At 49.8% G+C, this 505,637-nt stretch overlaps 175 protein-coding genes, 3 non-coding genes and 1 pseudogene across 179 annotated transcripts; 93 read left to right on the top strand and 86 right to left on the bottom strand.

Moving 5' to 3' along the window:
• Positions 1-820: 820 nt before the first annotated feature.
• Positions 821-2,068, top strand: BU24DRAFT_474276 (lytic polysaccharide monooxygenase; the record flags this gene model as incomplete). The annotated part of the gene is made up of 3 exons (XM_033532835.1): positions 821-943; positions 1,024-1,437; positions 1,497-2,068. The coding sequence occupies 3 exons, from the start codon at positions 821-823 to the stop codon at positions 1,656-1,658; spliced, it is 699 nt and encodes a 232-aa protein (XP_033377681.1). The 3' UTR covers positions 1,659-2,068.
• A 1,541-nt stretch (positions 2,069-3,609) lies between these two features.
• Positions 3,610-5,317, bottom strand: BU24DRAFT_428882 (WD40 repeat-like protein). Its single transcript, XM_033529588.1, has 2 exons — positions 4,931-5,317; positions 3,610-4,848 (listed from the first exon to the last, which is right to left on the bottom strand). Exons 1-2 carry the CDS (start codon positions 5,281-5,283, stop codon positions 3,930-3,932), a joined length of 1,272 nt encoding a protein of 423 aa, XP_033377680.1. The 5' UTR covers positions 5,284-5,317; the 3' UTR covers positions 3,610-3,929.
• Positions 5,318-9,185: 3,868 nt separating this feature from the next.
• BU24DRAFT_468309 (uncharacterized protein) lies at positions 9,186-10,534 on the top strand (the record flags this gene model as incomplete). The annotated part of the gene is made up of 5 exons (XM_033532512.1): positions 9,186-9,341; positions 9,399-9,435; positions 9,536-9,600; positions 9,655-10,028; positions 10,090-10,534. 5 exons carry the CDS (start codon positions 9,186-9,188, stop codon positions 10,532-10,534), a joined length of 1,077 nt encoding a protein of 358 aa, XP_033377679.1.
• A 758-nt stretch (positions 10,535-11,292) lies between these two features.
• On the bottom strand, positions 11,293-13,263 carry BU24DRAFT_474275 (GMC oxidoreductase; the record flags this gene model as incomplete). The annotated part of the gene is made up of 1 exon (XM_033532834.1): positions 11,293-13,263. One exon carries the CDS (start codon positions 13,261-13,263, stop codon positions 11,293-11,295), a length of 1,971 nt encoding a protein of 656 aa, XP_033377678.1.
• A 1,965-nt stretch (positions 13,264-15,228) lies between these two features.
• Positions 15,229-16,694, top strand: BU24DRAFT_87793 (uncharacterized protein; the record flags this gene model as incomplete). The annotated part of the gene is made up of 3 exons (XM_033534735.1): positions 15,229-15,386; positions 15,440-15,927; positions 16,004-16,694. Coding segments are annotated over 3 exons (1,334 nt in total), but the record flags the coding sequence as incomplete, so codon positions are not given.
• Positions 16,695-18,114: 1,420 nt separating this feature from the next.
• BU24DRAFT_326090 (uncharacterized protein) lies at positions 18,115-19,863 on the bottom strand (the record flags this gene model as incomplete). The annotated part of the gene is made up of 2 exons (XM_033522981.1): positions 18,115-19,303; positions 19,367-19,863. Coding segments are annotated over 2 exons (1,686 nt in total), but the record flags the coding sequence as incomplete, so codon positions are not given.
• Positions 19,864-22,789: 2,926 nt separating this feature from the next.
• Positions 22,790-25,367, top strand: BU24DRAFT_497491 (cytochrome P450). Its single transcript, XM_033534271.1, has 5 exons — positions 22,790-23,061; positions 23,293-23,395; positions 23,458-23,539; positions 23,592-23,766; positions 23,820-25,367. The coding sequence occupies exons 1-5, from the start codon at positions 22,948-22,950 to the stop codon at positions 24,999-25,001; spliced, it is 1,656 nt and encodes a 551-aa protein (XP_033377675.1). The 5' UTR covers positions 22,790-22,947; the 3' UTR covers positions 25,002-25,367.
• Positions 25,368-28,418: 3,051 nt separating this feature from the next.
• On the bottom strand, positions 28,419-29,679 carry BU24DRAFT_358821 (uncharacterized protein; the record flags this gene model as incomplete). The annotated part of the gene is made up of 2 exons (XM_033524010.1): positions 28,419-28,748; positions 29,638-29,679. 2 exons carry the CDS (start codon positions 29,677-29,679, stop codon positions 28,419-28,421), a joined length of 372 nt encoding a protein of 123 aa, XP_033377674.1.
• A 2,550-nt stretch (positions 29,680-32,229) lies between these two features.
• Positions 32,230-35,921, bottom strand: BU24DRAFT_415252 (kinesin family protein-like protein; the record flags this gene model as incomplete). Its single annotated transcript, XM_033526277.1, has 3 exons — positions 32,230-33,675; positions 33,726-35,426; positions 35,484-35,921. The coding sequence occupies 3 exons, from the start codon at positions 35,919-35,921 to the stop codon at positions 32,230-32,232; spliced, it is 3,585 nt and encodes a 1,194-aa protein (XP_033377673.1).
• A 64-nt stretch (positions 35,922-35,985) lies between these two features.
• On the top strand, positions 35,986-38,065 carry BU24DRAFT_437451 (uncharacterized protein; the record flags this gene model as incomplete). Its single annotated transcript, XM_033530208.1, has 3 exons — positions 35,986-36,006; positions 36,430-36,460; positions 36,540-38,065. 3 exons carry the CDS (start codon positions 35,986-35,988, stop codon positions 38,063-38,065), a joined length of 1,578 nt encoding a protein of 525 aa, XP_033377672.1.
• Positions 38,066-38,503: 438 nt separating this feature from the next.
• BU24DRAFT_428869 (isoleucyl-tRNA synthetase) lies at positions 38,504-41,893 on the top strand. Its single transcript, XM_033529587.1, has one exon. It carries the CDS (start codon positions 38,641-38,643, stop codon positions 41,797-41,799), a length of 3,159 nt encoding a protein of 1,052 aa, XP_033377671.1. The 5' UTR covers positions 38,504-38,640; the 3' UTR covers positions 41,800-41,893.
• A 528-nt stretch (positions 41,894-42,421) lies between these two features.
• Positions 42,422-43,355, top strand: BU24DRAFT_428868 (uncharacterized protein). The gene has a single exon (XM_033529586.1). The coding sequence runs from the start codon at positions 42,580-42,582 to the stop codon at positions 43,114-43,116; it is 537 nt and encodes a 178-aa protein (XP_033377670.1). The 5' UTR covers positions 42,422-42,579; the 3' UTR covers positions 43,117-43,355.
• A 713-nt stretch (positions 43,356-44,068) lies between these two features.
• On the bottom strand, positions 44,069-46,686 carry BU24DRAFT_428867 (uncharacterized protein). The gene is made up of 4 exons (XM_033529585.1): positions 46,407-46,686; positions 44,775-46,315; positions 44,505-44,722; positions 44,069-44,448 (listed from the first exon to the last, which is right to left on the bottom strand). The coding sequence occupies exons 1-4, from the start codon at positions 46,448-46,450 to the stop codon at positions 44,437-44,439; spliced, it is 1,815 nt and encodes a 604-aa protein (XP_033377669.1). The 5' UTR covers positions 46,451-46,686; the 3' UTR covers positions 44,069-44,436.
• Positions 46,687-46,925: 239 nt separating this feature from the next.
• BU24DRAFT_428866 (uncharacterized protein) lies at positions 46,926-48,477 on the bottom strand. Its single transcript, XM_033529584.1, has 2 exons — positions 47,898-48,477; positions 46,926-47,786 (listed from the first exon to the last, which is right to left on the bottom strand). Exons 1-2 carry the CDS (start codon positions 48,181-48,183, stop codon positions 47,365-47,367), a joined length of 708 nt encoding a protein of 235 aa, XP_033377668.1. The 5' UTR covers positions 48,184-48,477; the 3' UTR covers positions 46,926-47,364.
• Positions 48,478-48,974: 497 nt separating this feature from the next.
• Positions 48,975-50,719, top strand: BU24DRAFT_428864 (UPF0103-domain-containing protein). The gene is made up of 4 exons (XM_033529583.1): positions 48,975-49,483; positions 49,549-49,617; positions 49,676-49,900; positions 49,966-50,719. The coding sequence occupies exons 1-4, from the start codon at positions 49,299-49,301 to the stop codon at positions 50,474-50,476; spliced, it is 990 nt and encodes a 329-aa protein (XP_033377667.1). The 5' UTR covers positions 48,975-49,298; the 3' UTR covers positions 50,477-50,719.
• BU24DRAFT_428863 (uncharacterized protein) lies at positions 50,612-51,851 on the bottom strand. The gene has a single exon (XM_033529582.1). The coding sequence runs from the start codon at positions 51,402-51,404 to the stop codon at positions 50,745-50,747; it is 660 nt and encodes a 219-aa protein (XP_033377666.1). The 5' UTR covers positions 51,405-51,851; the 3' UTR covers positions 50,612-50,744.
• Positions 51,852-51,916: 65 nt separating this feature from the next.
• Positions 51,917-52,021, top strand: BU24DRAFT_t89. The gene has a single exon. It is a non-coding gene; the product is annotated as a tRNA-Val (tRNA).
• A 496-nt stretch (positions 52,022-52,517) lies between these two features.
• Positions 52,518-55,918, top strand: BU24DRAFT_428862 (P-loop containing nucleoside triphosphate hydrolase protein). The gene has a single exon (XM_033529581.1). It carries the CDS (start codon positions 52,569-52,571, stop codon positions 55,611-55,613), a length of 3,045 nt encoding a protein of 1,014 aa, XP_033377665.1. The 5' UTR covers positions 52,518-52,568; the 3' UTR covers positions 55,614-55,918.
• A 1,145-nt stretch (positions 55,919-57,063) lies between these two features.
• Positions 57,064-58,005, top strand: BU24DRAFT_468295 (uncharacterized protein; the record flags this gene model as incomplete). The annotated part of the gene is made up of 4 exons (XM_033532511.1): positions 57,064-57,463; positions 57,516-57,681; positions 57,737-57,862; positions 57,918-58,005. The coding sequence occupies 4 exons, from the start codon at positions 57,064-57,066 to the stop codon at positions 58,003-58,005; spliced, it is 780 nt and encodes a 259-aa protein (XP_033377664.1).
• A 605-nt stretch (positions 58,006-58,610) lies between these two features.
• On the bottom strand, positions 58,611-59,402 carry BU24DRAFT_474229 (uncharacterized protein). Its single transcript, XM_033532833.1, has 2 exons — positions 59,156-59,402; positions 58,611-59,040 (listed from the first exon to the last, which is right to left on the bottom strand). The coding sequence occupies exons 1-2, from the start codon at positions 59,237-59,239 to the stop codon at positions 58,654-58,656; spliced, it is 471 nt and encodes a 156-aa protein (XP_033377663.1). The 5' UTR covers positions 59,240-59,402; the 3' UTR covers positions 58,611-58,653.
• A 194-nt stretch (positions 59,403-59,596) lies between these two features.
• On the bottom strand, positions 59,597-61,698 carry BU24DRAFT_497482 (PIG-U-domain-containing protein). The gene is made up of 5 exons (XM_033534270.1): positions 61,313-61,698; positions 61,164-61,228; positions 60,897-61,099; positions 60,230-60,849; positions 59,597-60,183 (listed from the first exon to the last, which is right to left on the bottom strand). The coding sequence occupies exons 1-5, from the start codon at positions 61,446-61,448 to the stop codon at positions 59,945-59,947; spliced, it is 1,263 nt and encodes a 420-aa protein (XP_033377662.1). The 5' UTR covers positions 61,449-61,698; the 3' UTR covers positions 59,597-59,944.
• A 171-nt stretch (positions 61,699-61,869) lies between these two features.
• On the top strand, positions 61,870-64,524 carry BU24DRAFT_380797 (uncharacterized protein). Its single transcript, XM_033524726.1, has 3 exons — positions 61,870-61,964; positions 62,032-62,130; positions 62,205-64,524. Exons 1-3 carry the CDS (start codon positions 61,943-61,945, stop codon positions 64,145-64,147), a joined length of 2,064 nt encoding a protein of 687 aa, XP_033377661.1. The 5' UTR covers positions 61,870-61,942; the 3' UTR covers positions 64,148-64,524.
• A 459-nt stretch (positions 64,525-64,983) lies between these two features.
• BU24DRAFT_87216 (uncharacterized protein) lies at positions 64,984-66,447 on the top strand. The gene is made up of 3 exons (XM_033534732.1): positions 64,984-65,006; positions 65,056-65,270; positions 65,322-66,447. The coding sequence occupies exon 3, from the start codon at positions 65,427-65,429 to the stop codon at positions 66,312-66,314; it is 888 nt and encodes a 295-aa protein (XP_033377660.1). The 5' UTR covers positions 64,984-65,006; positions 65,056-65,270; positions 65,322-65,426; the 3' UTR covers positions 66,315-66,447.
• A 676-nt stretch (positions 66,448-67,123) lies between these two features.
• BU24DRAFT_428857 (uncharacterized protein) lies at positions 67,124-68,316 on the top strand. Its single transcript, XM_033529580.1, has 2 exons — positions 67,124-67,231; positions 67,296-68,316. Exons 1-2 carry the CDS (start codon positions 67,152-67,154, stop codon positions 68,245-68,247), a joined length of 1,032 nt encoding a protein of 343 aa, XP_033377659.1. The 5' UTR covers positions 67,124-67,151; the 3' UTR covers positions 68,248-68,316.
• Positions 68,317-69,633: 1,317 nt separating this feature from the next.
• On the top strand, positions 69,634-70,840 carry BU24DRAFT_87264 (uncharacterized protein). Its single transcript, XM_033534733.1, has 2 exons — positions 69,634-69,728; positions 69,801-70,840. The coding sequence occupies exon 2, from the start codon at positions 69,937-69,939 to the stop codon at positions 70,669-70,671; it is 735 nt and encodes a 244-aa protein (XP_033377658.1). The 5' UTR covers positions 69,634-69,728; positions 69,801-69,936; the 3' UTR covers positions 70,672-70,840.
• A 1,116-nt stretch (positions 70,841-71,956) lies between these two features.
• BU24DRAFT_415237 (glycoside hydrolase family 28 protein) lies at positions 71,957-73,215 on the top strand (the record flags this gene model as incomplete). Its single annotated transcript, XM_033526276.1, has 2 exons — positions 71,957-72,471; positions 72,525-73,215. 2 exons carry the CDS (start codon positions 71,957-71,959, stop codon positions 73,213-73,215), a joined length of 1,206 nt encoding a protein of 401 aa, XP_033377657.1.
• Positions 73,200-73,729, bottom strand: BU24DRAFT_428854 (uncharacterized protein). Its single transcript, XM_033529579.1, has one exon. It carries the CDS (start codon positions 73,386-73,388, stop codon positions 73,218-73,220), a length of 171 nt encoding a protein of 56 aa, XP_033377656.1. The 5' UTR covers positions 73,389-73,729; the 3' UTR covers positions 73,200-73,217.
• Positions 73,730-74,721: 992 nt separating this feature from the next.
• Positions 74,722-76,196, top strand: BU24DRAFT_468287 (uncharacterized protein; the record flags this gene model as incomplete). Its single annotated transcript, XM_033532510.1, has 3 exons — positions 74,722-74,917; positions 74,977-75,809; positions 75,864-76,196. The coding sequence occupies 3 exons, from the start codon at positions 74,722-74,724 to the stop codon at positions 76,194-76,196; spliced, it is 1,362 nt and encodes a 453-aa protein (XP_033377655.1).
• Positions 76,197-77,022: 826 nt separating this feature from the next.
• BU24DRAFT_87114 (uncharacterized protein) lies at positions 77,023-78,482 on the top strand. The gene is made up of 3 exons (XM_033534731.1): positions 77,023-77,747; positions 77,801-78,059; positions 78,116-78,482. Exons 1-3 carry the CDS (start codon positions 77,115-77,117, stop codon positions 78,307-78,309), a joined length of 1,086 nt encoding a protein of 361 aa, XP_033377654.1. The 5' UTR covers positions 77,023-77,114; the 3' UTR covers positions 78,310-78,482.
• Positions 78,483-80,944: 2,462 nt separating this feature from the next.
• Positions 80,945-82,747, bottom strand: BU24DRAFT_497475 (aromatic compound dioxygenase). Its single transcript, XM_033534268.1, has 4 exons — positions 82,330-82,747; positions 81,924-82,237; positions 81,469-81,868; positions 80,945-81,417 (listed from the first exon to the last, which is right to left on the bottom strand). The coding sequence occupies exons 1-4, from the start codon at positions 82,565-82,567 to the stop codon at positions 81,341-81,343; spliced, it is 1,029 nt and encodes a 342-aa protein (XP_033377653.1). The 5' UTR covers positions 82,568-82,747; the 3' UTR covers positions 80,945-81,340.
• A 258-nt stretch (positions 82,748-83,005) lies between these two features.
• On the bottom strand, positions 83,006-83,576 carry BU24DRAFT_428851 (uncharacterized protein; the record flags this gene model as incomplete). The annotated part of the gene is made up of 1 exon (XM_033529578.1): positions 83,006-83,576. A coding segment is annotated over exon 1 (278 nt), but the record flags the coding sequence as incomplete, so codon positions are not given.
• A 159-nt stretch (positions 83,577-83,735) lies between these two features.
• On the top strand, positions 83,736-85,274 carry BU24DRAFT_428850 (DUF1769-domain-containing protein). The gene is made up of 3 exons (XM_033529577.1): positions 83,736-84,072; positions 84,127-84,730; positions 84,836-85,274. Exons 1-3 carry the CDS (start codon positions 83,916-83,918, stop codon positions 85,011-85,013), a joined length of 939 nt encoding a protein of 312 aa, XP_033377651.1. The 5' UTR covers positions 83,736-83,915; the 3' UTR covers positions 85,014-85,274.
• Positions 84,821-86,691, bottom strand: BU24DRAFT_86970 (Isocitrate/isopropylmalate dehydrogenase). The gene is made up of 3 exons (XM_033534730.1): positions 86,502-86,691; positions 86,203-86,413; positions 84,821-86,109 (listed from the first exon to the last, which is right to left on the bottom strand). Exons 1-3 carry the CDS (start codon positions 86,524-86,526, stop codon positions 85,272-85,274), a joined length of 1,074 nt encoding a protein of 357 aa, XP_033377650.1. The 5' UTR covers positions 86,527-86,691; the 3' UTR covers positions 84,821-85,271.
• A 240-nt stretch (positions 86,692-86,931) lies between these two features.
• Positions 86,932-88,914, bottom strand: BU24DRAFT_86943 (uncharacterized protein). Its single transcript, XM_033534729.1, has 2 exons — positions 87,294-88,914; positions 86,932-87,215 (listed from the first exon to the last, which is right to left on the bottom strand). The coding sequence occupies exons 1-2, from the start codon at positions 88,660-88,662 to the stop codon at positions 87,094-87,096; spliced, it is 1,491 nt and encodes a 496-aa protein (XP_033377649.1). The 5' UTR covers positions 88,663-88,914; the 3' UTR covers positions 86,932-87,093.
• A 3,023-nt stretch (positions 88,915-91,937) lies between these two features.
• Positions 91,938-92,976, top strand: BU24DRAFT_415230 (uncharacterized protein; the record flags this gene model as incomplete). The annotated part of the gene is made up of 3 exons (XM_033526275.1): positions 91,938-92,069; positions 92,120-92,132; positions 92,186-92,976. The coding sequence occupies 3 exons, from the start codon at positions 91,938-91,940 to the stop codon at positions 92,974-92,976; spliced, it is 936 nt and encodes a 311-aa protein (XP_033377648.1).
• An 848-nt stretch (positions 92,977-93,824) lies between these two features.
• BU24DRAFT_358980 (uncharacterized protein) lies at positions 93,825-94,375 on the top strand (the record flags this gene model as incomplete). The annotated part of the gene is made up of 3 exons (XM_033524017.1): positions 93,825-93,888; positions 93,973-94,266; positions 94,323-94,375. 3 exons carry the CDS (start codon positions 93,825-93,827, stop codon positions 94,373-94,375), a joined length of 411 nt encoding a protein of 136 aa, XP_033377647.1.
• Positions 94,376-94,981: 606 nt separating this feature from the next.
• Positions 94,982-96,000, bottom strand: BU24DRAFT_402102 (glycoside hydrolase family 43 protein; the record flags this gene model as incomplete). The annotated part of the gene is made up of 2 exons (XM_033525514.1): positions 94,982-95,683; positions 95,740-96,000. 2 exons carry the CDS (start codon positions 95,998-96,000, stop codon positions 94,982-94,984), a joined length of 963 nt encoding a protein of 320 aa, XP_033377646.1.
• Positions 96,001-96,796: 796 nt separating this feature from the next.
• On the bottom strand, positions 96,797-97,547 carry BU24DRAFT_455821 (uncharacterized protein). The gene is made up of 2 exons (XM_033531396.1): positions 97,116-97,547; positions 96,797-97,064 (listed from the first exon to the last, which is right to left on the bottom strand). Exons 1-2 carry the CDS (start codon positions 97,500-97,502, stop codon positions 96,864-96,866), a joined length of 588 nt encoding a protein of 195 aa, XP_033377645.1. The 5' UTR covers positions 97,503-97,547; the 3' UTR covers positions 96,797-96,863.
• A 505-nt stretch (positions 97,548-98,052) lies between these two features.
• BU24DRAFT_380773 (alpha/beta-hydrolase) lies at positions 98,053-99,233 on the bottom strand. Its single transcript, XM_033524725.1, has 3 exons — positions 98,997-99,233; positions 98,465-98,932; positions 98,053-98,405 (listed from the first exon to the last, which is right to left on the bottom strand). The coding sequence occupies exons 1-3, from the start codon at positions 99,124-99,126 to the stop codon at positions 98,194-98,196; spliced, it is 810 nt and encodes a 269-aa protein (XP_033377644.1). The 5' UTR covers positions 99,127-99,233; the 3' UTR covers positions 98,053-98,193.
• Positions 99,234-100,219: 986 nt separating this feature from the next.
• On the bottom strand, positions 100,220-101,621 carry BU24DRAFT_468277 (S-adenosyl-L-methionine-dependent methyltransferase; the record flags this gene model as incomplete). Its single annotated transcript, XM_033532509.1, has 5 exons — positions 100,220-100,533; positions 100,592-101,040; positions 101,089-101,212; positions 101,276-101,402; positions 101,457-101,621. The coding sequence occupies 5 exons, from the start codon at positions 101,619-101,621 to the stop codon at positions 100,220-100,222; spliced, it is 1,179 nt and encodes a 392-aa protein (XP_033377643.1).
• A 1,919-nt stretch (positions 101,622-103,540) lies between these two features.
• Positions 103,541-105,089, bottom strand: BU24DRAFT_86859 (uncharacterized protein). Its single transcript, XM_033534727.1, has one exon. The coding sequence runs from the start codon at positions 104,639-104,641 to the stop codon at positions 103,745-103,747; it is 897 nt and encodes a 298-aa protein (XP_033377642.1). The 5' UTR covers positions 104,642-105,089; the 3' UTR covers positions 103,541-103,744.
• Positions 105,090-105,537: 448 nt separating this feature from the next.
• Positions 105,538-107,061, top strand: BU24DRAFT_445166 (uncharacterized protein; the record flags this gene model as incomplete). Its single annotated transcript, XM_033530680.1, has 2 exons — positions 105,538-105,717; positions 105,772-107,061. 2 exons carry the CDS (start codon positions 105,538-105,540, stop codon positions 106,888-106,890), a joined length of 1,299 nt encoding a protein of 432 aa, XP_033377641.1. The 3' UTR covers positions 106,891-107,061.
• BU24DRAFT_86868 (uncharacterized protein) lies at positions 106,990-107,385 on the top strand. Its single transcript, XM_033534728.1, has one exon. The coding sequence runs from the start codon at positions 107,088-107,090 to the stop codon at positions 107,319-107,321; it is 234 nt and encodes a 77-aa protein (XP_033377640.1). The 5' UTR covers positions 106,990-107,087; the 3' UTR covers positions 107,322-107,385.
• Positions 107,386-108,917: 1,532 nt separating this feature from the next.
• BU24DRAFT_402089 (FACT complex subunit spt16) lies at positions 108,918-112,844 on the bottom strand. Its single transcript, XM_033525513.1, has 6 exons — positions 112,558-112,844; positions 112,411-112,495; positions 112,227-112,348; positions 112,015-112,173; positions 110,542-111,961; positions 108,918-110,495 (listed from the first exon to the last, which is right to left on the bottom strand). Exons 1-6 carry the CDS (start codon positions 112,735-112,737, stop codon positions 109,378-109,380), a joined length of 3,084 nt encoding a protein of 1,027 aa, XP_033377639.1. The 5' UTR covers positions 112,738-112,844; the 3' UTR covers positions 108,918-109,377.
• A 207-nt stretch (positions 112,845-113,051) lies between these two features.
• Positions 113,052-114,723, top strand: BU24DRAFT_402088 (mitochondrial carrier). The gene has a single exon (XM_033525512.1). It carries the CDS (start codon positions 113,361-113,363, stop codon positions 114,567-114,569), a length of 1,209 nt encoding a protein of 402 aa, XP_033377638.1. The 5' UTR covers positions 113,052-113,360; the 3' UTR covers positions 114,570-114,723.
• A 91-nt stretch (positions 114,724-114,814) lies between these two features.
• BU24DRAFT_358997 (uncharacterized protein) lies at positions 114,815-115,819 on the bottom strand (the record flags this gene model as incomplete). Its single annotated transcript, XM_033524019.1, has 2 exons — positions 114,815-114,982; positions 115,019-115,819. The coding sequence occupies 2 exons, from the start codon at positions 115,817-115,819 to the stop codon at positions 114,815-114,817; spliced, it is 969 nt and encodes a 322-aa protein (XP_033377637.1).
• A 990-nt stretch (positions 115,820-116,809) lies between these two features.
• BU24DRAFT_428840 (glycerate dehydrogenase) lies at positions 116,810-118,446 on the top strand. Its single transcript, XM_033529576.1, has one exon. It carries the CDS (start codon positions 116,915-116,917, stop codon positions 118,070-118,072), a length of 1,158 nt encoding a protein of 385 aa, XP_033377636.1. The 5' UTR covers positions 116,810-116,914; the 3' UTR covers positions 118,073-118,446.
• Positions 118,447-120,078: 1,632 nt separating this feature from the next.
• Positions 120,079-122,171, top strand: BU24DRAFT_437428 (multicopper oxidase; the record flags this gene model as incomplete). Its single annotated transcript, XM_033530207.1, has 4 exons — positions 120,079-120,542; positions 120,601-120,797; positions 120,850-121,769; positions 121,821-122,171. 4 exons carry the CDS (start codon positions 120,079-120,081, stop codon positions 122,169-122,171), a joined length of 1,932 nt encoding a protein of 643 aa, XP_033377635.1.
• A 560-nt stretch (positions 122,172-122,731) lies between these two features.
• On the bottom strand, positions 122,732-123,521 carry BU24DRAFT_428838 (altered inheritance of mitochondria protein 31, mitochondrial). Its single transcript, XM_033529575.1, has 2 exons — positions 123,431-123,521; positions 122,732-123,348 (listed from the first exon to the last, which is right to left on the bottom strand). The coding sequence occupies exons 1-2, from the start codon at positions 123,478-123,480 to the stop codon at positions 122,895-122,897; spliced, it is 504 nt and encodes a 167-aa protein (XP_033377634.1). The 5' UTR covers positions 123,481-123,521; the 3' UTR covers positions 122,732-122,894.
• Positions 123,522-123,837: 316 nt separating this feature from the next.
• BU24DRAFT_358974 (DUF1746-domain-containing protein) lies at positions 123,838-124,896 on the top strand (the record flags this gene model as incomplete). The annotated part of the gene is made up of 2 exons (XM_033524016.1): positions 123,838-124,073; positions 124,134-124,896. The coding sequence occupies 2 exons, from the start codon at positions 123,838-123,840 to the stop codon at positions 124,894-124,896; spliced, it is 999 nt and encodes a 332-aa protein (XP_033377633.1).
• Positions 124,897-129,180: 4,284 nt separating this feature from the next.
• Positions 129,181-129,459, bottom strand: BU24DRAFT_428835 (uncharacterized protein). Its single transcript, XM_033529574.1, has one exon. The coding sequence runs from the start codon at positions 129,427-129,429 to the stop codon at positions 129,265-129,267; it is 165 nt and encodes a 54-aa protein (XP_033377632.1). The 5' UTR covers positions 129,430-129,459; the 3' UTR covers positions 129,181-129,264.
• Positions 129,460-134,985: 5,526 nt separating this feature from the next.
• BU24DRAFT_358634 (uncharacterized protein) lies at positions 134,986-136,626 on the bottom strand (the record flags this gene model as incomplete). Its single annotated transcript, XM_033524004.1, has 1 exon — positions 134,986-136,626. The coding sequence occupies one exon, from the start codon at positions 136,624-136,626 to the stop codon at positions 134,986-134,988; it is 1,641 nt and encodes a 546-aa protein (XP_033377631.1).
• A 7,991-nt stretch (positions 136,627-144,617) lies between these two features.
• BU24DRAFT_455809 (uncharacterized protein) lies at positions 144,618-145,806 on the bottom strand (the record flags this gene model as incomplete). Its single annotated transcript, XM_033531395.1, has 5 exons — positions 144,618-145,161; positions 145,214-145,219; positions 145,260-145,319; positions 145,438-145,555; positions 145,717-145,806. 5 exons carry the CDS (start codon positions 145,804-145,806, stop codon positions 144,950-144,952), a joined length of 486 nt encoding a protein of 161 aa, XP_033377630.1. The 3' UTR covers positions 144,618-144,949.
• Positions 145,807-150,958: 5,152 nt separating this feature from the next.
• On the bottom strand, positions 150,959-151,380 carry BU24DRAFT_86641 (uncharacterized protein). Its single transcript, XM_033534726.1, has one exon. The coding sequence runs from the start codon at positions 151,289-151,291 to the stop codon at positions 151,064-151,066; it is 228 nt and encodes a 75-aa protein (XP_033377629.1). The 5' UTR covers positions 151,292-151,380; the 3' UTR covers positions 150,959-151,063.
• Positions 151,381-152,955: 1,575 nt separating this feature from the next.
• Positions 152,956-157,128, bottom strand: BU24DRAFT_455808 (DNA mismatch repair protein Msh6). Its single transcript, XM_033531394.1, has 3 exons — positions 156,566-157,128; positions 153,938-156,514; positions 152,956-153,882 (listed from the first exon to the last, which is right to left on the bottom strand). Exons 1-3 carry the CDS (start codon positions 156,977-156,979, stop codon positions 153,199-153,201), a joined length of 3,675 nt encoding a protein of 1,224 aa, XP_033377628.1. The 5' UTR covers positions 156,980-157,128; the 3' UTR covers positions 152,956-153,198.
• Positions 157,129-158,187: 1,059 nt separating this feature from the next.
• Positions 158,188-159,467, top strand: BU24DRAFT_428827 (3-oxoacyl-reductase). The gene has a single exon (XM_033529573.1). It carries the CDS (start codon positions 158,539-158,541, stop codon positions 159,364-159,366), a length of 828 nt encoding a protein of 275 aa, XP_033377627.1. The 5' UTR covers positions 158,188-158,538; the 3' UTR covers positions 159,367-159,467.
• An 890-nt stretch (positions 159,468-160,357) lies between these two features.
• On the top strand, positions 160,358-161,467 carry BU24DRAFT_437423 (retinol dehydrogenase 12; the record flags this gene model as incomplete). Its single annotated transcript, XM_033530206.1, has 3 exons — positions 160,358-160,962; positions 161,013-161,300; positions 161,356-161,467. The coding sequence occupies 3 exons, from the start codon at positions 160,358-160,360 to the stop codon at positions 161,465-161,467; spliced, it is 1,005 nt and encodes a 334-aa protein (XP_033377626.1).
• Positions 161,468-161,690: 223 nt separating this feature from the next.
• BU24DRAFT_497454 (GMC oxidoreductase) lies at positions 161,691-163,699 on the bottom strand. The gene has a single exon (XM_033534267.1). The coding sequence runs from the start codon at positions 163,610-163,612 to the stop codon at positions 161,756-161,758; it is 1,857 nt and encodes a 618-aa protein (XP_033377625.1). The 5' UTR covers positions 163,613-163,699; the 3' UTR covers positions 161,691-161,755.
• A 335-nt stretch (positions 163,700-164,034) lies between these two features.
• On the bottom strand, positions 164,035-166,116 carry BU24DRAFT_428825 (uncharacterized protein). Its single transcript, XM_033529572.1, has 3 exons — positions 165,847-166,116; positions 164,713-165,762; positions 164,035-164,660 (listed from the first exon to the last, which is right to left on the bottom strand). Exons 1-3 carry the CDS (start codon positions 165,930-165,932, stop codon positions 164,357-164,359), a joined length of 1,440 nt encoding a protein of 479 aa, XP_033377624.1. The 5' UTR covers positions 165,933-166,116; the 3' UTR covers positions 164,035-164,356.
• A 310-nt stretch (positions 166,117-166,426) lies between these two features.
• Positions 166,427-168,236, top strand: BU24DRAFT_445155 (MFS general substrate transporter; the record flags this gene model as incomplete). The annotated part of the gene is made up of 6 exons (XM_033530679.1): positions 166,427-166,798; positions 166,855-167,213; positions 167,264-167,492; positions 167,551-167,646; positions 167,715-167,999; positions 168,071-168,236. The coding sequence occupies exons 1-6, from the start codon at positions 166,650-166,652 to the stop codon at positions 168,234-168,236; spliced, it is 1,284 nt and encodes a 427-aa protein (XP_033377623.1). The 5' UTR covers positions 166,427-166,649.
• Positions 168,237-168,988: 752 nt separating this feature from the next.
• On the top strand, positions 168,989-171,231 carry BU24DRAFT_428823 (amino acid permease). The gene is made up of 4 exons (XM_033529571.1): positions 168,989-169,415; positions 169,482-169,593; positions 169,656-170,755; positions 170,814-171,231. Exons 1-4 carry the CDS (start codon positions 169,262-169,264, stop codon positions 171,047-171,049), a joined length of 1,602 nt encoding a protein of 533 aa, XP_033377622.1. The 5' UTR covers positions 168,989-169,261; the 3' UTR covers positions 171,050-171,231.
• Positions 171,232-171,794: 563 nt separating this feature from the next.
• Positions 171,795-174,933, top strand: BU24DRAFT_468257 (uncharacterized protein; the record flags this gene model as incomplete). Its single annotated transcript, XM_033532508.1, has 9 exons — positions 171,795-171,908; positions 171,969-172,346; positions 172,412-172,454; positions 172,503-172,681; positions 172,748-172,941; positions 173,000-173,380; positions 173,433-173,579; positions 173,628-173,796; positions 173,857-174,933. 9 exons carry the CDS (start codon positions 171,795-171,797, stop codon positions 174,931-174,933), a joined length of 2,682 nt encoding a protein of 893 aa, XP_033377621.1.
• A 363-nt stretch (positions 174,934-175,296) lies between these two features.
• Positions 175,297-176,059, bottom strand: BU24DRAFT_468256 (uncharacterized protein; the record flags this gene model as incomplete). Its single annotated transcript, XM_033532507.1, has 2 exons — positions 175,297-175,743; positions 175,847-176,059. The coding sequence occupies 2 exons, from the start codon at positions 176,057-176,059 to the stop codon at positions 175,297-175,299; spliced, it is 660 nt and encodes a 219-aa protein (XP_033377620.1).
• A 321-nt stretch (positions 176,060-176,380) lies between these two features.
• Positions 176,381-177,914, bottom strand: BU24DRAFT_86518 (phosphoserine phosphatase-like protein). The gene has a single exon (XM_033534725.1). It carries the CDS (start codon positions 177,680-177,682, stop codon positions 176,510-176,512), a length of 1,173 nt encoding a protein of 390 aa, XP_033377619.1. The 5' UTR covers positions 177,683-177,914; the 3' UTR covers positions 176,381-176,509.
• A 954-nt stretch (positions 177,915-178,868) lies between these two features.
• Positions 178,869-179,972, top strand: BU24DRAFT_437418 (NAD(P)-binding protein; the record flags this gene model as incomplete). The annotated part of the gene is made up of 1 exon (XM_033530205.1): positions 178,869-179,972. One exon carries the CDS (start codon positions 178,869-178,871, stop codon positions 179,970-179,972), a length of 1,104 nt encoding a protein of 367 aa, XP_033377618.1.
• Positions 179,973-181,277: 1,305 nt separating this feature from the next.
• Positions 181,278-184,859, top strand: BU24DRAFT_358626 (glycosyltransferase family 1 protein; the record flags this gene model as incomplete). Its single annotated transcript, XM_033524003.1, has 3 exons — positions 181,278-182,245; positions 182,296-182,530; positions 182,580-184,859. The coding sequence occupies 3 exons, from the start codon at positions 181,278-181,280 to the stop codon at positions 184,857-184,859; spliced, it is 3,483 nt and encodes a 1,160-aa protein (XP_033377617.1).
• Positions 184,860-185,824: 965 nt separating this feature from the next.
• Positions 185,825-187,056, top strand: BU24DRAFT_428818 (uncharacterized protein). The gene is made up of 2 exons (XM_033529570.1): positions 185,825-186,734; positions 186,790-187,056. Exons 1-2 carry the CDS (start codon positions 186,067-186,069, stop codon positions 186,878-186,880), a joined length of 759 nt encoding a protein of 252 aa, XP_033377616.1. The 5' UTR covers positions 185,825-186,066; the 3' UTR covers positions 186,881-187,056.
• A 764-nt stretch (positions 187,057-187,820) lies between these two features.
• BU24DRAFT_468251 (uncharacterized protein) lies at positions 187,821-189,134 on the bottom strand (the record flags this gene model as incomplete). Its single annotated transcript, XM_033532506.1, has 1 exon — positions 187,821-189,134. One exon carries the CDS (start codon positions 189,132-189,134, stop codon positions 187,821-187,823), a length of 1,314 nt encoding a protein of 437 aa, XP_033377615.1.
• Positions 189,135-189,517: 383 nt separating this feature from the next.
• Positions 189,518-190,204, bottom strand: BU24DRAFT_474193 (uncharacterized protein; the record flags this gene model as incomplete). The annotated part of the gene is made up of 1 exon (XM_033532832.1): positions 189,518-190,204. One exon carries the CDS (start codon positions 190,202-190,204, stop codon positions 189,668-189,670), a length of 537 nt encoding a protein of 178 aa, XP_033377614.1. The 3' UTR covers positions 189,518-189,667.
• A 788-nt stretch (positions 190,205-190,992) lies between these two features.
• On the top strand, positions 190,993-192,104 carry BU24DRAFT_331860 (norsolorinic acid reductase; the record flags this gene model as incomplete). The annotated part of the gene is made up of 2 exons (XM_033523040.1): positions 190,993-191,409; positions 191,469-192,104. Coding segments are annotated over 2 exons (1,053 nt in total), but the record flags the coding sequence as incomplete, so codon positions are not given.
• A 1,101-nt stretch (positions 192,105-193,205) lies between these two features.
• On the bottom strand, positions 193,206-194,670 carry BU24DRAFT_415196 (DUF124-domain-containing protein; the record flags this gene model as incomplete). The annotated part of the gene is made up of 6 exons (XM_033526274.1): positions 193,206-193,288; positions 193,343-193,481; positions 193,535-193,884; positions 193,937-194,452; positions 194,512-194,547; positions 194,610-194,670. The coding sequence occupies 6 exons, from the start codon at positions 194,668-194,670 to the stop codon at positions 193,206-193,208; spliced, it is 1,185 nt and encodes a 394-aa protein (XP_033377612.1).
• A 1,075-nt stretch (positions 194,671-195,745) lies between these two features.
• Positions 195,746-197,249, bottom strand: BU24DRAFT_86285 (translational initiation factor 2 beta). The gene is made up of 7 exons (XM_033534723.1): positions 197,068-197,249; positions 196,834-197,002; positions 196,741-196,781; positions 196,588-196,681; positions 196,332-196,531; positions 195,994-196,279; positions 195,746-195,932 (listed from the first exon to the last, which is right to left on the bottom strand). The coding sequence occupies exons 1-7, from the start codon at positions 197,077-197,079 to the stop codon at positions 195,784-195,786; spliced, it is 951 nt and encodes a 316-aa protein (XP_033377611.1). The 5' UTR covers positions 197,080-197,249; the 3' UTR covers positions 195,746-195,783.
• A 143-nt stretch (positions 197,250-197,392) lies between these two features.
• On the top strand, positions 197,393-198,074 carry BU24DRAFT_86336 (uncharacterized protein). Its single transcript, XM_033534724.1, has 2 exons — positions 197,393-197,713; positions 197,777-198,074. The coding sequence occupies exons 1-2, from the start codon at positions 197,482-197,484 to the stop codon at positions 197,878-197,880; spliced, it is 336 nt and encodes a 111-aa protein (XP_033377610.1). The 5' UTR covers positions 197,393-197,481; the 3' UTR covers positions 197,881-198,074.
• Positions 198,075-199,067: 993 nt separating this feature from the next.
• BU24DRAFT_86191 (voltage-gated K+ channel beta subunit) lies at positions 199,068-200,880 on the bottom strand. Its single transcript, XM_033534722.1, has 3 exons — positions 200,409-200,880; positions 200,196-200,350; positions 199,068-200,072 (listed from the first exon to the last, which is right to left on the bottom strand). The coding sequence occupies exons 1-3, from the start codon at positions 200,527-200,529 to the stop codon at positions 199,281-199,283; spliced, it is 1,068 nt and encodes a 355-aa protein (XP_033377609.1). The 5' UTR covers positions 200,530-200,880; the 3' UTR covers positions 199,068-199,280.
• A 351-nt stretch (positions 200,881-201,231) lies between these two features.
• On the bottom strand, positions 201,232-202,482 carry BU24DRAFT_415192 (uncharacterized protein; the record flags this gene model as incomplete). Its single annotated transcript, XM_033526273.1, has 1 exon — positions 201,232-202,482. The coding sequence occupies one exon, from the start codon at positions 202,480-202,482 to the stop codon at positions 201,232-201,234; it is 1,251 nt and encodes a 416-aa protein (XP_033377608.1).
• A 1,353-nt stretch (positions 202,483-203,835) lies between these two features.
• On the top strand, positions 203,836-206,985 carry BU24DRAFT_415191 (uncharacterized protein; the record flags this gene model as incomplete). Its single annotated transcript, XM_033526272.1, has 4 exons — positions 203,836-203,958; positions 204,089-204,545; positions 204,602-205,000; positions 205,052-206,985. 4 exons carry the CDS (start codon positions 203,836-203,838, stop codon positions 206,983-206,985), a joined length of 2,913 nt encoding a protein of 970 aa, XP_033377607.1.
• A 657-nt stretch (positions 206,986-207,642) lies between these two features.
• On the bottom strand, positions 207,643-209,012 carry BU24DRAFT_380691 (uncharacterized protein). The gene is made up of 3 exons (XM_033524724.1): positions 208,821-209,012; positions 208,446-208,736; positions 207,643-208,388 (listed from the first exon to the last, which is right to left on the bottom strand). The coding sequence occupies exons 1-3, from the start codon at positions 208,905-208,907 to the stop codon at positions 207,789-207,791; spliced, it is 978 nt and encodes a 325-aa protein (XP_033377606.1). The 5' UTR covers positions 208,908-209,012; the 3' UTR covers positions 207,643-207,788.
• Positions 209,013-210,440: 1,428 nt separating this feature from the next.
• On the top strand, positions 210,441-213,950 carry BU24DRAFT_358842 (ankyrin; the record flags this gene model as incomplete). Its single annotated transcript, XM_033524012.1, has 1 exon — positions 210,441-213,950. One exon carries the CDS (start codon positions 210,441-210,443, stop codon positions 213,948-213,950), a length of 3,510 nt encoding a protein of 1,169 aa, XP_033377605.1.
• Positions 213,951-215,757: 1,807 nt separating this feature from the next.
• Positions 215,758-217,402, bottom strand: BU24DRAFT_358995 (fructosyl amino acid oxidase; the record flags this gene model as incomplete). Its single annotated transcript, XM_033524018.1, has 4 exons — positions 215,758-216,369; positions 216,488-216,760; positions 216,869-217,027; positions 217,118-217,402. The coding sequence occupies 4 exons, from the start codon at positions 217,400-217,402 to the stop codon at positions 215,758-215,760; spliced, it is 1,329 nt and encodes a 442-aa protein (XP_033377604.1).
• A 934-nt stretch (positions 217,403-218,336) lies between these two features.
• On the top strand, positions 218,337-220,579 carry BU24DRAFT_86002 (MFS general substrate transporter). Its single transcript, XM_033534720.1, has 6 exons — positions 218,337-218,777; positions 218,834-218,906; positions 218,957-219,245; positions 219,301-219,957; positions 220,009-220,083; positions 220,138-220,579. The coding sequence occupies exons 1-6, from the start codon at positions 218,523-218,525 to the stop codon at positions 220,301-220,303; spliced, it is 1,515 nt and encodes a 504-aa protein (XP_033377603.1). The 5' UTR covers positions 218,337-218,522; the 3' UTR covers positions 220,304-220,579.
• On the top strand, positions 220,140-220,764 carry BU24DRAFT_86014 (uncharacterized protein). The gene has a single exon (XM_033534721.1). It carries the CDS (start codon positions 220,317-220,319, stop codon positions 220,671-220,673), a length of 357 nt encoding a protein of 118 aa, XP_033377602.1. The 5' UTR covers positions 220,140-220,316; the 3' UTR covers positions 220,674-220,764.
• Positions 220,580-222,536, bottom strand: BU24DRAFT_85992 (uncharacterized protein). The gene has a single exon (XM_033534719.1). It carries the CDS (start codon positions 222,370-222,372, stop codon positions 220,855-220,857), a length of 1,518 nt encoding a protein of 505 aa, XP_033377601.1. The 5' UTR covers positions 222,373-222,536; the 3' UTR covers positions 220,580-220,854.
• Positions 222,537-222,656: 120 nt separating this feature from the next.
• Positions 222,657-223,558, top strand: BU24DRAFT_428807 (peptidyl-prolyl cis-trans isomerase pin4). Its single transcript, XM_033529569.1, has 2 exons — positions 222,657-222,941; positions 223,023-223,558. Exons 1-2 carry the CDS (start codon positions 222,719-222,721, stop codon positions 223,175-223,177), a joined length of 378 nt encoding a protein of 125 aa, XP_033377600.1. The 5' UTR covers positions 222,657-222,718; the 3' UTR covers positions 223,178-223,558.
• A 272-nt stretch (positions 223,559-223,830) lies between these two features.
• Positions 223,831-226,727, top strand: BU24DRAFT_474170 (SPOC domain-like protein; the record flags this gene model as incomplete). The annotated part of the gene is made up of 7 exons (XM_033532831.1): positions 223,831-223,959; positions 224,013-224,067; positions 224,121-224,261; positions 224,305-224,500; positions 224,551-224,611; positions 224,662-225,210; positions 225,279-226,727. 7 exons carry the CDS (start codon positions 223,831-223,833, stop codon positions 226,374-226,376), a joined length of 2,229 nt encoding a protein of 742 aa, XP_033377599.1. The 3' UTR covers positions 226,377-226,727.
• Positions 226,728-227,512: 785 nt separating this feature from the next.
• Positions 227,513-229,621, top strand: BU24DRAFT_445137 (uncharacterized protein). The gene is made up of 3 exons (XM_033530678.1): positions 227,513-228,064; positions 228,116-228,274; positions 228,332-229,621. Exons 1-3 carry the CDS (start codon positions 227,951-227,953, stop codon positions 229,553-229,555), a joined length of 1,497 nt encoding a protein of 498 aa, XP_033377598.1. The 5' UTR covers positions 227,513-227,950; the 3' UTR covers positions 229,556-229,621.
• A 369-nt stretch (positions 229,622-229,990) lies between these two features.
• BU24DRAFT_428805 (uncharacterized protein) lies at positions 229,991-233,151 on the top strand. Its single transcript, XM_033529568.1, has one exon. The coding sequence runs from the start codon at positions 230,112-230,114 to the stop codon at positions 232,929-232,931; it is 2,820 nt and encodes a 939-aa protein (XP_033377597.1). The 5' UTR covers positions 229,991-230,111; the 3' UTR covers positions 232,932-233,151.
• A 1,186-nt stretch (positions 233,152-234,337) lies between these two features.
• On the top strand, positions 234,338-236,749 carry BU24DRAFT_85911 (uncharacterized protein). The gene is made up of 2 exons (XM_033534718.1): positions 234,338-235,223; positions 235,351-236,749. Exons 1-2 carry the CDS (start codon positions 234,572-234,574, stop codon positions 236,670-236,672), a joined length of 1,974 nt encoding a protein of 657 aa, XP_033377596.1. The 5' UTR covers positions 234,338-234,571; the 3' UTR covers positions 236,673-236,749.
• Positions 236,750-242,375: 5,626 nt separating this feature from the next.
• On the top strand, positions 242,376-244,804 carry BU24DRAFT_85869 (ferric reductase). Its single transcript, XM_033534717.1, has 4 exons — positions 242,376-243,379; positions 243,435-243,620; positions 243,677-244,088; positions 244,198-244,804. Exons 1-4 carry the CDS (start codon positions 242,666-242,668, stop codon positions 244,671-244,673), a joined length of 1,788 nt encoding a protein of 595 aa, XP_033377595.1. The 5' UTR covers positions 242,376-242,665; the 3' UTR covers positions 244,674-244,804.
• Positions 244,805-246,333: 1,529 nt separating this feature from the next.
• On the top strand, positions 246,334-246,974 carry BU24DRAFT_85847 (uncharacterized protein). Its single transcript, XM_033534716.1, has one exon. The coding sequence runs from the start codon at positions 246,508-246,510 to the stop codon at positions 246,838-246,840; it is 333 nt and encodes a 110-aa protein (XP_033377594.1). The 5' UTR covers positions 246,334-246,507; the 3' UTR covers positions 246,841-246,974.
• A 1,890-nt stretch (positions 246,975-248,864) lies between these two features.
• BU24DRAFT_428800 (uncharacterized protein) lies at positions 248,865-250,181 on the bottom strand. The gene is made up of 2 exons (XM_033529567.1): positions 249,681-250,181; positions 248,865-249,625 (listed from the first exon to the last, which is right to left on the bottom strand). The coding sequence occupies exons 1-2, from the start codon at positions 249,909-249,911 to the stop codon at positions 249,134-249,136; spliced, it is 723 nt and encodes a 240-aa protein (XP_033377593.1). The 5' UTR covers positions 249,912-250,181; the 3' UTR covers positions 248,865-249,133.
• A 167-nt stretch (positions 250,182-250,348) lies between these two features.
• On the top strand, positions 250,349-250,430 carry BU24DRAFT_t90. The gene has a single exon. It is a non-coding gene; the product is annotated as a tRNA-Arg (tRNA).
• Positions 250,431-250,763: 333 nt separating this feature from the next.
• BU24DRAFT_t88 lies at positions 250,764-250,849 on the bottom strand. The gene has a single exon. It is a non-coding gene; the product is annotated as a tRNA-Pro (tRNA).
• Positions 250,850-251,783: 934 nt separating this feature from the next.
• BU24DRAFT_415177 (uncharacterized protein) lies at positions 251,784-252,771 on the bottom strand (the record flags this gene model as incomplete). The annotated part of the gene is made up of 2 exons (XM_033526271.1): positions 251,784-252,623; positions 252,691-252,771. The coding sequence occupies 2 exons, from the start codon at positions 252,769-252,771 to the stop codon at positions 251,784-251,786; spliced, it is 921 nt and encodes a 306-aa protein (XP_033377592.1).
• A 1,362-nt stretch (positions 252,772-254,133) lies between these two features.
• Positions 254,134-257,119, bottom strand: BU24DRAFT_401985 (uncharacterized protein; the record flags this gene model as incomplete). Its single annotated transcript, XM_033525511.1, has 2 exons — positions 255,048-257,119; positions 254,134-254,958 (listed from the first exon to the last, which is right to left on the bottom strand). Exons 1-2 carry the CDS (start codon positions 256,725-256,727, stop codon positions 254,134-254,136), a joined length of 2,505 nt encoding a protein of 834 aa, XP_033377591.1. The 5' UTR covers positions 256,728-257,119.
• Positions 257,120-259,479: 2,360 nt separating this feature from the next.
• Positions 259,480-259,845, top strand: BU24DRAFT_314058 (uncharacterized protein; the record flags this gene model as incomplete). The annotated part of the gene is made up of 1 exon (XM_033522859.1): positions 259,480-259,845. A coding segment is annotated over one exon (366 nt), but the record flags the coding sequence as incomplete, so codon positions are not given.
• Positions 259,846-260,517: 672 nt separating this feature from the next.
• Positions 260,518-262,361, bottom strand: BU24DRAFT_358758 (polysaccharide lyase family 4 protein; the record flags this gene model as incomplete). Its single annotated transcript, XM_033524007.1, has 3 exons — positions 260,518-261,546; positions 261,616-262,067; positions 262,130-262,361. 3 exons carry the CDS (start codon positions 262,359-262,361, stop codon positions 260,518-260,520), a joined length of 1,713 nt encoding a protein of 570 aa, XP_033377589.1.
• Positions 262,362-263,014: 653 nt separating this feature from the next.
• Positions 263,015-264,679, bottom strand: BU24DRAFT_428796 (uncharacterized protein). The gene has a single exon (XM_033529566.1). The coding sequence runs from the start codon at positions 264,471-264,473 to the stop codon at positions 263,334-263,336; it is 1,140 nt and encodes a 379-aa protein (XP_033377588.1). The 5' UTR covers positions 264,474-264,679; the 3' UTR covers positions 263,015-263,333.
• A 120-nt stretch (positions 264,680-264,799) lies between these two features.
• On the top strand, positions 264,800-268,010 carry BU24DRAFT_455775 (secretory pathway Sec39). Its single transcript, XM_033531393.1, has 2 exons — positions 264,800-267,598; positions 267,650-268,010. The coding sequence occupies exons 1-2, from the start codon at positions 264,811-264,813 to the stop codon at positions 267,673-267,675; spliced, it is 2,814 nt and encodes a 937-aa protein (XP_033377587.1). The 5' UTR covers positions 264,800-264,810; the 3' UTR covers positions 267,676-268,010.
• On the bottom strand, positions 267,931-268,592 carry BU24DRAFT_428794 (uncharacterized protein). The gene is made up of 2 exons (XM_033529565.1): positions 268,447-268,592; positions 267,931-268,394 (listed from the first exon to the last, which is right to left on the bottom strand). The coding sequence occupies exons 1-2, from the start codon at positions 268,582-268,584 to the stop codon at positions 268,230-268,232; spliced, it is 303 nt and encodes a 100-aa protein (XP_033377586.1). The 5' UTR covers positions 268,585-268,592; the 3' UTR covers positions 267,931-268,229.
• A 519-nt stretch (positions 268,593-269,111) lies between these two features.
• On the top strand, positions 269,112-270,364 carry BU24DRAFT_85738 (uncharacterized protein). Its single transcript, XM_033534715.1, has 2 exons — positions 269,112-269,293; positions 269,343-270,364. The coding sequence occupies exons 1-2, from the start codon at positions 269,264-269,266 to the stop codon at positions 270,276-270,278; spliced, it is 966 nt and encodes a 321-aa protein (XP_033377585.1). The 5' UTR covers positions 269,112-269,263; the 3' UTR covers positions 270,279-270,364.
• Positions 270,365-273,488: 3,124 nt separating this feature from the next.
• BU24DRAFT_468223 (uncharacterized protein) lies at positions 273,489-275,824 on the bottom strand (the record flags this gene model as incomplete). Its single annotated transcript, XM_033532505.1, has 4 exons — positions 273,489-273,989; positions 274,075-275,297; positions 275,343-275,740; positions 275,802-275,824. 4 exons carry the CDS (start codon positions 275,822-275,824, stop codon positions 273,489-273,491), a joined length of 2,145 nt encoding a protein of 714 aa, XP_033377584.1.
• Positions 275,825-280,172: 4,348 nt separating this feature from the next.
• BU24DRAFT_437407 (uncharacterized protein) lies at positions 280,173-281,929 on the bottom strand (the record flags this gene model as incomplete). The annotated part of the gene is made up of 2 exons (XM_033530204.1): positions 280,173-281,408; positions 281,531-281,929. The coding sequence occupies 2 exons, from the start codon at positions 281,927-281,929 to the stop codon at positions 280,173-280,175; spliced, it is 1,635 nt and encodes a 544-aa protein (XP_033377583.1).
• Positions 281,930-283,180: 1,251 nt separating this feature from the next.
• BU24DRAFT_85562 (TPR-like protein) lies at positions 283,181-286,465 on the top strand. The gene is made up of 3 exons (XM_033534713.1): positions 283,181-283,843; positions 283,910-284,057; positions 284,123-286,465. Exons 1-3 carry the CDS (start codon positions 283,396-283,398, stop codon positions 286,407-286,409), a joined length of 2,883 nt encoding a protein of 960 aa, XP_033377582.1. The 5' UTR covers positions 283,181-283,395; the 3' UTR covers positions 286,410-286,465.
• BU24DRAFT_85563 (uncharacterized protein) lies at positions 286,466-286,873 on the bottom strand. The gene has a single exon (XM_033534714.1). It carries the CDS (start codon positions 286,729-286,731, stop codon positions 286,522-286,524), a length of 210 nt encoding a protein of 69 aa, XP_033377581.1. The 5' UTR covers positions 286,732-286,873; the 3' UTR covers positions 286,466-286,521.
• Positions 286,874-287,014: 141 nt separating this feature from the next.
• On the bottom strand, positions 287,015-288,231 carry BU24DRAFT_468220 (uncharacterized protein; the record flags this gene model as incomplete). Its single annotated transcript, XM_033532504.1, has 3 exons — positions 287,015-287,597; positions 287,694-287,901; positions 287,967-288,231. The coding sequence occupies 3 exons, from the start codon at positions 288,229-288,231 to the stop codon at positions 287,015-287,017; spliced, it is 1,056 nt and encodes a 351-aa protein (XP_033377580.1).
• Positions 288,232-288,277: 46 nt separating this feature from the next.
• Positions 288,278-290,508, bottom strand: BU24DRAFT_468219 (uncharacterized protein; the record flags this gene model as incomplete). The annotated part of the gene is made up of 3 exons (XM_033532503.1): positions 288,278-289,108; positions 289,185-289,199; positions 290,458-290,508. The coding sequence occupies 3 exons, from the start codon at positions 290,506-290,508 to the stop codon at positions 288,278-288,280; spliced, it is 897 nt and encodes a 298-aa protein (XP_033377579.1).
• Positions 290,509-290,937: 429 nt separating this feature from the next.
• On the top strand, positions 290,938-291,836 carry BU24DRAFT_415167 (uncharacterized protein; the record flags this gene model as incomplete). The annotated part of the gene is made up of 3 exons (XM_033526270.1): positions 290,938-291,109; positions 291,169-291,580; positions 291,638-291,836. 3 exons carry the CDS (start codon positions 290,938-290,940, stop codon positions 291,834-291,836), a joined length of 783 nt encoding a protein of 260 aa, XP_033377578.1.
• A 6,391-nt stretch (positions 291,837-298,227) lies between these two features.
• On the bottom strand, positions 298,228-299,181 carry BU24DRAFT_85529 (uncharacterized protein). Its single transcript, XM_033534712.1, has one exon. It carries the CDS (start codon positions 299,064-299,066, stop codon positions 298,407-298,409), a length of 660 nt encoding a protein of 219 aa, XP_033377577.1. The 5' UTR covers positions 299,067-299,181; the 3' UTR covers positions 298,228-298,406.
• Positions 299,182-301,467: 2,286 nt separating this feature from the next.
• BU24DRAFT_468217 (uncharacterized protein) lies at positions 301,468-301,739 on the bottom strand (the record flags this gene model as incomplete). Its single annotated transcript, XM_033532502.1, has 2 exons — positions 301,468-301,482; positions 301,590-301,739. 2 exons carry the CDS (start codon positions 301,737-301,739, stop codon positions 301,468-301,470), a joined length of 165 nt encoding a protein of 54 aa, XP_033377576.1.
• A 99-nt stretch (positions 301,740-301,838) lies between these two features.
• On the top strand, positions 301,839-302,357 carry BU24DRAFT_85413 (uncharacterized protein). The gene is made up of 2 exons (XM_033534711.1): positions 301,839-301,861; positions 301,921-302,357. The coding sequence occupies exon 2, from the start codon at positions 301,996-301,998 to the stop codon at positions 302,230-302,232; it is 237 nt and encodes a 78-aa protein (XP_033377575.1). The 5' UTR covers positions 301,839-301,861; positions 301,921-301,995; the 3' UTR covers positions 302,233-302,357.
• Positions 302,358-303,182: 825 nt separating this feature from the next.
• On the top strand, positions 303,183-304,649 carry BU24DRAFT_428781 (Arp2/3 complex 16 kDa subunit ARPC5). The gene is made up of 4 exons (XM_033529564.1): positions 303,183-303,502; positions 303,755-303,882; positions 304,047-304,191; positions 304,334-304,649. The coding sequence occupies exons 1-4, from the start codon at positions 303,278-303,280 to the stop codon at positions 304,394-304,396; spliced, it is 561 nt and encodes a 186-aa protein (XP_033377574.1). The 5' UTR covers positions 303,183-303,277; the 3' UTR covers positions 304,397-304,649.
• Positions 304,650-309,341: 4,692 nt separating this feature from the next.
• On the top strand, positions 309,342-310,775 carry BU24DRAFT_428777 (uncharacterized protein). Its single transcript, XM_033529563.1, has one exon. It carries the CDS (start codon positions 309,473-309,475, stop codon positions 310,481-310,483), a length of 1,011 nt encoding a protein of 336 aa, XP_033377573.1. The 5' UTR covers positions 309,342-309,472; the 3' UTR covers positions 310,484-310,775.
• A 692-nt stretch (positions 310,776-311,467) lies between these two features.
• Positions 311,468-313,845, bottom strand: BU24DRAFT_415164 (uncharacterized protein; the record flags this gene model as incomplete). Its single annotated transcript, XM_033526269.1, has 2 exons — positions 311,468-311,683; positions 311,734-313,845. The coding sequence occupies 2 exons, from the start codon at positions 313,843-313,845 to the stop codon at positions 311,468-311,470; spliced, it is 2,328 nt and encodes a 775-aa protein (XP_033377572.1).
• A 1,346-nt stretch (positions 313,846-315,191) lies between these two features.
• Positions 315,192-315,891, bottom strand: BU24DRAFT_428774 (uncharacterized protein). The gene has a single exon (XM_033529562.1). The coding sequence runs from the start codon at positions 315,773-315,775 to the stop codon at positions 315,263-315,265; it is 513 nt and encodes a 170-aa protein (XP_033377571.1). The 5' UTR covers positions 315,776-315,891; the 3' UTR covers positions 315,192-315,262.
• Positions 315,892-316,369: 478 nt separating this feature from the next.
• Positions 316,370-318,832, top strand: BU24DRAFT_428773 (MFS general substrate transporter). The gene is made up of 3 exons (XM_033529561.1): positions 316,370-316,882; positions 316,935-317,190; positions 317,243-318,832. The coding sequence occupies exons 1-3, from the start codon at positions 316,748-316,750 to the stop codon at positions 318,580-318,582; spliced, it is 1,731 nt and encodes a 576-aa protein (XP_033377570.1). The 5' UTR covers positions 316,370-316,747; the 3' UTR covers positions 318,583-318,832.
• A 103-nt stretch (positions 318,833-318,935) lies between these two features.
• BU24DRAFT_468211 (uncharacterized protein) lies at positions 318,936-320,197 on the bottom strand (the record flags this gene model as incomplete). Its single annotated transcript, XM_033532501.1, has 7 exons — positions 318,936-319,065; positions 319,122-319,303; positions 319,369-319,471; positions 319,532-319,690; positions 319,746-319,883; positions 319,939-320,035; positions 320,098-320,197. 7 exons carry the CDS (start codon positions 320,195-320,197, stop codon positions 318,936-318,938), a joined length of 909 nt encoding a protein of 302 aa, XP_033377569.1.
• A 616-nt stretch (positions 320,198-320,813) lies between these two features.
• BU24DRAFT_474144 (amidase) lies at positions 320,814-322,651 on the bottom strand (the record flags this gene model as incomplete). The annotated part of the gene is made up of 4 exons (XM_033532830.1): positions 322,350-322,651; positions 321,435-322,289; positions 321,003-321,369; positions 320,814-320,938 (listed from the first exon to the last, which is right to left on the bottom strand). Exons 1-4 carry the CDS (start codon positions 322,626-322,628, stop codon positions 320,814-320,816), a joined length of 1,626 nt encoding a protein of 541 aa, XP_033377568.1. The 5' UTR covers positions 322,629-322,651.
• Positions 322,652-323,243: 592 nt separating this feature from the next.
• Positions 323,244-324,659, top strand: BU24DRAFT_358846 (uncharacterized protein; the record flags this gene model as incomplete). Its single annotated transcript, XM_033524013.1, has 1 exon — positions 323,244-324,659. The coding sequence occupies one exon, from the start codon at positions 323,244-323,246 to the stop codon at positions 324,657-324,659; it is 1,416 nt and encodes a 471-aa protein (XP_033377567.1).
• Positions 324,660-332,778: 8,119 nt separating this feature from the next.
• Positions 332,779-333,376, top strand: BU24DRAFT_85255 (uncharacterized protein). The gene has a single exon (XM_033534710.1). The coding sequence runs from the start codon at positions 332,883-332,885 to the stop codon at positions 333,186-333,188; it is 306 nt and encodes a 101-aa protein (XP_033377566.1). The 5' UTR covers positions 332,779-332,882; the 3' UTR covers positions 333,189-333,376.
• A 1,845-nt stretch (positions 333,377-335,221) lies between these two features.
• On the top strand, positions 335,222-336,973 carry BU24DRAFT_85252 (cyclin). Its single transcript, XM_033534709.1, has one exon. It carries the CDS (start codon positions 335,674-335,676, stop codon positions 336,766-336,768), a length of 1,095 nt encoding a protein of 364 aa, XP_033377565.1. The 5' UTR covers positions 335,222-335,673; the 3' UTR covers positions 336,769-336,973.
• Positions 336,974-340,439: 3,466 nt separating this feature from the next.
• BU24DRAFT_85234 (uncharacterized protein) lies at positions 340,440-342,721 on the top strand. The gene has a single exon (XM_033534708.1). It carries the CDS (start codon positions 340,619-340,621, stop codon positions 342,686-342,688), a length of 2,070 nt encoding a protein of 689 aa, XP_033377564.1. The 5' UTR covers positions 340,440-340,618; the 3' UTR covers positions 342,689-342,721.
• A 912-nt stretch (positions 342,722-343,633) lies between these two features.
• Positions 343,634-345,547, bottom strand: BU24DRAFT_328778 (uncharacterized protein; the record flags this gene model as incomplete). Its single annotated transcript, XM_033523008.1, has 3 exons — positions 343,634-343,809; positions 343,909-344,463; positions 344,494-345,547. Coding segments are annotated over 3 exons (1,785 nt in total), but the record flags the coding sequence as incomplete, so codon positions are not given.
• Positions 345,548-348,173: 2,626 nt separating this feature from the next.
• Positions 348,174-350,430, top strand: BU24DRAFT_468204 (SET domain-containing protein; the record flags this gene model as incomplete). Its single annotated transcript, XM_033532500.1, has 3 exons — positions 348,174-348,790; positions 349,000-349,983; positions 350,055-350,430. 3 exons carry the CDS (start codon positions 348,174-348,176, stop codon positions 350,428-350,430), a joined length of 1,977 nt encoding a protein of 658 aa, XP_033377562.1.
• A 319-nt stretch (positions 350,431-350,749) lies between these two features.
• On the bottom strand, positions 350,750-361,076 carry BU24DRAFT_497403 (vacuolar protein sorting-associated protein-like protein vps13). Its single transcript, XM_033534266.1, has 2 exons — positions 353,987-361,076; positions 350,750-353,936 (listed from the first exon to the last, which is right to left on the bottom strand). The coding sequence occupies exons 1-2, from the start codon at positions 360,757-360,759 to the stop codon at positions 351,104-351,106; spliced, it is 9,606 nt and encodes a 3,201-aa protein (XP_033377561.1). The 5' UTR covers positions 360,760-361,076; the 3' UTR covers positions 350,750-351,103.
• Positions 361,077-361,325: 249 nt separating this feature from the next.
• Positions 361,326-362,441, top strand: BU24DRAFT_428762 (uncharacterized protein). Its single transcript, XM_033529560.1, has one exon. It carries the CDS (start codon positions 361,661-361,663, stop codon positions 362,252-362,254), a length of 594 nt encoding a protein of 197 aa, XP_033377560.1. The 5' UTR covers positions 361,326-361,660; the 3' UTR covers positions 362,255-362,441.
• A 366-nt stretch (positions 362,442-362,807) lies between these two features.
• On the bottom strand, positions 362,808-364,961 carry BU24DRAFT_428761 (heat shock 70 kDa protein). Its single transcript, XM_033529559.1, has one exon. It carries the CDS (start codon positions 364,896-364,898, stop codon positions 362,949-362,951), a length of 1,950 nt encoding a protein of 649 aa, XP_033377559.1. The 5' UTR covers positions 364,899-364,961; the 3' UTR covers positions 362,808-362,948.
• Positions 364,962-366,819: 1,858 nt separating this feature from the next.
• On the top strand, positions 366,820-368,481 carry BU24DRAFT_85032 (uncharacterized protein). Its single transcript, XM_033534707.1, has 3 exons — positions 366,820-367,407; positions 367,463-367,684; positions 367,734-368,481. The coding sequence occupies exons 1-3, from the start codon at positions 367,039-367,041 to the stop codon at positions 368,220-368,222; spliced, it is 1,080 nt and encodes a 359-aa protein (XP_033377558.1). The 5' UTR covers positions 366,820-367,038; the 3' UTR covers positions 368,223-368,481.
• Positions 368,482-368,997: 516 nt separating this feature from the next.
• Positions 368,998-369,527, bottom strand: BU24DRAFT_428758 (uncharacterized protein). The gene has a single exon (XM_033529558.1). It carries the CDS (start codon positions 369,349-369,351, stop codon positions 369,094-369,096), a length of 258 nt encoding a protein of 85 aa, XP_033377557.1. The 5' UTR covers positions 369,352-369,527; the 3' UTR covers positions 368,998-369,093.
• Positions 369,528-370,039: 512 nt separating this feature from the next.
• On the top strand, positions 370,040-372,476 carry BU24DRAFT_84932 (glycerol kinase). Its single transcript, XM_033534705.1, has 3 exons — positions 370,040-370,543; positions 370,721-371,882; positions 371,955-372,476. Exons 1-3 carry the CDS (start codon positions 370,308-370,310, stop codon positions 372,222-372,224), a joined length of 1,668 nt encoding a protein of 555 aa, XP_033377556.1. The 5' UTR covers positions 370,040-370,307; the 3' UTR covers positions 372,225-372,476.
• A 1,205-nt stretch (positions 372,477-373,681) lies between these two features.
• On the bottom strand, positions 373,682-374,276 carry BU24DRAFT_84981 (uncharacterized protein). Its single transcript, XM_033534706.1, has one exon. It carries the CDS (start codon positions 374,089-374,091, stop codon positions 373,786-373,788), a length of 306 nt encoding a protein of 101 aa, XP_033377555.1. The 5' UTR covers positions 374,092-374,276; the 3' UTR covers positions 373,682-373,785.
• Positions 374,277-379,365: 5,089 nt separating this feature from the next.
• On the top strand, positions 379,366-380,361 carry BU24DRAFT_84889 (uncharacterized protein). The gene has a single exon (XM_033534704.1). The coding sequence runs from the start codon at positions 379,674-379,676 to the stop codon at positions 380,172-380,174; it is 501 nt and encodes a 166-aa protein (XP_033377554.1). The 5' UTR covers positions 379,366-379,673; the 3' UTR covers positions 380,175-380,361.
• Positions 380,362-381,975: 1,614 nt separating this feature from the next.
• BU24DRAFT_428750 (3-ketosteroid reductase-like protein) lies at positions 381,976-383,554 on the top strand. The gene is made up of 2 exons (XM_033529557.1): positions 381,976-382,091; positions 382,151-383,554. Exons 1-2 carry the CDS (start codon positions 382,024-382,026, stop codon positions 383,412-383,414), a joined length of 1,332 nt encoding a protein of 443 aa, XP_033377553.1. The 5' UTR covers positions 381,976-382,023; the 3' UTR covers positions 383,415-383,554.
• Positions 383,555-386,127: 2,573 nt separating this feature from the next.
• Positions 386,128-388,124, top strand: BU24DRAFT_84875 (uncharacterized protein). The gene has a single exon (XM_033534703.1). It carries the CDS (start codon positions 386,230-386,232, stop codon positions 387,904-387,906), a length of 1,677 nt encoding a protein of 558 aa, XP_033377552.1. The 5' UTR covers positions 386,128-386,229; the 3' UTR covers positions 387,907-388,124.
• A 151-nt stretch (positions 388,125-388,275) lies between these two features.
• Positions 388,276-389,939, top strand: BU24DRAFT_401916 (uncharacterized protein). The gene is made up of 3 exons (XM_033525510.1): positions 388,276-388,607; positions 388,747-388,842; positions 388,945-389,939. The coding sequence occupies exons 1-3, from the start codon at positions 388,440-388,442 to the stop codon at positions 389,635-389,637; spliced, it is 957 nt and encodes a 318-aa protein (XP_033377551.1). The 5' UTR covers positions 388,276-388,439; the 3' UTR covers positions 389,638-389,939.
• A 26-nt stretch (positions 389,940-389,965) lies between these two features.
• On the bottom strand, positions 389,966-392,553 carry BU24DRAFT_428747 (phenylalanyl-tRNA synthetase beta chain). The gene is made up of 5 exons (XM_033529556.1): positions 392,018-392,553; positions 391,803-391,959; positions 391,646-391,755; positions 390,558-391,593; positions 389,966-390,441 (listed from the first exon to the last, which is right to left on the bottom strand). The coding sequence occupies exons 1-5, from the start codon at positions 392,330-392,332 to the stop codon at positions 390,320-390,322; spliced, it is 1,740 nt and encodes a 579-aa protein (XP_033377550.1). The 5' UTR covers positions 392,333-392,553; the 3' UTR covers positions 389,966-390,319.
• Positions 392,554-393,085: 532 nt separating this feature from the next.
• BU24DRAFT_358841 (MAP kinase) lies at positions 393,086-394,656 on the bottom strand (the record flags this gene model as incomplete). Its single annotated transcript, XM_033524011.1, has 3 exons — positions 393,086-393,215; positions 393,272-393,933; positions 393,988-394,656. 3 exons carry the CDS (start codon positions 394,654-394,656, stop codon positions 393,086-393,088), a joined length of 1,461 nt encoding a protein of 486 aa, XP_033377549.1.
• A 1,389-nt stretch (positions 394,657-396,045) lies between these two features.
• On the top strand, positions 396,046-397,438 carry BU24DRAFT_455749 (uncharacterized protein; the record flags this gene model as incomplete). The annotated part of the gene is made up of 6 exons (XM_033531392.1): positions 396,046-396,053; positions 396,115-396,138; positions 396,180-396,359; positions 396,488-396,622; positions 396,675-396,931; positions 397,111-397,438. 6 exons carry the CDS (start codon positions 396,046-396,048, stop codon positions 397,215-397,217), a joined length of 711 nt encoding a protein of 236 aa, XP_033377548.1. The 3' UTR covers positions 397,218-397,438.
• A 1,508-nt stretch (positions 397,439-398,946) lies between these two features.
• On the bottom strand, positions 398,947-399,330 carry BU24DRAFT_468193 (uncharacterized protein; the record flags this gene model as incomplete). Its single annotated transcript, XM_033532499.1, has 1 exon — positions 398,947-399,330. One exon carries the CDS (start codon positions 399,328-399,330, stop codon positions 398,947-398,949), a length of 384 nt encoding a protein of 127 aa, XP_033377547.1.
• A 1,011-nt stretch (positions 399,331-400,341) lies between these two features.
• On the bottom strand, positions 400,342-400,770 carry BU24DRAFT_415142 (uncharacterized protein; the record flags this gene model as incomplete). The annotated part of the gene is made up of 1 exon (XM_033526268.1): positions 400,342-400,770. One exon carries the CDS (start codon positions 400,768-400,770, stop codon positions 400,342-400,344), a length of 429 nt encoding a protein of 142 aa, XP_033377546.1.
• An 807-nt stretch (positions 400,771-401,577) lies between these two features.
• BU24DRAFT_474135 (uncharacterized protein) lies at positions 401,578-402,237 on the bottom strand. Its single transcript, XM_033532829.1, has one exon. The coding sequence runs from the start codon at positions 402,133-402,135 to the stop codon at positions 401,725-401,727; it is 411 nt and encodes a 136-aa protein (XP_033377545.1). The 5' UTR covers positions 402,136-402,237; the 3' UTR covers positions 401,578-401,724.
• A 2,157-nt stretch (positions 402,238-404,394) lies between these two features.
• On the top strand, positions 404,395-404,988 carry BU24DRAFT_428745 (uncharacterized protein). The gene has a single exon (XM_033529555.1). The coding sequence runs from the start codon at positions 404,438-404,440 to the stop codon at positions 404,969-404,971; it is 534 nt and encodes a 177-aa protein (XP_033377544.1). The 5' UTR covers positions 404,395-404,437; the 3' UTR covers positions 404,972-404,988.
• An 851-nt stretch (positions 404,989-405,839) lies between these two features.
• Positions 405,840-407,349, top strand: BU24DRAFT_84451 (uncharacterized protein). The gene is made up of 2 exons (XM_033534700.1): positions 405,840-406,351; positions 406,406-407,349. Exons 1-2 carry the CDS (start codon positions 406,114-406,116, stop codon positions 407,278-407,280), a joined length of 1,113 nt encoding a protein of 370 aa, XP_033377543.1. The 5' UTR covers positions 405,840-406,113; the 3' UTR covers positions 407,281-407,349.
• Positions 407,350-407,365: 16 nt separating this feature from the next.
• Positions 407,366-409,200, bottom strand: BU24DRAFT_497391 (amino acid transporter; the record flags this gene model as incomplete). Its single annotated transcript, XM_033534265.1, has 3 exons — positions 407,366-407,772; positions 407,833-408,275; positions 408,358-409,200. 3 exons carry the CDS (start codon positions 409,198-409,200, stop codon positions 407,451-407,453), a joined length of 1,608 nt encoding a protein of 535 aa, XP_033377542.1. The 3' UTR covers positions 407,366-407,450.
• A 129-nt stretch (positions 409,201-409,329) lies between these two features.
• On the top strand, positions 409,330-409,834 carry BU24DRAFT_84480 (uncharacterized protein). Its single transcript, XM_033534702.1, has one exon. It carries the CDS (start codon positions 409,459-409,461, stop codon positions 409,744-409,746), a length of 288 nt encoding a protein of 95 aa, XP_033377541.1. The 5' UTR covers positions 409,330-409,458; the 3' UTR covers positions 409,747-409,834.
• An 86-nt stretch (positions 409,835-409,920) lies between these two features.
• On the top strand, positions 409,921-412,676 carry BU24DRAFT_84455 (protein phosphatase PP2A regulatory subunit A). Its single transcript, XM_033534701.1, has 8 exons — positions 409,921-410,187; positions 410,247-410,398; positions 410,451-410,942; positions 410,995-411,109; positions 411,166-411,310; positions 411,361-411,461; positions 411,513-411,850; positions 411,902-412,676. The coding sequence occupies exons 1-8, from the start codon at positions 410,022-410,024 to the stop codon at positions 412,232-412,234; spliced, it is 1,842 nt and encodes a 613-aa protein (XP_033377540.1). The 5' UTR covers positions 409,921-410,021; the 3' UTR covers positions 412,235-412,676.
• A 126-nt stretch (positions 412,677-412,802) lies between these two features.
• Positions 412,803-413,653, bottom strand: BU24DRAFT_428741 (glutaredoxin). The gene is made up of 2 exons (XM_033529554.1): positions 413,242-413,653; positions 412,803-413,135 (listed from the first exon to the last, which is right to left on the bottom strand). Exons 1-2 carry the CDS (start codon positions 413,390-413,392, stop codon positions 412,975-412,977), a joined length of 312 nt encoding a protein of 103 aa, XP_033377539.1. The 5' UTR covers positions 413,393-413,653; the 3' UTR covers positions 412,803-412,974.
• Positions 413,654-414,366: 713 nt separating this feature from the next.
• BU24DRAFT_428739 (uncharacterized protein) lies at positions 414,367-417,310 on the top strand. Its single transcript, XM_033529553.1, has one exon. It carries the CDS (start codon positions 414,772-414,774, stop codon positions 416,872-416,874), a length of 2,103 nt encoding a protein of 700 aa, XP_033377538.1. The 5' UTR covers positions 414,367-414,771; the 3' UTR covers positions 416,875-417,310.
• BU24DRAFT_428738 (uncharacterized protein) lies at positions 417,228-419,214 on the top strand (the record flags this gene model as incomplete). The annotated part of the gene is made up of 4 exons (XM_033529552.1): positions 417,228-417,247; positions 417,309-417,323; positions 417,509-418,200; positions 418,254-419,214. Coding segments are annotated over exons 3-4 (1,420 nt in total), but the record flags the coding sequence as incomplete, so codon positions are not given.
• A 2,954-nt stretch (positions 419,215-422,168) lies between these two features.
• On the bottom strand, positions 422,169-423,278 carry BU24DRAFT_428734 (uncharacterized protein). The gene has a single exon (XM_033529551.1). It carries the CDS (start codon positions 422,944-422,946, stop codon positions 422,335-422,337), a length of 612 nt encoding a protein of 203 aa, XP_033377536.1. The 5' UTR covers positions 422,947-423,278; the 3' UTR covers positions 422,169-422,334.
• Positions 423,279-425,944: 2,666 nt separating this feature from the next.
• On the top strand, positions 425,945-427,466 carry BU24DRAFT_84435 (uncharacterized protein). Its single transcript, XM_033534699.1, has one exon. It carries the CDS (start codon positions 426,089-426,091, stop codon positions 427,139-427,141), a length of 1,053 nt encoding a protein of 350 aa, XP_033377535.1. The 5' UTR covers positions 425,945-426,088; the 3' UTR covers positions 427,142-427,466.
• Positions 427,467-429,485: 2,019 nt separating this feature from the next.
• Positions 429,486-430,252, bottom strand: BU24DRAFT_428730 (uncharacterized protein). Its single transcript, XM_033529550.1, has one exon. It carries the CDS (start codon positions 429,774-429,776, stop codon positions 429,528-429,530), a length of 249 nt encoding a protein of 82 aa, XP_033377534.1. The 5' UTR covers positions 429,777-430,252; the 3' UTR covers positions 429,486-429,527.
• A 289-nt stretch (positions 430,253-430,541) lies between these two features.
• BU24DRAFT_358738 (uncharacterized protein) lies at positions 430,542-432,596 on the top strand (the record flags this gene model as incomplete). The annotated part of the gene is made up of 4 exons (XM_033524006.1): positions 430,542-430,919; positions 431,010-431,180; positions 431,259-431,602; positions 431,645-432,596. The coding sequence occupies 4 exons, from the start codon at positions 430,542-430,544 to the stop codon at positions 432,594-432,596; spliced, it is 1,845 nt and encodes a 614-aa protein (XP_033377533.1).
• A 676-nt stretch (positions 432,597-433,272) lies between these two features.
• Positions 433,273-435,016, bottom strand: BU24DRAFT_358859 (pisatin demethylase; the record flags this gene model as incomplete). Its single annotated transcript, XM_033524014.1, has 3 exons — positions 433,273-433,386; positions 433,478-434,644; positions 434,711-435,016. The coding sequence occupies 3 exons, from the start codon at positions 435,014-435,016 to the stop codon at positions 433,273-433,275; spliced, it is 1,587 nt and encodes a 528-aa protein (XP_033377532.1).
• A 225-nt stretch (positions 435,017-435,241) lies between these two features.
• BU24DRAFT_84399 (uncharacterized protein) lies at positions 435,242-435,930 on the top strand. The gene has a single exon (XM_033534698.1). It carries the CDS (start codon positions 435,467-435,469, stop codon positions 435,815-435,817), a length of 351 nt encoding a protein of 116 aa, XP_033377531.1. The 5' UTR covers positions 435,242-435,466; the 3' UTR covers positions 435,818-435,930.
• Positions 435,931-436,478: 548 nt separating this feature from the next.
• Positions 436,479-437,886, top strand: BU24DRAFT_455738 (uncharacterized protein). The gene is made up of 3 exons (XM_033531391.1): positions 436,479-436,617; positions 436,675-437,050; positions 437,114-437,886. Exons 1-3 carry the CDS (start codon positions 436,590-436,592, stop codon positions 437,727-437,729), a joined length of 1,020 nt encoding a protein of 339 aa, XP_033377530.1. The 5' UTR covers positions 436,479-436,589; the 3' UTR covers positions 437,730-437,886.
• BU24DRAFT_401881 (glycosyltransferase family 90 protein) lies at positions 437,860-441,424 on the bottom strand (the record flags this gene model as incomplete). The annotated part of the gene is made up of 4 exons (XM_033525509.1): positions 437,860-438,116; positions 438,173-440,160; positions 440,307-440,906; positions 440,954-441,424. 4 exons carry the CDS (start codon positions 441,422-441,424, stop codon positions 438,062-438,064), a joined length of 3,114 nt encoding a protein of 1,037 aa, XP_033377529.1. The 3' UTR covers positions 437,860-438,061.
• A 980-nt stretch (positions 441,425-442,404) lies between these two features.
• Positions 442,405-443,291, bottom strand: BU24DRAFT_401879 (cysteine dioxygenase type I; the record flags this gene model as incomplete). Its single annotated transcript, XM_033525508.1, has 4 exons — positions 442,405-442,651; positions 442,703-442,923; positions 442,981-443,024; positions 443,076-443,291. The coding sequence occupies 4 exons, from the start codon at positions 443,289-443,291 to the stop codon at positions 442,530-442,532; spliced, it is 603 nt and encodes a 200-aa protein (XP_033377528.1). The 3' UTR covers positions 442,405-442,529.
• A 576-nt stretch (positions 443,292-443,867) lies between these two features.
• Positions 443,868-445,533, top strand: BU24DRAFT_474121 (P-loop containing nucleoside triphosphate hydrolase protein; the record flags this gene model as incomplete). Its single annotated transcript, XM_033532828.1, has 10 exons — positions 443,868-443,888; positions 443,945-443,965; positions 444,017-444,059; positions 444,112-444,186; positions 444,235-444,271; positions 444,323-444,393; positions 444,443-444,465; positions 444,522-445,193; positions 445,241-445,361; positions 445,423-445,533. 10 exons carry the CDS (start codon positions 443,868-443,870, stop codon positions 445,440-445,442), a joined length of 1,104 nt encoding a protein of 367 aa, XP_033377527.1. The 3' UTR covers positions 445,443-445,533.
• Positions 445,534-446,571: 1,038 nt separating this feature from the next.
• Positions 446,572-447,617, bottom strand: BU24DRAFT_84344 (uncharacterized protein). The gene has a single exon (XM_033534697.1). It carries the CDS (start codon positions 447,388-447,390, stop codon positions 446,710-446,712), a length of 681 nt encoding a protein of 226 aa, XP_033377526.1. The 5' UTR covers positions 447,391-447,617; the 3' UTR covers positions 446,572-446,709.
• On the top strand, positions 447,587-449,734 carry BU24DRAFT_84188 (CenpB-DNA-bind-domain-containing protein). The gene is made up of 3 exons (XM_033534696.1): positions 447,587-448,257; positions 448,315-448,336; positions 448,403-449,734. The coding sequence occupies exons 1-3, from the start codon at positions 447,783-447,785 to the stop codon at positions 449,598-449,600; spliced, it is 1,695 nt and encodes a 564-aa protein (XP_033377525.1). The 5' UTR covers positions 447,587-447,782; the 3' UTR covers positions 449,601-449,734.
• Positions 449,735-455,396: 5,662 nt separating this feature from the next.
• BU24DRAFT_428716 (uncharacterized protein) lies at positions 455,397-458,867 on the bottom strand. The gene is made up of 3 exons (XM_033529549.1): positions 458,235-458,867; positions 457,300-458,176; positions 455,397-456,116 (listed from the first exon to the last, which is right to left on the bottom strand). Exons 1-3 carry the CDS (start codon positions 458,752-458,754, stop codon positions 455,732-455,734), a joined length of 1,782 nt encoding a protein of 593 aa, XP_033377524.1. The 5' UTR covers positions 458,755-458,867; the 3' UTR covers positions 455,397-455,731.
• Positions 458,838-459,741, top strand: BU24DRAFT_83890 (mediator of RNA polymerase II transcription subunit 10). The gene is made up of 4 exons (XM_033534695.1): positions 458,838-458,844; positions 459,026-459,054; positions 459,107-459,224; positions 459,286-459,741. The coding sequence occupies exons 2-4, from the start codon at positions 459,036-459,038 to the stop codon at positions 459,596-459,598; spliced, it is 450 nt and encodes a 149-aa protein (XP_033377523.1). The 5' UTR covers positions 458,838-458,844; positions 459,026-459,035; the 3' UTR covers positions 459,599-459,741.
• Positions 459,742-462,621: 2,880 nt separating this feature from the next.
• BU24DRAFT_474111 (HCO3 transporter family protein) lies at positions 462,622-464,741 on the bottom strand (the record flags this gene model as incomplete). Its single annotated transcript, XM_033532827.1, has 5 exons — positions 464,432-464,741; positions 464,028-464,383; positions 463,597-463,976; positions 463,172-463,549; positions 462,622-463,110 (listed from the first exon to the last, which is right to left on the bottom strand). Exons 1-5 carry the CDS (start codon positions 464,656-464,658, stop codon positions 462,622-462,624), a joined length of 1,830 nt encoding a protein of 609 aa, XP_033377522.1. The 5' UTR covers positions 464,659-464,741.
• Positions 464,742-465,721: 980 nt separating this feature from the next.
• On the top strand, positions 465,722-469,837 carry BU24DRAFT_380532 (DEAD-domain-containing protein; the record flags this gene model as incomplete). Its single annotated transcript, XM_033524723.1, has 7 exons — positions 465,722-465,917; positions 466,093-466,388; positions 466,431-467,697; positions 468,129-468,458; positions 468,509-468,541; positions 468,590-468,650; positions 468,699-469,837. 7 exons carry the CDS (start codon positions 465,722-465,724, stop codon positions 469,756-469,758), a joined length of 3,243 nt encoding a protein of 1,080 aa, XP_033377521.1. The 3' UTR covers positions 469,759-469,837.
• Positions 469,838-469,960: 123 nt separating this feature from the next.
• BU24DRAFT_455729 (uncharacterized protein) lies at positions 469,961-470,792 on the top strand. The gene is made up of 3 exons (XM_033531390.1): positions 469,961-470,237; positions 470,294-470,449; positions 470,496-470,792. Exons 1-3 carry the CDS (start codon positions 470,070-470,072, stop codon positions 470,568-470,570), a joined length of 399 nt encoding a protein of 132 aa, XP_033377520.1. The 5' UTR covers positions 469,961-470,069; the 3' UTR covers positions 470,571-470,792.
• Positions 470,793-471,005: 213 nt separating this feature from the next.
• Positions 471,006-471,116, bottom strand: BU24DRAFT_t87 (annotated as a pseudogene). Its single transcript has one exon. The product of its transcript is annotated as a tRNA-OTHER (tRNA).
• An 869-nt stretch (positions 471,117-471,985) lies between these two features.
• BU24DRAFT_358898 (uncharacterized protein) lies at positions 471,986-472,462 on the bottom strand (the record flags this gene model as incomplete). Its single annotated transcript, XM_033524015.1, has 2 exons — positions 471,986-472,236; positions 472,288-472,462. The coding sequence occupies 2 exons, from the start codon at positions 472,460-472,462 to the stop codon at positions 471,986-471,988; spliced, it is 426 nt and encodes a 141-aa protein (XP_033377519.1).
• A 124-nt stretch (positions 472,463-472,586) lies between these two features.
• BU24DRAFT_401852 (catechol 1,2-dioxygenase 1) lies at positions 472,587-474,171 on the top strand. The gene is made up of 3 exons (XM_033525507.1): positions 472,587-473,223; positions 473,273-473,782; positions 473,839-474,171. The coding sequence occupies exons 1-3, from the start codon at positions 472,996-472,998 to the stop codon at positions 474,034-474,036; spliced, it is 936 nt and encodes a 311-aa protein (XP_033377518.1). The 5' UTR covers positions 472,587-472,995; the 3' UTR covers positions 474,037-474,171.
• An 820-nt stretch (positions 474,172-474,991) lies between these two features.
• BU24DRAFT_401849 (pyruvate decarboxylase) lies at positions 474,992-477,285 on the top strand (the record flags this gene model as incomplete). The annotated part of the gene is made up of 9 exons (XM_033525506.1): positions 474,992-475,035; positions 475,097-475,127; positions 475,186-475,252; positions 475,302-475,376; positions 475,428-475,448; positions 475,502-475,644; positions 475,691-476,263; positions 476,323-476,842; positions 476,930-477,285. 9 exons carry the CDS (start codon positions 474,992-474,994, stop codon positions 477,283-477,285), a joined length of 1,830 nt encoding a protein of 609 aa, XP_033377517.1.
• A 325-nt stretch (positions 477,286-477,610) lies between these two features.
• BU24DRAFT_83639 (pre-mRNA-processing protein 45) lies at positions 477,611-479,748 on the bottom strand. The gene is made up of 3 exons (XM_033534693.1): positions 479,385-479,748; positions 479,139-479,301; positions 477,611-479,081 (listed from the first exon to the last, which is right to left on the bottom strand). Exons 1-3 carry the CDS (start codon positions 479,592-479,594, stop codon positions 477,748-477,750), a joined length of 1,707 nt encoding a protein of 568 aa, XP_033377516.1. The 5' UTR covers positions 479,595-479,748; the 3' UTR covers positions 477,611-477,747.
• A 2,737-nt stretch (positions 479,749-482,485) lies between these two features.
• BU24DRAFT_358794 (uncharacterized protein) lies at positions 482,486-484,183 on the top strand (the record flags this gene model as incomplete). Its single annotated transcript, XM_033524009.1, has 1 exon — positions 482,486-484,183. A coding segment is annotated over one exon (1,698 nt), but the record flags the coding sequence as incomplete, so codon positions are not given.
• An 858-nt stretch (positions 484,184-485,041) lies between these two features.
• Positions 485,042-485,791, bottom strand: BU24DRAFT_83576 (uncharacterized protein). The gene is made up of 2 exons (XM_033534691.1): positions 485,546-485,791; positions 485,042-485,479 (listed from the first exon to the last, which is right to left on the bottom strand). The coding sequence occupies exons 1-2, from the start codon at positions 485,700-485,702 to the stop codon at positions 485,136-485,138; spliced, it is 501 nt and encodes a 166-aa protein (XP_033377514.1). The 5' UTR covers positions 485,703-485,791; the 3' UTR covers positions 485,042-485,135.
• Positions 485,792-486,355: 564 nt separating this feature from the next.
• BU24DRAFT_428707 (uncharacterized protein) lies at positions 486,356-487,921 on the bottom strand. The gene is made up of 2 exons (XM_033529548.1): positions 487,330-487,921; positions 486,356-487,273 (listed from the first exon to the last, which is right to left on the bottom strand). The coding sequence occupies exons 1-2, from the start codon at positions 487,761-487,763 to the stop codon at positions 486,700-486,702; spliced, it is 1,008 nt and encodes a 335-aa protein (XP_033377513.1). The 5' UTR covers positions 487,764-487,921; the 3' UTR covers positions 486,356-486,699.
• Positions 487,922-488,285: 364 nt separating this feature from the next.
• Positions 488,286-488,687, top strand: BU24DRAFT_325049 (ankyrin; the record flags this gene model as incomplete). The annotated part of the gene is made up of 1 exon (XM_033522969.1): positions 488,286-488,687. A coding segment is annotated over one exon (402 nt), but the record flags the coding sequence as incomplete, so codon positions are not given.
• A 110-nt stretch (positions 488,688-488,797) lies between these two features.
• BU24DRAFT_428706 (uncharacterized protein) lies at positions 488,798-490,596 on the bottom strand. The gene is made up of 4 exons (XM_033529547.1): positions 490,577-490,596; positions 490,418-490,500; positions 490,005-490,078; positions 488,798-489,946 (listed from the first exon to the last, which is right to left on the bottom strand). The coding sequence occupies exons 2-4, from the start codon at positions 490,496-490,498 to the stop codon at positions 488,986-488,988; spliced, it is 1,116 nt and encodes a 371-aa protein (XP_033377511.1). The 5' UTR covers positions 490,499-490,500; positions 490,577-490,596; the 3' UTR covers positions 488,798-488,985.
• A 156-nt stretch (positions 490,597-490,752) lies between these two features.
• BU24DRAFT_428705 (uncharacterized protein) lies at positions 490,753-491,452 on the top strand. Its single transcript, XM_033529546.1, has one exon. It carries the CDS (start codon positions 490,800-490,802, stop codon positions 490,953-490,955), a length of 156 nt encoding a protein of 51 aa, XP_033377510.1. The 5' UTR covers positions 490,753-490,799; the 3' UTR covers positions 490,956-491,452.
• Positions 491,453-495,005: 3,553 nt separating this feature from the next.
• Positions 495,006-498,551, top strand: BU24DRAFT_401833 (uncharacterized protein; the record flags this gene model as incomplete). The annotated part of the gene is made up of 1 exon (XM_033525505.1): positions 495,006-498,551. One exon carries the CDS (start codon positions 495,006-495,008, stop codon positions 498,549-498,551), a length of 3,546 nt encoding a protein of 1,181 aa, XP_033377509.1.
• Positions 498,552-498,636: 85 nt separating this feature from the next.
• On the top strand, positions 498,637-499,379 carry BU24DRAFT_83540 (uncharacterized protein). Its single transcript, XM_033534690.1, has one exon. It carries the CDS (start codon positions 498,722-498,724, stop codon positions 499,241-499,243), a length of 522 nt encoding a protein of 173 aa, XP_033377508.1. The 5' UTR covers positions 498,637-498,721; the 3' UTR covers positions 499,244-499,379.
• Positions 499,380-501,047: 1,668 nt separating this feature from the next.
• Positions 501,048-503,655, bottom strand: BU24DRAFT_83313 (DnaJ-domain-containing protein). Its single transcript, XM_033534688.1, has one exon. The coding sequence runs from the start codon at positions 503,335-503,337 to the stop codon at positions 501,508-501,510; it is 1,830 nt and encodes a 609-aa protein (XP_033377507.1). The 5' UTR covers positions 503,338-503,655; the 3' UTR covers positions 501,048-501,507.
• Between the last annotated feature and the right edge of the window lie 1,982 nt (positions 503,656-505,637).

Raw genomic sequence — 505,637 nt, 5'->3', positions numbered from 1 at the left:
GGTGAGATAAGTGATCTACTTGCGAGGGACGAGTGTGAGGATAGTAAGATGCCTGCGAAGAGGGTGCGCGGTGAAAGGCGCTGCGGGCGATGTAAGGAGACTGGGCATAATACACGCACCTGCACGGCCGATATTGAGTTAGAGACTGATAGCGAGGCTTCTGAAGAATAGATTAGCTTATTAGGATTTTGATTTTACTGTGATAATAGACTGTAATAAGGTTGCGATGTTCATAAGCTTAGGAAAAGGTGCCAGCTCGCTTGGGGTGCCAGCTCGCTTATGAAACACGTTATATATAAAGTATAAGACTATATATCTAGAGGGTATTATAGTCTCTTACAGCTATATAATAAACAAGCCTACATCTAGCATCTCTATTATCCTTGTAACACTTTAGAGGCCTCTGGGGGGCTTCAATATTGCTTAATCTAACTTGATTGCTCCTTTCATTGCCGGGCTAGGATGTCCGTGACGTAAAGGGCTTAGAGAACTTAGGGGCATTTTCGCAAGGTCTTGTTATGCGTGGCACTTTACTAGCTAAGCAACAGTTGGTGGACACAATGCAATTAATCTAATGCCCAGAAGCGAGCAAGGCTGTCGTGTATAGAATGGCAATCTGGATGTTGTATCAACGAACATCCTCAGCATCTACAACGCTTGGGCTCTTGGCCATAGGGCAAGGTTTAGAGTTACGGCAAAGGCTCGTTGTTATATAGCATGGTCAGTTATCACTGCTCTACCGTTCTGAACTTTCAACACTCATTACATTTCACGAATCATTATTGTCAAGACTTCTCTATTATTATTTTCTTGCTGAATTATGAAGTTAACAACCAATCTTACACTTGCTGTCGCAGCATCTACTGCTTCAGCACACACTATCTTTGTCTCCCTCAATGGCGGGAAAGTCGGCGATGGCGTCCGTGTCCCATCATACGATGGAGTATGTAGCCCCTGCCAACAGTCTGCTTGACAGCCTGGACCATTCTGAGTGTGAAATGCCAAATCTCATTCCTGTTTTAGCCTATCACTGAGGTGACCTCAAACGACATCGTCTGCAATGGTGGACCGAATCCCACTAAATCGACCTCAACCGTCATCAATGTCCAAGCGGGCTCAACCGCCAAACTTACATGGCGCCACACTCTCACCTCGGGCCCGAACGATGTCATCGATGCCTCACACAAGGGCCCTGTTATGGCCTACCTCAAGAAGGTTTCTGATGCTACAAAGGACTCAGGCGTTGGTGGTGGCTGGTTCAAGATCGCCGAGGACGGTTTCGACGGATCTAAATGGGGTGTTGATCGGTTGATTGCAAACCAGGGCGAGCAGACCGTTACCATTCCATCTTGCATTGCTCCTGGTCAATACCTCCTCCGTGGAGAACTCATTGCCCTCCATGGCGCACAATCACCTAAAGGTGCACAGTTCTACATGGTGCGTACGAGCCATTTACTTTGAAAATGAACTAAAAGAGCTGATGAAATACGTCATAGGAATGCGCTCAGATCAACATCCAAGGTGGCTCTGCTTCTAAAACACCGTCCAGTGTCAGCCTCCCAGGCGCCTATTCTGCTAGCGATTCTGGTATACTTTTCAACTTGTACTCTGGGAAGACCAGCTACAAGGCTCCTGGCCCAGCTGTCTTCAAGTGCTAATTTATTTGATTATACCTTTGTATGTCAGTATATTAGTGAGCATGACGCTTTGTGGTGGTCACGTAAGAATGCAAGAGCAAGATAGATATCGTTAGCAACGGAAACCTTGGATAAACAACCAAGGCTAATACGGACAGTTGTGACTCACAGAACCAGGAGCGAAATGGGAGATACAGTTAAAGAGTCATTAGACATTTAGGAATGAATCTTTGTTATCTTCATTTGCGACTTATGCATCTACTCACTCGGTTCTGGTTTTTAGCTAAATAACTACCTTCAATGGAATTCACCCCTAAAGGCAATACTGATTCATGTGTTGTTTGCGTGAGCTGAGCATATGTCAATAGAGTTTGGTGTGCAACTTGTCGCAAAGATATTGTTTTCTTAATCGTTTTCTAACTTTGTAAAAGACCAACTACGTTACGGTGTTGCAGCTAATAAGCAATGAACTACTACTAGGGCGTACATAATTAATTACATGGTAGAGCTATACATAAGACGGAAAATACCTGCAAGATCCCAGATAGCAAGAAAAAGCGGAGCGCTAAGGCCTTTCGAAAGCTCTAATAGCTACATTTGAATCAAAAGGTTAAGATTTTGATCCGTTGTAGGCTTTCCTATATTGCCATTTCTTCTTTAGCTTCACAGAAATCCTGTTGTCATTATGAGATTATCAATGTTTTGCTGGGTCTACGGCTCCTACGCTGCCCACCATTCGCTACAGTAAAATACTTCGCATGCAATCCTAGGACATGAATTGGCCGCAGGGCACTCCCTACTGGTAGAAAAATAGACATGCTTAGAGTGATTCATTGGGAAAGCTTAGATAATGGTCAAGTAAGCTGTAGCAAGAGTTCCGTTGTGGGGTGCAGCTGAAATCATAGCAGCAACTACTTCGGATGTGAACACATAGCAGAGATTCTTACTAGATCTCATTTCCGGGTCAAGCATGGCATTATGTCAGGCACAGGGAGTTATACTCAATAAAGCTATTCTAGGACAACTTTCCAAGGATTTGTGTTTCACGCGCATGTTGTACTAGGATTTCTGGGCAATAGAGTATCCCCGTTAATGTCTCTCATGTATTTATAGGGTGACAAGCTGTACTTTAGACTAAACCTGAATCCTACGAACCAGCATGTCTATATATCGCAATTTCTTTCATAACACCAAACTGCTCGAATTTCCATTCAAATCAGCCATCGTATCAATAAGTAGTATCAGATTATTGAGTCTAGTCTAAGGTTGGTAGCATAGGCTAGGTTCTGTCTTTTTCTTGTTCTCTTAGCAGATTGATATATCAGTAAACACACTGTATGCTGTTGCCTAACTTATGCAGTGTATGTATAACGTTTGTGCTGGTGATATGGAGCCCTCATGCTAGGCAGCGCACGGTGCCCAGTGCTTAACCCTCTCTCTCTCTCATGGCTGCGGTCGAAGCACTACCAAGAGCGCATGTTCGCCAGGCTGTCGACCAGATGATCAGCAGCGTTACATTCTTACCTATCAATGCACATTATCACTTCAGGACATTCAAAACGTGCGGGAGAACCTCGAGTATGGCCACGTGCACCTGTCTTTTCGCCGTTCCAAACAACTCACGATCAGTACACACAAAGTACGTTCTTGTTTGTATATGCAAGTCCCTCTAAGACCAACGTATCTCAGTCCGATATAACGGAATTAAGTATTTATGCATCGGATCACCTACCAAGACTATCATGGGGATATTGAGACAGGCAAAGACGTATCACATACGTTGTATCTTGGTGTCAGGACATCATTGTAGGCCGTTCTTTCATATCGGGTGTTTTCCAAATCCTGCTAAGTCAAGAACCTATAGGAATGTCAACCCAATCTACCTAGTTCTAGAGGCGAACAGCATCAACCAGTCACGGCAGTTGTGCTTCATGTACTTTGAACAAATGATGAAAGATTGGGTGACAGGCTATACAGCTGAGCCAACTTGGTCAGACAATGAATTTGAGCAGAAAGCCGTTGGCTGGAACTTCGCGTGCAGTATTGTGCATTTCAAATCTACGCTGCACCTGCTCGGTGAAGTTTTTTGAATAATAACTTCTGTTTCCCCACTATCTCTCAAAATTCAAACATTTACGAATTCTCACGTACTCCATGACCGATCATAGTTGAACACTGCCCAAAAGTTTTCCCAGGGAGTGGACTAATTATTAGGCAATGACACTTGACGCATTTGGTGCAGCAATCGAACATCAACTCTAGCCATCAGTTGTTCTCGATGTACAAGGGGGTTCAGTCCAGACCTGAAAACCCAAGGATCCCATGACCGTGTTGCTGCTGCTTTTTTCCCTTGCCCTTCTTTCTTTTCTTGCGCTTCTTCTTTTCTGGCTCTTCATCACTACTGTCCTTCGTATCTCCGTCACTCGCATCGTCATCACTGTCATGGCCACGCCTAGTCTCATTTTCATCGCTCTTCTCCTCATCATCACTTCCTGCTTCGCCGGCAAGCTTCTCATACCAGACTTTGACCTGTTTTCCACCCCCAGTGATCATTCTGCCCGTCGAATCAAATACCAAGCCAACCACTGCTTCCTTTTCCAACTCATCGTGTTTCAGCTCGGCGATGATTTTATTTGGTCCAAGCTTGATGAATTTCAAGCCCCCATTCCCAAGGCCGACTGCCACAATCTTACCACCGGGCCCAACTCCTGGAGGCACCAAGGCAAGAGTATCTATGCTCTCTCCACCTCCCGGTGAGTTATCCACGGTAATGCGTTCGTCCTGGTCGTCCCAGACACCACGTTCCCAGAGAGTGATCACACCGGTACTGCCTCCGACAAGGACTTTTTCCCCAACACTTGTCCCTCGCTTTGACAGGCCGCTCACCATGACCGAACTCAAAAGCTCCTCCTCCTGATCTTCGCTGCGGACCATGACACCACGACGTAGATCCGTAACGGCCAACGTACTGCCACCTGTGCTGACCCATTGTTTACTAAATCCACTTGTGCTCTGTTCTGTTGGAGGAAGAGGAGTGAGGGAGGAAATGTAATCGTCGTGAGGATGGTGTGTAGCCTGGGGTTTGGGTGCAGCTTTGGGACCTAAAGCTCGAAGATCGTAGATATGTAATGCGGAAGAATCGGTTCCCAGAAGAAGCGACTGCGGCGAAAGCGCGTGGATGAGGGACGGATGATCGACATCGCCGTTGGCTCTAAAGAACGCATGAGTCGAGTCTGCGGAAGACGGTATGCCCGTGTAATATCCACGGGCGCCTTAGGCCTTTGGAGACTCACGGATCGAGCGGAATGGCAATCTTCGCGGTGACCTGCCCTGTGGACACATCGGCGGCTTTGACGATACCGTCTGTGCCTGATGAGTACAATTGTGCACCATCGATGCCGAACGTCAACGTCCGACAGCTTCCCTTGTGGCGTCTGGTCGTCCATGTTGTTTCAATCTGGCCAAAGCCGCTCTCCGAAGCCAAAGTCCCATCCGCATCGCTGCCGTCGTTGCTCGCGCCGGCTGGCAATCGATAAGTACTCACATGTCCGGATGCCAGGCCAACCGATACGACGGGCTCCTCTGGATGGATTGCCTGTGTGAAGAGCTCATGAGCGAGCGGTATGGTACAGACTGTGTCGAACATTGGGCACTGGTGCTTTGTAGTGTGTAAGTACGCTGGCGAAAATGTCGAAATGAACCCTGGATTTTCGATTCCTCTCGAGATAGCTATCCGTCTGTGGTTAGCGTGGAGTGCACGTGGTCCGTTCTCAGTTCAGATTCCAAACCATTAGGCAACGCAACCCCAACCAAACTATTCAATGACTTGTCAATGTCGCGCATTCAGTTTTTATAGGATATCCACAGTTATAAGTAGATCTCGCAGAGATATAGGATACCGGATGCGCCCTCCCCATAGCGAAGTCGCAGGTTCCCGGGTGAACGCCACTTGTCTTTCTTGACAAACGAGAACCAGCCACACGTGCTGGGTCCCGCCGTCCTCTCTCAGTGCACTCCCCCGCCTGATTCGCTGCTAGTCTACTCCGTACACAGTATGTTCCCTTTTTAGGTTTGGTCGTTGCGTCAGTCTCCCAGTTCGGACGCTCTAACATTGCTCTTACATAGCCCATTCTAGCTTTGTTAGTATAATTGCGTCTGGTTGGAGGTCTACTTACACGACTGGGAGCTTCGAAGGTACCACGCCATACTCGGGCCCTTGCGATTCTTCAATATCTCTGCGAATTAGCCAGTGCGTGAGTAGGCCAACTAGTTTTTCCTAGCGTGAATCAGTCGTTCTGCGGATCAATTCAACCTTCCGATTCGACTGGTTCCCTAGGCGTCAGAAGGCGAGCCAATGGAATGGATTCGTGAATATTGTACGAGAGATTTTAATTATAGGCTACATGGAGCGTGACAAGGTGCTATTTTGGTGCTATTTCAGGATGTCAAAGGCAGGGATACTATACCGAGCTCTCCTAGACATGGAAATTGTCTTGATCAGAATCTATGTTCTCCTATGATAAAGCCTGGAAAGGATAACAGTACTAGACGAAGCTTCTATCCGCAAGCTGGAAGCCACTGGGCAGATATATGCAATTCTATTCGGGTTCAAATCGCAAGTTTGTAAAGCTCACCACCTCATACATTACATACAAACACATGTGTATAATTAGCTGGTTATACCGATTGCGTTGTACAAACGCTCAGGCAAGCACAAAGACATATACTGCATTGCAGAAAAATTGAAGCACAATTACATTGATACATATTGCAGACCACACAAACATGTAGATATACAAATACGCAAATCCATGCATACAAACTGAATCCTGAACATATGTATATATATGCTGTACACATGCAATTTCTTCATCTTCTTTTATCTCCCCTATAGCCGACGGCGAGACACATTCTTAAAAAGGCGATCACAGCAGTATGTAATTGCTAGGGACCCCAAGCCTATTGAGACTACGGTGTGTCGATTTGCTGATAATTATTTAGCAGATGTCCAGCTCATCACCCGCTGCTCAATCGTCCGCACTGTTGGAACTGGCTCAGATTTCGCTGCGTACCGCTCGGGCGACCCTAGACCGTTTGGTAAAAGGCTACAAAGACAAGAGTGGGAGTGGCTACGGCCCTGCGATCAGTAATGAAGCAGGTTGTTTGCTCGCGCAGAAAGCTCCAAATACAGGAGTAGGTAATTCTCTCTGCAAATGCAGATTACAGAGCCACACAACGTATCGATGGCTAACGCTAGGCGTGCCTTAGGAAAATGGATACATCCAAATTGCACCAATTGCCCTCGGATCAAGAACAAGAGTAGAAAGAGACTACCGCGAGAATAAAGCCTAAAGCTCAGAATGCACACCAGCTGGTCGTCATCGCTCATAAGAGGTACTAGCTCAATAACCTCTCCCGGACCTGTTGATGGGGTTTCTGCCTACCTACTATTTCCCTCAACCTACCTTACGTGTATTAAGTCTTACTCCACACGGAACGCTGACCTATTTTGACAGCGAACAGGATGTCCAGGCCCTCCTGGAAGGCATGCACGCGAGCCACTTGTGCCACAACCCAACGTGCATTGAAGCGGAACACATAGTGGTAGAGTCTAAGGAGGCAAATGAGGGGAGGAAGGGTTGTCGTTCACTTGGACCGATTGTGATAGGGACGATAGACGGGAGAGACATTCGTCTTGCCCCACAAGGGGACTGTAAGTGTCCGGGGAAGAAGTGTATCCTAATGATCGAGGGACGTGAAGTTACCTTCATGTAACCTCAGTATCTACGTAGTAGTCATCAATGGGTATTCTTTGCTCAATTCTTTTCGCGACTTGTACCCTCTGTACGGAAATGGATTGCAAGTTCCATCCACCGATATGTACTTGTATAGCGCACGAATCCACGTGACATCAAAAACATCTTTCAATCTTGGACGATACCTACGGATTGGATCAATCAGTTGATGATACTCGCTTCGAACTTGCAGCATATGTACAGTATTACACCCCGGGGTGCTGCGCATTACAATCCTCAATTCCTTTACCTCGGCGATCCTGGTAGTCGTGAAACAGAGAAGCGAGCTACGATGACCAATGCGCAATGACATAAGGAATTAATTCTGTGCACTGCACTGCATATTTTGAAAGTATCATCATGAGAGGCTTCGCTATCCTGTAACATGTAGTCGACTGACAGCGAGAGGATTACTACAGCTGGGGCGCAAAGAAGGGGGACTGCATAAGTTACCCTCTACCTACCGATACATCTCGGTCCTCTAGTCCAAGCATCAGTCATTGTTTCTTTGGTTGCATTCTTACCCAACATATTTCGTACCTCCTCATCGTGGCCTCGCAGCACTCGTAGTAAGGTGCTCTAAGGCGTTCTCTCATCGGCATTATCAGGGATCTGGAGGCATACTGCCAGAAATGCCAGGAATGCCGAGAGTATCTAATCACCCCTACCCCGGATTTGGCTAGCTGATATCTCAAGTGGTGGGTGCCCAGTGGTAGACATGTGTCATGATAAGTGGGGCGCCCAGTCTCGGATCTTCGGCGCGCATCCTGGAGTCAATCCTCTCCCCCTCATGATCGACGCACGCGGCTACTGCAGACACGATGAGATACGATACGCAAATAGGGACAAGGGAAATTCAAGGGAAGAGCCTTTACTTATAGGTGTCTCATTAGTTGCTTATGTGTGATCCAGGATCTGCAAGGTTCCTGGCCACTCTCCCCCGTAATAGAGTAATCTACGAGGTCGTACTCGTAGGACTGGCCTGAACTGGACGACGGAGCGGCGGGGAACGGGCCAATACTGGCCGCCAAATGAGACTGTAAAGGCAACCGAGGCTGAGGTACTGGTATCATACTCAAAGGTGCACCTACGAGCAAGTTGCAGGTTTACGGGCACAGGTAGTAAATTTCTACCTTGTACACACAAGTATCCTTGGAAGGATCCACGCGCTCGAGTACCGTGGAGCAACAGAAACCAGGAACCATTCGGGGATCAAATGTGACCCTACCACAGTCCAACACCGCATGCATACAATAGGGTGTAGGCGGAGGTGTACCGGTAGGCGTAGAATGTTCGTCTGGTAGATGCGGGCGTCTTACGAGTATTCGTGCGGCAGGGAAATGATTTAGTACGCAGTAGGCACACTTAATATGAACGAGGCACTCGACGATGCCTCCTAGCGCTTGCGGCTAATCCAGCCCTGCGGTACGCGGGACGTCGCATAGCTCAGTACGATGGCCACCTAGGTGGGGACAGCAATCATCGTCCCAGCTTTGGAACCCTTCACCTGAAAGAGAAGACCCGGGTGAAGCGAAGTAGGGTACCCGAAAAGGACATCGGTGCTGAAGATCTTAGGGTTCTGCCATCTAACTTATCACTACACTGCCCTCGATCCCTCACTTTCCTCAGAAATCGAGTCAGGGGTTCAAAAAGGTATAAGGCATTGGCCTTTTCAGCGACCTTACCCCCAACCCCCGGAGAACGGATCTTGCTGAATTGAGATGACCCCCAACCAGGTGCCTGCACGAACAACATGTCTCTCGATATCTCGTCTCGCGGGGCGCAAGTGATTGCGTGGTCGTACATAACTTTTGCAATCGCTTCCCTGTTTGTTACACTCCGGATACTGGTTCGATGGAAGTTTGTCAGGCTTTTGGGAAGAGAGGATATCTGTGTTCTCGGTTCCCTGGTATGCTTGGGCTCGCAAGATTGTGTGGTGCGTCTGGAAGATACTGATCGAAACAAGGCATTCTCTCTCCTATGCTGCATTTTCATGCATCTTGGTATGCTCCCTTGCTCCCTCTGGATCGCTCTTCTCTCTCCAGCGATCGCGAGTCCGAGCCCTCATCCAATTGTTCCGCCGACTGACCCGATAAATGATAGAAGTAACAAGGGGTGGACTGGGGCAACGTTACGATGGACCAGAAAGATTGATGGAATTCCTGAAGGTAATGATTCCATCCTCAGCATTGCCAACGGTTTCATGATACTAACACCCGCAGTTGTCGTACTTTTCAATACTGTTTTACAATCTCAGTCTGTGTCTCTCGAAATTCGCGATCCTCCTCCTATGTCTTCGAATATTCGCACCCTCATCTTGGAGATATGCATGCTACGCGGTTCTTGCCATCCTCTCAATATACACTGCCTGGATCGTCATTTGCAGCATTATTGCATGTCTGCCAGTGCCACTCTATTGGGACAAGAGCTTGGAAGGATGGTGTTTCCCGAAAGCCGTCGTCTGGTTCACCAATGCTGGACTGAATATTTTTACCGACTTCTTGATCGTCTTGCTGCCGTTGCCTGGTATATACAAACTACAGCTACCAAGGAAACAAAAGATTGGTGTCAGCCTGGTATTCTTGTTGGGCTTCTTGTACGTTGCTCTACAATTCAAAGCAAACTCTTTTATGCTAATATCATTCGAATTGCTGTAGTGTCTGTATAATTTCGATTGTTCGTCTATATGCCCTGCATACAGGTTCTGTAACAACCGAGCCAACCTACGACAATTTTGCGATTGCTATCTGGTCTGTGGTAGAGGTCAACGGAGCAATAGTTGGCGCATGTCTTCCTACATTGAAACCGCTCATATCAAGATGGTTCCCTGGATTGCTGTCTTCAGGCCACTCTAGGCCGCGCACAAACACTCACTCTTACTTCCGACACGGAACTGGTGCCGACGGAACCAGTCGTTCGAATGCTAGTCGAGAACGACCCATCCCCGACTTTTCCAGTGCAACACAAATCCTGGGTGATGACGATGATGGTGTTGTACTAGAAGACATGGAGAGAAAGAATGGAATCCAAGTACGCACAGAATATGAAGTAGTTCATGAGGAATCAGCGCACATGAATGGCAGTAGTAAATACTGCCCGTAAATACACTGTATCCCGGAAAATACAGCTTTAGAGATGACCAAGATACCCAAGCTAAATGCACTCTTTCAAATTTTAGGCACCATGAAATGATATTAAATCCTCGGTTTCAGATTTCTATGTGCTGGTCATGGGTATGTGAAAACACCCATTACTCTAGTAAATACGATTTCCGTAAATCAAAGTAGGTGTAATGATGATCAGAATTACCCAGAACCTGAAAGCTTCCCGAGAGTAGAAGGGAGGGGTTCCTCCCACATCCGCTACAATCCATGGAGGTCATAATGTAGACGTTCTTGGGGGAACTTTGTAGACAATTGTGATGAAAAGAACACAGCATCAAAATCTGTTAGGGGTCTCAGAATAGATACTGTGCGCAACAGAATATAATTTCTAGCAGCGGAGAAAGTGGGAACGCCTGAGACAGGCGGAAAAAGGTCTCGTGACAAATACAATTATGAATGCTAGGCAACATGGTGAGAAATCAATACAACTGTTCTCTTATCGAGGTTTATCTACCTTGGGACATTGAAGAAGGGATGAGCTTGATCCCTTCAAGATTGTGCATAAGCTCACGCCATTAATACTAGATTCATTGCTTAGCAAATAGATATCATTGCGCGAAAAAGACTTGATAGGGCTAATATTACATAGTATCACGGGCACAATGACGTCGCAATATACAGACAATATATGAAAACTAGGTTGAGGTTAAAGTATCTATTTAACTATGACAGTCTTCAATGATGGTAGCCAACGGTTCAAGCGGATGAACGTGTGTTGACTGTACTATTTGTAGCTTCGCGAAGATCCTGAAGGATTATATCAGCTGCCTTCTCAGCCGCCATGTATGTCGATACAGCAGTGAAGGTACCGGGAATCCTGGGGTAGACACTAGCATCAACGACCCTCAAGCCCTGCACACCCCGAACACGAAACTTGGAGTCCAGGACAGCAAGCGGATCGTCATCAGCACCAATGGGGCAAGTAGATGATGCGTGGTGTCCCCACGCAGTGTTCTTGATGTAGTCGTTGATGGCGGCGGCGTCGACAACATCGGCGCCAGGTAATATTTCGTCAATCTCCACGAGTTGGCGATTAAAAGCATCACGGGCCAGAGAGACAGCCTCTGAGAGGGCAACCAAATCGCCTTCATAATCTCCTTTACCAGTGTCGAAATAGTTGTACACAATGTCCGGAACATCAAGCGGATCAGCGGAGCGAAGAGTGACGCTGCCTGCAGTGTTCCGTGGGTGAGCCTTAAGAATGGCCCAAGTAAACCAGTCGTGGTCTTCAGTTGCGTTAACAGCGTATCCAGGGAAGTAGCCCCGGAAGTTCACAGGCCCTCCGAATGTGAAGACGTCGAACTCATTGTTAACCGAGGCACTGCTCTTGAAGAACATGGCTGCTGCAAGTCCAGACGATGAATAGAGGCCGTGATCTCCGAGGACAGGGTTCTTCCATCGGTTGAGACATTCGTCGTTCTCGCTTTCATCGAATGTACATCCGTTAAGGGAGGAAAAGTTGGAAGGAGCTTTTCCCTGTACCGAGATTTCGTAGTGGTCCTGGAGATTTGTTCCAACGCCTGGCAGGTCAGAGATGACAGGGATATTAAATTTCTGGAGCTCCTCGGCGGGACCAACTCCACTCAGCTTCAGAAGCTGAGGGGAGTTGTATGTACCGCCAGCAACAATGACCTCACGTGAGGCAGTGACACTTCCAGGGATACCGGAGCCCGCGTTCTTAGACTTTGGACTAGCTTTATACAGGTACTTCCCATCGAGAAACTCGACTCCAGTGGCACGCGGTGGATGAGAAGTCTCGTCGAAGAGAACTTTAGTCACATAGCAGTCGGTGCGGACGTCGAGGGGGTACTTTTTGCTTCCGTCTGCATTTTTCGCATCGCGAACATCAATCACAAATTCGCGAGAACCAGTGCGATGCGCATCATTGGTGGAGAGAGGAATCTGATAATAAGCAGGCTTAGTATCGCGAGTCTCAGAATCCGCATTAGCATCTCCCGCAACTAAGGTCCCCAAATTGATGACCGAGTTCGTCTCATTGCCGAGTGCGAAGGCTCCACCAGTGAGTACACTGAGAAGTTGCGGATCTTCCAAGACAATGCTCAGTGGAGCTGTCTCGGTCTCCAGCCAGCCATCATAGCCGTGGCCTGGGAGGCCCGGGAGAAGGTGCTGGTTCTTCTCAAGTTTGGTGAAATACTTGCGCATGTTGTCGGCGGACCAAGAAGCATCGCCTGTCAGGGTGGCGATGTATTCAAAATCGGATTGATGAGGGTACACCGCAATGAGAGCATTATGTGCAGTGCAGCCGCCAAGTGTACCAGTACGAGGATACAGTGTTCCCTTCATGACTGAGTCCGCAGGAGGGTTCAGTCCGGTATATTCGCCACCATCTGGAGTGGCGTATGTCGTCTTATAATCAAGAGCCTGCCGCTTATCATCCGCATAGTGGCGGACAAAGAAATTCCAGGCCAGATTTTCGTCTTCAGAGGAGCGTGCTGAGTAGGCTGGGACGGTGTAGTTGAGATTTGCACCTTGATCGTCGCCAGCTTCAATTAAGAGGGTCTTGTGGCCTGCGAGAGCGAGACGGGCTGCAACTGGACCGCCGCCGGCTCCAGAACCGACAATGACATATTCGTAGCCGGTAAGGTCAACAGCCATGACGAATGGGACCGAGACCGCGAGGGTAGTGAGTAAACGTTCGAACAACATGGTTGAAGGCGTGATCGTCAATATCGCAAGTCGGGGGTTTGTAAGTTGCAACCTCTACCGATGGCAGATGAATGAAGGGGCGCAGAGAAGGAAAGAATGTAGTGCGCCTTGGGATGTGAAGTCATTGCAATGGGGAAAAGCTCTTATAGTAGACTTGAATGCATCAACCTGTAGTTCATTTTACTCCCCTTTCTTCCTTCAGCTACAGCAGCTTTCGGTCGCGATCCTTACGCATTGCATTGAGCAATTTCATAGTTTGTTTCTAGCAACGGCGTTGTTCACTTGGTTTGGAGGTGCTGCCCCGAGCCGACCCTGGCCTGTATCTTGCGGATCATAATCGCACATGGTAAGGAGAATCGAAGGGGTTTAAAGGAGGGATAAACGTTTCTGCAAGCAGGCCATTGCTTGTCGAGAGCGGAGTTCGGCGAAATGTGAATTGAACAAACCCCAGTCAGACGGCTCATGATCATTACAGAAGTTATAGGCCGAGGAGACGAGCAAGTCTCATTCATATGCGCTGCACTGCAAGTGCTGTGTGCACAACTTGTGAACCGAGCCATCACCAGACATGTGCCTGGTATTGCTGAACAACGACAATCATCCCTTCACTGCAGTACTGTGTAGTCACTTTGTACGAATGTAAAGGGCCGAGGTAGACGAGCATTCGTCCCCTCCCACGGCCACCCATTGATCCAATCTATCGTCCAGGATGGTTCGCTTGATATGGTATGGTGGCATTTGGAGCATCGGTCGACGATCCGTTTCCCGTTGGGCCCCGTAGACCAAGAGTCCAAGGCCGTTGGAAACTTGCATTGCATACTGTGATCCGAAGAACGACCGCCGAAGATGCGATTCGCGCGTCGTATCTACCCCAGAGCAGATGACAGGCACGTTGCGCTGGCGCCCTTGCTAGTCCAATTTTGTACTTTGTTTCCACAACTTCTGCAGGCATTGCGCAAGCAACTTGAGACTGTTGAATGATTGCAAGGTACTCTAGAATGGCCAGTCTAGATAAATAAAACACTTCCACGAGGCTCACGAGGCTGGCAGGCGACCTACCGATGCTACTGAAGCAATCGGCTTCGTCCTGAACACAATCCACGATATTCTGGGCCCTTAAATGCTCTCTCTGTTTCCGTTTGCAAAACCGCTCAGTTGCCACTCTTGTTCGTTCCAAATAAGATCTATGATCAAATAAATGAAGAACGACAAAGACAAGCTTGATCTTTCGCCACAATGGTGATAAATAGTATTAGTGCTATTCTGGACAACAGGCATCTTTCACCCCTGCCAAGGGCATACATCTCATCACCAATCTTTATAGGAAACTACCTACCGTGCTCTCTATGCAGGGAAGTCAAACTAAGCTTCTGAGCTGCAAATCTGCAGTGTACCTTTTCCCGTCTACTTGCCGGTTAGGTTCGCGCGGGGAAATTCCCAATGCGTATTGACCACCGTTTTCGCTTTGCCTGTTCGAGCTCCGATCTCCAGCTACCAGTCACGGCGTACTAGGCCCTTGCTCGCAGTGGACCATCATGCAGTCGCGGAGAAAGGGCCGCGAATGGGCTGCACTGTCTGGAAACATTCAATCATGCAAGTCGGGCAATTTCAAACGCATGGCAGCAAAACAATTAGGGGTGACATCGGAAGCATCGGTCAGTCACTGGGTGCCTTGCCCTGAATTCACATGGCTATATCAACAGACAGTCGATGCTGCGAAGCGACGATCCCTTTTAGTCAAGTGTCAAGGAGTCTCTTGTCCATAAGATAGGTCATATTTTCGCTGCCATGAATCCGCTCGCACGTAGTGGATCTGCCGTAGCACGATGCATACAGGGCTGATTGCATGGATGCCGCTTTGTTGGGGCATTCTTAAGTGGGCGCAAATGCCCTTTGGTCACTAACTATCGAGCTCCTCGCATATTTGATCTTTCTTGATGCTTTAAGATCGAGCTGGACAATTAACGATGGCTCCCTCAATTCCCAATCGGGGGCCAGAGCTCCTCGCGGTCAACATCACATTTGTGTCAATGGCCACAATGGCCTGTGGCCTGCGCTGCTTTGTGCGGATACATATGGTTAAGGGCTTTGGCTTAGACGACTGGCTCATGGTCGCTGCGACAGTGAGTTCACATGTATTCTTCTCTGCCTTCCTTCTTTTTTAATGAGAGGCCAGTCTTCGTTCATATGCTATATCTCCTTCTCTATTGCCGGCGTCCACAATGGCACCGGGAGACACCACATAGACTTGCCACTCGAAAGCATTCAGAGAGCCACTAACTACTGGTGGTACTGCTACCTCTTCTACTGTCTAACAATGATTGCGTCCAAGTTGTCTATTGGATTCTTCCTTCTGCGGATTGCCATCAAGAAGATACACGCCTGGATTATTTACGGCGCAATGTTCATCTCTGTTGTTGCAGGCGCTGTCTTCTTCTTTGTCACTCTCTTCCAATGCCGCCCTATATCCTACTTCTGGAATAAGGGACAGGACGGTTCGTGCATTAGCATCGAGATCATTATCGCCCTCGCAGAGCTGTACAGCGCGTTCTCTATAATATCCGACTTCACGTTCGCCCTGCTCCCAACTGTCTTGGTGTGGAACTTGCAGTTGAAACGCAGGACTAAGCTTGCTCTCATCCCCTTACTCACTATGGGGTGCATGTAAGTGTACTTGTGCTTTAACCGGCCAACAACACTTTTTCCTCCGAAGGCCACACAACTAACAGAAGCGTTCCAGCGCAAGCTCCGCAGTAGTCGTCCGCACGCCCTATCTCCTCCAGTTTCGCAATCCGGACTTCCTCTGGGCAACCCTCGACATAGCAATATGGTCAACGATTGAACAAGGGCTTGCCGTGACAGCGGGATCTCTCGCCACACTCCGACCCTTATTCCAACTGATACTCGCACGTCTAGGCTTCAAATCAACTAGCAGGTACCCTTCCAGATCCGGCATGATGTCTCCTGGAGCCAGCCAGATATTGGGCGGAGGCGGATCAATAGCTGGAGGAAGGATGAAGAAGGGAAGTAAGGAATTATTGGACGAGTACAATCTGAGTACGTTTGCAGAGGAGGCGAACGGCAAGGAAGATGCGGTTGGCGATTTTGGGGACGACAAAAAGGCATTTGCCGTCAGAGCGGTGAATGGTAGAAATGTCCCGGGCGAAAACATCGATGGGGACATCAAGGACCTGGGGTCGTCAACATGGTTTGGGAGGTCCAAGAGGGGGTCTACGGCTGGAATTGTGGGGTCTGGTAGTGCTTCTAAGAGAGAAAAGAAAGTTGCCATCAGAGACGGGGATGCCGAGAGCCAGAGAAGTTTACAGTCAAGGAGGAGTAGGGAAAGCCTCGATCATGAGATCAGTGATGGAATGGGAATCATGGTCTCGACAAGTGTCTTTGTCACGAGGGAGAAGGTTGGGAAATGAGAGAATGCAATTCATATGCACATACTACTACTATCCTCTATCTGAGAATATCTTCAGCTGCGTTGGTCGAATGATGTCAAGAATAACAGTGATATGAATTCACAGGACCGTGTTCTTTACAATATACTATGTACACACACGCACACTAACATTGCTGTTCCTAACTTGTTATACTTAGATTCTGCTCACAGAAACGCCAAAGCTGATGCATTCACGGTTTACCTATGCAGGTGTGAGTCTAGCTCGTAGTAAAGTTGCAGATACGCAAGGATGCGGCATAAGCTCTGCCATATCCGTGCGTGGATCACCACGCAGAAGATCATGGGCCTATGGGATTCTTGCATGCATTAGGGCTAGAGGAAACGGGGATGGACAATTCTTTAGTCTCATTTCCGGCACTTGCACACATTACTCGTGCAATACCATGGCCATCGAATAAAGTCTACACAGTAGAGGGCCAAAAGGGGGAAGAGGGGAAGGGGTGGGCGAAAGGCGTGACATTTCGTCGACAGATTGTTGACAAATTGTGCGTCTATCAATAGAGAAGGAATCAGAAAACAAATCCCGTCGTTCGGCCTTCATTGTGGCAGTGAACAAAGTCTGTCCTCATAGCTATAGAAGTGCAGATGGTAAATCAAACTATACACATTTGCTGTCATCCAGAAACAGCAATGGCAATACATGGTCACTCCTTCTCCACTTTACTCCGTACTGTTTGCACTTCGAAGCAATCCGATCAACAGAAGCAATATAGTGGAGAACTAGGAACACCAGGTATGAAACAGCGGCTGCCCTGTATCCATCATTGTATGTGGTAGATGTTGGACGATGAAGCTCGCTTTTGGGGGAAAGAACATCTGCTGAGGCCCTCGGCCCCTTTGCTGGATGGGGCCCTCAACGCCTGCAGTGACGCGCCCATCTAGAGAATCCCCCGCAGGAATGGGTACTTGATCTGGAAATTCGTAGACCCAAGAAAGACAGAAAATGGAAACAAGAACGTGAAGGCAAGCTAGGGGGGTATGAGCACTTCAAAACAAAGATACTAAAAGCTACAAAGGAATATTTCCGAGTCGAAGAGGATTTGATGCGTGTCTAGCAGCAAGAGGGAGAGGCGAAAGGAACATGACTTAAGGAAAAAGGAACGGCCCAGAGGAGAATTTGAGGTCTCCATGCGGAACTTGCTCAAATTGTTGTAACGGAGAATGTAGATCGTGCGCGATTAGCGGGCCGAACGCTGTAATCGGCAGTCGCCTGTGCATACTGCTCAATGCGAAACTTTGTGGTTTGGCTGAAATTGTGTACCTGGGCGCAACAGGAAGAATTGCTTCGAACAGGACGATATTGTGCAGGAACAAACAATCAAGCGCCGATGGAGCGGGACGTCAATTGTCCAGAGTGATTAGTATCCGGCCACCTGTGGTTGACGATATTCACGACTGCCAGCGCTCGCTGCGCGGCCATTTGCACTTGGGAGGCTAAGTTGCTTGTTTACCAGCCCGTCTGATGTTGCGATCCTCCTGCTGGGACCACGCTGCAGGCGATTGGTCCTCCAGCCCTCGTACCAGCGCTCACGACTCGCCTCGCGGAGTTCGGACCGCCATTCGCCGAAGACACTCTCCCTCAACCTGACAAAATCGCAATGCTCCGCATTGTAAGGGTCGGCAAATCCCCAGGCAAACTTGCGACCAACGAAGTCCGACTCATAAGGATCAGGGGAGATGATGCTGAGTGGGAGATATGGAGTCTCCGAGTCCTCATTCTGGATAGACGCAGACATGGCCGATGGCTTCCGGGCATGGTTCCGTTTTGCGCTTGGGGGTGACGTTGGTGGAGATCTGGAGGCCGCGGAATGTGAGCCCTCGTCTTCAGAGCCAGCTTCTGAAGATGATTTATCCATGATGTTGTTGATAACGCCTGAAGTTCCTTCGGCATCGGAGGATTCGATGAGCTCGTCCTCGTCACGCTCGTCAAGCAAGTCCTCGTCCTCCGAATCCGAATCAGCGAGGTTGAGCGCCTCCAGAGGGTCAAGCTTCGCACGCTTAATGGTGTCCCAGACCATCTTCTTTAGGTGGCGCATGTGCGCAGCCGTGATCGTGTCAGCTTTGCTGATGACAGGAATCACAGTAGTCTTTCCTTGGAGCTCGCGCAGCACGTTTAGATCCAGATCATCATCCAGGCCGCCAATCACTTGGCCTGTCATCTTCTGGGACGTTCGCTTGCGCGCTGCGATAACGTTGCTCTCCAGACGGGCGGGGTCCAGAACAAGGAAAACGCAATGTATGTGGGTGTCTCGCACGCCGGGTGCGCGCATGACCTTCTGCTCCTCCGTGAAGGTATCTTCAAACTTCGACTCCAGAAAAGAAGTGACTCTGCGTAGCTGGAAATCGATGATGGACTTGTCTAGACCCTCGGAATCCCAGAGGGTAACGCCGACCCTCTCACTATCCACTTCAGTCTCTAGGTATTCGGAGGTAAAGGAACCCTCGGAGGTGATCGCATGTGAGGGAGGGGAGTTCGTCTGAGTGCGTTTCTTTGCGGGTAGGGTCAGGGCGCTGCGGAGAAACTCGATAAACGAAGATTTTCCGCAGCTCTTGGTGCCAATGACGAGGATACTGGAAGGGCATTAGCATCAGAATAAGCAACATCGGCGCTGGAGTTTTGGTCAGAGAGCTTACTTGAACGGCGTCGGATCTTTCCTTCTCCTTACGCGACGGGGACTGTTCACTGTACTCACGGCACTGCTAGCATAGCTATAGCGTCCGCGGTGAGCCATGCTCTCTGTCCGAGGGTAAGGGTCGAAGTCCATGTAGGAGGACGAACTGCCGGGAATCGGGGGCATGGACGTGCCAGTGGTCGGAGCCCTGCTCTGCTCGACGGACGGTCTACTGAAATTTGGATTGTAGTTGCCTGCTTTATTTGAGATGATGGCAACGGAGTCTGGCCGGGCATCCTCCCCACCAAAAGTATTAATTTGGGGGAGTGGGGAGTGGGAAGGAAGCTGAGGTGGCTGCTTGGGAAGCATTGCGGCCTCCCTCTGCCTGCGCAGTGCCTCTTCCTGCGCGAGAGCTTTCTGCTTTTTGCTCATCTTGCCTCCCGAAGTGCTTCGTTGGCCGTTGCGGTTCTCAGAGCTGCTCTTGCGGCGTAGGAAGTTGAAGCTGGATCGGCGCGGACCGGCGGGCTGGGGTGCGTCACCGAGAGGATTCGAAGCAGTTTGAAGTTGGGATTGCGACTGCGACTGCGACTGCGACTGCGACTGCGACTGTGTAGGCGAATCTGAGTCTGGTCGTTGGAGTTGGGTGGATGATGTCTGTTCAGGTGGGCCACTCTGAGGGGCAGGGGGGGGCCTAGGAGGTCGAGTGGGAGTAGAGGTAGAGGTAGCCGTGGACATGATATGGTGCGAAGGAGCAGGCAAGCAAGCAGGCAAGCAAGCAAGTAGGCAGGCAGGCAGGCAAGCAGGCAGGCAAATGAGTGAATGGATGGATGAATGGAATAGGTAGAGGTGGGCAGAGGCGACGGCGGCGGCGGCGGCGCAGACGGCGGTAGGCAGCGTCACGTTATCAACTGGCTTGATAGGTAAGGTACCTATACCTGGTCTAAGGCTTCGGTACGAGTACCTAACAAGATAACTAGTTAATTAGGTGCTTGCCTATAGGGTGATTTCAGAGGCATATCAAAGGTACGGTAGAAATCGTACCTGTAATAATTATAATTACCTACTGTGTACTTGCTGGTGTGGGTGTCGCGCGGTTAATCTTACGAGGTACGGAGTACAAGTACTTGTACCTGAAGTGGGCCGTGGTCGTCTTAGTCAAAAAGGAGATGAAGCAGAAGGAAGTGAGAATTGAATCTCCAACACTGATTGGCTGTTGTATTCGGCGCCAGCGAACTTCCAATTCAGTCGGGTTTGATTGTTTCTACGACGGTAGACCTGGAATCGACCAGCCGGATTCTGCTTGCTGATCGGTAATGGAGGTGATGGCAGTGAATGGAATTAGGCAAAGGCACCGAAAACGGTATCGAAGAGAGAACAAAAGGGGATTGGAGTCCCGGTGACGACGGCGACGGCAGCGAAGAGAAAGATAGAGGGAGGGAGGGAGGGAACAGGAGGACGAAGGAAAGGATGAGGGTGAGGGTGAGGGTGAGGATGGAAATTGAGATTGAAGGGGGAGGGCGGGATCTGTCCGAGACTTGGCTGGTGGACCGCGACTCGGAGCACAGGCTGAACAGCACAGTAGTGATGATGAACACCACCTATTAACTATCATGCATAGCAAACAGGGAGCATACTGTCCGTAGGTAGTCGTACAGAGTACGGAGTACTTTACTTTACTTTGTTCAGGCACAAACATCTCCTAGGGTCAACTACCTACCAACACAGTATGTTCTCTGTACATGCCTCTGTACTCCGTACTCTTCCGTACCCAAGTTTAGGTGCGGACATAGGGAATAATGGAATCACATTCACTACCAGTCGTGGAGAGAGATTGGAAGAAATGGTACATGTGCAAGTACTCCGTACTACAACTACCTATGTACCTGCATCTTTCTCGACTCTTGGGCAATACGAAATCGCACTACAGAGTACTACTACTGCATACATACCTATGCACTTGGAATTACACCGTACACGCGCGAGCAGAGGAAGATAGAACCCGACGATCCCGTTTCTGTATCGCATAGGTACACTCAAAGTTGCACAGATGGTGCACAAATGAAAGCGACTCTCCTGGGGGATCCCCATGTCGCGCGTCCACATCTCGTGTTGGGTCGTATTACATGTGCCCGTACTCCGTACTCGATATTCCATATTTGAGTCCTCTCAACCTTCTCCGCCTCCCTACCTGTTATCTGGAGTAGGTAGGTAGGCATGGTGGATCTTCAGGTATTCACAGTGCACAAGTAGCAGTACTCCGTAGGGAGAATCCATCTACGGAATTGTACTGTGAGTCTGCGATGGTTGGTTACTGACTAAAGCGGAGTGGTCAGTGACCGTGACATAGGTAAACATTCATCCCTTTCCGACCCCTGGCCGTTTCAAGTTTCTGGCGTGTCTTGGTGATATGGTGCATTGTGCATTATGATTGATCCATCCCCGTCGTCCGTGGTTCGTCGCCCAATGGTCAAGAGAGAAAAAGGGGCAACCAATCGTTGTTCTTCAAGTCTTTGCGGCTAGGGTGGGTAACCTTAATCGCTCAGAGGTCAGAACATTTTACTTACGACTTGACGAGTTATGGTTAGACATCTCCGAGGCAGCTGCACTATTCCAGAATCCAGCCCCAACTGCACACACGAGCGCGTACGTACTCCGTACTTACCTACTTGTATGTGCGGAGTACTCCGTACATTGTACACAGTAATAAAGTAGGTAACTGCTGTGTATGTGTGTTCGCGCGAGTGAGTTGTTTCTTAGGATTCCATCAGGATTGCGGCTGAATGCAAGCCACAGTGTCGGTCACCCCACTTCACCTTAGCACCTCCAGTCGAGAGTGAGGTATCCAGTGACTACAAGTAGTACGGAGTACTGTGCAGTGTACAAGACCTACTGAGTCGTTCTGCCAATCAAGTAGGCAAAACCCTGCCCTCATGCTGTGTATACTACTCTGTACCTTTGTCCCGTGCATAGTAGAAAAGTACGGTACGGAGTAGCCATCAGTTCAACAGCATAGGTACGTTCTCATTTTGGAAATGAACATCACGCATCATCCACGCAGCATCGCCTAGATACACCGTACACGTAGGCACTCCAACGGATACTGGCATTTGCTTGTATCGTGCGAAATACAGGCAGTCAGATTCTTATCAGCATCAATAGGTAGTTTCTTACGCATCAAGTGCTCTCGTACTCTCCACTCCCATCACTAGTTCTCGCCTATATAACCTATACAGTAGTTAGTTACAAGTGCAACAGAGCTAACCGGCCGATTGCACTCCTACTGCTTACTCTGCCATGTCTGCGAAACGCCTGCTAGCCCATTGGATCTGCTTTGTCTGCTGTTCTCCACGAATACCCCTCAACCCGCTCTCTCATATAGGGTGCTAGTAGACTATATAGTATAGACTAGACCTCAACGACTTGTAGTCGCGTAGAGCTTGCCTATCCATCTGCTCGATATTTACTCGCCAATCGATTTTCAGTGTATGCTTGTTGATGTCATGGTCATATATTGCTGCTACAACTTCTACTGCTTCTTCCGTACCTTCGCATTCTCCCACTTGAGCCTCACGTACTCCAATTCATGATTGGACTGGCTTCACCATGACTATCCTGAACGACCATCCCATTCTCGTGGCCGTGGTGGTGCTATTGTTCTCCTATGTCGTAAGAGTAATCTACAACACCGTCCAGATGCGCAGGTTTATGCGGGACAAGGCAAGTTAGATCGATTCCATAAACTCAATCCTACCACTCCACACATAGATATACGTACAGTTTCCTCCATCTACCTTGGCCTTGAACTATGTGTGAACTATAATCGTCGGCGATGGATGGCAATCATCGGATTTTCGGGCAATCATTCGCACTGTATATCCTTATGGTACATGGACGTATTCTATCAGGCATGATAGTAACATCAACATACTAACCCATCACCACCACCAGCCCGGTCCTCCTCATCACCCAATCTTCGGCCATCTACAAGCCATGGGCGAGATCTCCCAGGCTCTGCCTAAAAGGGTACATCCCCATGTCTTTGCATATCACCGTGAGTCCGACCCCTTCAATCAACATTGTCACCTCAGATGATAATGACCTGGGCGGTAATAGTCCAAAAGAAATACAACCTCGGCCAGGTGTTCTATCTTGATCTAACACCTGTTTCTGATGCCATGATCATCAATCTTAGCCCGTGCGTATAAAACCTACAATGGGACAACCTTTTCAGCTGATACTTGCGTCAGAGAGGCTGGACAAGACATTGCGCAGAACAGTGGCTTGCACAAACATCCAAAAGTCGGGAAATTTCTTGATCCCCTGCTAGGAGAGGGAAATATGGTTACCAGCGACGGCGCCCAATGGAAGAAGTGGAGGAGTGTGTTCAATCCAGGCTTCGCGCTACAACATCTCATGACGCAGGTAAGTTCTTCACCACATGTCCAGTTTACCGGCAATCGACTCATTACCAAGAGGTCCCTCTGATCGTAGATTGCACGAACATTTATGTCCAAAACCTCGAGAAGCAGGTGGTCAAGGGCGAGGTTTTCCGCTTGGAAGATGAAGCGACAAAAGTAACCATCGACATCATCGGCAAGGTGGTCTGCGACTTTGAGTTCAAAACACTCACCGCCGATAGTCTGTTCTTGGATTATATGAGGAAAGCCCTCTCATGGATGCCCGATACACAGTCCTTCAATCCCTTCCACATCTACAATCCCATTCGTCCGCTCATGTTGAGATACTACAAATGGCGTTTGGACCAATTTATCGGTAGCATCCTCGACGAGCGTTTCTCCACCCGCAGCACCAGCGAGCCCAAGACCCGTAGGAAGGCCGGAATCGATCTCGCCCTGGAGAGCTGGTTCAAGGAGAATGCGGGGCAAGACGTCGACTCCAAGACAGCGACCATGGACCCTGAATTCCGCAAGTATGCCATCAACCAGCTGAACACGCTTGTCTTTGCAGGCCATGACACTACTGCGTCAACAATATGCTACGCCTACTACCTCCTTGGCAAGAACCCCTCCGCTCTATTCAAGATCCGAGCCGAGCTAGACAGCATCTTCGGACCCGGTGTGAATGCGAGCTCGCAGCTCGTATCCGACCCGTACCTCATCAACAAATGTGAATATGTTTTGGCCACCGTCAAAGAAACCCTCCGCATGTTCGGCCCTGCCTCAACAGCTCGCATAGGCCGTAGGGATTACTTCATTCGAGACCCAGACACGGGGACAATGTTTCCCACGGACGATCTTCTCGTCTGGACCCCTTCGTCCTCCATGGGCCGCTTACCCAACCTCTGGCCAGAGCCAGATAAGTTCAATCCCGACCGTTTTATGCCTGATAATGCGGACAAGGTTGTACCAAACGCCTGGCGACCCTTCGAAAAGGGGCCGCGCAACTGTATCGGCCAGGAGCTTGCCATGCTGGAATTGAAGATCATGCTTGCGCTTACGATTCGCGAATTCGACATCTGTGGCGCATTCGATGAACTGAAGGAATTGGAGGACGATGGAAGTCTCTGGACAAAAGATAGCTCTTTTCAGACGGGCCCGCAACAATGTTATGGGGATCCTGCGTATCAGGTCCTACTTGCGGCTGCTAAACCTCGGGAGGGCATGCCAGTCAGGATCACGAAGAGAGCGATGAGGTGAGTTGGACGAATTGCAGGCTACCAAGGCATGGGAATAACATTTTGCAGAAAGGACAATTGAGGCACATCTCGATTTTCTGCAGTTTAGTTTACTCTCCAGTCATGGTCACAGCTTTGGCCGTAGGCAATTTGGAGCAATCTCTAGTTTTCACTGCTTAGCATAGCCTGCTGCGTGGCTACCGCAATCGAGTGGGAGGCTGTTGCGATAACTGTCGAAGGCCGTCAGTCTGATAATCCCAAGCGGCTTTACCTCAGGTGGGATGGGTTAGGTTATGCATCCAGTCACTCTAAACAACATGTTGATTCCACATATGGTCCACTACCAACAGTTCCCATTGCCACTACCCGAGGTCTTCCCTCTCTTCCTCCCTATCCTTGAGTCCAATTTCATCTTTCACCCATGATCCGAGTCCATACTTTGCCAGATAGATCTGCCTGCCTCCCACGTGTCATGCATCATCAATAAGACTTCAGTAGTTCTCTTCAGGAATTCATAACATACGGAAATACGTAGTCGGCAAGTTGAAAACAAGAGCAGCGGGACAGCCGTAAGGAAATGTTCTAAAACCATATTGTTCTCCTTTCGGTACAAGCCCAGAGGCATAGACAAATGTAACTTAACACACTTAACAACGATTGCCTTCCTTGCTACGTAACATAATCATCCCCACCATGTCCTAAATGCTTCGATGGTTTGAACAACACATTCTTGCCGGAGACGGTGATATTTTGTTGAGAACGTGAGCCCTAGACATGTTCAGATATTGGAAAGTTGTATATCATGTGCATTTCCACTTCAATTGGCGAGTGGACAATCGCCAGCCGATCACTACCTGCTTTCCATTTACGACATGTTTTCCAATTCTGCAGATTTGAAGGGACATGAACCTCTCGCGGCCCAAGAACAGAAGACATGGGACGATGGGACTCGTAGTTGGAGACTGGTTACTCTGTCATTAAAGGAAAAAGGAATCAAAAAGGTCTCTAGGCCCAAAAAAAAAAAACTCTGTAAATCCAGATAATGACAAGAGTGGGATCTAGATGATTATTAGATACTCATCATCCCCTCAACAACATTGGCGAACATGTTACTTACTCGAACCCACTAAATCACAGTATTAGTACACAAGTCCCTTGCTACTTGTTTGGTGGAGAGGGGACATACCGCGGGCAAAGCCCATGAGAAAACTTCAGACACCCCCGGTAGAGAAGGGGTAAGCTTGCGCTTGAGTCACACGCCATAACCTAGAGACGGTGCGTGTCAGATAATCGGATCAACAACACAGTATAAAGCAAAGCAAAGGTGCACTTTGCTTGATGCGACGGGATTGTTCTTACCACTCGGCCATCTTGCCCATAGGATAATACGGGTTTCTGATTGGTTCATCGGTGCGGTGGATCTCAATTTTCTGGTATCTATATGTCACATTTGCACTGTGTGCGCGCAGAAGATATAGCGTGGATGGAGCCTCGTTTAGCGTAGCATCAGATGGAGGCCATCATGCCAAAACAAGTCAAACGTCAGGTGGACAAGCACTTGTAGATGTTGCAAGATCCTCAACACGACGTGACCGTGGAAAACGACCATTCCAGCAAATGAGGCAGTTAGCTGACAATTCCTTATTATGCCTGCGTACTCTCGTGTCTTCATGTTTATTAATAATATCATCATTCATCATTACCATCCCCTTGTTTATTCTGTCCTGCCACTTTGAACCATGGCCCGTAAGGCAAAGTATACACAGTATAATTACTTGTACCTAGTTTGTAATTATGCCGAGATGGATGAAGGACCCACAATAGATACTGTAATGACATTGAACATGAATGGGCGCGGAGCGAACCAGTAGGCCACTTCCCGAACCCTCACTTTGCACAACGCTCGTAAGCCTGGACCACGTTAAATTGTTCCACCTTCGACCTTGTGAGAGCAGAAAGAGAACGTGCGAGATGGTAGCGGTTGCTTCAAATGGGCAAAACTAGAGAGTTTCCCATCGCCTATGGCTGTTGATGAGGCGGGCAGTTGAGAGTGAGACATGCACGTTGAATCCCCATTCAACTGAAGCTTGACCCACTCCGTGGCTACTTAGGTACATAGTGACATCAAATTGGACAAAGGACATAATCTTAGCACCACTCGGGTTGTGGTTGCGACTGCGTACAAAAAAGAAAACCAGGTCAGTAAGAATTGAAGTGGAAAATGGGATCGGACATGGGCACGGAGAAGGGGGATCCAAATGACAGAGTGCGATGTTCAGCATAAACAGGATCGAAGCATTTGGAAGATAATATGTATTCTGCTCAAGAGCCTACTTACTGGGAGCTTACTCACTGTGTAGCTCCGTAAATCTCTAGCTTTCCCGAAAATTCGATTCAAATATAGTTACGGGAATTTGCTCAATCTATCCCGCACAAGTCCTACAATGCTCATTACTAAGAGATCTATGTATATATCTGCATTCAGCGACCAAGTTGGCACATAATCCGAGGTATGATTGCAAGTTTGTACCAAGAAGCATAGTAACAGTGGCATTGGGAATGAGCGAGTCTGGATCCCCGGCATCTCGGAAGTAACAGCATTCATACCGAAACCTGTCTCTTTCCACACTGGGCGGAAGTTAGTTGGTGGGGCTACGTGGTGTGAAGACTGATTGAATATGCGATTCCATTGATAAATGAGGATATGAGTTCCTAGTCCAGGTCATCGGTTCTCGAATGTCCGTAGATGAAATGGCCCAGCAAGAGAGTAAGACTACTAATGAAATTGGTATGGAGAAACGTGCACAAAACACATAAGATGCTACAAGGAGAAATCGAAGGCCAGATGCCGAGAAAGGGGGTATAGCTTGAAAGGTTGTTGCTGCGTCCACGTAGAAATGGAGAGAGGGAGTTATAAGAGAGGAAGTGGGTGCATGAGGGAGCGAAGATGACGTGCGGATCTCTATTGCGTGCGTGAAGGGGGTATTATTGCGTTGAACAGTGAGGGGTGATGCATAGAACTCGTGTCAAATCCGGGTGACGTGCGATGATTCAAGTCTACAGCAATGCCACCTCCTAGGCGGCTACTGGATATTGAAGAGAAAGGACCGAGAAACATGGCATGGATGGCGTAGATCGTGTGAGAACCGAATCCTGTAAGATGTAACTCCTCGAAAAGTTGAGCGTCGCCCCCGAATTTGTTACGATCGCCGTTGCATCGCCAATTCCAAACGGGGGTCTTGTTTCCGTAAGCCGAAACCCCATGGATGAAGAGATGTGAGCCGGCCGAGAGCGAGCGAGAGGAACATTGGGAGAGAGGGCGGGAGCCCGAGGTGGCAGTTGGAAAAGACGAGAGAAGACCCAAGAAGGGGCACCTGGCCGTACACCAAGAATAGCAGGAAAAGCAACACCTCGCGGGATCCGAGATACACCAACGCCATTATGCCTCCACCTTCTTCTCATCGAGGATTTTAGGTTTGAAGACGGCGTCTTGACCGCTCATGCGTCGACCAAGAGCGCGGTCGAGCTTTGCACCGAGAGCTAATTTGCTCATGTCGTCGGCGCGATCGGTGCTGAGGGCGTATCGCTGCTGGACGAGGCGCTTGTCTTCCATGCGCTCGAACCCAGCATTCCAGGACTTGATCTCTTGGGCTTTAGGGTCGCCGGCGGTGGATGAGGCGGCGGAGATGTGCGAGGGTGCAATGGAAGGAGTGAGGGTGGGAGCAGCGCTGTAGGTGGACATGCGAGCGGAGGCACGGTTGCCAGCGGACTGTTGATTGTGGTGAGCAGGCGGTGAAGACATTCCTGTGCGATGGCGGGAGGTGGGAGGTCGGGAAGAGAAGAGAGGAGAGAAGAGTACGGGAGCGAGGTAAGTGAGGAAGAGAGGAAGGAAGGGGTGACGGGCTTCTCGGCGCGAAAGAGAGAGGTATGAGTGTACGGAGTACGGAGGAGTGAGTTGTTGTATGATTGTTGGGTGGTTGGAGAGGAGAGGGGACGAGCAGAGGAGTAGGAGGGAGGATGAGAAGAGAAGAGAAGAGAAGAGACGAGACGAGACGAGAGAGGAAGGATGGTGGATGGTGGATGGTGGATGGTCAGTACTCATTACTTACTACCACCAGTAGTAATACTAGGTAGTAGTACTCAAGTACCAAGTACTCCGTCGTAACAACAATGGGAGCGGAGGGGGGGTAGTAAGGTGTACCGAAACCAACACTCGTAGTCACGCACTCCGGACCTCGTAGTAACAACTATGGGTACTTTGTAAGTACCTAGGTACCTAGATAGGTGTGCCAGGTACCTACGTGTACAGTATGCTACGTGAACATTCCGTACATGACTACTAAACCCTGCCTTGCTCTTCAAGAGGAACCCAAACCTGCAGTGCCTGCACGCACCATGCATGTATGTACTGTGTAAGTACTATGTACACAGTACTCCGTACATAACATGATGAATGACACAGCGCTGGGAGCATCCAGGGACAGGAGTCAAAGGACAAAACAGGACGAGGGCACAGGACAGAGAGGGCAGGGCAGGGCAGGGAAGGGCAGGGAAGGGCAGGGCAGGGTAGTGATTGTACAAGTACATACAAGGGAAACGAAAAGTGACCATGGCTTTGAAACGGCGACGCGCAAATGGAAATGAATGGTGGAACTTACATTGGCGAGGATCGGCCTGCTAGATTCAAGGGAGTTGGTCATGATGGGCGGTGACGAAGACGAAGATGGAGTCGATTATGGGGCGGGTTGTTGTTGTTGTTGTGGTAGATTATTGCCGATTGTTCAGGAAGAGAGGATGCTTGTGAGCGAAGAGTAACAGCGACAACGGATGCCTACTGTGTACTGTGTATGGGGAGGAAGGATGAGGATGAGGATGAGAAGAGGAAATCTCTGATGGGCGGCGGATGGACGGGTAATGGCAAGAACAGTCGTTGCGCGAGTCGTGTGCGAGTGCGAATGACAGATACTTGTACTCCGTAGGTAGTAGACGATCGACGGTAGAAGGTGGATGGGGGTAGATGTTACGAGGTAGATGGGAGTGTGAAGAGGGAGATGAGAAAGGAGAGAGGGAGGAAGTAGGAGAGGAGGTGAGGAGGAGGGAGAGGAGAGGAGAGGAGGAGGGGGAACAAGAGGAGAGAAGGAAGGGAGGTTTAGAGATTGGTGGGGGTGGATGAGTCCAGAGTATGCCCTATGCTCTAGGTATCTTCCATGTACTGACTACTGAGTAATGCACTGTAATTATAGTACAAGCAGCTGTAGGCAGTACCAACGAAGTACTCCGTCCAGACTACGAGCTATGAACCTCATTAGATGGTACATACAGAGTACTTCGTAGTCATTTGGAATGTACCAAAGTGTTCTATCTACTCCACACATAGAGTGCATACTGCATAGGAACCTAGGTAATCATGTAATATACCTTACACAGTGCACAGCAAGAGGACGAGGGGGGAAGAGAAAGACGAAGAGGGTGTGACACCGCCAATCCGCCTGCCACTGGCCGCCAGCCTCAGCCTACCACCCTACCCATTAGGTTATCATCATCATCCACTGCACACATTCGTTCCGTAGAGTCTTCGATACAACACCCTGTAGTCTGTACGGAATACACACTCATTTAGGCCAGGTCAAGCCAGCTGCCAGGCCACGGCCAATATCGGACTGTGTAAGATGCAAGACAACCTGTAGTAAGTACTAATCACTACATGTAGGTGGTTACATACTGTATGAAGATGGGGGATGGCTCCAGACTAGCTACAATACGAACCCAGGGCCAGGACTCAGGGAGGTCAGGGAGGTCAGATTGGCGCGTTTCATAATTCCAGGCCGATGCTGCGACAGTGCGAATCGATGCATCCATCCGTCCATGATCCATCAATGATCATGCAGGGCTCCTAGCCTCTCGGACTGCCCAGTGGTCCAGGACAGCTGGCAGCGCGGCCACTAATTACTCGTAGAAATGGATGAGATACCAGCACAACCTGTGGCCGCGTATGTGTCCCGTATACTACCTACGCCGTACGATGCACTGTAGATAGATATAGTGTGTACTCTGTATAGAGTATATAACACTGTGTAGTTACTAGTAATTATGTTATTGGACTGGTTGGTGATCAGGCATCTTCGGACTTGTAAACCGGAGCTTTTCTACGGCACATACAAAAGTACATGTTGTACCTACTGTACCTGACTCCATACTGTGTAGTAAACACTCTGTAGTCTGTACCCAGGTAGTTCACAGTCCGTAGTCCGTAGACAGTAAGGTGCAGTCACCCGTGCAGTGCATGTGGCAGATCACCCCCCAGTTTGCCACGTTTTGTGGTTTTCTCCTACATACGGGGCGGAGTACCAATATAGTATACTGACTCCACCCTCCAACACCTCCAACAACGTGGCGTGCCGCGTGCTTCCACTGCAGGTGATTCCCGGCCGCCCTCTTCCGGGCTTTGCTCTTTTCTTTTCCTTCTCACTTCTCTTTCTATCCTACGAGGTATTATTACTTGTAGGACACAGACTACATGGTGTTCCGCAGTTACAGTAGTCACCAGTAATAATAACAGTACACAGTACATACTACAAAGTACTCGACAGATGCCATCTTTTTCTCTTGCACCGAACTAAACCGCACTATACCTAGAACAGTCACATCGCTCATACCGTGTACTTGTAGGTACCAGGTACCTAGGGATGTATGTACGTACACCCGTACATACTCCTACTTCGTCCATCAACAATAACAATTCCAACTTCAACCACAGCAATGGTGATGGTAATGATGACAATGAATCTAAGTACCACCAAAAAATTACAATTATATTCATTCATCACAGGTGCCCCGTAACTCGTGACTCTTAATCCTCCAACTTGAAGCTGGACGTCCCCCTCTCTTGCTCCCCATGGTGGTAACTTGCCAGAATATACACCATCTTCAACATCCCCATGTCTGATGATCATCGAACCGGCTGCCCTCGTAAGATGGGAGAAGATGGAAAAGGGAAACCAGGAAAAATGGAAAACGCCAGTATGTACATATCTACCAGACCTTCCAGTTCCTAACCCTCATCATGAAACCCCTGCCGCAACGCCGACCACCCCAACCCAGGTACACTCTGGTATAGATTTCAAAGACGCCCCGTCAAGTATGAACAAAAACTCAAGAAACAGAACAGACCAAGGTCAAATTATGCACCACAAGGCCAACCTCGAATTCAAATCACAGACCACCCTTCAGTTCAGCACCCCTCCTCTCACTCAGGTACTTCCGTGACTTCTTAACCGCCTGCCGCCCATCGTGCCAGGCCCTATGCTGCTCGAGAAACTCGTGATCGATAGGTTCTCACGATCTCCCTTCCCATCCCCCAAACCGGCCACCGTCTTCCGCGCCATCTTCTTCATAGGCAATTTACTCTCCCCATCAGCGCCACCTCCGTTGCCGCGGTTGTGCTTCTTCATGGGTGGTAACTCGGAACAGTTGCTTGATGAGTGTACTGCTGACGGGGACACAGGTTGGCAAGATGAGGCTGCGTCCTGATTTGCAGCCTGTGGAACAATGTTAATGTCTAACTCGCGCAGCGACGGCGGAGGCACGCTGGGCATGCCTGTACCTTCATGGGTTGGCATCACCGAGCGGGAAAAGGTAGGTTTGGCCAAAGGTAGTGAGAAGAGGTCGTCTGGCGGAGAGGTCGAGTTGGTGGCGTCGTTGAAGACCAGGCATTTCGTGGGGCTAGAAGTTGAATCGGACGATGCAGGCCGATCGCGTAGACGAGATAGCAAAGTCTCATGAGATTCGGTGCGTGGTAGGTCCGTGGGAACCAAGTAGTTGACTCTCTGGGGGGTCTCACCCGTTGGATTATACTCGACGAGTTTCCTGTTGAAAATCTCGTTGCGGAGCTCTTCCAAAGGCGCCCTGATCGTTGCTGCCTCGGCAAGGCTGGGCAATGTTTCTTGAAGTGCCGTTGCCTGTGCCAGCACTTCAGACTCAAGGGTTTGCACCCGGGCGAACGAAGCAGACAGATGATCGCCTATGCTAGAGTACGATGATAGAACCGTGGACGATAGTGCGCCGAGAGACGTGGTGTGGGCTTTGTGGTGGCTATCGTTCTGAGCGCGAGTCCGAGTTACGATATCGTCGAGCGAATGAAGCTGGGTGTCCATGTGTGCCATTTGCGCCTCAACGGTCTTAATGGTGCTAGCATGCACAGACGTTGTCGTCTCCTTGATGGACGTTGAGTGCTCCGTTGCTGCAGCAAAGTCCGCTTTAAGTTTTGTTTTGACGGCATCCCTTGACCTGGTAACCCCGACTAGAATCTCCTTGGACTTCGATGTCCACGCCGACATGCCCTCGTTGTAAGTCATCTGTTCAGATTCGTACGCCATGTCCGCCATCTCCAGGTCCTCCCTGAGGCGGGAAACGCGGTCGGTCAACCTTTTCTCTTGTGCATCCGCAGTACTGCTGAGCAGCGACGTGATCTGAGATAGCAATTGCTGCCGCTCTTCGGCCGCCTTTTGTTTTTCGTCATCCACCAGCTCCACCAGGCGATGCCTAGTCAACTTATTCGATTCGATCAACGCTGCATTTGCTTCTTTCATATGTTGGTGCAACCGGTCATTCTCCACCTGCTGTTCGTTTAAACCTTTGGTGAGCTCATCGAATGTATTCTTGAAATCCCTTCCGAGCGCAGCGTACGATGAATGAAGCTATTCCCAATTAGACATAAGCACTAATAACTTCTATAAGAAATACTCACTTGGGTATGGAAAGCGTCTAGTTCTGTAATGATGCTGGCAGATATCTTCTCGGCAGCGGCAGACAACTCATTCAGGCCCTCTCCAACATTCAGCTTCACATCCTCCCTCAGATTTATGATTTCGCCTAGGACCTGGTTCATGTCGTCTCGGGCTCTGGCAGTTTGTTCGTTAACCTCCTTCTCAGACGTGTCAAACAACTCCAACTTCTCCCCCAAAAAGGACTGAGACGAGCCAAGCTGATCCAGCTCGTCCTTGACAAATCTCTGCATCGTGGCTGCGAGACCGCTCATCAAGTGCTGCTGCTGATGATACAGTTGTTCTATTCGGTCTTCAACCAGGCGTGTCGTGTCGATGACGTGTGTCCTGGAGGACGCCCAATTCTGCCTGTTTTGTGATTGGATGTCAGATTTTCTTCGAATCTTGGAGCGCAACCCGTCGATATCAGAGGTTGTCTTCGAAAGAGTCGAAATCATGTCCTGTCCCACTTGGGCAAGTTCTGCTTCGGTCTTCTGGTGTGCCTTTCGTAGTGTTGTTTCCTCGGTGAGATTTTGCCGAGTGTGCTCTAGCACGACCTCGGTCTTTTCGAGAATACCTTTGGTGCCTTCCAAGGTGAGCTTGACCTGCTCATTGTCTTTTTTGAGGCTGTTGAAATTGTTCGTCAGAGTATAGAGATCCTGGACCTTGTTGCGGAGATTGATCTCCATGGTCTCTAGCTTTTCCCGCTGCTCGTCACTCAATATCTTCAACGACTCGCTCTCGGTTTTGAATTCCTCGTATGCATCTTGCGTGAGATAAACACCATTCCGTTGCCTTGTAGCAATAAGCTCACTCTTCAATTTCTCGATCTCTACGGTAAACTCCCTTAAGAGAGTTTTCTTCGAGATTGCTTGGTTGACTTGGGGTTTGTTGCGAATGTTCTTTGCGCGGAAAGCATAGTCGAGCGTCGATATTGTCTCTTCAAGATTGCTCTTGGCTGGCGATAGAGTGGCGATAATACATGTCTTTGTCTGACCGCCTAAGGAGTCCTGAAGAAGTCGAGTCAATTTTGATTCCCGATATGGTACGTGGGCGCTCTTTTCAACGAGGGCATTGATGACTCGCCCAAGGGTCAACAAGCTCTTGTTGATGAGACCGGCTTCTGCGGCCCGCTTGTTCTCGGCTCCACTTCGCTGGATGTTTTCGCTACCTGCCAAATCCACCAGGTTTAATTTTCCTGCACTCATGTATTCCTGTCCATCGTCACCCTGGCGTTTCATGAACACGGTGATTGTAAAGACAGTATGACTTCGGGAGCTGAGGTCATTGCACTTGGTCGCAGCAACTTGGCGCTTATGGCTTCCTTGTCGAAGGAGCTGGATGCCTTGTGACGCGGTCCTGAGATGGCACTCTTCCATTCCCTGCACCATCGTCGAGCTGCCACCCTTTCTGTTATTGTCATCGAAAATCTTGAGTTTGACGCTGTCATCCGCGGATATCAAGTCTCGCAACTCTTCATTGTAAAGTTCAATGAAGGAGCATTTCACAGAGTTTTCGCACTCTTCTGCCTCCAGCCGATCGAACAGGGAGTAGAGAACGCGAGGGACGATACCAGCATCGTCTGGAAGGGGGAGCATATCGGAGATGTCGCCGGACATGGTGTACGTTTTTCCCGTGCCAGTTTGGCCGTATGCAAATATGGTACAGTTGAAGCCACTCATGACCTAGGATGTGTCAGAAACATTGCTGCGAGTCTGGAAAAAAAAAGAGGGACTAGTAACCTCATCCATGATTGGAACCACGACCTCTTCAAAAACCATGGTTTGATCCGCCGACGACGAAAACACCTTGTCAAACTGATATGTCTTGTTGCTCAGCGCGCTTGGTCCCATCGAGAGATCGACTGTTTTCCCTTTGATCCCATCCGTTCGAACTACGACACCGCTGTTCTCCCGTACTTCTCGATCGTTGCGGCCGCGACATCTGACGACCACATTGATGTTAGTTTCCTGATCGCCATGTTCGAAGTCGCGCTGTTTTCTTTTGACACCGCCGTCTGTTCGAACGGAGACAACTGATCCGGTCGGAGAAGTGCGACCGCTTTGCGATGGCGTAGCAGATCGTCCGCGCATTGGGTTGGGGGGAGGACGCATAGAGCCTGGTCGGGAAGAAGGCATCCTTTTACTTGGAAGAGCTCCAGGACGCGGCAGACCAGACATGTTGTCCAATTTGCAGAAAGAAGCTGCTGTGCTAGTGATGGATGTATGTTCAAATTATCCAAGCATGAACCACAACAACACGAAAGTAAACAATGCCAAGGCCCTGGGACGGGAGCTTGGGCCACCTACCGAATGACGGGAGCTCACCTCCGAATCTCCGAACCCCCTCACCTCCATTTCAAGTGTAGATGCTGTACACAGTCTCACAGTCAACAGTACAGACATCTATGTGTTTACGGGCTTCCACGAAGGAGCCGAGAATTACAGGCGAATCCTGTTTTCTGCCATACCTTCCCCCGTGCCATAGTTGGATGTGAAACCTAGTTTGGTCTACCCTCGTGGAGAGAGCGCAGGCAGTGCACGCAGCCTGCTCAGGTGCTCAGGTGCTCGGTTGCCCCGCCGGCCCCCGTTCACATATCACTCCAGCCAGACAACTCCTTCTCAACATATTTCTCCTCTAGAATAGCTTCTCTATAACACAGGTAGTATGGAAGAGCGACCTATGCAGCTTGTACCGGGACGCTCGGTAGATTTCATCAGTACGTACGACGAATGCACCCATCTTATCATGGCCATGGGCCAAAGACTCCCTCCCAACACTTCCTAACTTCTCTGTAGCACTGGGCTGTTCTTTGCATGATATCCTCACCACAATCAAAGCTGAAGTAAAGGCTTTCCCACGATTCCACATTTATTATGATGAGGCCCGTCCTCTCCATGCCCCTATTCACGTCTCTCTACCTGACAACGGTCTTCGATTACGGTTTGACGGTCCAGATCAGCGATTAAGGTTGATAGAAGTGCTTGATTTCGCAAAGGCGAAACTAGTGTATAAGGACGTTGAAGTATTCAAACCAGCCGATGGGCATGCTGTGCTCACAGCGGGTTTAACAGGGCCGAGGTTTAGGCACATATACGATAAATTACTAGGACCTACATATGGGGGGGAATACGTGCCACCACGTTCTGACGATCCTAACGCGAATGGAACCTATAATCTCTCATACCCAGGCATCGCTTTCAACTTCCCCGTCCATCATTCGGCATACTCGCCCAAGAAGGACTTCATATCATTACTGTCATCCTCAGCGACCGGCCCCGCAACTTCCATGGCAGTGTTTAGTGGAGAGTCGTGGCAGAAGGCGAGGGGCACGCTTTTCACTTCCCCCGCGCCGAACCCTCGATCACTTTCGTTAGCCGGTAAATCGAAGGAGGGAGGGCCAGACGAGATTGAACTCGTCAAAATCCACGGCGAGGGCAGAATAGAACTCGTAAGACGGGCAAGTCAACCCTTCTGGATAGTACTTAGCGAGACCACGCCCCAGGATTTGATCATTGAACTCGGCGCTCCGGATTCTATATATCGGAAAAACGACCATCGACTGTCGATCCACAAAGACCGAAGGGCAAGTGATGCATCGGACATATCTGCTGTTCGTTTAACGCCTGATGACTCACTCGATTCTGATCATGGCTCTGGCGCAGGCACCGATCACGAAGATGACTGGGAGGATGATAAAGACGTGGCAAGTGAAGCTCAAGAACGCGAAATTGCAGCAGCCGAACAGTTCTACAATTATTACCACCATGGCTTCGATCTCCTTATATCACAACCTGCCCAACTATCCCCACCCTCACCATCAATCGAATTAACCGAATCTGAATCTCACGAAGAGGGTGAAATTAGTGCACAGCCGCTGAACCACCTTACTGTGACAAAGGTAATCTTTCACGGAAACGTTCCGGGGTCATACCAATTCAATCGACACAGAAGGAGCAGGTGGATCCTGGAACATGTCCCTGGTGATATGTTCAAAGGCCCTTTAAATTCTGAGATGTCCTTCGATGACATTTCGATGAGGCTGAAAGATATATTTCAAGCACATTATGAGAATGAGGAGGAGGAACGTCTACAGCAACGAGGAATGGCTTTGAATCGGGGTTGGGGTGACAGCCCAGGTAGTAGCGTAGAGCTACTAGGGGGATGGGAAGATGGGTCGGCAAAGAAGAGCAAATTTGTGAATTCCGGCTCAGGATTAGTCGAGAATGACTCAAATGTCGGAAATGTGGAATTGTTTGGCTTTCCAGGCATGGTATTTGAGGTCCTGAAGAATTCCGCTGTGAGCTCTTTGACCGTATATTGACCGGTTCGGGCATGCATCAATGGCGTTGGCTGATCATTTGGCTATATATACCAGTTTTCTTTTCCTATTCATTCATTTCTAGTGCCCATTTGGTTGTTATTCTGGTGTTTGGACTGACTGTTTTGGCTCGGATGGAAGTAGACTATATCATATCCTTTGAAGCAAGGCTAAGAATCAGACTCGAAAACCTCAATGACAGAACAAAAAAAGATTAAATAAAAACGAACAACATAACGTATCATACAGTAGAGTCTCCGAGTAGGAAAGGAGCAGTGGCTACATGGAAAATTAACAGCGCCATGTACGCGAATCTATGACTGGCAAAGGATACTCTTTCAACTTTACCGCCCCCTGCTCCGGCATTCGAACATTCGAACCCAGGTGACTCACAGCTTCTGCATCGCATAAAATACCTCTTCTCCGTAATCAAGTGTTCGATCGGATAGCAACACTTTAATAGATCAGAGCTAGCAAAATCAATTGTTTACTGATACGATACGATAACGCACCCTTTACTAGAAGATTGTTGCCGAGATATATCCGAGATCGGATACAGTTTTGAATACCTCACAAGGATGGCCTCAGAAAACCTAGACGAACACCGAGCGAGCGCCCACGATGCTACTATGATAGCCCAAACGCGAATACTACGCGCATCATGGTCCAAGACATTGCGTCTGCCAAAGTCGGATTTCCCCGCTCGCCCTTTACCTGCCACGATCCCAAAATATCTCCGCCGGTGCACCGATGAGCTGTATGCATGGCAGCAGACCACACGTTCGAAGCCAGACGAGAATGGCAAATTGCCGGACACATTCACATTACATGATGGACCGCCATATGCAAATGGACCCTTGCATATTGGCCATGCACTGAACAAGATCACCAAGGACATCATATGTCGGTCGCAGGTTGCACAGGGCAAGAGAGTGAACTACATTCCTGGATGGGATTGTCATGGATTACCCATTGAGATCAAGGCATTGCAGGCGCAAAAGAAAGATGCCGCAAATACTGATGCTGTGAGCGTAAGGGAAGCTGCACGGGAGCTCGCGACACGAACGGTGGACGACCAGATGAGAGGCTTCAAAGAGTGGGCAGTGATGGGTGATTGGAACAACGCATATAAAACCATGTCAAAAGAGTTCGAGATCAGACAACTGGAAGTCTTCAAGGAGATGTTTGAGAAGAACCTAATATACCGTCAGTTCAAGCCGGTTTATTGGTCCCCATCGTCGAGAACAGCGCTTGCAGAAGCAGAGCTTGAATACGATGAGAATCATACATCTCAGGCTGCTTATGTGAGGTTTCCAGCTACACTTTCAAAGGAACTCGAGATGAGGCTTCGAAATAAGATCCATGGTCCGGTAAGCGTAGTCGTCTGGACCACCACGCCCTGGACGCTTCCTGCCAACAAAGCCATTGCTGTAAATAATGGTATGGAGTATGCTATCATCCAGGACCCTGAACAAGGAAATGAGCTCTCCATCGTTGCTACATCTCGGGTAGATCACTACAAGGCGATTCTAGAGCATGACGTGCTCGTGATTGTGGACGGTCTTCGTGGATCTGATCTAGCCGGACATCTACATTACATCAATCCATTCCAGAGGGCGAACGGCCCACAGCCAGTCATCCACGCAGATTTTGTCACCGACTCTTCTGGCACGGGACTTGTTCATACAGCTCCGGGCCATGGTATGGACGATTACCACGTGTGCGCCTCGTTAGATATTCCTGCATTTGCCCCGGTTGACGATACGGGGGCTTTCACTAAGGACGCATTCCCAGAGCAACCCGAATTACTGGAAGGATTATCTGTACAAGACGAGAAGAGCACCGGTACACAAGTTATACTTGCATACCTAGAGAAGCTAGATCTCCTCCGTGCAACCCAGGCCTTTCGCCACAAGTATCCTATTGACTGGAGAACCAAGAAGCCCGTCATTGTAAGAGCTACCGAGCAATGGTTCGCCAACGTGGATGGTATCAAGCATGGAGCCATGAGAGCTATCGAAAATGTGAACTTCCTCCCAGAGGTTGGTCGCTCAAGACTGGAGAGTTTTATCCAAGGCCGAAGTCAATGGTGCATCTCCAGACAACGTGCCTGGGGCGTTCCTATCCCTGCTCTGTATACAATTATTGATGACAAGCCAAAGGCCGTCATGGACGCCGATACTATTGATCATATTATCGAGGTTATTAAGGTACGCGGGATAGATGCTTGGTGGACCGACAGTCCAGAGGACCCAGCCTGGAAACCTAACCATTTATCTGGTGATTTCACAAGAGGCAAGGACACCATGGACGTTTGGTTTGATAGTGGAACCAGCTGGAAATTGTTACCAGAAAACGCCGGCGTGCCAATCGCTGATGTCTACCTTGAAGGTACTGACCAGCATCGTGGCTGGTTTCAATCTTCACTTTTAACGTATGTTGCCACCCATTCCTCTGATGCTGACGAAATAAAAGCTCCTTATAAGACATGCATCACGCATGGCTTCACCTTGGATTCTGATGGGCGCAAGATGAGTAAGAGCCTTGGGAACGTCATTTCGCCCTCCCAGATCATGTCTGGTGAGCTACTTCCTCCGATCAAGCGCAAGAAGCAGAAGGGGGTCAAGGATCATGGGAAGGCCGGTGTTCCATCTTACGACGCAATGGGCTCGGATGCGCTTCGGCTGTGGGCCGCAAGTAGCGATTATACTCGTGATGTCACCATTGGGCAACCAGTATTATTGTCAGTCAATCAAGCGCTGCACAAATATCGTGTCACTTTCAAATGGATCTTGGGCATACTATCACTCCCGAATAGCCATCCCAATTTCGGTTCTTTTGGTGATATCCGCTCGAAATTATTCTCCGACGCTCCATCAACTACTCTTTTAACCGACAAGCTTGCATTGCATCGTCTGAACCAAGCGAGTAGAGAAGTACACGAGTATTACACCAAATATGAATTCTTCAAGGGTGTAAATGTTATCAACCGATATATCAATAATGACCTTTCGGCATTCTATTTCGAGACACTGAAGGATCGTATATATACTGGAGCCAAGGCAGATTGCCAACATCTGCAGGGTGTACTTGGAGTCATCTTTTACGAGCTGCTACAGATGCTGGCGCCGATATGCCCTCTTCTTGTTGAAGAAGCGTGGGACTTTGTCCCGGAAAGGCTGAGGAAAGATTCCATCCATCCTGCTCGAGCACAATGGCGTGCACCAGATTGCACTGCTCCGGACAACAATTCTGTCCAGCATTATTCGGACCAGCACAATGTGTATCTCTCCTACATCAATACCCTCGGTACCGCCATCAAAGCATCCCAAGAACGTCTGCGCGCAGACAAGAAAATTGGATCGTCCCTTGAATGCCGAGTCCTCATTGGTATGTCTGAAGGCGACCAGCCAAATGGCGATTCTCGTCTGAAAGACTTCTTCGCTGGTTCGGCACCCGAATCACCCACTGGAAATGCGGAGCTCGCGGGCCTTTTCGTTGTCAGCAATTTTGAGACTCGTTCCCTCGCGGAAATCGATGACATCGTTGTTAGTCTAAAAGGACAGGAAAACGAATGGTGGGCGATAGAGACGTTGAGGATCGACAACCATGAAGTGAAAATATTAGTCCTCAAACCAGAAGATCATAAATGTGTAAGATGTTGGAGATTCGTAGCACCTGCGCCAGAGACACTGTGCCGGCGATGCGAAGACGTTATCAGGGATGAAGAAATGTAAGATTCCCCGTGTATTCGGAGTAAATCATGAAAGTGCAATGCAAGACTGGTTCTAGAGGTAGACTTTGTATAATAGAATAGCGCTGTCTTGTACAGGGTTTTTTTTTTTAATTGTTTCTTTCCACTTGTGTGATTTAGCTTGTGTACCTAGGTAGGTAACTCCGTCTATGCAGGCGCAGGGTTTAGGATACGATAACTCGATATCAGCGAGTGTAGTATCCCAACCCAACAACCCCCACTATTCTGGTGCATGTTTCAAACTGCAATTCCTGGAGAAAATTATAACGATTGTAAAAAGTCAGTTCGTGTGGGGTGAGAATGATTACGACTTGCGCCATATTGCCATATAAGCATGTGTCCACCAGAGTCATAGAAAGCACGAGGTTCTCGTTGCCGACGCTGCCGACAAGAATGCCGAGACCGTATCCTATCGAGCCAGATAAATGTTGTGATGGCGAATGGGGGAGGATGCTGTGCCGCTTTGTCTTTGCAATCTCAATGGACGTTAGGCTATGTATGGTGTGGTGACTCGTCTAAAGGCTCACGGAGGACAAAGGTGGGATGTTGTGTAGCGAATGAGGGGTCGACCATTCTTCTCGTAAGGCAACTACATTCCTGCAAGTGACAAATGTTGAAGCAGGTCGGCGCTTAAAACCCAGCATCCTACCATCGAATGATCACACCATCGCAGAGAGCATCACATTGAGCAACAACACATCGTGGGTTGTCAAAATGCATACGTATAACACAAGAGGCTGACACAAAGATTGGAGTGAAGGCCATGAGTCTCTCGAAGTCTGGATCAGAGTCCACATTGGATGACATTCTCAACACTCCGTCAGAAACCCTAGCGGACTTGCCTGAAATACAAGATCCGACGAGCAATAGAATCGAGTCATCAATCCCGTATCCTGGTTCTACATTCATCATTAAAGACATAGGCTCAGGACATGTCATCACCCTCCGTAATGGTCAGTTGGGTCTCCATGCGGTCGGCGGTCCCGGTAATTATCGTTGGAATTGTCTGAGCCATGATAACTGGCTTTGTTTTCAAGATCCGGGTTCGGGACTTTTTATTTCGTACGACGATTCGAGCCGATTCATGGGGTTTTTACGATGCATGGTGTCACAGCCCGACGACTGGGAGCACTTTTGTGTTATGCCCCAACCTCAAGGCGGGTTCATTCTCATGATGACGCATTGGAAGAAGATTTTACCTGTAGGCCTGAGACTTGACAATGGGACCTTGAAATTAGCAAGAATTGGCCATGATGGATTCAAAGCCGAACCGATAGTTTGGCAGTTTATCAAAGTATGAATATCTTGAACTGCCCGCATTCATGCGCAAACCATAATTGGTCTTTTCAACTCTCCTCCCAGCTCTCCGATGAGAAAGGAGGCAGAGTAGCATATTAATTTCGTCAACCCTAATTCTTACCAGCCCATTATTTTAGCAACAACTCTATTATGCTATTACACTTCGCCTCCGTGATGAATGCTTCGGGAAAACCCGAAGGCTTTGTGCCCCATACTCACTGTTTACACGTCAAAAAAGAGCATGCGAAGTCGTACATGTATGCTTGCTCTCTTGGACTTAATCGCATCTAGTACTTATAACATCCGTAGATTCTGGACATATTTTGGCGGCTCATGTGGCTTGATGGTGTTGAAGCTCGTCGATATGGTGGTGCTCGTCTTCGTGGTGTCGTTTTTTGCCAAGAGGATGGGTTAGTTGGGACATGGAATTGGGTCTCGTTGAGTACGTGCGGGAATAGAAACGGGCGTGTCAATATTTACAGGAGTTTGTATAGATAGCAAATCTGTCTCCAGAGAAAAGGGCGAGCGTGAGGACGCCTTCGGCGATAAATATGGTAACGACTTTAAACGAATAAAGGTAGTCCCTAAATCACCGAGAGATGCCCCCCTTCGCTGATGTAGTACGGCTGCGGAGAACCGTTTGGTGGTCTTTGGCGAGGATAGAAGGTCGCTTCGGGGATTTCGCTCACGGCTTCGGGTGCGATCGTGGTATGGGTGATGAAAGCTTTCAGTTTTCAATCTTCACAGGCAATAATCACGGATTTGGAGGAATCTTCACGCATTTTGGCACGGGTGTTGGAAACTATTCAAACTTTGATTAGGGCTGTCGGGAGTTTGAACTTAAAGCGCCTGGGAGAGCAACAGGAGGAGATGCGGAGTATGATCGCTAAAGGGTAGTTGAGGACTTTAAACGAATTTTGTGAGATTTGAACGGTGTAGGGGGGGAAGAACGCGTTTGCCTCCGTCAGTGAATAGACCAAAGTATTTGAACGTATGCTGAGTGTCCGAGAGCTACCACACCACACATTCCTAGCTTCAATCGATGAGAGCTGGTACATTTTGCATTATTAATCTGCGAGACATTTTCGTTTCCGTTATAGGTCTACCAGAAATACGAGTCATGCAATCAAACTCCGGCTCAACCATTGAACAACAATACCCGCATCCATCGCACTATGGATATTACTTTATAAATTATGGATACTATGGAGCGAGCCATGCAAAGACGAGCGTATACGGTACAAGTGTATTATACAGCAATCGAAAGAACAAAAAAGAGTCAAAGAACGAGAACGAGAAGAGGACCAGACTCGCGAAGGGGTTAGAAAACATACTGAAGATATCGTTAGAATTGCAACTATTCATGTTATAATTTCCAAATGAACTTACAGGAATGAAAAGGTATGGGACCCTCCGCTCATACTCCTTCCATGCATCGCCATAGGCTTGGCGGCACTTTTCGATATCGCGACGGGCCCGGTGAATAATCATACAGAAGAAGAAAAATGAATAGAACCACGGGAATGGCGATGTGAAGCCAGTAATTAGGCCCCAGTTAAGAGCAAACCAGAAGTCGCAGGCATAATGAACCTTGCGAGCTTTTCCGTCTGTAGATCGTTAGGGTTGTTTCTGCGTACGCAATATTTTGTTGTTACTCACACCAACCGTCACAAAGGAGCTTCTTTCCTTGGGCCGTCTCAATGACCTGAGGATTGTGGATCTTGCCATACTTGAAGTAAGGGAAAGTCTTGCGCTCATCCACGGCACCCCTCTCCTCTTGTCTGAACTGATTCTTCTGGCTGTTGCAGGTGTCCCAAACGTAATACACTCCCAGGTAGAGGACCACAAGAACCAGGACAAACCAAGTCGGCCACTGGTAAGTGTCCGGGTGGTGATGGGCGATAAATAGAATAGAGTGGCAATAGGAAAGGGGCACACCGGCCATATTCCAGAAAATCAGCATAAAACCCAACTTCTCATAGTACATGTCCCAAGTTGTGATGATCAAGTGCTCTCCTTTGGCGCATGCACCTGCGTACAGGTACTGTGCCAAGAGCAAAAAGGCTGCCGATGCCGAGACGTAGCCGTAGTCCTCGTACTGCTTCAAACAGGTGCCGAGAGAAAGAAAGAAGAGAGTAAACCACGGAATACGGACCTCCAGGAACATCTTAAAATCAAGAATACCAAATAGTCTTGGGTTAAGTTCTGCTCCGAGGAAGAAGTCCACGATAGGATAACCACTCATGCGAATGGTAGCACCACGGGCAAGGGCAGAGAAATAAGCAATGAAGGAGCAAAGGAACCCGGAGATTATGGCAACAGACATGATAGAGCCAAACTCGTCTACAAGCGTCCAGAGTTTGAAATAACCCGTGAAATGTAGGACCAAACCAAGTACGATGCTCGTGTAGAATGACCAGATGGCGGAGCAATAGTACGGTAATTGCTTACCACCAAGATGTGGCAAAGCTTGACCGTGACGGACGACACCAGGAAGAAGCATGTAGAAAGCCATCTGAGTAAGTCCAAAATACCAGTAAATTGACCAAGCGCGGTGACTGGGATAAGCGTGTGTCCTAACGAGATACCAGAGATGTTGCAAGAACTTGCCATAATTTTCGCCAGGCGCCGGGGTTGGGATCTTGCCATCGTAAAAGGTCGTTCCGATCCACATGTAGTACATGAGAATGGGAAAGCATATCATCATAGAGAGCATGCCCAAAGAGCCTCCAAACTCGCTAGCACCGGATACGTCCGTCTTAGGGAATCGATCCAGTTCCTTTGCGAGCTTTTTCTCGTCTTTTGTGGCCGTTGGTCCATCATTGGGTACGATGACTCCATTGGACAATGGGAATGGGTCTGTCTTCATCTGACCATTTCCATTGGCATTTCCATTGGCATTTCCATTGGCATGTCCATTGGCATGTCCATTGGCGTGTCCATTGGCGTGTCCATTGGCGTGCCCATTGGTGTGCCCGTTGGCGTGCCCGTTGGCGTATCCGTTGACGTTTCCATTAGCAAACTCATTCTCAATGCCCGTGGAGAATCCATTCGCATGTCCATACTCTGCACCATTGGCCTGGAGGTCGAGTTTCGACAGAGGTTCGGGGGTGGCAGATGCCTCACGGCCAGGGACAATCGATTTGCGCTGAGACTTCCTTCGGCCGGGCGTCTCGACGAAGCCAGGATTGGAGGGTTTGCTGGGTGGTAGGTAATGCGCCGTCAGTCATGGTTTCATTGCTGGTTGAAGGCTGGTGGATTTGAGTACGGCAATTGTCTCGTCTCACATACCTCGGTGTCTTGCCAGTCTTCGACCGTGTTACTCTCTCCGACATCGTGTTCTTCTCCGCTACACGGCGGTAGTGTAGAATTCAGGGGTGGGGTTCGCAGATAAAGAATGGCGCGCGAAACACAGAAAAGTTCGCAGAGTTGGCGGGATAAAGGAGTGGAAGTCAGTCGTTATGGACGATCAGATCATCACAAAATCTCCACGACGGCGAGTGCTCGTCGGCTTGAGTTGTACGCTGTCGGGAGTCGTTCAAGTTTCGACTGACGGAATCATTAATCGAATAATGAATGAATGAAAGTGTTTGTTTTGACATGGCGCCGGGAAAATTTGGGGTCGCGCCTCCGCCTCGCCAAGATGGCGATTGGCCAATTGGAGAGACGCATTGCCTGTGGACCTGCATACAGTGACCAACCTTAATTCCCCATCGCCACAACCCACCCGTATTGGTAAATAATACAATACAAATACATAGTGATGTGGAGCTCACGAGATCACCATCGCCAGAGTTCGCATCGATCGGCACACCAGGAGTTGGACGAGATAGCACCACGTTATACAATCGTCTACGGCGTACAGGTAGATGAGTGGGCAAATGCAGGTACATTCAGCACAACGAAGAACTGCGTGCATGGAAAGCGCCAGTGTATGTGCTCGGAACGAATGTGAGTAATGGTGCAGGCTATGGAGCTTTCAAGGACGACAAAGGGCAATGCGATTCTTGCAGATAGTTGTATTCAGGGCTAGTTCGTCCACTTTATCTTTTTTTGGTGCAATGAACGACCCGTTTGCCCCAAGGTGTGTGGGTGCTCATCGTCCCCAAATCCCTAATAAACCAGACGCTGCCAAGGTACAATCTGGCCTTGAACGCTGAAATGCTGGGTATCCAATTAAAAAGACGTAGAGATTACAATCGATTACTCAAAAGAACATGTACCAAGACCATGGTGTTATTTGTTATCATCACCATCGTCCTTCTCTGCCTGCTGTGGCGCACTGCAGACAGTGCCTATGATTGGAGACGACAGCACAGGATGCGCAGATTTTGCGACCGCACTCATTGCATGCAAATTGGCATCCGTGAGCATCTGAATCCATGTCTATGTCAACGCTCATGCCGTCTGCTGCTTGGAGGACAGAGTCGCAATCTTCACATCGCGGAGTGTCCCATGCCTGTAGTGTTGCCTCGTGGTGCTGCTGGACGTGTACTGGGGGTGATTGGGTCGGCTGTACCGGGGGAGCAGATATCTTCCAAAAGGAATGAAGCGTCGACTTTTGAACAGGAACAGATTGGGTCTCGACACCTGGGTATTGTGGCAAGGATGGAATGGGGGAAGCATTGGGAAGGTTTCGTTGCGCGCAGAAGAGTTTATTCATAGTTATTTCTGTGTACTGTAGTTAGCAAGGGTAGTATAAGACATGATAGAGACTGAACGAGATCCACTGTTTCATTCTCGAGATGTGTGTGTAAAGGTGTTCGGGGTGGGAGATCTAACCGTGGATGGTGCGCTCGTCTGGTCTATTGTCGCGGAACCTTTTGCGCGTCCGACAGCCTAGATCTGAGGCCTTGACTCTTTGGGCATGCGCAAACCAGTCTTTGACAGGACCGAATCGCGCGGCGGGATCGGTATAGGGTTGAGATTGCGGGTCGATGTCCATGATTGAATGGAGGGCATGTGGGATGGGGGTCGGGGATTGTGCCTCGGGAGTGTTCAAAGAGGCAAAGCTGGACATGGAGAGAGGCGAGTCGTCGAGGGTAGATCGCTTGCGCTTGAAACCCATTATTGGATTGTTTGTGGTTGTGGTTGTGGGTGTAGTTGGAGGGGGACAGTGTGCGGAGTGTCAGTGTCGGGTGTGGGTGTGAGTGATGGAAATGAGGCTTCTGGGTTTATGTACTCTGCACTGTGTAACAGTTATAAAGATGGGTGAAACAATCGAGGAGAACACGGACTGGCACTGAGTGGTAAGTGATAAGTGGTGAGTAGTTAGGTAGGTAGTAAGTAGGTATGTAAGTAGGTGGTGAGGCTGGGCGCGTCACGGCTGGGAAATGGGTAACGCGACCACGCGTGCTCAGTGCTCACTCGCGTGGAGCATGTATGTGGTACTCGGATAGATGCGTACTAATGCGTGTCGCGCTAGGTACCTACTACCTCCAAGTCACTACTAGCTAGTACATTTGTAGATACCTGCTCTGTGTAGGCGCTACAGAGTAGGTAGTGCCTACCGGGTATACCATACCAAAGGCACCCAAGGTAATTATTTGTAGGCCGTACTCAAGTACGGAGTACTCCGTTCATACAAGCCACTACCTAATTATCTTGTAGTAGATACAGAGTACTCGGTACTCTGCACATGACTTGTAGGTACCGTGTACACAGTACGGAGGTACTTGTAGACGACAGTATTGTACTAGGTATGTAGTAGTCTCTTCTCCAGCCTCCACCTCGTAATTCCGCTCCTACCCGACAACCCCTGCCATCTCCCGGCTCCCTACTCGTACCTTCCTTCCTATCGTCCCAACTACCCCGCCATGCCCGCTGTGTCCGCCACAATGACGCCCTTCCCGTGACCAATTCATCCTGTCACTTTCCTCGTACTGTGTAAGTCTTACAGTCAATAGTACAAGGTACCCGCTACCTACGTAGTAGGTAACTATGTAGGTGTGTACTCCGTACCTGCCTCGTACTTAAGTAATAATACCTAGGTACCTACCTACCTAGGTAGTTACCTTACACAGGTACCTAGATACCTACACAGTAAGTACTCCATACCTAGGAAGGTATCCATCATCACCGAAACTGCTACTGCCACCACAAAAGCTTTGGCTTCCCACCACACCTCATTCCTTCACTCACCCGTTCACCCATTCACCCATTCACCCATTCATACCCTCGACCATGTCTTCTTCCAGGGAGGCCTCACATGCGGGTTCATGGTACTCTCACAAGGAAAACGAGCTCAGTCGGCAGCTCGACAGTTGGCTTGACGCTGTCCCCTCCTCCACCACACCCATAGGACATGCTTCCGCTGTTCAAGGTCCCCTCACACTACCCACCCAAGGCGCCCGGGCTATCATCGCACCGTACGTTCACACACGACCACCTGCCAGCAGCTGTCCGCAAAACCACCCAGACTGATGTTACCTAGGCATGCTGGATACTCATACTCCGGCGCTGCTGCGGCTTGGGCATACAAGAGCATCGACTGGTCCAATGCGTAAGTCAGCCCGGCACGCTGATGAACTCGGCGCGACCTTCAATTGACATCTCAACAGTCAGCGCGTGTTCCTTCTTGGCCCCTCACATCATCACTATCTGACAGGCGCTGCTACGACCACCTTCGAAACATACGATACGCCCCTAGGATCGCTTCCCATAGATACCGAGCTCGTCCAATCGATTGCCAAAGATTGGAAGTTGGACTGGATGTCCGCCGCCGTGGATGAGGCCGAGCATAGTCTAGAGATGCATCTACCCTACATCTATAAAGTGCTGTCAAGGTGATTTCTCCCCCTCCCTGGCCCCGGTTTTGCGCCTGTCGGCCCACACAAACTGACATCACCAGAACACATGATCTCGCAAATCTGCCCCGCCTCGTCCCCATATTGATAGGTAGCACGTCGGCAGCCACGGAACGCTCTCTGGGCAAGCATCTTGCACCTTACCTCGCCGACCCGAAGAACGTCTTCGTCATAAGTTCCGACTTCTGCCACTGGGGCTCACGCTTCAGGTACACCTACTACGTCCCCAAATCCGGCCCACCCACCCAGATAAGAGCTGGCATTCCCGTCTCCGATCGACCAATCCACGAAAGCATTGCCGAGGTGGATCGGCAGAGTATGGACGCGGTGGAGTCGGGCTCACACCAAGGGTTTCTGAGCCAATTGGAAGCTACAGGCAATACTGTGTGCGGAAGACACCCCATTGGCGTATTCCTGGCTGCTGTTGAGACGAGCGAAGGCATTGACAGAGAGAACGCTAGGTTTAAATTCGTCAGGTATGAAAGGAGTAGTTTGGTACAGAGCGTGCGAGACAGCAGCGTCTCTTACGCCAGCGCATTTGCAGTTTTATCATGAGCGAGCATGGCATGCATGTCACAGACGACATTGCGAGCGTAAGTTGTGAGGTGAGTGGATCGGTTTTCCGGTGGACGTGCAATTCTTAGGGCGCTGAGGTTCACGCGAGTAGCATGCATCAGGATAATCAAGCATTTGAGCGTTTCGAGATTTTCCCGAGCCCTGGTGAGAGGATTGTATGTCTATCTCTACGCATACGAACAAATAGTCTTACAACGAGAACTAGTCTTTGTAGATTCGTGATGTTTTCTCCCATCTAGGTACCTACTTAATCGCCATGTGTTACGCTCTCCTCCAGCGCAATGACCGCCTGCTCCAACTCCCTGATCCTCTGTCCGACCCTCCTTTTCACCTCTTCAGCAACAGCCACATCCTGCCCCTCTACGACACCCTCATAGAACCCCAACAGCCTGTCCAACTCCTCCCTCGCTGCCTCTCTATCCCCAGCCGCATACGTCGTGTTCTTTTCGGTCTCCTCGGCCGCAATCTCGAACTCGTCGCGCGCCGTGCCGTACAGCTCCTGGATCTCCACAATCGCCGCCTCAATCGCCTGCGCCGCCTCGGGGGATGACGGCGATGTCGACGGTGACGAATTTGGGAAGGATGTAGCCGGCGTCGAGGAGAACGTGCGGATCGAGCTCAGACGGTATGGTGTGGAGAACCGTGTCCAGTAAAGGGTGGAGGGCCTCGGGGCCAGTGTGGCCGGGAGAGATTTGGGAAATGCGATGTAGGACGGTGGGGGACTTGGGGAGCGGGACCGCGATTGGGCTAGATGTGATGGGGATTGGGATTGGGATTGGGACTGCGTGTAGCTGGGCACATTGTGGAAAGTTCGCGTCGTGACTTGGGGAATTTGACGTAGCGGCGCTGTCGTGCTGGCTGTCGTGCGGAGTATGTGCCGCAGGGCGGGTGAGCTGCGGGCAGGCATTCTTTCTTCGTGGTCGAATACTTGCAGAGACGATGGATGCAAAGTTTCGGAGGAAGAAGACTAAAGATGAGAGCGAGTGATGGTTGAACCCTCGTTTTCCGTCGTCAGTGATTGATGAAAAGTGAAGAGAGAGCACGAGTAAATTGGATGAGGGTAAGCACACAAGGTACGAGTAACTACCTACCACTCCGTAGGCGTTCCGTGCGGTGGCTGGTGTTACTACAGTACAGGACGACAAGTGCAGTGCGGGTAACTAGGTAATTAGTGCAGATCAGAGTTGATCTCATTCAACAATACCTCGTACCTACTGATACTCTTACTATAATAATGATAGTATACCCACTCCGTACTGCGTTACCTAGGTCAGTGTCCTGAATTACCCATGATTGGGTCTAGTCCTAACAGTCCGTAAATACGAGGTAGGGTAGGATCGTATCATCGTGGAGGCTCAATTGCGACTGGCACACAGAATATAAATTTTTTTATTGAAAATTTTATTACTCAATTTTCATGGCTTGGTGGTGTAGTTGGTTTATCACGTCAGTCTTACATCACGTGATTCCGATTGCGTTTCCTGTGTGCACTGAAGGTCCCGAGTTCGAGCCTCGGCCGAGTCATTTCTTTTTTGCCTATGGACGGACACATGCAGCCTCACCATTGCACAAATTTTCCAGAACCTAGGCATCGTCCAGGTAATACTTTTTTGCTCCCCTAGATGTTCAATATCGTTGGTGCGTACAAAAGGGCTTAGGTGTATACTAAGAACACTTGTTTACTTGTTGCTAGCTTCTTCTGTCTACCATAATAATTTATTTATATCATGGTTGGTAGGTAGGTACCTGGGTAGCTAACATGTGTAAAAGTACCAAGGGAAGAGGAGGATATTATCCTAATTCAAAACAGTTATTAATGTACAGAACCATGATGTTATAATTTAGTACTAATATCTACCTATTCAAATCACTATTCGTATTGATGCTTGTAGCAAGGTTATTATATCTTCTCTCAGTACCGAGTACAGCAAGACGTACACCTGCCAGCACGTGATAGCGCGATCCGCCAAGAGTACACCCACTGTACCTCAGGCTTCCCGTCGCATATATCCACTACAAAGAAATTCCCAACACCACCACTGTCTGGATGCATTGCGTTTGAACGGCCCTCATGGACGAATTGCTGGACGGCCTGAATGACGCACAGAGCAGTGCTGTGACCAGTCGTGCCTCAGTTCTCCAGGTTCTGGCACCTCCAGGCTCTGGCAAAACGAAGACCTTGACAGCACGCGTCGCGTACCTCGTCGCTCGTGAGGGCTTCAAACCATGCAACATTATCGTCTGCACTTTCACGCTCAAGGCAGCGCGGGAAATGAAAGACAGGATACGTGGCATGCTTGGGCATGAACTCGAATCGAAGCTCATACTGGGGACTTTTCATTCTGTAGCACGACGCTTCTTGGTTCGATATGGCCACGAGATCGGAATCAAGAAGGATTTTGGAATTGCCGACACCACAGACAGCAAGGCCATGATAAAACGCATCATAGCTCGTAACAACTACAGCATTGAGCCTGATCCTGCTCGCTCTCGGATCTCTGGCCTCAAAGCGAAAGGGACAACGGCGGAACAATTCGCAGCCACTAGCAACAAGGCCCATCAACACGAACTCGCGCGCATCTATAGCGAATATCAAGAAACACTCAAGGCTTCGAATCTCTTGGACTATGACGACTTATTGCTTCGATGTACCGAACTATTATCTATGCATCCAACTTGCGTCTGTAACATCGAGGCAGTCTTGATCGACGAGTATCAAGATACCAACAACGTCCAGTACCAACTTATGGCATTGTTTGCTCAGAAACTCAGACGCATCACCATCGTTGGAGACCCGGATCAGAGCATATATGGTTTTCGCTCTGCTGAAATCAAGAACCTGTATCGTATGCGCGAGGATTACACCGACACCGTGGTCATCAATCTGGAGAAAAATTATCGCTCTGCCGGCAACATCCTTCTTTCGGCACAGGCTGTTATTGAACAGGACCAAAGCAGACCAAGTAAACTTCTGGTTCCCACTCATTGTATTGGCATACAACCTACCCTTCGCCACTTGTTCACTAAAGATGTCGAGGCCAGGTGGATTGTGGAAGAGATAGAGCGATCAAGGAATCTCACCGCGGGCGTGTTGAACTACGGCGATTATGCCATCCTGCTGCGAACATCGACACTTTCTATGTCCATCGAAAAGGCATTGGCCAAAGCTGGCATACCGTACAAGATGGTCGGAGGGCGTCGGTTTTTCGACCGTGCCGAGATCAGGATTGTTTTGGACTACCTAAGGGTCATCAATCAACCTGATCACAACGATGCATTGATTAGGGTAATCAACGTGCCGACAAGGAAAATAGGAGACGTAACAATCAAAGCTTTGTTAGACGAGGCCGAGACGGGAAAGATGACCTTGTGGAGTCTAATACTAGGTTATGCGCAAGGGAAGCGTCGCCCGCGCACAAAAATTGCGACACAAGCACAGAAAGGCATCGACGCCTTCGTTAACCTGATCTTGACATCTCGGCGGAAACTTCTACCGGAGAACGGAGAACAATGCAATTTGTTTGATCTTATCGCACATATTCTCAAAAGGTTATCTTTTCAAGCCTATCTCAAAGGGGTGCATAAAGATAATTGGGAGGAGCGCTGGGACAATGTCAACGAACTTGCTACGCAGGCATCGCAAATGGCATCAGCTTCAATTGACGATTCCGACATGTTGCCAGTCGTGGAAGGCATTGAACAACGACAGGATACCGCTGCCGACATCTTATCCAAATTCCTCGCAAACGTGGCTCTCGCAACCGAGGTAGAGAAACCGGATGGAGAGGATCAACAGCAAGTAACTATCTCGACCATCCACGCTGCAAAGGGTCTAGAGTGGCCGGCAGTCTTCATCCCTGGCGTATACGACGGCTCAATACCGCACTCCAGAGCTGAAGATCACGATGAAGAGCGGCGGTTACTTTATGTCGGAATGACTCGAGCCCAAGGCTTGTTGTACCTTAGCTGCCCACACAAACAGTCATCCAGTGAAGAGACAACGGTCTCCAAATTCGTTTCAACTTCGAGAATGCTCAAGCTCTTCAGCCCCCAAGGGCCCACGTTTTGTCAGCAGACGATCCGCGATCTTGGTGGCATACTTGCAAGGCCTTGTCCAACTATGGACTTGATTGAGGCTGCACGTACCAATGAGGAGTGGGCCGAAGATATTCGATACCCATTGACTCGCATGGAGATGGATGGGGATGGAAGCTCAGGGGCCTGGTCAAATCCTCATCTTGATGACGCCCGATCTAAATGTTTGGATGTCAATGTCACCGTGCAGCAGCCGTACAAACGTCGCAGACTAGACTCTTCAGGCCCTGTTAGAACTTACAGTGCTTCCACCACAATGCAATCCAGTTACTCCGTCGCCAATACCACCCTGACGGCTACTCTGCCAGGGTTCACGACTGCAAGCGCCGTCAAGAGTAGCCAGGACCGTCTCGCCGAGGAAGCAAAAGCTTTCGGTGCTGTCGTTCCCGCATCAACTGCAGCAGCAGGCAAGTCCGTGTTCAGTCAGGTGACGAAGGCTGGTACAGATAAGTCTGGCCCCAAACCACCGAAAGTCAGATCGTTTGGGCAGGGTACTATCACGAATTTCTTTAGCAAATCATCTATGGTCCGCACCGAGCCGGTTGATCCATCATCTCAGCTCTCTACGACGCACCCATTGTTATCGCACTCTCAATCTTTGAGTATGACCACTGCGCCATCTAACAAGATTGCTCTTATAAACTCGACAAGCAGTAGTAATGTCGCTCGCAAGCCACTCAATGTTCCTATGATCGGCAGGCCAAGAAAACTGTCGCCAGAGCCGTATCAGGACAAACGGTACATTCTCTTATCCAGTTCACCGACTAAACCCGATGATCACGCTCCATGTGGGCCTTCCTCTAGCAATGGTGATAAAGGAAGTATAGTCGAACCTGTCAACCCAGTACAATCAACGATGCATCGTGGATTTTCGGCCGTCAAGCCTGCCGTGACTCTTCACGACACTTCCACTGGACATCCAAAAAACAGCAGTGGATCGTCGAGGAGAGCACTGGGTATGCGAAAGGCAATGCAACCTTGGAGTGTGAAACATCGTCAACCACCTTGTCCACGGCGCTAGAGAGCAATAAGGAGATTGAAATGATTAATGAAAGGTTTAGACCTTTTGGGAACGAGCTAAAATATTTACAACACACCGTGTGTTCACTATTTGTCTTCGGTATTGGTCGCGTTATCAGGTATACCCCAAATGAAAACTCTATTTTTATCTTAAAGTGATTATCAAAGAGGGTCTAATCTCGTCTGCATCATACTTATAGTTCGGCGCCAAACAGTGAAGGGAGAAATAAGTTTATCGTTATTTAGTTATCAAGGTCATTTAGCACCCATCGGCCGCGCCTCACAATGGTCACTCCTCAAGTGCCCAACGAGACTGTTGACCGGTGTTGAAAACTCTCATAGGCTGCTTTCCTCTTACCTGGCTTAACGAGGGCCATATCCTATTAGAGACCATCCGTCAAGCATGCTAGTCAGCGAACCAGGCATTGCAATATAGTCGGAAGTTCATGATCAAACATCTGCGCGCGCGTGAATGACACCCAGACGAGGATTAGATAACTTCATAGTCTGTCTTCCAAATATCTAGTGAAACCGATTACTTGCCCTCTGAATTTCTAAATGTCCTAGCTAGTACACCAACCAAGTACCCATGAAGCAAGCTTGATGGGGACTTTGAGCGAATGACAACGATGAGCTGAGATTCACGGTCCCAGAGCAACCAGGTAGTCCATAAGATCCTGCAGGGACAGTTGTCAGAGATGGAGTAGAAGCTCGGGAGCAGGCTAAGTATGAGTTGCGGGAAGGAGAGACAGAAGGGAGAAATATCTTGGGTGCCGCGCTGAATACTTGATTCGATTTGGATAGATCTATGTGCCAACATCTCAAATATCTACACCCAGGGGCCACACAATTATTCGCTTTGGTCAAGAGCACATGTCGTGGAATACAGGGATATCTATTCTGAAAATAAAGAGCTGAAAAGCCGACAAAGGGGATGCACTTCTGTGGTTGGATGGTCTTAGCGAGATAGGCATGCAAGGTGTGGACCATAGGGCCAGTGGTCAAGGGGTGCATCGGTCAGTGGGTGGACGGATTTGGGCATGTAATATAATTTGCGCCACCTCCGCGAACGTTCTTTGCAACCTTGGTTTCGTAATGGACCATATTCAACGCCCTGGCGGTCCCCAGATCCAGTCACAAATCCCCAAGGTAACGCAAATGCGAAGTACGAATACATTCAAGGGGAGTGGATGTCCAATCTCTCTTGGTAAATCAAGGATGCTGACCTGCCCTCGTAATCGTCGTGTTCTCGGGTTGAAGTCAATTTATCTGCATCCTCAGGTTGTCCCACGGTTGGCGAGTCGGCTCAGCCGCAATCATATTGCCGGAATTCTGGAATCAAGGGCGAGATATAAAGAGGAGGGTAAGTAGCAACGATTTAAATGTGCTATGCTCAATCCATCACGCAAAGAATTCATATCCAAATCCAAGTGAACTTCATTGATTGCAACATGTTGCCTATGACAATCATATCTTCACTCATCTTCTTCACTGCCATCAGTGCTAGTGCCCTTGAACCTCGCGCGAAAGTGGATGGCCCTTGTACTGGCAAAAGTGGCATAGGTGGTGTCTGCATCTCAACCTCCTCATGCACCAAGGATGGTGGCAGTTACATCAGTAATGCGTGTCCAGGTACACCTGATGATATCAAATGCTGCACAAAACCCAATTGCCAGAGCGGTTCTCAGAGCGGAGACTGTCGCTTCACGGACAAGTGCACCGGAGGGAAGCCAATCTTGTCAAATCTCTGCCCTGGACCCAACGATTTCAAATGTTGCATCACAAATTCCAATGGTCAAAATCTAGGCCAACTAATATTGGCAAAAGCGAAAACGGCAGAAGGAACCCCCTGTGAGAAAATATGAGAAGTGAGCGTTCTAAGCATCAAGCTGACTAGTGGTAGATCACTGGGGTGGCGGGAATTGCAACGGCCCCACGGGTGGCGGATACGACTGCTCGGGGCTTGTGTCGTGGGCCATTTGCCAAGTAACTGGGCGAAACTTGTTTTCCGAAGGCTTGAGAGTCACTAGGAGCATGTACTGTGCCAGCGAAAGCAAATTGAAATATAAGTCCGTCACGTCAAACTGCATGGAGGGTATAATGGGTGCTGATTCATCCGTGCAGGAAGCTTAACTTCGCAGATCGCCGAGCAGGCGATGCAGTGTTCTTCGGCGGCAAATGCGATTGTGCCAACGATCCTGAGGGCATCCATCACGTAGGCTTGATGATGAACAGTGGGTACGATATGTGGTAAGTCACTTGCGGCTAATGCATCATCTGGCGATACGCTGAAACACTTGGACAGGAATGCATTGAAGACAGGGACCAAAGTGAGGAAAGACAATTTCCAGAACTGGAGTGAGAAACCATGTCCGAAGGTGATTCGTTTCTAGGGTATATCTTGGATTTGAGCTGCCGAGAGGCTGTCCTCTTAGTCGGAAGAGATGAAATCATCTACATAGCGACGTTCCGTGTCATGTTCTTGAGCTCTGTTCAGTATGTACAGTCATGGCGATTGAAACAAAACATGTTGATCACAACTTTGTTGCTTGGCATGTTAGGCGTTGCAAATCGTATGTTAAAATTGCCGCATATCATACGGTGTAGAGGCAATGTGTTTGTGCATTTGATGTTGCAATCATCATGATGTAGGTTGTGTTCTACGAGTACCATTATAGCTAGTTACGATCATCACTTGAAGCAGAGCGAAGATTAAGTGATACTTGTAGATTGAGCAGCAGCTACACTCTTTCGTAACAGAGAAGAGCTGAAGCCATGGAAGAAGTGAAACTAAGGAAGAGGAAGAGCAGTCATGAGATTAACAGCCCGAAAAGGCCCTCAATCCGTGTGTCCAATACAAGAAGTACTTGAGCATGTTGAAATGACCGCCTTTATACCACTTCCCAATTGAGCTCCTCCCTCAAATCGAAGTCCAATCGTGTTTCCGCTATAAAGATTTGAAAGTGGCGATCGGTAGAGATTGTATTTTCTCCTTGGCCTTCATGTTGGAGCGGAACTATCAGACCAGTGAGCAGCTGGCCTTAGTAGAAGGTGTTTTCGTATGGATTGAACCCAGTCTGGCCTTGGTTGTCATCGAAGCTATTGCAAAACTCGCTGAGCTTTTCCTTCTTGATCTTCAGCGGCGGTATCTCCCCATCATTGTTGCTCTCTCGAGTTGAAGCTTTGGGCTTGCGACCGGCTTTGGACTTCTTGGTTGGTGAACCTTCGGTGTCGTCACTTGCATCTTCCTCAGCATGACGTCTCTTCCGCCCACCTGGAGTCGCTTTCTTGGGGGTCGCAGTTGGAGTGCCACTGGTGGTTGGCCAAGAAGCTGCGTTCTGCTTCATCTTTTTCTTGACGTTGCCGAGCATGACTGGAGTGGAATTCCTGGAATACCCGCTGAGTTCGGTCAGCTTTTGCATGTCCATCTAAGTAACCATGTTAGCGAAAGCAAAGATAGAAGTTGTTGATGCTATCGGGCACGAGAAATGATGGCGTCAAAGGCCCCAAACGTTCCAAAGGCCGATTATATGTCGAACTCACCTTGGGCTCAGAGTCAAAGCACTTCCAAGCACAAGAGATGAGGTGCATCTCACGGCTGGTGAAGGTGACACTGTCTCCGCTCATGGTTTCGGAGTAGGTGGGTAGGTGGGTAGGAGGGACGGAGTGGATGATTGAATGGGAAACAGAGCAGTATTGTTGAGAAGGTTGGGATAAGAGGAGCTGAGGAAAATGGAAAAACTGGCGAAGAGGAATTGTTGGAGAGGCCACTAATTATAGGGCATTGTTGTTACCTGCCGTGACAGAAGCTTGTGGGTGAAGAGGCTCCTCTGTTGCTAGGTGAACTCACGGGTGAAAGTGAAGGCAGCGATGCAAGATATGGCATGGGTGAAGGCAGAGTGAGCCGACCTCAGAACAGTGGCGCACGTTGTGGGATATCACAAGCAAACAAAACTTTAGATTAGAGAAAAATATTCGTGACCTATTCCTCCCGGGCTGGGTCGAATATCCGGTCTGTCATTGTTAATGACTCTATGGGGTACGACTACACACTGTGACTCGTAAAACCTCTTAAGAGATCTACAATATTTTCAGAGCGGAGAAGACTTGTCATATCTTCATGATTGATCAGTCTAGGATCCGAACATCCCGTCGCACAACAGCACCCAGGGACGTCCTCTGATTCGCCGCAGGGCCTGCAGAGACGGGAACTTCAACGCCTCAAATCGTTAAACGCACCACATATATACCGGCGCGTGTAGATGGCCACTGTGAGATATTCTTGCGAAGATGAGGTGCGATCTATTGCTATCATGATGCATATTTGACAGCTCATATCCGAGCGACTTCCTTGCCGCGCAATTCAGGTCTTTCCACGTCAAGCTCGTCCCTGAGTACAGCATATAAGGAATCCCCAATGATGATTGAAAAGCCTAGACTCCATACTAGGGTGATTGCATAGAAGAAGTTGGCATTACCCGACCCCGCATATATCCAAAGGTGATAGAACGTTGGCCCAAGAAATGATGCGTAGAGTACGACAGCTGACGCAAGAAAGGAATACCGCATCACTGAGCAGGTTAGCGCAGCACGATGTACACCTGAAATAATACTCACATGGAAATAGGTGCCTGAATAGTGGCACTAATGACAGATACAGCGCCGCATCTGCAATGCTGGGATACGGAGTGAAGACCGCAAAGATACCGGTCAGTGTAGTTGCAACGTACAAAGGTTGTTTTCGGAGCCGGATGGTTAAGCCCGGCATGTACGAAACGACATGAAGCCAGAATACCCCAAGGAAAAATTCACGGAAGGAATCAAACATCTCCGTGAAAAAGTACCACCATAGACCAACGTTGGGTGTCAGATCGGGAAGCAAGAGTCGAACGCCATACGTTGCTGACAAGAACTCCCAAGATCCCATCAAGAGAGCCGAAACGTAAAGTAGACCACACAATGTAACCACTAAGGCAACTGCATGGACTATCGTGAATGAAAGCGGACTCGGTGCCACTTTAGATTTAGACGCTCGTACATCGTAGCAGAGGATCAACAAAGGTGGGAATAGTAGCAGGGGGTGCATGGACAGGTATGAGGCGATGGAGAGCGAGAGAATAAAAGTGATGCTGGCACCCTGGGAGGCTTTGGCCAATGCTAATAAAACGAAGAGATTGGTCAAAGCAGAGGTCGATCGTGCGATGCAAGCGGCTAGGGTGAAAGGATTAAACAGAAAGCTAGCCAAGTCAGATTTAACACTCTCCGCAAATGGGTACGGACATACCTCGCAGCAACAGCGGCACTATTCCACCGCAGGTCTTTCCTAGAAGACTTGGATAGTCTAGTTGTAATAGATTGCCCACTATCCGCGACGAGCATCAAGGCGTGAGCGCCCAGAAGGTCCACCGCGGTATAAAGCAGATTTGTCGCGAAAGGGTAGTGTGAGGGGTTCGGCAGTAGGGAGAACAGCGGCAGGAGTAGAGGCGCCTGGGAGATGTCAATATGGTGTTGTTTGGATGAAAATGGATTGGGATAGAACCGGGGCACGTACTTGGTGGTAAACCCCTCCGTCGTAGGGGGAGACATTGTGCACATAGAGAAACAGGCCTTCCTGAACTGAAGAGAGCCATTAGCAAAAGCCAAATACCAATGCAGTGTGGTGGTTCTAAGAATTGCACCACTGATGATGAAGTAGCTTACGTCTCTTGAAGCTCGTCACAGGCGTGGATACCTCGACACGGCCAGCGAGTAGACTCGGTAAGGAGGGGAACGCGGTGAATAGAAACAACCGCACTGCCGCGGCAGCTCCGAAGAGGAGTGCCTTCTGTTGATCCATCTCTCGTGGCTTGATGTCAGTCTACCTTATCCATTCACCCATGCATCCATGTAGGCATGCATCCAGGGACAAGGGAGGAGCGGTGGACGTTGGGCTATGACGGTTGCGGTGCATTCATTGAAGAATTGCAGGACCTGAGTACCGGAAGACCGGGGAGGCAGAGAAATGGGACGTGGTTGTGATTGTATTTGTGATGTTGGTGATGCCAGACAATACTCAGTATGTATTGACACTGGACTGGGTGACATACTGGCACCTGGATGGCTGAACCTACATGTGTGGCGGAGGTCGGAGGTTCGGCGGTCCGTTGCTTTAGCGTCTCATAACCTTGGCACTGGCTGGGACTGGCTGTGATTGGCTGACGCAACGTTAAAGCTGGGAACTCTAATAACTTTTTTTTCTCCCTCCCTCGTCCCGCTACCAAGTCTGTTGCACGCGCGCAATACGCAAGAACTCTTTGCGATTATTACACCCAAGCCAGCAGCCAAACAGAAATGGGTCGCATTAAGAAGAAAGGTGCGTCAAATGCCTGTTACGAGGAAGTAAAGAGAGAAATCACTGACAACCTATTCCCCTTCTTCAGGCACATCCGGTGCTGCCAAAAACTACATTACTCGTACGCGCGCAGTGAAGAAACTTCAGATATCCCTCCCCGATTTCCGACGTCTTTGTATCTTTAAAGGTATGTCCGTCCCCCCTGTGTGGCTCGAGGAAAAGTCCATTGCTCCAGGATCACAATTGACAAATTCACTCCAGGAATCTATCCTCGAGAACCACGAAACAAAAAGAAGGTTTCCAAGGGATCCACTGCCGCGACCACTTTTTACTACACGAAAGATATCCAGTACCTCCTCCATGAACCCCTGTTGAACAAGTTCCGTGAGCACAAGGCGGTTGCGAAGAAGATTGGGCGTGCGTTGGGCCGTGGCGAAGTTGGAGATGCAAAGCGTCTCGAGAAAACCCATATTCCAAAGGTCAAGCTAGACCATATCATCAAGGAGCGTTACCCAACCTTCATTGACGCCCTCCGCGACCTCGACGATGCATTGTCCATGTTGTTCCTGTTCGCGAACCTACCCTCCTCCGAGTACGTCCCCGCAAAGACCATTGCATTGTGCCAGCGACTATGCCTCGAATTCGAACACTACGTAATTGCTTCGCATGCGCTCCGAAAATCCTTCCTTTCCATCAAGGGTATCTATTACCAGGCGACGATTCAGGGACAGGACATTCTTTGGCTTGTGCCTTATCGTTTCGTACAGCGGACGGGAGGGGATATCGATTTCAGAATCATGGGCACATTTGTCGAATTTTACACAACTCTTTTGGGTTTCGTAAACTTCCGCCTATACGCTTCGGTCGGGCTGGTATATCCGCCAAAATTTGATGCCAAGAGCGACGAACAAGGTGGCGAGCTTGGTGCTTTCCAAATCGAAGGCAGGCGGATCACCCAAGGTGATGAGTCGAGTGCCGAGGATATCGAGCCTCAAGCCATCACCTCTGCGGAGGCTCAGGCCGAGGTCGAGAAGATTGTAGCTTTGGCTGCATCTACCGAGCAAGAGCAACAGGAGACCCTGGCCGATGCCGTCAGAACAGAAGATAGCAACAATGACTCGATCGATACCTTCGAACCCACGGCCGCCGACGCGGACGTTCTGCCACAACCCGAGGCGAGCAGCGCCGAAGCAGCAGCTCTCTTTGCACCCTTCACCTTCTACCTCTCTCGCGAAACACCGAGAGCCCCACTTGAGTTCATCCTGAAGGCTTTCGGATCAAAACGTGTTGGCTGGGATGGCAGCCTGGGCGATGGAGCTTTCACCACAGATGAGTCAAACCCAGCCATAACGCACCAAATCGTCGATCGTCCGGTTGTAGCGAATGGTTCTTTGCCAGAACCTTATGTTCCAGAGACTGATAACGGTGGCGCAACTGTTACCAAAGCGCAATGGCCTAGATCAACTATGCCTGGACGCACATATGTGCAACCTCAATGGGTCTGGGACTGCGTCAACCAAGGGAAGCTCTTGCGCCCTGACCTCTACGCTCCTGGAGCGGAACTGCCTCCCCACCTGAGTCCTTGGGTCAAGGCCAAGAAGGGCGAGTATGACCCTACCATTCCTTTGGAACAACAGGAATTGGAAGGAGAGGCAGAAGCTTTCGAGGACGAAGAGGACGAGGCGGACGATGACGAGGAAATGAACGAGGCAGAGCAGCTTATCACCAATGGCAAGAAGAATGGGCTCGAGGCCATTATCGATCGCGAGGATTCTGTAGAAGTAGGCGAAGGTATGGATGTCGGTGGATCAGAGTCTGACTCGGACGAGGCGGATGAGGACGAAGTTACAAGTGCTAGAGACTTTGAAGGCTTTGAGTCGGATGCTGAGTCTGATGTTTCGGATGGCGAACTCGCTCGCCGACAGCATCAACGAGAGCTTGAGGCTGAGGCTGCCGGCGAATCAGTCGAGCCAGTAGTCAAATCGCAGAAGGTGAAGAACGCCGAGATTAGGAAGAAGGCGGATAAGAAGAGGAAGGATGAAGCCGAGGAGAAGGAGCGCCAGAAGATGATGTTGTCTCGCCGCAAGCGAAAGTTGATGAAGAGGATTGAATATGGCGAGGATAAGAGGGACAAGGAAGCCGAGGGACTCAGGAAGAAGCGGAGGAAGCTTGAGAAGGCTAAAACCGCTGCCGACGCTGCTTGAGAGGAAGGGAAAAAGCTACAAGGTCACGGCGTTCAGGTTTGGCGTTTTTGGAGCATATCCTCACGTTCTTACGATCACAGGCAATTGTACAAGATACTTTCTTCAGTTCCTGTCCCGTCTCTTTCCAACTCTATTTCTGACTCTATTTCTGACTTTGTCTTTCTCTATTCTTGTGAAACTGACCATTAATTGGCTCATCACCTACCAAATCGTACATTAGGTATCACCTTTTATGTTCGTCATAGACCATTCAGCCAGTGGTTTCGCGTTCGCGCACGGGCCACACTTACCCGCTGAATTTCCCGTTGAATCAGAATTCTTTGATGCAAGAAGTTGAAGAGAATCCTCTCATATTACAGTGCTTACGAAGGGTTAATCCGATGTAGCTTGAGTCTTGAAACTTGTAGGAGGTACAAGTGGTGGATGGACGCGGCAAAGGAGTGTGGCTGAGACGCAATGATTGGTGCTGTTGCAACAATGAGTCAACCACCATTCACTACACCGCACAAACATCATCGCAACGAACCCCTCTGACACATAGTCCCGTAGCTTAAAAGAATGCGAGTACCTTCGCAAGTTTTACGTTCGCCTTTTATTCACCCCTTCAAGTACAATATTTAACTTTAACCCTCACGAGAGAGCCACTACTTACTTCTACTCACTCGCATTCTTCCTGACATTCAACCCACCCGCACAACTACGCAATTATCTACCCTATCACAAAGTCTTCCATGGCTCTGTAATTATTGAACGTCTGACGCGTCGAATTTGAGGAGTCAACCGCTCTACTCGTTGGACACTGGAGTTGATGACGATTTGATTCACCCACGTCCGATGTGGAAGGTTGGTGAAGGTGAAGGTGAACCTCCTCCGCATGCTGTTGTGGCTTCGCGATTAACCAGACATAGAACACAGAGTACTTCGCGAATTATTCAAGACGACAATAATACATCATCACGATGATGACAATTGAGCGCGTCAAAAGGAAAAAGCGCTTCGCCGACTTGTAGCCGAGAGTGGGCCGCACACCTTCAAAATTCTTCGAAGGTACGCAAGAAACGATACCTTGAGTTCTATTGTCCGTATCTGAAACTGAACCCAAATGGTAGAACAATAGCAATAGGTACAATAGCTTCGCAGTGGGTGCGAGCATATAAGTAGTAACCCACTGCAGGGCAGCGGTCAGACGCTGTTGGGCACCCGTCCAGCATTTTCCTCAGTTCTCTACAGCCTGAGAGCCGCCGTTCATAATCACTTATATCAAACACAAACCAGCAAGATGCGTCTCCTCTTTCCCGAACTCCCTCCTGAGCTCCGCAACGCCATCTACGCGGAAACCTTCGACCACTCCGCTCCAGCGTCTAGCAATGGACTGCCATTCGTATCCAAGGCCTACGAATTGGCGCATACTTCTCTCCGGATAACGCCGATCCACCGTGGCAACATATCCCTCCTGCAACTGCAGAAGTACAAGTTCTTGGAGGCCCGCGAGTACTTTACGCAACTGGTGGCCAATAATGCAGAGCTACATATCACCATTGTATTCAAGGGCCACGTGAATACATTTGTCCAAGAGCACTGGAACGACAAGGTCACGACACATTTCAAGAAGATAATCAAGAAATTCCCCTGGCTATCGAAAGTAAAGAGATGGGATGTCGACGTGTTTTGGAAACCACCCGCCCGAACTTACGGACAGGGAAAGCCAGCCGTGTTGGCGAGAATCATGAATGGAATGGTCGGCACTGTGCTATCGTTCCAGGACAGTTCGGTGCGGAGCAGGAGCGGCGAATCGAGGGTTGTGTTGCACATAGATAAGATGCTGGCTTGCGCACTATGGCATCAGCGGTTGGACCTTGGTCTCCATTGTTTCCTGACGACTTCTGTGGCGGTGAAGCGGGAAGTTCGAGAGGTCTGCCTGGACGTTGAACCAGAGAGCAGCAGGGCCGCTGTTGGTGCAGGCATGGTCGCGACCGCGGATTCGGAGGGAGGTCTCGTGGCAGAGGAGGTCATGGTCACAAGAAGGATTTTGGAGGATGGGGAAAGCAGATGGCAGGTGCCGGAGAGGGTTGCGGCGAAGGGTGGGCGCTGGTTGCCAGATGCTGTGTGGGTCAAATTGGTAGACCACTGCGGAGCATCTGGCGAAATTAGCATCGTCAAACTTTGAAGAAGATAGATAGATACCCAAGATTATGACTGCAGAAATGAATCAAACTTTACCATTCTTGACCTCACTCGAGTCTCGCTCACATGCCTTATATGCATAGCCGCACAGTGGGACAAACTCGAACGATGATGCTAGCAGAGTTCACCGAGCCATCTTCGAGAGACATTTCAAATATAAACAGATTGTTTGGTGTAACTACCTAGGTATAGCAGCACGTGTTAGACAACGAGGGGTGAATTGAAGGTCCTTGGCACAAGTATAAGAGATGGCGACTTCCATGACTCCTATGGAAGCGGAACTCCACCATCGGATACTTCCTCAGCCGCAGTGTAGTGTCAAATGCAGCTATCTGCATTATTACTGGGCGAAGGCAGCTGGTCAACTGAAGTCAAAATTGAGTCATCATCTGTCCCCTCAAAAAAAACATCCTCGCTGCAGTCATGTCTACGGTCATGCAATGATCATTTAGTAAGCACTGCATCCCAAACGCCTCGCAGAACAATGTAACCCATGCCCGCCCATGACAGCTATTCGATAGGACACATCTAGGACATCTTTTCTTAGTTTTTCTTTTATCCCAAGAACTATGATTGGAGAGCCTTACCAGACGCGACAGGGTCCTTCTACTGGGATTCAACCTCGGTACCTCGTAGACTAACATTATCCATTCGTGCCATTGTAATACAGCCTCTACTCATGTCGGCGTCTCGGAACAGCCGACCCTGCGAAAGGTAAGATTGAAAATGTCGTTGAATAAATAATGTGACAGCGCCATCCGGGAAGCCTGACTTCCCAGTCCTCTGGCTCTACATATCTTGAATCTCTCCATGGTCCTCGATGGAATCCGATGAAGCTTTGTCCGAGGCTTTGCTTTCGAGGAAACCTATCCGGCGCGTCGCACTCGCGTGCATTGCATGGTATGTCTGTGGTCTCTGAACACTGCTAACTGACAGATATCTACATTATTGACCAACCGTGTAGTCGCCTGAGAAAAGTAAAGTGTGATTCCACACAACCATCCTGCATTCGCTGCCGAGTTGATGGCAAACAATGCGAATATCAGAAATCCCGCCGGGGAGGCCGCCCTCGACGCCCTGCTGCGGCTCCAGTACAAGCAGCGAGCTGGCCTGACCCAGCGCAAGCTCCCACTATTAATGGGCCTGTGGTTCACGCTCCACCGTCCTTGAGTGTGGCTGGAAGCACATCCGCCCGGAGTGGTTCATCCGGCTCGTCTCGCAGTCCGTTCCGCACTTCTCCACCTTCGTCGACGGGCAACTCGGACGCCTTATTGGACCTTGGGTCGTTATTTGGGTTCGGGTCAGTTGCATGGCTCCGTGAAGCAACATCTGGTATTACTGGAATCCAGGCGGACCGCCTGTTGACACAATACTACGTCTACTTCCATGCGTCGCATCCATGCGTCCTCCCCAAGGTTGCTCTCCACGCGCGATTGGTAAATGAACCGGGCTTCGCCTGCACTCTCCTTCCCGTGTTGTTATACATAGGATCTATCTTCACGGACTCTGCCCCCTCCGATCTATTATCTGAGATCGCTTTGAAAGCTGTTAACGAGGTTCGGTCTCAAGGCTCGCATTTTACCCCCGTTTTCGTGCAAACGTTGACCTTGTACTCCATTGCCGTATATTGGTGCAATGAACCACAACGAGGTCGCAACATATTGGATGAAGCAATCCAGGTCGCAGTCGATATCGGAATGCACCGTGCACAGTTTGCGAAACAACATGGCTGCGACGACCCAGTTCTTGAGGAGAGTTGGAGGAGGACGTGGTGGCAGCTATACATTACAGACGCACATATCGCAGGGAGCACGCATACATTCCCAACAAAGACAGGAGCATTGCACATAACTACCGAGCTGCCATGTGAGGAAGAGCTGTATGACTGTGGCGTACGTTCATTGATCGCAAGTTGAGATTGACCAGACATTGGTAACTTTGTTGTAGCAAATCCCGCCCAGCCCAAATTTACGCAGCTATGACGTGCGGGAGTTTTCCAGTATGGAATTCTCGTCGTTTGCGCATTTGATCGGATTCACACAAGGGGTCAACCGTGTCCTTGCCACCGGGCGTTCAGGTGACCTTGATCAAGCGAAAACCATATGCTCAAATGCAGATACCACAATGTCCGCTTGGTGCTCTCTATTACCCGCATCGAAGCGGAGGATACTTCGAGATGACGGAACCGTAGACGAGCTGCTATTCAAGGCAAATATTCTGAGGTATACGTAAGTCTCTCAAAAGTTTCGTCAATGGGAAAATCTTATCGGGCATGCAGATACATCGTCGACCTACATCGCGAAATCTCAAGCCTTCATTATTGTCCAATTGAGTCGGTCTCGCAATGTGCGCCTCCCGCACCGCCCTCTTCAGCCTCTTCGATGATGGTCATCCGGGAAGACGCGCACGTACATACAGCCAAGTGTCTCTACGCAATCGACAAACTGTCGTCGCTACTTACATTGCCGACGCGGTTTGCGACCCATACACCGTTCATAATATGCATGATTGCCAACATGACGATCGCTCATCTTTCGGCCTGTGCGCATCTGTTTCGCGAGCCAAGGTTAAGCGAGGAGAGGGAGAAGATTCGCTTGAATATGGGGGTGCTGAAGATGTTGGGAGAGTACTGGCCAGCGGGATCAAGGGAATACGGAAGCATGGGCGTTATTGCGAGGGAGATCCTCTCGTTGAAGGACGAAGACATCCGTGTTCCAGAAACACTCTCGATCTTGCCGTCCGCTACGCTCGATATAGATATAGATTTGGATTTCGATCTGGATTTCTATTCCAATTCCTATTTCAATCTGGGCATGGACATGAACATGCCGCATATATGGACGGGGGCTGGGGCAGCGGGATGATGTTGATGCTTTGCCTGGACTGTTCTGTAGATCATTGATACCTACCTACCTAGGTACCTACTCCGTACACTATATACGAGGTATGTAGAACAAGTGCGGGCGGTTACCGGTATCAACTATTTCGTATTTGGGGACTGACAAACACGTTTGCATTGATGTGATGCGATGAGAGTCGGACTGGCAGCCCGTTACTATTCCGGAGTAGTAGTGTGATGTATTATGGAGTTGGACTGTTGGACTGTTGGACTGAGGATGGAAAGAGGAAAAGGTCGCTGCGTGAGAATCGTGACGTGTTTATGAGGTTAGTCTAGATTGGGTTAGACCATAACGGTTCTGGATTAGCGGCTGGTCCAACTATCGATTTCTCCATCTCGTCCCATCCCATCCCATCGTTCCCGTGAGTCCCGTCCCATCCCCCCATCCACCGCCCAAGTCCATCTCATCCCCATCCCCATCCCTACGAATAATAAACCAATTCGTAAACTAACTACTTACGAGTAATAATACTTGTAAGCTTTATCTAGGTATGTACAGTAGGTATCAGTATCAGGTGGGTATCGACCCCAATGACTACCTGTCAACGGTCACTAACTAATTATACCTAGCCATAGGTAGTTACTCGTGCCGTGTTCCTCCTCGCCTCTCCTCTCCTCCACTCTCTACTCTCCTCGTCCCTCCCCTCCCTTCCTCTTCTCTCCCTCTTTCCCTCCTCCAGTGGCGTCACAATGTTTTCGTCGTACAATGGAAACATTATCCTACCATCACCATAATGTCGCATTCCCTCTACCTGCCCATCAGGAGCTCCATGTATGCGCGATACACCTGGGCAGGTCCCGGCGTCCAGGCGAAGCGGCTTCCGGGTACACGCCCCACTCATATTCTCACCACCTTAACCACCTCACAAGTAAGATGATAACCTCCGCCGTTCATCTGCCGAACGGCGACATCTTGTTGGACTGGATCATTCTGCTCCTAGCCCTTCTTGTCCACTTCAACCTCCGTAACGATCGAAAGCCCAATTCCAAAGTCCAACATTGTAGGAGTCAGCCCTCGCAGACCAACATAGATTCCCCGCTCTTTCATGTCCAAGCCGTTCGATATGTCCCATTCTTGGATGGAAAGCCGGAATTCAATATCCCCGTACTGGACGGCCCATTGGACCCCGAGACGCGGATCCAGGTCATTGATGCATTGCAAGGCGCATTGCAGGAGATTGAACGCCAAAACATCCGCTTGAGCGCTGTCGAAAAAGAATTGAAAGTTCTCAAGGAAAGACAGGCTTGGAGAGATGAAGAGGCTGAGTGGGAGGACTACGACGAGGCAGAAGGTTGGGAAGAGGGGTTTGAAGAGGACTACGAAGACTATACGGACCAGAGTGGCGACGAGTATGCAGACGATGAAGATGATCTCAGCATAGAGGACGAAGAGATCAAGACCGGTAAGCGGACATGTCCCTACATGGGCGTAATATCATAACCACTGACCGCATCCCCAGCAATCATCACGTTTGATGGGAAACCAGTCTATGGCATGCCGAGAGTCGAGGAAGAGACGAACTGCGACTTCCAGCCATGTCCACAAGTACGCATCAAAGATTTGGCTACCACTCGCGTCACCAACGTGACATCTGCCTACGTCTACTGCAATTAGAGATTAATTGGCACGCATTCCCGAACTCGTTGTTCGATGAGACTGCAAAATAATAGCAACAACTACATCTACATCACAGAATCGTCCTCGAGAGTATCTCGCCTGCCAGTCTTGTCACTTACGGCTGCTTGACGGCAATAAGTTCGAAAGTCCCAAGCCATCACATGGTTTACATATCACGCCAGTCCATACCCAAGCAAAGGGCATTGGTTTGGACGCATTTGAGAGAGAAGATAGAGCATATTTCATTTGTCAGAGTGCCTGGTTGTTGGCGAGAAAGAGCGGAGAAGAGGACCCTGGGTTGTTTGAGACCTTACGTTCAGGGAAAGGACGAAAAGAAATCACATATCGCCATGATGACGCTTACTACGAAAACGTCTACGATACATGACCTGGCTGGGGTTTCAAATTGTCACGCATGGCTCGACCGCTTCGAGCGTACGTGACTGGTAGACGGCATTCCTGTATATACTTTCACATTGATCTTTACATGTACACTCAAAACTTTCATATCTCTAGATTAAGAAACAACAGCATTATCTTGTGCATTGCTATTACTATTACCACGTGTTGGAAATGCAAAAATCCCCTCTGGTAACGAGACGGCATACCGCAGGTACCAGGATCAGAGTAGTTGTCCTGATAGTTCCATCAGACCTCGCTTGCAGGGGGCACATATAGAGCAACAACATATCGTGAATTAGGGACATGACAGCAATACTGATCATGAATGCAGTGCGATTGTCCGTGTTTCGCGGTCTACATAATTTCTAATCCTAGGCAAAACTCTTCTTCCATTCCGTACTTGCATAATCGCTATTAATCCATCTGCAGAGCAATTTGGGGTAAATTGATTTTCTGGTCGAAATCATCCGACATCGACACCTACGACTACAACTTCGCAATGCAACGAAAGTATTGCATCGAGGCATCTACGTTGCTAAATATACCTGACATGTAACCCACTCCTCTTTCCGTCCCAATGGCCCAAGCGCGTTGGGCCCTGTGTAAGACTCTTTGCATGTCTATAAAGGAAGGGTGAGGTCTGCGTTAGGCCTTGGTCGACAGCGCATCAATCCGTCTCATACTTTTCACTCGAGATAGAAGCAACATGAAGGCACATTCCATCATTTCGGTGCCGGCCATTCTCGCTTGGTTGAGCCAGTTCGATCACGTTGTTGCTTATGATGCACTGATGCAGAATCGCGGTCTCTGTACTCCACTGGCGCAGGGATATGAGCAAGTCGATGATGCTCCTGCTATCAACGATGCTCTCAAGAAATGCGGCGATGGTGGCACGATCGTTTTACCCGCCGACCAAACCTACAGCATTCGCACTCCAATCATCTTCTCACCGTGCAGGAACTGCGATGTCCAAATCGAAGGACGACTTATCATCGCCAATGACTGGTCCTACTGGAATAACGTTGATTCCACATTAACATTTACGGGTGTTCAAGGGGCGCGGGTACGGAGCCTGACTGGGAGAGGAGTGATTGACGGAAATGCGATTAGTTACTATCGTGGCAGGTGGGACGGTGGGATTTCGACCTACAAGCCGTTTGCTCACATCACGAATGGTTCCACGGACATTCATTTTGATAACTTGGTAATGAAAAACGTGATGTATGTATTTATCACAAAGAGATATGCTCCGTGCATGCACTGACTTGCGGTAGGCATCGCTTTTTTCGTGTCGACGGGCAAAGCTCCGGGGTGGCCATTATGAACATGAATATGAGTATGGAAGAACAATGGGGTCGCTATTCGAGGAACGAACACGATGCGGTAGCCATTGAGCTCGGGGAGACTCACTCCATCACGGTGTCCAACGTCAGCATCAGTCTTCGTTCTCGTGTCGAACACGGTGGTACGGTAGGCATATGTCTGGCTATAGACGTCGATACGCACAACGTCACTGCATCAGACATCGACTGCAGAGGCGCCTGGGGTGGGGCACTTATTGCCATGAACATCATCGGTACGATTCGACCGACAGCAGCCCAACAACTTGACACCATTTCTGACATCCTGATATCGAATCTCACCTTCGATGGAGACACCGCCACGGGATTCCGGTCGTACGGCTTTGATAGCGTCATTAGAAACATTGTCTGGGACGGCGTCACAGTGATCAATGGCAACCCTGCCACTGCATCGCTCTGCTGGCTCAAGACGCATACGTCTACGCCATACTATCCGACTTGCATGCAACACCTGCGGTCACACATCACGGACGTGTGGTTCAAAGACTTTAGAGGCAAGGTAGGGCAGATGCCTACCGGGGAGACTTGGGGTGCGGTGAATGGTCAGACCGTCACTGAATATCACTTTGATGGATGGCAAAATAGTACTATCGCTGCGCGATGATATCATGCTGTATACGTATAGTTGTTCCATTCATATGAGACAATTGAGATGTAGGATAATAAGCAAAATAGTACGGTACTACCCGCACGGTACCATGCCTTGTAGTGGCATGGGCCGTTGATCACTGGGTAGACGAACGTCTTGCCACCACTCCAATTGGAAAGCATATGCATTCAGATGAAATCTTTATCAGCCCGCCAGTTAACGCGCGCAACTCTTAGGCCCTTGGATCTCACAAACAACATGACTCCACAGAAGTGAGTGCGGTTCAGCATGGCCGTGGCCCCGAGGTGAGAGTTTATCCGTGCTGCGGAAACTGAAACTCGATTTCTGTTGAAAGGTCGATAACAATCATGAAGGTCATAATTTGGTGTCCGGCAGGCTTCGCGATTTTGCTCTTCGCTTGGTATTGGTACTGTTGAAAGAGAAGTAAAAAGAGAGAGACGAACAGCGGAGATGGATCAGAGGAGCTGGAAGGAGCAGAGGTGTTTTTTTAGGGGTAGAGAACATGTATGTGTATCTATGAATCTATAGCACCCGTGGCCTTAACGAAGTGGGATGATATGAACCCATATCTTGGAAGACGGTGGAACTTGACCGCCACCTCTAGACTGCTAGGTAGTTGTTACTCATAAACAATTCAATCACAGCACTAGCCGGCTGATTTGTGGGTTCTAGATGCGAATTTTCAAAAGCGTGAACCTGGCCCTCTATTTTGGCTACCTCTACTCCGTATAATAGCTATGACTGGCATACCAAGGAGGCAATGGGGTGTCCAGTCCTAAGAGTATAACTGAAGTGGTAATTCCCGGGGGCGGGCACACGATTATAGGGAGGAAGAGTGACAGGCACGGCATTATAGGGAAATTACAGATTAGGGTATGTAGTGCGCTAGATTAGTTCGTACATATATATCTACATACATATATGGTGTAACTATTTAGTACTCCGTGCTCGATACGCATGCACGCATGGTGCATACACCGCTACTTGGAGGCACTACGATTCGGCTCTCCCTTAACTAAATGGTGACTCTCTACTCCGTCCTCCGTACTCCGTAGTTACTCTCTAACGAATCAGGTCAGTTACTTTACCACAACTATGTACATATGTTACTAGGTATATATTTGTAGGTAATTACATTACTTACTCCCTCCAGATCGAACAATTTACCAAGAAGTTAGTCTCTGGTCTATTGTTGGTTACGGGTCACCGCTGTGTACCCACTCACTACACTACTATACATTTCCTACCCTTTCCTTCTTCTTTGAAGAATATTTTTATTCTCTTGTCCTCTTACAAGTAATCACCAATGCAAAAACTTGTAAATCCATGATGTGCTGCATTATTGTTGTCGCATTCTGATTGGTAATCAAGTCCCTGTGGGAAAGATCTTATCTTATCTTATCTTATCTAATCTAATCCATCATCCCCTGTCCCTGAATGCCTACCTGGCACCTTACTGGATATCTACCTACGAGTATCTGTACAGAAGACTCCATAACAATGACAGATCTCTACTTCAAGCTTGACCAAGCTCTTACTGTCCCAGACCGCCTGGTCCTCGAAACCCTACAAAGAGATCGAGAGCAATACCAGAAGGCTTCAGATGGCTTCCCGATTCAACAGGCCGGTATCCCAACCGGTCGTAAAAGTTCTGTCGTGAACCGTGGTCGTCGCGTTGACTCTGCCTCGCCCCAAGGTTCGCACACTCTTTCACATCAAAATATAGCTCAGCACGGCCACCTAATGCAACCCTAGACGCACTGGATCGCGATCATCAAACCATAGAGCTTCTTCGTAGCCTCAATGATCCCGGTTCATCGATCTTCGAGCCCACCGTTTTCGCCAGCGTAGACACATCCGACATCAAGTCTCCATTTCTGAGGAAGTGGATGATAGACCCGTATACCCGCTGGGGACGCCGCATAGTCCGAGTAGATACCGATGTCGTCATGCTCACACACTTGATCATCTACTTCGCCACGAGCGTGCCCTCTGCAATATACCTCTTCTACAGCTTTCGCTGGTGGCATGGCTTGCTCCATCTTGCCATGCAGGGTTATTATATGGGACCATATACGCTGTTGATGCACCAACATATCCATATGCGAGGTGTCTTGAACAAACGCTTAGGACCTGTGGATCACACATTTCCCTACATATTGGATCCGTTGATGGGCCATACTTGGAACAGCTATTTCTTCCACCATGTTAAACATCATCACATTGAAGGAAACGGTCCAAATGATCTTTCCTCGACTGTCCGATACCAGAGAGACGATGTTTGGCACTTCTTACAATATGTCGGGCGGTTTTATTTCCTCGTTTGGTTTGACTTACCTCGTTACTTCATCCAGAGGAAGAAGCCCGGCCTCGCCATCAAAGCTGGAGGATGCGAAATAGCGAATTACGCGTTCTTGCTCTTTATGTTTACTAGGATCAACGCCACTGCAACCACGTTTGTCTTCTTGATCCCGCTTCTGTTCATGAGACTGGCCCTGATGGTGGGCAATTGGGGTCAGCATGCATTTGTAGACGAGCTCAAACCAGATTCGGATTTTCGATCTAGTATCACGCTTGTCGATGTACCGGTAAGTCTCTTGCGTGACTGGGCAAAGCCAAATCGCTAACAATAGACTGTATAGTCCAACCGTCACTGCTACAATGATGGTTATCACACATCACATCATCTCAACCCATTGCGTCATTGGAGGGATCATCCCATGGCTTTCCTGAAACAGAAAAAGCAGTATGCAGACGAGCATGCTCTTGTGTTCTACAATATAGATTACTTCATGCTCACCATCACCCTATTGACTAAGAACTACATGCATCTTGCACGATGCCTAGTGCCCATGGGTGAGCAGACGGAAATGACTATGGAAGAGCGGGCTGAGATGCTCAGAAGTAAGACGAAACGATTTACAGAAGAGGATATAGCAGAAAAGTGGGGTAAACAGTATGCGCGGTTGAGCTAGACAGCAACATCAATAGTCAGATCCAATCCCTGAATCCCTGTTTGTGTCCAAAATTCCTAGATTCATCTGCTGGTACCTAAAAGGATCGCCCGAGCTATAAGGCTCCCACCAGGCCAATGTTCAGGCTCTGATCCGGGTTTCATGCAATAGCGGGAATCTTGACAGAATTCGATTCAGGAACAATGTTTCAGAATCTTATGTCCCGACAGGGAACCGCACTAACCGCAAATGGACATAAACCTATAAGGACTGCGAGGCTGGATGACATGGTCAGATAAATCTGTCTTCACCTGGGTCCTGCGGATCCAGGCATCCCTTCCGTGACCTCTGACCCCAGCATCCTAACTCCAGATTGCTGTTTGGAACACGATATTTTTTGACGCATTCCTTTCCGATTGGTATTTTCCGACTCTTGCGCTTCATACTTCGAGTGCAGCGAGGACTTCCAATGATTGCCTCGTGTCATATGAAGAGAGAGGGAGAGGGAGAGGGAGAGACAGCTGCTGAAACTCCACAAATTATCGCTTGAGTGCGGATTTTTGTTAGTATGATGGAGTAAACCTTTGTTCGGGCAGTCTTGACGTATCTCTTTCATGTCTACTTTATTCCGAACTTCTGAGATGCACCTGGTTCAATCCCACATGGATGTCGGCATGGCTTGTGCTAGCGGGCAGGATCAAACATTCTAGACACTATCACGCAAAACATATTCTCCGCCAGCGGCCTTCGGATCGAATACTACGAGCCAACTAGACAATGTACAATGGTGATGCTTGGTAGCTATGCAGGATATACTTTATATATCACCAACAACGCCATCACAATGAATCATTCCAGTGCGCTGCTATCTTCTCCAATCTCTTATCTCTCTTTCATTCTAGATTCATTTTATTATTTGTATCCATTGTGCAGGTCACTATGCGTTCTACTTCCGCCATTATTCCGCTTCTCTTCGCCGGTGCATACGCCTGGCCATCCGACAAGTTCGTTCGCCAGCCCGAGGGCGAGATCAGCTCCTCGGCAGCTACTTCGTCAGTTCTGCCCACAGCAACGCTAGAAGCTGAGTCCGTTACCTCAGACGAGTCCCTGTTCGCAGCATCGGTGACAGGAGCATCGGCGACAGGAGCATCGGCATCTGCATCAACGGCCACTGGAGCCGCCCAACCATCGGGTACAACATCTGCCGGCGGCCCAGAGCCCTCAGCAGGTGGTGGATCCAGCGAAACCTACGACAAGGGTTATGGCGATAAGGTGGAGACCCTACGTGAAGACTTGAGGGAGAAATGGTATAGGCCCCACACTTCTAAGGACGGAATAGACAAGCCCGCCGATCCAAAGAGCGTCTACACCTGTGTCGGGCCCGAAGCAAAGGATTATCCAGGTATTGATGAGTGGGTGTCCTGGGAGACCATGTGGGAGATCAATGAGCCTATCATTAAAGAGCACAATGGCGGCGATACTCATAACGAGAAAATCAAAAAGGCTATCGAGGAGGTTAGCGAGATGAGCTTCGTTGATGCGCGACTTATTCTCGCAGTCATCATGCAAGAGGTTTGAAATGACCCAATATTTCCCCATTTCAGCCTGATACTAACTTCTTGCAGTCAGGCGGTAAGGTGGATGTTGAATGCACTGGCCCGGAGAAGAAAGATTGTGGTCTCATGCAAATCAAGGGTGGTGTCGAAGGTAAACCTGAGAATATCAAGCAAATGATCCTCGATGGTGTATTTGGTGTGTCGCAGGCGAACTGGGCCCCTAAAGGCACGCCGGGTTTTCTCACTCACCTGAATGGTGACAAGGAGGGACTAGGTTGGTTGATAGATGTGGCGCCCAAGTCATTCTGGGATGGCAATCCTTTTGCTGGTCAGTATACTTGGTCAATTATTGAGACGTTACATTTACTGACGTGGACTTTTTAGCTGGTCACTCTTACAACGCTGGACGATTGAGTGATGAAAAATTGACCCATGACGATGGTGCGAAGAGCGTTTGGTATCCTAACGATATGGCTAGTCGACTTACGGGTTGGGACGGCGGAAAGCCAGGATGTGAAAAGAGTATCACTGACCCTAAGTGCGTCGCCCTTGGTCTAGATGCTAGGGGCTCATGCTAGATGGCGCCTGCTGCCTGAGGGAGTGTAATCGTTTCGCTGGCACGGAATGTTGGAGGATTGGCAGTCTTGTATACCTAGGTAGCTTGGTCTCACCCGTTGAACGAAGATGTGAACCTTGACGCTCTTTTACGCTAGTTATCATAGAACATGAAGGTATCAATTAGGATGTTTCTTGCTTTTGCTTTTGATTTTGGCCATAGCCTAAAGGGATTGGGTGCCTGCTGAATTACGCTTTCTACATTTGACTGGGTCGTCTTCGAGTGTCAGCAGTTACCACAAGGTAGGCAAGCTCGGTGATAGACAACTACAGAACGAGATCGAATATGCCTTCGAAATGACAAAAGCATGGCCTGTGAGGTAGACAACCTGCTAATCACAACCTCCAATTCTATCATTATACATTCAGGATCGGAAGAAAGGGTCCGACTATCATGTCCACCAAACAGCGAGATTGGGAATTCCCGGGCTGTTACTGATGGGAGCGGCCTTATCGCTATTGCCAACAGCCAGATTGTTATCCTTGACGATCTCAGCCGCGGGACTAACTTGAACTATGATCTGGGTAAAAGAAAGGTACACTCTCCTGCTGGTCTTCGTGATGGAAGTCTCTAACACATTTTACACACAGGAAAAGCCGCAAATCCTATTATTCTCCCCCGACTCCCTAACACTATTCTTCACCACAGCACTCAGCCACTCCGTACAAGTATACTCGATCAATTCGGCCAGCTTACTAGCTCCCCTCGTTCCTCATCCCTCACCTCCGAACGTGCTTTCTATTTCGGCTACTGGCAATGTGTTGTTGTCCGCATCATCCCGTCCACCTACGATAATGCTTCATGATCTCAAGTATTCAGTCAACTCATCAATAACACTCGTGCCATCCCACACCAGGGTGGCGGTCACCTGCGCATCGTTCCATAGCAGTCATGAATTATCAGTGAAAGATCGGTTTGCGCTAGGTTTTCAAGACGGTTCACTCGCGATCTATGCGGCCAGAGTATTCCCGACGGCGAAAATCAATCCAAAGATTGGTGCTCTATCAAGATATCCTGAGACTCTGGCGGTTGCACAAAAGTTGCACAAAGCAGCTATGGGAGGAATGATGTCGTTGTCATTTCTTATGAGAGATGTCCAAAGAATCGTGACCCTTGGCCACGACGGGAAGTGCCGACTGCTGTGTGTCATGTCTGGAAGTGTTCACATTCTCCGGACCTGGCGTGTTTTTGGAGTACCAACATGTCTTTGTGTCAATATTTTGCACCCTAGTAAGATAGGTCTCGGAAGAAGAGGACACGATTCTAAAGTAGCAAACGCATCGGCTCCGTTCGGTGATACTCGTTGCATTAATCCTAAAGTACAAATCGCTATCGGATTTCAAGATGGAAATGTATCATTTTACGATACATTAGGTCTGTTGCAGCAAAGGGTTCACTTTAGTGCAAGCATTGTATGTTTACAATCGGTTGGCGCGATGATCAAACCGTCTACTTCATCTCGCCGACGACCGTCATTCTTCGAGCTACGCAAAGAACGACAAGCACTGGCAACGGCAGATTGGAGTGATGCTACTAACGTGGTGGCTAAATTAAAGGATGCTGTGAAGAATTTATCTTCACAGAGTTCTGCAATAAATTCGCCACCGCCACAAAACAAGCCAATGGTTTTTCCCCCATCATTAGAGCACCACTGTTCAAGCTCTTCGAACAATCGAAAAACTTCTATCCCTCAGAATCTGCTTGATCACGAAATTTCACGACTCCGACCCCTTGCTCCTAATCTACTCAAAAGGACGAAATCCTCATATCCTCGACCTAGAATATTGGCTGAGACGTTTATTCATCAGCAAGCCCCTGTGCAGCCTCCTCCATCATCATCATCGGTCATACGAAGCGTGCAGGATACTCCCAGTCGAAGCTCGAAAATAGATGTTGGCTCGCTATTGTCTTCGCGATCATCAGGGGTACTTTCCATAAGAGAAGGTAGAACTGAAACCTCGCATGATGCTACCAACGAGTGCCCTGTTATTCCTATAAGCATGCAACCCAAAGCTCGTACGCGGTCCTTAGACCACGCATCAGCGCCGCCACACGATCCCTCGGAAACCGGAAATGGGGAATCTTTAGCAGATGACATTGCATTTAGGCAAGTCACTGCAGAGTTTCAAAACCATCCAATCAGGCTAAAGGCTTTGAGGGACCTTAGCCAGTCCGACGCAATGAGAAACGGCAGACGATATCCTGACAATAACTGCTATGAGGTTACAGCCGCTAGGGATATCTCGAGATCTGGGGAGTCTACAGAGAATGCGATGGACGGTGCATCTCTACTCAAGGACATAGAGACTCTAGCCGCATCATTAATAACATTCCGGCAAAAACTGCTGTCTAGGCTAACGTCTTAAATGCAATATATTGAATCAATCACTGAAACTTTTTCCACATCACGGATGGTTCCGCTAATGCTCAAAATCATCAAGGAGCCACCCACTTAACTACTATAGTGCAGATCCTTCTCACGTAGTTACGGTCATTGGGTCAAGTCTTCTGTAGATATACGGTACTTGATGCAAAATCAAACATCAAACACCCATTGTATTTGTCAATCGCTCGACGATTACGGATGCCCGTGACCACACAATCTTCTTCGTTAGAACCTAGAGATCTATCGATGTGTCGCTTCATTGAGTGATTTCATAGTAGAACTATTGCAATATCGCTCTCTTTCACGAGCTTTGGCGTTCAGTAATTGCATCACAACTACACCATCCGGGTTTCGCGAAGAAAGCAGTGAAGACATCATAATTTCCCGGGTGCTGAGAGAAGTATTCACTCCATAGAAACTGTGTGGCTTTCCAGTCCTACGTAATCTGACCGCGGCATTGTGCCGTTTATTCTGCCACGAACGACCAACCCGCAAAATCCATGAATTCCTTTTAATGAACTCACATATTCCTGGGCACGATTTGCAAAAAGAACTTATTCAGCCGTTTGTTTGTTCATGTGGATTTGCTTGTTGACGAAAAACAAGTCTAGTTCGGCTTTGGGGGCTGTTCAATGGTGGGATCTGAGGCATTGACACCCATGACGATCCACGCAAGTAGTCCATCTATGTATATGAGTAAATGATGAAGGTACTGTGAAGTGCGGACAGGCCTACCATTGGCATCTTCACTGAGCCAGGAATACTGAGCGAAAGGATCATATTCCTTCGAGGCTGAATACGGGGCTAAGGTATCATCCATGTTGGACTTCGGCTTCTTGTCTGAGTTCTTCGTGTACTCAGGTGTAGTCTTGCATGAAGTCAGCGGAAGCTCAGGGCCAAGAGGGGCAAGACGTTTCACCTCAATGTAGTCACGAAGTCTCTGCTCAAAGTAGATTTGGCCAACATGTGCCATGGGCTTGTTGTCTGGACGAACCGATACGTGGATATGGCTTGCACGACCTGGATAATGACCAGGAAAGATGGTATCGAAATCGACGGTGCCATGCTTGGAAGTAGGCTGCCATCCACGGAGAGCGCCGTCAACTTTGGGATCGTATTGGCCGATAGCATTGGCCTAAGTTCAGATCAGGGCCGATTTCATCAGAAGGCGGACTTTCCCAACAGCTTACCTGCCAGACATCTACGCGAGAATTCCACATTGGCTTGCAGGTGCTCACATCGATAACCTGAAGAGCAAGTCTCATCGGAATGCCCTCGTCTCTAGAGCGGATGTCCTGTCTACGTGGGTGCCCCTCAGCCCAGAAAGGACCATAGATTGATTCGGGCGAGAGAGCACACCCGGCAGGCTTGCGGAGGGGATCGTTTCCCCACTTGAAGTCGAATATATCTTGAGGGTCTTTCGACTGGCCTTTGTGCTCATGGTCGGAATCCTGCCACTTGGCGAGGGCATTCCTATCGGGGCGGAATTCGCGGGACACAAGCGCTTGCGGGAGGTTAGGAAAATGAACGTGGTGACAGAGAGAAGTAAGGTCTCAACCACGAGAGGGGCTTATCAAGGAAAAAGATCAATATTACCTTTTTTAGCGTCGGAACCACGATCTTGACGGAGGTGGCCGAAAGTCTCTGCGCGCTTTGCCATCATGCGTGCCTTCAAGTTGGGGTCTGTCTCGATACAGCGGCCGATGGCTTCGGTTATCCTCTTCAGGTTGTGTTGGTAGTTCACCAACTCCGAATCGGATAACTTCGGGTGAGCCGCAACCGCAACGATGGACAGAGCTACGAACGCAAGCTTCAGAAACTTTGTGATCGCCATGGTGGAAACCCGAACAGTGCAACGGATCTGACTACGTTGAAGGCTGTATCACTTCGTTGAGGGAGGTATCGGTAGGCTGCAATTGTGTACGAATATGAGGAAATGAGGAAGGTGATTGGAGCAGGATGAGAAGTAGAGGATGGGGTTGGAGGGGAAGAAAGTGAAGGAAGACGAAGGCAGGCGAAGGAAGGCGAAGTGAAGGCCAGAGGGTGGAGCTTAGGATATGGTATAGTCCGAGCGTCAGCTGTGCCCCAACAGGTATCATTGTCTCACTTTCATCGCTGATTACCATAAGGGAGAGGGCCCTAATTGATTCACTGGAAAAACGTAACGATAACTAACTTGGAGCATGACAAGCGAAGAAGAGCAGCCGGAATTATTGTGGTTATTCATCAAAGACTCGCAATCGTGATATGTGGAAGACGAATAAGTTAAGGATGACTGCATTTAGTTGTACCTCATGTGATGCTGCTCGTATAAGAGAATGAGAAGAGAAGACATGTGATTCGGCACAAGTAGTAAGACTTGAGTTTTTTTCCAACATTGAAGGCACATCCCGAAACAGGGGGGTAGATGATCTTTGGGAAAATATCAATTGATTATGCGAAATTGACACAAGATGTGGATCCTTATCAGGAAATGGAGAATTGCCTTGCTGAGCCAATCTATGAACCAGAGCGAAAGGAAGTATCAGAAGTAAGGGAGAAAGAAAAAGAATTCGCGGAACGAGATGCATTATGGATATAGCTGTATCTGGTGTAGGTACTGATGTGAAGGCGTAATATGAGGAAACTGAGAGCGTGTATGTGTATATGTGTGTATGTGTGTATGTGTGTATGTGTGTATGTGTGTATGTGTGTATGTGTGTATATGTGTATGTGTATGTGTGTATGTGCACGGTGTTCGACTAATTGATGATAGAGGTTATTGTAAAGGTAACACGTCTAGAATAGAATGAAAAGAAGGATACATTAATGTTGATATTGTTAATGTTTGTGTTAACGTTAACGTTGATGTTGACGTTTTTGATGTTGTTGATGATGATGATGATGTGCATGGATGCATGCATGGGCATGAATACGCTAACCCCATATAGGAATGGCCAAACCCACCAACCCTTGTCCTTCCATCGGACGTCATTTTGATGATCTATAATTTTGCTCGTTCCAGCGCCCCCGCCAAAAACCATCAACACGACACCCAATCCCCCACAACCTAATTGTTTATTACTGTAACTGCTATTTGTATTATATTTCCAGGTATATCATTTCCTGCCTGCGTGCTACCTGAAGCATCAATATCCACTCAGCCAGCTACCTGGTGCGTTCAGTTCGGAATACTCTCCACTATGGCTCACCACGAGCAATATCACCTCCGTGTAACAGCGGGCCCAACCTATGATCGAAATACGCACCAGGATGTGCTCGTAAACTCCGAAGACCCCTTAACAATAGCGTCAGAACACATCGACGCGAAGATATACATGCGAATAAAAGATTACCGAGGTGTGTTGCATTGTTCACAGAACGCTGGCTCCCACTAATATGACCCGCTACTAGGACTTCCAGAAGGCTCACCTTCCACATCGCCGTACTTCTCACACTCAAAGCACGTCTACGATCGCTATTCAATATCCTTTTCCTTCACACCGAAGAATTCCATTGCTGGTGATCAACTTGTTTTCGGAAACGATTTCGAGCATCCTATCCGCGACCGTCTGCCTCCCCTCTTCGACAAGGCCTTCGGCATCGTGAAGTGGTGGATAGATCCGGGCCTGGATGGCGATGTATATGGGGATGAGCCCTACCTCTATGGCGCACTCCTGTCCTCAATAAATGTATTGAGAATCGGGTCAAAGGATCAATCGTCGCTGGAGAATAACCTCGAGGAACATGACGAGGAGGACTATGTGGTATACGAAGAAGGCGCAGAGGGGGATGGCGTGACTCTACGAGAAGAGCTCGGGATTCCAGGAGGATCAGCCCAACGGCAGAAATATTTTCTCGCCGAGCAAAGTAAGAAAGACTTCGAATTCGAAGCTGGGAGGGAGTATAAGTGTGATTTCTTCAACCCTTACCTTGACTTCAATGAGTTTGCACTCAAGATTGGGTACGGAATGCCAGCGATAAGTATCATTGGTCATTGGGATGGGCAGCCGCTTCGGTGAGTTCAGGAACCTTCTTTCTCCTATCCTTTTATTCTCTCCTACTTCGGATTGAAGCAAGATTTTTCATTTGTACCTGGGAAGTTCATAGTCTAACTGGTCAGTACTCACACACTCAGATATGTGTTGAAGAACAAAGAGACGAACACCGAGCTCTTCGTAGTCGTCATCCAGCTGCTACCGACCGTAGAAGCGGAGGAAGATGGAGCCCAATCTGCCGAGGAGAAGTTCGAGATGGTTCACGGAAAGGAGGGGAAGGCTAGCGATGCCGATCTGGACTAAGGGAACGTCTAAGTATTAGAGGCATGTCAGCCGTAGATGTTTCCACTGGGCACATGGTATAGACAAGGCATCGGAGGACATGCACAGACGCACGCAGAGAGCATCACTGGAGTGTAAATCATGGGCGAGATCTTTTGAATGCAGGCATTGCATTCTTTTCACCTAATCCAAGATGGGATCCCAACTTGTAGAGTCGATTGACTTCTCAATGGTATCGATCGCACCGTACATAGATGTTAACTATGCCCAACCTATCAGCTACAACCTACTGCAGACATCATCAATGACCTCGGTGGTGGTGGCCTTTCCACCCATGTCGGGGGTGAGAAGTTTGCCTTCTTCAAGATTTGCGTCAACGGCGGCATAGATCTTGGCGGCAGCCTGCTCCTCGCCCTGAAACTCGAGCATGAGGGCAGTAGATCGGATGGTGGCAATAGGATTGGCGATGTTCTGGCCCTCAATGTCGGGGGCTGAGCCGTGGCATGGCTCGCCGATGACAAAGTCCCTTCCAACATTGGCGGAGGGGACGAGGCCGAGAGAGCCGACGAGTGCGGCAGCACCGTCAGACAAGATGTCTCCATAAAGATTTGGTGCAACGATAACATCATAGTCCTGCGGCTGGCGGAACAGCTTGTAGACCATCGAGTCGACGATTTGCTCCTCAACCCCAACCATCTGGTACTTGTCGAGTCCCAGTGCCTTCCTTGCAGTTTCACGGAACAGACCGTCGGTTTGTGAGAGGACGTTACTCTTGTGTGTGATGGTGACGAGAGGACGGGAGTGAATGCTGTCCACGCCACCGTCCCTAACCCTCTGTCTCCTCAGAGCAATGTCGCCAGCCATGGCGGAGATATTGAACGAAGCTGTCTCTGAAATACGCTTGATGGCCTCGGCGATCTTGGAGCCATCTGGCGCATTGTAGGTCTTCTCCTCCTTAACGTAGAGATCCTCGGTGTTCTCACGGACGATGACGAGGTCGACGGGGCGGGCGGCGGAGCGAGTGGACTTTACGGGACGAACGTTGGCGTACAGCGAGAGGCGCTTTCGTAGAGCGACAATGGGAGACGAGTAGCCTTTAGTTGCGACAGTAGGGGAGCTATAAAATTACAGGTCCAATTAATGAATTGTCCATGCTTGTCCACAACGTTATGTTGTTTGTTTGGGATGATCATGGAATGTGGATGCTCACGAGACAGCTCCGAAAAGCGCACCATCGCAGTCGCTCTTGAGAACATCGACAGTCTTGTCTGGCAACGCAACACCTTGCTTCTGAAACGTCTCGAAACCAGCATCGAGGTGTGTGAAGCTGAACTTCAAGCCCAAAGAGGTAGGGAGGGCTTCCAGCACACGACGGCCGGCGGGTATGACCTCACGGCCAATTCCATCGCCAGGAATGAGACCTACATTGGGTTAGAAGTGTCAATTGCAAAATCAATGGGTGGGGAAGGTGTGGAATTCAACAATAGGAGGGACAAGAGCTTCACTGACCTATTCTAAGAGTTCGTGCAGCCATTGGAGGGGTGTTGTGTGTTGCAATGCGACAGTCGGGCAGTTGGAACGTCGTGGGGGAAATTTTGGTGTTGATGTTCCCTGGCGTCTGGCCGATTCTCGGATTTCAATCAGACTAGTCCGTTTTCATATTAGTGCAATGAGATATATGTACCTATGTACACCTTTCGCTGTCGTATCACTCGAGTGTACTGTGGTGGCACCGTGGCTGCATCATCGAAATGCTTATCCCATGATCCCTCACTAATTAATCGTACGGTATTGCTCCGTACATCTAGATCTATCCGCTCAATGTACCCCGGAAACTACTCGTCGTTACGTTACGTTATGTTACGATGCATCATGAAACGTCGTCCTTGCCAATGTCGTCGATAGGTAACTATGCGCCCACCCACGCCGAGATTCCATGTGCTGCTATGTACTGTGGCCATCCTTTGAAGACAGGAAGGAAAGTGATGATTACATACGTCACAAAGCTGGAAATCCCCATGACCGCAGCGCAGCATTGGTAGCGTAACGTTAAATTCATCATCGTCGAGTACCGCAACCAAAAACGGTGTCGGAGACAGGATTAGACTTTGACGAAGTCATCAACATTTACGCGCTGGTAGAATGATACGTGGCCAAAGGTTTCCCAATATTGGGCGAGTCTGTCATGGGATATAAGAATCAACTGAGACTGTATGTAGTCATCTGTTCTGCGTCAGCTAACTGGAACCATTGAGGAAGTCCTTTCGCTTTCGCCGCCGGACGCCCATAAAGTGCACCCACCATCTCTAAAGCCTCTGGCGGCAATATGACCAACACTTTTGACTATCCTCGCCCCCTTGAATAACTCCTCGGTCGCGATGCGTACCAGACCATTGTTACTTATGTCTGGCGCAATAAACGTATATTCTCCACGGGGAATATTGGGGTCTCCGGTTAGCTTAACGGCCTCGATCCGCCCACGGTATATCCGTTCATCGTCAGCAACGCAAGCAGGGTCGTGGAATGAGTCTTCGTGATCGGGCGCTTGCAGTGTCGCAACACTCGTTTCTAGGCCATTTGCGGACTCATGCATGGTCTCGTCACCGTCTGCGTCGTCGTCCGAAGTGGCGTTGGTAGGGGCAGTGCTCCAAGAATCAGAACTACTGACGCTACCTTGACGTTCTCGTAATCGCATTACCCATTCCGCTCTTTCAGGTAAAGGCAGAGGGTCGTCGGGTTGCATGATAGCCAAAAATTCACACCCGTGTCCTGCATAATCACCGCACCATATGCCTTGCCACGGCTTGTCTGCAGTGGGCCTGTAGTACTGTTCAGGCAATGTGGCCCAAGTTGTTATGTCCTCACCCATTCGCGCCCCCATGCTCTGAAGCCGAGGGGAGAATTGCATCCACCTCCTCAATCTGAACGTATCTGTTGACATCTCGGGAAGCTTAGAGGGTCGATGTTGCACATCTCGGAAATGGGATGCTGAGTCGTTGCGTGTACGTGTACTGCTCGGGAGGCTAAGTGGTGGCCAAACTGGCGTCGATGCTCCTGTTATTGCCTTCGGCCATGGACGCGTCAACATTAATTGGGAGAAAAGTCCGGTGGAAGAGCTCGGAGATTCTCCGTGTAAGTGCATTGGGATCTCTTTTTGCAGTCGGTAACCTTGATCACCAACCGCATGTTGATAGGCATTAGCATCAAGACGAATGACTGGCACATTCAGATCCAGCTGTATGCGAGGCGTGAAAGTATGGATGATGACTTCAGGATTCCAATCCCAGGCTAAAACGCTCGGCTGCTTTCGTTCGGCCACAATGGAATATGCTTCGATGGCATCTATTCGATGATCGTATCGAGCGACTAGTAATTTTCCAGTGTGGGGATGGTCGGAGAACCAGATCTTGTTGCGAGGAATGAACCAAAATGGATGGTGAGACTTGAAAAGTTCCCGCCATGATGAGTTAGGGGGCTTTTCTAGAACCCTGCTTGGGACGTTCTCTTGCACGAAGCAGTGGTACAAACTGTCTTGCTGGGAATGCTCATGTAGAGAGCGGCTGACGAGGCCAGTGGACAAAAGATCGGACAAGGGAAGATAGCCAAGTATTTGATGGATGAGTTCGGAGGGAAGAGACGTGAAGGCTGTGGTGGAATCCGGTGGTTCCATGATGATCTGGATACAAGTCTTGGGAGGATATACCACAAGACTTGTGTATAACTACACCGAGGCGCCTCGGGGCATTAAGCAGAATTGGACCATCTAACGGTCGTGTTGACCTTGTGTAACCCGGAGCTCAACAGTGCAATGGTGAAAGCGTATGTGCGACTAGGAAGACAGTCGTAAACGATTGCGCCAAGGTGACGGGAGAACGAAACGTTGTGAGGATCTACGACGGGCAAAGATCTATCAAGGTGTGAAGTTACCCGTGAGGAATGCCAATAATACTGAGTGACAACTTTCGCTGGGGGTTTGAGCTGCCCCAAATACCTCTATCCTGATAGGCGCTCTAATGCCAGCCAAGAATCACGCAACCATGCCATGCGGAGGAGACAGAGGACTCGTGTGTTCTCGAAGGGCAACCTGGTAGCAACAATCGGAGTAGTACAACCGGCCTCGCCGTTGGTTGCGAACGCAGTTGTGCAGGTCTACAGTGACACCTTCTATTTCGCGGCTAGCTTGTGTTGCGGCTGATCAAGAACGTTGTATGTGCACCGTATACACAATATCTTCTCCTCGATGAACTTTGATTTAAGATTCCGTCCTGACGAGTGCTGGTTTCGATCGGCATTACCCTAAAACAGGGCAGACGACGAGGAACTTGTAATAGCTGCTGCGATATCGGGGATGATGCGGGACAGGGTTGATAAGTTGGCCCATCCAGTTCCAGAATGGACAGGGGGAAGGGGAAGGTGGTGAGGTGGTGTATTAACGGTCGTTCCTAATCGTAAGTATGGGTAAGAATGGAGATGGAGATGGAGACGGAGACGGCACTTTGTATTTATTTTGGTCATCCAAGGTATGTACAAGTACTATGTATCGTCCATTCACTCAATGGCTGAATGGTGACGGTGAGATCCGTCCGTGGATGAACCGTGAGGGAAGGGTGGGGGGAATTACTGGGAGGATGCTTATGTAAGGAGAACTGCTGACGGCCGGGGAACCCCAGGCCTCCACTTCAACTAAGCGAGTGGCGTGGTAGGTTACTGCAGGTGGGTGACTGGATCACTTCCTCATTGTGCTTGTCTTCATGTCCATCATGAACGGAACGATCATGAATTCCATTTTGCTAATCAGTTGCAGCGTCTTTCTCGATCCCACTGGCTATCCCAGCTCCTAGCTTGGGGATTGAATGCACAATTAGCCCGAATCTACCTCTAGGAAACTTAAGGTGTTCAGTATGCCGCAACGCTTCCACTACTTGTACGCCCGTCCAAGCTTTTACTTCTCGAGTGCTCGTTCGATTGAATGAGCAAGCACCCAGTCAGAAGTATGTTTGTAGGTCGCATTCGGGGGGCGACTGTGGCCTAAACGCCAAAGAGGATGCTGCCCCTCGATTCTTTACATTCCCGAACATTACAAGGACTGGCTGAGAATGATTTCGACAACGATACAAACGATGGAAGACCTTCACCCCTTCGGTAGTATCGGTTCGTGAGGCTTGCTCGCAATCAGTGGCAGACTCGAAGATCTGTTGAATGGATTCCTTGAACGTGGTGGTGAGGATGGTCAGACGAACGGGTAGAGGGATTTCAGGCTCTAATTCCTGTCAGTCGCTTGAGGAGCTCAGCATGCGAATTCGTATCTCTGACGAGCAAGGCTCATAGTGAGAGGAATCTATATAGAGAGAATGGCGAATAATGTCTCTACTCATAGGAGCAATCATTTTCACCCATAGCAGCAGGCATCATATTCTCAGCCTTCATCTGAAAATACTGAAACGCAGGACAATGTGTCCATTGGCGGACCAAATGCCCACAGAACATTCTCCCCATGTTCCTTTTATTCCATTACCTTGTCCATCTCATGATATAGCGCTAGAACATTTACGCGATCTGTGTCAGTCCACGGTACCATTTTTACCAGTCTCATGTCCTGCAAAGATTGATGAAAGCGTAAGTATGCTCGGATGCGGGTTTATATTCATAGCTATTACTATCTGCTGCTTTTTGTCTCTAGGTTCATTGCCGTGGGATCGTCACTTGGATATTCAATGATGGGCGCTGATCTTCTCTTCGCGTTGTGTTTAGGACTGTCCTGGTAGGTATGACAAAACAGCTTCCTGCTTTTTTTTTTGCTTGTATTCAATCAAGATACGATCGGAATCATCAAGCCCAGGCAATGCTTCCTTAAGACCTTTCGGATTCTCTGAACTTTGAAGAATTTGGAGGAACCCTATGGCACTCAATATGTCTTAAGTACAGCAAAATTTGGGAGATAATATCGATTGTGGTTGAGCGAGATGGGCATGGAAACAGGACGATAGCTAGAAAGATGGAAAAAGTGAACAACAGAACATTTGGTCAGCGCGGACGGAGTTCAATGATGCGGCGATACCAAGAGTGGAAATCAGAAAAGTATTCTTGCTAACTAGACGAAAGTGAAGGGCTTCCCTCAAGGGCCTAACACTTCACTCGAAAAGATTGCCACGGCTCGAATTGTCAATACGGTTATGGTCAATCTAGGTAGGCTCTGTACAAGTAAATTTCCGGACAAAGCTGAGCTAGAGAAGTTCCTGTTGGTATTCAGGTTATGGATTTCAGATAATCACCAGCCTACGGTCATTGAGACCACAGAAACTCACCACCTCAATGATAGGTCACAAGACAATGGCATCGAAAAGATGCAGTGAATTTTACTATCTATTATCCGCGTGGCTGGCAAGGAGTCCGAACTCACAGCTTTCACTTCACTTCAGCGCGACCACTCCCTCAGTTGTTTCACTGGATACAGTGATTATAGGTCCTTGCGCCACCCTTATTTAAATCACTCATACACCCACACACACACACACTTTCTTTCTGTGATCGTGTTTTATCAACTGCAACCCAGCCCTGATTTTAGTGATTCCAACTTTAATCCAAATTCCCTACATCACAAATCAGATTTGTACTACCGGTCCCGTGAACGAGATGAAGCGTACAGCGTAAGTGCCAATGGAAGCGGCCCGATATCGATGAGTAACTTTTCGCAGGAGTTCCCGACTTGATACATCGTACGATGAGCTACCTATAAAACGACGCAAATTAGATATGGACGAGACACCCGAGTTGTCTGGCCAGCGACAATCCAGTTGCACACGTGCATCAGGCATGAATTAATCAGTCTCCCGCTCCCAGGCTGTAAGAGTTCCATTGAAACACTTGTATTAAGCCATCGCTTACAGCCGCTAGAAACGCAACGGACTAGAACAGGGAGCCTCGGATATAGCGACTAGGACAGCAATGCGAGATACTCATGAATCTAAGTCCAAATCCAAGTCCAACGCCAGCGATGTTCCTTCCCTCTTCCCTCAACGCGGCCACCTTGATTCCAAACAGAATGTATCGGTCCAGAGCAGAAAGGGACTGGCCATGGTAAGCTATTGTTAAGATTTTGGACATCCAGTCATGACTAACTTCGAAAGTCCGAAGAAGGCCGTCAGTTCGTTCAAATAAGAGAAGGCACAATCATGTTGATGACGAGGGTTTAGATCCCAGCGACGCTGGGTTCGTCGGTCAACCTGATAAACGAGCAAGATTTACGGTCGAATCGCGTGCTGTTAAGAGAGACGAGGCTGCTGTTGTCAAGTCAAAACGGCGAGAGACAACGACAAAAGCCAAAAAACAAATACCACAGAAATTGCCTACAGCCTTCCAACAGCGGCAAGTAAATCCCATTTATTCTCCCAAGCGGAACAGTGAAAGGGAAAGGGAAGGGGAAGATGGAGAAGAGGGCTCTAGAAAGCAGATCAAAGGTGCCGACAACAAAGTCGCACAAGAACGGTTGAAGACGCCTTCGTGCCGACCATTATCTAGAAAGCCCGCAGTGGGGCCAAGCAAGGCAGAGGTTATCGTCAAGGGCAGAACCAGGAGCTGGGCCATACAAAAGGAGGAGGCCTACGAGTACGCATTCCGAGATCTTTCGACAGAAAATGGCACGATACTGACACTCCGAGCTGTGCTTGATGACGAATTCGCAATCGAGTACCCCCACATTTCGTTATCACGACGGGGAAACGACTATCTAATCAAGATCGAGATGCTGACCCGTTCAGAGAAAATCATCCGGACGGATCTCAACCAGAAAAAACAGATACTCAGATTGTGTCGGGAGAAAAACGGCGCCGGTCGCCGTATAAAGAAGCAGGTCGGAGATGAACATGGGCAACCGACTAGAAGAGAAGCAAAGAAAGTGAAGGCCCCTCGTAAGCGACCGACGATCACCCACGAAAAGAACGCAGCGAACTCCCGTGTCTCCAGCAAAGAACCGTTCAGTCGATAGGAGATGTCGCGTTACCAATGGCTCACCAGAGAAGCTGGATTGAGAATGCTGCGCCGGGCCTGCAGCGATGTTTACCTAAGGAACAGAAGGGAGTGATTCATACGAAGCCCAGACCACTGCTCAGAACGAGTACAGTAGTGTCCTGGTTTTTTGTTGTTCTTGCGTCTTGATATTTTGCGTTTCTGGGATTTGATAGGGGTATCGGAATACTATCGCAATCAAGTCGAATCTGATATTAGTGTGGTCGAGGCTAGCATGATTTGATGTAGCGTGCTGTTGCGTCTATATAACACAACATCCGTGTCAATGCTAGCGGATATGGTATGTTAAAGTCGCAAAGGAGAAGGGGAAGAAAAGAAGCCGGTTCGTGTTAAAGCACATGAATCATACATGACAGCAAACAGTGTCTTTGTTTCAGTACGTGAAGCTTTGCTGTCTGACTTGATTCTCATGTCACTGGATTCAGGAACTATAAGTCATGTGTTTCCTTCTCATAGCCCATACATATCTGTGTCTACCTAGATACCTAATCTATGATCAATGTACCTAGATACACCTAGGTATAGGTACCTACAGTAACACCCTCGGTGTGTAGGTCATTAGAAGGAATGTCATGATTGGCTGGAGACCAGCCTAACCAAAACGGAGACGCTACCCCACATTTGGGACACATTTCAGGAACGGGACGGTGTCTTCCCCAGAAGACCACGACCACCACCAACACCACCACCAACAAAGCTCCTCTTCCGACGACCCCGACGCTGACATCCACGACAAGTCACAATAAGCTCAACGATTGTTTCATATATCCTGATTCCCAACAGCCCTAGCCTCCCTCAATCGCAAACATGAAGGTTCCTGCTGCATTCGCACTGGCACTACTTCCCGCCGCTTTTGCCATCATCAATAACGGTAAATAAATCCGAGCTTTACTTTACATACACAGCATCCAACATCTCTTACACACAACATGCTAATCGTCCCTCCTCCATCCAGAGCACCTAAAGACCGAAGTTACTACCCCAGCTGAATGCGCACGCAAGACCGTTGCTGGTGACAAGATCAATGTGCACTACCGCGGCACTCTCGAATCGGACGGTTCCGAGTTTGATGCTTCTTACAATCGTGGCCAGCCCTTGAGCTTCACGGTCGGCCAAGGACAAGTCATCAAGGGCTGGGATCAAGGACTCTTGGATATGTGCCCAGGGGAGAAAAGGAAGCTCACCATTCAACCTGATTGGGCCTATGGCTCCCGTGGGGTTGGGCCCATTCCTGCCAACAGCGTGCTGAGTACGTTCCGTTCCCTTGATCGTATCCTACCGTATGTGGTTGCTAACAGCATACAGTCTTCGAGACAGAGTTGATCTCTATTGAGGGCGTTGACAAGGATGAGCTGTAAGCGCTGTTGCAGCATGAGATTTGCACTACCTTGAGGATCAATGATACCAAAAGCATGACATACACATTGGAGAAGGTTAATGATATGATATGATCAAGTCAACATTTGCCACATAGGTTTCTCAGTGATGATCACTTGACTTTTTCCATTTGAGAAGCCCTTATTCCTCTCTTCCCCAATGTTTGACCTCACGACACTGTCGAGTATCGGCCTCAGTTTGTATTACCGTCTCTTCATATCTAAATGCCTTCACCAATCCAATTTCTACTTCGTAGAGCTGGCATTGAGGAACATCGATGCTCCAAACGTTCATGTAGTGTTTCCGGGAACAAAGTACCCCAAAGCATTGTGGGAAAGGGCACATTACATACGGATATTATTCTTCATTTGAAGATTGCTCAGCACCTTCACTTTGACCTTCATTGCCCTGCTTTCTTTTTGACCCGACTTGCTATTGTTCTCGAATCACACCCTTGCTCGCATTTACACAATCTACATGTGCACAGGGGTGATTTAGAAAGATTTATTCGGCTGAAGTATAGACAAGAATAAAATAGGTAACAGTGACGCAGCGCTTGCGAGAAATCTCCTGAATTGGACATCATCTCATACAACTGGCCACCCACTCCCAAAGTTGATCTTATTGATGCCAAATTGCTTCTGCCCATCAGCGTAGCCAATGCGTGTATCGACATAGTGGTAGTATAAGACTGGGCCAAGGCTTGGGTCATTGAAGACTCCCTGGCCTCCAGGGCCATAGATGGAGCCGTGGGACTCAAGCACAGTTGTTCCCCCACCCTCTGTACATTTCTTGCCGCTCTTATCTACGAATCCGCCCGTAGCGCTGCTTGATCGGCAGACCTGAATTTTGTACTCCTGTCCTGCAGCAGGACGGTTTTGGTCAAAGCCACAGCATTTACCGACAGAGAAGAAAAGATAGTAATAGGCTCCGTATTTGTACACGAAGGCGGCCTCTTGGGCATGCTCACCCTCTGGTTTGAACGCAATATTGTTGCTCGCAGAGCCTGATGTTTTTAGTGGAGGATCGGCCATTTTAACTTGAAAAAGGTCGCCCCAGAAGGATCCGAAGGACATGAGATAGCTGGAACCATCGTGGATGAGATTACCATCGATGGCGTTGTAATTCTTTCCCGCGGAAGAAGCAATGCCGGTTGCTCCATGATCCGTCCAAGTATTGGCGTCGAGGTTTGTACTTGTCGCAACACCAATTGCAGAGTCTTGGACACCGAAGCTGGAAACAGAGTAATACAAATAGTAAGTATTGCCTACTTTGGCAACATCGGGTGCCTGTAAGACACGTCAGCAGAGAACTTCGCCGAGGTTGCAATTTGCAGATGGCGTACCCATAGGTCGTCTTTGCCCTTTTTGTCGATCTTGCTACCGTTTGGAATCGCTGCGCCACGGTACGTCCATGGGCCTTGGATTGAAGGTGCTGAATGAATCGCAATCTTGCCACCAGTCGAGAATCGGAAGTAAGTACCATCATCGCGTCGGATAAGAGCAGGGTCATGGGCATTCACGCAAACGCCGCTGCAGGAGAGTGGGTTGGCATATGCCCAGACTGTGGACGCGGAGACGAGAGAAGTGAGGATTGATGAACGCATGGTGGCGGCAGGCAATGCAGAAAGAACAGCGAGAATGTCTTTGATGAACAACCAAAACCTAGAGATGGAGAATTGCAAATGCTGCACAAGATATAAGAAGTCCTGATAGGGCTGAACAACTAGTAGAACCCGAAATTTCGGAGTTGCATGGAATAATTCTACCCATCATGCTGCTGCTGGTACTCTCAATGGTGGAAATCATACATGCATCCCGGGAGTGGGAAGGCATGCGGAGAATTTCCCTGCATCGGAGACACCAAGCCAATTAGATTTAATTAAAGAGGGGATGGGACGTGGGGAATCGTGCATGTTTCCCAAATGATCCATCGTGCACAGAACTCGTGAAATTATCAGTGGTGGCCTTTTTGTCTCGAACGTCGGAATAATCCTGGAAATAGCTAACACGGCTCGGACGCACTCAAAGTCTGAAACGTGAAACGGGCACAAGTACAAGTAATGGGTGTTGGCGGATAAGGTTGCGATTTGAATGAAATCAGCTAGTCGCCAGTCTGTTAGCTCAGGAAACGCAATCCATATCCGATTTCCCGGCAAGGTCGTCTGAGAAGTTGGAACACAGTTATTTCTCAGCGGACCATTTAGATTCGTGCAAGGGAAGCTCATCAATCTTGGTGTTGACTATGACAATGTCAGGTCATCAAATTTAGATGAAGTGGGAACTATTCTCGTAGCACCAGGGTAAAAGTGACAATCACCCCCTTTGCCCCGCCGTAAGTGCGCATATTCCAACAGACAACCCATCGGTCACCTTATAAGGAACATGCCCGTCTACTAAATTGAGACATGAGGAGCCATCCGTTGCATAACAACGTCTTGTGGTAAGCTGAGTATTCATCCCTCATAGGTCATTTGGAATATCCAAATCCAATGTCTAGGCTGTCAACGGCGACCGACCCATCTCTTGTGGTATCACGGAGCAAGGCTAAAGAAATATCAATCGTAGATATGCCTCCGCCGTATTCTGAAGTCGCTCCGTTCTGCTCCAAACGGATGGAGAAGTTTCCATCTGAAGTACTTGATGATTTGATATCGGTCGACACTTCAGACTGCATGTCTTTCAGCATTCTACACTGAATAATCTGAGATTCAGGACTCACAGTGGTACCGTTGACTGTGTAGATGGCTTTGAAAGAACCAGACGCATTATCGATATAACCTCGGATTTGTGAGACTTTGTTGATGGTGTATTTCCACTTCGGATCCACCTGGAGATCAATCGTGACAAGACATTTCTTTATCACGGCGGGTAACGTGGAGTCCACGACTAAAGAGTCAAACCCGAGAACTGCATCATCCTTGATGACAAAAGCGGCAGAGTTAGACGCGCAGCCCGTACCACTAGATGCCACAGACTTCAGGTTCGCTTTGGCCTCAGGTGGGGCGCGGGCAACAATGCTTCGGGCAATGTTGGTAATTTCGAGCGACGTGGTCGGCAGTGCAGATGCAAACGAGGCTAAGAGCAGAGCAACAGATGTGATTTGCATTTTGATGAGTGAATCTCAGGTTGAATCGATTAAGACAACAAGATTCAGGTTGACCTGTTGTGTCAAAGTGGCTTTTTGTTGTGTTATGGTCATGTGGCTTTTATAGTTGCAGCTCTTGTATGGACAAGAGTTCACGTTCCATACCATCTATTTTCCGCGTCACGTAGTGCTTTTGCCAATTTCAAGAGTCGAGAATCTGACAGACCGCATCGATAAATCAAGAAAGGCGGATGTAATTCCAGTCTGAGCTGAACGCTGCGTAAATTTTAACGGCAATCAAATTACCAATGTACAATTTGCCTAAAATAGTTTGTATCAGCATTTCGTCCATTTGACTTACATGTTCAGATACTGAGTACTGCGATTGAAGGGATTTGATCCCATGTATTGCCCATTTTTCCATCTCATAGGCTCTCGACTCTGCACAGGGCAGACCGTCGAGAGCTACACAGGCATCTTTCCTTGTTATCCATATGAGATTCACTGGACTTTTAAGCGTACAATCGTAAGGTAAAGCTATATTGTATCAAATTGCACCTATGCATTCGTTCCATGTACTTCACTATTATCACAAATTCTGTTCCACGGAACCTTTTGTGAGCATGCACGCAGATGCATATCCATCATAATCTTCCTTGTGATGAATTAAATATCTCTGCGCAGCTTTTGGAGTAGTGCTGATGAAAATAGTCTACCCCCTGCGCAGCCATGTATCAAACCATGTCACTGCTTGCTGGAAACTGGCTTCTTTGGCGTATTTCTGCCTTGAGTTGTTCAAATCTACCCGCACAGCAAAGCCGTGAGGGGCACCAGAATACAGATTCGTTTGATAGGTGGAGTTCATTTTCTGCAAGATGTCTTCTGCGTTTCGCCGAAGAGTGGAGTTGAAGCCTCCATCAAGTTCTGTACCATGCATTATGTTAGTGGCCGTTTATTGAGGAGAAGAGTTCACCAGGCCTTACCTCCGGCTGCTATACTGATGGGACCTACGATTGCCTCGATTTCGGAAGACAGCAAATTACTGGGATGCGCAATAAAGCCTACATCGATGCCTCTGTTGATCGCCATAAACCTTGGAACGTATTTCCCACCAAAACAGTAGCCGACACCACCAAGTCTTCTTACACCTAGGTCGTAGATGTAATCAACAATCGTATCAATTATGCCATCTATTTCGTGTTCTGGATGTCGTGCCCGCCACTCCGTCAAGTTGAGCGCCGGTCCTTCCGGGGATGATACAGGAACTGCATCGCCACGGAAAAGATCTGGCATAATGACTGTATAGTTGGCGCGGGCAAGGGAGTCAGCTAGAAGTCTGTTTTGAAGAAGCGGGACTCCGTATATGTCGGTAATGAATAGAATTGCATTTTCGGTTATAATCTCAATGTTGCTGCCTGACTGAGAAGGAGGATAAGCGTGGTAGACTTGTACTACAATAATGAATTAGCTAATAGTCACACCTGGGGTTTTAGCATTCTTATGTTCTATACCTACTTCCAGTGACATTTTTGAAAACGCCAGCCGGCTGTCCATCATGGCTGACACTACCAGGGCATGACGCTGCCGCAAGAACACCGGCGCATGCTGCCACACTTATCGCGCACAGGCGAATCATTGATGGCATTTTGGTCGTACAGCATACGACTGATAAATGGTGCGATAAAAGGTGATTTCACGGAAGGGTCAACTTTAAGAGCACAGAGAGCAGGAGAGAAGAGAAGAAAATAAATCGACTTGCGCGGTACCCGGTGATCTATCAGTAAATTACGCACGCCCAGTACTATATATTTGGTGCATCCTATTAGATCCTGGAAATCATATATATACATGCCTGAAGGGGTTAGTCGAGGCGTTTCAATTTGATTCGCGCGGGGTTCCCTTTTTATCCGCCAACGACATGGTTAGGGTGACACCGGGTTCGAAAACCTTGCGAATTGAATCTTGAGGTTGCCACCCCAAGTCGAGACAGTATCTTCTCCATTGAAATCTGCGGTATCCACCGCAATGTCTACCACGTATTTTGTTGCATGTTTTGCATAACTTGTACCTGACCAGATCCCGCGCAGTGGCATTCAAGGACACTTGGTAACGTCTTTAGTCCGTGTTAGTCGAGTTACGAATTGATAGAGCAACGTCCACTCTAGCATGTAAAGGTTTCATTGCCTTTTGCTATTGACTAGAACAAGATGAGGGGTGTGTTTGTATGTCATGGAATGGATAGCGGTAAAAACCTTTTAAGAAATTGACCATATGCTGCTAGGTTGTATCAACACGAACGAAGACTTCTTTCATTATTTGTAGTACTTACGGAATTCTCTTCATAAACGAATTGGCTTTCATCGGGACGGCCAGGAACCAAAGTTAGCGATGAGACCTAGTCGAAGAATATCGATCATTTTCTGTGGAACTGGGACTGGATTCCAGCTGCGTGCAGATTGTTCTCTAATATATTGCTCTTGCTCGAGCAGAGGGTAATCTTTTCTGTCTAGAGGGCAGGTAAGGCCAAGGAGATCGTCACTTTCTTTAGCCAGGGGATCAAATCAAGAGTGACGGTGACAAGGTTAACCTACTCTGATAAGGGCAATCATTCTGATATCGTGGTGCTTGCGCCAGAAGGTCCATGGCCAGTAACAAAGATATATGAGATAGTGAAAGCCATCGTGCCTCCATGACTTCTACAGGGCTTTCCACAATACATACACATGTAAAGACAAAGTCTAAAGCAATTCCGTCTCAATGAGTCCAGATGCCCCGCCTTTATAGGTCCAAAATTTGTTCACTCTTAGACCAGCTTTGTGCAACATATCTCTCCATTGACGCTCACTTCTCTCCTTCCCTGCGTGCATAGCCATCATCGCAAGGTCCAAACCGGCAAGTACAGCTGGACAGCTGTTTGTCGGTAGAAATGCATCATCGATCAACAGCTTGGAATATCCTCGTTTCATTGCCGGTACGGTTTGGGCCAAAATTTTGAGACAAAATTCATCCGACCAGTCATGGAAGATCATGCCAAAGAAATAAATCCGAGCACCTACTGTTATGTTAGTGACGTCGCAATGTATAAGTAATGTGAAGAAGCATGAACTAACCAATGATTGGTTGGGGGGTGAAGAAGTCGTACGGCACCCGCTCGATCTCCTTATCCAGCTGCACAATGTCGTCAATTACTGCAGGCAAATCTTCAAGGATCAGTCTGCCACGACTTGGAAACTTGTTCTTAAATGCTAGAACATCATGTCCGCGCGATCCACCAACGTCCACTAGTAGGAGGCCATTTCCATCCAATTCCATGCTATTGAATATGACTTCTTCTACAGGCCACCACTCGGACCAACTAGGTCGGGATGCACGCTTCCCGTGCATGAAGGTATTGAAATTACTGTACACCTCTGGATGGTCCTGCCAATAGTCAAATGCACTTTTGTTTGTATTGAATGCGTACTGGAAGGGCCCTTTCTCAGGATCGGTTGGTGGCTGATACCCGACTTCACGAAAGTAGGCTGGCATCTTTATCATCGTACCAATACAGTTGTCCCACCTAATCGAGTCATTTATGTACTCTGTGAGCTTCTGAAAAGATACTCACTTGTGTTTGTGGGCGGCCTGTGCGGCTGGAGTGCTCATCACAGTCGTAATACGATTTGCAATCCATTGACATTCACCAGCCTCCTGTACGAATCCAAGGGCTGAAAGGACGCGTAGGACTCGGACTGAATACACAATTACTGAGTCAGTCTTGACATGACTGCACTACCGAGAGAGTGTAAGCTTACTGATGAGCTCCTCTGATGCCCCGGTTAAGTCTGCTAAATAGGGTGCAGATACTTCCTTGGAGCTGGCTGCAAGCAAATTGAAGAGCTTCAAGTCTACTGCGATTCTAGCTGCAAATGCGTATATCGGCTAAGAACATGGCATTAGTTGACAACACTAGGAACAACGGGGATGTTTACGTACATAGTATGCTAGCTCATAGGCCGCATCTTCCGCGGATATTAATGTAATGGACAATTGTTTAGCCAAGTTCGACACATGCTCTTGAGCATCAGGATCCTGGGAAAACCCAGGGCCCTTGGTGAGAGTCGAGATCTTGTCGACAAGCAATTGAGTTTGGGTGGTCATCTTGTCGTTGTGTGCTTCTAACATGCAATTGGAGAGGAATCGAGCGGCTATCATGGTATCTTAAGTACTAAAGCTATCAGGAATGGTTGTCAACCTCGACTGAGTATATGAACTGAGTTTAATATAAGCTTTTCACAAACCTCGGGTGGGCCACTGCCATCCGTACGGCCCGTACCGCATGTGCAGAGCCTAGAACTCGGATTGGTTAGTTGGCTGCACAACAAATTATTATCGGATATTCCGTGACTCGCTTCACCCTGCCGAACATCATTGAAGTGCATCGGTAACAGAGATCCATATGGTATAAGCAGTGGTGGGGGGTCAATGCAGCAGATAAGAGTATCGACGCTCATTTGCTCCAGACTGAGTTCGCATAAGGCTGAGGAGGCTCGCGGGGGTAGGTACTTAGCTGTGCCTCTCAACAAGCTGTTGTAATGAGACTCCTGCTAGATCTGGACATTCAGGCATATGAAATGCAGGGCACTCCGGGCGTACATTCCGCAAAAGAGGCAAAGAAAGCGAACGAAAGCGAGAATATAACCTGAACTTTGGCAAACTAGCGGGAACACCAGGCCAAAGCTGCATAACTGTAACTGCCGAAGTAACAGTATCCCATAAGCAACTTGATAATTTCAGATTCTCGAGAGCCCACGCGCCTACCGCGTTACGAGAAGAAGGCTAAAAGAATTGACAATAGGTCTGGATGATCTCATTCCGGGCCTTTTCGACATCATTATCGACCGCCCGTTCGTTTCTGCAAGCATACCTTACGGTATACTTTGCTCAATGGAGCAGTCTGGAAAGTGAGTAGGCACTTTGCTGTCAAGCGTTTGGTTTTTAGACAGCTCTAAATAGTTCAAAGGCGAGTACCCCAACGGTATTGCTACATTGTCCAGCTGCCACGCTCGGAATTTACCATAATGATAAACGCTTTATCATGCAAATGCGAGTATATTCATGTCGCTCATGTGTGGGGCACACGTTTTAACCACCGATCTCGGGCGTCATTCAGCGAACAGTTTGCGCCAGTCGATGGTAATTACAGGCGTAGATCATGGGTTCAATTGCTAATATATTGCAGAAATCGATGCGATTACTTGATATTTGCCCGCAGGTATTGTTTCAATCGTATGATAGCGGCAGGGTTGAAGTGATGCGGTGACCTAACTCCTGCAACGGGAGAGTTTTGTCTACTGCATGCTGACAAGATAAACGCGCTGGTAATATTATTCTTGCCACTCAGCAATATGGAAGGCGAATAACTCCAAGGTAAGCTCCGCAATGGTCAGAGCACGGAAATGAATCGATCGGTCATTCCAGTGTCTGGCCACATAGAGACCCGATAAGACATTTTCTGTTAGACTCTTCATACAGAGACTGCTATGGCCTACATGCAGTTGAGATGCTCCCAGACTATGCACCAGTATTGGGCAAAAGTAAGTCCAATTGGTGGAGTTGGTGCTTTAAGATCATCATACACATTATGTACTTCAATTAGGCCTAGAGATACGAGACGACTTATTCCTTCACGGACCACAGCAACCGTATCGTATCTATCGCTAGCAGATATTAGGCAGATTCTTCCTCGAAAGCTATGGGTCATAAAAGAAGTTGAGCACACCCAGGAACTCCGCGAGCTCAAAACAGCATCTGTAAACGAACGTGGGGGTTTCCGAGACTGCACGCATCATCCTACCAACGGCGATCACAATTAAACCTCATGATTGATTATTGTAATAGTTTGGAAGATCTGCCAGACCAAATTTCGTATGATTATCGTGGCCTGGAAAGTAAACGATAGAGATTGCTTGGGAGCTAGAGCAGTGTAAAGGCTTGATGTGCCTAAGTTCGCGATGTTGCAATCCGGGACATACGAGCGATGAACAAAATGGTTAATTCCAGAATGTTAGTACGTCGATGGCGAGATGCATTGTCTGGCACTTTCCTGTGCTCCCGTCCACCGTAGGCTGGTAGGAAAAAAAAGACTCTCTTGAAAGATTCCATAGCCAATGCCAAGTGATAGCCTTGATGAGGTCGAAACGATTGCTTCCTTGTTCAAGGTGGCAGGTCGAAACCTTCCTTGCTTGTGAAATGAATCTTTCTACCGGTCTCCAGTGCAACCTTCAAGCCTTATAACCCCTCATTAGCCGTTCGACCATGTCTATGGCCATTCGCTCTTCTGCGGACGGGGAAGACACCTGTGATTCTTCCTTCAGTCCGAACCCTGATTTCCGCATGATTTTTTCCATTGCTCTGATGCCCGCAAGCTCTTGTAACGGCGGTATCCCATGAAGCGCATCAGAGTTTAGAGAATCGATTCTCTTTTCGCTAGCCTCTTTGTCGAACTTTGGAGCATCCGGGAAGTCTAGAACCTTCTGCGGAGTAACGATGAAATCATACTGAACGATGCTCTCAGCAGCGAAGTCGGTCTTTATAGCATTCTTGTGGATCACTTGACAAGCATGAACGACACAGACAGCCTGCGCCTTGGGACTAATGAATCCGCGTTCCCGTGCGATCAACCACTGGATATCGACATTATGCGGGCTTTGGCGCATTATTATGCCATCGTCTCCAATAGCCGAAGCACCTGTGATAAACAGGTCTATCAGGATTCCTTCCTCTTGGATCTGGACGAGACTAAGAAGGCGCCCGATTCCTGGCTTTTCCATACCGTCCAGCCAGCTAGCGGCCTCGAAATTGTCTTCGGTTATTTTCCTAGGATTCAGCAATACGAAGCCTCTGCGTAGGCCATATGTGGCTACTACGATCTGTTTTCCGTCTTGTAGTGCACGGAAACGGAGTTTTTCGAGACTGTTGTCTGGGGTTATAAGGATGGTTTTCGCCGATTGGTACTGCGGCAACTTGACCACATGGTCAATGGCTAACGAAGAATCGCGGAAGTCCGGCACAAAGCTGCGGTAATCATGACCAAACCGTGAATCCGGGTATGCGTACTTGGCAAGTTCTGGAAGGACATATTTGTCGAAGATATGTTGCTTGTCTAATTGACCCGCCATCGCTCACTCATTGAATGGAGGGGTGTGATTTTGATAGAATGTATACTGTCAGATAGGGTTCAAGGGTCGGACTCGGCTTGAAAAGCGTATTGATCGATACAAAGTTCGATCCGGTTAGAGAGTCGATAAGAGGAAGTAGTGTGGATTCTCTCGACTGCGGGCGAGGGTTAAGGCTTAAGAGTAATATTGTAGTGATTTTGTCAGTCTGTAATGATCCAACTACCCACCCAACCAGCTAGTTAATTAGGTAATTAACTAGGTAGTAGGTGATCGTCGTGGGTGATGAGTCAGCAAGGCCTGATTTGGAAGTTGGAACTAGTTACTTCAGACCTCCAGCTAGGTACCGGTACCGGTACCTGTAACCTGGCCTGGGTAGCTGGCACGGGTACCCGTAGGTACCTGGAGATGCCGCATTGTATGTAGATACTTCCCCTCCACTCTCCAACTCCTCCGGCTACAAGGGTAATGGGATCACCAATAGCAATGGAAGGGCCACGGATGTTCTACAGTATGATCCCACCTGTCAAGGCGACTTGTTCTTCATCTCCTTCCTCTCTTAGATATCTCTTCCTTTTTCCGGACGATCCTCCGCCATCCGAACGGAAAGGTGATCGACACAGTCCTCACGTGGACGCATGCCTCTGATTTCCGGCCTCGTGAGGCAAATTAGGCTTAGCCTCGAAACCTCTAAGAGAAATTGACCTGACCTATTAATTGCCTAGGTACTCCGTACCTGATTCAAAAAGCCATCAAGTCTATGACTTCACATCATTTTACATACCTAGGTACGAGTTCCGTCCCTCGTACGCGCCCGCGCCTAGCCTCCACATAATTGATGCTGATGCCATTGCTATGAGCGTCGTTCATAACTCAAGTCGAGCATCTGCCTATACATAATGCCACAACGCAACGAAACCGACCGGCGAAGCGGCGATATGAACAGCAAGCCTGTGACGTCACCTGCAAACGTCTCGCCTACCAAGCGTGGAGAGGACTGGGTTCATAATAGTGACAATTCAATTCAACACAATCGCAATGATGCTGGATTAACCAACGAAGATCAGACCAAGCCAGATGTCACCGGGTTTGATAAACCTCAGTCAAACTTCAGAAAAGAACACTCGCCACAGAACCAGGGCAAAACTCGATCTACCCGATCACAAAGTCTCGTTCAACTACTCAAGTGGTTTGTTCAAGATCAATGGTTTCTTATTGTTTTCGCCATTTTGATCCTGGTTTCATCGCAAGTCCAAGTCCCTGCCGCACAGCAACGAATAAAACGAACCGTCATCACATATCTATCGGTCTCTATAATCTTCTTCATCAATGGCTGTACACTGCCCACGAAGATCTTGATAGAAAACTACTTCCGTTGGAAAGTTCATGCCTTCGTCCAATTGCAATGCTACCTTGTCACGTCTGCTGCAACATTCGCCATCGTCAGCCTGTGCGCAACCAACCCCAATTTCATGGATCCTTGGCTGCTTGTTGGGCTTCTTTTTGTCGGTTCGGCACCAACCACAATGTCCTCTAATGTTGTCATGACCAGACAGGCACACGGAAATACCGCTCTGACTGTTGTCCAATCAGTTCTAGGGCAGTTCCTCTGTCCATTTCTTACCCCCATCATTCTTCAAATGTATCTTTCCAGTGGAGCTTGGTACACCAAAGTTTTGGTCAATGGGGACAACTATGGAGAACTGTACCGACGTGTCTTCAAGCAACTTGGATTATCTCTGTTCATGCCGATGTTTGTGGGACAAGTTGTGAGATACTTTTATCCCAAAGAGTGTGACCTTGTGTTCTTCAGTTGGAAGATGGCGAAACTGTCTTCAATATCTCTACTACTTTTGCTTTGGCAGACATTCGATCAAGCTTTCGGCAGCGGCGCCTTTGCTGGTCTCAAGCCATCCAATGTGGTTTTCCTTGTATTTCTATCGATCTCCTTCTATTTTCTGTGGCTCGGGATCTGCTTCGTTGCATCTATCGTCTGGCTTCCAAAGAAGGACGTCATAGCTTGTTGTTACTGTACTCCAGCTAAAGCTGTAGCTCTGGTCGTTCCTCTGACTTCGGTCATGTATCTGAATGTCAGTGTAGTAGAGCAGAGTAAGCTGCAGATCCCCGTTATACTCTATCAAGCCTTTCAGGTTGCTATTGGGGGTGTCTTGACCATTCTTTTCAGAAAGTGGGTCCGGCCTGAAGAGTTGGCTGAACAGAGGGAACATCGCGCTTGTGCACCTCAATCATAGGAAGATCATGTCAGAAAGCCGTACAGCTGGGCAGCTTAGAAGATTTACTTAAGATTTTTGAAAAGCCGCCAGGCAAGCTATGTTACACGGGAATTTGTCGTTATTTTGACCTTTGCTTGTCACAATTATTGAAACAACCAAATAAACGCCGCAAATCGTACTACTCAGAATCGGATGTACATGTTTCAAGTAAAGCAATGCGACATCCCCGCGGTTCGTTATACTTCGTTGTTTCGTTTCGCCTTCTACTCTATGTTATACAACAGCAGCCATTTGGAATCTTTACCTATGTCAGTATGAACATACGTCAATATCATTTCCCGTCAACTCACACATGGACATTTCCCACCAAAGCCACCATCACACTTGCATTCAATACAAGGGCTTTGGATTTCGCTGATGCCGTCGCTATCGAGGACATTCACAAATGAACGTTTGAGGCTGAACTGTCCACGTTCTGTCAGTAAAAACATGCACATCCGATCAACCTCCCTCGACTTACCGCTGCCGGTGAAGCCAGCACGGCGGATGCCATCGCGACTGCAACAATTGCCATGAGTCTCATCTTGTCGATAGCACGTGTAGCACGATCCTTTCGGAAGTTAACAATTTCGGGAATTCTAATATTGTCGTAGAGGCAAGTTCCAATTGGCAGTATGTACGTTGCGATTCCCAAAAGATCAGGATGGGGACGCCCTTTCTTATGAAGGAAATAAGTTTGTCTATCAAATCATTTCCGGCCCTTGCGCACTAGCTCCTATACCCCTTGCAGTCCTATTTATTGACAGCACGTCCCAAGGTCCGGTTTCCCGCCCTCGTGGCAGATTCCAAACTGCAAATTAGCAGCGTAGGAAAGTTCCCTTTGTCTATCGTCTGCAAAGCTCGGAGAACACTTCTGGAGTGACCAATAATATCCCTGGAGAAGGCAAGGATGTATGGAAACCGAGAAACCCGGGTAAATTGGCTGGAAGATTTCGACGACATATACGAAACAAACGCATATTAATTTGTGGGGAATACACTTGCATTGTTCTACGCAAGTCTATTGGTATCAGGATTTTCCAGCCAGCCATCACCCGATGTTATGGTGGTGGGCACAGGACAGATATCGTAATCCGTGTGGAGCGGTTTCCGATGACTAGCAACCTTAATCGATCTTTCAAAAAGGTAATACACTAGGTCAGATTCCGGTATTGTCAACGAAGTGAATGAATGGGCAGACACTCTTGTTCGTAGTAGATTCAGATCGGCTACGTTTCGCTGTGCGATACACCTTTTCACTGTCCTTTCTGGCCAGTACATAGGGACGAACGCTCGCATAACTGTTCTATCCGCTCGGTTTGTGATACTTTATCCACTAGCTCAATTCATGCTGCTGAGGCTTTCCTTAACTTCTTTGTGATAAGTCATTCTGGTCTCGCGTGGGCTGAAGTGCTACACTCCATCCCCGCAGACTCACTCAAAGGGGAGTGCAGAAAAGTCCAGACAACCGTATGCAATCTATGTCTCTTAGTGCCCAGACCATATCCAAGCAGACCACCTAGTTCCCATACACAACCATAAAAGCTTGATTCCTCGGCTGCGTGGCGAGCCTGAACCTATGGACCTTGCAACCGAGAGCGATCCGAGACGGCCATATCTTTCTTGTTCTGTCTGTGAGTGCAACATATGAAGTTGTTTGAAATCAACTCCTCGTAGTGGCAACTGCTTGCCACCACCTTGTGCGCAAGCGGTCAGTCAAAGCTGCCGGTCCTCACATTCGTATCAGTCACAGACCGAGTGCTCTAAGTCATTACGATCTAGGCGGCAACCTTTGAAGGATGCCCCAAGGGACTGTGAAGCGAAACAATCGTTCTACGACAACCTGGGAACCTCTTTCCCAGGATTATGGTCTAGACACTTGGGCTCCACATATGGTATCTTCTACACCAACAACCAGGAAGGATAATACCGACCCTGTCGCACATCCATGCGATACCCATCTCGTCTAGCACCACTCCTGCTTGCTTACTATGTACTGTAGTAGCCTGTGTTGCGATAAGACTATTTTCTTCCATTTCTTGTGAGTTGTCTTGTCAGCTCAATGTCCAATTTACTCTTTGTGTAGCCATCATGCGAAGTAAAGATGTAAAAGGCGCTGATCCTCCGCAAGAGGCCCACGGAAACGTTATATCCTTACTCAACTTGACGATCACAGAAAGACGAAATCGGGCAAGTGGAAATTCAATAGCTAAGCGCGAAGCGCCTGAGCAAAGTCTGAATCCCATGAGCAGCGATGAAAAACTTCAATTGTACAAAAGTGATTGAAAAGCATCCCAGGAAAGTACGTCTCCAAATTTGAAAGACTCCATCCATTATGGTAAATAGGCATTTTCACCTATACAGAAGAAGCCCCACGGGTAGTGATAAAGGCATGAACGGTAACACCTGCAAAACTCCATGATAACCTATTAGCCGATTGCCGTTTCCCTTAATATTCTAGACCGTTCAGCGCTTGCGCTTACTGCCACCCTTAGATTTCTTGCGATCATCTTCGTCCTCGTCAAGATTGGTTTCTCGGTCCTTCCTGGCGGCCTTCTTCTCCAATTCATCCCAATCCTCGCCTTCCTCAGAAAGTGATGCATCGGAACCCTCGTCGCTCATTTCATCAGATGCGTTCTCATCGAATTCACTATCCTCTTCGGACGATTCGTCAGACTGTGCAAGTTCAGACTCGCTGACTTCAAAAGCGGATTCTTCTTCCTCTTCCTCGCCATCTTCATCATCAGAATCAGTTGAGAGGAAAGACCAACCACCATCTGCAAAGAACTGATGAGGGTCCGCGGTAACAGTCTTCATGATTGTTGTCCAATTGAGATTAAGGGGGCCTTCGGAGAAAGGAATGTCAACGCTGTCCAGCCAATCCTTGACGGACTCCAATGACTCAACAGGAATGGTGTTGATGTGGAAAGGTGCACGGTTGAAGTCCTTGAACACAACCACCATATCGAAGTTGCGCAGACCAAATTGCACGCGTTCGAGATGAACAATTTCCACCTCGGACAGAGTAATGCAGGTGAACGGAGGCTCAGTAAGCTGCACCAAACAATCCGTCGTAGGACAGATCAGGACAGACGAACGAGAAGGCACGCCGTTGAATCCAAGTTCCCGGAACGGAATATCGACCGCTACGTTATCGTTTCGCGCAGCATCAGCGATCTTTTCGGCGAAATTCTTGAATTCTTTGTCCAGTGCTGCCCTGCGTCGGCGCTCCTCCTGTTCCTGTTCAAACTCTTCTTCATCTCCAAACTTATGACGACGCTTCCGGTTGCCTGTCTCGTCGAATTGCATTTCCGTGGCCTCCCGGACGAATTGCACGTCTTTAGCCTTTTTCTTACCAATCATGATGGGATTCTTGAGGTGAACATGGATGATGACGATGAGTTCGTGTTGTGAAGGCTGGAAAAAAAGGTGTTTTACATTGCTGAAGAGAATGTCGACTTTTGTTCCACCTGCGCCATGTATGTAGCGCAGACCATTCTGATGGATTTCGACGCCTCCGGGGATACGCTTTCCATCAAGAGCGGGTCGCATAAAGATGAGATCCAAGACATGGGGTTTTCGTGCTACATTGATCAGCCAAGTCTTGTAATATATTGAATGAACACTTACATTTGATCGGGATGAGCTTGTCCTGCTCAACGACATCCTCCATCTGCTTCTTCTCTTGTTCACGCCTAACGACATCCTTCTTGAGTTCAGTGATGTCTCGAGTGATACTCTCGATACGGTCGATATCGTGGGATCGGAAGGTCAAGCTACGAATGAAGTGTGCGTTGGGGTCCTCAAAAGGTTGATCGTCTTTTCGGCCAACACCCTGACCAGGGGAGAGGAAGTTGATGCGGAGAGAGGTGAAATCGTTTTCGGGGGTATGAGAAGCGTTCTTGATGGTATGTATATGAAAAGGCACTGGACGTCCCATGATGGGGAGAATGACGGTTAAGTTCTTCTTGTCGACCACAATTTCAAGGTTGGCGACACGTGCTGGGAGTTGGTTGTCGCGCTTGTATGATTCGAAACGCTTGAATTTCTTCTCTTCAGTACCGTTGAGGGCCTTAGCTCCTTCGCCATATTGTTCAAGACCTGCTTGCTGTTTCTTCCCATGCAGTTCCTTTTGATGCTGCCTTCGAAGCTCTTCCCGCTCTTGATCATTGTTCTTTGCTCGATCCTGGCGAGTACGGGTTTTGGTGATGTTTGTCTGAGCAATTGCAGGTCGTTCTCGCTTGGGTTTGGGCTTTGTCTCCTCCTCGGAATCGTTGAAGAAGAAAGATACAGCATCCAAATCCGTAGAAGCATCTTTAGTAAAAACTGCGCATTCGGTTGACATAACACGCACAGTATCCACAATGGCAATGGAGTAAGTCTTGCTCTTCTTATCTTGGGGGTCGGGATTCTCCAGATCCGACAAAGTGGTGCTGATGACAAGAGTCATGCCGTCTTTAAGCACTCGATTATTCTTCGCGCTGAGGATAAGATTGGCATCCTTGTTTTCAACCCCAATACCATAACCGATGTTCTTGGGGAAACTCTTCTCCAATTCGGGCTTCTTTGCCTTGAGAATGTTCAGGGCCTTGTTGTAAACGTCCTTGGCCACAACACCATCCTTGATCATCTTGATTGCAGCCTCGTGGATGCTCAAAAGTAGCCTGTAGATACCCTCTTGCTGCTTGTTGGGTCCAACCATATACGTACGCGCCAGTAGACAGCCGTACGTCTGGTAACGAAGACCGAGTGCGGAAACGATGACGCCGGCATGGAGGTTATTGGTATCTGGTTCAGAATTGAACTTTAGGTCGTAATTACCACCACTTTGGACGGTTGGCTGTAGGCACCAATCCAACTGTAAATTGTCGAAGTTTTTCGAGACCTTCTCTTTCTGAAAGAACTTCGCATCGTCGATCTTGTTCGTTACTTTGTCGGCAAAGGCGGCGTGGGTTATTTTCTTCTCTGAGTCGAGGATCTCGGACATCTCCTCGACAAAATATCTCGACATGAGCGCGCTGGATGCTCTGGAGGCATCTCTCATGATTCGCTGATTAGGATTAGTGCCAGAGACCAATGAGGAGGATTGGTGTATAGACTCACGAGCTCTTTCTCGTCCTTCACTGCGAGTGCAGCATTAGATAGGATGGGTGCCAGGTCAATCTGATCCTCCTCCTTGATGTCTGCGGCTTGGAACTCGGCTTTCCATTCTTCCGCGAAAGCTCCAGTTGAATGGTCCTTCTTAAGGACCGCGACCTTGTTCTGTAGAGTGTCAGAAACATGCCTTCATTGATCATCAAATTACCGTGGCTTACACCGGCATTTTTTAGAGTAGCCAAGCAGCTCTGAAATTGCTTCTTGTTCTCCTCGGGGTCTTTTCCTCGCACCAAGATCTCCACGGGAACCTTGCCGCTCTTCAGAGGCTCAAGATATGAAGCTGCGATCCGCACCATCAGCATATTGTTTCCATTCCCCAACATGGACTGTAGACTAACGAACCTTTCTTCTTGGTTGTGACAATTTGACAAAGGTCGGGTGTGATGATGAATAGCGTCGCTGGGAATTCATATCCTAGGAGCCAAAGCTATATTTTTCGCATCAAACATTAGCTTCGAGACATCCCAGCGGAGCTGTCAATTCGCATACCTGGAATGCAGCTGGCTTCAAATAGCTGCCTGGATCACTGGCTTTGCCCACTACAGTGGCGATTGACCCGGCGCCACCAAAGACCTGATCGCCTGAACGCTTGTCTGCCTTCCACTTGGTTATGAAGCCGCTTAAACGGTCATGAAAGAGCTGCTTGTCGATCACAATATCGTCGGCCATGATGAAGGCAGTTGCAGCTAAAGAACCTTCAAGAGTTTCGACGGTGGCCGAGATGGGGAGGGGAGATGGTGGAAGGTGAGTGAGTGGGCGTGAATGGAGCAAGAAAGTCGACGCGCGAGAGGCTCTTTAGTCGGAGAATCATAGCGGCGGAGAAGACGCGACATAGTTACGCTAGTCCTTATCTGGATAAAATGGCTAGGCCATTATTGGACTAGTACAGCTGGGGCGCCCAGACGTCCACGCTGCGCTCTAGTTGACTGTATATAGTACATTGTGTGTACATGACATATGGGACAAAATTGCACGTGACAGATGTACCTTCCACCTAGGTCAGGTACCTAGGTACATGCATACATACAAATCCCACTACATGCCTAACTAGAGGCATGTACCTATTACCTCACCCAAGCACGAATATTCGGAAAAGCCTGTCCAACTGACCGACCACCACCCTCGCCGTCGCGGTTGACCAGACCACGCGCAACGTGCGCAATCATCCTCGCTTTACTTGTTCTTCTCTTACCATCCCAAACGCCAACTCAGATCTTCGAACATCCGACCAAATGCCTTGATGCCTCTAGGCGACCACCCCGCCCTTTCTCTTCGTATGATAAGGAAATGAAATGACAACCAGCTCCAGTGTGCGGACTGGAGCGCATTCCCGCCATGATGGTACCGAATCTTCTCCTCCATCGAACAAAGGCAGTGCATCGACGGGAGTGCAGGCTGCGGGAATGCGTGCTATCACGGCTCGAGCCGTTGCCTTCTATTTCCGCGCACCCATGAAGGCTTTCTTCAAGGGTCGAATCGATTATCTAGGATATGCTCGCGCTATCAATCCGCATATACAAGCCCAAGCGTCATGGTCATGGAGAATGACGACGCCTGCCTTGCTGGCTCATGCTGTTCGGACAGAAGGCTGGAGCTTCATTCCCAACCAAGTACTCCCTCCGCTCCTGGCGAACACGTTCATAGGCGCCGTACTTTACACAGCATATCTTCAGTCACTCTCCTCTCTGCACATCCCAGCGTCGCATCACACGAAGCGCACATACCCTCCGCCACCCGTGGCAACGACACTCACAGCAGGCTTCATAGCCGGAAGTATTCAGTCACTTCTCGCCGCTCCTTTTGACGCTTTACAAGTTCGCTTCCGAACCGCCGACATCCTCGATGGAAAATACAAGACGATTTGGCAATACGCCGGACATAAGTTGCAATCTATAGGCTTACGGGGCGTATTCGCTGGCTGGACTCTAAGTCTGATGAAAGACTCCTTGGGCGCCGCTTTGTTCTTCAGCACCTTTGAAACAATCAAGAATCAGGCATACTATGAGTACATAACGAAATACTACGGGAGCAGGACGAGAGATTCGCTGATAGAATCGGCACGCTTTACTCACGAGGAAAGGGATGGGCGTCCTGTTATCAAGCCACATTATGCCCTCGAGCCATCATTCCTATTGATTGCCGGCGTGTCTGCATCCATCATGCAACAACTTGTTCAACATCCTCTGACTGAGCTCCAAACTGTGCACTATCGGCGTTTGGAAGCCCTCGATCATCAGGCCCACTATGAGTCACGCCCTTCCCGGATCATTAATCGCTACTACCATGCTTACGAAGAAACGTTTCGCCAATGTAAGAAGATAGCGAAGCGGCAGGGCGGTTGGAGAAAGTACCTCTACCGCGATTTCTTCATGACTACCATACGGCAAGTGCCGAGCACAAGTGCAGGACTCATTGTATTCGAGCTAGTACGACGTAAATACGCCTTTGAAAGCGAAGAAGTCGTCATTCGAAGAGAAGGCTTCGAAATCCTTCTGAATTAGACACTTTGACGAACTACGGAGAGATCGATCATGTATTATTATCTTTTTGATACCCCGGCACAGCATCAATGCATACATTAGAAATAGAAATGGCTCGGTAGATTTTAATATTCGTATATCTCTTATCACTACGGAACTTAACGTTGGTCCAGCGCGATACGCGTGCGCCAATATTTTCAGAGCAGTGTGCTGCATATGTGAAAACTCCTCTAAGATAACCATGCGTGAATGAAGCAATCAATGCACTAAATGAAAATCACTGGTTCAACTTCGATTGGTGTTGGTCGAGGTCGTGGCCGGGTCCTGGTTATCGTTCCAACAAAGTCTGTTGCAGTGGACGTCAAACGCACAATCGTTGTTTCGGCTGGGCTATGTCTACCGTTAGTGGTTCCAGTCATTTGCGTACAATGTGACTTTTGTACCTACCTCGACGTTGATTTGTACTTGACAAGCTTTGTCAAATAAACAGTTGCTGTCGGTGTTGGTGTCAATTCGTCCTCAGGCCTGGTGACCAGCTTTTTGCTCTTGCTGGTGGTCTCAATCGAGATCTCGGTTTCCAATAGGAGTATGGTGGACAGATCGATGTATGCGATGGTATCCGTAACCTGAGCTTGTAAAGTATCGATGATCAAAGTCCCCGGCCCAGTGACCGTTGTCGTCACCTCCACTGGCCACTCCACTGTGGTAGTGGTGGTAACAACAACCACTTCCCATACCTCCTGGTAGCGTATACACTCGAGAGTATCATTATCCAATATCGTGCAGATCTTTGTGTCAACATCGGACGGCGTGTCGCCCAGTGTGAGGGATTGCCATGGTGCAATCCAGTAAGTCATCATGCGCTTAACAGTAGGCGCTGGCGTAATTAGAGATGTTAGATTTTGGAGTGTCGGTGTAGGAGTCTCGAGGGTGAATCCACATTCGCTTGAGAAGGTAATTTCCTGCGAGCAATCCGTGACTGTGATCTTGGACGCCAGCCCTGTGAGTGTGGTCGCACAGACAGTGGTCTCGGTAGGCACATACACGGTCTCGCAGGTACCTGACCCAGCGGTCTTCGTTTCATATAATGTGGATTCATTGAGATAAGGCGGACCGAGCAAGGTAGCAGTCGGGACGAGGGCAAGCGGTCCAGGGACACACCACACGTAGTCAAGGAGATACGATGTCATGACCTGGCTCTGTGCAGTTATATCCACGGGCTGTGCATCGGGAGAAGGAAACACCCGGGTGATCACTTCTGGATTGAACATCGGTGTTGGGGTGGATAGGTGTGGGACGGGTATCGTGAGGTTCGTGGAATCAGTAGTATTGACCTGGATGAATTCAACTTTCGCTATGGTGCCGCGGCCATCCAAGTTGTCGAAAGCTTCGTGCTTGAATGCATTCGGTCGTCGAGCTAAAGACCCATGAACTTGTAATAGGAACGAAGTGATAGCCGCTGTGTCTCGAAAGGTCTTCATTTTCAGGCACGCTGTGAATATTTGGTGGTGGAGCGAGAAACACAGCAATCCTCTCGAACAAGCATATCTGTTATGTGGATTTGTCGTGTAGCGGAATGCGGCGAAGGAGAGCTCTGTTGCCATAGTCCCTTACATGGCCAACGGCGCCCTGACATGCAATGCATAAAAGAGACATCATCATATCTATATAGAAAGAATGCTACATGTTAATATGACCCGTTACGAAGTAGCCTTGTACTACCCTCGTCCTTCTGTCGGTGGTGGCTTAGCCGATAGCAACCTTTCTTTGCAACTAAGATGGCGTGAAAGGCAACAAGAACCATGCTTGCTCAAACGGAATCTCTTAAATTCACTATTTCGTGCGGTATTGAGCATGCAAATAAGGCGCTCTATATCTGTGTTTCTGAGCGAGTGACTTCTTGGTTCTTTGGCTCTCTCTGACTACGTGCCAGTGGGATGCATACTACCTCTCAAGTCTGTGAATGTACAAATCACGTGACTACACTTATTTCATGTAATATGCATTTAGGAGGTACATACGAGCAACAGGCAGGTACATACTAGAATACGGGTATGTTTGGATGTCTTGTCGTACCTACAGGCTACGAGATAGCACTCGACCTTATCCGCAAAGGCCTATTCCGGATATACCTAACATTTCAACATAGCGAGCCGAAGCGCGGGCCAATGATCTCCTAGTCCCTGAACGCCATCGAACCCCACATTTCGCAATCACGGCTGCACGGTTACGAATTACGGCTCTTGCACAGGTTCAAAAGATAGAATATATCGATTGTATTCTATACATTAACTTCCGCTACACATATATATCGTCCCAAACTCTAGAAATCCCTTCTTTTGCCGTTTCCCCATTTCGTCCCAAACATGGCTGATGGGCGTTACCCCGTAAAATTGGCGATCCTGGATGACTACCATGGCATTGGTGCATCGCACTTTTCAACACTCGGCCCAGCCAAAATCTCGATAACGACTTTCAAAGACTCACTTCCACCCTACAGCCATCCTTCTGCCACAGATGCAGACCGCAAAGCCGTGGTCGAGCGCCTCAAGCCTTTCGAGCTCCTCTCGACAATGCGCGAGCGCACACCATTTCCCGGCGAATTATTGCGGCAATTACCAAACTTGAAAGTGATTCTAGGTACTGGAACACAGTTTGAGTCGTTTGACCTGACAACAGCGAAAGAGCTTGGAATAAAGATTGTAGCTGCGCCGGGCAAAGGTAGAACAGATGGACAGGGCAGTGGGCCACCTGCTCGGGTTGAGATTGATGTCAAGAAAGGGGGCGGTCATCCTACTACCCAGCATGCATGGGCTCTAATTCTTGGCCTTGCTCGTAATATAGCTGCCGATGATGCCGTTGTGAAGGGCAAGAACGGTTGGGCGGGTTGGCAGACAGAGCTGGCCATTGGACTTCAAGGAAAGACACTTGGAGTTGTCGGACTGGGCAGACTGGGTGCATTAACCGCGAGAGTCGGGGTTTTGGCGTGGGGTATGAGGGTTGTTGCATGGAGCGAAAACCTAACGCAAGACAAAGCGGATGCATTGGCAGATGAAGTTGGACTACAAGCAACTGGTGGCGGAACTGCGGCTGGGGACGAAAAAACAATCAGGGTAGTGAGTAAGGAGGAACTGTTCAGGACCGCCGATGTTATAAGTCTGCATTATGTGTTGAGCGCTCGATCACGTGGAATCGTAGGCACGCAAGAGTTGGGTTGGATGAAGGAGTCTGCTTTGCTGATCAACACCTCCCGAGGACCTCTCATCGATGAAGCTGCCCTGTTGGACACACTACGCAATGGGCGCATACGAGGAGCTGCTTTAGATGTATTTGACATCGAGCCGTTGCCTGTCGACAGTCCCTGGAGGACAGAGCAGTGGGATGCGGCATCGAAGAGCAGAGTGCTTCTTACCCCACACATGGGTTATGTTGAAGAAGGCACCCTCAGAACTTGGTACGAAGAAACGGCAGAGAATGTTGAAAGATATCTTGACAGTAGAGATCTTCTTCACGTAAAGACATAGCCCGGTCGCATTCAAGGGGGTTGATCACATCACAAAGCTGAACGAGCTTACTCCTGGAAGCTAGCAGCCTTAATGGCTAAAAATGTGTTTTCAGTCTTTGTTCTGGTATAGAGCACCATTACCTGCAAGACTTCGAAAAATGAGTTCGTCATAAACAAAACCTACCCTCCAAATCTGGAATGATCTACAATCAGCAAGTTTTTCGAATAGGTCTTACGACATTGGAATTAAATCCGCTCTTGGCTGGTCTTTTCAAATCTGACAGTATCAGCGTCGAGAATTTTGGGTTGGAATGTAATTGTGAGGGGATGCAATGTAATCGCTATGATCGGAGTCGTGCCACTAGAACTGAGCGAACCCATGATGATTTTGAGGGATTAGCGAGTTTGCAAATTGAGGACTCGAACTCTAAGTACGGAGTACTGTGTAGAGATACAGTTTACGGTGTACATCAAAACATGCAAATACTCGTGAAGGGGCGAGCCGCACGTCACAACTCACAACCAACGTCGTGGGTAAGACCTTCTATCTGGATGATGACAACTACAAAATGATTGTCTATGAGGAGCCAATCAGTGATACAGTCGGAGGTGTAAATCTAACAAATGACTAACTACTATTGAATACAATAAGCGCAGCATCGGGATTGGCTTGTCCTTCGTTGACTGGCTCAAAGGTGGCGTCTGTCACATTCAGCTGTCGTCCGCCAAGGTAAGCCTTTGTGCATCGAAATCCCCACAAATTTGCATCCATGAATGCAAGAGTACGGAGTAATGCAAATAAAAATACAAATTTGTTTGGTTGATATAACATGAATTGTGCGAGAATCATCTCGCAATAAGCGATTATCATCGCCGAATGCCGTGGAGATGACATTGTTTTTGGTACCATAAAGCACCACAATGTGAAATTCAACAAGAGCTTGATCATGGCATTAGACGACTGGGTGAAGCATGCCCCTTTTTATTCTATTCGTGTGGCAGAGACTTGCATGGTTACTTTTGTTTTGTTTTCAATCAAAGCATTCGGCTCTCCGCATCAAATACCGAAAAGTGTTCATGGTCAGCGAAATGGCCCCTGGCCCACTCATTATATCCTGAAGCGACACCGACCCCTTCAGCATCTTCAGAAACCTCTGAAGATGCTGAAGGGGTTATACACCATAACATAGCTTGAAGCGATAGACACACTGCCATCTATCAGCATCGTCAGTTCGTTGATCTATTTGTAAACTTTCGAACGACAGAGCCACGGTATCAGAAGGTCGTAAAGGGGCTTTAACTGGCAGTGGAAAAAGCAAGTGCAAAGAGATAGCAAACAGGAGGTGAAATGCCATTGTGGCTTCGTTTCATCTCCCTGAGATTCTCTCAATTGCACTGCGGCGTGTTTTGTTATGGAACGTGCTGCGTGATCAATCCCCTCCACCAAAGGCAATTGGAGTTTCCCTCAAGATGTCGATCGCCACGACGCCCCATTTCCCTTTAGAGATAGGATCTAATTGAAAATCTTGCAGTAGCTTCTTGGTCAGCCTTGATGCATATCTCCAGGCGCTTCCTTATGGAATGGGTATGGATTCTGGTCCCCCTGTCAGGTGAGGCCACAGCGCCTACTTCAACGACTGGACTCTATAATACAAGGTGCCTGCTACGCCGAAAATTCGAGCCAGTTTTGTCTATTCAATCGCTTCCAGTCCTTCCTTAAATCTTACAGTCATTACATATCAGTCATTCGTTTAATAGGTTATCTGTACAATGGTAAAATACACTCCTTATCTCGCTGGATCGGTGGCTCTGTCGTCGACTATTCACCACTTTGAAGGAACAAACCAATCCAATTATTGTCAAACAACCACGGTCACCCTGTATGAGTATGCCACAGCTGTTAGTGCACAACCAACTGGAAATGCTCATGGGCATGGAGGTCCTTACTATAACCCTTATGACGACATACCCCTTCCCTACGAATGGCCCGGGAAACCCTCTCACGGGGAGAGCTACGCTCCACCCATGCCAACGCCGCCTTTCGAATACGGAGGTATCTCTAAGGACATGTATGAAGCACCGGCATGGGTCCCGAAAGGGCACGGAAAGCTAGACACTTCGCTTCCGAAAGGGCGTCAGAACGGAAATTCGTACTGGGGCGAGTTGAACTGCCCACGTCTGCCCATCCGTGGTCTACCGCACAACTCATCAAATGGATCTTCCTATCCGACTGCAACACACCCTCCCTATCCCACTGTTTCTGGAACAGTGTCGAATTCGGTCAACATCACCGTCAGCGTCAGCACAGTTACAGCAACCGCCAGCAGCACTCAGACCCCTCCGTCCGCATGCCTTTCTATGCCAGATACCGGCATTACTCGCACGTACGAAATGAATGTGGCATACCAGACTATAGCTCCGGATGGTGTGACTCGCAATGGACTGACTATCAATGGTCAATACCCAGGTCCCATTGTCGAAGCGAATTGGTGAGCCACTTGTACAATTAATTTTCCTTCATGAGAATGCATATTGATATAGTACTAGGGGTGACTGGATCCTCTTCAAGGTTACTAACGACTTAACCGACGAAGGCACTGCCCTGCATGCTCATGGCTTATTTCAGACCACTACTTCCTGGTACGATGGTGTGCCAGCGGTCGCTCAATGCCCGATCACCCCTAACGGAGGAACGTTTGATATGCTTTTTCGCGCGGATCGGTACGGAACTTCGTGGTATCATAGTAAGTCAAGGATCCAGCCTTGCGAACATGCAGTTGATTGACCATCGCAAAGGTCATTATAGCGCCCAATACTCCGGCGGTGCTCACGGCCCTATGATTATCTACGGTCCCAAGCATGCAGAATACGACATCGATGTAGGACCAGTAATCCTGGAGGATTGGTTCCACGCAGATTACTTCACGCTTGTCAATGCGACCATGAACGGTCGATTTCCACCTTCAAATAACAATTTGATCAATGGAAAGATGAACTATCCTTGTGCTAACACGACTCTCCCTTGCGAACCAAATGCGGGCGTATCTAAGTTCAAATTTCAATCGGGGAAGAAGCATCTCTTGCGTCTAATAAATGCGGGTGCTGAGGGCGTTCAGAAGTTCTCTATTGACGGACATTCCCTGACAGTCATAGCACAGGACTTTGTTCCTGTCAACCCGTATTCAACCAACGTGGTCACTTTGAGCGTTGGGCAACGCACTGATGTAATCGTTGAGGCTACCGGTGAGTCAGACGGAGCATACTGGATGAGATCGCAGCTCGGAACTCAAAGATGTACGCTCAATGACGGTGTCTCACCAAATGCACTGGCCGCCGTATATTATGAGGATGCCGATACCAACGCCATTCCCACCACCGAGACCGATGTCACTGCCGAACAGCTCTCCACCTGCAAGAATGATCCTTTGACAGAGGGCACCCCTCTGTGCAAAATTGCTGTTGCGGATCCCTCCACAATTGAAAAGATCGATTTTGAGTTTAGATCCAATGGCACAAATTTCATTTGGTTTGTCGAATCTTCAATGACAAACAGCTCGTACCGCGGGGATTACAATGACCCCATTTTACTGCAAGCGAAGAATGGTGACTTGCAGTACAAGCCAGAATGGAATGTGATGGACTTTGGGTCCAACGAGACTGTGCGTCTCCATTTGGTCAACCACGGATTGGTCGGTGGTCATCCCATGCACCTACACGTAAGTTGCGCTCTTTCCACTATTTTTTATGTTAAATGCTTACGGAACCAGGGCCATGACTTCCACGTGCTTGCCGAAGGATTTGGTGAATGGGACGGCACTATCATAAATCCAGAGAACAGTGTTCGACGAGACGTGCATCAACTTCAGAATGCTCGCAATACGACCGAAGGTGTAATCCCTTCCTTTATCATCATTCAGTTCACGCAGGACAATCCCGGTGTGTGGCCATTGCATTGCCATCTTGCTTGGCACGTCTCTGGGGGCCTTTTCTTGAATATCTTGGAACGCCCAGAGGACATACAGAAGCAAGACTTCGATCAAGATGTTTTCGAATTGTGTGACCTGTGGGACACTTACACAGCCGAAAACCCACCCAACCAAATTGATTCAGGACTGTAAAGACATACAGATTGCGTAATTGAGAGTATGTCGTACTTATCAGCAAGCAAAGTGCACAACCTGTGTATGCCGATAGTTGCTGTCGAGTCAGATCACTTTCAACCAGGATTTGCTTGTGTGTTTTACTGTTGTCGTACCATCCTTTGAGCTTTATTTCTTACCATGCAAAGAAGAAGACACACTTCGCAATAACTTTGAATATAATGTACCTAATCACCTTTTGATGCGCACATAGAATGAGAACAGGTTCTGAGCAGTGTATATCTAATAACTATGGTACTGTCCAAATTTTGATTAATTGTTGTGAACAACCTTACTATCTGTCCCTAGGCATGAATATTTCAGTATTCTAAGTTTCCGGCGTTAGACCGTGTACATACGTCTGAATGGCTGACAAGAGACCCCAATTCGTTTCCAATATGTTTTCTTCGAAGTAGAGTGTATGGAGTACATAATTATACATATATCTAGGTATATATACAGAAACTTGGTATTCGCCTTCCCTGTGAACCTTTTTTTTGGGCCCTTACAGATATTCTTACAAATCGAACCAACTCAATAATATGCACAGAGAAAGAAGACGAAGTAGATCCTGCTAAACTTGCATCGGCGACACCCTGTCGGGCGACTAGGGATAGTATGAGTGCCGCCATGCCAGGTAGTCGGAGCTTATATTGCCCCAGAGTCTTGTCGGCGACTCGCAATTATCCTCCAGAAATTGAATCACTTTTCTCCGATATTCTGGTTCTTTAATTCTTTGGTCTTCTGTGCTACCAGCTCTGTGACGCCCTTGGTATCGTCGATGCTTTCGCCTCTCACCTTCTTTGCCATTCTCTCCTTCCATGCCTTTTCCTCCTCATCGCGCATCTCCAATTCTTTCAACCACCTATCCCTCTTTTCGGATGCTTTCTTCTGTTCCACCTGTTTCTCGTATTCCTTTCGCTTGACTCTGTCTTTTTGCCAATAGAGATTACCCGCCACCAGCATGGCGATTGTGAAAGCTTGTGCGTAAAGGCGGCGGCGGAAATATAAGTTTGTCATTTTGTGATCACCCTTGCGCATTGCGCGTGTTGCACCAACGATCGCCCATACTGTAAGACCACAACCAAGGGGAACGAGAGGTTCTTCACGAAGACGTCGCCAAATTTTGTCGAGACGGTTTTCGTTATAGAAGTCCCTGGTCCAATCAGCGTACGACCACAAAGAACGGATTCAGGTGATGGCTAAGGAAATTGCAAGGGGATACTGTCGAAACATACTCATTTTCGTCAAAGGACGAGGGGAGGGGAGCACTGTTTGGAGACGACATGCTTGCGGAGGTGACGGAGCTTGTCGCGGAAGGTCAATTATGAGACTTTCTGATCAATGAGCAGCCAAATAGCTTCGCGGGAGCTTGCTTGAGCTAGGTAGGGTGATAGTGAACTTTACTTCCTGTAGGACTGCTGTTATTGTTGATGTGGTGATTGTAATGCGGAGGCGGTGGTGGAGGCGACAATCGATTATCTCACCACTTTTGGGCTCGGCGATCCTTGTTTTTCCGCCGCCGATTACTCCGCGCAACCTCAATCACGGATGCGGAAAGCCTATGCATCACAGCGACCAGCAGATCATAGCCTAGGACTCATGACACAAGGGACTGGAGTAGGTATACTACTTCTACTGCGCCATGAACGATGAGGCAGAGTCCTCTTCTGCCGGACTACGCCATGGCGACGCTCCGAACTCACTCGTGAGCCCGGAGCTCGATACAATCGCTGACCCTGGAGATACCCGAGAGCAGGAGAGAAGGACGAAGGAGAGGAGGTCTGATGCAAAGAAGAAGAGGGTTGTCTTTCTAGACCAACTTCTTCGCGAACTCGATACGCTTGTTTTCCTGGAGTTCATCACCCTCTACCACCTTGAGTATGTGAAGATTCACAAATCCACCCTATGCACTGCTTATAGTCTAACTAACAGACACAGCTGCTCATTCTTTTGGTTTTTCGTTCGAAGTGCGATACAATTGACCGTATTAACCCCACTTCCCGATCTTCAACTTTCGCGACAACATGATGAGCATAAACCTTATATGGCTCTCATACTGGTCCACTTCGGGGTGACCTTCACTTTACACATGATGCATGCTGCACCGGTAGCAGGGGAAGATACCCGTGGCTATCTGCATGGTGGTCTGATGATCGACTTCATAGGCCAGAAAGGTCCAACAAGTAAGTGGAAGCTCGCTAGTCTGGATATTTGTATCCTATTACTACAAGTGGTCATGGTGTCGGTCCATGTTAAAAGAAGAGGGCTCAAGAAGACATTGGCCAAAATTGCGGATGGCACAACTGGTGCAGGCCGTACCGAAGGGGCTGGGCATCATACGGAGGGAGGAACATCCGGAGGCTCTCCAGGCGACGGGAGGCGCGAACAAGATGCTGATGCGGAAGAACGAGGAGTCTTTCGGCGTACCGACAGTCTCTCGGACATTGGCATCGAGCTCGATGAAGAAGACACTCTTTTACCATCTTCTCCGGAAATAGACCACACCGACGCATTGGACACTCTCTCTTCTGGCCAGGCCGTAGTCGGTGATTTCACGTTGATTGATACGCTGCTACAATCTCATGAAGATTATCAGGCGCATAGACATACACACACGGATACAGGATCAAGTACCAGTTTGTCCCCAACAGCTCTGCGCCAACTGCACACCATTCGAGCTAGGTTCGGCGTGGGTGGATGAGCGCGAACAATCCGACGATAATAATTTCAATATCAATTTGGTGGTCGCCGCCAAAACACAGCGCATTGGTGCAAAGTACGGTACATCTGCCCGTACGGGGTAGATCAGACCAATCTCATCTGCCGACCTCTTGATACTCAGACACGTGCACGTGTCGTGAAACTACCCGCGTGGGCCGTGTGGGACGACCACCCCCCACGCGGCTGGATCGAGCCACTCAGAACTTCCGTGCGTCAATCATATCCGTCGACTCTCAAGATCATCCTCACGAGGCGGCTTTGCTTTATGCGGCCCAACTGGGCTATTGCGCTCTTCAACGATGAGTTGGGGTTCGCTACGACGCAGTTACACAAATAGAGCTCACCCACACAATTACGCCATTGTAACCTCGGGCCCGCATCCGCGCTGCATCCTTCAAATATATCATCACTCGTCACACCGATCAGTACATAGTATCTTACACCACCTCTCTCACCGCTCAAGGCGAGTATGAACGGCCCGTCCGTTACCCTTCATCATAGCCTCAAGCACAGCATTTTCCCACGCAAGCTTACCTACGCGCGCCGTGCCGTCTCTCAGCCCAATGCACGAACCACAAGGTGTACCCTCTTGAACGCATCCGCTTTAAGTCGCGCACTGTGTAATGCGTGATGCATATTCCGTCCAGGGTGACGTTCGACTTTGGTTCGTGCGCTCGCTCGCTACCGGCAGTAAGATTGGCGGGCTCACCATTATCTGCACCTCTGCGGGTTGGGACGGTGCCACAGTTGCACCAAGGGCTCATGTGCGTCGAGCCACTTCCTCTCATGTGCATAGTGTACACATTATGTAGAACATGACATGGCATCGCGACGGCAATAAGTCAAGAATTTGTGGACATGGAATACTATGGTAGCATACTGTGTAACATAACACCAATCAAATAGTCGAGGGGATCTGTCTTGGGTCCCACCAACCTCCCCGTCCACACGGTATGGTCATCGCACCTTGGTAGACATGGAGAGAATCGTATGTACCCAAGGAATGTCTTTGATCTTTGAACACACTGCAAAAACACCGGATTTAGTGAGAACATAATGACCAGGTCAATGACTAAAGACATTTAGAACACAGGGTCTTGATAAGTCTTGGCAAATTGCTGAACTGCTCATTGTCCAGCGGTCTACGACATCGAGAGTTTTCCAATGCCCTTTAGTATCCCTCCCGTCTGATAATACCATGGTAGTACTAGACCGGAGGACGTCACCGAGCCAATGATGAACGAAGTAGCTTGCTAAATTCCACAAGGGTCGGTCGAAATGCGCAGCTAGAGAAGTTTCGACTTCTTGTTCTCGAGCCGATAGAAGTACGGACAAGGATCCTTGATGCTTTTTGTTTTCAAGCAGCTCATTTGAACGCGCTGCAAGATACGCCGATGGCCACAGGGGACTAATCGCAGCAGTCTTCATTGAATGAAGATTTGCAATCGCCATCGTTCTTGTTCGTTTTACATGACCGGTAGCTATATTCCGTACACAGCATACTGTTGGCTCATGTGGTGGAAATTTTCACAATCATGAAAAGATTCGACTTTGATGAATGTGCATACAATGTATGAGGGTACATCTGTGTAGCAGGCGTGCATACGAAGAAGTGGGTTTCCTATCATGACAATACAAATCAGGGAACCAGCAAACGGAGAGGAGAGAAACCGTAAACATCTGTACTCTGTACCGATCAGGATGAGCGATCTTATCGGTCTTACAGGTTCGGGGAGATGGTACTCCGTACCTTCGTTCACGATACATAAAGACTCCCAACACACAGCCTTTCTTACCCCTTGCATGCAATACACGTACATATGCTGCAGTACATGCAAGTCGCTGTCAAGAGACCAACACATGCTGTCATATGACCCCTCCATATCTTTGGGTACAAGAGACCTGATCACAAGCGCCGGACGCGCTCTCGCACCGCACCTTTGAGACGACCACGACGAGACCTCCGAGCGGAGGAGGGCGCAAGCAAGCACTGTCCCGGTTTGCCGGATCTTGCTGGACGCAGTATGCGTAGTGTTTTGTCACACCTTCAGTCGTCAATAGCGAAGTACCAGAACAGCACAGTACTGTGCGCCTATGTCTGTTGCCTGCGCTTGACGCATGCAGGTTGGCTTTGCAGCCTCAGCCTTGTGCTATACAGCACTGTGGTGTGGTGTGGTGTATGTACGCACGTCGGAGCTGTAGACTGTTCATGTATGGCTTACATTTACCACTCTGCATGGATGCTGTAACTGTACTGTACGTTTCGGTAACCACATGCATACTTGAACTCAATTACCTGTAAGGCAGTGCAATGGTTCCAAATTTTTCTTACTTTTCGGGACCCTACACCCCCACGTTGGTCTGCATCATGCAAAGGGCATACAGATACGGTTCCGCGCATGTTATGTACTCTGTGAGCACGGAGCACAGAGTCAAACGGCAGGGCAAGGGCGTGGAAAAGGCAGGCAAGCCAAGCTATGTGTGCGTGGATGGTTAGGTGGGGAGTGGGATGGTCGTTTTCTTGTATGTGGCAATTACTAGTGGTCCTAATGCGAGTTTATTACTCCACAAAGGCTCGAAGACAGCGATCGGATTATGCGCTGTCTACGCTGTGCATATGTACGAAGTAGAGTTTTATAGATGGTGTGTAAGGAGTATGCAACTGAAGAAGTGTAGATGTATGGGACAAGGGTGGGATATGGGCGTGGTCTGGGAAAAGGATTCTCAATTGGTTGGAACAGAAAGAAAAGTCGGGGGATATCTGGAGATGGCGGTGAAGACGAAGTCAACATGCCGAGGGTTGGGTATGAGTACTGGCCGAGGTATGGCAGATCAGTACGGAGTTGGTAATGTGAGAACTAGATTTGCTTTCAGATTAATATGGGTGTGAAACTCCATCGATGTGGTTCGTAAGAGTCGCTCAGTCCGAGTGGTGGTGGTGGTGGTGGTGAATCCTGATGTCGACGGTGATAGTGATGATGATAGTGATGGATGGTGACGGATGTAGTGGTGGGGAGCACACATAATCGGCATGTAGGATGCGTATTCTTGAATGTGCCCCAAACACAATACTTGGATGAGCATCTGCACCTAGTTGAGGGACATACTACTTGTACGGAGTAGTTACATGCAATTAGGTATGTTGAGTTGCGAGCTTGGCGAAAGGCGTGCACTGTGCGGCGACAAGCGCGGCATTTGGTGACCACCTGGCACCTGAACAGGCAAATGCATATGTAGTGCAATAAAACACGCCACTAGACACAGAAACAATACCATTCACATCTACGGAGTACTCCGTACAGGCCCGGCATAGACACCATGTCAGCAAACACGGCGAGGTATCATTATTCACCTGCGCAGAAGGGAAAACGAAACAACTGGGTATTTATTGGCTGGGTATATACCCAACATATATTGGGGGGTGGGGAGGCTGAGGCCTTACTCATGATACGATATGTATGGACATAGCTACCTCTGCAGAGCGTGTAGGCGGAAACCACCGTATTACCGCCGCAGAGCGAGCAAGAGAGGAAGGAATGTCAGAAACGGAGTGCAATGTAACTATATGTAGTGATGGAGCTAAGATTAACTAGCTATTCAGTCCTGCATTTACGGAGTACGCAGTATGTATGTACCGTGTACCTAGGCATGTATGCACAAGTACAGTAAGACTCGGCCCGAGCCATATCGGCACGAAGCTTGCGATATGCTTCGGGATCGGGAAGGATTCGTTAGTCTGGGTGTGTATATTGCATTGTAGGGGTCATGGGTCATGGGCATGGGCATGGGCATGGGCATGGGTATTGTATGGAGTCATGGACTAGTTCATGGAAAAAAGATGAACTGGGGCCCTGGGCTTTTGGACGCTGGTGGCTGGCACCATGCCGCCATCTATGCTGCTTATACTTGTCCTCGATCGTACGTATGATTGTGTGAGATGGGTGGGAGGGGGAGAATGAAGGAGTGATCAGTCGTGAAAACAAAAGCGCGTATTATATTGTAGGGATGGTGTATGGTATACACGTACCCCTCGGTCGGCACGTAGGTAAAAAGGTAGATAGAGAGGTTGGCCCGGTTAGTAACTTTAGCTACCTAGCTAGTTATAGCCATGTGCAGAGTATCGAATGTATAGTAACCAGTATCAAGGTGTATTGAGGAATTGTTTTACGCCCCGTCTACCCGTCTTATTCTTGTTTCTGTCTGGACGACGGACGGTGACGGACGGCGACGTGCCGTGCCCGCGCGCGCGCCCATCTGACTCAGGCGGGTGCGTTGAGTTGGATCATGCAGCCATAATGATACAGTCCTTGTACCTACAGAGGTACCTACTACCTCGTATTGTCGGTAGTTACAGGACTTGGAGTAAGTACGGAGTACTTGTACTCATACTTGTACCCATACTTGGAACTAGAGGACGAGATAAGTTACCGACACAAGGGAAAACGGTGAAGACCCAGTACACGAGATTCAGCGCCTTCCCGATCCATCTTTCTGGGGCGCGCGTGACAGACATCACTCTGCGTGTGGGTGATCGGATAGCAGGACGTTGCATGTTGCATTGACTTCCTAGGTAAATACTGTGTAATACTCCCTATACCATCGAGTACGGACTTCTGCTTAGACCTCGCGGTAGGTAGATAGGTGCACAGTACATAGCACACAGCACACAGTATGGAGTACAAGTATATACCGAGTATGGTTTCGATCATTTGTGACAGCCATGGTGGGCATGACCTGGCGGACCGTGATGAGCATGCAGGCCCATCGCCCGAACAATGAAACAGGGCGGATCGAATGGAAAGAGGGCGTGGTGACGGAGTACGGAGTACCGTTAGATTGTGGAAAATGGCCACAAGGCAATTCACCAGGATCATGGGATAGGGATAGCATTTCCTGACCTGGGCCTCTGGTTTGGGCCATACACAACATGGACGCCGAGGATAAGGCTCTCTTTTCTTTCCCTTCTTCTGGATGATGAGGTTGGGGCTTATCTCCTCCATACTCTGTACCTAGTGGTAGGTCTCTAGGCTAACGTGCTGCGGTTGCAGGCTCAGCAGGAGAAGAACTGTGCCTCGCGGTTTGCGGCATGGCCTTGGATGTAGTTATAATCTACTGGTGCTTGTAGTTGACGTTTATGTGACAGTGTATGTATACACAGTACTCTGTAGCTCCACTGGATCTGCCTCTTACTTGTCGCCTAGCCGCCAAAGGGATTCCCTGTCTGGATATTGACATGGCGTGGAAATAGAAATGGAAATGCAAATGCAAAGACCCTCGACCTGGAGGGAGGGGGGGCCATGCTTACGGGATGTGGACCAAAACCCATGCATCCGACATCCAACCACATGGGACGAGCATGCAGGTTGTAGTTCCACATCACCTACATACATAGTGTATTTACTGTACGGAGTACATACATGTACATACAGTAGTGTTACACACTACGCGGATTCGCTGCCTACACAGCACAAGTGCATACTACCGCGATAGGCAGTGTTCAGAGGACGCGAGGACGCGAGGACGCGAGGACGCCCCGTGGTGGATTGAGCTAGGCGGGTGCCAATACAAGTAGTTGGCTGGATCATGATGAATGTTCTGTTCTGTTTGGAGTATCATCATCATTGTTCTTACTCCGTACAGAATGTTCATTAGCACGAGAATCGTCAGTCGCACTAAATGCATGTATAGACTACAGAGTACCACGTACGGAGCACACACTACTGGAGGCAGTTCTACTTGCCGAGTCATGGCGATACATACACGATGATGTTGAGTACCGCAACCCAACACGACGTGCGCGGCGTGTTAGTGTCGGTGTCAGTGTCGGCGGTGGAGTGAATCAGTTGCGCATGGCTAGGGACGAGAAGGAAAACCCCACGCTGGGTTGATTATGTTGTAGAGTGAACGATCGACGCGCATAACCAGAGCACATAACGAGAGAAAGAGATGACTACATGCGTACCCGGTGGTACACATCCATGGAGCAAGTGCTTGTATGTAGAACCTAGAAAGAATAGAATAAAAAAAATTGTAGGTACGAAAGAAAGAAAAAAAGTTGGAAAGGAGCGGTGTAGGTTACCTGTCGGTGGTCGATAATCGTTGCAGCACGCGGGGAAGCGGTAGTGATGCCATACCCATGGTCCCATACCCATACCCATACCACATCTGATATGTAGATACTCCTAACTACGAACACTAAGTACTCATAGTAACCATACCATACAAGATCCATGTCATGTCATGCCTTTGCCTTTGCCTTGCGTATGTATGACCTGGTCTAGTCACTCTGTGCACCATCCCTCCACCTCTCCACTACATACGTCGTGCATATCGGAATGTGTGTGTACGGAGTTGGCTTCGATGCGTTGGCAGAACATACTGTGTGGCTAAGTAATACTTGGTGACTGTAGTTCCACTGGATACGGAGTAGTTCCCCGTTAATCATTGAGCGATCGACGTGTTATTGTAGGCTGGATAAATTCGGTCGCGAATACAGAGTACTCGCAAGTGTCAAGACAATGCCATGTCATACGTCCGCCCATCATGACTTTCGGGTTTTTGGGCTGGGTTAGGTCGAATCGAGTCGAGAAATTTACAAGTAGTACTGCGAGATATGCATCCTGCCGGTCGACCCCATCGGAAGGCGAAGGGTGACAAGATAAAACGGGCGCAGCGCAATTAATCGTGCTGGAAGCCTGCTCGTCCCGTCTACGAGTAAGTTAAACCAGTCAGTAACTACTCCAGTCGCTATCAAGACTACTATCTTCGTCTCGTTCTTGTCCTTATACGGAGTACTTTGCTCTTTTTACCTTCTCTATGCTTCTGCTCAACCCCCTGGTCTTAGATTGGCTTCTTGCACTGCACGCTCCTTCTGGCTCGGGCACAACTGGCACATTGTCAGAAGATCACGAGACTTTAGAGGCATGCAAGCCTGTATGCATGTCATCCCAATGAAAAAAAAGGCTGCGGCCAATGACGGTAAGATCACAGCTGTAGTTGCAGGTTTCCAATATTGTTGCACCTGAAGCCTCATCAACCACTTGTCAGTGGCAAAAAAAAGAAAAGAAAAACCAATAAAAAAACCGCAGGCTACACGTCGATTACCCACGCTTTCCAACTTGGAAATCTAATTTTTTGCAGGATCCGCATGCCCAATCTTTGTTCTAGTATTCCTGTATGACCGACCCAATGATTTCCTTACCCCTGGGGGTACCAGGTGGGTTACAAGTTCTTTGTCAGTGTGTACCTAGCTATCCGTGTATACTTGTTCAAGTACTAGGTACCCTACCACGCGTGCACGCCTACATACTCGTCCTCGTTCTTTGTAGGAATCTAAACCCTACAGAACTACTTTGCTTTCCAAAAATGGCTACGGGCTCTCCCACTAGCTAACGGGGAAGACAGCCGCCGAGAGCGCAAAAACGTGGGTCCTCGATGAAATGGTACACAGTACTCCGTAGCCAGACGGCGCCCTTTTGGCGACGATCGGGCGCGCTATACTAACGACCGGCGGCGCTGGGCTGGTGACAGACACTTGGGATGGAGCCCTGAGACCAAGGTTTCGACCCATCGTAAATGCGCCGTTTCGTTCACTTGGCGTGCCATGATGCTGCGTGGGCACTACTGAGTGCCACTACTGGGACCTTTCAGTCCAGGGCTCAAAGACGGTAGGTCCTGACTCCTACGGACTTGTGTTATGTACGGAGTAGCGAGTCGAGTAACGTCTTCATACGCGAAAGAAATGTATGTACTTGTACAGGTATGGATGTACCCACAATTTGAGTGAGCTCCGGGTGTCCGTATGCTGGGGAAACCTTGCATTTCAGCCTGACCACAAGTATTGTATGTACTTGCCTTCATCGTTCTTCTGCCGACATTTGATGCTCACCGCATGTATTTACATATGCACTAAGTAAGTATGGTGCATGGAGAGATTTCATTATTATTGCTGACAGGAAAGGTAACCCTCCTTTTGCTGCATGTAACTTTGGGAACATCCAGCGAAACTGCATATCAGTTACCTACAGGCTACAAGTACGTTCCAACCTGGCCTGCATAGTACACCATACCATCTAACGGCCCAACATTGTTCGGCGGGATTAGAGTTCAAGATTGCGCCGGCACAACGTTGCCCATCGGTGAACCTATGGGATTCCAACACCATCGGGCCGCACCGGAGCCAGCTCCGGTGGCTTGTCATCCACATGTGTACGGAGTACTCCCTAACTGCACTGTACGAGAAGGTGTGGGTGTGTGTGAAGGTATACTTACGAGTAGAAGTGCGCCGTGCGAATACTTTGCAAGCCAGCTCTTCAAAGTCATTACAAGGCCGATTGGTGCACTCGGTTCCATTAATTACTGTGTACTTGCATTGTGAGTCGAAACTGCCGCGAAGATCAATGGCTGGAGCTCATGCAAGTGTTGCGGGTGCGTCTTTAATCCCAGCACTTGTGCAAATGGCCCTCATCCTTCGTATCTGAATAAATAATCATGGCGCAATGGCCCAATGGGTAAGCAGTTCACCTGATACGGGTATGTAGTGCTTGTCTTGTCACTTGACGATAACACCATGGATTCGGTCCTTTACATAGTCGAACACCATGATGTCTCAGGGGCAAACTTGGTTGACTCCCAAAGGGCTACTGTCCATCACATTCTCCTGTTCGAATCTTTGCAGCCGCTCGAGCCGGTCCTGTTTTCCTAGAAGCGCAGATCTGTGGCGCCTCATGCCATGCATTTGTGCACGACAGTAATGTAATGCTCTTTTTCATTCTTCGTCCCTTTCATTCGTCTCATCTCCTACAACTCTGCCTAGCCCCCGGTCAGGTGCGGAGGCATGAAACATCTCTGATTCTATCATCAACTTGGACGCCGGTGCTTTCATTAGCCTCCTGAACGCGCCGTTCTGTGTTGAAGACTATCTCCCATACGTCGTAACTAACGATTAGATACCACGTACCGGCGCTCACTAACTACCGTCCCGTCTCCCCGAGACACAACAAACCGCGGTTATGTATGTGCCCAGTGGTGCAAAATTCTCCTGCCAGTAGTCCGACAGGTGGTTGCTCCGAAAGCCTCGTGGCCTAAGGGTGGGTCGTTTTGGCGCAGATCCGATGGAGGGCGGCCTCGGTGGCATGGCGAATGGGGCCAGTTCCATGGTGCAGAAACATTTCATTGGAAGAGATTGCAAGAAATGGAAGAGAAAGGCGATACGACATAGGCCAAGGTAGCCCTCAGCGATTACCATCCTCAAGGTTCCTTCTTCTTGTTGGAGTACTTACATGTATTATACGAGCGTAGTCCGTCTGTATGGGGTGACATTAGTAGAGTTGACCATCTTCCAGTCCAAGCGTGAGAAAGTTGGTTCAACTGTTATGAGGAGTCGGACCGAGCCGATCGCCAAAGATTATAGTTTCCTGTGGTGTAGATGGATGGGTTTCCAAGAAAATATGACACACTTGATACTTGATTGCCGAAGCAGAATAAAATTGACCCAAAGCCTATTGCTTCGATCGAGGCCTGCCTTGGGAACAAAGGCCTCGTTATAATATAGTAATATACAATAGAAAACGTATGATTTGCGGCGGCCAATTTTGGCACCTTCCAGTCCCAAGGACAATCTGAATATGCTAAGAGTATATGTGTATGAAGAAGTACGATGCGTCCGCGAGGACTTAGCATTCTAGCGTCCGGTCTCGAGCTGCGAGACACATTGACAGTTCAGAGAACAATGCAAGGAAAATTTCGAGAGATGTGCAGTCCCGTAATGGGGTGTAGTGTTTTCGTACTGCATGCTTACAGTTGGAAAATAGAGATTAGGAAATGCCGCCCAATGCAGATTCGCACTTGGTAGAGGTGGAGCTAGGCCGAGTACGACACATGGTACATGAATAGGAGTCGAACCGCCCAGGAAGATAACGCAGAAATGCACAGATAGCCACTGTTGCTATTGTCGGGTATCAAGAAAGACACAAGGAATGAAATTGAAACGGTGTATGAAGTGAAAGGCCGGCAGGCGTACATGGTGGAATGGAATAGAATAGAATGCGTCTGACGCAAAGGTAATGGTTCAAGACCTGTCGTGGTGTGCCGGTCCCGATGCCCAATTCGAAGGGGACATGCCGTGCCTGGAGGCATCGGATGCAAAGGGATCGCGGAAACCAGGTCGCGGGGTCCCAGATGTTGGATGATCTCTAGGATCGTATGGAGACCCAGATGGCGGTCGAGCACTCTGTTGGCCATGGGATTGGTGGTTGATCGGAGGAAAGGAAGCGGCGGTCACCGAGTACGACTGGCTTGAGGGACCTTGCATGGAGAGAGAGCCATTCAAGTGAGATTGTGAAGGCGCGTGAGGAGGAGCATGAGGTGCCATGTGTTGAGGAGGAGGCGGAGGGGCAGGCGGACCTGAAAGACCCTGGAGACCCTGAGAGTGGTGTGGCCCTGGAATAGGATGGTAGCTGCTTGTCCTGCGTCTGACATTGCGTTCTGACTCTCGAGGATCATCATACTCCTCAGGGCCCGAGAATGAATCCACAGAGCCGCCGCGGGTGGATGAAGGAGTGTTAGACGGAGCCACGGAGAGACGCCTGAGTCGCGGGGAGGGTTGACGAGCGTAGTGTCGCTCAGCACCGGGTTGCTGCAAGACGATAGACTTGAAATAGTCGCGCTCGGTACGGTAGAAGTCGACATCTTCGGCGGCTTCGCGGAGTTGATGTTCGAGACGATGAATGCTCTGGGAGGCCTCACGTTCCTTCTCCTTTCTGCGGGCCCGGAATCGTGCCGACGCGCCTGCATTGCGCTTCCTCTTCTCATCAGCCACTTTGGAAGCAGCCTGGACGTCGACAGGGATCTGTACGTGGTGGCCCTGCTGGCTCTTGATCGTCATCATCTGAATGGTGCTTTGTCCGGACGGTGCCATGGGGATGAGGCTCCGCTCCGTCTCCATGGCGATGGAGGGACTGTATTCGTACGATTGCCCATTGCTAGCAGACCCTAGTCCTCCACCACCATGGTACGAATGATGAGGACTAGGACCTTCGTGCTGGCTGGATGCTACCGATGCAGGTTGGCTATAGGGCGAATAGTTGGCAATGGGACTCGCACTACCAGACTGCGGAAAGCTTAGGCTCGGTCGGCGTGGCTCGTTGCCATTGCGCATGCCACCAGGAGGTGGCGTAGGAGCCGCTGGCACCGTGGGGAAATAGGTCGCCCTCGCCCCAACCGGCGGGGTGGGAAGAGCCGGATGGGAGGACAATGGTGCTCCGCCTAGGAAAGGCGATTGGTGAGCGTCAATTGTTCCGGTTGGCGGCTTCAACGTGCCCAGACTCTGCGTCCTATGAAGTGTTGGTGATCGTGGGCTTAACATGTGTCTGTGTGGCAGCTTTGGTGGTGGTGGTGGGAATGCCCTGGAGGATGGCATGTCTTCCTGTATCGAATCCACACTTGTCGGCCGGCTGATGGACGGAAGACTCGTCGAGGGTTGCGTCTCGATTGGTGAGGGAGACCCCATCTGAGAGGAAGCCCTTTTCCTATGCTCCAACATCTCGGCCTCGGGATTGAGAATGGATCGAACACCAAGCGGATTTCCTGGTCGTCGCTCCGATGACGGTGTTGGTGGTGTGCCAGACATCTGGCGCAGTGGAGGAAGAGATATCATTTGGGGGACCCCCGGGTGCGGGCTGTTCCTCTGCAAGTGGCTCATTCCGGGCATGAGCGATGGGGAGGTCTGAGGGGTGCCTTGCTGAATCCGTCTCGATGCATCATCTACGGTGCTTGATTGAGAGCCTGGCACGGTCGGCCGCGACATCAGAGTCTGTTCGTCAGAGCGCTTATGGCTTTGATGCCCCAACCATGAGCGGTCCGGCTCCGCAAGGCCAGACTGAAAAAGTGGCGGAGATCGATCCAAGAACGATTTTGGATCGTTATTATATGGAGGTGTCAGTGAGGCCTGGATATGGTGCGGGTAATGAGCGTGAGGGGTCCGGATTGCGGGAAGAGTTTGGGTAGCCAGATTGAATGCTATTCAATTGGGTCGCCGTGTAGACAACGACCCGAAAAACTGTAGAGAAGGTTGATAAGAAGACCAACTAAGAGGATCTCTAGTTTCAAACGAGGGCAAGACCTTGAATGACAAGATGAGGTTGACGCTGGGTAATTGGGAAGAAATCGACGGCGTTTTACGGATCAGGCGTCGAAACCAAATGCCATGGTTTGCCCCACAAGGAGGGAACAAAAGAACTGTCAACGACAGAAACGACCAACTGCAGCGATGACAACGATGAGGAGGGAGGAGGGTTGGGCGTGTGGATTGGGAGGAGGTGTAGAGCGCGTTGATGTAGTACTGAAGACCTAGGTATGGAGTTGTATGTGGGTAGAGCGTGGTAGACTGGAGCTGGTATTTGGGGCACAAGCACTTTGGGGGGGAATAGGAAGGGTATATCTGCCCGTGACCACGAGACGAAGGAGCAGGGGCCAGCCCATGATATAATAAAAGATGAGGGAGAAATGTGCGGTGAGGTTGAGAACAAGGGATCAGCCTCTGGTCCAGTGCCCAAGCAAATCACGAACAGTAGTGGATACAGAGCATGGCGGGCGATGGTCCATGCCAGGCCCGCCAGAAGGGACTCGCCAGCAAAGACCATCCGACTTCCCTGTTGGCGGTGTTCTGCGCAGTGCGGAGCACGTAGACGACGCATCGACTCCTTCGACGATGCAGTAGTTGGTGACAAGCATTGTTGGGGGGGGGAAGAGGGAGGGGGGGGATGGGGGGAAGAGGGAGGGTTGGTGGGTGGCATGCATGGCACATGGGGGGCGAGGGCGAGGGAAGAAAGCGAGGGAGGAATAGAGAATAACACAGATGGAGGGATTCCATGATCCATGATCCATGATCCATGATCCATGATCCTTGAGTCTATGATCCATGAGTCCATGAGTCCATGAATGATGAATCCATGATCCGTAATCCGTAATCCTTGATCCTTGATCCTTGAATCCTTGACCCTTGATCCATGACCCCCTGGAAGCAAAGCCATTACCGGGGGTAAGCTGGGGAGGGAGGGGAGGGGAGGGGACATGACATGCTGCTCATGGCTGGGCAGGCTGATACTAAATTCTTGTGGTAAGTCTAACCTAGAATTCCCGGGTTGTGGTGGAATCGTGCTACCTCGTAGTATGAATACGAACACATGTATAAGTATGTACTGCGGTGCGCCGTACGGAGTGCAGTATGTAGGTACAGAGGTACTTTGTAATCAGATCAACCGGGGTCAACTACCAGTATTATCTATCTACAAGTGTATAAAGAACTGTGTACGGACATACATACTTGTAAGTTGTATGTATAGAGATCTGTAGTCTGCCCAGCCACTCTCCTCTGTGGTAATTAAACTATCTGCCTACATAGGTACGTAGATACACTCTACTCCGTACTTTGCGTGCGTGTGTGTGCATGTACGGAGTACAAAATGACCAGTAACACCGTGAAAATACCGCCAGTGCAAGAAGCGGTCTCCAAGTACACCGTAGTCGGGAGACGATGCCAACCATAGAATTGAACGTATCCGACCAGATTGCATCCATCCATCTGTCCAAGCGGTACATACGATTACAAGCACATTCGTGCTGTACGTAGTACTTTGCCTGTCACCGAACCTTTTCTCTCCTCTCGGGCGCTTTTTCGAAACGCTGTATAACGGTTGTATGGAATTATGTACGGAATATGTACATGTACATTACATACATAACTTGCGCAAATAGTAGGCGGTCTGTGTGCATACTCTATGAGCACACCTCTTCAATGATGGAATCAACGAAGAAAGAAAAGAAAAAGAAAAAGAAAAGAAAAGAAAAGAAAACCCACTAGATACCCGAGAAATGACCGCCGCCTTCTCGTCCAGCGCTCCGGCGCCAGCGTTGCGCTACTGCAAGGTGGTGATGGTGGTGATGGACATGGTGGTGGTGGTGGTGGCACTATGCGCGGAAGACGGGAGACGGGCAGGTTGTGGTTACCAGTGCCAGGCCATGCCATTCCTGGGCTTTGTCATTTGATTAACATGTAACTACTCCGTACAATATTGCGGTGTGTGAGATGTTGCAACATCCAACTGACGTGGATTATCCCCAAAAGCGACGCAAGCGCAGCAAAGTGCAAAGTCTGTTGTTGCACCACAAAAGCAACGTACTCTGCACCCATCTACCTTACAGCATCTCGTCACCGGTAGTATACAGAAGAGCTGTCACATCACCGTGCCATTCCACATATCTATTAGCTTATATGCACCGCATCACTCAAGTAATGTATGAAGGCACAAAGTCTCTCATAGTGCAAAACGACGATGTTTTCCCAACCTCTCTCCACCACGAGCATCTCGTGCACTCCCACCTGCAGAGCACTTTGCGCATGTCGCATAGCAAGTATTCATCAATTATATCCACGTCGGCCATAACGCACAGTACGTGCGCAAGACCGTGAGGTAATTGCTGGCAGGTACAGCACTCCCCAAGTATCTATCTCCACTATGCCGTCTCCGTCAGGGTGGTACCCCGTAGTCGTGCGGAAGAGGCTTACCGCAAGCATTATTGTTGGATTAATCACCCTCCTCAATTCACTTCCTTATTCCTAGTTCGTGGCTCCTCTTTTCTCGCCTCCCACAGGCTTCCCGGATTGCGTCTTTGGCGCAGCGATGACCATTGACCAGCAGCACCAGCAATAACAACAACGCGACTAACAAGGATGGGCCGATAGAGTTGAAGGTATGAGAAGCAATGTTACACAGTACATACATACCTCGTACTAGTACTTGTAAAGGCGACGAGGACAATATCAACAACGACAGCAATGACCCACTCACCACTCAAGATCAAGACTCACGACCACATCGTCACCCGCTGCTTGCGACGACCAACTAACTACCTAAATTACCCAAGTACTTGTATGGAGTACCATACCAATCGATGCCAATCAATCGTTCGATTTATCGGCTTAGGAGAATCCTTAGCATCTTAGCTACATATCGATCCCGTACCCTTCCGTACCCGCAGCGCAAGTAGTTATCGCGTATCCAGTAGTACTCCGTACTTCGTACTTGTAGTTGCCTTCATTATTCGTCGAAATGAGCATGCCCGAATAGTGCCTCGACTGACCTGACCTACCTACTTGTACATACTTGTAGGACAGTGGGACCTGAGCTGATCTGACCTTGAAATTGATCCCCGTCCCCGTCCCGACTTCACCTCGAACTGGCCTGTGCGGAACCCTTCCCTTTCCCTTGCCTCGCCCCGTCCAAATCATGCTTGAATTATGATCGGTTGACCGTCGCCTCTATTTCTACCTAATCTCTCTAGTTCGATATGTACTCGGTAGAGATTAGGTACGGAGTATGGAGTAGAGTGCATTGAATAACAAAAGACCCCGGTTAGAGGCCGTCGCTGGATCTCTGGTTCTGCGTAGCTTTACCAAAACCCTGGGTCGGGATAGGGCGTTCGATCTAGGGTGTGGGGAAGCACCCATACACCTGGGTAGGTAGTCCGTACTTGTAGCACAATTTCGACTCTGGCTCATCGTCGTGAAATTGGGCATGCATACAGTAGTCGCTGGGGGAATTATCACGTCATGTTCGAATCCAAGATAGACATGGAAAATGAAACTGCCTCCTCGGGCTGCGAAGGATTGGTCAAGACTGTGTAATAGATGGTTCCGCACCCACGACAACGCACGACACATGAGTCCACGACTACGATACCCAGTACGTATACCACCCCTATCTCTTGAATCTACCTAAATAGTACGGAGTATCCATCCATCCATTCATGTACAAATCCCAACCCCAGGCGGTTCGCATACGTCAAGCGAAGTTCAACGCCACCGTCACCTAGATCGTGGATGAATAATCAAGCCATTGGGGAACGGACAGGAGAAGTGATTCGCTATGAATACTATTTAAGGACGAGGAACGAGGACTACTGTGTAGGAATGGATGGAGATGAATGGATGGAGAGAAGAGAAATAAGTGTTGGAAGATGAACAGAAAAGAAACCTCTCTTTTCAGGATTTCCATCGATTTACTTTGTCGGTGGAGTGGATGCCTGTCGCAGAGAGAGGCAGATAGAAGCATCGTTCACGATTGAATTAGCATGGAGACGTCCGCATACGTCAACAGTGATTTTTCCATGGTATGAATGAAAGACTAGCTGTTCGTTATTATGGCCGTTGGACGTGGGGGGTTTCCCGAGTCAGGATGCATTAAAAATGTATGGAGTGATTGCCAGTAGGGTCCGGGTCATGTTTCATGAAGGTCAGGCACGCCGACAGAAGTCGCAAGAGTTCGACAACCGGACCGACAAGTGCACAAAGACAGGATCGCGGTTGGCGCGGAAGAAGCGTTGCAAATTGAGGGAAAGAGAGTCGCCAGGCGTCAATAGTAGGTTGTAGAATACTGTTCATAGATGGAACAACAGGGCTTCCGGAGTGACCACTCCGTGCGATGCGATGCAATGAGATGAGATGATGTACTTCATAAAGTCGAATGAGATGATTGAAGTAACTAACAGGTACCTAAGGGTAAGATTGGGCACAGAAGAGACAGACCGAGGCGCGATACAGGACAGGTCACAGCATAGACGAATTCGCCCCACGCGACCGACAAGTCCCAATTCCATGCCTCTCGGTAATCATATGTACAAGACCACTCCGTGCACAGTAAGTACTCTATAGTCAGTATTATAGTATGTACAGAAGATGGAAGCGTTGGGGGGGGGTTGAATCGCTGCGCTTGGCTAAGGATGGGATGGATGTACAATATGGGAATGGCCGTTAATGGTGAACGATGTACGAGGTGCGGAAAACGAACAACTACGTTAATGATTGGAGAAGGGGGAGATGATGTTTAGATGTGATGACAGTGTGGATTGGATGTGTTTTAAATTCAGGCGTAATTCGGTAATGGGTTTACTGTGTACGGAGGGAGTACCTAGTTACGTACCTTTGCCATACTGTGTGTGTATGGTATGGCAGGTGATGAGGCACAACCCAACCCAACACCTCGATTTGCCGGCCCATCACCAGCGTCTAATTCTACTCAACAAGTGCGGAGTACTCCGTACAATCCTACAATATAATTACAATGTGAGACCTTACTAGCTCTACCGTGTATGTACACAGTATGTGCGTCCTCATCGCCACCTGAAAGAGAGAATCCAAGTCCAGCGAGTTACTGTAGATTCCAAACACAAACACCAGGTGAGCAGGTATACGGAGTACAGGTTCGAAAACAACAATGAGGCACATTAACTACACAGTACGGAGTCTCTAGGTTCTGTCGGGAGAGGAATCTTGAGATCCCTGTACACACCCCCTGGCTACATGTACGCCAGGTCATGTGCTGAGAGGGCCTGCAATGAGCATACCTACCAGGCTACTGTGTGTACTCCGTACGGAGTATCGTATCGTATCGTATCGTGTCTTGCCATGCTCCGTATTATACATCCGTATTGGCAATAATAGAGACTATAGGGGCTAGAGTGGACATTTGTTCAGCTGTACAGTGGAAGGGGTTGGTATCGAAATTGTGTGGGCGAAGTACAGTACGGAGTAGATATGGAGTAAGCTGTACCGTACAAGCAACAAGATGAATGATGGTATGGGACCATGGATCATGGGCTTCAGGGATTTGTCCGCATCGCCTGCATGCTTCAAGCCTTCAACCCATCTAGTGTCCACCCATCCCTTTCCGCCCCCTGTAGTTCGAACCTCGCCTCGCCTCGCCTCGCCTCTGCCTGCATTGTCTGTTTGACAGTCCGTGTGCATGTCGTATGTACCGGTTAGTATTGCTCTAGTGTATTGTATGCATTGGTGCATTGGTGCATTTGTGCGTGTGTGATCATCTTGTCCTGCTGCACGACGTGCATTACCTGCATTATTCTGTATTTTGAGCATATTCCCCAGTGCCCCGACCTTTTCTCATTGGCTCAACTCCCGAAAATCCCTCCACTAATATGTACGGAATACTCCGTACTCTTTCTTCAGAGATATGTACAAGCACGTCGTACAGACGGAGTGTTGAAGTATACACGGTATGTACTCTGTACATGCAGGTGCATTTCAAGTGAGTGGCCTTTTCTCTGCTGCGCGCTTTGCTCTACGAGATACTTCATTCGTCGTTTTGATCACCAAGGGTGCGCAGGGATATGATCACGGTATGGATGGATCGGAAGAATTTTTCTAGTCGGTCCTTCCATGATCTCTCATATGTACAAGGAAGTGGGAACTCCGTACTCCGTACAAGTAGATAACTCTTCTCTTCGTTTTAACCGAACAGGACATTCCGTGACCAATTACAGAGCGGAGGTCGCGTTTTTTGTTGGTGAATGACCTTGTTCACAACACGGACGTTGACTTAGCCAGTCACACTGGTGCGAGTGCAACTACAGAGTACCTATTTGTGCTCTTGTACTCCGTACGGAGGATGCACTTGTGTTAGGTATGTGTGAATGTGTGTGTACGAGCACATTACGCCATTAATGTGGCAGTTCTTTGTAAAAGCCCATCAACACAACACTATAAGAAAACCTTGCCCAATTTCCATATCGTGATGGGTTATGGGCTTTTCTTTTCATTTTTTTGTTGCCATTCTTGGTCGATGGCATGTCGATACCCGCCAAGTCTATCCTGCACATCCCACATCCCACAGCACTTGTCAAACATCATACGTCACACACACCACAGATCATTCGTCACTCATGCTCGTCCTTCGTCACTTATCATCATCATTTCCTTTCCTGCCACTGTGTATACTCTGTAACGCGTATGTCTCTACTTGTATGTGTACGTAAGTAGCTTGCCGGTCACAAAGGAATTGCTGTTTACTTGTTTTATGCAGTAGGTATCTGCGTAAATCTGTCGTATTCGTCCCATAGCTTGCTGATAGGTACCCCGAATGGGATGCCCTCCCCACTAGTACCGAATCCCCGGTTTTTGAATGAGAAGCCAACACCATTGACTTGGTTCTTGTCAAATCCTTTGCTACCCGTAGTGACGAATGCTTCGTCTAGAGTAAATGGAGCCCTCAAGACAGGCATATATCTACTGCATTCCTATAGAACGATAAATCGCTATAAGAGATAAACCAGAACACAGGTCGAGGGAAACACTACTTGGAGCGAGCAGGGGTGTCGATCAGGGTGACCAAGGGTTCGGCCGCCCAAGAGAGCCTCCTTCCAAACGTCAACAACTGACTGAGCTACTTGTATGTACATGTAATCAGTGGCTATGGTGTGGTTTGGGTAGGTAGCCCGACACCGTGGCACGCGTGGACCTTGATCCGCCGTTCCGCCATCCGCCCTATGCAATCAATTATTGAAAGGATGAATGGACAGACGGGTTGATGGATACTCGTAAGATGAACGACAATAACCTCCGCCGACGACGCTGCGGTGATAATGACGAACACAGTCAACCGAACTGGACTGCCAGCTTTACAGTACGAAGTACCAAGTGAGTATACATTAAGGAGTACGTTCGTGTGTATGGGAGTCTACTCCGTACTTGTTTACTATATGGAGTACCTTGGGAGGCGTGTAATACCTTGTATACTTGCACAGTATACCTATGTTGGTTGGGGGGCTGTTTCATACGACTGACCCCATCCTAGATCGTCCATCATACTACTTTGTAGACTGGGTTATTACCTGTAGACCACCCAGTGCAGAAGCCTCCCCTCTGGAGTCTGCAGAGGAATACTCCACTCCATGTTGAGTCTATCTACTCTCAATATTCCGTACTCACCTCACCTTCTCAGGGTCTGCTCGGATTCTCTTCTAATGACGAGGTAGTACTGTGTAGTTACTCGGTGCTGTGTACTCCGTACAACGATACAAGCACTGTGCAGTGTGCACCCGATTACTCTACCGTATGTTGACGCGAGCGTTTAATCTCTCCCAGGATTCCTGCCCCCAAATCGTTCAACCGTCTGTCCCGTCGCCCGCGACCCAACCCGCTCCGCTGACCAACATACGAATACTACTAATACATGAATATGCTAGCTACGAAGTAGTACGTCTCCGTACAGACCAGCATTAATTAACACCGCTAAGTTCCAACTACTGCTCCTAATCCCTTCCACCATCACATCCTCCACCTGTTTCTCGACCCGCCTGGTTGGTTCCGCCCTTCCTCTCCGTTCCACTCTTGAGGCTCCCTTCCCCTCCTCCATGCACTCCGTCTGGCACATCACATGGCGAGCATATTCCACTAATACCATCTGTAGCATGCAGTACATATGTACAGAGTACTCCGTACATACATGTAACTACAGAACGTAGGTAGGTAGGTACCGAGTATGTACTTACAACCTACAGTTACAGGGCATGCACCACCAGCACTCGTTACTACTGTGGTCGTACGGTATACTGTGCGGTGTTATCTACGCCCAAGAGGCCCTGGAACAGGACAGGACAGGACAGGACTCAGCAGTCAGCACGAGGGCCATCGCCTCTTTTGCCGCAGCATGCGTGCCGCAAATCTTACACCGCACGCGCACAGAAGCCTCCGCCTCCTGGCCCAACTCCTCGGGATCGCACCACTCCTCATTTAGCATCTCTCTCCAAACGAGATGAAGCGTGGATGTTCCCTGGCAAGGGTCCACCTTTGCGCGTCATCATCCATCATTGCAAGCAACTCATAGGAAATGTCACAGTACTCTAGGACAAGGACTCCCTACGGAGCGTGCCTACTGTACAAGTACACGCAAGTAGGGCATAATAGTACCTTTGCATGCGCCTGCACGCATTACGACTAATAACTTACTACTCCGTACCATACCATCATACTGTGGGTGTGTTCAATCTGCACGCCCTCCTGCATCAGGTAAACTGACGCCTCGTGCTTCAGCGCCATGCATGCGGAGAATGGCAGGCGGCAGGCCTGAATACCCAGTGCACACTGCAATAGGTACAGGAGCAGGCGCTCTACAGAAGAAATTTCTGCTTTGATGGTTTTTGTAGACCTTGTCCTTGCAAGTCTCTCCTGTCATTGCTTGCCCCGCACCCTAACTGAGGTCCGATGGCTCCGGTTCCTGACTCAACCATCCCTCTTCACCAGTCTAACTACTAACTACAGTAGGTGCCTAGGTCCAGGTGCTGTATTTATCCAGTATTGCGTGCTCTAGCTTCATGGTCGACGGCCGGGTACATTCGGTACTAACTGAGCGTGCATCGGCATTTTACGCGCTTTGTTCAGCCTGTCGACCAGGGTTGGCACATATTTTTTCTGAAAGTTTTCCATCACATCCCTTGAGGAGTCTAAGCCTGAATGTCAGGCGAAATGCAACCTATTAGAACTTGAAATAGTCGTCCCTTGACTCAGGATGACCCGGCATCTTTCATGAAGCCCGATGTCCTTTCGCATCCGACTTCAGAAGCTACCACAGACAGTACAGTGCGTACTAGGACTGTGTGGATCATCTTCCACTCGGGTGCATATATGCGCAGGACGCTGCAGATCAGCTGCCTCACCGTTTGAGAAATCCAAGATTTCAGCTTAGTTCCCGACGGAGCGGCATACCATGCTGTCAGAGCCTTTGGTCACTGACTGCGCATGTCAGCTTGCGCCCTCGAGACTGCTGTGGAGGTTATGAATACACAATCTGTGTACAGTGTATTACCTTTCTTCTCACGTTCAGTCTTCTTGTCTGGGTAGATGCCATTGTGATTTCATCTTCGAGGACCAAGTCAACCATGTGGTACGGGCAGTTTCTCTTCTTGGCCTGGCTTCTCTTGATATGTTATAATTTGTTATCCCAGACTAATGCCTTCCTCCCCCCTAACCAACGTCAACGTCCCGCGGGGGGTTTGTGCAAGTCATCCCGAGATGCAGAATGCTCCCATCACTTTCACAATCTTTGCGGGCCTTCATTCTCACTAGGACCCTTACGTTGTGCCTTCGCGGTGATTGCGGGCGATCCTAGGCAATATTTTATCAGATATATCCTCCTACAGCTGCTTGACTGTATGTACTAGTTGATTGTAGGCAGGCCCGCCTATTAGTCGTGAACCAACCTGTCGACTGGCTCAGAGGGTTTATTGTAGAGCACTCCAAGTCATGATTTGTTCGGACTCCAACGCTGAATCCAAGAATGTCTCGGGCATGGATGTAAACTCGAGGATTTTACCCGCTCGCGAGTCGTGGCGGTCACGAGGCCAACATGGGTCGGCACGCTGCGGCCATCGTCGAACGCCCGTAGAACGTGGATCAGGATGTACTCAAAACTTTAATCCTTTCGCACGCTGTCTTCCAGAAACAACATAGCCAGGAGTTGTATTTACCCTTTACTGTGTGTGCAAGCGAAACCAGTGCTTGCACGGTCGGCTCCTCGAGTCAAGGGAGGGGTTCGGTCAGACTCACAACAGATGGTGGGTGTTTATACGGTGTACACGATGTACACGATGATGTATGGCGACAAGAATGAAATGCGTGCTGGACGTCATCTGCATCCTTTTTCGATATTTTCTTTGCGCCCCCACCGACCTCTTTGTGTAACAGAGGTCGTATTCCACTGATGGCTCAGCGGTAGCGTTGATCTCTAGGCTCATGTCTAACATCGCTAACAATTTATGTGGACAGCGGACCTGAGCGACTTGATGGGATAGCCTTCATGAAGAGCACGTAAGAGCTGATACTATGCATGTTATTCCATGAATATTCACCAGCGCGCTAACCAAGTATTGGGCGCCTTGTACAATCAAGAGGAGGGAGGTTTGAAAGGTGGAGCAGTAACTGCGTATGTACACCACGGGCATGTACAATGTTAGCCAAGCCGCAGGATAACTCCGGCGTACAAGCTGCATGCTCTTGGGATGAATAGTGTGTCTATTTGCATGCAGTCTTTGCGGCGAAAAGAGCCGCGGGGCTGATTTCAACGACCATTCATTTCGTTATATCAGTCACGATATAGGCCTTGGACCTAGTTCTATAAATGAGAAAATACATTGCGCAGCTCTGCAGTGCATTCTAGCCTTTTGGTAACATCCATAATCTTGGCAACCGACAGTCACACACATGTAACATACATGTCCTCTCTTCTCCCAAATGCACAAAAATATTGTGGTTGGTAACAGGGTGTTTCTGCGCGGATATCGAAGCTCCGCTCTGGTGACAGAACCTCATGCAATGCGGTCGAAACAACAGGCTGGGTTGAGTGGAATCAACGTCTTATGAAAGCCAGCTTCTCGAGTGTGCCTCTCGGAAGAGATCAACAATAGCCTCAAGTGGTCTTCTAATTGTCGTGCCCCACCTCATACAACGGCCTGGACAGTGGTGACAAGCCACTGTCGGCATAGTCATCCATGGGCATACACAGTAACTAGTAGCAGAAAGGACGAGTCACCATATCAATGTTTCCAGCGTGTCGCAGGTTCACAATCACACACCAACGACGATTGTCGACCGTTAGACCATGTTTTGAGCCTCCACGTTCTGGGCTAGGAGTAGTTTCAACACGCTTTGGGAGGTTAGTCTTCCCATATCAGATGCTGATATAACCCAAGATGTCATTCTGCGCATATTTTACATTAATCATGATGCATACAATACATGCCGGCTCTCGTACCGAGCCCAATTCGAGTCGTTAAGCGCGATCTCTACTTCAATGATGCTTGCGTTGTAGACAACGGCCATCCTAGCCAACAACCATGAGGGGTATAATAGCGGTATTAAGGTGCCAACTCAATTCTACAGCACGCGCCCCGGTGTGCAGCAGCAAGGAACCATATTGCCGTGTATTATAGGCTCAATGGACGGCGCATTTCTGCGGACTCTGTGACAATCACATTGTCAAATTCAATGACCAATGTTTAGCAATCAAGTAAACCAAACTTGCGATTTCGGTTCGATGTCAGAGCATATCCCATGGTGTGGGAACCTAGGAGGTATGCCAATGCTCTCTATTAGCTGACCATTCCTTCGTCCTCAAGTCACTGCATTGCATCACAACAAAGTGATCATCGAAGACACGTACAGGACTACTGCGGCCGCCACGGCTTCATAGAGTAGCACTGTCAATGGTGACATCTACCTTCCCAATTTAGCACTTTCTCGGTCGCGAAACCAGACGCCGCCCGAGAAGTTTAGTACTTTCCCCTACTCCAGGCCACACCTCACACTATAGCAGCACCACGGTTCCGATATTACAAGCAATACTGATGTCTCGGTCGCTCCGAACCCTGGCCCCCAGGAAACCCGCATGAGCAACATTCCCACCATCGATCGAGTTGGACCCAAACTTCCTACGATCTGAGCTATTTGCAGTGCGCAGCCCTGCGCAGCCCAAGGCCGCGATGTACACAAGATGTGCCTCAGCTCATGGCCCGTACCCTCCCTCACCGATCGAAGGCAATACAGGGTGCGGTACGGAGGCTTCCGGTCCCTTTCCCCAGGATCATTTCGCACGCCATACCCTCTACAAACGTTTCCTAACCATCGGCTGCGTCGATTTCGCCTCGTCGGTCACTTCTTTTTCTTGTCTTGCCTTACTTTGCCTTGCGTTCGTGCTGACCACCCTCTCTTTCACTCTACTCTCCGAATCTCCACCCGTCCATTCATCTATCCATCCGTCTCTATCCATTGCTTTGTACTATGGAATGCACGTAATATAGAATAGCATACATGTGGTCCTCGCCATACAACTTGTAGAAACAAGCACTGGACACGCGCACGCTGCATGCTCCCCAATCTTGCAATGAACGTACACATCCAACTGCCATTTATGTGCCAACAATGTGATAGAGACCCATACTAAGACTCACCGTTAGAGATATTATACACAGTTGGTGTTTGCAACAGTAGAAATTCGCCATCAGTATTTGCTAGCCTGTACTAACCATGCACATGAGATCGCATTAGCTATGTTCTACTCCTTACAACCCTCCAACCATTTTGAACAAAATGGTAGTGGCTGTAAAGATACAGATTTCATAATCTACATGTATTCAGGATACCTTGGGGTGGCAATAAGCCAGAGAATCTCGTGAGCTGTGCGTTCAGTTCTTAACGTGTAGATGCAGATTGAAGGGCTCACAGCATGCATATGTAAATTGACAGTCTCCTTATATAAGAATTGAGTGCGCTAAAAAGAATAATTCTACAATAAACGCCATAACCATAGGTGGATGTTGATCAGCCATTAGCTCTAGACACTATCGTGAGCGTTAGGGAACTCATTCTTCAAAATCTGGCTTCGCTATTTGAAAGCGCCGAAGATGAGTCGAGGAAGAAGTAAACTTGGTGTCATTGCGCATATTCGTGTTCCCTACTCGGGCCTTTACTTGCTTCCTAAGACTCCACGAAGTGTACATGTTCAATTGATATATCATTGGTAAAGTCGGCCGACTCCCAGGCAACCCAGCACGAGGGTATGTCAAAAAGACCCTTATACGAAACTTCAGTAGGCAACTCAAATACAAGATCCAAAGAATCTATCCGGGAACAGAGCGAGGTCTACGAGGGCAACAGTGACAGAACAAATATGAGGTGATTAGGTTGTGGTCTACTTTGAGATAAGTGTTGGTTGGCTCGGCGATCCGCTCCGTAGCGTACCCGTCCCCGTACCGTAGTAGCATAACCGCTGCCACGACCGTAACTGTGGTTGCGCGACTCAACTCGTAATGGGAGCGAGATGGTTTGTTACCCGCCTACCCAGCTTTCGGTATGTAGCTATGCGGCCCAGCTTCCGTACAAGTACGTCCACTTAAGTGAATATAGATGCAAGGACTAGACTAGTTACGAGGTGTCTAAAGACGTTTTCTGGTGACGCCTGCGCGAATGTTCCGTCTCTGTGTGGGTAACGACTAAGCATCAATCGAGGCTCGTCCACAATTGTACTACTTCCCTCTAGAGATATTGATAATGATAAACCGAGACCTGTCGAATGCAGGGGTGGGATGGACATGAAAGATAGAATATGGGAGATGGGGATCTCCCATTCCCGCCCATCGTACCGTTGTGCCGCCTACTATCTTCCATCATTCATTCATCATCATCATGACATGTACGGAGCATAATGCATGTGAACGCTCTAATCCGACATGCGGCGATCCGACCATGGGAGTCCAAAGACAATAACTCCAACTTGAGGTCCGTTCCGTGGGAACATCGAACGCTATTGGGGAAGAGATGAGCGATTGTTGGAAAACCGAGACGATCCTTCATTACTTTCTTTTCTTGAAGGATGAGCGAGTTGTCCGTGTACTCGTATGTGCTGGTGGACTAAGGCGTAGGGCGGCGCGCACCGTCGTCGCGTGCGATGATTGCCGTGCCTTGTGTGCCTTGTAGGCTGTGAACTGTGACTTACAGGACAGGCTACCAGTACGAGCATTGTACATGCCATATGTGCTGTGCACTGTGCATTGCGGGACCGCCTTTTCCCTGCAGTCGGGCGCTAAAGCATGCGACGCGGCTCGGGGAGAAAAGAGAAGAGAAGGGAAAGACGATCGATGTAAGAGCGAAAAACGTGATAGAATGGTTTGCGAATTGTTGTAGCCTGTTTGCTTCCTCGTGTGACTATATTAACAATTGGAAGGTGGAAGATTGAGAAAGCTGGAAAGTTGAGGGAGGGAGAAGGGTTGAAGGGTCTCTCTCATGGGGCGAGGTAACCACAATTCAGAACTCATGTGTGCCCCTAAGCAGGCGGTATGTACCTCCGTACATACATACGTAGTGTGATGTGCATGCGATTTGCGTGATGGTTGGATGGGTATACGGAGTACGATTCTTAGAAATTGTCTGTAATGGCTCGGGGCGATTGATTCGAACAGATGGGCCGCAACTAGACTTGGCCGCGTTCTGGGTACATGGCTATCAAGAACAACGATCATTAGTGTAGTATGTAGTGTTGCACCACTGGAAACCAACGTAGGTAGCTAGCAATTTCACGACCAGTGCGCATGTGTGCATGACCATGTACAGTAGTATCTACGCTTGCATGTGTGGGTGGGCATGTGGGCGCGCGTGCGCGTTGGCGTGAGTTGGTGTTTTAATTCTCCTTTTGCTTTTTCTCGACTTTTGGTTGGCATGCACGGAGAAAGGCTCCGGCGCCATCTCCTGTTCTGGGGATGGGATTTTCACGCATGTCTGCGAACAAGTCTGAACCTACGAGGTACCTAACCCTAACCTATTGTAAGGCGCCTCGCCTGGCCTGGTGGGTGGCGCAATTGTGAAAAGGGGAGAAAGGGAGGCCACTTGTGGAATATGCCGATGTTGAGAGCCGGTTGAGGGTTTTCCTGTTGCCCTGATTCTTGACCTGGAAATGGTTAGATCTCTTAGGTAGGATACGAGGTTATTGGGCGGCGAGGTGTGTTGGTCCTCGTAAATGGTGGAACTGTACTCCGTAGATAGATTGTATGTGTGTTTGTACTCCGTACACAGTATGTACACACTCACAGTACATGCACCGTGAGTCCAGAGAGTCCTAGGCCTGCTAGGCTAGTCATGCACTGGTGGCTTTGTTTCTTTGTCTCTTTGTATGTGCGTGTGTATGTGTGTCTGTTCGATACGAATCATACGATACAACATGATGGTTATAATGTGCAATAGTGAGGCGGGAATGAGGAACAAGGGAGCTGGGAAAAGGGAGTAAAGGTCCTTGGTGCATTCTACTATGAACGAGCATGACTTGGTGTTGGAAACCGAAAGGTCTGGATGCTCGTACAGTGCACCTTGTCGTGCCACTGTATTGCGGCGTTGTTCAGTGAAATACCACATATAATTGCCTCTAATCCGTGTGAACGAATTCAACAGCAGATTGTCTCTTCATACGCTATGTTCTTTCGTGCCCATGGCTCGGGTGAGGAATCAAGGTTGCTACATCGCAAACAGTCGACATGTTTCCCAAGCATCGTAAAAGAACAGCTAAAAGCAAAGAGGAAATACTCTTGATGCTATGACCTATCAAGAACAGGCCTCGACGGACCAAAAGTCTTTATTCTTTTTTTAATGTATCCAGCATTGTCTGGTCCGACGAGGCATCCGTGATCACCTCAAACAAACGTGATTACAACGCGTCGTCGGGTAGAGCTTCAGCATGGATAGAGAATACCTTATATTATATATAGCAATGTTATTACTTCCCTCGCACCCTGATCCAGACTGTGCTGGCCAATAATGTATATATTCCATGTAAATGAACTCCGCTGAAAATGACGATCGATGTTGTCCACTGGACTATTGATATCATTCCCCTTACACCGGAAACGATACGATGATAGAGTAAACAAATCAAGCTAAGCACGCTCGGTTTCATAAACCTTTGATGGCTTCTAGAAGAACGTCGAGGCTGCGGTCTCCGATACCTTCGAGACCCGCTCGAAGGGCCCAAGAAACATCGCTCTGCATTCCTAGCGGAACGTAGACAGCCCCTTCTTCTTTCTTGACCTCCATCCTCTCACCCAGACGAGAGGTATGCTCCCATTCTCTTGCAGCAACTTCGGCATTGTCAATGACCTTGGTGGGGATTCCACACATGGCCGCGCAATGCATACCAAAACTCCCCTCGGCAACCCCGTCTTCGAGTTTATACAAGAAAGTGATGGACTTGGACTCGCCGTTGACATGGATCGCCATTCTCTTGTTTCTGACTTCCGGATGGGATTCGAACTCTTTGGCCAAGGAGCGATAGTGAGTTGCGAAGAATCCTATGCAACCCACGCGAGTGGCAATGTCGTGCAAAACAGCTTGAGCCACGGCTACGCCATCATACGACGATGTTCCTCGACCAAGCTCATCCAAAATGACAAGAGAGCGTGGTGTAGCTTCAGTAAGGATCTTCTGCGTCTCGGATAGCTCGACAAAGAAAGTCGACTGAGCGGCAAATATGTTGTCGTTAGCTCCTAGCCGAGACATAATGCGGTCGATCGGCGTCATTGTCGCGGATGTACAGGGCAGATAGCACCCGACCTGCGCTAAAATGACTGCAATGCAAGTCTGTCACTTTGTAAGCGGCTCATGTTCACTTGTTCATTCAGGACGTAAGACATACCATTCTTAGGATTGTCGATTTACCGGCCGCGTTGGCACCAGTGAGCAAATCAATGTTCGCAACCTCACCGCCTAGTCTGATATCATTCGGGATAAAGTCATCTACGGTGTGTAGCATGCAGGGATGGCGGAGCTCCTCGAATTCGACAATTGTGCGCTTAGCATCTGAGAACACAGGCCGACAGCTTGGTTCTCCAAGAGATGCCGAGGCCTTCGCCAAACTGATCAGGCAATCTAGTTGTGCAATGATCTTGACAGCGGCGAGCCATGTCACATAGTCCTCATCAAATCTGGCACAGAAGTGGACTGCAACCTCCCGCACAACTTGTCCATGTGTCTCTTGTGCCTCTTGAAGTGTTCGCACCAACTTTCGAAGCTCTGGAGTGTAGTATCGTGTGACCTTTGCGGTTGCGGACATTTGGTCGTAATGTTTGGGCACCTTGATCTTCTTGGGGACTTCGAGTTGGTAGATTTCTTTACCATTGTCTCGGAACTCAAGAGCGTTGGACCCTAATTCCTTCCTGGCCTTCTTCAAGAAAATGTCAAGCTCGGCAACGCAGTTGTCGATTTCTTGCTGGCTGTGGTCAAACTCTTCCTCGAGCCCTGGCGTGGGAACAAGGATACCCTCATCCTTGGCCAAGGTTCGGTCGAATGCTTCCTTCCATTTTTCTAATGACGCGGCAAGATCCGGCATCGAAGCTATTAATTGACCAATGACTCCCTCGCCTTCGCCAAATTGCTTGAGGATACCAACTGTGTACTCTATTTGTTCGAATCCTTCGATGACTTTTAGAAAATCCTGAGCCTTACAACGCCCAGCATGAATTCGGGAAATGAGTCTTTCCAGATCGGGCAGCTTGCTGAGTGAAGCCGAGAAGTTATCCATGATACTAGAATCAGCATTGAGGGCATCGACGGCATCGAGTCGTGCATTGATTTTATTGGCATCTGCTAAGGGATGGCAAACCCATAGACGGAGCAGCCGCTTTCCGAACGGCGTAATGCAACGGTTGAGCATCGCAAAAAGAGTTCCTTCCGTTGACCCATCAAAGTTATTTGCAAATATCTCCAGGTTGATCAGACTTTGGCCATCGAGAACGAGACTTGTTGCTTTGCGGATAGGGTCGTACCACTCGAAATTTCCAGCGGTGACCAATTCACGTTCGATCTTGTTCGTCCGGAGGTACTGAAGCAAGGCCCCAAAGGCAGACATGACAAGGTCATGCTCACGTGCTTCACGAAGTACTGGTGGCCAGGCCTCGATGTTATCCTCTGTCGGCGATTCATAGTATCCGTTGGTCTCGATCTCACGGATGGTAACGTCAGCAGGCCAAAACTCCTTGGTCGGTTTCAGCGCATTCCATATGGTTGTTGGACTGGTATTATTCTTCAAAATTCGCATGGCCTTCGCGGACAGGCAAGACTTTTCGAGCAATAGTTCCCCGGGACGCATTTGTGCGATGAGTGTCTCGAACTTCGTCATGTCAATGTCATCAGTAAATTCGCATAACTGGAAATGCGCTGTGGCGGCATCTACAAATGCAATACCAAAGGCTGGTAAATTGTCGCGTTCGATCTCTTTGATGGCCATGCAATAAGTAGACATATCATCCTGTAGCATCCCTGTGTCGACAAGGGTGCCAGAAGTCAGAACGGCGGCAAGTTCTCGACGGATGACTTTGTCGTCTTTGCTCTTCTTCAGCGCAGGCTTATTATCGTCTCTTTCGCGCATTTCCTTTGCAAGAGCAGACTCCATCTGATCTACCCGTGCAACTTTGTATCCCTTTGCCACGAACTGGCTCGCCCAGAGATCCAGCGAAGCCTCAGGCACACCAACCATTCTCATGTTGACACGATCAGTGAGCTTAAGATCGAAAAGCTGGTGGCCGATAGTGGCGTCATTCTCATACAACTCGTAGAACTTCCCCTTCTTGAAGAAGACGATGCTGTCCCAGAACTTTTGTTTTATCTCCCAATATTGTTTCTCAAATGGCGAGAACTTTGACCAAGCAAGTGGTGGAATATATATCGTTCTCGGATCGTATTCTGGGTGGTCAGGTGTATGTCGGTCGGCGTCTTGGATGTTAGCCAACCATGGATAGCGCTTTTCCGGCTCAGACGCCGAGGGTTTCTGCTTAATCGATGTATTCTTCTTTACAACCTTGACCGTGGGCTTAGGGTTCAGCGGTTCAAGATTATCCGGATCGTACGTCCACTGTTGTGCCGTTGATGTGCTAGCTATCGCTAGGTCGTCTTCAGATCCGTCGTCCTTCATAGGGGGAGGCGACGAAGGGGGCGGCGTCGCCTTCCTGGTCGCTTTCCCGGATGACTGCCGTTTGCGCTTCTGTGGACGAGCTTCCTCTTCGCCAGAATCGTCTGGCGCGATGAAGTCGTCCAGGTCATCCTCCAACATGGCCTGTTGAGTTGCATCATCCAAGTCAAAGTCATCGTCGGAATCCTCTACACTGATCTTCCTCCGCTTTGTGGTACGTCCGCTCCTTGCATTGTTGGCAATGGGCCGAAAAATCTCGTCCTCTTCGTCATCGTCCGACTCTGCATAGTTGATGACTTTTTTCACCTGAGACCAATTAGTTTGCATTGCTAGCCACGGTTATCTTGACCAACATACCTTCCTAGAGGGACTGCTAAGAGCGAAACCTGCTACCTCTGACAGGAGAAAATTAGTCTGGGTATCCGATTCTATCGAGGGAGAATGCAGACCATTCTCCTTATTCTTTCCTCTATTGACATCCCCCTCATCGCGATCAGGGCTTGACGGCACGGGAACGTCGCTGCTGGGTTGTGGCGTAAGAGCAGGGGAAGGCTCGTTTCGTTTAAAGACAGCTTTCGAAAGAGATGACACGGGTGTCTTCGTTGCGGCGGTGGCGGGAGCTGGACTAGGGGAATCCGTGGATTTCTTCTGAAAAAATCCTAGAATCGATTTCTGTGTGCTCTTGTTCGATTGCGAACCCGAGGCGGGCAGTTTCTTTTGCGACGACGCACGGGGGGTCGATAAAACCTGTCCTTGACCACCGCGGGCCATTATGAAAAGCAAAGAAGCAGCAATTGATGGATGGAAAGAGGGACGGAAGGAAGGAAGGAAGGAAGGGAATGAATGAATGATTTGTTTGGAGTAGTACCTAGTTACTTCTGGGAGAGGGGAAATAGTAGGGCCTCCCTGGTATGGAGATGGAGATGCGTGGATGGACGCGGAGACGCGACGCGATTAACGCCCGGACCCACGTGGTCGCGTTCACATTCACGTTCATGGGGTAAAGTGGGTGACGTAAGGATGCTAGCCCCACGATATCATGGTCAACAATCCAACCATTATCTTCATCTTGCTCGCACCTCTCCCTGTACACAGTACTATTGATTGATTCTTCTGTTGCTCCATGTTGGAGAACAAGAACATGGAAAGGTCCTGTAAATCTCCAGGTGTGACACAGAAACGCTGCAAGATCAAGCTGGTCATCCATGAAAATTTAAAACATTAGGTAGGTAGTCAACCCACACGCTGTCAGTTAGACTGATCAAGTAGCCCAGTAGATTCATTCGATCTGTGAAGGTCTGAACGCTCTCTTTCCAACTACTACCTACCTACCTACTTGTATGGCCCTTGGTCTGTGATACCACTTGCGAAGGCGAGAATGGCAACGTAGGAAGCATATGACTCGTCGTTAGATCGTCCACCCTGTACCATATTTGGAGGAGGCATTGTGATGCCTGGAGGTCTCTGAATTGTGATATTCTGAGCTAATTCGAAGACCTTGAATATGCGCGAGTGGATGCAGAACGTCAAGCAAGTTCAAATGAACAGCATCCAGGAATTATTTTGAAGTCTCTGCTAACCTACAAGCTGGAATCCTCTCATGGTATTTGGCAGGGAAAAGAACACTGGTTTCAGATGATTCAATTGCAGTCTGGTTTGCTAATATCGTGATAAGGAATATATTATGAGTATGTATGTACCCTAGGTATGTACCTAGGTAGTTACATATATACGGAGTACTTAGGTAGGTATGTGTTGTCGTGTTTAGACGCCTCGGTAGTAGGGAGTATCACAGGTACGATCCGCAATCAGTAGATGGGTGGTACAAGTAGATATTTGCCTCCGTTAATATGCCTCTAGAGGTAGGTGGATGATGCCTCGATCTCTCTCAGCAGCCCTAATTGATCTATCTACACCCTGCCTAGTACCTATTCCCATACACGTGATCCCCGAATGGCTTCATTCATCCTGTTCCACCACAGCACCTACCTACATAAGTAGTTTTGTATATATGTACATGTACGAATGTATGTAATATGTAATATGCAATCTACCTAGGTACTGCCTAAGTAGTCATTACTTCGTACAGTCTGACTATTCCCTCCCTTCCTGGGCCCACATTTCAAGAGGCGTGCGTGACGTCAAGGCTCCTTGACCTTTCTATTGCTCCTCTATCTACCATCAACGACAACTCAGACCGAATCTCTAGTCCGATACTGTCACGACACGAAGAACGAACGTACGTGGAATCAAGTACTTTTAATCTGCGAAAACGGGGTTTCTTTAACCCCCCCAAGACAGGTTAGCCAGTATTGTTAGTAACGCTCAGGATGTCCGCCCAAAGAAACCTGAACGTCCTCATCACAGGAGGCGCCCGCGGCATCGGACGCGGACTTGTCCGCCATTTCCTCGAGACAGGAAATCAGGTCTACGTGCTCGATTCGAATAAGGATGAATTCCAGGCCAAATTGTTCCGCAAATGGGCGGCCACCTCGCCGGACCACCTTTACACCCGGACCTGCGATCTTTCAGACCGAGCTCAGATCAAGACAGAAGTGAAATCTATGGCCGAAGTATTTGGTGGTAAACTGGATGTACTGATTAACAATGCTTTCGCTACACCGCATATCTGGTCTGACGAGAGAACAATGGAGGATGAGAGCGAAGATATCATGGCGGAATGGGATATCAAGATCGCGGTCGGCCTTAGCGCTCCATTTCTTCTAAGCCGCCTCTGCACGCCTCTGCTTGAGGCTGGGGGTACAAAGTCTTCTCCAGGATGTATTATCAATATATCTTCGACCCGTGCCTATCAATCCGAGCTCAATCATGAAGCGTATTCAGCAGCCAAAGCAGGTTTGCTAGGCCTAACCCAAAGTATGGCGGTGTCACTCGGCCATCGGCATAAGATTCGAGTCAACGCAGTCATACCTGGATGGATCAATGTTGAAAACGAGAATAGAGGCGCAGACGAGAAAGGTATCAAGTGGGAGGACGGCTTGAGCCGAGAAGATATGGCATGGCATCCTGCGGGTAGGGTGGGGAAGGTAGAGGATGTCGTGAAAGCTGTCGAATATCTTGTGGGAGCCGAATTTGTTACTGGGCAAGAAATAACGATAGATGGAGGAGTGGGTAGGAAGATGGTATATCCGGAATAAGCTCAGATTGGTAAATGCCACCTTTGTAGTCCCATAGACAGGTATAGTTGCTCATTCTTCAATCCTGCATCATCAATAACCGACTGGATCCTCTAAAGCTCAAAAGAATGCTCCTCGTAGCTTGTGATGGCGGCATCAAGTATAGAAACCTGGGTGGGCAACGCCAGAGAGGGCGGACAGAAAAAAATCAACGGCAAACGTAACCTACATCTATGCCAAATAACCGAAAAGAAAACATGGCTACAGTGTGTGTATTTGTCGACGTGGTTGTTTCTACGGCTATGCCATCATGTGTTAACTTGATCACCGGGCGGACGAATTTGGGAGGTGGGTGACGGCCAGTTGTTTCAAGCCCTAGGACCGAATAATTCGACAATACTCCTACCAAGCCACCACTCCAGAGTATGCACTGGTCACTGACTAAGCTTGTTAATAATTAATCAATTAATGGCTTCATTGCCTGTCTCCAGAGAGTTACTATGGACGGACAGAAAGAGCCATCACCATCTCCGGCAAACTCGTCCGGGTGGCTGGTGTTGCTTGCCTGACCAGGGCGATTTGCGACGTACATAGCGAATGAACACTCTTACAACGCTATGCGCATGCCATGATACGGGAATACAATGACCAGTCTTCGCGTTTAGACCTGAGAGAAGACTAGCATAATCACTCAACTGCTTGCCTTAAAACACACATGCTCTACTTAGCATACGACGATCTTGGCTTAGGTGTCTGGAATCTTGAGTAATACCTGCATTCTGTACCACACAGAGAGTGGAACAATAAAAGAGTCCGTGGAACTAGTCCGCGCCATCCTGCGCATGATGGAATGGAAGAGTACAAAACGGCAGGCGTGGAAGCCTCAATCGCCACGCAACATTCTACAGCACGATCGATTTACTCAAGGATTTTGGCTACCATCTCTCAAGCCATTCGCTGCCGGATTACAGAAAGTTGTTTCAAGAGTCACACATCAAAAATGGCGACCCCAATGAGCTGGGCCGTATACATCCCTAAGCTCTTAAGCTCACAACTCTTTTTCCGCATTCCCCAAACGAAACACAACTTCTCAGACCAAACAATCGTCGTCACAGGCGCAAACACCGGATTGGGCATTGAAGCTGCACGCCTCCTCGTCGATCAAGGCGCCGCAAAAGTCATTCTCGCTGTCCGGTCAATTGCGAAGGGAGAGGCAGCCGCTGTCAACATCTTGAAGACCACAAAAGCGACCAAGAATGCTGTCGAGGTGTGGCAACTCGACCTTTCCAATCATGACTCAATCAAGGCATTCGCAAAGAGAGTTTCCGGCTTGGAACGATTGGATGCCGTGATACAGAATGCAGGGATCATGAGTTTGCAGCGCGCCGAAATTGAAGGAGTGGAGCAACACATACAAGTAAACGTCATTGGCGCAGTTCTCGTGGGGCTTTTGGTTCTGCCGAAGCTTCGCGAAACTGGGAAGAAATTTGGTGTTAGGACAAGGCTGAGTTTTGTCGGAAGCGACCTGATGTATGTTGCTCGAGCATCCGAAACAAAGACAGAGGGATCGTTATTGAAAGCGCTGGGTGACGAGGAGAAGGCGAACATAAACGACAGGTATGCATACTCCACCCGTGTGATCGAAGTCTAATTGACGTCAACTATAGATACCCAACGTCGAAATTGCTTCTCTTTTATGCCGTCCAAGAGATCGCAAAGCGGAGTGCACTGTCTGCATCTTCTAATGTCGTCATCAATGTCATGACGCCCGGCGCCTGCAATAGTGATCTCATGCGCGACGACATCAACATCGTTGTAAGGGTCATCCAATCTGGCATGAAAAGCCTCATAGCCCGGTCGACGGTAGATGGCGGGCGACTACTAATCGATGCCATTAAACCCGACCTGGCAGAGGAAACTCATGGTCGATTCCTCATGGATTGCAGGATTGGCGAGTATGTTTTCAGATGTCCCTGTTGCGCTCTGGACGAATTGCTGACGAAGGAATAGGAACGGTCCAAATGTTGAGAGCGATCAGGGCCGAATTTTGGCAAAGAGATTCAATGGAGAGCTGTTTACGAGGCTGGATATGATTGCGCCCGGAGTGACAAAGATTCTCTAATATAGTTGGAGACTCAGAGTAGTCAATCGTGTTGCGGATCTTAGTACTCGGCGGATGGAATTTTACGGTATCTTAAATCTGAAGTTGACGATGAATTTTCCATCAACTTCAAGCAAGCGATGTGGTCAATGGGGTACCGTAGTCCATGGATTTTGCCTAATGTTTTGAGTTGTCAATTCACGCATCCAGGTCTAGCAGAATTCAAGTTAGACATAATCAAAAGCTGTATTTCCCAATGTCACTGAATCGTCATATTTCGACACACGCACGATACCAGGACTTCGAGATTCATAGTGCCGCATCCTCCTTGACAATATCGGCTGCTTTCTCTGCCACCGCATACACCGTGGCCATCGGCAATCCCGTTGTCGGAATGGGGAAAATACTCGCATCTACTACCCGCAGGTTCCTCGTTCCCCAGACCTTTAGTCTCGTATCGACAACGCCACCGTCCTCCCTAGGCAGCATTGCACATGTTCCCATGAAGTGACCCGAACTTTGGACGGTTTGGCTAACATACTTTTTCAGCGCTATAGGATCCGCAATATCTTGCGGCGCTTCAGCATTACGTGCGCCGCGGGTTTTTAGAAGGTATTTCAGGGGAGTGGTGTTGGCTATGCGAGATATCAACATCATGTGTTGAGAGATAATTTCCTTGTCTAAGGGATGGGTGAGGTATCTTGGGTCGAGCAGTGGAGTGGCTGATGGGTCGGCGGACCTGATGTGCGTGGAACCAGTAGAGAGGGGCTGAAGAAGACCGCAGTCGATAGAATAGAAGTTGTTGGGAAGGAGGTCAGCGTCTTTCAACGGGGCGCCGGTGAAGTTTCCTTGAGCAGCATAGGCATAAAGAGAGGCGGTCGGCTGGGCGGATTTGAGTAATACTTTGCCTAGGCTGCAGCGTTGATTAACATCACTACCCTGTGCATCTAGGTCGAGTTTTCTTATCAACTCTTCTCCTACATCCTCGGGGAGGGTGATGAAAGCGAACGAGTAGATGGTGGCAGTCAGTGGACCTGTTCGATCTGTTGCATAAGCTTTCATGACTTCCTGGATCTTCGTAGGATCTTGCCTGTACAGATCGTCGAGAGTATCTACTCCGTCACGGACTTCAAAGCTTAGCCCCGTGTAGATGTGATCTTTCAAGTTCTCTCCGATGTTGGGGTTATCAATGACTGGATGAATCCCATGCTCGCTCAGTAATTGAGCGTTTCCGATACCAGATAATTCAAGGATCTTGGGTGAGTTCAACGCTCCAGCAGAAATGATCACTTCTCGTTTGCATATAGCCGTGATTAATTTAGAGTCTTTGAGATATTGCACGCCGGTGGCGATGACGTTTGGATCGGAGCCAGTTAGTAGCACTTTTTGGACAATGGCGCCAATGATGATGGTTAGGTTCGGCTTGTTCTTTACGGGAAGCAGGTAAGCTGAGCCGGAATAGCTTCGTTCGCGATTCTGCGCATCGATTGTGGCTGGTAGCGTGAAGACACCTTTGGCATCGCCGTGGAATGGATCTCCAGTCCCGACGTAGCCGAGCTTCTCGAGAGTTTCGATCCAGACATGAGGTAAAGGATTCTCTGACTCGTTCGGGTAGCAGACTTGGACAGGACCTTTGGAGCCACCTCTTGATGGATCGAGATTCTCAAGGCCGAGGTGTTCTAGTACTGCAGGGTCTGATGGTAGAACGAGCGTGTGTGATCTCTTGAAGTACGGAACAAGGGACTCCCAATCCCATCCTTCATTTCCTAGGGTGGCCCAGGTGTCTAGGTTCACCTTGGAGCTGGGCGCGAATACTTGACTGTTGATGGCACTGCTGCCACCCAGCGCGCGGCCAAGTGGTATCTTTAATTGTCTACCACCGAGAGCCTCCTGCGGCTCTGTGGTTGCGTTCCAATCCGCATCAGAACCGAGGAGAGTGGCATATAGGGCTGGCGTCTTGACCCGAGGGTGAGTATCTAGACATGCCCCGGCTTCGAGGACCGCGACCGTGATGTTTGCGTCTTCGGTCAATCTATTCGCTAGTACCAAGCCTGCGGTACCTCCGCCAACGATGATGAAGTCAAACGTGTCCCCCTCAGTAATAGCCAATCGACGGATACCACCCAGCAGGGCCTGCACATGTGATTGGGAACTTCCACCGGCCATGACTGGCTAGGTACAGAGTACGGAAAGAGATTGCGGCGTTGATCGTGGAGTGAAAGCAACAGGTCCCATTATGACGGGAAGCATGGGGTGCTCGGTCGGATGCAGTTGAATGCGGCACAGGAAGGGTAGCGTTTCTTGATTGAGTTTGCAATAAAGAAATCCTTTATAGCCCAGAATCAGCGAATCAGACCGCGGATAATTCGAAGGTTCAGCCAACTGTTAATTATTTGTGTGTATGTACACTATCTATCGACCCAGTTGAAGGCGGCGTTCGCCATATTTCCTGCTCGTCATGATCTGTCGACTGATGAATTAGTGTTTTCGGCCGCTAACAGAACCCTCCTCCCTGTAAATTCAAAATCTCGATGAAGTTTCCTCGATCCCTCGTAAGACGCAATTCCCAATCGGCCCACAATGGTTCCCTAGGCTGTGGGTTACCCCGCACCAACGACGCGTTCTATTGAAAGTGCATGCTTATGGCGGTCAAATCACCGCCAATGTGTCAATGTACGACAATGTATGTCATACATCACGAAAAGGTAGAGTTTTGTGCCACCATGAAACTCGATTAATTCGGTAGAATTGGATGCGAGAGGTCCTGTCACAGCGCAAATTTCCCCCATGCCTTTCTGAAGATAACGGATATGTAAAACTGAACAGTGAGATAAGCCTGCAAGATTGGCCTACGCAATACTCGATGACGGCATCATAAACAAAAGGCTCGGGATCATCTCGTCGCTCGCTTCATGTTATCTGCCACCTACGACTCAATTTGGCCAGAGACTCTCGTAAAGCATCCGAGTCGTCGAACCAGGCTTCGCTGTCTGAATATCGCCTTTGATAGTGGAGCGTCAAAGTATGACGGACTACATAATTGCAGATGGGAGATACAATGTCGATGTCAGCACCATCGATCCCTCGGTGACTTCGAGATATATCCACCACCATCTGAACAACAGTATCGAGTGCAGCCTGCGGATAGTTCACACATTGCGTTGTCGGCAAGATATCGTTCTGGAGATTGTGTTCGTGCAGCATGAAAAGAGCTCTGCTGGAAGTGATCAGCATAGAATCTTGGAACTAGAAAGATCCTACCAGACCTGATCGAGGTGCCCACGGCGCCGCAGTGCCCTCCTCGTTTACCATGGCAGGCACTCATCGTCACTGAAAGGAGCCTGCGCAACTCGCTGTCTAGGGCGATCAAGCGAACAAGCCGAACGGATGCTTCACCGATTTTCATTGCCTGTAAGACTTGATCGAGCAGATATGTCGCCTGAGCCGCACGGCCAAAGCACCCGACCCCAGCGGTATTGATAGGCCACACGCGACAACCAGGCTTCGCTATCAAATCTTCCCCACAATCGAGGCTGCTAACTTCGTATGGGAGTATATCTGTTTCATCTGGAGCAGATGTGATCAATGGCAGGGTGGTCAGTGCGGTCTCACAGTAGAAGATTCGTTCGAATATTCTTAGTGCCCACCACGTATTCCATGCTTGATTTACCCCTTTGTCCGCGGAGTGTCGATTAAATCCAGCCTTGCACGCCATTCGGGCACAGAGATCGATGGATGCTAGGGCGGAATCTGGGTCGCCATGGGCATATTCGTAGATGGCAATTAATATTCCAGCCTGGATCAGGCGAATTGAAGGCCGTCGCAGAAGGGAGATCTGAGAAAAGAGTGTCTTAGCATGTAGGTGAAGATCACCTCGCCTAATGGAGGTTTTGCTAAGTTCTGGTGGGTCGTGTGTGATCAAGTACATGCTCAGGAGCAGTAGCGAAAACTCTGCTGTCGGCGTTGAGACTGCCATGAGACGTTCATTTCGAAATCGGGAGGGGCACATAAACGGCACCCACAGATGCAGACCTTGAAAATATCGTCTCTCTACCATGTCTGGAGATTGTCCCGTCGGCCGGACGATAAGATCAACCTCAATGGATAGCCTAGTGTCGAGTGGTAAAGCATCGGATGGTGATCCAAAGGCAGTCGACTGGTAAGGGGATGAGGTACAAGCAGTATCCCGGCCATTTCCACGATGATTTTCAGGAGCGGAGGAGTGATGAGAAGCTACAAAAGACCCGCTGGCGGGCTGAGCAGGGGCATATGCATCGATTTCCCTTCCATAATCGTAAGAGCAATATATTCCTTTTCTGCTTCAAGTCAGCCATGGGCGGCCGACAGCGAAGAATCGGTTGTCATTTTCAAGCAAAGCGTATCCACAGGGATATACCTACTGCTTACAAAAGCTACATTGCGGCAGTTGCTTATCGCACCTCTTCTTCCTTCCCTTGCAAGTAAGGCATACCTGCAAAGCGATCATTGTTAGGCAGCGAGCAGCGGAATGGGCTTGCTCATGAAACGAACGGCTTTGTATGGCGGCCGACGAGAAAGTCAATGTTCGGCCGATGATATGGAAATATTGGTTTTCACAGTGTCTTGTCGGAGTTGTCGGAGAAGATTGGGAGCATTGAGAGCGTGATGTAGTAGAATTCCGCAATGCTTACGAGGCGAGGATACCTTTTACAAAGTAGAAGCAGATGTGCCACTCTTGCTCGTCGGCCGCTAGTGTCAGTGGAGTGGAGTGGGCGCTTCTTACATATTTGAACGAATACCTTATTTGGGCAGACTAACCCATCTTACTGGATTGTTGATTGGCTAGAACATTGACGAACCAATCATAGCCGATTGCTGTCTTTCACACTAGCGGCCGACAAACCAGGATCTGGCGGCCGCCATTTAAGCTTCTTTTGATAGTTTAGGTATTACCCAGGCACGTCTCCGATGCTCACTGCTAGGTACACACTGCACAGTAGATGGGTGGGTACCTACCGTGTTACCTCATTCGAGCTGCCCGAGTTCACCCATTTGATTATATCAAGCATGATATGCGTTGTAGGATTTTGCCCTGATTGGATAAGACCGTAAAACTCATATAAAGAGAGACTGCCCAGCACGAAAAACATGTACAACAGATCAACTTGTACCCGAAACTTCGCAGACCTTGCTCTTCTCGGCAAACAGTCCTCGAAATACAACCATGACTGAAGCAGCTCCAGACGCAGTTGAAACTTTCGCGAGGGAGACCAAGGAGGAACTAAGCCTACCTCCTGAAGGGGGTACAAAGGGCTGGCTATGCGTTTCCGGAGCCTTTCTGGCCATATTTTGCACCTTCGGATTCCTAAATGCGCAAGTTGAATCATCGCAACTACCTGGAGACAGCACATCACTGACATGGAAACCAGCATCGGTGTCTTCCAAACTACTTACGAAGAGACCATCCTCCACAGCTACACACCCTCCGAGATCTCCTGGATATTCGCCACCCAGCTTGCACTCATGTGGGCGCCGGGTCCCATCTTCGGACGGTTGGTTGATACTTATGGCGCAGCGCCTGTGCTCTACCCTTGTTCGTTTCTGTGCGTCTTCTCGCTTTGTATGACGAGTCTGGCGGACGAGTATTATCAGATTTTCTTAGCTCAGGGACTGGGCTTTGGAATCGGCGCTGGGGGAGTTTTCACGACTGCTGTAGTATGCATTGGGCAGTGGCATGTTCGTCGACGAGCGTTGGCTACCGGCATTGCGACCGCGGGTAGCAGTCTGGGTATGTTGAGAAGTGCAGATCGTGCGTGCAAGAACTGACCGTGCCTACAGGCGGGGTTATTTTCCCTATATTTTTCCATCGGGTCATGGAGCGCGTGGGATTCTACGGAGCGATACGGTATACGGCCCTCATGATTGGCATTCTGATGGCAGTGTCGTGCTTCCTCATCACGGCAAGGCTGCCGCGCAAGAAATGGGACTGGCAGGCAAAGTGGTTTGATGTGACACTTTTCAAACAGAAGCAGTTTGGATTATTCACGATAGGGTCGTTTTTAACGATGTAAGTCGGTGATGTAGATGAATAACCTTTGATAAGTGAGACATGCTGATGAAGTTAGGTGGGCTATCTTTGCACCTCTTAATTTCCTTCCCAGTATGGCGCAGCAGAACGGATTCTCGCCCTCGCTCGCACTCTATCTCATATCCATCGTCAAGTGAGTCCGGCCTTTTCCCTTCCTCACGTTGAAGGTGCGACACGATGTCTGACACTTCCAATGACCAGCGCATCATCGACGTTCGGAAGGACAATTCCTCCCTACCTCGCAGACCACATTGGCTCTTTTAACGTCATCACCAGTAGTGCCGCACTGAGCGGAATTGCTATGCTCGCCCTCTGGCTACCATTTAATTATCACTCTAGCCACACTGGACTGATCTTCTTCGCATTGGCTTATGGGTTCTTCAGCGGGGCCTTTGTTTCACTTCTCATGCCGTGTGTGGCCAAAGCCGGGAGCATTGAGACACTCGGCAGACGGTTCGGTACTTTTCAAATTATTATGTCAATAAGGTACGATGGTCTACCCATGTTTTGCCTTGTTTCCTGTCGCCAGGGTGTACATGTGAACTGACGTCCTACAGCAACCTCACTGGATTGCCCATTATGGGAGCGATATTGGTCCGACAGGGTGGTGTTGATTTTTCGGGACTTCAGATCTTTGCAGGGGTGAATTGTATTCTTGGATCGGTTTTACTTCTAGTGGCGACTTATTCTTTTGGGAAGACACAAGGCACATGGAAGGTGTGATGGTGTTTAGATGTCGGAGCGTTGATATAGACCTTCGGTTGGTACTAGGTAGGTAGATCAGGTAAAGTATCGCGCAAAGAAGTTTGATTCGCACAGGAAGTAGACAATACAAATAAATGTAATGAACGGAACGTATTGTGCTGTATCTGCATTCCATGTGTTAATAGACCTCAATATACCTCATGAATTATATTGATTGCACGCCGTCAAGGCAAAGGGGTTATAGGCACTGGTACAACCAGGAGTGGTACATCGCAGATAGCATGTGACAGACAGACAGACGCACGCACACCCACATATCTATATCTTCCAAGATTCGGGTGCTTCATGTCTATGGTGTCGACTTTGTGTGATGCGCTTCGTTTTCCAGCCACGTACAGGCGTCATCCAAGCATGGCGGCTCTCGAACCTTAGTCGAGGTCCTTCTAGCACTACGCCTCCGCTTCGATATTCCACATGTAGGACGGATCCTAGCTCGTTATTGACTTCATGTTATTATTTCACTCGCTGGTAAGCTCAAGCCTTGTGACAAGCCCGCCGAGCTCGCCGAGCTCGCCGAAGCAAACGGAGAATAGTGGTCATGATCGTTTGCTAAGGTATGAATTCACGTAAAATATTGCATGTACCGTACATAGGAGTGTAGACTTTCTGTTCATGGCCAAACTCGGACTAGCTTCAATTGCGTTATCAGAGCCACGACTTGCGATGATGAGGGGGGGGGCATGGGGGTCATCCCAATCCCAATCCCGCACCGCATCACTGATCATCAACACTAGGAATCCAACTAATACCTCGTAATTAGTACTGATCATCAACCGTTCTTCTACCTTTACTTTTTTACACCCATTCAATTCATTAATGGGGACCTGGGTATACTGACCATGTGTTATAAAGGTCACCCATCCCAATCTCTTCCAACAGCCTCAGCCTCAGTCCTTTTGACATACCTAGATCGAACCAATCGAATGACATTGAATTACCGTCACTGTCACTATTAACTATTATCACCACTAACATTACACCCCATGGCCGAAAATCCTAAGAAAGGTGTGCTCGACAACACACAATATGTCGATGAGCGTGTGCATGTCCCCGAGGCCGCCGACGTCGGGGTTGGAGAGTTCAATCCCCTGCATCGAAAATTGAAGTCTCGACATCTACAGATGATTGCTATTGGTGGTACGTAGAGAGGTCTTTGTAAGGCCAGGCAAGACCTTTGTGTGCTCAACATCTTAAATTCCGTAGGAATCATTGGCCCTGGTCTACTCGTCGGATCGGGAAACGCTCTACGCCTTGCTGGCCCTGGTGGTATTCTCATCAGTTTCTCTCTTGTTGGAATCATCGTCTTCTTCGTTATGTAGGTTTTGCTCTACCTACCTTGGGTTATATTAGCCCACATCGCTCATTGACGCACTCCAGGCAATCTTTGGGAGAATTGGCAACTCTGATTCCCGTCACTGGATCCTTCACCGACTATGCTGAGCGATTTTACGACCGCGCATTGGCATTTGCCCTTGGTTGGGCATACTGGTATCTTTGGTTAACTGTGCTCTCCAATGAATACAATGCAATATCACTCGTCGTCATGTATTGGACGGACACGGTGCCTCAATGGGCTTGGATCTTGATATTTTGGGCTTTGTTCATATCGCTTTCCATGCTCGGAGTTTTGGCGTATGGCGAAGTCGAATTTTGGCTCAGTCTGATCAAAGTTATATCCATCACCATCTTCTTCATCATTGCCATCGCCATTTCTACTGGTGGTATAGGACCTCAAAAAATCGGTTTCAAGTATTGGAATGATCCAGGCGCCTTTGCGGATTCCATCAATGGAGTTGCTCGAACCTTTGTCATTGCAGGTACGCTGTACGCAGGCACGGAGATGGTCGGAATCACGGCTGGAGAGTCTTCCAATCCTCGGCGGGCTGTGCCTCGGGCCATTAGGCAGGTCTTCTGGCGTATCCTGATTTTCTATGTTGGCATGATGTTCTTCATCGGTATTCTGATCCCTTACAATGACCCCCGACTCCTGGGAAAAGGCTCGAAGACTGCAGCATCCCCACTCACAATCGCGCTATCTGACGCCAAAATTGCTCCGGCAGCACATCTAATCAATGCTTTGATCGTCATCTCCGTGATCTCAGCTGGCAATTCGTCCTTGTACGTGGCCTCGAGAACGATCACTCATATGGCGCGCAACGGCATGGCTCCAAAGCTTCTCGGTAAGACGGACAAACGCGGTGTGCCGTGGGCTGCTTTGCTCTTCACCAACGTCTGCGCTTGTATCGCCTTCTTATCACAGTCCGCATCTGCCGGCACGCTCTATAACGCCTTGATGACACTTTCGGGCGTCGCGACATTTATTGTCTGGGCCGTCATAGAATTTGTGCACATCCGATTCCGTCAAGCTCTGAACGCCCAAGGTGAAAGTGCAGATGATTTGCCATTCAAGGCTCTGTGGTATCCGTATGGAACATACTTCTGCCTTGCGGCCAACATCTTTCTCATATTTTTCCAAGGTGAGCATTATTAATACCCATTGCATGCCGGACTTAGGCAGTTCTGACAGATCCGCAGGCTACACATGCTTCCTAAATCCATTCTCCGCACAGGACTTTGTCATCAACTACATTCTCCTCCCCGTCTTCGTGCTCTTTTATGTCGTCTACAAGTTCTGGAACAAGACCGTCGTCGTAAAAGTGCACGAGATCGACATCTGGACGGGCAGACGAGACGAAATTCCGCGCAGTCCTGACTCAGAAGCCAAACAGCGGTCTATCTGGCACCGGATCAGAAACGTGGTGATCGGTTGAGACCGCTTCATGAGACTTCATAGCAATGATATGTGTGCTTTGCGAGTCTAGTAGATCGGATTGCTTATATGAATCGCTATCTAAGTTTTTCCAAAAGATGCCAAGTCGCGGATAATATTCACTTACTATATAACTTTCCTCATTCCCCGTCTAAGACGCTATATCGCCATTGCTGCCCCGCAATACGTTGTTTCATCAATCAAACCCGGCAAAATCTGTAAAGCAAGCCATGGGAGCATGGCGCCCGTGTTAAAAGGACTACAGAAGTAGGAGCAACTAGGTTCAAACTTGTTTGAATGCAAAATGTGCTGTTCCGACCCCACGGATCTCTGCCGCAAGCTTGCTCTACCACCTCCTAGTAGAACAGTACTGGATCGACAAAAGCTGATACCATACCTGCATTTAATTTGCCGCCATTCGCTATAGTACCTCATTGAATCAAGCAGATGAAATCCCAAATCCAATATGCAGGAACACTCTCCGTTTTATCCCGCAATCGGCAATCGACAGGGGGCCCACGTCCACGTACCGAATCTCATCGCGGAGCTTGTAGATTATAACAATGGGAGATTTTAAAAGAACTGTATTTAAATCATCGATGGTGTTACCTTCCCCCGCGCCCGATGGCCCCAGAAGACGAAGGGTACATCCATTACGAGTCTGATTCGTGTTCTTCCAAAACAAGGAACACTCGACCCTCTCGTCTGTATCGTTACCATCGCCAAGTTGTGTTGAAAATAAGATCATGTTGATACCTCTATCATTCGGCTCAGCGCTGTTGGTTTTCGTAGCGACTTCGCAAGCATTACCTTCCACTATCATCCCAGGAAGATTTCTTGTCGAATTCGAAGACCATGCGGTACATAACCTTCTACTTGCACATAGGAAAGAGCAGTCCATTGACCATACGAACAAATAGGACCACACACTGTTTTCCCACCACCTCAAGCGCGACGGCCTATCCGCTCACCGCATCCTCACGACCGAAAGCGAGATCTTTCGCGCCGCTTCCTACAAAATCGACATTAGTACTCTTGGTGATGACCCACTCACCGTTCTTTCATCGATACCAGCAATCAAGAATATTTGGCCGGTTGAGGTGGTGGAGAGGCCGGATGATGCTCTCGCGTGGAAAGGGAGTGATCTGAATACTGCGCCTGTCAGCATTAAGAAGCAGGTCGGAAAGGTTGCCGTGAAAGGGGAAGGATTCACACCGCACGTACTAACACAGGTGGATAGGGTCCATGGGAGTAATATTACGGGAAGGGGAATCAAGGTTGGAATCGTAGATGATGGAGTAGGTCATTCATTGTCCCAATGGTTGGAAGTAGAACTATCTGTATGCTGATTTAGTCCTGCCAGATTGACTATAGGCATCCCGCTTTAGGTAGAGGATTTGGCCAAGGTAGAGTTATCTATGTTGGCTAGATTGAACGTACTGATCATCGGATAGGTTACCTCGTTGCTCGCGGGTATGATCATATTGGTGATGAGTATAGCCCATATAGGGGAAACGACCCTGTCCCCGATGAGGATCCATTCACAGAGTGCGATGGCCACGGCACGCACGTTGCTGGCATCATCGCAGCCCAGGGGGTTGAAGATGGATTCAAGTTTCGAGGTGCTGCACCTGTACGTATACAACAAAATGCATTCAGAGTTCTCACCGGTGGTTTGTTATACTGAACTTTGGGGAAGGATGTCGAACTCGGCATGTACCGCGTCTTCAGTTGCGCTGGGAGTACTACGACGGACGTTGTCGCAGCTGGCATCAACAAGGCGTTCGCTGATGGGAACCACATCATCACAGCATCGCTGGGTGCGAGGAGTGGATGGACAGAATCGACGCTGTCTGTTATCGCGGATCGGATCGCTGCGAAGGGGGTCATTCTGTGAGTTCTTCCATATCGCATCGTCTCCTGAATGCGTGCCTGACACATACATTTGAAGAACATTTGCCCAAGGAAACAGTGGATCCACGGGTCCATTCTTCCCCGAGTCTCCAGGCACAGGCGCAGATGTATTCGCCATAGGCTCAACAGCAAACAGCATTCTGCCTCGTGTCGTTATCAATTCAACATTCACCTCTGAGAACGGGACATCTAAAGTGTTTGTCTGGACGTCTGGGAGCCCTCAGAACTGGGGAAACGCAACTCTGCCCCTTTATGTCGGGGATGGAAAGAATTGCGACGAGTTCACCAATGCTGGGAACCTGACTGGATATGTGGTGCTGGTCAAGGGCACTAACTCTTGTGCGGACTGGTATAAGGCTGAATTTGCGGCGAGGAAAGGTGCGAAATATGCGTTTATGTACAGAGATGGGTCTGAAGCGTACGTACATGAAGTTGCCTTGAGGATGTCCTTTGCTAACCTTGTATCGTAGGACAAGTATCCTAAGCTTTCCTGATGAGTCTGGACTCGAGGCAATCGGATCGCTTCCCTTCAGTACGGCACGGGAATGGATTCAGTTGTCTAAGAGTGGAAAGAAGGTCAATGTTCAAATCACGGATCCGAAATACGCCGTGCAATTGTGAGCCAATACTTGTCGCCTTAAGAGACAAAAGTTGATGATTTGTAGTGTTGACGAGGTCCCAAACGTAGGGGGAGGTCTCATGAGCGGTTATAGTAGCTGGGGTCCTACGTTCGAGTTGGATATCAAGCCTGAGGTATCGGCCCCTGGAGGCGTCATCCTTTCCACTTGGCCCCGGTCTCTGGGGCGATATGCCGTTATCTCTGGGACATCGATGGTCAGTATCTTTTTCTCTATATTCTTTGATGCATTGTAGTGCATGACTAAATGTATGCAGGCTACTCCTTTGATAGCGGGTATCATTGCGTTGATATTGCAGGCCCGTCCAAGCATCACAGCTTCCGAGGTTCGCAGTTTACTCACAACCACCTCCAAGCCCCTCCACTACCTGAATGAATCAGGTCCGAATAATGATCTGGCACCGGTCGTACAGCAAGGCGGGGGAATAGCGCAAGCGTACGACGCCGTCCACTCAAATGGTATTCTCAGCATATCGAAGCTCATTCTCAACGACACCGAACACTTTGTCCAGTCCCATACTTTCACCATCAAGAATGTCGGAGAGAAAGATATCACATACTCGCTGAGCCACGAGCCCGCGGCGACCTTCCACACCTTCAGGCCCAAAAGCAAGACGCCGTCCCTCCCAGGCAATCTCGAATTCGTGCCCTTCATCGCTGACGCCTCTTTCTCCTCTAACCCCGGCTCCCTCACCGTCCACGCTGGTTCGACCGGTAACATCACTGTAACGTTCACGCCACCACCCTCTGTCAACCCAGCTCTCACCCCCGTGTACTCCGGCTACATCAAGTTGAACGCCTCAAATAATGCCGTCCTCTCCATCCCCTACCTCGGCGTCGCCAGCCGCATGCGCGACATCTCATTGTTCTCCAACCTCCACGTCACCGCCTCCACGGCCACCAACCCCACGATCGTCTCGCCACAAGGCACCGAGTTCACCCTCCCCATAAACCCAGACGGCAGCTGGTCAGATCCGGGCCCCAACGTGACGGTCCGCTACTCCTTCCCCATTTTGTACGAGGCCAGCACGTCATTCGGCATCCCCCTGCTCGATCTGCACGTCTGGTCCGTCAACGTCACTGCCACCTCTCCGCCCAATGCCTCACTTCCGCTGGTGAAGGATTTCGGCCGCCTTTGGGGATATCCGACGGCGTATATCCCTCGCTCCGCGGAATTGTACGACCAATGGAACGGGACGCTAAGTGATGGGTCGAGAGTTCCTGCAGGGAATTACACGTTCGTTGCGAAGGCGTTGAAAATCTTTGGGGATATAGGGGTGGAGGAAGATTACGAGGTTGTGAGGACGATTGATTTTGGGGTTAGGTATTTGTAGAATGAATCGAGGATGGTGAGTTGACGGCCGAGAATGGAGACGGAGTACAGGTTATGGAGGACATGTGCATCGTGACGAACCTGTTGGATTCCTCTTGTTTAGATGCGGAATGGATTGGCTTATCTTAGACGGGGGCGGAATCTTTCTGTGACTTTGTAGTAGCATTCTTTCGAGGTTCCATAGAAAGGTCGTATATTAGGTCCTGCAGGCGCGGCGCACCGGCACTGAACGACCAAACGCTCTGATTGTGCATGCAATTTAACAGGCCGTGCCAACGAATTCTCATACAAGTTGGTAGAATTTCTAGGTAGCTGTAAGTAGGTGCATCACCATGGACTGGTAGAACAAAGCCTCCGACTTCATCTATGCCACCCCAACGACCTTCAAGAACCCCACGAAATCCCTATCATCGATCGGAGGGAACACGCCAGGTCCACCATCCTGCCTCCTATCCAACGTCCCCTCCGCCTCCTCATCCAACCTGACAAGATAATACTCGCCCGCATTACCGCCCCAATTGAACTTGAACCTCCACCTCGTGTTGCCTTCGGCACCGAGATACACTCCCTCGACCTTGGTGCTCCCATTCACGTACACATGGTCGTAGGTCTCGACGGGGATGCCACGCCCGAGATAGTTCCCGTAGCCGAGGCTAGAATGCCAGTTCTCGTCCTTGGTTACAAAGAGTGGGATCGGTTGTGCGGGCGGTAGCGTGAAGGATGGAGAAGAGAGGGAGAAGTGGAGGGTCGAATTTTGGCAGCTGAGGGTAATGGATGGGGTGTAGGATGTTGCACGTTTGGGAATATTGATCTATCATGTTTAGCAGACGTGTGTGTAGAGGCAGGTTTTTCATTTAGGCCCGAGGTGGAATTTCTGAGTGGATCAGGTAACGATGAGAGAGATGATGACGTACGAAGCCATAGCTGTCGATTCCGTTGGTCGTGAAAGGTGCGATGGCGGCCTTCTTGTCGTCGAGGAAGGGACTCGAGGTCGATGTGGCGATTAGGTTGAAAGGCCCCGCGGTGGATGTATTGGCATTGTAGTTTGGATAGGATGAGCAGCCCGTGGTCAGCTTGCGAATGGCGAGGACGGGGGATGTGGATACGGTTGCGGTGACCGCTGTCATGAAGATTGGTAAGAGACGCATCATTCGATTGGGATTTGAGCTGAAAACTGCAGATTGTGGAACAGACAGCGAAAAGCAATTCTTAGGCTGGTATGTGAAGTATGTATCTATTTGGGAGTATCGTAAATTGGTCATGCTGGAATTGACATGGCCGAGCGTGAACGATCTGCCGACCGGATAAAGATGCAACATTGATGGAAGGCCAGGTCCCCAAGATCAAATACATTGACCAGGGCGATGTCTACATCTAAGACTACGAAACCGGATTAACAAGTTAAGAGCAAAGTTGTTGGGATATGGGTAGATGGACCCCTTGTCAAGTTTATGCAGATTGGCCCGGGGGAATGGAGTGAATGCGATAGAACGCGTCGTCTAATCTTTCGCGTAAAGACTGACTGGGAAGAATAGAGGCTGAAGGAGATTGAGGTGAACTGTACAGAGGAATGGATGCTACCTGAGCAACTCCTCCTGTTCTTCCTTCGTTATACCAAAGAGATATAACAGGTCCAACATGCTCTTCGAATTGAGCCTGGCTGGAGCCTGCATTTGCACTTTTGGTTTGGCATGGAATGCAACACCCAATCCTGCAACGCCCATCATGGGCAAGTCATTCGCACCGTCACCTATACAGATGACTTGATCCAGAGGGATGCCCTCCTGCTCTGATATTTCAAGAACATGCTGTCGCTTCTTCTGGGCGTGGACGATCTCGCCTGTCAACTCGCCGGTGAGCGTCTGTCCATCCTCGCTGACGACGAGATGGTTTGCATAGGCGTAATCGAGTCCGAGCTGAGAACCCATCCAGCCAGTCAATGGGGTAAATCCGCCACTCAGCACCGCGGTCTTGAATCCCAATCTCTTCAAAGCCTTGATCAAATCTGCGACGCCTTCGTTCAGAGTTATCCGTGGCTTGAGGGTTTCCCATACTGTGCTAGGCACACCCTTGAGCAGCGCGCATCGTTTCCTCAAGCTGGCCTCGAAGTCCAACTCACCGTTCATGGCCGCAGCAGTAATGGCAGATACCTGGGCTTCGACGCCGATGAGCGAGGCTATCTCGTCAATGACCTCTTGCTGGATCAACGTAGAGTCCATGTCGAAGACGGCGAACCGTTTGTACCGCCTGTATACATTATCAATTTGGAACACGGCCTCCACGTTCCATTCGCGCTCGAACCGCGATACGGCTTCATGCCTCCGGAGGGTTTCCACTGTCACGGTGGTTGCACTTGGGAGTGGGAACGTGACTTCCACCACCCTGCAGAACTTGCTCTTCTCCAGCTTCCGACTCCGAACGGTCTCTTGTTGGAGGCCAGGTATGATCTGAGCCAGAGTATTGAAGAAGTCGTTCAGGCAGCTGGGGGAGACGTAGGAACCGTAAAGATGGTCTAAAGGGCTTGGGCCGGGTGTCGGAGGCTCGAGAGGATAGGCGGAGATGTTCTCGGTGGGCACGGCGCCGTCCTTGAGGCCGTCGAGAGAAGCGGATGGAAGGGCATCGGTGGTAGTACGCGGTGAGGCATCTGGGTGTGGGACAAAATGCGAGGGAGAATCGGACTTGTAGAAGATGGTGGCTACGACGTGGATGGGAGAGACGTCCAGCGCCGGGGGTTTGAAGGCGGAGGACATGGCGAGCGAATTGGAATTGCGCGTGATTCAACTCGGTACCTATGTAGGAAACAGAGAGAGTAGAAGCAGTAGAGGGAGAAGGGAAAATGAAGAAGAAGAAAAAGACGGCGAGCTGTTGGAGGGGCAGGTAAAAATTACGAGTTACAAAAATGTCAGGGTCGGGCCGGTCACATTACTCGTCACTTGTATACCCTACCTAGGACGTTAGGTATTAACTACCTGAAGGCCATGCCTGACCTTTTATTCTTCACGTACTCGTAGTCTTGTAAACAATAAATATCAAAGCAGTTATTGGAAAATTATTGACCAATTGATTATTGTAGAAAACAAATGGAAAAAGCCGCCGAAGCTAATTAGGTACACAGGGATGGGGATGCGCTGATCAGCACAAGTATTCCTCCTAGTTACGAGTAACCATGTACCTAGCTGTTAGGGTACTGTTACTACGGAGTACTGTACGGAGTATATGTACATGTATGTACTTGTACATTGCACAGTACCTCCAGACTACCTGGTCATGGGTATAGGTACCTAGGTCGTGAAGGGTATCTACCAGGTATCCACCCCCTCATTTCTCCCTTTCATCAAGACTTCTTTGTCCCCTTTTTCACCCACGAATCTATCTTCTCTGTTGGATTCAAGTCAATTGCATCGCACAGATCTCGAATCATACTCCTGCAAAGAATTGATCCGAATGATAATAGGAGGCAAAAATCATGGGCTGACTCCGTAGTTACACGCACATTCACACCCACACACAGACACGTATACATATGCATACTCGTACTTGTACATGGGAGAGGAAACGAAGCAACCGATCTCGCAAGCACTAACGATTTGCCTAGGTGTCTGGATGACTGGGTAGTTATAGGTATGTATGTACATGCAGTTAGGAATTTACTACTTCTAGGATGCGACACCCGCCTTGGCTGGGCTTCCTGCTGATAGTTAACTACCTAGAATTCAGCTGGTAACGACCTCGCACCCGCACGCAACGCTGGTCCCCTCCCACGAAACACGAAGGCCACCCACCTTCACACAGTATATATAATATATACGGAGTACTACGAGGTAGTATCATCATCAAAACGTCTCCACTCCACTCCATCCCTCCAACGCCACAAGAACATATAGACCGCACCTTTACACTGGTGTCATCACTCTATCCTCCATCCCAACGTACACCATGTCGTCGAACAACCCCGAAAGCCTATCCGCTGCCATACGGCAATCCCCTCCCATCGATGTTACGATACCATACGAAGCTGGCTGGGTGAAGGGAAAGACAATCGTTATAACGGGAGGCGCAAGTGGTTTCGGCGCATCCTTCGCGAGACACTGGGCGATTAATGGGGCTACAGTCGTGCTTGGGGACATCAACGTCGAAGGTGGCCAGCAGCTTGCGCGCGACCTGCAGAACGAGACTGGACAAAGCAATGCCCACTTTGTGCATTGTGATGTGACAGACTGGCAATCACAGGTCAACTTCTTCAAGGAGGCAGCCAAGCTGAGTCCTCACGGTGGGATTGACACGGTGGTCGCCAATGCTGGTATCGCAGGGGCAGACCCAGTACAAAGCCCTCGAAACATGGAGGCCGCCGAGCCCCAGAAGCCCAACTTCAAGATCATGGATGTGAACTTGACAGGCGTACTCTACACTACCCACTTGGCATACTACTGGCTGCCCAAGAACCCAGGTTCGGAGGCATGCAGCATGGAGTCGAAGCCCGCGGAAAGGGTGAGAGACCGCCACCTGTTGCTGCTCGGCTCGGTAGCCTCGCTCGCACCTATTGTCATGCAGCCTCAGTATGCTGCTGCAAAGCACGCCGTCCTAGGCTTGTTCCGGTCGTTGCGAGCTACTTCTCACCCTCAAGGCATCCGTATCAACCTGCTCTGTCCATATTTTATCGATACGCCAATCATCACTACGCCAGCCAGGCTCGCACTCGCTGGTGGTGCCATGGGGAAACCAGAAGACGTCCTCGACGCCGCGACGCGCTTCGTGGCGGACTCTCGCATCCTCGGGCGCGCCCTAGTAATCGGACCCAAAATGCACGTCAAGCAAGGGGAAGATGGGCAATGGAGCATTGTGTCTAAGAACGTACCGGGCAGCGAGGAGCGAGCAGTGTGGGAGGCCTACGCCGACGATTGGGAGGAAGTGGACATCTTCGATCGAAACTTCATCAAACTGATCAATTCCGTCGAGGCTGCTCGCGGATGGGCTGGATGGGCTTTTGATATTTTCAAGGCAGTAGCGTATGGATTTGGATATGGTCAACGCCGTACTTGAGAAGATTGGGTATCATAAGTTGTGAAGAGCAGGGGTGCCGTGGCCGTGGCCGCTGTGGTCTGGACCAAGATTGAGCGGAAATGCAACGAGGAGTGGATGTAACGAAGAAGAACAAGTATAAGAAGAAGATGATGATGATGACGACAAGCGCTGATGGACGCGGAATGGATGTTTTGGACTTGGTCCAACCATTTACCCGTCAAATCATGTTGGGCGCGGGCGGTAAAAGTAATTAAAGGAGTACTAGCGATGCTCTGGGCCAGTCTTCGAAGTTGTACGGCGTAGTTACCTTGGAACTACCTGCCTACGAGGAAGTGTATGGCTACAGTCTACGAGTATGAGTATGAGTTTGGCTGATATGACGTGACATCACGATCGAGGCTTGAACTCGTGCAGGTACCGGTCAATACTTACTGAGATACCTAGTCCTCCCAGGTACTCGCAGTTGGCTTGTAAGTATCTCCGAGGTATTTACTAGGTATCTCGTACCTTGTAACCTCGTGGTGGTTTGTCTTGTAGCCCTGTAAGGCCAGGTCCCAGAGCCAATCCAGCTTGGGTTAGGTCGCCCACCTATCTGTGCCTGGCACGCCCGGGCCCAGGCACGCCCAGGCACAGGGTGGATGGGCGGATGGCGGGAGGGACGGCTTATACATAGTGACGTACGTGACGAGCCGTGTCGATCCAACAAAACAACAATTATGATACCACTACCACTACCACTACCACTACCACTACCACCACCACCACCTAGATGGTTCACCGTTCTGTTTGTGAACCTGGAAGCCTCTTGTGTTCTTTTCGCACTCACATTTATTCCTTCATTGCTCCCTCCCTCCCTCTCTCCCTTCCTTCCTCCATTCTCTACCCTATCGACCGTGACCTAACGAACCGTTCAAATATTCATACAGCAGCTATATCTGATCATCGTCATCTTCATTCCCCAATCAGGAGGGCCTTCTTCTTCATATTCCTCTCGCCATGGCGAGTGTCTCTCGAGACGATGCCAATGTCCTCCTCAAAGCTGTTTCTCTTGAAGAACCACAACCCCCAGCCCAAGACAATGGCAATGATAATGGTAATGGCAGCGGTAGCGGTAGCGGTAGCGGCGACGATGAGAATCGCAATCATAAAAACCACTCAAAGCCTTCTACAGAAAATGACGAGGACACTACCTTCCCGCGCACTGGAGCAAAAGAGGTGCCAGTTACACACGCTGGCCCCAGCACGCGCATGACCACTGGGCACTGTCCCAATTCCCTCTCAAGAGCCGACACGGATATCACTGGAACGAATTTTCGTCCGCTCATGGCCCCAAAGTCAGTCACAGACCGGCCACAACCAACTACACGCAGTTCCTTATTGGGCAGGAAGCGCACTGAGTCAACCGGACGACGCCCGCCAGCTCAGAGGCAAACTACACTGACATTCGATCCATATTCCTCCGATTCCAGTTCTTCCTCTGATGAAGATGAATCTAAACATACTCGGGGCCTCGACTCTAGGCAAGAAACGCAATTCTCAGATCGCGTCTCGAAAAGGTCTCATCGAGGGTTGGAAGGTCCATTCTCCAAGTTCCGACTCACCAATGAGGGCTTTGATTCCACGGGCAAAGTTTCGAAGCGGGATGGCCGTCTCAAATTGAACATCACCGAATCAGTCAACAGCGGGTATTTTGCAAAGACATTGGGGGCGGGACTAAAGAAACACCTTATAGGCGCGGACAACGTTGAAAGTGCCACTTCATCCGTCAATGAGTCTATCAAGACCTCGTCCGGTGGTGACCCTATGGAAGATACAAAGCGTCGTGTCAAACTCAACATCGTCATAATAGTCATCGGATCGCGGGGAGATATCCAACCGTTTCTCAAAATCGGAAAAATTCTGAAGGAGGATTATGGACATCGCGTACGAATAGCGACACATCCAGCGTTCAAGAATTTCGTCGAGGGCGATTCTGGCCTAGAGTTTTTCTCTGTTGGTGGCGACCCGTCCGAACTAATGGCTTTCATGGTAAAAAACCCAGGACTAATTCCTAGTCTGGACACTATAAAAGAAGGCGAGATTGGCAGAAGGAGAGCAGCCATGTACGACATGTTTCAAGGAATGTGGAGGGCGTGCATAAACTCTACGGATGATGAAGGTGACAAGGCAAATCTTAAGATGATGGGTAACAAACACCCCTTCATTGCCGACGCAATAATTGCCAATCCGCCAAGTTTCGCTCCTCCGCACATCGCCGAGAGGCTGGGGATCCCGTTACACATGATGTTTACGTATGTTCCTCCATTTTCATCTCCCTCAATACTATTCTAACACATGGCAGGTTTCCATACAGCCCTACCGTCAAATTTCCTCACCCCCTTGCAAACGTCAAGAAAAGTAACGTCGATTCACAATATACAAATTTCATGAGTTACCCATTAGTCGAAATGATGACCTGGCAAGGCTTGGGCGATTTGATCAATCGATTCAGGGCGAAGACCTTGATGCTTGAAGAAGTTTCAACATTATGGGCCCCGGGCCAACTTTTTCGATTACGTGTCCCTTACACTTATATGGTACGCCATCCTTTACTTTGATCACTAGTCGTGAAGTAACAATTGACAGTGGTCCCCGGGACTTGTTCCTAAACCTCACGACTGGGGTTCAGAGATCGAAATAGCTGGATTCGTATTTCTTGATCTTGCGTCCTCTTTTAAACCTCCAGAAGACTTGGTTAAGTTTCTTGAAGCTGGTGAGAAGCCAGTGTACATTGGTTTCGGGTCTATTGTTGTGGACGACCCTGACAGATTCACTAAGCTCATCTTCGAGGCCGTCAGGCTTGCTGGCGTCCGAGCTCTAGTCAGTAAGGGCTGGGGTGGCTTCGGGAGCAACGACAACTGCCCGGATAATATCTTTATGCTGGATAATACCCCACATGATTGGCTATTCCCGAAGGTCAGCGCAGTTGTCCACCATGGCGGCGCTGGAACAACAGCTATTGGACTCAAATGCGGTAAGCCGACCATGATTGTCCCGTTCTTCGGAGATCAACCCTTCTGGGGAGCAATGGTTTCGAAAGCAAAGGCTGGCGCGCACGATTGCATACCTTACAAGAAACTCACTGCTGAAAAGCTTGCGGAGGGCATCAAGCAGTGCCTGACAGACGAGGCTCGTGAAAATGTTGGAAAGATTGCCGAAAGTATTGCTAAAGAGGGCGATGGCGCGTTAAATGCGGTTCGGTCTTTTCATCGTAGTTTGCGCCTTGAAGGAGAGCGCAATATGCGGTGCCAGATCCTCGATGACAGAGTAGCCACATGGAAGTTGAAAGGGACCAGTTTGCAGATATGCCCGCTTGCAGCAGAATTGCTCGTGGAGTGGAAGAAGATCAAATGGAACGAACTTCGACTCTTGAGGCACAATGAATGGAATGATTACGGTGGTCCTGGTGAGCCATTGACTGGTGGCTGGGGGGTTATCGTTGATACCATTGAAGACGTGTTCACTGGTGTAGGACTAGTGCCAGTCAAGATGGCAAAGAGCGTTAGGAAAAGGGAGCAATATTACGAAAAGAGATGGAAACTGAAGCAAAGTGAAAATCATAAGAAGGAACTCCTTAAGAAGGCCGATAATGCAGTCATTTCAAACAATGGATCGGAAGAGAATGAAGGGACGGGAAATCGGCCGGGAGCTGATAGAAAGGAATCGACATTATCAAATGCCGTTGAGCCCGAGAATTGGCTTGCTGAAGAGCTCGCGCAAGAGGCCGGGCATGGTGTCAGAAAGACAGGTAGTGCCATCATCAAGAGCCCGATGAACTTTACTCTTGCGGTGACAAAAGGCTTCCATAATGCCCCCAGGTTATACGGCGATGAGACTGTCCGGAGACCACCAAGGGTAACCGGGTTTCATTCCGGCATTCGCGCTGGACGCGATGAGTTTGTTTACGGCATCCACGACGGAGTCACTGGATTGTGGCGTCAGCCAATTGCAGGGGCAAAGGACGGTGGTCTCTTAGGATGTTTGAGAGGAATGAGTATGGGCGTTGGAGGCTTCGTGCTCAAGGACATTGCTGCTATACTGGGACCGGGCGCCTACACTATGAAAGGACTTGACGAAGAAGGCCGGAAAAAGTATCAGCCAACGACCTTCATCCGCAAAGCGCGCATAATCCAAGGTCAGAAAGAGCTATCGGAACTAGGGCCTCGCCGATCCCGTAAAAAGAATAGCGATGTGACTGGAGAGGACCCTGATATCTCTCGAAGACAGAAGATCGAATTGCAAGTAGCTGAGCGTTGGGAGTCCATGCAATCTCAGATCAGCGAGGAGAAGAAAATCCATAAATCTGGTATCCGTGCTGCTTTACTGGGAACGTCCCAACGAAAAGAGGGAAACCCTGTACCACGAAAGACATTTGGGCGAAAGCCTGCAACGAGCGCCGTGCCGAAAGCACAACCAAAAAAGCACCACTCAGAGCCGGTGAATCAAGCTGAGCAAGTACTATCAGAGCCAGCGCTAGGATTGAAACGAGGCGAAACCGCCCCAGATACGTCAATGACGTGGGAAGAGAAGAACGAGAAGAAGAGAACTAAGAAACAGCACTTTGACAATGTTGCTGGCCCGATCAAGGAGGAAGCAAAGGAAGGTGGCATTACAAAACATCTAGTCCCAAACGCATTCGACGCAAGTCGTGAAAACAATGAAGATCTCAACGAAAGCACCCGGCGCGCAAGTGTTAGTAGCAACACGCTCCTATACACCAGTGAGCAAGAATTCGAGTCAGGAAAGGTGGCGAATGACGAAGAAGTCGGGTTTTCCAGATCAAAAAGCGATACAGCGGACTGGGCAGTAATTCAAAATGATACAGTCGGAGCAGACCACCTGCGGGCACGCGGCGTCACAACATAAACTACCTTTCATTCCCTTCTCCTTCAGTGTATATACACTTTAATTCTTGCAGCGGATACTCTTTTTGGGTTTGCCTATTCCTGGATCATTCTTAGTTTCCTTCACGTACACGATACCCTAATCCTATCCAATGTTTTCCTGAATTTCTTTCTTATACGAAATGCTGGGAGACTTCTACCTACCATGATTTCTAGCAGTGCATGTTGGTGCCTTTCTTGAAAATTTCACCATCTACTAGATATGGCTCCTCAATCCTGTCCTTGTTCAAACAATTAGTGCCCTCAATGCCGAGTGTCTTCACCTTGACTGGCTGAACGAGGATGTTGTCAATGCAGAGGCGCATGTGTGTCAGAACGGAGTCCTGCCCTTCCGCAACTGCCAAAGACGATTTGGACTCCTGCATGAACTTTACGTGAACATCCGAGAAGTCATTGCTAGACTCTAGAGATATGATATTTACACTCCGGTAGTATTCCTCTACGATCCAGTGTTCTTCACATTGTCTTCGTTGTAATGCCTCATATGAATTTCGGCTGCTATTCGTGGTCCGATTTCCAATGGATCAAGCGGGTCCATTTTAGGTTGTGATGAGTCTGATGTGTGAGTGAATGATAATATATGAGTTATGCTGTGAATGATGGACGTATGTTTCATGGTCCCCTCACTCTTTTTGTCGAGTATTCGCTCGCACTCTGATGCGCATATGGATCTCTGTTCAACCTTCATTCTTCAAAAAGTTCAAATGGAAGCTGCTACCATATCCTCGTGTTCTTCGTGTCCTTCGCGTCGCGACGTTGTTCATTGTTGATCATAACAATGACAATGTGCACCATTTTCATGCATTCAGTATGTACCTCTACTGCTACAGGCAAGATACCGTGCAAGTTAAGCACGGACTTCTACGATGCCCTTCAAATCACCTCACTTCATTTGCTTGTTCCGATTTCACCTGCTGCCGCTCCATATCATTGTATGGTCTTTTGGATAATTACTCCATGTAAATCTGAATCGAGTTATGAACATACTTGGAGAATTCGGGTTCTGATTTTGCGTCAGTGAGCGCTCGCATTCTTTTACCAGTTTTGCCACTGCCGCCTTCTTGCGAACGCCTGTTCTCTCACAATTCGAAATACCTGCCAAACACGAGGCCGACGATCATCCTACTTCCTTGCTTCCTGACATTTACGGATTCTTCTAGTTCACCGAAATGGATGGTCACGAGAACCAGAAGACTTCGCGAGAGGAAAGCGATTACAGCTCTCGTGGTCAATCTCACCTTGCCCACAGGCACAGGACTGACACTTTCTACCCATCCAGGGTAGGCGTCAAGCCAAAACGCCGCAACCCTGTCCCATTGAAACGTCGACGGGATGCTATCAAGAGTGGAAGTCTGCCTCGGAATGATTTCGAGCGTGACTGGTATAGAAAACACCTCGATGCTGCGCGCACCGTGCCTGAGCGCTACCGTCCTGACCAACAACCCGGTCCAGTTCGCGACTGGAGATATGCTTTAGATAGAAACGCAGAACTAAGCAACAGCTCGGCATTCAGGCGACGGCATGCACACTCCGACCGCTCTCGCTCACCAGTGAGCGTCGAGAATAGAGAGAACGTTCGTAATGGGCAGTCTCAATCAACTACAAATTCTCCAAGAACCACTCGTCTTTCAGGCCAACGAGAGAACACGTCTTCCTCTCTTCGTCAGAATCCCGTAGATGGTCGAACAATGAAGCGCCCCGAAAGCAGTGAACACAGCAGTCCGAGGCTGAGCTCTCGCCGGTCGCTGTCCAGCGATAATCCATCACTTCATGATGAACCCAATCACCAAAACCGATTCGAACGTACCGAAAGAGGATCTGAGGCAGGTGCAAACAGGCAAGTCTCTTCCCAGGGGGGTAAGACATTACATTAGGTTTGCTGATGAAATTAGACACTGGAGTCGGTCTTCTGCATCCACTCGCATACGACATAGAAGATACACTGACAGGTATCGACCGCGAAGTCAAGACCATGGGCGATAGTTGGACACTCGGTTATGGAACATGTTAAGTGGAAGGCAGCACGCGTGATTCAAAATATCGGTCATCCCCATCGTTTCGGTTTGTCTCTTCGCATAGTGAAGAGCCGTTACAATGGGTGCTCATACTTGGAAAATGAATGATCGAAGCATGACTCGACCTAGGAGTAAGATAGCGACAACAATTTTATAGCTTCAAATTCAGTGTAGTGAAATGGTTTCGTGAAATAAAATGCACAGTGCAATCATCATTTCCAAAGGTGGATTCGCTGCGTACAAAAGATCCATAGGGCGAAGTATGCTCCATCCAGATTCATTTTCTCTTCCTTATCTTGAATCAAATCTCCAAGACGGAGTAAAACTAGACTCATGAATTATTATAGGAGGGAATATCTTAGGTTATAGGGAGGGTTACCTTTGCGCTTCTTGGAGGATTCATGGAGTTATCTAGTGATCTACCCTAGTTTGCCCAAAAGTGTGTTCACATTCGGCTTAAGGCCTTACTGTAAGGGAGTCGTAACAGTACTTCTTTTCAGATATCAAGCATTCCTCCAGGTTTTATGATTCCTACATCCCAGTTTCGGTAACAAGCTCGTTTGTGACGACATTGGATAGTTTCTGTGGCAAATCCAAAGGCTGCTTTGTATCCGTTAGAAAGTGTGCCGGGTATCGTACAATAGGAATGAGTCAATACATCCGAAATGGCTTTTGCAACATATGTGTCCTTTATGTCAGCCTCCCCTCTCCACCCAAAAGTAACCAGCCAGGCTTTTTGCCAGAAGAAATTGATTGAACAATGGCTATTGAAAAGTCTTAGTATTGTGCAGGGAAGCAAGAAGGAGATAACCAAAGAAATGCAGACAGGGACAAGACTGAATAGCCACCAAAAAACGCTAAATCATTAATGCTTGATGTTCCATTCCTGTATTCAATGAGAAGCCAGCTCAAGCACCGCCTTTAGCTTGAGAATCCGCATCTTGCAATGCTTGATTCAAGCGCTTCGCGACACTTTGATTTCCATCCTCTAGGGGACTGTGCAGCAAACCTCGAAGCATTTCTGCAGAAGAAACATCCCACAAGCCAGTTTCGACTCCAAGCTTAAGGACAAAGTCTATGTCTTCATCGTGTTCCCCTTTGAGTGCATCTTCAAGAGCCCGGCATCCAAGTGGACGCAGAAGCTCGTCGCTTGGAGAATTTTCGCTCAGTCCGATTACACAACGAATAATAGCCTCGTAACGGTTCCATATAGCTATCCGTTCTGGACTCACTTGGATTTCTGGGAGTCTTGCATATGGGTCCTTCAGCGTGGATTCTTGTGAATTAAAGTATTCGATCGAACAGCAAAACTGAAGACCACGAAGAAAACTGGCTCTTGGGCAGAACTTCATTGCGAGAAGTTCCTTGACAATAGTTTCGTTACGAGTTGCTACAGCGTCCAGAAGCCAAAAGAATCCGTAGTTTCTAGTTTGAAAAGTAACCTCGCAGTCTTTCAGCCACTTTGTGAGGATCTGTACGACTTCGACATGACCAGCTTTGATGGCAAGTCCAAGACCCCCCACAAAGCCAGAACGTTGTTTGAACTCCATCATCTCTTCGCTCATTCCAAACCAATCAGATTTGAAACATGACGTGAAATCCATTTTTTCGAGTAGCGTCTTCACGAGTACAGGACAACCGTGAGATGCCGCTCCAGTTAGTGGGTTTCCAAAGATCAAGCCTTCATATACAACCGATGCGGCCTCCAGCAACCGCGTTGCAACGTCAGGCTTGCTGAGAGTAAGCGCTGCCGCAACGGTCTCATCTTGACTCAATGCCGCAACCGTTGCCGGTGTCGGTCGTGCCCAGCTTGCCTCCTCGAACACGTCAAACCCCTTTAGTTCCGCTAGTCGCTCACAGAACGACCAGGTAAACTCTTTATAAAGTTTGCGTTCGTCTTCTTCGGGATTAATTTGTTTGCTCATTCGAGCCAAGGTTCTTGCCGTCCTCCTCACTTGATCGTAATAAATAGTCAAAGAATCAAGAGGATTGTTCACCCGAAAGGACATGTAGAGCACCTTGTTCATACGAAGTATGCGTTCAGTCCGTTCCGATCGGCCAAAGGATTTCAGCGGTTGGCTCGCAAAGACAACGTAATCGATGGCTTGAGCGAACTGCTTCGACGTGGGCCTTATGTTCCATATTTCTTCCAATCCTACATCGGAGATCAGGTAATAGAAACAGGCTGTCAGGATTTCCAGAGGAAGTGGTATGAGCGACATTTCGCGCACCTTGGCCGATGACGTGTCGGAGGTGGACGAAAACTCTCGTGTAAGAGCGCGATACTCAAATTAGAGAAAGTTTGTTGTTGACTCCTTGGCTTGAATTTCGAGAGAATATCTTCTGTTTTGAGGTTGCGGATCCGAAAAGTTGGCTACTGTTGCGAAACGAAGAATTCTAGTTGGGGCTGAGGACCTGACTTTAAATTCAATTTAAACAGGGGTACTACAACGTGTCTCCTGCTAGATGAAGAGTGAAGTGAATGAACAATGTCGATACCTGAGCTCGCACGGATTGACAATGAACAACAATAACAGTAACTTGGCAGGTCTAGTCGTCGTCATTGTCTTTACATCAAAGAGTATATCACAGCACATTATGCAACGTAGTTCTCGCGACCAAGCGCCCATACCAAACCCCATTTGACACAACATGAAAGGCATCTAGGTTCCATTCAGGTTCGACTCTTCCCAACGAGCTCTGAGCCGCTGCAGTAGGACCCCCCTTCATTCGTGCTCCGCCCGTGATCTTCTTCTCACTCCCCCGTAATGTCATGAAGTACCCGACTATTTATGGGCTCTCCAACATACCGTTCTGCTTTAGCAGTCGGACCATTCTTGACCGGGTTACTAGAACCTATGATATCCTTCTCCTTCTCCGTGATCTTGGAGACGGCTTCGCTATCAAGGACACCGGAACGAGATGCGGATTGGGTCCCGCCGGCAGTGGCTCCTACGGCCTGCGCGAGAATCTGCTGTGCTATGGAGGTGGACCCGCCTTGCGCGGGGGAGTCGAGGCCGGTGACGGTGCGCTCCCCCATGGTGATATCGTGGACGACTTGCGAAGTGACCTCCCCGCCGGCATGGCTCTGGGCGCGGGCGGTGGGGCCGCTTTTCAAGGGTTCGTCTTGCTTGGTGATTAGTTTTTCAGCGGCGGTGATTTGGGAGATGAAGTGAGAATCTACCAAGGTCGTGAGACTGCGAGTTGGGTAATAAAGACGTGGTGAGATGATTAGGGATGCCGTCTTTAACGGACTAGTGAGTTTGGACATGCGAAGTGGCATTGTTGACATCTTTGTAGTCGTGTGGGGTTGTGGAGTTTTGGATTTATTTGTTAAATATCTGTTAGATAAAGAGAGAAAGGGATGATGAAGTGATATAAGAAATGCGTAATTTGTTCCTAGAGATGGAGAACATATCGGTTGAAGGCATCTCAAGAGCTATGGAGTCAAAGTAGTAGGGTTACCCATTTTGGCAAAACGTCATTGTCATGGAATATCGACTTTCTTGGAGATTGAGATATGAGCACGAATTATTGGCATAAAAACAATGTGCACATTTGGGAATCAGTGAAATAAGGAGATGGATGACGTCCATGATGAAAGAACTGAGTGATGACGTTTTTGGTTTAGTGTTGTCACTGTCTTCAACATGCCCGGTGACTTTTGTAATACATCTCGGGATTCATTCTTTTCGTCCCTTTCGGACCAAAAGACAATTGCTTGCTCCGATCGAATAAAGCAATCCGGGATGGATCGACATGTGCGATAAATGTCGGGCGTTGAAAGCGGGGGATATGAGACTCGGGGATAAACGTCGCTATCGCCGTTCCAAACGAACTGCATTCTCGGGCGATGGGGATATCATGGACTTTACGTTCTGTAGGGATTAAATGTGGTGAGACTCATTTCAAGTAGGGGGTGGTTTCCACAGGTATAAAGGAAAGCCTCAATCGTGGAGACAAGTCCGTCAGTTCTACAGAGATACCGAATACTTGACTACATCACTTCTTGTTACTCACTCCATCACATCTGGACAATATACATCTTTGGCTCTTTGTTTCATCAAAATGAATCGTCCTCCACCAGCTCCAGTCTCCGCACTTGGCCGTCACAGAATCCTCTCGCCAACTGCCGGCGTGAAAGTCTCGCCACTATGCCTCGGAGCCATGAACTTCGGCGACAACTGGAAGAGTTTCTTGGGCGAGTGCTCTAAGGAAACATCGTTCGAGATGCTTGACTACTTCTATTCCCAAGGCGGCAATTTCATCGACACGGCCGTAAACTATCAGAACGGACAAAGCGAGCAGTGGCTTGGAGAATGGATGGAAGCGAGGGGAAACAGGGACGAGATGGTCATCGCCACCAAATTCACGGGTGCACAGAGAGGCCACGAAGAGGGAATTATACAGAGTAACTTTGGAGGAAACAGCTCAAAGAACATACATACGAGTATCGAGAGGAGTCTCAGGGAATTGAAGACTTCTTACATTGACTTGGTTGGTTAGCTCTATTCGATATGTTAGCATAGTACAGTTGTCCGGCTAACAGCATACAGTATTACGTTCATCTCTGGGACTCCACAACGTCCATCCCCGAGATCATGCACACCTTGAATGACCTAGTCGTCGCCCGCAAGGTGATCTACCTCGGCATCAGCGACGCCCCAGCTTGGGTTGTAACCAAGATGAATTGCTACGCTCGCGAGCACGGACTTCGCCAGTTCTCTGTCTACCAAGGTCGGTGGTCCGCCGCGGAACGTGACTTCGAGCGTGAAATCATTCCCATGGCTCTCTCGGAAGGCATGGCACTCGCACCGTGGGGTGCCCTCGGTGGTGGCTACTTCAAGCCCAAGGAGCTCTGGGGCAAAGAGGGAAGAAATCTCGAAAGCGTCCTGACTGGAAAAGAAGAGCAAGTTAGCTTGGTACTGGAGGAGATCGCGAAAAAGAAGGACACAATCATCACTTCCGTTGCTTTGGCATATGTCATGCACAAATCGCCCTACGTGTTCCCCATCGTAGGTGGTCGAAAGATTGATCATCTGAAGGGAAACATCCAGGCGCTTCAGCTCAAGCTCACGGATGAGGATATCGAGAAGATCGATGGTGCATATGGTTTCTCGCTTGGCTTCCCGTATACTTTCTTCAATCCCAAGAATCAGATTGTGCTTGGGCCGGAAGATAATATGTTTAACCAGAGATTCGGTACATTCGACTACGTTGTCGGACCTCGTGCAATCCCGCCTCATGAGGGTCCTCTAACTAAGCAGTTTAAAGATCTGCCAGCGCCTCCTGCATAAGTAAATATTTCAGCAGTGCAGTACTAGTACTATTTCAAATACATTGTATGAAGTGTTGGAGAACAGGTCCTCATACATCAAGACCTCATGACCTCATACTTGATTTTCCATGAAATGATCAACCCCTCAACTGCTAGACCCCGGAGCAAAGGCTATTCAAGCGGAAGATGTCCGGAAGTGCCGGATGGAAAAGTTGATATGAGCATGGTTGGTGAGATGTAGGGTTGGATCAGGTGTTGCAGATACCGTTGTTCAGTCTCGCTTGTATGTGCCCAGGCAATCATGTCGTGCATAGAACCAATAGAGTACACGGAACCACTCTGTCATTTGTAATAAGTTCTTCAGGGTTGACCAAGATTATTGGTTCTTGACCTACTGAGCGTGTGGGACTGCCTTCTGAGCCTAAGGTGCAGTTGCTGCCATCTTTTGCCGAAATGGCGGAGACGTAGATGTATACCGATCATTGTACATACAGCCACTGGAACTTTCACAACCCGGAAACTCTTGTGCTCGTCCCAGGAGAAGCAATCGATCGGGAACACAAAGTATTGGTCACGTCTGTGCTGATATTATACGGTGGCAGTAGTTGACATATCCGTTCAATTGGACAGTTTCGTTATGGGGATAGAAAGTGCATGTTCACATACAACTGGCCCGCTACTAACTTTCCTCTCACGTCAGCCTCGTCATCGTCTGGATATTATAGAAGCTAAGGTCAGTGAGGGAAGGTCATTTTTAGATGGGAGATGAACTCTGGGTAGTGACGACAAAGCAGAGCAACTGACAAAATCACACTGGGTTTGAATAGCTGTCCAATCGATCCGATCCAACTCCGCGCTTGGAAAATAATAGTTCATAAATCCACAGAAATCATTGAGTACAGCGAAAACATTTTTTCCAATCGAAACACGTGGTCGTAGAATCTTTCCGGCGCGTAGGTAGCTTCTGTACTAAAGGAATAGGGGCAAGTACGAAATGCTGATCAATGCAACCTCCTTAGCCTATAGGCGTTGAGTTCGCCGCCAGGTATTGACCAAACGCCTGCGGGTTGCGGGTTTGCATGAACACAGTTCCCGGGCCTGCGGTAAGGCGTCAGCGTCTTCATATGCTGGAGGTCATTCACAATCACATACCTGTAAACTTGCACACCAGTCCTTCTCCAGCCGACATATTTGAGATTATACCTCCACTAGCTACGCGCTCCATTACGTATTTGCAGTTCCAAGCCACAAGGTGGCCATTGTCAATAATGTATTTCTCATTTTCTTGCAACTGCGGGGAAGCGTATTAGCACCAGCAAGACAACAGGAACCGCATAAGCTTACATCTTTGCGAATGATTGCACCAAAACTAGTGACCCACAGGATTCCCTGGCCACTGATCTTGTATACAAACATTCCTTCTCCTGAGAAAAGGGCCTTACTCAACCCCTGGCTCTTGTATTCTGTCACAATGCCCTGAGTGCAGGCCAGGAATGCGTCTTTGCCCACAGACCATTGTTCGTTACCCCCAAGTTTGATTATAGTAATATCACCAACGGATGCCGGCGCAAGGAGAAGTTCCCCTGGGCCTGTGTAATGGGATTTAGTCATGTCGCCACCAACGAATGCCTTCTTCAATGAGAACTTGACTTGTCCTTTGAGTGTCATTGTTGGACTCATAGCAATCATAGCGCCTATCAATATTAGCACTCTGGGTATCTTTCTGGGTGTTATCATAGCCCATACCAGGTCTGGCAGTCAATGGGCAGCCAATTGCCAATTGAATGGTCAAGATGGTATTTGTGTCTCTATGACTGACCCTGTAGCTCCCACCATTGAAGGTGCCAACATCATCTGCGGTATTGCTTCCAATACCTGTGAATTGGGGTGACTGTGGAAGCTGCTGTTGTTGTTGCTGGGGTTGCTGGGGTTGCTGTCGTTTGATATCTTGAAGCGGCGATTGTTGTGGGGGAACACCGGGGTGTGGAGATGGGGAGGGCGCATATTGGGGCGGTTGTGGGGTTTGAGATGCACCAGCTATGGCTTGAGCTCCAGGCGGCGGTGGGTAATGATGTTGTTGCTGTTGCGACGGCGGCTGCTGCTGCTGTTGTTGAAAGTGGTCTGGAGGGGGCGGATACTGCTGCTGTTGCTGCTGAGGCGGAGGGGGATAATGTTGCGCGGAAGGGTTCGAAGCAGGAGGAGGAGGGTAGTGTGCAGCACCAGGAGGGGGCGCATAGTATTGTTGCTGACCCGGATTCTGCTCTGTTTGCGCTTCAAGTCAGCTCCTACTCATAAATGTGGAAGGCGGCTGGAGAGCGGACCTTGAGGCGAGGCATAACCTGACTTCTCTGGTGGAGCTATGATGAGATTAGTTTCCTTTCGATAGACTGCCGGATGGGACGAAAGATTCGGTTCGTACGAGGATAGGAGAATCCACCTGGCTGCTGTCCAGGAGGAGGACTTCCAGCATAACCCGACATGCCTGCTGTCAGTCTGTGTGTGGTGCGTGTGGGTGGTGTTGAGGCGGGGGAGTGGTTGGTAGGAGGTACAGAGTAGGTAGTGTAGTTGCAGATGAGGAGAGTGGAAGGGGAACAACGAGAGCAGGAGGAGATTAAAGACAAGACGGGCGGCGGCTATGTATGTACGGAGTATGGGTATGGTATGGGTATGGGTATAGGTATAAGTATAGTATGCTGCGTGATTGTGTAGGTGAGATGATGCTCTGGACCCTCTTGGGAGGTTGGAGTCGGCGTTTGGCGTCCACCAACAGACTCGAGAGCTTGCTCAGCCTCCCCCGCCCGCAATGGTTGGCAGTAGGACAGTAGGACAAGGTACAAGGTACAAGATATTGGTAATAATCTTGTACATAAAGTTAGGTACACTGTACATACCAAACTGCAATTGTATGTACTATGTACCTACCCATAGCAGGGGAGCGAATGAGGGGCAACGTCCTGTTCGCTAACACTTTTGCCGCCCCTCTAAGCGCCCACCTAAGTACGAGGTATGTAGGTAAGTAATACACCTATGAGTACTCGTAACCCCCAATACACACTCTAGCAGATGATTACAACTATTACGGAGTACATGCGAGTAAGATCAGCAATATAACATACCTGATCTTTTCTCACTCCCACTGTGTAACGGCCCAAGAAGCATCACCATCCATACACAGAGCGACAGGCTTGCATCGTGCTGTTGCTGGTCCGTCAAAAACATTCATTTCAGTGTGCCAATGCAATAATCCCAGGATTCATTACTTGAGATGGCTCTTTCTGCAATATTCCCCGGTTCTATCTGTGCCCCTAATCCGCAGGAACGTAGGGTCGTTTCGGTCATGTATTGACTCATGAAAATCCATCGTTATGTAGACCACACCACCCTATCATCCTTTTTTTCTCGTAGCTGTCGCCCTTGCGTAGGACCAGATATACGCATAAGCATACGCATACACATGCACATGCACATAAAAACATGCATATCCCATTACAGACAACTGCTCGCATCCACGCAGTGACGAACCATGCAAGCGGCCGTACTGATTACAGTCTAACCCAAGAAAGTGCAAAGAAGTGTGCGCGTCATCGAGTGGCTTAACCCTGCTGTCTCTTTCTCTTGCCGACCTGCGCAGAGAAACCAGTCTTGATCGCTGTGACGGATCGCCTGGAGCCGCAGCTGTTGCAAGTGACGAAGTACAACCGGTTCTCTCCCTTATTGAGCTGAGTGTCGGGGCTACGGCATGCTAGAAAATATATGTCAGCCAAAGTCTCAGTGCCGACATCTGATCTGCTTTGATAACTTACTCTTGCAAGTGACATATTCGACAATGTACCGTCGGAGAACGTTCTCAATCTGCTTCTGCTGGAAACGACCCTTGATGACTAGTCGGCGCGAACCATCAACGGAACCGGAGGTACCCAATTCGGCAAACAAGAAGGAGGTGACGTGCTCATCAGAACGCTTGAGCCTCTTCGCAATGTCGGCGATGTTGGCGAAAATCGTCTTTTTGTTTCCTTCACGGAGACATTGGGGTGGAGGGATCTTGTAGCTCTTGCCGCCAGAAGAAGCGAGATCGGGGTGGTGGCTTTGCTGTAGCTTTTGTTAGCAGGAGCAACGCATCTCAGTCCGTAATGATACGTACGAGGAGGTTGAAGAAGCGGTTCAAGAGGAGTTCGTAGTTGATAGGTTGCACTGCATCGTGTTGCCAGATGCCAGTTCCCTTGAGCATGTCACCCTCTTGAACGGCAGGTGCTTCCTCAGCAGCTTCAGTCTTGTCACCAGCAGCTTCGGCAAGCTTGGCTTCGAAGTCATCCTCTGCCTTGACCTTCTTCTTCTTTTTCTCTACACCAGGTGTATCAGTATCGTCACGCCATGAAGCCTTTTCTCTAATAACGTACTCTTGAGCGCAGATGGGTCGAATTCTCCGTCGGCGGCGACCGCGTCATCGGCGTCCTCTTTCTTGGGCTTCTTCTTCTTCTTTTTGGCCAAGTCCTGACAAGCAGTTAGCCCAACCGTTATACACCCGTGATGTAATTAATCCCATCGCGTACCTTGAACATGTCCGTTACTTCGTCGACTTCCTTGTCCGCATCTGTACACTTTGCATTAGCCATGTTCTCTGCAATGGCCGCGGACTGCCTGACCGGAAGGCCCACCTTCAACGTGGGACCTACCAGCTGCATGCGATTCGGCACTGTCTTTGTCGCCATTCCTCTCGGTGGACTCGGTAACGTTTCCATCGCCGTCGACAATCGTCGCACCGTCACTGAAGGCTACGGATTTGCGGGGCTTACGCTCAACGGGGGGGTCGGCCTGTTCGCGAGCACAGTTAGTCGAGGGTATTTTGAACGTGGGGCGAAATTGAGGGGATGACGTACAACGTCTGCCATGATTGCGGGTTGTTCGTGCTTCTGTATTTCTTATGAATCGTGTGTTGACTGAATGGCCGATATACTTTGGATGTCGAGGCCGGGTGGAAAGTAGGTGGATGTTGTGTTGTGGGGTTACACTTTCTCGGACTTTTGTATAAGTTCGCTTTGCCGCTTTGATGAGTCGAACTTCGCAATCTCTCGCCAAGACTCATCACGTGATGTGTCCCTCGACTGGCGCTCATTGGCAGGCGCCAGAACTTCGAACTACATCACCAAGAGGCGGCCTGTTGAGCGCGTCCGCATTGACGATACCTTCGCATTCTACAAAACCTCCACCATCAATGCCCGAACGATAGCCAGGAAGGCGCTGCGCATACGCTCTCTCACCCATCATCCATTTGAATCTCATCACCCGCAGCCATGTCGTTGTCGAACAGCGCATCCTTCATTGAGCCGACGGGTAGCTCTTCCGAAGCTGATGAGATCGATTCTCTCCCCTCTTCCGCCACAGAATCCTCGCTGGATGATGATGAATACATCTCGGATGCGGAGCGCGAGTGGAGGGAATCCTTACAACAAATGGAGCTGCTGTTGACAATGTTAATTGTTCCATACATCGGAAAGTACTTTGGCAAGAAGTGTGCATTCTGGAGTAAGCAATACGCTCAGTGGTCGGATATAACTTACGTGGGATGATTGTTAACTTTTGCAATAGGCTGGGCCAAGTTCATGGAGTGGAAATACCCCGTTGAAGTCGTCGTGACTAGCCCGAAGTTGTTCAAGGCAACAACTGCGATTGAGGCTGCTGCACCCTTATAGTGGCCAGCCTGGTGTCGGGGAGGTTGATGTGCAGGAAATTATTACGCTTTTAGAAACGGGAAAGCATGTATGGCGTTTTGGATTCGCTTATAGTCAAGAATAACCACTTCGAATGAGCTATAGGGCAGCTCTGTACGGGATACACAAAGCTCGACTTACTTAATGTACCTATTGCAATTCATCCTGTTCGCAGGTACAGCAGATGTTGTCTTCATTGGATCTATGCGAAAGAGGCAGCCTTTTGTCCAAGGTTCTTTCATGGTTGGAATGTTTCGTGCTGTAGCATCAGTTACTGGGTAGTCAGTGATGTGAATCCTACGCCATCGTTGCGGTGTTCATGAGCTGGACGCATCACTATTTAGTGCCTACATCACATCGCTAGGACTAATGCCGTTTTACGCTGCGATAGTATTAGTAAGATCCAGTGACAAGATATCACTGCCTCGAGGTTGTGGAAGACAAGTCAAGTCTTCCGTTGCGTGCTACAGTATAAGTACACATTGGGCCTCTGGCCGCGATCACGTAAACCACAGATCTCCTAGTGATTTTTGAAGTTAGAAACTAGACTAGATGTGAGGTGATTGTGTTCGGACCGCTGTGCAATGTGTTGTTGGTTTCATCATTCATGATGCTGTTCTTCGGCGAGACTGTGCTCCTACACGGTATGGATGATATCAAATCAACGATCAGTTCACCGACGTACATAAAATATTCAGTTCTTGCGTACAATTGCCCTCGCATCTCAGTAGACAAGTCAGCCGACACGTACACCCTACTGCTGGCGGCAAATATTTGTAGAAGCAAAAAAGCCGAATTTACCAGTTCATTCGATTGATTGATGTTGTTCTCATCAGTGTCATTTAGGAGGCTTACATAACTTTATTCGGTTCTCGCGAACCCACCACTAAACATTACACTACGAATTCGACGCTACGGCTGCACCATTTAAAAATTTTTATGAGGCCCACTTCCTGAGTGTTGCCGTAGGGTAAATATTCCTTTCGTTTTTGAATTTGATGGATATATAAATGTTTTACATTGGGAAATAGACATCAAATCTTCAAAGCGATAATCCGCCCGGCTGGCACAATCGGTAGCGCGTGAGACTCTTAATCTCAAGGTTGTGGGTGTAAGTTTCCATCAGAGTTCCTTATGAGTGATATCAATACTAACAGAGCAATAGTCGAGCCCCACGTCGGGCTTAATCGCCAGATTCTTATATTTTTTTGCCTTTTTTTCATAATGCTTCTTTTTTTTGCTCTTGACTTCGAATTGAGTCTAGCTCTCTTTCTTTTTGCTTGACTGCCGTTGGCCTGATCCACTCGCATCAATATACGTATTTTCTGAAGAATGCTTGTTTGATCATTTCTCTATGCTGGTGACACCGCCATGTCTCCCGATTATGCGTATCTCAAAGGTAGCTCGGCAGGCTTGTTGTTCACGACAGCCTCGATCTCGTCCAGCACCTTCTGGTCGAGTTTCTTGACAACGTCGACCGCCTTGATGGTCTGGTACAGCTGCTCAGGGCGACTGGCTCCCGTGATCGCACTGGCAACATTCTTGTTGCTCAAGACCCACGCCAAACTCAATGTTGCAACGTCTGTTCCGAGCTTCTCGGCAATCTTGATCAAGCCCTTGACAGACTCCTGTTGCTTGTTCCATTCGTCATTGCCCACGGTTTTGCTCAGTCCTTGGATGTACTTGTCTTTGGATTGTGCCAGGCGGCTATCAGGAGGAATGCCATCGACGTATTTGCCGGTGAGAATACCGCCAGCAAGAGGCGAGAAGCTCGTCAACGAGAGTCCCCGACGCTCGTACAATCGTGCATTCTTGAAGTCCTCGTCGACCTTCTCGCGGCGAAGGAGAGAGTAACCAGGCTGCTCGACAATAGGACCCACGAGCCCAAGGCGATCCGCAACCGCCCAGGCCTCCTCAATCTCGGACCCGAGCCACTCAGAAGTGCCCCAATAGAAGATCTTACCCTGGTCAATGAGGTGGTTGAAGGCACGCACAGTCTCCTCGATAGGAGTCTGCCTGTCTGGACGGTGAGCGTAGAGGATGTCGACGTAGGAGAGCTGGAGACGAGCAAGAGCTGCGTCGGTTCCCTCAATGATGTGTTTCCTCGACAGACCGACGTTGTTGATCTGGTTGCGGGGTGCTGGATGAGCAGAGTTGGCAGCTCCCCAGTTGATCTTTTCATTACTACGTTAGCTTTCTTTGCGTCTTCAATAAGAATCAATTGCAATCACGGGACGTTTGCTGTAGCCATCAAGTATGGGCTGTGCGTTTGAAGGACCGCATCACGCAAGACGTACCTTGGTGGAAATGACGAGATCGTTTCTCTTCCAGCCGAAATGCTTGATCGCTCTTCCAATAACAGCTTCACTTTCACCTCCGGCATAGCCCTCTGCAAGATCAAAGAAGTTGATGCCGATGTCGTAGGCCGCTTTCAAAATGGCGAATGTCGTCTCTACAACGAGATGTATTAGCACTTACTTACGCCTTCATGCAATTGAGGCAGAACTAACCATCCTGTACATGTCCACCGTATGTTAACCACCCTCCAAGAGAGATAGCGGACACTTGCAATCCAGAGCGACCGACAAATCGATACTCCATTTGGGGCAGATCGGATGGTGGGGTAGACATGTTGTAGGATTTGATATAAACGTGATCAAGGAGGCGAAACAAACTTCTTCAAGAGAATGTGATTGGAATACTTTGAGGAGAACTGTACGGCTTGTCGAAATATATACACAAAACTAGTCTGAAAGGCACGAATTGCGATGGTATTCCCCATTATTGCGGCATGAACTGAGCTCATGTACTATGTGTGCACAGTGGGGTAATCCTCTAGTGGGCCCCGCCGAAATGGGATGGGATCCCTCTTCAGGACTGGTAGACTCTATTGGCCCGGCAGGTATTCCTACAAACCCCCTATTGGTAGTGGTCCCGATTTGCGGTCGTTATGCCAGAAGATTCGAAATGTGCTACGGCTTTGAAATGTAACTGGTTGGCTACTACTTCGAAGTTCGCTTTGGTATGGCCTTGATGATGGCGTCAACGATTGGCGTTATGCGCCGGGGATTGCCTAATACCAGATAGCTATGAGGCATTAGGCGCCAGAACAACTTACATAATCTTGAGGCATGCGGGTTGATCAATCGACTTGAATCGGATGGACACAAGGGCGTGGGCATAATGACAATACAAGATCGACGTTGATAGGATCGACCAAAATGGTGGTGATGGAAGACTTGAATGACTTTTATTTGCTCTGAGCCTAGGGTATCATGGCCAATCCTCACTGTGTATATAAATTTCCATACTATTGCTAAGATATATGAGCGCTCAGTCGAATGTGATCTTCTTGCCCTCGGATTTGACAATGCCTTGAGGGGCTCGCTGGGCGTTCATCTGAGCAGCGCCGGGCTTGATCGTACGTGGGTCGACCTTGCGTTTGTCTTGGAACGGCTTTCTAGGACGATAGCTTTGAGGAGGATCGTCTTCATCAATGCGTCTCGCACGGTCTGGATGCACGCCCTCCATGTCTGCATCCTTCTCTTTGCCAAATCGTTTGTTGTAACGCGTCGTCGAGTCCTCGGCGAATTCGCAACGCAACTCTCGGCCCATGAGGCGATTTATGAACCATTTTCGCTTCTTTAATTTGGTTTCTTTAACGTCGTCAGACCCAGAGTCCTCAGGGTCCTTCTTTTCTTCCTTGAAAATGAATCCCTTAACAGCCGAAGTCGCAGCTTCAACATCTTCGAAAGTTACCCATGCATAGCCCTTGCATTTCCCGGAATCTTCAAAGGTTGCCATGTGTATATCCGCAATCTCCCCGCACTGCGCGTAATGCGATTGTAGGTCGTCCTTTGTGACATCGAAGGAAAGATTGCCCACGAAGACACGCTTATTGGGTGGATGCCCTGGTTTGGCCGCTGTACCAGCCTTGCCATCGTTCTCGCCCTCCTCGCCCTTGGGTTTGTCTGGTCTACCCTCGAAACTCTTCGCATTCTTGATGAGCAGTGGCCGACGGTCCATAAGCGTTTCGGTCAGAGCAATAGCAGCATACATTGCGAGCTCTGTCGAGAAATCGACATAAGCGAAGCCCTTGTTCAGTGGTTTGAATGTCCAGCGCGGGTTCGGGGGCTTCGTTGGAGCAGGCATGTGCACGCGTGTGATCTCTTCGTCTTTGATCTCGGAGTTTGTAGTGAGGAACGATCGGAGCGATTCCTTCGTGGCGGACCATGGCAGGTTACCTATCCACACTCCATGTTGGGATCGTTGTGCAGCCTTCGTTTCGCCCTCATCCTTCCCAGCGGCGGCTCCCTCACCAGCCGAGGATTGGGGTGCAGCCTTTGCCTTCTTCGCTTTACGGGCTTCTTTCTTCGATGTAGGCTCGGGAAGGTTTACGTCGATCTCGATCTCGTCTGGTAGGGCTTCCCTCTTTCGCTTCTTCGAGGAGTTCGACTCGCCGTCGCCCTCATCGTGTTCTGTATCGTCAACCTTCGCCCTTTTTTCTTTCTTCTGCTTTTTCTTCTTATCTTCCTTGCGCGCCTCCCAAGCATCTGCCTCCAAGGTCGTCGCTGATTTAGACATCGTACAATGAAATCAATAGAGTCTATTGGATTTACTCTTCTGGATTGGAATTTTCTTCCAGTAGAGGAAAAAATATTGCTTATGTAACGTCATCTAGTTGCCCTAAGCCGTTTATGGCGCCATGTAACGCTAACTCGAGTTGCCGAGACCCACCTGCCTGTGGAGGTCACGGCGACGTAAAGTGAATCTGACATATGTATCTCTTGGTCTCGTTCATGGAAACATTACAAGGCATTGTTGCAAGACATGTCCTAAAAGGCTGGGGATGAGCATCATGTCCGGCTAGGAATCAATGGCCGCTACATTCCGATTCTTGGGTCGTTGTTAGAGTTAGATATTTCCGGACCGCCTGGTCTAGCCATGGTGTATATGGAGATATGGAGCCGGACCCAATGGAGGTTGTTGCTCGAATCACGGAGTACTTGTAGAACACATACGGAGAACAGTTTTTGGGAGGAATGCAAGCTGTCTAGATAGTCAATTTATCGTTACGCACAGTACAGAGTACTAGTGGTAACATCGTCAACTAGGTACGGAGAAGACTTGCGAAGTTTTGGGTCTACTACCTAGGTTCCTAGGTATCTACCTACCTAGGTACCTAGATAACCAACCGTCTTGATGATGATACAATCTGCTGGCACACAAATCACAACATGCCGAAATCAGATTGTACTGCGTCTAAAGCTTCACGGGAATGTTTTGCGTAACGATACGAATGGTGATGGATAGACTTTGAACTTGTTGGCGTAACCTCAATTCCTTCCATCAGTGAAGGTGTAGGGCAGGTGACATCCAAAGGCACATATCACGTGATGCTCATCATCATCACCATCGCGCTTTCAAGGTGCTATCCGTGGGCAACACCTTTAGCGGGCATAGTCGCCTTGTACGGAGTCCTATGAGAAGAAATCAAGCGACATTCCTATTGTACGATTTCACCGGCTGACGACGCAGCCGCTGCCTTGCTCTCATAGCTCTACTGTGGTACAGTTGCGAACGTGTGAGGCGTCAACGTTGACCGGCTCGTGCAAGTTATCGCTCGCTTTGAGCACCACCCGAACCCGCCGCCTCCGCCGCCGCCGCCGCCGCCGCCGTCGTCGTCCTGGGCTGGGGTAGGCAACCATCAACGATACACCTACTTGATCACCCTCACCCTCACCCCCTCTCTCCTCCTCCACCTCTTCTATTACTCCAACCTCAAATTACACATCTGGGGAGTTTCCTACCGATATTCGAACAGCTCCATCTGTTTTCGGAACTCCCTTCGCTCTCGAGCTTTGGAGCTCTGTCCACCGTAGCCAGCATCCACCTTCACGTCGTCAGCCGACGACGTCAGCCTCACTCTACACAACCATGGCCTCCAATGTCCCCGTGACGCTTGATACCCTTATCATCATCAAGGTCTTGTATTTGGGACATAACCGAAAGTTTAAGGTTCCTCTCAGAGACCTTGGGCCTAGTGTCCTGCCCGACAGAGTAGGTTGACCTCACCTCAAAGACCGTGGCATAGCCGTAAACTCCGGCCTGTGAATGTGTTGCTCTGGTTTGACTGCAACCTGTTGTTACTTGAAAGCCATCGATACTGATTTATCTTCTCTTGCTATAGCTCCGCAGCCTCCTTCAGATCCACCCCGACGAGGATGTCACGTTCGAGCGTTACTCCGACAGCGTGGGCGCCTACGTGATTCTCGATACCAACAACTCCCAAGTCTACAAGACACTATTTCGTGCTGCGAAAGCAAAGCTTAAGCTTCGCCTGAGAGCCAGCCATGCGAACATGGAAGAGGATACTCCAGCTGTTCCAGTAATTCAACCCAACGTAGATCCACTTCCCCCGTCCGAGGGTAGCTCCCTTCATCGGATGAGCTCCGACACACTTGCACCACGACTTCCTGAGCAGATTTCGCCTGTAATCGCGCACTCGCCCGCCCTACCCTCTTCGCTCTCGAATCATGCTGGGGAGGAAGCTAAGGCTGCCCAGGCCAGCCCTGTCTCACCTGTCCTAGCCAACAGTACAGATAACGGCGAGGCACTCGTACCTCAGTTGTTCATGGGTCGTGACAGTAAGCTAAACATTTGTCTGCTGTAATGGAAGGCCCCAAACTGACGACATAAGTAGAATTCTATGGTGGTGTACGTTGCCCAACCGAATCCCAGATGCCAGAACTTCCACTCCGGCCCAAGCCATCCTCGCACAACTGCATGACCTCATGGGTTGTCTTCTGCAATAACTGCAACCAGGCAATGGAAGATGAACACTTTCATTGTAGCATCTGCGACCATGGTGACTATGATCTGTGCCAGACATGTGTGGATGCTGGCATTCACTGCCCAGGTGCTGGTCACTGGATGGTGAAGCGTTTTGTGAAGGACGGTGCGGTTGTCACCAGTGTTGTTGAGCGTATTGGTCCAAAATCAAAGCAGGTCGTCGAGCAGGAAATGCCCGGCACGTATACAGATGAAAAACAGTCTGTCGAACCAGATCAGCCGACACGCACATGCAACTCTTGCGTCAATGGTAAGTCTCCCTTGTAAGCGTTTTTCATCATCAACCTAATAGCATCAACAGTACTCCCTGAGAATGAATTTGTTACATGCGTTGCATGCGACGATTACGACTTGTGCTTGGAATGCCACATCGCCAACAAGCATGGTCACCATCCCGGCCATGCCTTCAAGGCCGCAACTCCAGACACAGTCCTCCCCACAATTGCCGACTTCCTATGCAATGCTGGCCGCAATGTGCGCCATTCTGCAGTCTGCGATGGCTGTGAGAAATTCATCTACGGTGTTCGTCACAAGTGCCTGAACTGCCCTGACTGGGACTTTTGCTCCGAATGCATCAAGAGTGCGAAATTCATCCACCCCCGACACCGCTTTGTACCCATCTATGAGCCCCTGGCCGAGCCGGCCTCGGTTGCTGTCCGTCACTATGGCATCTACTGCGACGGTCCCCTTTGCAAAGACAAGGAGAATCCTTCGTACATCGAAGGTACTCGTTACAAGTGCGCAGTCTGCCATGACACTGACTTCTGTGCCAACTGCGAGGCCATCCCCTCCAACCGCCACAACCGCACTCATCCGCTGATCAAGTTCAAGACGCCTGTTCGTAGCGTCAGCGTCACGACGATGGGCGAGGATAAGAATGGACTGCCCATGGCCAGATTGGGTGATCAGCCAAATAGACGGTCTACGGCCACCGAGACTTTGCCCGTTTTCTCACCCACTAACTCTGCTACACAAGTCCAGACTATAGTAGACGTGAAACCGGTCGAAGAGCAGCAATCGAAAAGATCGAAGGAAAAGATCGAGATACGCGATCTTCTCCTTGATCCTGTGCCAGAGAAGATTCTCTCGACAGCTACTCGCTCTGTTGAACCCGTTCAGTCCGCCCCCGAACCCAAAGCCGAACCGAAACAGGAGAATTTTGACGCTCATTTCATACGTGATACGATCCCTGACGGATCTAAGATTGGCGCAGGCTTGAACTTTGTTCAGGTCTGGACACTTCGCAACCCGGGGCCAAACCCCTGGCCAGCTGGCTGCAGCGTTCGCCATGTAGGTGGTGACAATATGCTCAACATCGACAACACTCGTCCACTTAGCCATAGCGAGCTTGCGGAAGCGAGTGAGAGCAATGTCATTGGTCGCCCCGTCGAGTCGGGAGAGGAAATATCCTTCCGCATCATGATGAAGGCACCTAACCGAGAGGGTACCGCGATATCTTACTGGCGTCTCAAGACTGCCGAAGGCACGCCCTTCGGCCACAGGCTCTGGTGCGACATCCAGGTCGTTGGACCCACCACGCCAATCACAATTCCTACCACGACCGCCCCTGAAATGACATCCCTTCGATCTGGTGAGCCTGTGGAAGCTTCGAGCTCTTCTTCAAGGTTACCAGTTGTGATTGAAGCTACACGTTTCTCACCTGATCTCCAAGAACAACTCCGCAGGAAGCGTCAGCTTCTTGATGCAGCTCTGCGCACGGAATTGGCTCCCGAGAAGATGGCCGCTCAGCCCAAGTCCCCTGGGTCGAGGGACGCTCATACTTTCGAAAGGGAGAGGATGCTCCGTATCCAAAAGGTACGAGAGGCTGCTGTCAAGCGCGTTCTCGAAAGCCGTCGTCGGGAAAGTGAAAACTTGCAAGCAAATGCAGCCGTGAACCAGGATACGTCAAACATCGAGAAACAGGACACGGCCGAACTCCCAGTGCCCGAAAAAGTGGTCGAAGCCCAGGGAGAGTCCTCTGGCATGATCTTCCCTCAGCTCGAGAAAGAGTCTCCTGCATCGAGCACACATGAGGCGGCGGCCTCCACTCAGCTCAAATCCCCGGAGGTCCGATCTCGCAGCACCACTATCGGTGCCTCGTCCGTAAACTCAGAGGAAGAATTCTTCGAGGACGCTGAAAGCGTTGAGATTCGCTCAATGTCTAGCGATGACGAAGGGTTCATGACAGATGAAGAGTACGATATTCTCGACGCCAGCGACGAGGAGATCGTCTGAGTCTACCCTACGCCTCAAAGCCCCTCTGGACGAGTTGTAGCAAGATAGGTAGCGTAAAATCTGCCGATTGCCGATACAAAACGAGGTCGAATGGCCTGGGAGGTGGGCGTGGTGGTGTCCATTGAGTGCATGGATCTTTTCTTTTAGTGATGGCTTTGGTGTTTGTTTTGGTATATTATCGAATTTGCAACGACACTCACTGTTCCCAGTCCAATACCACACTCTTTCGGACAAGTCGGCGCTTACAGGCGCATACTGGCTGATATCAGGGCCACTGTACAGGGCACGATCAGGCCTGCCCGATCTATTTTGTTTCCATAGCTTTAGTGTGAATGAGATTGTGATTTCTTCCTTTTATATACCCAGCTTTCCAGCTCATTGTTTGTATGGTCACTGACAACATTGGCATCGCTGTTGAGGACCTGGCCCTGGGGACTCTTAATGCTGTTCCAAGCACTCCCCAGAGCTCTCTTCAGAATGTCGATTGAGAGTAGTCTACGCAAAATGCGTGTTGCTAGTTACAGGCGCTCATATCTCCTCGAACTTCGACATCTTTGTTACATGGGTTGTGCTTCTTCACGTAGCCGACTCGATCCGTATCGAGGTAACAATTGAATTATTTTCTGTCTACTTCTTCATCTATATCGGACAGGAAGCAAAACGTTTCCCTCCCCACTTTCGTCGCCAAAACATCTAGGATGTAGTCCTTGTTTCCCCTTTTTTGGAGAAACATATGATCGACATTTCCTCGAACCCAGATACGTCGCATCCACCACCACGACCTCCTCCCACCTGTCATCACCTCACCAGACCCAAGGGATCATCCTCGTCCGCCCCGCTACCCTATCCTCTCCAAACTTCTGCAAATACCATTCTTTCGTCCCTTTGGCCGTGACGCCTAGATTTACGGCGACAAACGTGGTAGCGGCGAGGAGGGTGTAGTTTACGGTCTGGCCGTGCGGTGCAGCGAGTAGGGAGAGGAGGAGATAGATTGCTATTTCGCATGTGTAGTGCGGGCATAGGAGAGATGGGAAAAGCGGGTGCGTAGGGAGGCGGTATGTTCTTTGGTCAGAAGGTGATTTGGTGGACGTCGTCGTGCGAAGGCGGAAGAGGTAGGCGTGGTAACTGTTTTGTAAGGCGTGCGAAGTTAGTATCAGCGGGACTAGCAGGGCTGACTTCCATTTGAACAAGGACGACGAAGATGACGAGTGGGCCCCGTGGTCGTAGTCATAGTAGTAGTAATAGTCTTCGATCCAGACTGCGATGTTGACGGTTAGGTAGAATGCTAAGCCAAGGACCCAGTGGCCGAACCACATTCGAGATTTGCTACTACTGGACGATGTGTAGGCATGGGATTCGAGGAGGCGCCGTACACCTTGGAGAAGCATCAGGAGCCAGGAAAGCTGTATGCGGAGGCGGGATGAGATGAGAGGGGTTCCATCTTGGTTATGTGGTGTTACCTGAAAGGAGGGGAAGGGAGAGGGGAGGAAGAGGAGATATCCCCAAATGAGGGAACATAGCACGGAGAGGATGTAGAAGTGGGTGAAGTAGTTATGGGGGACTGTAAGGGTGGCGAGATAATCGAGGAATTGTGCGAATGGAAAGGCAGATGTTGGCTTTGCTGTAGGTTGTTCAGGCGCAGAGGTAGACGAAGACGAAGACGAAGACGAAGACGTAGGTGTAGGTGTAGCACGGGAACCATAGGCTAGGAAGCGGGAGCTCAAGGCAGGTAGCGCCTGTATGACGAGGATCTAGTAAGCAAGAAAAGGGTTCGAGTTAGTGAAGCTGTTGGGTGGGCAGGGAAAGGGTGAGGGGGCGGTATGGTGGCGAGTCACAATAGCGGATGCGGCAAGGTAAAAGGCACGCAGTAGGAGGACGGGGTCAAGGAGCCACCGCCAGGTTATGCTGAGGATATGGTCCATGTATGGGAGCTGAGATGGAACTCTGAGCGTAGCTGGATGGATGCAGATCTTTGGTTGTGGTTTTCTTTTGGATAAAAAGAAATGAAGTTTTGTTTTTGTTGTTTGGGGCGGAGAAAGGATGGACGAAGGAAAATGAATGGGGCGGGTGGAAATAAAGGTCACGTGGTTGTAAGATGAGAGTAACATCCGCTGGACCCGCCGTCCGCCGTTCTGGGTTGCGCGTACATGGTCACCCAGACCTTGACTATTGTCTTATTGATCAGATCATCAATTGATCTATTGAGTACTCCGTAGTTACTTTACCAAGTTAGTTGCTAGTAATAATACTTGCAGTTGTGGGTATCGCCATTGTCATTTTGAGATACCTACCTAGGTACCTAGGTACCCAGGTACTTTACCCAGACCTAGATCCAGTGCAACAATGATTATACTTGCTGTATACTACACAGTGGGTGTGCTATTTATCGAATATAGATGGCACAAGACAACACTCTATGAATGATACTTGTGATATGTGTGATTCGTGCTTTGTGGACCGTGATCCGATTTGATACGTAACGGTTAAGATATGGTAGTTAGTACCCACTACGGAGTACCGTAGTGGGTACGTAAGTAGGCATCTACATAGTGATAGAGTACCTACAGCCTATTGTAGCCTGTCATGAACTACTCCGTATCGTATCATGGATATGGAATATAAGAAGAGGGCCAATGGTACGAGTACCGAGTACTACACGGTACTGGGACTGGGAGTGTGTTATGTGCTGTGTATGGGGTAGTACTGTACTGTACTAGGGAAAGTGGTGGGAATACCAGCCCCAAAGCAGCCAAAGGTGACGAAACGGTCCAACTCGTACGACTTGAAGATGGACCTGAGAGAGATAGAGAAATATGAATGGAGAAAATAAGGAAGATGGGTCTTTTTAATCATAGAATATCATACCTAGTCTCATAGTCTCATAGTCTCATAGTCTCTCTCATGGTTGTTAGTAGTTTGAGAGATGGAGACTAGAGGAAGCCAAGCCAAGCCAACCGGGTCACCAACCAGCCAGCCAATCAGCCATTCAACCAATCAGCCAATCAGCAGCCAACCAGCCCAGCCCAACCCTCCTTCCTTCCTCTCTCTCTCTCTGTTCTCTCTCTCTCTCTCTTCTCTCTTACTCTCTTACTCTCTCTCTCTCTCCTCTCCTATCTTCTTCCTCTTCCTCCTCTCCTCTTCGCTTGTTCATCCACCCTACACCTACACTTACACCTTCACCTTCACCTTCACCTTCACCTACACCTACTCACTACACCGACATCTACACCTACACCGACACCTCCTTCCATCTCAAGCCTCAGCCTTCCTCTCCCATCTGGTCTTGTCTCCCTCTCTGTCTCTCTTCCTCCTCTGCCCCCCTCCCCTTCAATCGACTGCCCTTCCGTTTCAACGTGCAGGCAGCCGAGCGCTTTGCAGGCGCACCCTACCTATCGACTGCCTGCACCCCAACATCATGAGGCAGGAGCCTTCGCGTCCTGTCCACATCTTGCGTGATGACCAGTAATGGCGATGCTAGCTTGAACCCTTCAGACCAGGCAACTGTCGCTGCTGGAGCTCCAACCCATCGTGCCGCCTCCCCCGCCACTCAAAACACGGCGCCTCCCGCCTCCCTCAGAGATGGGCAACCATCACCTCGCCCCTCTCGGAACGGCGAGAACACCCAGGACGACGCCCAGAACGAGTCCGAGGCCGAGACAGTCGTGTTGGACGATGCCAAGGACAGTACCTCGAAGGAGAAGAAGGTGATCAAGATGGAACGTGACGATGACGACGATGATGATAACGCAGCCAAGTTACGGTCCATCAAAGAGTCCTCACGGACGCGCACGCGCACGCGTTCACCCATTGCCAATGGACGGAGGCACTCGGTATCAGACGCGAAGGAGCTGAAGGAGGTGAAGCTGAATGGGGCCCGCCGTGGCTCTGATCCCGATGGAAAGAGCCCACCTCCAACTTCACCTGGCAACCGAACCCACTCACGCCACGCCAAAGACGCGAGCCCCGACGACTCGGTGAAATCACCCGTGCTTCCCACGACATCACCTACGCAACACGCCACCCGTGGCCGAAGCTCATCAATAACGGAATCACGAAAACGCAAACTGCGCGACGAGTCGCACACGAAATCGCTGGAGCCGTTGCGACAGAAGGCCAAAACCGAAGGATTGAAAGAGTTGCGCACGCAACCCAACTCTCCTGCCACCCCCGGTGTTGGAAGACCCCACAAGCGCTCGCAGTCTACGCAATCTGCCGTGCAAGGAGTGCCAGGCCGCAAACGCAAAGAAGTCACGGCTCTCACGCTGCCCCCAGAGCGGAGAAACTATTCCGATTCCAGCTCGGAACACTCCTCTTCACCCCATCCAGCGCATACCCCACATCTGCTGCATAACAGGGTCAAACGGTCTTCACATCGCGCATTGACGTCGCCGGCGCGCGCTATGACACACAAGCGCAACGTTGACAAGTTTGGCGCGACGCGGCTGGCGAGAGAGAGCGAAAAGGGCGACCTGGACCAAGTCATTGCAGCCTACAATGCAGCGTCTGAAGAGCTGGACCAAGAAGATTTCGCGGGAATCGCTCCTCTTCAAAAGGCCGCCCTACATGGCTGGGCCGACGTCGTCGAATTTCTCATTAAGAAGGGCTGTCGAACTGACTGCGAATCCAATGACCGGGATACCCCTCTGATCGATGCTGTTGAGAATGGGCACCTGGATGTTGTCAAGCTTTTACTCCATAAAGGTCACGTCAATCCGCACCACCAGAACAAGAAAGGCCAAAGAGCCATTGATGTATTGGATCCCGACGAAGACGATGCTACTGAGATCGAGGCGGAGCTCAGGGCTGCGATGCGGCGGCAAACCGATACGGCAAAGAAGGAGGAAGACACCACTCCAGGCTTTGCGCAACAGAAATCCGCGTCGAGACTTCTCTACAATGAATACAACCTAGAGACTCTTATTGAGAAGTCAGGCGACGGTGATATGGCCGCGGTTGGCGAGCTTCTCAACAGCAACATTAGACCGAATATTGCCTGTGGTGTGGCTGCTTCGAGGGGTGGCTACGATGAAGTGCTCAGCATCCTTCTCGCAAGCGGACTGAAGCCTGATCCTGATCCGTCAAAACATACAGACACACCCATGCTCGTCGCCATCGGTAGAGGACATATGAAAGTCATCCAGCTATTACTGAACCAGGACCTTTTCAATCCTACCAGGCGCAATCGCGATGGCAAGACCTATTACGAAATCTCCGAGGAACGCCGTGGACCGAAATGGGAGTTGGAGAGGGATCTCTTAAAGGACGCCTACGACACGTACTCGAAAACACATAAAAGCCCTAAGAGGGTGAAGAAGGAGGCGCCTAACGCAGCTGCCGTTCGTGCCAAGAAGAGGTCCTCACCAAGTCGCCGGGAGCCGTCATCTTCGCCCCGGCCAGAAGCAAAGCGTGCTCTGACGAACAAGTCCTCTGCGGGCCTCCAGAAATCAAGACGGCTAATGTCTGGGAAGGAAATAGCGAGTCGTGATGTTAAGCGACGGAGGAGAGTGGTTTCTGACGAATCCTCCGATGAAGACTCTGATGCCGATGTCAGACCACCGAAGAAGGCCCATGCAAAGCCCCGCTCGTACAGCGAAGGAGAAGAAAACAAGCAAATTAAAAGGGCAATCAAAGAGAGCTTGGACAGCCATACCGCGCCGAAGCGTGCTGCGCGTGCTGGCTCTGCCGATAGTGAGGACGGTGCACATCCTCCGCAAAAGCGCGGGCCAAAGATTCGGACCAAGGTCACCAATTCTAAGCCTACTCCTACGCCCGAAGTCGAATCTCCGGATGAACGGAAACCTGTCAAGAACAAGATAAAGTCACGTATACTGGAGGAGAAGATCAAGAAGCGTCGTGCATCCGACGTGTCCATCGATGAAACCAAGGTTAAAAGGACTCCTACTGCTTCTTCCAAATCTACGCCTGCCCCACCGGAGAAAGCCGCTACGCCTGATATTGTTCGCGAACGTCGCCTGGAACAGGAAAAGCAAGCTGCTGCTGCCGCCGAAGCTGAAGCCGAAGCTGAGGCAAAAAGAAAAGCTGCCGAAGCGGAGTCAAAGAAACGTGAAGAAGAGGAACAGGCTGCCCGCAAAGCTGCCCGTAAAGCTGCTGAGGAGGAGGAAGCTCGGAGGAAGGCAGAGGCTGAAGCTGCAGCTGAAGCAGAAGCGAAACGGTTAGCTGAGAAAGCAAAGGCGGAAGCGGAGGCGGAGGCAGCTCGCAAACGAGAAGAAGAGAAGGAGAAACAGCGCCAGGAGGCAGAGGAGGAGGCCAAACGACAGGAAATGTTGGCAGCACGGAGAGACCGGATCTCGAAGCTGCCACGAGCGCTCAGGCGCGCCTGCGAGCTCGGAAGTAATAGACCATTGCATTTCTCTGGAGAGGAATTAGGCATATCCGCTGTCTTCTTACCTTTGTTTTATGCTACCTCCAAGGACGTCAAACCTCATGAGCACCAGAACGCTGTCTCTAAATCCTACGTCATGTCCTTCCAGGCTGTTGGCATTCTTGGACTCCCTGAGCTGGATCTTGCTCATTTGGATGCTCCTTACTCTGAATGGGAACGAATTCCAGTAACTCGTGATCAACGAGAGCTGCTCCTCCGCCAGTATGACGTGGCTCTCCTGGCTCAGGACTACCGTTTCCCAATGGCAGGGCCCGACTTCGATTTCGCCCAGATCCAGGATCGTGTCAAGGAAGCTCGCCAACAGTTCCTTGATCTCGAGGGCCTCTACTGGATCGAGGACTCGGTACTTCCACCAGAAGTTGATAAGGTTGATATTCTCAGACCACTCCTGGCAGACGTGAAGGACCCTCAGCGGCGAAGGCAGATTCACCTTTGTGAGCTCGTGAACGAATCCGCACCCGAGAAGAAACGAAAGCCGAGAAAGAGCTTCATGGATGCCGTCCTGGGCCAGAGCTCTACGAATGGCATCGCTGATTCCACGAAGATAAACGGCGGCGGATGAAATCCTCACCACGTAACGATAAACCATGTTCTTATATTGTTTCAATCTCAATTGCCCTTATACCCCCGCGCTTATTGTTTGCCACGATGATGCGATTCCGAATATTTTTGAAGGACGAATGTGACGGTAGAAGAAGAAAGGACCTTGAATTAATCCCGGACGAAGTGGAATAAGATTAGACACGGAATCTGAACAATCTCGTTCGATCTGTCGAAGAATCTCTTTCAAGATATGCTGGCCATGATGTCTGTTATTTTTACGACTAGCTATCGACTAGCACGGTCGAACCATGAAACGAGCATGGAAAAAAGGGATCATTGGTACCTTGCTAATCTGGTCATTCGCTCGCGGATCATTCTTAATTTTTTGTACCTATTTGCTAGAAGTGCAGGGAGGAGTGTATGGAGAAGACGCACAGGGGAAGCCCACACTCAAAGCAAAGTCTTGGGGTGGAGAGGTGGACGGGGAATCCGAACATTGTGTACAAAGCCCCCAAACGAAGGACAGCCCTCCTTTGTCTATACGTCGATCAAGGATTCTTGATGAACAATGACGATGATGAAATAAATAAATAAACAACACACCAAAACATTCAAACATCGCTACTATCGTGGTCTTAGATATCAACCTTCAAGCGTTCGTATGGTGACATACTTGTCTCCTCGTTGTCCCCCGCTCAATCTCGCAAGATTTAAACCGTCCGGCCTTCGTTGAATCAGCCCAATTCCTTCGGTTATCTTCACACATGTCTAGTAATGCACATATGCCTAATTCCCATGATGTTACGAGGTAATGTATCAAATGTATTGAGGAATCTGCCATCCTACCGTCGTCACGTCTTTGGCACTATTCTTAACTAAGCGAGAGAGCAGGCACGCAAGCAGGCAGGCAAGCAATCCGAAACCCCAGTTGACGAACCAAACCAAGCCAAAGAAACTTACTCGATCGGGAAGGTTTCCTTCGCAAACCAGGCCTCATCCCGTATTTTGGCGCGTAGTTATGTAGGAGTAAGGTGTGGCGCGCGAGGATGAAAGCAGGAAGAAAATTGAAAAGTGTCGATGACTGCGGGGAACGCCCCCGCTGCACCTAACAGGCGGCGGATGCCCGGCGCGGGTGCCAAACCAAGGAACTGAGCCCGACGAACCGGTTTTTGCTTGCTGGGAAGGGAAGGGTTGCAAGTAGTCTACTGGACATGGACGAACCAATCGTGATTTTCTGGGTGGGTGGGTAGTAGGTAGGTCGACACTTACGAGTGTATCTATCTACGAGGTATCATCTGTACTCGGGTTACTTGAAATGTTTTCCCCTCCTCGCCCCTTCTTCTTCTTCTTCTTCTTCTTCTTCTTCTTCTTCTTCTTCTTCTTCTTCTTCTTCTTCTTCTTCTTCTTCTTCTTCTCTTATTTAGAAATATACAAAGAAGGCCTTGGATACCCTTAGACATAATTACTTGCTATGTAGTCTAGTCGTATTATTGTTGTATCAACCTACGGGTTGCCTTGGTCCACCCTTTTCGTAATGTGTATCCAGTCACTCTTGCTGTCTAACTTACTTGGTGGCGGGCTAGCCCTGACTCTGGTTGGGAAATGTCCCGAGGGTGAATCTACGAAAATGGGAATAGATTCATGTGAGAGAGCTTGAGAATGTGTTCTATATATCCAGGAAGAAAGGGTATAATTAAGTACTGTGTAGTAGTGGGGCTGTGGATTGGTTGTGTGTATCAGACATCTCTGGCGTTAATGTACTATTTGACCACGCATGTGGAAAAAGGCAACTTCGTACATGTACATGCAGCAACGACTGCCATCCTTCAAAGCTTCTCCCTGGCGTCATGCTTCCAACCCTTCAAGTCCCCCAAATCCTTCGCCCTCGCCGCCCGTCGACTCTTGACCGCATCGCCACTTCCCGGCCTCCACCTCCATGCTTCCGCCAACTCCGCACTCAGTCTCCCCTCTAACAACTCCACAACATGTGACCCAATGTTGGGAAGCAGTTTGAACGTGTGCCCACTATCTCCCGTCGCCAGGACGAAATTCTTCCAGCGGGGGTGCTCGCACACGAGGAGCGCGGCGTCAGGTGTGTCGTTGCACCAACACAACGCACGATCGAACAGTGGCTTCTGGACAAAAGACGGGAGGAAGACCTCCAGTGCCTTGCGGATACGCACCTCGCTCTCGTCTGGGTACGTGTCTGTGGGGTGCGCGGCGTGGGACCTGGGCACCGAGATCTTGCGAGGCGAGGCCGCGCCGTACGGTTGGTGCAGGACGTTGTGGGTGAAGCCCGGGAACTCGTCGCAGATCTTGATGACGCCCGAGGCGTCAGGCTCGAAGAAGAAACCTATGTCTGGGTTGTACACGACGGGGGTGTCGGCATAGGGTAGGGCCTCTGAGGGGGTAAGGTGGATTTTGGCATACACCCATGCCTATTTGGTTTCAAGCTTTCATTAGCAGTGATCCCTTTCGAATGCTTAAGATGGCTGTCGTAGAAAGATGGCAATGGGATTTTAGTAGGTGAGGCCTGAAAAATTAATGTTACGGTACCTTTGAGCAACACTGATCTTCCAAATCAACGAGAGCAGGGCTCCATGCTCCCGTGGCGAGAACAACCTTGTCAGCATAGTACTGCGTCCCATCGGCGGTCTCGACGCCCACGCAGTCGGAGCTGTCGTTCTGTGAAAATAGAGGTTTCTTGAAGGTACCAGCACCGCCGAACCCGAATTTCACGCCCTGGCGTTGGCACTCTTCACCGATGGCGTTGATGGCTTGTGCTGCAGCGAGCCAGCCTCCGTCTTTGCTGAAGACAGCCTTCCAGCCCTGTGGTTTGTACGAAAATCAGTTTAGAGTATCCTTGTGTCAGGGTGGTGAGGGGGGAATAGTTAGATTTGAATATCATCATTGATGAATAGGGTAGATAAGACTGACTTTGATGTTTTCACGCTCAAGGAGCGGCATCTTTTTCAAGATTTCTTCTTCGTTGTTGAGCCATTCGGTGGTGTTTTCAAGGCCCACACCTGCATTCAGCAGTCTTTGATAAGCTTCTTTGAGTTCTGCGAGGCCGGACTCCGTGTGTGCACAGTCGAGCTATGAAGTCGTCAGTCGACGAAGCGCCATACAGGATAACCATCACTTCATGGTGTGGTGTGGTATGATATGAAGGTCTATAGTGCTTACCCGTCCAGTGTTATGAAAAAATGGCTTAAAGAGCTCATCATTTGTCCACATCTGTCTCGCTTCCAGACTTAACTGCAGATCAACCTTGTTCCTCAATCGAATTCCCATGATCTTGTTCAAGTCGTTTCCGGCCGATTGCGCAGATGGTATGGGGTAGGTGTCGAGCACTGTGATGTTCGATGGCGTGTAGCCCGAACGCAGCAGATGCAGGGCTGTCGAGGATCCCATCGTGCCTCCACCACCTACCACAATGACTTTTGTGTCTTTGCGTGACGTGGTGGCCATTTTGACTTGCGTTGTGGAATGAATATTCGATTCAGTCAATGCGGCTGTAGTTCCATGTAACACATAGAGATATATGTGTATTTCCCCGTACTTAATGCTCGGGGGAAGTTCCCCAGGACTCCTAACTCTTTAAGTATGGACCAATTATGGTGGACGTCAAGCCAATTTCTACAAGAGCAACTCTGACACGCCACCATTAACGAACACAGGCTTGAATCTTACGATGTATAGCAGCAGATCATAGACTAGATCTTTGTTTCTCTGCACAACTGACTAATAGGTATCCGGTGATTATTGAATCTTAATGGAGGAAGTCATATCTTCTCATATCTATCTCTTTGACAGGTGAGTCACCCTCGCTTGCTTTGAGGTTAGAATGGGTCGTAGGTACGAATCATCGGATGAGTCGAGAGATTGACATCTGCCGGGACCGGAACTGTTATGATTACCTAACTGGGATTAGCTTGATGGAGCGCGCTCGTCCGATCTGATGATAGGATGTCCCGTGTGCTTCTTTTGAGGCCGATACGTCTATCTCCGCAGTGCCGCCGAGCGGGAAAAAGGGTTACTGTTGTTCAGAGTGGTGGAAGTATACGAAATGCCGCCTTCGAACTAAAATTTAGAACAAAGTGTCCCTGGTATCTCGATACCGCTCCAATAAAGATACCCAGGGCTGGTGGAAACTTGAGGTCGAGTCAAGCCATCCCGCGGAGCAAGCTTCGAGTGACTCGGGACCACTTCGATTAGCTCGACAACTGTTATTTCTACTTAAAGAGGCATAGCTAGAGTGGCCCCGATAATCGCCCTGTCTCGTACACCCATGAATAAGGCCGGCAGACCTCCGCAAGCACCATGATCCCCAGATTGTAGAACATAGAACAGTTCGCTTCCGACTCCCGAGCGCACGCGAGTGGTGGATCCTCGAGATAAGCAGATGGCGGAGAAAGGTTAAGGGTGCTTGGTTGGGGATTGGCGAGGACTAGAGCCTTGGGTATCATATCTCTCCTGTGTTGTATATATAGTGACGCTGCGTTTCTCTCTCCGAGGGAGCGTCTAGCAACTGCCGGTAAGACTCTCTGATCTCATTTCACTTTGGCACACCCGTCGCACAAACGCCGTCATGTCACATCTAGACGCTGCTCCACCAAATACTCACGCTGGCGGTAATGACGATGCTTTGGAGACCAAGGGTGCAAACCCTATGGTCGCACCGTACCACAGTGGGGATGTTACTGATGAGAGAATCGATATGACGGCCTACGAGAACAGCGTCCCGCGGTGGAAGAGGATCTATCAGAACAGTTTTACACAGATGGTATTGCTTAGTATACAGGCATTCTGTGGTCCGGCTATGGCTGATGCCATTGCTGGCCTTGTGAGGAACCCCATCGGCGCTGAGCTCCAATTAAATTCACACTAACGAAACGATAGGGTGGAGGAGGTTTGGCTACCCCACAAACTTCTAACATTGCTGTTGCTATCAACTATGCCATGCTTGCACTCGGTAACTTGACCCAATGAATGTATGCCATCAAATGAAAGCTAATGAATCAGTGTGTCTCTGCGGTGGTCCCATTGTCAACAAATTGGGAACGAAATGGGCTTTGGTAATCGGAGCAATGTCCTTCCCTATCCGAGGGTCATCATACTATGTCAATAGTAAATTCGGCGTCCAGTGGTACTTGATTCTCGGCGGCTTCTTCACTGGAATCGGTTCTGGGGCATGGTATGTCGCCGAGTCCGGCTCGATCATGAGCCTGGCACCATCCGGGTCTCGAGGAAAGTATTTGGCTTTCTGGATTGTGGCACGCAACCTTGGTCAGCTTGTTGGTGGTGCAATCAAGTGAGTCTATCGAGTCGCGATATATGTTGTTGTAGCTTTGCTGATCCAGAGATAGTCTGTCAAAGAACCACAAGAAGGGAGCTGTCGGCGGCGTGAGCCCCGATACGTATGTTGCTTTCTTGATAATCGAATGCATGGCTCTTCCATTCGCGTTCCTCATCTCACCGCTCGACCGAGTCGTCCGATCCGATGGAACCCGCATCCTCATGTCTGAGAAATTGTCGACCAAACAAGAATTCAAGCGTATTCGGTTCACAATGACTTCTAAACTCATTGTACTGTCCGCGCTCTGGGCCATCTGGTCTTTCTTCTATTCCGGTACATGGTCCACATATCTTGGAACATACTTCTCTGTTCGTGCTCGGGCGCTTTCCTCACTAATCTCTCCATTCTTCTGTATCGTTGGATGCTTTGGCCTTGGCTTCATTCTCGATATGAAAAACATGAGCCAGCGACGCCGAGCCCAGATAGGCCTTTTCACTGTAGTGATCCTGAATCTCGGTGTATACATCTGGTCCATCGTCATGCAGGTCCGCTTTAACGAGCACAAACCTGGCAAGATCGACTGGGACGATTCGCTCTATGCGAAATCCTTCCTTCCATACTTCTTCGTCCAAACTACCGGTCCTCTCTCACAATCGTACATGTATTGGCTCCTGTCCTCCTTCGCCACGGACGCACAGTCAAACGTCCGAAATGGCGCTGCTTTCCGGTAAGATTCGACCCATGTATCCAACTGTCGGCTCATACTGACATCGAACAGCTGTCTCGAGGCCGTCGGTCAGGCCATTTCTTATGGAATGAATACGCAGATCAAAACCAGCCCACTGATCGGATTGTAAGTCTGATGATAATCAAGGCCATCCCGAGTATGTGACTGATAAACTTCTAGCTGTGTAACGTTCGGTTTGATGGGTGCGGCGCTTTATCCCATGTTAGTCCTAGTCAATCAAACTCCAGACCGCATTCCAGCAGATGTAATCGCCGAGGAGCAGGAGGCCGCCGAGGGCAAAGGTGTGGGAAGGACGGTAGTTGACGCCGATACTAAAGGCGCTTGATCTGCCTATCTGAATGTTTCCAGAGTGGTGGGATCTAGCCATGTGGTCTGTCCTGCAAATTCTGCGTTGTGGAAGTTCTCTACAGATCCTAGACCGCTATCAATATTCAACCTCCAACTGTCACGTATTGTACCGAAATAGAAGTAGCCATGTGATGTCATGGGGAGACCATAATATACTCTGCTTCCTCGATACCCTGCATATGCTCTTGTGGAGTGTTCGAGGGCATGCTGAAGTCCAGCCACTAGAGAAAAATTGGCCGCATCATAGAACATGGATTGTCCGGGGTATTGATACGAATGCGGGTTTTAGATGGGCGCTGGATATACAAAGTGAATGTATCCTATTCCGTCTTTGGAAGCCTCAATAGTTCCGCGGAATGATTACTTCGCGATAGTCCGGACTTGTCAGGTATGGATCAAGTAGTTAGCCACCCGTGCTCCGACTGCAGGATGTGGGTCGGTAGATCATGGCGGTTGAGTTACCCCAGTCTGCTACTGCTCGAATATCTAACAGTGGGGAGGTTTCAGAGGCTCATCCGTTGACGAGTTTTACGCGAGATCGACTTCTCTGCCTCGCCTTCTTCGGATTACTGAGATACAGTCTACCTTCTCCATCCCATCTTGTCCGCCTATGACCGACTCAAGATCTTTGCAAGCCCACACATCCTCAATATCTGCCATCAGTTTTCGCATCACTGGGAATTTCCTCGATTCAAACATAGCTGCTAGCCGGTCCCGGACAAATTGACGCTGTGCCACATCAATAGCTTCGCAACCTGCGGTGAAAATTGGCCAAATGTGAGAAGATATGAGGGCTGACGAGACGTCGACTTGGGCAAGATAGCTAAGGCATTGCTGCACATGATGTAGCGTGATTGGATTTGGTGCCCCGATGCCGTGCCATATGCGATACAAATAGATGAAGGCAGCATGACGGTAGGCTTCGGCAGTGGCCGAAATGTCCTTCGAATCGTTCTCGTTATGATCCGGTGCAGCTGATAAGTCTAGCGAGCTGAGGGTTTGTTCGAGCCCAGAGCCTATGACTGAAAAACGGGCAAAACTGGTTGGGTCCTTTGAAATAGTACCTCCATGCCTTGCAATATCTTGCAGCTCACTGATACCGGCAACAATATGGAGTACTCTGGCAATGCCTTTCATGCTACTGATGCCTTCAACGGCATCAAAATCTCCTCCGTGGTTGATAAAAGGACTCGAGCTGCGAGATACAGACGACAAGATGTCGTGATAGGCGAAAAGACTTAATAAAAATCGCACACTAGGAGACTTGCTCCAGATAGCGATATCACCACGCTTCTGGGATAACATGGCCTTAGCACCGACTAAATGATTTACCACGCTTGGAGCGGCATCGCCTTCGCCGAAAAGGCGCATAGAAACCTGCATCATCAAGACAGTAGCAAGAGCTGGTTCAGCAGAGGAATCTTCTGGGATTTGGATAAGGCGCTGGAGTTGTTGGATCGCATCCCGTTGATGACGATAAGCATCCAATTTCAGGAACCCGTCACCCGAAACAAGTGCAAGGTGGTGTGCCGCCATTGAAAGAACAGTCGACCTTAACGCCCCCGGACTATATGCCATGGCAGTTAGATGTATCTGGTAAGGGCTTTTCGCCCGATTCCCCGGAGTGACTGATATCAGCGTTGACAGCTGCTCCACCCAATACTGCAACAACCGCTTGTCGCCAGTAGACAAGTCAGGGCTCATCGTAGGCGTGATGATCATTGGAGCTATGTCTGTTGCGCGAGGCCATTCAGGACTTGGAGACCAGTCAACCATGTCAAGTGTAGCCGGGGCCGATGTTATGCTAGACGTTGATAAAGGACTTGATGCCTGTGGATGCTCCACAGACCTCGCTCTGCCGCTCCTTGGGCGTTTGCCAGATGCTGGTTGGGCAGTAGTATTTTTCCATTTCAACTTAATACCATAGCCTTTACATGTGATGTTCAGTCGAGTACATCTTCCACAGAAAGGTTTCTTTTCGTCGCATTTGTACCCAGATTCGCGGCAGGTCCAGCAGCCGGTTCTTGTCCTTGTATGAGGTGCCATAGTCGCGTGCCCACCTATGGATCATCAGGTACCATTACGAAGCATTAGCAGTCGAGTCACATAGCGTATTTCTGTGGTACAAAACGATGATCCAGGCCGATGTACAAATGATGAGAATATTGAAGAGAGAACGAGGAATTCATAATCGCTAGTAGTTACCGAAGGGCTCCAGGTTAAGCAACGCCCTTGGCCTTTTCAGCCTAGTTACGTAAACAACTAAAGCAGGCTCACCGCCTCCCTCTCCGCCTAATACTGACTGCACAATGGACCTTCGATGGTGGGGAGTGGGGGGGTGTGAAGGTAGAACTGTTGTTTGCTTCAATAAACACTCCTTCTTCACTCAACAATGGCGCCTAAAAATAAAGGCAAAGCGAAGGACGCATCCAAAGATGGCGGTGATAAGGGGTCTTCTGCAAAAGGCGGAAAGCTGAAACCGGCGACCAGCATCAATGTTCGACACATACTTTGCGAGAAACACAGCAAGAAAGAGGAAGCACTGCAAAAGTTGCGGGACGGGGCCAAGTTTGATGAAGTTGCAAGAGAGTTCAGCGAAGACAAGGCCAGACAAGGTAGGCGCTACCCAAAGCCTCAAAGCCTCGTCTTGATGATTCGGGCTTTTTGCTGCGCTTCGGCTGACACTACGCCTAAAGGTGGCTCTTTAGGGTGGAAAACGCGTGGTTCTCTTCTCGCCGATTTCGAAAAGGTTGCATACGATCTAGAGCCAAGTACGACGGGCAACCCAAAGTTGGGCGAATGCAAAACGAACGAGGGATATCATATCATCATGGTGGAAGGAAGAAAGTGATATGATCGGAAATATATACTATGACTCTGACTGATCATACATCGCGTGCCGTAGAGACAGCCATCTAGCGAACAGCACTCCGTAGGAATCTACACGTTCTCTGGCACATGACGGTTGATAGAACCATCTCCTCGCCCTAATGACGATCTGTGCAGGCATAACTGCGCAGTTCCTATGGCAAAGGTTTATACCTATGAACTTGTCTCGATACTGTTTATGACGATGTTTTCTGGCTAGATCAACAAGTGTCATCGTTAGAGTCGAATGGGGTGGGAGCACAACCTATGACAAGCATCCCACGTACGATATGTCTCCTCTAGTGTAACAATCTTCAAGCCTGGAAAATATAATTCTGGAGAGGGCTTCTTTCAATTGAACACGCGTTAAAACCTTTTGTGCATTTACTTTTGGTCGATAGGGCTGTTTCTTTACCTTGCTGGGTCATGGCGATGATTGCTATATCATGTGAGATCGCGTTCTAGCCTGCAACGCGTATTGTCCGTGCGTTGTGTTTGCCTAATTCATAGGTGCTGAACATCGCCTCCTCGCTGTTCATCATTTCCATTGCTCAAGTCTCTCTTCTTCTTCTTCTTCTTCTTCTTCTTCTTCTTCTTCTTCTTCTTCTTCTTCTTCCTTACTCCATTTTTTCAGCCATGGCGCAAAAGGAAGCAACCGTATACGTGCTTGATCTGGGACGGTCAATGGGCGAGAAACGCCATGGACGAAGCAAGAGCAACCTTGACTGGGCGATGGAGTATATCTGGGATAAGATCACGACTACAGTACGTTTGAGTATCTGCAAATAATTATGGACGACAAATTAATGTTCTGAAAGGTTGCCACTGGTCGCAAGACGTCGCTGGTTGGAGTCGTGGGTTATCGAACTGATGGTGCGTGCGCATATCGACACCATTCGCGGAGAATCATCACTAAATGTATTCAGTCACGGAGCTTGATGGCGTACTAGAGGATTCAGATGGATATGACAATATCCACGTCTTCTCACGGCCCAAACAATTCCTCTTGTCAGACATTCGAGAGCTACAAGACAATATAAAGCCTAGTTCCACCAACGAAGGTGATGGTATGTCGTCAAAGCCCTATTATACTGACTATCCTGATGCAAGAGCCAGTCCTTGGAGCCCTAGCAGTAGCTATTCATATGATCGACAAGGCAACAGAGGGTAAAACCAAAAAGCCTTTGAAGTTTGACCGAAGAATTGTGATCATTTCAGACGGTTACGGCGAACTCGATACCAGCGATCTGGACGGATACGTATCGAAGATGAACCAAGAGGATGCGAAGTATGATTTAACACTTCTGTGAGTTTCATTGTCGGTTTCCATTGATCAATTTCGCTAAACCAGAAAAGCGGAGTTGATTTTGACGACCCTGACTACGGATATAAAGAGGAAGACAAAGACTCAGTCAAGGTATGAATCCGATTTCAGCATTCGTAGATTCTCGTGTTAATCATTCATAGGAGGAGAACGAAACTATTCTCAAGGACCTGGTCAACAATTGTGCCGGAAACTTTGGCACGCTTGCTGTGGCCATAGACCAGCTGGATATCCCAAGGACCAAGGACACCCGTGCGGTGCCTAGCTACAAAGGTACTCTTACCCTGGGTGATATTCGGAATTATGAGGCTACTCTGACCATGGATATCGAGCGCTATCCATGCACTATGATCGCCAAACCGCCAACTGCAAGCTCCTTCGTCGTTAGGGCAGGATTGGATGATCAGGCCGGGGCAGGGCCGAGCACCCAATCGACTGCCACAGCTGCTGGAGATGCATCTGGAGATGCACAACTACCCGGTGGCGATCTCTCAGCGGTAAGGAATCAACGCGTCTACAAGGTTGAGAACCCTGAAGAGCCTGGGGAGAAAATGAATGTTGAACCCGACGAACTGGAACGAGGCTTCGAATATGGAAGGACCGCTGTCCATATCAGCGAATCAGACATGAATGTCGTCAAGCTCGAGACGGATCCAAGCTTTGAGCTACTTGGATTTGTACCCGAGGAGAAGGTATTATGCCATTCCCTGCCACATTTGGCCACGTCTGTGGAAGCTTCCTTGCTAACGATTTAATGCAGTTTGAACGTTATCTTCCCATGTCTCGAACTAACTTCATTGTTCCTCAAAAGGCAAATGACCAGGCCCAACTTGCACTTTCGTCTTTCGTGCATGCCCTCTACGAAGCTGGGTGTTATGCAGTAGCACGTCTCGTGACCAAGCAGTATAAACCACCAATCCTCGTCTTGCTTGTCCCACACATCAAAGGTGATTTCGAGGCACTGATTGACGTTGAGCTTCCCTTCGAAGAAGACATACGCCGCTACAAATTTCCACCATTGGATAGAAAGCTCACCGTATCGGGAAAAGTCATTGCAGAACATAGGGACATACCAAATGACCGCCTCATGCAATCGATGAGTGATTATGTGGATGCTATGGATCTATCGACGTTCGATCTCGACGATGAAGGCGAACCAGACGAATACATGAAGTTCGAAGACACGTACTCGCCTCTGCTACATCGAATCAATCACATCATTCGCTGGCGTGCTACCAATAACACGTACGATAAACTCCCAGACCCGCCACGCATACTGACCAAATACTCGGTCCCACCCATAGATCTCATCGCGCAGGCACAAACGCATCTCGACGCTCTAAAAGAGGCGGCAGACGTCAAAAAAGTCCCTCCGAAGGTGAAGGGTCGAGGGAAACGGTCGCTCCGAGACAGAGAGAAGCCATTGAGCGGCTTAGACGTGGATGAGCTCTTGGGAAATCCCAAACGAGTGAAGATCGATTCTCAAAATCTCATTCCATCATTCAAACAGGCTCTTGCTGCGACAGATGATCTAGACGCAATCCAGTCTGCTGCGGACGACATGAGCAAGAATATTAAATCCTTGATACGTAGTTCTGTCGGCGAGTCGGGATATGGTCGAGCATTGGAGGCGATACGTGTGATGAGGGAAGAAATCACCGAGCTTGAGGAACCCGAAATCTACAATGCATTTATTCGGGGATTGAAGATAGACATCCTCAATGGCAGTTTACAAGGTGACAGGCGCGAAATGTGGTGGCGGATACGCGGGTCAAAGTACGGACTTATCGACCGAAAAAGGAGTTTTGCGTCCGATGTCACTGAAGAAGAGGCTGCGGAGTTTTATAAACGCTCATGAGTGCGGCGCCCTTTTGGCACGCTACTAAACTGGCTGCCAACCTCATTCTTCATCATGTTCGACAGGGTGAGGAAATCAGGAACATTGCCAGAAAGGCTCACATAACGATTGTGATATGCAATAATGGGCGAGGCATACCACCCATACATAGGCCAAGCATACTAAAACAACCTCCTTCTAATTGTAGGTGTAGTTCTACGTGATGCTGGAAATGAGAAGAACATGCTGCGGCAAAGCCGACGATTAGAGCCCACTTTTCCGTGTGGCTTTCAGTCTTTTGTAACCGGGTATTGGTATTGCGACATCAGAGTACTCAACCAAGGCTCAAAATGCAATGGAAAGAAACTTGTGTAATTCAAAATACGAGATGTATCAACATGGGTGGCCGACTAATGTCGCCTCGAACCAGTGACTACGCATTACACACAGTGCTGCCAGGAAACCTCGGTTAGGCACCATCGGAACTTGCGCGGTCAATTGACGCCGGTGATTGGAGCTTTATGGTACCCCGGGAGCACAACAGCTATATCCAGCCTTTCGCATAGAGCAATACGGACGCGATATGTCGAGAGGTCCATCATACAACACCAGTCCTTGCAAGTGCGGGATTGTCGAAGCAGTCGTCCAATTGTGCACGCTGGCGGCCAATTTGGCAATGAAGACCATAGGCAACGGTCATACTCCGTACTTTGGGCCTGTCATGGTGAATCTGCCATGAATCATTCAATGTTTACAAACAAGTCAACCGAATATCCGCTATTGCTGCTGCCTACTGTGTACTGTGTAGGTATCGCTCGCATCGCTCAAGAAATCCAGATATCTACTTGGACTGAAAGTGGGACTTATCTATGGGGATCCTCGCGCCCCTATGGAATCGGGTATGAACATTGTAGATCTTCCTTGACATGCGAGGAACGGCAGCAATAGCACAGTGCCCCGGCTCTTGGGTTCTAATCTGCCTGGTCTTCGGGGAGCACCTGGCATGGCGGGCCAGTATTGGCTGGTCCATGACCTTCCTTATCCAGTTATGGCCCCGACTTTGTCGGTATCTCCAAGGTGCGGGGGCGCACAGAGCCTCCGCTAGGAGCTCAGCGAATTTGCGAACACTGCCTGTAGGAAACCAAGTACTCCGTACTTCGATTTTAGCCACTATTTTCCCAGTATTCGATTTTCAATGAACCTTTCTGTAGAGACACAAAAGCGTGGTTCAGTATGGAATATTGATCAACGCAAGACCTTTCGGATTAGTCGTACTTGAGCCTACACAGTACCTGTAAGATTACAAGATTACGACAACCTCAGCTCCGCGCCAAGTTCAACGGCTCACAAACACCAAGACAAATGGCTTGTACATGCAAAGATGCAGAGATATGCCCAGAAAATGCCAAGGGGTGCAGCTTATACCTTCGATAGGAAGGTCATGATGGATGGCATCAACGACAAATGCATGGTACGAATGGCGAGTGACGGCACCTGGTCGCCACCAGCAACCATGAGTTATATAAACGGCATGCGTCTGCCTTCAATATAGCCCTGCAGCTCTACAGGCATACTCTGCAGGTTCCATCGCAAACATGAAGTTGCTCACTATTGCGGCCGCACTCTCTTCGCTGGCTTCGGCCGCTTCCTTCAGCAAGGAGGAGTATGAGTCTGGTCAGGTCATGGCATGGATGATGGAGGCGAAGGAGGTATGCTTATCACCTTACATCTTGTGCGAGCAAGTATACTGATACAGATAGTCTGCATGGGCCGAACAGAAGGCAGCGGGTAATTACAATAGCAGGAAATGGAACGGCTGGAACAAGCACAGAGGGGGCCGTGACAAGGTTGCTTGCAAGAATGGCTACGCCGTGGCTGTCAAGGGCGACCCTGACCAGACCTACAAGTGCAAGGACATCGTATGTGCTCTCATAGATCATGCGTGCCGATACTGTCAGATGTACTAACTTTCACAGGACATGTACGATTTCAAGACTCATGAGGAGCTGGGCAGCCCGGAAGGTGAAGGCTCTGGCTCGTGGGGCTGGTCGCACAAGGGCCGCGACTTTTACGCAATCGGCCAGACTGATGGCACTGCTTTCATTGAGATCACCAAGCAGGGACGGATTGTGTACCTTGGACGTCTTCCCCAGCAGTCTGTCCCAGTCATCTGGCGTGAGATCAAGACCGCTGGCAACTACCTGATTGTCGGCTCTGAGGCTGTCGATCACGGTGTCCAGATCTTCGACCTTCGCAAGCTCCTCAAGGTCAACCCTAAGAGGCCCCAAGTCTTCTCCACTACCAGGGACTTGACGGGCTTCTGGAACGAGCTCCCCATCGGGCGATCCCACAATGTGGTCGTCAACGAGGAGAAGAACTACGCCGTTGCTGTCGGCGCTCAGCCCCGTAATGACACTTGTGCTTCTGGGCTAATTTTCATCAATATTGATGACCCCTCCAAGCCTTACTCTCCCGGATGCGCTCCTCAGGACGGATATGTGCATGATGCACAGTGCATTGTCTACCGTGGCCCCCACAAAAAGTATTTCGGACGTGATATCTGCTATGGATACAATGAAGACACCCTCACTATCTACGATGTCAGCAACAAGAACGGAAAGAACGCCTCAAGGATCATCTCTCGTACGCCGTACGTTGGTGCTTCCTACACTCACCAGGGATGGGTTCTCGATCCCAACTGGCAAACACATCTTATCCTCGATGACGAGCTCGACGAGGGCGAGATTAATGCCACTCGCACTGCTCCAGACAGCCCGGCCAAGGATGGATTCCCTGTAACCTACATCTTCGACATCACCAATCTTGAGAAGCCTGTGAACACTGGATACTACAAGTCTTCCGTGCGATCAGTCGACCACAACCAGTTCGTCTACAACGGCTTGGCCTACCAGTCTAATTACCAAGCTGGTCTCCGCATCCTCGACGTCAGCAGCATTCCTGAGGACCCTACTGGTGGCAGCGTGGAGGAGATTGCTTACTTCGATACTTACCCCACTGATGACAATCTTCCTGGTGGCGGTCAGGCCCTCTGGAACGGCGGCACCTGGAGCCACTACACTTTCCCCAGTGGTTGGATCGCTATCAACACCATTGATCGTGGTGTTTTCACCGTCCGTCTCAACAAGTTCCCTGGAAAGGGATACGGGAAACGATGGGTTGACAGGAGCCTCGAGGGTTGAGCTTCAAACTTGTAAATAGTGTCAATTCTTCATAAAAATAGCACGAAAATGTATGTGTAAGCTCACGAGCAATGATAAAATTGTCGGCACCTATATAGGCGCCCAATTTTGAAGCATTCTTTTCACCATATCTTCCTGTGACCCATGTCCATATTGGTTATTCGACATGAACGTGCCGAAGCTGCTAGTTCTACAACAACCCCTTTTTTGCAAAATCTTAGACCCAAGACGTTTCTATTAGTCGAACATGATAGCCAATGCAAAACATGAGTTTCTATTGCGCCGACCGGGGTAGTTGATTCGTATCCATATCTTGACCTGTAGCCCACGTGACTACGTGAGAGATCGGAGGCCGGCCATGAAACCCCCGACCCGCCAACACCAATAATTAATGTTTTGGTGTTAGTAAACACACCCATACACCTGAAAACACATCGTACAACCGCACATTCTAGCAACTGCATACTTTTGGATATTGCCACTCTCCCACGTAGTCATACAAAACAGTTTGCCTAGCTCCCATCTTATCCCCAAAAAAATACGCGACGAACATATTATGCCCCCCCTTGGCACTACGGATGACAACAACACTAGTATACCATGGACAACAAGCCGCTGCCACCGCCTGCTCCGCCCGATTGCCTCCCGAATAATTACATTGCGTAAGGAGAATGATGCACACAAGAGAGTCTCTGCGGTTAATGAGGCACGCACTGGTTCCTCCAGCTTTTCTCTCCCAAAGCGCGATTCTCCGGTTGAGGTCGAGGCTAACCATGCCGTGCAGTCAGGAACCTCGAAAAAGCCGCGCGGCTTCGACAAGGTGAATGACCCCGATTGGGTGCCAGGTGCAAGGATTCATGCGGCAGTAGCGAAGAGGACATATGGAGGACGGCCAAAAAGGTCGGCTATTGTGAAGCCTCAAGAGAAAGAGGATAGAAAACCTGCAAAACCGGGAGAGATTGCGTTCACCCCTCTCATCCAGCGTACCGCTCGAAATTTAGAGACCCCTCGCACACACGGATCACCATCGAGGGGACGGGGAGGATCTCTCATCGCGAAAGTGGAGCAGATCAAAGCAATGAAGAGCCAGATGCGGCCAGAGATCGGAAAGTTGGTTGAGGGCTTGCTAGACGCGTATGCAAAACTTCTTCAGGCAACTCGAAACCAAGAACCAAAGAGGCGAACAGGCGTGAGATCACTCTTCGAAGTCTGTCTGCAAAAATTGCCGTCGTACATCGAGCTGGAAGAATATTTTACCAGACTTGACAAAGAGGAAGCCGAGGACGGCGAAGACGTCGATGTATGCAACGAGATATACGAGCATCTGGAGGAACAATTTGGGACGCGTTCAGGTTATGGTTGGCAACACTTTCGACAGGTAGTGCGATCTCATGGCACTTCTTTGATATGCGACGCATTCTCGGAAGGCATTCTAGGTCTTGAAGCGGCCCACGCCATCATCGACCTTTGCATGAAAGCAACAGCATGGGACGAGGCAGAGAAGTTCTTGTGGACCTTCACAGCCCTCCTAAGGCCTTTATCGCCCCCGAACAGTTTTCAAGCGGATTTGTTCAGCATTGACACATCTGTTTTCGTGTACCTTGCGAAGACATTCGTTGAACGGACTGGCCGACATGGATTGTTGTACGACTTACTCGAGCACATGATATCTCAAGAACTTCTTCCACTAGAGTGGCTTGCAACAGAGGGTATGCGCCCAGTCTGGAATTCGCTAGTACGCGTCCTGGCCGATGACGACGCCCGAACATCTGGACATGCGCTCCGATTTCTTGAGACAACCATGTGTACTGGAATGGGACTTCCAGATGAAAGCATATTTACATCCGACGAGGTCGATGTCGTGAACAAGCAGATCATACCATCCTCACGGAAGACGCTTCGGGAGGCCCTCGATACCACTTTCTCCAGCTTACTCACTGTGCTGACTAGTATAGCCCTAGTATCATACAACCAGGTGAACAGCTACGGCCATGTAACGAGAGAGCGAGCATCTTGGGTATTGGACTCGATACTCATTGGCCTTCTCAAGCGGAGTGATGTTCGTAGCGACTTAGAGTTGCTTGATGCTACAACAGAGAACATGCAAACATTCGCACAGCGGGCTATGTGGATCTGTTTTTCTTCTCTTTTGGTACACCTCAATGGCGATGCGCCTCGACCTGGCCTCCTTTCTTTGGATGTACAACTTTTGCTACGATCTATGAAATGGGTATTGTATCAATATTCTTGTCATCCTATTGATATTGCACCTATACTAGCAACATTTCCTCAACTTCTATCGTCAACGGCACGATGTACCGGAAAAGCCTGGCAGGACGATGGATTTGATCAGCTACAACGGCTGGTAGATCATCTCCTGTCGCTTCGGGAAGGTCGATTGCCGCATCCACTCTGGAATTTCAAGCGATTGGCCTTGGAGTCTTGCCTGGAGTTTGCACACACACCCGAGCATCTAGCTTATGTTCGGCAGGTAGAAGCGTCGATGAAGTCGGAAGGTCGTGTTGTACTAAACCATTCGCCACAAAAGAATGGTTCACCTACAGCACCAAGTGGGGGATTTCGATGGGAGGAGGGAATTGGAGAATGGGTTGCATGCACGCCATTTGCCAAACAAGTCATGAAACGTATTCCAAGGAGTTCGATTCGCCCGCTAGAGCTTCTTCCCACACCTGTTCCATCCGAATCATCTCAGACCACATTAGTCGATAAAGACTCTCCTCTAAAGCAAATGTCCAATGTCTCGTGGGACGAAGACATAACTTTGCACTCGGACATTGAACCACACTCGTCCCCAGTTGCTCGGTTGAATCCTTTCGCTTCGAGAAAACGACGTTCAGGGTCGCCGATGGTCGTCATTCCAGTAATGAAGCGGGCTAAACTCACTTCGGACTCGATCCACGGCCACTACTCGAGTGAGTATGTATATTATGCGGAACTTCCCAAACCATCTGTCAATCACGAGTCTTTGGGACGAGTACAACACCCAGGTCCTCGCAGATCCTCTCGGACCAAATCGCGCAGAGACGCGACGGCCAATGGCCTCGGACAAAGGAACCTGAGAGTGTCTTTAAGATCATCCATGCGCAACACCTTGGCCAAACAATATCTCGATGCCAAGCTCAGCAGTAGCGAGGTAGACTCGGAGTCAGAACACGAGGATTTGGAGAAGAAGAACAATGCGGGACCCGTGGACGAACAAGATGAACTTGGTAGGACGCTTACTGTCAAGCGATCCAATTCCAGGGCGAAGCGCGGGCGAGGTCGACCGAGAAAAATTTCAAGCACGAACTGGTTAATGGCGAGCACAGTGGTCGATGAGGTTGGAGAGAGTGACGACGAGTTGAGCTTTCACTAACGATGTTTTCTGGTTTTAACGACTTATGGCCTGTTTTGAGTTTCTTGAGGACATGCATTCTTCATTATTGGTATCATGAGCACATACCTACCTATTAGTGGTACCGTGAGCACATAGCTATTCTTGCTATCATTGGGCACATATATTCTTGTTGGATTCATTTTCCTTTCTCTTCTTTTCTTACCTTATTATCGATACCCCCTTTACTCTTATATATATGATGGTACCTAACAAAAATGGAAAACACCTCCTTGGGTAGGAGCAAAATACAACGTTCGCTGGATGATCAAAGCAATGTGATTATTGTCCGTCCGAGATAAGAATTTGAAAGCTAGGTGATGTTTACATTGCTCTGATAGGGTCATTCATATTTGAAGGAAGGATTCCATTGCCAGGCTGTAGGACATGGATCCCATTGATTGCTGCACACTGTAATTATGTGCTATATCATTTTCCGTGCGCACTCCTGATTGGCTCTGTGGCTCCATTTAAGATCCACCCAATATCAACCGCTCTGATGCCAACAATCTTGTGGTACTTTAACATCAATTAGCTTACTTTGATACCACTCCAGAAACCCAGAATCTGCATCTTCGCAGAAATCTCATCACGACTCTGTGTAAACTCCTAGATTGTGGGTACAATTTTCCTCCGAACTCAGCAAGCAATTGATTATGATCAATTTCCTTCAATCCACAAGACCATCACGATAGCATGAATAGAGAAGACCTCAGCGCAAAACTCATAGCCGGCAGGAATGGTAGTCGTAACTGCACAACTCAATAAAATAAACCCCACAACCACTAAAAACCCGGAACCACCTCCCTCTTCTATACAAACAAACCACCAAACCCCATCAACCACAACCAAAGAGAGAGAAAAGTCCCCGAAAGTCTCGACGCCTTAACGCCAACGCCAACGCCAACCAACGCCAGCACCGTCACGAGCTAAAAGCCCCCCTCCCCACCATTGGAAAGACAGACTGGTTCGGTACAACATCCGACGGCCCATCCGACGGCCTCCGGCGCGGAGCGGGGAGTTGGTTTGTTAACCTCGAATACTGCACCCTTTTCTTGTTGACTATTTTGTCTTTTGCAGATCATGGCCAGGTACCTGAGCGTTGAATACGAAGGGAAAATATGGGGAACAATTGATATTCTGTCGCCAGCCATTGATAGATATTGCAATACGTTGTGGCATCTTTATATCTTCCTCATTCCTGGCCTTCCCCCTATAATACTACTAGCCTTCGATGAAGCAGGAGATAGATGACGATCAAGATGATGATGAAGAAGAAGACCAGTACATAATGGTGGTGACTCCATGACGCAAACCAACCAAACATTATTTGGTAGCGCCACCTCCTCCGGCTACTTTCTCTCTCCCTCTTGCTTTAATTCTCTCTGTCTCTCTGCCTCTGTGCATCTGTTTCTATCTTCCCGTTCACGTGTCTAAAGTTCCCGCTCGAAACTTGGTTCTTTCTTCCTCGTGCCATGACGACTCTCTATCTTTCCACCTCATCTGATTCCATAACATCCCCATCACATTCCACATTCCACTCTCTCTGAAACGAGAGAGACGTCGGCTGGTGAATTAGATTGGCCGACCTCGATGTCACCTAGCAATCGCTCGCATTGAGCATGGAGCGTCGCCGCACAACCGCCACCGGAACCAGCACTATCACTACCACTACCACTACCACTACCACCACGACCGCTCGGCGCCAAAAGCCGCAAACGCGCTCGCACCACCGAAAAGTGCGCACCGGATGCGACCAGTGCAAGAAGAGCAGGGTCAAGTGCGATGAAGCGGAGCCGCGGTGCCAGCTGTGCGTGAGGAGAGAGCTGGAGTGCAGTAGGAACAAAGTGCCGCGAACGTGGCTGTTCGAGAGGGGACCGTCGGCGTCGACACCATCGTCATCGTCGAGGGTGAAAGATGGGGGTCGTGGGGCTGGCGTTGTTGCGACGCATGTAGGACTTGTTCATCGGGTTGTTAAGACGGAGCCTGGAGTGGAGAAGAGCTTGCAGATGATTGAGCAGGCACCACCGGTGACGATGATGAAGGCGTCATTGTTGTCAAGCAAAAGTAGTATCGTGAGCGATGAGGAGAAGGAGGTGGAAATAGGGGAGGATGAGCATTGGAACGGGCCGGTGGTGGGAAGTCATTGTTCGGATGTTTACAATATGTTGACTGTCAACTCGTTGGCACCGGAGTCATCGTATCCATCCGTGAGGTACCTGAAGAGCGTTTATAAATACGATGCCTCGCGCATTGCTAATATCTTCTCATTCAGTAAGTTACCTCAATCTCCCCAGCTCCCCTTCGAATGGAACCTTGGGCTTCAATGCTTTATATTCAAGAGGCTCCACGGCAATTGGAAATCTCCTACTGATGTGTCGGCCTTGTTCGTCATGATTAGCATTTCTTGTGTACGGACCCAATTTTGTCTGGCGCCTACACACCGATCACAAGGAACTCAACGACTTCACGCCACGCTTCGTGCACTACTGCCTCTGGGAGCCCGCACTCCTGGAGTCCATCTTCTCTGCCGCCGAAATGCAGATGTCAACGATATCAGACGACTCGGAGAACCCGACGCAGAACGCATTGCAGCACCACTGTCTCGCGCTCCGGCTCTTGCAAAACCGCGTGTCGTCCCCGGCCGCCGCGCACGACGACTCGCTGTTCTGGGCCATAATCGCCACGCTCGTCTTTAGCCAGGAGCAGGAGGACTGGGTGGGGTTCGATGCGAACTGGAAGGGACTGAAGCTTCTGGTGGATTTGAGAGGTGGAAGGGAAGTCTTGAACAGGGCGTGTTCGAGGCAAAGGAAGTTCTACGATTGGGCCGAGTCGTTGCAGAGGTCGACAACGTCTCGCGCTTCGACCGAGTCGCCGTCGAATACGTCTGAGATGGCGTCTTCGCATTTCCTACTACAAGACTGTGGTAGTACTGTGCCTCCTCGAAATCTCGACGGTCCGTATCCGCGAATGACACTAGAAGAATACATGTCGTCGCCCTTTATCCCGTCTGGTTTCCGTAAAGCAACGATTGCCAGCGAGAGCACATATCCGCCGCCCCATATCCGCTGCCTAACCCTCCACCTGGTCCTTCGCACAACGCGCTGGTACCAAGGTTACCAGCCCGGCGAATGCGACGAACTCGCCGGAGAAACCATGCACGATCTCCGTGTCCGCCTCGCCCAGGACCTACACTTCGCGATGACAACGCTCGGGCTCCGGGTCACGGAAAGGCTGGTGTGTTTGGGGTTATTTGTGCTAGTGATTTCGCTTCCGCCGTCGTATCTCGCGGAAGATTTCCCGATCACGCTGGCAGATGTCATCAGGCCTTTTGAAGATATGGGATTCGGTCCATCTCCTTCCTCGTCCTCGTCATCTCCCTCTCCCTCTTCCTTTTCATCTACCCCTGGCTCTTCTGCTGTCGGTGGTGATGATGACGAAGAGCAGAATCGGGAGATGAGGGATGGAGTGGTGAGCACACCGCTCTTCTTGTGGATTGCGCTGGTAGTGGCGTCGGTCAACGTATGTTTTGGGCTGCGGCCTCGTTCGCGGTGGTTCCTTCTAGATGCTTATATGAAGAGAAGAATGGGGGAGGAGAAGTTGCAATGGGGGGATGTGAAAGGGGAGGTAGATGGGTTTCTGTGTCCGGGTTTCTTGGTCGAACAATGGGGGAAGTGTTGGATGATTGCGCAGAAGAGGGTTGCTGGTCGGAGGAGGAGATGATGCTTTGGAGGAAATCCGTCGACGTGATTATGGGGGTCCTGTGAATCATTGGTGTGTTGATTCCTTCTCCATTTTCTGAAGATAGATGGTGGCTGTTGTGTTAAAGTCTTTCCGTATTCGGACATGATATGATTGATATGTACCATTTGGCGATCAAAATTCCATAAAGTTATTTATGATTTCCAAATTGACCTCAATGTGAACCTTTGCGGCACGGTAAGTGCTTCGCATTATGGTGTCCATGATTTTTCTAGTATAGGTCTTTCTGGAATCATTACGAATACATTTCTTCAACAGACACACCATGTTTACGCCTTGGAGACATGGATTTGAGGAAATGGTTCGTTACTGGCACCTCCTCTGATGATACAAGCATTGGGAAAGGGGACAATCGCGAAAGAAATTCCAGCGATAAGCTTACTCTTACTTTCGCCCTTCCTGTGGGCGTCATCAGAATCCAGGGTATGAACGGGTAACGTATTCGACGCAGCATGCGGGGAGCAGGGTTTCGTACAGTACACGGTAAGCAGGAGGCTTTCGAGTAAGCACACGGAATATTTCTTTGAGTAAGACTTGCGCACTCCATGTTTACTGTGTCAAATTGTCCTAAAGAGCTTGTTTCGTTGTAGAACCTATGGCATGGTCGGAGTGTTTATGTGGCTCTGCGGAGATCTTTCTATTCCGCCCTGCTCGAGGGGCTGTGGCTGATGTGTTTGCTTTAATCTTTCAATGGTTGCATACACGATACGCAGAGTGTGCGCATAGTTGGCGAAATTGTCAGATTATTGTCGGCATTGGATAAATCAAGCCTGAACTCACAATACGTGCATCACTGCATGCGAATCGTGCAACACATTCGAAAAGTTTCTAGGAGTCTAACAGTCTGGAATCCGGAGACGGCACAAAGGGACCAGAGGTCCAGAGGCCATTTGGCCCAACACGACCCGCAAAGAACATACCCTCGTGCCGATCCTCTTCGCTACCGCAAGGCGGGAGGAGCGAGCGAAGTGCGGCCAAGTGCGCCAGCCTATCCAGCGCCACAGCCGTCATGATTGGGCGGGGGACGTTCCTGAACACGATAAAGAAATTTGACGACGCTGATCGCAGTAATTTTTAGATTTGGGCCAAGACATCCAGTCTTGGAGTTGCGTTCGCACTGCCGTGTGGTAAAGGGATGGAATAGTTAAGGATGAGCGGAGTGATCGATCAGATCATTGTTCATTCCATCGGCGAGGATGTGAATCAAGACCTTGGAAGTGCGGAGGTGAACGAATATCTGGATGATGGCCAATATCGAATAAGCAATCGGACGTCCGTCCTGCTCCCTCCCAAAAAGTCCGGCCAGCCTACTTTATCGCTGGATGCACATAGCCCGCCTTCTATGCTATTTAACTGGCAAACCTTTCGCAGAATGGAGCTTCGCCCTCCCGTAGCGGGATGGAGGGATTTGGAGCGCACAGCCACTTTGTCTGCCCATCTGTCGTCGCCAGCATCTGGGAGGCAGAGGTTCTGGATTTTTAATTGTAGTACATCCCAGCGTCCAGGGAGCACTGGGCAACGAGCAGGCTTTGACGGCGAGACACGTCATTAGGATGAAACGAGCCGTCATGCTAGCCCTGTCCTACCACCTCATGCCATGGATAGAGCAGAGCATACAGGCAGGGAAGCAAGCAAGCAAGCCGCAACAGCGTTCCCATCATCCCGCGCAAGTAAAAGCATCGCAGTCTCGGCGGACGATGCACCAACCCCATCGGTAGGTATCCTCCGGAATTGCGAATTGGCCACGCCTTGCACCGCACCGCATTACGCGTGAAATTGAAGGGTGCCACTGCCAACGACGCATAGAAAGTAGTTTTCTTGACTTTCTTGACTGTTCGTCATAATCTGCGATTTGTTGAGAGTCGGGTTGTTTGAGCAGCTGCAGCTACAGATCATGCGTATGGCTTGCACTGATGCCACTGCTATTGCTAAATCCACCGGCAAGGAAATAGTTTCTTAAATTAAAAATGAGTGCTATAGGGAATCTGGGGTCAAAAGTAGAGTAATTTTTCCCAGTGGCTTCTCTAAGTACCACCTTGTCGTTTCGTGAAAAATGCAGGTCGCAAGGAGAGCAGGGGTGGCTGCAGAAGCGACACCGGGTAATGGAGCATTTCTTGACGGACTACTGGTGGGTTGTCGGTTTATATGTGGCCACAGTATGGTCCATGGCACTATGCAATAATCCACTCGTGCAGGCAGCGTTCCGATGATGATAATGATTTTCGTCTGACTCCTAAATTTTAATAGATTGAAAGTTTTGCAGATAAGGTGCATAAGGTTGTTGCCACTCTTGATGTCTTATCGTGTTGCAGCTCCTATGGCGTCATACTGGGATGAATCGCAACTGTTCTGGACTTCAAGACTGTATTCATCGCTAGAGTTTCGTCGCAACGTGCATGGCGTATGGTGTACTTGCGGAAACACAGGAGTACGCCAGCGGGAATTCAGGTGAACAAGTGATGAGATACTTTGCCATTTCAGGAGCATTCGTCCATGAAATCAGTGTTTGATGCATTCCATATCAGACAAAGTTTTCCACTTGCATGTTGTACGAGACGCGCCAGAAATTGCTCTCCGGCGCATGCATCTGCAATCGAAAACAACAGCATCCAGTACTCCCGAAGCTGGATTCGTGTCATAGTGGCTGAGACATCAGAGAGCGAGATGTCCATAAACGAAACGGAGAGCAGATCGGGTGGTGACTCCGGTGCCTTATCAAACGCATCGTTTCGATCACAGAGGCTGTGACGAAGAAATGGCTTCATGTTGGCCAGGACGGACTCAGACAACAGGTCATGCTGCTGTTGCACGCAAGTCTGCGGAGAGCGGAATGCAATCTCTGGTGCGACAGAAGACATGTCCAAACCCCAGGCGGGGACGGTTCAGAACTGACAGCGCGGCGCCGAGATGGAGACCCAGGCGGTTACACGCGAATGCCCAACGAACGGGCAACTGGGTTGGAATACTGGGATGAGTCTTGAAGTATTGATCGGGCTGTTCAGGATTAGTAGTGGAAGTAATATGGAACACGGCGTAGAACACGATGGCTAGCGATGCAGGTTGACGAATATGAACATCAGGCAGCCTTGTGCGAGTTTGATGCCAACTCGCGACCCAGACTACGCGTGTACGGAATAACTACGTAAGACTGTGTAGAGTGCAGTGCATGACGAAGACATGGTAACGAGCGTTTCGAGACCATGGTCGAGAATCCTCAGGCATTGTTTCTGTTTCGTCTTGCTTCCAACGGTTTTGCTATTACAAGTATTGAACTGAGCGAGAAAGAAAACCGGAGGATGATACAGTTGGAGTGATGGAGATTATTACGACGAGCTTAACGGATGTAGAAACAGATGAGTCCGGTTGGTGGGATGATGGATGAATGAACGGATGGATGCGCACGATGCGGACGATGCGGTTACGGTCAGTCTTCCGGAAGTGGTATCTGGCGCTGGATGATACACAGGGCAGGGGTCGGTGGTCCAATCGGGCCGGGGTAAACAAGGTTCCACAACCTACGGTAGTCACCACCATACATCCTAATATACTGTGTAGAGCGTCTTGTGTATCAGCTCCGTATCTGCGGAATCCTGTCGTTCGGAAGCGAAAAGGGAATGTGAGATGTTAGTATGGTATTACATGGAACTAAAGTCTAGGTATGTTCAAGTACCTGGTACCTACCTAGGTAGTCAAGTATGATGACGGTGGAGTAATGTTTGAGTGACTGGAGCGGAAGGAAGAATAGAAAGAGTGGGGAGTGTTTTGACTTGACTTGACTTGGCTTGACGGCGGCGACAAGTGGGTGGCCTTGAGCGGTGACAGCGGTTACAATAGCACTGTAGCAGAAGTATGATCCGGTTGTAGTTGTGATGAAAGATGATTGCGATGGGATGGTACGAGTATGATGATTGGGGGAGGAAGATGAAACTTGGTGGTTTTCTAGTGCGAGTAGTGCGTGGTAGTATCAATCTATGGGGACGTAATCAGGGGCTAGGTCGGATCGGGGCATCAACACAAACACGTACCTACCTAGGTAGTTACGAGTACAGTGCGGTATCGACATCCACAGAGTATTCCGTACAATGCACAATGTAACTAATGGTCTGAAGATCTGGACCGACTTCTAAGCCTCAAAGGCTTCAAGAACAATCCTTGTTGATGGAATGTAAGGAGTATGGAGCATGGAGCATGGAGTAGGGTATAGGTAGATAGTACCTCGTAGCCTATAGGTGCAGTACAATACACATTCTAGTTGTAGTGAATGTTTAGTGCAATGATGGTGTTTGTTTACTAGTATTGTTAGGTACTGCTCCGTACTGTATGCTATTAAGTTACCTACCTCCTAGTTGTAATGAGTGTCTTGGGTTGATCAGTGGTGCCTCTGCAGTGTCTGCGCTCTGCGCTCTGCCACTCTGCCTCCGCCCTGCCGCTTGATGGATACGATGACCCCCCTGTTCCCTGTCCCTGCCTGCGGATCCCCTGCCAATCCCCCCCAGCCCAGGCACCTTTACCGCACTTTACAGCACTCACAGCGCTGCCAATGCCAATGAGACCCCCAATGGGCGCCAATCATTCCCCCCTCTTCTCATCAATCTCATCATTCTTCCCTCCCCCCCTAATCCCAATTCTGCTAATAACATCAACGATTATCAACGAGAGAGACTATCATCAATTCTAAATTAATTAAACAAACCCTTTCCTCCCTTCTCCTTACTCGTCCGTCTGCTCTACTCTTGCCTATTCTCCACACTTCACAACGCCTATTCCTACCTTTCGTCTCTCTTTTTTATCTGGCTTCCGTGGGAGTAACCAAGTGAGCAGTGCGACCGACTTACTGATCCTGTCTGGCGCAACTACCTCCCTACTCACTGCGAACTACTACGCGTAACGAACTGCTCCGTAATTACTGTCTGTACTGTGTACCAAGTACATTACATGAGTACAGCAGTTACATACATACACTTGCGCAATTTCAATCTCCCCCATCTCCCAATCTCCCGTCCCTCTCTCATCATCGACCAGGGCCGCACCTTCCTCTCTGTTCCTCTCTTCCTCCCCACTTGCCCTACGCCCACCACCCTCCCCCTCCCCTTCCCTCCTCTTACTAACAATCCCTACTCCTACTCCTACTCCTACTCCTCCTCTTCCTACTTCTTCCTCCCATCTCTCTCCACCTTCCACCTTTCACTCTTTTAAAACCACCTACTCTCCCTCGCCCAAGTCACTCTTTTACTGGTTTCGTCGTCTCGATCATCTTCACTTCTCTTCTCGCCTCTTCTTCGCCTCTTCTTCGCCTCTTCTCTTTTCTTCCGCCGCAACCTGCAATCTGCAATCTACAATCTACCCCCGCGTGCTGGGTTACGCTCCCTTTTAAACCAAAACTACACACCGGCTGTTTATACCTGTCCCTGGACCATCGCCAATCACAAGACCTTCAGAGACAGCCTTTTTGGTCAACCATCCGCACACCACCCCAGATCACCCGCACACGCTCCCTTGCATTGCCTCCAGATTAACTCGACCGATTCTGGCCATCGTCAATCTCGCCAATATCCTGTCTCCGAAGGCCTCATCGATCGCCTGTCACTCCCTGTCTCCAATATCTGCACCTTCGTTGACTAGGGCGCTGGTCACAACCGCCACTTATCCGCCCATTGGGAAGACACCGCATCTATCCCGTACTCACCTTTCACACCCACCCCAGATCTGTCTTTTGCTGGCCAAGGCAGAATATACACTCGCTACATAGTTGCCAAACCCCACACTGCCCGTCGCTGTACTCAAGCGTCATCGCCCGCTCCGCAACCCTTGATCCTTAAAGAGGATCATCTCTCGGCCATCGTCCCTAACTTCGAGACTCGAGATTCGACTGCAGGCCACCCATCTAGTTCCTTCTTGGTACGCTTGCTTACTTACCCTCACGCCCTCCCCCCTTTGACTTGCCCATCGCCGACATGGCTTTCGGTCAAGATGCTGCCAATTCCCTGTGGAAGAGAGCAGGAGGAGGAGGCCACGACAAGGGCCCAACGGACGCTGACTTCAGGAACGTTGATGTCCAACATTATCTTGGTTACCTGTGGGTCGCCTTCGTTGCCGTCTTCTTCGTCTACCAGGTCATCTTCCATCTCGTACGATACATCAGGACGATAGCATGCCTCAGCAACGAGAATCAACGATACTTCGCTGTTCCCCACCACGGATATGCCTGGTTCAAGAAGACTTTCCTGGACGCTCCTCTTTTCCGCACTCGGCATCATCGTGAGTTCAAAATGTCGACCGCTATCAACGTGGGAACGCTTCCCAGCCGCCTGCAAACCTTCCTTCTCGTTGGCTACTTTGCTACCAACGTGGGCTTCTGCTTCTGGAGAATCGACTACAGCATGACCTTCTCCCAGGTCGCCTCTGAGCTCATCAGCCGTTCCGGTATCATGGCCGTCATCAACATGATTCCCCTTTTCCTCCTCGCAGGACGCAACAACCCATTCATCAGGCTGACCGGCATCTCCTTTGACACCATGAACCTGATTCACCGTTGGTTTGGACGAATCGTGGTCCTCGAGGCCCTCGCCCATACCATTGCCTGGATGACCAACAAAGTCCACACCAAGGGATGGGCTGCTGTTCAGGGATCTTTCACAGGCAGCGAATTCATCATCAGTGGTCTAGTCGTACGTTTAGGACCCGGTAGATTATTGATTGAGCAACAATACTGACATGCTATAGGCTACCAGTGCTTTCACGTTCCTGCTCTTCCAGTCCCCATCTGTAGTCCGCCATGCTTTCTACGAGACCTTCCTGCACTTCCATATTCTGGGTGCAATGTTCTCCATCGGTGGTCTCATGGTCCATCTTAAGGGTCGCGAGCAGATTCTCATGGTCTGGGGTGTTGTCGCAGTTTGGGCTTTTGAGGTATGTTCTTTGGTGTCTTCCACTAGGACCGTGAATGCATATTAACGATACTGCAGCGCGCCTTCCGCTTCTTCCGTCTTGTCATTCGCAATGTCGGAAACGGTGGCACAAAGGCCGAAGTGGAGGTTCTCCCAGGTGATGCCCTTCGCGTCAACATCCGCATGGCACGCCCCTGGAACTTCCGACCCGGACAGCACGCTTACCTCTACATGCCATCCATCGGTCTCTGGACCAGCCATCCCTTCTCTCTCGCTTGGAGCGAGGAGGAGCAGGACCTCAACATTACCTCCATGTCAGCTGACGAGAAGGGTCTCCCTATGAACCGCCAAGACATCCTCGAGAAGCACAAGACCAGCATGTCTTTTATTATTCGACGCAGAACCGGTTTCACCGAGAAGCTATACAAGAAGGCTGATCTTTCTGCGGCCGGCAGATTCACAACCACCGCATACATGGAGGGCCCGTATGGTAAGTGCCGATGCCTGTTTCCCCAGATTTCCTCTTTTGGTTGTGCAATCTACTCGCGTATATTTAATATGTGTTCATATCGGCCTCCCATGCTAACGTCATATCGCAGGTGGTGAGGACCTCACATCCTACGGTACTGTCATGCTCTGGGCTGCAGGTATTGGTATCACGCATCAGGTCCCTCACGTGCGTGACATTGTTGCCGCTTATGCCAATGGTACCACCGCGACACGCCGTCTCACTCTCGTGTGGATTATCCAGTCTCCAGAGCATCTTGAGTGGATCCGCACATGGATGACCCAAATCCTCTCCATGCCCCGCCGCCGTGAGATTCTCAAGATTCTCCTTTTCGTTACACGACCAAGGAGCACCAAGGAGATCCATTCGCCCTCTTCCAGCGTGCAGATGTTCCCCGGAAAGCCCAACGTGCAAGCCTTGATCGATCAAGAAATGCAAGAGGGTATCGGAGCTGCATGTGTCTCGGTCTGCGGAACCGGTGGCCTTGCCGACGACTTGAGGCGCGCCGTCCGCAACCGCGAGCGCGAGTGGAATGTAGACTTCCGTGAGGAGTCCTTCTCCTGGTAAACGCCAACTGGTCTTGCGCTTCTCTCCTGGATTCTCTATACCCGCATATGTCATGACAATAACTACGACAAATCATCTTCGGTGGCTTTTGCGCATACTACTGCCATTTTTTGGGTTCCTACATATATACGAGCGACTCGCACATGAGTATCGGTCTACGATACGTCTGTGCGCTCATGTTGCTCTGCTGGGGTTTAATGTGACGCAGCATATTTCTTTTCCGGTTCGATTCGTTGTATAAACTTCCTACCTTCCTTTAGATCAATTGCTTTCGGGCATTCTGGTCACCTTATTTTGTTGTTTTTTAGTACATTGGCTAGTGGTGGAACGCCGAACGGTTGCACCGAGGGCGGAGGATATGGAAGAGAAAAAAAGAGGCGGCTGACTGATTGGGTCGCGTGCCTTAGATAGAGATTCACTCTCTGCAACAATGGAATCATCATCCATCATCACATCAGTTTTGTTTCTTGTGGCATCGATCTCTCCGCCTATTACTCGTAGGAGTCGCTGGAAGTGCGACTCGGTGCCAGACTCGACTGCAAGTGGACCATTAGATGTGGGGTTCAGCTGTGTCTGAATATGAAACCGGCCGTTGCTCCACATCGATCAACGCGCACGACAGGCCCTACACAACCGCTCATAGGGCAGACGTGGTTCTTCTTCTGACAGCCACTCAAGCGGTTACGACATCACCTGCGATGGACGATCTTTCGACAGCAATCGCTCATTGTGTCATCACCGTTAAATCTCGCGTTTTGCAATGCGCGCCTCCGTCGAAAATGACCTCGTGAAGCCACCAGACTATCATGAAATTTGGCCGGCGAACCAGCTCGTCCAATAGGTCGACCTAATTACCGAGCGCGTCGCGCCGCGAGGTCAACACATCGTTTGGTTTGGGAGGGCGCTTTTCAACGTTCTGCTAAAGGAGATTAGGCCGGGGGGAAACAGGCCTGTTTCAGGTTCCGTTGTGGGCTGGCTGGCTGGCGGGTCCCCGCACATACCGCCTGGCCACAGGCCCACAGACCGCTGTGCCGTCGTCACACATGTTGAACGTTCAGTTGAGTCTGGGTTTTCTTTTCTTTCGGAGAGAAGGATTGCCATAGTAGGACGAATGATCATTTCCTTTCACTTTTGCGAGTACTTCGGACCGAGTATCGATAGCATCCTGATTCCTGAGTACACAGAGTATTACTACTCCGTACCTCTTTTTCTTCTTCCGGTAGTACTCGGTAGTGCAAGAGGATATTTACATCATGACAGTATTTTTAACTAAACTTTTATGTTATAGAGCTGTCGGTATCTAAGTATCTTTTCACATTTCTCTTGATTTGTTTATTTGTTTATCTGTACTCCATAGTCGGTACCAGTGGTATACTTTAGGTAGCTAGACATCATTTATCACAATAGTTCTAGTTGTATAATAATTTACGAAAATCATAACAAATGCATGAAAAGCACACGGCATTATCAACCGACTTTGACCCATACTGCTTCTTCCATTCATCGTATTTCTACACCACTGGGAGTAATTGGGGTGCGGGGAAATGCATGTAACCCAAAAAAGTTCATGGCAACATCATCCCGATCCGACATCTTTTCCATATGGTAATGGGTGTTCCAATCAACATCGAAGGAAAAGATATGCATTCATAAACAAACTATTGTATTCATAATTTCATATATATATTCTGTACGTATGGAAAATTTCATTTTGCAAGGAAGTCCTGATTTCATGTCGTATTCTTGGGATAGGCAGGTTCAGGAAGTGTGCAACAGCAAGAGGAGGAGACCGAAAGCTTCATTTGCTTAATTCTCCTTCTTCGCTACGGCTTGGATGTTATGGTATGCATGCATATCCTGTACCTTGACGGACTGTTTGCTTTTCTGCCTTTTTTTTTGGAATTGCAACACAGGTGGTGGCTATTTGGCTGGGGGAAGAATTCCCAGGGAGACGCAGTGGCTCACTTGCTGGTTGTTTGTTTACTTCAACGCATTTTTCCCGCCCGGCACTTCTTTTCTTTTGCTCTCTTCCCTTTTGTTTTTTTACCCTTTTCCCCTTGCGGTTGAGCGTACTGGAACCTTGAGGGTGTCTGGATGTCGTGCATGGGATGAATGGATACAGGGACGGGGTGTGTGTATTTTACCGTACCGGCAGGCGAGAACCTAAGCTTTCTGTCTGATTCACGAGCTTTTTTTTTGCATCCGTACGTACATACCTACGTACACATGTGCGCGTGCACGTTACCTTTGAAAATATGTTCGATCGTGTGCACATACACAGTACGATGACGGACCGACTTCGCGAGACTTTTGTCCTGTTGTTTATTTTTGGTCGGTCCGTGTCGGTCGGTCGGTCGGTGGGCGGGTCGTGAGTATGTATGGACTTGGCATCTCGTCTGTGTGCAAGAACACATGATTCTAGGGAGAACGTCTGTGTCAACTCCGTAGGTATTTAGGTGGCCGTCGCGGTGTTTGCGAGAGAGGAGAGAGCAGATGGGGTCTAGACCTCGAGCAAATCGTCCTGACCAGATGCAAAGCAAGATGGGCGAGATTTTCTGGTAGCGATGAGCGTTGTGGTGGTGTGGGTGGTTCACCGTTTGGCTTCGGAGGCAAGCCCGTTGAAGAGGATGGTTGGACTATCTGGTTGCCTTCGCGTATGTGATCCTTGAACAGTAGTGCTATTATGCGTAGGGCTTGTTCGATATCTCCTCGCAGGACGGTGTTATGCATGCGGTTATCAGACTTTGGAGCGTGGGAGGGGGGTGTGAAGATGCCACCGGCACGAACATCCAGTGTCTTCGACTGCCACTTGCGGAGAGGTAGTTTCGTCGGTCCGGTACTTGTTCGAATGGCGTAGTTACAAGGAAAAGAAAAACAAGGACGTATGTCCTGTCCTGGAAAGCTTCTAGTGGTGCACGCATGCTGTAGCCGTCCAGTCGGCCAGCGTGGCAGAGCCAAAGCAAAAAGAATGGGAGAAAACCTGAAAGATTAGATTGACCTCGCTCACGAGGGCACCGTCTGTGCAGAGCCTCCACAGCTTCGGAGAATTTGTCGAGAATTTGTCAACAGCCCTTCAGTGAATAATGTAGTTATTAGATCGTGGTAACGCCTGCACGCACATGCATGTACATGTACATAAATTAACGTGCGGACGGGGGAAAAGGAATGGTAGTACAAAAGTGACCAACGAGGAGTGGGAAAAGACAAGGTCCGTAAGTTGTATCCATGTCGGAGATGGTTGCAGCGTGCAGCAGCAGCTTGCAGAGTGCAGGAGTACAGGGACATGGATATAAATGACGGGGTGGGTGGTCGAACTGGCGGCCGGTGACGGTTTATCCAGTTTTGCCGCGAGATTGATATCTGGGTGTGGATGGAAGAATCCCCCAAAAGGAAAAGAAAGAAGAAAGGGCTAGAACCGCTTCTTCGTTCTTTTCGTCCTCAACCCCCCGTCTTTCGTGGCGTACCAGATCTAAACCAAGTCTAGAAGGAAGGGGAGGGGGGAGGCAGAGAGGACATAAGGCGTGTAGCGCGCATCCGAGATACATGATGAATACCTGGTATGGCTGAGAGGTATCTGACGTTGAACGGTAACGAGACCGGAAGGCGTTTGTGGGGTTCAATCTCAGTAGATGAGGATTGTGGGGAAAAATAAAGTACTTGGGGGCGCACGTGTGCTTCCTTTGATTTTATTTTTTCCGATTCCGAACTCCAAGCGAGGTGTAGGTTATATTGGACGATTTAATATAGCAGACATCCCCACGTCCTCCTTTGTGTGACATTGTGACCGAGAAATGGTTGGTCCGGAAAGGGTAATCGACGACGTAGAAAGGTGGGTACGTGGTTGGATGGGTGTGATCGATCTCATCTCTCTTCTTGCTGTGACACTATCTAATCTTGCGCTTCACGGGTGTTGGGGACGCCAAAGGGAAGGACACCCGATCTGCTGATAAGGATCGTAAGTGCTCGAGGCTTAGCTTTCCGAATGAAGACGAAGCCTAACGGTCTTCATCACGATGGTCCTGATATGTGGCTGGCGTGCGATATTGTTTCAATATTGCGAGCATTGGACGATCGCAGTAGGTGGACATTGGCGATGATCCTCACTTTGTCGTCGGTGCCCAAGGATGCCCTTCGGAAAGCCCAAATATCAGATCCGTGATAGACCGTTGGTCCTTTGAATGACGATAAGCTGGACGCACTGCCTGTAAGATTAGTGGAGAAAGCAATGGCTGGATGGCTACCTGCATTAGTTGTTACCTGTCACAATCGGATGATACGACAAAGAACGATGCTCAAACCGAAGAAAAGAAGTAAATGCTTGTCTATTATGACTTGACACTTCTTGTGGCCCCTCCTGTTCAATAGGCCATCCCGAAGCTCACGACACCTGTCTATGTTGTTCCAAATCGTAGTCCTTGGGTAGCCCCTGCTGCGGAATCACCCTTCTCTTTCACGGTCCTTTACGCAATCTGTTCAGGGCTCTCAGTGTCGATGTACTCCTCCTGCGTAAACCTTTCTTGAATCCCTCGCCAGCCCTTCCTCACCACATCGGACATGACGTTGTCTTTCCCTAGTCTCCCAATCGCTTCTTCAATCGGCAGCAAATAACTTATGTAGGTCGCCTCCTCTTCATCGACACCGGTCCCCTTATGATGAATCGGCTCATAACCCTCTGGTTCCATCTGCAGTCGGTCCTTCAACTTCAGATCTGTAGGATATGGTGGTGGTCGCTTGTACGCTTCTCCAGGTTTCATTTCGCATTCGGCCTCGAGCGATGGAGGGAGCGTCTCAGCGATGTACCAGTATATGACGTATTGAAGTGAGGTATATCCCATCGGCATCATGTACATGCACACAGGCTCTGCCGTCATCGAAGGTGCAGATATGCGAGGATGGGCTTCGGGCTGTCGATGTTTTATCGGTAGAGGTAAAAGGCGGTTGCGATAACCCGACTGACGACTATGTTAACATGTATGCTCGTTGTGCAAACCGAAAAGGGCTACCTACTTCTTCATATCCTTCCCTTTCCGCACCAGGCCCGCTCTCTTCTCCTGCATCTCTGCGGCCCTTGGGTAGGAAGTAATACGTCCTCCCTTTGCGATCTTCAGCGCTACAGATAACCACTCGTTGGCTTGCTATGTGGAAAATGGCGACGCCGCCGCCTATGACGAACTCTTCACTCGACCATTGTGCGAGAATCGGAGGGAATGGCCCCTTTCTTTGACCTGAGGAGGGCATCTTTATATAAGCTGGTAGGTAGGGGAAATTTTCGGATTCCGAAGGCTTGTTGGTATGTTTAGCTTAGCACCGCGGTATGTCTCAGGGGCGTAAAAGAGTTAGTTAAGTAATAGAGGTGTTCCAGTAAGCCTGAATTCTATGTGAATAGGATCCGTCGTGAAGCCTTTGTATATTCATGGTGTTGCTACGTGTTGTTGCCTGGGAAGGGCGCAGCGACAGACGTGTTTTGGTCTGGGTAGTTTGTCCCGATCAGCGGATGACTGGTGAACCCCACCACAGTGAACTAACCAACAGAGGGGGCTAACAAGGATCGACTTGGAACACGGACAGCATGCCATGCGCACAACGGCGGACCAAGAAATAACTCTCAGAAAGAATATTCAATAGGTATATAAACGTATCTATTCAAAAAATGTTCATCAAACAACAGCAGCTCCGGCCGTGTGGCCCAATGGCAAGGCGCTTGACTACGATTAAAGTGGTATCAAGAGATTCCAGGTTCGACCCCTGGCACGGTCATCTTTTTTTGCTTTTTGTCGTCACCGAGTTCCCTTTGTTGCTTTCCTTCCTTATAAATGCGCTGCGACATCTCTCTACCATCTGTCTGGCTAGCAAATCTCTCATGTCAATTTTTTTTTTCCGATACTCTCTTCATCTGGTCACTTCTTCTCGATTTTTTTTAATCCTTTCTCTTCGTCTATGACGTGAGCAAAAAAAAACTAAGGAGCCCACTTCCGTCAGCTCCAATGCTTCTTCTACCCATTCATTCCCTCGCTTACCCAATCAATCAAAGACTACAATCAACAGAAGCAGAAAAAAAAGTCTTCAACTTCAAGTTGAAGAACAAAAAAGGGGTCTTACCGCGATTCGAACGCGGGGCCTCTCGCAAGCATGCTTAGATACCCTAAGCGAGAATCATACCACTAGACCATAAGACCGTGGTTCCTATTTGATGAAGACGAAGCTGAACAAAAGGGTAATTATACCCGGTGAAACGTTTGGGAGAAGTGTCTTTCCTCCACCAGTTGATGTTGTAGAGTTGTCGAATTCGACATGTCGTGACTCTGTCGGTCGTGGCGGTGAGCGTCTTCGGACCCCCTTTTTTTCCCTTAGCACCGTTGAGATAGTTCGCGTTGAATACGGGATGGACTACATTCCGCGCCTTGCGTCGCGTGACTCATGATTGACCACGGACGATTAAGCCGCGTCTGCTAATATTTCATTCAGTTGGATTGCTTTATCTCGGTGATAGAAAAACATTTGCATTGGCATGGCGGGCTTTGTATGTCCATACTATGGTTCTGGTGTGATGCATCACTGGACTGACCTTCCATACTGCCGCAGTACAATGTTATTTGCAATGTCTCTGACCACGACCACAACCATATTGATCAATCAACGGTGATGTCAATGGTTTCCCACCGTATTCTTTCGTCCTGTATCTGGACAACTTGAAGAGCTTTCAGATACACTGCAATACATATTTGCTCTTTTTACGAGACTGGGCATAGTTCGCTCCTCATGAACAGTGTTTGACATAAGACGTTGTCGAGACAGTTCGAGACAATTTTTGTTTCTATCTCCGTTGCCATGCATAGTATCCAGGACTCTTTCTGATATGCTATCCATTAGGACGATTGAAAGATGATCTGTCTCAGCAGACCCTGCGGTAGCTAGTCTAAAAGAATGTATATGATGTATGTCTCTGTGCGTGTACTCGTTCATTTCACTAATCAGAATCAAGCTGAGCCCATGAGGCTCGGATGCTTTTTAAGTGCCGTTTGTTCTGTTCACTTCAATTCCCGTGAACGCTTAGAATCTAGATCTGCTGCTAATGGTGCAAATCTGATCGTAAGGAAACCTCGACTGAGCCTATTCCGTCTCATTCCCAGCAATTGTCGCTGTGCCGTCGGGAGCGATATTGATGCCATTTGAACCACCAACGCTCTTGCTGCCATCACTGCCTTGGGTAATGCCCAAGTTTCCACCCGAGTTCACGGCATTCCCGGAGGCATCAAGTGTGATCCCGAACCCTTCCGAGAACCGCTCCGATTCTTCGACTGCCTTGTTGCCGTTCTTCTCTCCCTCAGCAGCTTGCTCAGCCGGCCGCTGTTCCGCGGCTTGCTGTCGTTCGCCTTCTTGTAGTTGACCCTTCAGAGCCTCTTCTGCATTTGCAGCCGCCCCTTCCTTCTGCCCTTCAGCTCCAGTGGCGGCTTGAGTTGCGTTGTTCAAGGCGGCAGCAGCCTCTTCAAGACCTTTCTGTGCTTCTCTTTGGCCCTGCTCGACCTCGGCTTGGGCTTTCTTCTCGCCGCTCTCCGCCTCCTTGACTCCCTCGGCCTTCTGGCCCTCTTGGTTTGGACGTTCTCCTGCTGTTCCATTCAGACCCTGCTGATTCTCCTCAATCTTCTGACCCTCTCTTGCCTGGCCTTCCTGAGCTTGCCCTCGCTGGCCCTGTTCCTGCTGGGCCTGCTGATTCCCTCCACCCAAGTTAAGCCCGTTACCCGTGATGCCTCCTCCAGGACCCCCAAGTGTGAGACCCCCAATAGTCAACCCACCATTCCCTCCCTTCTGTCGCTGATCTCCCTGTCGAGCCTCGCCCTGGCCCTCGGCGGCAGTTTGATTTCCCCCGCCACCGAGCTTCAAGCCCCCGATCTCAATCTGTCGGCGGGCGATGGCGGCGGCAGCAGCGTTGGCCCGAGTACTTAGAGAGCCCTGGGAGATTGCTCAGTGAATTTGCGTATGGTAGTTTGTGGTATTGGGGTTTTTGTTGGGAACTTACGGTCCATCTGGCTTCGTGGTTGGAGGCCGCCACGTTCGATACTGCCAGTATGGCGAGACTGATGCCGGATGTGATCTTCATCTTCGTTTGTTGACTTGGTAAGTGATATGTATGTGATTGAAGGAAATAGATGCTCGTAAGTGAGGGTAATCCGTCCAGCAGACTCTCAGAAAGAAATAATAAATGATTGATTAGTTGATACAGTTAAATAGGAAATGAAAAAAAAGATGCCTTAGGCCCTTACTTGAAGAGAATCTGACAGAATCACAGCCAGCGAGCGAGCGAACGAACTCAAACTATATATATTTTTATCACTGATACTCTTCCAAGATCTCTAGTCCCCCGCTGTCTTTCCTTTTCTTTAGAGGGGGAAAGACGAGACCATCGATGCGTAGAAGTCCACCCAAATCCTAGAACAAGCATTGCATTACCGATACAGAACAGCTTGGTACAGGTTACCAAGTATGTTCTTGGTGAAAGCCAAACACGCAGAGTGGCCAATTGGGAGCGGGTGGTGGGGGCTTTGGTGTAGCGGGTTGAGTCGCAGGAGGAGACGCAAACGCTTGGCGTTTGATCAACCTGGAGCTTCTTCGGTGGGGGAGAAGCTTTTTTGCTTGACGGAGGGGAAGCCTGACTGGGCGTTTGATGGTGGGGAGAGGTGATTAGAGATATGGATGTGTGGATATAGTGAGGTGGTTGTCGGCGGACGTGGTGTATGATGAAGATTCAATGTGCTTCTAGCCGTGATCGCTGGCTGGCTGATAGTAGTGAAAGTTTCCAAACGGCTTTACCATATCATCCCCCCGTTCAATGAACTAGGAATGCGCTTGATGCATCCTTGAAATCTAGCGAGTGTTTTTTTTGACGTTTGCGTTCAGTCCATTCACAAGGAAAAGGACTGTACGTTCATACAATCCAGCGGAGAGGATAAAACCCACCGGTCTAACAACCAGATAATCTAAAATGCAAAATGACAAAAGCACAAAAAGCAGAGGGTCCTCACTCGTCCTTTGTTAAAAGCTCAACAAGACGAAAGAACGTTTAAAATGGAGAGATGATGAAAAAGACATGGTAGGATAGGACAGGCAATTCTGATCTTAGAACATTCCTGCGTTCAATGTATAATGAGTTTGAGCATACGCTCGAGTTTGGAGAGTCAGTGGCATTGGTCGGCAGGTGAGTGTATGTGAGAGATAAGCAACGAGTAATGGCATTTCTCCCTGTGGACCTGTTCGATGATGCAGAGGTTGTATTCGTGTTAGTTTGACGATATAGCATTATTGCTACGGACGTTATCGAGATATTCAAGGACCATAGGACGTGTCATCTAAGGGTCTCGCTCTGTTGGACTGGGACAGAAGCATTAACAATTAACTCTCTGTTGAGTTCGTAAAGTTCGTCGACTGGCCCTACGCATTACTATCAAGACGTCGACTTCTTCCCTCAATCCCCACCGCCTCCACAACCACCGCCTCCTCCGTCGCCGCCACCGCCGCCGCCATCACCACCACTCGTACAAGTTCCACAGCCGCCACCCGCACTGCCATGTCCACCGCAGCTGGCCTGGCAATACGGTGTCCCAACTCCCCCAGCACAGTTGCCAACGGACGTACTTTCTGCACATGTCCCGGCAGCACAACCCCCTCCACATGACCCTCCGCCTCCTCCGCCCGACGCCTGCGCTGTCGAGTACCTGTTTCCGTCATCCGTCGGCGCGGCGTAGTACGGCACGACCATTGGCATCGGCATTGGATACCCATACGCGCTGTAGTAGTAAGCGTCACTATTGTCCCTCCTCGGCGCCTCATCCGCCTTCTTCTTCTTCTGATACCGCTTGCACACCTTTGCGTACTGGAGATCCAGGTTCTCGAGTTCCTTTCTTCGCTGCTTCGCCCACGCGGCCTGGCTGTCTTGGTTGGGCAAGTTCTTGAACTGGATGACGGCATTGTGAGCGCTGATGTGAATACCCGTGGCGGCGTCCTTGGGAAGCAACGGGTCGGAGGTCGAAGCGATGGCGTTAGTCTTGGAGCTGCGGAGCAGGCTGAAGCGATTGGAGAAGGAGGACCGCAGCGGCTCGCGCGTGCACTCGCAGTACCAGCACGCGCACTCGGAGTAGGGCTGACCGTACTTCTTCTCGTAGACGGTCGTAGTCCACTGGAAGTAGTCGTTAAGGGAGGTCTCGGCGATCTTGTCGTCGTGGTTGAGGAACTTTTCGCATTCGGCGAGGGTGTAGGAGAGGTAGTCTCGGGGGGTTAGCTGGTGTGTGTGCTGATAGAAAGGATGAGTTAGTCTGGGCTAAAAAGCACATACAAATGTTTGTGGGAGACATGGTCAATAGCTTCGTGTCGTTCACTTACCCAAGCCAAGTCAACATCGAGCGTCGGCACTGCAATCTTTTTGGGGTTCTCGCCGATGATTCGCACGAAACGGTGGTACTTCACGATGAGGCGCTGCATGGTCGCCACGGCCGCAGGGCTGCGAACCCAATTGATCTTGACCATCTTCTGCACGAAACTCGATTGACGGATGACCGCACCGACGAGGTCCAGACCGAACACGCTTGAGTTGTCCCAGTAGTTGCTCAACATCTTCCGTACCGCGATCGCGCTCTCCTTGGCGATCTTGGTCGGCTTGAATTGCTGGCTGTTGATTCTCATCAGCTTGCTGTTGTCTTTCATCACTCTCTGGAACTCAAGTTTCAGCTTGTTGATATCCCAATTCTCGACGTCTCTCCGCATTTTCGCGTGGAAGAATTTGCCTTCTTCTTCGAGGACGCGGTTAGGGAAGAAGGGCTCGTGGTTCGAGACGGCTTTCTTCTCGCTAGTTATCTGTGGGAGACCCATGGAGTTGAGGATGGTGCCCGGCATCGGCCGCTGGTAGTCTTGCAATTGCCATACGTCTTCGATGAATTTGCCGACACGCAGCTTCTCGTGGGTGATTGCGAGACCACATAGACATGTGTAGTTGAAGCTTTTGCCACAGAAGCCATCGTCGTGGGACAAATAGTCGTCCAGGGCTTTGGTCGCGGTGGATTGGGGCGGGTTCGTCCATGGAACGGCGGTTCGTCTGCTGCATTTCGGGCAATCGATTTGTTTAGGGCTGTTGTCTTGCCTGAAGTCCCAGGGACAATTTGTCATGTTGAAGAACGTGTCCGTGGTTGCTTCGTTCCGTGTATACACGTATGTCTCATTGTCGATGGAGTTATAGATAGTCTCCCAGGGGAAGATGGTCTGCCACAGGAAATCTTTCGACAAACGAATGCAATCCTCAAAGTACCCTCTCGGGTTCAGCATGTATGCATGCCACACCAAAAGAACGTCCAAAGGAGGCAACGGTATCTCGCCTTTCCCTAGCGTATACCCTTTACCCTTGTAGATCCTGTACGGCGAATTCTGAAAAGTTCGACTGTCGTAGTCAAAGTTGACTGTGCGAAGGTCGGAGAGAGGCTGTCCTGCTGGACTTTCTAGAGCCGCCCACCATTTCTCGAATCGGTTGACAGCTTTAGTGACGAAGACTGTCCATCTCTTCTCTCGTAAGCGTTCTTCGAGAGCCTGATCGTTGGAGACATCATTAGTGGGAATTGCGTCTTCGTTCGTTGTTTGTGGACCAGCCGATTCTTGCTCATGGATTCCTGCGGGTTGCTGCTGATGGTTGTCACTGCTGGAGGACGATTCACCTTCCTGCCCGGCCTTGCCCCCAGTCTGAATACCATATATCCCCTCCTGATTTCCTATCTCTTTTCTGAGACCCGCAAATGCATGCAAAAGCTTTAGATGCGCGATACACTGTCCAGCTGTAGGTAGTTCGAGCGGGCTTGGCTCAAAATCAAGGTTCTCGAGAACTGGTGCCCGTTGGGACTCGGTCGGTCCATTGTCACCATTAGATGTTGAGGACGAAGGACCACCGCTGTTCGCAGAAGAATCGACCGTGTATGGCGGCGGTTGCTCAAGCATCTTCTCCATCTCCTTGATGGTCGCTTCGCGCTGGGCACTGGGCGAGCCTGGGTACCCGCCTTCTGGTTTACTAGCTGTTCCCATCTTAGAGTGCACCGACTCCAGCAGAGTCTCTACCTATTCGTCTGTGTGGATTATTGATGATGTTTTCTAAACATCTCCAACTCTCCAGTCGAGGAATTACTTGAGTTTATACTCGGTAGTTACATGGCAAAGAATGGTACATAGCGACCCAGATGGGAGCCAGTAGGAACGGTGGATCTCGCTAAACTATACCGGATACGGCGCGCGGTGTGTGGGTGCGCCTGTCGGAGTGTCGCAGCAGACCTACACCAGCACACCGGTTTTGGGCAAGGTAAGGCTGGTTGACAACTCACTGCGATTATTTGGGAATGGGAATTATCCTCCCACGGCTCAGTGTTCACCGTGGCCAGCCAACGATAGACGGAGAGTAGACCATGTGGTGGTGGGGATGGAGATTCGGGCGGGGGCAAATCGGCCTCGTATCTCCTCGGGTATGACCCGTATGGGATTGTTCACCCTTCGCTTGGTAGCGGCTGGTATGTGGCCGGTGGCGGAGTGCATTTTACATTTATTGTATAGGCTGTGCTCGCCCATAATGGTTGATGATTGCTGGATAGTTGGAAATATTGGCTGTTCCGGTGCAAGAAATGGGAAGGAGATTTTGGTCGATGATGCGAAGTAAGTTCCACCAACTACGGAGCCCTCACTATTGGGTATTGGGTCGCCCTTCATCCAGGTGGTTGGGTGAGTTACTTTGAAAGTACTGCATACTTATGGTCTTCTTGCAATCAAGGGAGACAAGATGGCATCGAGTTGTCCTACTGGACATTTGTTATTGTTATTGATTCATTATTGGTCCTTTTGGATGGGATACGTTAATAATCGACATGCACATGATTGATCGGTTACACGTTACGAAGAGACAAAGGGCATAGGTTTCCCGTTTCTTTGCGACCCTCGGCGTCTCAAGTTGGTCGTGAATCTTGGAGGGCGAAGAGACTGCGCGGATCCAAGCTCAACAACGGGAGGCTTAAATGTAAATGGTGGTCCGCAAGTCTGTCTACGTCCGATTCAAGAACATGCATTCCACGAGGTCTCTTTCTCTCTATAAAAATCAATCACTATTTGCACGTAGAATATAATGATTAATTAATAGTCCGACGAGGTCGAGAAAAGGAAAAAGAGAGACCCAAGGGGCACAGACAATTGGAGGTTCCCTTCCCGCTCCAAGTGGATCTGCCTGGGGCGCGCCAAATCTGGCGGTTCGAGGGGAACCGTGATAGGACGATGAGACACGACCAAGGCCTTCCTCTACAAAAGGATTGGCTCACGATAGACACGGCACCTACAGTAGGCAGGGACTTCATGGGGCCATGGACTGTGTCAGTGGGCATAGTGTAAGCCATTTGCGTCTATTTCGAGCGTATCTTCCCAATTGTTAGATACTGCTAGATCAACATACCTGCGCCAACCATTCCGATCTGGATCAGACGATGGCCCTCTTCGAGAATGGACAATTATTATTTGAAAGAGTCTTTTGATCACGAGGGGGAACGATCTTAATTCTTTCTCTTTGGTCCTCCGTAGCTAGGAAAGTAATTAATAAGGGAGAATTGATGGGGAAGATCGGATCGATCGGTCCCTGTGCGGGCAATTCTGCGACATGTTTCGGAAGAGCGATGAGCCGGGAAGGGGAAGAAGAGAGAGTCTTGAGACAGAGAGAAAGATCACGACAAGATCACGTCTTCTTTTCGTGACTTGGCCAATACTGGCACGATAAGACAGGAGCGATATTGCCATCCTTGTTCAGCACTTTCGTTGATGTGGCTTGGGGGTCCTGGAAGTCGATTGAATGAATGAGGTTAAAGTGCAAAAGTAGTCCTTCTAGTGGAATTGTAGGTTCATGGAGGAGTTGATGTTCTGTATTGTGGCTGGCCAGTGACTCCAGGCCCTTATGTACGACAGTACGACCATCACACAGCCCTTCACGAAAGAGGGAATAAGCCAAGATGATACTCGATATCTCGTCCGTACCTCGTAGGCTCGAAGGTGGATTTCTACCAATAATGGCGAGAGGATGGAGAAAGGATGATCTGGGCCAAGGGGGTTGGGTTAGGGTTGGGGTTGTAACCTGTGTGTGTTATGCGAGCGATGGAATCCAGACAGTTTGTGCCTCAGCCCCGCCTCAGATTTCCCTTTTCCCTTTCTCTCTTACCCTCATACACTGTTATGACCTTCACACCTTAACAACTAAGGCAACTAACGACCCATGAACCTTAACACATCTAACGAAACTGCCCATCAGTTATATTCATGCCCTCCCCCGTTTGTGGCCTGATTTCTCCCTCCTTCTGTCTCTTGTTCCTCGATTGACCCGCTCGTTCTCTTCTTCTCATCCCCTTGTCGTGACTGGTTCACCTTTTCTTCTTGTCTACCTACATACTACGGAGAGCCTCGTTTGGTTGGATTAATACATACATCATCGTCGTCGCGTGCATACATCCCATATAACTATACACACAACTACATACCCTTCCAAGCGACGAGGACGAGAACAACGGACGACGACACCAGCATACCATATCGTACACCTAATAGCTACACCCACCCATACCAACGACCAACTCCCGATTCATACATCACTACCGCCACCATGTACACATCCTCAAGATTGACCTCTCTCTTCCTCCTTTTCCTCTCCCTTTTCCACACAACCGTCCTCGCCGGTGCAGCCGCCCAAGTCTACTCTCCAGGCCCCATCCTCAGCGAGCGACAAGATGCCGCCGCCGATCCTGCCGCACCAGTGGCCGTGAGCACCGGGTCCAACGCGCCCGAATGCCTCCTCTACGCCCGCACCGCCAATCTCTCCACCGTCGGCACCAACAGCACCTATCGCGCCACCTTCCTCCAGATGTCCCCCATTGGCGCCATCCACAATGCCCGCATGTTCACCGCCGCCATGGACGCCCTCCCCTCCATGACCGCCGACGCACAGCTCAACACCCTCTGCGGCAACTGGACCACCATCGCCCTCGCTGAGGCGGAGAAGAACTTCACCCAGGCAAAGGTCCTCGAGTTCAACGACGTCATCCAGGACGCTCAGGTCATCAAGGCCGGGCCCGAACTTATCGGCATCATCATCTGCGTGCTTGCGGTCTTCTTCGGGGTTTGGTGCTTCATGCCATAAGGGCTTGCGTGGTCAGAAGTAGTGGGATACGGAGGGGTTGGGGTTGTAAAGCTAAGACGACGGGTGGAGGATGGAGGCGGTGGATTATCGATACCCTACAGTGCGCGCGAAATACAACGGCAACGGCAACGCTGTGTTACGCCATGTATGATATACCGCAACATTGGGAGAAGAAAACAAAAGATAAGAAAGGAAATGAAGAAGGGAAATTTGGAAGAGAAAGGATAGCATGCTGTTCTATTCTCTTCTTTCTTTCCTCCTTGAGGTGTGACAAGTCGTCGCAAACGTCGACGCACTCGTTATGTCTTGGGGAGAGGCCCTACTGTTGGGAAGAGGCGGCGGATGTTGTTCGTTTTCAAGTTCTTGTTTTGTTGCTTTCGTCAGAGATGAAACCATTGCAATCGCGGATACCATATTTAAAGGCCAATTCAGAAACATTTTAACTATTCTATTCTACTCCACGCTCTTCACATTTTCACATACAGCCAAGTCGTGATTGCCCTTGTTGTTCATATTCATTTCAGCTTTCAAAGTAGTAGATTATGCATGTGCAGGCGTCATATACATTTTACTCGTACAGCAGTAGCTATCCAATGCTCTTGTGTCTACCCAGGTAGGTACGTACGAGCATCCATGGTAGACCTATTTCGTTCGATCTATCCATCAAACCCACTCCAGGATGATGGAATCCCACAGCCAACCCCTCCACTGCGCACTACTGTACACTTTGAACTCAATCTTGTTCTCCTCCTTCGCCTTCAACGCTCCGGCTCCAACCGCGAATTCCAACAGCCGCCACTCGCCCGCCTGCGTCGCACCGCGGTACGTGTCCTGGCTGTTGGGCATGTCGGTTATGTTTCCAATCTTGACGTTGTTGAGAAGCACATCTGCCTTGCTGCCTTGCGAGAAGCCAGCTAGGGAGACGGTGAGTTTGGCAGCGGATGAGTTACCCGCAGGGAGAGAATCCAGAGGAAAGACGATGGAGTGCGATCCTACTTCGGACTGTCCGAAGCACCAGTCGGAGGTATCAGATTCCCCAACGCGGTACGTGATGTCTGTGGGGCAATTCGCGATGCGGCCGTGTTCGTACGGATGGGGGCCACTGAGCGCGAAGCCGGTCGTCTTGCGATCGAACTCGCCCACCTGGAAGATGCGCTTCTTGACGTCCGCGACTTTCCACGTGAGGGTCTTCAAGTTCGTGTTCGACCCCTTGCGGATCTGGATCTCAGACTCGCGGTGCAGAGTCGACACGTCTGCGATCTTGCCTCCATTCGACCACGCCTCCAGGCCGTACGTGCCCGTGCGAACGTCCCGGATCGAGAACTTGCCGTTCTCGTCTGCGTACGTGATGTAGTAGTAATCGCGGCCCTGGTCGAGGGAGCTCACGCTGGGGTTGTTGTCGCCGAGGAACACGGCTGCGCCGGCGGCTGGCCGTCCGTCGCTGAGGACGAGCTTGCCCTGTATCTTGCCGCGGGACTGGTATGCGGCGTCCTTGAACCATTTGTATGGCCAGGCTCGATCTTCTTGCTTCGCGCGCGAGGCTGCGTCGGATTGGGACCCCGAGTTGAGGTACCAGAGCCAGGGGCCCCAGGTCTTCCCGTCCGCGAAGGCGTCTCGCGATACCGCTTGGTAGTGGGTGCCGTGGATCATGTTTAACTGGACGGCGTCGCCCGTTTTGCTCTCGCGGTGGATCTATATCGAGGGGGCTTATTGTGAGCATTGGAAGACTTGGGGTCATTGGCGCGATGCTTTGTTACATACCATGAGTTCCTGCTTGAGGTGATTGCCATTGATGTAATCCTTGCCCGGATTGATGTACCAACTACCAAACTCCTCGCCGTACACGCCGTGAAAGTCTACGTCTTTGATGAAGGCGCTCCAATCGTACTTGGTCAGGAACGTGCCGTCTGCCTTTTGCCAGGTTTCATCCTGGACGTTTGTTGCGGAGGCATACTCCGATAGAGGTGGAAGGACGCCGTCCTTGATGTTGGTGCGTCCATTGGGGAAGGACTGGTTGTCGAGGCGCCAGAGCGTACGGAACTCTCCAAGCACGGGGAGGGCGCGGTTGACGAAGTACTGGTATGCGCCCACAAGGTCGTCGTAGATGACCCAGTGAAAGTCTCCTCCGACAGCAGTGAACTTGACGTTGATGTAGTTGGAGCCAGAGTCTACGATGGCTGCAGACGTCCAGTTGAGATCGGAGGCAGCGCCGTCTATTTGGTTATATTAGCACCGCTCCGAACATTCATATGGTACAGATGGGAAGTGAACTCACTGTAGCTCACGTAATGGCCTACTGCATCACCGACGAGGTCTTTGCCCTTGTACATCAATTTCGTGGCATATTGCTGCCCCTGAGTAACATTCCAGAGCTCATTGCCGATGACCCAAGTCGAGCCATCGATCTGCTTGAGAAAGCTCTTGCTCTTTGCCCTCTCCTCCAAAGGAGCGGCAACCGCAATTGGGACGAGGGCCGCAAGCCCAAGGATGCTTCGAACGGTCACCATGGTGACGATGCGTACCTAGGTAGATGGCTTTCGAAATATCGAACGTACCCACGTCAGAGAATCCACAAAGTCATCGTCAACTTAAAGTGGCCGTCTGGCGAAGCTCTTTTGTATCCCCCGACTTTGCTTCATTTATCTCGCGTGGCTAAATTAATTGGTGTGTTCCTTAGGTTCGGTCGTCATTGCACCGAACGACACCACCGGACCGAAGAATCGCGGGGAGGAGAACCACCTGGGGTAGAAACCCCAGAGTGATCGGCGGCATAACGTCAATTTCCCTCAAATAGGACGGCGGGGAGTTTTCCAGAATTGATGGACGATTCAGGGACGGAATGGCGGTCGATGGACTTGTTTCCTCGTCGGTGGTATAGCGCCGCCGCCGTCGTCCGTGGTGACCAGGTGTGTGATCATGACCGGGTCTTTGGGACTGTGGAAGTCGGCGTGGCTGCCAAGATCTGGGGCAATTCAGTGCGAAATAAAATGAGCTATTGAAAGGTTGGACACTAGTATACCGAGGTATCGCCAAACTTGTATGAATTGTTCATTGATTTTGAAGGTATCTATGCTTGCGGTCCGAAAGGGAAGAGGAGTGTGTGGAGCTACGCATAGTTAGGCGTCCCAGTGCAAAAGAGTTCGACTTTGTGTTAGAGCCTGATGATGTTTTTATCGGCTCGAATGATATGATACCACAAAACAGAAAAATTAATCAGGCCCGCAATCCATCAGGAAGCGGCCATGTAATGACAGAAAGCAGGCGGTTGTGTTACCTCACCGTCTCTGATTTCGAGCTCTCCGGTCCCAACGTCAACCGATAGTAGCAAGCAATCACGTAGATAGACAGCCTGTGCTATGATGAGTTGTACCAGGTGGTGTGATGGAGACTGAGAATTCTGGCTCTAACTTTCTCGATCATCCGTAGACTATCAACTATTCCTTTCGTCAACTTTCCAGGTCTCTGTTCTTCTTAAAACCCTACAGGTCTATTGCATTTTCTAGCATCTCCAAAACCCTTCGCATGCTCGGTCCGCTGTAATCCACTCCAACAATTCTCTGGCGTCCTGAGGGGCCCTTTCTTCTTAATTGAAGCTTTGGATTCGAAGGACTGGACCCTACTACACTATCACCTAGAGAATTGAATGCACATGGTAGCGTGCCACGATACACTCTAAGGAAATGAAAGGATATCCGTTCAAGATCGTGGAAATTCTGTAAGAACCGAAGAATGCCTCTCCAACTTTGATCTAGTCTGGTCCCAAATAACTTTAGAGATCGAAGACAGTGGCGACACCGTTGTAGAAGCGTAGTTAGATTTGCCTCCGAAATTTTCATATAGCTAAACGATAATTCCCGAACATGAGATAGGCTGAGTGGTTCGAAATAGAAAGGTTCAAAAATGGTTACATCAAAATCCAGTTTTCGCAATTGTACCGCTTCTGATACTAACTTCCAAACCCAATCGCAAGGGGTATCGTCAACGCTAAGTCTGAGTGACAGTTCTTTAAGCTCGGAGAATGTTTTTCTGAACGTCGGTCTCTCAATCTGCTCCATGTGAATCAGGCCATTCTTAACTCGGTCTTTACTATTCGACCCCATCTCAAGACGGAATGTTTCGAGCGCTAGGCCAGTTTCCGCAACAAGGATGAAACAGAGTCCAAGTAAATCGCTGCATCCAAGCATATCTACCCTTGGACAGAACATATGGTCATGTTCGTATGGGGTTGTTATGCAAATGGAGCGACAGTTGATAAACCGAAGAATGATATCGCGTACTTGTTGCATAACGGGTAAGCTGGAAAGTATAGCTTTGGAAGGTTTGCGCTCTCGACCCCAAATGAGTCCATGGCCGGCTTCTTCGTCCCAGTCCAGCCGAAAGACTTTTATGTGCACCGCCCATGTAGACTTTGAGAGGCTTTCGAGTTTTTGTATACTCGCAAATGACATGTTCGTCGTCACTGTAGCGAAATGGGTACGCCCGAAATGGTAAGACGACTTCACTTCAAGCGCTTTGGAAGTCAAGCGTAAGCAACGTAGCTCAGATAACTGAAGATTTCGTGCCACGGATTCGAGAACTTCGGCAGGAAGTGCTGCTAGATTTGCTTTCAAGATGTCCATGTTTTAGGGCCGCCCGGATGATTCAAGAAGTACTTCTTATTCATATCACTGAATGAGCTTTGCTGTGCGCCAGGGTGCCAGGAAAGACTGCACGTCAATAATACGCCACACTCCTGTGGACGATCACGAACATTGGCCAACACACTCGGAGCTTGTATATAGGTTTTTGAATAACACTGAAATATAATCTTCTTATCGCATTATTTGTATATGTCTTACTGGAAGTTAATTGTAGTCAAGACGAGATGCGAGCGTACGGGTCCGTGCATGCTTAGTAAGGAACTATGGATTGATGTCACTGATGGATACGCTGGCCTCAAAGACCACACAATTCGCCATGACCAGGCTTGAGCAGCTCTCGGGGCCTCATTGTATACTGCTTGCTGCGCACTATGCCTCTGAATCCAACATTACCGCATTGCGCGCATTAACCGCACTGAGGACAGCCGATCTTGAGCTTGGATTGGTACTCCGCGTCCTTCTAACTTACTTGCCAGAGAGCCTGGACCCCTCGCAATATTGCGAGTACCTACACGAGCTCGCAATAAATCCTCAAGCTTCCGCATTGGAGGCCAATGAATCAGATGTATCATCCGTCGCAGCTCTTTCCAACTCACAAGCGCGCAAACGAGCCCATAAACTACACACAACACTAGAGCCTCTCCCGCACCCTCTCTACGAAAGCGATCCCGATATTGACGCATTCACACACTTCATAATACACCGATCGCACCGAATCGATGCCGAAATAGGGCAGCTCGAGCTAATATTACAACTTGTGGTGCCATTCCTTCAACACTCAGAGTATCTGAAGACATGGTTCATCTCCACTGTGCTGCCGTTACTTCGAATTGGCTACGAGTATTATCCACCAAATCCAACTTTGACGCTGGATAATTTTGCAGAGCTACAGGGGACAAGGGCAATCGAATATCAGCTTTCGAACTCACGAGAGATCAAAGGAAACCCGCCTGATGTAAGGAATGTCTCGCGAGATTTACGGGGCATAGTAGGTCCTTGGATCTGTGGAGCCAATTTGCGAAAAAGAAGGAGATTGGATTCCGGACAGCGTAGACCATCAATAGGCATTTCAGAAGAGGCAGATCAGTACGACTGGGAATGTCTTTTTCACTATCTCGTCCAAACTTCGAAGGTCGATTTTCCTTTCACAACATCCGCCTTCAACGAGTGGGATGGACCCAGCGATCTCGATTTAGGGGGCTACGATGAGGGGCTTGAACTTATTGGAGAGGATCAACAAGGCAAATTGGAGCTCAGATACGCGCAGGCAGCGTTGGCGAGCATCTATCTAGTGGAGGATAACAGCATGGACACACTTCAAAGAGCACATTCTCTCCTGGCAAGGCTGAGCAATTTGCTCAACTTAGAGCCACCACCCGATTTACACATTGGCGTGGGGTTTTTACCATCATATGGCATCGCTTCTCCACCACTGCATGGGGCAACGTCCACGATTCTCCAAGAGGAGCATATTCTGAACGCAGATAACGCACTCACACAACCCGACGAGGACCGTGTGCGACTGCTTGCTCTCTTCATCTTTTCTGCGTGTCTTTTAACGGGTCTGCAACAAGTATTCTCCATACGAGACGTCGCGAAAATGTACATCCGGAATGACCCTATTGAGCAGAATGCGCTTCTCCAAAAGATTCTACATTTGCTGACGACCACAACCAAGAAAGATGCCGACCAGTGGAGGACTATTCGATCCAAACTGTTATGGCTCTGGAGTTGGGGTACTAACCGCCCCGAAAGCGACCGCTATGGACAGGGTATTCTGGGTAACATCGAACAAAGATGTATCGAGATTGAAATTCTCAAAGCACTCATCGAGAGCGGCCATTACACCTTGATAATTCAAACATATCTCGAGAATCTCTCCGGTCAGCTTCCTCTAACCCAACAGGAGGTTGAGTGGGTGGTTCTGCAATCCGCGATGAGTCACTACGATAATGCCAGCAATGGTAATAGGACAAGAGGTGGCGTGAAAAAGGCATCAGATATCATTGCTGCCTTGGGCCCTCATTTTCCAAGCCCAACAAAATTCGAACGCGCACAGGCACTGCTTTCTGCGACCCACGCCATGTCTTCGTACTCCCTCATTCTGCAGCATGGCGTTCCCTTTCAGCCTGTCAATATCAGAGTGAGCGTGGATCCTTTGTCACTGCTGCGTAAGCTGCTGTCTCAAAACCGAGGCAGTTATACACATTTGGATGAAATGATCAGAATCGGGCAGAACCTGGTGATTTCGATGCCAACAACCCTACTGGAAGATGATAGCGATGCAAATCCACTTGGTCTAACAGCTCTTGAAAAGCGGAAAACCGCTGCTGAACGTCGAGTGACCGGCATGGCAATTGAGGCGGCCCTCGAAGAAGATGACTTTGAGACCGCTTATTCCTATGTGGTGAATAGATTGAGCCCCTCGTCACCTACTCCACTAGTTTCGCCAGCGCTATCTACTGCTTCTCGACGATTCTCCTTTAGTTCCTACGAATCTTTCAAAGAGGATGATACGGACGATGTAGCTTGGAGGGCAGCACTCAATGCCGGCCGCTATAGCTCATCACCGATGTCTACTTCCTGGTCGAGTGCGACCGCCCGACCTGACATGCGTCGTCTAGAGCAGCGTATGGAATTATTATCTCAAGCCCTCATTCTCGCCCCACCATCTCACCTAGAGGAAGTCCTCTCCGTTTGGCGAGAATGTGAAGTTGAGATGACGAACTTGCTTGCCCAAGAAGCCGAAGCAGAAGAGAAGTTCAACGACAGGGCTGATCGCAGGCTGCCAGGTGCGTTTGCTGAGACGGTAGCGTTGCAGCCCCGTCGTGAGATCGGACGCGGTGCGGTTGAGGAAGCACCTATGGGCCTGTTCGATGTTGCCAGAGGCGCAGCGGCGGCCTTTTCAAAGAGCGCATTTCCTCTGCGGCAGAACTCGACAGCCTCAAGAACAGTCGGGGATGCAACCCCTGCTTCTGGCCGGCAGTCTCTAGATAGTGATCGTATAAGTATGGGCGAGACGGAAGAGGACAGAGTAAGGAAAAGAGACATGGTGGCGAATGCTGTCACCGGAGGTCTCGCCAGCGGACTCGGTTGGGTGCTCGGTGAGTAATTGAATTCCCGTTTGAGAATGATATTGGACTGATAAACCATAGGAGCCAAACCTGTTGATCGTCCGTAGTGTAGATATGCCCTGAAGTTGTCTTTTCAAGCGAAAGGTCACATGGTGCTTGATGAAGATAACGAAAGAGTGCATGAAACAAGTAACATAAGGCAATATTTATCCAATCCGATGGCTGGGCAACTCCTAGAATATGCCATTTATGAGTATCTTTGACGTACTGATTCCGCCCTATATGATTTTTCTCCACCGTTGTGACACTTGGCTTTCATTAGTGGGGGGAAGGACAGCAAGAGCGATATTGTGATGAAGGCCGGAATATAACATTGTGAGTCAGCATAGTTTCAGATTCTGAAGATGCGTATTTGCAAACAGCGCGCTGTGCCCCAGACGTCTTGTACAACGCTATAAATTTGGTGTAGTCAAAGATCCTGTATTAGAAAGTTCTTTGCTTCGAAATCTAATCAGTTCACACAATCGATATCTCCGTCATGCAATCAGCGAATCAAGTTCATCTTCAACCCTCAAGAGGAATGAATTTCAATTTTCAGACATGAGCTCCCATTCGATTGTCCATCCTCTCGTATTGGGCTAATTTACACGGCCATCCTCCTCTACAACTTGCTAATGAAGAGACGGGCAGCGAAAAGGCGGACTCGCTGGGGAAGGATGTACTTCGAGAAAACGTAGATGAGGGAAGGGATCAAGATAAAGGCCATGGTCGTCTCGTTGACGAAGAAGAAGGGGATGAGCTGGGGCATGGCAGACTTGAGAACGGTCTAGTTTCGGCGAGTTAGCGATGTCCTCTTCCAGCGGTTATCGAGCAATTACCATCTGCTTAGGAGCCTCCTTCTGCTGGACCTTGGTCTGGGTGGCAGCGAGAGCCGGGCGAGCCATGACCGATGGCCGGGCGAAGGTGGGAGCGCGCATAGCCCGCGCGAATGGGCGGATGAAACGAGAGGAGTTCATGATGGGCTCTGTGACGACTATGGGTCAGCGCGCTGTCGTGGATGTTCAATTGGCGGGGAAAAGCTTTTCGGAAGCTGATTGACGTACGAGATGGTGGTTTCGAAGCCCGGGGAGATGGACGTTGATGGGGATAAAGTCGGTTGTCGTGGTGAAGGTGAAGTCGGCAAAAGCTCGATCGTAGCTACGGATCGGAAAGAGCCGCAAACTCTGGGTCACGTGTCCATCCATTTGGTTGAAAATTGAGCACGGACCTTCCATCCTGCAATTGACCAGACCGCCGCATTTCACAAGTTTCCTCAGGCAGAATGAACCTGCACGTATATATTCATGGAGAAATTGAGTAGGCTTAATGCTGCTACTGGCTTTTGTAGACATTTGCTTTGAAGAAAGTCATTTCGCCAACTACGGCTCTAGTTCAGATCCACTTCTTGCCACTGATCGCATTTACCAATTCAATCATGCTAATATAGGCGCATCAACTATATCATGATAGGAGATTATCCTACAGGATGCATTTTGGTATATTGATCAAAGCTAACCTTTCCTCATGCTAACAACATACTACGCCACTCATCCGTTGGCCCGTACTGCAGATACGATTGCGCGTACTTAAGGCGGGAACCCCTCACCGAAAGACAATCATCTCGTGAAGAGCGTCAAGACTTCGAAAAGCTTGATTATGGCCATCAATAAAGTTCTGATTATAGGAGTATGACTTTTTGCATTTTATCCAATTTATTTCTGACATGAATTCTTAGAATCATGACATTTCCTCTGCCATCATTGATGCGTTGGCGCAATATCGAATCGAGGGCAGTAAATCGTTCGAGGTAACCGCCCTGACCTATCCCTCCCAAACCATTCCACCAGCGACAAATGATCCGCATTTCCCTATTCAACACAAGAAGTCTGACTTCACCGATTCTTCTCTACGTTCATCATTGGCTGGACAGGACCTGGTCATTAGCACGACAGCTGCAGGAGACTACCACTTCCAAGTCCGCATCATTGATGCCGCTATTGCTGCAGGCGTGACGCGTTTCGTTCCAAATGAATTCGGTCAAGACTCTTTGAATGAAGAGATCCAGCAAAGGATGCCACAGAGCGCACAACGTGCGAAGGTTATCGACTATCTTCGTCGGACATCTCATGCTCGACCCGACTTTGAGTGGTGCGCGGTAGCGACGGGCTGCATTCTGGATACCCTGCTTCCTTCTGGAGATCTCGGCTTCGACTTGCAGTGGCAGAGCGCATCAATACACGGCACCGGTCATGAGTTCTTTGCTGCATCAAGCCTCGAAAGAGTTGGATTAGTTATGGCCAGCATCATCCGACGTTGGGATCAAACGAAGAACAAATACCTGTATGCTGCGGGGGTGTTGACCACTGCACAATCAATTCTTGGCTGTCTGGAGAGATGTTCAGAGGCTACATGGAGTACTAGCTATTCTGATGTTGAAGAATGCGTAAGAGAAGGCCATTCAAGAATTCAACGAGGCTGGCCCGACTCCGGCATGTTTCTTTTGGGCAAGAGCGTTCTCTTCGATGAGGAACTCCGGGCCATTGATGTCTTCAATGACTACAATGCCAATGGTCTCCTACAATTGGAGCCGGAGACGGTCAGCGAGATTGTTGAACAAACTTATCGGAAGTTTAAAGATCGAGGTAAACCTGGGTGTGGCTGCGCTTCGTAGCTCATCATTTGGATTCGATCACGAAACAATGTCGTCACAGACAATTGGACGCCACCTGTACACCAGGGTCATCATCTCCCAAGTGGATTCATGGTCTGAACCTTCCCCATCAATACACTGAACTTCTATCTACCGCCTTCATCCGTTGCTGGTGCCTAGTATTTGACCAACGTCATCTTGTCTGATACATTTGGCATTGCATGACAGGCCAACAGCCTTGCGACACATCGGACCATACCATTCGGCGACTGTCGGACTCTGACAGCCTACACCTATTGCCAGCATCATTGAAAGTTTTGCACTCAACACTAGTGCCTTGTATACCCGTTTCCTGCTTTGGCTTGCTGGAGACTTTGATGCATATACATCCTGATAACACCAGTTCTATTGACTGCAGCCTCAGGTTTGAGCCTTCAATTTGCATCAACAAGTCGATGATATGGTCGCTCCCTCGACTAGCGTGTTTTGGCGCGGCAGGAAGTCTCTTGACAATATGCAACCTACTGGCAACGTGGTACGAGAACGTCGACCTTTTTAGGCTGTTGTAGAGTACCGAAATTTGGTCTATGCTCTTTGAACTGTCTTTATGGAAGACCCGGTCGCCGAACAGTAGATCGCAATCGATCTCATGCTGGTGTCGTCCTACTGCTCGACATGACCGTGGCGTGGTTACGCTATGCTCGTTCGTGCTAGCCAAGCTTAGATACTTGCAGCCTTTTCGCCGAATATCTCGTTGGCAAGCGAAGGCTAAGACTGTTGCTAAGATTGCAGGAAATATCGAGGGGACGTCTTGCGCTTCCATTACTTTCTAGAATGTTGTAGTGCATTGCATTTCCACCAGATATCTCAAATTATCGACTCGAGATGAACACTTGCTGCAAGATATTCACGTTAATGCACTGCAGGATCTCACCTGTGGCTGCAGCCTCGCGCTGATCAGCCGGAGCCGAATACGACAGGCGTCAAAGGCTGTCTCCCCTCATCATGTCGGTTGGATGCCATCCAACTTTGCGAGACTGACGTCGATCTGCGTCGCGTGTCGTCGCAGACATTGCCAATTGTATCTTCGACTGTGCATCTCGATAATCTCAGCCAATTCGCTCCAATGCCCTAGGATCATTGATTTCAAATAAGTGCAATGCGCCGTATTCCACGAACTCGCTTCCAGAAGGCTCTCAACAATCTGTCAAAGCATGTCGAAAACCTATATTACGAAAATTTTACATCTGATTCTACGACACATTAATTGTGTGTTATTAAAGACGAGAATGTGCAAATCGTACGATACGAGGCTTGACGGAGATCGGTGTCTGGCTTTTGAGGTGAACTGCGCTGTGTATTGCCCAGCTCCTGTTCCGTGATCCTCGCCACCCTTTGTTCTTCACCCACCGCGCGTCGCAATTCTTGCACACTCCGCCGGCTTGCCCCGGTAGCTATTCGAAAGGAAAGATGTACGATATTGTCATCACGCACGTAATGACTTCCGCGAGATCGCGAAATGGAGGTTACATGGGTCGGGCGTAGAGACCGACAGCTCGGAACGCCCTTTCCAGGCAAGCATGATCGTCCGTAGGGACAGGGGTCGGTTTCAAGGGTCCTCGCCCGCGACGTCAGAGATTTCGAACTTTCTGCCCTAGGTTCATCATCAATGTCTTGCCCTGTACGTAGTATGTACTCTTGTAGCGGTGTGGGCGACGGCGTTTAGCCGCCGCCCTACCACACAGTACGTATCACGTTTTGCGGACAAAAACCCTGGTTTGTAAGGCTTCCGTAATTCAACATCTGTTCTTCTCTACGCGCGTTGGGAGTTTACTTCCCTCGGTAAGACGGATGCTCCGTTCTTTCGGTTTGATTTACAACGGACGAAGCGGAACCTCAGCGCGCCGAAGGAGACACACCGCAGAGTTTCTCTGTCTCTTGTCCGCCCTCTTGCCTACTTGGCTCACCGCTGGTGCCATACCCTCCGTGCCATTTGCAGAAGATTCCCTTTCATTGCCGTATCTGTAACTAGAGGTAGGCGTTTGTTTGTTGCAGATATGCTTGTTACTGTGCGCTGTACAACGTGTTCGTTGTGACCCATTGCCATTTTGGGCAATACTGTGTAATAGTAGAAGCTCGTGCTGCTTCTGCTCCCCTCTCCATTTCGCCTTGTCCCCACACATGGACCTTCGCTGTTTGAATGTGGGGTTTGGTGTCACCGTAAATAAGGAGGATTGAGGTTACTGCATGCCATCTGGCGATATCGTTCGTTGTGTTAGGTCTGTGGAAAAAAGAAGGAAAAAGTAAAGCACGAATCTTGAAGGCGAAATTGGTTTTCTATCTACAACTAGCTAGGATTGTGTGTGTGTAGGGGTTAATCGGTAGCACTCTATTTCTGCACTTCTAGATGTGCAACAAGCCAATGGGGAGAGAACGTTTGAAACTGCAGAAAGCGAGATGGAGGAGGAAATTCGTCACTTCGTCTAGGGCGGAAAAGAAGAGGAGGCCGCACCGAATGTCGTCGGTATCATTCGTGCGTATGCTCGTGCTCATAGTCCAACGTACGATACGAAGCATCCACCAACCAAGGCTAGGGGGTGAGTCGCTGCTGCACCGTAGTGCGCAGAGGGACTGATGGTGAAAAGAAATGAGAAAGTTCGAGGAGAAAGACAAATAAACAGCAAAGCAATCCCATGTTAATATCCCAGTAGTGACCTTTTGAAAATGCCGCAAAAAGAAGCTTGCGAAGAACAGAACACTGTCGTGCTCCGGAAAACGTTCTGCAGCCCAATGCGAAGTGGGCAACGAGCGGACGTTTTGAACTAAAATCCAGTTATAGGTGAAAGGAGGGGCGGTGACGGAAGCAAAAACCCAAAACCAAGACAAGCAAACAAACCAAAAAACACAAATAGAGAAGGAACAAAATGCAACGCTCGCTAAGACACGTGAGATGATAGGGTAAGATCGCCGAGAAATGTGAGTTGTGTTGAACCCGCCCTGCAGCGCCGCAACTCCTAAAGGGCTCAAGAGCATATAAGATAGGACCGTCTAGCCAGGAACGCCAAAATCCTCAAGACAACGTGGGATGTATGTCAAGGGAAGGACAAGTTGAAAGGAGCATCGCTTCGAACATGCAATCGCGACTAAGGATGAAGGTAACGAGTTTTGGATTGGGGGGGGTGTAGGCGGAAGGTGAGGTGTTCTGAGATTCCCTTTACGGTAAAGAATATGTTATATCATGCTTGCAAGACTGTTGAGTGGCGGGTTCATCCTAATGCCAACAAGCTCAGGCTCGGAGACTTGTATTGCAGGGTTTGGTCCACCAGATGTTCCGAAATTGCCCATTGACTGTAGTGGTGAGCCGAATAGACCGACTATAGGTTCTTGCTTCGGCTGCATCTCTGAATAGGTGGTGGGCGGCTGCATGCTAGTGGGAGTGGATATCGGGTACGATGCCGACGGCTGAGAGTGGGATAAGGACAAGGAAGTCGGCATGCCGACGTACTGCTGTTGCGGAGTACTACATGCAGTCGCAGCTGATGCGCTAGGCGTGGGCGTGGAATGCAGGTTGTGCCGTGCCGGCACCGATACTGCTGCGGACTCTTGCGGTGCGTCTCTGTTGATTGGGTACGAGGATGACGTTGCCGAGGCCGATGATGCAGCTCGAGCTCGCACAGTGTGGGTTTCACGGCGGCGTTTTGGGCCATCTTTTACTTTAGGATGCGTGTGACACTGACAGCTCATTAGTATCATTCTTTCAATTGGCATTTCAAGTCCGACGAATCGAAGATAACGCTCGCAGGAATTCTATACGCACCTTGTATGCATGTCTAAACCACGTGGTCCCCTTCTTCTTACTGCTTACGAGCGCAATCCACTCGTTGCAGCTACCACAGAGGCCCTCCCATACATCGAGGTTACCTTCTGTCCTCCGTGTTCGTTGTGGTCCTTGGAATGCAGCGCCCGTTGCGGCGCTGACACCATGTGTGAAGCTCTTGTCGTACCAGAAGGCGCTGTTCTTGAGTACAAGCCATCGCCCTGGTTTGCAAAGTCCACACCAACCCTCGCGCTTGTTGCCGTGGCCGCGAACCCAACGCGGAGTATACAAATCTCCGGTGAAGCGAAGATCCTGCTCGTGGGGCACCATGTCAGGATCTGAAGGATTCATGTCCGATTCCGGGGGATTACTGGGCTCCTCATGGAGTGAGGAGTATAAGTCCGGAGGGTCCGACAGGTCGGCAAAATGGGATGCGCAGCCACCATGACGATCCGCGTTACTTTGGAGGAGGCGGAACAGGCCCTGGGAAGGAAGTGGACGAGGCACTTCGAGCTGATATGGTTGGTCATGAGATGAGAAGAGTGTGGGGTTGCTGGATTGAAGAGGATGGGGCTGTGAGTATAGGACATTTTGAGTCTGTAGTCCAAAACTGTGCATCGCACTTGATGGGTACGCCGGCATAGAATGATGCGGATTCAGTCTAGATCCATAAGGCGTGAATCTATCCTGCACCTGGGCCAGTGCGCGAGAGCTGACGGGTGTTGAAGTTGGTGCATGGCCTGTCGACCACCTCTTGAAGCGGGTGCTCTCCAATGTGTACGGCGACGATCGCACATTATTATGGGGCGCCGGTGACACTCGCGAGCGGCTTCCGCTTCGGACGACGTTATCGTGCTGAGGTCGCCGTGGTGAAGCGAGTGGTGACAGTAGGCTTGGCGCTGGCTCTAGGTTGTTCCACGCTTCACAGTCCGACGCGTATGAAACGGCTTCGGACGAACCCAACTCTTCGTAAGTGGTCACTTCTGGAAGCACACCGCCAGTACTTGACATGGAAAACGACGATTCGGACAATCTTCGAGACGAAGTGGGGTTGAAATTCGTCAACTGATCGGCCTCCTGCTGTTCCATGCCGTGGTACTGCCTGAGGTCAATAATTGGCGTGTTCTCGTCGTGACCCATCAGGCCTTGGTTGAACTCAGCCATATCTGGGTCCATGGAAGGGAATGCTTCCAGCTCTTCACATACTTTTTGCCCCCAAGGACCTATTTTCGTTAATTGGCTGCATTTCGGAGATAAGACAGACGTACTAGTATCGATGACACCGGGGAAATAGTCCGGTGCTTGAAGAGTTTCCGGACCGGAAATGGCATTGCGGAAGGTGGCGTTGCTCATGGCTGGAGAGTGCGAAGAGGTTACGTTGATTTTGGGTTGCCTTTGTTCATGGTCGTCTCTGCTGGCTGGCATGGCACTTCGTTGCATTTGGTTATACGGTGAGTGGGTCTGTGGTACGGCCCACGTGGGATAGGGTGGTGAGGGTTTCGATTGTTGTTGAGGGGCATGTTGTTGCTGTTGCTGTTGTTGCGATTGACGCTGCAAGTGGTGTTGCATTTGCATGTTGCCGTAAGGATACATCATATTTGGTGGCTGTTGTAACGTAGGTTGCGCGTGAGGAAATTGCCTATTAGTGGAAGACGTTGGTCGATATCTATATGCATCGTCAGCTTGAAGAGTCGCCAAGCGAAGAGGACGACATCTGAGGGCCTTACTGCTGGACCGCATTAAATTCCATGTTTAGCCTCGTTTACTGTCGAAATCGACCGCAAGTGTGTGGCCAGTATAAAGCTAGGCGGGATGTTTGTTAGCAACCAGAACAGGCAGCTCATGACATCGTGGTGCATCCAGAATGGGCGACATGCGTCTGGCTGCGGCCATCCCGTGGGGTGGTCTGCCAACAGACGCAAGGGAGAGTCAAAGTGGGCAGATTGCGTTCAGTGGGACTTACAAGTTGTGATGGTGTCAATGAAAGATGTCTGCTCAAAAGAATGTGGCTAGTCGATAGCGTTGTGTGACTCGACTGAAGCTAAAGCTAGAGAGTTAAAGATATGGGTGTGTAGACAAAAGGAAGCCGTTGCAGAGGTAAGATTAAATGAATGTACGGAAAACAGAGTTCCCTTCGCAGCCAGCGCGGAGAGGAGCCCGCTCCAGTAGATAATAAAGGAAAAAGAATGAGATGGTATAGGAATATCGGGCTAGGGTTACAAAGAGTGACGAGGCCAAAGGAAAAGGAACGATAGCTTGAGGAAGAGGAAGACTATATGGATCAGCGCGGGTTCGCGGATTTCCGAGCTGCAACAATGATGAAGAGAGATGACATGTGGGAATGTTGACGCAAAGAACTACTGGCACTGGGTTTGAGGGCAGCTTCGGGAGACGCCTTGGCTGCAGAGATCTGGAACGGCGACAGCTTGGAGCAGAGACGTTCACCCAAAGGAGCAGAGGACCGGGATGGTGTGGTGGAGGTGTGGAGCAAAGCCACAGGGCTGCTGGGGGTGTGAAGGACTTGAAAGGCGAGGGCTATACCACATGCAGATGACTTTGTATGGCACTGTATGGCGATTGTAGGGTCCTGGCACTGCGGAGGGGCCTCATCTTACCCAAAACACGATCCGGCAAACTCGGAGGGGTAGTCTGAGGCCGTACAACTTGTAGCTCTAAGCAGACTCCCTTGCGAATGCGGCTGAGGCAGCAGTTTGGTCATGGTGCAGAGGATGAGGAACCAATTGATCTTCGACCGGACATGGAGGAAGCCGGTTAAGAGAAGCAGAAACCATTTACGACAGTCCGGGGGGGGAGAGAGGAGGGGAGGAATGTCCTATTGGGACTCGAAACTACACGAGGATGGCAGTTTCAGGCCAACAATCCTAGACGTAGGCTCACGGGCTTTTCTCGATTGGAGGGTGACAGACTGGAAACGGAAAGGGCTGGAAGGATTTGGTAGATGGAATAGTATTAGTGTGAGTGTAGAAGATGTAGGAAGAGGGAGAGGTGTAGTAGACACGGTAGGAAGTAGGAAGAGTTTAGGAAGAGGAAGAGTGTAGGAAGAGAAGTGGTGGTCGGCCAGATGATGATACAGATTCGAAACGTGTAGGCCCCGCCCCAGAACATGAGACACCAACCAGACCCCTGCCGAAACCTGACGCTAAGGCTAAGCGAGCCTCACTAACTGGACCTCGCCTACTCTCCCTCAACCTCTCCTCCTACTCCTCCTCTTCCCATTCACTCCTCAACGGTCAACGGTCAACCATACATTCACTCTCCGACGCGATACGACGCGACAATCGATGCCTACCAATCCTTTCCGTGAAATAATATAGCAACACCTTTTTTTTCCTCTCTAGTTCTATTGACCGCGTCTCTCCACTCAACTCCACTCAACTCCACTCCACTCCACTCCACTCCATCGCCTCCCCCCGGGAATCGGAGAAAGTTCCTCCATCAATACCACCCTTCTTCCATCCCAACTGCGTGACGATGGATCTGGATGGCCGGAGAAGAGACCGTGTTTCCCGTCATCCACTCTTCCTCTCGCCCTGAACACCACAATCAGAGAACGGAGACACACCGGACTTCAAATCACCTGGATCATCCCTTCCCTTCTTTCATCTGCCCCTCTCTTCCCACTTCCAAGTTCCCACCCTCCTCCTTCGTCCCCTCTTGAGTAACCTTCGTCGTCTGCATCGCGCGTGTAGCCCGAGAGCAGATCTTGACCACTAAGTGCTCAGTGCACCACTCACAAGCAAGTGCTATCATTATACGCACCACCGTCATCATTCTCTTGTATGCCCTCATGTTTTCGGCAGCCAACACCTGACAGGTCTCCAGGTGCCATGGCGTTGATATACACATCACTGCTCAGCTATACATAGCTATTGAATAACCTCCACGAGCAGAAATGAACCGCAAGGAATCAGTAGGCTGCATACGATATCGACCTGCCGTACACCCACCGCCACTATCTTGGAGTGACCCATTACCCCACCGGATCATCTAACAATTACCTATCAACCCACCGTTGTACATAGCACAGACTTGTGCGTTTGATCTTCCCTAGCCGGCACCCCGGACACTAGCAGTGTGTCAAATCGTCCGTGACCGCTGTGCTGTGTAAGAACTCGCACGTAATGTTTTGCATGCAATACCAGCACGTCATGAAAACGCACATCGATTTTAGCCGCAGCCTGTAATTATAGTCCTCGATACATCACACGCAACCACTTCGGATCTTAATCGTGCCCATTCGTCCAGTGTTAACTCAAACCTATATTTGTCAGTTGACTCTGCTTTTCGATGCGGAGCCTGTCTAGTCCACATCCGTTGCCGTGACCGGGGTGCAAGAAGCTAGAAAGTATGTTGTTCAGGCATGAACATCTGGGCACAGAAAGGTTTAGAGCTCAATTTGTTTGCGATTCAGCCACCATCATGCCACACCGCAACGACATGGTGCATTGACAGGTTTGTGGCGAACTTGCAGATGCGCGCTCAGGTTCAACGCCTTTCCCGACCAGGCTTGCAACTTCAACATGGTGGTGTTGGCTCTCTAGGCACAGAGCAGCATGTTCTCCATCTGCATTAGCTTGACTGCTCGGGGAGGCGTGAGGGCTTCATTTCGATAAGTTGATCGCCAGATCTCAAGGTTCATGGGTACGCGGTGCTCGCTGTTCTCCCTTGCTTCCAACTACTGCAGACCTCATCAGATGCGTCCTAGGATCTCAAGGTTTCCCCACAACCACCAGTCGGCCCTTCATTTGACCCCGTACAGATCACGCCTCATCTCTTGCAATCCCTCAGTACATATCCGCATTCTTTGCCTACCCACGTGTTCTGTCGCACGAAGCCGGACAAAAACAAATTGATGGCTTCTGCAGAGGTGTCCCGTTCTGTCAAGGTAAGATTCCAATACTCGTCCCTCACCACCTGGACTGGCCAAAGGCCCATTCTCGGCGAGTGCAAATGGAGCAAAAACCTCAGCCGTGACCTTTGCTGTACCCCACGAAGGCCGCTTAGGGGCGGCATACTCGTTCTCCAGACAAACTGTACCACCTGCCACGCATGCCTAGATTACGTGCCTGGCAGATAATACTCAGGAACTCGATCGGAGAGACGCGAGCCATCCCTCCAAGTTGCAAAGAATCAATACACAGCTGCCTTTATTGGTTTCTTGCCCAGGGTGCTCATATCATTCATTGAACATTCCAGACCCGCGGCAAGCTCGGGGTGGCATACAGCGCGCCGCACGCGCTGCTCCCGCCAACGGTGCGCCCCGCCATCGTGCCAACGTGAGTGACAAGAGACACAAAGTCCCCCTCACTGAGCACGAACGGGCGGCCACCCCCGAAGAATGTGGAAAAGCTTGGCCCTCATTTCCCGTTGGGATGGTCACACTGACTGGCATGACTAAGGCCACCTCAGCCCTAAAAGCTCACTTGCCATGGGCCAGAGAGGTCATGGTCGTGCTCAAGATTTGCGTAGGGTCTCCCCATGTTCGTTGAGACAGGATACATTCTCTTGGTCTGCAATCCACAGACGGCGTAGGCGTTTACGGTGGTCTACCCCGATGTCTGGGGTGTAACCCCTGAGACCAATTTCACGGCAATATGAACGTCTGTATCGACATGATCTAGACAGAATGGGTGATCCTACAGTCTATGCAGGTCACTATTGCCAAAATCATTGACGAACGGCTGCCAATTGTGTACACCGCGCCCATCAATTTGTCCCACCTTCGCCTAACCGGCACAGATGTCAGATGGCAGGAGGGCCAGTCGTTCGTGTGACAGACAGTAATTATAGATGAGGTTCGCCGGGTATCATTAGCATAATTCAGATCAAGCCAACAGGATGCAACGCCGAATAATAATATGTAGGATTGTACAGAACCCCAAGATATTTAGAAACTATCCCGTCAATGAAGGACCGGCTCGATTTCTTGGGCCCATTGACCATTTTAGACGTACAGTAAACAATTCATAACACCATCAGATATTGGGGAATCCGTCCGAACGCCATACCATAGACTGCATGAAGAGCCAGTGTCACGCAAAAAGCAGCGACACGGTTGATGTTTTTTCACCGATAGCTCATAGCTTCCCAACCTTGACTTCGCAACCCCCGGTGAGAGTTTTGAAGGTCATCTCACTGTCGCCTTTTCCCTTCTTCGCTTCGACACGGCTTCCTAGACTGACATCCTGCTCCTCATGCTGTAGTTCGAGATCCCGGCCCTGTAAGTGCACGATGCCGCTCACGCTTCTTCCTTGCACGTGACCTTCCCACGATTGTGGATAGGTTAGATCAAGGGCACCTGAGACACTCTTGTGGGTACTTGTCAACTTGGATATTCCAGTGGCGCTCTTGTTGTAGGGCGCTTGGAGCGTTACTGTCTGTGCCCCTGACGTCGTCGAAGTGTGCAATGTCGTTTCCATGCCTCCGTCTCCAAAGGGCATGATGTCTGCAGTGATGAGGCCGGCAACGGACGTGATATTCGTAGATGATCCATGGATGAAGGTGCCATCGACAGTTCCGACTTCAGTGTCGATCTCGACCTGGTAATCCCGTTGTGGAATATTGTTCCTCTCGAAATCGGCGCGGAGACTGCCGGAGAGAGAGCGCGCTTTGAACAGTGCGGGCTTGGGGTTGCCTTGTTCTGCTTCTTGGGGGCGCACGTTGATATTCACGGAGCCGCTTTGCGTGTTGATGGCCAACAATTCGCGTAGATCGTATCTGCCACTGATAGATCCTGAAATAGTCTCGAGGTGCGTCTCCCGAGATTTCAAGTTCGAAGCATCAAGAGTGCCGGATGCTAATTTTATCGATGTGATGTTTGTGACATTGAAGTCGACTCCACTGTGGATCTGCATCCCCAGGTGTACGGAATTGACGTTGAAGTTCTCCATCTCGACACCCGGGGCGACGTACACGACGATGGCAATCCCCAGACAAGCCGAAAACTTGGGGTTAAGACCATCGAATGAGTCTGCAGAGGAAGGATCGCCGACAGACAGACCAGACTCTGACCACTCATATCTCACTTCGTTGATATCAACTGATGTCGAAGCTGCGTAGGATATTTTCGCCTGAACCGTTCCTGCAGGCTGTGCGTCTGGTGCTTTGACAACGTGCACCCAGCCAGACACCCTCTTGTATTGCCCATGCAACTGGTGGATTGCCTCCTGGATATCGAGGCTCCGAATCGAGCCAAAGTCTCGTTCATCTGTCCGCGCATTGTACTCTTTCCCGCAATGCTGCGGCCATCGAATGGGATAGCTCTCTTTTGGTGGTTTTGGTTGGGGATCAGGAGTAGGAACGACCGGTTTGGGCTCTGGCTGTCCAGCTACTGCCGACTCCGCGGGTTTGACGGGAGCCGCCGTTACGACAGTCGACTACAGGGTATCGGTCAGCGTCCTCAATTGCAACCGCAGCGGATGGAAATTGTACATACCTGTTTCTCGTCTCCCCGTGTCACTGCAGCAAGAATCGCGGCAAGTATTGCTATCACCACGATCGCTGAAACCACCTTGGCTAGCCTTCTCCTCGTACATTGTTCCCTCAGAGTCTTTCTTTTCCCATCTCTAAACACATGCTCTGCACGTGGCCTCGACATCGACTGTCTCCCATCGAATGAAAGCAACCCCGCCTCCTCGTCCCCACTCTTCCTCGAATGCCATCCATGGGGCGTAGTCGCCTCCAGGTAGGACGGCGGCGGTGCTTCCTGTCCTACGAAGGAATCGAGTAATGGTGTCGAGTCCTCTTCGTACCTGGTTGCGCTTCGCAATGGCTCTCGGTGTGCGGTCACCTCGACCCTCACGCCCTTGTTCGCCGCCTCGGTGTCGATGTACATGCTTCTCTTGAGTTGCGCCCTGATTACAAGGTTGTGAGATAGCCAGTGAACAGCACGAAACCACCAATCGCCCTCAATAGAACCAAAAATTGAAGATGTTGGTGTCAGAAATGGTAGCGATATTTCGCTTGCGAATGTCAATGCGAATGTGAAATTCGTCCTAACTTCTCGTCGACCTGCGGAACGCAAACAATAGTATAGGCAAAGGGGCTTAATTAATCAAATGCAAAGGAAGGCAGCAGTAACGCGGCAGGCACCAAGTTCCAGCCCATTATTATATGATATCAATCCAGAAGTCAAGAAAACACAAGCATCAATATTCCAAGAGTTTCTCCTGTCCTGCCCAGCCAAAGGAGATATAGAAAAAGGCTTAGAATATGTTTGAAGACTAGGAATACTTTGCCGTGGTTGGTTGGGCACTTGGTAGCTTCACGAGACTTGATGCCAGAATTGTTTCGGCGGCGGAAACACCAGTTGTTTTAACTGTCTAGCAGGGGTGGCGGGATGGCTAATCTTATCACAGATACATCGCACAAATGTCAATAATGGGGTTCGTCGTGATCGTGAATTAGCATATTTACTGAATATGCAGTACGGATCGTTGAACAAAGTCATACGGAGTACTTTCGAAGCGATTATGAATATGCAAAGGCACGCACGGGCATATAATGTTAGGAGGTAGATGGTGATGGTCTGCATGCCTCAGGCTGTTTTGAGCTTCACTACAACTGTCGGACCATGATGCGCGCTAAGCCGGTTTAGGGAATCTGAGGGGGAGTTGATCGACACTGTCCCAGGCGAGGCGGGAGAAGTACTGTACGCGTGATTGTTGTTATCCCTTGATATCTTGTATAGAGAGATATGCTGAGCTTTTGGGGTCCCCTATCAGGACTGAATATCGTAAAGCATCACCAGAGAACAGAGGATGCGAAGAACAAGACGTTCAGTCCGAGTCAGGAGGTTCGACATACCTTCCACACCATCAGGCCTTCGGCTCGTACTGTAGGCCAAAGTTGTACAGGCATCCTGTTCTGATGCTATTGTAGAGCAAAAGGATGAGTATGCTTAATAAAGTCTTGGCCACCTTCCCCGGAACAGCTTCTAAACGCTTCGATGCGTCATATTCGGCCGATAACTTAGAGATTGGATTGTGTTGTCTTCAGACGCAGTCACTCGACTAAGTAAATTATTGTTCACTACTATCCAGGTACCTCGTAGATACTCAAAGACTTATGGTTCCCAAGCAGCCCTGCAGAATAAGCCTCGGGTGGCGGGGGCTGAGAGCTGTATCTATGCGTATGCCCCAGCTGGCATGCATAGCACAGCCTGGCACAGCTGTCATAGAGCAACCACATTGAGGGCAGAGATATATACAGTTATTTCCAAGTCCAACACAATGTGATCATACATTCCGCATCTTGCCTGGGATTTTCCACACTAAGAATTCTCCTCCTTGCGCCGCCGAAATGGCAGAGGCACTTGGGGTCGTTGGCATCGTCGCGAGCTTCGCCCAGCTCATCGACCTGGGAGGCCGCATCGTGATCCGTCTCCACGAATATCACTCTAGGGCCGGTGACCTTCCCGAGACGTTCAAACACATCGCGAACGAGCTCCCGGTCCTTCTCGATGCGCTCAAGCAAACGCAATGCGCTATCGACACCGGCGTCATAAACGCTACGTCGAGCCAAGCTCTACGTCCAGCGATAAATGGTTGCAAGGCTCAGATCGAACAACTGAGCAGCGTTATTGGGAATGCATTACCGGCTTCACGCGACTCGTGGGTGCGACGCAGTGGGAAGGCGCTTGTTAGCTTTCGTTATGACAGTAAGGCGGCGAAAATCATAGGGGTGATAAGAGACTATGTACAAACTCTTACGTATCACGCCACTACTAGCACTTCGAGGGCTTCAGCAGGTATGTATAAACGTTGAATCTTCTAAATCGATGACTCGTATGTATTCGCTGACAATAAAGGGGTAGCGCCTCCGGTGGATCGTCCAATTCCCTCTTCCAATGTACCCTTCCGACGCGATCCGAACTTCGTAGACTGTCATATCCTCGAGCAAGTGCAGACTAGATTCTCACAACCAGCTAACAGGCTAGCGCTGGTTGGGCTCGGCGGCGTTGGGTATGTATACACAAGAGAGACAAAAGCTGGCAGGAGGTACATGGTAAGCTGACGGATGTGAAAAGTAAATCACAGCTTGCGGTCGAGTACTCGTATCGGGTTCGCGAGATAGACGACTCGATCTGGGTGTTCTGGATACACGCGGGGACGACCGAACGCTTCATCGAGGGATATCGGAAGATTGCCGAAAGAGCTAGAATTTCCGGTCGGGATGACCCAGGTGTAGACGTGCTCGCCATTGTCAATGCCTGGCTGTCTGATGAGTCCAATGGGCGGTGGCTGTTAATCGTTGACAATGCAGATGACATGGAAGTCATCACATCGAATCCGAGCGGAGGACTTGGTCTCCCAAGGGCCAGCACTGGCGGATCAGCAGGTTCATCTCGACGTCCGATATGGGATTATATCCCACAATCATCAAATGGATCGGTGTTGGTCACATCTCGAAATCGTGAGGTCGCTTCTCGCATAACTGGAGCCTACGCAAACATCGTGACAGTCGACCCAATGGACCAAAAATATGCCCTTCTTCTTTTAAAAACCCAACTCGGCATGACCACTACACAACAAATTGAGGAGCAGAAGGAGGAGGAGGCAAAGGCCCTCGTAGAGCTACTCGACCACATGCCTCTCGCTATATCTCAAGCAGCCGCTTATATCAACCAAAGATTTCCACGCATGAGTATGTCAAGATATCTGCAGCAGGTCCGCGAAAATGACGAAGAAATATCTCGGCTGTTGGAAGTTGATCTCGGAGACATTCGTAGAGACGGAACAGCATCGAACTCCATAATCCTAACTTGCCAGATGTCGTTCGAGCTCATCCACCGGGAACGTCAGTCCGCAGCACACCTTCTATCCCTTATGAGCTTGTTTAATCGGCAAGGCATTCCGGAACACTTACTCGCCGGATACTACAAGGAACATGGGACAAGCAAGCTATTTGAAGACGACCTCAACACACTGCTCAGCTTCTCGCTCATAGCCACAGAGACAGACGGCGAGCACTTTCAGATGCACAGACTTGTGCAATACTCGACCAGGCGATGGCTCGAGATACGATCGGAGCTGGGGGGCTTGAAAGACACATACATCCACTACTTGGCTAGTAAAGCCAGTGTGAACGAGGACCTCGTAAAAACGTACGATGATCTGTTCCCACATGCCCAGGCCGCTGCTGCGTATCTTCCAAACAGCGCCGCAGTGTTCAAGGACTGGTCGATTATCATCGGGAATGCTGTCTGGTATGCATACCATGTGGGGATGTATCAAGTAGTAGAAGAACTGGCAAGGCTCTGCTTGCGTACAAGGGAAAGTATACCTAACGCAGAAGAGATCTACATAAGCTGGGCATCCAACTACCTGGCGTACTGCTTACGGGTGCAGGGAAAGTACGCAGAAGCCGAGTCCGTTCTGCATCAGGTTCTAGAAGAGGAAGAGGGGCGCAACGGACCAGATGCACAGTCGACCCTAGAAGCCATGGGCCATCTCGCGAACATGTTCAGCGAAAGCGGCAAGTTGAATGACGCACATGCCCTGTACTCAAGACTGCTGCCTGCTCAGGATCGACTATATGGACCACTTCATCAGGACACACTGAGATTACGCGCCCGGTTCGCGGCCCTGTTGGCTCACATGGGACAATTTAAGGACGCGGAAGAATTGAACCGAAGCGTATTACAGGAGTTGATCAATCACAATGGCTCGGAGCATATCACCACCCTCGAGTCAATGTTCTGCCTGAGCGACGTGCTCATGTGCCAGCAAAAACACGACGAAGCCGTAATTCATCTTCGTAACATTGTTCGAACTTGTGAAAAGTCGTTCGGTGCGACACATCCTAGGACCTTATCGAGCGCAAGGTGTCTTGGCACGGCTCTCGCATGTCTAGATGAATTTGAGGATGCAGAACTAATTCTGCAACGAACGTTGCAGCATTACACGAGATTGTTCGACGATGAGCATTACTATACTTTGGAGACCTTACAGAGTCTTGCTTTTCTATGTCACCGGCAGTGCAAATATCAAGAAGCAGAGGATTTGCAGAGACGAGTGCTTGCTGTAAAGATCAAAGTACTCGGGGAACATCATCCCGATGTGTTTGACGCCTTGAGCAGCATTGCCCTGGCGATGAAGTGCCAAGGACGGGATGACGAGGCTCTCGAAATGATCAGAAAGTGCTTAGAACTGGGAGAACAGGTCTTAGGGCCTAATCATTCGCATACCAAACTGGCCCGGAATTATTTGTTGGCTTGGACTCACAAACATGATGGTGAAAGGACGGCCAGCATCGATTTTCCTTTGGAACAGGCAATAGAGCAGAAGTTGGTCCTCGCACCCATTAGTACATAAATCACTACATCTGATCAACAGAATCTAACACCAGAGAAAGAGATCGGCTTCTAGTGTTACTCAACCCTAAGCCTGCCCACCTCAAACAAGGGCGAGCCTGGCAAGGTGAAAACTACTGATTTGCAATATGTTGAGCGATGATAGCACCACATCCTCGCCAAATCGCATTGGTAGCGAGTCCAAAGAGAGAGGTCTGGACAAGTAAATCACCATAGGCCACGAAAACTTCCAATGTACCAAGAGAGCAAAAGCATACCATGGTGATGGCCATAAGGATACAGAGGTCATAGTACATCTTGCCAAAGTCAACAACCTCACACATCAAAGTAATGTGAACGCAGATAGCAAACGAAGCAGGTGAAAGCAATCAATTTGCATTATCCATGTCTGTCCACCGGAAAGACTATAGAATGCTATACAGAGAATAGAACCAGAGGAAACCATGCTTTTATAGCCGACACCAAGCAGTCTGTCCAGGGGATTGCGCACAAAACTCCACCTTACACCTATCTTGACTATGCCCCAATTCAGCGGTATCAGCCAATGGCCGAGCAAAAACGGCAGAGTTCAACGAATAGTATCACATCTAAGAAGAAGAACTTTTGTTACTCTGCTACAGGTGCAGAGGGCAGCTTTGCTGTGGTGGCCCTGGACAAAGGTGCTGTGGCAACGCGCGGTGGGGGCGTGGTGGGCCTTTGACCGGCTGCCTCTGCTCCCCTATCGTCTTCGATTGCACTGCCCTGTCCCTGTTCAACCATCCCCGGAGGAACAGATCGCTTGCGTTGAGCGGCTTCAGTCGCGGGTGGGAGGGTGTCTGCTCGGCGCGGCGCGGTTGGCGTGAGAGGGCCAATATCATCATTCAAGGACGGCTGATGTGTAGTAGCACGTCTGATGCCCGGAGCTGGTGCTGGAAAGACGCTGCCGTGGCGGCTCTGGGGGAGCGGAGCGGCATCATCTCTAGGACGCTCCGATTCAGGAATTGTGTTCATGGTATCACTCGGCCGACGTGTACTGCGACCATCCAAGGGTACCGGTAGGATTGTTGGATTCCTTGTCAGTTCTCCTTGATCCTGTCCAATGGCTTTCTCATTTGCAGGATCCCGATCCCCAACGACCACTGTGGGTTTGCGATGGCGGCGATGAGAGCGGTGTAGGAGAGAGCCAAGAAGCAACAGTGAGAGGAGTGAGCTGCGTTAGGTCAGCACTCACCAATTTGCTCGAATCTTATGCGGATGGATGAGGATATGAGGCAATTCGATATATGCAATGACAATCACTACTCACAGGAGCAAGAGACTTCCCAATACTGCGGCACTGACAACCGCAGCCTTTTTCCAGAGGTTTCGCGACTCGTCATTTTGCGACCCAAAGATGCCTGCGTTAGATGATGCATTTGTGGTTTGCGCTACGACCAACACTGATCTTGTGATGTTGCCAGGGGTCGTTGTTTGCAGAAGGGCAGGAGCATCACTCGTTGCCTTGGGTGTTTGTACTGGAGTAGTGGGGCGAATAGCGATAGGTGTCGGTGTCGAAGGAGGGTCGGTTACCGTGACGAACACAGTCGATTCAGGTTGACGCGAAGGGTCCCCAGCAATCTGTTGGGGTTTGTGCAGAAGAAAGGCAGGGAGTTGAATTGGCCGGTCCTGCCGGTTCTGTCGAGGAACATGGCGTACCGGTGATTTGTTTGCGTCATCTGAACGTCCGATGGTGCGAAGAAGAAGCGCAAAGAAAGCTCTGATCCGAGGGGGTTTATCAGGCGTATCTTCAATCTTGCCTGGAAGATCACGAGACTCCCATTTTCCTTCGCCTTCGCTGTCGACATCGTCCTCTACTCCAGACTCTGGCGCCGTGGTTTGTACATCCGACTCCTAATCGTTGGGCTCGCTTGCATCATCATCCTGTTCGTGTGATTTGGATATGGGCTCGTCGCAGCCTTTCTCGGCGGAGTCCAGGTAGCCGGCGATAAGGCCATAGACTTCTACATCTGCACTCCCCGCGCTCTGTTGTAGCTCCTGTTCAGTCTTCTTTCCGGCCAACGGGGTACTAAAAAGAGCCAGTGCTTCGGGCTCGAGCCGGGCCCTCAGGGTCTTATCGACAAAATCTAGCTTGACGGGCAAGGAGTCCTTATTGAAGGGGAGTATGCTGGCGCTGAGTGGCTTGGAAGCTGTGAGAATGCAATGGAGAGAGTGCAGATAGGCCTTGTCCGCAAACTTGCTGGTGTTCGACACCTGGACATCAATTGGTTTGTGGAGATCGAGGAAATTGCTGGGTTTAGTTACACGCCATCTGTTAAATGTAGAGGTGTCCTGATCGATGGAAGAGTCGAAGAACAAGCATGGATCCAATTTTGGAGTCTCTCTCACAGCATCCAACAAACTAGATCGATTGTTGATCAACAGGGTGAGTGGGCTTTTCTGTGGATTCGGGAGTGCTTCGGAGAACCAAAACGATGTGCTGACGTTGTGCGTCTGCCGGTGGGAGTCCAATGTGAAGGGGGCGATGTCGATCTGGCCGACAAAGGACCTGCGGCGTGGGTGATCCGGCTTGCACTGATATAGGTTGAGGGGTTTGTATGATAGAGTGATGTTAGGGTTAGTAGGACAGCTGATAGTTTGATCGTAGGTGCGTGATGAGGGCAAGCCAGCAACGTGGCTGATGAGGCCTAGTGCGGAAACAATAGCGACGGATCGAAGTTGGATCTGTGCCGAGATGAGTATGCTGTGGATTGAAGATTTGATACTCTATGCATCTAGCGTTTCGACGTCCTGTACTTACCATTGTGAAGCGATGCTGAAGTGTGAATTAGAGAATGACTGCGGTAACGAGATGAATAGAAGAGTGTGGTCGTTCCTATGACTAGTGGGTTGATGAAGCAAAGTCTGAGCCTGCAGTGCTCTGCTTCGGATAGAGTGAAGAAATGAGATGATGGAGAGTCAATGAATGATGTGGAAGAGACAGAGTGGGAGTTGGGGGATGGGAGTGCGACCATGTCTCGCAGAGGGAGAAGGTTCCTACCATATTGGTAGCTAGTAAACAAACAAACAAACAAACACCGAACGAACGAACGAGCATATAGTCAAGTACGAGTACGGTCTCCCCCTAGAAGCAATTTCGAACCACACATCTGGAAGGAGTGAAGAAATCAAGTACCTTCGAGTATTGCGACCAGACAACAAGCCTAGATCAGATGATGAGATATGAGATAGATTCCACCTCTAGAGTTTTCTGCATGAGCGCTTGCTATGCGGGCAATATCTATGTTTTCAAGGCAATATAATGTCTTGCCACCATCTTCCTATTCGGATCCGGTCTCGCTCGAATGGCAGGTATTCTTTGACAAGCTACCTGAGGTACATAAGTGGGTTGCTCAGGGCTGCCTGTGTTCGGGCATACATTAGGTAGATTGATAACCCAGGAGGTACACGTATGTACAGGGAATTATAGGAATTGAATTCGATCATGGTTGCCCATTTGGCGGATACTTCGGCAATGCTTCACGACGGTGCGACTGTACGTGCGCACTACTCACACGTACCAATGTATGTAGGTATTTAATGGAGAATGGTAAACATTGCGATAAGATCTTAGCATCGTCGACTACGAGTACGAATTGTGACGTGACGTTGTCGCTAAGCAATAACTAATGTAAATGGAACGGGAATCGGATGGGATCTTTGAATCCCCCACTTAGCAAGTAGCTAACAGATTGGTGGCACGCGAACAGATGACGTCGCCCTTACCAATTCACCAATTCACCCATCCGCCCATCACATCACCCACATCAACCACCTCTGCGCATCACCCGGCAGAAGATTCGAACTGTATGGCCGTGTTCTACAGCAGATGAAAGTACAAGGTACTCGTAATAATGATGGCCACCGGCTGCATCCGGATGAAGGGCGCTAGACACGCTGTTCTAATGGTGCTGATGGAAGCCCCCGGCTACGAAGGTCGATAGATGACGTTTGGTACCTACGGCTTAGCATGGAAATAAGCTATTCTTAAGCAATGATCGGCCATCTGCTAGGTACGGGGACTTATGTCTTACCTCGTACCATCTCTTCTTGAGTCTCGGATTGGAAGAACCGTCGCCTGTCATGGGACTGATTTCACATGGCGATCGGGTTGATCTTCTTTAATACCTATCTACCTTACCCTCATCGCATCCCTAGTCTTCGTGTGCTGATAAATCTCCTTTTCTTCCATCTCATATTCGCGACCTCATCTCATGTTGAACACATCTACGAGTGCGTCCGGGTTACACATACATTCCAAGCAAATTTCAACGAGACGGATCTGGCATCCCAATAATTGTTAGATTACCTTGTTGCACCACCACCGCCATATATTATCAAACCCTTCTAACGCACTTTCCTTCCGGTAATTGCCACTGTGCCTTCTTCTTAAGATCCAAACCAGATACCCACTCACCCTTCACAATCTTCCCTCCGCGTATTCCGAGCTATACCTCCATCAACACCACCGAAGGCAATCACAGTACTACTATTCTTCCACAACAAACCCCATCATGGCCGTCATCTGGGGACTAGACTTGAAGGAAATGCAGTGGAGGAAGTTCGGCAACACCTACATGTGGAAAAATACCGATTACCACATGCGCCGAACAAAGTTCATCGTCTATCAACTCGCCATGATATTCTGCGTCGTGAGCGAGAGTTTGGGAACCGCCGCGTTATCAAGTTCGCTACACCTCTTTCGAGAATGATTCCTACTGGCTTGTAACTAACACTACGATTAGAATATGTCGACCAGCAAGATTACCTTGAAAACAACGCGCCGGGCGCAACCATCCATAACAATAACTTCATTGGCATCGCCTCCTACAACATTTTCGTTGGCATTTATGTTGCCACCATCTTCGGGTCCGCGTTCTTCTTCGATCTCTTCTGGCCTGAGCGTCAGGAATCCAAAAGCGTCAAGCTCGCCTGGCGAATCTGTTCAGTCCTCGCATGCCTATTCACTCTATCCAGCGCGCTGGGCTTCACCGTCATCCTGGCCACAAAGGCAGCATACGTGACAGGGGCGAATGCTCGCGGCGTGGAGCAGTATCTAATTTACGTCAAAGAGAGCCCATTGATCTACAGAAAGAATGGGCGTGGTATAGCGTCGGTTGTTTTCCTGTGGCTCGGGATGGTCGCCACGATTGCCAGGTATGCCTAAATCAATGTTTTTCCCCCGTATGCATTAAATACTAACATGATCTATAGTACGGTCATCCTTTGGAAGTCCCTTCAATACATCGACACCTTCGGCCCAAAGTCGAGCCACGCGCGAGCCCGCGATTTCCCAGAGAAGGCCAAATCCAGCGAATCGGTTTCAGTGCCGTCCGCCGCGCACGGCAGATCAGAGCAAGAGCATCGTCCTGCGCCAGCCGTGGCATCCGCGCAGGCTTACGAGGGCGTATAACTTCCACTTTGAACGCCATCGTTCATCTATTCCATGGCTTGAAGATCAACAGTATAATGAGAGTTAGGCGTTTGGGTGATAATAGGCTCTGCGGTAGAGGTCATACTACACCGTGAAAGAAGCAACCAATGTAATTATACCCCTCTGGTGGAATGAAGAATTGGTTCTATGATGATTACAGGGCATAGACGAATGTCAAACAGGAGATAGAAGACGTCATGAATGAATCAGCTCACTATGCGCCTAGAACGTTTTTGTATTATCAAGTCCAGTATCAATATGTAAAACTTTTGTTCCATCTTTGACTCATTTCATTCGACCAATAATCTAGCAACCGCAGATATTCCTACCACTCAAAAAATAATCCATAGCAAAAGACAAATACTGAAAACCCCTTATCGTGAAATCCCACCCTATAGATACAATCCACTCGCAGGCTACTTCTCCAACATGAGCCTGTTCTTTACGCCATGTCCCAAAGAAAAACTCAAAAAAAGCATTGCCACACCTGCTTTTGCCCTTTATTCGAAGAGGGAAAAAAGAAAAGCACACAGATAATTGGTATCTATGAAACCGAAGGCTAAGAGCTCCTCTAATCGTACTGCTCACGCAAAGCAAAACAGACCAAGGGTATGCGGCTCTGCCGATTTAATCCCCCACCCCCTCCCAAAGTAGAATTATCAGCGGACGTTTCTTTTTTTGGTCTCGTCCACGAGAATGGATGGGGGCTGAACTCTCCTCATTTCTGATAAGCAATAGGCACGAATTATTTATGATTACCATTGGCTTATATGGATATAATTGTTGTCCATACTATCTATTTCAGTCAAATTTGCGACTACTTGGATAGTATCCTGCAAATGGTTTTTCTTGCAGTATCCAACCTTGCCTTGTTATCTGTAATCAAACTTTTAAGAAATCCAAAATTCAACATACCAAACAAATAGAAATATAAAGACTACTTGTACATGTCATAAACACGGATACAGAAAGCCCCGCAACACGCGGCAGGAAAAACCCAATAAAACCCATCCTTCTTGTGATCCTCCGAGACCAATCCACCCCTACAATCTCCACACCGCATTCTTGCCGTCCGTCCATCGACTGCCTCATCCGTCCGCTGACTCCCCTCACAAGGTAAGAAAAGAAAACCTGCAGTATTACGACATGGGAAAAAAATCGAACGAATCATGTGAGGTTCTGATGCGGAGGAGGGAGATGTTCAGCCCTACGTCGCACGGCCTTTCCATTATCATCATATCCGTCTCATCTCATCATGGCCGCCTACCTACATGCATGCGTGCGTGCATGCATATTGGCTGCATTCTCAACGCATGCATGTATAGTGCGTACAAACGAACACAGTAATCCCACAAACACACATAATTCTACAACGTATACCCACCAGATCATCTCTTCCATCGGAGAGTGGTGGGATGGTGGGTGAGTGGGTGGCCAGATATTACACTTGCATTCTTACCTAGTCGATATCAACCTTCACTTTGTATTTGCTTTTCCGCTCGAAAGCTGAGTGTGTGAAAGGACGAGGGATGGGTGGGAAAGAGCAACGCTGCCCTAACGCTGGCCTGCGGTCATATCATGATGAGAAGAAGGGTCCGATTCAGCCCTATCCTATCTAGCCCTGCCCTGCCCGCACCGCCTCGCAGAGCAAGCATGTAATGCAATACAATACTATTACTACTATACGAGTAAAATGATGCAGATGCTGACCATTTCCCGCTCGCAATCCATGCCGATTTTGCTGGCATTGTCTTCCCGTATTGGGGTACTATTTCCCTGGGTGGGTGAGTGAGTTGTTTGAAGTTGGAACGCCCTGCCTGGGAATAATGGCAGGGATGAGATGATGGGATGTGTCGGGGGCCATACAGCGTCTTTCTCACGGCGTCTTAATGACGTTGTGGGCATGTTGGGTTGGAATGGCCGGGTGGCCAAGTGGTGTATCGCTGTACAGTTTCGTCTCAAATTGCGACGGGTGATTTGAGTACCGCGAGTGGGGGAAACATAACAATACCTACTCCGTACTCCGTACACAGTACACAGTATCTGGTGGCCACTGTGTACGGAGTATAGGGGGAAACAAACCCCATTGCCAGACAGTCGGGAAGCGATATGTTTGCCTGCTCAGTGGGTGAGGATGCCCCCACGTGTTTTATTATATTTGGCGCGGCCGCGGGTGCAAGCAGGGCATGGGATGCGAGAGCGTGGGAGTGGCGCTCGCGATATCCCGCTGCGATAGAAATCCTTCTCGGCGGTTAGGAGGGTTGATCGAGCGGGATGGATGAATGCTGAACGGTGAGCGTACAAGTACTTACTTGCTTAGGATTGAAGGGCGGGTTTGAGTGGTGGACAAGACCCGTACACATATACGGAGTATTGGTGCAAGGTACCTAGGTAGTCACCGCCTTGTGGGAAACAAGTCTTGTCTGCAGAACATTTCGGTGGCTGATGTGTGAATATCATATTCTTACGAGGTATGATGAAGAGTACGAACCAAAGGCAGGCGATCGATCGATTCGCAAGCGAGTGAGGGTTGCGGATGCATCCTTCTGGGCTTGGTAGATATGTAATACTAGCCAGTTTGGTACAGAGGGAGTACTGTGCAGTATGTATCACGATCATTTACAACTGCAGGCAAGGTGGATTCGGGAAAACATGTGGGGCTGTGCCACATTTGAGAGACGCCTCGTACTGTATAGTAGTACTCCGTATGTACATACATGTATGAATTCCAGGTTTGAGAGGCGCTTGTCAGACCGCGATGGGAGATGATTGCTGCAATAGAATGCTATGTAAGGCGGAACCGACATGGGTGTATTATGTAGTGTACGGAGTACATAGTACATACATACTTCCCGTGTATGCTTGCAACGCTTGCAGGTGTGGTTGCGATTGACCTTCCGCTGCGCAAAGTGATATACACCAGCTGTCGATTCCATGAACATATTCTTTAAACAGTCTCTACTTTTGTAGAGGCGACGTGCAAGGTAAAGTTTCGGAAAACAGTGAGCGACCGGCCCTGAGGGATTCGATGTAACGATGCGTCAATAGCTACCTGGCGAACCATTAGGTTCTAGTAATTCCACCACCACGAGAAGAATCCATCAAGAAAGGGCATGGCTTGATCGAAAAAGGGCTCGAATACTCCTAAAACCGCAACTTGAGTAGAGTTGCATATTATTCTGGAATCGAGCGGTTACAATAGGGTTCCCAGAAGTACATGTGGCGCATGCCCATCCCTTGACTGTGAAACGATATCGGTCACCATAGGATCACTATCTTGATCGACTGAGTACGGAGTACGTTCTGTATAGATAGCAAAACAAACCATCACCAAGTTGCACGATTTCTCGATTGCATCTTCATCTGATTACGTCAATAGGTGAACTTCCATGCCGTGGACGCAAGTTTAGTCTGTGACCCTCTGTCTTCGATGCAGTGCTCACCCTCGAGACTAATAATAAAGCGCGCAGTGCGAATCGCAATCTAAAAGTGACGCAGCATTCCGATACTCGACACTTTGTTCACAAGGGTGTACAGCAGCGACCCGAAAGGTAGAGCCGATGCAGATGCGCGAAAGTTACCCGTTACCTGGAACGGAAATCCTGCCTAGTACGACAGACGACTCGAATTCCAGTACAAAGCCAGGAATGAGACTACACTCGAATTGGGGGACTGTACTGTACCTAGGCAACACGAAGGACCGCAAAGCATTCTGGTGCACACTGGGTGTTGTGCAATTGGCAAGTATGGAGTTGAGTGCTCGGGATTCAGGAGAAATATTAGGCCATTGCTTGGGTTGCAGCTTGATACTTCACTTGTAGTGATCGACAGGGACTGCTCCATGTTAAACAAAATGAGATCATAGATTAATAACGGCTGAAGTCAGCTTCAAACAACGGACCGTTTGCTGCGAACAAGATCGGCGGACCATCGCGCAGATGACAAGCACAGAGGAACAAAATGCGTCTGTCAACTACCGGTAGGTAGGTGCGATGCTCTCTCTGCTTTAGAAAGGGAAAAAGCGGTCGCACTCAGCCGAGTACTGTCCTGTTGTGGAACGATGAAAGGTTGCAAGGTACCGCCCCAGGTCGGATGCTCGTAATACATGGGGCGGCATCCTCATCAGCCGTTTCTGCCTTTCTGGCACGTTGGAGTTTGGAAGACGTTGGAATACAATGGCACCGGACTGGACAGGACTGGACAGGACAGGTAGAGTTTAGTCTGGTCTGGCGGGTAATTCTTCGGCTGTCATTGCTTGCACAGGGTTATGTTGCTTTTCGTACTTCACAAATGAACGGCCCGGAACAGACGGCGTGCGGCATTGCAAATATTAGTAGACAGTGGAGACAGGATGGCGGGTGGACGAACGGCAAGCAGACGGGCAGCCTGAAGAAATACTGCAAAGGCCCGATGTCTTCGAATATCGGGCTGTGGGATTGTAGTAAATGAAGGATGACGGCGGTAGATTCCTCCGTAGGCAGAGCAGGGTAGGAGGATGGAACAGAGTTGGAGGACTGTCCGTACGTGGTGAGCTCACCGTTCGCCGCCCCCTTTCCCTTTCCCATTCCCTTTTCCCTTTCCCTTTACCAATGGCGAGGCAACGCTCCACCGCTTCCACGTGTCGCCAGGGTTGCCTTTGCAGCATTGCAGGAGGGGGCCCGGATAACCTTTTGTTCGATGGGGCTTCCCCCTGGCTTCGCTTCCATCGGACTGGACTCCCGCTGCAGATTTGCAGTAGTGAGCAGTAGTGCTCCGCGCCGACCAAGCCAAAAAACCGTTCGCAAGCTCTAGGGCGTCCAAGGCTACTCTTCCCGACCTCCCCGCAGCCAAATACCTTTTATTTAATCTTACAGACACTTTTTCTGTGGAGAGCTCTCACGGTCTGTCATCCCTTTTGAGCGAACTGCAGTTATAACGGTCGCGGAGCCGACCACGATACACCCGGTGAAAACTCAGTCTCTGCTGTACTACCAGCCGCGCGCTCCAAGGCCATCTCCAATCTCCAGCCTCTTTCCGCAATAATCATGTCAGTGTACGGAGTAGTTGCTGTGTCCGTGGGTGTGTGTGTATGTGTCGTTTGAAATCGGCAGCGCTTGTGACAGCGACGCGTCAGGGCGGCAAAATCCCTAGCTTTGGCAATTGGGCTTGTGCCAGCCTGCTGGAGCAGTGGAAGGCTTGCTCTTTGAACTCGCATCCCAGCCACGTATACCCTATCGCTGTCGAGTCGACATTGCGATCACTCCAAGCTTATTGTACTCCGTAGAGAAGAGTCATGACGGCGATGCGAACTATGGCTGTCAGCGACAGATCATAGGCTCGACTGCGCCGGATTCACACCGTGCCTCTTTGCAAACATTGTTATCAGCTGGTTGGTGTGCTCAGTCTCACTTTGTCACTGTCTTGCTGCCTATAACCCCTGCCTACCTATATTCGCCCGTCTAGGTAGGGATGTGATGCAGCGCCCGGTTACAGTGTCACGAGCGAATCAGCAGACGTCGCTGTCCTTCATTTATGTTATTGGCAGCGTCCTGGGTTTTAACTTTTTGGCAAATAACCAAAGGGTCAGCAACCAACAGGCAGCCTATACGGAGGACGGAGCATCCACGAAAGGAGAATGTCATCGCAGCTCCGCCCGCGCCTTCTATTGCTTTTGGACGCCGCCCTGCGTGCAATAGTGTGAGAAACAGGAGGGATTGCGACAAAAGCAGAACGTGTAGCGACCTGCCGCCACGGTCTACCTACGCAGGCTACGTTGAAGCGCATTTTTTTATTTATCGCGGTGTGAGGTGGTTGTGCGTGAAACCGGCTCCAGGTCTACCTCATCCCAGCACCTGCAGCAGAGTTGCAGGCCGCAGCGATACAGTCCAAGCGGACGCTTACATACAGCGTCCGCCGGCTTGGAGCCCGGAACTTTCTTTCGAAGGTGGGCTTGCAGCGATCTGTTCGGTCGACCTGTCTGGTCTGAGATGGAAGGGGACCAACTCTCGCTCCGTTGGCTCCCCGATGCTCACAGCGCCCACCGTCGCAGCTCAGACCTGGACAGCGCTTGATGAGACCGCAGTATCGCCAGTAGTGAACGTGAAAGACCCAGGAGTCCAGGACGAGGGCGGATGTCTCTCCACCGGGGCAGACGGGGGGCGTTACGACAGGGCCAATCTTGGGTGGTGGATCAAAAGACAGCAGCGTTTCTAGAGACTTTCCAGAAGGAAATAGCCAAGCGAGTACAGCCGAGCAGGACGATTCCCTGCACGCACAGAGCCCCTGTCGACCAGTCTCCTTACGGCCTCACGGCGCACCTTCTGCTCCAGGAAACCATCTGTCTGAGAAGGTCCTTAAGAGAGGCGGGTTGTTGCCTGGAGAAACGCGTGAGGGCGTGTGTGTATGGTGCTCAGGGTGGATGGCTGCGATGGACAGGGGTTGCTTGACGGGTGTGGGTGGCACCTCGTGTCAGGTATGGCGCGCGATTGGCATTGGTATTGGCATTTGCATTGCATGTTTGGGCGCATGTATATTTGTAGGCGTGATCGATAGATATGAGAGAGGTCAATATCATAGGCTTGATGGAGCGGGCGTAAGGACGGAAGGACTGCGGCATCTCGCACTGATCCCACGTGGATGGGCGATTAGGAGCCTATCTGCTGCACGACCTCCACCAACTACGATGAGTACGGTATAATGATAAAGACTTGAAAGGAAAGCAATAGGAAAAGCAAGCATGTTGTGTGAAACAAAAAAAGCAACGTCAAGATAGAACCACTGCTCATGCGGACAATCTATATGCGCCTCTCTACTTCGTACAGAGGAACCATTCCATCTACCTATGCACTCTGTCGGTATCTGGGGTTCAGGCGGTCCACAGAGGTGTAAGTGGGTAGGTGGATGGATGGAAGACTGTCGGGTACCAGCAACCTGGGAGAAGGTCGGTCCACGGTGGACAGCTTTGACATGGAATTTGGAAGAGCGGATGTGGACTGTACGAAGCATACAGTACGAGGAGACATTGAAGCAGCATGCTGCATGCGTGCACAGAGCGGGCATTGGAGTTGGACCGACCGGGGAAGTGGTGCCGCGGGCTATGGCTGGGGGGAAGAGGCGTCTTCCATCCCGCTGGCATGGCTTCTGAATGCCTTCTAGCAGACGATGGAGCGATGGAGCGGTGGATCGGTAGGGGAGTGTGCGTGGGAGGAAAAGAGCATACGATGGCGGCATGCCGAAACCAGGGGGGTGGGATGTTGGAGGAGGTTGGTGGTGGGTAGGCTCATTAGCACATCTTCACGCATATGATGCGAATAAATGTTTGCAGAAGGGTAGATCCTGGGTGCACAGTACACAGTACGGAGTAACTACTTGTGTGGAATCGTAGATACGCGCTGACACAGTCTGATCTAAGCCAAGGTGGAAGATGGCGGCGGATGGCGTGTATTGCATTGCATTTATCATCATCTGCACGCGCGAGAGAGTGTACAAACCACAATGTATTTTGCTATTATTATACTCGTAGGAACGAGATGAAGGTGAGCAACCTGCACATGAGATATAGGTAGATGCAAGATGAGGTGAGGTGATAGTTGGGGAGGAGGATCTGATGACAATGATGATTAATGAAGTCTATTTGGCGATGGATTGGGAGGGAAGAAAATGATCCCATGGGTGTGACTCTGAGTGGTGGATCAATTCGAATAATACAAAAGAGACCACCAGAGGCGTTTTTGGAACATGTAGGTACGAGTATTAGGTAGGACACGGGAATAACTAAGCCAGTGGCATAAGAAGTACACAAATGAAAGGGCTGGCGATTTGCCATTGTTCATTAAGTGGTGTTACATGTTGACATTTCCCTCCATGAATAACTGCCCAAGTACTCTGTAACTATGGAGTAATGATTATATTATGATTCTCTCTGCTAATAAATCCGCTGGCTGGCTGTCCATCCTACTAGGTAGGTAGTCATCTTATGACCCTGTCCTGTCCTTCTCTCGGGGGTTTGGACATGCTCCGCGCCCCCTGTGTGGCACGGCGACGATTCATATCTTAATCGACAACAGGCAGCCCCATAGAGGGTTAGCAGTCCTACCGTTACTCGTTAGATGGAGAGGGAGAAAGACGTTGGTGCGAGCAGGGCGTGCGAGGCCCGGGCGTAGGCGGGTTGCGGAAAGTCTTGGGCTGCAGGTACAAAGTAGAAATAATAAGGTGGTTAGCGTACGACACTCCATGGTGGTGGTTGTGATAACGTGCAGTGGATAGATAGAGAGGCACGCGATGAATATGCACTTACTCCGTATTGTCTACCTGATCTATCTATACATAAATACAAGATGAGGGTGTGAATGTGTCTGTGACAAAAAGCGAGAGAAAAGAGGAGAGACGACAGAGGAAGGTTAGAGTTAGGGTTTTACCGATCGGGTTAGGCTGGGACGTCGGGCTGGTCCAGGGCCAGGGGCAACCTCAATGGCGGGAAGCTGAACGTAGATCCCCTGTTTATATGGTTATGTACCCATTCACCAATTCACCATCTTGCACACACCCTCTCTCTTCTCTTCTCTTCTCTTGTCTTGCCGTGTCTTGTCATGTCTACTTTCTAATCTACATATGTGTACTGTGTATGTAAGATGTAATCATGTATGTACTGTACTCTATAGTTGTAATATGCTTATACATAACCCAATCTACCGCGTGCCCAAGGAAACCCTTCTTCTTTCACATTTCTACCTTACGAGGTGACTTGACTATTACTACTCCCTCTACGGAGTGCTAACTAACTAGTACCCTAACCCTTCCCACCCCCATCTCCCCCCTGTCTATCCATCAAATATCCCCCCTGTCTAACGCTGCTCTTGTCTACCTTAACAACCCCCCTATCCCTACCCATACCCCTACCCCTACCACTACACCCCTACCTTCCTCTACCCTTCCTCTCTTTGTGCCTGTGTCTGTGTGTCGACGTCTGTGCTGTGTGCCTCTTGTGTGTCTGTGCCTTGTGCCAGAAATTACAACGTATTGTAGGTACGGTAGGCAAGTTAGTAGGTATGTGCACCCACCGCCGCCAGAAGGAAAAAAGGTTACAGGGAACAAGTTTGAAACCCGCCGGTCGGCACGTCATGTAGTCTGCGCTTTGATTCCAGAAAAGCACTGCTCTCATTTCACTTGTCTCGCCGAATGGCCCAAGCCCTCTCTCGCAAGTCAAGTAACAGGCCCCCTTAAAAAACCAACCTTTGGTCTTATATAGGAACGGCGCGCCCTCCCACCGGAATTTCTGCCCTCACTCATTTACCTCATCCATCTTCCTCATTGGCCTCATCTACCTCCCTTTGAGAGCTCTCTACATTCCCTAGTCCTTGAAGAGCTCACCCGCCTTCACCTATCTCATCCCTCTCACGAATCTTCCTTGATTTCCCCGGCCTTTGAACCTTTGAGAAACAACCTCCGACCCAATACTGCCAGAGAGCTGCCCGGCCGCCGTCCCCTGGTACACGACACTATTTAATTGAGCCATCACAATCACTTACGCCCCCTCCACGACATTGCCGCAAGCCCACCGTCCACCATCACCAGCCTCACCCAGACTACAGCCAGCATCATCAGCCGCTTGCTGACGCTACAATCACACTCATCAGTGCTTGTCATTCTATTAGTGAGTCAGCCTCGTCTACAGCTCTGGCGCTAGGGCGAGTCGCCATTTTGTACGACATGGACTAACATTGATATAAAGGCAGACACGTCTCAATCAATCACCCACAGAAGACCAAATTTCAAAATGATCCTCAGAGAATCCGAATCCTCCAACATGGGCCGTGGTGCGTACGATACTACGGGGACGCCGAAGCCGCCTCCGCCAAAGCCCAAGAGGCGATAGAGGCCTCGCTCACCGACTCGACTTCGCATCTTTTGACGATCAACGCTCCATCACTGCTCCATCACTCACCTGCTCTGCCACGTCCCGAAAAGAAGGATTGCTAGGTCGCCTCGGTGTGTCGTTGGGGAATGAGGGATGAGCTCCGCGCGACGTAAGTGCTGGGATTCCTTCACCTTGCATACGACCCTAGACTAACAATATCCGATGCAGCCTTACCCTCTACACCACCATTCTCTTCTTTTACCGGCTTATCCGCCCGCTCTCTTCATCCACCTGGCGCCCTCGATGACTATTACCTTTCTCGGGATTATGCCCATTTTAATAATCAGCGACTCTTGGCCTTCGAATCGTTTCCAGCATCTTAATACCCCGGTTCATATTCTGCGTTACTCAAAGCGAGCGATTTACTGCAGCGACCAGTATCCCAATTCCTTGTTCCCTTACTTGTATTACATTTCCATACACGGCACTCTTCAGCGACGGCATCTCCTTCGAAAAAGTCTCCTTTACCTCGGCGTTTGATAGACAAGGATGGGCCCAGGCATGGATACCAAAATCGGACCTTTGTTTAACTATTTCCACACTTTTCTCTTTCTTTCTCTCTCTCTCTCTCTCTCCTTCTCTCTTTTTCGGGACAGCATATCTGGGTAGACTCTCCATTTGCCTGCGTTCGTTCGCTTAGATGGCATGGATCTTTTGTACTATATAGTTCGCGATGCCGGCGGGTAGAGCTTCATTGTTCTCGGCAGCCGACACACGATTTCCTCATTCATGGGCGGCCATCACAGGCGACGGCGCGGTCCGCTTCTGTCATGGTATCTTTTAGAGCTGGGTTGCCTGGGTCTCGGTCCTATGTGTTGCGAGACACGGCCGAGGTGGAATAGACTTGTCATTGTAATCACAATCTATAGAATTACCTTCTCCAAACATCCACCCATTGTGCCAACTATCTTCTTCTGTAGCACGGAGTACTCTGTATTCCCTCATCATCTTGGGATTTGGGATGCATGTAATTTCCCCCAAGAAGGCGTCTGCGATGCACCCTATGACGCCCATCCATCCTGTGCTCCACTGGCACAGGAAAAATATATCGCTGGTACCTGCCCACTTGATGGCCAATTATCTGTTGGTCCATAGAACTTCTTCGGAACGGTCACATCGTTCTGCGGCGCCTTTGTCGTACATGTAACGCCACAGATCCTCTCCCAGATGCCTTGGATGGCACTGCGCTCTGGTATCTAGCCTGTTTCGAGACGACGCGAATGCCGACCCTTGCTTGTGTTACAATTGTTGGGTGCTTGGTGCCTCGACAACTTAGGTAGCTTTCCGCCTACAAAAGGTTCCGATGCTTGGGTTGGATTGGGGCTCTCCGAATGCTTGGCGCTAGATGTGGGGCTAATTTGCAACCTCACTGTAGCTTCTAGCTGCCAGCACTCTGCTCACCAACATCGACCGCTTCTCCAGCCACGAACCTCTACTCACGACCCCCCTCATCGCATCCAACTGGTCTTTCTGATCACATAATTGTCCGCTCTTCTTCCAGACTCCCCTCTGACCTTCCGCTACCATGGCTAATGTTAACTGGCGGACCATCAACATCGATGCTTTGGACCCCGACTCCCCCGCCAACTTCGACCTCAGCACCCTCACTCCCGACGTCACCCCAATCTCGTCCGCAGATGTTCAGTCACTCGCAGGTCAAATACGGCAACTTCTTCGAGGTGGAGATAATCAAGGCGCGCTACAAGGAGCTCTAGAGAACGTTCCATATGGAGCTGACGAGAAGGGCAAGGTATGTTGCAGCATACCACCTCACCACCACCTCACCACCACCTTCGATCGCACCTCATGTCGCCCGAGAGACCATCAATGGCCCGCCATTATGGACTGTCTCTCCGCACTGTCCCATCCGGCTGCCTCCCTCGCGACCGTCACTGTAGAATTGGGCTCCCAATGGCCTGGACTTTGCTTGATCACAATCGCACGGGTGCACAATCACACACCAAGGAAAGACAAGGCTGACGTCTAGTTTCACCATCAATAGGACATCCATCTCGCTACCGTTCTGGAGATTCTCCAGTCTATCCGACAAGCAGATATGTCGCCCATTCTCAGCCAAATATACAGCGCACCTGGTGGCACCGAAGCACTCGATGTGTTGATGAAATATATGTATGCAATACCCTTTCCCCATGCTCTATGATATCGACTTTCGCAAATCACATCTCCCCTCGCCAGGGCTGACGCTGACTATCTGCGATGGAACTCAATCGGGCACCATTTGTTTTTATTGTGGCATATGTACAGTCTACTGATGATGCTTCTCTTTCCCACAGCTACAAGGGCATGTCGCAGACAAGTGCCGGCAGCACAACAAAGAACGTCACGCCCCAGGCGACCGGCTTCTCACAAATACACGCGCGTGGCGGTGGCGAGGGCGGTGGTCAGGCCATGAGTGTGCTTTTGAGCTGGCACGAGAAGGTACAGTCTGCACCCCCTTGTCCTGATTCGTATGCGACACGCCATTTATCGATGCTTTTCTTGTTTGTGAAAGTAATGGCTCGCTCGTATTGTGACAGGTAAAATTATTATCCTAGGCAACGGACGCTGACAGCCACCGCAGCTTGTGGAAATAGCAGGTCCTGGGTCGATTGTCCGGGTAATGACAGATCGCCGCACTGTTTGAACATGTGAATAGCTAGCTATCCAGTCAACATCAGAGTGCGCCAGGGAATCCGAAAACCGAGGTTATGATCGTTTACGGTCAGACGCCGGCGCAATCCCACGAATCTACGATACAGACGGCGAAAAAGCAACTTGCAGAATGAAACACTCCACCTGGGAAGATATACTATCATTTTTAGCTGACGAACGTCGTCGCGGTCTCTTGCATCACAGCGACTCAATACGGAGTACACGTATCCAAATTTCTTCCTGCCACCGTCATGAATTCTTCCACTAAATTATCTCGTGCTCCGATCCTGGTCCTTGTACAAACTTTGTTAACAGCGCACTGACAACCCCCTTTCAATTGTTCTTCAGCCTTGCCAACCTCCCTAGCCTCCGCGCCAGTTTGATTCCCCCAAGAGCAGGGGAGCGGGATGAAGACCCCGGCCCGCGCAGCCCATGCCCCTTAAAGCAGCGAACTCTGGCGGCAGAGCTTCCGCTGCCTGACTTGGCTGGGACATTTGCCCAAAAAGGAAATTGACCTTTTCATGCTCCGTCATGACACATCCTAGAATCCGACATCTGCTGTGGGTTTCAACTCCTGACAGTCCCTCCAAGCACATGTTCGGCGAATGACGCCGTCTGTGTATTAAAGGCTTGGACCATTGTCAAAGTATCCGCACACCCGCAATAATCTCTAACTCACTCACGCACACATCGCGTGTACACGGACTTCTAATGCATAGGGCTGAGTCCCTACATTCTGGCTCGGTCGCGCGACCATATGATATGAACCCAGGGACTTTCAAAAGCAGAGTGAGGATTCGCGGGTTTGACCCTGGATGTTTCAAAGGCCTCGTCTGCGGCTCTGCGGCTCTGCAGCCTGCATGCACGAGCGTTGTAGCCCCATGCATATTTGCGCTTCGCGACCCTCTCCGCGAGCTCTCTGATGAACACCCAACCCCATTATTGCCACAACATATACGGAGTATACTGTACTCCGTAGTTGCGATTTAGTCTTGTCGTCTGTTCTTCACCATCATTGAGATATGGCCTCCACAAAAGGTAGATGAGCTGTGTAATGTGCCGTCAGCTCGCCCGACCTACCCATTACCAAAGCCATGACAAGAGATTTATCAGAGCAGCAGGCGGCGTCAGTGGTAAAGCTTCTGGAACACGAGAGTCATTTCTTACCCCGTCACATGACTCGAACACTATGCCTTTGAACTTTGGATCCACGAACTCAAGGATGCGCTGCAAAAGCTTCGGGGACGTGCCCTACATGCAACAACACAGACCTGATCCGTAACCCGGCAACTGTCCCAGAAACGCATCTCCCTTCGCCTCGGTCACAGCCTTCCAGCACCATCCAACCCAAGGACGTACACGATTGTCGAAACACACTCGTGATCGTAATTCTCGAAATGGTAAATTGCAACTGTCCCTTACCTCGACGAGGTCCCGTCACTGCCCTGCGTTCATCTTTGCCCTCTGCACAGGATACAAGCATGAGTGTATGCAAGGTACCGATGCATATCCCCGCCGCACATCAACGGTCGCCCACCGAAGTTCCTAGTAAGATTAAGCGACTCATCGATATTTCAAAACATGGACCTTATGATTAATTATTCCATGGCCACTTGGCTCGAAATGACAGTCTGCCCTGCAGCACTCCGTATTTTCCGCCCCGTTGACTTCCCCAGCAAGCCTCATCCCAGAAACCATGTTCACAGGATCAAATCTTCTTCCAAATTATTTTCCTATTTTTACCATCACCAGACAGAAGACCCAATTCCATGTCCGTTGAAACTAAGTGGACACCTGTCAATAACTTTATTTCTCCAGCTACTTTATACATGACGCCGCCCCATTTATTACTCAATGGTTCGGAGGCGAGCCTCACTTTCCGAAGAATACTTCGGGCTTAATATTCGTCGTGCAGAGATTTCCTGCCTCGCAAGAAAGCAAAACCGGGAGAAAAGCGCGAATGATGTTCTTCCTTGACCGCGCTGTTCAGATAGTCAAAAACCATTTGGCTGGTATCTACGGAGTACTCCGTACATATTCCTAGTAACCCGAACAGAAGATCGGATAGAAACGAAAGGCAACTGCGGGCGATACGTAGACAATGACAATTGTATGCACCTGCATCATTTACGCCCAATCCCATCATTACACTTCCATGTATCTATCCGTCCAAATATCCATCCATTCATCTTCTGAACTAATAACAAGAACAACAAATGTCCATGACCAAACCGGAAGCGGCAACAGTCTCTCCACTCCCAAATCAGTTTGACGGAACGAGGTCCCGCCGCCGCTACTGCCATCCAAATCATATCGGAACAAACTCCCCCGACGAATCATCACTGCCTCCCGTAAGACATCGCGGAATCGGGAAATGGGGGTGAAGAGACTCGGGCGTCGTTCTCCAGCGCCATCGGATGGCCGACGAGTCGACGACCATCTCTCCCTCCCAAAGCTCTCCCAGCAGCAATTCGCGTGGCTGGGCTACTAGTAAGGATATATGGGTTAAGTAACATTTGATAGGCCCGGGCCCGGTTGTTTAGTTTGCTCCCTCCCTCATCCGCTCTCAGGAACGCGCGAACGCCAACATCTCGATGTGGAGCATAGAAGAGCGTAGAGGGTGCGCGATTCTGGATAAAGATAAGCTTGCGAAGAAGAAAGCCCAAAAAGTAATGACTAAATTGCCAGATCGATGGATTCGTAGCAAAGAAGAAAGGGGGACCAGCGGTTCATCGGGTGTGTACCTAGCGTGGCACAACCACAGTAAGTTGGGTTTTGTGGCTCGTGTGTTCTGGTATTAGAGGCCTTTTGGGATCGGGAGGCAGGTGTAGCGTTATTAGGCATTTAGTTTAGTTAGCCATGATTAATTAGTTAGTGTGTCGGATAACGTATTAACTAGATGTCTATGTAAGTGTTTATGTCGTTGCCAATATTTTGCACTAGCTGTGCAATGTACACAATGGATTGACTGTCTGTGCCCACATGCCTTGGTTGATCTTTGAAAATCTATCAAATTTTGAGCGATCTTTCCAACTTCTTTGCCAATGTTCTGCGCGTGGTCAAATGGGTACACATAATCGATTGTACCTAACACGGATACCCCTGTGATGATGTGCCAGTAAGGATCCAACAGTAATGAGAGTAATCAGCCGGACCAGAATTACGAAAGGATATTTGGTTTCATACAATGTGTGGATGTCCTTGATCCCATTTTCCGCGTGCGGATGAGATTGATGCCATTGTTGCATGTAGAGTAGATATTGAAGTGAGGAGGATTGAGTGATGCGGTATTTCCGGGGTGGGAAGGTTCATCAATGTTCTTGAATCCTGAGGTGCAGTGCTGGAACTGTACGATTTACTCAGACAATTTTCCCGAGTGGCTAATGGGATGACAGTGAGGATCCAATGACGAATGACTACATACTTTCTGAAGAGAAGTAAGTTTGAAAACATCCCTCTGCGGTTCCTCTTCTGCCTAGGTTGTAAGGTACTCATTGTCATCTCATCACATACCTTTGGACGGTTTTCAGATCTTAAGTGAAGCGATCTTTTTGTGTGTAAAGTCCTTTGGAATCTACAGAGTACATACATCGTATATTATATAGGCCCCTCTACAATAATTAATTCCTAATCACATTCGACCAGGAACTCTGACATCCACTCACTCACCCATACTATCCAGCCGATCATATGCTGAATGAGTTTTCCATTCAACGCCAATTGGTCTTTCTGACAAATATGAGCTATCTTCATGTATTCGTAAATTGACCTCAAGCTTCCGCTGCATAATGTCTGACCAAGCATATGATAGATCAAGGCGAGAGCAGTTGCCTGCTATCAAGGCAGACCACATTACTGAGGGCCCGAGCGATCTCATCCATAGTACAGGAATATATGATGGTACCTAAAATCGATTACAGATCCTAAGAACACCCCGTGTTCGCAAAAATTGGGCAGCGACTCGACGTTGAGCTGCTGGAATGTTCAATTTATGAATGGGAAGACGACACTGCCGCTTGATGAGCACTGGAAAACATGGTCTTATAATTAAACATAATCTAACCCAAAGCCGGAAAACAATATATGTGAAGACTCTCCTTGCTTCTTATAATTGTCTGCCAAGTATATGATCTACTGATGCCAGACTCCAATTGCCAGGGAACTACCTGGAATGAAGACATACCAAGAAGCTTCTGCTCCGGCATCTATGAATCGGCACTACTATGAAATGCATATTGGATCTCTAATCTGATGTTCCAACATGATATCTTCGCTACTGCTTGGCCTTTTTGATGATTCACCTGCATACTATCTTGAGTTTGGACGGGCGTGACTGGTTGGCCCGAGTGACTGGACGATTCTGCAGATTCCCATCGTATAGGGTAGTGATCATATTTACAGGCGAGGAACTTCGAAAGACGAGGACATGATTTTCGGACCAAGCCAAAATTTTACACATGCACATCGTTCAATGCTCAGCTAGCCGTTCGAGTGTATCGTAAATGAAAGTGAAGTTCTTTGGGAAGATGGAATTGTAATGTTAACGCAGCTTTCTGGAGAGCCCATTCTCAAGAAACTTAGTCACTGTAAATCTCTTAGACCGTGAGGACGATGTACAGGATTCGTAGCTACTGAAGAAGATGTTTTGACAATGGGTGAAGGGAACCAGTGTGTGGCTACGTTGTGGTTCAATGAACACATTGGTTGAGGCTTACAAGATGCGTTTACCAGTGCATTTACCAGAGCAGGCCACGATTGAAAGCAGTGGCAAATGTGAAAGCCGAATCAATCCAGTGTTGCCTTCGACGTGGTTAACGACAGCTGTCAAGTCATATATCGAAGGCCAAAGAAAGATCGCTATACTCCAAACCTACTAGTGACCTAGCCACATCGATGCGAACGCCACACATGAAGCGACAACGTCATCGTTTCATACAAAAAAACCGCCCACCTCTTGTTTATCAAAGGCAACAACCTTGCATCACCCCAATGCATCTTGCGATACATCAGAAACCCCTCCGCACATTTCTAATACCACTCTCTCGGTGAATTTTTCACCTCAGTCATCATGTCCTTTCGTCGCAAACCCAGCGCGCCCACAGGGGCCGCCGCCACCCCCGAAACGATAAACATAACAACGCCCACCTCCATCCAAACCACCTCGAATACGCGGTCCCCCTTCTTCCCCACCCGCCTGGAGACACTCCTACTATCAATCTACCCAACGACCCTCATCCTCGGCTCCGTCTTCTCCACCGTCTCCCCGCACACGCGGACGGCGCCGTACTCTACCACCCTCCAATCGCACCCACCCGAGTTCGCACCGAGCTACTTCGCACAGAAGAAGAACGTCTTCAACGTCTACTTCGTAAAGCTGGGCTGGTTCTGGACGACCGTCGCTTTCTTCGTCTTCTGGACCTTCAACAGGAGCCTCGCAGCCGGGCGAGCGGACGGCGGGACGTGGCTCAGCAAGAGAAGGGTTCGCGCGTTCGCGAGATACGCTGCCGTAACATCGTGGTGGTGTTTTGTGACGCAGTGGTTCTTTGGACCGCCGCTGATCGACCGCGGGTTTCGATTCACGGGAGGCCAGTGCGAGTTACTTCGAGATCCCGGGGCGAGGGAGGAAATGAGCGATACTAGAGAGTACATCACCGCGGCGACTTGTAAGGCAGTCGGGGGAACTTGGAAGGGAGGTCACGACATCTCTGGACATGTGTTTTTGTTGATCCTTGGTTCGGCGCTGTTGTGGTTTGAGTTCTTGCCTGCGCTCACTAGGGCCGAGGGCTTGAGGGACGGGAGGAGGATCGCATTGTCCGATGGCAAGATCGCGAGTGTGGCGGTCGAAAAGGAACAAGATGACGACGCGAAGGAAGAAGGGGAGATGAAGCAAGGCATCAAGTTCTCTGTGGGCGTTGCCGCGTTGATGTGGTGGATGTTATTAATGACGGCGGCATATTTCCACACCTGGTTCGAGAAATTCACCGGCCTCTTGGTCGCATTCATTGGTCTTGGAACAGTCTATTTCCTGCCCAGGGGCTTGCCGGTTCTCAGGCTTGTTCTAGGTATGCCGGGGGTTTGAGGTTGTTTAGAAGCTGGGCTTATACGTACGGGCATTAGTATGTGCCTATTATGACCGTAAGAGGTTGATCAGAGGCATTCCTTCTCCGTTCCTTGAGGTTGATACCCTACATGCAGCCACTAATCGTATTCCAAACCTGCATATACAACAACGAACGAATCATCGTTATAGTCTGCGTCATCATCATCACGAATGTAATGTATATTAAGATATCATAGCATTGCGAGTAGCTAGAATCGTGCTTTACGTACCAAAACCCATTCATCATGTACCATCTTGCCTGAACATAAGGCATTTGTACAACTGTCACAATCTTGAACCATCGAAGTGCAAATTAGAACTAATTCTCATTTTATGCCTTCACACGCACTCGTTCATCCAACTAGCTATCCACACGAATGGGAAAAGAACCAGGTATCTACAGCGATCGCTCGTCTCTCTCGTATCTTTCGGCCTTACAGCCAGGTCCACTCTAGTAGTTTCCATCTACCCAATACCCAAGAGGGACCGTTATGTAATAAAGATCATGTACAGAAAAAGGCTGATGAACGAGAATGCAAGAAACGGGAAAAATGAACAAGGAGAGCCCGCGTGGTTGGGGATACAGTGATAATGTTGTTTCTTTGGTGTTTTCTGATCTCGACTTTCTCTAACTCCGCTCGCTGATGCATCGATTAATGAACAACATGACACTACGGGTGCCCGATCCGATGCAGTGAATAAATGACAAATGGATGATAAAAAGAGTGAGAGGGAACGGAAAAGGGGATATCTTAGTGCAGGAAAGGAGAAGTGGAGTATTGCTGTTGCTTGGTGGCTGAGAATACAGGTTTGCTTCCCTTCGTTAGGGTAAGTCCCTAGAGTGCAATCATCGATGCATGTATGCACATACACGAGGTTACACGTGAAGGGAGAGAGTGGGGAATGTGGACGAGCTTGGCCAGCATTCCGACAAGGAAACACAACAGGACTGGTAAAATCCGTTTAAGGGAGCGGCGGGAGCGCGTTTAGCATCCTGTTGATTTCGCCAGCGGGAATCTGACCGTTGGTCAAGCTCCTAACCAGTGGACCTTTGCGCAGCCTTTGAAGACCGAGCGCCATCTTCCAACTCTCGCTTGGGTGGATGATGAAGAAGTATTTTTTGCCCTCAGTATCGCGAATACCTGCACGGAGGTAGTGCTGTCCGTTCCGTTCGGCAGTCTAGTCAATGTCAGTTGTATGTCCCGTATTTCAATCAATTATATGCTTACCTCGACAAACTTCAGTGTCCAAGCCTTGACGTCCCACTCACGCTGCGCGACATGCCTTACGTCGTCATCGATGAACATACCCTCTGTTGAGATCTTCAAGATGAGGCCATCCGTAACATTGCCAACGCCCGAAACAAGCTGCGCCACAGGTTTGGGGAACAAATCGTTGAAGAGATAGACGGCTTTGATCTGGATCTTGTCAGGATCGTTGGTTGAATATGGGCCTCGTTGTGATGGCGGAGGCGTCGTCCTCGACGTGCTTTGTGATGGTGCATAGGAAGACTCGGAATATGCTGAAGAATAATGTGAAGGCGGCTTTGGCGGCGTATCGCTGTGTTTTGTCGAGTGAGCATCCTCAGTGCCCATATACGATTTCGCTGATGGCTTTTCGTAATTAGGTTGCGGTTGCTGCTGTGCTTTCTTCGGCGTCACATTGACCTTGATGGGCGAAGTACGCGCGGAAGATACAGACGGAGCAACGTTGCTGCGCACGCCTGCGTAGGGATCAAGTCGTTCTCCACCCCCGATGCCTCCGTACGTGGTAGAACGACGCGTGGTGGTCGCCTCTGCGAGCGCAGCAGCTTCGGCAGCAGCTTTCTCAGCTTTGATTTTCTCAGCTTCGGCTTTGAGGCGAGCCTCACGAGCTTCCCTCTCCTTCTGAGCACGCTCGCGAGCGGCCTTCAAACGATCTGCCCGTTCTGCATCCGTCTTCGCCTTCGCCGCTGCTGCTTCGGCTTCTGCTTGTGCCTTCGCTGCGGCCGCCTCAGCTATAACCCTCTCCTCTTCAGCCTTCTTTCTGGCTGCTTCCAAGTCCTTAGCTCTCTGCTCAGCCATCAACTTCTCGCGGATTTCCTTCTCGATTGCCGCTCGTTGTTCAGCTTCGCGAGCTTCTTTCTCCTTCTGCTCCTTCTCGCGTGCGGCCTTTTCACGTTCACTCTTCTCTCTCGCCAGACGTTGTCGGGCCTCGCGCTCTCGTTGTTCTTTCTCTCGGGCTCGCGCCTTTTCCCACTTCTCCTTCTCTGCTTTCGCTCGAGCTAGACGCTCTTCCTCCTCCCTCTTCTTCGTCTCTTCGATGATCCGCTTTTCCTCTTCTACCCGTTGTTTTTCCTCCTCGATCTTCCGTTTCTCCTCTTCCAGTCTCCTCATTTCCTCGTCAGCCTTCCTCTTCTCTTCTTCCACCCTCTTCCTCTCATCTTCCACCTTTCTCTTTCGTTCCTCTTCGGCCTTCCTCTGACGCTCTTCCTCTACCATTTTTATGCGTTCCTCCTCTGCTTTGCGTTGGCGTTCTTCTTCTGCTTTCTTCCGACGTTCCTCCTCTGCTTTCTGCTTGCGATCCTCCTCAGCCTTCTTTTGACGCTCTTCCTCGGCCTTTCTCTGGCGTGCTTCCTCGGCCTTTTTCTGGCGCTCCTCCTCGGCTTTTTTCTGTTTCTCTTCTTCCTGGCGCTTCTCTTCCTCCTGCTGTTTTCGCTCTTCTTCCTTAGCTTTCTCGTACTCTGCATTGGCTGCAGAATCGTCATCCCAAGGATCGAAGTCCTGCGAGGCACCGCGTTGATGATGATTCTGCCCTCCCCAGCCTCCACCAGGCCCGCCCTGTGGCGGCGGAGAACCAGCGCCGGGGAAGCCGCCATTTGGGTGAGCCCTCTGGTAGCCTCCAGTGCCAGCAGAGGCGCCAGCGCCAGCGCCTGCACCTGCACCAGAACCTCCGGGTGGACCTTGTCCCGATCCACCGAAAGGACCACCAGGCCGTGTTGCTTGGCCAAACACCCAACCTGCGAGTCCCACAACGACGACAAGTAGTATCACGCCATTGCCTCCAGAAGACACACTCATACTGACGAGGGCGAAGTATTGTTTCAGTGTGGGTTCTGCCATTTTCCAAACTGCAATACTGGCAAGTGTGCTAGCTATGCCTGCAATGAAGCTGTTTGTCTGAACCTGCATTGAGGGAAGGTAGAGAAAGCCACTCCCAGAAGCATGCGGAGGTATTATGAATATGTCATAATTTCCTGGGGGGAGACCTCCACTACCACCACCTCCTGGAGGTGGTGGACTTCCCGCTGTGGTTTTGGGGTTCGCGCCATGAGGAGGCGGAGGAGGCGGAGGACCGTCCATGTCGGAGTGAGTGGGAGAGGCCCCTTAAGGCGCTCTCGGAATTTCAGTGACTGATATGATGGCCGTAGAAAACCGTTTAGCGAAGGTGTGGAACGTTGCCGGCGGGGCAAAGTTAGAAGAGGAAGCGTGAATGGTGTGTGTTTTGCAGAGGGACTACCGTTGCCTGGAGCTTTGTGAGTCGGATGGGTCAGAAGAGAGCAGGTCGAATGGTTTTTGGGAAGGTAAAGTACCTGTCTGAATAAAAGAATAGGTCCCAGCAGGCCGAATTGACCTGTAGCGAGTGTGTGAGGTAGGTTGTGAGGTGAAAATAAGGACATTTGTGGGGAGTCTGCAACAAGGCGGAGGAGATGAATGTTTTGGTGTTTATGGTCCAAGCTTGCTTGACGCACGCACGCTTTTTTAGTGACAACCATGGGCTAACTACACAGTATGGGCTTGGGCTATAGACCCCCCCCCCCTCTCTCCTCTCTCCCTCCATCCTCTCCCAATCAATCATCCTGGACAGCCGCAGCGTAACGCGAGAGAACACAGGGATCGTCACTGTCAAACCATCCATGATCTCGAGGGTTCGATAAATTCCCACATATGTGAGCTGTGAGGACCTGATGAGCATCATCTATCCGTCCTCTCATTCTACTGCGAGGAGCCGGGGTCTTCGACGCGGCCAAACACGCGCTCCGTTTAAATTTTCCCTCTGCCCGTGAGCTATCGAGCTTGCTCTTCACTTTCAACGACTAAGAGCTGTGCAGGCTCGAGTCAGCAAATGCATGAGAACGCGGCGGCGTCCCATTCGTTGGCAGTCGCCTAAAAGTGGGCATTTTGGCGATGAATACGGCTTGCCTTGACGTAAAATCGAGCTGCCAGCTGCATACTTTACTAACGAGCATCTCTGGACAGCTGTCAATAATGACACGGACGCGTGAACACATGCCCAATGCTATAACACAACGGTTTGCGCTGTACGACACCTTTGACCAGCATTTGTGGTGATACACAGGCTCAACCTCGGCGGAAAACCAAGGAGTATTCTACCAGCCAGGGCTTGATCTTTTCATCAATTAATATTTGTTTTTACCCCACCAAATTTGTAGTTACCTGAACAAGGAATATAGCAACTGACTTGCTTGCATACCTTAACTAGAGAAGATTGTTGTAGTCCTCAGTTGTGAGCTAGTAGTCGCTGCGCACCCAAACGATTCACAGCTCTAAATGGGACAGCCGTGCAGCTGCTTGTGGTAATTGTATAAGCAAGCCTATTAGCATGATCATTCTCAGCATATCAGCACCTGCCGTTTGAACACTATTGGGCGTTGGAGATGTATCAAAACCAGTTGATTGGGAGATTTATAATGGGTTCCTCTACTCGCATCTTGTATGCACCGTGCACCGAGTAACACGCCGCAGTGTTTCCAGCCTTTCAATCGAATAGGCTCTTAATCCATTCTTTGGCCTTTTCAATCTCCTTCATGATCTCTTCATCCTTCTCGTCAGCTGAAGCAATCGATCCGAAGGCTCTGACAGCCCTGTAATACAGCTCTGCAAGACCCTTGCAAGCCGCCTCCTTCAAAACGTTGTCTTCTTTGTCACACTCATCCTTCATATCATCTTTAAATTTCTTATCGACCTTCTTCTTGTCATCGTCGAAGCGGTCTTGATCCTTCAAATTGCCATAGCCGAAGTCATGACGGTAGCAGGAGGCGGTGAAGTTGAACCTCATTGGATCGTCTGGCGATCCGGAGCAGCCGTCACCTTCCCAGATCAAGTTGCTTGGGTTTTTCTCGTCGTGGGCCTTCATGAAATCCTCGATGCTGGTGTCGAAGAGCAATCGGTCCGTCGCCTCCTCTTTCGACTCTTCTCGGCGATTATAGGTTTGAGGTGCCGCGAGGGCAAGGGAGGTAAAGCCCAAAATAGCAATATAGAGAACTTTCATATTGATTACTGGTGGAGGAGGATGTATATAAAATAACGAATGAAACCGGTATTTGCAATGAAGGACTGTTTCTGTCTTTTGGTAAAGTGTGTTTGCTTGTTGATGTTCAGATAATTAGATGGCAGTTTGTATACATATATATACAAAATGTATATATGCATACATGCATACATGCATACAGTATATCGTATGGTCTCTGAATTTGTCGGTTTCCAAGACGCTTGGATACAAAGCCATTCTCATCCTCTCGCTGCCGCTCTCCCTAATACCCTGCCTGTACCGGACACCTAAACCAATGGTTTCAATGCAACGACCACCCATGAGAAGTGAGGCAGTCTGATCGTATCCTTGCCTTGCCCTGGTATACCGCCAATAGGATTGAACACGGATGGCCATTCGGATCATTCATAGAGGAGGATCAACTGTGGCTGACCAGACAGTCGATTATTATTGGGCCGTAAGTTTTTCGATTCTACTGGGATGATTGGATATTGGCGGTGATAGAGGATCAAGTGGATGTCGACATGTGACATGGATCGCATTTGTTGATTCTTGCATATATCTCTTGATTTCCATTTCTATCCTACTATACAATGTATACCTACATACTTGAGGCTGTGGGCTTCTCTACCTAGGTATCTAAGTAAGGCGTGCAGCTCCGCCATCAACGTCGTCAGGGTCTACCCAATCCGCTCCAGGTTGTACCTGACCTGGCTGCATAGCCCGAAGCTGTTATGTCAGCCCCCAAAGCCACCTGCGTGTAACCTATCTACCTCTACCTACCTACATCGTGGCATCTCCATCCATAAAGTCGGATACACACGCGCAAGTAATTCTCAAGTGGGCAGCCATGAACGTGTGATGTCTGGCGCATAAAACTGGCTGGCCTCGTTTCCGTCTTGGCAGATTGGTTTGATGGAGCAATACGAACTCCCAGACTCCTCCACCTCCCGCCGGGACCAACGCTCCAGAATGTCCCCCGGCGAGCTTGCGGACAACCCACGAGAAGACAGCAATCTGCACAAAAGAACACTCTTCAAATTGGATTGCTTGCTTCTGCCATTCCTTGCGCTCCTGTTCCTCTTCAACTCACTCGATAAATCGAATGTAGGCCTTACATTCCTACAACATCTGTCTTCTTTCCATACTGACAAGGCAGATTGGCAATGCCGAATCCGCGCACTTCACGAGCGATATTGGTCTTGCGAAGAATGACCTCAATACCGCGGTAGCCCTCTTCTTCGCCTTTTTTGTAGGGCTGCAGCCAGCTGGTGCGGCGTTAGGTCGGAAGTATGGAATGGTATTCTGGGTACCTTCGTGTATGCTGCTTTGGGGTGTTGCGACAGCTCTTCACGTCTGGGTCCGCTTCCGATGGCAGCTCTACCTTTTGCGCATAATCATAGGAATACTGGAAGGTACAAGAAATATCATCTACAAGTGTTCGCGGCCATCGCTAACCTGCCGCAGCCGGCTTCTATCCAGTCACCGTTTCCTACCTATCTCTGTTCTACACGCGCTTCGAATTCGGACGGCGTCTCAGTCTATTCTACGGCCAGGCTGCAGTTGGCGGAGCACTCGGCGGATTGATCAGTTATTTGGTCTTCTCTCGCTTTCCCCGAAAGACGGTCGAAGATCATGGGAAGGATGGACATGATCATAACGGTTGGCAGTCCTGGCAAGTGCTGTTCTTGCTTGAGGGCTCTCTGACCATATTGGTTGCCTTGCTTGGATATTTCTGGCTTCCTCACGGGGCTGATACTGCCTGGTTCCTTACACCAGAAGAGCGGGTTTATGCTTCCCAGCGGGTTATTCAAGATCGCAACGCTCAGGCAGAACCTGCGGTCTCGTACGACGAAGCACACCACGAGCACGAAGAGCGCCACGAGCACCATTCAGATTATGACGAAGAATCGCGTGGATTGCTACGTCCATCAACCCAAACCCGTGGTGCGACATCCGATGTAATCGACGATCGAGGATTGTCGCCAAACGACATAGTATCTGCATTTCTTTCCCCGAGGATATGGCATTTACTCATCTGCAATGTCCTCTCGTCGATTCCAGTTTACGCATTTCAAGTGTTTCTCCCTCTGGTCCTGGCTCCTTTGACAGGTACTCCGAACCCCGCATTCGTCAACCTCATGACAGCGCCTCCATATGTTTGCGGTGCCATAACTCTATACCTATTTGCAAGCTATAGTGACCGCCATAGAAAGCGCTTGATACCCATTCTCGCCGGCCTTGCGCTTTTATTAATTGGCCTAACACTGGTCGTGGCACTACCCACATCTAAGGGCTGGGCAATCCCTCGCTACCTCGCGCTGAACGTGCTTCTCTCCGGTACTTTCATCGCATCTCCTCTAACCGTAGCCTGGATATCAGGGAACACCCCGTCTCCTGGTAAACGTGCCCTTCTCCTCGGAATCAATGGATGGGGAAATCTGGCAGGTGTCTTTAGTGCCCTGCTCTTCAAACCGAAGTATGCAGAAGATGGATACATCATACCGTTCTGGTGGACCCTTGTCTGCGTTTCGCTCGCCGCAGCCGGGTACGTTTTATTCTGGCATAACCTGAGGCTCGAAAACAAGCGGAGATCCCGCATATTAGAAGATTGGGAGGCCGACGATGTCGAGCTGGAGAGGGACGAAGGGAGAGGTCCGTTGCCGGCGGGTCGACGTCCATTGATTATGGTTCTGAATGGATTGAGGAGGATCGAGCGCTTGAGGTTTGTTGCTGAATGGTTGGAGGAAGCCACTCAGAGCGGCCGACAAGGTGACGAGAAACTGACATTTGTTTATGGTTTATGATTTACTAAGACGCTCCTGATTTTGCATGATGATGTCGACGAGGTTTCAGGCGCACGGCGGTCATATTGTTGGATACCCTCTGGATCTTTTGATCCACCATAGCAATTATTTTGATTTAACAACCTTCTTGGCCAGACAGAGATACCATTTCTCGATTGTTCTTGTTACCGTTGGACAGTGGATAACCAAAATAGGAGGGTAAAACAAAAGCAGCCTTCTGAGAGCCTATGATGAAATCGAGATCATGAAGACCTAAGATTGCAGTAGATGAGTGCCGTTGTTCTTTCGTGTGTGATCTATACTAATTCCATCGCGTGCCTTATTTATGTTTATGATGAGCCATCTCAGCCAGACTAGAAGGCACCGTCCGTAGTACGTAGTGTATCTAGATGCGCCTGGAAAACTCCCTCCAGTCTCTGCCCCTCCGAGTCGGCAACTGCCTCAAACGACACTTTACTCTCAATCGGATGGTAAGGGAAAGGCCTATGCGCATACTTAATCACCACGTCATCTTCAAACCATTCGCATTTGAAACCTACCCGTACTCCGGCACAAAAGTGAGGACCGTTTCCTCCTTTCCAGAATCTGCTGCAGCCCTAGCGCTGATAACGCGCTTCCAAGTCCGTTCGAAAAACTCCCTTTCAGTCGTGAAAGAGGGATTGGTCGGATCTGAACACTGTGATGACTGGATCGACCCGATTCTCGCGTGGATGTGATACACCTACAGCGAGCAATTCTTGTCAGTCGACGTGTTAGTTCATAGCTTCAGATCAATCCTCGGCCTACATGTGGAATAGCTCGTTCCATGAGCTCCTTATCCTCCTCTCCAAGGTCGAGGATGCGCTCGCAGACGAGCACCCAGTGTGAGAAATCGCCCGTAATGCGAAGGCTATCGATAGATATCAACCCACGTTCTCCACATCTAAGGGCGAGGTGAGGGGTTACTTACTTGGGGACAGCTTCGAGTACGGAAGCAGTGGTGTACGGGTTGAATAGCGACCGATTTCTATGTGTTTCGTGGCAGACTTTCCCGGTCATGCCAAGCTCGTCATCGGTTTCCAATGTTCCTTTGAAGAACTCGATGGATTGGTCCACGGTCCAATAATCGCTTTCGAGAAGCTGTTAACCGATTGAATGTAAGCCTTTCAGGGTGTGAAACTCACGCTCCGGATTGAGCGTTGATCATTATGGGATTCAACACTGCTGCTCGAATGAGCTGTTCTCGGTATCTTTTAAGATGCAATGTAGGTATCAAGCCTGTTGGCCGTGGTCCTGTGTATCTCGGCCAGGATGAGAATATCCTGAGATTGCGTCAGCACCATGATCAAATCGCCGATACAAGGGGATATTTCAGACAATGCGCTGATCTGCAGACCACTCTCTTCACAAAGAGATTTGAATAGTCTTAGGTCTGAATCTTGAAGTATGACTTCCATGTTCACTTCCACTCCGGCTGGGACATAAGTTGTCAGCATTTACTTGCTAAACACGCGCAGTAGCAGCAGCCTTGCATACCATATCCATGGGCTTTCAACTTCGGAAGCAAAGGTTTCCAATCTTCGAGGTTCGGTCCTGGCTCGATACCCCATAGTGATCGGAATCTCTGCAATCTCATCTTGCCGTGCGTTCGTATAAGCGATTGATACAGATGACCAACCTGCAATGCTTTCCTATCTTATCGCTACGAAGTACTCGAATAGAGGATTTTCTGTCCCATTTGGCATCTTTATGTATCCTTTATGTAGGTTGCTGTGTACTCGGCACCAAGCCTTTACGTCGTCCACATACATCCGTCTATAGCCATGTGGGGTGCAGACAGTCGTTTTACAGCTAAATGACCCACAACACCCCGTTCAACTGGGGACACCAATCAATGCACTTGGAAACATCCACCAATAATACCATTAGACAGTTCGAGGAATGCATCCATTGTGACGTACGAGCAAGGCACAATCATCAAAGCATTCAAGTCCACAGTCATTTTGGTGCCAGTGTCGCCCATACGAACGTCTTTCCTTTTCCAATCAACTAGCGTAACAAGCCTACTATTTTGGGAAGTCACTTGTTGCTAAAGGCACTGTTGTATGATTGCATGGAAAGTACAAGTCCTTGATAGGTATACAATAATTCTCACGATTATATACCAGTCCTGACACGTTGACTTGTGCTCGCGCTAGGCTCCAGAAGAGGGTAATGGTGTTCTTTGGACTGCCTTCCTTGAGAACAGCTGTTCACGCTTTGCCATTGATGATTGAATCCACCAAAGCGGCGGTATGAGTCAACTTCTCGTCTGCATGATGGTATCCGACCAGTTGAATGCATATCGGGGCATCTTTGTAATCTTCAGGTCCAGTGTCTGATGGAGCGAAGAACGGGTAAGTTAGTCATTTACAGTACGAGGCATCTTGGTGGGTACATACAGAGACTATACAAGCGAGCATCCTCAGCGCCATATTTGGCATTACTGATGTCGTCGGCAAGATCGGATTTGCACACTGTATCGACAGGAATCACGACTGCTGGATAGTCGAGGTAGTTCCAAAGGCCGGTGTATGTTGCCGAGGTCCATTGATCGTGAGGCAGAGCTGTGTGTGGTGCTGGAGGCATCAATATCGCATCTAGGTTCTTTCCGTGGAAGAGCTGTTGAAATTGTCGTGCTGCGGCTTGACGGCGCACATTGAGATCAAAGAAGCCACGCAGGTCAGTACCTGGCATGGAGAGAAGCCCAATAGCCTTGAGGGAGGGTATCTCTGGTTCGCCGGTACGATCAAATAGCTCATAGTAATGCTTTAGAAAATCGCTGTCTCAGCTGTAGTTCGATCTGGTGAAGAGGGGGTTGCTCTGGGACTTACTTGGCCTCCTAATAGTGTGAAGTACTTGATGGTGTCGCTATAGATCTCTTGGATGCTGGGAAGAGTGATCGGAACCACCTTAATGTTTTCGGACTGTTGGAGGAGCTCAGCAGCCATGTTCAGGCCACGCCGAACCGGCGGCGACGGAGTATAGATGCCTTCATCCAGCACGAGACCAATCCTGACTTTTTGGGTGGGCCTCAAGTTCGTCCAAGGCACTGATACCGCAGCACTGTCATATTTCCAAGTCTCCATCTGCATGATCGTTTTCAGGAACAGTGCTGCATCTCGAATCGATGTGACTAGGGGTCCTGCTGTCGAACGTACACCATCCGTTCCCGGGACCGTCAGATCTCTCACGCCGCTGTGTGGTACAATTCCCACACTTGGTCTGAAGCCATAAAGCCTGTTACAGACCGCAGGGATACGAATGCTTCCAGCAATGTCTGTACCAACACCGACAATGCTTCCTCGGAGGGCGAGAAGAGCACCCTCGCCACCCGTACTTCCGCCAGCCGTTAAGCTTGTATTGCGAGGATTCAATGTTCTGCCGAATACGTTATTGTCGGTGTCTCCACTCATGATTATCTGAGGAAGGTTTGTTTTGCAATAGAGAACAGCGCCCAGATCGACCAGCATTGCTGCCATACCGCTATGTTCCTCTGCTGGTTCATTGACAAAACATGCCAGTCCGGTCGATGTGTCGTGTCCTGACACCTGGAAGCTATCCTTAAGCGATATGGGAAGACCATGGAAAGGTCGAAGGTCTTTGTCGGTATTCAATTGTCGCTCCCGGTCAAGCTCGCGGGCCCGCTGAATGGCTTCGTCGAAAAAGATCTCCGTCAAACAGTTGGTCTAATGAAAGTAGTTAGCATAGTAAGACGTTGATTTAAATACTGAAATAGGTGTAAAAACCAGCTGATGAGCTACAGCAGCCCTCTTGCAAAAGGCCACTGTGACTTGTTCTGCAGACCATTCGCCGGCTTTGAGCTTGTCGAGTAATGCAGTAGCATCGAAGTTGGAAGTGATGTTACACTCTTCGTTACTCAAGACTCCACAGGTCAATGGTACATCCATTAAGTTTGCAGTTCCAAGGTAGCTATCGGGAAGAAGCCATTCTTTCGGGATCCTACTCTGCTGTTGAAGCTTCTTCTCGGCAGATATGACTCGGTAGTCTTTTATAGATTCTGTCATATTGAGATCTAGGATATGTCAATATATAGCTGCAATAATCTGCGATCTCTGATGCGGCAGAATATGCCATCTTTATAGCAGAAGGTTTGCATCATAAATCCTATCAAAGCACCAAGTGAATGTTGTGATGCTGAACATCCAATCAAAAGCGTTAAGAGAAACCCTCCGGCTCCGGCTCCGGTTCAGGTTCAGGTTCAGGTTCCGGCTCTGGTCCTCTTCGCATACAGAGTACAGGCTAACTACCGTCAACAACTTGTTCCACAAACTCTAGTCTGAGTCAGATCATATCTCATCCATTTTGCAATAATTATTGTTGTAGGACCTTCCAAGACCTTCCAAGACGACTGTTCGCGATCAATTAACTATTTGGATGTAGAACTGTATCGGGCCGAATTCGCCAAGAGAAGCCTAGCTCCGTGGCCAACCTTTTACCCATCTCAAGGCATCCGAATTTCATCTGTCAACTCACCCCTTAACATGTACGATCGTCTATAGTGGCATTCACGCCTACGCGAGTGGTATGACGGGGCATCGATAATCCATCACGGTACCTTGACCACCTTCTTTGTATCTCCCACTGAAGTTCGAGGATCAGTCTGGTTCCTCGACGTCCAAATGGCCGTAACGACAGCCCGGGCCGCCGCCCAAGTGGCCAGAAGTGCATGCGACCGATGCTACCAGCTCAAAGAACGCTGTAAGCGTGCTTCAATCACATCGTCATGTGAAAGGTGCGAAAGACTGGAACAGGTCTGTTTGACTGTCCGCCCAATACTTCCGACAGGCCGCCGAAAGAAACGATGTGGACATGCAGTCACCCAAGTCAAACCGAGCCGTTCTATCAGTACTATAGATACCCTCCGCCATGTCAGCTCATGGTTGAGAGAGAACACCGATCTAAGCCCGGACGAGAAGGAGTTGATGATGTTTCTACTGCGTGATTCCCCACCTCTGCAGTATTCTGTTGTCGGTCCCCGCCATGCGGATGCAGAACAGGAGTCATTTGCCAGCCAATTGCCAAGTTCCTGGCCTGTACTCAAAGATGCGTATCTGGCCTATGCTGGTGTTTTGAAATTACTTGCTCAAGGCAGCACGACAGAGATCGACGAGAATTCCATCATCCGCCATACCACTGCCGCCATGATAGCGTTGCGCCAACTTCCCATTACCAATTCTAATGATGCAAAGCTGTGCCTACAACTAGGCTTTGCGTTAGCATTCTCCGTCTACGCAATAGTTGGTGTTGGCGTATCGGACATTTGCCAATACTGTCTAAGTATCACGAGGTCATTTACCGAAGATGGCACGATAGACCCAGGAACGGAGTCTCGAATAAGTTTTCTCGTTCTTCTGGAGACTACGGAGTGTCTAGTTCGCCGCCAAAAGCCAACTTTGAGGCTTCAGCCGCGAGCCCCAGGAAGTGTGGATCGCCATCTAGGGCTTTGTCTCCCTTTGCTCCCATATTATCATGATCTCTGTGTCATCAGTTACTCGCTCGTGAACGGCACTGATTTGAACTGTACGGGCTTGCTTCAGAAACAGCTCAGCGAGATCCAAGGCCAAGTAGACAAATGGCAACCGTCTCATCCAGAAGGCTTCCTCCATCAATACAGTACGGCTGAAGTCATCCATTTACTCGCACAAGCTAAGGTCTATCGACTGGCGGCCCTCCTGATGATTCACCGCCTACAATACCTTTTCGGGCAGAAGGACAGCCAAGCAGACATTTGGTCACGCGAGATCATGATGGAGCTGGATCTGGCCCGACGCATATCCAACCAACCGGCTCGATTCGTCACTGTACCATTCATCATTGCTGCAATCGAAACGCGAGACGCCACCGAACGGGAGAAGGTGAACCAAAACGTGGACTTATACGTTGATCAGTTCACGCCAGTGGTGCAAAAGGCGACAAAGACGTTTCTGTGGCGAGTTTGGCGCGAGCGCGACGAGCGGGTTGATTGCTCTTGGTTCGATATGATTCACAAGCCATGCGTTGCATTCGACTCCATCGTGGGTTCTTTCCTGGGATGATCTATTCAACGCTTGGGAAAAGAAGAGTGGAACACCACCAATACGAAACTTTCCTGAAATTTTGTTGCAGGGTTTGGACGTCGGGACCTTCACTTGCTATGCTCAGCATGGTTTTAATAATCGAAACAAAGCTTGCCTATCAGCGAGTGTGATGCTGGATGTCCTGCACAGGATCAAACGGGCTCAATGTCTTTGTAAACCAATGTTCGTAATATTCGCGATGCCACTTCCATGATCCAGGAAGTAGTAAAGAAGAGAAGAGATATACACTGTAAGGCTGAGACGTAATTGCGGGCACGGAGAGATATTTACCAGAGAGTTCATGAAATGGCAGACGAGATCAAGCCATCCAGGACGGATTCAAAGTTCAAAGAACTGCTTCTCATTCTACGGATACCATATAGAAAGATGCCTATATTGGCAATTAGACTAATTACGCGATAGAGTTAATGTATGATGATCGGTCTGCAGGTTTTGGTACACAATTATTAGAAATTCTCCTTGGCTTGGTGATGTTTCATAATGCCATGTCACTTCGAAGCATGAGTATAGCATGCCAATCAAACAATTCTGATACGAAACGGATTCTATATTTAATATTGACTATGTGGACAGAGCCTTGAGCGGAATGACATTATCTGATCACCATGGCCTTCTCCTACACATCTTTTCGATGCAACCATATTCACATGCCACTCAGCATACGGCAAACCCTTCTGTAGTATCGAATCTCGCTGCGCCACGAAATCGGTTCCTTTTGCTCCCACAAACCAAACCGTCTACGCGACCGCCGCCGGACAAATTCATCCTGCGCCAGGCAGGGCGCAATTGAATCGGACATGGCGAGCACAGGCCCCATCACCATATGCTGCATGAAAATCCTATTGATATTGATACCCACGTACAGTCGCTTCAAGACCACAACAGAATGTCAGGAGCATTCTATGAGGCTGATGTATCTGGGGGCTAAACATTACTGAGCCTCCAAAGTCCTGTGGTTTCATGACTGGTTGATGTGTGATCTGCAAAGCCAGTAGGCCGATGTGAGTGACATCATTCGGCGTGGCCGAATTTGTGAGACATGATTGTGAACTAGTAGGAAAAGGATTGGAACAAGGAAGGTCAAAGGGGTGTAGATTATCAAAGAGAAGGAATTGAGCCTTGCTCAACATGACTACCTACCTTTCTAGTATAGACATCAACAAGGCGGCCTGGCCTGGTGTATACGAATGAGACAAGAACCAAGTTCGAAACTCGTTTAGAAGGTTCTTATGAATATCGTCGACTTCCTCTTCAGGAAATACCTCGTTAGTGATACCCAAGAGATACGTCACCCCCGACATACCGAGCGTAACATACTTCGACATGGCTGCCGTCTCCTCGATCAACCCTATCCCCATTCATCGTTCAGCAACCGGGCAACAACTACCGCCATCGGACGACCCGACAAACATCTACTCCCACACCACAGCCGATCGCCCGCAAGCGCAAAAACACAAATGCATGAAAGTCCGTCAGCGCCAGCGGGTGCCAACTCAATGTCCCACGTCGAATCCAGCTGACTCAAAACGCCCCACGAGAGATAAAATAAAATCTCCGCAAATTCCTCTACAAATCCTTCCAACGCTTATACCCAACCAAAACCGCGGAACGTCCTTTTTCGAATCCTTCCAACGCATCCCACTCGCTATCCTCCCATCTCACCCATCACAGAGCATGAATCTCACCGACGTATACAGTCTAGCCCGTTCTTACCTCATTCAGCGACCGACCTTCTAAACCCGTACGGCGGGGCGTAAATGGTACAACTAGTTGGTCACCTCGATTGTAATGTCCATCATACGAGTACAGTTCGATAATAGTGGACATACTTGGTCTTTCTCGTCTTATGTACGTATATTTCCTTGCCGCCGGTCGGACAGTTAAAAACTGCACGGACGCCTCTTTATTCATGCAATCGATGCAAGTATGGCTTCTTCTATTCGTGGCCGTTGCGTCGGTTGCGATGGGACGGGTGGTGCATTGACGGACACGTCGAATGATTCGCGCAGCGCGGAAGTCCGACCGTACTGGCCGCGTTGTGGAACCGAGACGTCTGCAGAGAGTGACATCTGACATCTAATTTCCACTCTTTTGATATCTACATATTGCTTATCGTTTTTGTTTTCGTCTGCAGTGTGACAAGAGTACACGCTAGGGAATCGGGTTAGCTATTGCAGCGTGGAAGAGCGTGAGGGGTAAATGTATTAGAATATGTATCGGGGTTCAGCGAGAACAAACGACTGAACGTCGGATTTATTTTCGATGCGATCTGTGTCTTCGGATACACAAAAGTATAGGGAAATTGGGTGTTGAAAACTGCGGATCAGATGCGTGTAAGGTAATTTTTAAAAAAAAAAAAATGCGATTTATTGCGCTGGCAATTTTTCATGGTTTTTGAGATGTTTTATTTCATATTTGTAGTGTAAGTAGTTGCGGATACGTACAGGACAATCTAGGGATTCAAGTTAACCCCCAATAGACAACAGCAAAAGATTAGACATAGTTACTGCATACCTAGATATGTACACATAAATCGTAAATTGTGTGAAAGAGTTGAACGATATCGGTGAAGTCTGTTCACATCAAGTTTACGTTGGACACTGCTCAACCCTGATGTCCCAAATTTCTCTCGCAGTTGCGCAACATCTTCTCTAACTCGAATCCGGAGATCCCATTCCCGTGGATAGAACGAACCCTTGCTTCCAATTTTTCTTTTTCCATCTTATATCCGTCTATCGATCTATCTACCCACGCATTCCAATTCCCCCATCTGGGCTCTCACATTCCAACGGCCGTCGAGCCAGACCCACCACGCCCCCACCACATGCAATCCATTCCGAAGATCCACGACCTGCGCCGCACCGACAAACCAATGGATTCGATCAAGTAATAGGCAATTCCTCGTATACTCTTCGGGAGCAGCAAGAGTGAAGTGTTGCTTACCCCATCATGACCCTTCGTCCGTCGCGTCAAGCCTTCGAAGGAAGCCTCTACCATCCCTCGCTCCCTCGCTTCCACACGGAGGGAGCACGGGTCTTCAAATCTACCTGCCCATCTAATATCGGAAACAAATAAAAGAGAGAGAGAAATGACATCTTTTGGACACCGTCCCGAACCCCCGGGTCCGCCGTGGCTCGAGCAATCCGTGTCCTCCAAAACGGTCGGATGAATTTGCGAATGGAGTTACCGCCTAGAAAGATAGGCAGTGACCGATGCTTGGACTTGATTTACTAGACTACTTGGTTGTTTACTAATTACTCTATCCAGTATCTACGGATGTAGATACATGTTGGATATGGGACGCTACGGAATTTTCTTCGTATAATAATCATCTTTCAATTAATCTTGTGTGGGGATGGGTACACTTTTCTTCCCGTCCCCGCAGCGAGAACGTTGTGAATGTGTAGATTGATAGTGACTGCGTCCCTAGCCTAGACCCAAAGGTGGTAATTCGCGCTTTGCGGATCCCTGCATTTTCGTCGACCTTTGACGAGCTGGCGGGGTTATGTCGCTTGAGGATCGCATGCAGGAAAAGAAAGTAGTGAGGTGGGACGTCTGGTCTATGATTCTGGATTGATCGATTACGGGCGAGATCGCTTTCTTGGTTCTGAGAATTTTCTCTTCTTCTTATCATCGTCTTTTACATAGAGCGAAATCGGATGATTAGATAGATCGTCACAAACATTCGTCTAGAAGCGACAATGGAAGGAAAATGACAAGATGTTTCTACTACACCCGTATCCGGAGACCAAGATTTTCGAACCAAAAACAATTCCTATCAATGAATTCCCTTTCTCTGATATGATAATTCTCGCTTTCAATCCGTTCACATCTGGATGCGCTTCTTCTCTTCACGATGAGAACAGCATTCACCCCAATCCTCCATTCATGCACGCAACGACGGTAAGCATTGCGATTGGCCGCCGAAGTCCGAAGAACAATGCGCTAGGTCGAGTAGACACGCGGGGATGGTCAGTTATACGAGTCGTAGCCAAGACACCTGCACATTCATACTATTTCGGGGCCAAACGATTTCTTGATTGTGGATATTGGGGAAGAACCGGAAGAAGAGTAAGTAATGTGTGGAGGACTCGTTCCCACTTGTCAGCGTTGGGATGGGCCTTATTTTCTTGGAATTGATTCTTTGAATTAATCTATTTGGGAGTTGGTGATGGGGAATGAATATGGTTTTGTGGAACGTAAACTATGGAGGGTTTTGCGAAGTGATGAATGGGAGGAGAGGTGCATTAGGGTTGGTAGATCCCGATCGGCGGTGGTACTCCACTCCCATCACTTCGTATGGAGATAGACCTTCAATCTGGACGGAAGCTTTTCGTTCGAAGGAGAGGGTGACTGATGTTGCGAGCTTTGAGGACATCCCAGCACTGCGGCTTTCGCTCGTCCACGAAAGAACAATTTAGGAAAGAGACTGCGGATTTGCTAGTAATTCTTTGCGTTACACGTTCTCGGTATAGCCATTAAAAGCAGGTATAATATCTTCATTCTACACAGATAGGTATGTAGGAAGGAAACAAACAATACGGACAGATAATGCCTGACGACCAAGGCAAACCATTCGCAGGACAAGGATGTAATGAAGATCTATCGATTAGATACGTATCAACACCTCATGCATCAGTCACCTCTCGCAAGGAAAGGACGTAGTCAAGCCCAATCATATATACAACTTCTTGGCGTCGAGGAATCGGGCTGATCGTAAAGTATGCACATGGTTAGGGTCACCATCAGGACCAGGATTCAGGATTATCAATATCCGTCATTGCTTCCTTCGAACGAGAGAACGTACGAAGTGGGCAGAAAGCACACTGGCATGTGATGGACGTATGGATATGATCGACTTCGCGTGTGAATCTTCGTTCTTTTCGCATGTCCGATACACGGGGAATGAAGGGAGAGGGTATTGAGAGGCGTTGCGTTGCGATTCTATCGAACCTATCGTACGAGTGGTGAGTCGTGATGGTGCATGATGATGTTCAGTGGATTTTCGGACAACTACTCGTATCGTCTCAAAGGGGAAAAGAGTAACTACTGTATGTGGTGATTGGTGCCGGACATTACAAGTTGGTTGTGAATGGAATACGCGGGGATGTCTACTTGCACCGTTGTTGCTGCTAGTTATCATATTCTTGTGTTATACTCGGCTGGACTTGATCGTCGCTCTCATAATGTGGCAACGACGAGAGAAAAAAGCAAAATCATAGAGAGAACTTGACATCCAACCATACCTCCCAGCCCAGAACAATGTAGTCGTAATGTTCAGCTCCCATCAAACATGCTGCGCCTCTGAGGGTTTCGTGGACAGCAGACCTCGGGGAAATTCCCATCGAACCAACGTTGTTCCTCTCGAGTGGGCGCTCGCCCCCCGCTCCGCCCCAATCTACAACGAAAGCAAGAAAGAAAGCTTGTCGAGCTGGTCTTGGCAACGAGCAGCAGAGCTGAATCCCTCCCTCATAGGGTAGGGCCCGCTGGTGGAGAAACCCGACTAGCTGCAGCGATCTGCAGTCTGTATGTAGGGGGAAGATGTGAACATGATTGAACATCGTTGTCCCGGGGGCCGAAAGCCGACATGGATGATTACTATGGTTGGCGAGCAAGCAAACAGGAAGAAAGGAAGAATTGTTGGCCTGATGGATTATCGCGCGGCACAGTACATGCCTTACATACCTGTATGTACGGAGAGTAACTCCAGGGCGAGTAGAGCTGGACAAAGGGGAGGCGGGGCACAGGTGCATAGGCAGGATGTTGGATATGTAGGTGGGTAGGTGGGTAGGTAGGTAGGTAGGTAGATTTGGATTGGATTGAATTCATTTTGTTTGAAGATGTGCATCTACAGTATGCTGCCGTTGACCCACAGAGTTGGGCCGGGAACAGATTATTCCGACCGTATGTCGTCGTTGAGGACAAGTATCTAGATATACATGTAGGAGGACTACACTGTATGAGCAATTTACTGTAGGTAAGCTTTGGTGGTGTGGTGGTACACTACATAGACGTATGACGGGCGCTTTGGAAGGCGGGCGGCTACAGCTAAATCGAGGATCGGAACCGTGCGTGCCGCTGCAGCACGAACATCGAAGAGGTCGATGCGCAATCAATCTTGGTACTCCGTAGATGCAATCAAATTATCTGACCTTCATTCGACCGACGAGCAGTAGAGCCTCCGACTGGCGTGTCGCTTGCTTGCCTGAAGTCGCAACATGAGGAGATTTAGATTGGCATTTCGGAGAGTCCATGCCAGGTGGACGGTTACTCGTGAGAATGGTGCAACCCCACGCAATTTGCGGCGGCGCCTCGTAGGATTTGAATCAATTCATCTTTTTACCTACACGATAGCTCACCCTAATTACCCCGTGGAGATATAGTACGGAGTAGGTAGATACAGACTCATGCGCACGGCACATGATAGTTGTAGCACACGTTTAGTACGTACGGCACGGTTCATTAGTACCGCAGAGGGAACCACGTGCGGATCGTGGGAGGCCTACTACAATATCGTTATAATGTAATACCCTTTTTCCACTAAGAGAAGGTTAAGTAGTTGTAGCGCGAACAGGTGTCGGTCAAGTGGACACATACGGCCTAACAGGTGCGGCGAATCCGAGACATCTGTAGAGACCTACCTATAGTGGATTGCAGTCGCCTGACGGGCGATGGGTGTCGTGCTGCCGACGTTGTAAAGAGTACACGATGTGAGTAAATTAAATGACCAATGTCTTGTACAATAAGTTGGTTCGACTTGTGGAGTAGGGGACTTGTCAAGATCTGGTCATGAACCGGGTTCAGATCTATATGGAAGCAGTTCGAAGGCGATGCGGCGGAGCGGAGAGTAGTAGGTAGAGTGCTAAGCATGCCAGGCCAGGCCAGGCCAGGTTCGTTCGTCAAGCATGAGGGACTGGGCGAGCACATGACCGACCCAAGTGCAACTCCAACAGCCAGTTCCCCAGTAATAGTGGCCACTCGTAGTCGTAGACTCGTAGCTGTAGTCCTAGTCGCATGCTAGGTTTAAACTGGTACTCGTAGCAATACTAAGCATCGTCTGGTGGGCTTGATCGTGGACGCTGTTTTGGTCCAGGGCAAGCCAGAGCATGGCCAGAGCAAGCCTGCAGCAGAGCCGCCGCGCGGGTGGCGTTGAAGATGCGTACCATCGTGACCTGGGGTTAATGACTGACTCAAGACAGACTGTGAGGACCGGATACGGCCTGCGACGGTATGAGATGGCGATGGAGATGTCGCCGCTGCCATTGCTGTCATTTTCATTGCAATATGTCGTCACTGTTGAAGAGTTTTATTCTTACTGTCATGTCCCCACGGTCAACGGAGATTTGCAACTCTCCGGAGAGCCGAATGTGTTAGAGGGACAATTAGTGATGAACTGCGTTGAGCTTCAAATCCGACCGTAAGTGGCGGTGCCACTCCCTCCGAGTTCCCCCATTCCCCATCAGCCACAACGCATCCGACCCATCGGTTGAGCAATAGTTGATTAGCGTTGGAGATGGCAGAACTCTGCCTCCCTTTCCTCAGTTGATCAACGGTGAACTAATTGCGAGTAATGTTACCTAGCCTACCAAGTTGACCTGGCCTGGGAAGGGTTTCCCCACAGTCAGCCTAGCACTTTCGGCCATAGCGAAGGGGGGCTCATGGGCAGAATTTAGAAATATTGGACAAGGCGGCGATGTTGCACGTATTCCACACACGCGGCCGCGATGGCGGAGGGGGAATGTGAGCAATTGGTACGGTAGCTGGGAGTTGTAAGGGCAAGGGTTACAAGGGTTACGGGGCACTCTGGGCGGCGGCGGGGGAATGATACGCGGGATCAGAATGAGGCCCCAAGGTCTACAAGGTCTACAAGGTCTACGAGAAACTACGTATGTCCTTCCCAAGACGGTCGGGCAGACGAAGCTCGTGAGGTAGAGAAAAGTCCGGATGTTCCTCGGTAGGCTGGCAGCTGGCATTTGCTGGCTGTAGACTCAGGTATACCAGGGAATACCAGGGATGGGATTGGGTGACAGACGAGCTGGGGCTGGGCTGAGCTGGGCTGGCAGATTTTTCGAGTCCCCTAATCCGGTGGCCAACCCATCTTTGTACAGATTCGTCACGCGTCATGCTGGCGAAGTCCGCAAAAGCCATTGAAATGATACGAAGGAAGGGTTCGTTGCATGAATGAACATGGAGGTCCGGTGGCAGCGGGCGATGCAGAAAAGGGTAAAGAGGGAGATTTGGAGATTACTGGAGACAGACAAGGGAAGATTAACAGGTAGATTCTTGTTCGCAATCGACTTAGTTACTCGTTACTGTGTACGTAGTCTCAGTGGAAGTCTACGAATGTGTCTGTGTGTGAGAGAGGTGCGTTACTCTCCGATGTGGTGGTGGTGGTGGTGGTGGAACATCTCTCTCCTGGGAACAATATATGGATGGGATGGCTCGCTCGTCCGCCTCGCAGTCTTGACTCTTGAGTGTCGTGGATAATTCCCATACCATTGCTTCACTTGCTTCATTTGCTTCATTGCGAATCCAGTCGTCCATTCGTTACTCATTCAGTCGTTTTCCCTATCGTCGTTCAATAATACCCACACCCGGCAGTACCCTTCCGTACGTACCTACACGTACCTACACTATAGTCACTACACCACACGCATACCATCCATCCACACCGCCTCATAACACGACCAGCCAGCCCGACCGATCACCCGTATCAACCCAATCATACCGGTCATTATTAATTGTTCTTGATCATTCTTCCTGGTGATCGACCGAACCCAGACCAGACCCTTCTCCACCGACTCTTCTACTAGTATTTGGACGGGTGGAGTAGACCATTCGCTCTAGGGCTTGTTGGTTGTATCTAGGCCACGTCCGCACCCGCGTCCAGCCACACACGATAACCTACTAGTACATACCTACAAGTGCATACATCCATCCATCCATACATACATACCAACCGGCCGGTTAGGTATTTACTGACAATTGTCCTGCGCGATTGATTGTCGGATCTCCTTCTCTGGTCCTTCGACTTCTGATAAGAAATCCATTTGCTGTTGTCGTCGTTGTCGTTGTCGTTGTCGTCGTCGTCGTCGCTCGTTTTGTTGCCTCTCATCCGCAACATACACACACGCAACCACACGTGCCGCACATACACATCCACATCCACATCCACATCCACATCCATACACACAGTCATACCTACACTATTACCAGTCCATCTACGCATCCTCAGCAACGATAGGTTGTCAGGCCGCATAGTGCAGGGCGAGTCCTATTGATCCCGTTCCGAGAATCCCACTCCGCCGAATCGCATCGCATCGCATCGCATCGCATTGCACAGTATTGCATCGCATTATTGCATTGGCATCCATCGATCCACTCGACCAAGCATTCAACTAGGGGTGCGAATCAATCAAACCAATCGATCAATCAAACGGCCAAACGATCAAACAAAATCGATCAAACAACCCACCATCCACGCATCGACCCTGCAGTGGATCTCAAACATTCAACCTGAGGTTCTTTCATCTGAAACGAAGAGAAGAACCAGCTGAAGGAAGATTGGACGACAGGCACTGTTGCTTGGAGATAGTTCCTACCTTTCATACCTTAGATCCATCTCCACCCCTGCGGCTGGGCTTGCGAAACAACTGGCGAGCAGGAAGCAGGAGAGCATTCGACTTTGACGGTTGTAGACACTTGAAACAGTGGCTTTTCTCGACCTTCTGGGGTTGATTGCTTGTGAGTGGACAGAAACGAAGAGGTGAAGCGCCGCCGTCCCGTTTCTGTTGTTTCTCTTGCCGCGACCTAAAAGCAGACCGACGAGGGTTTCGGGGGTTTGATTGGCTGTCGAGGCTTCAATCTTGCACTGATCCTAAATAACACAGCGAACACAGCATACAACGCATACAACGCATACAACACACACCTAACAATACACACACGCCTACAGGGGAAGAACCATACCCGGCATAGCCAGATTCTCAGCGAATTTAGAGTCAGAGTCAGAGGTTCTGGTTGGTAGTAATTGTTACTATACTGAGATCCTACCATCCTGCCTGCCATCCCATCCTACCCGCCTGTCCTACTACCCGCCGCCTGGTCTTACCACCCGCCTCTACTCCACTCCACCGACTCTCTACCGTCCAAGGGGTGGTTGTCGCTCAGGATATTAAGTATCATCATCCTCGCTGCGAAACAACTTCTTTTTTTCTTCACACTCTCGGTCAGTGCAGGTCTCTTCTCTTTTCTCTTCTAATTTATTCTCTCCCTATCTCTCCTCAGGCACCGCATCGTGCTAGCACTGCCCGCCTATCCTACTACTACTACTCCTACCCATCCCTTCTTCACTTGCCTTTCTGGGAAAGGTCTTGTCCACGTTCAACCCTCGTACAACGCATACACCACACTACACTACACCTCCTCTACTCTACCCTTCAATACTTCAATACTTCAAGACTTCGCTCCTTGCAGTCTGCCCCATCACCCTTCTTCACCTTTGCTGCATTTACTGCCCGTTTGCATTATTGCGCCTTCCTTCCGCCGGTCGGAATTACAATCTCATCACCACCTTAATAATTGGTCTACCTTCAAACGACCTTACCCTCACCGTTTCAACCTCGCCGCCTCCCCCTCCTACCCCAGCCCACCAGTCCAAGAGTAAAAGCCTTCCGGACTCAGCTTACACCCGCTTGAACAGACCGGTATACTCTGTTGATCCTCTGTTGATCCTCTGTCTCCGCCTCGCAGGGCTCTTCGACACCTGATCTTCCCTTTCAGGATTCGACTCTTCCTCCATCCATCCATCCATCCATCCATCAATCATCGTCGACAGGGATCCTCTCCTACACCACGCGCTCCTTTCCGAGCATCACCACCATCACCACATTAAAAAAAAATTTTATATATCCAATCCTCCCCCCCACCATTCACGGTACTTACCTAAGTCATCACACACATCACCTTCACCATGACTTACTCACCAAACCTCGCCTCGGCAAACAAGGCTGCCCTCGACAGCTTCATCCAACAGCCAGTCTCACATGACATGATCGCATACCTTGCACAGAAGGCATCACAAGTCATCCGCTGTGAAGCACCAACTTCCTCATCGTCACAACACCTCAACAAGAACCTCCCTCCCACACCGCCTGCTTCTACACCTCAGCATCCCGCCAGCTACCTCCAGGACCCTGCCCTCCCCTCCGTCGAAGCATTCATCACTTCCTTGGTCAAGAGGTCACATGTCCAGGTCCCCACCCTCATGAGCTCCCTCGTCTACCTCAGCAGGCTCCAATCTCGACTTCCTCCCGTCGCCAAGGGCATGCGTTGCACCGTCCACAGAATCTTTTTGGCCTCTCTCATCCTCGCTGCCAAGAACCTCAACGACTCCTCCCCCAAGAACAAGCACTGGGCCAGGTACAGTGCCGTCCAGGGCTACGAGAACTTCGGTTTCTCCATCACCGAGGTCAACCTCATGGAGAAGCAGCTCCTCTTCCTCTTGGACTGGGACCTTCGCATCAACGAGAACGACCTCTACTTCCACCTCGAGCACTTCCTCTCCCCCATCCGCGTCCGACAGGCCCGCCAGGCCGAGAAGCTGAGGATCGCCCAGAGGGAGCAGGAGATGCGCCAGCAGTACCAGCTCACCGCCGAGAACCTCCAGCGCTCCCGCATGGAGACCTCTTCCATCTCCTACGATGCCCCCGCCCCCAGCTATGCCTCCTATGCCCGCCACCAAAGACTTGGCTCTCTCGCCAGCGCCTCTTCGACCGGCACCTCCAGGGCACCTTCGCTCTCCCCCGGACGCAGCTCCACCGTCTCCAGCAGGGCCGAGTCACCCATCAGCTTCATGGAGGAGCCCGAAGAGGCCGTCGCCCACCGCTTCGACGTCGACTCTGGCGCCACCATCGTCCACATCAGCGCTGCGGGTCACCACCCCAAGGTGGAGCACCCTCTCCCTCTCAGCTACGAGGAGAAGCCAGCAAAGAAGGTCAAGACCTCCACCGGCGGCTTCCTCAACAGGATCGTCGGTGCCTACACCGGCAGGCCTACCGCCTACTAAGCCATCCATCCATCTTCTTATCTTTTTCTTTTGTTCAATCCGAATCTATTGGTCGACATGATACCAGGGACGCCTTAGTCCTCGCACTATTTATTCCCGAGAGAGGCATGGATAAGTGAGAATATGAAACGATGCGATGCCTACTGGATGGGAAACGTAATCATATGTGCTGGAATTGTTCTTTTTAGCATCTTTTGTCATTTTCATCTTTGGCATCTTCAACATCATCATCAAACATATTGGCATTGCGACGGCGCATCTGGGTTTCGGATATAATCTTCATCAAGCATTTACTATCTAAAAAGGGCCGGCGTGCCTTCTATCATATCGCCTGCCAAAAAATTCAAACGGCATGGCCAATCAATCAATCAATCAATCAACTTCAATCAACTCAATCGTAACTAGCTAGTATGTATGCAGCATTTGATGTCGTCCTCTCTGCACGTACCGGCACTGAAACGACACCATTAATGAAACCAGTCAATCAAATCTTACAAAGAAAAAACCCATCATCACTTGACCATCATCCTACAATCGTGCTCGTCCTACCCTCAATCCGTCCACTAATCTCCGCACCTTGCATGTCGAAGGGGGTGGGTGGATGGGTGGGCGCGTGCGTGCGTACGCGCATACTCGGCCTAGCTTCTAACGAACAAAAAGTATTGAAACATCAACCCATTGTTTTATCTATCCAACATTCCTTGTGCACATCAGGGAGAGAGAGATATCTACATAGTTCAGTCACACGCACGAACGCATGCACGCACCCCCAGGGCCCACCACTAACCGACTAACTACCACGAACCGTCAAGAAATAACGGTTGGTAGTACGAATCGTACAAACTGCTCGCTCGTTTAAACGCTCATTTTCTTGGTGCCGTGTATCTACATACTGTGTGGTGCACTACATGCGCATCAAACCATCCAACATCCCCTATGATAATCTACACATAATTGGAGGGGAAACAGGTCGAGATTGCCTTTCATGTTCCAATTACTCATTTCTATGTCCGAGTCCACGGGCATGCATATGAGCATACTGTGTAGTCATGGCCATCTGGATACATACCATAAACAACCTCCAAGTAACCATCTCAATCCCCAGCGTACAGCCTCGCGAGAGCCTCGGTCAACGGTACGGCCGAGCGGGCAGTGTAATAGTACTGATACTTACCGGTATCTAGCGTAAGTAAGTAGATACATCAAATCGATCGTGAACATCGAATTATGGCGGTGCTGTGACGTGCTGTGCTGCGAGGTGCTGCGCGCTGCCGTGAAGTTGGTGTTTCGTGGCTCAGCGAGCGGGGACATGTCATTTTGGTAGGCAGGCAGACTGGGCCGGGCTGGGTCAGGCTGGACGAGTAGCTAGGTAGCTAACTAGCACGCATGTACGGACCGGTCAAGACGGGGTAGAATCAATTCATCAATCGTGGGTTTTTTCTTCTTCTCTTCTGGTCGTGACCGGTTCTTTTGGTTCTGTTCTCATCGTGGCTGGTGGTGAGTTCGCAAGAGGGAAGAGACGGGACGGGAAGGCTGACTCGCTGGTGAGTTGGGCTGTATGAACGAACGATTGATTCATCACGCTTAGACTACCAGTCACGATGTATGAGTACGATAAGATCCCGTACATGTCTTCCTGCCTAGTTACTGTGATAAAAGTACGATTTGTACATACAGCACTGTTGGAGTTTCAAGGTACGAGATAGTAGGTTCGATGAACGTTAGTAGCGCTCCACCATCGCCTACCCTAAATCAACTTACTCCCGTATCAATCGAACCGAACCATATCGAACTAACGTACCAAACATAATTACAATCAATTCAACTTGATTAACTACTTTAATCATCTACGGACCTTGACTACCTAGTCATGTGTGTCGCCTTATGTGATTGTATTCCTCTGAAAATGACTACATGCATGTCAAGCAAGCGAGTGAGCAAGCAAGCAAGAAGACGTTTCAGCCTTATCCCCATCCAGTCCCTGCGCCGCCCCGTATCATGATATATTCCCCTCCTCCCCCTTGCTCTCCACTTCAACTTCGCTTGCCTACCCGAAATCACAATACTTACAAGTACCTACAGTAATCACTAGTCACCTCGCTCGACGGGTGAGAAATAAAGAAAAGTAAGCGTCTCGCCCGTACGCACGTATGTACTTACTTACTCTGCGTCTACGAGGTAAAAAAGACGAAGGAGAAGAGTAGAAAAGAAATTAGAGGACTGGAGGGGTGCAGCAATTCACCCGGTCAGCAGTGCCAGCAAGTAGCAAGCATGCGACGGTTCGGTTCGGTACACCGTTCGTTCGTTCGCTCGTTCGCTCGCTCGGTGGGTCGAACGGTAAGGGGGCTCGCGCGCGCGTGTGTGTAGGGTAAGTCTGACCGGCATTTACCTATGTATGCATACATGTATATGTATATATGCGGGGGGTACTTTCGTTCGTTCGCTCGTTCGTTCGCACGCGCACATCATCATTACACGGCCGAGGTGTGTGTTTTCTCGCGAAGTCAGTCGAGTGACTGCAGGAGTTCAGTTCGCCCGGCTAAGTATGCAGCAAGGGACCAGAGTTGGTCAGCTTCGCAGCTTTCGCAAAGCTAGTTCGTTAGGTACTTGACTTGAGTGATGTTTGATGTTGATGGATGTGTGTTTTCACGGCTGATTTGTGCTTCTAAAAAAAAAGAGGAAGGGTGAGTTGGGTAGGAGTTTGGGCGTTTCATCTGAGGGATTGGTGATGATGGTGATGATGACGATAATGGTGATCGCTGTCTGTGATGATATTCCACGCAAGGACATATCGCTGCTCGTGCACTTTACGCTGTGAGGTCGAGAGAATGGATGTACAGAGATACGTGTATAGGTCGTACGGATATCAAGTGCTGACGTGTATACTGAAATACTTCATGCGCGGAAAGTCGGTAGTGATGAGGCAGAGCATGTCGCGATGATAGTTCTGTTGCATCTCTTATTTTCTACTTGGCTGGGAGATAGGAAGACATTGTATGCTTTCACGCTGGCGATGTTCGAATACATTGACGCTGAAAGTATGCCATACCACCGAGCGAAGTAGCTTGGATGAACACGATTCATGAAAGATAGAGAAAGAAGATTTCCATCTAGCAAAAACCACATTCAGATGCCATCTGGGACAGCAGGGGGCTCTTCACCGATCCTGAACCAGACAATACGTGACGGAATGGGCCTAGTAGAGGCTTCGTAAAACCCCTTTTGGGTATATTTATCAATGTCGTGGGCTATATCACGTTTCAGGATCTCTCTCGGTAGTTGGCTTCCATCCACTATGCCAACGATCTCTCTAGTGTGTACATACCCATCGACCTTGTCTTATCACTGCCAGCCAGCACGCTCGCAGCAAAAGAAGAATGATTTGGATTTCGCAACAGCTGCAGGAGACGCAAAGACGTAAACCAGAGACGCGAATCGCCGCGCAACACGCCGGATTGAGCATGCTGAAGTCCCTCGGTTGAATGCAATTCATGCGGGAGCAAGACGCATCGCTAATGCGCCGCCCCGGAACGCCACATCTGGATCTTGGATGCAATGCGGCTGAGAGAAAGAGTGTGGGAGACTATGCCCCAGTGTAGTCTCAAGATACGATACTTGGTGCCTTTGTACCTCTGCCCTCCCTCCCCGCCATGAACTCGTATGCGACTTGTTGGCTGGTGGACTAATTTCTACTCTGTCGTTTGACTGACTCTATCCTCTCCTCATGGCTGGTTCCGTGGGAGATTGGTGATTCTCTTGCGATTCTTCTTCTTGTCTATTTGTTCACTCTTGCTCGTACTTTTGTTCATCTAATATCAGAGTTTCCTCCTAACGGAGGCTCGTTAGCTTAATGGTCGATACCCAATTCACATTTCCCTCCACCGTCGTCCGGCGAGAGAACAGGCAGGATGGTCGGACGGCGGAGTTTGGTCACTGGAAGAGATATTGCACATTCTACGGACTGGTACTGACGACAACGCTTTCCTCTGTCTTGCTCGCTGCAGACCTCTTCAAGTGGCGCGTCACGGGCTACTTCTTCATCCTCGCCAACAAGTATCCAGCTTCGGTGGCTCTGACCGTCCAACTCCTCGCAGCGTTCTTTGGGCTGATACACGTTGCGGTAATCAGCAGACTGATCAACTATGCCCTGCGTCTTCGACTCAACAAGACCACAGTGACGCTGGACGCACTCCGTACCTGGGTGGATATGAGTCTAGCACGCGTGGACTGGGACCTCCCACTGCGATTCTTCTTCCCCGTCATGCTCGTCGTCTTTCTCTCCCTCGTTCCCGCCGCGCTATGGGCCGGCTCCATAACGCCCCTGATCAGTCGAACGACTACGACGGGGACACTGCTTCTCCCGAGCTACGAAGATGTCTCATTGATCCGCGAGTATCCCATGGAGATTGGAAAATCGGGCCCCTCGCTGCGGAACAATAAGGGCTTCTTCACCTACTCCGTCGGTATAGGACACCTCGGCAGCCTACTCTCTTCAGCAGCATCGGCGTCCTCGCTCAATTCTGTGCATCCCAAGCTCGACAACACGCAGTTCAGCTATCGCGGGCGCTCATACGGGGTTGGAGCCCCCGCAGGACTAACCGATTCACGCATCAGTTCGAACAGACAGGTCGCGGGCTACATCTACCAGGAGGAGGGTTACCTGACGAACATTTCCTGCATCTACAACGCGACCACTGACTTCACGCTCAAGGGGCCCATGGGCGACTGGATCTACGAGGCGTCAGGCCGAATCCCAGACACGGTCGAGAATCCGGAAATGTCGAATTACATAGGGCACGACGGAAAGGCCATCGTAGCGATCGGCGTGTCCTACAGCGAGCGCTCACCCCGACGCTACCTATCCATCACAGCCGGCGAATCGTACGCCTTCCTCAACAGCACGCAATGCGAATTCACCTTCACGCCGACCCTCTTCAACGTCACTGTCGACATCTCCAACCTGAACATCACCGTCCGACCCATCGCCGACTCCACAATTCCCGACTTCAACCCCTCGCGAAACCTCACCCGCACCGTCGTCCGGCAATTCGAGCTCATGTCCAACGACCTGACGAACCTGTACGTCTCGCTCCTCGGCGAGGCCTTCAACTCCAGCATAGCCGCCTACAACATGACGCACCTTTCCACGCCGCGGAACCCGATCCCCGAGTCCGTCGCCACGCTCGAGGGCCTCACAAACTCCCTCGTCGCCATGACCGACGACATGCTCGCCGCCTACGCATCCGCCCAGCTCATCGTCGGCAAGATCTTCACCCCAGCCACCTCCACTGTCCACTTGTACGCCCTGCAGTTCGGCCAGCCGGGTTACGTCTACAGCATCTTCGTGCTGAATCTCGTGGTCCTGGCCGCGGTGGTCGCGGAGTGGACGCGCACGAGGGGCTGGAGGGAGCTAGGGAGGTGGAATTATCTCGATCCGAGGGACTTGATCGTGGCGGCTAGTAGAGGTGGGAAGGGGTTGAGCGGCGCGGCGGATAGGTTGGGTATGGCCGGGAGTATCAATGCGACTGCTGGTGGTGGTGATGTGGAGAACGCAGGGGTGGATGGTATCAAGGCGAAGAGGAGGCTGAGGAAGTTTTCGCTGCTGAGCGATTACGATGAGGGGAATGGGCAGCTGCCTGTCTGTCTGAGGGGCGATGCCGATGGTCATGTTTCCATCGTCCTGGCGGGCGAGTATGCGGAAGATAGGGGGAGGAGAAGTGCTTCATCACCTGGCAGTGACGAAGGAGGGAATGGCAATCGCCCCCGGAGGTTAGATGTAAGCGATGCCGCTTCCTTCTACACCATCGATGAGAAGAGCGCGAAGTTGGATGGTGAGTTTCCGAGGGAAGGGCCGCCGAGGGATTGGTTGATGAAGACGAAGAAGACCAATAATAAAGGACTGTTCGGCTGGCTCTGGTAGTTATTAATGATGGCGAGGGATGTGAGCGAAGGCGTTTTGCCAATCGCCTAGTTTGGCTCTCACCGTTGGAGTAGACTCATGCTAGATGCCCAGTAAAATGAAAAGAGCTGCTTGTCTACAACACTCTCGTGTGATCTTCTGTTCACCAGGTCCAGATGTCCAATGAGAGAGCATTCTGCCCAGAACTTGGGACCAATCGAGGACGTGAATTGCGATACTTGCGTATGTCTGAGACGGCTACAAGGGAACGAAAGACCGGGAAATGTTTTGGTTTGATTTGTTGCCCAGTCTTGTGTAGGGGATGTGCGGCACTTTAGAGAAGTGTGCATATGTTGTTTCCTCGTCCACTGTGGTTATGGGTACATATTGAGCGAAAGTGCTGGCTGGAGATGTCCGCACATCCGCGCACGAGTTGACTATACTAAAGAGGGGATTCTATGGAGTGGCGTAAACGGCACTGTGAGAATTAAAAGCTAGGTATCGAGAACCACAATGCAATTAGTAGTACACCTATATGTTACTTGGAAGAAACATCAAGGACGGCTTTTTATGAATGCAATGTTGCGTGAACAAATGATATTCGCAGTAAGCGAGACTAGCTTAGACACCATATAAGAAAGGGTATATGCGAAGAGAAATATATATACACAATGAAAAGGTGCTGGTAGTCCACTCAAAGAGTCGTGATATGAAAATGTAGTCGGTAGATCAACCGAGTGTCGAATGACCGGTGGTAGGGAGAATGAATGCGATGCGGATGCAACAGTGGGGTAAAGTACAAATTGAAGTTGGTGCGCCTTGTATGCCGCGAGGAATGGAAATGCCGTTCAATCAACTCTTCTCTCGTCGAAATATGCCCATGATGCGGTTCTTGAAGCTTTCACTCTTGCGAGGCCCCTCCTTCGCCTCTTTCACCTTCTTCTTCGTTTTCTCTCGCTTGCCTTCTTTGCTCCTCGATCGTGCTTCCCTCTTTTTGGCCTTCTCTTTCTTCTCGTTCATCACGAACATGCTTGTAGGGCGTGATTTCAAGCCCTTTCCTTCGGTGACCCCCGAGTCCCACAATCCAGCAGTTGTAACTGGCTCGTAGGCAGACTGCGCCTTCAGAGCTCTCGAATTCAATGCTGGTGACATTGGCGGACTGACAGGAGCGTGCAAATCTGATGTCACGATTTCTGGAGGAACCTCGGTAACGTCTGGTGACGGAAGTGATGGGCTTGGACTCTGACTGTCCGGGGGTGTATCAGGAAGGCCGACTTCTCTTATTCGCAGCCTTTCAATACTGTGCTTGCTCACACGTTCCTCCTCGGTCTCGGGCAGTGGTAGCTCTTCGAAAGCCATGCCATGGCGTAAGCGGAAACTGCCCCGTTTTATATTGAGGTCGGCATTGCCAGTGGAATTAGAGCGGCGAGATCGATTCGTGATGCGGGGAGATGAGGATGGCGAAACTCTTGTGGAAACTGGCGAAAGAGGCTGGTTGGTGAAGCTGCTTCGGCGCTGTAATTTCTGGGTACTGGCCCGTATTAATTTCGGGATACTCCGACGAGTATCATCCAGGGTTGATGCAGGGGAGATAGACCGGGGGGTGTCAATGAAAGACATAGATACGGTGCGGTTTGGTGGTGGGATCAGAGCCGTAGAGAGAGGTAGTGGGCAAAGGACATTTTTCGAATTGTTGTAGGCTACCGACCAGTGTTCAGAAAAGGCAACCCATATGCCAGATGCAACGATGAAGCGACGAAGTGTCTCATCAGTTGTTCTTGAGGGACACTCATTCGCTTTAGCATCGAAAAACCCAGCATCAAGACGGGTGAGGTCGGGGGTTATCGGCGCGGTGTTGCAAACAGGAGTAGTAGGTGAAGTCACGTCGGGCATCTTGTATGAATCCAGAACGTTGATGCTTGCTCGAGACATAGTTGCAATGACTGGATGGCGCCGCGAATTAGCACTGATGGTGCTGAAATTGAACTTCAGGTCCGATCCAAGTCCCGTCGCAGCTTGTCCCTGAGAGGAACTGGACATGGTAGAAACTCGACGAGAATGCACCGGTTTCGGAATCCATCGGGATTTCAATAGTAAGCCATGCTCATCAACACAGGTAAATTCATAGCCACCATTCGGCATAAGTGTAACGTCCCAATGAGAGCCATCGTCCAGGAGTATCTCTGTCTTCTCCATCGCCTCTTTGTCCCCCTTTTTCGACGGGCAAATTATGCCCATGACATCCCTGGTTCCCCAACGCTCATCATCCGACTTCTCATCTTCCTCACTGGCATCGTATGTGTCTGCCTTGACAATCAATAGATCATTGGGACAAAGCTTTCCTTTGGTATTGAAGGTACGGGCAAGGCGGCGAGTGGATCGAGGAGCAAGGAGCGAAAAGGGTATTACTTCGTAAACTGGTTTCGGCCGGCGTTGCGAATAGACTTGATGTAACTGCAGAAGGACTTTGGGACGTATGTGTAGTTTCTGGCGGGGACCAGTGAAAGGGGGCGGCTGCGCTAGATTGTAGATCGTCTTGGGACGGTGGCCCCGTTTCTTTGGTTTCTCTGCAAGAGAGCCATTGCTTCCTGAAGACACTGGCCGGGAGGGAGGAGGGGAGAGTATAGGACTGTCATGCTCGTGTACGACTGTTCGATCGGCTTTAGTTCGTTCGGGGGCATCGACCTGCGACGTTGATTCTTCTACGAAAGGAGATGGGACATTTTGAGGAGCGGTATGCCCTCTTATGACTGAATTAAAGATGGAGAGTGGCATTTGCGAAAGGAAATGTCCATTGCTAGGACGACTGTCAGAAGGTCGGGGCGGTGAATACTCGTGGCCGTGTTTTGCTGCGGCATCTGCTGTCAACATGTCCAGCAACATGGCTACCGCCACTTAAGAGTTACGGAAGGTCGACATCTTGAGAAGCTGTTAGCAACAGAACATGAAAATAATATGGACGAAGTCGACAAAGGGGCGGAAGGGGGCTACAAAGTATCCATCCCTCCTTGGTGTGGGCGGGCCATGGCTTTTGTGTTTAGACGGCTTGGGTCCAGCTCGCGGCTGTGCGCAAAAGAGTTTGGGACGGTGAGCCCCTCGTAACTTAGGCGCACAGTATGTAATACGTAAATATACGACAGGGCTGACACTTACAAGCCACAGTAATGCACCAATTTCGAATGTGTTTTGTGTACGGAGTATTAGTATGTAGGCAGGGCTAGGCTGCTATCGTGACCCAAGGAGAAAAGCGAGAGTATCAAAACGGATGAGAATCACGATGGTAGGTTGGCGGGCAGGCGGAGGATAAAAGACTGAGGAGGTGGTGGTCTCCCCCGCAATAGTTAAAGGAGGCTCCTCATTGAGTCCGGTCGTGAGACATGGCAGCACTCATCTTTGTCCGCCGCTGTACGCACGAGGCAGAACAGAGTGGCTCCGTGCAGGCTGCTGGCTGGATGCTGGACAGCATTGTCAATCATGCCGGGTCCCGCTAGTGTGCTGAAGGAGATCCAACACCTTGCCAGAAACACAATTGGGGTCGCCGGATGTGGATAAGACAATTAGGGCTAGGGAATTGCCATTGGCTGTAAGCACTTGCTTTTCACTTTGACCAGCGTCTTGTAAATCTTAAACGCCAAAGTGGAAACATCTTGGCACAGCCGGTTGGGGGTGAGAACTCCCTTGGATTTCGGCAACCGACTAGGTATTACAGATCCACGCCCTGCCTAACAAGCTTACGTGGGTTGTAAATCTCCGCTCTCGGGTCACGGAGGATCACTGTGTGGGTGAGATTGGAAGAGATCTGTGGCGTCATAAAGCTGAGCACAGCAAGGAAAGCAGCATCCGCAGGCATCCGAGGGACGGGTGGAGAGGGTAGTATGTAATACTTGTGATGATGGTCGACGACTCGATCATGGTGATGGTGATCAGGAAGCAGTAGCACTAGCTGGCTGAACAGGAGTGGATATGGTTCGTCGCAATGTTTTCCTGTATGGATGTGGCGTCCGGGAGGCGTGGGGCTGGGATGGGAGGAATGAATGCCCGTCTCGCCTGTGCAAGGACCGGGGGAGAATTTATTGTACGAGTACGAGGTTTTCAGTACATACTTGTGGAAGGTTGAGGTTGTTTGATGGATAGATGTGTACTGTGTACAGTGTAGTGGTGAATGGTGAATGGTGAATGGTTGGATTGGGTGAATTGTACGAGAATACGGACGAGATCAGATGCGAGAATGTTTGAAAGACGCTTGGCACCATTCCTAAAGTGGTAAGGTCGCGGTTTTCCGTAGGCGGGGCAACGATTGACCGAGTCCGAAAGAGTCCACACCCCTTCCATCAGCCATTCACTCCTACGCTCGTACTAACTACTACTTGACTACGGAGTACCTAATGACACTATCCCATCATCCTTGAAACATTCATGACAGGCATTCGCGAAGCAGCATAACGGACATTCTCGTACCTAATTACTGTACTGTATGTACTGTACTGTGTTGTACTTACCTACTCTTACAATAGCAACGCGATGAATGACCATGACAATGACCTCGAGCACTCCCTTACTGTACGCTGACAACACATGAACTATTCTGAAACTCGAAATTCCAAGAAACTTTCTGCGAGTACAAGGTTTGAGTAAGCGCTTTAGTCGCTCCCGCTCGATGATAATGACGATGAAATTGCTTCCAAACCCAACAAGAATGAACAAACCAAGAGAATCCAAGCCTCTAGAAATAGATCATTACGTCTTGTACCTGTACCTGTACCTGGAAGCAACACTACACTAATTATTACAGAAACTACTCCATACAGAATTATGACAACCTAGAACTGTTACTATACATACAGCCTCGTGGTGTGTGGGTCATTTACCAAGGCACGAACTACACAGTTACCTACCTACCGTGCTACCATACCCACATGCCAACCAAAGGCCTGGCCTACGTCTACGTCTACGCCTACGCCTACCAAAATCGTGACCATTACATCAAATTTGAGCTATTATTATTCTTGTTCGCACGACAAAAAGTTTTCTTTCTCACCGCCAACGCCAGCACACACCACCTCTTCCATCCTCAGTATCTTGTCCGCTGCAAGTACATTTGCTTGTGATCGAGATCATATCCAATTAGTAGATTGTACACTACTCGACTCGACTCGGAGGGTCCTACCGCCGTTGTCCGCCCTCGGCGCCGCCTACTTCCACCTTCCGAGCCAAGTCAGCTGGACAACCACTCGTACATCGCAAATTCTAACTCGTCCTACGTGGATGTACGCTGCACGTACGATATCAATTATCACTTCAATCTGCGCAGAGCGTCGCTGTCGGGATTTCGATTCGGCCGATTCCCGCTCAATAGAATTTTCACAATAGCGAACCTACCTTACAAGTTACATCGTGGACAGAAGAAAAATTGTTGATTACTCCACTCAAGATCGCGCTCGGATGATCATATAATCATTATCCAGGCCCAAATCTCTCCACTTACCGAGGCGTCAAAGAAGCCGCCATGCCACCGCCGCCACATCAATTGCATGGGCAAGCTGCCCATGCAGAGCCAGGGACACACAATGCTGCATCGAATCCTGCCTACTCGGACTCGAATCCACGCATTCGCCAACTGGTAGACTGGTTCACAGGCGCTGGTGGTTGGCTGCATCCTGACGTGCGCATAGTACAGGATGAAGCAGGTGGCTTCCATGTAATTGCTTGCTCAGACTCAGATACAGATGGCTACCAGTTGGTAGCGAAGGGTCATATTCGGTCGACGTTGTCGTATCTCAACCTTGATCATACTCAAGATGCTGTTCCAAACGTGACAAGTCCTCTCCAACGGTTACTAGGAAAAATCCCCAATCACATCTTGACTTATCTTTTCCTTGTCGAGCAACGCATTCTTGGAGACAAATCACCATGGGAGCACTACATTGCATGCTTACCTGTACAGGAGACAATGACAACGCCTCTGTTCTTTTCTGAAGAAGACGCAGCCTACATGAAAGGCACTCCAGTCTACAACAGTCTCTCCGCTCAGAAAACTGCACTGTTTGAGGAATGGGAAAAAGCGCGATCCTTCATGGTCAAGGCTGGCCTCTCGGACGAGGCAGTCTATCAAGCTTGTGACTTGTAAGTTGGTCCCATTTCACGCCCGGGGTGCATTTATGCCGCACGTTGTCATCTCGTACGAATCGAAGGGCCAATCTGTCTCACAATGTGTAAATTTGCCCTGGCTAGCTCTATTGTTCCTCCTCAGACTTGCCGGAGCTCAGCTTACCATTCCTGCCATTAACCTGTTGTCACCATTGCCAAAAGCGGACACTGCTGACAGCAAGCAGTGAGTCGTATCTCTGGGCCGTAACCATAATCACATCTCGCGCCTTCATCTCGCAAGCCATACTCCCAACTCTACCAAAATTCTCTCTGCTGTTCCCTGTAATCGACCTACTTGACCATTCTCCCACAGCTCGGGCCCAGTGGGACTTCACGGTTCGCGACTCTTTCTCCTTGAAGCTCTCCCAACCGTTCCGGTTCGGCGCCGAGCTGTTTAATAACTATGGACCAAAACATAATGGCGAACTCTTGTACGGCTATGGTTTCGCAATTCCGAACAACCCGGTCGAGCAAATCCATCTGAAGGTCCGATTTGGCGAAGCTGCCCAGTGGGAATTAGCCCAGTTCAATAAACCAGGTGTCTTGCCATTCGACCTTGATCCGCAACTTTGCGAGGAACCTTTTGATAATGATCTCCTCTTCCGACCAAATGGTTCACCGCTCGGACGATACCGCAACCGAGTCCCCTGCTTGGCTGCCTGCCCTCCGCAGTATGTCCTCTCGAATTACCAGGCTGCTCTCCGACAGCGAGTGATACGGGCTGAAGCCGTCCAAGACCCGTCCTTTCCAGGAACGAGGATAACGTTGGCTACGATCAAGCCCTTCTACGCATTCATTCAACGAAGACTTGCCGAACTTTCCCAATCTCGTTCAGCTGCACCTTCACCCCAGAACAAAAAGCAACGATTCGCTTCCATATATCGAGATGGCCAGCTCAAAGTCGTCCGCAGCCTGCATGATGAATTGTCTGCTCACTTCAACTCCGTCAGGACGTCTGAAGCAAGCCAGAAACGTGGCATATTGACCACGACAGAGGCACTAAAAACGCTGAAGCAGTACTCCCCAGAGCACTACGAGAACTTCAAGACCGGCGTCCGAGCCGGCTGGCCCAACTTCGACGTCGAAGAGGATATTGATGCCCTCGCCGCCACGGCAGAGGAATTCCTCGTCTGGGCACTCTTACTCGTCGTCATGCACGCCGTGGCATCGTAAGTTCGCTCCCCTAGCAAAACAGCACACCGCCAAATCAAAAAGCACACCACTAACGAACGATATGCAGCGACTCCCCAACCATCGGCGCATGGCTCGTCGATATCATAGCGGCATATCGCATTCCCAGGTTACCCAACTTCAACTTACTACTGGACGACGAAGATGAAGACCTCGAGTTCCTCACCCAAGTCGTTGCCTCCGCCGTCGCCCTAGGAGATGAGACATGGAAGGCCGTGAATGCCCTCCCCAAGCTCGATCTCGTGATCACATGGGCGCTGCGTGTGGCCCGTTGCGAAATGCTAACGCTTCCCGACCTGCAGAATCCGCAATTGGACAGGCATTGCTTGTATATGTCGAGTGATGGCGACAACGTAGAAGGCGAGGAACCATGGATCTTGAAGGATGTCGAGGTGGGGGATTGGAGAGACATTGTGCTGGACTGAGTGGGCGCTATGCCTCTTTGTGCAGTGCTGCGCACAGGGTCATTTCATCGAGAAGGGAAGGAAGGAGCTTCGATAGAACGTAGGTTTAGGCGATCGGTCGTTCATCATGGATCAGGCAGGCGCACTGGATAAATAAAAGCAATTAGATCATTGATCAGGTAGACACATACATACCCAATACTTATCACTAAGAAAATCGGCACACAAACACCTCAATCCTCAACCGCAAGTATTTGTATGTACGTTGCTGCACGGGTTGGTCTTCTTCTCAATACATCATGCATAGTGTAGTTACACTCGGTAAGTGATGAAATACCATCATTTCTTTAATTCTTGTTTCTCTCCAGAGATTTCGTCCCTGTTCATTACTTCTTACAGAGCCCAATGCATGTACCATACCAACAGCAACGGGAATAAGAATCCTACACGACGCACTTGAGAAAGAGGCTGAAGTATCCTACAACGCACAGCATATAAAACAGAATATTGAAGCATTAAAAATGATGTTTACTTATGAGGAAGAAAAGAGAAGAGTAACATCGACGAAGGATATCAATCTGCCAACCTTCCATCCGGCCCCTACCCTGCCAATCGTTTCATTCATCCAAAGATGTAATTATTTCCATACCAAAGAGGAAAGGAAAAATAACCAGAAAAGTAAGAACGTCCCAACTCAACCCTTTGCATTCCAACGATCGTTATACGCGTTCACAGCGACAGCAACCTGTCTATAAAACCAATTCCTCGAGCCCTCGTCCGCGACAGGAATGAAAGGTCCATTGGTGCCGCCCTTGAGCGTGATGCTCATCCCCGTGCGCTCTTTGCTGATGGTCTGGATGTCCTTGAGCGGGACGTCCCAATCGGTTTGTAGTCTCTTAGTCCTGACGAGCATGATGCCGTTGTACGTGAGCATGACTAGCATGTCCTTGCCCTGGAGCTCGAGGTGCGCGAGGTAATCTTCGTTGAAGTACTTGCCGTTGTCAAGAGTCTTGAGCCAGAACTGCCCCAGAGCCTCGCGTTGGGAGTATGGACGAACGATGCCGTCTTGGCCGATGAAGCGACTTAGACGGACGCGGTCGAGTCCTTCCTGGTCGAAGACGGTTGTCGTGTTGCGCACGCCTTCGGCCATGTTGGAAGCGAGGTCGAAGGCGCCGATCGCGGCTTTGGTGGGAACACCGAGGAGACCTTTACCGACGCCCTTTACAAAACCGAGCGCACCCTCTTTTTCTGCACCTTGAATGGGATGACGGGCTAAGCCGCCAAGACCACTCGCGAGACTGCTGGCGAATGCGTTGCCGCCTGCAGTGATACCATAAAGTGCATGCTTCGGCCTGTTGCGAGATCGGGACATGCGGCGCGAATCTTGGAACTCCTTGTCCAGAGTTGCAGCGGAAAGACCCTTGGACATGCTGCCCGTAAACTTGGCCATGCTGTCCGAGAATCCGAAGACGGACTTCTTTACAAAGCTGGATGCACCCTTGGCGATTCCAATACCGAGGTCTTCTGGCCGGTCAGATTTGACAAGTCCCTGATACGGCTCGTAGAAGATGTCAGCGACACCCGAGCTGACATTGGTGAATAGACCAACAGGATTTCCGAGGAAATCAGCCGAGCCGATCACAACATGCACTTGTCGAAGTGACTCTTGCACATAGTGATTCTTGATGTTGTTTGTCAGTGTATCTGTGGATACCCGCGCGTTCTCGAGAAGCAGAGCATTGTAGCGAATTGGTGCGTCATTGACATTTCCAATGGACATCGTGAGCACGTTGACAGCGAACATGAAAGGACTTGTCGATGTTGCGGTGTCCTCGGCGTTGATGCGCTCTGTTCTGACAAAGGACAGATCAATTTGCATGGGCTGAAGATGCAATAATTCGAAATAGATGTCCTGCCCAGATTGCTCTTGCTGCGGCTCTGGAATGTCGAGGGAGTCATCCCACAGCTTGCCTTCTTTCTCTTCAGACCACGAGGCTCCAGGAATCTTAGCAAAATCCAGTAAAGCGAAGATGAAGTCCTCGTCGATCTCGAGCGTCATTTGCTGAAGGAGAACAGTGAAATACTTGATATACAACACACCATAGGAGTCATCCTTGACACGAGTGATGTTTGTCTGGAAGATTGGATGGGCCTCCATTTCTTTTCCGGTCTTGGGAACCACGCTGGGATACAGGAGAATTGGAAATATGCCTCCGTAGAGCTGATTGTCAATCTGGACCCATTTGACTGTTATATTGACTGTCTGGTACAGCGTAGAGTCGGAGTATTTGAGCTCAATGTCGCGTAGCGTCACGTACACGAGCTCACGCAATTGACTATTGACGAGGGAGATACCTATTCCGGCGAGACGAAGTTGGGCAGTGAAATTGACACCGGTCTCTACGTCCTTGACTTCGAAGCCTCCAGCGGTTGACGTCGATCCTGCAAAAGACTTTTGCTTATACAAGCTCTTAGATGGCTTGTAGTTAGATATCTCCAAGGTTTGTGTCGGTCCATTGGCTACCACATTAAGATCGAACACCTTTGCGCGGGCCTGTCCTTGTCCAGGCGGAGGCTTGAATGGAATCAGGTTACCAATCTCGGCAAGTTTGACGTGTCGCTCCTTCCCATTCGCACTGAGGACAATTTCCTTATTCTTGGCAGCGGGGAAATCCCATGCATATGGCATGATACTTCGTGCGGGTAGGCGATATCTGATCGGACGGAATCCTGATCCACGATCTTCTTCATCTTCATCCAAGTTCGGGTTGGTCTGCCAGTAGAGGAACTCTTGGTCGCTCATATTTTTAAACGAGAATGGCCAGTGCTTTGTCTCCACGCTGATATGAACGAAAATTGTCGAGTTCTCCATGAGGACATCGATTCGAACCAATTTCTGGCGTTGTCCAGCCTTGGATAATTTGACGTGGATGCTGCCCACATTGGAGATGTTGAACGGCGACGACCACTGGTTGTTGACACCTGGATAGCAGAGGGATAGTTGAGGATTGCCGTTTTGACGCAACCATCGCAGTGGGTGTAGCTCTCCATTCTTCAGGGCTATGAAGTCAGAAGATCCGGGTTCGCGAATATTCAGGTCCTCTTTCATCTTGTTCTTGATGATGAAACGTGGCGCAACTGTCACGACCTTGCTCAAGTTGTATTTGCCTTCGCCTTCGGAAACCGTTACACCGATATGCATCTCGGACCTTCCTTGAGAGGAGGGTAGGGCCACAGCATAGTTGCTACCGATGGCGTCAAGACTTTGTGGTTTGCTCCAACCAGAGTCGCCGACTTTGATGAGAGCTCTATTCTTCTTATCATCATTGGGGAACGAAAACATGAAGGGTGTCGCTTTCGAGCCATCTGGATTGGTGGTGTCAGCGAAGACGCCTTGTCCAGCAGCGCTACGAGATCCACCGAGAAATTGCTTGCCGCGTATATCAAGCTCAATTCCTGTACGATTGAGTATGACGTAAGGGCTGTATATCGTAACTCTAAAGGCACCACCACCATCGGGATAGTTGCTATTCTTGTTAGCGATAAGCTTGCCAGAGATCAAATTTGATATACTTACTAGAAATGCATGTTGAGGCGTAGTGTCAGATCGTTGTTGTCTTTGACCTCCAGATGTCTTTCTCTCTTGTAGTTTTCGCGATCGTTGGAGTTGATGATACCAAACTTACTAGGTTTGAACGGCGTATCTTGCATGTCCACCCCGACAAGCAGGAGATGTGACAGTTCAACCACATGGACGGGGCTTACTCCTCCCTTTCTAAGGAAATTGGTATAGTCCCTCTTAGTGGTGCCGTCATAGATTCTATACTTAAAGTCGAACGGGAGTAAGTTTTGCACCTCAACCGGAGCGCGTAGACGCAAGCGCATGTAAGGATACACATTCGTGATTGGGTCATTCTTATCGTACGCAGCATGGAGCTGGAAAAAGAATGGTGGTGCCTGTTGATCCTGCTCGCTACGACAGGTGATTGTGCGAGTTGGTCGCTTCAACAAGTCCTTCCAGTAGAGTTGTTCGTTCGACCAAGAATATCCGAAGCCCTGATCTGGACGAACAACCACAGAGTGCATAAAAGCAGCGCCTACAGGAGCGGGACGACCATCACCGGGCGCAATCTTCTCAATCTTGAGAAGGTGGCCTTCTTCGGGACTGTAAATCCCGAGCTCGATAGGGATCTGCGTGTTGTTTTCGATGAGGAGTGGAGACCTGAAAGTGATATACTTGACGTTGTCCATGCCCAGCTTGACATCCACCAAAATGCGATGCAGTATCTTGTCTTGCTTAGGTTTCAGATTGTAAAGAGTGTCCCCTTCGCGATGCACCGGAATTCGAGGAATGCTATCGAAGCCACTGCCCTGCAGTCTTATGCCTAGAACCCCGGTGGCAGAATCAGGCGATAATGACTCTCGTGTAGCTGAGGGGTCCTCAAAACGCCAAGGCCTTTCTTCTCCATCTTCCAGTTTGGCAGCATATCCGTCCTGGGAATCTTTACCCTCCGCCCATACGTCGAGCGTGAAACCAGTATGGTTGCGGATGCGATACGGTGCGTCATTACCGCGAGGTTTCGACAGAATATCTTCGTCAGCGGTGAGGAAATCAAAGGACTTCGAAGCAAGTGCTATCGTCGCCGCTGTGACTGTGAGTTCCATAGACTTTCTTGAATATAGCTCCAATGAAAGCTTGTCTGGGTGTTGGTCCTTCGACATATGGAAACCCAGCTGCCAGGGCTCGATCAGTGGCTCCCACGCAGATTTAGAGAAATTGTAGACGTTGATGAGCGTGTCCACGGAGGTATCGGCTGTCATAGCTCCTGACCAGTCTCTGACATCGACACCAAACTTCTTGACTCGCCAGTCCAGGAAGGGTAGCTCATGTACATCACCGATGAGAACGACTCGGATTCCTTCGATATTGACATTCATTTCTTCTCGCTTCAGTATGGCAGATGAGCCTCCGTATGAACTCGGAAGTCCTTGTTGGCTTGTTCGCTTGCTTTGACCCGTGCGCTTACTAGTAGCAAGCGATTTTGCTTGCACCTTGGTGGATGCCGGTTTGGTTGATTTCGGTTTCGAAGAAGGCGTACCTTGCTTGATCTTTTGAGGTTCTGCACTGGCCATGTTGCCATCGTCATTGGCTGACATGGCAGAAGCACGATTCACGATTTGCATCGCGAGGAGGATATCGCGAAGAGACAAACGGAGCACCAAGGGTTCAATATCAACCGAGATACTAGTCAGGGACGATTTCCCTCCTTGATTCCGAATGTCCAGTGCTGTTTGGATACTGAAGTCATCGAGAATGCGCAGTCGACTTGTTTCGAACTTGTCCATGCGACAAAGGAACATGCCCACTTTGTCGACCTGCAGGGTCATGGCTTGCTGTTTCGATACAAGAACTTGCTTCGTACCGAGTACAATAGCCTCCGAGTGCGAAAGTGCAGGATTAGCGATGAGTACAACCTGAGCATCGACGAGATTGACGCGGAAAGAGATATTCATTCCACCTTGTGCAGACTCTTCAGAGTCTGGGGGGGATTTATCAGGCGATCTGGTCCCATCAGGGGACATAAGATCCATTGAGCTAGCTGTTTCATCCTCTTCTGCTTCTGCCTCGATCGCAAGCGGGTCGTCTGTGGCAAGACCAGCATTGACGAATGCCTGAAGGGCAAAGAGATAATCCAACGCAAGAATTATCCGCGGACTATCGATGGTCAAGAGGGCGATAAGGTTCTTTTCTTCTCCTCCAGATATCGATAAGCTGGCCATGAATTGTTGCTTCACATCGTTATTGATGAGTGACATGATCTTCCGAAACTTGTTGGTCTCCTGTGTTCTGATGTCTCGAATTGTGAAAGACCGAACGACTAGTTCAGCCTCCATAGCTCCATCGCTGATCATCCGAAGCTTGACGCTCGTTTCATTGAGCGAGAACTTGGACAAGCCGGCAGCCTCAATGTCTCCAACAGGCCCATTCTTCTTTGGCTTTATTAACTCCAATCCGATCGTACCAATCTTGAAGATGAAATCAAGCTTAGTCCATTTCTCATCACTGGTGAGAAGTTCGGGACCTTGCCCTGACGTGAGCTGATTGGACTCATTCTTAGTAGCGGTGGTTTTGTCCGTCAAACGCCGAGCAGGCTCAGTAGTTGAATCTGGCAGCTCTTGCTGTACGTCCTCCTCGATAGCTTCAGTCTCTGTGGCAAACGCGGTCGGAATGGACCGAGACAGTTCTAGAGCGAATTTCATCTGGTCCGGAGTGATCTTCAAATTGATATCTGACATTGAGCCTTCAATCTCAAGATCCGGTCGCTGCATTCCGGGCTTGTGCTCAATCATGGTGATGTTGAAGTCCACATCAACCTTGTCGATAAGCTCCAACTCCTCAGATCGATCATCGTCGTAGTGTAGATTAGAAATTAATTTAATGTTTCGAATACCAGCTGACAGCTTGTTGGCCACCTCGGCGCCTTCGGAATCGTCAAGTGGCACGAATTGGTTCTTGGCATAGATCTCTCCAAGATTGGCCGTCAGTGTGTCTCTGTCCGGCTTGTCGGATATGACCATCCTTGGGAAAACTACGATCGGCGTGGAGATGGTGATATCAAAATGCATCTTCGTCGCTCGCTCTTGGATTTGGTTTGCCTGGTTAGCCGCGGCCTGGCGTGCAGCGTTGAAGATGGCCTGCATCTTTCCAAATTTGACGGCAAACTCCATAATTTTGCGGAAGGGCTCCGTCAGGAAATTGATCTTGATGGAACCAGTCTTCAATTGAATCGACGTATCGTATCCAGGGTAACTCTCGGTTTCCGAGTCGAAGGTCTCGTAGCTGAAATCAGCAAGGTTTTTACCTTCAATTGTGACCAACTGGCGAAGAGACGATTCCTCAGGAACACCCTGGTTGACATCGTCAATCAAGGATAGATTTCCGAGTCTTCCCCCGATGCGCATGGTTTTGCCGTTGAGGAAGATCCCGAGCTCTCCAGAGTTCAAACTCAAGGTCGCCAATCGTATTCCGTCATTGTTGAGAACGACAGCTATGCGCTTGAGCTCAGCACGAATCCTGATCTTGCCCTGCTCAGCTTGCGGTGCGTTTGAGACCTGCTCATCTGACTTGGCTGCCAGCTGAGCCTGTTGGTCCTGTTGGGGACCAGGGTTTGTAAATGTGATGAGTACAAAGTCCAACAATGTGAGAAGGGTTCTTCTTGTGACTATCAGGTTGATGGTTGAAACAGCAACGTCGAGGTTCATGGCAATGCCTTCGTATTTTGTTTGGAATTCGGGGGACTCGTTATTCACCTTTACGAATTTTAATGAGAAGAGGTCTTTCTGCTCCTCGGTAGATGTGTCTTCTGAAGTGATGATATTACGGAACTCTGGTAGAGGATTTTCATCCACATGATCCTCCACCACGAGCGATTTGAGGCGAACGTCGGCACCCATCTCAAAGGCCTCCTGGTAGAATTCGAGGTTGAAGTGCTCAGCAATCAATTCCACAAGAAGCGCATCTGGTTTTTTGCCTTCAGGATCCGATCGATAGAGTGAACCTTGGAGCTTGTCGACGGTAAATTTGAACTCAAAATTGCGCTGATGCAGGTTAACATCTTTCTTGGACTTGACTTCACGGGCATCTTCAAATTTATCGCCCTTATCATCATCGCCCTCTTCTTCCATGACAAGCTCATGTTCTTGGGCCGCGAACTGGAAAGATTTGGCTCTTGGGCGCCCCAAACTGTCCTCGGCAGGCTTGGCTTCAGATGTTGGCTTGAGATTGGAAGGACCTTTGGCGCCTTCGACGATCTCGTTGCTGGGACCGTCGTCATTGAATTTGGGCACTGCTACGTCAATCAATTTCATGAGATTCTTGTATTTCGCGTCGGATATGGAGGCGTGCAACACAGGCAAGTTTCCAGATATGCGGAATTTAGTGAGATCTGAAGCCTTCGGAATGATGCATGTTTCAATCTTGAAGTCCATATTGATCCTGTCCACGATGTGGAAGTTCTTCGATGACGCCTTTTCATCCAGCTGGGCCCTGGTTTCTTCGATGGATGGGCCGATCAAGACCTGAGTAGATTCCAACTTGAGTATGAACTTGTCATACATCAGGGCTTCGAGGCGCCGGAAGTCTTCATCAGTGTATTGCTGCTTTTGCTTGGCCTGTATGTCGCGGAGGGTGTCCTGGTCTACAAGTTCACTAGTGACGCTTGCGTGACCGGCATCGAGAATGAGACAGTTGCTGGACTTCTTCGTTATAGAATCGGGAATGATAATGAGAGGTGCTTGAAGGTCAAGATGGGCATTGATTGTTTTGTGCTCGGAGAGTGCGAATTCTAGTCCTGCACGGGTCTGCTGTCGGATGCCTTCCACCGTAGCACCCGCGGTTTCCATAAGCGCGCCAATTGATTCCATATGACGCGCTGGTGGTTTGAAGAATTTCGCGACCTCTACAACGAATATTGGATTGTACACGAATTCCATAGCCTTGAGATGGACTGTAAGAGCGGTGTCGGCACTACCATCGAGGGGATTTTTCTCAAAGGACATTTGGAAGAAGGGATCTTCTTTCTCCTCGTCATCCGCGCCATCTTCTTTATTTTCAGTCTCGTCATCGTTCAACTCTTCGATACGTTTGTCATCGGGTATGTCTGGTACAGGCGCAGCATCTTTGATGGTGATTATCTGAGGGAACAAGCTGCCCTCAGTCGTTCCATCATATAATCGCATGCCTTCTAGTGCTACCTTGACAAATGTGGAATCTGTACGCTGCAGGAAAGTGGTGCTGAACGAGTCAAAGAGAAGACGGAGAATGTCGTTGGATTTGCCGTGTGGATCGCGCTTGAGAGTAAAACTACCAGTCTGAAGACTCATGTTGACCTCCAGTTTGACATATTCGCGTGGCATGTCCACGGACTCGGCAATGGCCTTCTTTTCATCCCAGTCAATGGCGTCGTATAGCTCCTTGCGCTGCTCCTCTGTCATCTGGGTATTCGCGTCTTTGTTTTCTTCCTGTTTGCTACCCCAAATCCATGAGCTCCAAGTCTGCTTCGGCGCTTCCTTTTGTACACCAACATTCTCCTTACGAAGTTGATTACGTGCCAAAGACCGCCAGAACCGAAGATCTTCATATGACAGCTTGCGTTCAAGCTTCTCAAGCTCCTCACCATCAGTAGGTGATAGCTTCTCCTCTCGTTTCTTCTTTTTGAAGAGTTCAATGTAGCGTATCCGATCATCTCGGCGCTCCTTGAAGTATCCCCAACTCCACTGTCTGTTCCTCTCATGAATCTTGTCGAGGACAGCTTTTCCGGCGAACCTTAGCCATCCAGCGGGATCTTCCTTTGGCGAGGACTTGGGTTGGTATTTCTTGTACTCTTGATGTCTGATGAAATAATGGAAGAGGTCGACCAGCATAAGAGCATCACGATATTGGTCCTCATCGATGATGAAACCGAGTTCATCGAACAAAAGGCGGGCCTTCATTTTCGGCCTATCTGCTTTGCCGGTTTTGTCCATCTCAAGACCAGCTCGACCACTGATTGGTTTCAAGATGAACTGGTGATTGCCGAGATCGGGATTCTCTTCGCTGACAATCATACCGCGGACCTGTTCGATGAATTCTTCATGATCGATCTGCTGTTCATCTTTACTTTGTGTGCCCTTCCCTGTTCCAATCAGCGATGAATCCGTGTCCCAATATACAGCCAGAGAGCCAAGCGTAGCAAGCTTGTGGGTTGATTCCGCATTGCCCTGAATGAAAGTTGGCTTCCAGTTATTATCTGTGCTGACGGCGCTGAATTCGGCAAGAGTGAGGCCGAGTGCAAAAGGGTGACCTGGGTCTGATATTGAATCTTCGTATCGGATGTGGATGTTCTTCACGCTGACTTGGACGTTGTCCACGATGGCCGTCACCAAGCTCGCAGTGAAGCTTTGGCTCTTCTGCTGCTCCTCAGCACTCATCCCCTCTGTGTTACGCTCCTTGAGCAGCTCTGCACTATCGAGCTTCTCCATCTTCACAGCGTGCGCTCTCCGCTCTTCTTCATCGGCGTCGTACTCGGCATCCTCCTTGGGCGCTGCGAGCAGGAAGACATCTTCGATGTTGACCTTCAAGGGCTTACCCCGCAAATTCGACCATGGGATGGATAGTGTGAGCGAACCGAGATGTCCTTCGACCACGTTCAGGGGCAGACGAAGTTGATCCAGAGCCTCTCGGCGCAGCTCGAGATTTCGCAGCTTTACGTCGCCAGACCAAATTCCCACGTTGAGTTGTTTTGCATCGAAGTTCTGGACATACATGCCCAAGAACCTGTTCAGCAGGTTCGCGACAAGGCCCTCAAGCATGATGGCGAGAGGGGACCGTTACCCAGGCCGGGGAAGGGAGAGGAGGAGGAGGCGGCGGAAGGAGATGTGGAGGGGTCGTGGGGAGAAGAGGTTCGTCAAATCGTATGATGTCGTGAATTCATGGGAACTGCAGTGTAAATAAGTCGTTACAGCGCGACCGAAATGGGTATCTCGTGGCTAGGAAACGCAATGTGTTGAGGGGCCAAAATGGAATGACGCCAGCTCGGATTCTTTGCCGTCGTGGTTTTTGTGTACCTAGCTAGTGGCCACAGTGAAGATGACGACGGCTATCGTGACCTTAAAAAAGGAAAAAAGGGACTCAAGGAGAGAATTGAAGTCGAGGCAAAAGGCTTCAAGAGCAGATTACAAGCAGTGTGAATTGCAAAGAGGAACAATATTACGCGCAATAGACACGGTGATGTGGTCTATCTAGGAGGGATCGTCGCAAGGCAGATGTTCATCCGCAGCTGCATGACGTCGTGTTATTCCAAGGCCCTCCCTCTTGGCGTGTCCGTATCGTGCGATGATTCGTCCGAATTTTCTCAAACACTCAAGTTTCTGTTCCACTCGCGATCGGCCATCGAAGCCCATCGATTTAATTTCCATCGCACTTGGAGCAATTTCCCAGACTTGCGCGCACGTCTAAAACTATTCGTACCGCATCCTGGTCCCGATCTCAATACGACCGTTACGACGTACATACTCCACCTTGTCGCCCAGAAGCACTCCCGCACATTCGCTCCGCAAGACAACTGTCCAAACTTTCTCCCGATTATCCATTGATCCTTCTCCACGAATTGGCAATTGAGGGCTCGCACCACGCCGACAACGTACAAACAACCTGAATAACAAGAGTCTCACGCCCTAGAACACACTCAATCAGACATATTCAGACACCACAATGGGCTGGTGGCCATTCTCAAACAGCTCCGGCTCTGCGCCCGCAGACACCACATCCATACCAACAACGTCCACCACACCCTCAATACCGACCTCAACACCAACAACATCCTCACAAACACAAGCACCGCTACCACCCTCCTCTACAACGACATCAACGACCCAACAAGACGACGAATTCCACGCCGCCTTCCCGCACCTCGCCCCTCCCACCACCTCCCCAACATCCCCCTCCGACTCCGCATCCTCCACCTCCACATCAACCTCCCCGTACCCGACGAAGATGTCCTGCACCGCCGCCTTCGACGCCGCCTTCTACTGCTCCTCCCTGGGCGGCCACTTCAACGACATCTACCGGTACGGCGAGCTGCGCTCCTGCAGCGACCACTGGCGCGACTGGCGCTTCTGCATGGGCCTCAACGTCTACGGCAAGGCGCGCCAGGAGGAGATGATCGCCAACCACTACAAGGAGAAGGAGGACAAGGTCAGGGGGAAGCCGAACAGCGAGGACATCTGGGATCGGAGGGGCGACGACGAGAGGATCGAGAGGCCGTTTGGGAGGGCCGAGGAGGAGGCTAGGAGGGTCGAGGGGTAGCTTGGAATTGCTTCTATGGGGGTAGGCGAGCAGTGTGTGTATGACTATGTTTGGATGGACAAAATGGTTATTGCGATGTGGTAGTATTATAGTGCTGGGGTACAAATGATGAATAGATATCCCCCATCAATATGATGGATTGTATATGTACATGAATGGCAAAAACTGAATGACACCTCTCATGCAATGTTTCCCATACCTGATCCTCCTGGTTTCCCAAACTTCTGCTTTAAACTAGATGGCCGGTCTTCATTATCAATTGCCATTCGTTTGATCAGACCCTGTGTATAACCAAGGTCACGCAGGACTGACCCATTGAGCACCGTAGGTAGGCACGCTTGATAACTGTTCGAATCGTCAACATGCCTAGGAACGCTTGAATTCTTCAAGGAATATATCACTATTTCGACTACACATCACTGGCATTGAAGTGGAACATAATATTTTTTGAAGTATTTCAGTTGATTATCATTTGATCTACTCAATGATCTGAGGAAAAGCCCCAATGATTAGAGTACATGCAAACTAGCTAACTAAACTTTTCCCATCCCCAGTCATTGATCGTAACTCATCCGGGAATGCATTAGGAAACATGAAAAATGGCTATACCAGCCGAAGAACTCCGATGACCGCCCAAGGGAAATCTCTATGCTGAAGAAAAAAAAGGAGATGGAGGTGGCTCAAAATTGAGCATTTAGTCGACCTCCTCGACGGTAGGGCCGTCATCGGAGTGGCCGCCACCGGGAGCACCACCAGGGAAGCCACCGGGACCTCCAGGAGCACCGCCGGGCATGCCACCCTCACCACCAGCTCCGTAGAACTTCATCATGATGGGGTTGGCAACGCTCTCGAGCTCCTTCTGCTGGGACTCGTACTCATCCTTGGTGGCCTGCTGGTTCTCGTCGAGCCAAGCGACGGTCTTGTCGATCTCGGCCTTGAGCTTCTCCTTGTCACCAGCGTCAAGCTTCTCATCGACCTTGGAGTCGCTCAAGGTGTTGCGGAGAGAGTAGGCGTAGGACTCAAGAGCGTTCTTGGCGGCGATACGGGCAGCCTCAGCCTCATCCTCAGCCTTGTACTTCTCGGCCTCAGCCAACATGCGCTCGATCTCCTCCTTGGAGAGACGGCCCTTGTCGTTGGTAATGACGATCTTGTTGGTCTTTCCGGTGCCCTTCTCAAGGGCAGAGACGTTGATAATACCGTTGGCGTCAACATCGAAGGTGACCTCGATCTGGGGGACACCACGAGGAGCAGGGGGGATACCAGTGAGCTCGAACTTTCCGAGGAGGTTGTTGTCCTTGGTCCGTGCGCGTTCGCCTTCGTATACCTGGATGAGGACACCAGGCTGGTTGTCAGAGAAGGTGGAGAAGACCTCACTCTTCTTGGTGGGGATGGTGGTGTTGCGCTTGATCAAAGGAGTCATGACACCACCAGCAGTCTCGATACCAATGGACAACGGGGCGACGTCGAGCAAGAGGATCTCGTTGGTGGACTTGGAGGAGGTGTCACCAGACAAGATAGCAGCCTGGACGGCAGCACCGTAGGCAACGGCCTCATCGGGGTTGATGGACTTGTTGGGCTCCTTGCCGTTGAAGAAGTCGGAGACCATCTTCTGGATCTTGGGGATACGGGTAGATCCACCGACCAAGACAATCTCGTGGACGGAGGACTTGTCGATCTTAGCATCGCGGAGGACACGCTCGACGGGCTCCATGGTGGAGCGGAACAAGTCCTGGCAGAGCTCCTCGAAACGGGCACGGGTGATGCTGGTGTAGAAGTCGATACCCTCGAAGAGAGAGTCGATCTCGATGGAGGTCTGGGCAGAAGAAGAGAGAGTACGCTTGGCACGCTCGCAAGCAGTGCGGAGACGACGAAGAGCACGAGCATTGCTGGTGAGGTCCTTGCGGTGCTTCCTCTTGAACTCAGTGGTGAAGTGGTTGACGAGACGGTTGTCGAAGTCCTCACCACCCAAGTGAGTGTCACCGGCGGTGGACTTGACCTCGAAGATACCCTCCTCAATGGTAAGGAGGGAGACATCGAAAGTACCACCACCCAAATCGAAGATCAAGACGTTACGCTCGCCAGTGGTCTTCTTGTCGAGACCGTAGGCAATGGCAGCGGCAGTGGGCTCGTTGATGATACGGAGGACGTTGAGGCCAGCAATGAGACCGGCATCCTTGGTAGCCTGACGCTGGCTGTCGTTGAAGTAGGCGGGGACAGTGACGACGGCGTTGTTGACGGTTCCGCCGAGGTAAGACTCAGCAGTCTCCCTCATCTTGGTCAAGACCATGGAGGAGATCTCCTCGGGTGTGAAAGTCTTCTCCTCGCCCTTGAACTCAACCTGGACGATGGGCTTGCCACCCTTGTCGATGACCTTGAAGGGGAAGTGCTTCATGTCGGCCTGGACCTCAGCATCGGCGAACTTGCGTCCGATCAATCGCTTAGCGTCGAAGACGGTGTTTGTGGGGTTCATGGCGACCTGGTTCTTTGCGGAGTCACCGATGAGACGCTCGGTGTCGGTGAAGGCAACGAACGAAGGGGTGGTTCGGTTACCCTGGTCGTTGGCGATGATTTCGATGCGGTCATCACGGAAGATACCTACGCAGGAGTAGGTAGTTCCCAAATCGATACCGATAGCGGGAGACATGGTGGAGAGAGTGCGAAAGGTATGGGTATCAAAGAAAGAAAATCAATCGAGAGGAAAAAAAGGTGGAAGTGATGTGATTGCAGTGGTCGAATGTGGCGTATCGAATGCTCACAAGCGAATTGAGTGTGTATGTGTATGAGAGGAGGTTTGTATGATGAAGGAAGAAAAAGGCAGGCAAGAGAGGTTGGCGGGGTTCTTATAAAACGTGGGCGAGTGGCAGAATTCGCAGAGGGGAGTTTCTGGAAGCTTCGACTTGGCTCCCCAGCCAACCAACCCAACCAGGCGATTCTAGCAGCATCCACGGCCCACCACGGAAACGAGCCTGCCAGACACTTCACGCACCATCCACTCACTTTCTTTATTTTCTTTCTCTTTCCTAAGAGTTCCTAAGAGTTCCCTAAGATTGAGAGCGGGAGGCAAATGAAAGGCTATTGGCTAAGTTTCTTTTTGGAGCTTGCAGTCATTGATCGACATGTTCTTACCAGTACTAGGAGAAGAGAGACGAAGAACGGGAAAGAAAAAAAACCATCAATACCTAGTAGTACTCGTAGAATGATCTCATCCCACTATGATGATGCTGGATTGCTCTCTTCTCTCGAATGCCACTACTCGTATCTACAAGTACCCATCTCCTTCTCACAGAATCCATGAGTGACGATGGGGCGGGGCAAATTACCTCATGGCGCCCATGGCTTCTCATGCTGCCACCCGTGCTCCAGCCTCGCCCCATATGTTTGTCTCAACTACAACACAAAGCACAGTACAAGGTAACTACAAGTTGTATCCACAGCCGTCAATAATACGGTAAACACAGCATTCTTTTGCCGTCCATTTCTCTTCTCCTTCTGCTGGGCTGGTTCGCCCACTGTTGATCGTTGTAGTAACTGTTGACTTTTGTTGACTTGGTTTTTCTGCTGACCTATGACTGACCTATGACACAACACCTTTATCTACCCCACCATTCTCTTGTAGTAAGCACCATTTCTTCTGTAGGTACTCTCCTATCAAATCCATGTGAAAACAAGTTCTGTTGGTAGTACTCCATAGTAGTGGACTGTCAATAAAGAATCAAGGCATCACCCCATACCACATTCAACCGCTCAGCTACAGGCAATCGCTGTGAAAAGAAGGGCGGTGGACGTAAGCAATTGGACAATACATTTCTTTCATGATCCTCTTCCTGAGCACCCACGCCCTTGTTGCACATTATCTATTCCAGGCAACACAGGACACTGTAGGAGGCTGCTCATCATTTGGGGTCTGAGTTTTTCCTTACACCAAAATCTCATAGTACGAGTAGTGCCTCACCGCTCAACAGTTTTCTGTTTGATACGGTCTGACCGGAAGTTATGATTGCGACCCATATAAGGAGTGAGTTGCGCCACACACATGCGCGCAAGGCTGTACAGGTCAAGGTTGATGTTGTCGCACAACTGTTACCTGAACGCTTCTACTGGCACAATTCGCCATCTACTGAGCATGGATGAGACATTTTGCCCCCAATTGCTGACCTCCATCCATTGCAGCTCGACCGGCTCTTTGTATGCTTGCAATTCATTATTCTTGTCAATTCAACCTCCACCTCGATCGACGGAGGTCTGCCATGTATGTAGGCTTTGCGCTTTGCTTGTTGCGGCTTTGTCTCGGGAGGTTTTCACAAGACATCGTCCCATGCACGCAAACGGCTCCCGTCTCAACTAGCCTGTCACGTGGATATCCTCACTAAATCAGTTGCCTGCAGGCCCGTTGGAACGACACAAAATAAACAGTAAACGAAAAGTTTAATTGTATTATCGATATATTGCCTACTGTATCCAATCCCATTCAGTTTCGTCCCTTGTTTTATTCTTCCCTTCCATTCCGAGAACCCGCTCAGGTCATGGGACTTGCCGAGATTCGCCCGATGTACCATTTGTGATAGCTACGTCATGGGATTCTACATCTTGGTGGGAGCGGGGATACAGCTTCAAGAATGTCCTCCCCAACTCCAGGTTGCCAGCTTTCCTAGGTAGCTTTAATAATTACTTTCCAAACTGACCTCGAATTGATCCTCTGGGACCTCATCATCTTGAATTGATGTGAATCAAACTTCTGAACCTGAACTATCGCCAATACCCTCACATTTGTTAGCAGCTTCAGGATGCTTCGCACGGGAGCTTCGCGTCTGGCCTTGCGGTCAATCGCCGCACCATCCGCTCGCCCAGTTGTATCTTCTTTCATTCGGACGACCAAACCTGTGCAATGGAATACCGAATTCAGCTCCGTGGCTTCTAAGCGGCCCCAGATACTCTCCATGGCCCAAATGAAACCTATACAAGTCGCTGTCCTGCGACGTGCTTTATCCGACAAGATTGACCTCAAGGCAGAAAAGCGATACTCTCAGGAGAAACTTAAACCCTCGCCAGAGACTGTTTCTGCTTATTCGACTACCCACCCGCTCGTGGGCGAAGTCGGCAGGACCAACCCTCAAGCAGAAGTCGACATGATGGCGGGGGTGAAAGGCGACGTGGTATGGGATTCTCGGAACCTTTCATCACCACCCCAATGCTAATCGAATTGTGAAGACTACGATCAAGGAAACATTCGACTTGTCAGAGGTGCCTCGACAGGCTTATCTGATTGGTCTTGCCGGCGTTCTGCCCTACCTTGCGACGTCACTCTCCACGGTCGTGTGCGCGTATGAGATCAACCACTCCGTGGCAGGCTATGGATATTTGCTCTCGACGCAGACCGCTGAGACATTGCTTCACTTTTTGGAACCCTTGCAGATCGGATACGGCGCCGTGGTATGTCTCCGACAATCGCATGAATTTTCCATCATTGCTAACGAGAAAGATTCTCTCCTTCTTGGGTGCCATCCATTGGGGCCTCGAGTGGGCAGGTTATGGCGGTTATCAGGGTTACAGGCGGTATGCCATCGGTGTGTTGGCTCCAGCAATCGCCTGGCCTACTATCCTGATGCCCGTTGAGTACGCACTCATCACTCAACTCTCTGCCTTCGTCATGCTTTACTACGTCGACACACGCGCTTCCTATAAGGGATGGACTCCTCCATGGTACGCGATCTACCGCTTCGTGCTCACCTTCATTGTTGGTGCCAGCATCGTCGTGAGTCTGATTGGTCGCGGAGAGGTCGCCGAGAAAGTGGGACGAATCCCTGGTGCAGTCGATAGAATCACCGCACTGCGAGAGGATGCTCAAAAGACCCTTGCAAAAGAAGAGGAGGCAATTCGTATCCAGAATGCCGCCAAAGCTGGCAGTGACGATGAGAAAGAGGAGGACGAGGAGGAGGGAAAGGAGGAGAATAGCGAAAAAGCCGACTAGGACGGCAAGGACGATAAAGGTGAGGGCGAGGGCAAGAAATAAAAGTCCGATCAACCGTTGTTCGCACTATTATTGCTTTACTAAAAAGTATGGACATGTGTTAATTGGTGGGGAGGCGGGGGAGACGAAAGTCTTGGGCATCAGTATGTTTCTCTTTTCTCGCCGGATTATCTCTCATGTTTTGGGTTTCCAGCGAACATTTTCCGTTCCGTTCCTCTTCGACCGTGTTTTAGTATCCGGGATCGGCGCACGAGGACTGCGTATGCGCTTTGTACAAAGTTATGATTGGAATTATCTGGCGCAAGCAATAGTAATACTAGTTCGAATAATAGTAGTAATCACAAATAACAGGATGAGCTTTTCACAGTTGTGCATATCAGGCATACCAAAGCTCCGTGCCGATCGATCGTGATGCAAAGGTCACGAGCAGCCAAAGAACATCAATCAATGCTCCATCAGAAGGCAAAGGTCCACAAAACAACACTCCAGGTGTGCAGTGCGGCGTTGCGGGCTAAAGATGTCGCGGCTTTTCCGTCGCATTGTTAGCACAACTCCAGTTGTTCCGGGAAAGGAGGAGGCTCCCCCAGAAGGACCAGCGACAATCCACTACCCCGACCTCGTTGATCCGACCCCAGAACGAGGGAGAGTGTTGGGAATGCAGAGAGAGAAAAAAGGACGCCACATAGCAACCAACTGCAATGATCTGAGATAGCCGAATGGTTCGCACCAAGGGCCAGCGACCAGACATGGCAACCCAGGTACCCTAGTGATGGGAAAATAGCTGCAAGAGATCGGCACAATCATGGACCGGACGCTGGCGGGGCTAGACTTGTGGGCGTGCAATTGCTAGGACAGCCTCGTCCGGTTGGAATCATGGAAGCGATTTCACCCGCGCGCCAGAAGCAAGAGCAGCGGAAATACCTCTTTCGTGGTTGGGGGTTTGGGGGTTGGGGTAATTACAAGGTGAAAGGATGGTGAATGTTTTGCTAAGAGTTGTACGGGATACCGTACCAGACCGAGCCGGATGGAAAAGAGAGGGGTATAGCGTCGCCGCATAGCTAAGGGACAAGAAAACGAGAGGGAAAACCATGCGGCTGCACATGATGTGTGCAGTGTTCAGGACATGCATCCTGCAGTTGGAATTGCGCGGCGTTTGTTGAAGTACGTGGGCGGGTGGATACTACTAGTTGTTAACTTATCCGTCCGTCTACAGCCATTTCGTTGGTACATGCTCGGTATACTAGGAGGAACGAAAACGCCCAAAGGGGGTTTTGTAGATAGTTTGTGTAATGGAATTGGTGGTTGACATAGGAGACGAGTGGATAGGAAGAGTGTACTTGCAGTGCCTGTGTAAAATAGGTGTGCGGAGAAGTACACTCTTCCCTCTCTCAATGCCCCCCCTCCCTTCTCCTCCGCTCACCCCTCCGAGAAGACCCCCGCTTTTGTAAACACCATCTCCCGCTGCGTCATGACCACTCACACACTTTATTACACACGCGCTCAACTAAACATTTCTCTGTTACTAGTTAATAGGTACCTACCTAGGTAACGGAGTACTGCGACTTACTTCGTAGTTAGTATCTACTCGTGCTACTCCACGGCCGTGCCTCCCATTGCCTATTTTCCTCTCGTCTCCTTGTGAAGTCGCGTGCTAAATTGACCTTCAACACCTAAAAAACCCCCCTCCCCTTGGCCGACCTTCTCTCTCTCAATAACATGCTCCCTCCTATTCACTCAATCTCTTTCTCCTCTACCATCTCAGTCCGATTTATTGCTTCGCCGTAGACGACCGACCATCCTCCTAACCCTCCCCTACCTACCTACTTAGCCATCGCGAAACTCCACATCTGCTTCCCTTTTGCGCGCCTAATCCAACGTCATAGCAACGTTGCACCCCCATATTTCTGGACCCATAACCACCTCACACGCTCGCACACTGGCTACAATTGCGCCCGGAACATCTCCGTGACCACAATAAGAAGATTTTCCGTCTCCTTTCGGGGGAAATCGCATTACAGTACAAATCCTCCCAAATCAAGCCGTTTCGCAACATCTCACAGCGTCGTCGTACATACACAACACACAATGTCGATAGAAAACACATCGGCGGCGACGACTAATGCGCAACCAAAACCAAAGGAAGACTTCGTTGGCGAGAATGGAGACTCCGGTGTGCAACTCGACGAGGAGAAGTTAAGACAATTCTACATCGGCGCGATAGACCAGGGCACGACGAGTACGAGGTTCATCATCTTCGACGGGTTAGGAGAGCCGGTCGCGCAGCATCAGATTGAGTTTACGCAAAAATACCCCCATGCAGGGTGAGTATGACAATCCCATCTTACCCCAAAACCAGACCGATCACCAATTCGAGTCACATGGTTATGCTTCATCTTCTTCGATTGGTACAATTGCGCGCCCTCGTGCGCCAAAGAGGAACCAGAGAAAGAAGACAATTACGTCTAATAGGGAGTTCGGAGTGCTCACCAGCAACACAGATGGCATGAACATGATCCGCAGGAGATTGTCGATTCCGTAGATCAGTGCATAGAGTTAGCGACGCAAGCATTCCTTGGCCAAGGCCACGACATATCAGACATCAAAGCAATCGGCATCACCAACCAGCGAGAGACGACAGTGGTCTGGGACACCAAGACTGGCGAACCTTTACACAATGCGATCGCGTGGCCGGACACGAGAACCAAGGGTCTGGTCCGTGAGATGAAGGAGCGGGACGGCGCCGGCGAGCTGCAGGACATATGCGGCCTCCCGCTTTCCACATACCCATCATCGGTCAAGCTCGTGTGGCTCCTGAACCATGTGGAAGCGGTCCGCCACGCTTATGAAGAGGGACGCCTATCCTTCGGCACCATTGACACATGGCTGCTATACAAGCTCAACGGCGGCAAGGAAAGAGATATCCACGTAACGGATCCGACCAATGCTTCCCGAACCATGTTTATGAACCTCCATACCGTGAAATATGACGAAAAACTCCTAAAATTCTTCGGCGTCGAAAAGGACAAAATCAACCTCCCCAAGATCGTCCCCTCCTCTTCGGCCACTGAATTCGGATCGCTATCCTACGGCATCCTCAAGGGCATCCGGATTGCAGGATGCCTAGGGGATCAGTCCGCCGCGCTGGTGGGCCAGCAGGGCTTCTCGCCGGGTTCCGCGAAGAACACCTACGGAACCGGATGTTTCCTGCTGTACAATGTGGGCGAGAAGCCTGTGATATCGCAGCACGGCCTGCTCGCAACCATCGCGTACGATTTCGGCGGCAACCGGAAGCCCGTGTACGCACTCGAGGGTAGTATCGCCGTCGCCGGCAGTGGTGTCAAATTCCTCATGAACAACCTCGGCTTCATCACGCACTCGCACAAGATCAGCGATCTGGCCGAGAGCGTGGAGAACAACGGCGGGTGCGTCTTCGTCACGGCGTTCAGTGGTCTCTTCGCGCCGTACTGGATCGACGACGCGAAGGGTACCATTTTCGGAATCACGCAGTATACCGAACGGGGTCACATCGCTCGCGCGACATTAGAAGCCACATGCTTCCAAACTAAGGCGATTCTCGACGCCATGGAGCTGGACAGCGGTCACAAGCTCGCCGAGTTGTCCGTCGATGGTGGTATGAGTAATTCGAACCTAACTATGCAAGTAAGTCTTGTCCCGAGTGTTCATGTCCTCCATACAGACCATCCAACTAACCTTGCTTTCCTCCACTCCTAGACGCAAGCAAACATCGTAGGTATCGTCATCGACCGACCCGCCATGCGTGAGACGACCGCCCTCGGCGCCGCCATCGCCGCGGGCTTCGCCGTCGACATCTGGAAGGAGTTCGACGAACTCAAGGAAATCAACCAGCGAGGCCGCATGATTTTCGAGCCCAACATTTCCAAGGAGGAATCATCACGCATGTTCAAGAAGTGGAGCCGCGCCGTGGAGATGTGTCGGGGCTGGTTGGACACTGAAGAGGTTAACGAAGATTTTGATGATTGAATGATTGCTTTGATCGATCGATTAGCTTCCGCCAACTTTTATTTGTTAATTTTCCTTCTTCTCTCTTCACCCTCTTCTTTTTCACATCTTGGGACAGAGGATTGTGGAACATTAGGAATGAGAATCTCTTTCCCCAACTCCTCCCCTTTCCCGTCACCTCGTCTTTGACTATGCGTTCATCGTTGCCTTGCAAACGAGCTACACATGATCCTCCATTCTTCGCAAAATCCCCTCCGCCCCCAAGCATCGAATTCGCTTGGCCTAAATTTACACCCCAAGGGTTAGTCCTCACGTAAAGTATACACATGGCCTGACCGATCATGACAGGGTCTACCAGGATACCACATGTCCCCATGCTGCGTGTCTCGCGGCATCGGGACAACCAGGCCTGGCAGCAAGTAGCAGTGATCGATACCCGAGGGACGACCCAGCGCATGCAGTCCACGGCCGGCCACGACTCCGCGTGAGACGGCGCAGAAGAGAGAAGAAGGCAGTGCAATGCAATGCAATGTAATGTAATGCAAAGGCGAGCAGTGAGAAAGACAGAAAAAGACATCGGGAAGGTGGGCCTCCTATTCTCTCGACTTCCCCCTTCTCTCTGCCTGGGTCAGATGTATAATCTGCATTGGCCCAGTGACTTCATACGGCTTCGGCGACGGGGACCTAAACGGTGAGCGGCATGGCATGGCATGGCATGGTATGGATCGGTCCGGGTCGGTACGTCCCTTGGTCAATACTACATGATTGTAAGAAGACGAGGTAAGTATCGAGCAGGAATGATTATTTCGTGGTGGTGTTGTGTTCGTATGTCATGGCTGGCCAGGTCCGAAGGACGTGAGTGAGCTTGCCACATACGTACGGCCCGGTACTTGGGAATAAGGAATCCGTCCGTGAATGGTAAGTGGTTATCCAAATATTGGGCCGGGGGCGAAGAAAATTGGCAAGGGAAAGTCTGTTAATGAAGACATATCGACATGAACTGGGCCGTATATGGGGTTCTGTTGCTGATAGTATGAGTAGGCCAGGCTATAATGGTAGAAGTAGGAGGACGGATTAGTGATTGCTCTGGTGGCTGTGATTGGTCGGAAGATTACGTGCAAGATGGAAGGCTACCACGCCACCCTATATTGGACATGTTCTTTCTCAACGACACCAGGTTTGGCCCCCGTTCCCTCACACCCCCGTTCCCAAGCATTTTGGGTTGGCGAGGTAATGGGAAAATCAGAATTGGGTGATCATTTTCCTGTCAATCCAAGCGATGAAGAAGCGCACTTGCCTAGGTCGGCGATTTCAGGGGAGGGGAAAAGGACGTCGCTCGAAAGGGAACGATCCTTTAACGAACTCCAGATTTGACAACGTTTTGCCTGCCCTACCATCCTCCCGATAACCATATCTTTATGCGTTCCGCGTTCTGCCCCAAGTCCGGGATGACGTGCTCCGAGGCGTTCCAGAATGCACCCACAGTACGATATGGGATATGCCTAGAGCAAATTGGAATTCCTCGCGCCATCTCCGCAGGGCAGAGCAGGGCAGAGCAGGGCGCGACAGGGCAAAGCTGCGTTTACACAGAATCGAGTCGATCGATCCTGTCGTAACATATCAGCCGAGTCCCAAGGTTCTTATTTGCGGACGACGGACCAACGGCAGTGCAGAGAAAGAAAACAATATAATTGAGAATAAAAAAACACGTTAAACTGACGACCCCACGACTCCAGGACCGTGGATTTGAGCCTTCTAGGCCTATGGATTGTTCCGGTCCACATGGTGATCCTGTCATTTCGACCCTACCCACCCCTTCCTTTCGGCATTTTGCCGTGCCTCTGCAGCGCAGACGAACGGACGACCGATGGGTGCAAGCTGGCTGCATGCTGTGCAGATACCAAGCTTCCGGGTTCGGTATACATCGATTGCATCTGATATTGCAGCCATCACAGGCAACGTGACGAGTAGATTCATCTTCCTGCACCGTGCTGCATGTTCCCACCAAGTCTTTGTGCGCTCAATCTCCACCTCCAGCACGGCGCATATTGCAATATTTACAAGGAGCGATGTCAAGTATACACACCACACACCCACATATACACATATATGTCCCGCATTAATTCGGTACCTGCCCTACCTTGTCACGTCGCCTCCTCGGATAGAGAGTTGATGTTGTCAGACGATACAGCTTGCATCGACTAGGAGGGGAGTCGGCGACTTACTCGCGCTCTCTGTCCCTCTCTCTCCGAGCCTGACATGATCAAAGAAAAAATCCCAGGTCCATCATCGGCGCCGCTCGTGTTCTGTAAGCAGATCTATGTTCCTCGGAGCGTTCCCGCAAGCTATTGCGCAAGAAAACTCCACCATTCATTTCCCTCACACGTGGTTATGATACCACCGCAGGAACTACCGAATATAGATTAGTGGACCGTTAGAGCACGGGAAGAACTTTAGAAGGGCCTTGGAAGCTTGGTTCTGAGGCCGCAGGAGTCTCGCCGAGGAACGGTTTCGGAGGGACAACGTTAGGTGATGATGCGTGCAGGTCGACGAGGGTTCGTGGGCTGAAATCCAAGTGAGCATGCAGCAGGAGGTAGGAAGAGACAGGTACTCCGTACTTACCTACCTATGCTTAACAGGTGTTTTAAGCTCATATGCATGGCCGTTCTGGAGACCGTCCTGCGGAGATGGTTCCTTGTTCGAGGGAAAAATTAAGAGAACCCCAGGTTACAGGTTGCTGGAGTACGGAGTACCCGATTAGTTCGCGGAGGGAACACACCACCAAGTCTAATTCTATCCATGACATAGCACACCCACTCTAGACAGTGTACACAGTACACGGTACACACAGACGCACACACACTCGCAGACACGATTCCGAGTTCCAAATGCACATACACCTTAATTAGGGCCAGTGCATACAGGCCCACATTACTGCTCCATCCCACGCGTACCAAATTTCCAACCGTTAAACGTGAATCCATGCCCGCAGATCAGCCCGCCCGAACGGAATTGGAGAATACGTCTGGTACTTGCTCACCGACTGATTTACAATACTGTGCTCAAGGCTTAGGTACGGTACAGTAGAACAAGGTCACAGCAGGGTTGGCCTAGCCAACGGCTACTGGTTACTGAGACGTGATTGATCTTGGACTCTACCTATCCGCCTACACCCACTTGTCCACGCCCATGGCTATGGCCACGGCTGTACACACGCCCCTCCAGGCCTTCGGCCCTGTCATGTTCTCTCTTTCGTCACCTCACCCTCTATCCTTTACAACCCAGTCACAAGTAGCCTTAGTAAAGAATTGTGCTCATCGGGCCAGTAGACTAACCGCACGTCGCCAAATGGGGGAGGAAGCCCTCCAAGTCAATCCCCTTCCCTACAGCCATATCTCGTCCACTTAAACGTCCGGGCTTGACTCTGACAATGCTGAGCCAGCGGCGCAAACATCTCCCTGTCCCCTATCTGCCCTTGCTCTGTATGAGTTGGAGCTCCAATCACCCAAAGATCGTGTGCATTGCAGTCACCAATTAGTCCCCACGAGCTATTGCTTTGCCTCTGGGTAGCACTATAATATGGATCGGCCCGCTACGCCCTGGGTACTTGCGAACAACTCCAACAATAGTCCTTTTCACTAAACAAAACTACTCCTTCCCATACTCCTACTACTACTTTGTATTCTCCACTCTAATTTTTTGGCAATCCTCCACTTCAAGACATACGACCATCAAACCCTCCGTTCCAAACACACATCCTTACGGACATATCTACCATATCTATACATATACATCATTCGACATGTGCGATCACAAGAGCGTAGAGTTCAAATGTGGTCACTATCGATTCCTCGTCCTCGCCTGGTGCGTGACATACCAACGAACACATGTTAGATGTCCACGAAATATTACTGTCATGTGAGTTAGATACATTGCCGCCACGCCCGATGCAAGAGAGTCTGACTAACATTCGCCAAACAGGGAGAGAAGACTTGAGGAAAATTGCAGTGAGTACAAATAGATCTTTATTGAGCTTTTCTTGGAAACTCGACTGACTTATTCACAGGTGAATGTAAAGACAGAGCATGATATAGCACTCGCTTCCTTCGCCTTCCTTCTTCAACGACTATTACTTGTATTGTACTCTTTTTAGCAAGGCGCACATGGAAAGGCAGGAAAAGGCCAGAATACCCCCAGGGAAAAAACATTTTTGTACTTTTGTAGACGAACGTACTGCCAAATATCTTGTCATTTTGCAATGATCTACTTGTCTGTTTGCATTTGCGTGTTTGTTCAACGGCTAGAGGCGTCCGGTATCACTTTCAGGACGATTGCTCACATGCGGCGCCGAATGACGCTCCTCACTGGTCCATCCTCCTGCATGTAACCGGGATCTTTGCAGCGCAATTAGCAACCTCATCTTAGCAATTGTCCTCATTTAGCTCAACAACGATAACGGGCAGCAACATGGCGCGGTAGAAGCTGCCCACGACTACTCTGTACTTTGTTCAGGCCCTGACCTGCAGCCCAGGAGCATCAGATTAGTACACGACATCTTCGGCCCCTGGGCGCTGTAACGTGGAAATCATACGTCACAGATTGTAAAGGAAAAAAGCCATCGACCACGAATGCGCCAGACGCGGCGGCCCATGGTGGAGTCGTCGGTTACACAATGTACGACAGACATACATGTGCTGCTGCTATACTCCGTACCATGACGCGAACCTTTCCCTTCCGTGGCGCGGATGGTAGGCCGTATCTTAATACAGGCTGTTATTGCTGGAAAGGATAGTCGCCCTCGATTACTTACCCACCACCTCAAGAGTCACGCCAACGCAACTTGTCTACTCTCGATTCTTCCGGCGGAGAGATGAATTCCGCCCTGCGGAGAGGGGGTACACATCCCGATTTGCTGTTTGCATTGCAATTGAGGGCAGAAGCGGTTCAAGGGCATGCTTGTCCATCACATTTTGGGCTCAGCAAGCAGCAGGGAGATTTCGGACACAATCTCTCCCAAAGATCGCCGCATAAGCTTTTCAACTGCCATCGGCCTTCCCGCTGCTGAATCTGTCGAATTCGACCTGATAGAGCCCGGCCCGTCGACATGGGGGGGACCTCACGATCATGCAATCGCAATCTAGGACTTTTCGCCAAACGATGTCCCTCGACATGCGAGGACGAAGAGATGGTGTACTACCAAGTCCACCCGTGCGCTATATGTGATACACCGCATATAACTGGACCATTTTATGGACAGTGTGAAATTTCCCACATCATCACGACACTAGCAGGAGCTTTTTGGTATGGTAGACATCAACCCATATCCCCCGATTGGCCTGTTTCATTTCAATTATTTCGGGCAGAATCTGGTTCACCTGCATCTCGCTCTGTTTTCGTGTCTCTCCTCTCCCCACTCCACCATTATTTGTACACGAGACAGACCGTAAATCCCCGTTTAGTGATTCGTGCTTTCTCGATCCGTGCGGTCTTGGAGATGGCTCATCACGAGGTATTGTCAAGTTATGACCTTCGCTGGGACGCACTTACGACGACACTCAAGCTATATTCTGCGCCTCATTACTACGACTACGATGAACCAGTCGCAACCATTGTAGGCGGCACCGGGTGCTCGCCCGAGGCCATTCAAATGCCGTTAGCTTTCCATGGCGAACTAGCACGGCTTATAAACAGCGGGCTGAGGATTATTTGCCAACGACCAGTAATAACGATAAGGTTCAATTGGTGAATTTGAAAATGCCTTGCTAGCGGCGACGACCACCACCCTGGAGGATCAAGAAACCTTTGATGTATGGGCAATGCGTTCATAGCGCTTGTTCCGGCGCCGCGGCTATGCGAGGTTGTCTGTCCATGGCATGGTACCTCGTATGGTATGGTATGGTATGGCCGGGCCACGTGGAGGCAGATCTCTCTCCTGAGTCTACCGTGCGTATTTTCAGTCTTCCCTTACGAGGCGACCGAACCATCCTTGAATTGGGTTCGGTTATCCGGAATGGAAGGGGAGAGGGATTCACATGGCATTTCGGACATTCCGCAAAGCTACTAGAAGTCTTCTGGAACGTTGACAAATGACTCTTTCGCACCCTGTAGCATGAGATGAAACGAGTTTTACAGAACATATACCTTAAAAATACGTGGGTAGGTAGACACTCATTACTCGTACGACGAGATGGGCCAGTTAGCGCGTCCGACCCTGTCGATAGATTCTGATAACCATTCTCAGGCCCACCACGTCAACACAACCATCATATGAACTCGAACCACGATCCTGGATAGTCATATGCAACGGCGTGTCTCGGGTCATCAGTCAAGAGCCGGACGGGCCGGTGACACATGCTCGTCCTTGCGCTCGGCTCGGGTCAAAGACTTGTTCACTCGCCTCCAGTGTACAAGTATGTATGCCTGCTTGTCTGCATGCAAATGTTGTCAGCAGATGGTCCTCCTCTACGCCTTTCCAACATGCCATCGACACCTGTAGTAGCAGGATTCCCTGCCCTATAAATTTCCATGACCGGGCTCGAGATTGGTCGTCCTCCCCCCTCCAGAGGCGAGAGCATCAGCAGAGCCTGCAAGTCTTTAATTGTTGGCCGTTATTGCTGATGATCAAGCTAATGACATTAACCTCCCACCTATGCCAAGGATGTGCATCGAGCCAAAGATAGTCGTTGCTGGTGGTATTAGCCACGCGAGAACGTATCAATTCAATGGCTTGTGCCTTGCAAAAAAAGCATGCCAGCTGCTGCTCACCACAATGAGCTATTCTCCACTTCCCATCATCACGACTGCCCTACTAGCCTCGTTATCATCATTACCCCGAAAGCTTACCCAAATGTGAGGTCAGACTTGACCTACTAGGTTGGTGTTATTGGTTAGGGGTCTAATTATTCCAACAGACTGGAGACAGGCGGACCCGTGTAGACGACGACCGTGCACCCTTACTTCTTCTGCTCAAGAGGAGCCAGGAGGTGTGAACTATAGGTGCACATGACAGGAATTCACCACCCCACTACCGAGTTTGCTAGTTGTAACTTGTACTTGGACGCTCGACATGATGCTTCCCAAAACCCCGAGTCATGTAGCGATATTGGAGGCCATATAGTCCGTACCACCGACCAATGCTCAAGCTCCCCTGTTCTGGCCTTTCAAAACGCCACGACCAGCTGCCTCTCCCCCATGAGTCCATGATACGCGACAAGCACGATTGCTGTGTACGCAGCCACCTCTGGTGGCAGGACGATCTTCCTGCCAGTGCTCCCCTCTTGAAACGGAGTTGTTTCACGCCATATCTTCCCATTAATACTCTGCCTCTATGCCGCCTCAGTGCTTTGTCCCTATAGCCCAGGAGCTGTCGCATATCTGCCGGCAGTTGACCACTGTCTATCACCCACGGCATATGCCCTCTGAGCTTTGACGAAATTGGACTGATGATCACCAAATGCAGGCAGGGTCAATATGGAGCGCACATTCTTGGACGTCACGATCGGCAATGCATTTACCGTTGCTGCCTCCAGTCCGGAGTCCATCCAAAATATTGATAATGCTGCAGCCTGCAGGGCGAACAATAGGGAAATAGAAAGAGAAGCATGGTGGGGATATAATACATACAAGGATCCGTGGCATTGCCTGCGTCGGCTCGGGCCGACCTGTCAAAAGGAAATCGTTATTTTGGTCCGATTGAAGTGGCTCCACCACCCATTGCTCATGCGGCCAGATGAGACGCGGTTTGCATGCAGCACTGCCTGCCTCCCTGCCTCCCTGCCTCCCTGCCTGCACATCCACCACTTTATCTGGTATCTTGTGCGACGAGTTTGCGCCAGGCTGAATCTTTCTGGATCACAGCTTTGTAATCTGATCGCTGCCCGGTGGCTTTTATCAGATCGTGCAGGGCGAGACGTACCTAGTACATGTACAACAATCAACTACACCATCCCTCCGCCGTCCACATATGCATAGTCTTGTATATATTGGAAGCCTTACTGATGAAACAAAGCATAGAAAGAATCACACAAGAAGCAAAGTTTATCTCAGACCGCATTCGCTTTAGGTTTCCTTCAACCTTTGGCTTCTTGCAGCTACCGTGCTGCGCGGCTTCGGTGCTTTGGCGGAGCAAACTCCGCCGTTCGCCTTTTATGTATCGGTCCGGATTTCAACTCAAGGTTCAGTTATACAAGTGACATGACGTGCATAAGCGCAGGATCAACATACTGTATCATTGGCGCGGAGGGAAAAAAAGATAGGCGGCAGCTCGGAAGACAACAACGCATAGCGAGGTCCACCGTCCACTGGTTGCTGGGCTCGCAGAAGACTGAATTCGAACGACTCCGCAATGAGGCAAAGCAAACGTTGTACGAATTCAACGTCTAGCATCGGCCCTTCTTCTCGTCGAAACTTTCCACAAGCGTCCAAGTTTCTCTGGGTATGCTCCCTTCAGCTTCAAATCTCCACCTACACATTCACCGTTCATCCGTCTCCCGAGTCCCGCGACGCTTCGTCCGTACATATTTCCTCCCCAGCTTTGATGCCTGTCTGTCTTCGTATTTGGCGGCAGGATCACCCATTTCCGCGAGGCGCCATCCCGGCACTTCTGGACTCTATGCGATGAGAGCATTCAGAGAGATGCCGTACGACTGAACCTAAATTACGCACGACGATCTCTGGATATCCAGCCGCTAGCATTGAAACCAACCCAGTGACATTCCGCCGTCTCCGCCGCCCAACGAGATCACGAGGCAGATTCGGGCACTGCCGGTTTCCGCGAAGTACATGTCGGTATCAAACCGCCGTAGATGCCACGCGATTTTGATGTTGGTGGCTGATACACTGTATATCCCTCGCCATGATCAGATCAACATGTCCACGTAATACTCTGCGGTGCCATGCATCCATCGTACAAAGCAAGTGAAATGGGCTGAGCCTGAATCGACCTTAGCTCACCAGCATTGAGTATGGGATAATTTTCCACCCTCAACATATTCCTCGGTCTGCATGGGTCGCATCACGCATAACGGATCACCTGCATATACTTCTCGTCATGTGCAAATCTGCAGCGTTGTAGTCAAGGGATCTTAGACGGGGATTGTGGTTCCATACTTGCAGTGCGTCATGCGTGCCAAACGGCTCCGGTCCGATTTTGGCTGTTTGATGTTTTTGATGAGAAGCCGGGGTATGGGAGGGGAAATTTTTTCTTGTTTGACGTTGGGAGAAGCGATATTTTGCATAAGTACCTGGGTATGGTACAATAATCACGAAAGTTTATTTGATATATACATCCAGGGAATGGCGTTGCTGCTTGTGCACTCAACGCATAATCATCACACCGATGATGGATTAGCTACATCATCTCGGCAGGTAGCATGTATATGGAAAACGAGGTGTATTCAGCAGTGTTGTTCGTAGCATGGTGTTTGGGTTCGTTTGAGATTGTTTAACTCAACTCTGTTTGAAGGCCAGACGTCTGCAATTAGAAGGAAACCCAACCCTAACCTAAATGGTCCTAGTGGGTTTGAGCAACACGACCATCTCATCATGAATCAATCGCCCTTTTGGGCCAAGTAGAATAGCTATTCCAAATATTCAAAGTATCTTTGTAAACCTAGACATGATGAATGACTGCATGGTGGGTGTGAGGTGAGCTCATAGGGATGTTGAACTTTCGAATGAGCTGTGGTCACACAGAAACAGATCTAACTAAGAGCAATGCGGTAACTTGATCGTCCGACCCCCTGGTCCCTGAACTTCGTCAAAGTACGGTAAAGACATCATCGCCCTTTTTTCCCCTTCCGCAACGACCTCACAACCAGCCATGGTAATTCTCGAAGACATACCACGGCCCGAGAATGGGTTCTACGTGCTCATCACCGGTGCAAACAGGTATTTCGTCACCAATTGACTCCCTGGTCGCCCTTTTGCTGAATCGTCTCTCCTTCCAGTGGCCTAGGCCTTGCAATCGGCTACCGTCTCATCGACGAATTCCTACACACACGCCCTCAATCGCAATCGCTCGTGCTGATAACGACGACGCGCGATAAGCGCAAGGGCGACGCGACGGTCGAGAAATTCCAATCGCACCTTAAGAAGGCATGTCGCAGGCTCGAGAAAGGCGTGCCGGGCATCTCGATGCTGCTCATGCGACGCGTGCACTTCCGCCCAGAGATCCTCGACCTCACAAGCCTGATTTCGGTGCAAAAACTCTCAAAGAGACTCCGCGATACCACGCCGAAGCTCGATAGCGTCATCTTCAATGCGGGCATCGGCGGCTGGGAGGACCTGTACTGGGGTACGGCCGTGTGGACGATCCTCACGGACTGGAAGAACGCAGTTACATACCCCGTGTTCAAGAAGTCTGGTACGGGATGGGTCACGAAGCCCCAGATTCCCGTCACCAAGGACGGAGTCAAGGTGGAGGAGCCGCGGCTCGGAGAGGTATTCTGCGCCAACTTTTTCGGCCACTACATGCTGGGACACTACCTCGCGCCGCTACTCGCGAGACACAGCAAGGACGAGCAGACCCGCGGCAGGCTGATCTGGGTCAGCAGCCTCGAGTCGTACAAGCACACGTTCGACGTCGAGGAAATGCAAAGCCTATCTACGACGCACCCGTACGAATCGACGAAGCGACAGACGGACCTGATGGCCATCACGTCGGCGCTGCCCTCGTCGTCCGATGTCGTCGACGAGTACCTCGGGCACGCGGAGGACACACCACAGACGAGTAAGCCCAGGATCTACGTGACGCACCCGGGTATCTGCGGCACCTCCATCTTCCCTCTCAACTTTCTGCTCGAGTACTGCATGCTGGCGGTGTTCTACGTCGCGCGGTGGGCGGGCAGCCCGTGGCACAACATCGACCCGATCAAGGGCGCCGTGTCGATGGTGTGGCTGGCGCTTGCGAGCCAGAGTACGCTCGACAACATGGAGGCCCAGGAAGGCATTGCGAAATGGGGCAGCGCGACGGACATGTGGGGGAGCGAGCGTGTGGAGAGGACGGAGGTAGACGGGTGGGGATGGGGAGGGACGATCGACGAGAGGAACAAGAAGAGGAAGGGGAGGAGCCCGTACGCAAAAGACCTGACTGAGGAGGATAGGAAGGCGTTCGAGGAGGAGGGTAGGGAGGCCTGGGTGCAGACGGAGCGGTTGAGGAGGGAGTGGGAGAAGAGACTCGAGGACGCGGGTGTAGCGGTTCAGATGGACTGATTGAATGGAAGGAAGGATGGCTGAGTGTACACGACGTGAGCGTCCTCTGCGTAGACTGATGTTCCGACCACTTAGATCACCCAAAAAATACCTAGATATATAGATCACACGTACGGAAGACATAATACCTTAATACATTCCCTGCATCCTGCATGCACTTCATCCCTAATAACCCATCATAATATGGTTGCACGCAGACAACCTCATAACGCGACGGACCGTCCCACCCAAGTACAATACTTGAAACACGCCTGCAATCCGTGCAACGGTACCCAGCATTAAGGAGAAGAAAGAAAATACGATTCTCTGAAGATACGCGAGGATTGCACGGCATACGGTGAAAAGATAATCGACACAGCGTGGCACAGCGTGGCACAGCATGCGATGGACTGATAACATGCTTGGATGCATCACCTCGCCGTCCATCCTGGACTTGAAGTGGGGGTTATGTGTGACGTTGAATCGATTCCTACATTTCTATGAGAAATCGAAATCAGTCAGTGTGAGGGATTGGTGATAATTTGATGTGATGCTTTAACATAAGTTAGGAGTAGACACTGTAGTGGTATTGTATACGATCACTGGCCGATGAGAGAGAACGAAAACGTCAAAGGCAAGGAGATCTGTTCACATAGGCTATCTGTTGAATGGTAGCAGAGGCGATTATGAGTTACGAACTAAATCTCATTTTACTTGAATCGATATTGGAGGTGGAACAAAAGACACGTGAGGAGACAATGAGGGTTTGTCACCGTTGTCTAGACTGTGAATTGAAAACATCAGACTAGTTAGCTCGGATTTGGTTCAGTTGGCGCTGGAATCTGAGTGATGTCAATAGGCCAAATACTTGCCAGCCGTGAATCTGATGAGAACGCTCAAGCTGCGTAGTGATCAATTATGGACTGGAGAAACAAATGGATCTGTAGAGACAGAAGGATATTGTCTCGGCAAAGGGAATCTGAAGTCGGGCAGCAAGGTGTCGCGTGCGCCCATCGGGCATGGATTGGTGGTCTAATAATGATGGCAAATTGAGCGAGAACGCGATCTTCGGATTAGGGATATGTGCCGCCAATCATCGTACTCTGTTTTGTACATTATTGTGATCATAATTGCTCTGGCGCCATGATCTTCAGGTCTCCACGTTTCAGGTTTTGGAGTTTGAGGTCTCAAACGAACAAACGAGCGAAAATCAGCTTCACAGAGTGACAACGGTATGAAAGGGGAGGCGTGGTTGGGCAACCATGGGCATCATTGGCTTCCGATATCAAGCCGAGGGCTGGATTGGGACGATGAAGAAAACGGCACGCTATGGGGCAGCGCCGTTCCGCGTTTCCCACTCCCCGCTGCAGTTCGGTTGGTGGACGAAGTGGAGAATATTTTTGGCGGGATCGTGCCTTTCCGCTTTTGTTGCAACGACATGGCTATGCAATGCTATATGTACTGTCAATATAAGAAGGTAATTGTGAAGATAATTGAAAATGAATCAATTATCGTGTGTGGAGATATGTCAACATCGATATCAGTACCCGCATGGCAGACCACTATGTCAACATGAATATTAAGTCCCCTTCTACTGCTTCCGACATACACGAGGTGAAAAATAACAGTGTTACTCGTGAAGGTACACTTAATACTTCGTATACTCCGTAGTTTGTTGAAGGGTGAATGGTGAAGTTTGTGATGAAGTATGAGGTGGTTCCAGGGGGCGACAGAATATGCGGAGACTCCCCTGCTATTCACAGCGCCGGGTCCCACTAGTGGCCAATAAGGGACGAAGAAAGGCTAGTTTAGGGCTAGTTCAGGGCGAGCCGGACCACTCCCGCGGGCCCGGATTATGCAGGTGGATGCAACAAGTAATAACTTTTATGGACGTCGGGTCGGGTTTCTTTACTTGTTCTTTCTTCTCTCTCTCTTCAGTCTACACTGAGTCTTCCTACATTTAGGGAATTTGTGTACACTTTCGCCCTCCATTCTAGACCTTATTGTCCACTAATTAATCTGCTAAATGCTCACTACCATCACACATTGAGAGGGGAGGGTCCTAGTATCACACCAGAGGAAGGAAGGATTTCCCTCCCAAGTTTGAAGCAGCCCAACCTCCTCTCTTCTATCCCCCCTCACACATACCTACGCACTCACACCCCTTTTACCCACTCGTTCGTACGCGCGTGCGCGTATTCGTTCGTTCGAACGTTCATTGATTCAGTGTTCATTCACCTCTTCACTACGTACATACAAACTTCATACATTCCTTTGTTCCGACAATGATGTAGCGAAGGCTGCGCGCATTCTCCATACTTCAGCCCTATCTCTCAAGCGACGCGGAATTCATCACCTATTTCTTCGCCCCCTCGCGATCCTCTTCCTCTTGCTACCTCCTACGATCGAAAACAAGAGCGCTGTACACTATAAGCAATTCTCCTTTACGTCTCAAATCGATTCCATCACCTGTCAGAGATGGACCCGAAACAAGAACCTCTTGCCAGCGATTATCCTCCCTTGTTCTCACGCGCTTCTGCTGACGTCGCGACCGCGTGAATCTATCCACCTTCCTTCCCCGCCTTTCCAACCAATTCGTCCTCTCGAATCTCTCGATGCTTGAGCGATCCATCCTTATTCGTTCAACTACAGAGTCTTACACGCTCGGTGTCGGTCGCAAACATTGTGAACGACACTGACAAAGATTTGTCCACTTTCTCGCATTGCCCTAAACAAAAGGCTTTGTTTGAAAACTCGAATTAAAAACACCCACCCAATCCATACCTTCCACACTTTTGCAGAGCCCATACCCCCCGGAGGCACAACCTCAGAAATCATGTCGACCCCAAATTCGCGTCGGCCCTCTGCACCCGGCATCACAATCCCGCAGTCCCTACGATCCTGCTCATCGTTCTCCGTCGAACCAAAATCAGAGTTCCTTCGTAGTGCACTCGAGGCTAGGAGGGCAAAGGATATCGCTACTCCTTCGCCAGCAGAGTCTCGGCCCACTCCAAAACGCATTGTCACATCATTCACGCCGACGAGCGATCCATGGCTGGACCAGGCTCTATCGGAGGAAGATGCACCGCGCGCAACACCCATCAGAAGGCCTCGGCGGCCGAGCGAAGGAGCACTTCCGCGCATGCCTACGCAGAGAGAGTTGCAGACTGAGACGGAGGCCTTGAAGAATAACATGTTCAATCTGAACTTGAAATTGGAGCTGCTGAAGAAGCAGAACAACGAACTCAAGGATGCGCTCGATGAAGCGAACAAGCGCATTGAAGATCTTGAGCCATTGGAAGATGAGAACTACGATCTTCGCGACGACAACAATCGCTTGAAGCTGCGCATGCAGGATCTTGAAGAGGAGAACATACAACTCAACGACGCGAATGCCGAAATTCTGAAGATCCAGGATGAAACCATCGCCAACTTGGAGAAGCAACATTCGGCGCTTGATGAGGCCGCGGACATGATCTATCAACTTGAAAAAGAGAAAGAGGAGATGACGAAAACGAATGCCCAATTAGCGGACCAGGTCGCAGCATGTCAGCAGTTCGAAGATACTCTTGACGGCCCATCAAGCGATCGATTCCCTGGCCGCATCCAAAGCATCGATGATTCACGACCATCGACCAGTCACTTTGACTCAGACTACTACAGCCAGCCAGGCTCGCCCCAAGTAAAAGTCAAGACCAGTCGAGATCTCCCGCAGTGTTCGGAGCGAGCAAAGAATTTCTTTGAAATGAATCTCAACGGGAAGAAATCCGTCAAAGAGCTAAAACAGCGGGTTTCAGATGCCTCTATTAGACACAAAGCTCGACCGAGGTCTCCTGTCCCAGAAGTGCCACAGATTCCTGAAGGATACGAAGGTGTTGATCGAGTTGCCCGACCGCAAAAGGAGGCAGTGCATACTCCTACTCGACGCCATCGAATAGTTCCACCACCGCAACCTGCTCTCAACACTGTTGGACTATCGCCTGCCAAATCCAGCTCAACTGCCCCGCGCACGCCAACAGGACCCAAAGAAGGGCTGAGAAGGATGTTCAAAGAAGGCCGGGTAGTGGAACGTTCGCGCCCACCCTCAAACCATCCGAGTCCAACATTGTCGCATAAGGCGTCAATCTACTCGGCTTTACCGTCGCCGTCACAAACTTCCGTTACATCACTTCCTAGCACTGATAACCACATTCCTCAATTATCGTCTGGCGAAAGGTTGCGAGGTTCTTCTAGCGCAGACGCACTTCACTCCACACCCGCCCCGCCAGAGATTTCTTACCCTGTGCCTCCATCCGTCACAACTGACGACCTGACCTCGGAGGTCGATTACCGAGAGAAGTGGTGGAAAGATGTTCGAAACGTGTATCCTCACAATAGAGGGGCAGCAGAATCAACCCATGCTACACGCCCCAGTGGCGGGTCCGGGATGCAGCGTGATTTCTTTTTCAACGGCGCAGAGAACGAGGATCAGTTCATGCGGCGTGCACAGGGCTATATGCCTAGGCGGAAATAGGGAAACTAAAAGTCGGGTTCTGCACCGGTAGGAGGTAATTCTGTTTTTCTTTTCCTCTTTTGACATTGGTTGGCTGTGCTCAGGAGTCATGGGAGGCAAAGGCGTTCAATTGAGATGGGTATAAACATGCTCCGCGAGGAGATTCTTTTCTTTCAATACCAATGGGCTTTTACATGGGTGGGGACAGGAGATAAAGAGTATAATCAATCAATCACACAACAGATTCCAAATTTCAATTTACCTGCTTTCGATCCCGTACATGCGATAACAGTGATGCGGTAAAATGTTGATGTAGCTGCACGTGATGTAGCCCTACAGCTCCACAAATGAATGATGTGGCACCTCCGACCCACCGACCTACCGACCTGACATGGAGCTACCAGTACGAACCACATGTCGTCAACTTACAACTCCAAATCTTTCCAACATTCTATCTCCCCTCCCCCACAAGTAACCCCTCGAACGCTGCAATGCCCACACCACTTCTCGAAACCCCAGTATTTCCACCACAATAAAAACGTACATACGCAGCAATGATAACATCGGGCTTCACGAATGCGCCCGTATCGCAATTCCTCGTCTTCGCTACTGTCCTCGGCGCGCTCGCCGCCAGCTTGACCGACACGAGGTACCTGATACATATACAGGTCGTCCCGCACATCTGGGGCTACGGACAGTTTTGGAGGTTTCTGACCTGGCAGGTACGTTAACATTTGCAAAATGTCTGAAATTTGGGCTTGCTTTGGCGAGGGAATGGAGATTGCGATGAGAACGGGATGGATTGGAAGAGTTCGAGGGGTGTGTTAGGGAGAACTGGAGCTGATATCAGATGTCTTGCAGATAACGTTCACGAATTCGACGGAGGTACTATTCGCGGTACTTGGTTTCTACCAACTGCGCGTCATCGAGCGACTATGGGGCAGTAGGAAGTTCGCCGTACGTTTCCCCCCTCCACCCCACCATATCTCTCTCTTTTCTTCCCCAGAGCAATACTATTTCTACAGAGATGTACGAAACATATCTGACGCAATTGAACAGTCCTTCCTCATCTCCACCCTCCCCTACACAACCCTCCTGCCACCCCTCATCCTAACCCTCGTCCTCCGACCCTTGACATTCGGCCGCATCAACCACCTCCCAGCCGGCCCGACGCCCATCATCTTCGCCCTCCTCGCAAACTACTACGCCGCAATCCCGTACACATACCGGTACCGCATTTCACCGTACTCCTCCTCTCCGTCCCCCTCCTCGGCCCCCTCGAATGCAGGACAATCTGGGCCGACAACGGCGGCGGCAGGCGCCAGCGCGAGCAGCATATGGCAGCGCAGCATAACGCTGACCTCGAAGTCGACGTCGTACCTCGCGCCGCTGCAGCTCGCGCTCTCGCAGTTTCCGGGCTCCCTGCTCGCCGCCGCGGTGGGCTGGGCAATCGGCACCGCGTACCGGCGCGACGTGCTGCCGTACGCGACGACGGCGTGGCGGGTGCCCGGGTGGATCGTCGGGGAGGAGAGGAAGAGGGGGTTCGAGGGCCTGCGGGCGAGGCTGGATGCCGAGAGGGAGAGGGAGGGGGGCGCGTCCGGGTTGGCGAGTGGGATTCTGGCTGGGGAGACGGGCGAGGCGGGCGAGGCGGGCGAGGCTAGGAGGAGAGGTGCTGGTGCGGGGGGACAGCAGCAGCAGCAGAGGAGGACGCTGGGGGAGATGGTCGCGGAGCAGTTTCGTGGGAGGGGGTGATCTGATCTTATCATGTCTACTCTTAGGACGAGCGTGTTATTTACGATTGCAGAATTGGCGAAAGAAGATGATAAAAAGAAAATCGGGAGAAGAAGCACAATCTGTGGAGCATATTGTACGATAAAGACCATAGGAAACTATACCTCGCGCAGCGGAACAGTCCAATAAATACACGGGACGAAACTTACATTTTGAAAAGTGTAACTACGCACAACGTATCGCGATCACAATGTCTCTGTCCTATCATACACATGTTTCTACACGTTATGGCCTTCATCTTCCCCTCAATCAACGTAAAGCGAAAAAAAAAGAAGGCATGGGACGTAAGTGTTTCAAAAAAGGTATCTTTATCTATCTATCATCCTACGGTTTTTTCTTTTTTGTTCATCTTTTCATTTTTCGTTCCTGCCTTTTCTTTCAGGCTCCAACATCCATACATAGATGCATGTGCACTTCGGACGCTTCTCGATCCTTCCAGAGCATTTCATTCATCGCAGGAGTAGCGGGATCAGTATCATAGGAAGACCTCGAGGTTGAATTCCAGCGTGCTGACGGGGTATCTACGCAAGAAAGGAAAGAATACGTTAGCGTTCGTCCTCTTGGTTTACTTCTCTTCTTCGTATTTGAATCTCAACGATAGGTAGGGGAAGGTGTCAAGGGAAACCAGTAAAGGGAGAGAAACTTACGAGAGCTCGAACTTGCGCAGGACGGAGGGGTGCAGGATGCCGAAGACGCCGATAGTGTGGTTCTTGCCGCCGATGTTGAGCTTGATGGCTGCGGAGTGGCCCTTTAGGAAGGTTGGGTCTGTGTTTTGGGGAGGATCTGTCAGTATGTGTACATAGAGATGGATGCGTGTATGTGCGGTGAAAAGTGGAAAGATAGGATTGGGATTGGGATTGGGAATAATTTCTTCGTCTTACCTTCGACCTCCTCGATCCAGTACCCGTCCAGCTTGACGTTCTGGAGTCCCTCCTCGCGGGTGATGAACGCCGACTTGAGCATCGCCATGATGCGGTCCAGCAGGCCGTGGATCTGCTCGAACCCGCTCGTCTTGCCCATGAAGGCGGCGGCGAAGTGTCGCTCGTTGCGCGACTTGCGCTCCTGCGTCAGGTCGACGTAGCTGACGTCGCTGGACTCGAACACCTTGATGGGAACAGCGTGGTGGCGGTTCGAGTTGATCGTCTTGAGCAGGCCCGGGAGGAGTGACGTCCGCACGATCTGGTACTCGACCGTCTTGGGATTGGCGAGCGTGATGGCCGTGGTGCCGTCGTCCTTGCGGTTCAGCCAGTCGAAGTTCTCCTCGCGCGAGCACAGGATCAGTGGCATGACTTCGTTCCAGCCTGCGGCGGCGGCTTCGAAGCGGACGATGTCGCCGAGCTTGTTGATCGGTAGGGGGGCGGCCACCGCGGCGGACTTGTTGGGGTATACACGGGGGAGATTGTTGAAGCCGTATGCGATGGCGTAATCTTCCATGACGTCGGCCTGGTGGAGGACGTCGGCTCTTGTGATCGGCACCGAGACGTCTAGGTACTTCTCATCGGAGCTGGATGGTGTGACGGTGTAGCCCATTTTCTCGAGGAGCTTGGAGATCTCGGGGGGCGACAGGTTGAGTCCTGTCACTTCGTTGAGATATGTCACTTCGGCCTGCATCTCCCGGGGTCCCAGGTTGGGGACATCTCTTGACTCGCGGTTGTGTGGTGAGTCAACGTGGATAGCTTCTATCGACTCTGCGTATCCGCCGAACATGGCAACTAGTATGTGATTCACAATCTCCACCTTAGTCTTGTCCAGGGCAGTGATTTCGATCAGGACATTCTTGGTGTTGAGCGTGATTTTGCTGTGGTCTCCGTTGATGATGGGTGGTAGAGACAACACTGTTCGGTTTGCATCATATATGACGGGGTATACGGGAGAATCGCGGATGATGTGGAGGTAACGACCGAGATGCTTGTCTTTCTGCTAGACGTCAGCCAGTGGAACTATCATTCGGCGTTTAGGGCATGCCTACCTCATAGAATTCCATGAGCTGCTTTCCATTCATCTTCTGGGTCTGGTTCAGAGGCACAAATTCGATCTGTTCCGGTGCAAGCGCCTCGTATGTGTAAGGGCCCTTGATAGCTGCCACACGTCAGACTTTATCCTTGAAGTAGTAACCGTAGCCTTACTGTCTAGGTCGTGCGTTCCAATCGAGACCAACGTGCGCTGGCGGGCAAGATTCTGGTGGAGTTTGTCCTGTAACGCAATGAAGGAATCATATCTCTCTTGGGTGAACTCAATGCCGCGCAGCACAACACCTGAGATCAACGGGCGAATTTTGGAAGTCTGCCTAGCCTTTAGCAACCAATTCCCGCGGCGAGCCCTATGCATGTTGTGCGCTTACCTCTTCTTTCACGATGATGGTCTCCGGTTGTCCATTGGCGGGTGGAGTAACTGTCCACTTCGGAAGCTTCTCCTTCTCCAAGAAAACTCTAAGGTTCATGGCGATTCCCTCGAAGCATAGCATGTCATATCGATTCGCGGGGATTTCGATCTTCAACTGCGGTGGCTGCGCAAGGTCTTCGGGCTTCTTGCTCTGGCTTGTGTCCTCGTCCAATTCGATACCGAATTCGAAGCATAGCTCGTCGAATTCCTCTGTCGTGTACTCCTTCTCCAGCGCCTTGAAGAGCGCCGCCTTGTCTACTGAGATCGTCGGCATTGTGTGTGAGCGCGTGTAAGGTGGACAGTGACGAGTTGTGTGGATTAACTTTCGGTGGTGGGGTAAATTTTGAGGGCGATATCGCAGGCCTCCGGTGGGCTTCTGCAGGCGATGATGATTCGGACAGGAAGTGAGCGGGGACGAGCACAAATCACCAGACAATCCGTGGGCTCTCGTTTCCCAGTCTCCGTATGATTGACTTTGATTCTTCAAGTAACAAAATGTTTTGGAGTCATCGAGGTGGACAATCCATGGACCGATAAAATAGACTAGTGTCGAAAGGGGCTAGTGCGGGACACTCATGTTATAGTTACATACAGTGTGAACAGTTGATTAACCAAGAGACTGAATATAAAACGTCCATGCTAAATAAGAATAATAGTTCATAATGTGTTTCCATGTTCAGAAGTACGTTGCTAATATGCAACACTATAACAGTGCCGATTTCGAACGCCTTTCAATGCCGCGAACATACAAATGACGTCTGGCTCACCCACACGTTTACCCAAACAGAGTTGTCGAAGCTGCTCGTAGCCAAATGTGACGGCTGCGCAGATTGACTCGCTCAATGTAATGCTGATAAAATACCTTGCTCCCCAAACGGCTTGAAATGAAGTGCTAGACTGCCGTCTTTCCCTTAGTCTATGTCCAGCACACGACCCTAGGTATATGATGACTGAAGAAAAGTAACGGAACATTGCATGTAGACCAGACACTGATCGAACTATGACAAACGAATAGAAAACTGGGATATTAGTCTTTCCAGTCCCAGACTTGTCTGAGGAAGTTGCCCATGTTGACCTTCTTCGCCTTCATTTCGACCATCCAAGGGTGCTCAAGCATTCGCCAGGGTGTTGCACGACGGGGACAGTCTTTCTCGAGGCTGCGGCGTAGTTAGTTACTGACTTCACTGGGCGAGGGCTATTAAGATGTACGTACCAGCATTCAATGAAGTACTTGAAGTTCTCACTCCATCGAATATTGTTTTCCGGCTCGTCTTTGAGTTTGGGAATGGGTTGTCGAACGATGTATGTGAGCAGATCGATAAGGCCAGCGCGAGGGTTCATCTCGGTGCCGTCGGCGGGGAAGGGGAATCGATGCTGTGCCACCTCCAGCAACGTGACACCAAGACTCCAAACATCACTGGTGATGGTATAGCTCTGTCCAGTGATGCGCTCCGGAGCCATGTAATAGGACGTTCCAATGAAGGTGTTGGCGTCTCCCTTAGTCCCAAACTCGCCGGACACGCCAAAATCGCAGAGTTTCACCTGGCCATTCCGGCATAGCAGAATGTTGCTTGGCTTGATATCTCGATGGATGATGCGGTGGCCATGAAGGTACTTCAAGCCGTTCAAAACTCCTTCAGCAACCTTGCCGAGAACCTTCTCTCCCGTTCGACCTCCTAGCTTCTTAACTTCGCGATAGACGGAGTCCAGGGAACCTCCTTCGCAGAACTCCATGGCGATACTGATGGTTCCCGTGCTGTCGTCCATGAAGGCACCGTAGTAGCGGCAAATCTGGTCACTCGCACAGTTCTTGTTGAATTGGAGCTCTCGCACAATCTGCTTCTTGACATCCGGGTCGGGGTTTGTGGTGATTATCTATTGCATCTGGTCAGCATGGTAGCCCCGATCAGGGGGAAACAAGTCACGCACCTTGAGGGCAAAAACGGTCTTTCCGCCTTTCAGTTTACACCTAGTGACGGCACCTCCGGCACCTTCGCCGAGGCCGCCTTGTTCCTCGATCATTCCCGAGGCGCTGGCAGCTCTCCATCCAGCGTCGTCCAAGTCTTCCACATCAAGAGGTCGGCCTTTCTCGGCTGCTAATTTTTCAAGATCGGGAAGTGGTTGGCTGCTGTTCTCCCTCTCCATCGACGGAGCTTCATCGCTTCCGCCCTGCGATATCGCAGAAATAGGGTCTGATGATTGGTTGGGTCGTTGTAAACCTGGGAACCCCAGTTGTGAGTATGATGATGCAGCGGACGTTGACCCATTTGCCTGGGCCTCGCCGAAACTGCCGGACCGCGAGTGTGCACTTGCATCACTGGAGCCCCCGGCAGAAAGGCCGGTGCCGATTTGTAGAGGTGGGAGGATTCTGGCGTGGGGACGACCCTCGCGGGGAGTGTGGTTCGAGCCGAGGGGGGTAGCTATCCGTAGCTGCGGTGGCGGCGGGCGGGCAAGAGGCTGCTGGTTGTCCGTTGCGCCGTTCACGACGGGGCGCGCATTCGATGAAGGGATGGAGAGACCGAGGCGAGGTGTACGTGTTCCACTGTTGGAGCGACCGCCCGGGACGGGTGGACGGAGCAGTGGTGCTGGAGAGGACATGTTGGTGAAATGCGATGTTGGAGTGGATCTATCGGCAGAGGGTTGCATCTATATCTTTGCGAGGGGTGGGAGAAGGCACCCAGAGTGGTAGGCGAGGCTCCCGAAGCTGTCAGACGATATGGCGGTAAGGCGAGATTGATGTAACAGAGTCCTGTGACGCTGGGTCGGAGAGCAGAGGTTTGCGACTCGTCGAAGCTTGCTAAGCTCTGCAGGCAGGCGATCCAGGAAGGAGGGGAAAGGGTTGGGGATGGTCTAGGGTTGGACGTCGAACGCTCTTTGGACCCAGCACAGCGGATACTACCGTCAGCCGAATGACGCTGACCGACTATCTGGCAAAATATCTCAAACTGGTTCTGCGGAGGACGATGGGCCCAGGAAGGGTGAGGACAATGGGCGATGGCCGGTGTGGGCGTGGAGAGTGAGAAGGCGTGGTGTGCGTGTGCGTGTGCGGTGTGGGTGTGAGTGCTCAGGCGATCGAGGTGACGTTGCTAATGGGGGGGGGAGGAGAGGGAAGTGATCACGGGTTTTGGGGGGGTGGGAAGTGGGAAGAGCGGAAGCGGGCAAGTGGGAAGGAAGGATTGGACTCGAGACTCGACAAGGCAGACCAAGCGAGAGGAGAAAAAGAGAGACGTAGGAGGGTAAGAGGTAAAGAGGTGGAAGAGTTAGGAGAGTAAAGAGTAAAGAGTAGAGAGAGGAGAAGAGGAAGTTGAGTCAATCTGAGTTTCAGGATTTGGGGTGGGTGGGTTGGTATAGGTAAGTAGTAGTAGAGTGGAGTAGAGTAGGTGAGGTGGTGGAGGTGGTGTATACTGTACACTGACTGTATACTATCTAGAGTATAGTAGTTGTAGTGTATAGTGTATAGTGTATAGTGTATAGTGTGTACCTAGGTAGGTACCTCGTAGTGTGTAGTGTAGTGTAGTGTAGTAGTCGTAGTCGTATTGATTGTCCGTTCGGTGGTGCACTACTCTAGTGTACTGGAGTATTGTAGGTGGTGACAGTGGTGTATAGTGCCCTCGTACTCTATGTAGTTGTTGTAGAGTAGCGGAGAGTTGTAGGAGCGAAAGAGGAGAGAGGATAGGAAGAAAGATTGTGGAGAAAAAGATATTGTCCCTGGATATTATTACTGGGGAAGGCCAATTCAATCCAATCCAATAATGCGTGCGCCCTCTCAGAGCCGACGAGATGCTGATACGAGTAGATATAGGAGGGATGGGGCGAGCGAGCGTGTGCAGAAATATCAGGCAGAACGAGAGTAGGGGGCGAAGGGACAAAAGAAGACTCTCTGAGAGAGAGAGGATGAGTGAAAAAAGAAAGAAGAGAAAGGAAGAGAAAAAAAGTTATCTAATAGGGAAATGGATTGCAGTTGTATGGACGGAGTAGGCCGTAATAATGAGAGTGTGTGTGTTGGATTCGAAAGGCGATGATTACAGTTGGTTAGTAGACACACACGCAGTGTAGGCTACCTACACGACAACCACCTATGTATGTATGTATGTATGTATGTAACTACTGACTACTTGCAGTACTCCATACACACTCTGTAGTTACTGCAGTCTACCTGCTAGTAGACTTTCGACCCGCCCATGGGGGACTTGCGGCGCAGCTTCTCCCCCCGTTTTGCTCGCTCGTTCGTTCGTTTGGCATCGTAACCTCCCTTCCGCAAGCGCTGAGGGCCTGCTTAAGCGTCGTGACTGGTCTACTATGTACATGACTTGTTTCAAAACCCACCCCACTATTCAATCATTGACAACGTAGGCCTTCCTTATTCGAGACTACCCGTCTACAGCTGTGCGCAGGAACGGAGTAATTATTACTTGTAACTCGTACGCAGTATAATGGACCTGTTCTCGTCGAGTACCAGCCGTAGCCTGGAACCCGGCCATAGGGGACTGCTCCTCGCTCTCCGCCTCCACCGCAAGCCCAGCCAGCCAGCCAACCCTCCACCATCATCCCTTACTGTATGTATGTACGCATCTGTTACCAGTATGTAATTATGACTATCCTACAACATCGCATAGACCAATCGCCGTGTCCTTCTTACGTTGGGCAATGCAACCAGCAAGATATTATCCCCTCAGGCATCATGCAGGAGGCCCCCAATACACAGTAGTTTTCCAGAGCAGGCCCAATGCACCCAGCAGAGCAGACCCGATGCAGCCCCCAGGATATCTCAGAGTAAGGCTGACTCCCATTTCGTCACCTCTTCTCGCTCACACCTCTCTTGGGGCACAAGGTACCGTATCTTCCGATCTCCCTCACCCCTGGCGACCACGAGGTAAGCCCCCTAGAACGATGTTCTGCCTGGCCAATTGAGCCACCCGGCAAGCCACATCCCCAAGCCAGAGATGCATCGAACATCCAGAGAGTGCTGCGGCTGACGTTGGCATCATGAGAGAATCGGTCACTATCAACCCCAGGCTGCGTCTGTCCAACACGCCTACCAACGCTCGAAAGCTATTGACGGAGAGGCGAGGAAGATTTTCGAACTCAAGCAAGGTAGACTATTGGTCGCTGCTAGTCATCGTACGGCGTACGGAGTAGTGGTGCGTGAGAAGCAATAGTAGACTGCAGCTTCTACCAGCAGCAATTCCAAGACATTAATTGGCACAGTCGACGGCGATACAGCGAGCACTAGGCATTCGACACTGGGAGCTTCCCGGCCGGCCACTACATCCTACCCACTATGGGGCAAAAGCAATAAAGCTCACCGTCGTTCTCCTGTTTCAAGAGGCGCTGGCGCATTCGCTGCCGTCTATGCCAATCTTGAAGAGGTGCAAGATCGTCCCAAGTTAATAAGAGGCGATCAATAATGATAATGACAAGAATACATTAACATACCACCAACACACCGCAAGCCTCCTCCATGCATATCGATTTATGTTTTGGAGGGGGAATGAGGGACCGAAAAAGGGCACTGGCGCTTGTCAGAGACGCTTCGGCCAATTACATGCTGGACTTGACCTGACTAGCCTATACTAATCCCAACTGCGCCGCCCTCGAGATGTCCATTTTTAGAAACAAACTTCGACATCATCATCGTCCTCGTCGTATTATTGCTTTCTGTAACGCTCTATCCTATTAGTCCTCATTGTGTTCCTTTATCGCTATCGAGATCTACCATGCTATGTCTTCTACCGACGAAGCGCCATTGAAAGCTAGTCAGCGGCTTTTCCAATGCGCCGCCCCATGCGACAATTGCTTTAATTAACCCAAGCCACTTCCAGAAACCTCATCGGCTGATGGGATCATCCCCATACCTTACTAGTCAACTTCAATGTCTATGTGTAACCTAGAGAACTCGCGGGGAGAGACGGGGATTTTCGATTATTGTCCGTTGGAGCGAGCACCAAGTACCGGCGGCGATATCCATTCTCAGACTCATCTATCCCATTCCTAGAAATACGCCATCGATTTCTTGAAAACGGCCCTTCTCTTCAAAGTTAAATCTCGATGTGGAAAAACACGCAATGTCAAAATGCCGTAATCCATCGAACCCATTTTCAGTTCCCTGTTTGGGAAGCTCGGTACAACCAAAACATTGCAGCATCGGCGACACTCGGATATTGACACTGCAGCCACGCGAGCGACACGACGTTCAAATTCTGCGCTTTGTCGTCCATAAACATATGCAATGCCTACCCGCATCGTTCGGCGTCCGTTCATCATTGCTCTGGTGGTTCTGCAATCTCCACGCTGTGTGACCTCGCCCTTGCATAATTATATTGCTGCGTTTGATCATCCTTCTACTTGCGACTCGTGCATATATTGAAAGTCTGTTTCTTGATCAACCGTCGTACAAGTCAATCAAGACATTACTGACTATGTTTGATCCAGCTCAATTCTGATCTGCCATTAGACATCATTCCATCGTATAGAAGCGCCTAGCTGTGAGCGATAGGCCTTATCTGTTCACATGTAATCATTCTAACAATACCCATTGAACACACATGTGATCGTCATTGCATGCATGTACGGAGTACACGAGTCGTTATCTCCCACTGATATCACTATTGCATGATCAGAGCGTCGAGAAACGCAGAACAATGAACGTCATATCGTGTATTAACTGCTATCGAGCGCTTCCCAGGCACTGCCATCTCTCTCGATATATTCTATCCGACCTCATACCTAATCCCAAAAAGCAAAGATCCACCAAAACTCCTACATACTCGCAATGACACCGCCCAGGCAGGTCAGACGATTTCCCATTCATAAACCTCACGTAGCCCGTACATGACAAAGACCCAACAGTAACAAAGAAAGGCAAAGGTATCAAACCATTCATCCGCTTCATTTCACGCACTTACAGGAGGCGCTGCAAGCCTGCACCTTCTCGTCCTTGAAGCGGCCGAGGATACCGTCGAATTCGAGCTCGCCGTTGTGGTCGCATTCCATGTTCGTGGAACACTGCACCTCTGGCTGTCCGGGAGCGAACGGCACGACATCCTTCTCGGGCGGGCAGACTACCTTGAATTTCGAAAATATATTCAGGCTACCCAAGAGACCTCCATCGTCCACAGGCTCAGGGGCGGCTTCGACTTGAGTTATGGAAATGTCGAGGGCGGGTGGAGCGGCGGCGGGTGGAGCGGCGGGTGGAGCGGCGGTTTGAGCGATGGCTGCGGCGAAGGCTGTAGTCGCGGAGCAGGCGAAAAGAGCGGCGTGGAGGAACTTCATGGTGGAATTTTGTGCTGGTGGGCTTTTATGGATTTAAGAGGATGAATGGGTGGGCGGTGGTGGATTTTGTAGTAGATAGTTTTGTAGTAAAAGAAGGTTTCTTATAGCTAAAGAAAGTAGATGGTGCAATAGTGTAATGACTGAATGCAAAGACTGAATGTTGGTGAGTTGTAGTGAGACATCGTGGTGAATGGGGTTCTAACCTCCCTTTATAGCGTGCATCTTGGAGATAGCCAACAACTGGGGAAGTCTTCTAATCTTCAGTGTAGTTGTGCGCATTGCCAAAGGGGTGGTTTTGGGTTGTTCCCGTCACGCAAAACCTTCATACGATGCCCCCGTCCGAGCAGATCTTCTCTCTTGTGAGGCTCCGTCCGAGCAGATCCCTTTTCACAAAGACATCCGTCCCACGGATCTTGTTAGAGTCCAACGGTGTCCGGATATTTTGGCGCAGATAACAGACTGGATAGAATTCACGAATCTTTTGTCTCTCTGTTCTGAAGACTCGATCTAGATTCGTGTATCATCATCCTCTATACGGTGTTGTCGTCGATTCAAGTTTCACGCAATGCAGCACTTACTCAACTGTTGAATATAATTTGTTTGTTGGAATTAATTTCTTGGATTTCTTTTGCAATGAAAAGCTTATTTCGTTAAATGAAGGATTGACTGATCTATTGATGCATGAGTGGGTGTTGTCCAGACGACATAGAGGTTCGATCGGCAGACTAACTACATCAAGAAACGATACCTCGTCTGGTCGATAACCACAAGGATAATTTTGCAATAGATTCTATTGTACTTCTATCCAATGTTTAAATCTCTTGAATCCTAAATCCTAACCCCAGTCTAACTCCCAAGCATACACTAGGCGTTGCGCTCTCAGCTTCTTCCTTTTCCGTAGTCGCCTTCAATTCCTCTAAAATTATTGCTAGACATCAGATACCCATCGACTATAAACCCTATACTAAACCCTCCTCCCCTTCCCTCCATGCAGAGATACAAGCAGCTCTCTCAGTGCCCTGTGCAATGACAATGCGAACATTGTTCCCACTTCAATGCCTGTTCCCGGGGATCTTCATTTTTGTCTGTTGGCTTCCAGTAATGGTTACCATTCCAATCGCATCTGACGTGGTCTACGCACTTGACTGTTTTTCCGGGCGCCCATTCTGGCTCGCTGTATCCATCGTCACAGCCCATGCCGAAGCCCCAACCGAAACCCCAGCCTCTAGCATTGAGTTTTCTGTCTTTGGACAACAAGCCTCTGGCGTCGAGGTTGTCGCCCTGGTAGTCTGTTGGCACAGTGCTTGGTGTAGATGTGGCGGGCACACTGGCTGTATTTACTTCTGCGATATCGCTGGCTTCGCCTCTGGGAGTATTGATCACCGCAGCGAAAGTAGTGGACGCGGATAGCGCAAGAAGGGTAGCCTGGATGAGTTGCATAATGGATGTTGAGTGCAGAATTGCTTTGGTTGCTAGCTAGTATGTGCAAACGATGTTTGTTGTGAAGGAATGTCTGAACTGAGAATATATCGGTTCTGTAAAGAATGTGGGTGGTGCAAAGACCGTTGGAAAGACTGAATGATAGTGAGTGTGGTGTAATGTTCTCGCAAGTGGTCTTCCTCTCATTTTATATGTGATCTTGAAAAGAGCATTTTACAACTGAATGGCCTAATTTAGAAATTCCCCAGGTATCGGAATAGACGGCACCCATTTCTGGAGGAGTATTTTTAGATGCGTAGTCCGCGCAGATCATAAGGCATCTTCCGAGAAGATCTGTCTATGCAAGGACTAGATTCCGTAAATCTCGTAGGTTTCCATCATGGCCGGAAATTTAGAACCGCAAAGGTAGTTGCTCCTCTCACGGAATATTCACTGTGTAATGCCGTATTTCTGCCCCCAGTCCGTCTTCAGTGTCCCACCACGGGCAAAATTTTACTACTAAACAACTAATACGACTGGACACTCGACTTGGCAAGTACAGTACTGTAGTTGGCAATTTGCGAATAGATAAGTTGAACTTGCGGTAATGCCCGATACATCAATCTTGCGAATCGAAGTTTAGCATAATACAATAATCTATGCGCTTATCAAGAGCACTCCTTTGTACCACCTAGTATGCTCATCTTCACGAAAATCAACGAAATCGTAATTCGCCACTTTCAATTAGCTTTTTTCACTTGAGCCACAAAGGTAACGAATAAATAAGTTCCTGATGCATTGATTACATTGTCACTCTTATCACTATTTCCGATAACGCTTGAATCCCAAATACTAATGCTTCTCTTTCCAACACGCTAGTCTGTCCTCTGAACTCCTCATTTAGATACCACTAGAGAGGAGAAGACCTATCAGTCGTCGACACTGTTGCCCCGCACTTGTTCGCAAGTAACTCTTCTAAATCCGGCGTATGCATTCACAGAGATCCTCGCATTCCTGTAGCTTCGCAAGTCGTTGATTCTGGGGAATCCTTTCACTATTCAACTCAATTTTGCGGCCGTGATTGCATCTCATGTTTGCCATGCAGAAATCGACTTCTTTTTGGCCCACCGTGGCGGTTTTGGGTGCCTCGCATCGTAGTTTGTAGAACAGATTGCTCGCACGCGACGAGGACTCACGACCACCTCCCTGCTTGGGGCCCTTTTGCGTAATGCCTGTGGTGACTCTACTGTCCACAATGCCGTTGGAACCTCTGATACCTGCAACGCCTGTGACGGGTGCAGCAGGTTGGAGTTTGGAAGTATCAATCACCGCAGCGAAAGTGGTGGTCGCGGAAAGGGCGAGGAGGATAGTCTTGAGGAATTGCATGGTGGATTTAGAGTAGATATTTGTTTAAGTGATTTACTTGGAGATTCGTGTAGCGTTTTGTTGTAAAAGAGCGTTCGTAATATTTGTTCTGTAAAGAATGTGGTTGTCGTAAAGACTGTTGTAAAGACCGAATGATGGTGAGTGTGGTGGTGTTCTAGCAAGTGGACTCCAAACAGCTTTTATACACGCATCCTAAAAGGACACTTTTACACGATCGAACGGCCTACTATAGAACTTGACTCGTCTGTGGTGTTCGAGATACGCATCACTGAAGGAGTAGTTTGATGCATTCCCGTCCGAGTAGATCTCCTTTCTCTCCAAAACATTAGGGCCACAGATCTTATACAATTGATCGCATATTGCTGCGCTAACCGATCTTTTTCAAGATGAGGGTATAGTCGGAACATAGTGAGAGAAGATCTCTAGAAATCTCCGTAAATTCGTACTCTGGCATGCCGATCATTACTGTACGTGGACAAGATAGATGGACAACAAAGGACACTCGTCTCGGGTAAAACACTAGCTACTGTGTTTAACCCCAAGATCTTCTAGATGCATGATATAGGTAGGATGTTTTCCTTGACATCTTGTCCGTAGCATCTTCATTCTGTGATTTGACCTGCTCGAGCCAGCACCGAGACTTCTAGGTAGGGAACATCAACGTCGGGGCCGTGGTGTCGCTAGTCCCAGTGATCTAAATATGAGCATTATCCACGATGTTCCGTCGATGTCATACGCCATGATTAGATAGTGGTTGGTGAATAAAGTAGGATTGGCATTGCGAGTGTTAGCAGTGACAAATTTCTCATTATGCCGTGAAAACCTCATCGCATACGAGGTCAGTCGCAAGTCGGCATGTAAGGCGGCTTTTCCAATTTTAAAACGAGGAAGATGCTAGGTATGATGTTGGGATTGACACTTTTGGTGTGATAACCTGAAGTCGGGCGAGATCTTGTGTCCTATGCCTGTTGAATAAGATTCCATAAGTATCTTCAAAAATTTACAACTCAAATAAGACAATACACAGAAGAGAACACCTTCTACGTGCTAAATCTTATACGCAAAAGTCGTACCTAAATAACTGCCCCCAAAAGTCTGTACCTATGAAGAGCTATTCACTACGTGCCATCGGCCGCCCTCAGCCCGCTCTTCTTCTCTTCTCATTCATTCCGGCCTTCTAGATTAACTTGTTCACCCTAGTAATGACGAAACATTTCGTGTACTCTATCTAATTATCATGGAGAACCTGTGTCGGCGCTGGTGTGCGTGGTCCTCTGCGTTCCGCTTGGGAAATAGATGATGGCATATCTTACCATCAACCTCACATTTGCAAATGCTAGCCGGACTAGATTGAATGATGAAGTAGGACTTACAGTTTGTACACACATCACGTCAAGCACACCATAGAGCACATTATTTCTGAGACCCCTCCTGTACCCAAGCAGACGGTGCCGATCTAGAATCTTTCATTGGATGGCGTGGATGCACAACCGACCGGACATTTTCCCCACCTGTATGCACTATATTCGCCAAAGAGAAGGTGGTACGAGATTAAGTAGACTGCACATACATATATAGTGTAGCGAGGCTATTCCCAAAGGCGGACGACGAGATGCCACAACTCGGCGGTAAATACGTACATGCAGAGGCATGCTCGGACTGAACGGCAAGCCCTTTCTCAGATGCTTTTATAGAGGCGTTGAGATGCTCTCCTACCTCATTACTTACTTGAATCCATGCCGAGTGAACATAATGTGTTCGATGCCATGAACTTTGTATATCTATGTGGTCGATAGCTCTGTGGCATAGTCTTCTAAAAATTGAAAAATGCATAGCGGGCGAAACGCTCCATGCCACCCAGGAATACCTGATAGAACAGGGGTCATTAAAGTGTCTACACGAATGACGAATAATATGGAGGATAATTTAGCCAATATCTGTGAATGATCGTTGGTAGTGTAGCAAGTCGTTCGATTTGGGTTTCTTTCTGGAGCCGTGTGAAGGACGAACAGCTGATGTGTTGTGTAACGACATCACAACTTTGAACTCCTCTCTTTCCCAAACCGGGATGTATGTGAGTTGTATCCATGAAATTCTAGGCTGCACTTTATTCGATGCTTTCTCGATGATCTTCTGGCGGGAATGGCGGCCGCTCTTTTTGGGTGCTCGATTGAATGTGAGGATGGTGGGGGATGGCCTCTTCCGCCTTCAACCATGTATCATAATTACTATGGAACGTAATGAAGTCAAAAAGAAGGTCAGACATATTTCCCTATCTCGACAAAACGTGAACAGCGTGAGAATGGTAGAACGTTCATACACTTGTCGTGCCGTATTGCGGCAATGTCCTGTCAGCCAGCACATAGATGCGCACCCCGGATTGAAAGCGTGGGCGCGCTCTCACCAACCACAATATCTGAGAGAGAAGGCTGAACGTTTTGGCCCCATAAAGGGGCATTGCTCCGGCCGTTCCCGCAAGTACGTACACGTTGTACGACATGTAACAATATCCAAACATAAACCTTTCTCTACCCCCACAATATTCTCTATAGATCATAAACGTTGGCAGTGTAGACCCCTTTTCAGCCTCGACCCCTCTCAGCATTCCGAAACGTTAACACACATCCAAAATCAAATCTGTCATCCTCCTAAGAACTACCCGTCTCTAGCGAAGAGCGCCGTTCGGGCATCGGAGAATATTTATTTAGCTTTGGCTTTGAAGGATTTGTGGTTCCTGCGTCTTGCGAACGCCGTTGCCGACACAGTGACTTTGTGGATGCTTCCTATACCGACGCCAAATCTCACCAGATTCTCCACCATCCTAACCTCTCCCTAAGATCCGGCGAGGCTGGTGCATATATTATGCATGTTGTATTTCTCACAAAAAGATGGCGGAGACAGGCAATTGATTCGACAGGCTACACAAACCCCTCCTGCAACGCAACGCTTGGTCCCCTGTAAGCAGATGTCTTGACATGTACCCGGTCCTGTATGTTAGCCCCTAGGGGCCGTCTTAGTCCCCGTAGTGCAGCCCCATCCGCACCGCCTTGTAGATCTCCCTTTGCTCCATTCGCTGCGGCGTTGCGGGCACTATGATACGGGGCGTGCATGACCGCGGAATGGCGCTTGATCTGCGAACCGTCTGACAGATGAAGATGTGCTAACAGAACGTCGGATTCTTCTAGTTCTTAAAGCATGCATCAGGCGAATAGTGAAATGGAAGACGAGGAAGGAGGGGCAACGAGAATATGCGCAATGAAAAGCGCAGAATGTGCCTTGCGTGCTAGGTCTTTCTTGGGTGCTGGTTGGCAATGGTAAAGATAGCACGGAGCAAACAGCCGGCATCCCAGAACGATGGCGATTCAACTCTATGGCAGTGCATCCATCCATCTCGCCATTCGTTTTACAAGACATGGATGTCGTACACATGCACGCACCTACGCCTACTTGGGAGTCTGGGCCTTTATCCTAACGCAAAAGGACACTGCCCGAGCCTCGAAAGCAACCCTCCATCTCCCAATCTTCAACACAGTCAGCCCCAAGGTTGGCGGACATGGTAACTTGATTTACGAAACGTCGGGTGCACGTTGTACACGACAAGGGCTGCCCACACTCCCTTTCCCTTGCTTGTGGTCCCCCGACCAGATGGAATAGATGAAATTCGGCGAATCAGCCCCCGCGCAACCGCAGTGTATGTCATTTAAATTGAGAATACCACGCCAGATACTCGCTCGTGCATGTCTTAGCGATGTATGTGCAGGGAACCGCAGACTCTATGTTTGAGAAATAACGAAGGAGTTTCCCTCTTTGGACCATTCATTACGTCTTTCTGCTGTGATACCTTTACAAGTGGGAGGTGTCTTGCTTGTTTAATTGCCTCCGATTGCACACATATATGTCGACTGCATTCTATCTAGGCTTCGTGGCCGGCATCTTGACAACTTCATCGATTCTCTCTACCACCTTCAATCTCCCATCATGGCTGGCCACGGGACTTATCCATTGAATGTCGAATTGAGCCAAAGATATCTGGACGAGGACAATAGCGCCCCGCTTCTGGCAACATGCATCACATTCTTTACAATTGAAAGCATATTCATTGCCTTTCTCTATGTATCTCGTTACCTTAGCAAGGACCAGAAGGCCAATATGTGGATGACTCTTCTCATGACGGCTGGATTCATATCATGCTGTGGCAAGATCACATTGGGAATCCGTGAGTTGATCAACTCTACATGGAATCGACGTATCTGAACTGACACGTCCACAGTGGCCGTTGAAATCGGCGGCGCAGGTCGTCATATGGCCTACTTACATCGGAGCCACCCAGAGCAAATCTCCAACCTGCTCAAGATCCAAACTGCACTGCAAATTGTGTGCCCGCTCACGACTTCACTCACAAAACTCGGCATCCTCAGTCTCCTACACCAGATTCTCGGCCGCACTTCCCAACGAACAAGCCTTATAATCAAGATAACATTCGGTCTCAGCCTTGCCATCGCCATCGTCCAAGTCATAATCCCGTTCGCGAACTGCAAGCCCTTCTCCAAGACCTGGACCTCCATGGGGTCGGGAGAGTGCCTTGTATCAGGCCTAGACCTATGGCGATATCTCTCGATTCCCAATGTCGTAACAACGATAATCATGATCTGCATTCCCTTACCTGTACTCTACAAGCTGAAGGTCAACCTCTCAACGAAGCTGGGGCTTGGTCTCGTTTTCGCCGTCTGCATCGTCGGCGTCGTTGCTGCTATCATGCGTTTCCACTCCTTTCTCCAGGTGAAAAACTTCAACGACATCTCCTACGAAATCATTGCTCCTCTGTGCTGGACCGTGGCCGAATCCGGAATCTATCTCATGGCAGGTGTGCTCCCTACAATGCGACCCCTCGCACGAAAGGTCTTCCGCGACACCAGGTTTGAGAGGCTACTTAGTCGCAGTTTCGGAAGGACAACTGGTAGCTGGGGGAACAGGAGAGCGAGCCGGTTCGTCGGAAAGCCGTTGCCTGGTTCGCAACCGGTGGGTACTGATGATTTGACCACGACGAGCGAGTTGGAATGTGGGAAGTTTTCAGATGGGAGGTTCAGCGATGATGGAAGTGAGCATGGGTATGAGAATAGGGTGAGGCCTATGGGGAAGATCTGATTGCTAGCTCGTGAGTGATGCAACAGTATGTTGGAGGGTGACTTTTGGATATGGATATTCTGCCCGCCCGTTAGCCTTGGGAAGTGGTTTTTTGTTTAATGTTTATTAGCAGTATATACAGCGATAGAAATAATATATTCAAACACATCCAATTATCCTTGTCCCCCTTTCTATTCGTTTACCTGTCCTTGAACTTTGGACACCACAGTGCCAGCGACCAGGAGTCCCGCGAGCACGCCACTTTGCACTGGTGCAAACATGGCAGAGCGAATGATTACCAGAAGCCCCACGATCACGAAGACGAATGGTAGTACGATGGTCGGTCGGTATGGTCTTTGCAAATGAGGTTCCCGGCGACGGAGAATTAACAGCCCTATTACAGTGCTGACGTAGAACACCCATTCGGCCATACCGACAAAGGTGAGAAGGGCGCGAAAGCTGCCTGTTAGGATGTAGATGATTGTTACTACGAAAGCTAGGATATTTGCGTAACTTGATGCTGGTCAGTTCATGGGTTGCATGTATTACGGGGCGGGCGACAGAAAATCTTACATAGGAGCGTCACACGTGGCAGTTGGTATATCCTCATCCGTAAACGACGATTGTACCAATGGTTCGTTGACGGTGGGCGAAGATGGCGCTGCAGACTTGTTTCGTAAAGTCGGGAGACCTCGCCTGCTCAGAAATCCGGGGAGATAATGTCGCTGGGAAGCGGCCACCGTGAGCCGCCCGACAGCGAATACGTTGCTGGTGATTGACCCAGCGCAGGACGAGGCAACTAGTAAAGTAATTAGAATCCCTGCAGGGTGGCCCAGCAGAGCACTGGCAGCTGCGACAGCCACCGCATTGCTGGAACTCATCATGTCCCACGGGAGGAGGATATAGTATGCAATGTTCACAAGCTCGAATGAGCTGAGGACGACTATCATGGCAGCTTTGATAGCCTTGGGAAGGGTCTTTCCTGGGTTCTTGATTTCGCTTGCCACTACGTTCGCCTTTTATGCACGTTAGCGTTGGGATATTCCATGGTGAAAGCTGTCCTATAGAACTCATACTGTCCAGTTAGCTTCAACTTACGTTATCCCAGCCATCGAAAGCCCATAGTCCTGCGTAAATAGCCGCACAGTAATGCCCGTACCGATCCCATGCACTGATGGCATTCCAGTCTATGGTGTGACCGTCTGCGATACTTGGTCTCGTTGAGAACCAGTTCCTGGAATACCAATCCTGTCCTCCACCCAACGATGAGTTGGGATTTACAGAATGGGCAATGATCGCAATGATTCCACCAATGACGATCAACGCTACTGTCAGAATCTTGACAGCAGTGAACCCCTCACTAAGTTTTAGAGTTATCTTAGTGTTGATAGAGTTAATGAGCACCATGGACGTAAAGGCTAATACAGCGATAGCTTTCAGTACCCAGGCAGATAAGTCTTCGTTGGAACTCACGGAGCCAATAGACTCGGCAATAACGATGCTCTGAATGGCCATTGATGAAGGCTTGACTGCCATGATATAGATCCAAGCCATCAAAAACGCCATCGTATCCCCAAATACATGTCGAAGGTACTCCTGCATTCCTCCGTTTCGGGGGAGTGCTGCTCCTAACTCTGCGAAGGACGCTGCTCCAGCCCAAGAGAGCAGACCACCGAGTACCCAAACGAGCAATGCTGCCCCTGGAGAAGGCACATTGCTGTCGACCTGAGCTGGAGACGCAAAGATGCCAGAGCCAATCTGAATGCTTACAAGGACGGCAAAGGCGTGGCGAGTTGAAAGTTGCGGCGGTTGCCGATTGACTTTTATGGTAGGAGTTGATTGACGAGACAGGAGAGGTTCTGTTTCCGAAGTGCCTGGTTTGCTCGTCTCCTGCTCTTCACGGATGTTTCCCTCAGGTCTGTCATCTTGAATGATGTCCATATTTGAATGAGCAGCCTAATGTTCCAGATGGCGGGATGAGATTTTCTCCTTATCGATGTGTGGGTGCAAAAATCAATAAACCAAGTATACAATGCGTAATTCTTCCTCTTGGTGAAATGAAAAAAGTGTTCCTAATTCCGTCTATGACTCTATGGTCAGTTGCCTTGTTCTCAATCCAGGTGGTTACTGGGTCCAATGGCACAGGGCGGGGTATGATGTCAAGATTCCCAGGACGCTCAATGCTCGAATCAATTAGAGATGTGTCGCTCTGAGTTATGTAGCGAGTTCATCAAGCCAAAAGGAGAGATCCTGACAGGAATTGATACCCATGCGACTGGAACACCAATCCACCTGGTGAACGCAAGTTTGAGATTGCCTCACTCCTATGGTTGTGGCGGCGCTAGTCACTTGCCAAGTCTTAATTCGAACATCACCAGCAGCAGCCCACCACGACCGACGATAGAACCAACAAAACACCCCATACGCAGACCCCTCACCTCATTTCCAAACACCACGAACCTGGGGCCACTGGCTTTCGCACTCTGATCTCCTTCGCCAGTAACCCCCACAAACCCCCTATCCTGCCTCTCCCAACCCGACAACCCACCTTGGCCACTCCTACTCCACCAGGTACGTCAATCGCCCTGTCGAACCGCGCTTGAACCTTCGACGATATCTTGCTCCATGACTAACTTTGCTGTAGTGATTCTATCGCACAAAACTCGAATTCCACATTGTAATCGACCTTTCCTTCCCTGACCCACTCGAGGACGTGACCGCCTCTGCCACCTTCGCTCGTGCCCGACACCAGACCAGATACCATGGAGTCAAACCAGAACGACGAGCTCTACCCTATTGCCGTCCTCATTGACGAGCTGAAACATGATGATGTATTGCTCCGATTGAATGCCATTCATCGTCTTAACACTATTGCTCTGGCGCTAGGCGCCGAAAGGACGCGGGAGGAGCTGATACCATTTCTGGATGGTAAGGAAGATTCGCTCTACAAGTTCCATGTGTCGGAGTATGCTGACAAACATGTCTAGAGTCTGTTGAGGACGAGGATGAGGTGCTCACCGCATTGAGCGAGGAGTTGGGCAATTTTGTCGAGTTTGTTGGCGGGCCTGAGTATGGCCATGTCCTACTCTCGCCTTTGGAGAATCTTGCAGCGATCGAGGAACCCCTTGTGCGCGAGAAGGTAGGCCCCGAATGCTTGTTCATCACGCGAATTATGCTCTAACATTCACAAGGCTGTTGAATCCCTGAACAAAATCTGCGAGCAGCTGTCACAGACACAGGTTGAGGAGTCATTCATCCCTCTTGTGCTTCGTCTCTCAAAAGCCGATTGGTTCACCTCAAAAATCTCCGCGACCGGTCTCTACAACGTCCCATACACCCGCGCTACTCCCCCATCGCAAGAACTGCTCCGACAGCAGTATGGCGCACTTGTTCATGACGAAACACCCATGGTCAGGAGACAGGCAGCAAACAATTTGGCGAAGTTCATCAAGACTATGCCGCCTACCATTGTAATTGAGGAGATGATTCCACTTTTCCAACATTTGGCGTCGGACGACCAGGACAGCGTGAGGTTGCTCACTGTGGAGATTCTCATCGCTATCGCGGAGGCGGTACCAAAAGAGCAGCAGTCGAGCCATGGTGTCTTACTCACTTCTTTGCGAAGTTTGTTCGAGGACAAGAGCTGGAGGGTTAGGTACATGGTAGCAGATCGCTTTGAGAAGGTCAGTTGGGTGGATTCTGGCTGAGACAAGAGTTCAGGCTAATGGAATCCAGATTGCGAAAGCTGTTGACGAAGAGGTCGTAACCAGAGACCTAGTGCCTGCATTCGTGAAGCTCCTCAAAGACACTGAGGCAGAAGTGCGGAGTGCAATTGCGGGGCAAATTCCAGGTAAAGCTCAGAGCTCCCCATGGTCTTGGCATACGGCTAATGAATGTACCCTGTAGGTTTCTGCACTCTTCTTGAGAGGGAGACCCTCCTTCATGAGGTTATGCCTAGCATAGAAGAGCTTGTATCGGATCAGTCCCAGCATGTTCGTGCAGCTCTAGGCACACAAATCAGTGGCCTAGCGCCAATCCTCGGAAAGGACGAGTAAGCCATAACCAAGCACGTGCCTGTGCGCAAAGGCTAATGCGAAACAGGACCATTTCACATCTCCTTCCAATGTTCCTTCAAATGCTGAAGGATGAGTTCCCCGACGTCAGACTCAATATCATTTCCAAGTTGGAGTCCGTCAATAACGGTAAGTCTGCGGTGACATTGAGCTTGGCTTGACCCAGCTAACACGGGACAGTCATCGGCATCGAGCTTCTCTCTCAGTCACTCCTTCCCGCCATCGTCCAGCTGGCAGAAGACAAACAGTGGCGAGTCCGACTTGCGATCATTGAATATGTGCCCCTTCTTGCCTCTCAATTGGGTGTCAAATTCTTTGACGAGAAGCTCAGCAGCCTGTGTATGAGCTGGTTGGGTGACACCGTCTTCTCCATCCGTGAGGCGTCCACCCAAAACCTCAAGAAGCTCACAGAAGTTTTCGGTGTCGAGTGGGCCAATGAGGCTATTGTGCCCAAGGTCATGGCCATGGGCCAGCATCCCAACTACCTCTATCGCATGACAACATGCTTCGCTGTTTCTGTAAGTGCTTCGCGATCTTTAATATCGATAAACATGCTAACATCGGAGTAGACCCTCGCACCTGCTCTCAGCCTTGACGTCATTGAGACTTCCATTCTCCCTATGATGGACAAGCTCGTCAACGATGACATCCCCAACATCCGCTTTAACGTCGCCAAATCCTACGCCGTTCTCATCGACACACTCAAGCAGTTGCCCGAAGAGGGCACCGTCCTCGCTCTTCAGAAGGCCGGAACACCTGGCCAGGGTTGCCCGAAGGGCCAGGAGCTCATCACCAAGAGCATCCTACCGAACCTCGAGAAGTTGCAGCAGGACGACGATGTGGATGTGCGGTATTTCGCCACAACGGCGGCGCAGGGTTTTACGGATGCCATGCAGTCCTAGAGAAGACAGGCTTGTATGATTTGAAAAGCGACGACACGGTGCATGAAAGACGAGGTTACGACAAGTATCCGCCTGGCAGTTAATGGACCTGGCTTTGATAGAGTGAGAGCCTCGGCCTGGGGGGATCGAGCATTGCGACGAAACGGAATGCAAAGCTGGAGAGTGAGCAGGAGTAGTTTGGGCATGTCATAGAAACATATTGTCCCCCCCTGCCTTCCTTCGGCCTTCGTGCGTTTTGATTTGCCTTTTTAGTTTCTCTCTTCCTTGCGGCTTTGGCATTCTCATAACTAAACCAGTTGGTGTACGAGAGAGATGGGAGGAGGGAAGGGGGAACCGCCTGCCAGGGTGAGTTCGCGCGCGTGCGTGCGTGCGTGTGTGCAAATGAATGGAAAACCAAACAAAGACTACCCCCTGTTTAGAATTCATAACGACTGCTTTTCTTATTGTATTCATCACGATCGTCTCCATCTTCGTCTTCCTCATGTTCACTAAAATGTGGTGTCTTGATTTCATATTGCGTTCATAAAATTCCTATATTGTGTGTATCCCTCCATACCAAAGGTCTATCCTCATGATATCAAAGTAGTAGCAGCGTCTAGTCTCTTTGTACCGCCAAAAAAGACATGTGGGGCTATGTATGCGCCATGTACGCGCGAACGAAGTTGCCTATGCATGTATTTCTCCGCGCAAGCTCGTCATCATATCTTCGAAGACGTCTTGGCGGTACCCTCTGAGGCTAGTCAGACGGCATTGGCGCTCTTCAGCAGGCCGTTGAGCTCGGAGCCCTTCTTGCTCTGGAGGTCCGAGTTGCCGCCGATGTGCTTCTTGCCGATGAAGATGTTGGGCACGGTGCGCTGGCCCGTGAGCTCCTGGAGCGTGGACTGGATCTCTGAGCCGTCGTCTAGTCACACGTTCTTTGTTAGTTGGGTGTTTCTTCTTCAAAGTGTATGTGTGTGTGTACGTCATATGGGCAAAATTGTGCAGGGTAGGTCAGAGGAAAGACATACCGATCTGGTCGAGCTCGATGGCGTAGAACTTTGCGCCGCTCTTGCTGAGGAGCTCCTTCGCGGCGGAGCAGTAGGGGCAGTAGGACTTGGAGAAGACGGCGACGGGGTTCTCGTCGATGATGGACTGGACCTTGGTCTTGGTGGCGGCCATTGTTCCGGGGCTGGAGGCGCGGGTGAAGAAGCTGCGGATGAAGGAAATGGTTGCGGTGTTGAGAGGGCCGAGGCGCCTTGTTTGATTTCTATGAAGAGGGCGGGGTAAGTATTATGATGAGTGCGTTTGTTGGGGATGTAGGAGATGGAGATGAAGATGAAGATGAAGATGGGAAGGACTACGTACTGGTAGAAGAGGGGTGGTTTTATGTAGTTGAGGTACGGAGTATAAGGTAGAGAGAGGCTAGCAATAGAGTAGAAGGTGTGAAATAGTGATTTGGAATGGAGGTTCGAGATGGATGGATGATTAATAACTATTTGAATGCGCGCCCCGCATGTAGTTACTGTCTGTCTATGTATGTAAGAGAGGATGTCGTAGGTGGGAGTACAAGGTACGAGAAAGGAAATTGATTAGTCTAGTCACTATTACAGTTTACCTAGGTAGTCTGGTAGTTACGACATACTCATACTCATAGACTCGTAGGGAAAAGTCGCCTCAATTGCGTAGGGCAGAGCCTTTTGCGTAGGGCAGTCTGGAAATGATGCAATCCACTCTCCACTCTCACAGTCTCCACTCTCTACTCTCCGTCCCCATCTCCCTTTGAGTCCATTTCCTTTTCCTTTTCCTTTTCCCTTTGCCTTTGCCTGTCCCCTTTTCTCTTTTTCCGTTTTCCGGCCAGATCGGCCTAAAATCGGGGATCGAGGAATTACTTACATATACCGTAGTTAGCGTATGTACATACATGCATCACTGAAGCCAGAGACAAAGCGTCTGGTTGATGATGAACGAACCATCTACAGTGCAATAGTACAACAATAATGATTTGAGTAATTGCTGCTCTGATATATGGTATTAGTCATATTAGGCATACAGTATGGCATGGAAGTTACCAGTAATGACGGAAGGGCTCACAGGGGAGACGAGGCACAGTCAGGAACGTCAGGGTCCAACTGCCTACTAACCTAACCATCCGTGCCATCATCCTACAGGTACGGTACTCGTATCTATCTGGTCTGTTCTGTTCTGCTCTGATCACGTCTCATTTTCTCTACATCCAAACCCCCACGACCACTTCATCACGCTTGTGCGCATCTATACACTCACACATACTCCGTGCTTGCAGACAAATACTTCAACTGTCTGGAAGGTGAAAAGATATGGACCATCGATAGACCCGGGATCTCGCCCTTCCGATTCCGAACTTGAAGCTTTCCGTGACGTTCCACCATCCCCCGGCCGCTGTCCGTCACCTGTCGTCTGTCTCGACAGGCCGCGACGACTTATTAGGCATCACTCGATAGAAGATCCGTCGTCGCCTCAGCTACCTTTTACAGTAGAGTCGCACTGCAGTCTGCGTCTCGTTGATCTTCGCCATCGCAATGGCATCCACTACCGCGGGTTCAACCGCATTCTTCGTCCTATCTCTCCTCACCGTCTGCACACTCGTCCTGTTGCTTCTCCGATACTACCTCCCGCTTCGCTCGACACCCGCATACGTAACCGTACCCGTCTTCCTAGCGATCGCGCTGCCTGCCAGCATCGTCCTGCTCGTCCCAATCGACCTCGCAAGTAGCGCCGGAACCGACACAGACGGAACCAGAGGCGTGACTCTCTCAGATAAGGTCGTCTTTAAATCATGGAGGGTAACGTACTGGCTCACGTTTTCTCTGACGTGGATCATACTGCCCTACCTGGGAGAATACTGCGACTCAGGATATAGGGAGCCGAAGGCCCGCTTGCTGTATGCAGTCCGGAGTAATGGACGATTCCAGCTCATGCAGCTCGGCTTGGGGATCGTCGGAGCGGTATATTTCTTCTGGGAGAATGGATTCCACTTCGAAACACTCAAGGGCCTGGTCATGGCATTGGCCTATTTGTGGGGTTTGGTGCTGGCCATTTACCTCATGGGACACGGACTGGTCGCATTCCCAAGGACGCTATATCGACATGCGAGCATCAGCGAAAGATTGAAGAGGCTACAAAGCCATGCGCCAAAACTACACGATAAGTTGACCGAGTCGCTGGACAGGCTCGATGAATACGAGGCGCAAGTGGTGCAGTTAAAACAAAGGAAGAACGGAATCACACGAGAGTTCAAAGAGTGGATAGACGAGCTGGGAGAGGGAGGAAACGTGCAGGAGAGCAGGGCGGGTAGGAGCAGTGCCGCCGTCGTACCACCCGTCGTCACGGAGAGATATCTTGCCGAGTTGACGAGGAAATTGAAGAGAGCAAGACACGCAAAGGTCAGATTTCTGAACGAATGGGACGAATTGGTTGGGAAAGCCATCAAGACGCAGGCCATCCTCGACTCGAAAGCATCCAAACGACTCGAGTTCAAGAACACGGTATACGACGCTCCGCGATCCGGACTCCTGTCTCGATATACCATCTTAACACCATACACGCGATATCACTACCATGTACATGTTCTCCCCGCCCTTTACTATCTCGCCTCCTTCATCACATCACTGGCTTCAATCTGCATAGTGTGGTCCGAGTGTGTGAAGTTCTTCGAGCAGCCCAAGCTCTGCCTTGTGGGCTTGACCGTCATCCATCACCCGTCGTCGTCTCGAGGCCAGATCGGCTTCGCCGGTCAACTGATTGCCGCAGCATGGATCTGTTACATGTGCATCTGTGCCTTCTTCTCCCTCACTGAGGTCAAGATCTGGGGTAATCGCGCCCTAGTCAAACGCCATACCTACCAGGAGTCCGCAACATGGTACGGCCTACAAGTCGCCAAACTCACCGTGCCTCTTGCCTACAACTTCGTCACCTTCACGCCGCCCACGATCTACAAAGACACCAGTTTTCACAAGTTCTTGGGCAAGTACATTGTCCTCACGCCACTGGGCGAGGGCTTCTCAAGCTATTTCCCCGTGTTCATCCTGATCCCAGTCTTCGCGAGCGGGTTCGGTCTCTATGGCCGCATCAAGAATGTCTGCGGCTTCGGCGACCTCCTAGAGGACGAAGACGATAGCGAAGGTGCCGTCTTCGGCACGGGAAGCTGGCGTGAGGGTAGGGCGCTCATCGAGCGGGAGATCCAAGGCGCGAGCGGCAACGCTCTAGGCCTGTTCTCACGTTCTGCCGCCACCGCAGGCGCAACGGGCACCACGACATCCCCGCCGAATGAACGCTACACCGACGACCCCTCCACATCCTCATCAGCATCCAACGCACCAACCTCCACCACAACAAATACCAGGTCCTCAGCACCCTCGCGAACCCTTCTCGCAGACCGAGAACGCCGCCGTCCACGCGCCATTCCCGACGATGACGACTCCGGGAACTTCTTCACCGACTTCGCAGATCGCGTGAAGAACACGTTTGACTCCACAGACTTCACCTTTACGCGTCCAAAATGGATGGGCGGAGATGACGACGACGAAGCCGGTCAAAGCAGCAGCACTGGCGGAAGAGATAGGACGGAGGGGTGGATGAATCTTTTTGGTGGCAGAGCCGAGGAGGGAAGAGTCAGGCTGTAGTGACTTGATTGATTCCCATTGTCTGTTTAATCTGCCTCGGGCCGTATGGCTCAATCCGCGGTGAGAGAAAGAAAGTAACAGTAACAGTACTTCGAGTGTTTGTCCTGCATGGCGTGGGCGTTCTTCCCCCTTTCTTTTCCTTCCTTTACTACCACTTTCGACATGCATAGAATCGGAAATTCATGTTGGAATCAGACAACCCAACTCACAACTAATATCACTCTTCTTTCTATGTCACAACAGGGCTCGGGCATCCCTTTCTTTCATGACTGACTGCCCGATTCTCTATCTCTTTTTTGGTTCCTTTTTCCACGTTCGCTATCAGGCGTATGGGTGGATTATGGATAGATGGGGTTGATAGATAAGATATAATGTACGTATAGGTTTAATTGTAATAGTAATAAATCATCTAAGATGAATCAAAACATGTATAGCGTTTTTAAAGTTCAGTAAGTATGATTTCCTAAAGTCAACCCATTGCAGGATCCATCTTGTTGTTGAACCCGGATCTTGCATTCTTGCATCGAAGGACCATGTGAGGGCAGCACCCTCATTGGATAAGCCCGGCCAATGGAGCAAGGCTGAGGATGCACTCGAAATCTGTGGAAGTCATTGGAAATAACAATCAACGAAGGATATCAAGTATTTTGTTGCCATTGTTTGTAGAGGTTCTCCACGGTTTCCATCGCTCAACTTTGGCAGTGCCACAAGGCATAACGTTCGATATGATCCCACAACAGTGGCAGTCGGTGGTGGATCACTCTAGGAGGCCACCTTCCACCAGTACACCTGTTGTTCCCCGATCTCCTCGAGCTTTGAGATCGCAGCTTCCCCAGAGAACGTCGTTATCTTTATTAGAATCCCTCCAGGCCGAGATTGGACAGCTCGAAACAAGGAAACTGTATCCCCGCCTTTCATTATATCGCGCACTCACCGAGTTCAAAAGCAACAACACACCACGTCGATCGACCGGTGACCAGACACGGGATTCTCGCAGAACTTTCTTGGATTCCTTCTCGTACCTCTGCGATGTTAAGAAGGGCGGGGGCACAGTCAGGGCTGCCGCGTTGCAAAGTCTCGATCTGAGTGACATTCTTTGGCTTGCTGCCAACGAAGGCATAGTCGATAGCACTCTAGCATATGCGAAGACTATACTACGAAGATTGCAGGCTGTGTCTACACAGAATCGTAAGCAGCTTCAAGATACCATCTTCGAACTCGCTGTTGTGCAATGCAGTCACCGCGTTCAATATTACAAAGGAAAAGTTCAAAATTACGCAAAATGGTGCAGGATCGCCCTGAAACATGTCCAGCGGGACGACAATGGTGAGTAACCGCTCGAGGACCCGAACGCCGTTCTAACGTCCGATTGATCCCAGTGCAATCTTTGAGACGAGCCTTCAGAAAGCTGTCCGAGCCTGGCCCAAATATGGAAATGGGGGAGTACATCAAACTCTGCTATGAGATGAGAAGTGCAGGTAACGGAATTTACCAACGCACAAAGGAAGCGTCAGAGAATGAGGGAGATGACTTCAGCAATTTAGCACACTACATCTGGCGCCTTGGTGCTACGCGCGCTCATGCGAACTCTGTGGTGGAATCTATGATCGCCGTTCCATCTCTGCAACGCATCTCAGAGATCCGGACTCTTGCGCCTCCCACCATTGATGACAAGACTATCCACCCAGACTGCCATAGTCCTCATGAAATCCTCCAAGACATCTTTGCCGAGACTAACTCTTACAACCCTCTACAGGCCAAGAATGCATTCATGCGGCTGTTCGAATTGGACCCACCAAGACAAAGGCCAATTCGACAAAAAGTAGTGTCCTACCAGCCGATACGTACGAGAGTTCACGCGGAACTACAGCTTGCAGATATGTTCAGCAGATCAAAGAACATGATGTTTGTGGATAACGACAAGTATATTGGCTGCAGCAAGCCCGCATGCTACTTCTGTTACAACTGGCTCTACAGCAAGCAATATGTGCGGCCAGCAACGCATTATAAGATCATCGTAGGGTGCCGGGGGCCAGACCATGATCTCAATGCAAACGGTGCCATCATCAACAGAGACATGTACTCGAAGATTATCCGCCAGATTGACCAAGATATCATTGATTTTCTCGGACGAGAATCAACGCCTCGAAGACATCAGTTCATGTCTACGGAAGCTTCAAGCCAGACCACGAGCATGATCTGATCGCGGCGATGGGTAGAAGATTTACCGTGTGCTTAATTCGGGAGACAGGATGGTTGAATACGTAGTCGGTGGGAATTGATTCTGGTGGATGCTACCTACTTTCACTTCAATGTTATCGTAATGATTTTCCTATGAAGCATACGTAAATGCTTTTACTTGCTACCAAGTGCTTCGATGTTCCCGTGTCAAACAATTCAAATGCGGTTTTCATGAGTGCTAAATATCATAAGTGATCGACGACGAAGGTCATCAATGATACAACGCACCGCTAAACTCAATTATATATTGCTATCTAGCCATAGCAAAACACAAATGCAACAACAACGGGCGTTGTCCTATCATCGATCACACATCCTCACCAACATATGCAACAAAGCCTTTGCATTCAATATCTCCTTTCCTTCGGACAGCAGCACGTCAGGAAGATCGTCTCCTCTGCACCATCCAAACATGGCATCAACGATGCACGATCAAACATCCAATTGTGTGCCACTGACATCAAGAAAACCCGCACTCAATCACCTACCCATCTCGCACGCCGTACGTATACCCACGCCCCATGATCCGCGTCATTTCGAATCCGACTCCCTCTCGCTTCCGCGTTCTCCAAGCGAGCTTCCTTGAATACATTGCTTTTTCCTCCTTATCAATTTTTGCTTTTTCCATTCTGTCACCACGCCTCCCATTGGCCCCACCTCACCTCCAATCAGACAGCCAAACAGCGACTCAGCAGGCAGACACTGAGGCGCCCGTCTTACCCCGGATCTACGCAGGGGGGAAAAGGGGAGTCTGGGAGAGTGCGAATGGTCGTGCCCGCCCACGACTGGCACGGACATTGTCGACGAATGAACGGATGGGTAGATGTAATGGAAGGCAAAGGCGCGGCATCGTGAGCGCGGTGTTTTCGTGCTCGTGCTTGTGCTTGTGCTTACAATGGGGAAACGCACCCCAGACGGACGGATGACGAGAATTGGAAATTACTTTGTTTGGAAGGGAGAGGCACGAGGCACGAGGTCACTGTTGCGGGAATTTTCTGTCGTTATTGTTTGTATTGCTTGCTTACTTGCTCTTTCTCGTGAGATGAGATGATGGGGGTTCTATTTGGAGGTACGTGAATGTGTACATACATGGGAGATGCTGGCTACAGCGGCGGGAGTGTATGTACTCCGGTTCGTTGGTTGGTTCTTGTACCTGCCTTGTATATCATATCATATCATACCACATCATGTAGATGTATGTATGTGTACGTACATGTGACTTCGCCAATCCACCCGCGCCATCGTGGCTTGTAAGAAAGGAGATCCGACGAGCTGTGACGTCTAGGTACTGAGTTGAAGCTGGAGTTAGTCGGATGGTTGGATGGCAGCGTGCATAACATCGGTGCTGTTCAGCTGTAGTGATGGTTTTGGGCAGCGCAGCGCAGGGCCGTCTATGGGGAAGATGTCACTTGTACTCAGGTAAGGTATACTTTGTCGACGAAACATGTGGCGTTTTTGCTTCTCGGCCCAGCGATCAACTTCGATTCGATTTCGCTTCCCGCGACGATAATGGGCATCCATTGTGCTCGGTGCTTTTACTGGTCTTCTGTGCGGAGTATGTAGGCATGTACCTGTAAATGGACGTTTGATGCAGGAATCGCCGGGCGGGAAGGAAAAATCTTTCGAGCTGATGATCATATTTTTTGCACAAGAGGTCGGCGAGCGAGTTAGAAAGGTCAGCACAGGGCGAATATGACGGGACGAGGAAGAGTTTGAGGGCGCTCGTGATGAGTGATATTCTCCCCCTTTGGATGATGATGGTGATGAGATTGAGGATGCTGCATGCGCGGGAAGGAATCTGGGGTTGTGGAGGTAGAGAAGGATGAGGAGGTGAGGATAGAGAAAGTATTGGCTGGGTTCTTCATTGGATGTTGGAGATTTGGAGAGTATGATGCAAGTTCACGATAGATTTCCTGTAATATTGGAAATGCATGTATGGAGTAAAAGGGAACGTGACACAAGGAGACGAGACGGGAGGATTTAGACGAGGGTCATGCGGATATGCTTGAGAAGATAATTTTCAGAGTATTTTGAGGTATGATGCTGGTGATTCACGATGCAAGTTTTGACAATATCACGACGCACAGCCAGCAAAGACGAAGTGGTGTCCTCGCGTGCATTTGTGTGCAGTTGAGTGTAGAGTGCAGTCACTGCAGTGCTGTTCACGATGGTCTAGTTCGTGAGTCATCGGGGCCCACGTTGCGGTGCATGCAGGACACATGCGGCCAGCAAAGTACCGCCAGCAGCATCTGAAACGAAGCTACAGAAAGTGCATATGCACGTTTAATCATTGGCGATGACGCTGGCAAACATTTTTTCTTTGCAAACGAGGGTATGCCCCATCGTCGGTTCCAAATGAAGCCGTTGAAGGTGACGATGGCAGAGAGCAGAGCATGCATTGATGTCGCGGCGCATATTGATGTCGAGGTTTACCGCTGCCCGACTCCGCTTGACGTCGGCTCATCGCGCACATGACGAGACTCCGTGCGAGATCCAACGTCCCCCGGTCAAGCTGAGAGACATGCCGAATATGGTAACGGATCAGTGGGCGAGTTTATGCTCACGATGCACGATCAACCGAGCGTCTCTATGTTTCCGTGGGGCAACAATTCACGTCAAGTCGAATGACGAGTGCCGCCACAGTACCGGTGCTACCGGCGGTAGTTACTGGAGCGGATGAAGCAGAAGCCATCAGTGTGGGGATGGAAATGAGGCGCAGTTGGCAGCAGGTCGGATGAGCAGCATGGACGAGCCGAAGAACAAGCAAGGCAAGAGAAAGAAGGAGGATTCCGGAATCGCCATATCCCACTAATTACTACTGCAGCCTCTGCAGATGCCGTATGCACCTGTACATGCACCTGCAAAGATGAAACACAGACGATATCGATAGCACCGCTGTTATGGGTCGACGATAGGCCAGGCCGGGGTCGAGCACCGTTGTCAAGGGTTGCGTAATCCCTATGGAATGCTTCAAGTCCATTGTCCTTTGTACCACTTGTTGACCTCGAATCTTTAGGGGAAGCAATTGATTGAAACGGCCATAACTGTAGGTACAGATGAATTCCTCAGTTAGTGTACTCTGGTGGTCCGGATCAAGAGATTCAAGACTCCAGAGCCGCCTGCCCGCATCCGCGAGTACCAGATCCCTACTTCCGGCTCGTAGTGAGGCTACTGGCTGTATTGTACACTTTTTAGCAATGTCCCCTAAAGACCCTTAGACTACACTAATAATATCGACTTGTAAAAGTAGTCAAGATAGGTTACAATATGTAGACTACACCAATTTTCTGCTTTGTACGAGTAGGTGTGCGGTACGCAATGTCCACGGCCGGAGTCATGTAACCGCGCATGAATGATGCTAACAATCGTCCTTCGATTAGTGTCGGAACTGAGTTTAGACAGTCTACTGAGGTGATGATTAGTAGTAGTAGTAACTATAGTCGTAGACAAGAATAACTTGAAAATTCTAGTGTTCACGGTTGCATTCTCATGCCATGGAGAGAGAGAGAGAGAGAGAGAGAGAGAGAGAGATGTTGGCAGACGGACAAGCCGAGGATGATCGTCGTGGTCAAGCCAGTTTCTAGGCAAAGGCCGTGGTTGGGCTCTCCACCGCCTCATCGCTTTCGCCATCGCCATCTCCATCTCCATCTCCATCGCCATCGCACAGCCACAGCCACAGCAGAAGGATTTGCACCGTACGGCTTTAAACGAGTTCACTTGGTATACTTCGGCTAGCCCGAACAAGGCGTCAGGGACCTCATCATCATTACCGGTAATATCATCGAGTGACAATAATACAGCAAGCATGATCACCGGTGGTCCAGTCCCCATTGCCATGCACGTGTCTTGTTTCCGTGACCTCTTTCAACAACGTGAGATGACGATGGGCAAAAGGTTGAGGGTCCGACTGCTTCAGCACGCGCCCAATGTACTCGACGAAAGAGACCAAGGACGAATACCGAGCAGGCCGTGTCCACCTTTTCTTTTGGACTTAGATCTCTCATCCTCGTCCGTCCAGACCCCGTTCCGTCCAGGACCTACGGCAGATGGGAAGGTGGGAAAAGTGAAAAATAGAAAGATTTCGCGATCACATGAGAGACGGCGCAATGAGGCTTTTCCTCGGGGGCGTGGGGAGGGTAACGATGGCATGGAATGGGCATGGCATGGGGGATGGGATGAATGGGATGGAGGTCGTTAGGGTCCTTGGACATGGACATGGACATGGGATGAACATGAGTGAAAGCTGATCCATGTCATCGCCATCTGATTGGCCCAAATGTTTCTCGCCCATTTTTAGCCTCAAGCAACGTCAACCTGTCAAGCCTCCAAGACACCGACATACCATTTCATTCCCGCAACACCACCACCATCTAGTAGTATCTAACACCACCACTACAGACGAACTGAACGAGAGGAACGAGAAAACTTGTAAGCATATCGTGCCATCTTGTGGGCCTCATGCTCACTCCATCATCCGCCGCTTATTCTCTCCCCTTGATTCCGCGTATGCCCAACCAGGCATCATGCCCGTAGCAGTCGTCGTCGTCCTCGTATGCTCTCCTTTCTGAGCCTGCAGAAAGCTTCCAGAATGCAGTCTCAACAGTCTCTGAAGGACCAAGACGGAGTAGGGAGTGTCTACCTCATTGGCCATGTCGCAAAACTCCAGATTGTTTTGGGGTTCCAGGTCCCCAAGATCTCCTCAGATGGTTTCGGTACGAAGGAGCGAAAGGATGCAATGATTACCCTCCCTTTCCCTTCCCCAGGGCTCTCCCCAGTCAATCCGGGACTATTTTGTTTCGCGGTACATTATTACGCGCTCTTCTTGAAGGAATTGATGCTGCTGCCGCTTAGGTCGAAGGTGATGCCGCGTCCTGGATGCAGACTGTGTGACCGCTAACTGCAATCGTGAATGTTACTATCAACGCTAGTCTCCTGCGTGCATTGTATGTCTTGCACGAAAGGACGACGGCACCGCACCGATCAAGCGAGATAATGCTCCTACTCACTTGGCGGCTTGCCTACAGATACTAATTAAGAAAGACAGATAATTAATCGTCGAGATAGTCTACCAATCTTGTAGACTAAAGAGGCACCGGCCAGGCGATGCGATGGGGAGAGGATCGATGTGTGGAGACCTTTCAGCTGCACTGGATGAGCTCAAAAATCGTCTATTGTTATGTACTGTCGTCTGTGTGTTCTAATGACCATCTGGCCAGTAAAGGCGAATGGTGTATGGAATAATGACAATCATCCATCCATCATGTACCTATGCTCTGACCACTCGTCGATTTAATTACCTTTTGCCTTCTTCCACAATATCGATGGTGGACGGCGACGAGGCAGGCTGATAATGACGCCTTCTTTCTTTTCTTCTCTTGACCATCTCTCCTCTATCGGGTAATGCTCCTTTTCGATGCAGAGAGCAGCAAGTTTTAGAGAAACCAATCTCGCAATATCTAGCAAGGCGAACGAACCAGACGCGGCCCCAGAGAGGACCGTCTGATATTAGGTATTGTAACCTAATCATTTTGGGGGGTGGGTGGGCAAGGCAAGGAACATGGCACAAGGGACCAGGGACCAGGGACCAGGGCCCCAAGGGAAAATGTGGCCCGGCCGTCCGTCCACGCGCTACCTCAACGGGCGCAGGCAGACAGACAGTTAGTTGAGGGTAGAGAAGGCAGAGGCCGGCCTCGCGAGCGCCGTGGGGCTTCGGTCAGCTTTTGGGGATCCTGCCGGCTGGACAGAAAAGTAAGGGTGCAGCTTGCAGGTCGTCGCATGTTCCGTACCCATCCTATGCCCTGATACCTGATACCTATGTACTTCGCTGCACTGCACTGATTTACACTGTACCCTATCGTTCATTGTAGTGTGGTTGCAAGCAGAACAGAACAGAACAGTGCAGCACTTTACATGGCAATATGCAGAGTAGTTAGTATATCTGATGGTGGGTGCAAGTGGATATGGGCGTACAATCGGCGTGATGGGTAGTCTCTTCGCTCTTCTTGATGGTGTACTGTAGTTACATGCAGCTAAGAAGTGCGCAGTCCCGTCCAAACGGGGCAGTGTGCATGATAATACCCTCCTCCTGCACAGTACAGAGTATGTATGTAATACCCTGAATGGAAAGGGAAGAATCGGAAGAAACGAAGCGGAAAGCAGACATGATCGGTATTCCCTTCTCCTCAGTTTCAATTCTACTCTACTAAGACTGTATTCTACTACTAATCCCTAATCCCTAATCCCCATCCCCATCCCCATCCATTTACCTCATTCTACCTACTGCATTATATGCATGCACGCACTCATGCACGCTCTAGTCCTGTCCAAGTCCAAGTCCCAGATGATCTTCGCTTCTCGCCTGTCTGTCTAACTCTGCTCTGCTCTGCTCTGCGGCGTGCCCTGCCCTGCTCTACCCTGCCCTGTCCCTCGTTTCTTGGTCTTCCTCGTCTTGTTTTTTCCGCCTCTCTGACTCTTTTAACCTGCTTTTGGCTTGCAGATGGTGGTAGTGTAGTGTACTGTGGTGTAAATGGTGGCAGTGGTGGTGGTGCTCGCTCGCTTCGTTCCACTCATAAGAAACATTGTGCCCGCCCACCGATTAGCCTTTTCTTCTCCTCTTCACCCTCCGTCTTCCCACCTCACCTCCCACCTCACCCATCCCTCCCACCCTCTAATTCGTCAGTCTTGATTCTCTCCCTCTCAATCATAAAAGGTGATCCTCTCGCTACTCCTCTGAAGAAAAATAATAATTATTATTATTCCCATCAATATCACCTGAGATCAACGACTACGAACCCTCCTCATAACACTATTCTCTTTTGTTTTATTTTCCCTTCGTTGATATCACCGACCGGCTTTAAATCCCCCCCGCCACTATCACGACCACGACGACAACTCCCTATACGACCCTCTGTCCAGAATAATACCGTACCTGTTTACCTGGACACATAATCGCCACTACACATATACGTCCGCAATGCCTATCTCATTATTACCCGCCTCGGCGGCTGCCTTTGCGCCCCGTTCAACCGTCAATGTAGTCCTCAGCTCAAAGGTCGAGCCCTGGTTGACACAAACCCTCAAGAGGATAAATCGAGTCAAGCGCCCGTTGAACAGCGTCCAGCAACACACGCGATGTCTCACGGAAACCCTATCTGGATCAAATGCCATATGGTCGTTGTCCTCCATCATGGTCCCCAAGGCACCCGACGCCGAACTCCGCAAGGACTCCAACCCGTTGGTCGAAGCACTCTTCAACTACCAGCTCATCCACATCGAAGCCTACGCCGTGCACGTCGACATGGTTTCACAACATGAGGTTGCATTCAAGCTCACCCCCGAAACCATCGAAGCGCTTATCGAGTACCACAAGGACATATACTCTGTCGACGTGTCCGCCAGCACCTGGGAATGGGCCGAGAAGGAAGTCCAACTGAAGAAGCTCCAGGACGAGTTCGTCCAGGCCGTCAACCGCTACGTATTCCGAACCGGTGTCAGGGCTCTCGAGGGCCTCGAGGAGGAGGGCGCGGGAGAACTACTCGAGGGACGAGGTGAAGACGTCAAGAACGCCATCATGGGATTGTTCCTCCCGCTGCTCCCTCCTCCTCCCCGCATCGTTGATGTCGTCCGACCCGCACCGCTTCTCCCAAGCTCGCCGGCCGCCGCGAACTGGTGGCAACCGGGACAGCACATCTCCCCGTCGCACCCAGTCACCATGGACTCTTGGAGAGTGGTACCATCAACACCGAGCCCCACCATCACTACCTGCGGTGAAACGCAGCCTTCCTTCTGGACGACCATGGGCATGAACGACCACGTCCAGCTGCCGTCGCCAACACCGTCCTTTAGCCAACCGTTCTGCACGACCAGCCAGTACTACAGCCCGCCCCAGGTGACCGCCCCGATTCCTTGCCTCCCTCTTCCGAGCGTGTTGGCCCAGCAGTGCGGGTCGAGCGCCATGAATAGTGGATTCAGCAGTGGGTTCGGATGGGACTCAGGATTCGCACCGCAGTATGCAGCATTCACGTAAACGGGATGAGTCATACTGCTGTCGTTTCCTTCTTCTCCCTTCCTCTTTCCCACTGTCTCGGAGTCGGTCGCCCGGAAGCGTGGACCTGGCCAGTCCCCCAGTTCTTCCCAACGGTTGCTTGCGCACAACCCGGCGATGTCTGGCACGAGACAATACATGTGCAACATACACGAAAGAGATGTCTCACAAACATCCCATCACGGCATAGGACGGCGTTTCATCGATTTAGCGTAGCGATTCTCCTCTCTCACCTCTTTGATATCCTCCTCTTTTTTCCTTACTCTTTTTTTCCATCTTTTTTTTTAGCGAAGCGATTTTCTGTTTTTCTTTTCCGTTTTCCTTTGTAGCTTCTTGCATCCAGCGGCCGGACCAGGTCTTTCGTTATCTGCATCTCTGGGAGGTTTGCATGTCATGGCATTTAAGAAAGACAGGATACAGCCTCGCGGCTACGTGTCGGGTACACTTGGGAACTTTTCTTTTTTTTCTCTTTGTTTGGGTTTTTTAATGTCGTACCTATTGGACGGCTGGCATCTCTTCATTGAGTATGGCATGCCACTCATGATCTGACGCAGTTATGTTCACGTCTTCTTACGACATTATCTGGTATTGATTACCAGCCGGAAATCGTAATGGCAAGGCGGCGACAAAAGTTATGCAATGCATCTGGGATGCTTAGTATAATTGGATGTTCCTGCGCGGCGGTGCGAAGGGAAAGGTCTCGAACAGGGCAGTCGAAAGAGAGGGGATGGGACGATCAATGGACGAGGAAGAGACAGAGAGGGTGAAAAGTCCGATGGTCGAGCACTGCTGCAAGAGCACGCCAGTCGTGGCACTTGTCGCAACTCCTTCTCAGGAACCGAGGCGATGATCTGTCTGCTTGCGGACGAGAATCCTCTCCCCTGAGAACAGCACCATGCGGCGATTCCCCCTCTCCTCTCTCCTTTGGTCCTTGATTCGCCCTCCTTCCTCTCTTCCTTCGACTCCTTCGTCGACATCTCTCTCCCGGACCCGCCGAGCAGGAACTGTAGGCTCATCCCCTACACTCCGAAGGACTGGCTTCCTTCGAAGAAGCAATCACCCTCCTCCTCCATGAGGGGGAATTGAATCGGATGCTGGCGCACACATCCACCTGGGTACGGCGGGCGAGTTCCCCCGTCCCAATCATTAGCCTTAAATCGTAATTTTGAACCAAAGAGAAAAAAAACACACCAACCTTTATAGCCAGAAAAAACCTTTATATAAAAACACACAAACAATCAGACAATACAAGCTTATTGCTCGATAAACCTTTTTACATTTTGCATTGCTGTGAGACTGTGGATGGGTATGAAATGAAACATAAACAGAAAGGAACGGCTTACATTGTAGGATAGGGTGGATGGATGGTATATGGGGAAGCCAGATAAGCGAGCTGGGTTGTCGTCGCGGCTCTGCGGATTTGGACACCCGACCAGCCTACCAGCCTACCATCATCCCAAGCGACTGGAAACTCATCCTCGTCGTTGGATCGCTGACGTATCTTTGAAACATATCAATTTCCTTTGAAAGTAATTGGTTAATCAGTAGTAGTTTCCCCTCCTGGTCTCGAGGCTAGATTTATGTGGGTTATGGCATGTTGCTTGCGCTGTGATAAGAGTGGATGGTGGAGGACCTCCTGCGAACACCTACCTACCTTCCGTATGCGATGTTATTGTTTCTGCCATGGCATATTTTGCCATGCCTTGGAGGGGTCATAATGCTGAGCTGAAATGCAGCCGGACTTGCTTATCTTGATTGTTGTTTTTCTGTTGTTTTCTTTTTCTATGCCAGACGAGGAGGGGTGCGTACTGAGTACCTCGATATTTGCGAAGTGTATACTCTGTAGTAGAGTAACAGGTACTTAACTATAGCAGACGGAGTTGCTGACCGAAACGTATATTTTTCTTTTTCCAATTTATTTGTTTGTTTCTTTTTGCTTTTCGGGGTGGACGAATTGGAAGAAACTAGAAGCAGGATAGTCATTGGTATACGGGCATGTTAGTGGATGTGTGTGTCTTTGTTCTTTGCTTTTGAGTTGGCGGTGGTTGTGGTGGTTGATGGTGGAGGTCTGGGCAAGCACATGCGTCAGCTTCACAGGTTCCCGCTCACCCACTTCGCCGTTCTCCTTCCCCTCAGTTTAGGTACTCGTAACGTAACTACACAGTACAGTCTACTAGTAGTTCACCATTAGTATGAGGTGGTTGGTTAGGTGGTGGTGTAGGTAATTGATCGTCATTCCTGAGGCTTCTATTCCTCGTAGTAGAGTTATGGTCGACATACTACTCGTACATATAATTCCGAAACGTTAGGTCGGCCTTTTTATCATCTTCATCGTCCTTCTGTGACTTGACTTCTTGTTCCTCTGACTCTACGAGTTCCTTTCCTTTGCTTTCCTTTCCCTTCCCTTCTCTTTACCCCGACATTCCGCGCCCTCAGTGTAGTACCTCGTACTACGAGTAATACAGACAGAAGACCTCCCCCCTCCCACCTTACCTACTCGTATCCTTCCTCCATCTTCATCATCACCAAGACCACCACCATCTCCACCACCGTCACCATCACCATCACCACTACTCATATCATAATCCACCACACTTCTCCCCCATCCTTCCCCCATTCCGCTCTGCTCCACTATGTCGCTTGCACCCGCTCTGTCCAGATAGCCCTAGATCTACTCCGCGTACTTTTCTCCACTTATACCGTCCCTCGGACGTTAATACTGCAACGAAACCAACGGTTCCCTCCCCTCCCCGATAGTCTACCTGTTCTGTTTCGTTCGTCCATCATGCCGCCGCTATCCAGCTCGAGGAATGCGAGTCCGCCCGGAGCGGTATGTTCTGTTCTGTCCTATCCTATCTTATCCTATCCAACCCTCGCCTTCCTCTTCCTCCTGTTCGTCCTGTCGCCCGATGCAACATCACCACCACCATCAAATGCGCCCATTTCCTCATTCTAGTCTATCTTCCATCTCATCTTAACTCATCTCCCGCAAAAATCATCTCACCACCCCTACAACTACCCATTTCCCTAATGCGCTGCAGCGCGCCGTCATTCTAGTGCACCGGAACTGATGTGATTCGTGTCTGTGTCGCAGGGCCTAAACGAAAACGCAAGAGCCCGCTTCTCCGCCGCCCTACAGGAGCTCGACACTCCCGTACTGAACCTGGCCGACACGTTGACGGTCGAGGATAGATTAAACGCCGCGATCAACCAAGTCAACGCCGTCAACAGGCCCCGTACTACTGCTGCTGGCCGTACTACTGCTGCTGCTGCTGCTGCTGCTGGGCAGGTTCCCACAGTGTCAGTGAGGACGCCGACATCGAGGGAGGAATACGAGGCGCTGCTGAACCGGCTGGAGACCGAAAACCGACACAGAATCATCATGGAACGAGGGCCGCCGCCGCCACAGCAGCAACAGCAACAGCAAACACAGCAGCAACAGCAACAGTGGCAGCGGTCACAACTGCAACAGCAGCCGCAGCAGCCACAACAGCAACAGCAACAGCAGCACGAAGGCTCACAAGCGCAGAGGCCGCGTCGACCCCGAGAAGATCTCGACCACCGCGACAGGCTGAGACAAGTCATGAACCGCCTGAGCCGAATCCACGAAATGCCTCACGCGTACGGCGACCGCATACCGAGCCAGAACAGCCTCTACGACTGGTCTCCCGCAAACGAGGCCGACGACGAGGACGAGCTCGACACGATCCTCGCGGAGCTCCGGCGGGAGCAGCCGAACGCACACCCAGAGATACTACGAGTGCTAAGCAGGACGCAGTTGGATGCGGAGCGCGAGGAGCGTAGCCACGCAATATCGTCGAGGATGCTGTCCTCGAATCAGCCGTCCCAGTCGGCGGAGAGCTCTCTAAGGTCTGCGGCAATCCTGCAGTCTGTGCGAAGACATCCCCGATTCGCTTCCCGCACAAGAGATTCCATGATACGGTTCACTTCTGACAGAGAGTCTGGCAGTAGGTCGCCTCACCAGTCCGACTCGAGAGAACGCTACAGCCCGTCCGAGAGCGTGCGGCAGGCCGCGATCCAGCGCCTCAACGAGCGGCGGACGTCATTCGATCGGACTCGAGACCGCGACCGCGAACAGCGCGAACGTGACCGTGAGCGCGACTCACGCGACATGCTCAACCGCATAGACTCCTTCCGCCGAAGCTACCTCGACCGCACATCGGTTCCACCCCCGACGGTGTCGCCGCTGCTCGAGCGGACGATCAAGTACCTGTCGCGGATACGGTACTCGAACCAGACCGACGAGAGCCTCAGCTCTGCATTCGATGATGAGATCCTTAGTAAGGACTACTTCTTCGACGAGAGCTCAGATTTCGTGTTGGAGACTGTCACGCTCCCACCCCCAGCGAGGACGTCATGGCTGGCTCCAGGCGCCGTGCTGTCTGGCTACCAGCATGCCACCACCATGACCTCGACGGTGACGTCTACCGCGACGGGGACCACGACTACTATGTATCGATTCAGGAACGACGGGCCATTGACTTCAACTTTCTATGAGTCGGGTCGCCCTTGGCCGAATCAAACGTACACTCAGCAAAGGCGAACGGCACCTACATCGGGGCCAGACCTCATAACCGCCCATTCGCCGCAGCAGGACCGCTGGCCCGTGAAAGTAACGATCCACGCCGTTGATTATGGCAGGATGACACTGTCCGCAACAATGGAAGCATACAATGTTCCCTCACACCCGCACTCACTTCAGAATGCATCTACCGGAGATGCAGACAGTAATTCCGCGCCCGCCACACGCACATCCTCCATCACGACCTACCTGGAAGGCGAGATTCTCGACTTCAACCAATTCACCCTCTTAACCGAATCTTTCAAATCGAGCGCCACGAACGACGCAACCTACTGGCGCAAGCTACCGCCCTTCCAGAACATGACTGACGAAGAGCTTGTCAAGAATCTGACGAGCCGACGGTACTACGCGGAGGTGTTAAGCAAAGAATGGATCCTTATGCGCTGGAAGGAACGCTGCTTCGTGAAGTCGCTCAACACCCACTCTTCACATCAGCATGCACGTACCTCGTCCTCATCGTCCGCAACAGATCCCCCCCGCAACAATCCCGTCCAGCAACACCACCCCTCGCGACCCACAGACTCCTTCCTCTCGACCACGAGCTCCGTAGAAAACCACTACACCTCCCGCACGCCCTCCGCCGCGACAACGCCATGGAACAGCAACCCCCAACAAAGCGACCCCTCGGCCCCGACACCGTCCGGCCCCACCGAACCCACCGCCTTCGACGAATCGGGCTGCGGCCTCACCATCAGCGGCTTCTACTACGTGTGCCTGCGGCGCAGCGACGGCCGCCTCGAGGGTCTGTACTACGACCCCCACTCCAGCCCCTACCAGTGCCTCAAGCTGGACAGCGTCAACGGGGGCGTCTTTCCGGCTTGGGGGTTCAGGTAGTATTCAATCCGGAACAAAGATGGGAGGTTGTGAGCCGGAGTGGATGGTCGCGTGGATGTGTGTGGAATCTTATTGTATATACAAAAATCACTACCCAACTACCAAACATCACTACTAGCACTACTTGCTGCGCGCCACGTTGTCTGCCATCGACATTCATGTCGCAGTCACGATATCCCGCAGTAAGGGAAAGAGCAGGAATCAACGACGACGGCACATCACCATCGATCGACAATGGACGACGAGTATTTACTCACTTATTTCGGATTACGCCTGGTGGGAATTGGTTCAGGTTCAGTTTCAGGTTCAGGGGGTGTTGGGCGCTGGGATAAGGGGGAAAGTAAGGCAAGGCATGACGGATATATCGATTATTATCATACGAAGTAAACCTTTAGGTATTTAGATGATGAATTTCGGAATCGAACAATAAACAACGTTATTAGTACATGAAACGTATTCGGATGACTTTTGTGCGTGTGTGTATCTGTGATGATAAATCATGTCCATAATTGTTGGATTTATGCTATTATATTCCTTCCTGTTCCGATTCCGCATGATGCGCGTAGCTATGTATACCTTATATAAACTAGTAGTGATATGTCATTGACATCCAGGTTTGCTTGGACTTCCTTCCTTCCTTCCTGCATTTCTTTCGTACATGGTTTCTTCTTCTCTCTCAGATGGAGGAAGGAGGAGCCTTGCGGGGCCTGAACCGCGTGTTGAACTCCGTCTGCCGCACGAACCACGCGTTGTGTGTCTTCCACTCGCTGTCTGGGCGCTCGAGTTCGATCTGTACATTGTGTTAGTGACATATGTCATAAAATATTCTCAAGGTTATATGCGTCAGGGGCAGGGGAGGAGGGGGGATAGTTCGAACTCACCTCGAACCGCCTCAAGAAACTAGGCACCAACTTGTACACCTCGAGTAAGCTGATGTTCCTGCCAATGCAGGTCCTGGCCCCGGCGCCGAACTGGAACATAGTCGCCTTCATGAGCTTGAGCTGCTCTGGAGACGCGTCGATCCAGCGCTCGGGGCGGAAGGCATCGACGTCGTGGCCGAAGACCTCGGGCCGGCGATGCAGGACCCACGCGTTGCAGCCGACGATGGTGCCGCCGGGGACGAAGGTTCCAAGCACGTCGATGCCCTGGGGCGGGACAATGCGCTCGAGGATGAGGCCCGCGGCCGGGTGCACGCGGAAGGACTCCTGGATCACGGCGTCGAGGTAGGGGAGCCGCTGGGACTCGGACCACGAGACGGTGCGGTTGGCGCGGGATTCGATGGTGCCGTCCGCCACGGCGGAGTCGAGTTCGTGCATGAGCTTCGCGTAGACGCGCGGGTGCTTGAGGAGGAAGTAGAAGACGCTGGAGAGGGAGATGGCGGTCGTTTCGGAGCCCGCGAACACCATGGATGTGCAGGAGGCGAGCACCTGCGTGTCCGTCATGAATTCTGGGTGGTCGTGCGCGGCCTGCGCGAACTTGGTGAGGAGGTCGACGCCGCGCGGGTTTGACTGGTCGTCGGGCACGCCGTAGGCTTTGATCTTTTGGATCTCGCCTGCGCGCTCGTTGGAGCGGGTCTGGGCGAAGAGGGTGACGGGGAAGACGGTATTGCTGAGGCCGATGCGCTGCGCGAAGAGGCGGATTGGGTTCTTCTCGAGGATCAGGTCGAGGATGGGCATCTGGCCGATGGGGCCCGCGTAGCTGAGGAATTTGCCTAGGAAGGCGATGATGCCGTCGACGTCGCGGTTCTCCTCGACAAATCCGAGGCGCTTGCTCCAGGTCAGGTCGCCGATGACGTCGAAAGCGAAGTACTGGAGCCATTGGCTGAAGTTGCAGGTCTTGCTCGTGCTGGCGTACAGTTGCTCGGTCTTGTCGAGGAAGACGCTCAGGGTGGAGGTGACGAGGGGCTCGTAGTTGACCAGCGAGCTCATGGCGAAGGCATTGTTGACGCAGCGGCGGTACTTTGCATGGTAGTCCTCATTGGTGGTGGAGAAGAGGGATTGCAGACGTCGACCTTTGGACACGGCGTTCTGAACGGGGTAGAAATCGGACTGTATAGTGCTGGTCAGTGACTTTGTTCTTCTCTGATATCAATCAACCCGCCAATAGATACCTACCTTGACCATCCCCTTGTTCAAGCCGTAGATTATCTTGATAGCCCGTGGGTCTGCAAACGACAACACATTGGGACCAAGTCTGACAATATCACCGTGCTCGCGGTGAAGTCGAATGATGGTCCATTCATGCTTTCTCCCCCAGACGTCCCAAAACCTCCACCAGTTTGTGTACGCTGCTAGCCAATGACCTGGATGCTTGTGCAGTCCATTCCAGAACTTGTTATGTATCAAGTGCCCGACAACAACTGACACCAGCACGACAGGCCAGTACTGTACAAGCAAAGGAATGACTTCGTTGAGAAGCATTGTGGCTGGTGATATCAAACGATCTAACCTGTGTTGAAAAAAGCTAGATATATATTAATGGGAGGGAAGCCTTAGCTCTTCATATCTAGAGGCAGATTGAGCACGTTGCACTAAAGGTATTTAAAGTTATGATGGAAATGCAACAGCCGCGGTGGCATGGCCTGTCTGCCGTTGCGACGTGTGTACGTGCACATGTACCCATTGATAGAAGACGATTTTCGGCATAGCGGGCTGCCTTGGAGCCAACAACGCGGCCCACGAAGCTCGTCGGCAGTTGGTGATGTACGAGGGAGGTATGTACTGTGAAGATAAACCTCGAGTTTAGGGCGAAACCTCAATGGCTTAGAATGGGATTCCCCGTGGCTCGGCATGTGGATCATAAGTGTAACCGCGGGGGAGATGGCTCGCGGGGCTCTGCTCCATTCCACATAGGATAGATAGGTTACCTCAATGTTCAACTCTTGTTGGCCGTCGTCTCACGACGCATTAGTTGTGATTACTATTTTTTTTCGCCAACTTCTCTTAATTCTACCAATTCTTTTTAAGTTGCAATTTCGATGTTGTCTTTGGGACGCCCAGTCCCCAATCTTCTTGGTTTGGGTGATTGAGTCAATTTGGAGATCGCCCGGTGCTGGCTCGGTGGCCTCGGAAAGTCCATGGCTGGTCAACAATTTCCTGGTTGATGGCTGTCTCATTCTTGACGTATCTCGCGAACTGCCGGCTATCGATTCTCACGTCCATGCTGCGGCTAAGCTGGCCAGTGGCTGCGAACGAGCAATAGCAAGATTGAGGGATGCTTAGCTCGAGGTCGGCAGTTGGGTTTCCTTATGGTTTGGGGAAGTGCCGAGTTAGGATGGGCCCTTAGTCATCCATAGACATCGTTAGAGGGAGGCGACAACTACGGAGCAGGGAACATCAACAGTACTCGTCGAGTCGGTGTGGCGTGAGTTGGAATTTCTATTAAACCTCCGATGTGCTGCAGTCTGTTCGTAATGGTTAAGCCATGTATTGGGATGTAAGTCGGACTTCGTGGGGATTCCTGGAGGTCGTTTCTACGACATCCACTCTCGGGTCATTTTCCAAAGCATCCTGCGAAGCCTTCACTCATCGGGTACACTATAGAAGAGCGTCCACTGCCCGTGTCTTCGGTACAGAGTCAATTCGAATGTTAAATGGCTCGAGATCGTTGTTGGACGGACGGTTACTTATTTCCTCTTGGTGCGTCTCATCAAGATATCAAGCAAGCCGACAGAATGAAGCATATTGCATAAAATCAATGCACTGGTCGATTGCCATAGCTTTCAAAATACAGTAGAATATCAGTCGTTTCCGAGATTATGTCGTGTTGTTATACTAACGTATTAGATGTATTTCCCTATACAACCAGAATACTTCTAGCATATGCGAAAGCATCCATCCCGGACATTTTTGGTCGGGACCCCACCTGATGAGCACAACTCAGCCGCAACCTGTCTTACTATCCTCCCACGTTTCATTGACGCATTCTATATGACTTACTCCATGAGCTAGTTGGAGTTATATAAAAGTTTCGATCCACCAAGGTGACAACATCATGACAAATCCAGAGTTGAATACATGCGGTAACTATAGGCAGCCCTGCGACGCCGAACTCGTCATGAGGCTGACACCCGTACCAGAATCGCAAACACAATGCCCTCTCTTGTTCAAGCTCTCTACTGAGCTCCGCTTGATGATATGGGAGTACGCCATAGGGGATCAAAGCGTACAAATCGGCTTCCAGCAGAACCACCTGACCCATTCCATCTGTAATCCCCTTCTTTGGAAGAACCGCCGCCCAATCATCCCCGTGTCTTCGATGGGGAGACATGGCACAGTGCGAACCTTCGTGTGTCGCCAGCTCCGACATCAAGTCTATGCCCATGCGACCATGAATCAAGAACATTTCAACGACCTCTCCCAAAATGTCAAGATTTTCGATCTTATTTACGCAATGGGAAAGACGCCGATGCCGCCCAGCACATTGGGAAATCTCCTTCTAACATGTAGGCAAACGTGCGTAGACTCAACAATGAACCAAACTGCAGAGACAGCTTCTAACTATGCCCCTCCTTTAAGGTACTCCGAGACCATTGAGATGTTGTACACCAAAAGCACCTTCATCTTCCCACAACCATGGCTATTCCCCTGCTTCCTCGCCACCATCTCGCCCGCCAACTCTCAGTTCCTCCGCTCCGTGACCATCTGCCTCAAAATGAGCGACAACGACTCACCCTGCTCGCAGAACCCATACCACGACAGCAAGCAAGCACTCGCCTCGGGGCAATTCAATTACATAGGGTCGTGGCACCACATCCAGACCTCCTTGTCGACGATGCCAAATCTCAGAACTGTGAAAGTAATCATAAGCGAACCGCACGCGGAGACATATGCAAACTCGTGGAGGCAGTTCGATCACGAGGCCCTGACGAAGAGGCTGGTGGAGTATTTCACGAAGAGGAGGTGTAGGGCGAGGGGGCTCAAGATGCAGATTTACGTGCCGTTTGTGAGGATCAAGTATCTTGGGAATAATATGATATCTTGGGAGACGGATGTGGAGTGTGAGCCCCTGGTTAGGGATCTGGAAAGAAAGCTGCGGAGTAGAGGCATGGTTTGCGAGGTTGTAGCAGGTGGGATGATCGCAATGCGGAAAGAGATGATTGGAGAATATGTAGGTGATGATAGTCCATTCTAGGACGATTGCGATATGAATATCCTAGCCTATCCTTTTAGGTTGTGGTACGAAATCTGAGTGGTGCCAATTTGTGGCGGTCAACATAGATCAAGGTCACTTCAGGTCTGGAAGCGTTCACTGTAAGATGTTTCTCCTTCAACCATTCATTTGTAGTCATACATGCAAAGACAAATTGGTATCTTACGCGTCCTCTGATCGAAACAACCGCCTAAAGCCCAACGCCACATTGCACATGCCGCAACAAGCACATACCAAAACCTATATACGATGGCGATACTCCTTGACAAGTTCTATGCTACAGTTCTCTTATATTCAGTCAATGTACATTTGTTTTACGGTCCAGAGTATCCAATAGACTCTCTGTTATCATCGATTATCCTTCCGTATCTAGGATCAGGTTAGCACATATTCATTCATATCAAAGATTTCGGCATGTGACTTACTCTAAAAGTAAGCGAAAGAACCACACTTCAAAGTCGACGTTTCTTAACACCTTGCCTGACCAGTCTGTGCTACGTTCGGCAATCTCCCGGGCTTTTCTCTCACCAATGGAGTCACCATTACCACCCTTATTCTCTTCGTGTGCCTTGGGGAGGATCTCTTTCCCATTGGCATCTTGGCGACCGCCTCCAAACCATCGCACGAGGTCGAGATGCTCGTCTCCGATCAAAGAGAGGGGAACATAGTGTACCCAAGGTTTGAGCCACTCCTGATGCCATTCCCTGAACACGGCCATTTTGTATGTCAAACTTCGGCTCTTCAGAAATGCGTAAAATCTGCCAGAGAAAGCATTGCCATCCATGTCAAGCAAGTGCTTATAATACCACGCGTCCTGGCCGTCGACGTGTTCAACGACTTTGAAAAACTCTTCCTGTGCTTTGCAATCGGCTGGATCGCACTGCCCGACGTGGCTGAATTTTACGTCGATATAGCGATCCAGCTCATTGCGCTCTACCTCTTGGAGTTCATAATCAGAGACTCCATCGTCCCCTTTACTGACGAGGATCTTAGCTGTGTCGGGCCTGTTCAAGCGTTTGACGATGTGTTGCCTGTGCTGCCGTCTCCAACCACCGTTCCGGCTAAAGCCGCCTGTCGTGGAACCTCTCCAGTAGAGGCTGTTCGTTTTGTTCTCCCAAGTAGTGTCATGCCAAGAATCATACCCTACCTTCCCGAACCAATACCATGGGCTTGGGTACAGGATGTCTTGAAAACTTGAGATCTTTGATTGCGAGAATACTGGCGTCAGCTCGTGGATGATATTGAAAGCGTTGGGTCGCTCGAAAAATCCGAAACGAGATGCTATTGACGGAGAGTTGCAAATGTCGGAGAACGCAGTCTGGTTGTAAACGTAGTTGAGAGGCGCGACAGCGTAAGATGTCAGGTTATCCGTTGCGTCGTCCTCCAAGACCCGTGCCTGGCTGGTGATAGGACAGGACAGACGGGCGTGAGTCCAGGTCTTTTGATGCGCGAACCTATTGAAGCGGCTTATAGATGCATCACTGAATCGCTTGCCATCACCTAGATCAGACGGGCGTGCCGAGAAAGAATTGCGCACAGTTTGGCTGGTAATCGCTGCCGTAACAGCTTTATCCCGTGCTTGGGCAACAAGTAGGGCAAGTTCACCGTCGGGGACCACAACCCTAGGCTCGTCATGGATGTTGAACGCAAGATCCATATCGGGTAGAAACTGTATAAAGTTCTTCATCATGCCAATAGTAGCTTGTTGTTGCCACTCTGGCCCATTTTCAACCTTCACAACGTTGCCGTCTCGAATCATCATCGCCACCAGGGCATTTTCTTCGTATCCCGCCAGTGCGAGGCGCACACGAGATCGAATGGTGGACGGTTGAAGTGCCCAAAAAGGTAGTAAGGACTCATTGATGGTATCAAATTCATCGATAAGCAGGACATTGTTCCTCCTTGCGAATTCATACCACTTGTCGAAATGTGGAGGTGGTGCTACGCCATTCCGGCGACGATATTCTTGAACAGTTTCCTCTAACGTTTTCGATTGCTTGTTTAATACTTCCTCGAATTCTTTCTCGGCCGTATCGATCAACTGATAAGCCGGATGGCCTTTCTTCGTGTCGACTGGGATAGGGGCGAATGGAGTCTCTGGCGAGGATGCGGTCAAGTTGGGTACCCGTTCTGAGCTCGATGATCCCGAGTGAGACCCAGAAACGACACGGAACAAAAAGAGACCGAATGAAATCGCTGTGACTATCAGGAGGACGCGTTTCGATCGCAAAGTAGTCCGAATTTCGTTAATCGCAGTAGACGAAGATGGGATAGAAAGATATAATAAGGAGGCGACGGCAAAGACGACTGTGAACCAGATTCCTGAAAAGGTCGGAACGAATACAATGAGGCTTGCACATAGATACGAGAACAGGTATAGAAACGATGTGTGAACGGCACCTTGTTGAAACAGCTGGCTAGGTGTTAGCATATAATGGCAATGAGAAAACCTGCACTGAAAGCATGATGTGCACATACTGTAGAGAGGACAGTAATGGCTTAACACATCATTGACGTAATGTCTGGGCTGCAATTCAGGCAAGAGGAAACTATACTTACCAACATGTACAGCAAAATATTGACAAGAACATTAACAAGAATCATGAGTAGACACTGCTCTACAGTTCTCTGGTAGTGTATTGACTTCCAGTCACCCCAGAAGTGCCGGTATACTGGCTCCCATGAGATGGCGCGGGAATTGATCGATGGTTCAAAGAGGTAGGTGCCTGCGCTACAAGCAACCATTATTACAACCGAGATATCCCTCAAACAAGCAAAATGCTGTTCTCTTTGCACGCCTTGCAACGATCGATGACGCAGGTATGTGCCGTTTGCTGACATGAGACCCCTTCGGCCGTCATCGCTTTCTTCTTGGGGGCCCTTCAGAGCGTTTTCGAAAAGAACCAAACCGGTCGCAGTGAAGATTACACTACTAAGGCTCAATGCCGTTGTTGTGCCAAGTGTGTAGCGCGAAGCGAGGGCAGCGAAGGCAGATATGGTGACGACAGTTAAGGTACGGAAAGAACCCCCTTGTCTTTTCTCCAGACTTGTCGTTCCATCGGATTGTAAGTCGTCAATTGAGGTATAGGAGGGAAGACCGGCGTGCTTTAAGACCATATCACTCCGCGAGAGAAGTACTACGAGAAGCGGAAGAAGTCCCTAGACTACGGTCAGCTTTTTTCTCTCAAAAGTGGAATCCTAATTACCTTCATGGACCAAATCCCCTCCTTGTCACATGGTGCTCTGTCGCATACTTGTGACAGAGCCAAGAAGGCGCCAGCGAGCCAGCTTGTTATTTTTCTATTCCTACTACCGGTACTAGACCATATCCCAACGCGAAAAATTGTGGCGAGCCATATCAATCCCCATGAAACGGCTGTAACGAAGAGTGAATGTTGGACGGGACTATAAGCAGTCGCTATGGTGCCGAGCAGACCGAGAAACAGAGGAACGGAAAGATGTTGATTTTGGACGGCATACTCCGTTACTGATGTTATAACCGGGTGCATTGGAGTAGCAGGAGGGTCAGCGGACGTCGCGGGACATGAGGATGATTCGGCTGTGACGTTGACGTTGTCAAGATGAATATCGAACTGTACGGGCGAGCTGTTCCGCAAACAGGAGGAGCGTTCGCCTGAATCGGAAAGGACGGGGCTTGAGCTTGGCAGGGCAGCCATGACACGAGGCGGGCAGGGATCTCTCCACCGAGGAGATCTCCCACCTCCGACTCACGATATTGCTGGGGGACGCACTCTCCACTGGTGAGTTGGAATCTTATAGTCATCGATCCGTGATTGTGATGGAGAGAAGACGTTGCAAAGGGTTCTCCGGCCCAAGGTAGTGTAACTCAAGCCCTGCATCAAGACGTTGTGGTCAGTTAACCATCCCTTGATTGACGGAATGGGATTAGACTACCTCGTGGCAACCTGATACAGACAGGAACGCGGAGGCGGATCTAGTAATCTTGCATCTAGCATGCTGTAGGTGCAGTCAACTCGAAAATCAATAGTTCCAACTTTTCGCTCATGTATCTCCGCCGCGTCAGTTCCGACATGCTGTTCCTAGTTCATAGTACCGTTTCGAACCTTTCAAGCTTCTCCTTTGTCGTCGATAACAAGTGAACGTGTGCCCAGAGATAGTAGTTCATTTGACCCATCTATACTCTACCTGTTATACTAATCGAATTTCAAGTAACTTTACATGCATGATACATGCCAGGAGGCAAATTTCCAGAAGTCTCAAGTTCGCCAGATATGACTCCATGTATCTTCCCATGTGTTTCTCTTTCAAGAGTAATTAGAAACGTACATAAATAATATGTTCTACCGATGTCATGTCCATTGCTTTTTTTATCGTTCGACCTCACTTGAATGTTAAGTTATCCTGTACTCTAGATGTGTTTCGGTGTGTGCATTTGGATCATTCATATGTCAATATTTCTAATACCTATGTCATTGTCCCATAATTCTAGCCGCCTACTCTATCTAGCACCTGATTTCTCATAGTACATCATGTGTACGTATACATTTAGAGATAAGCATTGCAACCTTTGGCTGTGTGGGATCTACATAGTCTGGGCTTTTGAAAATCATAATCTCGTGAGTTATTTCAATTGCTTCGCCAACCATATGGGCCTGATGAAACAAGGATGCATTGTACTGATATTGCTAGCACGTTGTAGTATTGAGAATAGGAAAAGGTGAATCTGGAGCCGTTTTGGCCGCAACTGATTAGAGTTCCCAAATAGGAAGACTCGACAACACAGGGATTTATCTCCAAATGTCAACCTCTAGCTTTACTGCCGTACTCCGAGTAAAACGTACACCGTGGTAGATGCGAAGCATGGCCTGTTTTCTCGTTGAAGATGTTGCAACCGTACACGGCAGCGTTCGGAGGTGTGTATACTAATTTTGTAAGTACAATTGCGATACACCTTTCAATACAGCTAAACGCACAGTGTAAAGATACAGCAAATTCGCTCGAATGTGGATTTGATATCTTATGGAGGCCTAGCTTATCCGACATGTAGGTCACCTCGTCTTTGCTATAGACAGTTTTCCTCTTTACGACTAAGGGACTCTCTTCGTTCTGGTTCAATTGCACGGTTGGCCAGTGATATCGGGTCTCTTTGAGCCGGCCCTTTAGGATTTTCATGATGCAGTGTGCATTGGCGTGACTATCTTGTGTTAGTAGCTAGCATGCAGGGCGAGGTGCTTTGTTAGAAAGAACGTACTCATGGACTGGACTCGCTTTGCCTGGTGTCCAAACCAGAATAAGCTGATATGTCAGTGTTGCCACCAAAGTATTTCACATTAGGTAGGTACCGACCAGATTGCTTTTGCCATTTCCTTTGTCCACGAGATTTCTAGTATACGGTAAATTCGATTTCTCGAACTTGTATTTCTCCCATTCGCACTCATTGGAGGTGTATTGTGCCATCAGCGATTGAAGCTCTTCTGTGTCTACATCTTCAGAGCCGATGCCTGAGCAAGGACCAAGCTTCTCTCGGAGAGCGGCCACTAGTGTTTCGAAAGAATTCGCCATGAAATAAGTCTGATGGTTTTGCGTTCCTGTGGATCATGGAATAGTGATGATAAGATATTACTCTAGCAAAGTGTCGTCCTTATTTATGAAAGGACAACTCTGATAACGACAGCTGGAACTAGTGCACGGAATGAGGTTCTATGGGCAATCACCGCAGCTACTCATCAAAGACGAACGATAAAGGGAAGGAAGTTGGGCCATGTTTTGAAATGCGAACAGGAAGGGAAGAGAAGTGCAACCACGTATAGACATTTTGAATTCGTCAGTGACCTAATGGACAAAAGCTGATTGCAAGCCTCTTGACGCTACAGCCAACTAACAGAAGCGATAATCCAATCAAATCGTCATTCATGAAAAGCAATCAATATCAACTGGGATAGTTTACAGAAAAAATACTTTGGCAAGCGATTTGTAGCGGGTCCGGAGTCGGAGAAAACTTTTGCCGGTCCAGCATTTGCCCCGCCAGCCGAACAACCATCGTCGTCACTCCGCAGCCGTAACCTCAAATTTGTGAGACAGCGCCAAACTACATCTTCAAGCGGTTTGAGAGTGGCTTTGGGCCCATAATCCGGCAAGATGGCGACCACCGTGGATAAAGTGAGTGGAAATTACTTGTTTAAGTGATTGGTATGCTAATTGTGCATTTCTATTAGATCAAGGAAATCGAGTCCGAAGTGAGCGACACTCCCGTAGCACACAATGCCCAAATACTGATACCGGCGTAGATGGCTCGAACCCAGAAAAACAAGGCGACGTCTTTCCATCTTGGTACAGGATATTGTTCCCGCATCCGCATGTATACATGCTCATATTTGTACAGGTCAATTGAAGGCAAAGCTTGCTAAACTCAAGAGGGAGTTGCTCACTCCCAGTTCTAGTGGAGGTGGCGGCGGTGGTATGGTTGTCCAGACAAATTTTGGTGGCGGATGTTAATTCGTTATAGTTGGTTTCGACGTGGCCAGAACCGGTGTTGCCAGTGTGTGAGTTTGCCCTCGTCGCAATTCTGCGTCATTCACCAACTAAACAATCAGTGGTTTCATAGGTTTTCCGTCCGTGGGGAAGAGTACACTCATGAGTCGTTTGACTGGCCAGCACTCAGAAGGTTTGTCAACCCCCAGTGCATCATAAAAGCAAACACTGACGATCCGTAGCTGCTGCGTACGAGTTCACAACGGTATTCCATCCTTCCGTGCACCCTTCCCTCGAGATCATTGACTGAATTAACCATAGCTTACAACTGTCCCCGGCCAAGTTGTATATAACGGCGCGAAAATCCAAATCCTTGATCTCCCAGGTATCATTCAGGGTGCCAAAGACGGCAAGGGTCGTGGACGACAGGTTATTGCAGTGGCTAAGACTTGCCATCTGATCTTCATAGTCTTGGATGTCAATAAGCCGTTGACCGACAAGCGAGTAATCGAAAACGAATTGGAAGGCTTTGGTATCCGTATAAACAAAAGTCCCCCAAACATCGTTTTCAAAAAGAAGGATAAGGGCGGTATCAACATCACTTCAACGATCCCCTTGAGCCATATCGACCATGACGAGGTCAAGGCCGTGTTGAGCGAATATCGAATATCGAATGCAGATGTAGCCATTCGCTGCGATGCGACGGTGGACGACTTGATCGACGTTTTGGAAGCCAAAAGTCGGAGCTATATCCCGGTCATCTACGCGCTGAACAAGATTGATGCGATCACCATCGAGGAGCTAGATCTTTTGTACCGCATCCCGAATGCTTGTCCCATCAGCTCTGAGCACGGCTGGAATGTTGATGAGCTCTTAGAGCAGATGTGGGAAAAGCTAAACCTTGTGCGGGTGTATACGAAACCAAAGGGCAGAATGCCAGACTACTCAGCACCCGTCGTCCTGAGATCTTCGGCTTGCACTGTTGAGGATTTCGTGCGTAGTCCCCTTGTCTTTCATTGAGCTCGCTAACCGGTCGATAGTGTAATTCGATCCACAAGACGATTGTTGAGCAGTTCAAGCAAGCCATTGTATATGGAAAATCAGTAAAGCATCAACCCCAACGGGTGGGATTGGCCCACGAGCTCGCCGATGAGGATATCAGTAAGCCTAGATCCCAATGTAATGTATTGCATCGGCCACTTGAAGCTCACATCATGACCAGTTACCATCATCAAACGATAGAAAGACACAAAACGATACCAATCACCGAGGAATGCGGTACGTCTCTACCCCTGCTTAGGGAGCTGACTGGTGGGCTCGCGGATGACTGAAAAAGGATGTGATGGCTTCAAGGTGTCTCATTCCGGTATCAGAGCTAGACTTGGTCATAGGATGGAAATAGTGATTCAGGCGGAATGCAATAATGGCCAACCTGACATGCTGGATTGGCCGAGGCGCAGTACCAATCGTATTGCAACGGCATCAGCATAGCAGCTCGGTCCCAGGAGCTCACACGGCGGAGCGGATCAATCATTCGCCAGGTAGGTGTCTGGATGACCCAGTGGCTCCCGAGAGCTAGTCAGTCAGAGGCAAAGCCCTGATGCATATGAGGCGCACAATCTCAGCGGAAGCGTCGTTGGACGCGTCGGTGGTGGTTACTGGAACGAACTCAGCATTGTTTTTCACATATTGTTATTTCGGAAGTCAGGATCAGGGAATACGACGATCTTTTTCTCTAGCCCTTTTTGTTGATATTGGTTTTCCTCGTTGGTCTACTGATTGGAGCACTGGAGTTTTCGGAGAAAAGCTACAGGGGGTTTTGTCGGCACGGCGACTCAAAGCACTGGCTGTCATCCGGGCGCTAACTATGGTCGCTATCGAGCGTGAGTGGCTCGTCAGTCAGAGCTAATGTACTGCTGGCTTGATTCATGGGGGATCGATAAACAGCAGCCTTTCCTCAAGCGTTTCAGCCTTTGCAAGTCGATGGGCGCAGTGCAGTTGCTCAAGTCGGGTGCCTCCTTTATGCGACGATGCAGGTCGATGATGATAATACTGGTGATTGACGCCCGCGTACCTCGCGTACCTGGAATTGCGAACATCATAAGTCCAGGGCCCTCAAGGTTGCTCGATGCCCTCTGCTGGGCGCCACCAGAGCACGGCAACGGCCGCGACGGCGCACCACGGAACCAGCACAACACACACGAGGCTGGCGACAATCCAAGTGGCTGCTGAGTGCTTGCAATTTTGGCGGCATCCGCTTTTGGTATCCGCCAGATTAGCCGGCCGCGAGAGGTGCAATGATGGCCCACGATGGGACGATCCTGTTGAGCGAGCTCGGCATCCTAAGTGTGGTGCTGAGCGCTGGAGCGCTGGTCGCTGGTCGCCTCGAGTTCCCATTTGCCGCGGACACTTGAAGAATAACTGTACTGGCGGCTCGCGACTGGCGTACAGCGTATGGCCAGCGAGCATTAAGAGGCGTGTGGACATGTCTGTGCATGGAAGAAAGTAACTACACCACACCTACCACACTCACACTACCTAGGCAAAGCAAAGGCAGACGACAAGCCCCTACAGCGGCCACCTTTCTGGCCCGCGTGCTGGGCATCCGTCGCCGCTCTAGGGGCTGCATCCCCCGACCAGACCCGCGCACGCTAAGCCCAACGTTACTGCTTCCAAAAGGTCCGCGCTTCGAGGTTGTCGCTTGGCTTCTCGCGCCGCCGGGGGTTAGATAGCTTAGAGCGTAGAAGTTGGGGGTGATGGGGCTTACTGGGATGTTTGAACAAGCACAGGCCCCTGAATGTGTGTGTGTGAGAGAAAGAGAGGGGAGAAAAGAGACAAGACTCCAGAGCAGGTGTGTGTGCCTGGTGCCAGTAGTGATGTCGCTTTGAGCACGTCCGCACGACCGTACGCCCACCAGCAAGAGTAGAAAGACATGGGGCCAGACAGACCAGAGGAGGTAAAAGCGCAGGCCAGAGCTCTCCGGACTGACCATACCTAGCATACCATCCCATCCCATCCCATCCCATCCCATCATCCTTGAGCTCCAAAAACCCACAGGGCTCTCCCGCCGACCTCCCGCTGCTGCTGCAACCGGCCGCTGCCCGCACCGCAACCCACAAGGCACAAGCCCTGCTCTGTACCAGACTTCCCAGAATCTCTCAAGTAGCTTGCAGGACGCTGCATCAGCCATCCTCACCCTGCAGACCACCCCCCATCCAGCTTCAGTTCCCAATTCTACTCTGCGCCGCGCCGCATTATTGCGTTTCGTTTCGTCTCATTTGTCCCTACTGTCCCACTGCGTCGCATTTTTGTCAGCTGAATTCCCCGTCCTGTCGCCATCAAGTCACTGTGTTCCGTCGCTGTTATCGCTTCGCTTCTGGCACCGTCGACCATTTCTCATGCATGCATGCGCCCAAACAACACTGAGGTCATTCACTCCCACCAGGAACAGGAATTCTATCGCGTACACGCAAATGCGCTCTTTGCGATCTGCTCATTGACCATCTAATACGGACTCGCCCATATCTACAATTGCACGGAACTCGCCTTGGTATTTGAATCGTTGTCTCTCTCTCGGTCGATATGAGCCAGCTTCAAATGGATCACGATCCCCACAATCACCACCATCACTCAGAACAGTCTTATGATGATCATAACGCTGGATGGCATGACACTTCTGTGTACGGTCATTCGCAACATCAGTCGTCTGTCCAAGATTTCAATGCGTTACCATACAACAACACAAGCTATACCCCGCTCCCAATGGAGCCCATATATACAACTGGAATGCACCCACCAAGGACCACTCATCCGCAGCTTCAGCCTTTGATTATGCCACAATGGCCAAGTATGTTGACCAGCCAGTCAACCTATGTGCCGCCTATCTTTCCTTCAGCAGCGCCGGTTCCAATCACTCCCGCATCAGCTACTCCGGTGTCAGCTACCTCCACTCGATCGCATTCTTCAACTCCTCGAAAGACTCTTACAGATGCGGACCGAAGGCGGATGTGTCTTTACCATGAAGAGCATCCCACAGTCAAGCAGACAGAGATCGGCGGTAAGTGTGGCACAGCCATTTTGGTCTCCAGAGCGCCCAGCTGATTAGTACTTGTAGCAATGTTCGGTGTTGAGAGAAGGTATACCTCACCCATGCAATCTGCCATTCTTTATTTTGTTTTCATCTTGGCTGACTGATAGTGTAGTACCGTTTCCAAGGTCTTGCGTCAAAAGGAGAAGTATCTTTACCAAGACGATGGAAGCCGATCGCCGATCAGGAAGTCGAAAGGCAAATTTCCAGATATTGAGAGGGCGCTCGCCAACTGGGCACGGAATCATCAGAAACAGGGTTTACCTTTGAACGATTCGATCATTCGAGAAAAAGCACGCTTCTTTGCGACAACTGTAGGAAATTCAGAGAGCCACCTCAAAGCCAACAGCACCAGCTGGCTTGAAAAATTCAAACAGAAGAACAACCTCATGGGTGCGAAATCGAGGAAGGGTTCAATAGCGGAAGAATCCGAAGGTGCCTCAAATCCACCGTCAAATGCACAAACACCCGTGGGCGTATCTCCTACCTCGCCAAATGGAATATCGCCTTCGCCCCTAACTGTTTCTGCAAAGAAGAGCGAGGAGAATTTAAAGACAGAGAGCCCTGATAGTTATGATTTTTCGAATCATCGTCGACCTTTTCACTCGCAAAGCAATACGTCCCTATCCAGCGTCTTCACCGACACAGCACCGTCGTCCTTCTCAGCAGGGCCAACCAGTCCAACCTCGCTGTCATCACCGTTCTTCACACCGGATTCAGCTTGCGGGCCAAACCCTTTCATGGGAAACCAGCAAGCTAGAGGGCAACCCGGGAGCAGCAACTTCCAGCGACCACGAAGCCAGACCTTCCCGATGCTTGTCGGTGTAGAACAATACATGTCACCCCCAGCCTCCTCTGAAGCACTCACGCCGAAATACATCAACAGCACTGCATTAGACTCGCCCATGACCGAGATTCGATCATCAATTGGCGGTGCTGACGAGTCGATGCAAGCCTCTCCGACCCAAGCGACGAGTACAATGCAACCTCCGCCAGTACCATCCGTCCCACCTGTCAGTATCCCAATGCAGCAGCCAAGCGTCACCCAGGCGCCTTCTATGAGCCTAGAGGATTCTTCTCCAGTAACACCATCCCAAGAGGAGGCTGCCCGAGCATTGGAACTGGTTATGAGCTTCTTCCAAACACAACCGAGCGGCTTCGTGGAACCACAAGAATACGTCATGATTGGCAAACTGATGGAGAAGCTAAAAATCAAACGTCACGCAGACAATTTGTCCTCCGAGATTCGTCGCATTCCGGAACCCGATTTCAGTGCCGCCAGCAAGCTGGAAAGCATTGATGGATTGCACTAACGTCCTGACCTATAGGAGTGATGAGTGGGCTAAGTCGTATGCGCATTCAACTCGGCTGCCACAGCACCAGAATTAGTGCATGGTGCTGCCGCCACTGAACAACACATCGATTGCGGCCATCTGCTTTTGTACGGAGTCATCTGGAATTGTAGGATTTTTCCTCCACAGGTAATGGAGGAAGTGGGGGCTTGGGACACACGCATCAAGCATAGTGTATGCTTTTCATATTGGAACCACGGCGATCTTGGGAGCCAACTTGGATCTTTTCATGGCATCAGAACTCGAGCGCTTTCCGCATTGCATCATTAGCATGACCATCATACTTCTTTTCTGGTTTTCAATCCGACTGCTGATGTTTTCTAGGCTTTACATCTGTTTTACTACATTCTGCGCTTTCTTTCTTTATTTTGTCACGGCCTTCTATACCCTTCAAACACGCCATTGATATTTCCCAACCCTCAGCACAAACCGAAAAAAAGACTGTAACCGCTCGCGCGGGTAATTATTCGCTGTACTTTCATCTTCCTTATTCTCTATATTTCAACAGCCTGCATCTTTTGATCACGTTCCACTTGGCTGTCTTCTCATACGTTGCGTGTTGGAGCCTCCTTTGTCACCCCCCGTGCTCCTACGTTCGCTCAGATCCCGCTTTAGTTCAGCCTGATATAGTACACCCCAGCCTCGCTTCACAGGTAGTTCGAAGCGATGTAGTTGACGCACAAATCCAAATCTTTGCACATTCTACGATGAACCTCTGTTTACTCCTCGGCAGTCTTGTGTGGTGTTTCATGCTAGTTTTGGTGACATGTGGTTGCACAATTGTCGGAGTAGTTTCGCATTTCACAAATGTTTTGCTGGCGCAGAACGGACTGAGTCCTTATCACGCTGAATGCAATAGTGAGCAAGGTCAGCCTACGACGGGACGCTGGGTAAAAGGGAGATCATCAACTTGGGTCACTTATCAAGGTCTCGCTTTGCACATAGTGCTTTTCCACCCGTACCCGCGCATTTTGTACAGAACACAGCATTCATCGCTTATGCACGCATGAAGCACTTGCCTCTAAAGCATGATGCATACAGACATGGTAATCTAGAGTCGCAGTCAAGGCCGTAAAGTCTATCCAGACGTCGAATATCAACACCTGTTTCAAGAAGACTTCATCCTCAGGCTTTGGTTCTGTATCTTCAACAATGTTCTTCACCGCCACAGTGCACGTACGAAATTCCGACCTTTCGCCCGGAACGGGGTAAAAGTCGATACGTTAATCTCGGAGAGATTCCTCAGCAAATGGGTTTCCTATCCAAGGTTGCTTGCTTGCGTGATGATGAGGGGCGTCCACGGGCCCCCCTGACACCCGAGCCCAATGAACATTTCCCACCCTCCAGCTCCTACACCGAGCGTCTTCCCTCTACCTTGTGTGATAGGTCTGAGTGCTCGTACCGTACATCCCCCTCACGTTCGCCTTGCAGTTATCTCACGACTTATGCTGCTCGTATCATGATCTTGTTAGTTCTCATTCTCACAACCCATCCACTATGCTTCCCTCTCGCCTCATCCCTCCCGACATCCCCGACTCCTTTCAATCTACATACGCCCCACACACTACGGGACCAACCGCGAGAGGGACCGCGAGTAAATACGCTCATACGCACAATATGTCAAATGCGTAAGCTACTGGCCTGATAGACAGATTTCATGTCCTGATTGGGAGTATTGCTTTCAAGGATTGTCGGGGAATTTGAGGGAAGTTATTTTCATGTTACGGGGAAAGGAAAGGGAGGGGGTGTTTTGTAATCCTGGAGGGCATGTAGGGATTATGAGAGGCTGAATGTTTTATGATTTTCATTGATTTGCGTTGCTTTTTCCTGGAGCTTCCTCAGCTTTTAGCGATCCTTAACCGCGCTTGTACTGTACAAGAACAAATCCAGAGGATGATGGACAATAGAGGGCAATCCTGTGCCGAGGAGGTGAGGGGGTTGGGCTTGATGTCCACTTCTTGTGATACCAATCGGAAAGGAACCTTGCTCGTAGTTTTCTTCCCCAAGACTTGTCATCGTTTCGCCTCATTCTTCTTTTGCTGCAGAATTCTGCTTTCGCCAGCAAAGCAATGTTGCAAGCTCGTCATGGTCCGGACTTGAATGCAAGTCCAGAATTTCGATAACTGACTATTTGGAATTCTCATGCAACGCAAAGACAAAGCGAAATTTCGAGTATCCCTAATCTACATATGTATGTAGTCGACAATGTAGTGCGACGCTTCGTTGTCCTGCCATGACTGGCAAGGCTGATTCCACGTGATCGCGACTTGATGCTGTGAAACGCTACATCGATAACCTAGGTTGGCGGCTTCCGCGTCGTACGACGATGAATTGACGGGCGCGTACGGTGTGGCTTGGGCTTCGTCGCAAGTGGTACACCCGTACGTTGTCCTAATCGGTCGCAAGGCTCCCCTTTCGGTGATGAACCCAGGAAGATTTGTCTATAGTAGCAAGCTATAACTACGTCGAAGGGGTAACTGGTGTTTCGGGAGTATGTACATCGTCGCAAGCAATACTTGTTGAGCCAAGTAAGGTTCAAAGAGAAGGGTGCTATAATTAATTTTTCTCCTCAATGACCAAAGGGACTTCAAGCTGAATGATAACTGCGTTGAGATGCTGAAGCGAATGCGCCTTCAGTAGCTTCAGAAATTTGCTTTTTCCATCCATTGGCTCCACAATGCGGCGTCAGACTGTCGTACGGACAGGTATGGGGGACGAAAATTGAAGCGAGCTACCCGGCACGGGCTCCCGCTTGGAGCGAGAAGAACGGCCCCAATTCTAGTACCAAGTAGTATGTACAACGTCGCAACACGAAGTCCGTTGCTTTCACAGCCATCGTCATCTGCTCAGCAGAAATTCCATATTCTCCTATCATTTCATTCGCACTAGGTAATCTCTAACTAGTGCTGCAGATGTTGCGCCGTTCGATGGATAAATCCGCTATCCGTTGCCTTGTCCGATTGCCTGCTGCTGGCCGTTGACGCAAGCCTGATAGTTATCGTAGCTCCCGCCATGATCGTTATTCAAATATCAACCACGGGTCCTTGCATCTGTGCACAGTACAGCACAGGAAGGGAAGGGGACAGACGGGCCGGCCGGTACGGCGCCTTCTGCAGTCAGCACATGCTTGCTTGCTTGGAACGGTCAGCAACTTTGTTAAAATTCGCTGTTGACATGGACCTCCAGTCCAGGTATTTGGTGCTGCTCATCCCCCACTCAGAATTACGAGGTGCAGCAATATCGTAGGAAGTTAAGTAGATGGGTCCACGTACCGCCAGTCAGCATCTGGCACTTTGACGACGCGGTCTGCGCTTCCATGCCCCTTCCTTCCTTCACGAACGTTGTGCGAGTGATCAAAGAATAGGCCCCTATGCAGTCCCGATCCATGACTGTCTATCTGTTGCGTTGAATCATCTTAGCTCAATCGTACGCCGAGTCATTGGCAATTGGGTAACAAAATACTCATGCGAACCGTTGTTTGGGTTTCATGAATCGCAACCAAAGGCAGCTCCACAGATTCGATGATAATGATCATCAAACTTTCGCAAAGTCGAAAATCCTCGGAAGTGGCGCATCATACGGCAGACCAGAGCGTCAATCAAGGGCCCACAAGGTCTCCGACCCACCGACACTTTGCTGTTTGCGGGACTTTGATTTCCGTGTGCCTGAGGTTCTTGAATCATGTCCCTGACTTTTGCACGGTTTCTAGTCATTTTCTCCAGAGAGGTCAATGCGAGCCTTACAAACGGCTTTCCCTTTACGCCACAGGGCGGTTCGGTGTTGATTTCTTCTTTCAGTACCTCTCTCCCTTTCAGCATTTTGACTCGCAAGCTCGCGTGGAGACCGTCGTTTGATGCCCGCCAGCCCCCCTGAGGCCATGCTTCGAAACAAAACGTGGAGGAGAGGCCGATCTCTTCTGTGATCGACCAGTTTCCTGAGTACGCTAAGTCTCTGCACGGATGTCATCCAGCGAAGGCGTCTTGAGCTATTCTAGATACGAGAACGAGAGGATGTAGCGAGGGGATGTGGCAGAGCAATACTTCGGCTGCTAACGTATGTTTTCAGGATAGTTGAGGTAAGCTGGCGCATAACACGGCTGATATGGATATTCGCAATTGGACCGTATTGAACGTTAGGATCGTTTAGTTGGTTGTCTGAATCAGAAGCACAACGTTTCAATGGCTACGCCCGAAATGCGTTCATCTCATCTCAAGTCTGGGCGCGTTCATCCAGGAGCAGTGCAGCACTACAAAGTGGTGAGAGGACAACGTCCCGCATAGGGCTTTGGCCTTCAAAGTGTCAATGTGGGGATCAGATATGGCACCTTGACCACACATGCTTACTCTGCAAAGCAGGTCATCGAGATGAAGCCATATCAGAGGACTTGGTGTGCCTGGAAAGCGGGGTACCTATCGAATGGTAGTCCTCCATCACTTGGAGCCTTGCCTCGCTTCTCTGGTAAATTCGAAATACCCTGGAACCTGAGTTCTGGACTGCTGCAGAGCCTTTCCTTTGAACACCGAAGGTCACCTCGACTCTTGTATCTGAAACACTTAGGCAAGGTTGCATCTTGCGGCAAGTCAGCGGAGGCAGTGAGAATTCTGCAATGTGAGAAATACTCTGTAGGTTTGTGTCGTCGTCCGCGTCGACCTTGTCATGCGATCATGCCGCACAGTGTGCAGCTGTGTACTGGGATGTGGGGCCTCGCCGTGGCCATGTGCCTGGAGGCCCTGTGCAATGACGATGGACTGATGGCCTTCTGAACAGTACTCGTATGTAGGGAAGGCAGATTGTCATCCAGAATCTCAACCCTTCATTCGCTCGGGACGGATGAATCCTACTCTCTTGCAGCTCAGTCCTTTCAGCCATCTGTGACGTTGCCTTCGCCGCCTCGGAGATGGGCACCCTGCAGTCCTTATTGGGCGAGGGACCAGAGGGCCTCTGTCATCGTCTGTGCTAAAGATGGTAATACCAGATGCAGCTGGCCACAACTCAATACGAGTGAGCGTCATCTGTTTACCAACAAGGTCGAGCTTTCTCGATCATGACATCGTCAGTGCGGCCCTTCCAGAAGTCTGACTGATCCTTCTATGAGAATGAATCGTGCGTCCATGCCTGAGACTCGAGGACTCTCCACAGCAGAGAGTTTGATGTCCAGGCACGCAGTGTTCACAGACCAGCGCGATCTCCAAGCTCCCCCTCAAAACCCACCCTACCATGCAACAAACCAAGTCAAAGCTTCCCCAATACTCACATGAACACCCAGGCCCACCTTGGTGCGAGGTACACCGCAATTCCTCCATGATCCGCAATAAAGCCATGCAGCTCCGCGGCGCATACCTACCAAAAACTTGGAAATACAGCAGGAATCATTGACATCACGCCCTGATTGTGGACTGGCTCGAGTTGCGGTGTACACCCTCCCTAGTTATCCATTCTCCCGATTTGGTAAACGGGAACACTTGAGGGCACGATGCAGTCCTCACAAATTGATAGCACCAACGTGCATGAAGGACGAGACGAGCAGTGCCGTTTTCAATTGGCTGATTTTGCCTCATGGGATAAGGCTGGACCTACGGGAGAACGCAGGCATTCATTCGTGCTGCTATATCAACAAAATGCACAGAGTACACGGCTAGTCCACATGTGGATTCAAGGCCGTGCATTCATTTGAGATCGCATATTTTTAACATCTGCCTCTTCAAGGGTTGCAATCGAAATAGAAAGAGGTGGGTAATACGCTAGCTCGTAATTCCGTGGGGATTGAACGATCCTCAAGGAACCCCACAGGCCTCTTTCTTTGTTGTTGATGCAGTGACTAATTCTCGTCTGTATGCGAGGCTGGCAGAGTCCTTACGAGCGGTGAGAAGCTTTGGGCACCCTAAGGTATGAAGCCCTGGCCAAGCTGCAGTTCAGCGACCAATTCTCACCAGGTGCTCGTACCTTTACGACTTTGTGACTGAATGTAGGTAATGCCAGCGATACACACAAGATCTACTGATTTTTGTTCCTGATTTTTTTTCAATTGAGTTATGTCGATAACTGCCGCTGCACAGGACGACATTCCGCGATCACTGTAGACATGCCAGGGATTAGCCCAGTCTCTCTTCTATCAATTCATGTATCCCCCTCTCACCCAGCTCCGGAACTAGTCTCAAAATAATCAGCTCCACTATTGAGAATATGAAATGTTTGTTCAGGTAAGGGTCATCTAGACAATCCAATATCTCCTCGACTTGCTGCAGCTGCACCATCGAGTCTGTACAATTAAATAATGCAGCTGCCACCTTCCCAGGAAGTAAGTCCAATAGAGTAGCTGCGCAGCGACGCTTGATGTTTTTCGCTTCTTCAGCAGTAGGCACCTGGCGTGGGGGAGCGAGCGCATTGTTCGGGAATAGAGTTGCTCGAATTGTGCGAAGCAGGATGGGAAGTAAGGCGGGGTTAAAGACATGCATACGCATGGTGTGAGAAAGGAACCTAGAGAAATGGGCAGATAGTTAGTTGTTGAAAATTCAGCAAAATGTGTGCTCCTCATTGGACGACGGCCATGCTAATTGCGTGTAGAGAGTCCGACATATGGGCAGTCCCACGACATGCAGTCAGACGAGAAATAAAGTTTTGCGGGGATGTTCAATTCCCGTGTTGGGCGGACGGCCTGGCAGCGCAGACTATGTTGCTAATTAAGCGACAGGAATGCAACGGTATTCTTGCGACAGCAGGACCAGAAATGGTAGAAAGCGAGGCAACCCCTAGAGTCTCTGAGAGTCTCTGAGGTGAATAATACGAGCGCTGTGTTTTCATCGAGGTTTGCGACTTATAGCGGCGAGTGTTCGCGACCAGGACGGCACGCTAGAACGAAGTGCCGCATGACATACGGGTTACTAGGTTCATGATAAACCAATATCGTGAGTGCTCCGAGGCTATGGTCGAATAGCAAAGAGGGCCATGCCATCAGCGATGGGCATTCGCCGCATGGCGAGAGGTGTCCTTTCGGGCAGCCACAGTGCGATATCGCAGATTCCAACCGAATCATCAGTTGAGAATGAGGCGCATCTCTAGGCGGTCTGAATTGTAGAGCCGGGGTTTGCGGACAACGAGCTTATTACGCCCACAGGCGCAGCCAGTCCCGAATAAGAAGACTACAGGAGACAGATCAACCGGGCGCGTAAGCGGAACATCTGCAGAAGCCGGGGGCCACGATAAGACCCCACCAAGGCAGAGCTTTGAAGTCGCACATCGGAGTCCAGTCCTCCAGACAAATAGTCTACGCAGCTGCACTTGATCGAGCGTTGCGGGCATGGTCTGGTCTGTTGGTCGTTCGATTTGCCTTGGGGTTCGTTGGTTGACATGTCATGGACAAAAGTGAAACCGATTGGGGTCCAGAGGCCAAGTATGGGGGCTAGGCATGAAACGCCTCGATTTGCCGCCCGGGAGCGGATGCCGGGGCTTGCAGGCGACGATGCACGCCGGCACGGGGTGACAGCGTGTGAGTGCCTGCGGGCCGTCGCATTCGTTGGAGGCGAAGTCAAGTGATCGAATTCGTCTGCGGGGCCTCCTGCGGTATCACCAGGGGCTGATTAAGGATGTGTCGTACAAGACTGGGTCTCGCTGGGGTCGTCGTCCAACCAGAAAAAAGGAAGAAATAATTGCTGCCACTCACCTGTCCAATACACCATCAGTGTCACCCACCCTCCCTGGGCCGAATAACGCCCCCCAATGCATTGCTGATATGAGGCCCGATAGCCAAGGCATGCGTAAGTCCAGCTCAATGAGTTTCGAGGCACAAGCCCATAACCTCATCCTCACTATGGGCCGTTGCGAAGGGAGCGGGCCCAGCCGTTTTGGTTGAGTAGCTGATGGCTGTTGTGGTTGGCGATCTCCCTCATCTGGTGACTGAACGCTAGCTCCAGTGGTAGACCTGCCAGGAAGAGAGGATGATGTCGCAATCCCTACGATCATAGCGCGCATCACCGTGTACGCCAAAAACGCATACTGCACCACGGCCCAAAACAATCCAGAAACGGTGAGTCGAGGATTTGTGGCCTGGCGGTCACTGGTCGAAAGTGCCGTTGACACGCCATGGCCCTCACCTTCTGCAGGTGTGGAGAGCAATCCAAAGCGCTCGAGACGGCTCAGTGACTGGTCTGGCGTCAAGTCATCCGATTGAAGGTCATCTGCTGTAGTACTATGTTGCAAAACTTCCGCGATCCTAGTGATACCCTCCCAGAGCAACCAACCTTCGCAGGCTTTACCGCTAATTCCGTTGCCGATAATCATCTCCGCAAAGATCTCTGCTACGAGGGATCGTAAGCATCCATTTGCCAGATCCTCGGTCGGGAGTAATACGGCTAGCACGCCTTGAACAAGTAGCTGGCGCCAAGCGGATTCGTTTTCCCTTTGTTCAACGCTGCTAGCTGGGACTGCGTCCGTCGGGACAGGTGATAATGCAGGATGCGGATTCAGTGTATGATAGACTGTCCGCGGGTCTGGAATCAAGATCCCATGATGGCTTGCCTGAGACCTTGCTAGACGGAATGCTTTTGTGTGTGTCAATACATGTCGTTGTGTAGAAATGCCAATCTCGAGTATACCTACCGGTCAGATGGTCCTCCAGCAAGCCAGGTATTTCATCCAGCACAAGAGCTTCCAGATCAATCTTTCTCAGTCTTTGTTCCAAGGCGCGTGTGCAGTGTGCGATTGTTTGGATCACCTCATTGATGAATATATGGTCAGGTGTGATTTTGGAATACCATGTCTGAACGAACTCTTTGATTATAACAGATATTATAGCATAGAGCTGTAAGTCAACTGCGTTAGAGCTAGTCAACGGTGGAAGTACGTCTTCAATGGGTCGGGGCGTATTACGCCCTTTCTCTCCGTTTCCTAGAAGGACATCGTGGGAGCATAGGGTCCGGCGGATGAAGGCTGAAGTTGCTTTATCGGAATTGGTATCGTGAGTTGGCTTCTGCGCTTCGGAATGGCGCATCGCACCAGAGGGACGTATCTGATCGGACGCGGCTCCACTGGCATTCCCAGTAGTGAATGTTGTTGATGCCTGATTCGAATTTGGATGTGCATGTGGAGTCTCAGGCTCCCGTGACATACTCTGTGTCATTACCTGCTGAGGACCATAATTCTCCGACCAAGCTATGAAACAAAAACAAAATCACGCTGTGCAAAATCTTATTATCAAATGGTGCTTCGTGTAAGTCGAGGATCCACGAACGGTGCTTGCAGTCCACCTAACCAAGACCAATGACGATGTCATCGGTGGCGGAAGGGAACAACTTATTACCGAATTTCCGGCAAGCATGTATGCCAAGATAATTGAGCACCCTCCGATGAACTGGAGCTCCTTCAACTAACTAGGACTTCGCGCCGCGCAGAACAACCATAATGGCGCCGGTGGATCAAGGTCAGCCATTACAATTGTCTACGCCATGGAATTTTGTTAACGTTGCTTCTAGCCGCTACCAACCAGGTAGAGACCCAGTTGAAAGACATTGTACAAAATCTATACAACCTTATCGTTCAGTCCTTTGACCACCAAGGTAATCCCACCCAGGATGCCATGAAGCGCGAAATGTAAGACCCTTACACAAATGTCCAGCAGATATCTATTCTCTCAATCACTAACCTTTCATAGGCAAGTCCTCGTCCAGAACCTGCTCAATCTTACACGCACCGCTCCGTCTGTCAACATAGAGATTCCACCAGATGTTACAAGCTACGTTGAAGGCTCGCGGAATCCGGATGTGTTCACAAGAGAATTCGTTGAAACTGTCCAGCGGATGAACCAAGCCCTCAAAGGTCGGCTCGAAGGTTACCGATTGATGCAAGATTCGCTTGCACAAGCTATAATAAGAGGAATACCTGCCCTGAGTGAAGACGTCGTGAAAGTGTGCAATTTCACCGGACATTCTGTCACAATGCCTAGCAAGCAAGGTGCATCTACATGAGTGTAGGTTGAAGAAGCTTTTGGTTCCCAGCTCCTAATGATCATATCGACTCGTTCATACTTTTCCATCACCGCAAATATATCCATTGCGATTACACGGCGAGCGGAAACCAAAAGTAAATTACTTCCAAGGTGCCATATTGAGGTGCAAACACGAAGCATCAAACATGCCATACCACATCAAGAGCAAAAGATTCTGGATTTCCTTGACGTAGGAGTTTTCAAGAATTAGCTTACCGCACAAGCAATTGTCACAATCCGGGGAAGCGTGCCGTTGGCTGGGCGAGGCTCTGCTCTAGTAAAATCCGTCGGGAGAGGCCGTTGAATGCGCAATTCAACTTATGTATTCGCCCTTATAGCGGCGATCACACTACTGCATGAAACATACGTTGACATTCTTCAGTTTGGTGTGTTCAGCAAGGCTATCCTCGTTTCACTTTTGTTGCAAGGATGCAGGATTTTCGTTGATTGCCGTTTCTGGCCCACGACTGATAGCGATAGGAGAATATGCGTCACCACTTGAATAGATACCCCTGCTGAGCATATACCCCTTACAATTATTCGCAATTATCTTCTTTCCAACCATGTATTGTTGTGATGCGTGGTGAAGCTTGTAGGGACCTCAATTGATGCCCAATTCGGGTTGACACCGGTCCGGCTTAACCCTCCTTGAGGAGACCCGATTCTTTCATAATGCTTAAAATGTTCGCGCAACATTCCAGTACAGAAGCCACGACCGTTATTTAACATTAAGAACAAGCGGGTACGAGCCGATTTCCGCTGCATTTAGCCACAATTGACGCAGTCAAGTACAGATAGGGCCGAATCGATCACGACTCGCTCCCGAATTCCGGTGCCTGGAATTTAAGTTTATCAATTGTCATATATGCACCAGGCGCAGAATATATGCCCAGAAACCGCTATCTAGCCAGCCCTTCACTCAATGCCAGTGCTTTTCTCTCCAAGATGCAGTGGCATTGGTGGTACAAGACAATATATGCAGTACCTCAACGATAGATCATTACATCTTGCAAGAGTGTTTCGACTCGTCCTGGCGTCCAAATGAGATGATCATGTGTGGGCCATACAAATTTCACCGTTGTACCGAATCCACTTTCTTCAAACAATAGACTCTTTAACTAGAGTATCTGTTCCATGGCATGTTCATAGTGGTCGGGTCCGCACTTTCGCTTCACTTTCCATCCCGACCTTTTCGGGGTCTTCCCGGGATGGTGAATTAGCGATTCATTCGATGCAGAGCCTGATAGTGCACAATCGCCAGACATAATTACATACATGTGCCTGGGTGGAGCATGGGTCTGGTACGTGCTCGGACCATATCGTTCAAGGGACAGTAAGCTTAATGAACCTGATATTACTTCGATGAGTTCATCTAGCGGATACGGACCCCGCTCGTCGCCGAGGAAAAGCTGCTATGAGCGTGAAACACAGGATGCGATGATCAATAGATCGCTTCAAAAGCAGAGACACTTTGGGAACTCAATGACATGATTGCGTGGGGGTAGCGTATGTGATAGCGATACATGTCAGAGAACAGGCATTTGACTTCAAGCACGAGTTAAGATCGCGCATGAAGGCCACGCCTCTGATCGCTCTGCAGTCTTATGATATTCACGAGACATTGCTGCGACTTGACATCATTGCGAGAACTATGCTACAAGGTCTATCTAACTGATACATGCATGCCCTGCCGGTGAGACAGAAGGTTAGCAACTGGGGCAAGCAAGGAGTCGTTAGGTACACCTTCATTAACTCATGCACCAACTGTAACAAGTTTGTCCTTGCGTGGAAGCGAGCTTCCAAGTAGTTTGACTGTACTCGTGCAAATTAAGTTGGACGTACCTAAGTTCTCGTACCAACAATTATGCACGGATAAGGGTAGTGCTGTGCATGATGTCATAAGAGGAGCATGTGTTACCATCAATTATCGGCGAAGAATTGACATAATATGGCATAATATGGCATAATTGCAGCTTGAATTATACGTTCATTTATTTTCCAAATTTTCCATAGAAGCAAAACAAGATATTGTAAATCGCCATTGTCAAGTGAACAGCTACCATTCACTGCTGAAAAATATGACTTTATCAAATGTCAGTAGCGCTTTCTCTATTTAAATATCTTTTAGTGAAGGAATGTATAGAACGAGTAATTATAGTAAATCTAGAACGAAGAGAACTTGACAATGGACATGGTTACTTCTGTATACTTGTTGGCCCCTTCCATCCACATATCCGTAATCTGTATATACAACATACGCACTATGGCGGCATACACACTATGGCGGCATACACAGTTACAAAAAATGAGTAGCATGCTGATGTGCCATATTCACTGCGTAGCTATCATCAATTCTACTCAATCTTCTGCTCCTCTAAGTGTCATTACGCATTCAAATGTCTCACCTGATCGTGAAATGCCAGTGCAACGGTGTAAGTCCATTCGTCATCACCGTCCTATATTGAAACGGCGGTATCTCTATCGGAGTTATTAAGGCTTGACGGCTGAGTCACGTTAAGATGCCACAACATCTTCAACAATCCGTAGCCTCGAAGATGTATTGCCCATAAATTCAAGAAGTGAACTTCCATATGTTTATTTGTCCTGATATACAGTGATCAAATGAGACGGGGAGTTGAAGTCACACCGAGCCAAAATGATATCACTATGGAAAAGACGGTCAGGGGCCTATGAGGGGACACCATTTGCTCGAATGGCAGGGCACCAGGCGATGAGCATTGTTCTCGATAGCTGCTTGGGGATTCAAAATACTATAGCAACAGCGTCGATTTATGGGCTTCGAGACAGTGATTTGATGCATTTGAGGGTAGATACATTGGAATTCTTCTATAAAGGGCAACAGTTCCGTATTTCACCGGAAGTCCAACCAACGCAATGGCTCAAGTTGGCGGATTGGAAAGGTTTAGTCTGTTTAAAGAAACATCAGTGGACTAAACTTCTCGCTGGGTAATCGAATTTGGTGAGAGCGTTGGAAAATTACACTCAATGCTCTGTTGACTGCCTTGTGATACTACCCATTCGTTGTCTGACCGCACCTCTGCTCCGACTTCTTTCCAACCTTAACCCCACGATATTATCTCTTTCGCTGTCTATACCCTCTATCGCTCCAGCAGCTTCTTCTCCCTCATCAAAATAACCAATGTCTTGCGGTCTTCCCCCGAGACTGGCAAGCACGGCTTTGTTTTTAGCTGTCAAACTGTCCAACACACTCAATTCCTTCCTGGTAAACCACTTTGGCATCAGAAATGTTCGCAACGGTATCAGTGCGATTATCAGGACGGGAAATCCGATTGCTGCAATGCTTTGGGAAATGGCTATTGTGGCTGCAACACCAAGTATCTGGAGGCTGATATAAAGAGCGATCTTACGCCTGCGAATGGTTGTCAAAGGATGGGACGATTCTAAGAACCGGGTCTCAGCTTGGAGGTAGATGAGCTTTTGGAGGACACCATTCGTTTCTATAGAGCCCCACTGTCATTGATGTTAATAATGGTAACTGGATGACTCGTATCCTAGTCTTTGAATGACTTACACCAACAAGAAAGAAGACCCCCCCAAATACTGCGGCTGGCATGGTGTGCAGCACTACTAGGAGTGGACCTGTCATGGTGCCGATAAGAGCAAGACCCATTAGGAAATGAGATACGCGTTGTTCGACGACAGCAGTAGCTTCCACGCGAGGTCTACGTAATTCCCCTCCATCTATCGTACGCACAACATCGACATGAGTCTCATAAATGGTCAGCGAATCGGTGTGAACTGGTGCTTGAGGTACAAGTCCGTTTGGCAGAGGAAGTCCGAGGATGCCAGCTACGAACGTGGTGCAGCCAAGTAGGAAAAAGTCCCAATGAAATCCAGCAGGTTTCTTTAACGGAAACTGGCGAGCCTGAGCTGTGAGGCTGCTCACGTTCTATTTCAGGTCAGATGTAAACATTAAGAGGTTTCGTATGAACATACATGATCGTAGTAAAACAATAACATAAGTAGAAACCCAAACGGCAACGCCACGAAGACCCATTTTGCATCAAGGTTCCAGAAGTCGATAAGCCAACTTCGCGGTTGAGTGGGGTGAAATGCCTTATGGATAGGCACATACGTGATACCGGAGTGGTGTAGACGCCCTGGGAAATGAGCAAAACCGACCCAGAATAAAGTTGGAAATATGAAAGAATAATCAGCAAGAATGCTGCGGCACCAAGGCTTCCACATGGTGCTGGAACCGAGTTTTTCGAGAGCGTAAACGGATCCGAAGTAAAGTATTGCAATTAGGCAACTCAGATACCCTGCAGTACTTCCAGCAACACTGAACTCATTCACAAGCTCCTCAACACCCTTTACTACACAATAGAGTCAGTATGAAACCTATTATCAGTTTGGGTAAAACTCACTGATATAGATTATGCCGACATACAACCCAAAAGACTCGCTGGAGAAGTCGGTAATATACTTCATATAATCGCAGTAGTTCAGAAAGGAAACAATCCAGTGAAATATAGAACCCCAAATTCCTACCCAAGCCATGAACTGTGGGTACAAGGTGACATCGTATTGCTTTATGATATCATACGTTGTATAGTTGAAGAGGGATATCAGACCCGTAACGCCAACAATAGTCAAAGGCTGCGCTGATAGGATGCTAAAAACCATGGCAGCCAGAGCAGAAGCGAAGAGGGCTTCATTGATCCCATAGAATTCGCCAGTGCGCCGCGTCATATCCAAAGTGAATGCGATCGCAGGTAGAAGGCTCAAAATCGATCAGCAAGACTCTTGAATACCGCATCAAAAAACCTACTTGACAAAGTACATTCGGACAGTACTAGCAAATGTTCGATATGTCCAGGCATCGACAAGATCACTCCAGTAGTACGGCAGACGCCTCTTTACATCGTGCCACATCCCTAGCCCGGGTCGAAGAGCCCGATAGCGTCGCCATCCCCTTTGCCCTTCGAAGGTATACGACTTGGTCGTATGAACCCTCCTTAGTTCCGGATCCTTAGACTCTTCTGAATTACTGTTCATAGCTGCTCAGTTGAGGATTTGAAAGCAATTGAATGCACGGCAATCAACCAAGATTGCAACAAAGACCGCTAGATGATGCTGGGGTAGATAACCATTGGGGTATAGAACTATGTGAATCTACACTGGCTAGAACGGGACCATTTTATAGGCAAATTCATGACAAGTGATGATCTCAGTTACATCAATGGCAGAGTTACGTTCTAGGGGCACTGTCATAAATGTCATACTTGATAATTAATGGGTACATCTCAAATCCTAGTATGACTTGGCGAATTCACAACCGCTGAATTCATTCGGAATACCAACTTGAAAGTCCAGCAAAACTGTATATGACTGCTCCAATCGAAACTTTTCACTTCAAAGATGGCATGAATCATGCATCACCTTGTTCCTTCTTATTCTCTCTTCATTGTTCAAACCCGCATTTTCATTGTCTCACAGTTTAGGGGATACTGGTGACGTTTTGGGACTGGGTCGGGCCGATATAATATGCTGCCCGGGCAAAATGAATGCAATGCTCACCCAGATTTATATGAAATCCTACTGAGCTGTAAGCACTGAAACATTCAGCTAGATAAAGCAAATTTACTTATTGTGATGACCTACTACTAAATAACAAATACCTCTTCTTCATAATACACGCTATGCGAGCGATCTAGGGAACCCCTTCACTCGCTGTCTTTGCTTTGTCATGGGCTGGAGAGCGGGGGTATCTGAAAGAAGTAAAGCGTAAGCGTTACACGTGCCAATGCCCACTTTTGGAATCATCGAGGCCCCAGTTTCCTACCTACAACCTTCATCTGCAATAATCTCCGACCAAAAGACTGATTCAGCGATCAGCCCATCCCTATCAGACACTGGCGAGCCCAGAGTTCGAGTTGCATGCAACTGGTGAATCGGTGAGATCGTCAGTCTTTCAAGGACTGCAAGGCTATGGACACTCCAAGAGATCTAGGAGGTTCAATTACGTCTCCAATCGTCCGGGCAAGAGATCAGAATTGCAGTAAAGCTTGGTTCGTTATACCTCGTAGCTTAGTTTGACGGTTCGGTATCACAAATCAGCATGAGCGAACTGAACCAAATTGACGGCTTGTCGGAGTGCATTGAGCGGGCTGTACGGGAACATCTCGAGAAGTTGGATGTTAAATGGCCATTCGCAGACAATCTTAATCGTCCAATACTCCGCATTGAAGCTTTCTTGGAAGATGGAGTCCAAGGAGCCGCAGACAAAAGTCTTTCTGAAAAAGTCGCTTCAGTAGGTCCAATCATTCCTGTAGACATAGTCACCTGCAGAAGGAAGCATCTGTAGATGATGATACCTCTGGAAAACTAACATTATGTAGCGCACATTGGACTTGAGTGAGATCATCACGCCGACGCCCTCACGAAGTCCCACGGAACGGCCACCCGACCTCAGTCAAGAGTCTGTGGAAGGCCCTTTGCTCAATCATAACGAAAGGTCGCAACAAAATATATCCGAGTCAATGAGAGACGAAAGGCCACCAGAACAATCGCATAGAAACGAGGATGAAGTAGACGGGCGGACTCGGAAAGGGATAGGAGGGCTACGCATCTCACAAACAAACGCAATCCAAGAAGACCACAGTGAGCATCAGAGGAGCATGCAAAGCGACAGCCGAAATTTCCCTAAGCGCAGGAAGGTTATTTCTGAGAAATTCGTTTTTCAGCCTTCGACATTAGACAAATTGATTAGTGGTATTTGGGAACAGGTTCATGGGAATCTATCTCTAGACCCTCGAGCGATATTTGAGCAATTCCAGATTGCTCCAGCAACCGCCGCTACAGATTCTCTCCAACCACGGGCGGATATCGCCATCATGCCAAGTTCCAGTGACTCCATTGGCAAACTAGATGATTCTTTTAGCAGGATGAATGTCTTTTGTCGTAAGGTTACTCAAGCAAGTCGCGTCTGCCGGTCTATCGAAATTATTGTACAGGCACGTTGGGTCGAGATCTTTGATGAACAAGTAACTCGTCGAATCGCTCATCATCCGGAATACTCAGCTACAAAACATCGCAAAGCAGCGTTGATGGAAGCGTGCCAAGATTTCAGTTGGTCAGAAAAAGAGCTCAGAAACAAGATGGCAATCTGGCGAGGGTATAAAGAGGTCAAAGATGCTGCAGGATGGGCAGCCTTGATATTTGCAGGGATGGGTATCTATCGTTTCTGCAAGTATCGTGTAGGGTTTGATGAAGTTGCCATGCGACGATTACAGAATCTGCGCCCTAGGTTGGAGGTGGCAGCGGACACTCTTCACCCCAACTGGCGACAGATTTTGTCCATTGTCGGAGAATCATCTAGACTTCAGTATACCGGCCACGCCCATGACTGGGTCGTCTTTGAAGACGGCTCAGAACCTGTACCACTTCGAAAGACATACCTACAGTATGATCCTTATTTCGCATTCGAACATGTTGATGACTCAATCATCGACGAAGGCGCCTGGGGTTGTGAAGACCCACGCTGGATACCTCAATCGAACGCTGTGGCGCGTGTCTCCGAGTCCTTTATATGTGCTGCCTGTGGTGAGCAGCAGTCAGACGATCCGAAGGCGAACTCGTGTTACTGCTTTCCCGCTCTGTTTGGGTGCGTTCGTAGAAGCCTACCGGCTGTGCAAGTTTTCCGTACTGCTGACGGTCGTAACAATGGCCTACAAGCTCTGGTCTCCTTTGAGCGCGGAGCGGCAGTAGGAGAGTTTGTTGGATTAGTGACCAAAGGTGTCAGGCATCTCGATGTTATGGATGGCTCAACACCCTCCGCAAGCTATCAAATCTGGCAAGGAAGACAAGGAAATTATACCCGATTTGTGAATCACAGTTGCAAAGCAAACGCCCAATTCTCACAATTCAATTGGCTCGATACGCAGCGGATAGTTCTGGTTAGCAAAGGTATCGAAGCAGGGGCTGAAGTGACAGTCGATTATTCCGACAGATATTGGAGCGGACTCGACAAAACGTGTTTGTGCGGAGAAACATGTTGCAGATACAATAGAAGAAAAGGTAGCACTGCAGTTGAAAGTTAACCGCCGTTGTTGGTTTTGGCGGCAAAAGTTCGAGCCAATCTCAACATCATTTATTATCATGTGACTACAGACTTAGTAGAGGTGTCGGATGTTATAATTAAATACAATATTTCTAAATTCCACACCTGAACGCACATCCTGTTCAATGCCAAAGCAGAGGCTCTGCTGTAGGGGAAATGTCGGACTCCAAAATTATCATCCGATGCCTTATCGATAACCCGTGCCAAGACGTACATCCCTAACCCCTGCACAAAATTTCCTTGACTGCCTCCAGAACTTGTCTGTTACTTTGGAATCATAGAATCAACTTAAATCTGTACAGCTTTGAACGGACCCTCGAAACTTCATATCTGATTGGACTATAACTTTACGACATGTCTACCGCTATCAAGCGCTCCACACTCTTGGAAAATTCCGATGAAGAAGAACGTGCATCCTATGAATCCAGTTCATCAGACGAGGAGATCCTGGAACATCAGGACGGATCACGAAAACGAAGGAAACTGTCCCCTGTGACGACTATTCCCGTCTCCACCATCTCAAGAATCAAGCAAAAGGATTCCACTGCCTCTAGTGCAAAACAAGAGATCGTCAAGGAAAATGTCGACAAAAACACTACGTTTGCCTCCATGGATGTCTCCGTTTGGCTCATTGCCTCCCTAGCTTCTATGGAGATCAAGCACCCCACGGGAATTCAGAAACAGACCATACCTGAAATCCTTAAAGGAAGAGACTGTATTGGTGGTTCAAGAACAGGTGAAAGAATATTCGCACGTGATCAGATGGCCACAAACTAACAGAAACAGGTACCGGAAAGACTGTAGCCTTTGCCGTTCCAAGTATGTATTCCTAGTTGTATACTTCAACTATTAAACTGACCCCGGAAGTCTTGCAGAAATGGGCAGAAGACCCTATGGGCATTTTCGCTGTTGTCCTCACTCCTACTAGGTAAGCCTTAACAGATGCCTGGGCCGCCTTCCAGCTAACGAGTGCAAGGGAGCTTGCCATACAATTGTACGAACAGTTTGCTGCTATCGGAGCTAGAGCTTCACTCAAACCTTTACTCATTACAGGCGGCGCGGATCAGCGAGATCAAGCACTCAAACTCGCCTCTAAACCTCACGTTGTTATTTCCACTCCCGGACGCCTTGCAGAGCACGTGAGATTGTCCGGCGAAGACACGATAAGCGGGTTGCGCCGCGTCAGATTCGTTGTACTTGATGAAGCGGATCGATTGCTATCCCCAGGAAAGGGGAGCATGCTTCCCGATCTACAAACATGTCTTTCGGTCATGCCACCACCCGCAAAGCGACAAACTCTCCTCTTTACCGCGACTATGACTCCCGAAGTCATGGCTTTGAAAGACCAGCCCCGTCCCGGCCGTCCACCGATCTTCATTTGCGAAGTCGATACAGACAAAATCGCCATTCCACCCAAACTACAGCAAAAATACATCCAGGCACCTGTTACTCACAAGGAATGCTATCTGCACGTTCTATTGAGCACGCCAGAGAACATCAAGAAATCGGTGATCATTTTTTGCAACCGCACCGACACCGCCAACCTTCTGGAATATATGCTGCGCTCACTAGAGCACCGTGTCACCGCATTACATTCTGGACTTCGACAACCTGAGCGTGTCTCAAACTTGGCCCGATTCCGCGCTCAGGCCGCTAGAATTCTTGTGGCAACGGACGTAGCAGCCCGTGGGTTGGACATACCTGAGGTGGCTTTAGTTATTAATTACGACGTACCGCGAGATCCTGACGACTACATCCACAGAGTTGGTCGTACGGCTCGTGCTGGAAGAGTTGGTCACAGTGTTACACTTGTGGGACAGAGAGATGTTGATCTTGTTCATGCCATCGAAGGGAGGGTAGGAAGGCCAATGGAGGAATACGAAGAAGAAGGCGTCAACATTGAGACTAGGGTGGTGAGAGATGCCTTAAAGCCGGTGACCGAAAAGAAGAGAGAGGCATTGTTGCAAATTGAGGAGGGTAGAGACGTTCGTGGCAACCGCAGAACAGGCATGCAAAGCAAGAAGAGGAGGTCGTAGTTCCAGCTGCCAGATTGGTCTCACTGTAGATGATGTAGGACTCAGAACTGAACTAGACAGATGTGTAATTGAAAGCTACTTTTTTTATTTTTACGACTAGGATCCACTATGAATTCATGTTTCGGATATCATCGCATACTACATGCGGGGTAATCAACTACCATCCTCGAAGGGCGCGCATTAGCTCCGCATCGCTCTACCAGAATGATCCTATAAAGTTCTTGACGCTTCATTTAAGGCACTCGAAGCTCAAAATTTATTGCTATTGCATTCCTCGTGTATACCTTACTTAGTTCACGCTACCTCGTACAATGGCCACGAAGAAGGAAGTAGTCCACAGCGACTCTTGGCCGCAGCCATTTCCGGTCATGCCGTTCTCCGCCGCCGTCAAGTGCAACGGCATGGTTTATCTCTCTGGTAACATTGGGATAGACCCAAAGACGAACAAATTGGTCGAAGGGGACATCAAAGGCCGAACGGTTGGACTTATTCCGTGAGCAGAATCTGATAAGGAAATTCGTTAATGAACTTGCAGAAAATGATCATGACCATAATATCCGGGGTTTTGAAGGACGCTGGATCTGACATTAACAATATTGTTAAATGCAATGTGTTCTTAAAGGATATGGCGGATTTTGGTGCAATGAATGAGGCCTATCTGGAGTTTTTCCCAGACCCGGCTTTCAAGCCTGTATGTATTACATGAAATTTGATAGACCGGGAACTAATATACATAGGCTAGGACTTGTGTGCAAGTTGCAGGATTGCCGCTAGGAACAGATGTCGAAATTGAATGCGTGGCACATCTTTGAGGTTCTATAGCATCTGACTGGCAAAGTACGCAAGGCATATTGCGTTACGCAAGCATTGTCACAATAGGTTATTGCTTCGGCTCTCAGGTTCAATGACTATATTATCTTCACCATTCCAATGTTTTTTGAAAGAAGATGGCAAAGAAGTCTTCGAAGCGGACGAAAAGGAAACAGAAGAGAGTCAATAATACAGAAAAATAAGGAAGCATTAAAAAGGAACATCGTGCTACATATATAGTAAGAACATTCCTGACAAGTAAAAAAGATCGACTTTGTCCCAAGGCTTGGTGAAGGAACAGATACTTTCCCAGCCATTCACCATGAGTTGGTAAAAATGTGCAAAAAAAAAGATGTTGCCACTTGAAGTGATCGCTAATGAAAGCCCGATGCCTGAATGAATGTTAATTATATGCTAAGGTAACTTAATGAGTCAGATGAACTTACGGGGGTCGAACCCGCAACCTTGAGATTGCATCGTATTCCAATCGTGTTTGACAGATCGTGAATCCTAAGAGTCTCACGCTCTACCGATTGAGCTAACCGGGCTATTCGGTTGATTGATGGAAGTTGATGTTTTTTAAACTTTATATACCAAGTCAAAGTTGAACCAAAGCATAGTGAAGACTACTTCAACTTCTATTGTTTGCTCCAGCGGATTCGTTTGCGGTCAACTAGCCTGGGAAACTAATTTCAATACTTGAATTTTTTTCCCTGGTGGTTGTTTGTGGGCCGAGCTATACCACCACTATGGACCTAGCCAATAGGATGTGTGATCTTCTAGCTTAGCTTAGCAGCAATACCGCAACCAAAACTTGCATCATTCTATAATTTGTACCAATCTTGACATGTAATAATGGTACAAGCTGTAGGGTTTCAAGTTCTGCTCGTATGCTATTCGATCACAACTGTATTTGTAGCTCTGGAAGTGGCGGTGCACTTTGAGTGAAATCATCATCCTCTTGATCTACGGCCCAGGTCGTGCAATTCGATAAATGAAAAGAGAGTAACGATTCCCACAATATCTGATTTTTGAATAAATGTTAACAGGTGCAATCTAGGAGTCGAAATGTTCTCAGTCTTTGGAGTGTGTTCATGCCGTATTATATAGTGCAAGTCACTTCTTTGTTCGTGACTTATCTGATATGGCTCCGCTAAAGTTCGACCATTGATCTATTGTTCTATGGCCAATAAAATCAATGCTACATCCATTGGAGATGAAACCCTTAACAAGAAACTCTACATTGAATCAAGCAATAGATCTGTCTTCTAACAAAAATTGCAGGATATGTTCAACTCCTTGTACAGTCGATACTTTGCGATGTTATAAGACTGAATTGGCCGTCTAGTCTAGAATAATCTGATATTATTTCGCACTTTGTGCCGCGGTGTCCTGTCGCCAATTAGATCTTGATCAATCAGAACCCTGTAGCTATAAGACTCACAAGATAAACCTGGTAGAAGGCCAGCTTCACTTCTCCATTGACTTTGGTCAACCGTGCATAGGCACCCCAATCAACACTAGCTTCGCCGCCTGCCTTGAGGCCATACTGGACTGTGCCACGAAGCATGACCTCATCGGAATTGGGACCAAACGGGAAGATCTTCAAGGGATTGTGAATCCTGCTCGAAACTTTTTCCCACATTGACTTGCGAAAGGCGAGTATGTCTGCCAAATGTTAGATATGTTGAAACGGCAGATATGCGGACGTTCGCGTACCGGACGTTCCTTGCACCTGATTCGATGCCATGATCAGAGTGGCATCTTGTGTATAGAATTCTACATATTTCTCATGTGCGTCCGGGACATCTGACGCGGCATAGAAGTCCTCGAAGAACTTCTTGTACGCCGGGTCGAAGGGAATTGAGGGGTATTCGGAGGTATATGCAGACATGGTGTAGCAAGACCGTGTGAAGTGGTACAATGATGGTTCGACTGTCGGATGTTGATTAACAATGTCTAAGTAAATAAAATGATGGACCCCTGGTGTTTTTGATATCGGGTAGTTCACTGCTACGGGCTACATTACAAACAACTCGAAGCCGACGGTCACGGCGGTAGTTTTGTCATAGCGAGAGAGTGTTTCGATAGCCGTTTAGAATGCATCTGCAATGATTGGCCAGTATCGGATGTCGACGTTTCGGGCGGATCGGATAGCGTACCGAGGGCATCACCCGCCATCATCGAGCAATGCTTCAAGTGGAGGCATGACTATGCCCCGCTGTGCCTCCCCCGTAATCCAGGATGATTGATTGTCGGGACTGGGGATCCTTAAAAGTCCATATGATGTGAACGGATGCTGCTACTTTTTGTTCAATTCATTATTTCTCAATCGCAATCTTTCTCACCTGACAATCCTGTAGGTTCTGCTCTTACTTTGGTTTAGCTAGGAGGATCATCACTGCCCCTCCTTTGCAAAGCTTCATAATGGCCACGAACGGACTGAACGGCACGGCGCAAGGTGCTGTCAATGGCGATAGCAAGCCTGCCACTCACAGATTCAACCCCCACTTCACGCAAGCAGTAATCAATGCGACTGGACCCAAAGCTTCTCCCCGAGTGCGCCAGGTCACTTCGAGCTTGATCCAGCATCTCCATGACTTTGCGCGCGAGAATGAGATTACCGTAGATGAGTGGATGGCTGGTTTAGAGCTTGTAGGATCCTCCCTAATCTTGGAAGAGATCACTTTCTGACTATATCAAGATCAACGAAGCAGGACGCATGTCCACCGACCGCCGCAATGAAGGCCAGCTTGTGTGCGATGTTCTAGGCTTTGAGTCCCTCGTTGATGAGATAACCTATAAACTCGCTTCAGATGCTACCGACGAACCCACCTCAACTGCGATCTTGGGTCCTTTCTGGCGGGTAGACGCCCCTAAATTTCAAATGGGAGAATGTATAGTTTCTGGCATTGAATCGAAGGGAGACCGGACATGGATGCACGGGAAAGTCACAGATTTCAGGACCGGTGAGCCTATCGAGGGAGTTTGCTTGGATGTCTGGCATACCGCACCCAATGGCTTGTACGAGCAGCAAGACCCCGACCAGCCGGATATGAACTTGAGGGGTAGATTCACCACCGGCAAGGATGGAAAGTACAACTTCTACTGCCTGCGGCCAGTGCCGTACCCAATTCCGTTTGACGGACCTGCCGGAAAGATTCTGCAGGCATTGGATAGGCACCCATTCCGCCCGGCACACATTCATTTCATTGTAAGTCGATTGCTAGTGGACGGAGTCTCGAGGCATTCAAATATTGACAGATGTAGATTTCTGCACCAGGCTACAAGCCAATCGTCACACAGATCTTTGATCGCAACAGCAAGTACATCGAGGATGATGCAGTCTTTGCAGTCAAGGACTCGTTGCTTGTAGACTTCATTCCCATCACATCAGACCCGAAGGCTGACTTTGAGCTTCCTTACGATTTCCGATTGGCGACTTTTGAGGATGCAGCAAAACGTTAAGTCGCAGGCACGACTAAAGTAAACAGTATTGGGCTTGGCCCTCCAATTTAAGTAATTTGATGTTCTTTTTAATTGAGCGCCATGACTATTATGACCGGGAACCCTTCAAGTGTGTTACGCGTTATGTGTTATGGGGCCTTGTGCTTACGATTGATTCGGCATCATATTCATCATAAGAATATATATCGGCGATTTCACATAGGATTGTAAGTAAATGCTACGATGAATTTGATCATAAGTAGCAATCGGATCATGACTCTGCTACTCGTAGCTACAAGCAACCAAAAAAGGGGATTGGCTGCTATTTTATATGACCAAAGACGGGCGCCCTGGACATTTCCCCCGCTTGGAGACAACAATGGATTCCTTTCCCTACGGGTACTAACCTAGGTACATAGTATGGTGGGTGTAGCCCCGCCCTCGTGATTTCGAGATAGCGCGAGTCCTCGGGTTGTTTACAACGGGTATGCCTTGCCACAGTAGTCGATGTCATGAAACCCTTACCTTGTTAGGCGCCACGCCCTACGATCCTTGTTACTAATATCTTGGTTGACTCCTCTAATTCAACCGAGGTCATCTATCAAAGTCCAAAAGCTAGAAGTGTTTCGGTTCGGTCCTCAAGAATACATTATTTACTCATTCACATACGCCAATCTGCATTCAGATTGCTCATACACCAGGCGATTCCCTATCAAGGTTGAATTGCCTGTCTCTACCCACTCACTATTGCTCTCTGAACACAATCACTGTAGTTGCAGCTAAATTCACAGGTACAACGCAACAACTCACAACAACTGGAAATTGTTGAACAATCGACCGTATAGATAATCACTTACTTTGCTCTTGAAAACCCAGACTAACCATACCTCGCAGTTGAACGATTGAATACGATTTCCCCACCATCCCAAGAACACTTGTGAAACTTTTGAGAATTACATGGTAACATATCGCTATTATGACTGTTTCTAAGATTCCTCTAAGCAGATATCTTTGGGAGAGGTTCGTTGCTATGTACTACCGAGGTCAGAATCAATTACAAAGCTGAGACGTTTAATTATAGAATCCACCAACTGGGAGTCGATAGCATCTTTGTAAGTGCTTAATCTATATTCACGTATAGATGTGCCCTCTATTTTAATGCACCACCAGGGGGTTCCTGGAGATTTTAACCTTCAAACTCTGGACACCATTTACGACGTAAAGGGATTGAGCTGGGGTATGTGCTCTGCCACGCAATGTAGCTCCATTACCTAATGTTCCAGCAGTCGGAAATCAGAACGAGTTGAACGCTGCTTATGCTGCAGATGGATATGCTAGAATCAAGAAGGTTCCAGGTGTTTGTGAGTCCACACTGCCACCAGTTTGCGATAGAGAGCTCTAACCAGTCTTAGTCGTGACTACTCACGGAGTCGGTAGGTCAATGTCTTGACCAAGGTCGGACTATATGCTGATCCGGAATTGATAGGGGAGCTCAGCGCTCTCAATGGAGTTGCAGGTGCATACAGCGAACGTGTGAAGATGATCCACGTCGTAGGACAGACTCCGCGACCCATGCAAGAGAGGAATATGATGATCCATCACTCTATCGGAAACAAGCCTGACCACCAAGTAAGTATACCGTACCTAGTATAATCAGTGTCCTAATGTTTTACAGCTCTACAATCAAGCTTCCCGTGATCTTCGTCTTACAGCCGCCGAACTGTGGGACATCGAGACAGCGCCAGCAGAGATTGACAGAGTCATCCGTGAATGCATCGTGCAATCTGGACCCGTATACATCTTCATTCCTCTTGATCTCGGAGCCGAGGAAGTTTCGGCAGATTTGCTCGACACTCCACTTGATCTGACACCTAAGATCGACGAAAAGGCCCAAATCGCCGCCGTCGAAGTTATCCTTTCCGCGCTTTCTGCTGCAAAGAATCCGGCAGTGTTTATTGATGCTCTTGTAGACCGCTTCAATGGTAATGAAGAAGCACAGGAGCTGGTCTCGAAGCTGAATGTACCATTCTACTGCGCCAATATGGGAAAAGCTATCGTCGATGAGACCCACGAGAAATATGTTGGAGTCTGGAACGGTGTGGTGAGCACACCAGGATTGGACCGAGCTGCCAAAGAAGCCGACCTGATGATTACTTTGGGATACCTTCCCGCCGATACCAACTCCGGTGCATTCTCCCGCAAACTCGATGACAAGACAACTATACACATTGACCCGTTCGAGGTGGTAGTAAGTGCTCGCTTTTCTTTTTGTGACCTTGAGGGATCTTATTACTCACTATGACCCAGGTCAAGGGAGAAGTCTACCCAAACCTCCACATCAAACCCTTTTTGAACGCTCTGATCAAAGCCCTCCCCTCTCAACCTACACACAACATCCCAAATCCCAAGGCAGATTTCCCACAACTCCGCGTGCCCCTCGACAAAGACGCCAGCCACGTCACGCAGTCCTGGCTCTGGCCGCAATTCGAGTCCTTCCTGCAACCAGGCGACGTGGTCATCGGCGAGACGGGAACCGCCACCTTCGGCCTCTGCGACATATCATTCCCCCCCAACGTCCGCTTCCACACGCAGACCTATTACGGTAGCATCGGGTGGGCCACCGCCGCAACCTTGGGAATGGAGATAGCGAGGCGAGAGCTGGACGGCGAGGATCTGGGTCGCACTATTCTGGTCACCGGAGACGGCAGCATGGCGATGACGATCCAGGAGGTCGGGACCATGATAAAGCATGGCATCAAGCCGATTATCTTCGTCATCAACAACGCAGGATACACCATCGAACGAGTAATCTGGGGTGCTCATCAACGTAAGTTCCAATATCCCCAAGTCAATATGAAAGTAAAGGACTACAACGACGAAGACTCACACGCTAACACCCACCGCCACAACACAGCATACAACGACATCGTCCCCACTGCGTACTCGCACCTCCTCCCCCTCTTCCACCACCCCTCTCCGACCACCTCCTTCCACATCGGCCGCACCAAGGACGAAATGGCCCGCGTCTTCTCCTCTAAGACCCTCGCCAAACCGACTGTACTCCAACTCGCTGAGATCGTGGTCGAGAAACTGGATTCGTCATGGAGGCTTCCTGCGCTGCTGGCGTGGCGCGGAGGCGACAAGCATAAGCAATTCCTGACCGAGGCTGGCATCGTCGATACGTATGGTGGGTGGGGGTTGAATGAGCTGGAGGGTGGCAATGGGAATGGGGTGAATGGGACAAATGGTGTGGTCAATGGGAAGTCATGAGAATTGAGCGTATGTGGTGGTATGTAGGTTGCTGCTGCCGCCGCTGCTGTTGAAGAAGTAAAGCTAGCAAATTCGTACGATGGAAGTAAGAAAGGCATCTCACGCGGCCTGGATATCCAGCATTTAGAAGAGCACTTGAAGTCATGACAGAATGCTACTGGGGTAGCGTGTTGTGGTATATTTTGCATCGACCCCAAATCTTTTTTGGTGTCTCAATTTCTCTGCAGAAGCATCAGTTTTCTGATGCTATATTTCCTATGATTCTGAATGGGGCATTGTGAATGACGCCTTCGAACGTGTAAAGAGAAAATGTTGGCGCCAAATACTTCCAGAAAAACAGAATAGGACTCCCAAATGCCATGATGGTACATTGAATGCCAGGGTTGGCCGCCCCGCGAGGCCGATGTGACAAATTATGCAAATTGAATAAGCTCGAGAACAAAAACCCCCCCCACACGGCATCTAATCGCTATCGTCGTCGACCCTCGCTCTTTTAGCCGGCCTTGCCTCCTCCTCGGTCTTCTGTATGCCGTATCTTTTGCCGCCGGTCTTCTCGGCCTTGACCTCATTGATCATCTCGTCGATGTTAAACGGGTCATCCTTGTCCTTCTCGAACTGCACTGGTCCTTCTCGAGCCTCCTGGAGATCCGCGCCCTTGAACCCTTCCTTTGCCTTGCCGAGCACTTCGAACCGGTTGTTCTTTGTGATGCGGTCCATTGCTGCGCCAGCGTCCTCGCCGTCATCCTCCTGCAACGATGGCCGGTAGATGCTCGAGATGGCCTCCTGGGCGGCGAAGAGCGGCTTGTCGTATGCCTGATCTTCGTTGAATCCAGCGTCGAACCCGCTGTTCTGGTTGAAGAGTCGAGCGTCGTACATGGACTCGCCCGACTGTGTGGGTTTCGCAAGGCCGAGGGCAACCTTCTCGGAAATGTCGCGGTTCTGCTCGCGCGCGAGCATCTGGATGCGGCGCTCGGTGCCCATGCGGGACTGTCTGAGCTCGCGCTGGGCTTCTTGCTTACGTTCGCGGCGGGCGTCAGCGCGACGGCGGGCCTCTTCTTCTTCCTCGTCGTTGGAGTCGGATCCGGAGCTGTGGGAGATGGAGGAGCTGCGGCTGGAGCGGCGGCGACGGTTCTGGGAGGCGTTTGTGCGGTCTTCGCGTGCTTGTTGGGCGAGCTGGCGTAGGTGTTCTTCCTTTTGAAGCTTTTCCTTCTCGGCGAGGCGTTGCTGCATGACGGCTCGTTGTTTGACTTCCTCTCGGGCGTGGCGGTCGGCGGAGAACAAGGCTTCGGAGAATTGAGCGAATTTGTCGTTGATGGTCACGTCTTGGGCGGAGCGACCGTCGGCTGCCAAGCGCTTGTCTAATGGCACGGTATAACCCTTTGGATTCTTCCAATTGGAAATTGGTGGTGGGATCTTCCACATTTCCTGGTCTTCGGCCGTGAGCTTTCGTGGGGGGGAGTGGAGGACGGGAGGTGGTGGTGAGGGCGGTCCGCGGGGAATGCGCTTGTGTTTGAATTTGGGTGGCTCCATTGGGTCAATCTGTCGCTGTTGGATCTTGAGGATGCGTGTCTTGCCCGCAGCTTCGCCCATCTGCGCAGTAGGCTGGTATCGCACGAATGTGGGCTCGTCATCTTTACGTCCTTGCACGTTCTTTGGTCGCTGCGCTGCCGTCTGTCCCGTCACGAGTGCCTGTAGTGCCTGCGCAGTACGCCGTTTCGTAGCTTCGACATCCTCTTCGCTTGGTCGCGCGAGATCCAACTCGCCTGCATCTGCTCGTTGCCTTAGGGGTATCAAATCTATTCCTCGTGGTTAGCGCAGCCCAATCAATGTAGGGGAATTCATATCATCCTTACCTTTGAAACTGGCCTGCACTATCCGGCTCTCGCTGTGTCCACGCCTTGCAATTTCGTCGTATTTTGTTTTCCCCTCACTGTTTGTTCGCATAATCAGTGCGTTTGATGTCTTTTGCGACGACACGCGACCGAGGTCTAGGGGGTATTGCGCAACGTGAACTTCCTGCGAGTAAAATCAGCACTGGTATTGAAATGATCAATAAAATCTAGCCACAAAGAAAAGATGACTGCTCCGGGAACACTTACAGGAAATGCGCCTCCATCCCCAAAATCCGCAGGGCCTCGTGGCCGAAAAGATTTTGGCCGTGGGTATGGCGGAGGTCCGCGTTGTATGGTTGCGATCTGATTTTCATATTTCTCGACGTTTAGGATCGAGGCATTGGAACTCGAGAGAGTCTCTTCCTCGCCCGTATATCTGGGCTTTGGAAGCGACTTGGATAGTGATGCGACGGACATGGTGGCCGATATGTATCGAGTGGTTGTAGGTAAAGTGTCGCGCGAATCTCGCGACGGGGGCCAACGAGGATGCCTCTTGTGAGAGTACGAAAGTAAAGTTACGCAAGATAGATGATGGGCTCTTCCGTTTAGTCAAAGTAGAGATTGGGAGACGCGAATCCTCAAGATGGTGTGGGAGAGCGCGGAAGCAACGAGAGATCCAGTGACGAACGATGCCTGGCGAAAGTTTGGCTTGATGCCAAGATACGAGGTAGGCAGATGTCGAACTCGGGAATACTTTAGTCCGATGTGAGAACTATGATGGTCACATGACTATTCACTGCCATCATATTCATCACGTTCACCACAATACGGAATTGAGTGGGTGCATGACTGCACTGCCGTTCAACGGTCCGCGCGCGACGAGATCCCGTAACTGTAGCAGCCAGAGTCTGGATTTCCCTACTATGTGCTGTATAATTCCTCGTTGCTCGCTGAATTACCGTTGGAGGGAAGCGGAACGATAGACATTTGCAATGTCTATACAGGAAGAATCAGTTGCTTGAAGCATCTGTAGCCTCCTGACCTGCCAGCTTGAAGTCTAATTGCTTTCCGTGTGTCCTAAGGTGTAACGAGATCATGTGGTTCAGCCGGGCCAGGTAAGGTACCTATGAGATCACCGTGCGTACAGTGTTTGTTGGACGATAAGCCAAAAAGACAATTGCTACGCAGATCCTATCTCGATTGAGCGAAGGCAAAAGAAAATGCTGCAGACGCACACGGCTAATTGGCTACATTTCCAAAAGCATCGATATACATCGGTACCTACATTAGCTAACCGGGCACAACGAGCGTGAAAAAGGCTAATACTGCTCAAAGGAGATGCGTCCTTCAGGGGCATGGACCTCACGGTGACGGACGCGATATTTGAACATGTCGATTGGAGTTGTGGACAGTGGAGGTCGTTATCTGCTCCGTAGACGAGTGGGAAAAAGGGGTCAAGGGAAGCACGGGAGTACGTGTTGGAACATGCAGTTAGTTAGATTGTTTGAGGAAACTTGAAGGACTGTTAAAGCATACGAGGGATCAGATCCATGAGTTCCATCACCCGTTCCTGGCTGCACGTCACTTTGACTTGACAGAGTCCAGTGTCCAGTGTCCAGTTACCAGTGTCCATCAGTGTCCATCAGTGTCCACCAGTTACCCGTACAATACTTGTAGCACTAGTAATTAACGAGGTAGATAACCACTTGTAACTAACAGAAGGGAAAGAAAGGTCATGGATGATGGAAGGGACATGTCTCGTCTCGTCTCATGCATCGACCGAGCGTGTCTTGTTAAGGTTTAGGGTTATGGGTTAGGGAGGGCACGGGGGGGTTAGTGTGAATGGCTCGACTCGTGAAATTGACCATCTTTACCCTTCCCAACCTCCCCCTCAAATACTCGAGGGGACAAGCACACACGGCTCGGGAGGGCTTGCACCTTTCTTTCTCTCTTTTTGACCTTCTCTTGCAGCTCCAGAAAAGAAAATCAACCATGACATGAAACGACGGGACAATTGCGGGACATTGATACCGCGTTCCGTGCCGTTGAATACAGTACTCGTAATACCAACGTGCTCGACGCATACCTAGGGCATTTTTCTTTCCTCTCTCGAAAGAGGAGAGGTGAGGAGAGTAAACTGGAACTGGAACTGGGTCCACCCTTACCTTACTTGAATTATCTACCTTGTTACAGTAACGGGTAACGGAGCCTGGAGGGAGGTCATACAGCAATAATAGGTACAATACGCAAGGCTTGCCAGCACACTAAACATGCAATACCACGTACATTCTCGCCGGCAGTCGTACACCGGTGGACAACGTTCACCACTTCACTTCTCATCCTCTGCTACCGCCGCCGCTGCTGCTGTCAACGCTGTCGCATCCACTTCACCGCTACCCCGACACCCTCAGCAACAGCACAAGCACCAGCATCAGAGGACAAACACGGTGCCTGACGCGCCCACTCTACTGCGCCTACCCTCCTCCTCTACTACCAGTTCCCACTCCCATTCCCAGTCCCAATCCCAATCTCACTCCCAACAAGCCGCCCCCATACCCACGCGCACCCGTCGAGCCACAACAACAGGCCCCTCCACTCCAATCCTACTGATCCCCAATCAACCCTCCGGTTCATCAGCAACCTCACCTACCTACTTCTCGCCGCATCATCCTTCTACTTCCTCCGTCGCAGGCAAAGAGCCGCGCAGCCCGGGAAACGGTCGGTCGCCTGCATGGAATACCAGCGGTATCGATAACTCGCGCGGTCCACCAATCACCCTCATCACCCGTGGCATCGCAGCTGACACCGCGCGACGTCCACAAAAGCCCTCCAGGCCTGCTGATTTCGCATTCGCCCAACAACAACTTCTACAATCTGGATTGGTTTCTCCAGGTATCGCGTCTAATACCTCCACAGGTCGCAGAAGTCGGAGGAGTTCGGTGGCCTCGATTGACTCGTCGCAAGCAAACAATAACAATAACAACAACAACGCAACCCGCACCAACACCAACACCATAACAACAAACACACCACGCCTATCACGGCACAACAGCCACCAAACCACTGAGCCAGAACAGTATATGGCTCATAGCCCCGACGATTATTCTGATTACAGCTCGGGTGCGCGCAGCCACCCTGAAGAAGTGAACATGGACCATGGGAAAGGTGTCAAGGGCACGGCGGGAAACGACGGCGAGCAGGGCGAGGATCTCTTTTTAAACATCGCATCGGACACAGCAAGAGAACATGCTTTACGTTCTGATAGACTTCGGGTGAGTCTCCTACAATTGTTCCCGTATTCCGCGTCGATCCAGTGCCAGCGAATGCCCACAATTGGGCATGATTGATTGCATGCTGACCTTTCCTAGTCAAGACTTGCCCGCCCCAGCAATCGTCAGTCTTTCCCCACCGCCTCTTCTGCACAGTCCAACACGACAACACAGCAACCGAGCAGACTTCCCTCTGCCACGGACGCAAAATCCACGGCGACACAATACAGGCGAGCTTCCGCATTTTCTACCGTTTCACGAGCCCACCGCGAACAATCGCCAATGTCGCCTGCACCAGTTCTTGATACACCGCGCACGTACCAGAATGAGCTCTCGCCGAAGCGGTCTTTCTCCGTCAAGAAAGACACTGAGCTCTCGCCGCACCAGTTTCTGAGCCAACTCTCCAGCTCACGGCGGCGGCCTTCCAACCCAGAAGTCACACACACACCTCCGAACCGCACATCGACCTACCGACCTTCCAACCTGAACTATTCAACACCCAGAGCGCAGCCCGAGACACCTCAAGCCGAGGCCCGCCAGGAAACTGCATCTCGTGTTGACGGCACAGAATCTCTGGACTCTACTGGTGCCGCCACCTCTGTCTGGGACGAATTGGACGAATTGAAGACTAGGATACGACGGATTGAACTCGGCGGCAAAATCCCCGCAACGTCGGGTGCGGTGGTAGCCAATGCCACTGAGCGACCGCGAACTGCAAATACCTCGGTCACCACGGTCTCGTCTTCTCCGAAGCAACAACGAAAGAATAACGCTTCACCTCCGGAGTCCACCGCCGGCACCAGCACCCCACAAAGGACACATCCACTCCTGAGGGATGCTCTCGCCAAGGCCAGACAACATGTTGCCCCACCAGTCTACCGTTCTCTCGAAGCAACGGCCACCGAAGCATTGGAGCTTGCGGAATTAACTGGAAGTGCGGGACCACAGGGAAACCTCCAAACTGTAAGCTCAGTCTTGCACGGCGCCTCCATCTCAGATAGGCAGATTCGCCGCAAAGCCGACAGCATCTGCCGCAGCCTTACAGAACTTTGTATCGAATTGTGCGATAACAAATCCTCAATAGCAAGTCCTGCAATCCGTTCAATCAATGGGGCTCCAACCCGCCGCCTAAGTGTACAGATCAACGGCGCCGAGTCTCCGACTATACGACCCAGTATCGAAGAAGAGAGTGATACCATTCCACGAAACAGTCCAAGCCGAGCAATGTCTCGGATTGAAGCTCGAAGGACCAGTCTTATGGCCGGGAACCTGAATGGAAGCCCTCGCGAAGCAAGCTACGAACCTCTTACTCCTTCTCAAAGTGGAATTCCTACCAGGTTAAGCCGAGCCGGTACAAGTCTGCAGCGAGCGCGCCGAAGAGACGAAGAAGAAGATGATGACGACCCAACCCTCCGTGTTCCATCTCGTGCAATGACCGATTTCAGAGATATTCGCGCTAGTACGAACCACACGAAGCGGTTCAGCAGAGAGTATACGTCTCGCGAGCAGCTTCAGGAACTTCAGCCCGGCCCGGCGTTGCAGCAGCACACCTCGTCCCTTCGTCGGCCAACAATATCGGGCGCGGAAAACAATTCTCTATTGTACCAAGACGATTCAAGATTCCATATTGAGCGACGGCGCACGCCTGGCTACGAAAAGCCACTATCTGCTGACCTTGGAAGTCGCTTAGTACAACCTACCACTAACTACAGTGCCCATAGAGCATCACTGGGTGCTCAGGGCCTTGGACGCAACACAAGTGTGAGCAGAAGGGTCCGAACAAATGTTGGCGAGTGAACATATCGAGATCAACACATTAAAAGTTTTTCCAACAGAGTTATTGACGATTGTAATGAAACACATATATACCCCGCCTACTTTCAGGCCGGCGACATGCAATGGCAAAACCTCCAGCCATAGACCATCAGCATACAGCGAGAGCATTGCGTCCGACCTATTCCCGTCCCTCGCGGAAACCATACGGGACCATTCACCATCAACCGACTTCTTTCTCCCCGCTAGTGCCTTCCTCCAAAACATCTAGCTGGCTTTCTTTTGTGCAAACTTATTGCAGATTCCCTAAGCGGCTTACTGGCTATCGCCGAAGAGTACATTACATTCTGTGGAAGGGGTTTAGACATATCCCTATATTTGCAGCAGCATGGCATAGTCCCCAAGCAAGCGATTTTTTCTACAGTTGTATAAATAGTACAGCATCATTCAGGCGTTTCATTTTTCCCTTTTTGGACAGGACACGTTATCTGTCTCCCCTTTTGACAAAGGAGTGGATATACCAAAGTTTTATTTTGTGTGGAAGGGCATCCTCGTTGTAGTGTAGTGTAGCATCTGGTATCAAACACAATGATGGACCTTGTATCAATTGACCGGCGAGCTACCTTGTCAAGACAAGAACCTGTTGCATAACTCTGCGATATGCCATGGGTGGTGTGGAGCAGCAGGACCAATGTCTGAGTACCTCACTTGACTGTTCCATGTCATAGCCGCCACATCGTGTAATTTCCTAACTTGTCGAAGATAAACAATTGAAAAAAAGATAAACATCAACACTATATTATATTCCGTACCAACAAACTAAGTATCAATTATGCAGAAGACCAGTCCCTATATGTGTAATCCCTTTCCCGATCTAACCTTGTGAGTAACAAAAACTTCCGGTGGTATCATTGTATCTCCCATCCTCACCTCATAACTCCTCCCATCACTGACCTTCACATCGAACCCCACAACCTCACTTCTTCCCAGCCGGCTCATCGCCCCCTTTCCCACCACCAAACAATCCCCCAACATACCCACCCGCACTCTTCGCCCCTCCGGCGAGACTACCTCCCGCCCCCTTAATCCCCTCCACAGCACCGCTGCCATACCCGCCCAGCGGACCCTGGCTCTCGAGGTTCCGTCCCTGCTCGTCTTTCCCGCCCCGCTCGGCGCGGTTGACGCCCTCCTTGGACACCGCGTCGCCGAGGGGTTGCGCGAGGCCGCCCTGGCCGACTTGCCCGCCGACGAGATTGTTAACGCCGTCTTGCAGGTTGTCGACCTGCGATACGCCGGTTATTTTCGTCTTGTCGAGCTGCTCTGTTGTGTCGTGCTTACGTTAGTGTATGGAGAGGGAAAGGGAAAGGGTGAGGGAGGATGACGTACGTTTCGTGGCGTAGGAGGCCTTGTTGTCCTTTGTGAACCACTTCAGATACTGGTCCTCCATCCAGGGGACCCAGGAGTCGTACTGGCGGCTGTAGAAGTCCGAGGCCTGCTGCTTGTAGGTCTTGGAAGCGGCTGGCTGGTTGTTGTTGGATGCCATGTTGTCAAGGGGAAAGAGTTTACTTTGGGACGTTATGTATGTATGTATGTGTGTATGTGTGTGTGATGCACGGAACGAAGTGGAGGTATATTGTAGAGTTGTTTATTAAGAGGTTGTGTTAAGACAGTGTTTAGGTGGGAATAGTTGATAGAAGCTGTTCTCGATCGGGCAGATCTGACTATGATATATGTATGCTCCGCCTTGTCCCCATTCCAGCCCTAACAATCCTCCGATAGGCAGTGATCTCATACCCAGAACTACGGATGGGAATCTGGGAACGGGAGCCCAGCCCTTGCGGCTGGTGCTGGTGCGTGTGGGCACGTAACGATCGATGGGTGGGCGATGTGATGCAGGCATACGTCATGCGGGTCATAGACAGATGATCGTCCCGCGTGTTCGATTCGGTGCAGTCGATGCTTGGCGGGGACGGTTGAGATTCGTAGGCCCGCAGTGAAAAGAGATCCAGAACGGTGCAGGATGTGGCTTGCGAGGAATGCAATGACGCACTATTGCTTAGCTTGATTTTTTTTTCCCTTTAATGATACTGGCAAGGACACGCGGGTGGGATTATGCCATGTGAAAGAAACAGGTTGGGAGAGCATGGTCGGTCCGATTGCAAAGCAGATATGAGGTTTGAGATAAAGTGTAATGAGATGGAACTTGGATATCTGATTAAATTCCTGGATTGGGGGTTGCAGAAATTCGCTGCTCAGGGGAGGATAAATGAACCTAGGACGCCCATAGCATAGCTGAAGCAGATAAGTATCGGTCTGTATATTATTCTGTAATTACGCCAATGCAGGCAATTTCAGTGATATCTGATTGATGTGTATGAATGAATCGCCTTTTCCAGTATCAGCTTCCAGTATCAGGAATAAGTCCTCTTGCCTGATCTGAGACCCAGAACTCCCAAAAATGCCCTAATGAACAACTCCTTGCTATGCAGACGGGCCCCATGTAAGGTCCTCGAAAAGGTAGAGTATCGAATGAAAGCGCTTCATCGAAACAGTCTCCTTCCTCCAGTCCTACCCATCGTTCTCTCCACTCCCTCCAGACTCATACCAGCGAAACCTGCACCGCCTCCTTCTCTATCCCTCTTATAACGTCTGAGTGCTTCTCGTAGATGTGCTGGTGTCAGAGGTCCCTTGTCTTCCTGCTTCAGCCTATCCTGTAGCGATGCACCTTCCTCGATCGCTTTCCAGTAACCCTCCTTTTGATCGATATGGTAAGGTTGCAGACCTGATGCATGAAGCTCTTGTCGCGTAGGTCTGGCTTCCGGGCGATGATTATGTGGGGCGTGGAACCCTTCCTTGAGCAGCGTGGGTGGAAGATTGGGGTTGGGAAGATGTGTGCGAGAGGCAGCCCATTCATCTCGAACGGCCAGGGCGCGGTCCACGAGCTCTCCGACGAAGCCCTTGGAATAGGAGGTCACAGCGATGATGACGGGGTGCGGGACGGATTGAGAGAGCGTCTGGTTCACGAGTTTGCGGACGATTTCTCGCTTCAATCGAATACGTCTGTAGGTTGCGTAGCGGTCGGATTGATTCGGGTCCATGGCCTCCATGAGTATTCTATAAACCGTGATTAGCAATCAGCATCCAAAAACACCACTTCAGTGTCATCTTACCGCTCATGCTCTTTCTCCTGCTTCTTGGACGCCTCAGTAGCTCTACCGCCCTCAAGAACAGCATCCATCTCCTCTTCCAAATCATCCTCCTCTTGGTCCTCCGCATTCTCGGCCTCTCCATCAGCCCCAGTCGCACTCCTGTCATCGCCTCGTCGCTTTGCGCCCCGCATGCTGCCCGTCACACTCAAGGTATCTCCATCCTTCCGTTTCCTCTTCCTGCCTCCTGCGCCGTTCGCGATCGAGCCCGTCGCGACGCTATCCACTGAAGGCGACCTCGAATATCGCAAAGGCGAACCGGCGATCTCTGATTCCGGCGCAAACGAGTTCCGTAGCTGCGACGGCTTGCGCCTTTTGGATACCGCGGAGTTGACTGAGGAGATGGAGCCGCGCTTGCGAGGGATGTTGATCTGCGGCACATGGGGTGGTGAAGCCATCCCGGGGCGTGGTTATCCCTCAGCGAAGAGGGTGGTGAGTAAAGTTGAGAGAGTCGTGTGGAGATTTGCGATTCGTAAGTCTTTGCGCGTTGCGCGTGAAGCTCGCTGGTTTGGTGTGGGTATTCGTATGGGTTGCGTTGGTTGGTTGACTGATTGATGATAGCTAGTTCGCGGAAAACCGTTGGTTTCGCGCGAAATATCGCCAAGCTGACCGAGCTTCCGCCGCACAAGGACGTGTGTCTATGTCATCGATATCCGGCCTGTCCCATTTTCACTGACCGTTTGCGAGTTAAGTATCCCATAGAATAAGTTCGTTTCTATTTTCAAGTAAAGTACAAAGGTCAGAATTAAGAATATACCAAGTTATAGCCATTCACATTCACCCTCTCTACATCCTCACATTTGCGCACCTATACTTGCTTTTTATCTATCTGCACTGTAGACTTTCTACCACCACATTTCTTACCCGAAATGACATCAAACTCCAACTCCACAACCACAAACGGCGCAACAACGAACGCATCACCCTCAGTCTCAGAACTCCCGCCAGCAGCCATCGACCTCGCCACTAAACTCTTCGACCTAGCGCGCGAAGGCAACACCGCAACCCTAGCCGCGTATATCCAAGCCGGCGTGCCCAAGAACCTCACAAATGCCTCTGGCGACACACTGCTAATGCTGGCGTCCTACCACGGCCATGCGGAGACGACGAAGGCGCTCGTGGACGTGGGCGCCGACCCGAATTGCATGAACGACAAGGGGCAGAGTCCGATTGCGGGCGCGGTGTTCAAGGGGTGGGATGAGGTTGTCAAGGTGTTGTACGATGGAGGGGCGGATCCGAGACTGGGGCAGCCGAATGCTGTGGATTGTGCGAGGATGTTCAAGAGGGAGGATTGCTTGAGATTGTTTGGAGAAGAGGGGCAGGTCAATGGTGGTGGGCCCTGAAGTGCGCTTTTTTTATATCACGTAGCCATGTGTATGAATAGAAAGAATGATGGTCATCAAGTCATGTCAACACGAATGCATACATGTCATATGAGTAAAGAGGGCGCAAGAGATGTGAACATTAAAGGGGAAGATATCATTCATTCCTCATTTGGGATATTTTGAATTTCATGAGCCTGCTAGCCAGCCCGCCCAGAAAATACTTGTCATTGCCTAACCATCCATTTGCTAGTTAAAAATTTTTGAGAAACCGAAGAGCCGAAAACAAACCAACGCTTTAGTTGGTGTGAAGGAGCTCATCGAACTTCTCACCGGCCCTCTCGCTCTTGTCCTGCTCAACCTTGGCCTGTCCGAGCTGGTTCTTGGAGAAAGCGGCGGCGTAGGGGTTGAGGCGGAGTTGGACCTGGAAGTTCTTGAGAGGGTTCTTCTTCTGGACGACGGTGCGCTTGGAGATGGCGCTGCCGCGGACAGGTCGGAGAACGTTCTGGACTTCGGAGGAGTTGATGATCTTGCTGAGATCGGGCTGCTTCATGATGGCGCTGGGGAGGAGGAAGTCCTTCTTGAGAGCAGAGGCCTCGGTGGTAGATCCGTAGACCTTGTCGAGGGCAGAGAAAGCGGAGGAGGTCCAGACGATGAAGCGTCCGAGGTGACCACCAGGAGCCAACTGAAGGAGGTTCAAGGAGTACACGGAAGAGGTCTCAACACCGGGGATGTTGCGGAAAGCAGTGACGAGCTCCTTGCCATCCTCATCGGGGTTGTAGACGACGAGAGGACCGCGCTGCTGCCTGTGGCGGCGGCCACGGAGCTTGCCCTTACCAGCACGGGTCTTGCGGGTGTTCTTGACCTTCTCAACGTCGGCACCAGCACCGACAGCCTTGAGGAGGGCAACAGCCTTGGAGGTCTTGGCGATGGCACCGTCAGCGAAGGCAGTCGAGGAAACGACGAGAGGAACCTCGGGGACGGTGGAGATGTTGTGGCCACGGGCGAGGAGAAGAGCAGAGCTGGTGGAGGCAGCGAGAGCGGAAGCAGTAGCGAAACGCTTCTGGTTCAGGTTGATCTTCTGGTGCCACTTGCGCCAGACCTTGGTGGGAGCGAACATGCGTCCAGAACGGCACATGTTACCGAAAGCGGCCTGACCAGCACGGTGAGTTCCACCACCGGAGACACGGGGAATACGTGCAACGGCACGTCCAGTACCCCAGGACTCAGCAGAGGTCTGGTGACCGGCCTTCTCGGAGCTGGATCTCGATGTTAGAATGAGGCTCTTCCTCTCATGTTCAATTTAAGGAGACATACACAGCGTAGGGCTGGCGGCGGTTCTTGGCCATGCCGGAGTGGGTGCTGTGCACGATATCCGGTCGGATGGGGCTCTGATAATCTGTTAGTCTATTGTTCCTTGTTGAGATATTTCGAAGTCTGATGGTGTTGAGACTGAAGCGGTGGAGAAATTTCGAAATCATGCCGAGCAATGCCAAAATCATAGCCGTATGTCTTCCATAGGTAATTTACGACTGTCCTGTCATGCAAAATTCCCTCTGCGCACACAGCTTCCGAAATTTTATTAACCCAATCTCTTCCAGCCGATGCAGTTGCCCACTTGACAGTGTAAACCTTTCCCAGGCGAAGACGTATGGCATGATATGGCTCGCAGATCGAATGCATGATCGATAGAATGTTTCGAGTTTCGTAGAAAAATCTGATCGGCTTACCTTGAAGACATTGGGGAAGGCAATGGTGTCCTTGGAGGCAGAGCCGTCCGCACCGATGATGGTAACGCTGGGACGAGACATGGCTGTAAAAAAGACAATGATGAATTAGTATCTTCCTTCGACGTGAATTGCAATTTTTGACGGCATTTCTGGACTTACCTGCGGTGTTAGTAAAAAACCTGTGAAGGGGTGTTGTCGCGGCTGGATTAGTATCTCGAAGTCGACGTTGAGATTTTGCGTGGGAGCCAAGACTTCTGGGTTCGCTAAACGAATAATCACGTAATCAGCCTAGCGATTGCATTGAACCTCCATTTCACGACACAGATAATGCGATCAACTGAACGCACGCGCAATAAATATGCGAAATTATTTGGAATGAGCTATGGGAATACGACTCTGGTCTTCTATTCCTCTGCACTTTGAGGTTTTAGTCGGATCAAACATGCGGCGCCTGGTCGAATATCAATTGCAGCACCAACCACCAATAATCCTGGAGCATTTGAGAAGCCCAACTAAAATCGTAGAGCGTCCAGCTTGATGCCAACAAGAACTCGTTATCTACTTGTACTTATCCAGATAGCGTAAAATCTTGGAGGGAAACGAAGGGACCTTGACTGCCAATTCTAGTTACCACCTTTCAAAGGGTTCCGTAGCGACACGTAGTGGAACGCACCAAGGTCGCCAGCAACATATCATCCACCAAGTATCGTGATTAAAAGATATCTCAAATAGAAGCCTGCTTCCTTCCACACCATACTCATTCCGAGGTCGAAGCAGTGCTGATGTCGACACCGACTCTTTACCCAGGGCATGCGTGCAAGTTCTAAGGGGAATAGAAAACTCCATTGGCTCGACTTGAGGCGTCAGCTAGCGTCAGAATAGTAGTTAGCTAGGGGATATTCGAAATATCGCAAATCTAGATATGAATCATTTCTCCTAAGTAATCAAGTCGTCGCGTCTATAATATAGGAGGTTGGCTCTACATTGATACATTGAAATTGTAGGTTGGGGGTTGATGAGAACGGGCTGACTGAAAAGGTTGTACATTTCGAAAATGACCGACAGTGATAACTAGGAAAGAAGTTCAGTAGAATGGTCTGGTGCTTCTTAATTTGGATTGGAAGAGTGGTTTGGTGTTGGTACTGCATAATGTAATGGCAGTTTGATATATATTCAGCCACTGGCATGCCTTACCACCTCACTTTACATAGGGTGTTCGCAGCGTTAGCACTACAGTCAGTCAAGCTCCACTTTCTCAAACCGATATACCAGTTCCTGAACCGAACGCAATGTATAGGAAACATGGTATTCGTCAAGACCTTTCGCCCCAAATATATACCTCATCCTTAAGGCTTGGGAGATATGCAACTTCAGACTCGCTAGGTAAATGTCCTGGACGAACAAACCGGATTCAAAATATATGTTCTCAGATCATATGTGTTCGGGCTCCGGTGAAAAGGTCCTATGACTCACTTACCCACTCGCAAGGCCGCAGCATCGAGGGAAGCGTTACATAGTCTACAACCGGCGCGAAGATCGATCCTTCCATTCTTCAGGTCTCGCCTATTAAGAATAAAATTAGAATGAGGCATGGTCTACGAAGAAGAAAGCCAGCGAAAAGCAGAGATGTGGAAACATTTCGGTCGCAATCCAAGGCCATGTCCGATCGAGTGTCGGAGACTTTTCTTGTCAAACGGGGTCTTCGGAAGACCGTTGTTGGGTTTGCTTTTGTGCAAGTGGCCCGGCCTGGATCTTGCATGTTGCGAAGAGAGGGATCCGATGGGAGATCACGGAAAGGATCTCCACGCCGGAGAGCCCGGGGGAAGATGAACCCAGTGGCGATGAGAATTACATAACGAAGGATCTCGTTTGGGTGAGATCGATGCCTACCGGGCTTTAGAAAGTGCGTCGCAGATAATGCATGGTTTAGATGGGAATTGGAAACGCTATAGCAGTGCCTCGACGGGAATGGTTTGCGGTGCAGTGCACAAGGCAGCATGTGAGGCAGAGAGAAGCACGAAAACGGTCGCACATCAGAAGGAGCCGGCCCTGTCGAAGGTGTCACGTTGCCTCGGAACGAGGGAAGGGAACCATCATCGAGGGCATGTAGCGCGACTGTCAATGAGTTCGAAGTATTTAAGCATCATGAAACCAGTGCCCAGAGGCCTTGTCGCGGGTTTGAGCATGTTCACCCCGCCAACGAGGAGGGTTGTGGCTGGACTGGGGAGCCTCATGTTTCAAGTCGATGAGTCGTCGGACAATTCCTGCGTCGCCGGTGACAGGTGATAATGGAGCGGTGAATTATTCTTTGACTTTTTTTCACCGTTTTCACCGGGTGGCCGGCGATGGAGACGTGCAGAAGGACGCGTTTGATCGGAGTCGGGGCGTCCTGCGGCAAGGCTGGGCAGGATGGGAAGAGAAGACCTCCGAATGCGACGGCGGACATTCACGTCTACCGGAACGTTAATGATTCGAGAGAAAGGGCTCGATAATTCATTCAAGGAAATAACGAGCTGAATAAGACCATTGAACAAGCAATTAGTGTGAATGCGACACGAGTACGAGGGTCTGATGATGATAATGATGAAGGATACGGTTGATGTCGTGTGCAATGTGTGTAGTCGAAATGAAGGACTCGTATGGAGATCTCGTAGTGGATTGTATTGACTCCTCTACGGAGTATAAGGCTGATGGTAAGTAAGGGGCTCTTCTGATTCGTTCCCATGGCCTGGGGTCTTGGTACTCGTGAGTCGTGAGGCAAAAATAGCCGATACAGCACAGATGGATCGCGTTCTGATTGACATTGTCTTATGCGTATTGTTGAATTGGACCATCGGAATAATGATTTGACATGTCAGTTTGACTTGAGGCAGACGCCTAGGAAGGTGAGTCTGTATGTGAGGTGTAGAGAAGTGGAATGAATCAGTGACACCGTGTCAACAGGTACCTATAGTTACCGAAAGCGGTCCAAAGTACGGAGTAGGGCCAGACACTGCACACACAAAACAATAATGACAATAATGATGAGGACAATGCCACGGCTTCGTAGTGGCGATGACAAAAACAATAACAAATCAACAATTATGGAGGCAAACAGAGGGCGCAGAGTAATTGGAAATCGGAGTTGAATTTACCTACTCCTAGTCAGCTAGCTACTGTCTATTGTAGGAGCGAGTGGGCAACGAATTACGGTTCGGTAAGAAGTTGACGCCGGGCTTGCATGATGGGAAGGAAAAGGATCCTTGACTGGACATGGAGACTGGGAGAGGAGAGGACTCAGAACTCAGAGGAGAGAGAAAGTGGAGGAGGATGATTAATTACGGGATTTATGTATTCATATATGGAGTGTGGTTGGCTGTGAGGTTGTATATCTCCGTCTTTGGTAATCGAGTCTCAGAATAACGAGGGTTGCCTAATATGGTTTAAGGGAAGGGACCTTGGACTCGCACTCGGCTTGACTTGACTGGAAGTGGACTGGACTAGAACCCAGAGATGGCGCCTCCACCTTCGGCCGGGTTGTCTCCTGCAGGATTTTAAAAATAGATTAGTTACCCCCTTCTTTCCTGTGTAATTGGTCACCAATAGGCGCCTTTCGTTCGTCGTTCCTTCCCACCAACGAACCACCCACTCACCCGCCCACCCACACCTTCCTGCCTCCCTCCCTCCCCTACTAACACACAGACACACACACCTTCTACTCTCTACCTACTCTACTCTACTCTCTCTCTCTCCACACACTCACTATTCACTATTCTTCACTATTCACTTCCACTTCGCTTTCTTCTTCCCTCCCTCCTCCTCTCTCTTCTTCTCCTCCGCCACCACCTTCTCTTCCCTCCCACCCCGGAAGCGCCGACCTTCAATCCATCCACTCGCCTTTGTCTTTACCTAACCTACCAGTGTCGCGTTTCCATCCCTCCACCACCTCTCCTCTGATCCCGTCTCTCGTCGCCTTCGCAAAACACCAAAGGCCCGGTGGTCGTCTCTGCGAGCGCTCCTTCTCCTCTCCTCTTTCTTCTCGCACCTATAACGATTTGCGCCTTCAGACCGCTTTACGAACCACTCATATCAATCAACCGTCCGCCCATCCTCGATCCCTCCCTCGAAAATCGGCTTCCTTTTCCCTTCCTTATACTATCGGCCCTCAGGCGCTTCGTCCGCCTTGTCATTCCTTCCAGGCGCTTAAAACTCGAGATCTGGTTATCTCGTTGGACGATTGCTAAAGTCGGTGCGTTTCCTGTGCCTCAACTCCCAGCTCCTGCCCACCTACCTTCCTCTCTTCCTTTATTCCTTTCCGCCCACCGTCCCAAACACACTCCGCCCATTCTGTTTCTCGTCTCTGCTGCGCAGTTTCAAACATGTCTCTATGACATTCTCCCACTTTGTCACTGCCTCTCTACTCTACTCTATACCTTCAGGAAATCGAGCAGCGCGTCCTTTCTCAGTGCGCGTCCTGTCTTCTTTACCTTCAATCTACCAGTCACTATTATTCTCCCCTGTCCTCGAAGTCCCCCTTCACTACATACCCTTCGTTGTTGCATACCATAATTACCTTCACACGAGCGCGTTTTGATTATAACGTACTGTCATGGCGGCCGCGACGACGACGGCAACAGCAACATTTGTTCATGAAACTAACACCACTCTCAAAAGGTCTTATGCACCCGACTTAGCACCTAATACATCCTGCTTCCCTTCTAAACCGTTCGAATCGGTACACCAGCACAAAGGTTACCCAACATACATACCCTCGAAATCGCTGCGTGGTCCACCATCGCAGAGCCATCGCCTCCCTCGTCTGGCTGTACCACAGACCTCGTCCTGGATCCCAAGGACCAGCATGGTGCAGACTAGTACTCGGCCGATGCCCTCGTTTATGTCCGTGTTCGGAGAGGACGCAAGTACTACTGGAATCAAAGAAAGCGTACATGGAGGCGCTGTAGCACGACCTGCTTCGAGCGGGAACATAACACACGGTTCGACTTCATCGAACGCACACTACTCGGGATTCCACGTCCACCGCGACAGTACCTCAACGCTTGCGTCTGAATCCTCGGACAATTCCCCCACTACCACCATATCAACAATGGACAGCTCTTCCGCCACTGAGATATCTCCAGGACCTTCACCTGAGTCTCCATCGTCCAGAGTCATGGCATCCGCTTTCTCCGCGGACTTTAGGTCCCGAAAGACAGACAACGCATCATTGGACAATTCTCCAACGACATTCTTCGAGCTTCAACGTCCTGTCACTCCCGCGAAGAAACCGCGCAATCTCAAGAACTTGGGCATCAATACCACTAGCTCTCTGGGAAATCTACGTAATAATGCAACCGCCTCGTTGCCGGCCATTGCACCAAAAGAAAAGAATACTTCGGCACCAGCTTCGCCGTCCTTCATAAAGCCACCAACTCCACCAAAACGAAGACCATCGAACTTGAGTCTGACCATTCAGACCCCCGGTAGCGATACCAAACCCACACGGCTGATCATTCCCTCCACGCCTGCGATGAACAGGCCGGCGCTGCGACATTTTCAGTCATCGCCATCTTTGCCATTATGCTCTCCCAGTGTCGTACCCTCTGGAGGTATGCGTCTTCCGGCTTTGAGACCAATAAAGACCAACCCGCACGGATTTGCCGAAGTCCCCGTAGAGATTGAGGAAGAAGATCAAGAACCCAACTTTGACGTTCCCCAGTCCCGCGAAGAGAAGCCGGCTGCGTATCCTAATGGACCGATATGTATATACGAGTCTGGTGTTTACCTGTACTTTGAGCCTACAGCTGAGCAGGCAAGGGAGTTTGATGTCATCGTCAATGTTGCAAGTGAGGTGAAGAATCCCTTCACCCATCCAGTCCAGGCATCCCAAAAAGATTTGGACGCGAGACGAATTGACGGTCCCCCTGCGGAGAATGTAGACTTTGCCGCAATCCCTGAGCGAGCAAATAAGTCCTCGTTCGATGTTCAAAATAACTCCCCAACAACGCCAAAGGCAACTCCCTCTTTCAAGTCGATCGCCCCATCATTCGAGCTCGACGGAAATGGAAAGCCAGAGTACATTCACATGCCCTGGGAACACAACACCGACATCGTCCCAGACCTTTATAAGCTCGTCAAGACGATGGATGAGAGAGTCCAGCAACGTAAACGTATCCTAGTTCATTGCCAGTGCGGTGTCAGCCGATCCGCTAGCTTGATCGTGGCCTATGGTCTCTACAAGAATCCTGGAATCAGCGTCCAGGAGGCATATGATGCCGTTAAAAAGCGAAGCAAATGGATTGGTCCTAACATGAATCTCATTATGCAACTACAAGAGTTCAGAAATGGATTGATGCGAGCAAACGAAGGCAGGCATACTCAAGGTTTCGGACTACCGCGAAGGTCTGCAGGTCTGGCCACGGGTGTCTCGAACGTGGGCCACAGGAGTTCTCCCTTTGATAGAGAGGCAACGACTGGCTCTAGGACCCCTCGCACTGCTCCTCTCCCTCCGGAATCAGATATATCTTTGCAGCGAGCGAGCACCGGAAGCATGATGGCCATCCCCCCAGGCCCATTGTCCGCCCCTTCTGGTGTATTTTACTCTGCAGACTTCCGTCGTTCTTGGGGTTCCAGTCAAACTAATTTCGATTTGTCGCCCAAGTCGTCGCCAAAATCTACAGCCTATGTCGATCCCAAAGGTCAAGTCGTTCCTGTTCTGTCCATCACAGAGAATGATGCATCTGCCACCTTTGACCAGTCGGCAAACACTAAGGAGTCTGCCAAAGAGAAGCAGGCTGCTGTAGAACCTAGACCAGTGTCGGTCCCGAACTTCTCGCGTGTGCTGCCTCTCCGCAATTCCATGCTCAACGGCGATTCTCATCTTCCCAAAGTACAAGAAGCGTCGCAGAATGGGCCGTTCCTCGCTGCCCCGGAGCCACCCTCAATATCCATCCTATCGCCCACTACGTCGACATTCCAGATACCCACGATCCCACATACCGAGCAGGCTAACATGAATGACTTACGATCACCTATGCGTACTCAATTCAACATGAATCCATGGCCGAGGAGCGGCTCCAGTGATATGACTGTACCTAGTTCACCACCCTCGTATGAGGATCCCATGTCACCACGATCCACCGGGTTTCAATTGGCGGGTTTCAGCATGGTCGAGCCAGATGGGTTAATGTCGCCGCGCGCCACAGCATTTGATCTGCCACCAGCTCCGGTGGCAACAAACGACGAACCATCTCACCATTTCGACGTAATCTCTCCAATCAAAACAGAGTTTCCCAAAGACATGTTCCCGCCCACAACGTCTGCAGCCGAGACAGATGTGGCTTCGCCGAGATCAACCGACTTTCACATGACCCCCATCAAGCCGCAAGAAGCAAACGAGGACCCATTCGGCTTAACCTCCCCCAAGCATTTTGAATTTCCAAGCAGCGTACATGACGATGCTAAGACCGGGCTCGAGGAGGTCGATGAATCCACTTTCCGACGCCCTTCATTCCAGGCCATCCTTCCTCCTTCAGGGCTCACACAGCCAGAGTCGACTAATGGTCCCATCTCGTTGAATGGGATTGCGCACGCACAACCACTGGTGGTCCTACCGAAATCATCAAGCAACGAAACACCCAAGACCCCGGAAGTCCCCAGGATGGATAGCCTGAGCAACTTCGCGGCGATGAATGGAACGGACCCTTTGGAACCCCAAACACCCGAATTCCCTAGTCCTTTACCAGCTAGAACACCCGAGAGTCAATTTCTCACGACACCATCCAAGAAACTGGGTATTCGAACGCGATTCTCGTCGCCAAATCTACGTGAACAACGACGTCTACAGAAGTTACAGACTGAGATGGAAGCGATGCTTCCCCAAAAGGCTCCTGTTCCTACTCAGTCAGCCGATGATCTAGACGCGCTCATGTCCCCGCGTGCCGAGGAGTTCACCAGGAACCCCTTCCACCTTGACTTGCAGAAGCCAACTTCAAACGAAGACGTCAGCCCTGCATCTTCCACTGAAACGATCAAGGAGAATCATGTTTGGAAGGAGACGCAGCACTTTACTCCCCAGAAGGTTGCTCAGGATCCTCGAAGTCCCGTGCAGACAGGAAGCAGTCCGATCGTGAGGAATATTTGGGATGTACTTTGAGAGGCATCCCATTACAATCCTTTCTTCACTATCTATCTCAGGTCACCGTCGAATGGTAGGCTTGCCCAGCAGGATCAAACTTCCCACCTTGGGTTTGTTTCGCCAGCTCCGCTTCTGCACATGGCCTATTCTGGCACCGGTTCAGTTCGACTCCAACAGTGCGCCATTTCATGGGGCATCGAGAAGCGATGCAGCAGTGTAATTTCCCAGCCGTGGAGGATCTGCAGCCTGGCTCGTGCAGTTATTTCTCCAATGGGAATTTTAGTGTCCAAGCCACCAACAGAGCGCCAACGACTGGCACGGCGTGTTTCAAAACGCAATCCGTGCGTTCACATGCCTCCAGCCAACCCAGCAACCCAACAAGTCACGACACCGCCATTCTTTACGTCCAAATTAGCGTGTTACGCTTCCTTTCCACCTTGCACCAGAATTTCTTTGCTATCAGGTTTCGACTCATCTATCTCACTTTCTTTGCTCCAGTTCACACCGATCACGAAGGCCATTCTTCTTTGACGGTTTATTCATCACGAAGAGAAAGTGGACCAATTTTAACCGTAATGTGTTCATTAGTAGTCATTAGTAGATACTACCTTGTGCGCCACACCCTTACATTTTCCCACGACACACATAGCATTGGCCAGAGGCATCGCTCCTTACCCTCCCAGGCCTTTCTCCTTGTCTATCATACTTAAGACCGGGTTTTGCGTAGACATGCACGGACACAGCAAAGCCCGGAGGCATAGTTCACTTGGAAGCACCAATTTTCTTTTTTCTTCATTTGGGTATTTCTCTTTTTTGCGGAGGAGACGAAATGCAAGGCATTTGTTCCCTCCACCCCGGAGTTAGGAACGCAATCACACCTGCGGCATCGGTGTAGACAGCTACTTTACGTATGGCGAAAGCCGCCCCAATGCAAGCTTTTCAAAAGGCTCACGAAATCTGCCAACCAAAGGTCATAAGGATATGCTTCGACTTTTTTGTGCAAGCGTTTTTCTCTCCTATCTTGTCTCATCTTTCTTTTGTAGGGTAGGTACACCAGGCGAAATCATTGGAGTTTTTCTTTTGGTCACTTTCAATATCATTCTGGAGCAATATGGAGGAACGAAAGGAAGGGGATAGGGGATGGGGATAGGGGATAGGAAGAAACAAATAATGGAACAACCTCACCCATCCACCTATTCATTCTCTTGACTTCTGTTTGGTCTGTCTGTTCACTCACCACCATATCCTTTCTTCCAGCAGGCTGGAGAAAGAGACATGAGAAGGGGCGAGCCTGCAGAGGCATCATCCATCTATATCTCAATCGACCAATGTGTGTTGAATTGAAAACCGAACAGATACAATACGATACGATTACGATATTATCCAAACAACTTTGCCTCTTTCTTCTCTTGTGTGTGTGACGTCGTGCAACGGGAAAAACCTTTGTGGGATTAGGGTATCGGTGTCCTGTCGACATATACATACATTTGCACAGAATGAAGGGTTTGCCAGGTTCTATGACTACAGGTTGGGTGTGGTTCTCTGACAGACGTAGATGGGATGGATGTGCTACGTTCGTTCATGCAACTACTCATTCATTCCCTCCTCCCTGCCACGAGCGAGAGGGAACCAATCGAGCGCTTGAGTGAGGTTGTGGGGCCTATGGTGGAGCTCTGATGTTAGGTAGGGTAGTGTAAGTGGCAGGAAGTTGACCTGAGGAGTGAAGTAGAAGAGAGGAGGATATATATATATGTATGCAGTATTGGAAGCTTGGGGAGGCATTGGGGAGCGACGTGCGTCGGATCGAGACTTGGGGAAAGTGATACTTGATGAAGACTTGTCAGAAGGAGGATGATGGGAAGCAGGCGTGAGTCTGGATGAATGGTGGAGAACACTTCGTCGCGACGGAGATTAGATATGCATGTATATCACCAAAGATTATACGAACAAGTGTGCAGGAAAGATACGTTTGTGATGATTGCATTGTATTGTATTGTTGGATAATGCATTGTTATGCGTCCGTCATAATAAGAACGTCATGTCCTTTTCTCTAAACTACGAGTTCGGCCGTTCGAAAACCCCAAGCGATCATAAGTTCTTCCCAGCTTGGGGATAGAGAGCAAAATGAGAGAAAAGAGCAAGAATAATCGAAGGTGTGAGGTGTCCTAGGACCGAGTGAAACACCATTCTTCCCTCAAAGGGGTAAGTGGTGATTGTGAGAACAAGAGAATGCCGCCTGCGCGAGACTGGGAAAAGAGCGGAAGAAGAAACCATAAGATGCAGTTGTGAGTCCGCCTTCAACACTTGAAGATGAAATGCAATTGAATGGAAATGCCGCCACGTCAATGGGGTGATGCAACGTTGTGCTCATTCCGAGAGGGTATGTGCCCTGATCTCGAAGATGGTTCCGCTGGGTTTATAAAGTTTTAGTAAAGACACATTGAGAAAGATGCAAGACAGAAAACGGTAGGAATAGTTCAAAGAGGATGAAAAGTATTTATCATTTACAAGGGTGATCGCGCGCACTCTCCTGCGATGACCGTAGCGAGACGTCGCGATTGACATCGAAGTCGCTCTTGGGTCGGGATGGGAGGGGGATGAGTTGCGGCCGTTAAAGTTTTCGTTGTAGTAATTCATGGGTCGTTGATGTTGCTTCTGCTGCTGGTGCTGCTGTTGCTGTTGAGACTATAAGAATGGTATAGGAAAAAATGTATAGGGACTCATGAAAGAGTGCCCTAATGCATGAATGAAGAAAAGAAGAAAGAGAAAAAGAATTCACTCAAACGCCGAATCCGAATAACTCCAGATTGGTCGAGAGTCTGGGGTATCTCGTGGAATCGATCAAAAGCGATACCAATCAATGCAGGAAAGGAAACTGGAACACATGTAAACAATCCCCCGTTCCGTAAAACACCTGGATCCTCGAAAATGGGATCTGAGTCAAAAGCAAGATGGAAAAATAGTGGTCTTGTGTCTAGAAAACACCAACCGTGGCGTGTCTGGTCACGCCCGGTCGGGGATACTCGCCGCGCTCTTTTGAGTAACTGCGCTTGGGATGGTCTCTTGAGGCGTAGCTGACGTCTTTGAGATCATACTTTTTGGAATACGACACTTTGTCGGGGGAGTAGCTGTTTTTGCGGTGGTTCTCTGGTCGGCGAGCATACTCGGGGGTTACTTCATTGAACAGTCGCGGCCTTCCACGTTCCATATCAGCCACATTGAGAGTGGCAGCGCGGGAGAGCTGTGGTGCACGAGGCGGAGCTGTCGTGTATTGAGCCGAGCTCGACTCCCTTGGCCTGTGCTCGCCCATGGGAGGACGCGACAGGCCTGGACGCAGTGGCGAAGGAGAGCGTGTTCGCCTGTTGGGCTCATGGAGAACAGTGCGATGCCCATTCGCCACCTTGACATCGTCGGGATGCAGAGTTACGCCACCTCCGCCAGAGGTCGGATAGTAGTACTTCTTGGTGGCTGAAGTAGGCTGGGGTATGGTTGGGAAAGCATGGTCAGGCGGGCTTCCCGATTGGGGAGTTGCCGACTCCGAGGCACGCAATCCTGAAGGACGAGAAACAAATTCCTCCTTCCTGCGTGAAGCAGAATGGGAAGCGGGCATTGTCTCGTGACGTCGGAGCTTGGGCGTAGGGGACGTCTCTGTGCGACGGTGTTCGCGAGACGATTCCGTGTAGGATCGCTGGGGTGGCGGTGGCTGTGGCACGTGAAGATCCGCTGGTGAAGAACTGGAGTGCTTGAAGGACGGAGGGGACCTCTCGTCCCAGTCAACGATGATGCGTTCTCTACCAGACGCATCGGTTCGATCCCTTGGGCGAGCTGACGAGCGGCGGACGGGCTCGGGACGGTCGCGATCTCTTCGGGTTCGGCCCTCGTAGCTCTCACGCGGAACGTCGCGCGAAGAGCCGGTGCGACCGGGCGAGGGGCGATCGTGAGTGTTGCGTGAGCTGAAGATGTAGCGAACGGCATCTCCTAGACCGGCCTCCATCTTGCGCTGAGGGTCGGTCTCTAGCTCGTCGCTTCGTTGCCGGCGAGGCTCCTTGGTCTCTTCGTAGGAACGGCGCGTCTCTGCCTTCCTGCGAGCCTCGGCGAACTGTTTCCTCTCTGCCTCTTCCGCTTCGGCCTTGCGGGCGTCGTCGCTTCGTCGACGAAACTCCTTCTCGTAGCGCATCTTCTCGTCGGCAGACGACGACTCGTCGCCCGGATGGTCCTTGAACTTATCGAACTGGTTGCGACGGTGTTCCTTGTCGCGGTTCTTCTTGTGGTCGGCTCTGGTGCGGTCCGTGGCGGACTTGGAGGGTTTTGCGGGCTCCCGTTCGGTTCGGGTCGGTCGCGATGAGCTGCTGCTGTACTTGGGATGCGACTCGTAGGTCTCGTACCTTCCTCGCGATCGGTCTTCGTAGAAACGGTCGTCATCGTATCTTGATGGCCTGCGCTCCTCGTAGCGGGGTTGTGTTGAAGTCGTGTAGGTGGCGGCGCCTGCGGGTGCAGCCGTTCGAGTTTCGTAGCGGGCGGTTCGCGGGTCAGGACCACCTCTGGCGGCCTTCTCTTTCCGTAGCTGCTCTAGCCTGACCTCTGCATCGTAGGTCTGTCTCTTCTCGTCGTCTCCGATGAGTTCGTAGGCCTGTTGGATCTTGTGGAACTCTTCCTGTTTCTGTAGTTTGAGGGTAGGGTCGGTGACCTTGTCCGGATGGCACTTGAGGACGAGCTTCCGGTATGTGGACTTTATGGTAGCAGAGGTAGCATCCTTGGGGACACCCAGGGCAGCATAAGGATCCGGAGGAAGGGTCGATGTCATGATCGTGGGTGTGGGTGGAGGAGTTGGGAGGAAAGGGGAGGGAGGATGTGGGGGTGGATGTGCGACGTGTCCCGGATGTTATATGATGGCGGAGTAGGAGTAGGAGTAAGAGGAGTAAGGGTGAGAGTAAGGGTACGGGGTGTGGTAGGAGTGCGAGTAAGAGTATGAGTAAGAAGAGGGTGCGTAGTAAGAGGAGGCGTACGGCGTTTGAGGATGGGTTTGTCTGGGGCACATGCGAGTTTGGGGGTGGACTTTAGACGGTCGACGGCGGTGGACGACGGACGGGAAGGTTGAGAGGCGCCACGTGAATGGGGGTTGGTGGACGGGATGATCCCGGAGTTGTGGCGGAGGCGGCGGCGTTAGAGTTGGGCTATCTTTTCTCTCCCTTGGAATGCCCGGACGAGCGAGGGCGTTGGTTGAGGGCGAGAGAGGAAGAGGTAAGGGTAAGGATAAACGATGGGTACCTCGTTAGGAGGATGGAAAGAGAAAGAAAGAATGGGGATTGATGCGACGCGGACCGACGGTCGGGAGTGCCTGGATGATGTACAGTAAAGCAGCACCAGGCACCGGTGGTAGTGGTTGGATTGATGGTGTGTTGAGTTTGTCGTGGTGTGGTTGGGAAGAATGGATGGTGAATGGGTGGAACCGTGGGAAGGAGTCGGGATGGGGAGGCGACCCTTATGCTTCGTTATGCCAGGATCAGGATGGAAGAGAGGAGGGAAGGACAGTTGATGATTGATTGGTCGACTGGGGATGGGTTGATGGAGTTGATGGGGATGGTGAGATGGAAGATGAGTAATGAGTCTCTCTCTTGGGTGTCGCCGTGTCGGTTCCTGGGCCGGGGTTGTCTCAGGGAAAAGACAAGGAAGAAGGAAGAGGAAGAAACCCGACGAAGGACAGAGACACAAGAAGGAAGAAGAAGAAGAAGAAGAAGGACAGGGATTAAAGAGTGAGTAATAATGGATGAGGAATAGAAGAAGAGACTCTCAAGAGAGTGGCAATAATGCGAGGAAGATCCTGGTTGTTACTGAAAAGAGTAGAAGCGCAAGAAGGCCCAGTCCAGTCCAGTCCAGTCCAGTTGAAAATGTACGTATGGTATGTATGTAAAAGTACTCGCAGAGTAGTGAGAGAGTGAGAAGGTACGAGTACGAAGATTGAGGCGGTGCTTGCTTGCTTGTTCGTTTGTTCGTCCGTGTAGCGTGCAAGTCGTCACTAGCGAGGCGTTGGGGATTACGAATAATTGAAGTATGACGACGATGATGGAATTCGAGAGAGGAAAAGACACGAGACTGAGTGATTGATTGGTGATGGGGGTGGGAGAGAGGATGATGTGGAATGATTGATGATTGATGGATGAGTGATGATGGATGAGTGAGTGAGTGAGTGAGTTGAGTAATAAATGACTGGGTGGGAGTGGTTGTTGTAGTAATAGTGAGTAGTGAGGAGTGAGGAGTGAGGAGGGAGGAGGTAGTTGGTTGGATCGAGTAGTTTGTTTTGAAGCGGCCGGTCCGATGAGGCCCGAATGAGGCAGTACCTAGTAGATTGTACTCGTAGTGGTAACTACCTAGGCATACGACAATACTTCTGGTTGTCACTTGAGGCTTGTCAATGTCACTGTCACGATGGTAACGGGTGACAAAAACAATAGGAAAGGGAAAGGTCAAAGTGGCAGTGACAATTGAGATAGACCCAAATCGGAATGGAGAGAGGGGGGCGCGTGGTTAGAGTCGTCGTCTTCGTGTGGATACCTCTTGGTAACTATGAGTAGTAGTGAGATAGAGAGGACGAGGGGACGAGAAGAGACGAGAACGAGGGAGAGGATGGGCAACGAGAAGGAAGCGGTGAAGGTTGATGTCGTCACTCTCCGTTTCAGCAGGACATTCCCAGGCCTCGCCAGTAACAGAATGGGGATGCCCAGATCCCGTATTTATCGACGGCTTCCACTCTTCCGGTGTAGTGCAACTGTGTATTCATGTAGTAGTTATTATGTATGTACACAGTGTGTATCCCTTCCGACGATACCAAAATAATGTCAATGAATTCACGATGTTAATTATGTATTCTCCTTAATTCCCATTCTCAAGGTGCACAAGGGATGGGCGCGTGTCTGTCCGTGTCTATCTGAGAACGCAGCGTGGGGAGATGGAAGAGCAAAGAATAGTAACCGTAATTAACTGGTGATCCAAATAAAGGCACAAATACAGTGGCAGACGATGCGAGAATCGAAATGTGTGATAAGAAACGAAATGAATCATTAACAAGTCAGCCTACCTTTGCTGCTTCTGCTGCGGATTACTTGC

Source organism: Aaosphaeria arxii, assembly GCF_010015735.1.
Source record: "Aaosphaeria arxii CBS 175.79 unplaced genomic scaffold BU24scaffold_14, whole genome shotgun sequence".
Lineage (NCBI taxonomy): Eukaryota > Fungi > Ascomycota > Dothideomycetes > Pleosporales > Aaosphaeria > Aaosphaeria arxii.
Note: the sequence above shows the minus strand (reverse complement) of the source record. Positions and strands in the feature narration are given on the sequence as shown.

Coding starts and splice junctions, on each gene's coding strand:
- BU24DRAFT_84981 (XM_033534706.1), bottom strand. CDS start 374,091: ATGCAGCCAGCTTGCACCCATCGGTCGTCCGTTCGTCTGCGCTGCAGA.
- BU24DRAFT_85738 (XM_033534715.1), top strand. CDS start 269,264: ATGGCCATCAATAAAGTTCTGATTATAGGA. Junction 269,294..269,342: donor ATAAAGTTCTGATTATAGGA/GTATGACTTTTT, acceptor ATGAATTCTTAG/AATCATGACATTTCCTCTGC.
- BU24DRAFT_428868 (XM_033529586.1), top strand. CDS start 42,580: ATGAGTCTCTCGAAGTCTGGATCAGAGTCCACATTGGATGACATTCTC.
- BU24DRAFT_428773 (XM_033529561.1), top strand. CDS start 316,748: ATGTCCCCCGGCGAGCTTGCGGACAACCCACGAGAAGACAGCAATCTG. Junction 316,883..316,934: donor ACTCACTCGATAAATCGAAT/GTAGGCCTTACA, acceptor CTGACAAGGCAG/ATTGGCAATGCCGAATCCGC. Junction 317,191..317,242: donor AATCATAGGAATACTGGAAG/GTACAAGAAATA, acceptor AACCTGCCGCAG/CCGGCTTCTATCCAGTCACC.
- BU24DRAFT_428762 (XM_033529560.1), top strand. CDS start 361,661: ATGGGCTGGTGGCCATTCTCAAACAGCTCCGGCTCTGCGCCCGCAGAC.
- BU24DRAFT_85911 (XM_033534718.1), top strand. CDS start 234,572: ATGGAGCGTCGCCGCACAACCGCCACCGGAACCAGCACTATCACTACC. Junction 235,224..235,350: donor TGCTAATATCTTCTCATTCA/GTAAGTTACCTC, acceptor CGTCATGATTAG/CATTTCTTGTGTACGGACCC.
- BU24DRAFT_428750 (XM_033529557.1), top strand. CDS start 382,024: ATGGTAATTCTCGAAGACATACCACGGCCCGAGAATGGGTTCTACGTG. Junction 382,092..382,150: donor CTCATCACCGGTGCAAACAG/GTATTTCGTCAC, acceptor CTCTCCTTCCAG/TGGCCTAGGCCTTGCAATCG.
- BU24DRAFT_86285 (XM_033534723.1), bottom strand. Junction 196,532..196,587: donor CGACCCATCTGCGCTCAAGA/GTACGTTATTAG, acceptor CACCTGGTGTAG/AGAAAAAGAAGAAGAAGGTC. Junction 196,280..196,331: donor ACCGCTTCTTCAACCTCCTC/GTACGTATCATT, acceptor CAAAAGCTACAG/CAAAGCCACCACCCCGATCT.
- BU24DRAFT_85992 (XM_033534719.1), bottom strand. CDS start 222,372: ATGGCACCTCATACAAGGACAAGAACCGGCTGCTGGACCTGCCGCGAA.
- BU24DRAFT_83540 (XM_033534690.1), top strand. CDS start 498,722: ATGGGGCATCGAGAAGCGATGCAGCAGTGTAATTTCCCAGCCGTGGAG.
- BU24DRAFT_84399 (XM_033534698.1), top strand. CDS start 435,467: ATGTTCAACTCTTGTTGGCCGTCGTCTCACGACGCATTAGTTGTGATT.
- BU24DRAFT_87114 (XM_033534731.1), top strand. CDS start 77,115: ATGCGTTCTACTTCCGCCATTATTCCGCTTCTCTTCGCCGGTGCATAC. Junction 77,748..77,800: donor TCGCAGTCATCATGCAAGAG/GTTTGAAATGAC, acceptor AACTTCTTGCAG/TCAGGCGGTAAGGTGGATGT. Junction 78,060..78,115: donor GGATGGCAATCCTTTTGCTG/GTCAGTATACTT, acceptor TGGACTTTTTAG/CTGGTCACTCTTACAACGCT.
- BU24DRAFT_83639 (XM_033534693.1), bottom strand. CDS start 479,594: ATGTCCGTCGCATCACTATCCAAGTCGCTTCCAAAGCCCAGATATACG. Junction 479,302..479,384: donor GGGATGGAGGCGCATTTCCT/GTAAGTGTTCCC, acceptor TTTTACTCGCAG/GAAGTTCACGTTGCGCAATA. Junction 479,082..479,138: donor AGTGCAGGCCAGTTTCAAAG/GTAAGGATGATA, acceptor CACGAGGAATAG/ATTTGATACCCCTAAGGCAA.
- BU24DRAFT_428796 (XM_033529566.1), bottom strand. CDS start 264,473: ATGGACATCTTGAAAGCAAATCTAGCAGCACTTCCTGCCGAAGTTCTC.
- BU24DRAFT_86943 (XM_033534729.1), bottom strand. CDS start 88,662: ATGGAACCACCGGATTCCACCACAGCCTTCACGTCTCTTCCCTCCGAA. Junction 87,216..87,293: donor CGCCAGAGGCTTTAGAGATG/GTGGGTGCACTT, acceptor GACGCAGAACAG/ATGACTACATACAGTCTCAG.
- BU24DRAFT_455808 (XM_033531394.1), bottom strand. CDS start 156,979: ATGGCCCGCGGTGGTCAAGGACAGGTTTTATCGACCCCCCGTGCGTCG. Junction 156,515..156,565: donor TTAGCAGTCCCTCTAGGAAG/GTATGTTGGTCA, acceptor AATTGGTCTCAG/GTGAAAAAAGTCATCAACTA. Junction 153,883..153,937: donor AATCGACAATCCTAAGAATG/GTATGTCTTACG, acceptor ACAAAGTGACAG/ACTTGCATTGCAGTCATTTT.
- BU24DRAFT_428794 (XM_033529565.1), bottom strand. CDS start 268,584: ATGAACTCCTCTCGTTTCATCCGCCCATTCGCGCGGGCTATGCGCGCT. Junction 268,395..268,446: donor AGGAGGCTCCTAAGCAGATG/GTAATTGCTCGA, acceptor CGCCGAAACTAG/ACCGTTCTCAAGTCTGCCAT.
- BU24DRAFT_455821 (XM_033531396.1), bottom strand. CDS start 97,502: ATGCAAATCACATCTGTTGCTCTGCTCTTAGCCTCGTTTGCATCTGCA. Junction 97,065..97,115: donor ACACAGTCAACGGTACCACT/GTGAGTCCTGAA, acceptor AAAGACATGCAG/TCTGAAGTGTCGACCGATAT.
- BU24DRAFT_428863 (XM_033529582.1), bottom strand. CDS start 51,404: ATGCCTGCCCGCAGCTCACCCGCCCTGCGGCACATACTCCGCACGACA.
- BU24DRAFT_428850 (XM_033529577.1), top strand. CDS start 83,916: ATGGCTCACCACGAGCAATATCACCTCCGTGTAACAGCGGGCCCAACC. Junction 84,073..84,126: donor GCGAATAAAAGATTACCGAG/GTGTGTTGCATT, acceptor ACCCGCTACTAG/GACTTCCAGAAGGCTCACCT. Junction 84,731..84,835: donor TGGGATGGGCAGCCGCTTCG/GTGAGTTCAGGA, acceptor CTAACTGGTCAG/TACTCACACACTCAGATATG.
- BU24DRAFT_428869 (XM_033529587.1), top strand. CDS start 38,641: ATGGCCTCAGAAAACCTAGACGAACACCGAGCGAGCGCCCACGATGCT.
- BU24DRAFT_86191 (XM_033534722.1), bottom strand. CDS start 200,529: ATGTCTACCCCACCATCCGATCTGCCCCAAATGGAGTATCGATTTGTC. Junction 200,351..200,408: donor CGGTGGACATGTACAGGATG/GTTAGTTCTGCC, acceptor ATCTCGTTGTAG/AGACGACATTCGCCATTTTG. Junction 200,073..200,195: donor ATCTCGTCATTTCCACCAAG/GTACGTCTTGCG, acceptor AGTAATGAAAAG/ATCAACTGGGGAGCTGCCAA.
- BU24DRAFT_85529 (XM_033534712.1), bottom strand. CDS start 299,066: ATGCCGCCATCGTATGCTCTTTTCCTCCCACGCACACTCCCCTACCGA.
- BU24DRAFT_83576 (XM_033534691.1), bottom strand. CDS start 485,702: ATGGCATCCAACAACAACCAGCCAGCCGCTTCCAAGACCTACAAGCAG. Junction 485,480..485,545: donor GGCCTCCTACGCCACGAAAC/GTACGTCATCCT, acceptor ACGACACAACAG/AGCAGCTCGACAAGACGAAA.
- BU24DRAFT_428758 (XM_033529558.1), bottom strand. CDS start 369,351: ATGCATGTCCTGAACACTGCACACATCATGTGCAGCCGCATGGTTTTC.
- BU24DRAFT_87216 (XM_033534732.1), top strand. CDS start 65,427: ATGCGTCTCCTCTTTCCCGAACTCCCTCCTGAGCTCCGCAACGCCATC.
- BU24DRAFT_83890 (XM_033534695.1), top strand. Junction 459,225..459,285: donor GATGCCATGAAGCGCGAAAT/GTAAGACCCTTA, acceptor AACCTTTCATAG/GCAAGTCCTCGTCCAGAACC.
- BU24DRAFT_445137 (XM_033530678.1), top strand. CDS start 227,951: ATGAAGTTGCTCACTATTGCGGCCGCACTCTCTTCGCTGGCTTCGGCC. Junction 228,065..228,115: donor GGATGATGGAGGCGAAGGAG/GTATGCTTATCA, acceptor TGATACAGATAG/TCTGCATGGGCCGAACAGAA. Junction 228,275..228,331: donor CCTACAAGTGCAAGGACATC/GTATGTGCTCTC, acceptor TAACTTTCACAG/GACATGTACGATTTCAAGAC.
- BU24DRAFT_428730 (XM_033529550.1), bottom strand. CDS start 429,776: ATGGGGGAAGGATGGGGGAGAAGTGTGGTGGATTATGATATGAGTAGT.
- BU24DRAFT_402089 (XM_033525513.1), bottom strand. CDS start 112,737: ATGGCCGACGATATTGTGATCGACAAGCAGCTCTTTCATGACCGTTTA. Junction 112,496..112,557: donor TGAAGCCAGCTGCATTCCAG/GTATGCGAATTG, acceptor CGAAAAATATAG/CTTTGGCTCCTAGGATATGA. Junction 112,174..112,226: donor CTACTCTAAAAAATGCCGGT/GTAAGCCACGGT, acceptor GACACTCTACAG/AACAAGGTCGCGGTCCTTAA.
- BU24DRAFT_497475 (XM_033534268.1), bottom strand. CDS start 82,567: ATGGCGATCACAAAGTTTCTGAAGCTTGCGTTCGTAGCTCTGTCCATC. Junction 82,238..82,329: donor TGGTTCCGACGCTAAAAAAG/GTAATATTGATC, acceptor ACCTCCCGCAAG/CGCTTGTGTCCCGCGAATTC. Junction 81,418..81,468: donor GCTCAGTGAAGATGCCAATG/GTAGGCCTGTCC, acceptor TCATATACATAG/ATGGACTACTTGCGTGGATC.
- BU24DRAFT_428781 (XM_033529564.1), top strand. CDS start 303,278: ATGGCTAATGTTAACTGGCGGACCATCAACATCGATGCTTTGGACCCC. Junction 303,503..303,754: donor GAGCTGACGAGAAGGGCAAG/GTATGTTGCAGC, acceptor CACCATCAATAG/GACATCCATCTCGCTACCGT. Junction 304,192..304,333: donor TTTTGAGCTGGCACGAGAAG/GTACAGTCTGCA, acceptor CAGCCACCGCAG/CTTGTGGAAATAGCAGGTCC.
- BU24DRAFT_380773 (XM_033524725.1), bottom strand. CDS start 99,126: ATGCCATCAATGATTCGCCTGTGCGCGATAAGTGTGGCAGCATGCGCC. Junction 98,933..98,996: donor TTTCAAAAATGTCACTGGAA/GTAGGTATAGAA, acceptor TCATTATTGTAG/TACAAGTCTACCACGCTTAT. Junction 98,406..98,464: donor CATCAGTATAGCAGCCGGAG/GTAAGGCCTGGT, acceptor TGCATGGTACAG/AACTTGATGGAGGCTTCAAC.
- BU24DRAFT_380797 (XM_033524726.1), top strand. CDS start 61,943: ATGGGTCGCATTAAGAAGAAAG. Junction 61,965..62,031: donor GGGTCGCATTAAGAAGAAAG/GTGCGTCAAATG, acceptor CCCCTTCTTCAG/GCACATCCGGTGCTGCCAAA. Junction 62,131..62,204: donor ACGTCTTTGTATCTTTAAAG/GTATGTCCGTCC, acceptor AATTCACTCCAG/GAATCTATCCTCGAGAACCA.
- BU24DRAFT_380691 (XM_033524724.1), bottom strand. CDS start 208,907: ATGGACCATATCCTCAGCATAACCTGGCGGTGGCTCCTTGACCCCGTC. Junction 208,737..208,820: donor ACCTTGCCGCATCCGCTATT/GTGACTCGCCAC, acceptor CTTGCTTACTAG/ATCCTCGTCATACAGGCGCT. Junction 208,389..208,445: donor CTCCCTTCCCCTCCTTTCAG/GTAACACCACAT, acceptor CTCCGCATACAG/CTTTCCTGGCTCCTGATGCT.
- BU24DRAFT_401916 (XM_033525510.1), top strand. CDS start 388,440: ATGATAACATCGGGCTTCACGAATGCGCCCGTATCGCAATTCCTCGTC. Junction 388,608..388,746: donor GGAGGTTTCTGACCTGGCAG/GTACGTTAACAT, acceptor GATGTCTTGCAG/ATAACGTTCACGAATTCGAC. Junction 388,843..388,944: donor GGGGCAGTAGGAAGTTCGCC/GTACGTTTCCCC, acceptor GCAATTGAACAG/TCCTTCCTCATCTCCACCCT.
- BU24DRAFT_86518 (XM_033534725.1), bottom strand. CDS start 177,682: ATGTCCTCCGCCTTCAAACCCCCGGCGCTGGACGTCTCTCCCATCCAC.
- BU24DRAFT_428800 (XM_033529567.1), bottom strand. CDS start 249,911: ATGCCCTCCTCAGGTCAAAGAAAGGGGCCATTCCCTCCGATTCTCGCA. Junction 249,626..249,680: donor AAAGGGAAGGATATGAAGAA/GTAGGTAGCCCT, acceptor CATAGTCGTCAG/TCGGGTTATCGCAACCGCCT.
- BU24DRAFT_428745 (XM_033529555.1), top strand. CDS start 404,438: ATGGTAGAACGTTCATACACTTGTCGTGCCGTATTGCGGCAATGTCCT.
- BU24DRAFT_84480 (XM_033534702.1), top strand. CDS start 409,459: ATGTGTCGCTCTGAGTTATGTAGCGAGTTCATCAAGCCAAAAGGAGAG.
- BU24DRAFT_428705 (XM_033529546.1), top strand. CDS start 490,800: ATGGGAATACGACTCTGGTCTTCTATTCCTCTGCACTTTGAGGTTTTA.
- BU24DRAFT_84188 (XM_033534696.1), top strand. CDS start 447,783: ATGAGCCAGCTTCAAATGGATCACGATCCCCACAATCACCACCATCAC. Junction 448,258..448,314: donor CAAGCAGACAGAGATCGGCG/GTAAGTGTGGCA, acceptor TAGTACTTGTAG/CAATGTTCGGTGTTGAGAGA. Junction 448,337..448,402: donor ATGTTCGGTGTTGAGAGAAG/GTATACCTCACC, acceptor CTGATAGTGTAG/TACCGTTTCCAAGGTCTTGC.
- BU24DRAFT_402088 (XM_033525512.1), top strand. CDS start 113,361: ATGACAACCAGCTCCAGTGTGCGGACTGGAGCGCATTCCCGCCATGAT.
- BU24DRAFT_86970 (XM_033534730.1), bottom strand. CDS start 86,526: ATGGCTGCACGAACTCTTAGAATAG. Junction 86,414..86,501: donor TGCACGAACTCTTAGAATAG/GTCAGTGAAGCT, acceptor AACCCAATGTAG/GTCTCATTCCTGGCGATGGA. Junction 86,110..86,202: donor GCGCTTTTCGGAGCTGTCTC/GTGAGCATCCAC, acceptor GTAATTTTATAG/CTCCCCTACTGTCGCAACTA.
- BU24DRAFT_84344 (XM_033534697.1), bottom strand. CDS start 447,390: ATGGCTGATGCAGCGTCCTGCAAGCTACTTGAGAGATTCTGGGAAGTC.
- BU24DRAFT_428825 (XM_033529572.1), bottom strand. CDS start 165,932: ATGATCGCTTTGCAGGTATGCCTTACTTGCAAGGGAAGGAAGAAGAGG. Junction 165,763..165,846: donor CAATGTAGCTTTTGTAAGCA/GTAGGTATATCC, acceptor GACTTGAAGCAG/AAAAGGAATATATTGCTCTT. Junction 164,661..164,712: donor GCCGTGGGCACCTCGATCAG/GTCTGGTAGGAT, acceptor CACTTCCAGCAG/AGCTCTTTTCATGCTGCACG.
- BU24DRAFT_428747 (XM_033529556.1), bottom strand. CDS start 392,332: ATGCCGACGATCTCAGTAGACAAGGCGGCGCTCTTCAAGGCGCTGGAG. Junction 391,756..391,802: donor TGGAACGCACGACCTAGACA/GTAAGGCTACGG, acceptor GACGTGTGGCAG/CTATCAAGGGCCCTTACACA. Junction 391,594..391,645: donor AGCTCATGGAATTCTATGAG/GTAGGCATGCCC, acceptor GACGTCTAGCAG/AAAGACAAGCATCTCGGTCG.
- BU24DRAFT_428838 (XM_033529575.1), bottom strand. CDS start 123,480: ATGTCGTCTCCAAACAGTGCTCCCCTCCCCTCGTCCTTTGACGAAAAT. Junction 123,349..123,430: donor TCGTCCTTTGACGAAAATGA/GTATGTTTCGAC, acceptor TGATTGGACCAG/GGACTTCTATAACGAAAACC.
- BU24DRAFT_428706 (XM_033529547.1), bottom strand. CDS start 490,498: ATGTCTCGTCCCAGCGTTACCATCATCGGTGCGGACGGCTCTGCCTCC. Junction 490,079..490,417: donor CCTTCCCCAATGTCTTCAAG/GTAAGCCGATCA, acceptor ACAGATTATCAG/AGCCCCATCCGACCGGATAT. Junction 489,947..490,004: donor CGCCGCCAGCCCTACGCTGT/GTATGTCTCCTT, acceptor ATCGAGATCCAG/CTCCGAGAAGGCCGGTCACC.
- BU24DRAFT_85255 (XM_033534710.1), top strand. CDS start 332,883: ATGAACATGGAGGTCCGGTGGCAGCGGGCGATGCAGAAAAGGGTAAAG.
- BU24DRAFT_86336 (XM_033534724.1), top strand. CDS start 197,482: ATGTCGTTGTCGAACAGCGCATCCTTCATTGAGCCGACGGGTAGCTCT. Junction 197,714..197,776: donor CAAGAAGTGTGCATTCTGGA/GTAAGCAATACG, acceptor CTTTTGCAATAG/GCTGGGCCAAGTTCATGGAG.
- BU24DRAFT_428707 (XM_033529548.1), bottom strand. CDS start 487,763: ATGGCTTCACCACCCCATGTGCCGCAGATCAACATCCCTCGCAAGCGC. Junction 487,274..487,329: donor CAGGAGAAAGAGCATGAGCG/GTAAGATGACAC, acceptor CACGGTTTATAG/AATACTCATGGAGGCCATGG.
- BU24DRAFT_428807 (XM_033529569.1), top strand. CDS start 222,719: ATGGCGCCTAAAAATAAAGGCAAAGCGAAGGACGCATCCAAAGATGGC. Junction 222,942..223,022: donor CGAAGACAAGGCCAGACAAG/GTAGGCGCTACC, acceptor CTACGCCTAAAG/GTGGCTCTTTAGGGTGGAAA.
- BU24DRAFT_84451 (XM_033534700.1), top strand. CDS start 406,114: ATGGCTGGCCACGGGACTTATCCATTGAATGTCGAATTGAGCCAAAGA. Junction 406,352..406,405: donor CAAGATCACATTGGGAATCC/GTGAGTTGATCA, acceptor ACACGTCCACAG/TGGCCGTTGAAATCGGCGGC.
- BU24DRAFT_85413 (XM_033534711.1), top strand. CDS start 301,996: ATGACTATTACCTTTCTCGGGATTATGCCCATTTTAATAATCAGCGAC.
- BU24DRAFT_474135 (XM_033532829.1), bottom strand. CDS start 402,135: ATGCAATTCCTCAAGACTATCCTCCTCGCCCTTTCCGCGACCACCACT.
- BU24DRAFT_84932 (XM_033534705.1), top strand. CDS start 370,308: ATGTCGATAGAAAACACATCGGCGGCGACGACTAATGCGCAACCAAAA. Junction 370,544..370,720: donor CAAAAATACCCCCATGCAGG/GTGAGTATGACA, acceptor CCAGCAACACAG/ATGGCATGAACATGATCCGC. Junction 371,883..371,954: donor ATTCGAACCTAACTATGCAA/GTAAGTCTTGTC, acceptor CTCCACTCCTAG/ACGCAAGCAAACATCGTAGG.
- BU24DRAFT_85562 (XM_033534713.1), top strand. CDS start 283,396: ATGGCAGAGGCACTTGGGGTCGTTGGCATCGTCGCGAGCTTCGCCCAG. Junction 283,844..283,909: donor CACTTCGAGGGCTTCAGCAG/GTATGTATAAAC, acceptor ATAAAGGGGTAG/CGCCTCCGGTGGATCGTCCA. Junction 284,058..284,122: donor GTTGGGCTCGGCGGCGTTGG/GTATGTATACAC, acceptor GGATGTGAAAAG/TAAATCACAGCTTGCGGTCG.
- BU24DRAFT_84875 (XM_033534703.1), top strand. CDS start 386,230: ATGTCGACCCCAAATTCGCGTCGGCCCTCTGCACCCGGCATCACAATC.
- BU24DRAFT_497454 (XM_033534267.1), bottom strand. CDS start 163,612: ATGGCCGGTGGAAGTTCCCAATCACATGTGCAGGCCCTGCTGGGTGGT.
- BU24DRAFT_428882 (XM_033529588.1), bottom strand. CDS start 5,283: ATGTTCGACACAGTCTGTACCATACCGCTCGCTCATGAGCTCTTCACA. Junction 4,849..4,930: donor ATTGCCATTCCGCTCGATCC/GTGAGTCTCCAA, acceptor TGCGTTCTTTAG/AGCCAACGGCGATGTCGATC.
- BU24DRAFT_428761 (XM_033529559.1), bottom strand. CDS start 364,898: ATGTCTCCCGCTATCGGTATCGATTTGGGAACTACCTACTCCTGCGTA.
- BU24DRAFT_85847 (XM_033534716.1), top strand. CDS start 246,508: ATGTTATGGTATGCATGCATATCCTGTACCTTGACGGACTGTTTGCTT.
- BU24DRAFT_84435 (XM_033534699.1), top strand. CDS start 426,089: ATGCCTATCTCATTATTACCCGCCTCGGCGGCTGCCTTTGCGCCCCGT.
- BU24DRAFT_85032 (XM_033534707.1), top strand. CDS start 367,039: ATGCTTCGCACGGGAGCTTCGCGTCTGGCCTTGCGGTCAATCGCCGCA. Junction 367,408..367,462: donor CGGGGGTGAAAGGCGACGTG/GTATGGGATTCT, acceptor CGAATTGTGAAG/ACTACGATCAAGGAAACATT. Junction 367,685..367,733: donor AGATCGGATACGGCGCCGTG/GTATGTCTCCGA, acceptor CTAACGAGAAAG/ATTCTCTCCTTCTTGGGTGC.
- BU24DRAFT_455729 (XM_033531390.1), top strand. CDS start 470,070: ATGGCCACGAAGAAGGAAGTAGTCCACAGCGACTCTTGGCCGCAGCCA. Junction 470,238..470,293: donor GGGACATCAAAGGCCGAACG/GTTGGACTTATT, acceptor ATGAACTTGCAG/AAAATGATCATGACCATAAT. Junction 470,450..470,495: donor CAGACCCGGCTTTCAAGCCT/GTATGTATTACA, acceptor TAATATACATAG/GCTAGGACTTGTGTGCAAGT.
- BU24DRAFT_428835 (XM_033529574.1), bottom strand. CDS start 129,429: ATGTCTGTCACGCGCGCCCCAGAAAGATGGATCGGGAAGGCGCTGAAT.
- BU24DRAFT_86859 (XM_033534727.1), bottom strand. CDS start 104,641: ATGGCGGGTCAATTAGACAAGCAACATATCTTCGACAAATATGTCCTT.
- BU24DRAFT_474229 (XM_033532833.1), bottom strand. CDS start 59,239: ATGAGCGGAGACAGTGTCACCTTCACCAGCCGTGAGATGCACCTCATC. Junction 59,041..59,155: donor GCTTTGACTCTGAGCCCAAG/GTGAGTTCGACA, acceptor ATGGTTACTTAG/ATGGACATGCAAAAGCTGAC.
- BU24DRAFT_85563 (XM_033534714.1), bottom strand. CDS start 286,731: ATGTGTGAGGTTGTTGACTTTGGCAAGATGTACTATGACCTCTGTATC.
- BU24DRAFT_428805 (XM_033529568.1), top strand. CDS start 230,112: ATGCCCCCCCTTGGCACTACGGATGACAACAACACTAGTATACCATGG.
- BU24DRAFT_428818 (XM_033529570.1), top strand. CDS start 186,067: ATGGATGGTCACGAGAACCAGAAGACTTCGCGAGAGGAAAGCGATTAC. Junction 186,735..186,789: donor TCTGAGGCAGGTGCAAACAG/GCAAGTCTCTTC, acceptor TGATGAAATTAG/ACACTGGAGTCGGTCTTCTG.
- BU24DRAFT_428862 (XM_033529581.1), top strand. CDS start 52,569: ATGGACGAATTGCTGGACGGCCTGAATGACGCACAGAGCAGTGCTGTG.
- BU24DRAFT_455738 (XM_033531391.1), top strand. CDS start 436,590: ATGACAAATCCAGAGTTGAATACATGCG. Junction 436,618..436,674: donor TCCAGAGTTGAATACATGCG/GTAACTATAGGC, acceptor CACCCGTACCAG/AATCGCAAACACAATGCCCT. Junction 437,051..437,113: donor CTTCTAACATGTAGGCAAAC/GTGCGTAGACTC, acceptor CCCTCCTTTAAG/GTACTCCGAGACCATTGAGA.
- BU24DRAFT_428823 (XM_033529571.1), top strand. CDS start 169,262: ATGGCCGAAAATCCTAAGAAAGGTGTGCTCGACAACACACAATATGTC. Junction 169,416..169,481: donor ACAGATGATTGCTATTGGTG/GTACGTAGAGAG, acceptor TAAATTCCGTAG/GAATCATTGGCCCTGGTCTA. Junction 169,594..169,655: donor ATCATCGTCTTCTTCGTTAT/GTAGGTTTTGCT, acceptor GACGCACTCCAG/GCAATCTTTGGGAGAATTGG.
- BU24DRAFT_497491 (XM_033534271.1), top strand. CDS start 22,948: ATGACTATCCTGAACGACCATCCCATTCTCGTGGCCGTGGTGGTGCTA. Junction 23,062..23,292: donor GCAGGTTTATGCGGGACAAG/GCAAGTTAGATC, acceptor CACCACCACCAG/CCCGGTCCTCCTCATCACCC. Junction 23,396..23,457: donor CCATGTCTTTGCATATCACC/GTGAGTCCGACC, acceptor GGGCGGTAATAG/TCCAAAAGAAATACAACCTC.
- BU24DRAFT_428866 (XM_033529584.1), bottom strand. CDS start 48,183: ATGGGTTTCAAGCGCAAGCGATCTACCCTCGACGACTCGCCTCTCTCC. Junction 47,787..47,897: donor AGACGAGCGCACCATCCACG/GTTAGATCTCCC, acceptor TACAGTACACAG/AAATAACTATGAATAAACTC.
- BU24DRAFT_85234 (XM_033534708.1), top strand. CDS start 340,619: ATGGTCGATACCCAATTCACATTTCCCTCCACCGTCGTCCGGCGAGAG.
- BU24DRAFT_428854 (XM_033529579.1), bottom strand. CDS start 73,388: ATGCATATGCTTTCCAATTGGAGTGGTGGCAAGACGTTCGTCTACCCA.
- BU24DRAFT_86868 (XM_033534728.1), top strand. CDS start 107,088: ATGCGACATCCCCGCGGTTCGTTATACTTCGTTGTTTCGTTTCGCCTT.
- BU24DRAFT_428716 (XM_033529549.1), bottom strand. CDS start 458,754: ATGACACAGAGTATGTCACGGGAGCCTGAGACTCCACATGCACATCCA. Junction 458,177..458,234: donor GCTGGAGGACCATCTGACCG/GTAGGTATACTC, acceptor CACACACAAAAG/CATTCCGTCTAGCAAGGTCT. Junction 456,117..457,299: donor ACTGATGGTGTATTGGACAG/GTGAGTGGCAGC, acceptor CCATTTCTCTAG/GTTCCTTTCTCACACCATGC.
- BU24DRAFT_428741 (XM_033529554.1), bottom strand. CDS start 413,392: ATGGCCGCCACCAAGACCAAGGTCCAGTCCATCATCGACGAGAACCCC. Junction 413,136..413,241: donor CATCGAGCTCGACCAGATCG/GTATGTCTTTCC, acceptor ACGTGTGACTAG/ACGACGGCTCAGAGATCCAG.
- BU24DRAFT_428734 (XM_033529551.1), bottom strand. CDS start 422,946: ATGGGGACTGGACCACCGGTGATCATGCTTGCTGTATTATTGTCACTC.
- BU24DRAFT_86002 (XM_033534720.1), top strand. CDS start 218,523: ATGTCACATCTAGACGCTGCTCCACCAAATACTCACGCTGGCGGTAAT. Junction 218,907..218,956: donor CTATGCCATGCTTGCACTCG/GTAACTTGACCC, acceptor CTAATGAATCAG/TGTGTCTCTGCGGTGGTCCC. Junction 219,246..219,300: donor CTTGTTGGTGGTGCAATCAA/GTGAGTCTATCG, acceptor ATCCAGAGATAG/TCTGTCAAAGAACCACAAGA.
- BU24DRAFT_83313 (XM_033534688.1), bottom strand. CDS start 503,337: ATGACATCGACCCTTCCTCCGGATCCTTATGCTGCCCTGGGTGTCCCC.
- BU24DRAFT_428739 (XM_033529553.1), top strand. CDS start 414,772: ATGGCATCCACTACCGCGGGTTCAACCGCATTCTTCGTCCTATCTCTC.
- BU24DRAFT_428867 (XM_033529585.1), bottom strand. CDS start 46,450: ATGTCGGAGAGAGTAACACGGTCGAAGACTGGCAAGACACCGAG. Junction 46,316..46,406: donor AAGACTGGCAAGACACCGAG/GTATGTGAGACG, acceptor CCTACCACCCAG/CAAACCCTCCAATCCTGGCT. Junction 44,723..44,774: donor GCTCCTTTGTGACGGTTGGT/GTGAGTAACAAC, acceptor AACGATCTACAG/ACGGAAAAGCTCGCAAGGTT.
- BU24DRAFT_84889 (XM_033534704.1), top strand. CDS start 379,674: ATGGAGCGCACATTCTTGGACGTCACGATCGGCAATGCATTTACCGTT.
- BU24DRAFT_455775 (XM_033531393.1), top strand. CDS start 264,811: ATGACCAGGCTTGAGCAGCTCTCGGGGCCTCATTGTATACTGCTTGCT. Junction 267,599..267,649: donor CGGACTCGGTTGGGTGCTCG/GTGAGTAATTGA, acceptor GATAAACCATAG/GAGCCAAACCTGTTGATCGT.
- BU24DRAFT_85869 (XM_033534717.1), top strand. CDS start 242,666: ATGGCTTTCGGTCAAGATGCTGCCAATTCCCTGTGGAAGAGAGCAGGA. Junction 243,380..243,434: donor TCATCATCAGTGGTCTAGTC/GTACGTTTAGGA, acceptor GACATGCTATAG/GCTACCAGTGCTTTCACGTT. Junction 244,089..244,197: donor ATACATGGAGGGCCCGTATG/GTAAGTGCCGAT, acceptor GTCATATCGCAG/GTGGTGAGGACCTCACATCC.
- BU24DRAFT_401852 (XM_033525507.1), top strand. CDS start 472,996: ATGGCCACGAACGGACTGAACGGCACGGCGCAAGGTGCTGTCAATGGC. Junction 473,224..473,272: donor GGATGGCTGGTTTAGAGCTT/GTAGGATCCTCC, acceptor GACTATATCAAG/ATCAACGAAGCAGGACGCAT. Junction 473,783..473,838: donor CGGCACACATTCATTTCATT/GTAAGTCGATTG, acceptor TGACAGATGTAG/ATTTCTGCACCAGGCTACAA.
- BU24DRAFT_84455 (XM_033534701.1), top strand. CDS start 410,022: ATGGAGTCAAACCAGAACGACGAGCTCTACCCTATTGCCGTCCTCATT. Junction 410,399..410,450: donor AACCCCTTGTGCGCGAGAAG/GTAGGCCCCGAA, acceptor AACATTCACAAG/GCTGTTGAATCCCTGAACAA. Junction 411,110..411,165: donor AATTGCGGGGCAAATTCCAG/GTAAAGCTCAGA, acceptor TGTACCCTGTAG/GTTTCTGCACTCTTCTTGAG.
- BU24DRAFT_428840 (XM_033529576.1), top strand. CDS start 116,915: ATGGCTGATGGGCGTTACCCCGTAAAATTGGCGATCCTGGATGACTAC.
- BU24DRAFT_428774 (XM_033529562.1), bottom strand. CDS start 315,775: ATGAAAGTTCTCTATATTGCTATTTTGGGCTTTACCTCCCTTGCCCTC.
- BU24DRAFT_85252 (XM_033534709.1), top strand. CDS start 335,674: ATGACTTACTCACCAAACCTCGCCTCGGCAAACAAGGCTGCCCTCGAC.
- BU24DRAFT_497482 (XM_033534270.1), bottom strand. CDS start 61,448: ATGGATCAACAGAAGGCACTCCTCTTCGGAGCTGCCGCGGCAGTGCGG. Junction 61,229..61,312: donor TGTGACGAGCTTCAAGAGAC/GTAAGCTACTTC, acceptor GGCTCTCTTCAG/TTCAGGAAGGCCTGTTTCTC. Junction 60,850..60,896: donor AGTGCCGCTGTTGCTGCGAG/GTATGTCCGTAC, acceptor TGACTTGGCTAG/CTTTCTGTTTAATCCTTTCA.
- BU24DRAFT_497403 (XM_033534266.1), bottom strand. CDS start 360,759: ATGCTTGAGGGCCTTGTCGCGAACCTGCTGAACAGGTTCTTGGGCATG. Junction 353,937..353,986: donor CGCCTCAACATGCATTTCTA/GTAAGTATATCA, acceptor TAACAAGAATAG/CAACTATCCCGATGGTGGTG.
- BU24DRAFT_86014 (XM_033534721.1), top strand. CDS start 220,317: ATGTTTCCAGAGTGGTGGGATCTAGCCATGTGGTCTGTCCTGCAAATT.
- BU24DRAFT_428827 (XM_033529573.1), top strand. CDS start 158,539: ATGTCCGCCCAAAGAAACCTGAACGTCCTCATCACAGGAGGCGCCCGC.
- BU24DRAFT_428857 (XM_033529580.1), top strand. CDS start 67,152: ATGGAATCCGATGAAGCTTTGTCCGAGGCTTTGCTTTCGAGGAAACCT. Junction 67,232..67,295: donor GCACTCGCGTGCATTGCATG/GTATGTCTGTGG, acceptor CCAACCGTGTAG/TCGCCTGAGAAAAGTAAAGT.
- BU24DRAFT_428864 (XM_033529583.1), top strand. CDS start 49,299: ATGTCTTCTTCCAGGGAGGCCTCACATGCGGGTTCATGGTACTCTCAC. Junction 49,484..49,548: donor GCCCGGGCTATCATCGCACC/GTACGTTCACAC, acceptor GATGTTACCTAG/GCATGCTGGATACTCATACT. Junction 49,901..49,965: donor ATCTATAAAGTGCTGTCAAG/GTGATTTCTCCC, acceptor TGACATCACCAG/AACACATGATCTCGCAAATC.
- BU24DRAFT_428777 (XM_033529563.1), top strand. CDS start 309,473: ATGTCCTTTCGTCGCAAACCCAGCGCGCCCACAGGGGCCGCCGCCACC.
- BU24DRAFT_86641 (XM_033534726.1), bottom strand. CDS start 151,291: ATGGCATGTACAATGCTCGTACTGGTAGCCTGTCCTGTAAGTCACAGT.
- BU24DRAFT_87264 (XM_033534733.1), top strand. CDS start 69,937: ATGGAAACATTATCCTACCATCACCATAATGTCGCATTCCCTCTACCT.